Here is a 576,716-nt window from a genome sequence, read left to right on the forward strand (position 1 = left end):
GTGGTGATAGGCTTTATCTTCTCTGATAATCCAACCACTTGCCCCTCCACAACAGTAGGACTGAGTCACACCTCTTGCCGCCATCTTTGATCCCCATCACTGTGCAAATGCCATCTCCAAGGCAACCACAGGTATCATGTGTGAATCCCATGTGCCTGAGTGTGTTGCTTTGAGAAGATACCACATATCACCACTATGTGGCACACGAAAAGCAACAACACGAAAACCAAGGATTGTCTGTGGGGCCTGGTGACTTTTTTTAAACCACTGCAGCTTGGACTTGTGACGTGGAGTAAGCAGCCATTTTATTTATTCATTTTATTTATTTTTATAAGCAGTGGTATCAACAGATGACTTTTTTTTGGGTTGGGGAACTCAAGACAAGGTAACTCAGCCATCCTAATGAGGCAAAGAAACCAGAATTTCCACATAATTGATGGGGAAAAAGCCCGACTGGCCATTAAGCATACCTTCATACCAGTTGTCATCAATCTGGTTAGTAAGGGTAATAATATCACCCTCTTTAAAGCCCAGCTCCCCTTCATTTTCTGGATCAAAATCATAGAGAGCTCGACAGCATGGTTGGTCCATAGCAGCACCTAAGGAAAAAGGAAAAAAGACTGACGGATTTAGGAAAGCCAGTGTTAACAATATTCTTATGTTTTTTCTAGATACGCTTGTCACTGGATATGGACTGTGAGCAGTCACGATTAAGAAGCCCAGATTGTGAAGGAATAAAGAGGCATGGCTGTTATTGCTAGATAAAGTAAGCGACTGTTGGAGATAGCATGCTAGATCAAATGGGCCTTGGGACTGATAGAGCAGGGCAGGTCTTTTCCCCCCCAAAATAAACTTCTGGTTCGAACCCAGGTATCTCAGATAGCATCCATAGCTCAAAGTGATAAAGACCATTATGGCCTCAAGATCAAATAATGCAGGAGTGCAAAATCATTGTAGCAGCTGAAATATTAGCAGCTGAAATCTTGGGCCTGGTGGCTACTGTGCCATGGAAGCTTGCTGGGTGACCTTGGGCCTGTCACACACTGTCAGCCTCCTCTATCTCACCAGTTGTTCTGAGGGTAAAATGGAGGAGGGGAAACGGATGTATAGCACCCTGAGCACCTAGAAGAAATCTACATACTAACTAATTAAATCTCTCTTCCCGGCAGCCATATTTCTCAAGGAAAAAACTGGAAGAACCCTCTATAATTGCTAGGAAAAGCTTATTGGAGCCCACTTTTCTTACGCAATCCTTTAACAAAGTGATGTCTCTGGTGTTACATGATATTTCCCCCTTCCAAGTTCTGCACAACACGTTACACCACTGAGCAAATGGTATTTTATAAAACTAGGGTGTGGAAAATCTATTACTATATGCTATTTTTAATTCAGGTTGATTTTGGAAACCCACATTCCACATCTGTCAATTCTAAATACTTTGTATTTATTAAATGTGGTATATATCTATGTGGCATTCTTTCTCAACTCAGAGTGCTGTTTGGATGCTGAACATCCCCAGAACATTCCATTTGTTCATGGTTAATATTCTATTCAGCTTCTTAGAGCTGCTGCATTCAAGTTTCAAGTAGACTAAATTTCAGATTTCCACATTGAAACAAACATAGCTTTTGCTAGGAGAGCACTTGAAAACTAGAACTAAATATTTATTTTATGGTAGCAATGCTCTGTTAATACAGATGCAAAAGATCAGCCCCACAGTCATTGCAAATTCCATTTTAAAAAAGTAAAACATGCAAGGCAGGTTTAATGCTATGGATTCAATCTGGCATTCTCCAAGTTAGCCTCTAAACTGCATGTCAGACTCTAAGGAAGCTCGCCTCTGCATAATATTTGCCCCACCTAGCCAAACCCAGCCTCCTAGCCTTGAAATCCATTAGAGATTCAGTAAGTATGTTTCTGCAGCCTACCTTGGATTGCAAAAACAGCTAATTTGCCATGTATTATAGTTAGCTGGGGTACAATACATGGCAAATAAGTTTCCTTTGTCTTTGAGGACATAGGTTGCTAAATTTGTAAATATTAATCCAATATCTAATGGCTTTACAGATCCACAGTGCCATTTTGTTTCAGAAGCTGTTGCTCTTGGCCATCCTTTTCTATCTTTGCTGCTGACTGGTTTGTTCCACCTATGGACAGAAATGGACCTAGAACTCTTCACTTGACACTGGGCAATAAATGAAGAGGAATTTATGCATACCCCTCATCAGGTTAATTATGAGTATAAAATAAGAGCAGCACTGCTGAATCAGACTAGCAATAGCCAACCAGTAGCCAACCAGTCACCCTGGTGGGCCAACAAACAGGTTTTAAAGGCTGAGGTGTTCCCCTGATGTTGCCTTCTGGCACAGGTACTCAGAGGTTTACAGCCCCTGAATGTGGAGGTACCCTTTACTCTAAGCTGGGTACCAAAGGTTGGGTGGAAAAGATAAAATAATAATAGAAAAATATATTTTATTTTAAGGCGCTATATAAGGATTCAAAACATTAAAAATGATAAAACATGGCACAATGGCATCTTATAAGGTTGATAGACCTAAACCACACGCCAGATGCGTTTCAGCCAGCAGGCCTTCATCAGTGGTCTAATAAAACCCATATAATGCATACACAAGTATTTACAAATATCTCAACATATGCAGACAACTATATACCAGCCCAGGTTTGCATGTAGGGTGTTAAATAAATTTCAAATTATAAAGCCCTCCGGTTGCAGTGGCTGCAAGTTGTTCTACACTGGGCTGTATTGGTCTCCTATACAGAATGTGTATGCAAGTATCAACCTGGCAAAACAGTTCCCTTTACTCACCATGGCTAGTAGCAATGCATAAATCTATCCTTCAAGAATCTGTCTAACCCCCTCTTAAAGCCATCTATGCTCATGATGATTACTACATCCACTGGCAGCAACTTCCACAATTTAATTTCTCACTGAGTAAAGAAATATTTCCTTTTGTTTGACTTGCACCAATTGCCTATCAACTTCATTGGGTGCCCCTGAGTTTTGGTACTATGGGAGAGGGCGAAAAAGTTACCTCTACCCACTTTCTCCACCACCATTAACTCCAGTTTAAAATAAAGCAATTTTTAAATCAAGATATTTAAATTTATTTCATTATAGGTTTCCAGGGTCAACAGCCTTGCCTCCATACTTACTGACTCCGAGAGGGCCACTTGGATTTGTGGCATGGGCTACTTCAGTGGCTGGGGCTGTCCGGACACCTTTGGGAGCTTATCCCCAACCAAGAGCAATGGAGGGAGGGCGGGACAAGCAGCCACACTAGGAGGCACGGGTTGGCAGTCCCCCAGAGCTGGATGGGTCCACTGCACGATGTGGCAGAGAGGCAAGGCCCTGGTGCCATGTTGCAATTGTTGGCTACCCAGCAGCTGAGGCTGGTGGGGGCCCCAGCCTTCTTAGGCCTGCATGGACTGGGAAACCAGCCCTTTGAAGCACTGGGGGATGGCAGAACACCAGGGGAGGAAGCCTAGGCCAGGAGTCCATTGGCACAGGTTTCTCACACCCCACAAAGCCCCACACCAGGTCAAAGGGTATTGGGTGAGCCTCGGGCTGCTCTGTTCCCAGAGGCTCCTTTAATAGGCCAGCACAGGGAAGGCCAGGGAGGACAAGCCAGATCTCTCCTGTGTTGCCAGGTGAGAGGTGCATGGTAGGAGAGTGCTCTGGTGCAGCTGAACCCACCTGGTCTCCTTCGACTGAGGCATACTTTGGGGCCTGCCTTGAAAGGACACTGGAGGGCACAGCAGCCCTGGACACTAACTTGTGGAAGCTGGAGCCTGAAAAGGGTATTTATATATCCTGCCTTTCTCCTGACATAATCAGGATCCAAAAAAGGTAACAAAACAATCATTTATTAAAGTCATTAGAACACATGATGAAAACAAGTAATTAAAACAAACCAGCCAGCACCCATTCAAGCTGCCCCATAAGCACTTTCAAATGGTTCTGTCCTTACCAGAAGACCCCAAAGGCCCTCCTCAAACCTTCCAAGAGGCTGACTTATAGCAGTGGGGCAGCAACTGGAAAGGCCCCATCCCAGACAGTAATGGTTGTATGCACATGAGCAGGAAGGGTGCTAGGGGTTCCTGTTGGGAGGAGCGCAACAGCTGCACAGGTTCCTATCAGGAGAGACAGTCCACTGGCTCCCAATCACACATGAGATTGTACCCGCACCTCCCAAATGAAGATGCAAGACGGTTTTATTAGATGAATGATCTGCATGATCACAACTTTAACTTTTAAGTGTGGGTTGCAACTAATGCAACCTACTAACTACCAGCTTGGGCAACTTCACCCTGACTCCGAACTTGGGTCAGTATTCTTGATGCCTTTGTTTATCCTAGCCTGCACATTAACTGTGTTCAGAGGTGTCAAACCTTACCATTCCTGCTCCAGAACAGAAAAGTAAGGATTTGGTTGGTGTTGCTCAGGACCAAGGGTGTTCATCCCCACCCACCTTGCTGTCCAGCAAATGACGGGTTGCTTCAGGAACAGCCACTCATTCTTCAAAATCTCAGTGCACTTGCCAATAGCCCTACCTGAGTTAAGCAACCTGCGCTCTTCTTGCCAACCCTCGTTAAAGCCTTATCAGTCACAAGACCAGGCCTATTTATACCACCTCCCCAGAACAACAGGAAGCAGGCAAAACATTATTCCCATCGAGCTAATGTGAGAAACGCAAGCCCCTCAGGGAACTGTTTGTCCCACTTCAACACACTACCCAAAGCTACTCTTGGGTAAAAAAGTAAAGGTCCCCTGTGCAAGCACCAGGTCATTCCTGACCCATGGGGTGATGTCACATCCCGACGTTTACTAGGTAGATTTTTTTTATGGGGTGGTTTGCCAGTGCCTTCCCCAGTCATCGTCCCTTTACCCCCAGCAAGCTGGGTATTCATTTTACCGACCTCAGAAGGATGGAAGGCTGAGTCAATCTTGAGCCGGCTACTTAAAACCAACTTCCGTCAGGATCTAACTCAGGTCGTGAGCAGAGCTTGGACTGCAGTACTGCAGCTTACCACTCTGCGCCATGGGGCTCCTTAACTCTTAGGTAGGCAATTGTATTTTCTTCAGCATCTCCTTTCCTGTTCTGCTTACCTGATGGCTTAGGGGTGGTGGCATGAGATATCCCTCCATTGTGCTGAGAATTTTCATTGCTTCCAAAGTCCAAACTCATGCGGGGTTTTGGCTGGTATTCTCTTCTGGGCTGTATTGATGCCTCTTTTATTCTGCTAGGACATGAGCAAACACCTATTATAGCATATTAAACATGTATCAACCAGCCCTAAGCACCAAGATTTTGGCTTGAATCCATTTGAGTCTTTCCACTGACACAAAGATTTTTGCCCCAACAGCACAACATTTTCATCTCTCCCCTCCCACGGCAGCCTGCAATGCCCCCAAAATCCTGTTGGATGAAAATAGTATTGCATTACAAGAATCACATTTAATTTATAGTAACAAATGGCTTCTTATCAAGTTGGAAGTCGATATCCAGTAAGTATGCAGACCCCCAGGAACAGGATTTCAGGAGGGATTTAGAGCTACCATGGGAGAGGAGAAACAATAAAGACATGCTTTGTTACAGGCTTTGACATATTAGAGCCGTGTTGGCGAACCTATGGCACGTGTGCTGGACTTGGCACGTCGAGCCCTCTCTGTGGGCACGCGCGGGTAAGTTGAGCAGCCGTCGCGTCTGCCTTCCCTGGACTCCCCGCCGCCCAGCTTAGGGGCTTTGAACAAACATTAATTGTTCAAAAGCATGCCAAATGCAAACTTTTACCTTTCAATAAAAAGTTGTTTGTATCATTGCAAGCTCTGTTATTGTGTTTTTTTCTTTTAAGGCAAAAGATGTTAATGTATGTGTTGTTTTTTCTAAACTAAAACCTCAGCATTCAGGTTAAATTGCCGTGTTGGCACTTTGCGATAAATAAGTGGGTTTTGGGTTGCAGTTTGGGCACTCGTCTCTAAAAGGTTCGCCATCACTGTATTAGAGCATATGAACTATGGAATTAGTGTTGTACATATGCAGAAATATTCAATGTAAAACCAAGCTACACATATGAACTACAAACTATACAGCAGAGGCTTTAATTTCCTTTTAAAAGGAAAGAGAGCCTCGATATTCTTTGCCAGAAGCTTGTGTTTCTGAATTACTCTGTCAAAGGTTTCAGTGTCAGTGCAGATTTGCTAGCGGCACTTTCCCCCTTTTTTCTATGACCTTTCCCAGCCTTTTCAATGGCTGGAGAGCAAAGCTTTGCAGCACCTCCCAAATTTTTGAGGCTACAGAGCAGAGCAGAAGTCTTTCCAATGACTTCAAGTGCTGAAATGCTCTCCATTCCAAGGTTATTCTATGCTGACTAAGATGTATTGATGTAATGTAAACAATATAGTGTATTTTATGATTTAAACATGAAAACATGATGCTAGAAATTAATGAATAGTTTCAATCTCAACGTATTTTTCCGGAGATGAGAATGTTGATAAAATTGATTATATAAAGTATAACAAAACTCAAAACTGACTGTTTAAGAAATAGTATGCTTAGCCTGGTGGAAGAGGAAGTCCTTATTTGGTAGTTTAAAGAGAAGCCACTGAGCATGTGCAGTACATCTGTCTCCTGCTTGAGCTCTAGTTTCAAGCTCATTGAAGGTGACTGAAACAGTATAAATACAGGCAGGGAGAGGGCTGAAACTTCAGACCTCTAAGGGAGGCTCAGAAGATGGTATTGGTATGTATGGCTTTACAAATATATTATTCTAGAATGTGAATTAGATACTTTGAACTAAATCAGACTTCTTTAACTGTTATATTTTAAGTGTTGGATTTTATAACTGAATAGCATGTAGAACTTGCTTGCTTTACTGTATACATTGGTACTGAATATTAAGACTTTGTAATACTTGCATATACAAATATATACATTAAATTACATTGGAGCACATCAAGAAAAAGACTTACTTTTTTAAGTGAGTAAAGTAGTTGAGTCCTGCTTAGTAGGTGACTAACTGAATAAGATAACATACCACTTCTCAGGAAGGGGTCGATTCTAAGAGCATAGTCACTTGAAAAGCACTTCATGGGCAGAATTCTGGGGGGGGGGGACCAAACCCTAGAGCACTGTCTGCAATGGACATGCCATGCTAAACAGAGTACACTATCCAGCCTTTCTTCCAGAACATAGACTGTGGTTGGAGAGAAGGGATCCTCACCAAAATTAAAGTCATCGGAGTACCTTTTGAGTCCCTTCTTTCCCTAAACGAGCAGCAAGCCTATAGAACACTTAAACAAAGAATTCTAGACATCGAGGGACAGATGCTACAGTCCATGGCTCAAAGAATATGCTCACCACTGCACTTTGGGATTCTCCCTGAAAGAAACAGACTGTCAAATTACTTTTCCTCACTCACCTTACCGACGCATAGACACCAGTTTATGCTGGCGCGTTTAAATCTCCTACCATCAGCAGTAACGTGTGGTAGATACACAAAGATCCCTTATGAGAAGAGACATTGTTCCTGCTCCCAAAAACAACCAGAATCAGTAGTTCACATCCTCCTGCACTGTGAACGACACACCTCAGCAAGAGAAAAATACTTGGAACGCTCCTAAAAGACAGCTGAGCTCAAACGGACGTGGGGCTTGTTCGTTTCCTATTAAATGACTGTAATTCCCATGTAACCTGGTCGGTAGCTAGATTCCTCATGGCTTCGTTTAGAATGCCGCACTGAATGGATCCCAGATACCAGTGTGTCTTTTAACTGTTTTAACTAAAGATGGAATGCGATAACGATGCAGATACCCCAGACATTGTGACCCTTTGTCTGGCAAATTTTACCAGAACTGTTTTATATATGCCAATAAAGGTGTTGAAATTTGAAATTTGAAAATTTGACTGTGGCTTGAATTATTATTAAGGCAATACCCATCAGCTTTTAGCCTGAAAAAAGGAAAACGTGGCTGGTTTTAGCTTTTTACAATGCCCAGAACAGTTTTACCTCCCCCCCTTCCCGGACCGAGGCTCAGCTGTTGGGTGGGGACCCTCCCGGCTTCTAGGGACTCCCTGGAAGCCGGGGGGAGGGGTCTTGAAAATGCTCTGCGCTGCCTGGGATGGAAACTGAGCCTCGGGACCTGGAAGCACTGGGGGGAGGTTAAACTCCTAGGCGCTGCCATCCCAGGCAGCGCAGAGCAGTTTAAAGACACCCCCCCCACCCGGCTTCCAGGGAGTCCCTGGAAGCCCTGCGGGGGGGGGGTCTTTAAACTCCTCCGCGCTGCCATCCCAGGCTCCGTGCAGCAGGGATCGCCGAGGGGTAAGTGGGAGAGGGAAGAAAGGAAGGCCGGGGGTGGGGGGTGGGGTAGGCCTGAGGGGGAGACTCCCTGTTCAGGCAATTTGGGAAGCCCTGTTCAGGCAAAACTCTTATAAAATTAAGAGCAGCTGGATCAACTTTGCCAAGATTCGTTAAAAAAAATAGTTCAGGGGATTTTCACACGTCTCTTAAGTTTTGTTTTGAAAACCCCAGACCTCATCTAGGACTAGCAATTTCCAAGATCAGGAAAACTAAAAGCAAAGAGACAGCAGGACCACATGGGTTCAGGGCATAATAGCCGCAATAATCAGCACAGTTAAGGAGCAACTCCCCCTGTGCCTGGTCCCAGTACACAAAGCTTTCCATATTGTACGGACTACAAATGGGTAGGTCAGGTCTACTCCCAATTTCCAGTCAGGAAACATGGAAGAGTCTAAGAGGAGCTTTGATTTCCTTCACTGAATTAGAGAATGAACTGAACTGTTTTCTGAAATTAAGCATCTGAAGAGGACAGCTTTCAGGATCAGAGATCAGGATATGGGAATCCCAACAATACTGATGTGAGTTCCTTTGGGAAACTGCAGCATATACATTTAACAACACAGTTCGGTTTAATAGTACTGTATTTTAAATTGTTCTAGACCAGAGATCATTAGCTAACCTGTGTTCATCCCAGCTGCGCTATAATCACCAAAGACTACGGAAGGCTTACAACGTTTCTAGCTTGCATCTCACTAATAGTTGGTACCTCCAGAGTCTAGCAGAAGGAGGACATATATACATCTTGAAGATATTCTTGAAACCCACACACAGTTTAAACTATGACTTGTAGAACTGAAGAACACGTTACATTACATGGAGGCCATTAATACAGTAGCCCACACAAAGATTCACCATCATGCCCACCTGAGCTCTACGAGAAGATTAAAAAACATAAGGGACAGATATTTTGCAGCTGTTCCCCAATGTGGAATTTCCTATCCCAGCAGATTCATCATGTTCCCTCATTCCAAGCATTGTGAAATGGATTCCGTTCAAGGAGATTTTTCAGCTTTTCCCACCCTAATTATTAGAGGGTTTTTTAAAAAAAATCTAGGCCATTAGCCTTTTATTGCAGATCTATTATTTTTGATAGTATAAAAAGCACTGTAAAAGTACTACTGATTATTCTTCTTCTTTGGCTGCTTAAGGAAGCATAAGGAATCACTCCTGCCTAAAGGGAATCTAAATGTAAGGTTGGGTGGTGATAGTGAACTCACTATAAAAATATTTTCGGTGGAATCCTAGTAGCAGTTGGAACTGCTCTTTTCAATGGCTTGAGGTTTATACTGTGATTTTTGATTGTCAGCTGCCTCAAGGAGAACTCTGAAGAGGTGGCATAGAAATATTCTAAATAAACAAGTACATGGGCTTCAGCTCTAAGTTGCAATAGAGTTTATTTACTTGGGTCAGAAACCAATAAGACTAGGAAGAGACAAAATATAATTTAAAACACTGGTTCAACCCTGGTACCTGGTAAGCAAAGGCATGAGTATTACCTCTCTTCCAGCTTGGAATTAACTCGTTGTAAGATCTCGGTGGCTTGCTTGTGGTACTCCAGCTGGGCTTGTACAAGTGCAGTAAGCTGGCTCACTTGTTCAATCTGAGGAGGCACATGAACATCAAGCCTTAGTTCAATATTATCATTCAATTTATGCACAATGATTCCTTCTGGTACCAGCCCTCTGATGCTGAAGAGGAAGTGAACAAAGTCACCAGTGAATATCAACACTGAATATGCACTAATAGCCCTCTACTGTACAGCAAGCGGAAGGCAGACTACAGCCAGCTATTCAATCACTGGTCATGTTCTGGTAGACCAACCAGTGACTTTTGGTATTTGTAATTTTTGTAATGAATGCTGGACTAAATGGTTCTGAATCTGATCCAGCTAGGGATTCCTTATCTCCCTAAGCCAGAGCACATATGCAGAATTGCTTAATATAGAAGCAATGTATAGAAGTGCATTCTTGCTCTGTAAATTTAAAATACAAATCAATGGGCGAATGAAATTTTTCTAGGTGTAACAGACAGGACTGAAGTTGCTGCACAATGCCAATGGGGAGAGAGACAATTAAAACCACTCTCCTATATATCTCATGGATGCCACTACCTTAATTGAAGAAGTTTTCCTTACACTGCACTACAGGCCTCACCAGTTCAACATGGATTTCTGCATTGTTTGCATATAACATGAACTACTTTGATACATCCACACCAGCTGTTCCATATAGAATGCATCCCAGAAACTGCTGATGCCATGCTCATTCTTAGTGATATCCTTGACTGCAGCTCCAGGTCTTGTAACACGCAAACCGGGAGCTTATTCAAGAGATACTATTGACCTCAATACAAACAACAACAGAGCACCATTCTGGAAAAAGGAGAGATAGTTTGTGTCCGGAGATGCAGAGCCTGCCCGATGCCTTGGGACTGTGCAGATCCCAAACCCCAGGGAAGCACCATTGCGGGCCCTCGCTTGATCTCGGGGGAGAACGGCAGCCATGCCCTGACCCCAAAGCCAGAGCTCACCCTGGGGAATGGAACAGAGGGGAGTTGACACCGCAGAGGGAGGCTCAGATGGAGCCCAGAATGCTGCGAGGCCACAGATGGAGGCAGTGCATACCGGCAAGGCTCCACAGGGGCCAGAAGTCAAGGAAACAGCCATGCCCAGCAACAATCCGGTATGCCCTGAGCTGGGGGTGGGGACTGTCCGCCTGGGAAAGGGGCGAGCTCATCTAATGGGGATACTATCCACCATAATGGGAAGGGGCAGAGCTGAACAGTGATGGGCTGGGTGAGGAGTGGAGCAACCCCTATTTAAGCAGAAGTGTTGGAGGGGCAGGGAAGGAAGGACAGCAGAGGGTGTGTGTGTCTTGTGCTATAGCACCCAAAGCCAAGGAGAGTCAGGTTACCCTGCAGGATCCTGCTCTCCACGTCTGAGGCCTCAAAAGTGGCAGACTGCTAGAGGGGACAGACGTGCCGGAACTAGGGGGTGTCATGGCAGAGTGCCACAGTTTGTTCCTCCTCATCTCAGAAAAAAAGTGAAAATCCATCCTTAGTCAACCTATGAGTAGATAAAGTCTTAATCAACCTCTTAAAGAGGTTAGATAGAAACTGAATGCAGTTTCAGTGGACTGCAAGAAGGTTCCATGAACTATGAAATAGGACTATTTCATCACTGATTTGATATGTTTCTTAATACCATATATGGTGTTGGTTTAGTTTAAGCTTGATTTATAAGGCCGGAAGGTGTAAGGTCTGTTACAATAACTCCTTGCTTTGTTGATAGTGATAGTGATAAAGTTTATTGTCTGGGGCCGAAGGCCATCACAATCCACCATACAACTTTAAAATAACGTTAAAATAACATAAAATAACATTAAAAACCCTGCTTTGTTCATTCTGAAGAGCTTTCTGAGGCAGGTCACTATTATTCCCATCATATAGATTTAGAAATGAAGCCAACTGATGGGTGAAATTGCCAAGACTATTCATTGACTCTATAGCTAGATAACAATTATTATTTTAATTCTGATCTCCAAGATGTAAGTCCAACTCTTGGTCCAATGGATTACCAGCAAATCTTCTCTCCATTTGCACAGATCTGAATAGCAAATAAAATCACACGGACTGGGGCCTCTTGGCCAAGATATCTGCAAAGTCTTGGTCTTGAAATTACAGCAATATAACTCACTTTTTCAGCAGGATGTTCAAAAGAACTGACCTTGAAAAGCTAAATCTGCATACTCATGGAGCAGAGTCTAGGAAACACGAACAAAAAACTCAGTTCTTAGGCTTTTAAAAATTCATTACACTGCCAACAAAAAAACGCAATATGAAAAGGAAATCAAATAATTTGCTCACATCCATCTCTAGCAGATTAAACATGCTCGACTCAGCAATTTCCTTTGACTCATCAAACTTATCCAGAGCTTGACGGAGCTCGTCATCAGGGATCTTGCCTTGCCTTTTCTTCTTGTAATCGAAGTCCAGGCGTCTGCCCTCCAGTTTTTTAAGGTGATGCTGAAAGAATGAGGTAGAGAGAATTTCCACAGGTACACTGCAGACCAACTACAGACTGTAATCTCAAATGCCTACGGAATGCTGCAAACCCAAAGATTCACTACAGCAAGATACTTTTATGTTTCAAATAGAGAGCTGAGGGCATGGCAGAAAGCTGCCCAAATGTGAAGCAGGTTCTCAGGTACACTGAAAATTCAGAGCCACAGGGGCGGGGGAAGAGCTGTATAATTTTAATGACCAAGCTTTTGCATACATCCTAAATTTTTGTACCAAAGCAGTAGACAGGATAACTTCACAACTTTCCTGTCAGCAGTGCATCTTAATGGCATCACATTGTTATTTATTTGTTGACAACACATTATTTCTCTAACTACATCTATGTATTGGGTGTCATATGAGAACTATTGAACTGAACATCCAGAAATGGTCCCCAATGCCCTAAGTCCAATTTACATATGGGAATGCTTCTGTATGACCCTGTCTGCTTTTGAATTCTTCAGGGATGGCTCCATTCCAAATCCTATATTTTTTGAAAATAAGATCTTGAAGTACACAATCTGGGACCTTTTTAATAGCCATATCATAATTATGGAACACATCCATGAATGTTATGGAACAACATCCACCATGTTGTTTCTCTGTCCAATTTTAGGTGGTTTATTCAAATTTTCACATTTTGATATAGATGTTGTGGGTGAAATCTGCCACTGCAGTCACCTATGTACAGCCTTTTTTACTCTGTCTTTTTTTAAAAGTTGCCCATCATGATGGGGTGGATCCAACCATCCTCCAAATAGCCCTTTCCAATGGAAGAGCCATTTAATTTCAAGGAAGGCTTCTTAAATTGGAGGAAATCTTCAAACCTGAGCCAAAAGGAACATGAGGTTTAAACATTTTGATAAACAAATAAACATAGTTCAGTGGAATAGGAGGATAGATGTAGGATCTACCCCATTGAATCATTTGCTTAAAAAGCAATTATAACCACTCATATTCCTGTATGCTCAGTGACTAGAAATTCTGAACGTCTATATACTCATTTGAAGGCTTCATCTTGTAAATGCAGTGGCTTTTTCATCATTTTTAGTTTTAATTGGTTATTATTGAACTTTATTGCAGTTCTATTGTACAAGAAGATACTCCAAGAGGACTCCAAGGGCTTACTTTTTCCCTATTTTAGGCTTGTCTTCTCCACCCAAACGCCATTCTCCTTCCTCTTCCTTCCACAGGATGCCACCGTTTTATTGCCCTGGATGTTGCATCTTCACCCTCCATTTTAGGTTGCTACCAACTGCTGCCTCAGCTCTTTTTCTTTTTCTTTTTTTTGCTGTCAAGTCGCAATCGATTTATGGCAATCCCATAGGGTTTTCAAGACAAGAGCCATTCAGTTTGCCATTGCCTGCCTCTGTGTAGTAACCCTGGTATTCCTTGGTGGTTTCCCATCCAAATACTCACCAGGGTTGATCCCACTTAGTATTCACTATCTGATGTGATAGGGCTAGCCTGGGCTATCCAGGTCAGGGAGATAACTCTGGTAGATGTTGGGTGGGGGGGTTGTACTGTCTGTGCATGCACAGACACTGCTGTTAACTCTGGAAGAGGGCCTTAATCTCCAATTAGGTTTTTAAAAAATCTAAGAGTTTTCTATAAATCTGTGGCTCCACCAGAATTGATAGCTATGGCTGACAAATATGCCTATCTGCATGGTGGCCAGCCTTATTTATTTAGTTTTGTATCCTGCCCTCACTCTCCGGCCAAAGCCAGGCTCAGGGCAGCTCACGACTATGGTTGTGCATATCGATAAACCCGAACTGAAAATAAACCTGAAATTAGCCGTTTCAGCAATATTCAGGTTTTGGTTTTACCGAATGACAAAACCTGGAAATAAAGCTGAAGCCGGATAGCCAATCGCTGAATCAGCTGAATAGGTATTCGGCTTTTTTTGGCTTTGGCTTTCCACAGGCTTTTCTCTATGGGAATTTTTTTTAATGAGCTCTGAGGGAGGCATTTTTGAAGGTGGAGTTCCCAACTTTTCAGGGTAGCTTCAAGGGACTCTCCTTGCATGAAACCCAAAGTTTGGTGAAGATTGGGTCAGGGGTCCGATTTTATGGGGTCCGGAAATGGTCAACCCCCCTCCTCCATAGAGAAGCACCCTGACTCAAACTTTACAAAACTTTGGGGCTCATGCAAGGAGATTCCTTGAAGCTACACTGCAAATTTGGCGACTCAACCTCGAAAAATGCCCCCCCCCGGAGAATTTTTTTATGACTTACTTTTCACAGTCTGTAATGACTGCTTCCTCTCCAAAGAGTCGTGGGAAAACTCAGTTTCCCATGAATGCTTGCAATGAGCCTCCTAAAGACTATAATGGATCCGGATTTTTTGGGTAAACCCGGAAATAAAGCCAAAATACAAATTTACTGGTATGGGCATTTGGCTTATTCCGGGTTTACTGAAAAAAAGTCGGGCCCAATAAACCCAAATCCAAAATTTACTAATTTTCTTTGCACAACCCTACTCACAACATGTAATAAATACAATAAAACAGTAGAAAATACAATAAAATCCCAACAAAACTACATCATCATCGATAATTTAACAATTAAAATAACAGATGGTGCTCACAGAAAACACAGGCATCACTGCAGGGCCTACAAGCAACCAGGACTCACATAAATTTCAATAACATAAGGGGGTAGGGGTAGGGAAGCCAACACAGATGACAAAACCATACCTGTCCTCAACCATAGGCCTGGTGGAATAACTCCATCTTGAAGGCCCTGTGCAGGGCCCTAGTTTAGGTGGAAAGGGAGTTCCACCAGGCCGGAGCCAGGACCAAGAAAGCCCTGGTCCTGGTTGAAGACAGTACAAGTGGTGGGCCTCATAGCTAACAGGATCCTATCAACATCAGCTTGAGATAGCCGACTGAAATGGTCCAAAATTGGACCTGAAAATGGACAAGGGGCCTCCAGTTCCATTACTGTATCAAGGCTGCAGGGAGGTTGTGGCAAAGCAACAAAACTTTATCTACAAAAAAGCTCAAAAAAGCCTCACGGCGATGGACTGAACTTACAATTAATTTGGCTGTCCCTCTGATAGGGATGCTAAAGACCTAATTGTCCTAAACCATTGTGCCGTGCGAGAGCTAGTGGACGCAATGGAGGCTGCATAATATTCTCTTTTTGCAGCCTTCACTGCCACCTCATAGGCTTTCATAAGCGTCCTATAAGATGCTCTTGTAGCTTCATCGCGAGTTCACTGCCAAACTCACTATAGCCATCTAAGCTCCTGCTTCAAACTCCAGAGTTCCTTGGTATACCACAAAGCCCTGTTTCAGCGGGGGTGAAGAGGGCGTTGGGTTGTGATCTCATCAATGGCCATGGAGAGTCGGCAGTGCCAATCCTCCATGAACACATATAGAGAATCGCCAGGGGAAACAGGATCCTGCAAAGCTCTCTGGAATCCAATCGGATCCGTAAATCTTTGCAGGCGAGCAAAAATCAGCTTGTCACCCAAACAGGGTGGGAGCGGGGAGTCGATCCTTCAGGTCAAAGTGATTTTACCATGGAACTTCCTCAATTGGCATCAGACCCAAATCTATCCCAGACCCAAAGATCAAATCCAGCATGTGGCCTGCTTGGTGTGTGGGACCTGAAGCAAATTGGGAGAGCCCCAGTGCTGCCATGGAAGACACCAGGTCTGAAGCCTGCGATTAAGGTGAGGCGTCTGCATGGACATTGAAGTCCCCCCAGTACTATCAGCCTGGGAAACTCCAAGGCCCAGCCCGCGGCTGTCTCTAGCAGACTTGACAGGGTATCTGCTGGTGCGTTGGGTGGCTGGTACACCAACCAGATACCCAAGCTCTCCTCAGCTTCCCACACCAGATCCACACATTCAATGCTATTGGATATAGTAATTAAAAAAATAACACATTTTTAATGGCATCACTTTCAAGAAGTAGTAGTGAGTGAGCTACAGATACCTGTATCCTAGTTGTCAGCATCCTAATTAAATTACTACTCTGACAGTTCCTTGTAGGGATACAATTACAAACTAGATGGAAACCAAGTCAAGTTCATGGTGTCAATGAGCCCTGACACACTACAGTTCAGAGAATATCAGAAACCCAAACATAATGTGCACTTAGCAAGTATTACTGTTGCTTTTGGGGCAGCAACATGATCTTTACCTTGGGAGCTATAATTCAAGGGATGTTTAGGCATATATTTCTAATGGAAAAACATTCTCCACCTCTCGAAATGTCCTGTTAACCATTTAACAAAACTCCATTTATAACGATACCTGAATTTCTCGCAGGTCTTTATCATGAAGATTTTGAAGGGGATCAATAAAATTTTGTTTCACATCAATGTCCAGTGAATCTTTCACTTCAGAAAGTTCTCTCATAGCTTCCCCAACATCCCCCAGAGCTGGGCCTGAAACATAAGAACAGGATCTTCTTTACTTTATGTAAATATAGAAAGAACATGCCTCCACATAAAGATGGAGCCATACAAAACTTTAGAACTAATATTCTGTGCTTAATTTCTCTGGAAGCAATAATACTAGTTGTTAGGGGCTCTGGGAAATCTGTACATCTAAAGCCACTGACAAAAACCACCAAACATACATATTCCACATTCTACAGTGCAGGGATGTGGAAATGAATTGTTATGTGAACTAGGTGCTATAACATAAATGCTTACACAAGTCAACAATAACAAATGATCAGGGTGGTATAGTGGTTACATTTTATTTATTTATTTATTATTTATATCCTGCCCTCAATCCCCAGCCTGGGCTGGGCTCAGGGCAGCTGAGCACTTAACAGCATAAGCACTTAATACAATAAAATCCCAATATCCATAAATAAATAAAATATAAAACAATTTAAAACAATTCCCAAACTAGTCAATTTATAGTTAAAAACAAGCGGTGCTCAATATTGGAGCACAGAGCCATTGTGGGCCTGGAAAAACCAGTCAGGCCCCCTAAATTTCAGTTATTAGCAACATGGGGGGGGGGCGTTAAGGAGGCCAGCTCTGATGGAAAACCGTAGCAGCCCTCACTTTAGGCCTGGTGGAATATCTCCGTGTTATAGGTCCTGTGGAATACTTTGAGATCCCGCAGAGCCCTGGTATCACTGGAGAAGGAATTCCATCAGACCGGGACCAGGGCAGAGAAAGCCCTGGCCCTAGTTAAGGACAGCTGGACACTCTTCAGGCTAGGGACCACCAGTAAATTGTTGGTAGCCAAGCGTTATGTTCTCTGGGGGACATACCAGGAGAGATGGTCCTGCAGATATGAAGGTCCCAGACTGTGTAAGCCTTTAAAGGTTAAAACCAGCACCTTGAACCTGATCCGGTGCTCCACCTGGAGCCAGTGCAGCTGACGGAGCACTGGATGAATATGGTCCCTCAATGGTCCCTAGTAAGGACCCTCACTAAAGCATTTTGTGCCAGCTGGAGTTTCCAGATCAGTTTTGAGGGCAGCCCTATGCAGAGCAAGTGTGACAGAGGAGACATAAGAACATAAGAAATGCCCTGCTGGATCAGACCAAGGCCCATCAAGTCCAGCCATCTGTTCACACAGTGGCCAACCAGGTGCCTCTAGGAAGAGAAGAGGAGCATGCCTATTGTCTTAGGTGCTGTGGAACACAGGCAGGATGGTGCTGCTGTAGTCGTCTTGTTTGGGGGCACTAGCAAGATGTAGTTCAATGTAATCATGGAGGTCTATGGCACTTAACAGATTTAAAAGAAAAGAAACCAAGTTACCAAAGTTGCATTCATCTCCAAGTTCTTTGCTAAACTTCAGCATTGCATCTGCTAGCAGAGCCTCAGCTTGAGGATAACCGGGTCCTTTCTCTTGGCCTCTAATTTTAGACATGGTGTTGAGCATGCTGAGTTTAGCTCTGGAAGCTGCGAACAGATAAACAGCCTAATCAGCAAGGCAGAGTAGAATGGGGAGAGGATGACAGAAACGTTATAAGGATGAAGACAGATGGCACAACAGAAGGTTCTTCACCTGTGATACAAGCCTGGCTTGCTCCTAGCTTCACAACTAAAATAGACATGCATACAAACGTATCAAATGCTGTCAGTCTTGTTCCTTCGCCCCATGTTTCAGGAAGGCTGCTCAGCCACTATTGCTAATGCTCAACTGCCATTGGCCCCAGGAACCTCCTCCTATTGCTTAGCATGGGTATGCTCCTTTAGATTGCAAATGGGTAGCTGTGTTAGTCTGTTGTAGCAAAATAAACAAAAGTCCAGTGATACCTTGAAGACTAACAACATTTATTTTAATATGAACTTACATGAGTCACAGCCCACTTTGTCAGATAGATATGTGAAGCTTCATGAAACTACTCATTCAGCCCAATAGCCTTGAGCAGTACCACACTGAAAAAATCAAAACAATCCTAATAGCCCATCTCTAGACTCGGACTCATTTATTTATTTATCTTATTATATCTTAATATAACTCGGCGGGGGGGGGGACTTTGCAATAGCCCAAGTAGCCTTGTGTTTAATGCCTGCTAGGAGCATTCTCAGTTTCTCTCCAGTGTGAAAGCTTATAATGAAATACATATTGTTAGTCTTTAAGGTGCCATGAGACTTTTGTTTTATTTTGCCTTCCTTTAGAGCCCGGCATTAGAGGATCCTCCACTGCCCTTCCCTCTCCACTTTGTGTCAAGTAGGGAAGGGTCTCACGGTAAGTGTAAATCACCTTAAAATACAGTGCAAGGGGAACCGGCATGTATGACATACTCTTATAAATCACTTCTTACATGCAAGCATCCTTCATTACTAATGCAATATGCATGTATTTTGTAACTGGGTACTGACACCTGATTACAAAACATTTCATAAGAAGCAGCTCTTACTATATCCGCCACTCAGCTTTTGAAAACATGACAGCCTCTGTGGGACAAATTACTGCATAGTATCCATTGGATCTACCCTAACACAATGCACAACGATAAGAATTCTGTCCTATTTGGTGAAACATAGGGTTACAATGGCATGCGGCTGCACTAACTCCCTGAGCATCAGGCAGTTAGTTTATGCCACTGACAATTTTCTCCAGGGGCACTGGCTCCCATATACAATCCTTCCTCAATCCTTCTTGTTTCAGAAAACAATAGATCCAAGCAAGAGCTATTATATAATTCCCTTGCAGAACTCAGTTGTGGATAGGCCTGTAAGTATGTCCATTATTATAAAAGAAGTCTGCTAATGCCCAGGTACACCTTGAAGGAAAAGAAATAGGACTGCCACATATGAGAAACATTCTGAGGTTCCATTTCTCTTCATTCAAAAATGGAATCAATACATGCAGAAGTCGGCACCTTAACAAATAAACTATGCTTTAATTCTATTCACAACGGAGATTGAATCAATACTAGGATGTGAGCAGACTACATTATTTACATTTTCAACCTGAGGTTTACCCCCTGAATCCTAAGTAATTTCAACTTACGTCATAGCTCCTAGCTTAATTCTGCAGCAGGCATCTTGAGGACAGCTAAAGTACAAATCGAGAACACTGACTGAAACATAGGCTGGTGTGTTCAGTACCCTATGGACCAGGAAGCTTCTACTATGAGAGTCAGTGTGATGTAGTGGTTAAGAGCAGTGGTTTGGAGCAGTGGACTCTGATCTGGAGAACCGGGTTTGATTCCTCACTCCTCCACATGAGCAACAGATTCTAATCTGGTGAACTGGATTTGTTTCCCCACTCCTGCACATGAAGCCAGCTGGGTGACCTTGGGCTAGTCACACTCTCTCAGCCCCATCTACCTCACAGGGTATCTGTTGTGGGGAGGTGAAGACTAGAACTGAAGAGACCTTGGTCCAAATCTCCGCTCACCTACAAAACTCACTGGATGATCAGTCTCTCTCTCTCTCAGCCCAACCTACCTCACAGAATTTCTGTGAGGAAAAACAGGAAGGGACAACTATTCATAGAATCACAGAATAGAATCATAGAGTTGGAAGTGACCACCAGGGTCATCTAGTCCAACCCCCTGCACAATGTAGGAAATTCACGACTACCTCCTTCCCACACCCCCAGTGACCCATATTCCATGCCCAGAAGATGGCTAAGATTCCCTCCCACTCATGATCTGCCTAAGGTCATAGAATCAGCTTTGCTGACAGATGGCCATCTAGCCTCTGCTTAAAAACCTCCAGGGAAGGAGAGCTTACTACCTCCCGAGGAAGCCTGTTCCACTTAAGAACCGCTCTGTTAGAAAATTCTTCCTAATGTCTAGAAGGAAACTCTTTTGATTTAATTTCAACCCACTGGTTCTGCTCCAACCTTCTGGGGCAACAGAAAACAACTCGGCACCATCCTCTATTTGACAGCTCTTCAAGTACTTGAAGATGGTTATCATATCACCTCTTAGTCTTCTCCTCTTCACACTAATCATACCCAGTTCCTTCAATCTTTCCTCATAGGACTTGGTTTCCAGACCCCTCACTCACTGCAGAGTGGTAAGCTGCAGTGCTGCATTCAAAAGCTCTGTTCACGACCTGAGTTTGATCCCCGACGGGAGTCAATTTCAGGTAGCCTGCTCAAGTTGACTCAGCCTTCCATCCTTCCAAGGTCGGTAAAATGAGTACCCAGCTTCCTGATGGGTAAAGTGTAGATGACTGTGGAAGGCACTTGCAAATCACTCCGTAAACATAGTCTGCCTAGTAAATGTCAGGATGTGACATCACCACATGGGTCAGGAATGACCTGGTACTTGCACAGGAGACTACCTTTACCTTTTACACCATCTTTGTTGCCCTCCTCTGGACACATTCCAGCTTGTCTACATCCTTCTTAAGTTGCGGTGCCCAAAACTGAACACAATACTCTATGTGAGGTCTAACCAGAGCAGAGTAAAGTGATATGCCTTTTTAACTACAGCATCACACTGGTGACACATGTTCAGTGTTCGGTCTACTAAGACCCAAGATCCTTTTTGCACCCACTACTGCTAAGACAAGTCTCCCCCAACCTATAATTATGCATTTGATTTTTCCTACCTAAATGCACCCTACCTATTCTGCCACCCTTGAGGCCTGAGCTCATTGGAGGCAAGAGACAAAAATGTAGTAGATAGCAGAAAATGTAACAGAAAGTGAAGTTTTTATGGGAAGGTAATTAAGAAAAGTTTTTTTTTAAAAAAAACCCCTTAGGATGTCTTTTAGAACAAAGATCATATGAATAGTATGCTACCAAGATTGTGTATGTGTGTCCTTTAACTTCCTTTCCTTCTTTGCTCCTATGACCCATAGGTCCTGAGCAGTTATTTCTTAGAGGAAAATATGATGGAGTGATATTTGGCCATGACCAATGTTATATTTGGATCCATCAGCAAAAAGGGGACTATTTTGTCTCTTGTTATGGGGGCAGGAATTCTCGCCAATATGGGGGTAATCCATTTACTGTGGTGTTTAAAGAGGGGAGTGTGTATGACTGTGTTTTTAGTACTGTCAAGTCACTTCCAACTTACGGCGACCCTATGAATTAATGCCCTCCAAAATGTCCTATCATTAACAGCCCTGCTCAGGTCTTGCAAACTGAGGGCTGTGGCTTCCTTGATTGAGCCAGTATATCTCACGTTGGGTCTTTCTCTTTTCCTGCTGCCTTCAACTTTTCCTAGCATTACTGTCTTTTCCAGTGAGTCTTGCCTTCTCATAAACAAAATTAGGTCGATCCAAACAGATCACCTAGTTCTGCTTTATGGCCCAGCTTCCCATGTCTCATCTTGGATCACGATAATGGTAAAGCTCCTGAAAACATTTACAGAGTATGTCATACTTCAAAGAAGGATATCCTCTTTCTCAGCTTTAGCATTTCTTTATAAAATGGAAACATCACAATCAGGCAAACATTGACAAAGGAAACAATGCAGAGGAGTCTTTTACAATACAAATTTGAGCAATTATGTATGTTTTCTTTCTAAGGCAGAGATACGGTATTCCTATTCTCTAACAAAAACAGCCTTCAGATAGAGTAAGCTTTAGATGTAAATGTACTCTGATTCATAGGGAAGCATCCTTACCTGGATTTGGTTGAAGGTACTCTATTGTCTTGGCCATTATTTCCATCACAGCCCTACTGGTGACATCAACTTTCTGCAATTACATCATGAAATATAAAAGGGAGAAAAACAAAATGAGAAACAAATTCATTACTGTCCCACTATTTTTCTGTTTGTTCTTCCATGATCTTTGTTGGATATGATCAATGACACAAATACATGACAATGTCAATAACTACAAGTGAACGCATCTATAATTAACAGCTGCATTTAACCTACAAGTTATCTGGCATGTGACAGCATCCTGTGCCATAATGAAAGATCAATAATGCCATAGTTTCACATGTTAATTTGTTAATGAGGAACCACCACATATGTAGAAGCCTCCAAGAGCCTATAGGAGTCACTAGATTTCACAGCCATACCAGCTAGTTGTACTGGTGTGCCTTCCTCCAGTCATCACCTTGCCTGGACCATGGGTGTGTGTGTGTGGAAGACAGTTGTCATCAAAAGTCACTCATTCTCTGACAACATCTTGCTTTTTAATGCTGAGAAGATTGAGGTAGTCATTCTCTGATTGTTTCCTCTCCTTTCCCCTCTCTCTTGCTGTTGGGAAATTGAACAATAGGAAAGAGCAGCCAACATCAGATACAGCAAAGGTGGAAGGGGGGAAAGCTAGGCTCAGACAGAGTGTAAGTAGGCATCTGCATCTTTGGTAAGGCACAAAGTAAAGTCTGGAATGCGAAGATCTATTGAGAGTGCCTGATGTGGATTTTGGGACTACAGGTCACTCCAGGAGGCTTCTGTACTTGTGGTGATTCATTTAATAAACCATGTAAACTGTGGTATTGCTGTTCTGGTGGAAACAAATGGAAGCATCTTCATTGATTTCAATGGACCAGGTCATGTATAACTGATATTTTGTAGTCCAAATCTTGAGCTTTTAAAAGAGGAATGGTTCTTGCTCTGATCTAACTCTTCCTTCTCCTGATTCAACCAGAAAAGCTTGTGCACTACTAATGCACAGCAACTCCCTTATTTTCTTTAAGGGAATATTTGCCTGTGTTGAAGAATGAGCAAAAGCTGAATGATGAATCTACTGTTTAGTATTTTATGAACTTGTATGGCTGGTTCTTCTTTCACTGCTTTTATTGTTGGTCTTTTTTATCTTGACATTTTATGTTGATACTTAGTGGCTTCAATTAGGAGACTGCTTTGCTAAGCCCATGCTAAGCATTGTAATTACGCATAATAAACACTAATTATTCTTGAGTCTCCCAAGAGCTTACTACCATCAGACAGCAAAGCAGGTAGGTGAGCAAATAAAAAGAGGCCATGGAAAGATTAGTAAGACACAGTAATAGAAGGAAACGTGTATGTATACATAACACAAAAAAACCAAGTAGAAAATAGTGTGTTATCTAAGCAAGTGTATTAGCATTGCTGTCAGGTTTCTGTAAAAACTATTAGTAAGTTGGCTTTTGTGCCAGTACATTTGGAGGAAGGATCTGAAGTGGCCTCAGTATAAATTTTGTATGTGTTCATGTGCATTGTGGTACACAAAAGGCGGAAGCTGAACAAGAGAGGAAGATAGGGCAATCAAGAGGTCCATACACTTGGGATCCCTGCAGAATTTTATTAATCTAGTGCATTTTATTCCTACCCTTCCTCCAAGGAGCTCAGAGTAGAGTACATGGTTCTCCTTCCTTCCACTTTATCCTCAGAACCACTCTGTGAGGTAGGTTACATTGGCAGTAAATTACTCTCCCAAGGTCATCTAGTAAATTTCATTGCAAACAGGGATTTGAACCCAGATCTTCCCGTTCTACTCCCCAAGCTCTTTACACAATTTAATAGTAATAGAATACACTGCAGCTTGCTGGGCAACAGATTGCCATAGTACAGCAACCCACTCAAAGCAATGGTCCTTTCCTGTCCTTTCTTTTTTCTATATTGCATTCTGTCCACTGGGACCTCTGTACCAGCAGCAATGCAGGAATATCCAAAGATCACTGTAAGAAACAAGCATAACATTCTTGCTGATCTCTGAATAAGTAGAAAGAACTTAATCTTCTTTTTGTGTCTCGACTTCCTTTAAAATATGGATCAGTCTTCCTGTTGCTGTGACATGTCATTTTCTGCACTTGCTGTTCTGGATGGGAACCTTATGAAAATTGCAACTCTTTATTGGTGCTTTGTTTCTCAGAGAAAGAACCACGACAACTGGTCAGTCCATGCTGGATCCCAAAGTTTTATAAACCCATTTTCTAGCTTAGGTGTATATTTGGATTTGCCTTGTTTATCAAGGAGCCAGTTCAGATTTTCCAGGTGACTTTTCAAAAAGTAGCTTTTTTGCCATTTTTTGGCACATAACCAAACATGTCTATTTAACTCAGCCTAATATAGGGCTACCTTGTCAGCTACATGCTCACACCAAGGACCGTTTAAACATGCATTTTTCTGTGTGGCAAATGCCATCATTCCTCAAATACCACCGTGTCTTAATTCCTCATCTAATCCTGTCACGTGCAGTCTCTTTTAAATGAACATGAGCATTCTTGTGGTTTCTCAATCTGAACATTCTCCTGTCTTTGTAGATCACTGCCTGAGGGAGGACCCCTGTCTTTGTATCCTGACAATATTTGGTAGTAGGAAAGGACAAAGTGTTATATAAGAACATAAGAACATAAGAAAGACTCTGCTGGATCAGACCAAGGCCCATCAAGTCCAGCAGTCTGTTCACACAGTGGCCAACCAGGTGCCTCTAGGAAGCCACTAACAAGATGAGTGCAGCAGCACTATCCTGCCTGTGTCCCACCGCACCCAAAATAATAGGCATGCTCCTCTGATACTACTAACAGCCATGAATACCCCTCTCCTCCATGAATATGTCCACTCCCCTCTTAAAGCCCTCCAAGATGGCAGCCATCACCACATCCTGGGGCAGGGAGTTCCACAATTTAACTATGCGTTGTGTGAAAAAATACTTCCTTTTATCTGTTTTGAATATCTCACCCTCCAGCTTTAGCAGATGACCCCATGTTCCAGTATTATGGGAGAGGGAGAAAAACGTCTCCCTGTCTACTAGGGCTGTTGAAAAAAAAATTCGGTAGAATTCGGATTCGGCAAAATTCAGCCCGTTTTTATTCGAGCCGTGCCGAAGTCCGAACTCTCCCGCTTAGGATCCCCGAAATTCGGGGGGATCCGGAGTTCTGGGGAAAATCCGGCCCCCTGCTCGCCTTCAGGGGGATTCCCCAGCTGGGAGGCGCAGATCTATTTAAAGGCCCCCCAACAAGCCCCTCTGCGCTGTCTGCGCAGGCAGCACAGAGGGGTTTAAAGACCCCCACCAAGCCTTGCCGGGACTCCCGGGAAGGCTGGCGGGGGGTTGTCAAGTCCCTCTGCGCCCTCTGCGCAGAGAGCACAGAGGGGTTTAAAGACCCCCCCAGACTTGCCAGGACTCCCGGGAAGGCTGGCGGGGGGTTGTCAAGTCCCTCTGCGCCCTCTGCGCAGAGAGCACAGAGGGGTCTAAAGACCCCCCCCAGCCTTGCCGGGCTGTCAAGCCCCTCTGCGCCCTCTGCACAGAGAGCGCAGAGGGGTTTAAAGACCCCCCCAGCCTTGCCGGGTCTCCCGGGAAGGCTGGCGGGGGGCTTTCAAGCCCCTCTGCGCTCTCTGCGCAGGCAGCGCAGAGGGGTTTAAAGACCACCCCCAGCCTTGCCGGGACTCCCGGGAAGGCTGGCGGGGGGTTGTCAAGCCCCTCTGCGCTCTCTGCGCATAGAGTGCAGAGGGGTCTAAAGACCCCCCCATCCTTGCCAGGACTCCCGGGAAGGCTGGCGAGGGGGCTGTCAAGCCCCTCTGCTCTCTCTGTGCAAGGGGCCCTTTAAACAGATCTGCGCCTCCCAGGTGGGAGACGCAGACCTGTTTAAAGGGCCCCCTCCCTGCGCCTTCATGGAAGCCCCGTGAAGGCGCGGGGGGGCAGCGAATCTGCCGAATATATTCACCGAACCCCCGAAGCCGGCAAATTCGGCTCCCCCGTTTCCCACCTTTTTTGAGTTCGTTTTGTCCGAACCGAAAAACAGCCGAATTGGGGAAAATTCAGCTGTTTTTTGATTCGGCCTGAACCGAATCAACAGCCCTACTGTCTACTCTCTCCAAACCATGCATAATTTTAAAGACCTCTATTATGTCTCCCCTTAGCCGCCTTCTTTCCCAAGCTAAACAGCCCTAAGCGTCTTAACCGCTCCCCATAGGACAGTTGCTCTAGTCCCCTAATCATTTTGGTTGCTGTTTTCTGCACCTTCTCAAGCTCTGTGATATCCTTTTTTAGGTGTGGTGACCAGAACTGTACACAGTATTCCAAGTGTGGTCTCACCATAGATTTATACAAGGGCAGTATGATATCAGCAGTTTTATTCTCTATTCCTCGTCTAATTATGGCCAGCATGGAATTTGCCTTTTTTACAGCAGCCGCTGACATCTTCATTGAGCTATCCACTACCACCCCAAGATCCCTTTCTTGGTCTGTTGCTGCCAGCACAGATCCCATCAGTGTATATGTGAAGTTGGGATTTTTTGTCCCAATATGCATCACTTTACACTTACTCACATTGAATCTCATTTGCCATTTTAATGCCCATTCTTCCAGTATGCAGAGATCCTTCTGGAGCTCTTCACAGTCCGATTTTGTTTGTGTGAGATTTCCCAGTCACTTTCCCACTTGCATATAAATTAAATTTGATGCCATTGTGATCACTATTGCCAACTATTGCCAACTATTATAGCTGGAAGACTTTCAACTCAAAACTAACATGAGGAAATAAGAGATGAGTATAAAGAAAGGTAACACCTTTTAAAATGCTTCTTTTCTCTCAGAGAAAGAGCTTTGTTTTGAACTTTTAATTGGATTAAGGATTTTGCTGCCCACAGAGAATGGCCATAACGAGGGGATTATTTATATGTCTGTCAGTACAACTTGTTTGCTTGGAGGACTTCAAATTTGCAAGGCTCCTATTGCCTCCTGAATTCTCTTTTATAGGAGGCTTTTCCAGACATTACAATTGTACATTATCAGGAGTCTACCAGCTGCACGTAGATCAGCCTGATATGCGTTGTGGCCATGCTTTGTGAAGGCAACACATGTATTTACCATGCATGTACAGCTCTGGTACACACAAACTAACCACCAAATTTATCAGAGATCATGCTGACACATACCAAGGTTGTATATGCATAGTAAATACACATTGACCCTGTTCACACATCAAGCCAGCACACATATTGGGAGGATCGCAAGTAGCACGCAGACCCTATACACATAGTTGGTAGGCTCTTGGTGTTGCAGGACCAACACGTGTGATTGTAAGTACAGCATACCAGAAAGCTTTGATGGAATTCCAAAGATCAGGTATGTGAAAACAGCAATCTGGAAGTGCTTTTATACTCAAAACCACTTTCCAGCTGAAACTGTCTTTACGGGAGTGGAATATAACATTTAATTCAGGTGTAATGCTTTGGCTAACAGTTTGAAAGAAAGTGCAACACGTAACCAGTGTTTCCAGAAGAACACAAACTAGAGTATCCAGAGATCAATAATGTGCCTCAGAGTCTTGTTCAGATCACTGAAATTAGAGTGACCAGCTGCCCATTGCTGAAAACACTGAAAACAAGCAACACTTTCATTAGGATCAGTTCATGTGCTTCTGTTAGAATGGTAGGAGGGCCACATTATTAGGCCTGGTGTACACCTGGCATTTTGTTTCCCTGTAGGAAAGAGGGTGTCTTTAAGCCTCCCTTTCACTGCCCTCCTGGTACATCTGTACATCAGAGCGACCTATACCTAGTAATCATGTTCTTTCTGTGTAGGAATACTTGGCAGCCCACCAGTTAAAACAGCATGTATATAGATATCTAAACAAAGGTACGAGAAAAGGCAGAAGCAGGATCTTGCTCACTTCCAGGTGTTCATTTTATAATGTCTTCAACCTTCAAGTCATGATTCAATTCTGACACTCTATTGTTATAAGTTTCAATAATTCTAGTGGTATCAGAAAAACAGATCAGCAAATATTTCACATGATTTGTACACATAAATTTCTGCTGACCAAGCAATTGGTTACGTATAACAGCTATTGACTCCCAAGGCCTCACCCCCTTTTGGCTAGTGATATGACATTTGGGGAGTGAAGAGCAGAGGGGATACGGGCAGCCCACTCCCAAAGGGGTTGGAGGATCCACAGTGGCTGGGAGCGGCGCAGCTGGGCCTCCTCCTCCGAGGCTTCCCAGCTGCTATAGAGGCTAAAAAGGCCTTTTAGATAATTCTAAAATTAAAATGAGGGGGAAATGCCCCATACAGAAAAGCAAGGCTGCGTCACCGAAAAAGGTGGCGCAGCCCCACTGCTGCTCAAGGAGGCTGTCCCAGGGCTAAAGGGCCGTGGAAGCTGCCTAAAGGCAGCTTCACCTCCAGGAATGCCCCCTCCTATGACGGTGCGGGCAGACACTCTTGGGGCCAAGGTTCTCTAATAGATTAGTATTGGCCGATCATAGGGCTCTCGAGGGGTTATGCTGGTCCTTTAAAGAAGGGGGGTTGCAGTCAGGGCTAATCAGGGCCATCATGTGACCCTTTGTTACATTAAGAACCTTGTACTGGCTTAATTAGGATCTCATGACTACTTGGTATTCAGATTTCTTAATTAAAATAAAGTTATAGAGGATTGTTATTGTAAGGACATAACACAGATTGTTTTCAGACTTACCCTTTCCATTTCTTTGAAGTCCTCATCTAGTTTGGTTCCTTCTGCTCCACCGACCTTCTCATTTATTTTCTGCAGGACAAAAAACAAAGAGAGTTCCAGCTGAACCCGATATGCTAGAAGTAGCTTTACTGCAAGCTGTTTGGTTTTCAGTGCTGAATTGTTTTCTTTGAAGGATGCAATGGATGCAGTCTGATCTCAAACCTCATTGTATCAGCTGGGAACTGCTGCCATCATTGAGACTATCAGTCAACTAAGGTTCACACAGGTATATAGATAGTTCTACCACAGGAAAAGAGTCAGAGTGCCTTCCAGTAATAAAACAGGCTTACATAAAGAAAGAAAAGAGTACAACAGATGACTGTTTGTAAAGAATGTCCAATTGGCCTGACTATCTCTCAGCACAGCAGGCCACATCAACCCACCAGCAATAGAGAGCTGTCTAGTGAAAAAATCTAGAGGCAGATTTTCTAACTGTTCTTTGCTTTATGAAAGTCAGAGCAGACTTTAGGAGCCTTGAGTCTAGATCACAGTTTGATTCAAGCCATTGTTATGACTTCCCAGATGACACTTGAATGAAACAAAAGTGATGCTTGAATGAAACAGAAGGGCTGTGGCTCAGTGGTAGAGCATCTGTTTGGCATGCAGAAGGTCCCAGGTTCAATCCCCGGCATCTCCAGTTAAAGGGACTAGGCAAGTAGGTGATGTGAAAGACCTCTACCTTGAGACCCTGGAGAGCTGCTGCTGGTCTGATGGACCAAGGGTCTGATTCAGTATAAGGCAGCTTCATGTGTTAATGTGAATATTATTTGGCATATATTTACTACCAGTAATTATCGTGTTCCACTAAGAGCTGTACAGATCACCACCACTACACTTCAGAGTATTGTAGGGTCTTGTATACAGAAAACTGATGAACTTTCAGTTAGAAAATATAAGATTCTTTGGTTTTTCTAGTCTTCATTCTGTGTTTAAAAAAAAAAAAACTTCCTTCATAGTTCCATCTTCAACTTTCTTTAGCAGCTTGTAAAGAAAGACCAGGTTCCATTGAGGAATGAAATTTAGCAAAATAATTTTACAAGGTCATGAAAACCTACAAACCAGCACACACAGTGGAATCCTGTTTTCAACATATTCATCATTTGCATTGGCAAACATAGTGGAAGATATTAAAAACATTAAGCATCAAGACTGAAGCATTTAAAAACAGAAAATGAAAATACACACAGAGGATATATAAAATTCATAAACCATGTTAATTTTAGTTGCTGTGTTAGTAAAGGTTCCCAACTCCAGATTACATGCTATTTTTGTGACCTAATAAAATTGTGACCATCAAATCTTTATGCATTGGAGGAATTCCTTTTAAGTACAGGGGCATTCTTTTACCTTATTGAAAATGAATAGGTAAATCTTTTGTAGCCCCTGAGTACCAAGGGCATATTTATCTTCTCATGTGAAGAATGCAAAGCTGCCAGAGCCAAGTCAACTGGTTTAACCATGTGTCTGGTGTAAGCAGCTTTGGCTTCTCTATTAGGGAGAAAGAGAGGGTATAAATGAAGTAAATAAGTTTAACTCATTGAAATCAATGTGACAAAAGTTTACCACGTGGTTTACCATGGAACCGGGTGACTTGAAAAGAGCCAGGAGTCATCTAGAATGATGCAGGCAGAAAACTTGTACTGAATTCTGACAGACCGTGCTACAGAGCCCACTGGAAGCCTGAGGAAGTGGCATCGACAGCAGCAAAGAAATTTTACTTTGCTGTCACTGCATCAGCTAATTCACAACCATCCTAGTAGTTTAAGTTAGCTCTGTTAGAAGCTTTGACATATTAGGGCATATAAACTACTGTATTAATGTTGTACATGTGCAGAATTGTTCAATCTAAAACCCTAACAGCTCATAAAAGCCCATTTAAAAAGATACAAGCCTGAGCATTCTTGGCCAAGGACAAATGTGACAAGCCAGAACAATGCTTGCACCTTATCCTTGAAAGACTTAAATGTCACCGAGTTCCATGCTTGTCCTTTATCCTTGAAGGACCTAGAATACTGTTAGCATTCTATCCTTGAAGTGTCATGCAGGAATTCCACTTGTATTCCTGTACTAAAAGGACATCACCTTCACAAACGTCTGTCCTACAACCTTGTATTTTGCTGACTAATGTACTGTAACATCATATTGGGTTTTAATATGATAAAATGATGGTAGAAACTTATAAATAGGTTCATTTTATTCGTATTATCCAGGAGATGAGAATGATGGTAAAATTAAAAATATAGAGAGATAACATGACTCAAAACTGACTGTTTAAAGTTTAGCAAAATAGCCTGGTGGAAGGGGAAGTCCTTATATGGTAGTCTAAAGGGAAGCCACAGAGCATGTGCAGTACAACCGTATCCTGCTCGAGCTCAAGATTCAAGCCCATTGAAGGTGACTTAAACAGTATAAATAAAGGCACAGAAGGGCTAGAATCTCAGACCTCTCTCAGAACATTGGCTATTGGGTATGTATGGATTTAAATATATTATTCTAGATATTGTGAATCAGAATTTTTGAACTCAATCAGACTTTTAACTGTTATATTATAAGTATTGGATTTTAAAACTGAATAGTATGTAGAACTTGCTTGCTTTATAGTATACATTGTTACTGAATTTTAAAACTTTGAACTGACCTCTATTGGCTGGAGATCAGTTGTAATAGCGGGAGATCTCCAGCTAATACCTGGAGGTTGGCAACCCTAGATTGAGGAGGAATCAACAAGAAAAAATACTGGCATAACAGACCAAATATTTTTACAGAGAAACAAAAACTATAACCATATTTCATAGTAAAAAAAAGTTCAGTTTTTAGAAGAAGAAAAAGAAGAGGAGGAGGAGAGGAGTTAGTTTTTATACACTGACTTTCTCTACAACTTAAGGGAGACTCAAACCGGCTTAGAATCACCTTCCCTTCCCCTCCCCACAACAAACACGCTGTGAGGTAGGTGGGGCTGAGAGAATGTGACTTGCCCAAGGTCACCCGGCTGGCTTCATGTGTAGGAGTGGGGAAACAAATCCAGTTCACCAGATTAGCCTCCGCTGCTTACGTGGAGGAGTGGGGAATCAAACCCGGTTCTCCAGATCAGACTCCACCGCTCCAAACCTCCACTCTTAATCACTACACCACACTGGTTCTCAAAGGAGTTTAAACCCCTTCGGAAACTCAGCAAAACAACAACAACAGCAAAACTATCGAGTTACAGGGTTGTTTTGTACCCCAGGTTCTTTTCTGTTTATGGGTCTATAGAAAGGAAAATTCAATAAGTGGCTGTTTTGGGGGGACATTGTTTACACTTAATGTGCGGGTAACCATATCTTAAAGGAACAAAGCTACAGAGACATTTCTTTATGCATTCTGCCAAAAGACATATAAATCAGGGTGGAATTTTTTTGTAACAGAAAAAAAAATCAATAGAATTCTGATGTTATTTTTGGCACTACAAGGATGGGAACTTGGCAGACTATACACTGACAAGTAAAAGGCATTCAAACACATGCTCAGAGGCATCCATTCTTTCACGAAGGCAACTTGCAACAAGATGCCTCGCACTTAATGATAAAGCGAGACTGTTCTGAGTGAAAATAGGCCCCTCCTCTCCTGCCCCTCAGAGTTTTTTGCCCTTTGTTCCCACTCACCACTACTAACATTAAAGAATAGTGTAAAAAAAAGTGAAAGGAAGGAAGAGACAACAGAGCAGTTATGGAACAGGGCGGACGGAACTTGGTCAGTGAAGGATAAACTGACCAGTGGCAACTCAGTATTTTGCCAACAGAAGTGGTGAAGAAGTACCCACAAATGGTGGTGGCAGTAGCAGCTGCCGCCCCTCCCACAGCACTTCATTGCTGCCTGCATCTTGTGAGGCTAATTAAATGGTGGCCATATTAATTAATCCAATTTGGAGCCCTACAGGGCTGCTGTTTCCATTTAAGAAATTCTGGGAAGAATTTCTTGAGAAGGAACGAATTCAAATACATCTCTATGCTGAAAATGATGGATTCAATTACACCTAGAGTACAAATTCAAGTAGAGACACAATGAGTAGCTCCCTCTGAGAGCAAAGCACTCAGCTGAGTTTCTGCAGTCATTCAGGGGAGTCTGTCTGTACTGCTTCTGTATGAGTTACTGCTATAGGTTTGTCTCCTGTCGGAAGAAGCATAAGTATGGCCTCTGCTGAAGGCATGACTTCCTTATTCTTTCACACTTAGAGCAACTTTTTTGGGTGTAGGGATGAAGTGTACCTGCAATTTTAGTTCAGGGGGAAAAGCCGCTGGGAACGTGGTAAACACCGATCTACGGCTATTGATAAAAGACATGACATTCTGGTGCTATAGTGACACTGCTGATAGCATAAATTCTGGTACTCAAATCAATGTTTGATATACATGCCACGCTCTTCCGCATATTGTTTGGAATTAGTGTCTGATTCATTTTATCTGGGGATAATCATAATTCTCTTTAAATAGATTCCTTGTATGCTTTCTGCACAGCACTTTGAGGCTGCATTTTCTAGAAGGTATGTTCCTATGATTCAGGCATTAAAAACCAGAACAGAAAATCTGAGCATCTGCAGGTGCCTCGTTCGATAGCAACCGCTGAGGATTTTCCCATCTTGCCAGCCTGTCATTGCAGATTCTCTGCTGCAATTCTATTGTGTTACATCTAAAGCCCGTCCACCCATTGGGGAACAAAAGGCAGGGAATGCGAGGGGGTACAGAAGAAACAGCGGTGTGGAAAGGGACCTACAGTACAGCAGATTTGCCCTCGTACAAGGTCAGGACGAATGGTGTCAGCGGTGACACATGGCCCTATGCTGACAGAAAATCAATCTTGCCAGTTTCACTGGGGGAGTTTTGCATAGCATAATGGCAACTCAGCAGCAGTTCAAACGATAACCAAGAAGGGGTTATCACCATTAATCCACCCATGTTGCTTTAATTTCCCCCCATGTTGCTTTAATTTCCATCTGAGCAACTGTCTCGTAGTCTTTGGGAGCAGGAAGCATGGCTTCCTTTGCCATGTGTACGACTACCAAACATTTAGCCTTGGCTTCCTGATCCTCTTGATAGAAGCAGAACAGGCAAAATTTGGTCACCAACTGGTAGCAGTCTTCCTGAGTAGTAATCAGAACATAACATGCTGCAGATACTTTCATTCACCAAGGAGGCCAGCCTGCAGGTCAGTCTCCAGTGAGGACTGTAGTTGCCATGGAGACTGGCCACATCAAAGCTGAAAAGTTCCCAGTTCCCACTGAGGGGCTGTGGCTCGTGGTAGAGCATCTGCTTGGCATGCAAAAGACCCCAGGTTCAATCCCCAGATTCTCCAGTTGAAAGGACCAGGTAGCAGGTAATGTGAAAGTCCTCTGCCTGAGACGGTGTGGACTGCAAAATGCCCACATCTGACTAAGCCATTCAAAAACAATTGTGTGACTTTGCCTTCCCAAACAGCTGGAAAAGAAACAAATGTAAACTGATATTTAAGGGGAATGTTTAATATACGTATAAAACATCCAAGGTCATGTCGCACTCTGCTTTGGACAGATAATAAGTATGAAATATGATAATAAACATGAAAAAGCCTACCTCCTGAGGCATGCCTGTGCCGCAGCAGCTAGCCACAGCATAACTATGGCATTGTTAGTCCAGTCACTGGACAGTATGGTTACACGGCGACCAACAGGGAAAAAAGTGGCTGTGATTGGTTGCAACGGTGTTAGCATCCCCAGCAACCACGAACTGCATTCCTTGGAGGTCTTGTGGCGAGGCAGCGGGGCTGTGATGGGAGGACAGTCAGAACCAATCAGAGGTCTCCAGGCATGGAGGCCGAGTCAAGTGCCTTTCTCAGCCCAGGGGTGGAGGGGGTGGGGCCAGGAAAGCTTGCTGGCTGTTAGCACCAGCACCCCTCACTTAAATGGTCCAAATCCCATCACAGGTCCCTGGGCAGCTGACAGTGGTGGTAGGGGCCCAAGCATTTCCCCCACCAACACCCCTGTCCACATGCTCAAACAGCGCCCAGACTCCTGAAGGAGAAGGGGAAGATGTCGTAGTCAGCATGTAGTTGTGGGTGCCCTCTGCTCATTGACAGTTGTGCCATCCAGCAGGTTACTCACGCTGCCTAGGGTGCCCCTGTGCACACCCCTGCTGGTGGTGGAGCAGGAGGGAGGGACCACAGGTGAGGGCATTGTGCGGGGCGCTGAAGTGCCTCTGACAAGTCTCCTAGCAGCCTCTTGATGCACACCTGTCCCTCTCCTACATCCCTCACAACAGCAAGCAGCCCCTCCAGGTGACCAGCAGCCACCATCACAGATGCTACCATCCCTTCCATCCACTGCTGACCCCTGGAGAAGGCTTCTCGCCACTCTCAGCAGCTCTCCAGCCACTCCCACTCGATCACTGCCCACATGGACGAGAAGTTGGGGGGATGGGCTGAGCAGTCTGCAGGCCCTATCACCGGTGGCTGCCCTGTCCAGACACTGGTGGCCACACCACCCAGCTCCAGAGGATGCAGTTTGCCTCTAGCTCCTGCACTCTCCTCAGTCTCTGCCACCGCAACTCCTCTGCTATCTGAAGACATTGAGTCTGCCTGCTGCATGGGCCCCTGAAGGAGAAGGGGCCCATGCAGCTTCTCAGAAGTGCCTTCTCAGCCTCTGTCCAATGAGGCTTGCTGCTGCCAGACGTTGGTGTGGCCATGCCACCCACAAACTTGGGAATGCACAGGCAATGTAAGGCACTGTGATAAAACACAGAACCCCTGGTCTCATCCAGCTTATTTCCACAATGGGCACCAAGCATGAGAAGGAGGCATCACACACACATCACATGCCGTGGGGCCAGGAGTTCAGGTAAAGGGGGCCCCCCAAGGGTGTCTGGACCACATGGGCCCCAACACCTTCGACCGTATTGAAATCATCCCCCTCTCTCCAAGGGCCCTGGACAGCCTTGCCCTGGTGCCCCTTTCTGCCTCTCCCGCCTCTGCTAGGCGTTCAACACATCCACTTACTGCCTGCACTCTGTGTCTGGCTGGCATGATGGCCAAGAAGGTACTGTGCTCGCTGATACAAGGCACACATCAGCAAGCTCCATGGTACCACCCTGGATCATTTCCGCCTGGACAGGGCAGCCATCCTGGTCCTGTGAGAGGAGCTCAGGCCACTTCTCCAGGGCCAAGCTCCCACCTCCCCATGCCATCCCTGTCCTACAGAAGGTCCTGTTTTATCTCAGGTTCCTGGCCATTGGATCCTTCCAAGGGGGTATGGCAGACGTCCTGGAACTGTCCCAGTCCCCAGCAAGCCACTCTCTGCAGTTTCCTGGATGCCATGCTGGCCAACTTACAGGAGCATGTGCACTTCCTCACAGAAGAGAGAGTGGCACCCATCTGGGCAGGGTTCACAACAGTTGCAGGCTTCCCCAACGTAATAGGAGCTGTGGGTTGCACCCACATTGCCCTCAATGCTCCCCGGGAAGAGCCGCAGGTATAGTGCAACCACTATCCGTCCTACAGTGTGAACGTTCAGGAGCCATGAGACTGCCAGGGCATTTTCTTGGACCTCGTGGCTAAGTTCCCAGGCAGCATCCACAATATACAGATTTTTGTGGCATCTGGCCCTGGTTGCCTGTGGGCCACATAGCCAGAGGGCAAAGGATGGCTGCTGGGTCAGTAGTGTTTGTGGGGGCCAGGCCAGCAGGCAGGAGAGCCCTGATGGATCTCATTCCATCCACACTAAGTGACCGCAGATACCAGATACCCCCTCCTCCCTTATTTGCTGACACCATATCCCAAGGATGACCTGCCAGATCACACAGCCTACAACCAAGCCCTGTGCCAGACATGCATGGTCACTGAATGGGCTTTTGGCCTGAGGAAGATGCAGTTATGTTGCCTCCACCATACAGGAGAGCGCTGGGCACTGCTGCCCCTGGCAGTGGCCATATGCTCTTTGCTGTCTAAGCAATCCACATGATTGCCATGTGCCAATGGCTGCTGCCACCCCTAGCAGGGGGTCTGTCAGAGGGTCCCTGAGTTGGGGGCAGGACAATGGACATTTGGAAGAGGAAGCAGCCAGACAGGATGTCAGGGGGCACATTGAGTGCAAGTGGGTATGGAAGCACATCTGGCGCAGGAGGTATCCTGCCACCCAGACTACCTTTTGGGTGCTCTACTCTCAGGCGCCCTTGGGAAGGGCTGCCCAGCAGACACAGGATGAGCATGGCCCCACTGTGTTACTGCCGTTCGTTGGGCATCCCCATCACCCTGATACACCACTCCCTCACCCTTCCCATGCTGCACCCACAACAATTGGGAAAAGTCGCCATCTGCAGGGTGGGCAGTTTGCAGGGACCAAACCCCGACAATGTCCCCTCAGCTTGGCACCTGAACATCTTGGTTGCAGGGGCACGGGCAAGGGCATTGTACGGGGGGGGGGGGAGAAGCCACAAGCGGTTGCATTGTGTACTGCAGCCAGAAGACCCCTGCACAGCCATAGGTCACCCTGAGCCAGCCAGCACAGAGGAACACAGGAGATGGCCTTTGGAACATGTGCGGGTGGACAGCCCTAGAGGGGTTTTTCAAAGCCCCCTCCAGAGTTTTGTATATTGCCTTTTACATTTGTTTGATTCACTGCCAGGGGATATAGTGATGGACATGAACATGGATGGCATTAAAAGAGGATTAGACAGATTCATGGAAGATAAGCCATAATGACTAAAGAGAACATTCATTTGCAGAGGAAGTAATCTCCTGAACCCCAATATAAGAGGCAACATCAGTGGGATGGCCTTGGCTTCCTTGCCCTGTTTTTGTCCCTCCAGGGCAACTGTTTGGCCACTGCATGAAAAAGGATGCTGGACTAGACAGACCATTGGTATGACCTAGCTGGGTAGCTCTTATGTTCTTCTGATTATAAAAGGATGCTGTATGTGGCATGCTTTGAACTGAAAGCATTATATAATTGCTAAATATGGAAGTTCTGGTGTGCAGTTATTCTAATAGTGACTGATTGTTCTGTTCTGTATTAGCTTCAATGCATGCCATTCATTTTTCAGTGGGTTACTGCTGCAATGTGATTCTATACCTGTTTTTTCAGAATGCATAGGATTGTAGCATTACACCCAAATAATATAGAGGTTTACCTTTTATCATCATTTTATCACAGGGTTACTATGAGAATAAAGAGCCCCATGATGCAGAGTACTGCAGTTCAAGCTCTGCTCGCAACCTGAGTTCGATCCCAACGGAAGTCGGTTTCAGGTCGCCAGCTCAAGGTTGACTCAGCCTTCCATCCTTCCGAGGTCGGTAAAATGAGTACCCAGCTTGCTGGGGGTAAAGGGAAGATGACTGGGGAAGGCACTGGCAAACCACCCCGTAAACAAAGTCTGCCTAGAAAACGTCGGGATGTGATGTCACCCCATGGGTCAGGAATGACCCGGTGCTTGCACAGGAGACCTTTACCTTTTTTACTATGAGAATGCACTGAGGTTTCAGAAGGAGGCTATCCTCTAACACTGCAACTCACATTTGATGTACTACTGCAGAAAGCACCTGTAAGGTGGATTCAGTAGAGAAGGCTAAAAAAACTACTTTCAACAGAATACACTATGGCCTCCAGACATGCTTTGTCTCTGCCTTAGTTCAGCCAAGAAAACATAGTGCTTTTGTAGAGAATGTAAAAGGGTAGACTGTTTGTTTATTTTTTACAATGCATTTATCTCACCATGAAGCATTACTCGTGAAACTCCCAAAGAAAAATTAACCAAAACCCACAAGAAGTCAATAAAACCCTTACATCTAAGAACACTGAGCTCTTGGAATCATGAAAGGCACAAGCAGCATCCTTGTCTTGGCTTCAGCCACTCTTGCAGGCTGAAAATGTTCAGTAGCAACGTTTGCATAACAGCTCACAGCCTCCAGCAGCATTTCTGAGGAGTCATTTCGTTAGCTGTCTTTAGTAAAAAATATCAGTCATGCTGTAGCTTGATTTTTATGTACTAGCAACATGCCTATCATTGTGACAGACAGGTGAATGTGTGGGAAGGATGATTTGTCTACAATACGGGTCCTGATAGAATGTGGTATATTTCCATGTCTTGATTCAGATGTCATAGAAAATTACATGGTTTAATTAAATAATGGTCAGTTGGTCATCCTTACACTGACCACCCCACTAGCAATAGTTGAGGTACCTCTGTCTGGGATCTGAAATTATGGCTTGAAGTTGTTTTATTAACCACAGTTTTGTATGAGGTTACAAACACTGATGTCCTGGCTTAATTCTACCTGCTGGTAGATTCTAATTCTAATTCTACCTGCTGGTTCTTACCTTCCTAACCTGAAAAGAGACTTCAGACAGTTGTACTCAGGCATCAACCAGCATCTAATCTCATAGGCACAAACAAGTTTGGGTGTCAAAGTACTCAGGTGCAAATGGCAGGAGGAACCCACCTTACTGCCCAACCCTTACAAAAACCAGACAGGCAAAAACACACATTGTTTAGCTATCAGATCTAAGGGCCCTTCATGCTTTTATAAACCATTTTTGGCTACCAGTTGTTTTAGCATTTCAGACACAACCATTCATGTCCTTTGGTTCTTGTAGGTTATCCGGGCTGTGTAACAGTGGTCTTGGTATTTTCTTTCCTGACATTTCGCCCACAGCTGTGGCAGGCATCTTCAGAGGAGTAACACTGAAGGACATGTCCTGTTTGTAATTCAGGGTTTATCTAGCCTTTTTATGAAAAGTCTTTTCTCTTATTATGTCCAGTGAGCTTCTCAGTTGTTGCAGAATAATCTCTGAAATCTCTGCTGCGCTTCTGAAAGTGCTACCTTTTGACTTTCCCTCCCATTCCCTTCCTCACAGTAATTGCCTTTAAAAAAAATGACAAAGTTTTAAAAAATGCAAGTGGTACCAGAAAAAGCAACACAGTTTGAAACACAAACAGTGATTCACATATGGTTCATAAAAGGATATAAATGCTGTTTAAAACCTCAATTCTCACCTCGTTTTACACAGAGTTGGGGAGCAGCAAAAGAAAAACAATGAGTTAAAATAAAAATGTGCAAGTGTCACCCACTCAAGAATGCACACTTGGCATGATCAGCACCCCCTCGCCAGTCAGAGATCCAGGCAGTGGATCAGAAACAGAACTTTTTTTATCAACACAGGAAAAAAATCCTATTATTTACCATTAATTCCCCCTAAGGTACCCTATTTCATCGCTTAGTGATTGTATAACCCAATTTTTGAAAGTCTACACTATTATATCCAAGGAACAGTTTTGATTATAGTTTTATAACATTTCTTATGAATAGCAGGGAGTCTGTTCATGAAGAATCATTTCTGAAGTTCTCTGTTTTATGAAAACGCCTCATGTTTAGGAATGTTATCAGCATGGCTTACCTTTTAGCTCTCTCTGTGTAGGATCTGAGGCTACATACCAAGCCATCACAGTAACTTGAATGGAAACCCAAACATTTCTGTAACATTATGGCTTTGCATACTCTTTGCACATTATATGATGAGCTTTTATCATTATTTTATTTCACAGTATAAGAAGACATAAAGGAGAAGTGCTTGCTTAGATTGTTGAAATGTATTCAAAACAAACATATCATGCAAAGTTGAACCTCTGCCAATCTGCGGACAGGGCTGCGTTTCAGGGATCATGTCCTAGGGATAGTAATGTCATATGGTCTAATGATCTTACTGTGATGACTTGAGTTACAGTGTGTCCTGTTCTGGAAGTACTAATTTTATTTTACTGTGTTATTATGTTTATACTTAAATAGAGATTTGTACTACTAATCATTGGCATGACCTATTCAATAATAACTGAGAAAATGTGGCACAAATCTCTGGGTTGTAATGTCTCTAACATTTCCATTCCACCCTTTCTCCAAGGAGCTCAGGGCAGCATATAAGCTTTCTTCCCTGGCACTCCTATGTTCAATTTCAACATTTGGTTTGAGAGAACCATATCTAAAGAAAACACCTCATATCGGTTTAAATTGGAGAATACAAATGGGAACCTGCAAAGACTTGCAGGGGGAACCTCATGTTCCTCTGTATCCCACTATTTTCTCTTTCCCTTCTACTGGCAGCCCCGTGTCTTTTTCCCTTTCCCTTGCTTCCTTCTGTCCTTCCCACCCACCAAATGTCCCTAACCCCCTAGTCTTCAACTTTATCATTTGTCCAATACATTTACTCCCCAGTGGTAACCTAAAGCAGCTTATGTTGTTCTCCCCTCCATTTTATCCTCCTCACAACCCTGTGAGGCTGCTTATGCTGACAATGAATGCTTGGTCCAAGGTCTGTCATCCATGGTAGAGTGAGAATTTGAACCTGGGTCTCCCAGATCCTAGTTTGATATACCACAGTGGCTTTTGTGTGGTGGCTCTTGTCAAATAGTGGTTAGCGACCAGGGTGAGCACTAGGCCTGGGTGAGTTGTTCAGATCATGTGGCAGTGAGTTACTTGGTGAGTTGCTGCCAAACCTGGCTCTGAAGTGTTTTCCATCCATGACAGGGTGGAACAAGGGAAGAAAGGCAAAAACTTCCCTAGAAAACCCTTTGCCTTTTACTGACAGAAACTAAAGCTTAAAGGCTGGTGATATTGTGGTTGCCTAACAACCACTGTAACAGTTGCTCAGACTTCAGAGGACATCTATTTCTGAAAGCTACAAGCACTGCTTCTGTCATTGGATTGTGGGGGGGGGGAGTAAACCCCACACTGTATTTTTCCAACCTTTTCTGCAAACCTGGGGCTTTTCTCAGGTTTGTAGAAAGATCTAGCTTGTCTGTTCATGGTCCCAGTCTCTGGATTTAACTATCCACAGGTAGGCTCATGAGAATAAGACAAAAGGTTGTAGATACCTAAAAAACCCCTGCACCTTTATTTTATTCCCCTAATGGTATTGCATTCACCACTTAAAACTGAGAGAAGGTAAATGTCTTCCCTGAACAGCTTCTTTGATTTTGATAGACTTTTCTATGACTCTGCGTTTGGATGATCTTGTAAATTGCATGATAGATTAAAACTGCTTTGCATCCCGTGGTTCATTTAATTATATTTTATTAATAACTCCATGTGACTTCTCCCTGCTAATGAGCAGCAGCTTTGCAAATTAAATGTTTCATTTCTATCTAGCAAGCTATCTTAAAGGCATCAGATTTGCATGCCAAAGGCTGGATTTTGTTGTTGTTGCCGTCAAGTCACAGCTGATTTATGGAGACCCCTGGTGCAAGGCATGAGACATTCAGAGCTGGTTTGCCATTGTCTGACTCCATGTCCCTGGTATTCCTTGGAGGTCACCCATCCAAATACTTGCCAGGGTCGAGGCAGAGAGGATGTGACTGGCCTTCAGCAAATCTTCCTGTGAATCTTTCTGGCTCCCTTTTGACTCCGGACTGTTTTGACTCTGCTTTGGGGACATTCCTTTGGCTCGTAAACCTTGAAGGCTGGGAGAGACGCTGTACCCTGACACCAACCAGGCAGGTGGGACAATATCAAACGTGAAATGCATAGTTCTCCCACTAGCGTGGGAAATCTGTGCTTTCCTGTACTCCCTGGCAGACCTGTACAGGTGGTGTGTACCAGGGAGCCAGGTCACAGAGCAGCCTGCGGAAGCCAACATTCTCTACCATTCGATGAGATGAATGGTCCTTCTTGATGCTACCTTCTTCCCACCTTTAGGAACCCGAGACTGTGCACTATGTGAAGCAGGGAGAGCACAAGGTGAAGTCAGTGGTCAACTTGCTTCTTGGCTGGCTCATGGCTGCTTGGCCACCGCACTAGCCTTTCTCTCCCCCTGAAGAAGCACCACCTGGTGGTGTTTCATCATATGGTTCTGGAGTCTGGAGCTCGAGAGGTGATTAAGGTCTCTCCCTCAACTGATCCAGGCCCTACACAGCCGGCACTGCATATAACATGGATTCTCCATCACCTGGAAGTGCTTCCAGACCAAGGATGTTAGGGGGCATCCCCGGAGCCCCTTCCTTTGAGGAGCTCAGAGCAGACACCGTATCTAGGCGACGCAGGGGGAGATGGCGGGGGGAAGGGGTTGAGATGGCTGCACCTCTGGGTGCACCTCCATCTCTTCCTTTTGTGGCTCCTTCACCATCTCCTCCTGTTTCTCCTTGGAAGGACTGCTGGGATGTGAAGGAGGCAAAGGCAATGGTTGACCCAGCACCTCCACAAGCTCCTCCACCATCCTTCTGGCCTTGTGTCCATGAAGCTCAGCCCCGAAGACAGGTCAGGCCACTCCTGCTGCTGCTGATGGGGAGGCTCGTGTATAGCAGTTGGAGGAGGGACAGCCTGAGCAGCAGACCCTCGCCCAGTGACAGCATCTGTGGTCACCTGTGCGGGTAGGGCAGCTCCAGAGGCCCCCTCGTTGAAGAGAGTCCTGTGTGGATTCCTCATCATGCCACTCCTGCCAGAGGCAGGGTTTGTGGAAGGTGGCTTTGGAGCTAGTCTCCGCACAGGTTGGGGGAAAGCCACAGCCCTCCCCCTCCCCTCTAGTCTTTTTTTCAGTTTGCCCCCAGGGCCCTGCTGAGTTCTACCCCTGCCACTCATTGTTCACCTGGGCCAAACTCGGGCTAACTGTAATACAGGGAGATTAAGGGTCTAGATACTTTTTCTGTACTACAGTTGGACCCTGAAAACTTTTTATGAACCCTTCCCCAAAAAAACTAAGTGATTTTTTTTAGGTACAAAAAGGCCCTAATTTAACCTTGAGTTAATTTGGTGGCGGTGGTGGTGGTGGTGGTGGTTAAGCATGGTGGTGATTTCCTGTTCTAGACCTGTCTAAGTTTTACCTTACTATCCTGGAGATAGCACAAGGAAACTTTTAAAAAATTGGAAGTACCTGCACTGAGGTTATTAAACTGTCTAACACTTAGTGCTCCACCAATGATATCCCAAGGAACCAGGAGGAGTTTTTTCTAGAAGGAACTAATTCCCTAACCATGGAACTGTAAATTTAAAGCCAGCTAGCTTCAATTGAGGCCAGGAGGCAAACAATAAGTTTTAAAGCTATTCAACTTTTTGGTAATCAAGATCCTATGCTCTTTTTAAGACCTAACACAAGCCTAATTTGGAAGAAACAACAGACCTATAGCACTGTTAAAATTTGAGGAATATGAAACACTACCGGTTCCTAACAGGCCCTAATTAAAACTAATGTCTGCTGAACAATGACCAATAGATAAGGTTGCCAACCTCTACGTACTGCTGAAACAATATACAGCACGCTGGCTCGATATCTGTGAATTTCTTATTTAATATTAATGCCTTCAACTATCAACGGAAACTTATCAACAGAAACATAAATCCTATTTGGCTTAGTACTAACGAACTAACCCCTAGTGATAACTAGCTATGTTATAAAGAAACTTATAGAGAAACTTTGGAAAGTGGCTACACCTGAATGGATCTGCTCCTGCCAAACTCTCTTAAAGCAAAAGTGTCCATATTCCTTAAAGGTATACTGCCTACTAAAGGACTACTAGGGAAAACGGAGTAAAGAACAAAGAAACAAGAAAGACGGAAAAACAGAAACAGAAAAACAGGGGGGAGAGAAATGGAGGAACAGGGCACATCATCAGCCAAAACGTCCGACCTACCACAACTCTAAATGAAACAAGTTAAATCAAAATCTGTATTTTTCTTTGTGTTATGGCAGTACCAACCTCGCCCTTTTCAGGAACAAAATGTAAGAAGAGTTCTGTTACAACAGGAGATGCAATTCATCTTCCTGTTAAAACTTTAACACCAGGGGGCCTCAACACAGACCAACACTTTCCAAAGTTCCTCTATAACATAGCTAGTTATTACTAGGGGTAAGAAACCTCCGAGGTCATCATCAGAAGTCTCTGACTAGTTGGTAAAGTAAGCGTAGGTTTGACTGAATCCTTGATACAATGGCTTAATTACAAGGTCAAAAAGGGCAAGAGTCCAGTAGCACCTTAAAGACTAACAAAAATATTTTCTGGTAGGGTATGAGCTTTCGTGAGCCACAGCTCACTTCTTCAGATACCTTCTTCAGGTATCTTTTTGACTACTGCAAACAGACTAACACAGCTACCCACTGTGAATTAATTACAAGGTGTTATTATTATGTAATTGTGGGATTTATTGTGATTATTATTTGATTCATTTTTGCATCTGTTCTGGCACCATCTGGTCCTTTAAAATTCGCACAATTGGTGCGGCGAACTTTTGAAGAATGGGACATAGACATATCTGCTGACCAGCAAGCTGATGAAGCAACTGAAACGTGTGAGAATCGACCACATGTACTTGTTGGTCTGTTTCCTTTACTTGGTGCTTCGGACTGCTTTACCGGTGTTCTTCAGGCACCGGCTACATTTCCCGCTTCTCATCTGGGATTGAAGAATTTCAGTCTGGTCGCGCCGCACTCCTTCCCTATAAAGATTTTTATCCTATCTGAACAACTTTGAAGTTGCCAGGTCAGGAGAGTCTACAGGAGGAGGAAACACTGCGGGTTTGGATATATGTGTTGACAATGGGATATGGATGTTTGTATGTTCCGGGTCTTGTGTGCTTACTATTGTATCATAAGAGGTGCAGATATTATGTTGGTTGTATAATTTCAGACATGCTGTCAAAGCCTCGTTAGTTTTGCTATAGGTTCGTTAGTACTAAGTCAAATAGGATTTATAAGTTTCTGTTTATAAGTTTCCGTTGATAGTTGAAGGCATTAATATTAAATAAGAAATTCACAGGCTGTATGTTGTTTCAGCTTTTCCTGACTATTTCAGCATAGGTTATTATTTTGGTTTAAACCTCTAGGTACTAGCTGGAGATCTCCTGCTATTACAACTGATCTCCAGCCAATAGAAATCAGTTCACCTGGAGAAAATGGCTGCTTTGGCAATTGGACTCTGTGGCATTGAAGTCCCTCCTCTCCCCAAACCCCGCCCTCCTCAGGCTCCACCCCAAAACCTCTCGCTGGTGGTGAAGAGGGACCTGGCAACCCGACTAACAGAATGGGTGAACAACAACAGAAACCTTCCAAGAGAGTGTCAGAATCAATAAATCTGCCACCAGGCCTCTCCTCAAAATATCTCCCAAAAACAAAAACAACCCTTTCTCCAGTCAACTATGAGAACACAAACAGTGAAGCAGTGAATAACCTCAAACAATAAGCCCCACCAAAATATGAACCCCCCACTCAGAGGTAAAACTGGCAACCTCCACCAAACATCCAGAGTCCCCCAAAGACCCTTTCAGCAACCCTTTTAAAATAGTAATTTAAAAAAAACAACCAACAGCCAAACACAGTCCCTCAAAGACCCTTTCAGCAACCCTTTTTAACAGTAAAAGTTCTAAACCCCCACCAAAACACCACAACAGTGAACAAAGGCAAACAATAAGCCCCCAAAAATTAATTAAATAAACCCCTCAAGCTAGTAATCCCCCCAACCTACCAAGAGGCTAAGGCCTGTTGGCTCCTAGCAAAACAACAAATTTTAAACCACTACAATACACCACCCATTCATGTGTATGCCCAAGCCAGGCAAGTTCTATTTGTGTTGTATACAAGTAGGTCAGGGGTTGGCAAACTCATTAGTCAAAAGAGCCAAATATAAACAGTACAATGATTGAGATTTCTTTTGAGAGCCAAATTTCTTAAACTTAAACTATATAGGTAGGTACACTGTTTATTAACTTAATAAACTTTAAAGTTTTGTCTTAATTAAACTATAGGTACACTGAATAAAACTTGATATCATACTTAATAGTGTTATTATTTATTGATAAAAATTAAATTCCTTCCATTTCCCCCTCCCCGTCCGGAGTCCTCGTCTGGAGGCCTGGTCTACCGCCATAAAAGTCTATTGGTAGACCTGGCCTCCGGCTGAGTCCCATTGGGAGGCCAGGTTTACCCATTGGCTTTCTTGGCAGTAGACCTGGCCTCCGGAGGCCCATAGAAGCCAATTGGTAGACCTGGCCTCTGAAGGGGGACTTTTCCCCCCTCCTCAGAGTCCAGGTCTACTGCCAAGAAAGCCAGTGGGTAGACATGGCCTCTGAGGAGGGAAAAAAGTAAGTAAGGTATCCATAAAATTAAATCATGACAATGACTGACAAACACTTAATGTGAACAATGAGAGCAAACTTTTCTCTAGATTCACAGACGCAGTAAACACATGAGAACATAAGAAAGGCCGTGCTGGATCAGACCAAGGCCCTTCAAGTCCAGCAGTCTGTTCCCACAGTGGCCAACCAGGTGCCTCCAGGAAGCTCACAAATAAGACCACAGCAGCATCATTGTCCTGCCTGCATACCATAGCACCTGATATAATAGGCCTGCTCCTCTGATCCAGGAGAGAATAGGCATGCATCATGACTAGTATCCATTTTGATTAGTAGCCATGGATAGCCCTCTCCTCCATGAACAGGTCCACTCCCCTCTTAAAGTCCTCCAAGTTGGCAGCCATCACCACCTCCTGGGGCAGGGAGTCCCACCATTTAACCACGCGTTGTGTGAAGAAATACTTCCTTTTATCAGTTTTGAATCTCCCACCCTCCAGCTTCAGCAAACGACTCGGAATTGTACCATTATGTGTGTCCCGGGTCGGGGGCCCCACCCCGCGCCCGGGGCTTTCCTGCCACCCTCCACTTATCAGACAAGCCCCTGCTGGCTCCAAAGTGTGCCTCTTCCCTACAGGGACCCGCAGGCCCACAAGACGACGGGGGAATGGAGTCGGCACCACAGAAGACGGGCCGCCGTGGCCCAGAGCTGCTGCCGGGGACGCGCCACCAAAGGAAGCCCGCCCCGGCCAACAGCTGATAGGCGGGCGGGGCGGGCCAGGAACTGCCGAGCTGCCCGCCCAGCAATTGCGCAACTAGAGGGGAGGGGAGGCTTTAGCCTCCCAACCATTGAGGGCAAGGGAAAGGGGGACCCGGGCATTCTCCACGGCGGGGGGGGAGACACAGCTCACCCGCTCACCTGCTCTCTCTCTCACTCGCTCTTTCTCTCTCAGGCGCGCCGGCTCCGCAGACCGGCTGCCGGCGCGAGCGGGCGCGAGAGCAGGGGCTCCGAACCAAGTTCGGAGAGCCGCACTCAACGGTAGGTGAATAGAGGGAAGGGGGAGAAAGGATGAGGGAGACAGGAGAGTTTAAAAAAAAAGCAACAACACAGTTTCCTCCACTTCAAAATGTTTCAACTGCCACGGAATATATGACAGACTGATCCAATAAAAGAGAATTAAATTTGCTTCTGGCTCTAACAGAATGAAATATTTGTGTTCAGAAGCAGCTTCTCTATGAATAGTAGATGGCAAGAACAAACAGGAGGGGGCTGTTGCCTTGCTGTCCAGCATGTGGGCTTCCTAGAGCCATCTGGCAGGCCATTGTTGGAACAGAATGCTTAACTCGATGGGCTCTTCTCAGTCTAGGCCAGCAGGGCTCTTCTTATGTTCCCTGGCTGGGGCACTCTTCGATCTAGAATTGGTCCCACAACAAACAGGAAATGAAAGGTCACTGCAACACACAAAGCCTAGTACTCAGTTCAGAGATGACTGCAGGCTGCAGATGTACTGTGATTCGCAGCAAATATTACATACTACACCGCCAGGCATTTACATTGTATTCCAATCATCCAAGCAGCATTTTCCATAGAAATTTAGAGAACTGCAGATTGACTTTACGAAGAACCTGGGGGTGGGGGGGATCCTCCTGCAAAGAAAACTTTGGGATTTACTGATGTAGTCACCCCTCTGCTACTAGAGGCTGTTTCAAACATTAAAGTTCATATGTGAGTCCCATCAAGGAATGCCTTTAAGTGGGGCTACAAAGAGGAGCAGTAATGCTTCGAAACGACTAGCCACGTGGATGACGATGGTTGCATGAACCATTGCGTTCAATAGTATGCAGTGTTCCGTACACAGCCCCAACTACATGGGGGCAGGATTATTACAGCAGCACATATAATTGTGTATCACAAACAAGTTTCTCCACTCAGAAGTGTTTGATACATCTCCTACTCCATTCTCTAACCTGCCCAATATTACAAACCCTTAAAGGTATACGTATCAAATATTTATTTATTTTTTATTTTATTTATACCCTACCTTTCTCGCCAAAGGAGATCCAAGATGGCTTGCATCATTCTCCTCTCCTCCATTTTATCCTCCAATAACCCTGTAAGGTAGGTTAGGCTGAGTATATGTGACTGTCCCAAGATTACCCATTGAACTTCCATGGCACGAGTGAGGATTCGAACCGGGGTCTCCCAAATACTAGCCTGACACTCTTAACCACTATACCACACTGGCTCTCAAATAAATATTACAAGAACCATCTAGACCACATTTCTGTCCCCAGCAGCAGCAAGGGTACCTATTATGGGTGTCCACAAGCATAGCATGAAAGTGACTTCCTTGACCCATTCTGATCCCCAGCATCTAGTTTTCAGAAGTGCACGCAGCTTCTGCAGCTAGATCTTCCAGTTAGTGAGCATAGCTAATGATAAGGAAGTGGAGGATGACTCTGGAGGGTCTTCAGCCAATCAGAAGCATTCTTAGCCAATGGGCAGTGCCATCGTGGTTGCTGCTGGTTGCTGATTGCTCTCTGCTGTTCTCAGAGGTCAGCTGTGGCAGCTGAAACAAGGAAGGAAAAGATGAGCCAGACAGAGCCAACTGGGGCAGCTTGAGGTTCAGTGAGGGAAGGATCAGTGAAGGGTTGTTGCTGATTGCCTGGGCTTGGTCCCTGGTGATCAAGGTACCAAAGAAGGGAGACTATCCATTGCATGGGAAAGTGGCTTTCTAGATGTCTTCAACCTTTCCAGACCTGGGGCCCACCCTTAACCCCTAGATGGCAACATAAGACTTACAGAGTTACAAGCATATGACCACAGGTTATGTTGCAAATCACATGACAGGAAGAGGAGAAGCCAGAGTTATGCTCCTACCAGTGTGGAGGCCAGGACTACAGGCAGCTGACCAAAATAGCTGGGGGCAAAAAACGAACTGATCACCAAGATGTGCTATTGTGACAAATAAGCCGGTACAAGCTGGTTCAGAGATCTCCTTCCATTCGAAAGCTCCCTTCTGCCTTCTCTTTCTCTCCCCACCCTTCACCCAGCGAGGCTACCTCCACCCCGCCAGCTGTCCAATGATCTTCGCCTATGTTTACAGTGTGTAGCGCCACTATTTGCTGAAGATCCTCTCCCTCAGGGAAAAAGGGCTCTACAGTGCAAGCACATGGGAGAGGCATTAGAGGGCTGACTGGTGGGGGTAGCTTGACTAGACAAGGGACAGAGACAGAAAGCCAAAGATCTTCAACAGTTGTATCTTCAACAGTGAAGACAGATGAGAAAAATTCTTTCAGTTTCTCAGCAACTGCTTTATTCTCCATTAGTGTTCCTTTACTCTCATTGTCATCCAATGGTCCAACCGCTTCCCAAGCTGGTTTCCTACTCCTAATATACTTAAAATAATTTCTTATTGTTTGTTTTGATGTGTTTAGCAATATGCCCCTCAAAATATTTTTTTGCATCTCTAATTATCTGCTTGCATTTCCTTTGTGCAAGTTTGTGTTTGCTTCTGTTCGCCTCGTTTGGGCAAACCTTCCAGTCTCTGAAGGAAGACTTTTTTTCTCTAATTGCGTCCTTCACCTTACCCGTTAGCCATGGTGGTGACCTCTTGGACTTATTACTACCTTTCCTGACCTGCGGTATACAAGCTAGCTGAGCCTCTGCGGTATACAAGCCTTTTCCAGAGATTTAACAATCCTAACTGTTCCTTTCAACTTCTGCAGATTCATAAGAAAATTCTAATTATCTGTGACCTAGTTCTCATGCTAGGGGAGAAAACAGGAAACCACAATGTAATTGCTTTGTTCTCATGAATCTGCAGAATGGGCTTTTTTGTTTGCAAAGCTCCTGGGGGGCATTTTTGCAGATGGAGGTCCCAAACTTTCAGGGTGAAGATTGAATCAGGGGGTCCGAGGTTATGTGGTCTGGAAGGGGTCACCCCCCTTTCTCCATAGGAATGAATAGAAATCTGTTTCAATTCATTCCAATAGAGGAAGGGGGAGACCCCTTCCAGACCCCATAACTTTGGACCCCCTGACCCAATCTTCACCAAACTTGGAAGTTCTTGCAAGGAAAGGGTGGGGGGAAGGCCAATTAAACCTGAACTTTCCTGATTTTTTTTTCCAACAGCCCTATCTCTGGCCATTAACTCATGGCCAAGTTCTCATTTTTTTGTTCTTTTTCATCCCGAGTTTCATCACTCTTTTTCATTCCGAGTTCAAAAAGTTGAATGCCTGGGGGCAGGAACAGGAACAAACAAATGGCCAGCTGGAGGAAGGGGCGCCTTCCCCGCCAGGGGAAGCCACTGCCTGGCCCTGGCAGCAGTGGCACCTTGCCCCCCTGTGCTTCTCTCTCCCTCCCACCCCTTGCCTGAACCCTCCTCCACCTCCCCCCAGCACCAGCCGGGGGCTTCAGCCCAGCTTAGACTGCAGCCTGCAGCCCAGAGCCCCGCCACCACAGGTCATCTGGCAGCTGCTGGCTGGGCTGTTGCCCCTGGGTCTCTGCTGCAGCCCCCTCTCTTGGTGCCTCTGACCCCTTTTTCCGTGGAAGTGGCTTCTGCGGTGGCGGCCAGCCTGCCGCCACTTCTCTTGGCCCCTTCACCCACTTCCTTTGCAGTGGTAGCGGCCAGTCAGCTGGCATGCTGATGCCATTTCTCTCTGTCCTCTGCCTCACTTCCCCCTCCAACCGCTGCTGCTGCAGCGGCGGCAAGTCTGCTGGTACGCTGCCACAGCCTCTCTCTGCCCTCTGTCTCGCCCCTCCCAACCACGGCAGCAGCTATTGCGGTGGTGATCGATAAGCCAGTATGCTGCTGCTGCCTCTCTTGTGTGGCAGCAGCAACGAAGAGAGAGCCGGGAAAGAAGGGACAATGGGGCAGGAAGGGGGAGACGCTTTCCATTAGAAGAACAACTCTTCTTCTACGGCTCCTTGGATACCCCATCAGACGGAAGTTCACCCACGCAAGCACACAAGCAAAAGCACTCCAACTCAAAGTGAAACGTTCGCTTTAAATCAGGAAAACAGAAGGATAGGAGAACACGGTAAAGTAGCCCAAGGGAGAGGGTTGGTCCCGCGGGAGGGAGATGACATTGTGTTCGACCAAGACAGATTCACTACATTCCAGGGAGAAGTGCAAGACAAACCAACCATCTGTTAATGGCCTCTGTATCACTGCCTCCTGCGAGTTCTTTGGGGAAGCCCTTACTTTCCCTAGGCAATCAGTTGCCTCAAGATCAAGCCTGACCCTGATTAGCTGCCATTACGTGCAGCTGCAAAAATGGTGCAGTAAAATCTTCCTCCACCGCTGCCCCATTAGGTGTCTGAGTCAGATGGTAAACAGAATGCCACCGCAAGTATATTGACCTGGTGAATGTGTTTGCCGCAGCATGGCTACGTGGTTCTGAGCCTATACAAGTGGTGTCTGAGGAAAGGTAAGAGGAGATGTGTGAGGTTTTCCTCGGGGGTTTTCTTGCTCCCAACTTGATATCAGCCTAGGCTTGGACCCTCTGCAGCACCTTCTGCACAAGTTACAACTTAACACAGTAGCCTGAAACATCTTTCGCACATTAAAAAAAAAAAAAAAAACTTGCAGCCTAATAGAGAGTTCTGGGGAACTTTCCAAAGGGGAAAAAGGGCAAGAGCTGAACGAGTCATGTGCCTTTTGTATGTGTTGTGTTTGCTCTGTTACTGAGCTGTGCTCCCTCCCTATTTAGTAATTACATCTCCATCACACCCTATGCATGCCTCCTCAGAAGTCAGTCCCACTATGTTGAAAGGGGCTTTCTTCCAGGTGCAGACAAAGACCTGGCCATTTAACTTGCAGGACCAGGTTCTGGTGGGCCTGCTGCCCTGCAGGGCCTCTAGCAGACAGGAGCAAGCAGAGCCAAGCCCCAGCAGCTCTGCCAGGGCTGCAGGGCCCGCTTGGCCTCAGTGGCAGAAGCAATCAATGTTGTCTCAGCCACTGAATCTTTCCGAGTGGCCCTTCAGTCTTGGCTTGTAATGCTGAAGGGGCTGTTTTGCTTGGCTTCTTCTTGGGACATTTTTTTAAAATGAGGTGAGACTATTTTCTTGTGCTATAATTTGGTCTACTGTCCTGTCCCCCCAACAATAAACATCCCCAACTTCAGCATAAGTTTTAGGCAAACCTAGGGTTGCCAGATCCCCACCAGGGGCGAGGGATCCCGTGCTTTGGGGGGCCTTCCCCTGCCACTGTTCAGCTGGCCTGCGAGGGGACTTACCAGCAGTAAACTGAGGCCTAGGCCTCTGCCACTGACAACACGTCAGTGTCACTTCTGGAATGCAGAAGTGACATCATGTTGCCAGTGATGCTCTGGTATTTGGACAAAATCTCTATGGTAAAAATGGCTTCTCTGTAGAGTTTTTGCCCAAATACCAGAGTGCCCCCACATCACTGGCAACGTGATGACATCAATTCTGGTGGATGCCAGAAGTGGCGTTGACACATTGCTAGTGACAGAGGCCAAGGCCTCAGTTTGCTGCTGGTAAGGTTGCTCCATGAACATGGGGCTGCCCCTGAAAAGGCTCTCTCTCTTGAACCCACCAAATGAGCTTCTTTGATTGATGGGACAGTCAGGAGGGCCTCTCTCTGTGATCTTAACGCCCAAGTAAGAACACACAGCAGAAGGCAGTACTTCAGATACCCTGGTCCCAAGCCATGTAGGGCTTTAAAGGACAAAACCAACATCTTGAACTGGGCTTGGAAGTGGATTGGTAGCCAGTGTAATTGCTGTAGTATCAGAGCTATGCTTGCGATAGCTGACCCTGACCAGCAGTCTAGCTGCAGCTTCTACCCTTCAAGGATCTCCCCAAGTAGAGCGCAATGCAGTAGTCCAAGGCATGGATTGTGGTGGCTAGATCTGACTGAACCAGGAATGGATGCAGCTGATGCAGCAGCTCAAGCCAGGCAAAAGCATCCCAAACCACCACAGCCACCTGGGTGTCCAAGGCAACTGCTGTGTTGAGTAGCACTCCCAAACTGTGAACTTGGCTTTTCAAAGAGAATATAATCCCATCCAATAAAGGAGAAATCTCAAGTCCCTGGTCGGCTTTTCTGTTAACCCAGAGAAACTCTGTCTTGTCAGGATTAAGTTTCAGTTTGTTCACATTCATCCAGCCCATTAGGTAGATTACCCAAATTAGTTCTAATGGGATGGGTTTTGGCCAAAGCAGTTAGGCCAGAAAATAAGTTAGTTGGAAATGTGTAATTACCATTACAGATAACCATTGCTTCTTGCTGTATTGCTCTTTCAGGTTTGACTTTTTCATTTTACAGAGAAAAACGGGGAATCAGGCCAAATCTTAATTGAAAGTTTTCTGAAGTACACTCTACTCCCCAAAATCTTAGGCTACAATGTTAGCCTTTACTGTGCCCCAGAATGTCCTGTTTATTTGTAAAACTTTGCTGAAAGATGAGGTTGAGTAAAGGTCTGATTTGTAATAGAACTGTGTTGTCAGCAATCTCTAGATTTCATACCTCATATTGAAGGTCTTTTCTTATCCTGATTGTTGAACTAAAAAGATTTAGATTTATTTGAAAAATGTACAGCTTTATACTCTGCATAGGATTGCAGCCTAAGAAAGAAAGAAAGAAAGAATGAATTTATTTATGGCAGAAGCCAGAATAAAACAACCAGATACAACCTGTGAGAGATTAGGATCTCTTTTTTAAAAAATTCACAATACCTAACAAAGGTATTGCCCTTGTTAATTGGGAAAGACGTGTCAGCAACTTTTCATTTTGCATTAACAATTTAATAAGGTATATATTCATTTCTCAAGGCCTAATCTCCAAACTTGCAGGATACTTCTCCAAACCTATATATGATTTTCTGCACCAAACAGAAAATAATTCTTCTAATTTACCTGCTACCCAAGATTCATAAGAATCTATTGTATCAGGTTGTGGTTCTATTTTTGAACCATTGGCTATATATCTAGGTGAATATTGAAACCATTCACTTTAAAAATTCCAACCCATTTGAAAGACAGAATGGTTTTTTTTAGGTCACATGAATAGGATTCAATTAGATGTGGAAGATATATTTTTTGTCACCTGTGATGTGATTTCATTATATACGAATATACCACAGGTGAAGCCTTAACAGTCTTGCAGGAGACATTGGATCTGAGGGTAGATTCTTCTGATCCTCCCACATACTTTTTATGCCAAATTGCTGAATTATGTTTGAAGAAAAGTTTCAGGAAGAAGTTGTTTTTAAACCTGTAGATAAGGGAGGGGCAGTGGTTATTTGAGACAGAGAGGATTACATTAACGAAGCCCAAAGATAATTAGGTAATATTGCCCATTACAAAGAAATTCACAGTGATCCCACTATGAATATCAAGAGGGAGATCACTAGAACCTAATCTCCAAACTACAGCATTTAAAGCTGTAGCATATGCCTCGAACTGCTTGCAGCTGACAGTCTATGACAAAACTGGCCTCTTGAATTTGCAATGAGAGGGAGACCTAGTAGAATTTCAATCTCCTTTGAAAAGAGCAGGATTTAGTCACCCTCTTCCACTTGGCATTTTTATAGCACTGTCTAGCAAGGTGTTGGTATAATGTCATACTTGCTTAATAGCCTCTATTCTGTGCATGTTTAATCTGGGCTAATTTAGGAACTGCCTGCCAGTGAAATTCCAATTTAGAATTGGTTTAATACAGGAAGTCAGATTAATGAGTCCGAAGGCAGCAAATAGCTCTTCACAGAGGGATGGGAGCTGTGATGCTTACCTGAGGAAAGGGTAATTGCATGGATTCAACCATTCTTTTGCAATTTGGCTGCAACTATACACTGAATGCACATCTGGGCATGACGCCATGCACAAAGCTGTTCATATGAAATTGCTTCTCTTGTAGTTGTGTCAGTTTTCACCACAGCACTGTGACTATCCCCCTGAAAATGCTTTTTCTGGCAAAGGAAAAAGATGTTGCCTCCATTTCATAACAAACAGCATTCCACGGTGAGTTGCACCCAAAGAGTATGACGGGGCTATGGTGGTGGCAAGTAAAACCTAGAATATGTGGGCTGCACATGGCACATCTTTTATGGCAAATGGCAATTAAAAATAATGCTTAAAGTGACCTCCCCTCTGATCAGATAGGATGATAATGAAGTCATAAAGGAGGGCTTGGGATGGAAACAGGTCAGGAAAACTGTAACTGGTGCTTTGGGCTTCTAACCTGACTCTCCACTCAAACTGCAAACAACATCTTTCCCACACTTGCTTCATTTTTGTGTTGATGCTATTTGGCTCAATTTCAAATAATGTAGAATGAAAAGACTTCATGAATCATGAAGCCAGTTAGGGCTTTTGAAAACTGAGATCCACAAAGTGCTGAAAACACCACTGGATAGCTAGTTCTGAAGGTGTGTGGTCATGTGAAATGAACACAGCCTTCTGTGCAACAGCCCCAGACCTATCTGAAAGCCGATGAACATGGGTCATGAGAACCCAGCAGCAGAAGGCCCTGAATGCTTGTTGGGGGGGGGGGGGACAACTTTTCACAGGTACTTTAGAATATTTTTCTTCAGCTGGTAGGTCAGGACGCATATGGGAACTACCCTTGGCCTATAGTGAGTCATAATAGTGGCCCCACCATCATTATTTCCTTTGCTGTGTTTTGTTTGGTTTTTAACAAAGCAATGGCAGTTGGTGATTAAAGATATGTGCTGAATCTAAAAAGCTTAAAGGCTTGCTTTATTTATTTGCTTCATTTGTAGCCCACTGTTCTTGCTAAGAATCAAGGTGGATTACAAAATATTTTTTAAAAAATCTAATTAGGCAGCATAAGACATCCAATTAAAAATGTAACAGGACTAGCATTACAGAATTAGCAAACGATGCAAACAGAATATTGTCTAAGGCATGACATGTCATAATGCAGAAAGTCCAGTTACAGTGAGAACTGGTGTGGTTAGAGTTTTGGACTAGTACTGAGGAGACATTGGTTCAGACCCCCTGCTCCCGCCATGAAGCTCACTCACTGTGCCAGTCACTGTCTCTCATCTTACTTCACAGTGTAATTGTAAGGTTAAAATTGTGTGTGTGTGTGTGTGGGGGGGGAACCAGGTTAAGATGCACTTGAGCTCCTTAGAGAAAAATCCTACTCTTTCTCCAAGAGCTCATGGGCAGCTTAACTTTCTTCAAGTGTAATCATTTGCAGGAGAGGAAGGACCTACTAGAGGTACCTTCCTCCTACCATGAGTTTCTACCCAAACTGCTTCTTTTGGCTGCTTCTCTTGCTATGGTTTACTTCCCTCGAAGGATTCACCCCTATGCCCCCCCAAACAACATGAAACAATTTTAGTCTCCCAATGCAAGACATTCTAAGCTGCCATTTTGTCTGTTATAGAGGCTGTGACCCCCGTGGGTTTTTCCTGCCTATATATAATTGGCTGTCTGTTGAAGAGCCCCCTCCACCTGTGAGTTACCAGCAACTGTAGGCCCACCACTGAATTTTTAGTTGTTATTTTCTAATATTTATACTCTACCTTATCTCCTTAGATAGCAAACAACAAAAAGTTGAATGGACAGAAAAACATATTCATTTGTTTCATTACTTCATTTATAGCTTGCCTTTCTCACTGAGAAGATGGATTACAAAATAAAGAAAACACCATATGAACAATCCTAAGAGTGAGCACCAGAAGGCAGCAGCCTGAAGAATGTAGCTGTCACACTGGAGTATTCTGGGAAGTACAGTTTGATAAATTTGTGCCTTTTTTGTGTCGTGTTGCTATTGCTGCAAGCACATTGCGGAGCGCTTGCAAAATGGAACTATAGATATATATATACCAAAGGCCTGAAGCAGCCAGACGGCACTATACCAGCAGCTTAGCTCTTTACTTACACCCATGCATGATAAGGAAACGTACAAAAATGATGGCATCCCATAGTACCTTCAAGACCTTGTTTCATATGAAACTGCAAGAATATGGGTAACATTAGACATTTTGCGGTTTTATGGTATTGGTTTGTGTCTATATTTGTATGTGTGTGTGTGAGAGAGAGAGACTCTGAGTTCAAACTCTGCACAGGATTACACTGTTATTCACCCAATCAGTGTGCAAAATAGCTGTTGGACTTCTAAATACATGTACCTAGTTTATTTTTCCCTGCTCCTGGTGATCAGCTAGCCCGACTGCACAAACACTCTGTGTCTTCATCACTGATTTGCTGGTATTCATTGTTGACTGACTGGAATCCTGGAGGTTCTGACCTAACCTGGGTGTGACTATCTTGATGCCCACCAGGCCCAACCCAAGATACTGTAAATCAAAAGTTCAATTTCAAGTGATTATTTGGAGGAGCATGGGGGGGGGTGTTGTGGAAAGGGGTAGTTTGAGTGCATTACAGATGGTGTAGATTTGAAGCTCTATAGAGATATCAGTCCCAAAATACCCCCTGGCTTCAACAAATTAAGAGGGGAAAGAAAAACAATGTGTTGGATTCTGCAGAAAAGCATGCAAAAGGTTGGTGGGACCAGCATCACAAAATTAATTCCTGCTGCAATTTCTGCTGGTGGACAATATCTTCTCCTTGCAGCCCCATATGCCCAGGTGCATTTTGTTAAAGAGGGTCCCTTCCCCTTAGCAGAGCATTTTTGTGGCACTCAGGGTGAAATGAAAAGGCATACCTTCTATAAGCTTTTCAGTAGCATCCAATCCACTACAGTGGGCAAATACAAATGTGGTGGGGAAATATGAAATATTATGCATGTCACGAGGTTTTGTTTTTCTCCCCCCCAGATTTCTATGCATATGAAGAATATCAGCTTTTAGAACATATGTTTAGTCTGCATAGTGGTAACCACGATGTACAAAGGTAAGTTGGGGGGAGTGAGAAGAGAGAAGAAGAGTTGGGTTTTTTACATGCCGACTTTCTCTACCACTTAAGGAAGAATCAAATTGGCTTACAATTACCTTACCTTCCCCTCCCCACAACAGACACCCTGTGAGGTAGGTGGGGCTGAGAGAGTGTGACTAGCCCAAGGTCACCCAGCGGCTTCATGTGTAGGAGTGGGGAAACAAATCCAGTTCACCAGATTAGCCTCCGCTGCTCATGTGGAGGAGTGGGGAATCAAACCCGGTTCTCCAGATCAGACTCGACAGCTCCAAACCACTGCTCTTAATTACTGCCTCCCTGCCTGCATGTGAAAGGAGGGCATCTGTGTAAACATGATTTTTATTGTCAGGTCTATATTGCTCTCCACAAAGCTTTTTCGGACTCCCACCTCTTTCTTCTCCTCTGGCACATTATAATTTTAAATCAAATATCAGAAATAAGTGCTGTTTAATATCTTTGAACTCTTTATTTAATTATGACATAATCAGAATCACTTCATGAGAGGGACAGTAAATTTGCTTCAAGTGGAAATGTGTCCGGGGAAATGTGGGGAACTGTGGAAATATGGACATTTCAAGTGGCAATGTGTCTAATTCTCTTAACAGATTTTTCTATAGTCACATTCCTTTCTTTCTTTCTTTCTTTCTTTCTTTCTTTCTTTCTTTCTTTCTTTCTTTCTTTCTTTCTTTCTTTCTTTCTTTCTCATCCAAAGTCTCACTTCCATCTGTTCTGAATTATTCTTTGTAGTATACAGGCTCACTGCATGACATTTAAGCAAGCACAAAATGAGACTGATTGTAACATCGAGCTGTTCCAAGGCTCTAATTGCTGAAACACAATTTTTTAAAAATCTACCTATTTATATGAACACAATTTTTTAAAAATTGTATTTGTATAAATAGATAGATGGTCCAAGCAAACTCTCACAGCAAACCACATCTTCACATACATAGTGTGTGTGTGTTAAGTGCTGTCAAGTCGCTTCTGACTCATGGTGACCCTATAAATCAATGTCCTCCAAAACGTCCTATCTTTAACAGCCTTGCTCAGGTCTTGCTGTGGCTTGCTTTATAGAGTCAATCCATCTCTTGCTGGGTCTTCCTCTTTTCCTGCTGCCCTTGACTTTTCCTAACATGATTGTCTTTTCCAGTGACTCTTGTCTTCTGATAATGTGACCAAACTATGATAGCCTCAGTTTAGTCATTTTAACTTCTAATGTCAGTTCAGGCTTGATTTGATCTATAACCCACTGATTTGTTTTGTTTTTTTCGGCAGACCAAGGTATCCGTAACACTCTTCTCCAACACCAAATTTCAAAGGAATCTACTTTCTTCCTATCAGCTTTCTTCATTGTCCAGCTTTCACACCCATACATAGTAATAGAGAATACGATGGCATGAATTAACTTGATCTTGGTTGCCAGTGGCACATCCTTATACTTAAGAATCTTTTCTAGCTCCTTCATGGCTGCCCTTCCCAGTCTCAATCTCCTTCTAATTTCTTGGCTGCAGTATCCCTTTTGGTTGATGATGGAGCCAAGGAATAGAAAGTCTTGAACAATTTCAATTTCCTCATTGTCAACCTTAAAGCTGAGTAATTCTCTTGTATGACTACATACATAGTAGGTTCTTATAATACTCCCAAGACCTCGGGAAAGGCTACTATCCTCAATTAATGAAGGGCCACAGGCCAGATATAACTGCAAAGGGAAAATATTGTGTTTGTTCTGGATGGAAATATTGTGTTTGTTCTGGATGGAAAAGCAGAATGCCTCCTCAAGAACCATGGCCAGAGTTACATCACAAAGTCTCGCCTTCTGTTCCCTCCTCCACTTCCTGCCACGCCCGCCCTCAGTTCCCTCTGCACCGTGCTGCGGTAGGAGCCCTGCCAGCCTGTCCAACCAGTACTCAGCCGCTCTTGACGATTTCACCATGCTGGCTCTTTATACTTGCATATATTCACCTTAAAAATGTAACTATGGGCAAAGGAGGAGGGAGTACAAGAATGCAGAAGGTATGGTGCTTCCCCATGAACATTTTTACATAACCCCTGAACTGACCATTTCCACAGCAAAATAAAAAATGGAACTTCATGACATTCAGCAAAGTATTGTCATGAACTAAGTACATAAATAATTGCTTTCCTTATTAGTCATTCTACACTGATCTTCAAAGCAAAAAGTAGGATGTAACATATCTTAAGATACTTTTGATGAATTGAGGTTTGATGGAAAATTGCCAAACTATCAGCATATATCTATGTGTGATCTGTGTCATGTGTGCAGGATGTCTGAGACAACTCCCAGGTGTTTTTCCATAGCCCCACAGATGGGAGGGGGCCCAGTTTGGGTGCCCAGAGACCAAAGTAACTTGCCATGCAAATTAAGGGGCGGATCCTGGCGGCTGGCCTTTGTAGGGGTTCACTAGCCGAGCACTAGGGGCTCATTGGTGGGCCACTTCGTCCCCCCAGTCCACCCTCTGTTCCCATCAGAGGTGCACCCACACTGCTCAGACACAGAGCTCCCCCTGGCCCCCCCTAGAGGGGGAGCAGGGCGCCCCCGAGGGGGTTGGCGTTGAGCCCTCCCTCGGGCAGGCTGGCTGTAGCGGCTCCACAGGGCCCTCTTGTCACCTTCCCTAAGCAAGAAGCAGGCCCCACGTGTTACAAAGAACCACTTTATTAGAAACATTCATGGGGGGGGGGAGGTGAGAGGGCATGGGTGGGCCAACAGGGCTGAATGTGGAGGTTGCTGCCCGTGTCTGGGTGTGTGTTTTGGCCGGGGCCAACGAGTCGCCATGGAGGATGGAGGCAGCTGGAGCAGTCCTTCGCTGAAAGGCTCCTGTCAATTTGACTGTGAATCTACAAATTGCATGGAGTGCTAGGTAGCCAAACAAGTCTAACATACAACATACATTATAACATGCTCCATGGTAGAAAATCCTATTTAACACACATTGTGGTAATGGAAAAGGTACACAATAAATAAACAATAATCCATCCACTGTGCTGGGGTGAGTTCCTCTCCCAGCCAATCTCCCACCTCAGGCTGGGTGTCTGATCAGACGGCTTGCTGTAAGGAGGCCCTCCATGGGCAGAGAGGCGGGCGAGGGGAGGTGATGGCTCTCTACTTTGCCTTGCAGGGCTGGGAGTCACCCATCTATGGGTCCCCCAGCAGCAGCCCCCGGCTTCACCCATTGGAGGGTCAGCATTTGTTCCTGTCCGGCTGGCTCATCTTATTCCTGGACTGCCTAGCCTACAGTGGGGCCACTGCTGACTAGGGGCCCTCGACAGGACCCCACACGGACTGCTCGGACGAGGAGAATGAGTCCCCACACCCTTGGCCAGAGCCTGGTGCAGGGCCAGGAAGGTGGGGGCAGGGCCAGGGTGGAGAGTTGGGGTGGCACAAGACTCCCTGGAGATCCCTGCAAGCTCTCTGTCCTCTGGACTTGTAGGAGCAGCAAGTAGTGGCCATGGAGAGAGACCAAGCCCTTGCAGCCAAGTCAGACATTTCCCGCCAGGTCGGGGTGGCCCTCATCCAGGCATGGCAATCTCCAGGGTGGGCGTCCTTGTCGTGCCTCAGACATGGCTGGGGGAGGTGGCTCAGCTCCCCCCCCCCCGGAAGTTGCTTCTGCTGGAGCCTCCATCACCCTTCCAGTGACGGCCAGTGACTGGGACTTCTCCCCTCCACACCCCGCCACCGCTTGGCAAAGCGACCTGCCACTACGAGGGTGGCCAACAGATTCGCCATGGCCCAAGGACTGACAGTGCCTCCTTGGCCGACTCACCAGCCACGGCTGAGAGGCTGGGATGAAGGGCCTGTGGTCATGTCAGCGGCCAGCCCTCCCTGCACCATGGCCAGCCCACCTCATTTCTCCTCCATCTTCCCTACCCACTCCCTGTGCATGCTCCTATTCCCCAATGGCCAGGTGACTCACAATAAAGATGGTTTCCCTGAAGACAGTGTTTCCTGACTTGGTGGCAGGGGAGCGGCCGGAGAGTAGGGGGCCACCATGCCAGACTCGGCACTCACAGACCCCAGGGAGGGATTGGCGCGGCTGTGGAAGGGGTTCTTGTGCCTCTGTGTCCACGGCGGAGAGCACCTGGTGATTGCACTCTTGGGAGGCTGAGGTTCAGCGGCTGGCCAGCTCCCACAGTGGCTGCAGAGCAAGAAGGGAGGTCAAGAGGACATGGCTCGGCGTCGCAGCGCTGGCAGTTCCTCATGGAGATTTGCATGGAACTGCCACCATCCTTTGGTGGCTGGCCGCTGCCAGCCGTGCACTCCCGGTGCCAACTCCGCCAGTGGGGAGGGGCCACCTCGCTTCCCCCCTGCGTGCTAGACCCCCAAGTCCCCCAGGACTCGGGCCACCATGACATGTCGGCCTCCTGTGGCTCCACCGCTGATCATCCAGCCTCCTGGGGTCTGGCTGTCTTCCAAGCTTGGACGTCCCACGCCAAAGCAACTGGGATGCACAGGGCCTGCACGGGAACAGCCATCTGTACAGATGCGTCATTCCTGTGTCTCGCCCTGGTGGCAGGATACTTTTAGCCAGACCAAAATTGGAAAAGGGGCTGATGGAACTATCCGTCGGCCCCTACCCTACCCACCAGAGGTGCGCTAGCTCCTTCCAAGCTCGGACGCCAGCAGACTCAGCCCCCTCTTCAGGGGGTCCACCTTTCCCTTGGTTGAAAGGCAGAGCTAGCATCCACCCTCTCCCTGTGGCTGACCTCGTCCCTGCAGGGCAGTCCGTGGCCCCCAGCGCTGGGAGCGCCCAATGCGCTAGGTGGCTGGGAGGTGGTGGGTGATGGATGCAACCAGGGCTCCCAGCTGCATAGGCACTGGCAGAGTGGGCAGAGGTGTGGGTCCAGGAGGGCACTGTCCAGAGTGGTGGAGGGCACAGCTGACATTGTGGAAAGCGAGGAGGTTTTCGCGGGTCGCCCGAGTGGGAAGCAATCTTGCCAGCACAGAGTAGAAGGGGACCCTGTTGCCACGGTTGGTGCCCATGGAGTCTGGGGAGGTGCAGGGCCATGGCCGTGGCGAGGAGAAAAAATGCTCCAGGACGCCCACAGCACTCTGTGGAAGGTGCTGGCAGACAGAAGCTGCTGGGACCACAGCACATTGTGCAGGACAAGGATGGCCCTGTAAAAGGGCACTGGCAAGCAGTGGCCACCTCCTCACGGCTCGTGTGGATGACGGCCCTGTGCAGGTGGAAGCACTCCAGGCCCTCCCTGTGCACTAGCCAGCGGGTCCTGAAACTCTCCCTGTACCTTGCGGTCCTGGCGACATTGCTGCCAGCCATGAGGCGCCCCCAATGCCACAGTGGCCAACAGCGCCCCATAGTCCCATCGCAGTGGTCCTTCTTGGCGCAGCACCCCGAGGCTCCCCTGGCCATCCTCTCCTGCCCTAGGCCCGCCCCCGCCCTTCCAGCCCCCGCTCCTGGTGTTTTGACAGTCCTCGCTGGGCTTGGGCTTTGAGGAGGTGGCCCTGCTCTGCCGCCGCTCCGCTCCTCGCCCTTTCCCTTCTCTTTTTGCTTTTATATTTTCCTTGGCCGTGCACGCCACCCAAAACCCTTTAGGAGGCCTCCCAGCTGCGCCATTGCTGTGCCTTTCCCTGCCGCAGTGCAGCGCCTGCAGCCTCAGGAATGCGCTGTGAGTTTGCCATTTTTAAAGTCAGCAGGGGAAAGCTCTTGATCAAAGAAAAATATATACACAGGGAAGATCAGGAAACAGGTTTATTGAAACCTTTTCTTTCTCAACAAGAGCATCACATGGTTTTATAATAAAAAAATCTTTGGGGGGGCTCTTTTTTCACCTTTAGCAGCTGTACTCCATCTCTTTTAGCAAAAATCTTACTTGCCTTCCCTCATGCTCTCTCCACTATTTAATCCATAGCCACAGGTAGCTATTTGTAGTAACTGAGGGTCGAACTACATGTTATGTTGTGAATGAGTTGGGATTGCTTTCCTCACAGCCACACAGCAGCTGTGAGGAATTGCTTTTTAAATGACTGCAGGGGCTCCATTTAACTCAGGACTGCAGCATGGGTGTAGGAGGGGCTTCTGCTTTCCCCCTTTGCCATTTTCCCTAAGCCAAATGTTTGCTGGGGAGAGGGTATTTGCGCCAAACCATTAAAAAAAAAAGTGTAGTTTGTAGGGTTGCCAGGTGCCTCTTTGCCACAGGTGGGAGGTTTTTGGGGTGAAGCCTGAGGAGGGCAGTGTTTGGGGAGGGGAGGGACTTCAATGCCATAGAGTCCAATTGCCAAAGCACCCATTTTCTCCAGGTGAGCTGATCTGTACCGGCTGGAGATCAGTTGTAATAGCAGGAGATCTCCAGCTAGTACCTGGAGGTTGGCAACCCTAGTAGTTTGGCTCCTAGAGTGCTTGGTTTAGCTTAGCTTTTAACTAGACATGGTAGAGGTGATTAGGACTGTGGAATATTATACAAGTTATTGCTATGTAACCATTGTTTATTTAGTAATTACTTTTTACTGATCATATGACATATTTGTCTTTATTCACATACAATGATTTGTCCATATGTTCCTTTTATTTGCTTCAGGATTTCATTCATATTGTGCTTTAATAAATCAGTACAAGTTGTTTCAGATAAGCTACTAAGTCCACGTTTTCTTACTGCCTAAGTTTTACCCACTGGAATGATCAGATCTGCAGCTATATAGGCCCACTTTTCAGACATCTTGATACATAACTGGAATCACCTAGTAGTAGAGGTGTATGTAACTTCCATTTCTTACTGTTGTATTGTCAATCCCCCCTCCAGTTCTCTCATTGACACTAACTACCATACCTAAAACCAAAAAGCCAAAAACGCAATCCATGTAATATCTTTTATTAGGATCAACCCAATGGTATGTAACAGCTTGAATACTGTTATGTGTCACTGGGTTGGTCCTAATAAAAGGTATTACATGGAGGTTTTGTTGTTGTTGTTGTTGTTTTTGGCTTTTAGCTTCTGAACCAACACGGCTGTAAGCATATTACCATTAACAATAGGGAAAAATATTTTAAAATAAATGAGTGTAGCAGAACATTTTTTTAAAAGCAAAAGTATTCCTTGGGCTTTTAAGAAAAAAAAACCCTTTTCCTTCATGTCCTGCTTTTTAGTTCTTTTGCTCCCCCCCCCTTCACTTCTTCCTTTTATAAATGTTGCTAGATGTCAAAGAAAAGGCTGGTGAGATGTGATTGTGTCAGGCTCACAGTGGACTTAACAAGCAGGGTCTCATTACAGCCAGTGTCACTTATGATGTGGGATTTTTTGACTTTACTTGTAAAGCTTTACTTGTAAATCAGAATACTGAACAGTATTTATAGATGACCTGGAGAAAAGGTTCTAGGGGTTTCCAGAGTTATCAATGTCCAAATTAAAGAAAAATGTCTTTAAAAAATAGAATAATATTGTAATAATGTAATTAAAGCCTGAACTAATCTTCATTTTGTAAGAATTCCCAAATTGGTAAAAATGGAAAACTGACTGTGTGGATCATTTTTTTCCCTAGCAACTGACAATATAAACAATATTTAATTACAATTATACATCTTTTACTGCTATTAAGACTAATTTTATGCATTTCTCTGGAATACTTTGGCCACTGTCATTCCAGCACCCTGTACTGGCTCAGTCCTGCTTAAAAGAAATGATCCAAAGGAATAAGACACTCGGCAAAACACCTCAGTCTAAGCATAGTTCCACAAGTCAGGTCAATTATCATGGAGTTTATGGCTTGAGAACAGTACTAGCAAAAGGAGGCAGAAATATTCTCACCACAGAATATTCATCAACTGTTGAGCAATTTCTTTGCAAGCAGGTGCCTTCTATGAAATCACCTTCAACTTTAGAAAAGAGACAGAAAGAAAGACAATGGGTGAAAAATCAGAGTGTTTTTCCTATGCATTCTTTGCCCCTCTATAATTCAAAACCTGCTTGTGTGAGTATCTTCATCTGTTAGTCAAGATTGCCTTAAAATGTCCATCCACAGATTTGTTTCTACAACTTGCTTCCTCCCATTCTCAAGGATCCAATCATTTTAACGCAGCACTGATTTCTACTGTTAAAAGCTGAAAAGGCCTTGAGCACAGTTTTCTTTGTAAACCTTGCTTTGTTAAAAAGAACATCTGACGTTATGCCACAGACCATTTCTTTTAGTTAAAGCGAGGAAGAGGGAGCAACAGAGAAAGAATCAAGCAAAACAGTAGTTGATATTCACTGTCATGAACGGCAAAGTCAAGGTTGCCTAGCAACAAAGAGAACCGTGGAATCCCTTTCTGAACGTCCAGTTACTTGCTCAATTTACAATTGTCCAGTGCAGATAAGATCCAACCACTGCAGTAAATTATTTAAGAATTAACTTCCTGGATCAGATCTTAAGATCCATCTAACTCATGATTCCATTCCCACAAGGGGCCATCAGTTTGCCTCCATAGATTTCCAAATAACACATGAACAGTCTGTCCCTATTTGTCCCCAGCAACTGGTATTCATAGCTATACTGCTGGGGTACATGCAAGGTTCATTGACCCAATTATTAAACCAAAACAAATTACTTAGTGGCATCCATAAATCTGGCCACATGCATGGAACATGCTGTGCAAGTTTGTACTTGGATTGCTGTCAGGGATTTAAGTTTGTAAAACTGATTGATCCTCTTGGTTAAACAATTAGATCCATTGACTCTCTGTGCCCATCATACTGAAAACAACACCAGCATTACAGATAGTTTGCAGATTAGCAAATTTTGGCAAAAGTACTTCAAACCTCTTTAGCAGAACTACTATTATGGAATAATTGCCCATCCCTGATTTGACAGCCAAGAAATTTGCTTCAGGATGAAATAAAGAGGAAAGGTCAGAATCAAGGCAGGCCACACATTTCCATTTAGCTGGGAAAGTGCAACAGCTGAGGTAGTTTAAAGTCTGTGAAGAGAATTCCTAATATTTCAGCTATAGTGGTCCAAAATAATTAAGTGTTTAGTAGCTCGTTGTATGTAAAGCAGTTTTATTGAATTTCCTCAGATTTTCTCACAGCAGTTGTAGAAATATAGAAGCACTACTATTCTAAAGAAATAACTATACTTTACAAACCAACAATTAAGATATTAATAACATCAGAAATGCCCTACTCGATCAACCCAAAGGTCCATTCAGTCCTGTATTCTTCTTCCATAGCAGTCAGCCAAAGGCATCAGAGAGCTTAAGAGTGGGAAACTGATCCCCCTGTTTTTCCCTAGCATCTGATATCTTTCCAAGGTCAGCCATGAGAGGGCCAATGACATGGTATAATACAGATGCAGCTTTTTAAAAAATGGAATAGATTGAGCACAAACATTTTACTCTCCAGGGCTGGTTCCCTTACATCCATATACATCACTTGATTACTTAACACTTGGTGACTCATGAAATGCAAACAGCAACAACAAAAAACCTGGCTCCACTGAAAAGGATTTTGCCCAAAGATGCTATTTATGGTGTTTGATCTGTGATGATGACTGCAGCATTAAGCACCGGCTTGTGTATGCATCAAGTGATGACCAGCCCCTTATTACACCATGAGTGATGAAGCCTAACTGGTTTGGCTCCCACCTTTTAACACTTTTAAAAAAGCATGAAGGGGAAATGCAACTTTTTAAAAAAAGGCAGATTCACAAATAGAAACTGGTCCAATTACAAGGACATGGCACTACCAACATGACTAATTCATGTCAAAGCACTTGCTGCTCTTTTAGTGCAATGTCTGCTATGCCTCCCACACTGATCCTGCTTTGGACTAGAATACGGACTAGGACTGTGCATATCGATAAACCTGAACCGAAAATAAGCCCCCAAAAAGCAATTTCGGTAAATTTTGGGTTCGGGTTTACCAATTTCCAAAACCTGGGGGGAAAGCCAAAGCCAAACTGGCCATTCCCCCACAAAATGGGTAATTATCCAGCTTTTTTTGGGTTCCTCCCCCAGGCTTTGCAAAGCTCCTGGGGGGCATTTTTTGAGGTAGAGCCCCCAAACTTGCAGGGTAGCTTGCTGGGACTCTCCCCAAGTTGGTGAAGATTGGATCAGGGGGTCTGAAGTTATGGGGTCTGGAAGAGGTTGCCCCCTCCTGCCTCCATAGGCAAGCATTGGAAGGTAAGAGATTATCTGATCGCTAATTGGCTAATGCTTGTCTATGGAGGAAGGAGGGGCAACCTCTCCAGAGCCCATAACTCTGGACCCCCTGACCCAATCTTCACCAAACTTTGGGGTTCGTGCACGAAGAGTCCCTGAAAGCTACCCTGAAAATTTGGGACCTCTAACCCCAAAAATGCCCCCACAGGAACTTCGCAAAAAATTCCCTTTGTTTCCTATTACGGGAATTTTTCATTAGCCAACTGTCGCTACATAGACACAATCCTGCGGAAGTTGGTTAATGGAAAATTCCCATAATAGGAAACAAAGGGGATGTTTAAACACATTCAAATTACCTAGGGTCAGGTTGTCTATGGTAACTCAAAACTTAATTTTTTATTATCCTATGAAGTAGCAGAAAGGTTTTGTAATAAGTCAGATCAGAAAATTAATACCCTTTTATTAAATCAGTAATTTGCTTAAGAGACCGAATGCCATAAGCCCATTGTTTTTTTCCCGTGGAACATTTTTTTCTGAAGTTACTCTTGATGGAGGTGGCTTAATGCAAGCACACCTCTCTCTCCCTACACATTTCCTTTCCACACATCTCTAAAAATAGATTTTAACTATGACAACAGCAGTCTTTAAATAAAAGAACTGCTAGAATAGACCTACCTAGTGCTAAACAATGCAGTTTCGACATGAAAATTAAAATGAGAGGCTTAGCATTGCTCACTATGAGCAGGAAGGGAGAAAGGCTGCTCTTGTGACAGGCATGCAGCAATTTGCCAGGCCAAAGACAGCAACAAAAACCCTCCATATTCCCAGTGACCATGCAGTATCCCATGCATATACACTGTGCTGATCAAACATGAGTAACATGTAAAAAGGGGACCTCACCATTCATTAGAATGAGAAGCAGAGGCTAAAAACCAGGTTCCCAGTGAGCTAAGGTGCAAGAATGCTGGGCAGGCCCCTTCCCAGTTCCTCTTGCTGACAAGCATTGTCCATGAGTCAGAGATTTGACCAGTCTTATCAACTACTGTAAATAGGTCAGCTAAAAGAAAAGCCCACCAATCTGGATGGGCTTTAATGATTTCAGGGGAAATTGCATCTGAACCTGCTGCTTTCTTAGATTTCAATTGGTCAATAAGAAATTTAACTTCCTCAGGCATTACAGGAAGCCACTTTGGAGTATTATCCAACCTGATTTCAGGGCACTCTACAGAATTTGCCATATCATCATAAAATACCTTTAAAATATTCATACCAGGTATGTGCTGGTATAACCTCATTTAGGGTAGATTTCCCCCTAAAATCTCCTGACACTAATGCTCAGAATTTCATAGAGTCCTTGGAATTCGTAGCCTGAATAAGCAGCTCCCACTGTTTTTCCAGGAAAACTTTTTGCTTATGTTTAATTATATACTGCAATTGTTTTTTTAAATTAAAATATTCCACTAGTAAGCTAATTGCCCTAGATTCTCTATAATTGTGGTAGATAGCCCGCACTTGTGCTTTCATTTTACAACATTCGCTATCAAAGCAGCCACTATTCTCTATTTTCCCCAAATTATTCGGAACTTCTGGTTGTATTCTTAGGGCCTCAAGAAGTTGCACATCAAATTATCATACAATTTTATTGTCTCTGTTGCTTTTTCTGAATTCTTTGACACGGATGTAGGCATTAACAATTATTAAAGCTAACTTCAGGGATTTCAGCAGAAAGGCCTGGGCAATAGATTCACAGATCTGCAAAACTGTCACCTCAAAACCAGCTTGACATGAACACAGAAAAGCTAAGCCTGCTTTACAACACCCCTTAGAATATGATCTGTGTGCCGGAAGAGAAAACGCCTCAAATCCCTTTAAGTTAATTTCATAGGCAGCCCATGTTTCCTGAAGTAAAATACGATCAAAATCTCTAATGTAACAGTTAAATTCAGGATCATTAACCTTGTTCTTCCAACCTGCAATGTTCCAAGACAGTATCTTAATGGCTGGATAGGTTGGACTCTGTAAGCATCAATCAATCACTATTAACTGTTCAAGGGAATTGTTTGTGTCATAGAAGACACTACCATTCCTCCTATTCCCACAGTCAAGCTCAGAAGCTGGTTCTTTTCCTTTATTATGGGATAGTTCTCCAGTCAGTTCGTCTTTTCTGCTAACTGATGAAGTCGTTCCACCTGATAATGGGAAAGGCTGGGGACATAACTCATTTTCTATTTCCATCAATGGGCTTTTATCACAGGGTGTGTTGTTGGTTGTATTATAATCCATACTTGAGCCAATGTCAGACAAGTGAATTAGTAGCCTAGTTCTGGCTGTTACAGTGGATGTACTCATTATTAGGCTGTTCCTCAGAAGCTCCAGTCTATCTGTGATCCATTGCTGTTCCTGATCTGATAAGGCTAGAAATGCTCCTCTAAGATTGTCCTCCAAGCCATCATTATCCATTGATGATTCCAATATAGTTCTTGATTTATTTGGGGAGTCTGTCCAACTGATCAGATCCTTTTGATTATTTTTACTTGGAACTGCTTTAAAATGAACCCACTCTGCTCCTCTCTGCTCCACTTGCTTGGCCAAAGGAGTTGCCCTCCAGGCTCTGCTCCCTGCAGGACCACACCTTACATTTTAAATTTTGTAGCCAGTTATTCCATGGTTCAGGTAAAAACAGAGCATGGGTTGTTTCAGTAAGAAACAAGAAACATTTAGATAGGATTCTTTTACGGGCTGCAATGGAGAGACCTGTTTAATAGATTCAGAACCTTTAGATCCATTTGTCAAGCCAGTGACACCTCACCCAGCTGGTCAGCAGTTTTGGGCTGGAGTGTCACCAATATGAAGATGACACCCTGCTTTATCTGTTGATGTATGACCAGCCAGGGGCTATTTCTGATACCCTGGCTGAGTGCCTGGAGGCTGTAGTGAAGTAGTTGAAGCAGAGCTGAATCAAATTAAATCCATCTAAGATGGTCCTGTGGTTGGGTTGGAAAGGGATGGAGCAGGGGAGCCTCCTCCTGCCCTTTGATGGAACACAATTGGTGCAATCGTCATCCATCAGGAGCCTGGGGCTAATCTTGAATACCTCCCTCACGCTAGAGAGACAAATTACAAATGTGACCGGAACAGCTTTTTTCCACCTTCACATCTGTCCCACTCTGACCTAGCCACAGTGATCCATGCGAAGGTCACTTCCAGGTTATACTACTGTAACTTGCTCTATGCAGGGCTGCCCTTGAGGTTGCTCCAGAAACTGCAACTGGTCCAAAACGCAGCTGCATGGGTCTTTACAGGGACTTAATGGAGGGCACACATAAAACCAGTACTCTGCCAGTAGCATTGGCACCAGGTTGGTTTCCGGATCAGGTTCAAGGTGTTTGTGCTTGCCTTTAAAGCCCTAAATGGTCTGGGGCCTTCGTACCTTCAGGATCGCCTCTCCTGTTTTGCCCCACCTAGAACAATATGTTCTTTAACAAGCAATCTCTTGGTAATCCTGGCCTAAAGTCTATCCAGCTGCCCTTGACCAGGGCCAGGGCCTTTTCAGCTGTGGCCTGTACTTCGTGGAATTCTCTGACTGAAGAGACCTGAGCTCTGGGGGCTCTTGTTCAGTTCCACAGGATCTGTAAGACAGAGATGTTCCACCAGGCTTATGGTTGAGGGCAGCAACAGTTACCAGCTGACCACCAGCCCAGAGCACTGAAGCCCAACCCTCCCATCTCCATTTCCATTTCATTTCCATCTCTATCCTTGGCTCATTCTTGGTAATCTCTAATTATCTGGGGTTCTTTATTCTATTATTATACTTCATTCCACCAAGGGAAAGAGAAGATTGTGTACCAGCTGCACCATCATTATGTACATTTTATGGAATTTGGAATTTAATCAAATTTTAGACTATGACTGTAAATCATTTGTTGTTGGTTTGTTGAAATTGTTATTGCACTATTATTGAATAGTGAGCAGCCCTGATCCCCGCTTTGGTGAGGGGAGGACGGGATAGAAATATAATAAAATAAATAAAATAAATAAATGCTCTTTTTAACAAGAGGGAAGATTTCTTCTAAGATAGTGCCTTCTATAGTATGCACACATCATCAAAAATCCAAAGAAAGATTTTTTCAGAGCTGTTTTTTCAGAGCTGTTTTCTTCATATGCAAATATCAAACCTCATATAAATTAAGCAAACTAAGATCTTATCAATCAGTCAAAACCTCTAATTACCACCCAGGAGACAAGTTCAGGTACTTAACCACCATAGTACTAAATCTTTTTACATGATATTTTTTTCCCCTCTTCCTTGAGGAAAAAATGTTTTCCTGTGAAACATTAACAGGTTGCCAGTCTCATGTTCTTGACAGTTGCAACCATGTAAGGATTTGATATAAATGTGAAGGGTGGTACAAGTCATGTTCTCTTGTTTTCATTGTTAATTTTCTTACTTGTAGGAAGGCAGCAGAGTAACAGACGAGATTTGTTTTTCCCCAGAAGGCACTTCTCAGTCACAAATCAGATTCAAGCAGGAAAACCGAGGTCACTCTTGCCATGCCTGACAGTGATCATTTTGGACTCTGTTTACATGTGATCTTTAGCACCCAAAACAAAGGTTCTTTATTTATTTATTGTACTTACAGCTTACTCTTCTTTTAGAGCTCATAGATAGCCCAGGCTATTTACAGGACAAAACATACATAGCTTCAAGATGGTTGCTTCTTTCAACCATCGTCAGGATCTTACAATTTTGATCATGCAGACAGTCTCTAAAACAGCACCAAATCCCCCCAAAAGTAGTAATGTAGAAGATGCAAGATGGGATCTGCAAAAATAAGGGATTTAACTAAGCAAAACACAAGACAGACGTAGTATGGCAGCAGCATGGTGTACAAAAAAGGGTTTGAACCCATTTCAAGGTGAAATGATGACAATGTGAGAAATTCAAATGGACCAAACCCTAAGGGGTGGGGAACGTCAGGCCCGGGGGCCGTTTAAGGCCCGCGAAATAATTTGGTCTGGCCCTTTGTGGGTCCTGGCAGATCTCTAGCTCAGAAGGATCTAAGACTGGCAATCCTCCCCCTCCCGCAGACAGGAATAGCCTCTATTCAAGGCAGATGTGTTTGTTTTGCTGAGAAAAGGAACCTTTCTCCCCCCTTGCAGAAGAGTCGTTAGCTATGGAGCTCCTAGTACCGCCCAAGAAATTGTGTTAACTCTTTCCCACCTGGGCCATGGAGAACCATATTCCCTCTGTACTACAAGAGGGCTAGGGGCAGAAGTGGCAACAAGGGAGGGGTTAAAGGGGGCAGGGCCAGAATGCACGCGGGGGGGGGCAGTTCTTAGCCAGTGTGTCCTCATTTCATCCCTGCAGGCAGAGGTAGCAGGAGCCAGCTGTAGAATCCAGCCCTGACCATGCGGATCAGGAGCAACTCCGGCATGTGGCTTGACAGCTATGCCCAGCTGGTGCAACAGATCATCCTGTGCCACCAGGTGGGCAAGTGCACCACTGGTTGGATGCCTGCCTGCTTGCCAGTGCGGGGTGTGTGTGTCATCTAGGGCAGCTGCCTGCTTGGGGCTTGGTCGGCTAATTTTTAAGTTGATAATTTTGTATGGCCCGCAAATGATGTTATAAATATCCAAATGGCCCTTGGCGGAAAAGAGGTTCCCCACCCCTGCCCTAACTGAATAAGACCTGGGGGGAGCATCTGTCTCTCCCTTTCAATAAATAATTTAAAGACTGGGCATGGTCAGTGGCATAAGCCTTTGACAAGAGCTCGTGGGTTCTTGAGGCTGTGGCTCTTAGCCTATTGCTCTATGTGTGCTAGTGCCACCCATCACTCGCTTGGGATGTTCATGTTGCTCATTACCAGCTTGATTGGGGGGGGGGCGGACTTCTGGATGTAGACAATTCTGCAAATTTTATTTTTATGTTTTGATCCCACTTTGTAAGCTGTATCCACTCCTCAGTATGGGAGAAAAGCAAGATAAAATATTTTAAATGAAATAAAATTGATGCCTCAGCTCTGTGGATCTTTCTTGTTCACCCTGCCTCTACTAGATAAAATGTTCTGAACAGCCACCCCACAGGCAGCTACTACTCAGCCTTTCAGCAGAATTTGTGGTATTAGGGAAGGAAATCAGGAAGGACATTTTGGTAAGTAACTACAGGCATGTTCTGCACCTGTCATAAAACTAAACCACTCAACACTGAGAGATAACAGTAGTAATGGCCGTTGTCTTAGTCCATTGATTATTTAATCAAGCAACACTAAAGTTCCACAGAGCAGAACAGAAAAGAAAAAAAAAGTTGTTTTAAACTAGCACAAAAGAAACCTTTATGTATTTTGATAAAGCTGGGAAGTTCGCCCTAGTATAGTTTGTAAAACCCAGAGATATTACAGCTTCCTGGCTTTGCAGGTTGTTAGAGATTTACAGCGCATTCCTGAGGCCGCAGTGCTGTGCGGTGGCGGGGAGAGGGCATACCTCTGCTGGACAGGGGTGGGGCCAACAGATGGTTCGGTCAGCCCCTTTTTCAACTTGGGTCTGGCTCAAAGTATCCTGGCACCAAGGAAAGACACGGGAACCTGGTCACGGGCCATCAAAGCAAGGTTGGTGGAGCTCCAGCAGATGCGCCTTCCAGGGGAGGGGAATGGAGCCACAGCGCCAGACTTGTCAGCCAGCTAGTGTACCTGAGGCCCTTGAAGGGCTGGCCACCGCGGAGATGGTCAAGACCAGCCGGCATCCGCCCTGATGCCGGGGCTCTCTCCACGAGGACCAGTTGTCACTCCTGCAAGACCAGAGGGCACAGAAGTTGTGGGGGTCTCCAGGGGGGCCCTGGGGTCACCCACTCCCACCCCCTACCCTGGGCCAGCCCCCACCTTGCTGGCCGATTGCCTGCCTCTGCCCTGGGGGCAGAGGCTCATTCTTCTGGTCCAACCAGGCAGAGCCTGGGTGAGGTCCACTCATAGTCGGTCAAGGCAATGTAATCTGGACAGTCTGGGGATAGGAGGAGCCAACCGGGCAGAAAAATCCACCGCGCCTCCAGTGGGTGTGACCCTGGCTGACTTCTGGGGTACCCATAGACGGCTGCCTCCTGACCCTGCAAGGCAAGAGACAGAGCGATAACCCCCCTCGTCGGTCTCTCCGCCCATGGAGCACCTTCATCAGGGTGAGGTGCCTGATTGGCCAGCCACCATGTGGTGGTGGAGTGAGCGTGAGAGGGACTTACCCCAGTAGCCTCCCTCTCAGCGAGCACTGGCGAGCCGGTGGTGGGCACCCAGAGCATCTGCCCCGAACCCCTCTCCAGGCAGGATTGGAGGAGCGGGTCCCCTTGTTGCCATGGGGGATCACCCCCTCCAGACACCCTCTCCTCCTCCTCTGCCCTCCAACCTCCTGCCTGCCGACTAATCCTCGCCACCCTCAACCTGAGCAGCCCATGTGTCCAGCCTGAGGGAATGCTTAAGAGGGGTGGGGCATCCATACAGCAGCACACACTTTTGGGGCAGGGCAGGGTACTGGCTGCCTCCATTGGCCTCTCTCCCCTGTGAGCTGCCCATCCCTGCAGCCTCCCCTAAGCATCCACAGGTGAGGGTGGTCCACTTTCTTGGCAAGAGGTGCTGGAGAGCTGGCCATCATGGTGACAGCCAACACCTGTGGGGTCCTGGCCTGCGTGGGGGCTCCCTACATGGAGAGATGCCAGGTGATTCTCTGTTCTTGACAATGCAATGGGAGCCCTTCTCCAGGTTGTTGTTGTTGTTGTTGTTGGGAGTCATGGTGGGATTGAAGTCATGGCCATGGAGCTTGGCCAAAGCATGTCAGACGACAACACATATTCAGATTTCATTGACGCGGGCGTGGCGGGCGCTCCACTGAAGGGATGGAAGGTTGGCTCTATCCCAGCACTTGGAAATTAGTGGCTGGGGGCCATGACCCCGTGCCAGGGGCATACCCCACCTGATCAGATGGGTGCTCCCATGGCGGTGCAATGCCCAAGAAGGGTGGCAGAGGGGGAGCAGCCGCGCCCCAAAAGCCACAACCAAATGCCTGCTCATGGCTTCAAGTGGCCAAGTGGTCAGGAGTGGAGAGCCGGTCAACATAGGGTGGCCTCAGGAGAGGCCGCCAGGGGCGGGCATATGTCTGGGACCTAACCCATGAGCCCCAGGTATCATTCCCTTGCCTCTGGATTGTGGGGGGGGGGGGGGTGGGCAGTTTGGCCAGCCAGAGCGCCAGCTAGGCTGCCATGCAAATTAAGGGGCAGCTCCTGGCAGCTGGGCTGTGTTGGGGTGTAGGAGCATGGCACCAGGGGCTCCTTGCTGACCTCCTTCTGCCCCGCTATCCACCCAGTGCTGCCAGGAAAGGCACTGGCACCCAGCCCAGACTTTGGCCTCGCCTGCGGCCCTCAAGAGATGGCGGGTGAGTCCACAGGAGGGGCGAGACTGCCCCAGAGGGGGTTCCCGGTAAGCCCTCCCCTGCTGAGCCTGGGTGAAGGAGCTCCACACAACCCCACTGCCTCCTTCCTAAAGCAATGAGCAGGCAACCTGTGTGAATCACTCCTTTATTAGACTCTGCCAGGCTGAGTGGGAGGTCAGAGGTAATGGGAGGGGTGGGAGGTCAGGGAGAAGAGTCCAGGTGTGTGTGTGGGGGAGTAAATAATTGTACAGCATGACAGCGGAGGGGGCTGCATGTCACAGATTGTCGCATCGCGCCTCCTGGCCCACGGCATGGCAGCAAGGGCCCAGCTTGGCAGAAGGCTGTCTGGCGGGGTGACCCTCACTTGGTCAGGGTGGCTGCTGTCAGCTGGGGCAACACACTGAGGCAAGCGGGAACAGGCTCTGCACACAGGCACCTTCCAGTCAGGGGTGCAGTCTGGGGTTGCGGGTCTATGGCTGCCTCCCTGAGACATCAGGCTCTTTGACAGCAGTGTGTGTGTGTGCGTGGGGGGAGAAGTGCCAACCCAGCCCACGGAGATCTTTGCAATGACAAAAGAGGGTGTGGGGGGGGACAGCCACCAGAACCCTGGCTGGCATCTGGGCTGGCGGCAGTGTTATGGTGGTGGTCCCAGGCCCTTGCTCGTCTCTTGCCCTGCCTGGCTCGGTGTCAGGCTTCCCGTGGAGCCTGAGGAGGCCTGACAGTGGCCACGGCGACAGCTTGGTGAGTGGTAGCAGGGCGCGCCAAGGGGCCGGGGTTTGAAGGGGGTGTGCTCTTCCAAGGAGCAGCACTGACCCAGCGGCAAGCCCCTCTCCTGGGCAGCCCGGGCTCGGCATCTGGAGAAAAGCACAGAGAGCGATCAGAGGCAGCCTCCCAGAGGGGTTCAGTGGAGGCTCTCACTACGGTGAGGGTGGGTCTGCATGCCCACTGTTCCAGTGGAGAGGGTGGAGGGGGGCAAACTCCCACCAGCCTGGAGAGCTCGCCCACCCACAGTCAAAGTCTGCCGGGGAGACTCAAGCCCGAGAGCTGCCTGACCCCCGGTTTGCAGGGGTGGCCCAGGTAGAGTCCCCCGACATTTGGGAGTTGGAGGGGAAAATGCGCAAAGTCCCCTAACAGTTGGGAGTTGGAGGAGGAAATTTGCAAAGTCCTGACCCCCCGGAGCTGACCGGCAGCATGCCGGCCCATGCGAGGCTTACCTGTCAACTGAGAGCCAGCTTTGAAGTGCCGCTTATGAGGGAATTTCCCACCTTCCAGGCCCCAACCCCGTAGGGGTACTGCCACTTCCTGGAGTGGCCCCATTGGTCAGCCTCCTAGTCAGGTTCCAGACCTACCTGGCTGAGATGGGCGGGCCTTTCGGGAGGCGCAGAGACGAGGGGCCGGAGTGAATGCATGGGGCACAGTGGGCTGTGCCAGGTAAATACCTGGCGTAACTTTCTGGTGGCAAAAGTGGGCATTCCTGGGCTGAAAGGGGCTTAGGAGGCCTCCTAGCCCATGGAATGCCCCCGGCAGCTGCTTCTGCGCCTCTTGGGCACTGGAGCGGCCCTTGCATCAGCGCCTCCGCATATTCCCCCTCCGTCATCTGCCGCCACTGGCATAAGTCCACTTAGGCCAGCATCCAGGAATATGCTGTTAGACAACAAAAGGGGGGGAGAACACAAATAGAAAAGTACAGGGAGCCTTAAAGGTTGAACTGGAATCTATAAAATCTTATAAAATAATATAATATATTTATCATATAGGCTTACTGGGTCCCTCCTCTCCTCCGGTGGGGTTTTTTGGGGCAGAGGTGAGCAAGATTGTGATGCAGCCGCACCAACGCGATTGTGTCACTTCCAGTTTACACCCAGAAGTGCCGCATCGCAAGGGGCCTTTATCACTCAAACTGGGAGTTTTAGTGGTAAAAGGCCCATTGCGATGCGGAACTTCCGGGGGTAAATGAATCGCAAGGGGCCGTTTACCACACAAACTCCCAGTCTGAGTGGTAAAAGGCCCCTTGCGATGCATTTACACCTGGAAGTGCCACATTGCAAGGGGCCTTTTACCACTCAAGTTTGAATGGCAAACGGCCCCTTGCGATACGGAGCTTCCGGGTGTAAACCGGTAGTGGTGTGGCGCTGTGGGCAGGTGTGTGTGCATGCATTGCCCGCCCACCCTCAGCTGGTCGACGGGCAGCCAGGTGGATTGGCGGGGGTTTACCCGCCACCACCTGGCACTTGACAACCCTATTATTATATAGTGTACACAATAGAATGCAGGCTAAAACAACCAGTATAAACTGTTACAAAAATATCAAACACAGTTGATGAAACACTTATTAGAAATGACCAATACAAGACCACATGCATTTCGGCCTCTTGGGCCTTCCTCAGCAGTCATATATATAAAACATGATTATTAAAAACACACCCGGAAATACACTTTACAATGTATTATGTCTGAAATTGCCAATCATCTGTTTGAGGAAAGGGAAGGAGAAACTGAATCCATCTCTTAACCCACCCCCAGGATGGAAAGATCATTGCAGAGATTCTGGCTGGAAGCCCTCATTCACAGCCCCAGTTCCTTTAGCTTATTGAAATGTAACAGTAGCAATAATTTGAATGCATTTCCTCAAAGTGCAAATGATCTTCATGGAGAAATTGTTAGTTTAACATTATACGTAACTGAATACAGACTAAGAGGTTCACTACAGATGACCTTGTGGTGCCTCTCCTAACAGGCAGCCTGATGCTAACGAGGTAAAGGAAGAGACTAACCAAAAAAACACCTTGGGAGGGATATACCCATTCAGCTGATTGATCAATTATCTCAGTGTAATATCATAAATCCTGGTGATTCACTGGCCACTGAACAAGTATGACAAGGATTTATGCCAGTACCTGGGACTACTCAATGAATACCTGTGTTTGGGAATGAGCCATACACAAGTGATTGGTAGATGTAATGAAGCAATGTTGGTTGACATATCAGAGTCAATTTGCCAACAGTGATATATGTACTGATCATCCCAAGCGATGTGGTAATATGAGAATATGGATTAACATTTGCAGCAGAACATGTCAGAAATCCTTCCAAGACTTTTGATACTGCAGAATTCTATTAACAATGGTCAATTAGATGACATTATATTTAAACAGGGAACTAGTTTGCTCAAAGAATTGTTAACTGAATATGAAGCAGTTCAGCTCCACATCCCTTGACAAATGGTTTGTAATGAATGACTTGAGGTATGATGAGACAAGACAAACACCAAGCAAAATTGTAGACTCAATGTAGATAGAATTGCAGCTTTAAAGTGCAATCCTAAACAGATTTACACTCTTCTAAGTCCATGTAAATCAACAGACATAGAAGGATATGACACTGATTAGAATTGCAGTTTTACAGCAATCTTTTGAACACTAACCTGGGAGTAAGCAGCACTGAAGAAGTGGGGCTTGCTTCTGAGTAATCACACATAGGATTGCAGTCTGAACTGGGTTCCTTAAAACTACAGAACAGTGAGGAGATCTGATGGATGCCCTTGGGCCAGTAACTCTCTTGACCTGCCCTAACTCACAGGGTTGTTGGAAGGATGAAAATGGAGGAAGGTTCCTTAGAGCAAGGGAAATGGGGAGGAAAGATGACAGATAAGCAAATTCTATTCAGCCTGGAGAGGAGACGACTGAGAGGTGATATGACAGCCATCTTCAAGTACTTGAAGGGCTTTTATAGAGGATGGTGCAGTGTTGTTTTTTGTTGCCCCAGAAAGTTGGACCAGAACCAACGGGCTGAAATTAAATCAAAAGAGTTTTCAGCTAAACATTAAGAAGAACTTTCTGACAGTTAGAGCAGTTCCTCAGTGGAACAGGCTTCCTTGGGAGGTGGTGGGCTCTCTTTCTTTGGAGGTTTTTAAGCAGAGGCTAGATGGCTATCTGACAGCCATGCTGATTCTGTGAACTTAGGCATATCATGAGAGGCGGGCAAGAAGGGTTGTGTCAGTGCTTGGCTCTCATGGCCCTTTCTTACATGCCCAGTGTAATGCTGATCGCCATTTTGCGATCAGGAAGCAATTTTCCTCCAGGCCAGATTGGCCAGGAATCCCAGAGGGTTGGGTGGTTGTTGTTGTTTGTTGCCATCTTCTGGACATGGAACAGGGGTCACTGGGGATGTGGGGGGAAGGTAGTTATGAATTTCCTGTTTTGTGCAGGGGGTTGGACTAGATGACCCTGGAGGTCCCTCCCAGCTCTATGTTTCTGTGATTCTACATTCCCCGTGACACCCTGGGGCAGTTTCACTTTCTTTAGTAACCCAGAAGGCTTACAGACTTTACTATGTTGTACTGTCCAACTCACAGCTCTACCTGTTCCAGTCCAGACATAACCAAGAGCTTTATATGAATGCCTCAACGAACCTGGATTTTCTCAACAAACTTGGAATTTACTCAACACGTCTTCTGTAAAAATCACAGCAATTTTGATTGTTTTAAGCAGTAGATCACTATCACTTGCATAAGACTGGAGTGTTCAAAACACATCTTATAAGTTTATCTCACTCCAGTATAAAAACATGCTTTGTTATTAAGATTACTATATAAACAAAAACAGATAATGTCTTATAGAATGGTATATATGCATAATTACCCACCCCATACCTACGCAAATTGCTTTGCATTATGTTATATCAGAGCATCACAACATCTTCCTGCCAACTAAGGATCTGTAGAGATACCAGATCTTTGAATTAAGTTCCCCTGTCATGGTACTGAGTATGAAAGGCATTACAGTATTCCAGTGGGGTTTGCTTAGGGTTGCCAGCCCCTGGTTGGGAAATACCTGGAGATTTTTGGGGTGGAATCTGGGTGTATTAGGAGGGTTATTATTTCTTATCTCTTTCCCACATTTGTGTGCTGTGCTTGAAGTAAAATTTTTGGGAGGCAGCAGATGGGAGGCAGTAGCCACATTCCAAGCCCTGAGGAAGATCTATGGAGCAATCATCTATGCCCTAAGCACAAGATTGGGAGGCAGGCAGGGGGGGGATTAAGTGCGAAGCCCTGAAGGTCTACTGCGAGCAATACAATATCTCACCTGCAGCCAGGTGAAATGGGGGGGGGGGGAATCCCTCTATCTCCAACCCCCAACTTGCATGCTTTAGCTCTCCAAGGGAACTAGAAGAGGCAGCTGCAATACTCAAGGCCCAAATAAATTCACTTGAAGAGCCTGGATCTAACTGGTAAGGCCTGAGCAACTGGCAGCCAAGCCCATAGAGGACCGGTATAAGAGGGGGGGGAGTCGAGAAGCATGCAGGCCACATGTCTATCCATGCGCAGGGAAGAGTCCAGGGTCTACTTGCATGCAGGAGTAGTCGCCGACCAGATCCCTGCTCACTAAGTTCCCTCAAAGACCAGACCACATGGTCACAGAAACACCGTCCACTTGCCGATCCTCTCCTGTCCGCTGAGCCAAGCACGCAAGGCTGAGTGATGATTGGGAGAGGGCCTAAATAGATAGGGGGCTCTTGCCCCCTCCCCCAAGCAGCACCCCAGCCCTTCTCTGCCGCAGCAATAGGATGCTGGCCGAGGAGTGGCAGATTGACCGGGCAAGCATGAGGCAGGGCGGAAGCAGCCAGGAGAAACCTCCTCCCAACTGCTGAGCTCCAAAGTCTGCCAAGTTGCGCTCATGCAGGTATGCGCATGATGTGAAATCTCTGTGGGTTATGAAGACATAATCAAAGCACTGTACTAAATAAAAAAGCAAAATAGAAAAAGCAACACCCACATGTAAGCCGGTCAGATCAGCTATCCTGAGCACTATTTTGCTTTGAAACAGTCCAATATGGCCAACAAGGCAGAGGAGGACATGGAGCAGCTTTACCCTGCCTTCAATATTACCTCTCAATGTCTGGGCAGTAAGGATGTGGGTCCTGCTTCTCCTTGGTCATCTCTCAGAAGTAGTGCAGGGATTACTGCTCATCCCACCTCACTGGCCCCGTTGTCCAGTTTTATAAGAAAAAGAGTTGCCTAGGTTGCTAGTCTGGCAGCTCAGCCCACTCCATGCATTGTTATTTCACAATAAAGCTGGTGGAAATGGTGGGCCAGGAGAAAGCCAGACTGTTTTACAAAGGCTAATAAACTGTGGCTTCTCTGATCACAGAGAACACAGGCCTGTGATTACTTCCTGGGTGGCTGAAGTAACAGTCTTATTATACCAACCCAATAAAAGTTTCTCAATCAAGTGGAAGTGCCAGACATGGAGGATGCCTGACCTCTCCCCAGTGATGGCAACAGGTTTTTTTTTGCATCTTAGAGTTCCTTCACAGAGCAGAATCTCATCTTCTCATAAGCTTCAATGGGCTCTAAAATGGGCAATGAGCCTTAAGTTCATGAATCAAAAGCCTGTGATTTAAAAAAAAAAAAAAGCACTGCTAAAGCATTGCTGTTTTAGGGGTCTGATCAAAACACACAGAACGGTTAATGGTATTTCACAGTGGACTCAAGGGTCTGTCCACATGTTCAGATGTAACAGAATGACACAGCCTCAGAAAAGCAAATGAGCAGCACTTGGAGTGCATAATCACAGAGGGAACCGATCCATACTGACTGCTGAGTTCTAAAGTGGAATGAGGTATATAACAGTGCAATCTTCTGCAGAGTTACTCCACTCTAAGCCGTCAGACTAGAGCAACTTTGCTGAGGATAGCACTGTAAGTCAGTCACATTGTTTTAATGACTAAACACTGACCAGTGCATCAGTGTCCAAAAATCCTCCAAGAACAAACTATTACTCATACTTCTTCAGTATTAGGCTAATGCCGAGGGTCTCAAGCTATGCTGGGGGGAATGTCTTCCAACATTAAGAAAAACTGATGGAATCTCCCAAGTCCAATGAATTGGCTTTAAGCTGGTGTATGACACATGCATTCTAAATAGGTTATTGGAGGTTCCGAGTTTGGGGGGTTTGCTCCAAAGGGAGCTTAAAGTTTGGAAAAAATTGCCTTGATATGTGTGTGTGTTTAAAGCTTCTAATACTTTTAGTAAAGGATTCTAAGAATTTCCCAAAAGCTCACCATTTATTTCCCATGTTTTATTTTTAGCAAAAGTTAAAGAAGCCCATGCAAGGTGCTGAAAAGGAAATTCTGATATGTTGCTGAAGACTGGGCCAATGATTACACATTGCTAAATTTCAACCGAAACCCCTTTTCAATTCTATGACCTATCTGCCTTCTCACTTTTCTTCCTCAAGAGTACATCATTTCCATTAACTCCTAGGCTCTGCAGGGGGTTCCTTTCTCACAGAGATTCCCTACTCATTGGTTCCACCTTCCCTTAACTCACTGCTTCCCACCTCTATGTTTCTCAGCCCACTGTCCACTTCATTCCCCTTCCTCAAGTATTTTGCCTCCATGGACTCATACCAAACAGCTTCTTATTCTTCAAGTTTCACACCTCCTTATTGTCTTTGTCCTTTCTTTCATGCAACTTCTTACTCCAAGACCATCCATTAAGGCCTTCTTTCCAACCAGAATAACCATTCACTTCTTTCCAAGAGAGCCAGCAGTTGTTCAATTGTCAGACTAGCATCTGGGAGACCCAGGTTCAAATCCCTACTCTGCCATGGAAGTTTGCTGAGTGACCTTGACCCAGGAACATCCTCTCAGCCTAACCTACTCCTAGAGTTGTTGCAAGGATAAAATACAGGAGGAGAACAGGAAGGTGTGTGTGTGTGTGTGTAAAGTGCCTTCAAGTCATAGCCGACCTATGGCGACCCCTTTTGGGGTTTTCATGGCAAGAGACTAACAGAGGTGGTTTGCCAGTGCCTTCCTCTGAAAGGGAAGGTATTACTGAATAAATAAATAAGTCAGGTCATTTGTGAACATGTTATGACATCATAAAAATTCAGCCAATGGCTAAAGGAGAAAACAGAGCTTATGGAAAACAGCAGGTTTTTAGGCCAGGATTTTGTGAATATTATTAGGTAAGTACACACTGATGGTCATGCTTTCTTCAGGTTAAGAAAATGCAAGCACACAGCATTAATGAGATTGCAAGTTTCAGTATTTCAGAGAGTTAGAAATAAACCTAATTTGTTGACAATCTACTGGAATAATTACCCTACACCATCACATTTGAGTGAAGACAGTCTGTCATATTTTAATGATTTGGTGACCCATTTCCTTGTGTGACTAACAGATCACACACAATGTCACTGTTTTATTTATATCCTTTGGAAGGTTGGACTGTCTTAATTATTTATACAAGGACAAGAATGATTCACTTAAGTATTCTATTCTGCCCCTTCCATCTCACCCAGCAACACAGCTCAAGTCTAACTGTATCTCTTACACGGCACTGACCTTTTTTCCCCTTCTATAAACAAGCTGAATCAGCTAAGTCTGTCTCACTAAAGAGAGAGAACATATTTTCAAGTTTACCACAAATTCCTTTTTTAAAGTCATTTAAATACCATGAATTACAAAACTAGAGTAGAGTTTTAAAGAACAAACCTTAAAAATTTAATAGAGAATCTTATCAACATCACAAAATAAACTCATATCCTTTAATGTAAAATTCCATGAGATTTCTGGATATAGTGACCAATTTCTGAATATAGTGACACAAGATGGTGCCAGAGTAGAAGCTGCCATTGTAAGCTTCTGCCTCATTGTTAGTCTTTATCCCAATTTAGGTTTTATTTGGACGTGGAATTTTTTGTCGGCAGTATTCAGAGTTAGTGACCCGGGCGTTGACATGATAGGCGAATGAAGTCCTGTGAAAGCTTATGTGGTCTTTGGAATACTTCAACCTCTTCCTGTGTTTACGTGCTTGCAGCTGCATCCAACTTCCATATTTGGAGGGCATGCTGGGAGCTGAGGCCATCCGGGAGTTGACTGGGAGTTGAAACCCACTAGGAGCCAAGCTGGTAATTGGGCCTTGGAGCCATGCTAAAGGAGTCAGGAGCTGGACCCAAAGTGAGAATGAGGGGCTGGCCTCTTCAGTTCCATCACACCGCAAATTGGTTCCTTGGTTGACTGCCGGCTGGAAGTCGACGGCCTCGAGTGAGCCTGGTGAGCCGAGCGGAGGCCAGGCCCGGAGCTGCTGGTTTGAACTGGCGGCTATTGATCTTGGCTAAGCCACTTGCATGGACTGGCTGGCCAGGTGTGGTCGTCTTTGAAACTCCATTCCCGACTGGATATTCTTTGGTTGCCATTCATTGTCATCATTGTTATGAGGAGACTCAGGAGAATGCCAGTACACTTTCGGCGGACTTTGGAAAGTATTAGAGAGCTTCAGTCATCCCTGGGCCCCTCATGACAGGATCAGCAAACATCGGGCAGTTTCGGAGATCCTTGTTCTTTAAGAATCTCCTGGAGCTGTGGAAAATCCAGCTTTTGAGTCTTCCTCCTGGTAGTGGTACGGTTCTCCGGTCTGGTTTTGTTCCCTCTCCATTCTGATTCCTTGTTCTTCAGCTTACTGAAGAGTAGATCATCAGCCAGGTTCAGGAGAACAGGCCAATGTAAACAGACTACTAGGCTGTAAGTTTGCCATCAGGATTCTCAAGGCTGCTATTATAGCTGTAGCTTGAGACCTAAGATTTGTTCTACCACGATGTCCTTCCATCACCAGAGAGTAGCTTTTTTAACATGGCCTTTATGAACTGAACCTTTACAATCCATGAATTGCAGACACTTGTGCCTTTTGTCTGGGGATCGTGTGTTTACTTGCTGTCAATCCAGTTTTTATTGCTGAGCATAAAACTCAGCTGTTAGGATTATAATTTGTCCACTATAGCTTCCCTAAAGGTATTAGAGTATTTTAGTAGAGGATTATAAGGCAGGGGAGGGATGACTTGATGACTGTAATTTATTGTTTTGCTGCCAATTTGTTAAATTTTTGGGGTTTAGTTTTAGAATTCAAAGTGCTACTGAGTGGCCATGGGTCAGATGCAGTCAGGAGTAGGTCGATCTGGGGAGGCCAGCGATGGGTCAGACGGTAATAGTCTAAATAAGAGATTTCCAGGACATGTGCCACATTGATCCATGTGTTTGATGGAGGAAAAAATAACACCCTGTTACCTAACTATTATGAATACCAATTGCTTCTTTTGAGCTAAGTTAACAGGATTCAGTGGTGCGTCAGGGATCCCAGTTATTGGAAGGCGCGGGTAGTCAACTACGTTGAAGGCTGCCAAAAGATCTGATAGTATCAGCAGCCCCGACCCACCTTGATTCAGCTGTTGATGGAGATAGTCTGTGAGGACGACCAGAGCTCTCTTTGTACCATGAACAGGGTGGAAACCCAACTGGAATGGGTCCAAAGCCAATGTCTCATCCAGGAAAACCAGAAGCTGCTCAGCCTCTGCTCTCTCAATTACCTTACCCAGGTATGATAAATTCAATACTGGGCACTAGTTGGTGAGACCCCTCAGATCTGAAGATGGTTTTTTAAAGAGCGGACACACCACTGTCTCCTTCAGACCATCTTACTGCGTATTAACAGTGACTTGGATGTGACTCAGTTAATAATGGAATGCTTTCAGGGTGTCTTATTAATGCCAGGGACTTCAGGTATTTGTATAACAAAGTGTTTATTGAACTTCTATAACACAAACTCAACAGTTCCTGCCTAGTGCCTGCTTGCTTTTGCTCTTTTCAGAGTCTCCTTCTAACTTCCTGTTTCCTGTTACTTGCTCCTCCCCTGTTCTAATCTCTTAATTAAGATTACATTTCACTACACAGGGGAGGCAAGTAAATCACCTCCTACCACTGAGGGAAGTAAAGACTGTTCATTGAAAACACAGCATTGTGAGCATTTCATTGACTTTATCTCTAGTAACTGGTACTGTTAATTCTAGCTAGCAAAGCTATTGACTTAAAACACAGCTGTTTCCATGCTGCTTCGTTAATACTTACTCCCAACATGTTGTCATTAGATAAAACTTTTTAAAGCAGAACTACACAGATGAAATAATCAAGAGGGAGCTCCATAGAGATACTCTATCAGCTGTATGGGTTGAGTGCCTGTGAAAGTGCCTTCTGCTACTGGAAGTGTGTGTGTGTAAAGTGCCGTCAAGTCGCAGCTGACTTATAGCGACCCCGGTGGGATTTTCAAGGCAAATGATTAAGTAGAGGTGGTTTGCCATTGCCGTCTTCTGCAGAGACTTCCTTTGAGGGCTCCCTTCCAAGTCCTCACCCAGCTTAGCTTTCAAGATGTGACAAGATTGAGCTATAGTATACCATTCCACACCTCGCTGCTGGAAGTAGAAGGGACCAATACTCATTTATATACAGGAGTTGTTCTCCTCCACTTACTCTCTCAACACTGAGGTATTTGGGTTCAAATGCTTATTTACACCCCCTCCCCCCCAAGCCATGTGCACATTTTGGTTTATTTTGCTTCACACACCCAAGGAAAAGATGTTACTGTTCTTAAAGTGCAGTTTTTCAGTGGACAAAAGGTGTAACTCTACTTATTTGTCTCATCATAGGGTTTTCAAGGTAAAGGTTGGTCAGAAGTGGTTTACCAGTGCCTTCTTCTGTGCAGTACTAACCAGGGTTAGCCGCAGTGGCACTGCCGTTGTCTACGAAAGATCCTCTGCCAGTGTCACCTTCCACTACTGCTGCTGCCCAGTAGCTAACCTTCAGGGATTCCTCTGCCTCCATCCCCATTGGAAATGCCTGTTCTCTTCTGCGGATGTGGCCATTGATCCCTTAAGGGAGTGGATGCATCTTCGTCTGGTGTCTCAGCTGTGACCATTCGTCTTGAGTGACTCTGCTAGGAGTTTAGTCTCTTGATAGAGTCTAGACCCCTTACGGTATTGCTCTCAGTTTCCCTGACACACACAAACCCCCTCACCACGTTAAAGTGTGCATCCAGAAGGGGGTCACTGGAAAAGACAGTCATGCTAGGAAAAGTTGAGGGCAGCAGGAAAACAGGAAGACCTAACAAGAGATGGATTGACTCAATAAAGGAAGGCACAGCCTTCAAATTGCAAGATCTGAGCAAGGCTGTCAAAGATAGGACATTGTGGAGGACTTTCATTCATAGGGTCGCCATGAATCGGAAGCGACTTGATGCCACTTTATACACACACAATTCTACTTAAGGTTGCACTGCAAGTCTTGCTAACATGCTCAAGGGACCACATTTGAAGCAATTTGTAGTTGGACAACACTATGCTATAGGAAAGGAATGGCAAAGATGAAACGCGAACCTAATTGCCCTCAATTCCAGGAGGTTAATGTGCATCTTAGATTCATGATGTGACCATTTTCCCTGGCCAGTGTGACCCTCACCGAAGGCCCCCCACCCCAACAAAGAGGAATCTATAGTTAGGTGGACCTCAAGTATTGGACACAGGAACAACACTCCCTCTGATAAGTTGTCATAGGATGCCCACCAATGGAGGGACAGCAGCACCATTCTGGGAATGGACAATTTCATAAACTGGCAGGCCATCAGAGGATTATATTTTTGAAGGAACCAATCTTGCAATGGCCTCATATGTAGCCTAGCCACAGAAACCACTTCTGTAGTGGAAGCCATGAGTCCTAATACTTTTTGAATGGCTATGATCCTGTGGAACCTATTACACTGGAATCTTTGCACCAACAATTGCATTGCCTTAATTCTTCTGACTGGGAGAAAACCTTTGCCCGACATAGCGTTCAGTTGGGCCCCAATAAATTCCAGATCCTGCAAAGGCTGGAGTTTAGATTTTGGGTAATTGATTATAAGCCCCAAACTCTCTAACATGTGAATTGCATAGGAGACCAGAGTTGCCAATGTTTCTGACGATTCCCCTATGAACAGCCAGTCGTCCAAGTACAGGTATGTAATGCAACCTCTAGTGCCAGGTACTTCGTATTTTGTAAACATATTTGTATTTTGTAAACATGACCGCTACTTTGTATTTTGTAAACACTCAGGGTGCAGTGGCTAAACGAAGTAGGAGAATATTAAATTCATAATGCTTTTCCCCCACAGACAAATCTAACGTGTTTTCTACATTCCCTATGGATTGAGATGTGGAAATATATGTCTTTTAAATCAAGAACAGCAACCACATATCCCTTTCCAATAGAGGTAGCACCTATCATTCTAAATTTTCTCACTCGTAGGAACTTATTAAGGCCTCTCATGTCTAGGCTGGGTGTCTTCCCTCCGTCTTTCTTACTGATTAAGAAATAATGTGAGTAGTAACAAATGGCTCATTTAGCCAATAATTCATTCACCTCTTTAAGAAGAAAGGGGTCTACCATGTTAGTAGTCTTACTCGGGGGGAGGCATGACTTGGGGGGGAGGCACAGAGGCAAATATGTAAACTCTAGAAAATAACCAGACTTCATTATTTTCAAAATTCCTGCCAACGGGACAGGAATAAAGACAACCTATCTCCAAATTTAAGTGCAGGTGCTAGTCATGCTGACTTTCCCTTCCCCAATATACTTGGGGAAGAGTGCCCCCCCTCTCCTATTTCTAGGTCTTGACAGAAACTTTATCTCCTGCTGTGAGGAGGTGTAGGGTGTGTGGAATGAAGCTTGCACTTGTGATTGGCCCTGGTATCTGTATGGCTTGTGAAATTGTTGGCCATGGTGAGGGAAATACCTCTGTTTGTATGAAGCAGGCTGATGTGGTGCTACTATCCCCAATGACTTTGAGAACGATTTGGTCTTTCTCAACCTGTCAAGGAACGTATCCATCTGCTCACTAAAGGAGCTTTTCCCTTCAAATAGCAGGTCTGCTATCCTAATCCTGGTATCACAGAGCAAAGCTGAGGCCTGTAGCCAAGAATGTCTGCGGAGGACAATGGACGAAGCCATAGCCTTACTAGATGAATCAGTTACTTGTCTCACCACTGTGAGTTGCTGCCAGCCCAAGCTAATCCCTTCTGCCTGTAAAATCTTAACTAAGGTTTCGTTGTCCCAATACATTGACTTACTTTACAGTGACATTATCTCCCATAAGAAATATTGGTATCGCCCCATTATGGCCAAGAAATTACAGATTTTGAGTGAGAGGGCCATGGACATGTAAAGCTTTTGGCCTAGGATGTCAAGCTTCTTGCCCTCTTTGTCCTGTGGTGAAAAGTGTGTGCTAGATCTAAATCTCCCCAGGAGTGCTTCCACGATCATGGAATTCACAAATTGATGGTGCAGCAGGAACTCACAACCATCTTGCCTAACTTTATACAAGGATTCTGCCATTTGGATCGAGGCAGGACCAGAAGCAGGTTTAGCACAATTGGCACTGATAATGTTCAGAATACACTTGACCATGGGCAAAGCCACTTTATAAAGGATGTCAGTAATAATGTACACTGGTTGAGGGTTTGTTGCCCTGAATTCCAGGTTAAGGGACTTGGCCATCCTGATGATTTGATGTACAAAGGCTCTGACATCTTCAGATGGGGAGGTAGATTTTGATTCCTCCACAAGATTCCCTGGTGATGGGAGAGAGATCATTTCAGATTCATCATCCATGCCCCATTGAGTCCTTCCTCTGACTCCAAAGCAGCAACACTCAGCATTGGAGACCATCTCGATGTGGAAGGCGCAGCTCAATTGACATCCGTCGACCTCGAAGGAGCAAGGCATCGAGTCGACTCCACCTTCAACTTCGAAGATGCCTGATGCTAGTTGGGTTCACGCACAGATTCCGAGCAGTGTCGAAGCGGGTGGATACTTCAACAAAGACAAGGCTCTGTATCTGTAGTGGCAACCACAGTTGTGTGTAATAGCAGTGGTGATCACCCTTATCATGACTGGTGTGACCCCTTGGGAGAATGACTTGCACAGCATTCTCTGGATGAAACAGGGATCTCAATGACATCATCCCCAGAAGATCGAGAGGCTTAGCTCCTTCACGATGGTGATGGAGTCCTTGGTCCTGAAAAGATTTCGATGGATGGAGATTGACATCAAGGGTGGGTTGTGTCCCTGTGCTCAGCCCGACTCTGAATCAGGGAGGCAACGCTGGCGCTGGGACTATCACAATGTCTTGCTGATCGGCTCCGACGTGATGGCTGCTCTTGTTGAGGACGAGTGTACCAACATCAAGGCAATCAACCCCAACAACTGGAACCAACACTACCATAGGACTGTTGTGCACTGGAGTGGAGATACTCAGCTCCTACATGGCAATAAGGAGGGTGATCTGTACTCAGTTGAAGTACGTGAAACAGGCAAAGGGGTAAGCCTTCTCTCTGTGGACCACTGGCTTGAAGGGCTGCATCCCAGCGACGTTTGGGCCTCCAGCCTCAGGGAGCCTCGATGTCAAGGCAACTTCAACATCGATCGGCGTCAAGATTAATCTGCCGACTCTGATGTTGTCGGGTGCAATGGCTTTGCCTTTTTTGGCACCTTTTCACCCGACTTGTCCCAAGATCGCTTGTTTGTCTTCTTGGTGGCGGGCAGAGAAGCCAGCATTCACCTCCGCCACTGATACTTGTGCAGTGGAAGTTGAGGGCACTGGAACAGAGACTATGAATGGTGAGCAGTCCTTGGAAGTTGAGAGGGTAGACTGACGGCCCAGCGACCTTCTTCATTAGGCTGGTTTAAGTTGGGTTGCTCTTTCCTGGCACACTTTGGGGGTAAGCAGGGCACAGGATTTACATGAAGCTGGGATATGGCCCTCCCCAAGCACATTAAACACTCATTGTGTCCATCAGTTTTAGCCATTTTCATGTTACAAGTAACACATTTCTTTAAAAGGGCTCCCTTTTTTAACTACCATGTTTTTCCATGTCTCCACACCAAACAAGAAAACCACTATGCTGAGGAAAATGATGAGCTGAAGCAAAGAACTCCTCTCTCCGTGGCGGCAGGAAGCGCTCCCTTCCCCCTGGTCACGTGACTGGGTGGGAAGATACAGCACTGGGTTGTGGGAGTGGAGCACTACTTTCTGCTCAAGTCTTCCTCCTTTCTTTTTTTAGTATACTGTTCATTTTCCTTGGCAATGTCATTCACACTATGGAATAGGCACCAGTGTGGTGTGGTGGTTAGGAGCGGTGGACTCAAATCTGGTGAACTGGGTTTGTTTCCCCACTCCTTCACATGAAGCCTGCTGGGTGACCTTGGGCTAGTCACAGTTCTCTCTGAACTCTCTCAGCCCTCCTACCTCACAAGGTGTCTGTCTGTTGTGTGGAGGGAAGGTGATTGTAAGTTGCTTTGAGACTCCTTAAAGGTAGAGAAAAACAGGGTATAAAAACTCTTCTTCAAAAATATTGATTTCACCTTTAACTCTTCCTATTTTGTTCCACCATTCAGCATGATGCCAAGCCATGTCACTTTGTTGCCACCCTCAGGTTGCTGGCTTGCTCAAAGGAATCTGCCTTTTCTCCCTTGAGCCACTCGAACTGACTCCCACAATGCTCATATGAAACCACTTCTCTCACATTCTCCAAATCAGTTCTCAATAACTATTTTTCCTGTACACAACAGCTTAGGCCGTTTCCAAACAAATGGTTTGCAACATTTCATTAGAACAACAAAAAGGGAATAAATACATCCTCCATGACCATAACATCTACAGAAAACATATTACCTTTTACAAAAGATGTCTTGATGATCTTTATGATGTGGGAGGGAGCCAAGCAATCTCTTATTAATTTTGGCCAATTCATCAACACCATACACAACACAATCAAACTTGAAATGACCTTTGACAAATCAAGGGTGCATTTTCTGGAAGTGGAAATTAAAAGAGCAGGTGTCACCTTGCAGACAGATGTCTATAGAAAGCCTACAGATGCAAATTCCTATTCATCAGGAGATAATTTCCATCCTTATCATTTAAAAAGAAATTTACCTTACCATCAATTATTAAGATTAAAAAGGAACTGCAGTACAGAAGGTGACTTTCATAGACTGGCTGAGTTACTGATGAACCAACTTGCAGAAAGGGGTTATTCTTCAAGAATATTAAAATGTGCATGGTTCAGGGCCAACTCATCAAGGACAACTTTGCTTACCCACAGGATCAGAGAGCTAAATACTGATAGAATGATAATACCCTTAACATACAACACCATATATAAACCAGCTCAGGCAATTATACCAAAATACTGGCACCTCTTGTTCAACATCCCAAGGTACCCAAATCCCCCCCTTTTCATAGCTAAAAGAGAGAAAAACCTTAGGACAGATTAGTGAGCAAAAAAGTTAGTGACTGCCAAAAGTTACAGATAATAGGAGTGGGAGAATAAGAGCAATACCAAAAGGTTTTTTTCCATGCGAACATTGCACGGTATGTATGAGTGGAGTAGGAAGTGTAGTAAGTGATTCCTGCGGAAACAACCTTAGTTCCTTTTCCCTACTGAAACTATCTAAAGCAGATTACCGTATATACTTGCATATAAGCCGAGTTTTTCAACCCCCAAAAAGGGGTGAAAAATTTGCCCTCGGCTTATACGCGAGTCACCCTGGAGGAGAGGCACCACTAAGGGGGGATTTGAGGTGGAAACTTACCTCCTCCTCCCCTTCTCTCCTCTCCTCACCCGGCATGTCCCGCGGCGGCAGCAGCAGTGACCCACTGCCCGACTTCTTGCTGCTTGAGAGCAGCAACAACCAACAACAATGCAGGCAGGCCTCGCCGCACCCACCCGGCCACACTGCCTGGGCAGGCAGCGCCGCTTGCGGGGCCACCTCCACGCTGCCCGCCAGAACGGCGGCGGCGGCCAGCGCAGAGGAGGAGGTCGAAGGAGCCGCGGTGGCGGCGGCAACCAGCACGGAGGAGGAGGCCAAAGGAGCCGCGGCGGCCAGTGCAAAGGAGGAGGCCGAAGGAGCCGCCGCCGCGGCTCCTTCCCCGGCCGCGGCTCCTTCGGCCTCCTTCTCCGCGCTGGCCGCCGCCGCGGCTCCTTCGGCCTCCTCCTCTGCGCTGGCCGCCGCCGCCCCTTCCCCGGCCACGGCGGGCTGTGTGGAGGCGGCCCCGTGAGTGGTGCGGCCTGCCCAGGCGGAGTGGCCAGGCGGGTGCGGCGAGGCCTGCCTACGTTGTTGTTGGTTGTTGCTGCTCTCGAGCAGCAAGAAGTCGGGTGGCTCTTTCGGCCTCCTCCTCCGCGCTGGCCGCCGCTGCCCCTTCCCCGGCCGTGGCTCCTTCGGCTCCTCCTCCACACTGGCCGCCACCGCCCCTTCCCCGGCCGCGGCTTTTTCGGCTCCTCCTCCATGCTGGCCACCACCGGCTTCTCCTCCGCACCTTTTAAAATCTTTCTCCCCATAACATACACCCTGGGAGGTAGGTGAGACTGAGAGAGTTCGGAGCTAGCCCAAAGTCACCCAGCAGGCTTCATGTGTAGGAGTGGGGAAACCAACCTGGCTCACCAGATCTGCGTCTGCTGCTCATGTGGAGGAGCAGGGAATCAAACCTGGCTCTCCAGATTAGAGTCCACCGCTCTTAACCACCACACCACGCTTGCTCTCAATCTTGTGGTGATTTTTAAAAAGGCAAACCATAAATGTTTTGTTCCATTATTGGGTCCCTGAAAATCTTAAGAGAAGTACCGTAGTTCTAGTATTCTGTTTAGCATCGCCATAATTGTCAGAATAACAGTTGAGGAACTGCCTTAAAGAACAAGACAGCCAAATGCTCAAGTGCAACATGAAAGTCATTCTGTTCTCAAGTCATCTGGAACAAGAATTATTGGCATTTGGATGCTGGTAGCAAACTCTTTTACTGACTCTCCTCTAATTTCCCTGTTTAATTTTAGAACTTTTTCTTATCCTCTTACAAATGGAGCCCAGTACTTCTACCGGTAATCCTGGACCAAAACAAAAACGCAGGTCATATGAAGCTGGTTTCAAACTTAAGGTTGTAGCAAGAGCAGAAGAAAGCAATAACAGTATTGCAAGTAGGGAATTTTGTGTTGATGAAAAACAAGTGAGGGAGTGGCGGAAAATGAAAGCTGACTTGGAAAAGATTCCAAAGGCAAAAAAAGCTCGACGTGGTTCAACGACTTCATATGGGGCTCTAGAGACTGAATTGCATAACTGGGTTATGGAGCGTCGTCAAAATGGTTACTGCGTAAAACGCATGGGAATTCGCTTACACGCCCTTCAAATGGCTAAAGACGACAAATTAAAAGCACCAGGCATTGAAAATTTTGTTGTGTCAGCAGGATGGTGTACCCGCTTCATGAATAGGTTTGACTTATGTTTGCGGCAAAGAACAAAGATTTCACAGAAGTTGCCAAAAGACCTTGAGGAAAAAGTGATGTCATTCCATAAATTCATCATAAAACAAAGAAGGCTCCATAACTATGACCTGGGAGATATTGGGAATATGGATGAAACACCTATGATCTTTGATCTTCCAAACAGAACTGTGGCAAGTTTGGGAGAAAAAACTATTTTACTCAGAACCACAGGAAATGAAAAAAAAAAACCATTTAACAGTCGTTCTGTCATGTTTAGCTAATGGAACTAAGCTGCGCCCTGTCATTATTTTCAAAAGAAAGACCTTTCCTAAAAAGGTCAAAAGGTCGAATTACAGTGCGCGCACATATTAAAGGCTGGATGGATGAAGACGGAACAAAAAAATGGCTGGAAGAAATTTGGAACGGACGACCAGGAGCAGCCTTAAAGAAAAAAACAACACTGCTAGTTTGGGATATGTTCAGAGGCCACACATCTGATGACATAAAAAAATTGGCAAAGTCTTCTCAAGTTACTTTGGCCGTTATTCCAGGTGGGCTTACATCTGTATTGCAGCCCCTAGATGTGTGTTTAAATAAACCTTTCAAGGACCGTGTGCGAAAGATGTGGCATGAATGGATGTCATCTGGTCAAGCCCAACTGACAAAAGTTGGAAATCTGATGAAGCCCGACATAGAATTGATAGCAAAGTGGGTTCGTGATGCATGGGAAGAGATTCCAGAGGACATGGTGCAACGTGCCTTCAAGAAATGTGGCATTAGTAATGCTATGGATGGCAGTGAAGACTGCGCTTTGTATGAGGACAACAGCAGTGATGGTGATGACTGCGAACTCAGAAATGATGACAATGTCTATGCTGATACCCTCACACCAGCTACAGCTGAAGCTCTGTTTGGACATACAGATGATGAGGAGGAATCCAGTTTTGAGGGATTTTAACTCTTGTGTTTTAGCTTGGTTGCTGATTGAGCTAAGGTTTTTGCACTTTTAACGTTATTGTTGATACCATATTGTTTTTGTTGACTCTCTTTTCCACTTACAGAGCTAGTGAGGAAGTGGTAGCCAAGACCATTACAAAGTAAAACTATTCAAGGAAACATAATTGCTATCAACAATTCAAATGAAAAGAGTCCTTGGGGGAGATAGAAAGATCTATACAGCTTGCATATTGTCACCTATGCATCTGAAGAAAAAAGCAATTGCTCAACCTAATTGAAAAGGCTACCTACGGTAAATTGCTAATCAATAGTTCTTGTTTATCTCTAGAGAGCATAAGTTCCTGCATCTATGAAAAATGTTGACATGTCTGTCCAATAGCACAGGTCATGAGAAATGGAGCCATTTCACAACAGAGCATCAGGCTCCTTGCCCATTAAGGATGAAGGAACTCATTATGTTGCAAAGGAGGCAAAGCCCAGGATAGTGTATAACATTCAGAAATGGAAAGATGAAATCAGGGATGGGGAAAGCATAAAAATTTCCACACATGTTCCAGCTCAACTATGCAGTACTGAGAAGAGGAAGTAAAAACAAGCAAACAAACAAAACATCCTGGTCTCGTGCTTTATTATTCAGGCCCAGGGCAAAAGGATCAGCTTTTTATTCACCTAGGCCCAAACTTCAGTAGTCAGGGCAATTCCAGACTGCCAACATTCAGGGCTGGGTGAGCAAGAAGATACTAATCTAGTTCCAGAGCTCAGCAGATTCATATTATTGCACTATGAGGGTAATTTTAAGGTTCTTACCTTCCCACAGTATTCTTTGTAGGCCCCTGTCTTGTGAAGTCTATGGAGCAAATAAAAACCAGCATATGTTAGCAACTATTACACTGCAGATTTGTCTCTGTGTGTGTGGAGTCTCTTACCGACTAATTCAAACAGCTGGTGACAACTGCTACTATCACATTGCTTATCTCCAGATGAAGTAGTTTGGATTAGTATTTTTAAGGAAAACAAATTGAGAAAGGATTTGGGGGGGCAATATGGGAGACGGGACAATAGGCTTTTGTATTCCCTTGATCACATCAGACAAATCAAATTGCTTTGCCCCACTTAGGAGGGCAATCCAAGAGCAATCCAGCAAAACAAAATCAGAAGAAATTTACGCTGGTAAATTAAGGCCCCCTCTATCTCTATCTATATATATGACTCAAAAGGTGAGCTCCTTGCAAAAATGTTTTGCTACTGTGGTTGAACCTGAGCCAAGGTTAATATTGCTTAATTCTGTATGTGAACAAGACCCAGATTCTGGAAAATGTAAAATACAAAACACAGAGATTATAACAATTGATGTGATGCACCACATTAAGCCAATGTTCAAAAGGCACAACTCATTCAGCAGAACATTTTGTTTTGTTAAATGTTTTTAATCTTCAAACATGGTTTCTTATTCATAGAACCATGCACCTCTTCCAAGTTCCTTCAAAATAGTTTCTATTAAATCAAAATTGCTTCTGCTCAAACTGCAGTGTGTTAAAATATCCAATGTGCTTTGGCTAGAAAAAATTCAGTGCAATCATGCAGTTCTCTGATCTGTGAATACACTGAGTTAGCTGGGAAATAGGATACATGTGCAAGTGTCCCTTCACATGCATTCCCTGCTTGAGGGATCTTAATTCTTGTGTATACACACATAGTGGGTGTAACATAGGGCTGTGCCAAAAAAAAAAAAAAAATCTGGTAAATTTTGGATTCAGGTCTATTGGGCCTGATTTTGGGGGGAGAAACCTGAAAAAAGCCGAATTCCCATACCGGTAAATATGGGAATTCAGTTTTTTCCAGGTTGCCTGAAAAAAATCAGGTCCAATAAAACCTATGGGCCTTTCTGCGGCTCCTGGGAGGGGCATTTTGCAGGTAGAGCCCCCAAATTTGCAGCGTATCTGCAAGGGACTCTCCTTGCAAGAACTCCCAAGTTTGGTGAAGATTGGGTCAGGGGGTCGGATTTTATGGGGTCTGGAAGGGGTCACCCCATCCTCTTCCATAGAAAATAGTGAAGTGGCTGACTGTATTCAGATTCTTTAGAGGGAACTTCTCTATGTATCTTAATGGAGGAGCCGGACTTTAAATAGATACATGAAGAAGAGGCATGTTATATCTGCAGACACAAATCCACAGTTTTGAGAACTGCAAAACCAAGCATCTGTGATAATGTCTTCTAGGTAGAAAAATTGCCCAAAATAATCTTACAAAAACCTCTGGAAGAGCATGACATTGTGAATGGATTCGTGGAATTCACTTACCAAAAATGAAATGAATTTACAGTCTTATGCTACATAATTAAAAACTACTCCTTTTTTCATGATGAATAATCTTTGGATTATAATGTATCTTAAATTAAAAACAATATTTAGATAGAGTTTTCCTCAAAAAGCATCTTATTAAAAAATCTGATTTAAATCAAAACAATCAGTTGTTTATTTTTTTAAAAGCATTTATTTTTATCCACCCTGCTTCCTCCATAAGGAATGCTCAGTTTGAGACCTCCCAACATTTTATGATTTTCCCCACTCACCCATATTGTGAAGGTGCCCCCACCACCTATTCTCACAACTCCAAAAATGCCCACAGGCTGTCCACCATGAAAACTTTGCTCATGCCAGCAGGGGCTCCTGCAGGTGCCAACCTGCAAATTGGCAAAATTGCAAAATGTACTGCCAGTACATGTGCCTTCTCTGTTGTGGCTCCTGCCTTGTGGAATGTACTGCCCAAGGAGATCAGTAAAGCTCCTACTCTCATGGCTTTCCAAAACTATGCAAACTGAACTATTCAAGAGGGCCTTTCTGAACAGGTAATAGGGTTGCACTGTACAAAATGGTTTACAAACATGCTTGGGTGGATGATTAGAGACTGTAGTGTATACTGCTGTATTTTTTTCTGGCAGTTCCAGAAAATAAAATAAAGATTGGGAATCCTAAGCAGCCAAAGGGAAAATTTTAGGATAACAATGAACAACATTAGCTGAAGTACTTTCATTGCTGCTATTTAAACATTTAGGGAATTAGCCAAGGTGTGATTCTTTTTGCTTGAGTAACTTTGGAGAGGAAGAAAACAACAGGCTTTACCTTGCAGCTTAGCAGATGAGAAAGCAATGTGGAAAGAAGCTCTGTGTAGGGCACAGCAGGGTTCTAGTTCCTATCAGAACATTTGCCCTCTGCCCTTGCAGAATAATTTTCATCCAATACACTTGTCGGGTAAAATGTTGGGAAAAGCTAGTCAGATGTTCTAATTCATACACTTATTGCAATCAATTTAAGAAGAATGCTTCCCATTATAATTTCGGTGGGAAACACCAGTGTTTCCTAGATGCATGTGCACAGAATTTATTTTTTAAAGCCCAGCATTCAACTGACTCACTTTATCTGTTAGCTGAAAAAAATGGTACTTCCCATAGTGGTCGTAACATGCATTGCTTACCTTTCTTCCCATAGTGTAGTTATTTATCCAGATAACAAGACATTTCTCTGCATTCCAGAGAGGGGTTATCACATTATAAAGTACAAACACAGGGAAAGGTGAGAACTGAAAGTAAAGTGACATTGTAATCAACAGGTATATTGCTCTACAGCCAAGAAGCTATGGACCTCTGTAATGGTTTCAAAACCCAAATTTTATGTTGTGTGTGTGTGTTAAGTGCCGTCAAGTCACTTCCAACTCATGGTGACCCTATGAAACAATGTCCTCCAAAATGTCCTATCTTTGACAGCCCTGCTCAGGTCTTGCAACTCGAGGGCTGTGGCTTCCTTTATTGAGTCAATCCATCTCTTATTGGGTCTTCCTCTTTTCCTGCTGCCCTCAACTTTCCTAGCATGACTGTCTTTTCTAGTGACTCTTGCCTTCTCATAATGTGACCAAAATACAATAGCCTCAGTTTAGTTATTTTAACTTCTAGGGTCAGTTCAGGCTTGATTTGATCTATAACCCACTGATGTGTTTTTTTGGCAGTCCATAGTATCCGTAACACTCTCCTCCAACACCACATTTCAAAGGAGTCTACTTTCTTCCTGTCAGCTTTCTTCATTGTCCAGCTTTCACACCCATACATAGTAATAGGGAATACGATGGCATGAATTAACCTAATCTTGGTGGCCAGACTTTTATGTTAGGCGTCAAAAATAAAAACGACCAAGAATGAACTGTGCAGAGAGCTGTCCATAGTGCTGATCTGCTTAGTCAATGTTGATGTACGGACTCAGAGGCTTTCATTCTTCTCCCTAAACTGGCCACTTCAGAACAGCTGCGTTTGGCTGGGGAATATTATGCAGAGCATTCATATTGAAAAAATGATGGGCTCTTCTAACTGAAGGTCCATAGGATTTGCACAAAACTGTGTTAAATAGATTTTTATTGGTTAATGGAACAAGTCCCCATTCTGCCAAACTGTCTGCCAGTTTCTTTCACTTTCCTTCATATTTTCCTACTTCACATTAGTGGTGCCGAGCTACTCACCAGAATGTCACCTATTCCCTCCCACTAAATGTTTTAAAACATGATAAAGGTACTGAACAAAGACAATTAAATGATACTTTTTAACACTATATTTATTGAATTGTACAACGATCATCATAATGTTAAGCATTTTTTTTCAAAAAGCGAAATTGGATCCTCCAACAAAAAGCAGTTTTGCACAAATAACTTGTCATTATGCTGTGGGGTCTTGTATTCAAGCTCATATAACTAGGAGTTGGCCACTAATGTAGAAATTAACTACAATATGTGCCAAAAGAGAGCAAAGACATATACAAATATAATTATGAGGCAGTTTGGAACAAAATAAAGAAGAATTTAGATACATGGACCAAACTAAAGATTTCATGGCTGGGCAAGATTGCTACTATAAAAACGAATGTTCTCCCACGCCTAATCTTTTTATTCCAAATGATTCCAATAAAAATTGATGACAAAATATTTAGTATCTGGCAGCGGAAACTTAATAAATTTGTATGGGGGGGGGGGAAGACCACGAATTAAATTCAAAATTATGGAGGATGACACAAGAAAAGGAGGACTATCGCTTCCAAACATAAAACTATACCATCAAGCAGCCACCTTGGTCCAACTAAAGGATTGGATATTGCATCCGGATGATAGAAATATCAAACTAGAACTGACAGATCTCCAATGTGGATCACATTATATGCTTTGGGGGGAAAACACTATGAAATATACGGATAAAATCAAAGGGCATTCGACTATTGAAAATATGATTAAAACCTGGCGAAAACTTAAACCAAGGCTAAGCCCCTCCCCTCCATTATTGATGGCTCCTTTTAATGCCCATGGTTCTATGGCGGAAAAACGCATGTTTGGGACAATAAAATATCGAGATTTAATAAAAAGATGCCAAATTCAAATCTCTGCAAGATATCCAGGATACATACCCACAAATGCCCTGGTTAACATGTCATCAATTATGGTCAAGATTTAAGGAAAAAAGCTAAAAGAAGAGACTGACTTTGAACAAATGATAAGTAAATCAAAGGAACATTTATTAGGAAAAATATACAAATTATTGAGGACTCATGACACAGAAGAAGAACAAATCAAGGCTTGCCAAATCAAATGGATGCAGAATTTTGATGAGACGATAACAACCGAAGAGTGGGAACAGCTATTTCGAAAGAACATCAAATTCACCCTTTGCCAAAGTATCCACAAAAATTGGTTCAAAATGCTTCATAGGTGGTATATAACGCCTAATGATATACAGAACATGAACAAACAAGCATCCGTCTTATGTTGGAAGTGCCACAAGATTAGAGGCACCTTCGATCATTGTTGGTGGTCATCTGAGTCAGTCCAAAAATTTTGGGAAAAAATCCATGCGAATATAGAAGGCATTGTAGGAAAGCGTATAGAGTACGATCCCAAAATATTCCTTTTGAACAAAATAAATAAGGATCAGCAAGATGTAATACGGCATCTTACAACAGCTGCAAGAGTTGTGATAGCGACAATGTGGAGAACAAAAAATCTTCCAGACATTCAAACATGGATCGATAAAGCTCTGGAATACATAACGATGGCGCAGCTAATGGAAGCATTAAAAGATAATTCAATAGAACAACATCAGGAAAAATGGAAATCCTTTTATGAATACATCAAAAACAACAGATAGTGCTTAGTTTATTTAAACAATAACTTATTTCAGTAAGAAATTAATTTCAATCTGTAAATAACCTGAAAATACAGTCCTACAACCTAAAGAGGGGTAGAAACAATTTAAGATAAACTGAATCCTAAATATTGTTCCCTTCCCCTTCCAGTTTTTTTCTGTATATCTATATATGATTTAAAATTAATTAAAAAATTAAAAAATATATGCAAAAATAGTATTTTGGAAACTAACAGCTGTGCAATTCTGCATTACAAGCAATGTTGATTTAATAAAAACAAGTTGGAGAGTGAAACATGTAGAGTTACATGGTTCTCTGGAGTTCTACAGTGCTGGGTTTCAAAGACAGCATTTTTGGCAGTTATTTTGAACCCTTATATCAAAGTTGGGGCCAATCTTTGCAAAAACAGTCCAAACTTTGAAGCTGAGAAGCAGTTCCATTTGACAGTTTATTGAATTGTGACCATGCATGGAAATCTGCTGAGAACTGGCTGACTGGCAGCCACATGGTTCTGAGTCTTCTCTTAGGGTGAAAACGCATGGTCGCTTTATCCTCCTTTAATCCCTGTTTCAGCCAGGATTGAATGCATGCATTTCGCCTAATGTGCGTTCGATCCTGGCTAAAACAGGGATTAAAGGAGGATAAAGCGACCGTGCGTTTTCGCCCTTAGTTCTGACTCTTCTCTTAGCTTACAGGATGGAGCAGTTTGATGCCTTTGAGCTTAGTAGGCATTTCCCTATGCAAGTCCAAAGAATAGTATTTTCTTTTGATATGAAATATTTCACCAAGTCTGCCTGGCCCTTCTCCTATTGCTTAGGTAGGCAGTGAGCACTTGGTGAAATAAACATTTGGCAGCTGATAAGCACAGGTAGAGGGGACAGCACAGTATCAGGTAGAGGGGGCAGCACAGTATCAGGTAGAGGGGGCAGCACATTAGCTCTTAGGTATTATTTATTTATAGCACCATGGCACAGAGTGGTAAAATGCAGTACTGCAGTCAAAGCTCTGCTCATGATCTGAGTTCGATCCTGACGGAAGTCGGTTTCAGGTAGCCGCTCAGGATTGACTCAGCCTTTCATCCTTCCAAGGTCAGTAAAATGAGTACCCAGCTTGCTGGGGGTAAAATGTAGACAATTTGGGAAGGCAATGGCAAACCACTCCATAAACATAGTCTGTCTAGTAAACATTGGGATGTGACATCACCCAAGTCAATAATGACCCGGTGCTTACACAGGGGACTACTTTTGCCTACCTATTCTTTATTGTGGATTATTTGCACGTGGATTGTAGCTACTGCTTTATCTTATGTATTTTGGTACATAAGCAATTTTGCTGGGACCCCCCGTTGCCCCTTTCCCCACAGAGCCATGCCAAAATACTACAGTGTGGCCCAGCAAGGAAAATTGGAGAGGAAATCTTCTAAAAGGGCTAAAAAAGGAGGCAGGAGTGACATGTGGCAGTGAACTGTCTGGTGGCATTTTGAAAATGGATCTCCCCTTAGTGGCTACAGAGAATTTAATTCTATGGCATCTAATTGAAGAGGAAATTAAACAAACAAGACCCCCTTTAGGTCTGCCCCCCTTAAACTGGGGAGGGCAAGGCTAACAAAAGTTACAAAGTCTGGTAAATAAGAACTTTCTTTGCACCAGATTTCTTGTAATATCATAAGCACTAATAAAAGCTTGAACCTCACTAGAGAAGACACAGGTGAGCCAACCAGGTATGTTCCATAAAAGAACTTTCAGAGAAGTTCAGCTTGAAGACTGATCCATGGATGGCGAGCACTGACCAGACTTCTTTTCAAATTCAAATCCTTTATTGGCATAGCGAGTCATTCAGGACATTCCATGGTTAATCAGATAATAAAATACAAATATCAATAACTAGAGAAAGAGTAGTGGGAATACCTAGGAATGCAATTATAACTAAAGCAGATATAATGGCTATGATCACAGAACTGTACATTAAGGCAGATTAACTTTTCCTTTTGTTTAATGATATAAAATGCAAATTTTGAAAAGACTACTATTTACCCGAACCCTGAAAAGGGTGAAAAAAGACTGAATGTGTATGTCTACTATTGTTTGTTTTATAAAATATATAATAAAATATGTTTAAAAAAGAAGAAAAGAAAAATAGTATTGTAAGCAATCACACAAGTATTCAGTACCTGACACAGAATATTCACCTGGCTTGTGCACCGGATTTAAGCAAACTTGATAATACAGAAACCAATAACAAACTGGTAAAAATAAATATAAATATGAAGGAGAACAGCTAAAGGATTTCAATTCTGGGGTATATTTTTGTGAAAGGCATATGACTCTAAAATAATCTCAGATTAGCAATGTAATTTGGCAGACAGTTTGCTCATGATTAAAATGAAGCAATTGAGGAGAACGGATCATGGAAAAAGGCACAACCAAAGAATTGTGACATTTATTCCAAGGAAATGCTGCACTCATTTTAAGAACTTAAGGTACAGCATGCAGTTTGTTATTGCAGTTGTTGCTTGTAATTATTATTTTATTCATTTCACACTCTTGTACGTTGTAATTGCAGTTTTAAATACATACTGCTGGTGCTAGGCTCTAGCCAAGAGTACGAGCTGCAGAAGCCACTGCTTCAAACCTCATCTCAACCAAGAGTACACCAAGTGACCATAGGCAAGCCACTGTACTTGTCCCATCTAACAAACACTCGCCTACCTTACTGGGCTGTTGTACCAAGTACTGCTGATGTAGGTAACATGCTTTAGTAAAGTACTATAAAAGTGCCACAATTACTGTATCCATTTTCTGCTACGCATTTACTATTGCATGACAACCAGTCATATCTGAAGCTTCACTAGCATAAAGTGCATTAATAATCATAAACAGCCTCAATTTTTAATTAAGACATCAATATCTTAAATATTAGCTCACCAGCAGTCTGATTCATTCAGTTTGCATGCCAGAGATTAGAACAATTATTCAAATTCATTTAAAAAATTTTACTTTATGAAAAATCTCCATCTGTTCTCATATTTTGTCCTTAACTGTGGCTACTTCAGTGTGGTGGCACAAAGTCCGCATACTAATGCCTTCTCTCATTCTATATAAAACAAGGAAAGGATTCTTTCAAGAGGATGAGTGAAAAAGAACCAAAGGACAGCATAGCTTCTTTTCTATTGATCTTTCCATCAAATAGCATCATTTATCTTTTAAGAAAGGACCTTAAAGCACTCATCCCCTAATTAAATCAATTTTAAGGACTGGTTCACAAAAGCAGTAGAATGAGGCAGCAAAGCCCTGCTGGTGATGATAAGGTTGCCAACCTCCAGGTGGAGCCTGTTGTCCTCCCAGAAGTACAGGTTCAATCCCCACTCTGCCATGCAACCCCACTGGGTGACCCTAGGCCAGTTACAAACTCTCAGCCTAACCCACCTTACAAGGGTTGTTGTGAGGATAAAATGGAGAATACTGTTAGCCACTTTGGATTCTCACAGGGGAGAAATGCAGGATATAAATGAAGTAAATAAATGAAAATGTGGTTCACCCCTAGCGTAACACTTTCATGAATGAGAGGATCTGCTCTCCTTTTTTCCCCTGGGTATTATGCAATTATTTCCTTTTAATTTTGATTTTTTCCCCCAGTGGAACCATGTTGCAGTCAGAAAAAATCTGGGCTTTACTAGCTTTTCCAAACATTCACAGCAATTGTTTGGTAAAGACTCAGCTTTACTAGTCATACCAATAAGAAACTGGCTAGACAGATCCTAACCAATTTCCATACTTGTAGGAAACTCCCCAAATTGCTTTTGAGGGTTTTGAACATATTGGAATCATGTTGTTCTGAAATGAAGGGTAGCTGACAAGCTTCCAATGGGTGTTCAAGGGTTAAGCCTTAAAAGCTGGATTGTAGAATAAAATCACAGTTGAGCCACTAAAGGAAAGCATCTATCCCTAGATAAAATTAATTCTGATGCCAAGATATACCTGAGATCATTAAAATAAAGTTGGTAGTCTACCCCACCTCCAGCCCTCCAACTGGTTGTGCCCCATTGCTTTCCTCTGGGAAATCACAGCATGGGATCACAGCTGTCTGTGAACACTGAGATGGGAGCTCTTTGATGTGAACCAATTATTTTTTTGCCAAGTTAAATATTGCAGTAAATCCCCACACCTGCAGAGGATAAGCAGACAAGATTATGACTATGGTTAGCAGGTTAACTATGGTTACAGTGAACTATACAATTAAGTTATAGATCCAAATGATAAAATAAAAAAATCCTTATCATAAAAACCTGTGAGATTCTGATGTGGGCACACATTTCACTTTGTACAATCATGCAATGCATTTTACAACACTCACACAGTTTTTTAGGGCGAGTTGGCTAGGTTTCTGAGACATCTGCCCTAATGTCAGATTAAGAAAGTGTGGTACTGTTTTGCATTTCAAGATTAAATCCAGGGTTGGGGGAGTAATTAAACATTAGGTAACAGTGTTTCTGCTTCTGATAAATCATAACTGAGCACAAAGTTAAACAGAAAGGAGCCCTTGGGTAATTCTAAATGCTGGTGGATGGCTTTTTATAGCAAAACCAAAAAAAAAAAAGTCATTTGGCAAGCAAAAATCGCTGACCTTCCAAAATTTACAGTGCAGTCCTTAGAAGAATACAACTCTGATTAGGATTGCACTGTTGAAGTCAGTTTTCCATGACAGTTTCTACCCGCACAAATATGAAGTGTGTGTGTGTGTGGTAAAAAGATTTTTAGTAATACTAACAAAGACTGCCATGAGAAGCAAGTGTCACAGGACTACTCACCTGAATAGGATTGGAAGCTTCATCTACTACAGGGACTTGTACTTTACTTACGCTACTCCTCTGAGCGGGGAATCTGAGACAGGTAGCTAAACATCACTTGTGCTTCTAGCAAGTAAACAGAACTCCTCCTGTACCAGACTAGAAGTTTAGTAAGTAGAATGTTTCAGAGGGGCCATCAAAGGAAGTAGAAGTGGTTGTCCATCAGGTGGCTGTTAATTTACATTTGACCAACTATCTCTCAAAATTTCCAAGCTAGTGATTTGCAAGACCAAGGAAAGGTTCCTTATTCAGATCCACATCTCCAGGATCTGCAATGTTACCCAAAAATGATCACTGCTTATTGGATGCCTCAGCCTTCAAGGACAATTGGAGGATCACATTAAGTTTGCAGATGGTTAGGATAACAAAACAGTATCCAACAATGATTTCTCCATTACAACAAACAGACAGAATTGAAGATGGCAGCAAATTTCTACTTTCAGAAATTCCACTGCAGTTATCAGATGCAAAGAAACTGCTTCCCCATAATGTACCCCCCACAACCCATTCAAATAACATATGGATCTAAGAACCAAATCATGGGGGGGTAATTATATGGGTCCCTACTGTCTAATTACCACCATGGCAAAACCAGAAGACAATAGTGAGGAGGGGAGGAGTTCTATATCAGTGGTTCTATATTCTACTTTTTAGATTCTGGCACAGCTACTCAAGTATACACATTCAACCTAATTTCCCTTTTTGTTTCTTCCTTAACATGCCTGGCTTTTAATTATGTTTGATTTGTACATCACCTAGCAGGTTTTGAAGCTTTATAAAATATGGTGGCAGTTGTGAAGGAAGCATGTGTGTTCATAAAATTACACCTTACCCTAAAAAAGCCATCAAAGGAAGTCCCGATCCTTTGCCAGAGTCCACTTCTGTGGTTTTTAAAAGAGGACAACAGCTACTTACAAACATCTTCACAACTACGGACACATATTGTATACTCTGGCATCTGTACCAAGTAAACATATTGTACATTCTGGTTTTGGTACCAGGTATGAAATTCAGGATAATAGACACACACACTAACAAAAGCACTGTGCTGCTGAATTCTTCTGTCTAGAAGTAGTTCGGAAATTGAAGGAACTTTCTTTCACCAATGGTGTATGTGCGAAAAAGCACAAAAATATTGGAAGATGATACACAGAGAAATTCAGGGAATGCTGCACACCAACTTTGACTTAGACACTAAGTACATGTTGCTTGGGATAATTCCAGCTCAGTTACAATGTACATACAAGGAACTTTTTCAGTATGCAACAATGGCGGCGAGAACTTTATTTGCCACTTATTGGAAAGCCAAGAGAATTCCGGAATTATCAGAGTGGATTACAAAAATGCACGAGTTTGCAACTATGTCAAGTCTAACAAATTTGCTTTGAAGAATGCCGATTGACGATCACAAGCAGAGATGGCAACTGTTTTTAGATAGATATGCTTGAAACAGGGGATAATGAAAGACAGCAATAACAGTCGAAAAGCTACATATTTTCTAATAGCTGAGCCAAGATTTAGAAAAGAGATATTAGCTATAGTCAAAAGGTATAATGGTTTACAAGACAGCTTATTAGACTAGATTAATTATATTTTTCAATTTTATAAGAGATTGTAGGTGGGGTTAAGACTGGCTATAACGGGCATGGACAAAGAGTGTAACGAAATGTTATATTTCCCCTATGTACCCTTCAAAATTTAATACAAAAAAAAATTCCTACTGTTGATAAACTAGTTTGAACACCTGCAGTGATCTTGATTTTAAACCTGCGCATGTTAAGTGCCATCAAGTCGATTCCGACCTATGGAGACCCTGCGAATTAATGTCCTCCAAAACATGATTTAAACCTACACAAATACAGTATCAGTCTCTGCAGTTCTGGTGCCAGCTTTGTCTGTCTCCATATCAACAGAGGCAAATCTATTCCTAATAATATTGGGGATACTCTCAACTGCTCATCTACCAACATAATAATATACGCTGAAAGTTAAAAGAGAAAGAGCCAAAGCAGGACTACAGCTGAACATCAAGAAAACAAAAGTAATGACTACAGGAGAATTACACAACTTTAAGGTTGACAATGAGGAAATTGAAATTGTTCAAGACTTTCTATTCCTTGGCTGCACCATCAACCAAAAGGGAGACTTCAGCCAAGAAATCAGAAGGAGATTGAGACTGGGAAGGGCAGCCATGAAGGAGCTAGAAAAGATTTTGAAGTGTAAGGATGTGTCACTGGCCACCAAGACTAGATTAATTCATGCCATCGTATTTCCTATTTCTATGTATGGGTGTGAAAGCTGGACAGTGAAGAAAGCTGATAGGAAGAAAGTAGATTCCTTTGAAATATGGTGTTGGAGGAGAGTGTTACGGATACCGTGGACTGCCAAAAAAACAAATCAGTGGGTTATAGATCAAATCAAGCCTGAACTGACCCTAGAAGCTAAAATGACTAAACTGAGGCTATCGTATTTTGGTCACATCATGAGACGACAAGAGTCACCGGAAAAGACAGTCATGCTAGGAAAAGTTGAGGGCAGCAGGAAAAGAGGAAGACCCAAGAAGAGATGGACTGACTCAATAAAGGAAGCCACAGCCCTCAAGATGCAAGATCTGAGCAAGGCTGTCAAAGATAGGACATTTTGGAGGACTTTCATTCATGGGGTCACCATGAGTCGGAAGCGACTTGACGGCACTTAACACTCACACACATCATATGGGTTGGATCCAGCCAGCTTTTTCACTCAATCCCTCCTAATTCCCGACCTTATTACAACCTTCTCCCAAATTAGGACTTTTATTCATGCAGGTCTGATGATCCCCATGTTCAAAGGGGATCCTCTCCGCCCTTGTTTAGCAGCTGGTTAAATTCAATGTCTGCAATGCTGTTTTACTGCCTACCAGGTCAAACAGGTGAGTCTCTATGCAAAACAAGAACAGGCACGAATCCAACAGCAAACATTGGCAACATCCAGAGATGGACGAGATAACTTTTTAGTCTCCCATGCCACTCTATTGCTAACCTGAAAGGCAGCCTACTTCAACAACAGAACTTCAAAAGGGAGACTTCAGGGTGGAAATTCTGAATTAAATTTATCAGGTTGACTATTTCACAGTTTGTGTCTGGCACTCACTACTGATATTAAACTAGTTCAGCAAAACTAGGAAGACTGAGCATGAATAGCAGCAATAACTGGCAACATCACATTGAGCTGATCTTGTATACATTTGAGCTTTGCATAGAAATGGTCACAGACTGTACTGCTTGCATTTCATGGCCTTTTGGTTCCACTGCTTACAGTTTGCTTCCCTCCATGGATGCTTAGCTGCTAGCCAAGATACCAAAATGCTTCTGATAAAATTGGCTCTGATCTACATAATATTTTGCCATAATAAATCTGGTAGCTATAAGGGAAAAAAATATTCCTTGTTTGTGCTGTAACAGACTAACACACCTGATTCTCTGGACCGTATCATGATAAGAAGGCAAAAAGCCATTCCAGGGTTCTAATCAACACTCTCAGTTGGCAGCCTTCTAAAAGTTAAACACCTTTCTCCAACTATAAACTTCACACTTGCCGATCCGGTTCATGGCACTTAAGAGTTTACTCATTAGGAATGCTATTAATACCATGTCCAGTGGAGACATTTAAAGCCTCTTTCAACTTGTGTTTAATTGACCTGCAGTAGACCGCAGCTTCACTATACTGAACTGTAAAAGGAGCGGAGAAGCAAAGAAAGGAGAATGACTCAGTTCCACTAATGGTTCTTGCAGCCTTTATCAAATAGCTATGCCATTGTACAGATCAATTCATATTTCTGTCTCCCATGCAAATCTGTATAAATAAAAAGAGATATCCAGGTTGGGAAATATCTGGAGAGGGCGGAGTTTGGGGAGGGGAAGGTACCACAGAGTGCACTCTCCAAATCAGCCACCTTCATCAGGGGAACTGAATTCTAAGTTATATAAACTTAACGTGATTTTACAAATAAATTTTATTTACCATATTACATATGTTCACACATAGAAATATGCCTTAAATCCACTACTGAGGAAGCTAGACTATTAATTATTCCCTCCCATTTAATACAGACAACACATAGGTTTTGTGAGTGTAAACCTATACCATGTGCATACGGAGAGAGAGAGAACAGTATGCCTTGGGGAACCTCCCTCCCCCAACGCAGGAGGAGGCATGTGATTTGTACTTGTTAAAAGTCATCCAAGTTCTGCTATTGACCTAATGGAATTTGCACGTGTGCCTGTTAGAAACGATTGATCAAAGCCAGAAACAACGTCAGTAGTGTCACTGGACTATTGATCCAACATTCTCTGCTAAGAAGTCCTTTCCTATTTAAAGAAAGACTTCAGTGACTCCTGTCACTACTAAAATCATTTCATAGAATCATAGAGTTGGAAGGGACCACCAGGGTCATCTAGTCCAACCCCCTGCACAATGCAGGAAATTAACAACTACCTCCCCCCACATCCCCAGTGACCCCAACCCTCCCCCCGCCATGCAGCATCCCACAATCAAAGCACTCCCGACAGATGACAGATGGCCATCTAGCCTCTGCTTAAAGACCTCCAAAGACAGGGACTCCACCACACTCCGAGGCAGCACATTTCCACCGTCGAACAGCCCTCACTGTCAGAAAGTTCTTCCTAATGTTTAGGTGGAATCGCTTTTCTATTAGTTTAAATCCATTACTCCGTGTCCTAGTTTCTGGAGCAACAGAGAACAAGCTAGTTCCCTCATCAACATGACATCCCTTCAAATATTTAAACATTTAAAAGACTTCTGATTAACAACAGGGGACTTCTTTCCACCATGTTTTAATCATGAATGTGCCTAACCTGTGATAAAACTGTCAACATTTCCCTTCCTCCTACACCAGATTTAACCATAAACACTGTTAATGTGGTTAAAGCCAGATAGGACAGAAATTATAAACGATAAAATAAGAAAATGATGACACATTGCCCTGTCATGCCTGTTACTGAACATGCCATATTGATGTTAAGAGCATTAAACAATTGTTGCGATACCATGCGATACCATGCCATGCTTCCCAAGTAAAGCATTTGCCAAAGCTCACTTGGATACCATTAGCTAAAATTCAGCACTAATGAAATTAATTGATGATGGCATAATGGGAATTAGATTGGAGGGCAAGCATCTATTGAGCTATGCTATTAGCTCTGGGAGGAAGGCCTGAGATTCCTACAACATATTATGATGCATCCGTGCAAAGCTAGCCACCAAACCACATTCCTTCCCGCAAGAGGTTCACTAGGATGATTTTTTAAGTGGCGTGAAGGTCCTTCACAAGAAACATGTAATAGGTGGTATGTTTTAGGCTAGGATACCACTGCAGTCCCACCGCAGAGGATCTCCTTTGATCAGGACCCCGCTGTGAGCTGAACTGGAACCTAGTCCTGATACTGCAATACAAAAATACAACTTCTGAAATCATGCGCCGTAACAACACATTTGTGCCTGTTAGGCAGCATTTTTTCACCACCACTAGTCATAAACATGGCAATCTGAAAACTAAACTAACAAACATTGCAGGTTTAGAATCTATGATAACATTTTTAAAACACGTCCCTTCACATCGCAGCACTGAGACATTCTCCCGAAACACTTTCAATAGATTAATGTTTGCCCTGCACAGAAACAGCCTTAAGAAATAGTAGCTGAGCCTTAAAATATCCACCATGCATCCCCAAAACACCACTTTGCTCAGGTTTCTAAGTATTTATATACAATTTTTACACTAAATTCTACACTGGAATTTATAAGCCTGGTCTTTGGTTCAGCGCCGTTCTCTCACAGAGCAACTAATGTTTGGGGCGGCCAGTTAACTGACAGCATTCTGGAGGGAGCGGGAGGGATGGTGGCAGCAATGGTTTCCCGGTGGAGAAACCGAGACGGGGGTGGGGGCAGAACTGTGCACAAAATCAGGGACAGGGTCTCATGATGCGACGGAGCAGCTTGTCAGATCAAAGCTCAGTAGCCACATCACTGCAAGGTCACCGGAGGGGGACTTTTACATAATCAGCGTCCCGTTCCAAGACTCAGTTGGGAGGTATGGGAACAGCGCAATCGACCCACAGCCCTCGACTCTCCCCCCACTCCTGCACGCACGCACGTTGCAATCCCAGCCCGTCCTCTGTACTCGGTACTCCCCCTCCCCTTCCGCCAAGGGCTGCAGCAGTGGGGGATGAACAGCTACAAATCCTCCCGGTGCCTGCTAGGCATCGGCTAAAGTGCTCCAATGCGGGGGAGGGGGAGGGGGAGGGGGAGGGGGAGGGGGAGGGGGAGGGGGAGGGGGAGGGGGAAGAGAAGGATCTGACGTCTCCTACTAACCAGCCGGGACTCTAATCCGAAGCCACGCTAGTGTGATTGCTCCGAATAAATAAATAAATAAATAAATAAATAAAATCAAGGCGGGGTGGTGGTGCTGTCCCCTTCGCCTCCTCCCCAGAGAGCACAATGCAGTATGCGTTAGCTGTTTGATGCTGCAGACCTGTCCAACCAAGCGCTACCCAAAGACTCATGCCAGCTTCGGCTACAGACGGCCGAGCCGGACTCTTTTGCATTGCCAGCCCCGACCGTTGCAAGAGCAGAACGGGACGGGGGCCCTTCCGGCCGCGCGAAGCGGGGAGTCCCCCGCGGATCCCGCCCTTCTTGCGGCCTTCGAGAGAACCCCTGGGCGCCTCTCCCGACACCAACCGCCAGCCAACGGCGTCCGCGCGCGAGCCGCCCGAGCGCAGCGCCCCCTAGAGGCCCGCCGCCCCCCTGCACCGCCAGTCCCGGGGAGAAGCGCATCGGCGCCTTGGAGGGCGGGAAGCGCGTCTCGCGCTCGGCCACCGAGGCGCGTCCGTTGAGGGGCCCCTCACCCCCCCTCCCCAGCCCCACCCCGGGGGGGCCAAGCGCTTCACGCCACCCGGCCCCAGCCCCCCCCCCACCTGAGTGGCCTTGTGGAACTGCTTCTTCAAGCCTGCGACGGACATCGCTGCCGGCTGGTCCCGGGAGCTGTGAGGAGAGCTGCGAAAGGCCCGGGGGGGGGGAGGGGCAGCTCCGAAGGGGAACCGTGCCGCTGGCCTCTCTTGCCCGCCGCTCTCGCCTCCTCTTTCCCCCCTCGTGCCTGGACAGGTTCTCAGATGCCGGCCTGTGGTGCAGAAACACCCCTGACGTCAGAGCTAGGGAACCCGGCCCCTTAAAGGGACAGCGCGCGGCTGTGTGTGCTCTGGGATGTACTAAAACGAATGACAAGTCAGCCCATTGGAAGCAATGGGAGAGGCTGCCCAGCCCATTGAAGATAATGGGAGAAGAGAGTGTCGGTTGACGCAAGTCAACCGACACTCTCTTCTCCCATTATCTTCAATGGGCTGTGCAGCCTCTCCCATTGCTTCCAATGGGCTGACTTGTCATTCGTTTTAGTACATCCCGTGTGCTCTGCGCCGTTTGTGGTTAATCGTTTTCGGTGCTTCTAGTAGTAACGCACCCGACGGAATATTTAACAAGACATCCGAAGCAGAGGTACACCTATCTGAATCCATTGAAGTAAATGGTCTTCGACGGGTGGGAGCTGATGCTGCTTAGGATGCCACCGTTAGTCTTAGAAGTAAGGCTCATTGGTTTCAGTGGAGCTTACTCCCGAGAAGGAGAAGAGTTGGTTTTTACATGCTGACTTTCTCTACCACTTAAGGGAGTCTCAAACCAGCTTACAGTCACCTTCCCTTCCCCTCAACAGACACCTTGTGAGGTAGATGGGGCCAAGAGAGCTGTGACTAGCCCAAGGTCACCCAGCTGGCTTCATGTGGAGGAACAGGGAAACCAACCCGGTTCACCAGATTAGCCTCCGCCGCTCAGGTGGAGGAGTGGGGAATCAAACCCAGTTCTCCAGATCAGACTCCACCGCTCCAAACCACCGCTCTTGACCACTACACCACGCTGGCTAGGTAAGTTTGCCTAGTTTTGCCCGCTGGCTTTGTGAACCACTGGTTCCACTATCGGTTCTGGAAGATCCACTGAACCGCTTACTGCTGCACTTTTGTGCAAGTCCCCTCAGATGCTGACTCTAGGAATGTTAAAAAAAGAGGAATAATGAGCTAGTGCACCAATGATGTGTTTTATATTGAAGCAGCCCTTTGGTCCTTCAAAGTCAGTATAATTTACTCTTAAGACTCAAAAATTTTCAAAGTAAACTCTTCGGACTCACAGGGCACTCAATTAAGAGCATAAAGGGAGCACCAAAAGGCAGAGGAATAAACAGGTGGCAGCTCACCTCACTGCAGATCTCCAGCGATCCCAATACCCACCTACAAGATTTTAAAAACTAGTAGTCTGACTGCAGTGGTTCTAGGTTTCTGGTAGAGGTCTTTCATATAACCAACCACCAGGTCCTTTTTAAACTGGAAATCTGACACCAGGAATTGAACCTGGGATTTTTTGCATGCAAATCACATACTCATCCACCAAGCCACAGTGGTATGATCAAGATTTAGTAGCTCTTGTCTCTTTTTAGCTCAAAGAAATAGGGCACTTGGGATATCCATCATCAATATGTCTGACAGCACAACCCAACTAATCTTTATGGGGAAACAAACTGTGCAATATTCCCAAGGAGGTGTGCATAAGAGTGCAGCCTGACTTGATTGGATAGTTGGTACAAGATACCTAAATGGTATTAGTTATCTTTGTGGGGTTAAATATATGCCATAGCAAGTCTATCTGGTTTAGTATGTGGATGATGAAATTATGGATTTCAGCTTAAGGCAGCTAGGTTTCGTTGGAAATATTTCCAAGATCACCAAAACCTGAAAATCAAAAGTCTCCCCAATTCCCTTAACAGTATGCAGAAATCCCCCCTTTGTTGGGCATCTGTAACCACTGGGTAACAACTAGTCTTTGATACAACTACATTCAATTAATATTAAATAAGCTGAGAATGAACAGGTCAGCATTATGATCTGCAAATTGCAAATAGAGCACTTAGGCTCATAAATGTTTGTTTATTTATTAGATAGTTACCGGTATATCCCACTTTTCCCTCTAATGGGGATCCAAAGAAGTTTACAATGTTGTTTCCTTCACTTAATCATCACAACCACAACCCTGTCAGGTAGGTTAGGTTGAGAAACAGCGACTCTCCGAGGTCACCCACTAAACTTCTGTGGCAGAGCAGGGATTTGAACCAGACTCTCCTCTATCCTAGTTCGGCACTCTTATCACTATAACACACACTGACTCTCAACCTTGCTGTCTTGGCTAAGGTGGAATTATAATGTGTTCCTCCACTTTTCTGGAGAAGTTCCAGGGTAAGCACTTACCTGGTTTCCCTATGGAGGACAGAGTACTACAGTCATAGCATTCTTGTAGTATTTATTCTAATTACAAATATACAAGGGGAGCAAAGATGGAGAGTCAAAGAGGTACTCTGGCGGGGCAGCAGATTCTCTACCTCTCATGAGACCACGATCCTGCACCCCAAGATGTTTCAGCCAACTCACAACAGTGTCAGTCTGCTCCTTTTTCTCTCCCTGCCAGAATCATTCTCTTTCCTTACACAGACAGCCATATATCTGCCCCCTCCCTTCACCTTTCCCAAGCCCTGAGAAAGCTTGGATGGAGCCATTCCCTAAAACATAGGGCACATTGATGAGACATCTACAGTCCCTAAGAAATATTACCATATATTTTGTCATAGGTTCTGGCTTCCTCAAAGCATGCTATTTTAATCCAATCCCACAGGACATAACCATGCACTTTAAATTCACAACAATACCTTACGTGTAGTTGTGTGATCCTTAGAGAAACCATTGGCTACCTGGTTCACAGCTGCCCAGCCTAGGCAGCTTGCCTCCAAGCTAAGTTCTACAGGGTTCAATGGGCCCCACCTGGCAAGTTAGCATGCACAGCATGCTAAGGTTGAGCTAAACTGGTGTCCCTCCAGTGATGACTACACTGTCCTAGCAGAGAACAACAGAGAAAGGTTATTAATGTAAGTAAGTTATTAATGTAATATGATGTAACATATGGAATCCATAGCAACATGGCCAACATCTAATACACCCAGTAATGTCAGTGATCCATGATGTCACCATTCTCCACCACACACACACATAGTAGAACACAGAAGGAAAAATGAAGTCTTGGTTGATATACCCAGTAAGAGCCCTGGTGCAGCCAAAATACAGTTTAAATTCCCCTCTGCAAACATTTTCAGGTGGATAGCCACGTTGGTCTACAGTAGAAGAGCTGAAGTCCAGTAGCACCTTAGCTTTCAGGAGTCAAAAGCAGATATGTGAAGAAGGGAGCTTTGACTCTTAAAAACTTATACCCTAGAAATCTTGTTGGTCTTTGAGGTGCTACTGGACTCAAATCGAGCTCTCTCCCTCCGCAAACAGCTCCCTTTGATAGCTAGACTCACGGGAAAAAAAGGATGGATACGCCAGTCATTTTACCCAGCTATCTCCTTGGTCCATTTGTGAGAGAATCCCCTCACCCAGTGACGGATCTACTATGAAACTAGGAGTTTTTTAAAGTGTTTGTTATTAAGACCTCTATGGGGGTCTTTAAGTAGAGGCTGGATGACCATCTGTCGAGAGTGCTTTGATTGTGGGATCCTGCATGGTGGGGGGAGGGTTGGGGTCACTGGGGATGGGGGGGGAGGTAGTTGTTAATTTCCTGCATTGTGCAGGGGGTTGGACTAGATGACCCTGGTGGTCCCTTCCAACTCTATGATTCTATGAAAATAAGGTTATTTTAGTGATAGAATCATAAGCCAATGGGTTGAAGTACTTAATATTGATCTTAGAATATGCTCTAATATCCACTTCATAGGGCCTCAAAATGTCCCTGTATCTGGTCAAATTTCAAAATTTTCTTGGGGGCTTGCAGCACCCATACCCCCAGCTGTATGGGCTTGCTGAACTCGCCAGAATCTATATAGCCTACATTTTGGCAGCTGGATACTCAAATCCTTTGTTGGTGCACAGCTTAATAGTTCTATAGCTCAGCCCATCGGCTAGAGCCAATCGGTACCATAAAAAGACACCTGACTTCTAAATTCAGGCTGCACTGATCTCACTTGTGCATTTTAACACAAAAAATCAGACTCATCTCTTTATCCTAATGACCTCCCTTTCTACCTCTGTATTAGAGAATTAACCAATACATCTGCCTGTTCTGCCAAATAGCTGGCAGTTGGTTCTTTTCTAGGATCCAGAGGCAAGGCACACCAGTGAATTTCAAACCAAGCTTTATCTTAACAGACTGATTTAATTCTATGCATCAAGCATAGCCCCCAACATTAACAAACCCAACATACTTACTATACCATTCCTTCTGCTGGTAGGGTCCTACTGGAACAGTGAGGGAGAGATCCTAGAGCCATAGCCCACCCCTCTCTCCCCCCACCCCTTTTTCCTGACTTTTTAATCTCTAAATGTTGCCCCTGTTCCAGATCTGTTTATCAAGCACAGATCAGCCACACCTGGGGTGCTTCCAGCCTTCGCAGGAAGCCTTCAGCCTTAAGCTTAAAGGCATATCACCCCAACCTAATTTTGTTATGTGAAGAGGAGTGAAGCGTGCCACTATCTCCTCGAGATAACAATGCTCTTCCGCAATGTTGTGGTGGTACCCTTTCATATATGGACTATTGGCACACCTGAACTGTCTATTGGACCTAACGGATGCAGAGACACACAGCACCGTGTGTCTCTGCCAAATTCTGCCAAATAGCTTCCAACCTTCACAGGAAGCCTGCAGCCTTAAGCTTAAAGACATATCACCCCAACCTAATTTTGTTATGTGAAGAGGAGTGAAGCATGCCACTATCTCCTCAAGATAGCAATGCTCTTCTGCAATGCCACTACATTCCACCCCTTGGCATGTCTCACCTCCTCCCACAACCCAATAGTGGTGTTTCAGGTGACAGTTTGCAACATACAAAAGGTTGATTGCTGGTTGAGCATTCGTCCCTAGTTGCACCACCTGTAAGTATTATCATTCTATTCCCTTTAGCTTAGCAGCATCTAGGCAGATAGGAGCTGTGGTATTGGTCACTAATACCCAATAAGTAGCTCCTTGCCCTTTACTAATGATTTCCCCCATCTCATTTGGCCGGTTGGGATAGACAACCCATACGATCTGCCCTGGTATCAGATCTGTGCCTGTTGATCTGCACTCTCTGTTTTCAGGCGGGCCTAGACCTGACACTTTGTGGACACCTGGCAGGCTTACCTTTTCACAAATGAGCTGAGCAACTCGTCCTGCAGGGATAATAACATTTTGAGCACCCGTACTGTGCATGAGCACTTTCACCTCTCCTTGATAATCCGCATCTACTACCCCTCCTAATACCTGTACCCCTTTGAGGGCCAGGCCAGACCATGGTGCAATTCTCCCATACGTTCCTCAAGGAACTGTAATCCCTATGGCCAGGAGTATTGTTGCTTGCCCTCCGGCTGGCACCATTATCTCCTCAGTTGTCATGAGATCTGCTCCTGCACTATTGGGTTGCTTGGAGGAGTAGTTTTCCATACTGTTGCATCTTCCACACCTTTAAGTGCTCTACTGGTGTTGGAGCTACAAGCCCAATCATACACTGCAAAGGCGTTTGGCCAGCACACAAGGGCAGATTCTTTAATTCAAATTCAGCTTGATCAAGGGCCTTTCCCCACCCTTTTAATGTATGGTTGGGGGGTCAATTGCTTTATCTTTTGCTTTAAAGGGTAATTTAAATGTTCAATAAGACCTGCTTTAAAGCTCAGCTCATCAACTTCTTGTCCTGCGTAATCATACATGATCGCACCCGTATGCCTGGTACCTTTACATCTTCTTCATGCCCATTGACCTCCAGTCTCTTCTTTGGAGTGTCCTCATCTGATCTCTCCAAGATAAACAGAGTTTCACTTACCTGTAACTGTTGTTCATCTGGTGGATCTTCTATGCAGGCACACATTGGGACTGCGCAGGCGCAGGCCAGCCACGGATAAGATTTGTCAGCTTCTAGCAAAATCTAAAAGAGAGTGCTCCCCCTTCCCTTGGGGCATGCAATCTCCCCGCCTGTGGTCACATGACCCAAGGAGGAGGGAGCACTCTTCCCTCCAGTTCTCCAACCTGCCGCCGTGGAACCAACCACTTGTCTAGCGGAGAGGTCCCACAGCGGGGAAGGAGGGAGGGATGTGTGCCTGCATAGAAGATCCACCAGATGAACAACAGTTACAGGTAAGTGAAACTCTGTTTTTCATCTGTGTGGCTTCTATGCAGTCCCACATTGGGAGAGTAGCAAGCTCGCTTACCAGGACAGTGGGTGTGGGACAGTCACCGAAATAAAGACTGCAATACGGCACGTCCCACGGCTGCATCTCTTGCTAAGTCCACATCCATAGCATAGTGTTTCATAAACGTAGAGGGCGTGGACCAGGTAGCAGCCTTACAGATGTCCCGGAGATCTATCTTAGAGGAGAAGGCGATGGAAGCCGCATACGCTCTGGTAGAATGCGCTTTGATCATAGGAGGGCACTCCTGGTGAGCAAACTCATATGCCATCTTGATGGTTGACGTGATCCACCTCGAGGGGGTCTGAGGAGAAGCACGATGACCTTTGCAATGCCCGCCGAAGCAAACAAAAAGATTGTCATCTTTATGGAAGTTTTGAGACCTTTTAATGTAAAAAAGAAGGGCTCTGCGGACATCTAGGGAATGTAATGCCCTATCAGCATCTGAGAATGGGTGAGGGGAAAAAACAGGAAGGACAATGTCCTGTGTAAGGTGGAAGGCTGAAACGACCTTAGGTAAAAAGGAAATCTTAGGCTTCAATACTACTCTAACCGAGTGGAACTTAGTATAAGGAGGGGAATGTGACAGTGCTGAGATGTCGCTCACCCTCCTTGCCGAGGTAATGGCGACTAAAAAGGCCGCCTTGAAGGATAGTAGGGCCAATTCACAAGTAGCTAACGGCTCAAACGGAGGTCTCACGTGCTGTGAAAGGACTAAGGAGAGACTCCACTGGGGAACTGGTGGAGTGACAGGAGGGTACAAGTTATTGAGACCCTTCAAAAACGTTTTGGAAAGGGGGTGAGAAAAAACTGAGAAGGAGTCAATATCTGGGTGAAAAGCCGATATTGCGACTACATAAACTTTAATGAACGATCATTCACAGTGGGTAGCCGTGTTAGTCTGTTTGCAGTAGTCAAAAAGGGCAAGAGTCCAGTAGCACCTTAAAGACTTTAATGAAAGAATTAGATAAACCATCATCTTTGAGAGATAGAAGGTAATCAAACACAACAGACAGTGGGCAATTGATAGGTGAAATATTTATAACCTTAGCCCAAGCAGAAAAATGTCTCCATTTAGCGTCATAGGACCGCCGTGTGGAAGACTTTAACGAATGCAGCAGAACCTTAGCTACCCTGTCAGACCACTGCCCTGGGGTAGTACCCTCCAGGCCACAAGTTGCAGATCCGAGAGGGAGTGGGAGGGATTCTTCAGAAGAAGAATGTAATTCTCTTGTGCAAATGACATGACCCTTCGAACCACGACCTCCTGGGCCAAAACGGAGTGACAATGATGGCATCTGTCTTGTCGTGGATCACCTTGGCTAGGGCCTTGTGAAGTAGAGGGAATGGGGGAAAGAGGTAAAACAGAGCCCCGTTCCAAACTGCCTGAAAGGCATCTCCCATTGAGCCCGGGCTGGCTCCCGCCCTCAAATAGAATTTGGGACACACTGAGTTGAGGTGTGTGGCAAAAAGGTCTACTTGCGGATAACCCCACAGGCGGAATATCTGATGGAGACGATCGCTGCTCAGGGTGAGCTCGTGCGCTTGATTGGGAAGGCGACTCATAGCGTCTGCTAGTGTATTGCTCTTCCCCGCAATGTGAATCGCTAAGAGAGTAGCGCGGTGATCTATGGCCCATTCCCAGATGTCGCTGGCTTCCTTGGATAGCGAAACGGACCCTGTGCCGCCCTGCTTGTTTATATAGAACTGGGTGGTGGAGCTGTCTGTGGCGATCTGAGGGTTCTCTCCTTGCATGAGAAACATAAATGTAAGCTAGAGTAGTGAGCCACCCGCAGTGTTCCAAAGTGCAAGCTCAGGTGTCTGACTTCTCTCCCAAGTAAATTACTCCAGTGAGTTGATAAAGCAGTGAACAGCACTGTCTGAACCAAATGAACAGAAGGAGCTTGCCACTCACCTTGCTCAGTGTACTTTCTCTTGATTTATTATCTGTTTAATTGGCAGAGAGATTAGGCTCAATGTTTTGTATTCATTTGACTATTAGCTACAGATAGCTCAGCTGCTAAAAGGAGTAGATGCTAATCTTTTCAAGCTATCTGTTCCCCCCAGACCAGCCATTATAGAGGTAGCACAGTTTGTACCTGACAAAAGCTGCAATGTTTAGCTTTACTGCAATCTGTCCCTTTTTAGTCTTGGAGCCAACTAGCAAAAACACATTGAAGTGCATTTCTGACAACTACAGCAATTGACTAAACGTTGTGTGAGAGTACAGTGCTGGCATGGGCTCACTGAAGAAGAAGGAATGTTTAGCCACAAGGCAGGGTTTTTCTACCAGTGTTCCTTGGGATTCTGCAAAAGTTTACAACCACCAGCCTCCCAACTTTAATCACTACGCTTTGCCAGTGTTTTGTTTTTTAACTTTGGAAAGGAACAAGGAGACGGGGTTGAGAGAGCTTCTTTAACCAAAAGAGAATTAAAAATTACTGCCATAAAGAATATTAATCATCCCTCATAAATGTTGCACTACTGATTTGTATAGTTCCAATTATTTCATATCTCACCACCCCCTTATGTCATATTCCTAAATGAGAACTACTGGGATGAAAATATAATTAGAATCTATATATTACATTTTTATCCCATCCCTCCTCCAAGCTCACGGGGAGGTACATAGTGCTCCTATCCTCTAATTAATCCTCACAACTTTGCTGCAAGAGAGGCTAGGGAGAGACTGTCTAGGGCAATTTACCAAGCTTAATGGCTGAGCCAGGATTTGAATCTGGGCTTCCCCAGTACCCTAACCATTATGCCATAACCTCAGATATATTCTGATCTGGATGGCCTTGAATTGTAAGGGATATTTGTAGTGGTGGTGACAGTAGGTTACCACAAGACCCTGGGAAGGTGTGCAACACAGAACATTATAGCCTAGTTCTGGGTTTCTAATTACCAATCACTTGGAAATTGATTCTGTGTCTATTTCAAGCACTCACTGTATTCAGTTTCTTCTCAAAGGCTGATATGTCTTATTATGAAACTAATTTGGTTCTTAATTATTTCAGTTTTTCAGAACTTTTCTTCTGTCTGTTATAAACTCAAAGGTCTGTCTTTGTGTACTGCAGTTTCTCTGAAACGGTTAAGAGAATATGGGTATATATGCCGTGCAGGAATTTTCAAATGTGGCATGCTTGTTGATGACATGGGGGTATTAAGGCAGTGGGTCAAAGGGGCTGGTGGGTTGTGGGAAAAGTAGAATTGATTTGGATTGTTACATAATTCTTAGGAATAGCTAGTGACTCTTATCCCAGTCTTTCATTCAAGTATGGGGAAGACAACTCCCAAGCTGTTGTAGAATAAACTTTCCCCTCTGCCAGCTTGGAGGATGCAGGTGATCATTTCTGCTTGATAGCATCTTTCAGTGGTAGATAGTTATCATTGACGTTGAACATCTAGATGGGGGGAGTGTGGGAATTGTGCTGTCCTATGGCATTTGAATGAATGGTTCCATTTTACAAACCTTTGGCGGAGTCGTTTCTGTGAAAATATTGCATCAAGGAGAACGCTAACATTTTCCACTTAGGAGGGGACCAGTCCTCAAGCTTCCTAGGAAGTACTACCATTTGATCTCCAATCGCCTCCTTTATCTCACATGTGGAAAGAAGCCTATGGTCAGGCTGTGGTGAAGGAAAGGCATGCTGCATATGTCAGAAGGCACTGAAAGGCATCCTGCACATCTTAACAGGCCCTTCACACACACCTATTTTTACACAGTCCCAGGAGGAAAAAGAGGATGCAGTCTGAGCACTGACTGATATGAAGCACTTTGTTCATTAGATAAGCCCAAAACCTAAGGTTTGACAAAGGGCTTATCCATGGTTCTCTGTAAGGGTTAGTAGGCAATCCCCAGGAAGTGTAAGTGTGGAGGAAGGAGGGAAGGACTTAAAATAGTAAAAAGGTCAGAGGGAGGAAAAGTAAAAAAGGAAAATACAACAGCAAAAAAGGAGGGGGAAACCTGAAGATGGGGGAGCAAAACAGAAATAGGTAGTGGGTAAGCGAGAAACGAGTACCCAGCTTGCTGGGGGTAACGTGTAGACAACTGGGGAAGGCAAAGACAAACCACCCTGTAAACATAGTCTGCCAAGTAAATGTTGTGATGTGACATCACTAGGCTTGTGCATATTGACAAACCTGAACAGAAAATAAACCCCAAAAAAGCCATTTTAGTAAATTTCAGGTTCTGGTTTACTGAATGCCAAAACCTGAGGAGAGAGCCAAAGCCAAATTGGCTATTCCCAAAAAAAACCCGGGTATTTCTTTGGCTTTTTCTGGTTCGGCTTTCCCCAGGCTTTGTGAAGCTCCTGGGGGGCATTTTTTGAGGTAGAACCCCCAAGTTTGCAGCGTTGAGAAGAAATAGTGAATTGGCCACGGTCAGATTTTCTATTGCAAACTTCACTATGCTTCTCTATGGAGGAGCCCGGCAAACTTTCACACCATTGAAAGCAACCAGAATTACAACTGCTCTCCAGATGACAGAGATCAGTTCCCCTGGATAAAATGGCTACTTTGGAGGGTGGACTCTGTGGCATTATACCCTGCTGAGGTCACTTCCCTCCCCAAACCTCACCCTTCCAATGCTCCACCCCCAAATCTCCAGGTATTTCCCAACCTGGAGCTGATCTCTGTAGTTGGGAGGCCTGTTTTGATTCCAGGAGTTCTTCAGGCTCCACCTGGAGGTTGGCTACCCTAGAAGAAGAGAAGGAAACAGGGAGAGGCCAAGAGTGCTTTCAGGAAAGGGAAAGAAGAAATAGTGGGAGAGGGGAAATGAGATGCTTCCCACAAGTCCTTGCAGCTTCCCATTAATATCAAATTTCCTGCATTAATATTTTCTTGTGTCAGTGAATATAGCCTGCCTTGGCTGAATTCTTTGGCCATGTTGCTTGACTTTGGAATTATTTGCCTACGGGACAATTTGCTGGCCAATGAATTTAGCATCCCACCAATATATAGGAGCTGATGGTCTATCTGCCTCATAAGCAGGGCTAAACTGAGGCTGACAGAACATTTCAGACTACATTACTGCATTTACCTAGATAAGACAGCAAACAGCTAAATCATCCAGGATCCAAAACCAGCTCTCCAATAATGTTCCTGTATCCGGCAAATGAGAGAATGGTATCCCATAAGATGCCTCATAACACAGAAAGCTGATAAAGCATGAAAAGTAAACAAACTTCTCAGGTGCTTCTGCTCAAAAAAGCAAAGTTCAGGGGACATATTAGTCACTGCTTCAAATGAGAGAAAAATAAAATGCTATTTCTCTACCTAGATGAGGCCCTCATACCTTCTGCATTTATATTTACACCAAAAACCTCCGGGCCAAAAATAAAGCCAGGAGCGAATAGAACCATGGATAAATACGTTTTTCAGTGCGACTTGTATTAATTCAAAAATTAATAACGAATAGAAACCATCCAAATTGTTAATCCCTTTTTGTTAGCACTTTAAAACACACAGGCTATGATTATTACCACTAGGAGAGGGGAAATCTCTTACTTCTGTGGGACTGGAAGTTCTGGTCTTGCTAATCATTTGCCGTCTTTATTAACTGTACTTTAGCACCACCGTGTGTTAGACTGGGGGGGATCATTTTGCTGAGAGATGCTTCTTCAATAATTATCATTTTCATTTAATCAAGATAACTTATGTAATAATTCTTTTAAATTTAATTTAGTTTTGCTCTGAAGCACATAGGCCTAAACCAGGTAAAGTAATTAATGAATAAATCTCATTTAAAACCAATGGAGCAAGTTAGCTTCAACTAAATACCCATTGCTTTCCGTGGTATCTATGGCATGATCCTATGTGTGTTTACAGAAAAGTAAGTGCCACTACACACACTGACTTGGGAAAAAGTCTCACTAGTTAGTTGGGAATTATTTCCAAGGAAGCAAGTATAGAACTGGGTTGTTACTAACAACTAGCAGAGAATAGGAAAGGGAGTGGTTTACTACTACTACTGCTACACACATTACACTACATAGTGACATAATACAAAGAAGAGGGGGAAAGAGAAGTAAGATGTTTACAACATTTCAAAGAGAAGTTTCATGTTTAAAACAATTCATAAAAAGCAAAAGGATATATTTTTTCTCTAACTTTTTTGTTCCAGTACATAATAAAAAATGCCCAGCATTCACAAAACCTGTCTGTACATTGTAAATTATTTCTTTGCATCTTTTGATTGTTTATTTAGTTAAAAAGACTACATTTCAGATATGACTAAACCAGTCTTCCATAGAAGAGGGTTCTGTTTTCGCCCCAATATGCTGCAACAATCAGCTGCTAAGATGGTAAGAAGAAATATGAATGTTGTATTTATCACATGAAATTCTTTACAGTCAATAATCTCAGTTAAATTTCCAAAGCCTATGAACAACTGATACAAGAGAACATCTTTACTCCTTGTTCCTCAGGGAGGTTTGGTCTATATGTGCCTCAGAATAAGGTAATAGAATCCCAAAATGGCAGGATAGATCACTTTCAGGGTGTAAGTGAGAGATTCCAGTTTTGTACAAAACTTGGTGCAAGTAAGAAACTAGTGCAATAGGGAGAAACTCTAGAGAAAGCTGCTCCCCATTGTGCTAATTTGCCCTATACAGGATGGTTTTATGCAGGTAACCATTAAAAAAACGTGGACTGCCTTATAGAATTCAGCATTCAGGAGCCTACTACCACATTCTTCTGGAGCCCAGGTCTGTGTGCTCAAACATCCATGTGTCATTTTAAAGAGATCCAGTTCATTAATACACTGTACCCACTGTCATACTGACTCTCTACCACCACCTCCATTTTTATATATAAAAATCCACTTTAAAAGCCCATTCCTTGGGCATCTATCTTTTCCTGACACTCTCTCCTCCAGCACCATGAGCATGACAAGAATGAAAAATACGTTATCCTTCCCATGGCTGATTTCTATCCAGCATTTCTATCATGTAACAATTAAGGTAGCTACATAACCTTGCAAAGACCATCAACTAATGTCCTTTGTCTTCCTTATTATTATTATTATTTCATTTACATTTTGCTTTCTTCTTTGATTGGAGACCCAAGCAGCTTTTCAGATTCATATTTATTATTAATACAAGCATAGGCCAGTAAAACACATGTCATTTGTACAAAAGGTAAAAAAATTATAGCAGTTCAACCAAAAACATTCCTAATTAAAATTTCCAAATAATTTATAATAGTGTCGAAGGCTTTCACAGTCAGAGTTCATTGGTTCTTGTGGGTTATCCGGGCTATGTAACCGTGGTCCACGGTTACACAGCCCGGATAACCCACAAGAACCAATTTATAATAGACTAAAATTGACCTAGTTATGAATTAATCTAAGGAATGAATTAATCTAATTGCAATTGCCCAGCAGCTTTTCATATCTGAAGGCCATAGCTTCTCTAATCTAGAAATGTTTCCAACAGAACCATCATCATCCAGGGATATTAAGAACAACAGACACTTATGGATTTACTCACTTAATAATTCTGGTCTTAATGTGAAGGAAAATAGCTAGTCTTCCTGTTCCCGTCTTGCTTATGACACTCTCCTGAGAAGACCATCAGCAGTGTTCTAAAACCTGCACCTTGCCTGCCCTCCCATGCTTCATTTAAAAACCTGCTCTTACTAGTTGCTGTCAGTTTTGTCCTCCACCTGTCTACCTACATGGATGAGGAGTACCATTAATGTATGCTTTCCACACTCTGGTTTAGGGTGGACAGGACGACAGGGCTCCTTGAGTTGCATTAGAAGAGAGAGGTTAAACACATGCTTGCATATGGTACTTGCATTGCAGAGCAGAGAATCCTGTCCTCCTTTCCATTGGTTTTAGCAACAGGGTTGTGAACTTATATCAACATCCAGTCCATGAATAAAATGAATATAGAGACCAACCATAACTGCTTCCCTCCAACAGGACATAGTAAAATATTTCAAATTAAAGGCTGCCACCTTGTGGGGATAATGAGAAGTAGTTTACATTAATATTTCTTCTACAAAAGAAATACTTCTACAATATTTCTTCTACAAAAGAAATACCACTGTAAATTAACTGAAGAAAATCAACAACAACAAATTAAGGCACCAAATAGTCCAAGTCAATTGTGCTTTAGGATCAGTTTTGCTCCCAGACTGTGTTAACATAGATTTGTTGTGACATCACATGTACACTTGTTACGCCAAGCACAGGGGGTCTCTGTTTATTGGGGGAAATTAGCTGGAGATTAGATAGAGCTATGCAAGAGTGAGGTCCAGACTGACAGTTGCAAGAGGGAAAGGGGAAAAGGAACTGCGCGCCAAGTACAGGGCTCACACACTTATACCAGAAGATAGCATGTGCATGCACGCACACAAGCAAACATATAAAAGTGTTTCTTTTCAACTACATTTTTTAAAGTTTAAAAAAACACATAGGAACCCCCTACACACAAAATATAACATATACTATTAATTCCTAATCAAATCATACCTAGTACAGAGCCAATATTTCCACATGTGCCACAGCTTGATTCCAATTGTCTAGGCCAGTAAAGCTTTTTAACTTTCAGAAGGTAAGTCAATCTGACCATGCAAAAATAACCTTTGGGGGATTTTTCATGGAGCTTTGCAGCGGTTTCACAGCCGGTTTGCGTTGCTGCAAATTTTTGGTTATTCATGGCTGCTCCGATTTTTTTTCGGATTGAGCAATAAAAGCCGCGTTATAACCAGGACAAGTTAAATCACTTTTGCTCCGTTCTTTCCTGTTGCTGCGCAGTTTTTGGCTCGGAGCGCCATGAAAAAAACTGCCTTTGTTCCTTGGATTGGAACAATTGTCCCTGCCCATGCCAGCTAATTTCTCCTCCCCCAAGAACGGCGATTGGCTGGGGGAGTTTCGCGCTCAGACAAGAATACCGCCCCTTTTGCTGCCTGCCTGCCTGCCTAGAGTCCTGGCACTTCTCTCCCTCCGTCCCGGAGGCTGGCGGGCGGGCAGGCGGCACGCCTTCCCTGCCCCTCGCCCGGGATGGGCCTTGGAGCTGGGCCCACCCCTCCAAGCCCAGGGGGACATCAGACAGACGGCTCCAGAGGGAGACTGGTGGGGCCACGCCATGTGCGCCTAGAGCGCTGGGGGTGGTGGTGGTGGCAGCTCGGTCTAGGGCAGCTGGACCCGTGGGGGGGATGTTCAAGGGAAGGGGCTGTTGGCCCCTCTACCCCAGTGGGGAGGGGGGATTTTTGAGAATTCGGATGGGAAAAATGTGCATCCTGAGAGTGGAAAACCCAAGGCAAAACTCCCTCCCATCACTCTTCTGAAGAGGGGCGGCCAGTCTGCTCTGGGTCTCCCTCCTCTCTCTTGATGCACTGGGGCCGGATCAGGGCCGGCGCGCAAGCCAGGGGCTTTCTTTCCTCTCCCCCCCCCGCCATGCACACTGGCCGGATAGGGGCCGGCGCGCAAGCCAGGAGCCCTCATCTCTCTCACGATGCACTGGGGCCAGATCAGGGCCGGCGCGCAAGCCAGGGGCCTTCTTTCCTCTCCCCCCCGCCATGCACACTGGCTGGATCGGGGCCGGCGTGCAAGCCAGGAGCCCTCCTCTCACGATGCACTGGGGCCGAATCAGGGCTGGCGCGCAAGCCAGGGGCCTTCTTTCCTCTCCCCCCGCCATGCACACTGTCTGGATCGGGGCTGGCGCACAAGCCAGGAGCCCTCCTCTCTCTCACGATGCACTGGGGTCAGATCAGGGCCAGCGCGCAAGCCAGGGGCCTTTCTGGGGGGAACATACTCTGGGAAATTGCTTTAATGCAAGAGGTTTACAGTGGCCATTTATGCACGGAAGGTTTTTCCTTGGATTTGCCACTCTCTAGATGCACCCCTTTCCCATCCAAATTCTCAAAACTCAACAATCAGCCCCCAATAAGAGTTTTGAGAATTAGGGTGGGGAAAATGTGCATCTAGAGAGCGGCAAATCCAAGGCGCACCTCTTGAAGCGGCACAGGTTGGAGCTGCTCCATTCCCACTTTCAGCTAAACACTTCTCTGGGCACATGGATGTAATTCCTGCCCCCCCCCAATCCTGTCTGTCATTAAAGGGCAATGGGTTCCACACCTATAGAAAATAGAGGGAAGCTTTGAGGAAAGCGCTGCCTTGCCCCCCCCCCCAATTTGGAATCTGCCTGTTCCAAAAGCAGAACAGAGCAAGGGTGGAAGAAAAATGGAGGAGACCAGAGGGACTGGTGCTTGTTTTTTGCGCTGGGGCTGGTGAACCGCACGAGGTAATATGCTGGGCGGAGTTGGGGCGGAGTTGGGGGCAGGCATAAACAATGAGCTTGTCGGAAGGGGAGGCCTCCTGCAAAAGGGACAGACCAAACCGTTGTCAAATACAGCATGCTTTGTTCCCATGAAAAACCAAAACTACATCGAGATTGACGGGGATAAATCGCGGCCATGAAAAAAACATTTAAATCATTTTTTTTGGGTCCGTGGCAAAAGAGAAGCAAAATCTACCGTGAAAAATGCCCCTTTATATTTGTCCAGCCATTCTTGTGCTTTCACAGAAGATTTCCCCCCAATGACAGGCAAAAACAATACATGCTGCAGATAATGCGTATAGTAGAAATTCTCTGTATTTACTTGGAATTGTTCCTATGCAATTCAGAAGAAACATCTCTGGGGTAGGTAACACATTTAAAGCGACTTGCTACTGGAAAACATCCCATGAAAAGCCTGACTGAACATGTTGCTGTTATAAACTGTTTAAAGGAGCATTTGTATGCCATTTGGATGGGTTGTATAATCATGGCTTGTATCCTATATTCCATTTCTGGTAACAGAAGGGCTCTTCTGTTTAGTGTGTATGGGTGAGGGATGATTTCTGCAGATTCCCCTCTTCCATTACAGATGCCCACATTGCTCCTTAAGTCAGTAGTTCTTCAACTTTTTTGAAGTAGTTACAACTTCTGACCTTATACTTCCTTCCAGGATCCGTTTGCAAAGTAACTCAATAGCAATATGGTGTAATGGTTACAGTGTCAGATTAGGATCTGGGAGACCCACGTTCGGACTCCCACTCCCATGGAAGCTAGCTAGGTGGTTTTGGGCCAGTCACACAATCTCAGCTTAACCCACAGGATTGTAGTGAGAATAAGATGAAGGAGAGGAGAATGATATAAGATGCTTTGGGGAGCAAGGCAGGATATAAATGAAGTAAATAAACACTTGCCCCTTCCCAACATAAGTCACAAGATTTTCACATCAGTTAACACTGAATTGTTTTTTTTTCTTTTCTTCAAATTAACATTTGTGTGTGTGTGTATATATGCAGTCTGTTGCGTCATTATATATACATACACACACACATACATACACACACACAGAGAGAGAGAGAGAGAGAGAGAGAGGAGAGAGAGAATTTCATGGCTCTTTTGCACATTACGCAGAGGCCAAACTAGATTGATCACTGAAGTTCCCAGCGAGTCCTCTCTCAGTTTACTCTTTTCCTCCACCTCTCTTCTAGCACTAGATGTGTGTACAACTTGGCAAGCACGTGGGGTTTCTGGATCATGTCAGCTGAAATCTTTGCATGGAACTGCAGAGCATTTCCGCCACTTTCCTTTATTTCTCCAGCAGTGCTTGTAACAGAGCAACCATTGAACAACAAAGGTAGGGATTAGGTCTGGCTCTCACACAAGCAAGGTGAAGCAGCTATCATGTTGGCAGGAGAGATGTTAGAAAAGAAAACACTCAAAATAAATGTTTCAAATAATACTGTTTCATTGAAAATGGCCCACAACCCGTGATAGAGTATATCTAACACTACTACCTTTCTTGCCACTAGGTGGAGCATAAGGCACATCTAATGGAATAAAGCTTTTCAGTGGAAAATTCCCTTTGTCCATCTAGAAAGATCAGACTCGCTCTCTAATTTCTGTACTCCTGCTAGGGGAGGTAGGTACACAATTTGCATTTAAACCTGTAAAAGTACAAAACAAGTATGCCAACGTTCTAGTAATTAACTTAATTGTTGCAGAAAAGAAACTAGACTGTCTCTTGCATTACAAAGACTTGCACACCAACTCTCCTAGGGCAGAAGGTATGTAGAAGTATGCATCTGCTTGCCTATCATTAGATACATGAGGAATGCTACATGCAGATAAAGGCTGTATTCTCATGTACCCATGTGGAAGGTCCTTAGTCAGAAGATGAGTCTGTGATGGTTGGTGATAGCAGCCATCATTTGTTCAAGGAAGAGGGGAACCAAAGACAATCTTCCACCCCCACCCTGCTCGTCTAAGCAGACAGTGATTCCTAGTAGTCAGTGATTCCTAGTAGTCAGCCTAACTGGCACCACATATGCATTGCCCATGGCCCCTAAATTTTTACACACACTTTATGCAGTGGAGAACATATGTGTGTGGAGTAAAAATGATGCTCAACAAAAACTAAAGGTGCAATCCCATGTGCACTCATTTGATGCTATGTCCCACTGAACTCCGTGGGACTTGCATGTGCTAAGTGCTGTGGAGTGGCTTTCAACTTTTGGTGACCCTATGAATTAATGACCTACAAAACATCCTATCATTAACAGCCTTGTTCAGGTTTTGCAAACTGAGGGCCATGGCTTCCTTGATTGAGCCAATCCATCTCATGTTGGGTCTTCCTCTTTTCCTGCTGCCTTCAACATTTCCTAGCATTATTGTCTTTTCCAGTGAGCCTTGTATTTTCATAATGTGACCAACGTACAATAGCCTCAATTTAGTCAGTGGGACTTACTTCTGAGTAAACAGGTATAGGATTGGTCTAAATGAAACCTTTCTGGATATACAAGTAAGTACACAAATGTCTGACATTTGTTGCTTAAAGCATATAATTTTGAATTTGTCCAGCTTTGTGTATGTCTGTGCTCTTTTCTATGGAGTAAGAAAGGAGTCCAGATAGCCAAGAAATTATTTCAGTGGTTCTAGCCATTAGCAGCTGTGATCTGACCAGTACCAGTGGCGGGTGTCCCTTCTGTTTTTAAGACCAAAGGGCATTTCAGTCTTCAGAATGGGTGTATATGTGTGTGCTTATTCTACTATAGGTCTTCATTGTGCTCTCCGTGCTGTTCCTGAGTATCTACGGATCCACATGAACATTTGTGGGGGCTTAGTAAATTAGAGAGGGATCAAATGGATCTCACTGGACAGAGGCCAGTACCTCAAGTGTGGGTGATCATGTATCTGTTGTTCAAATTAAGGCCAGCATCTACCAAGGCTGACCTGGCTCATTTATTGGTGATGAACAACAACTATTTCCTCCCTTGTGTTATCGGCCGGTAACAGAGGACTTGGGCAAGGGATGTGTGTGTTTCCCCCACATTGCTCTGGCTTTGAAGCAGGAAGAAACATAAATCGGTTACATTATTTCTATCTGGTTGAAAGCTGATTGTAACACGGGAGGGAAATCACAAGAGGTAGTGAGCTTTTAACTGGGGTGATCAATCTGCTTGCTCCAAAGCATAATGTAACCTGAGAGATCTCTGAATTATCTCCAGTACGTGGGGAATTGGACAAAGGGCATTGGTATGCTAAGGGTGACCTGGTCAGAGCAGAAGTCATCATCAGACATCAAGGTATATAAGGTCCAGTGACTGAATTTCTGGAGACCTAGGGGTTTAACGCATGGCCAATTTGTCTCGCCTTTGTGCCTTAAAAGTAGCGAATTCCCGTGGTCTAAATGCATGACTGTCCAAGGGCAGCGCATGGGACCCACCTTAGGTGCGATTTAAGCAAAACAACAACAACAAAAACGGGTTAAGCAATCCCTGGTTTCTAGCGATCTTTTCTGTGCTAAACTGCTACTTTTTTTTATTTCGCTACATTACCGGAACGCCGGCGTGCGTGTAATCACACGACTAGCCAGCTACTAACCTCCTTTTGTTCAAGCTCCCAGCCCCGACAAACAGCTGAGCTGCGGGTGAGCAAGGGCGGGGCAGGTGCGAGCCGCGCTGCTGGCTAGGAAGGGAAGTGACGCGACGAGGAAGGAGAGCTCCTTTTATGGACTTCCAGGGGGAGGGCAGAGGGTGGAAGGGGCGGAGCTTCTCTGGCCTGAAGAGTATAAAAGGCCAGAAAAGAGCTGTAGCCAGGGAGGAAGCAGGCTGTGACCCAGGCTGGCTGAGCATAGAGCCACCCGGGTAGTCTCCGAGGGAGAGGAAAGCTCAGACTCTCCCTCAGACTGGTCTGAGGCTGAAGAGGCACCTCAAGCCCTGACCCTCTCCAGGCCAGACAGACGTCCCCCCGACCAGCCCTGTAGGGGGGGTGCTTCACACCGTCACGATGGTATACTGGAACGCTGGTGTCAAGAAAAAAAATGGGGAGAATCGGCCTTTGATTGGATAACCCCTCAGCCAATCCTTGGGCAATGAGATGGCGGTCATTCCACTACTATCCCACATTATATGGGTGGCTCAAACGCACAGGGAGCCTCCAGCAGCTACTTGCTTCGGACTTATGGTGGGATGGACTAGCGTCATGCGTTTGACTATCCTGTCTCGAAATAAAATATTGTGAGATAAGGGAGGAGCGAACCAAGAACATTCTGCCCATGCGTTAATCCCCCTAGTTGATGGACAGAACCAGAGACAGATCCTATTAAAAATAGCCCATCTATATACATACAATGGAAGTATATTAATAAACTAATCAAGGAAAAAATGCAGCAATTAATATTAAAATATATGAGCTACTTCAGGAAAAATGGCAACCAGCTAACTGGAAATAAAAATGACTATGTAAAAAATTACATTAAAAAAGTAACGAAGGTGATGCTATTTACTAAAAACCTATTTTCATCACTCATCTCATTCTTAAAAGTCTCAGAATTAATAACCAGATACAATTCAGTGGCAACTTGCAATTTAGAACATCCAGTGCTGCTAAATCAATTGGTGAAGTGGGAATGTAAAATGAAAGAAAGGTATTAATTTGCTTTGTTTATAAACGGATGCTTATTACTTCTTTCTTTGGCTGATATCTTTTTTATTATTTCACCAAAATGAAATTGCTATGCTGCTAATTTAGCACACAAGACTCCAGAGGAAAATAAGGATGTGTAAGTACTCTTGGATAATTGGTGCTGTCAATAACCAGGGTTTGGGTAAAGCAGTTTTGACTGTATAGGATAAATTATGCCTTTTTAGTGTATACCCAGTGACAAAACACATTCATTAAGACAAGGCTTCACCCATGAAGATTTCAAGAAATAGTCAGGAACTATTTGTCAGATAGGCATAGACACTGGACCAGACTTTAACTGCACAATTGTAGCATGGGACTTAAGACTATGGCAGGAAGAGCCACAGTTATGATGTTACTGGGGGTTCTCTGTTGCAAGCGTGTGTGAAGCACTGGGGGACCACTGGTAGAGATGCCATCTACTTTGCAGAGAACACTGTGTTCAATAGCTGTGATTGCGCATGAGCCTATCATTTGATCTGTGCACCTGTCTATTTTTAACAGTTGTCCAACAACTAGGCTGTACAGTACCTACCTGTGGTGGCGGTACTTCATTTCCATCTGTCTCACAAGCCCCTTTTGCATCTGCATAGCAGATGAAATAGATTCACCCCAGGGTCATAGATGGTCAAAGTCAGGTGTGTCTGTGCAAAAACGTGCATGTGAAATGAGAGCTCAATAACACATACAAAAAACAAAACAAACAAATTTTAAGACTTAAAACACACACACAGTGTTTATAATCAGCGGCTGACTAAAGTTCTCACTATTTGTTTTTGTGATGTGGCAAACAGTGAGGACAGGTTTCCGGTGTGTATGTTGGGAACTAGGACCCAGGCTGTGTGAGGACATACAGGCATGAAATGCTGCTGACTGCACTGTACTGCAGCATTCAAAAAAGTAAACTGAAAAAGGAAAAAGTGACCAGATAGTTTTGAACTGGTCCCAAACAGTCTCTTGAAAATTCAGCTTCCTATTTGTAACTGATGAACGGAACATCAGCTGAACTTGTGGATGTTTGTGCTTCTCAATTCCAGTGCCATCTCCATGCAAAGAGAAAAAATAGTTAGTCTTCAGGATCTTTCTGAACTTTCAAATCTATTAATGTGTCCTAAGGGCTGATCTAAACATTCAGCAAAATCACACAGACTGCTGGCTTGGCGCATCAAGGAAAGCCTACAACTTTTCTCTTGGTACATAAATTTTCCATGTGGGGAAGAACTAAAATATGTAATCTTCCACCTGAAATATAAGGTGGTGGATGTTTGTACTGTTTGTATAGCTTGGCTCTAAGATCCCTAGTCTTAACAGATTTATTTGAAGAAAGGATTGGGGATGACAGCTCTTCTCCCTGGAATACTGCCTGTTCATCCTGTCATTGAATATAGCAAGAGCTACCTTTTTCACCCTTCTTTGAAATATGACTGGTGGGAAGCAAAACTTTTTTGGCTCAGAATTTATCATAATCCAAAACCAATATGTTCCCATACTTGTAGAGAAATCCAGAATCAATTGGAAAACAGGATCAATCTGGAAAAATTTATAAGTAAAGAGGAGTGGGGAATGCTAGTAAATCAGCCGAATGGATTGGTGTGTTCGGAGTGAAGCCATCATTTAGGTGCAAAAATAATGAGAGATGATGCCCATAGTACCCACAAAGGGAAACGTGGTCTCAAATTATTGCAGCCAGCAGGTAGTTGAACTGGAGCACATTGGAAATCTGTGGAAATGGGGAGGGGCACAAAATCTGAATAATGTGACAAATAATTTGATACTTTCATGGTACAGCCAAAATAACAGGATCCCAGACTAATGAATTTAGTGTGACATACATTTTTTAGATGAGGCAAGCTACAGCTTATAAAAACAAGGTACAAGACTCATTCTAAATAGGAGGGAAAGCAGGGGCAATGCATATCATTAGAAGCACTACAATTACTTGTCATGCTAGTCACATTCATTTGGAGGGTTGATGGAAGATCTCTAACCATCTTAATGTGGTGGTGCTATGGGTCATATCATCAGAGTTGTAGGAATAATCAAGAGATCATTGTCCATCAGTCAGTTCTTTACACTGTAGGCTAAATTAAGGTATCTTCAAGAACTGTCCAGCCTTCTGCTGCGAACATTCAAAGAATGGGATACAACAACTCTCAAAAGTGAGTTATTCCTATAGTCACTTAAATCAACCCATTACTCAAGCACTTTAATCTATACAGAAAATAGTGATTGTGTTAACATTTCCTAAATTCTTATGTATCTCAAATAATGTAACGGGGGCTGTAAAATCTTAAAAACACTGCCATATTATTCTAGTTGTGTGGGAAGTGGATTTTCATGGAATGCTCCTGCATAGCTGAGATAATGCTTAAAAGACCCAACCATGTGGGTTGAGATTGATCATCCAAGCTCAGATTGTGAAACACACATTTCCAGAATGGGCATTTTTGCCAGTTCCACAATAGAGGCATACCCAATCACCCTCCCTGCTCCCCAAAATGGATGGGTCATTTAAACACAACCCGCAGCTGTACAGGAGTAATTTACAGAAAACTGGCTCCAAAAAAGCTAGTGGAATGCTCATATTTACCTCATTATTTTAACCCCCCATAAAAGTGCTAAAGCTGTTACTTGTTGTTTCAATGTGCACCCCTCTGAACAACTCCTAGTTTTCTTTCAAACAAATTAGCTTTCATTCTAGTCTTATAAAAACCACATGTGATTCAAGAAACTACTAAGGGTTGGATTTCTCTTCCCTTTGGAAGACCCTTCCAGTTGATTCCTGGAGTTATGTGACCTGACCCGCATGGAATAACAGCTTCCAACTAAAAACACATCAAAATCATTTAATCTTCTTAAATACTGTTAAATACACTGAACACTTAATATACACTTTCACAGTCAAAAATTAGAATAACATGTCTGCTAAATTTGAATTCACATCATACTTTTTATGATATATTTCAAAATACACAGAGCATTTATAGATGACCTATCATCCACGATGATTGGAGTTGTAAGGCAAAATGGTATCCTAAAATGTCAAAAGAACTACCTGAAATTTGCATCCTTGTATGTGAGACTGCAAGGCTCAATCTCTTTCAAACACATCATTGAATTGAATTGAACACAAATGGTGCAAGTACAGATGTGGAAGAATATTCCAAGGGATTGGGCCCATCAAGTGTTCCTTACTCTTAAGGTTAAACCCACTACAATAGCACCATTGAAAACTTTCTACTGGACAAACAATTGGCTGTTTTCATTGGTTTATTGGAATTCTTGTGCTTAGCAACTAAGTACTTAAGTAATCTGCAGCAGGAATGGGGATGTAAGTAATATCTAATTGTTCCACAGCTAATATGGAATATATTAGATTTGTATAGAAATTGTCTAGCAATATATACCTATCAGAAAGGAAGAGATCTTCATCCCAAACATAAGCTTGACTACTTCGAATTAAATCCTACTGAGTTTTACTTATTTCTTAGTAAGGGATGGATCACACATTATACTAACAGGTGAATTTACCAAGTTTTAACTGGTGTTCCCTGCACGACTCCATAGTTATTTGGTACTTATTTACTGTATGCTTAGATATGGAACTCCAAACCCTTCCTATTTCAGTTCAAATGCACCAAATAATCTGCTACTGTAAATTGTGAATTGGTCCTTAACATAAGATGCACACCAGAAAGAAAGGTCAGCATTCAGTTCTCCAGCACTGTTACACCATTTGTTTCACAAGAGAACTGTATTCTTCTGCCAGCTTCTTCTGCTCATTTAGTTTTTCCAGCATGGCATCCATTAAATACGAAGCAAAAGGAAACTAAAAGAGAAACAGAGTAAGAAAAATGATCAGTGAAGTCTATATTTTTCTTCAGCTAAAAAACATTTACTAAGTATCTTGAAGCCATTAGATTTCACTTAGTTCTGACACTGGCACACTTGCCCATGTCGGTTCTCTCCTAAAACGGATCCTCCTGATTAGTGTGTGTAACTGTTCCTTATCATAAAAATGATAAAAGAGCAGAATAAAATGAAAAAAGATAAACGCCTTATTGAACAATTCATGGTTTACTGACCATGTTAATGATGTAATCTGCAATACCAGCAGCTCTGTCATTTATCTTCAATCAGCTGATCAATATGAGGTTACAGTCATCTCTGGGGCACTTATAAGTAGACGCAGCACGGCATGCTGACTGCTCTCAGGAGAGGGAGAGACGGAGCTATCAATACAGCTCCTAGGGCTGGGGGAAAATTGTTTCAGAGGAGTCCAGTAAAACTTTGGTGACTAAATGTAGAAAAATCTCTCCACAGATCAAGATGGTACAAAAAAGCCTAAGTGCAAGGCAAACTTTGCAGTAGAAAAAAAGCACCTAACAGCTACTCACAGACTATTTGGACTTGACAGTTGAGTTAGGCAACCATGTTTTTCATTTGGATGAGTATAATTATCATGAAAGCATCAGTGTTCGAAGCTTTCACTGCATAATAACTCATCATTCTCATCGTACAAGAGCTGCATTATCTCTATATGAAGGGGCTGTCATCTAACACTAACAACTGTTAGTCGATGCATCCTGATGTTAGAAAATGGTGTTTCCCTGACAATGCCCCACACTCAACAGTGGAACCAAAGGACTGTAGCAAACATGGCTGAACTGAAAGCACAAGAGCTTCTGGTGCAGCAGGGCCCCTGACAAAGAGTAGAAAGGGATAAAAATGCTCCTTTATGCCCAGGGTAGATGCAAGAAGGAGCTGTCAGACTGGCAGATTAAGCCAATATTCAAAGGCTACTACAGGAGAGGGCTGGGGTTTTATAAAATGGCCCAGGAGTAATCCACTGTTGGTGCCACTAACCAGGTCTGAGCTGTGTGGCCCCTACAGTGCTGCTAGAAGTCCTGGGCTTGGCTGTCAGGGTTGGGCCAAAATTTAGCATTGTCTCTGCTTACTCCTAGTGGCCCTTCCGAGCAGTGACCACTGGTAACTTTCCCTCTACATTAAATGGCTAGCCTACCCCTGGACTGCTAATTGTGACAAAGAAGGCCAGACTGGCAGTGAAAAGACACTGCAGTTGTTGCATTCATTACAAAACCCTATACTGGTTGATAAAGTCTCAGTGTGGTATACTGGTTAGAGTGCTGAATGAGAATCTGGGAGATGAAGGTCGGAATCCCTGCTCTGCCACGGAAGCTTGCTGGGTGATCTTCGGCCAGTCATACACTCTCAGCCTAACCTACCTCACAGAGTTATTGTGAGGATAAAATGGAAGAAAGGAAAACACTGGAAGCTGCTTTGGGTCCCCACTGGGGAAAAAGTGGGGTATAAATGAAGTAAGTAAATAAATAAATTCCAAGAAGTTACAGTGTTCGTCCATTGTCATATGACCAATACTGCCTATCAATACTAACAATCAAGACATTTGTTAAGGGGAACAATGTATGCTGCTTTGGGTCCCCACTGGGGAGCAAAGCAGGGCACAAATGAAGGAAACAAACAAATAAATAGAAGGCTCACAAGAGGAATATAAGGCGCCTCTCTTTTTACCCAGACCACATCAGCATCATATGTGAAGCATATACACCACTGCATATGAAATATGATGTGCAAGTTTATTTTGCCACAAGGACACTGATCTGGTAGAAGCTGGGCCCAACTGATTCTCCTACTATCTCATATTGGCAGTAGAAGAGACCTTCGTAGTATGATGTACACATGGTTAAGTACATTCACTTTCCAGCTCATCCCCTGTAGCAGAAATACCATGTATGAAGTTGCTTTGGTTTTTTCCTCTTCAGATTATCTCTAAGTTGTCTTTTGCTACCCAGACTGCATTTACTTTTGATAATCTATATTTTTCCTCATAACATCCTGCTTTAGATCACTGCTATCTTGAGCTCCTATCATTCTACATTTTACCTGCTGTTCACTACACTCTGTGGCTGCTCTGCCACTGTAAAATGATTTTTAAGGAGATGTTTCTATCTTAATCATTCATGGCAATCAAGGGGAAAAGGAGCTTGAAATGTTGCACGTCTTGCACATTTATCAGCTTCTGGGAGGGTGTTCATGTTCTTATCTAGTTCTCTTTATAGACATATATCCTGCACTGCATCTTTGTAGTCTTCATCTTCGATAGAGCCTTGTCAAATTTTTATTGATGGTTTTGTAAATACACTGAGATTTCCTCTATGTGTTTGTAATTCCCGAGTAAAAAGAAGAGTTCATTCTATGCAATCCAGCCAAAGTTTGACTGCTACCGAAATGTTTTACACACCACACAGACAGACATGTGAAATACAACTGACAAGCATTAAAATAATGAGTCTTGGGTACACAGTGGTCAGGATCACACCTTTTACAAAAAATTGGCAACACATCACAATGTGTTGAACTGACTTGAACCACAAAGAAAGGTGGGGTATCAATATTTTAATAAATAAAAAATGTGAAATGATTTTTAACAAAAATATCAAACACATTTCTATACTTAGTGCATCTAAATTTTATAAATATAGACTACAATAAAAATCTATGGTGTTAAATAACAGAGGCCAGCTATTTGGATACACTGTCAGTCAAGTGGAATTTACAGTCACTAGGTGAAATTAAGAAAGAACAAATTAGGCTTTCTTAAGCCCCACTAAAATGAATGGTACCTAAGTGCTGAACAGTGAACTTAAGTGCTCTTCACTTTAGTGGAACTTAGGTGAACCTAATGGATAGTTCACTAGGAATTAAACCACAGGTCAAGAATTTATGAATTACAGGTTTCCTTTTGTGATACTGTATGCTCTTAACCACTAGCTAAGGACGGAACTACAAGCTTTTGTGATTATTTTAGAAGACTCCCCCCACAAAGGCAGCCGCTTGGGGAGAACAGCATGGAGAGTTCTTTAGCTCTTACTCCCTTGCCATCTTCCCACTGAAAAATGCCACTCCAAGACACTTCTATCTCCTCTGGGGGATAAAGGGGGGGGGACACTTATACATTCTATTGAAAGATGTTTGTATAGGACAGAACAGTAAGACACAAGGACCAATCAGGTAAACTATACTTTATAATTACTATAACATCTACAAAGCTGTAAATAAGGGGGGAAGGTTTACAGTCAAGGAAGATGAGATGATAGAAGGGAAAACGAGAAAAAGAATTCATGTAGGTCAAAGCAAAGAGATGTTTGAATTCAGTGGTAGAGGGATCAAACTGCAGGCACAGGTATGTGTGTTTCAGATCCCATAACCTGTCCTTCTACCCATCAAGGTCACTCCGAACGAAGTCCCAGTGGTAAGGAAAGGTAAATTGGATAACACTCAAATAACTGTCTTCACAATAGAAATTAACATGTGTCAACTGTAATCACAACAATTGAATCAGAATCAAGAGTAAAGTTGATGCTAGTTCCAGTGTTAGGGAACAACCAAACTCATTATTTTTCTTAGGCAATGTGAATTTTTCTTAGGTGAGGATTACTACTAACTGTATTCAAAGTGGAACAGACACAAGGATGCCCTCTGCTCCCTCTACCCACTACATGTGCATGAGGATAGCACTGAGATAGCAGAGGAAATGGGACAGAATGAAAATGCTGCTCTCCTTCCCATCCTTTGCCCCTTCGCCTCTCCACTTGCCACACCAGTAGATCCTGCAGTTTGACTACTTTGGTTTGAACAGGTAAAAGTGCTGGCTAGCTTTCGCAAAAACTAGTCCTGAGAGTTTAAACGTATTTTAAAAAGTAAATGTTTCTTTCCTGTGTTGTTGCATGGCCATGTTGTTTAATGACTGGTGATACCGTGTAAAAAAAAAAATCCACCCAAATACTTTTTTATCCAGTACCGAGTATCGTGGGTCCATTTTAAATGTATCTGCTTCTCTGTTTAGTTAGTTGTGTGTGATGTAATGCAGAACCACTCTTCGTATGCCATACAACTGCCGAGTTCGTATCGCATTACGTTATTGAAACACTCCAAGAAATGGAAAACTGTTTTGCCTAAGTCTGTGACAGCTTTGTAGTTAATGGTGCTTTCATTATATAATGGATATAATCCTCCATAACCTACCTATTATATAGGTTTCAGTTTCTTTAAATGTTAGGATACCGGAAGCTTCAATTTCTGAGAGTTTCAAGAGAGTAAGGGCTCCTGGGAGAAGAGGCAGAAGTCAGAAAGTGAACGACTAATCTTCTGTTAGCAAATTCTGCAGGGACAGCAAAGAACACTGCAATGCTATTAAAGCCCTCTTGCTGTGAGTACCAAGAGCTACCAGAGGGCTCTCAGAACAACCTTTACTCAATCATGTTACAAAGCTGATTAGAGTTGGGCCCAAGGAGCATGTTGGGAAAAACAAAAAAACAGATAGTCTTCCCAAAGTGGCTGCAATAGCTGCAATGGCATACTACAATTGGGGGTTCATTTATATGACTACTGCCACGCCTTCTCACCCCTGCTCTTATCTTCTGGTTTGTCTGAATCATGTCTGAAAATAATGAGCAAAGGAACAGAAAAAGAAAGGGGCCTACTACAGCCTGATTCTTTATGCAAATTTGCCTTAAACAATAACAAGGAGTGCCTGATAACCAAGGGCATAGTGCTGTGGGTATTTCCCACCCTCTCTCAGTGGGAGTGTGATCAGAGGAAGACAACCCACCCAATGCGTCCCATCTAGATTAATGCATGTACAAGAAGGATTTTTTTTTTGTTGTTGTTACTTGTTCCTGGCCCTTACTGAAGATATATGTTTCTTCTTTGCTTCTGCTTAGCCTCCTTTTGGTTGTATATTGGCTTTACCCCAGTTGACTCTCTTCCAGACATTTGCCCTTAACTTTGCTGGAGCTTGGTCTGACATTTATTTGTTTGTTTATTCATTTATTTATTCATTGAATTTGTATCCCACTCTCTATCCCAACCAAGGTTGGGCTCAGAGCAGTTCTTATACTTCCTCTTATACATGGCAAGGTGACTCTGGATCAGGATGGCTAAACTATGAGCTGCATAAGATGTGGCCAGCACTTCAAATCACAGGATTTAAGTTTCAGTCTAGTACCAAATCAAAGAGAATGGCCAAGCTTTGTACCAGCTTTTACTTGATTGTTGTGTCCTGATTGCTGACTCTCAGCCAATTCTTGGGTTGCCAGCCCCAGATATTCAAGTCAGGCTTGTAAATATCATGAGTTTATTTTGAACAACAAATAACAAATAAAATGCAGTGTTCATTTATCCCATTTCAGATACTTGCTATACACTATTTTGTCTTTTCCTAAACTTTATTCAGTAATGAGATTTTTAAATTTTAACTTCTAGAAGTACTGAAGTGAAAATCTAATCTTTGTCAAAACTGGCTATAGACTTGTGAAGAACATATTAACAATTACATGTACCAGCTACGTATGTCACAGGATGTTTCAGGTTTTGTGTACTAGCAGCAGATCAAAAGCTGCACATGTGTCCTTGCCAGGGAAGGACATTGAACATACTATATTTCTTCTGTTTCCAGAGGTCTGAGGCATTTTCCTCCCCTGGATCCACTCCAAGATTTTCCCAACTAAAAATACCTACATTTTTAAAATGAAAAAATCTTCCCCACTTGAAATGGCAAAGATTACTTTGGTTACTGAAAAAAAACGATGATCCAATTAAATATTGAACTCTTTGAACTGCCTGTAATCTCTCTCATATGGGAGGCCACTTTATGCAAATGCAGTTGTTCAGCAGCTGTCGAGAGACACGGTATTTATCAATCAACAATAGCATTAATAATTTTCTAAAGGAGGCAAAAATTCTGCCCCTTTCAGGCACTAACATGATAGAAAACGCAGGTGGAGAAAGACCATAAGACAGAGGTGTGCCAGGGCTCATACTTACACTCCAGGGGAATCTTTAAATGACAATAAAGAACAACTAATATTCACCGTGAGCCCCCTTCCCCAAATTCTAATCTGGCAGTAAAATGGTGCATGTCAGCAATAAAAGTAAAACGTTGTATGACATTTTAAATGTTATCATACTGTCACAGTGGAATAAAATTAGCTTGAAAAATGATCTAAAGGGATGTGATGCAGTTCATTTATGTATAACAGCAACAGCAGCAGTTTCCCCATGTTCATAAAGGTTTCTCCATTAAATTTACCTCCAGTCAATAATTAGGAGTCCACAAATAAACCTAGGCAATTAAATCAATACTGTTGGGCAATTATGTTCCAGAGGCCAGGCTCAATGGCACAAGAAGACACTATATCAAACTTCAGTATTAAGTGATCTCATGTACTTTGCTGCAAGACATTTTGTTTGGAAAAGAAAGGTGGATTGTATGTGTGTGTGTGTGGGGGGGGAGGATCAAGCCCAGTATATCACACAACTACTGTAAATGTCTTGTATGGAAACTTAAGTCTTACATGGGTAATCGGCTTACCTTGTGCCCAGTGTCCAGAGCAGAAATAGCAGTTTAATGCTGGTATCTGCCAGGAGCTTGTGCTGCTAGTGCCAAAGCTCTGTACAAAACTTGGTTGGAGCACACAGTAGCATCCCCCACAGAGAAATGACTTTCAGGGGCTTCCATGCTGATACTGCAACATATTTTCATAAACATAGGCCAAATGAAAGACACCTGGCCTCTAAACTGGAAGGAGAACTCTCGTGACTGACTGACAATTTTCTCCTAATTCAAGGCTGCATTATATGGTATTTTTGCTCCCCTTGACTTCAGTGGACTCTCAGAAGGGTGTAGTAGCTCTGCTAAAGACTTTTAATAGCCGGGGAAGAAGAGAAAAAAAGAGATCTCAAAGAAGGATGCAGAGAACAGGGTGATCTTTTAACCAAAGTTAAGAAACTGAGAGGGGACAGTGGGTTTGCGCCTCTCTCCTGTTCCTCCGCCTTTTCTTTCCCAACAGTTAAGTGCTATATCCATCAGTGTAAACTATAGTAATGCTAACCAGGATTCTATCTTAATGAGGAATTTCTAACTAATTTGAAAGCCTGGCTAAGAATCAACCCTGGTTAGCTCTAATCACAGTGAACATCAATAGCCATGTCATACTTAACCAGGGCTAAGGTTGTCAGATGCAGGGTGCCAGAGGAAAGGGGAACAGGAGAGGAGAGACTGATTCCATGGTCAAAGCTCCTGATCCTTTAACCCCAGTTAAGAGATCACCAGAGTAGTGTGTGTACCCACTTTCTAAGAGGATTGCATCATTCACACTTTCTATTAACTGAAGGTTCATTTATCTATGCTCTGTAGGCAACACAAGTATTGTCAACTTTTTTAGCAACGTGTATTTTCTGATTATTTATTTATTATTTACTTCATTTATACCCCATGATACTAACTGAAAGCTATTTACAACTTCTCCTTTCACCTACTCAGAAATGAAACAACATGTGTATTTTACACTACACACATAGCAAACACCAAAATATGTTTGTCATAAAGGTTATTTTTTAAAGGAAAATTTCCTCCAGATTTTTAGAAACACGTAGGTAAAATTAAGAAGATAAATAAAAATTACACTGGAAAGAAGTTTTAAGATACAGTTTATCCTGTCAGCCATCTTGAAACAAAAGCTGGCTATGACTAGAAAAGCAGGGCTCTCACCTGCCAATAAGCTGCCCTTGATCACTTACAAGAGGGGAGCATCCCAGCAGACTGTGTGTGTATTAAAAAAAAAGACTTGAAAGAGAAGAAAAAGTATCACACAGGTCACAGCGGCAGTCTCAATGGACCCCTCAGGGATTTCAACTAGTCTCAGCCTTGTCATCCTCTATGCAGCTTTCCACTCTGCCCAGAAAATGTCGATAGGAAAATGTTTGAGGGGCCTCTAGTGGAAATGTTTTCATTCTTTCTGCATTGACAGGATGCCAAATCAATATTTACTTCCCACTAACAAGCTGCTTGAGGTCTCAGTAGAAAATATTGTAGAGAATGCGGGAAGACACGGTAATAAACAGCTGTCTGGCTGTGAGGAAAACATGAATTGACTGGAAACAGGTCCATAGTAAAAGGTCACCAAAACCCATGAACTCCTCAGGTGTCCATATCAACTACTAACTTTAAAGGCACATAATAAAAAAATCTCTTTTTCCTAAGACATATGAGAGAATGGATCCTTTTCTCTCCACCAAGGATACAGATAGATTAAATAATTTAATTAATATGTTGCCAAGATGTATGCTTTTCTCCCTAGATGTTTTATTTTCCATCCGTAAAGTTAGCTCAAACAAATGTGATTTTCAGACTTTCCCTTATTCTACTGAAAAGCCCCTTTAATAGAAAATAGTTCTCAGGAACAATTGTTGTAATTCTTAAAGTTAACAGTTGTAACTCTTAAAGACATTTATTTAAACATCTGGGTAATTAACAGTGCAGTCCTAAGAAGAGTTACTTCAGTCTAAGCCCATTCATTTCAATGGGCTTAGACTGGAGTAACTCTGCATAGGATTGTACTATAAACCTGTTCCTGAACTTCATATATGTAAGTGAAGAGCTCTAGCGCTATCCAACTGCCCTCCTCTTTCTTAAATATTGTTATAATAACCAGAGATGGCTCAGGACACATCCAACAGTCCCATCTGTTGATCCAGCCATCTTCTGTGTTCTCCTTGCATCGTGTTAGGCTGGCACAGTGTGGCTTCTCACCTGGCAGGTGTCCTTCTAAGTAGGAAACAAGCAGCAACCACGCAAACGAGAGCTTCTAGGTGAGGATTTGTCTGCAGCCTACATTTGATGTAGTGGCAATTTTTCATGGTGAAATTATCATAGAGATCAATTTCATTGTAACCTCTGTTTTCCCATGGGGAGCCCATGTTAGCTGAATGAGATGCAGCACTTTTCACAGTGCTTTTGGACCAGCTAGATCACTCCCTGAGCCCAGGAGAGGTTCCTCACTCACCCGACAGGCACCTCGCTCATCTGGAAATGGGAGAATCCCTTGCAACACCTTTGGGATGATGCAATGGCCTCTTTGGCAATTTCCCATTTTCCAATGAGAAGGGTTGCTGTCTAGGAAAGCAGCAGAGTACTACTCTGGGCCCAGCCTGCACCACATTCTCATTTTATGGCTTGAGATTCTGAGAGTGGATGATAATATTAGGGGAGGGACTATAGCTCAGTGGTGGAACATCTGCTTGACATGCAGAGGGTCCCAGACACAATCCCCAGCATCTCCAGTTAAAAAGGGATCAGGTAATGGGTGCCATGAAAGACCTGGAGAGCCGCTACCAGTCAAAGTAGACAATACTGACTTTGCTGGATGAATGGCCTGACTTACTATAAGGTACTGTAGTAGGAAGAGATTCTCTTTCCCATTAAACAAGCAATATTTGCCACCAAATAAGCTATAAGCCAATTGAATACCTGTCCTTCCAGAAGCTTCTGTAAGTAACTCATCCATTCCTTGTCATTTTCATGTTCTCTTTTGATCTGTTCCGTTACCTAAAAATGAAATATTGGTGCATAATCTGTCAGTGTGGAAGAGTTTCTAGAATCTTCCTGTAGCCAAGAAAGCCATCTTGCTTTGCAGCAGCAACCCATGCAGGGAGATGGGTGGGGAGAGAAGACTTGCCTCTCCCAGGCAACAGCTAAAGTGGAGTGAAGCACCACCCTGCTCAAGTTCCTGTAAACCTGGGAGGCAGTGAGGCAGCAGCTTAGCTCCAGCAGTTCTGAGCTATCAGTGGGTGAAACCGGCAGGCCCTTTACAACCTACAATCCAGATCCAGGAAGTTATAGAGCAGTAGTGAAAAACTTGGTGGGGATGGAACTTTGACCGTTTACTATTGGAAAGGCAACTCCATTTCTTCCTTGTTCCTGGGAAACAAGTTGCAGGGTTTATATAACACCTGTGGGGAACGGCTTCTAAAAAAAAGGAGAGCCCAAACAGGCTCGGAATGTCACCAAGGGTGGAAAGGAAGGGTTCCTGTCTCCCACAAGCCGTTTTCCCCCATGAAAAAACATAGTGGAGGGGGAGTTCTTTCCCCTTGATTTTGCTGCTCCATGTGGAGTATCGATGTGTGTGACCTTTTTAAAAACATTTTGTTTGGCCCTCTGTTTCCTAGCAATCCTGCCTTATTATTTTAAGGTGACTTTATTACATAACAGAAATACTCATAATATTGAATTAAAATGTATTCAGTTAATTGAGTGGAGGTTGAAAACAGTCAGAAGTGGCTATGAAGCAGCCACTGTTCTGATTAGACATAGGAAGAGCTTAGGGTTATCTTGAAGTAGCTTCTTATATTGAAGCAATTATATAGGGTGTTTTAATGTGGTAATCAAAATGGCACAATTTTTAAAAGGCACAAGAGCGCAAGAGACACTGTGAGAAGGATGGAAAAGAGTAAGCTAAAGGGACATGCCTCAAGTATGATGGTGTGTGTTAACACCACTCTCTGTACCATCTTTGCAAGTTGTTCACTGTAGAGCAGTGGTTCCCAACCTTTTTTTGACCAGGGACCACTAGGACTTTTTTGTTCGGTGCAGAAACCCAAGGTTCAAAATAAAAATTCCAAGAATTTGAAAATAAACTTTAATCATAACTGTTAGTTAAACATTAAACTTAGAATAATATTTGAATATATATTTTATAATAGAGAACTTTTAATTGAAAATATTAATTTATTATGGGTTTATAACTTTGTTTTGCGGACCTTAATTTAGTTCTCGCGGACCCCTGGGGGTCCACGGACCCCTGGTTGGGAACCAGTGCTGTAGAGTATACTTGTTTCATTAGCATCCATACATCACATGCTCAGTGTTGTGACATGAATTAGAACAGAAAATTAAGAGGCTGCCAGATAGATAGGGGACCCCAGCCTAAAATGGTAAAGGACACGGAAATGCAAAAGATAGGTATACACACATAATTCAACTAAAATCATGCAGTTAAAGTTCATTGAGAGAGAAGCATTTAACTTGTGATTTTATTTAATCTTTTGGGAAATATGTATATGGTATTCAGCTAATGAATAACTCTCAGGACTTGGGAATAAAGTTTCACGACCATAGCTAAAAACCTTAATCATTATCATAGAAAGTTGTCATCAGACATCTGAACAGTGCAATCCCATGCAGTTCCACTGAAATCAATAGGCTTAGACTGGAGTAACTCTGCACAAGATTGCACTGTAGAATTCCTCCCTTAATAGGAAGCAAATCCTACCAAACATGGAAGGTTTAGAGCAGTGCTTCTCAATCTGGAGCCATATGGCCCCCCGATGGGCCCCAGGATATTCCAAGGGGGCCACAGGTGAAAACTGCATAAATGGGGGGCCACGGTATGAGACTAGGGGGCCACAGAGGGTAGTGAGAAGTGAAGAAAACAGAAACACATGAAAACCTAACACATGACTTTGTTCATTGCACTTCTATGCATTGTTTGCAACTGTGGATTTTTGTATCACTGTAATCTTGTGCAACAGTGGTAGAGGCTTTGTCCTCCCTTGTATGTGAACATTGTTGTTTATTAGCAAGTTGTATTCCCTTTTTGTGGGGTATTTTTTGTAAATTTCAGTTTCCCAATAAGAACTGCATGTGTGCATTTTGTGTGGCTCTTTATGCTTCTTTGTTCCTTGGCTCTTTACAAACAAAACATTTAAATAGCTACCTTTCTACTGGTAGGACAGGGAGGCCACAGGAAGGAAACAATGCCAGAAGGGGGCCATGGTTGGAAAAAGGTTGAGAACCACTGGTTTAGAGAACAGCATGGCACAACTGCTCTAAAGGAAGATGGCAAATTGTGCAACTGAACTGGGTTTTATCTTAGTAAAAACAGATTTAAATTTAGCTGTGCCCATCCAACTGAAGATCTGACCTTGATTCTTAGCAGAATCAAGACTGAACAATAGCTTACCTCATCATCTTCAACATCAAGTATATCATCCAAGTCAGTCTTTGAAATATTAAGGATAGATGCAGCCAAGTACTGGGCCCGGTGAACTGACTCTTTTGAAATGCCACTGCTGTATTTTTTCTCTTGTTGTATTTTTTTAGTATGCCTTATTCGTGCTCTGATCTCCTTCACATTACGCTGCAGCTCTGTGGCCAAAGTCTAACCATTAAGAAAAAAAATGTGTTTATGATCAATACATTTCCCAGATCATTCAAGTGGGGTCCTCAAAATAGCTTATTATGAATACCTCTGAGCTGTGACTGTAGTCTTGGTAGAAATCAGAAGCAAAAAACCCCCAACCTCCCCAAACCTGTAATATAGGAAATATGGGCCAATCTGGATAGGCACATACAAACCTGGCAACAACTTTCACTGAGTGTATAGTATGTAAGAGCAACAAATGGAAAATAATACACTTGTGAACTGACTTTGGACTAACTCTAGTATGTTCATTCAGACAGTTCTAAAAATTATATTATATTATATTACAAATCATATTTGTAGAGCTTCTCAACACCATATAGAAATCCAGTTAAAAAGACCAATCTTACCCACAGTCTGTATATATACTCCTGATCATGTCCATGGTTCCCTTTTTTTTTTTGTCTTCACTTTAATCCTGCATTTTGGTACAGATTTAGACTTTGGTTCCATATTGGCAATGGCACATTCAAGGATGTCTATAAATTTGGTCCAATTTAAACGCAATATGGGCAGACAAAAATAATTTATCCATATGACATCGCAGGCACCAGCTAGACCCTCAGTTGCAGGTAGAGTGCAGTGTATGTCTGGGCTACAGTTTTCTGGCAAGCTAATAGGGGACATGTAGCAGCTGAGAGTCTATTTAAATGGCAACACACAATGGCTCATGGATAATACTTTTTACCAGCTTGCAACATATTTAACCAGGTCATAGGTAACTGCTGTATGCATGCTGGTGCCTCAAATGTCACCCCTATTAGTGAAAGATTTCATACACATGAATTCAAGCATGATTATTCAATGTACAGAAGAGCTCTGTATGCATAACTCTCACATTATTTTCTCTGACATGCAAGTATAGTTGGCATCTCAACCTGTTTCCATGCAGCAAAAGAGGTGATTCAACCTTCAGAAAAGTAATGTCTGTAATGGTCCTCAGAAGTTGTCCCAAAAAATGCTCTATGCTATATTTTGCGTGAGCATTTGTGAAGAAGGCAACAGAAACCAGGAATATAAGAAAGGCCATGCTGGATCAGACCAAGGTCCATCAAGTCCAGCAGTCTGTTCACACAGTGGCCAAACAGGTGCTTCTAGGAAGCCCACCAACAAGACGACTGCAGAAGCATTATCCTGCTTGTGTTCTAAAGCATCTAATCTAATAGGCATGCTCCTCTGATCCTGGAGAGAATAGGTATGCATCATGACTAGTATCCATTTTTATTAGTAGCCATGAATACCCTCTCCTCCATGAACCCTCTCCTCCTCCTCCCCTTTTAAAGCCTTCCAAGTTGGCAGCCATCACCACATCCTGGGGCAGGGAATTCCCCAATTTAACTACCGTATTTTTTGCTCCATAAGAAGCACTTTTTTCCTCCTCAAAAGTGAGGGAAAATGTCTGTGCGTCTTATGGAGTGAATGTGCTTCTTATGGACCCTAGCCCGGTCCATCCGGGACTCCCAGAGCCGGACGGAGGGACCCCTCCCCTCCCGCCAGCCGGCTGGGCGCACTGGAACGACGCGAGCCGGCGTTTTCCGCCCCGACGGCCAGCTGGGAGGCAGGTGGGCCCGCACAGAGCCCGCTGGGCGAGTTGGGACGGCGCGAGCTGTCGTTCCCCGATCTGATGGCCAGCTGGGGGGGTCTTATGGTCAGGTGCGTCTTATGGAGCGAAAAATACAGTATGTGTTGTGTGAAGAAATACATCCTTTTATATGTTGTGAATCTGTCACCCTCCAGCTTCAGCAGATGACCCCGCGTTCTAGTATTATGTTATTGTCTTAGAGGCAGTTGATTGACAGCTAAAGGGAGTCCTGGGAGTGGCTAGTGAAAGTTACATTCAGCTCTCAGTCAGTGAGAGGGGCACATCGGCTCCAAAGTTCAGCATGGGCAGATCTCTGAGAAGCTAGCGGCAGCTGTTTGCTTTGTGAGGATTAGTCCTCAGGAGTGAAACATAAAGGAACACGATTTTAAGTTGTTTGATTAATACAGCATCAGCAACTGGGTCATAAGGACATTAACTCTGAGTGAATAGAATGCATCTGGATTTTGACATTGGGAATTAGCTCTGAGGAAAAAGAGAGTTCTCAAAAACCAGGGAGAGGGAAGTCATCTCAGGTGTATTGAGTGATCCCTAAGTAAGGTTGAGGAGAATTAATCTCTAGAGTCCTGAGTAATCCCAGTCCAATTTAGGTGTTAAACTAGTGAAGTGTGTCATGTAACTGGACCTTAAACTAGTGTTAAACTAGTGAAGAGTGTCATGTAACTGGACCTTACTCCAGTTACTGAAACTGGAGTGTGTTTTAAAGTCAACTCAAGTGAAATCTAAACAAGAAACTGACAACAAAAACAAGTCTCTCAGCGAAGACCAAGATCTAGCATCCTGAAGTGAATTTAGCCATACCATCGACAAGAAAAACAGAGTTTCACTTACCTGTAACTGTTGTTCATCTGGTGCATCTTCTATGCAGGCACACATTGGGACTGCGCAGGCACAGGCCAGCCACGGATAAGATTTGTCAGCTTCTAGCAAAATCTAAAAGAGAGTGCTCCCCCTCCCCTTGGGGCATGCAATCTCCCCGCCCACGGTCACATGACCCAAGGAGGAGGGAGCACTCTTCCCTCCAGTTCTCCAACCTGCCGCCACGGAACCAACCACTGGTTTAGCGGACAGGTCCCACAGCGGGGAAGGAGGGAGGGATGTGTGCCTGCATAGAAGATCCACCAGATGAACAACAGTTACAGGTGTTTTTCAGTTACAGGTGTTTTTCAGTTACTCTGTTTTTCATCTGCGTGGCTTCTATGCAGTCCCACATTGGGAGAGTAGCGAGCTCGCTTACCAGGACGGTGGGTGTGCGACAGTCACCAAAATAAAGACTGCAATACGGCATGTCCCATGGCTGCATCTCTTGCCGAGTCCACATCCATAGTGTAGTGTTTCATAAACGTAGAGGGCGTGGACCAGGTAGCAGCCTTACAGATGTCCCGGAGATCTATCTTAGAGGAGAAGGCGATGGAAGCCGCATACGCTCTGGTAGAATGCGCTTTGATCATAGGAGGGCACTCCTGGTGAGCAAACTCATATGCCACCTTGATGGTTGAAGTGATCCACCTCAAGAGGGTCTGAGCACGACGACCTTTGTGATGCCCGCCGAAGCAAATAAAAAGGTTGACATCTTTACGTAAGTTCTGAGACCTTTTAATGTAAAAAAGAAGGGCTCTGCAGACATCTAGGGAAGGTAATGCCCTATCAGCATCGGAGGATGGGTGAGGGAAAAAACAGGAAGTACAATGTCCTGGGTAAGGTGGAAGGCTGAAACGACCTTAGGTAAAAAGGAAATCTTAGGCTTCAATACTACTCTAACCGAGTGGAACTTAGTATAAGGAGGGGAATGTGACAGTGCTGAGATGTCGCTCACCCTCCTTGCCGAGGTAATGGCAATTAAAAAGGCCGCCTTGAAGGATAGTAGGGCCAATTCACAAGTAGCTAACGGCTCAAACGGAGGTCGCATGAGCTGTGAAAGGACTAAGGAGAGACTCCACTGGGGAACTGGTGGAGTGACAGGAGGGTACAAGTTATTGAGACCCTTCAAAAACGTTTTGGAAAGGGGGTGAGAAAAAACTGAGGAGGAGTCAATATCTGGGTGAAAAGCCGATATTGCGGCTAAATAAACTTTAATGGAAGAATTAGATAAACCATCATCTTTGAGAGATAGAAGGTAATCAAACACAACAGTGGGCAATTGATAGGTGAAATATTTATAACAGCCCAAGCAGAAAAATGTCTCCATTTAGTGTCATAGGACCGCTGTGTGGAAGACTTTAACAAATGCAGCAGAACCTTAGCTACCCTGTCAGACCACTGCCCTGGGGTAGTACCCTCCAGGCCGCAAGTTGCAGATCCGAGAGGGAGTGGGAGGGATTCTTCAGAAGAAGAATGTAATTCCCTTGTGCAAGTGACATGAGCACTGCGAACCACCACCTCCTGGGCCAAAACGGAGTGACAATGATGGCATCTGTCTTGTCGTGGTTCACCTTGGCTAGGGCCTTGTGAAGTAGAGGGAATGGGGGAAAGAGGTAAAACAGAGCCCCGTTCCAAACTGCCTGAAAGGCATCTCCCATTGAGCCCGGGCTGGCTCCAGCCTTCGAATAGAATTTGGGACACACTGAGTTGAGGTGTGTGGCAAAAAGGTCTACTTGCGGATAACTCCACAGGCGGAATATCTGATGGAGACAATCGCTGCTCAGGGTGAGCTCATGCGCTTGATTGGGAAGGTGACTCAGAGCGTCTGCTAGTGTATTGCTCTTCCCCGCAATGTGAATCGCTAAGAGAGTAGCGCGGTGATCTATGGCCCATTCCCAGATGTCGCTGGCTTCCTTGGATAGCGAAACGGACCCTGTGCCGCCCTGCTTGTTTATATAGAACTGGGCGGTGGAGCTGTCTGTGGTAATCTGAATGTGCTGTCCATCCAGGTGCCCTGTGAATGAAGACAGAGCAAGACGGATGGCACGCAGCTCCAACAAATTGATGTGCAACCGGGATTCTAGGGACGACCAAATAACCTGGGCTGTAAGGTCACCACAATGAGCCCCCGATCCTGACAGGGAAGCGTCTGTGAACAAGTACTTCTGAGGAGAAGGGCGCTGAAAGGGGACACCTGAGAGGATGTTGGCATCGTGTGCCCACCATTGTAAGGAGGAAATAACGTGTCTAGGAACGGAAAGGCGTTTGTATTGGGGATCAACATTGAGCCTGAACACCCGGAAGAACCAGTTTTGGAGCGGGCGCATACGGAGCCTCGCAAACTCTACCACGGCCGTGGTAGAGGCCATGAGGCCTAACAATTTCTGAATACAATGGGCCGTTTGAAACCGTTTTTTTGTGAAGCTAGCCACCATTTTTTGAATGGCGCGAGCTCTCTGTACAGGGAGGAAGGCTCTGGCCTGGAAAGCATCTAATTGCGCTCCAATGAAGGTTTGTAGTTGTGCAGGTACAAGCTTAGACTTAGAAAAGTTAACCAAAAGACCCAGGTTGGTTTTTTTAAAATAATTTTTTATTAATTTTAATAGCATAACATAAAAAACAAACAATACAATACAATAAAAAATACAAAATACAAAAGAGTATCTATATATCTTGATTTTTCATTATCAAAATTCTTAATTATTATTCAAAAAGATACCCCTACTCCCTCCACCCACCAAAGAAATAAGTGACCCTCCACCCAACTTCCGAAGAAGTGTCTAGACAGTATTTATTATATTTGTTACACAGAGAGTACAATATTATTAAAACTAATTTCTATATCTCGTTAATTAATAATGTAAAATCAATTTTTGCCAAATTATCCCAGTATGAGGCGGCCTTAAACCATGTTTTTTTAAATTCTTCCATATCTTTTCCGTGTAGGAATTCCGTTAATTTGGCCATCCTCATATACATCCATATTTTATTTCTCCAGTCCGTGATTGATGGTTTATTAGCTTGCTTCCAAACCTTAGCTATTGCAATTCTTGCAGCAGCAAAACTATATTGACAAATAACCCTATCATTATCTTTCATATTTTTAGAATTCCCAGTAAGCAAAACACTGACTTCCTCTTTACTCTATCAATAATCAAATTATTCGTTTCTCTCAATACTTTTTTCGTAAAACTTTTAATTTTCTTACAAGACCACCATACATGCATATATGTACCTCTTTCCTTCTGGCATTTCCAACATAATCCAGTATCTCCTCTATTCATTTTAGATAACATCACTGGAGTTATATGCCATCTATAGAACATTTTATAAAGATTCTCTCTTATTTCATTGGTTGTTGTAAATTTAAATTCTCTCTTCCATAAAATTTCCCATCTTTCCAGTTCAATATTAAATCCTAAATCCTTCATCCATGTAATCATAACTGGTTTAATTCTTTCTTGTTCTAAATTAGTCACAATTAATAGTTTATATATTCTGCCAATCAATCCCTTATTTCCTTTTATCAATATTGTCTCTAGTTCAGATTTTTTATTTAATCCATAATGATTATCTTTATTAAATATATCTCTTAACCTATAATACAAAAACCAATCTTTTATTTCAAGCTCTTCCCTGCTTTTTAAAATCAATTTTCCATCTTTCCAGTCAATAATATTTCTATAAATACCTATTTCTAAATTTAATTGTATTCCCCTTCTCATATGAGCTTCTACTGGATTGACCCATCCTGGCGTTTTATTTTCTAAAACCCTTCTATACTTTTTCCAAATCTGGAAAAGTCCAGTTCTAATTATATGAATATTAAACTCTTTGTTTACCTTTTCCTTCTCGTACCATAGATATGCATGCCACCCAAAACGTAAGTTATAGCTGCTTAAAGTCGGGAGCTTGGAGAGCAATCCCTAAGGATTAGGCATTTGTTTTGTTCTTTTTCACGCGATCCAGGAAAGTATCAGTTTGGTAGCTGAACAAGGACGTCCCTTCAAAAGGAAGGTCCTCAATACGGCTCGAGTGTCATAGGGAAGAGCAGACTGGCGCAGCCAGGCATGCCTATGAATGACAATGGCAGAAGCAATGGCTTTACTAGAGGAATCCGCCACATGGCGTGCCGCTGTAAGCTGTTGCCTTGCGAGGGACATGCCTTCAGACTGAATGGCTACTGCCGAGGGACATTGATCGTTGGGAAGGATGGAGATTTGAGGGGATATACGATCCCAGAGGGAGTATTGATACCTGGCCATGATGGCAAGGAAATTGGAAATGCGAAGGCCCACAGCAGAGGAAGTGTAAATTTTTCTGGCAAGGGTATCTAGTTTACGGCCCTCCTTATCCTGTGGGGAGGAGTGTGCTCCAGACCTATATTTACCAGGTAAAGCCTCCACTATTACGGAATTAGGAGGGGGATGCTGGTAAAGATATTCTCCACCTTCCCTGCGAATCTTGTAAAGATTCTCTACTCGTTTGGTGGAAGAGGGGACCGAAGCAGGCTTAGCCCAGTTGTTACGGATCACTTCCAGAATGCTCTTTATGATAGGAAGGGCCACGGGGCCTACATCAGGGTTATGGAGGATATCCATAATATCATCTATAGGACCGGAGTCTTCCGGTTTAAACTCAATTTTGAGAGCTTTCGCCATGCGAATAAGCTGCTCCGCATATAAACGGACATCTCCCATAGGAGAGAGCGGCTTAGAGTCCCTAACAGTGTCCTCAGGTGAGGGAGCAGAAGTATGGGATTCCTCATCCTCATCAGGAGACAAGGAGGTGTCATATTCTGATGGATCAGTGTCCCTTGACATAGAAGGAGACCTGGAAAGGGGAGGCTTGCGAAGCGACTCTTGCCTTGGACGAATGGAATCCTTGGAATGGTCATCAGGACAGCGAGACGGCGTGTGTCAGCGCCGACGAGAGCCTCCAGAGGGCGAACGTGACCGAGAGCGTCGGTGAGGACAACAACGGTCGACCGAAGAGCCCGAGTAGACGGAAAGAGTAGGATATAGGCGTCAAGAAACCTCTCGATGCCGACGAGAGGGAGACCGGCTCCTAGAGGAGTAGCGGTGCCTCTGAATGATCGGACTGCATGAACGAAGTGAACAGCTATGTCCGGTGTTTGGCTGTTTGGATGAAGAACGGCGAGGTTGAACAACTGGACCATGTGGGTGAAGTGAACAGCAATGTCCGGAGACTGACTGCTTAGATGATGACTGGTGTTGTTGAACGGCCGGAGTACGTGAGCGGGATGAATGGCTGTGACCTGAAGAAGACTGTCTGGATGAAGAGCGATGAGGTCGGGAGCGGCGAGAAATGGATCGGCGCCGATGACTGTATGGGCTCCGACGGCTCCAATGATAGGATCAGCTCCGACGGGATGAACGACTCCGACGGGAGGAATGGCTCCGACGATGGGATCGACTCCGACTACGGCATCTGCTCCGACGAGAAGATGGCCGGCGTTTGCAGGAAGCGGATCGACTCCGACGATCAGCTGCACGTCAAGAAGATCGGTTCCGACGGGTAGATCAATGATGGCGAGAGTTCGACCGACGCCGAGTGGATCCGGACGAAGCCAGGGATCGGGAATGGTGTCGAGAAGTCGATCGACGCCGAGGCCGTTGGCCAGGCTCGAGATGGGATGAACCCTTTGGAGACTCCGCTTGGTTCCTTTCAACTGAACGCTGGGAGTCCTGTTGAACACTCACAGGATGGGGTGGTTGATTGGCACCGACCTGGAGCTCTGTAGGTTCTGCCCGAGGCCCTTTATCATCAGGCTGTGGGGACGTTGCAAGCACCGGAGGCACATCTTTATAGAGGTGAAGGAGGTGCTGTTTACACTCAGCCAAGTCTTCCTGGGCCCTGCTCGGACACGGAACCGAGGGGGTAGCCAGGGAACGAGGAGGCGAATCCTCAATGGTAATGGGCTGCTGTGCAGCTTCGTCGGGAGCTCGTGATTCAGACAGACGAGGCGAGCGAGGCGACTTGGCTTGGGGTCCTCGGGGACCTCGAAGGTGATCGACGCCGGGCCATCTTGAGAAACCAGAGCAATAAACTTTGCTGGCTGAATAACGACGGAGGAAGGTTTCTTAGAAGGGCCAACTTTTTTGGACTTTTTTGTAGTAGGTCCCACTTCGGATTGGGACTTACCGAAGTACTCGGTTCAGCAGAACGATCTCGTGGGCGAAGCGACTCTGTAGAGATGAGAAAGTAACCGAGTCGACTGAACCTTCAAGGCCTTGCTGGTGAGTTTGGAACAACTTTTACAAGCTGCCAGAATGTGGCCTTCCTCCAGACAAAGGAGGCATTCAGTGTGGGTATCATTCTTCGCCATCTTAGTACCACACACAGTGCATTTCTTGAAAAGTGGAGCTTTTTTGGGCTCCATGGCTAGAGAGAAGTGCTGACACGTTCTCTCTCCATGGCAGCAGAAAGAGAACTGGAGGGAAGAGTGCTCCCTCCTCCTTGGGTCATGTGACCATGGGCGGGGAGATTGCATGCCCCAAGGGGAGGGGGGAGCACTCTCTTTTAGATTTTGCTAGAAGCTAACAAATCTTATCCGTGGCTGGCCTAAGCCTGCGCAGTCCCAATGTGGGACTGCATAGAAGCCACATAGATGAACCAAACCTCTCTTGTGTAAATATATATATATATATTATTGTGAAGTGCCTACTCTCTGTTACATTTTGGAATCTCCTAATACCTTTGTGAAATCCAAGTTTACCTGTCTATCCCCTCATCCTGCCTTTCTGTTATAAATAAATTCCTGTTGTTTTGAACTTTTACCCCAAGCCTCTATATGCCATGAAATTTCTGGTAGACCTAATTTCCCTGAAAAATCCAAGTCTCCCTTCGATCCGTCACAGCATCAATGTGGAAGCAATTCAATAAGAGTTTCAGACACCACATCCAACTATCTAAAAAAAAAAATACTGCCATCAAATCAATGATCAAATTTTACAGTGAGTACTTTTGAGAGTACTTTTGTCAATGGAGTGATGGGCATCAACATTTGAAGTCTTGCCACAGTGTGTAAGTTCTTTTTCACCTATCAGTGATGCAGACCCAGCGGTGGCACTGACTAGCACAGAAGAGGTGGAGGTACAGTTCAATGCAGCCACTTTTCAATATGCTCTAGCATCTCTTGGCCCATCAGATTCCATCCAAGTAAAAGCAAACTTGACTGCCTCCGCTGAAAGGGAGGTACTGGAGAGAGGATTTGCTTTACAGGGACACAAAGATATGCTGCTCTGATTTTCTTACTAGGCATCGATTGTGGAGGTGGCAGTGGCAACCCCTACTTGCTGCTCCACAACTAATGCAGCTCTATAGCAGTGGACTGCAATACTGCAATCCGGCACAATGATTTTAATTGTTCATAATCGCCTATAACAGCACATTGGATCATAGCCCAAATGACTAATTGTCAAGCAAGACTTTAATAATGCATACTCCACTGTTTTGTTGTTGTTTGTTCTCCCCTGTGTTGGATTCTCATGATAACTGTAAAATTATCCCTTGTGTTCCCCTACCTTCAGTGCCACGGGGAAAACATTGCCTTGTTGTATATATTTTTAATTTTGGTAGCAAATAATTAAATGGCAAAGAGCTTGAAGTCTTTAGAGCAAAGGCTCACATACATTTTAGAGGCTCATGATCTATTTTCCCACCAGAGTACTACAGAAGATAGAATTCCCCTTGTGAAAACCCACCAACCCAGTCCTTCTTAAGTAATTAATAAGTTCAGTGCTGAGTAATGTAAGGAAATGAGCAGTTTCCCCCCAGCACAGCTAGCTCCTTCTGGTATGATGGGAGAAAGAAAGAACTACATTAACAACAATGAATCTCTGCATAAGTTTATCAAGAAATCGCACCTAATATAATTCAGTCAGTTTTAACTAACTGGCATTCAACCATGATCAAAACAAAGTATTATCTGTCAGCTGAGTGCACTGGCTTAGTACTGATTAAAGAACAAATAAGTGGATAATGATACAAATGTAAGCAGCAAGGAGGAATAAAAATATTTTAGCATGTAAAAAAAGGAAATAAACTAAAGGATTAAGGAACTCTAGAGTTCAAAGAATAGCAGGCAACTTCCAAATTATGCATGATAGCAGAACTCCTGATACTTAGACATCCCTGGTAAATGTAATTTTTTTTTAATGCATCAGAGTCCAACCTCAGGCTGGGATAAAGCTGATTGCCTCACAAATAAATGCAAATACAAAATAATGATCTTGTAACCTGTTGCAGCCAAGGTAAAAGTCCAAGGAAAGGACTGGAAAGAATAGGAGCAATGGTAGCAGCTGGAAATGAGCACAGGCCAAGTTTCTGCTAGTGCCCTGGTGCTGTTTGGCTTGGGAAAATGGCACAGGGAGGTATGCAGGAGCATCTCTTCCACACACCGCCATGGTTCCTATCTGAATAGCCCCTCATGGCCCTTTCAAAGGGAGTTCCACCAGGAACTAGCAGCTGCAATGTGGCTGTAAATCCCCATAGTGAAAGTATGTCATTTGTAAGGTGCAGTTAAGCTCTGCATCCTGGTCTTCCTAGCGGTCATATGAACTTGTTCTGGCAAATTAAAGTGTTTATATCTTTGCTTATGCTGGTGCAACTTCAATACAGTATTTAAACTCAACAAAAAAGGTAGTTTTGTCTTACTTTTTTTCTGGACCTATGCTTATGGAATGTTCCTTAACGCATCTCAGCAATCAAAAAGTTTACATTTCCTCAAAGACCTAAAGATCAAGGTCAAATGTTTACTGGCCTGATTTGAGACCCTATCAGAGAATACATTTTGAGTATTAGCTAAAGTCTGCTAACGTTTTGTTCAACTTTGTCCGTTTGAGCTTTGATCTACAGGCAACCAATAAATTAAGAACAGCTAGTCTTGTTTGGTGCTTAGAAGACAGACCTTTCTTTTTCTTTTCTTTTTTTTATAATTTTTTTTATTTTCATAATAAACACAAAAAAAGAAAAAAAGAAAAAAAGAAGAAAAAAATACAATATACATAAAAAGAAAAACAAAAATTACATGTTCAGCGCACTATTTATCCGCTAATACAATATTCAAATCACTCTATAAGCCATATCGTGCCCTGAATCCAAATCCCATCCCCCCACCACAGTGCCCTCCACCATTGGACTTCCGATGGAGTGTTATGACATATCAGAAAAAAAATCTATTATTATATCATATTTAAAATCATATTATACTACATTTCGTTAGCTATGCTTTTAAAATCCGTTTTTGCCACTTTGTCCCAATATGCGGTGGCCTTTACCCACGTACATTTAAATTCCTCCATATCTTTATCATGTAAAAAAGCTGTAATTTTGGCCATCCGCATATACATCCATAATTTTTCTCGCCACTCTTTGATTGAAGGTTTATTTGTTTGCTTCCATTTTTTAGCAATTATAGTTCTTGCTGCAGCAAAACTATATTGACATATGACTCTATCACCTTTATCCAGATCTCTTTTTGGTATACCCAATAAACAAAAGGCGGGGTCTTTCTTAATTTTTGATTTAATCAGATCATTAGTTTCATTCAAAACTAATCTCCAAAACCTCCTTATTTTTTTACAAAACCACCAGACATGCATAAATGTACCTGTTTCCGTACCACATTTCCAACATGAAGCTTCATCATCTTTCTTCATTTTACTTAATAATACTGGGGTTATATGCCATCTATAAAACATTTTATACAAATTCTCTCTTATTTCATTTGAAATTGTGAACTTAAATTCCTTTTTCCATAACTTTTCCCAAATTTCCAAATCTATATTATAACCTAAATCTCTCATCCATTTCAGCATCACTAACTTAATCCTTTCTTGTTCTAAATTTATTTCTATAAGTAATTTATAAACCCTACCTATCAGTCCTTTATTTCCCTTGGATAGTATAATCTCAAATTTTGATTTGGTTTGATTAAAACCCAACTTATTATCTTTGTTAAAAACATCTCTTAGTTTATAATACATAAACCAATCTTTAATCAGGATTTCTTCTCTTGATTTCAGTACCCATGTACCATCTTTGTATTCTGTTATTTCTCTATAGTTATTACAATCCAAATTTAAATGTACACCTCTTCTCATAAATGCTTCTATAGGGTTAATCCAGCCGGGTGTTTTACTTTCAAAAACTTCTTTATATTTATTCCATATTTGTAGTAAGTTTTTCCTAATAATATGAGAATTAAATTCTTTATTTACTTTCTCCTTTTCATACCACAAGTAAGCATGCCACCCAAATCTCAACTTAAAACCTTCTAATTCTAATAGTTTCGGATTCTCTAAGAGAATCCAATTTTTAATCCAGGTGAAGCATGCTGCTTGATAGTACATTTTCAAATCTGGTAATCCAAATCCTCCCGTATCTTTTTGTTCAATTAAGTTATTATATGCAATCCTGTGTCTTCCGGGTCGGACGGCCACTGCCGCGGGGCGACTAATCGGCCCCTTGAAGATCCGGCAAGCGGCACCCCTCGGTGTAAGAGGGGATGCAGACTTGGGTGCCGGTGGCGGACCCGTCATCCGAGCGATAGCCGCCTCGAAATCAGCGGCGGTCGCTCTGACGGGACTCTGCTGAATGGCCGGCGCCATCTTAAAGGAGCAGCAAGAAGCAAGCGAGGTGGGATCCGATTTTCTTCTAAATTTGGAATAAAGGTTTTTTTTCCCACTTAAAATATCAACTTGGGGTGTGTGGCAGTATTGTTTTTTAAAGACTTCACTTAGAACCATTTATAGTTCTGTTACGCTCTGTTTTGAGACTTTTGGCTTTTTGCCAGCTGTGTGACGCACTCCAAAAAGTTTCTCACTAAAGCAAGAACTTGGAAATAAAAGCAATGAGTTGGAGAACAATTAAGTGACATGGAATAACACCATTTAAGATGTCATAGTGATTGCTTTCTCTGATTGGGATTCTTTCATGTGAAATAATTTTTGTGTAATGAACTAAAAGAAAGTCTTTGCCCCCCCCCCATTCTCCTCTCTGTTTTTGGATTACAATTGCCAGCTGTTTTGTCTTCAGTTTTCACAGCTTACCAATGGGAGAAAAAGAGAAACATACGAAAGACATTCTTAAGGATACAAAGTTGGTGGTACAGCTTCCTCAGAGAAGGCCCTCAATAACTCAAATTCCAACTAAACAGATGTCTCCAGTCACATCAACATCTGTTATTGCCAAGATGCCCCCAAAAGTAAAGCCTGAAGTAACACTGACTTCTGTCTTTGAACTTTTAACTAAGACTCATCAAGATGTTACAGAAATGAAGCAGGAGTTATCCCAGAATACAGCAACTACATCTCAAAATTCTGCTGCAATAGCTACTTTGCAAGACACAATTTCATCCCTGACCATCAGGCAAGATAGAGTTGAAACCAAGCTTAAGAAAAATACACAGGAAATTAAAGAAACTAAGAAGAAGGTGGATACCCTTGAGATGGCAATACCAGCCTCATCTGACAGAGATGAGAGACAACAAGATCAGATGGCGATGATTGAGCTTAAGATAAAAGAATCTTCGTTGCGTATATGTGGTTTGAAAGAAAAAGTGGAAAATCGGGATTTACGTGGATACCTGACAGTTCTTCTGGCAGATTTTCTACAGGAAACTGAAGAAGTAATTGCAGGGATGATTGTGACAGCTTACAGAATGAATTCTGCATATGCAACCAGAAACAAAGTACCTAGGGATTGCCTGCTTCAATTATTTTCGAGGAGTCACCGGGATTTGATACTAAATACACACTACAAGATACCATTAAAAGTTGAAGATGAGCCTTTGAGATTGATGAAAGAAATACCGGCAAGATTGCTGAGGAAAAGGAAAGATTTTATGGAGATTGTTCAATGTTTAAGACTTAGTGGAATCCAATTCAGATGGGAATATCCACAGGGTATCTCCTTCACTTTCAAGGCAAAAAGGTTCAAGTATACAGAAGTGGACAAGGCTGAGCAGTTCTTAAGAAGATATGAGGCAGAATTGGTTAAACCTACTAAATTAATCAAGCAAGTTCCAACTAGAGAATCTACGGAAGAAGAAAAGGCATCTGAAGCAGCTGGAGGTGGAGATTTGCCAATAGACTCTTCAGAGGACTCTCCAATTGACGAAGCTGAAGACTAAATAATGGGGGGAAGGGGGGCAATAAGTAATATGGTTGTTAATGTTGAATGTGGAAAATTATGGGATCTAACTGACTTTTGATATGTTACAGGTTCTATCTTGGAACATCAATGGATTGAACTCTCCTAATAAAAGGAGGAAAATATTTCACCAGCTACACAAAAGTAATGCTAACATTATTTGTTTACAGGAAACTCATATACTCCCAAAGGATATATTTAGATTGGAACATTTAAGGTTGGGTACACTCTTCACGGCGTGTAATAATGCTAGAAAGACTAATGGAATAGCTATGTACATACCTATCTCATTGGAACCAAGAGTTGTTTATCAAGATACGGAGGGAAGAGTTTTGTTAGTTGAAATAACATCTGGATTTCAGAAGATAATGCTTGTGGGAATATATGCTCCTAATATAAATCAAAAAGTATTTTATGATAAATTAGCAATATTACTAGCTGAATATGCTATAGAAAAAATGATATGGATGGGGGATTTTAATGGTGTTAAAGTACCTAAGATAGATAGATCTGGGAAAAAGAAAAAAGCGTTTAATGAAGGAAAATTACCAGGGGTCTTTGATGCTCTTACTGATCAATGGAATATGTTTGATGCTTGGAGATTGGCACATGGAAATAAGAAAGGTTATACTTTCTTTTCACAAAGACACCTTACATATTTCAGAATAGACATGTTGTGGTTATCGAAAGGCCTAATAGAGAAATCAGAGGATTCAGAGATTTTACGTAGAGTTTTGTCAGATCACAATGCGGTTTCAGTTAAAATCCAATTGGGAGATAGAGGATATAAACCCTGGAGAATTAATAATTTTCTTTTAAAAAATACTAAAATAGCTGCTAAATTGAAGACGGAAATACAGAACTATTTTAAAGAAAATACAGATAAGGGTACTCGTGAAGATATAGTTTGGGATGCTGGCAAGGCAGTAATTAGAGGATTATTAATTCAACCAAATACAAGATGGTATAGGGACAGGGAGAACAAGAGAAAACATATATTAGATGAAATAAAACAAGGGGAAAGATATTTAAGTAGGTTGCAAGATAAAGCAGCTAAACAGGAACAGCAGGTTAAGATTAGAAATTGGCAACAGCAATATGAATTTCTAATTGCAGAAGAAATTGAAAGAAAACTTATGTATAATAAACAAAGATTTTTTGAACATGCAAATAAGCCGGGAAAAATGTTAGCATGGCAACTTAAGCAGAAGGAGAAAAAAATACCAATAACTCAAATTAAAAGGAAGGGTAAGATTACAAGAATAAAAGAGGAGATACTTGAAACATTTGTAGAATTTTATACAAACTTATACAGTAAAAAGGTATCTTCAGAGGTAGAAATGGATATGTATCTTACTAAAGGAGATTGGGGGAAAATAACACAAGAAAATAAAGATTTTTTGGATCTTCCAATAACTAAAGAGGAGTTGGAAGAGGCAATAAAGAAAAGTAAATCAAATAAATCTCCCGGTCCAGATGGATTTAACGCATCTTATTATAAAATATTTAAAGACCAGTTAACCCCTTATTTATTGGAAGTAATGAATTTAGGATTGATAGAAGGAATTATCCCTCAAACTTGGAAACAGGCAAATATAGCATTAATACCAAAGGCAAACTCTGATATATTGGAAGTTAAAAACTTTAGACCAATTTCATTGTTAAATACTGATTATAAATTATTTGTAACAGTTTTAGCTACGAGATTAAAAAGAGTATTAAATCAAGTAATACATGAAGATCAAGCTGGTTTTTTACCAGGAAGGTTGATGAGTCAGAATGTGAGGGTGGTAATTGATCTCTTAGAATATGCAGAGCAAGATACAACACCAATAGCTTTGATATTTTTGGACGCTGAAAAAGCTTTTGATAATGTTAATTGGCAGTTTATGTTCAAGGTATTAGATTTTATGGATTTTGGTGAGAATTTTAAAACAGCTATAAAAGGAATATATACACAACAATTTGCTAACTTGATTATAAATGGGTCATTATCACCCAAAATTGAAATTCAAAGGGGAACGAGACAGGGGTGTTCTTTTTCCCCTTTATTGTTTATTTTAGTATTAGAATTATTATTGTATAATTTTAGAAAAAGCGATGTAGTTGGTGTACGAATAGGTAGAAATCATTATAAGCTTAAAGCATATGCGGATGATTTAGTATGTTTTTTGACTGATCCGATTGAACAAATTGACAGATGGAATAAAATTTTGGAGGTTTATGGAAAGCTTTCAGGATTTAAAGTTAATAAAACTAAAACTAAGATCTTAACTAAGAATATGACTCTTTCACAACAACAAATATTAATAAAAAGACGGGGTTTAATATTGAAAATAAAGTTAAATATTTAGGTATATGGCTATCAAATAATAATCTTAACTTATTTCAAGATAATTATGTGAATCAATGGCAACAGATAAAAAAGGATCTGATAAGTTGGGGAAAATTGCCATTATCACTGTGGGGAAGAATCTCAGTAGTTAAAATGATGCTATTACCTAAAATGCTTTTTTTGTTTCAAAACCTCCCAATAGTTAAGGGTGTACAGATATTTGATGTTTGGAAAAAAGACATTATGAGATTTCTCTGGGGTAAAAAAGACAGACCTTTCAACTAAAACTGTCTTGTGTTGTAGACAGTGTAACGTTTGTATAAGTAACACTGGGTTACAGTTGAACAATGAGGGCAATGTGATGTTAACAAGACATAAAACCAAGATTCCAGCACAGATCTATATAATTCAAGTTTTACAAATGGTTCCAAGAGCTTTGTACTGAGACACGCTGAATCTTTCAGGGTTTTTACTAGTGCAATATTTAAGAAAAAACATAAAAATACTATGATAAAACAACATTCCAAACTAGGAGAGAGTTTAATGCTATGCTTAGGAAAGTAGACAAAATATTTTTGATCACTAGCAACAATGCTTACATTAATTTTTCAAAAATTTCTTTTGCCTCAAACATTTTTGTTCATTCCATCTCTTCTGTATCAATGTTATCAGATTTATTCCTAAAAGACATTTTACTTCCATTGTAGTAAGTGATTACCGCCCACCAGGTATGCAACTTTATCACTGAATGCCTCCCAAGCCATAAGCAAAAAATTAGGACGTAAAAACAGCACTGAGGAAAAACAAATGTATTTATTCATATATGCTACACAGTCTTCAGGCATACATATTGTGTCTGATGACTATTAGTCAACTCTTTAATGTTAAGTTTGAGTCTTATTAGCTGTGATCCATTGTGCAGCTCTTGCATGACGCTGCAATCTAGGGTTGGAATGAAGGAATTGTCATTAACATGGAGACCATCCAAAATCTCCTCTTTAAGGAGGATTCTGATTCTGGCACAGGGTACTCTAGTGCAAAGCTTCTTAAACTGTGGGTCGCGACGCCAAATGGGGTTGTGTAACTGAATGTGAGGGTCGCGAAAAATTTGACAACAGTGAAAGGTTTCTTTATACCTATTTTATATACCTATATACCCGGGGTCATGTAAAAATTTCTCAGGCAAAAAGGGGTCACAAGTGGGAAAAGTTTAAGAAGCCCTGCTCTAGTGGCTCTGCTGTGGGCTGAACTTGGTCTCCCCTTAGTAAAGTCCTACATGCATGTTGCCTAAACTATTTGTGTAAGCAGAGGAATATTCCAGCTGGCCAACTCTCAAGGCAATTTTTTACCCTACGACAGAAAGATCCTGCCTGGGTCCCTTGGCAATAACCAAATTATTCATTGCTATTCTTTACCAGCTACCTTCCAGTCTATTACTTTGAATGGTTCCAAACCATTTGACTGGGTTTTCAATTTTGACACGGCGTTCAATAGGTGTACCTCCATCACGACCCCGGTATTCTTTGGAGGTCTCCCATCCAAATACTTGTCAGGGTTGACTCTACTTAACTTCTGAGATCTGAAGAGATCCAGCTAGCCTGGGCCATCCAGGTCAAGGTAGGCGTACCATATCCAGTTCCAAATTTCCCCCATGATTTGGGGATCACAACAAAGCCTCTTACCTTTCTAATATCAATTTTCATAAACTCAGAATAGCTTTCTCAGCCATCTGCTTCCAAATTACGCCAACAGCCATGTTAACAGGCCATAATACCTGAAAACATGTGCCCCAGTGTTTATGTCCCTGTAGAGCCCCAGCAGCGCTGGGTTTTGTCCTGCCCTCTCTATAGGGAGCCCAGATCTAAATTTCTTGCTGCAATCCTAGCCAGCTTTGACCCAGGTCCAACAGTGGAAAAAATTATATTCCTTCTAGCTGATGCTGACGCATGGCTTCATTGTTAGCATTGGCTGCGATTAAAATTTGAGCTAAAGTCATGCTTGGTATTTAATTTCTTGCAGCTTGATTTGTGTTTTTGGACCAGGCTGTCCTTTGCTTTTTATTAATTTTCAATTAACCTGCTTTTATCGTTGTTGTCTCATAATTTTACATATTTTTAATTTAACTTGCGATTGTAACAGCTTTTATCACTACTATTTCCTATGTGCCACTTCAAGGGCCTGTGAAAGAAATATAAAATCTGGATTTTTATCCTTAGAGTAGTATGAGTAGTATGAAGCAGCATCCAGTATCAAATCTAGAGCAGGAGTGTTGAACTCAATTCTTACGGGGGCTGGATATGACATAAATGTCACTTGGTCGGGCCGGGCCATGCCTTGCCAGCCCAGATCAAGAGTGGTGGTGGTGGTGGTGGCTGCCTTGTCTGGCTCATGGGCCGGATAAGAGCTTTCAAGGGCCCGGATCTAGTCCCCAGGCCTTATGTTTGACATCCCTGATCTAAAAACTCTTACAGTTTGACTTTTTAGATACTCTGTTTCTGTTATATTTGATCCTGGAAATCTTGACCAAAATATTTTGTCATTCTGGACAAAATGTTTTACATTTACAAGGTAAAACATTTGTATGCCTTCTTAGTTTCACATTGCTATCCTTTAGAAGTACATTAAAAGATACTGCCTAAGCTTCCTACTTCTGACTTTATCCTCTTTACATATAGTATTAATTAAGATTTAAGAAAGAATACTACAAAAAGGTTGTGACAATGGCTATCAGACCTTTCAGTCAAGAAGCAGCTTTTGGTCCCTTGTGTGGCAGTTTAGCCATACACCTACCTTTGCTTTCTGTAAATCATCTGACCCTGATCCTTATTTTCTGGGTATTCTGCATCTGTGCTTCATCACTATTAAAACAGTGCCTTATAATATTCTGGAGTTTAATATTGCTCAGTTTTTGGATGACTGCAGGATACATTCTTGTTCATGTACATTTGTTTCTGAAGCTGCATACCCACTAGAGCTGGCTGACAGACTTCCCACCATAAGGTAAGGCCCAGCCTCAGTTATAAGAAGTTACAGCCTTGGTTAAAGATAGAATAGAAATGGTGTCTTGGACAATAACATGAACAATCAAGTAGCATACGAGTTGTCAAAGCACAAGTATCCTCTTGGGACCAACATTTCACTTTTAAAGGTTTACAAGGGAAACTCTGTGTAGCAATTATAAACTCCACCAGTTCAATCATAAAACCCAGAAGAACCCCTTCTGTGTGACATATTACAATAACCCACCTTGTAGCCAGTTTCATGATATTTGTTCTGTTATTAAGAATAACAAATATCCATTTGAAAAACAATGGGATGTTAAATCCTATGAAAACATTCAATGAGGAAATTGCAATTGTTGAAGACTTCCTATTCCTTGGCTTCATAATCAACCAAAAGGGAGATTGCAACCAAGAAATCAACCAAGGGAGATTGAGACTGGGAAGGGCAGCCCCACTGAAGAAAACCTATAAACCAATTGTCGCTCATAAAAAGAAAGAAAACATTTGGGTATTATGAAGGAGTGTCATACAGTCAGCCAAAGAGAGGAATTCCTCCCAATTCTGGAAGCTGATATCAAGACACTCATTCAAGGAGCTATCTCCCTTAGATTCGCACATTTCTCCAGCTATATGGGCAACTTACTTTCAGGATATGTATAAGGATTCCTCTTGGCCCCCTCCTTAGAGAGGGTAGAGGACCTGCCCGTATGGCCCCCTGTCTCCTTAAGGGAGGCCGAATCCTTGATTGACCAACTTAGACTAGGGAAAGCCCCAAGTGCAGATTTTATTCCACCCAGACTTCTGAAGAACAACAAAAGACTGGTGGGTTCCTTTCCTGGCCTCATTTTTCATCTATATAGATAGGACTGGAGATATGCCAAAAAACTGGGGCAGGGCAATTGTGGTGCCATTTTTTAAGAAAGGAAAGAGGGACAATCCGGCCAACTATAGGCCTATTAGTCTCCTCAGCATTATTAGTAAATTTTATGCCAAGCACCTTCATGACAAATTTACCAACTGGCTAGATCAAGAGGACATAATTGTCGATGAACAAGCAGGCTTTAGAGAGGGCAGGTCAACTTTAGACCACTGCCTGATTTTACAACATTTAATTGCAAAATATTCTTCTAAAGGTCCAACAGCTTTGTATGCAGCCTTTATAGACCTTAAAGCAGCATTTGACTCTATTTCTAGAAACAGACTCTGGGAAAAGTTAGAATACTCTTCTATAGATCGAAGGCTTCTATACTTGATCCGTACTCTGTATGATAACACCACCCTTCAGGTCAGATGCAGCAAACAAGGGCATCTTTCAAGAGTAGTAAACACCTACAAACGAGTGAAGCAGGGCTGCATTCTGGCTCCTAAGCTGTTTAATTAGTACATGAACAATTTAGTTAGCAACTTAAAAGACCTGCTTTACACCCTCCAAAGCTAGCCCATCGCGATACCTCTGTCTTACTTCATGGTGACGGTGCGGTCTTGTTTTCCAGGGCCCCGGTGGGCCTTAAAAGAGCCATGGAGAGGCTATCGCAATATTGTTCTGTTGAACAACTAGACATTAATTTCTCAAAGACAAAGGTTATGGCCTTTGGCAAGTGCCTTAAAGTACGAACATGAAGCACTGATGGCCACAAAATAGACCAGGTACTCAAGTTTAAATACTTAGGAGTAGTCTTACAAGCCTCTGGTTCTAGAAAAGCTCATAGAGATTACGCAGCAGAGAAAGGGCAAAAATCTGCCTTGAACATCATTAAATTTTTAAGAACTAAGGGAGGGCATTACTTTCCAGCCGCTCTTAAGCTTTACCAAGTGAAAACACTGGCACAACTGATATATGGGACTTTACTTGGGTTACCTTCATCTACTTTTGTCCCACTGGAGTGGGTTCAATCTAAATTCTTGAGAGTAGCCCTCCATTTACCTCGTTGCGTATCAAATGCTACTGCTAGACTGGAGACAGGACTGGTGAGGGTGGAGGCAAGGGTCTGTACTGCTTCCATTATTCTTTGGCTTAAATTAAATCTTATCCCTCAAGGACTGCTACTCCTGCTTCTACAGGATAAGTTCCAGTCAACATGGCTAAAGATGGTCCTTAATAAAATGGCCTGCCTGGGCCTTTCTCCACCTACCCTGTTAGCCATGGGTGTAGACCGAGCATCAAGTTTCTTGAAGCAAAGGGTGAAAGACATGGAACACCAGACAGACCTTGGAAAATTACCATTTTCCCTAGTACCCGATAAATCTAGATTCTTGGTCTCACCTGCAGCTTATTTTTATCATCTTGAGTCTATTAATTATAGGAAGGCCTTTACCTTTGCTAGATGCCAGGCCCTACCATTGGCTGTTTTAGAAGGGAGATATAAGAAGATTCCCAGATCAGAGAGATTATGTCCGTGTGGAACAGGGGACATTGAAACCATCAAACATACAGTGATACGATGCCCATTCTACTATGAAGTCAGATCAAAGCAGGTAAATTCCCTGAAGAGTCAGTTGAGCTTTTGACAAAGAAGCTCCTATTAGGAGAAGACCCTCAGCTTATGCTCCAAACTGCCAAGTTCTGCGCTGTTGCTATTAAAATACGCAGAACTTTATTAGAGAATGATTGTTAGAATATTTTACAATTTTATCAATTTTAAGATGATAATTTTAATCAGGGGTTGCTTTTATTGACCTTACACCTTTATATGTACAGGCAGTCTGTGATTCTGTGGTGCAAAACTATTGTGCCTGGAAATGTTGATGTGTTGGCACGTGATTGGTCAGTCAACCATATTAATAAATGTGAGTGTTTTGAGGGAAGGGCAGCCATGAAGCAGCTAGAAAAGATTCTTAAGTGTAAGGATGTGTCACTGGCAACCAGGATCAAATTAATCCATGCTACAGTATTCCCTATTACTTTATATGAGTGAAAGTTGGGCAATGAAGAAAGCGGACAGGAAGAAAGTAGATTAATTTGAAATGTGGTGTTGGAGAGGAGGTTTTACAGATACAGTGGATCGCCAAAAGGACAAATAAATCAGTGGGTTCTAGATCAAATCAAGCCTGAACTGTCCCTAGAAACTAAAATGACTAAACCGAGGCTATCATACTTTGGTTACATTACGAGTAGAAAAGAGTCACTGGAAAAGACAACACTAGGAAAAGTTGAAATTTCCTAATGCTAGAAAAGTTCAATAATGTAAGAAAAGAAGAAAACCCATCATGAGATGAATTGACTCAATCAAGGAAGCGAAGGTCCTCCATTTGCAAGACCTGAGCAAGACTGGTAATGATAGGATGGTTTGGAAGTAATTAATTCATAGAGTCACCATAAGTCGTAAGTGACGTGATGGCATTTAACACACACAAACACTTGCAGGGCAACACTAGATAGATTTGTACTGAAAATCTTTCAGAAGCTCTGAAACAATAGACAACTGAAAATCTCTCTATGCTTTATCATGTTAGTGAGAGATTTACTCCCTTTCTCTAACTCTTGATAATACAAAATAATATTTTTTGGACCATGAGTCCTGTTTACCTCTTTTGAGCAACAAGCAATTGACCAAGACACCTGCAGAATCTTCTTATCTTTTATTAAACAAAGAAGAGATTGTCGAAGGCTTCACGGTCAGAGTTAATTGGTTCTTGTAGATTATCCGGGCTGTATAACCGTGAAAATTCGAAAACCACGGTTACACAGCCCAGATAACCTAAAAGAACCAAAGAAGAGATTCCTTTTATTAAGCAAGACATTAAAAATAGACATAATTAACCCAATAGAAAAGGTCGACATGCATGCTAATAAGATCAGAGTGCCTAACATTGTCTATTCATATCAAAATGTATTATAATTGTTAAAAAAAATCAGGTTTTAGCCTTTTGTCTCTGCTTTTAGGGATTATCAAATAAGCCCAAAGAACCTGATATCTCACCAAGAGATCTTACTTCTTAAATCTCTGTATTCTGAGAGTCCAGCCAGGAAATCTGATTTGCACAAGAGTGCTTATTTATAGATAAAATTATCAATTTTATCATTCTCTACGGTTAATTCTCACAATCATGTGACTTCTAAATATCTGTTTGGTTATTTTAATGAGAGATGACAACACAAATGCAAATAACCAATCACCAAGTGCCTCTGTGATCATCTGAGATACCAAGATAGGAAGGCCAATCACAACTCTTAAAAAGCAATTACTCAGGCCTTTTTTTATGTAACTTTTCCAACTAACTGTTCCAAGACAAGGGATGACCTAAACAGCAGGTGAATAATCTCTTATTCAACTTGAAAACTCAGCTACAAAAAGAATGAAATCTGTGCTGCTACGACATAAGATAAATAAATAAGTAGTAAAATAACCAGATTTCCCACAAAACCTAACAATGTAATGATTTGGACAGTGGTTACCAAACTTTTTTGGGTCACCATAAACTCATCCCCAGTGTCCCCTACCCTACCTTATAAAAAGCATTATTTAGAATACCAGTTCACACAACCCACTTAGGAAGATAATAACAATAAAATTTAAAACTAACAATTAATTGCACATTTATTCAAAATCCAATTAAAATTGGATTATTCAAAATCCAATTAAAATTTTAATTTATACAACAAAATTGAATGAATTTGATCCAGTGATATCAACTTTCAAAATGTGATAGTAATTTAGAAAGAATCTTACATTTAGTAACTACTTCAGTAAATTCTGAGTGCTATAGACGGGCTTGATGAAGAGATACCATTTCCCTAACGTATGGTTTAAAGTCACTCAGCAGGAATCCTAAATCGCCATGTTTACTAATCTGGAGTAGATTTCTTTGCTTGGACAGAAATTGAATGACCACACTAAAATCATGTCTGCTGTTACACTCTAAACTGTCTAAAATTTCTGAAAAATCTTCAATGGCAGCTATGTCAGATTCCACACTCCAGCTTCCTTTCCATCAGTCCATTACCCTATACAGAGGGCTACCTATCTGCATATTTTAAAGGCTTCAGCTGTGGAAAGATAAGAGAGGATTCAAGAATCGCCTATGTCTTCCTCCCTTCTCCTGGCTGGTTCCTCCACTGCCTGGAGCCAAGACCAGTCTGTCCTCATCAGCCTCTCACTCATTTTTAAAAATCAGCCTGAAGAGGAGACAGCATGGCGTAGTGGTTAAGAGCAGTGGTTTGGAGCAGTGGACTCTGATCTGTGTGTAGCAGTGGACTCTGATCTCCTACACACCAGTCTGTCCTCATCAGCCTCTCATTCATTTTTAAAAACCAGCCTGAAGAGGAGACAGCATGGCGTAGTGGTTAAGAGCAGTGGTTTGGAGCAGTGGACTCTGATCTGGAGAACCAGGTTTGATTCCCCACTCCTCATGAGCAGTGCAGGCTAATCTGGTGAACTGGATTTGCTTCCCCACTCCTACACACGAAGCTAGTTGGGTGACCTTGAGCAAGTTACGCTCTCAGCCTCACCTCACAGGGTGTCTGTTGTGGGGAAGGGAAAGGAAGGTGATTGTAAACTGGTTTGATTCTTCCTTCAGTAGTAGAGAAAGTTGGCATATAAAAACCAACTCCTCCTCTTCTTCTTCCTCTTCTTGTTTCTGCCTCTCCAAGGAGAGTGGGCCTTCTCTCAGTGTTGATTGGTTGGTAGCTCTAGCCTCATACTGCCTTATCTTAACGTCTTCCTTCCCTGTTTTGACCCATAATTGTTCTCCTGAACCCTGTCACTTTGCTGGCCCATATCTGTGTTGTTGTAGCCAACAGAATTCCTGGCATGGTCAGAATACTGCCACCTATTGGGGCAACTGGATGTATCCTCGGGCAAATATTCCAAGTTGGAAGCCCAATTAGATGGTAATAAGCAGCAATAGCTAACAGTAAATTGCCACATAGTAAATTATGCCAATAGTTTGAATAAGGAAAATGTTTCCAAACTACTTTCACATCTTGTAAGAAACTAGTTCATTCACATCTAGTCTCTTCCAACATGGCCACATTACAACAACTGAATTTACACCAAGCAACAATGCCATTTTTATTCAGTATAGAGATATGCTGGTGATTCAACAGACCTGAACTTTATAACAACCCCCTGATAACTTTTTCCACTTCCCCTCCGTGTATGACGCTTATCCTTAAAGTGGAGTCCACATATTTCTTTTGCCAAAATACAGGTGGACAGTTGGTTGTACTCCCAACAAATAAAGTAAGGGTGTGGGAATCTGTGTGCTTGCCTCCTTGCCAATGCAATCTGGAAAGGATTATTTTGAAAAAAAACCTTTGCAAACATCTTACGAAAAGCTGCCAGAGCAAATACACCAGTTCTGGATCAGCATACAGTGTTGTTGTCTTATAGTAAAAGCAAAATATGAATCAGGTCTAAAGACACTTGCCCCATGAGGATTATATGAACAGCTGCTGAAAACATTCTGCCCATTGCAATTTGGCTTCAGTGGTTTAACAATTTTTTAAAAATTCTAAATTTCAAAACAGCTTGAAAGATTTTAATCACGTTGATAAATATTGTAATATACATACACTATGTACTATTTATTTCTTAATTATTAAGTAGAGGGTGATTTATGAACAGCAGAGATTTCTATTCATTGTCTTTAGTGATCCAGACCCTGTCCAACATCTACATTATACACAGCTCTTAGTGTACTCTACGAATCGTTTACCATATGCTAGCCCTAAACAGTGAGAACTCAGCCTTTCATTCCATTCATTCAAATCCAAACAGCCTATTATTCTGTTTACAGTCTAATAGAGATCCACTGTCACCATCCAGACCTCTGATTCAATTTACCTAAAGCCCATCTGAAGAGTGATCCTGATAGAGAACTAATTTAATCACCAGGTCTTCTCAGAACCATCAACTGTGGCTGTTTCTTAATACAAGCCTTGGTACTTGCCCTGCCACCAAAGGAAGTCTGATGAGTAGAAAATAGTTGGCAAATTGTTTTTTGTTTTTGTTTTACAGGAAGATTTTTCAGATATCTAGAAAACATGCTTACCTGGCCACTTCTTGGACTAGCAAATCTCTATTAGACCAAGTGTGCAGAAAGCCTTTGCCATTAATTTAAAAGTGTTTTCATTCAGAAGACAGCCTTCAGTGGTCTTCCCTCATGTTATAAATATCCACAAACTGGAAAACTTACTATCCACAGCAAAATGAGCTTTCCTCCCTCAATTATTTCTTGTTAACAATACCTGTTTCACAGGACTCTGTATTCATATGATAAGCATAGAAGCATGGTGGTTTGTAAAGTCTCCTGTTTCCTGATAGACCTGTGATGTTAGTGATGCACACCAAACAAAACATTTCATTTTAAACACAGTACAATCTGGGCTATCTGGCAACTGGTTCACCGGCATGCTGGAATGTAGCCTGCTCCACTGCTGCCTACCTTCGAGAAAAGCAGAAGGTGGAGAACTGGGCTCTGGTACTTGGACATCAGCTCCACTCGCTTATGATGCCGAGTGAGTTATGCCCATGGTCAGCAGTCAGCTGAGAAGGTGGCAGAGGGGGGGTAGGGAGCATGTCTTGGCCATGAATAACACCTACTCAACAGCAGCATGAGGAGGTGACGCCAACGGTGAAGTAGTTCTCTCTACTCCTCTGCTTGTCCTCACATGACAGAAGGTGAAGTTCTCTAGAGATGACACTGCCCCAATTCAAAGAAAGAGGGAGTATGAGTGGGAGGAGACCAGAGTTCTATCTCATGGTGCTAATGCAATTTCCTTTTTTTTATATATATAAATTTTTTTATTGTTTTTATAATAAAACGTAAACACACAAAAAAAAGAAAAAAAAGAAAAGAAAAATAATAATACATATAAAAAGAAAAAAGAAATACATGTTCAGCGCACTACTTATCCATTAATACAGTTTACAATTCACTAAATTCCATCGTGCCCTGAATCCAAATCCCACCCCCCCACCGTGGTGCCCTTCACCATTGGACTTCCGATGGAGTGTTATGACATTACAAAATAAAATATCTATAATTATATCATATTTAAAATCATATTGAACTATAATTCGTTAACTATACTTTTAAAATCCGTTTTTGCCACCTTATCCCAATATGTGGTAGCCTTTAACCATGTTGATTTAAATCCCTCCATATCTTTACAATGTAAAGAAGCAGTAATTTTGGCCATCCGCATATACATCCATAATTTTTCTCTCCACTCTTTAATTGAAGGTTTATTTGTTTGCTTCCATTTTTTTGCTATTACAAATCTTGCTGCTGCAAAACTATATTGACATATGACTCTATCACCTTTATCTAAATCTTTTTTTGAAATACCCAATAGGCAAAAGGCGGGGTCTCTCTTAATTATTGATTTAATCAGATTATTAGTTTCATTCAAAACTAATCTCCAAAACCTCCTTATTTTTTTACAAGACCACCAAACATGCATAAATGTACCTATTTCCATACCACATTTCCAACATAAAGCTTCGTCTTCTTTCTTCATTTTACTTAACAATACTGGGGTTATGTGCCATCTATAAAACATTTTATATAAATTCTCTCTTATTTCATTTGAAATGGTAAACTTAAATTCCTTTTCCCATAAATTTTCCCATATTTCCAAATCTATGTTATAACCTAAATCTCTCATCCATTTCAACATCACCGGTTTAATCCTTTCTTGTTCTAAATTTATTTCTATAAGTAATTTATATACCCTCCCTATCAATCCTTTATTGCCCTTTGATAGTATAATCTCAAATTTCGATTTGGTTGATTAAAACCCAACTTCTTAACTTTATTAAAAACATCTCTTAATTTATAATACATAAACCAGTCTTTAATCTGAAGTTCTTCTTTTGATTTCAATACCCATGTACCATCTTTGTATTCTATAATTATTACCATCCAAGTTTAAATGTATACCCCTTCTCAAAAATGCTTCTACAGGATTAATCCAGCCGGGAGTTTTACTTTCAAAAACATCCTTATATTTCTCCCATACTTTTAGTAAATTTTTCCTAATAATGTGAGAATTAAATTCTTTATTTACTTTCTCCTTTTCGTACCACAAGTAAGCATGCCACCCAAATCTCAATTTAAATCCTTCTAATTCTAATAGTTTTGGGTTCTCTAAGAGAATCCAATGTTTGATCCAGGTGAAACATGCTGCTTGATAATACATTTTTAAATCTGGTAAATCAAATCCTCCCGTATCCTTCAATTCAATTAAATTATTATATGCAATCCTGTGTCTTTCTTTACCCCAGAGAAATCTCATAATATCTTTTTTCCAAGCATCAAATATCTGTACACCCTTAACTACTGGGAGGTTTTGAAACAAGAAGAGCATTTTAGGTAATATCATCATTTTAATTACCGAAATTCTTCCCCACAATGATAATGGTAGTTTTTCCCAACTTGTCAAATCCTTTTTTATCTGTTGCCATTGATTCACATAGTTATCTTGAAATAAATTAAGATTATTATTTGATATCCATATGCCTAAATATTTAACTTTATTTTCAATAATGAAACCCGTCTTTTTTGTTAATATTTGTTGTTGTGAAAGAGTCATATTCTTAATTAATATCTTGGTTTTAGCTTTATTAATTTTGAAACCTGAAAGCTTTCCATAAACCTCCAAAATTTTGTTCCATCTGTCAATTTGTTCAATCGGATCCATCAAAAAACAAACTAAATCATCCGCATATGCTTTACATTTATAATGATTTTTACCTATTCGTACACCAACTACATCATCATTTGTTCTGAAATTATACAGTAAAAGTTCTAATACTAAAATAAACAATAAAGGGGAAAGAGGACATCCCTGTCTCGTTCCCCTTTGTATTTCAATATTTGGTGATAATGACCCATTTATAATCAGATTGGCAGTTTGTTGTGTATATATTCCTTCTATAGCTGTTTTAAAATTCATACCAAAATCCATGAAATCTAATATCTCAAACATAAACGGCCAATTGACATTGTCAAAAGCTTTTTCAGCATCTAAAAATATCAACGCTATTGGTGTTGTATCTTGTTCTGCATATTCTAAAAGATCAATTACCACCCTCACATTCTGACTCATCAACCTTCCAGGTAAAAAACCAGCTTGGTCTTCATGTATTACTTGTTTTAATACTCTTTTTAATCTATTAGCTAATATTGCTACAAATAATTTATAATCAGCATTTAACAATGAAATTGGCCTAAAATTACTTCCAATAAATAAGAAATTAACTGATCTTTAAATGTTTTATCCCAAACTATATCTTCCCGGGTACCCTTATCTGTATTTTCTTTAAAATAATTCTGTATATCCATCTTCAATTTGGTAACTATTTTAATATTTTTAAAGAGGAAATCATTAATTCTCCAGGGTTTGTATCTTCTATCTCCCATTTGAATTTTAACTGAAACCGCATTATGATCAGATAGAACCCTAGGTAAAATCTCTGAATCTTCTGATTTCTCTATTAAACCCTTCGATAGCCATAACATATCTATCCTGGAATATGTAAGGTGTCTTTGAGAAAAAAAAGTATATCCCTTCTTATTGCCATGTGCCAATCTCCAGACATCAAACATATTCCATTGATCAGTAAGAGCATCAAAAACCCCTGGTAGTTTTCCTTCATTAGTTGCTTTCTTCTTTTTTCCAGATCTGTTTATCTTAGGTACATTCACACCATTAAAATCCCCCATCCATATCATTTTTTCTGTGGCATATTCAGCTAGTAATATTGCTAATTTATCATAAAAAACTTTTTGATTTATATTAGGCGCATATATTCCCACAAGTATTATCTTCTGAAAGCCACATGTTATTTCAACTAACAAAACTCTTCTTTCCATATCTTGGAAAACAACTTTTGGTTCTAATGAAATAGGTATATACATAGATATTCCATTAATTTTTCTACCATTATTACATGCCGTAAAAAGTGTACCCAACCTAGAATGTTCCAATCTAAATATGTCCTTTGGGAGTATATGAGTTTCCTGTAAACAAATAATATTAGCATTACTTTTATGTAGCTGGTGAAATATTTTCTTCCTTTTGTTAGGAGAATTCAAACTGTTGATGTTCCAAGATAATACCTGTAACATATCAAAAATCAGTTAGATCCCATACTTTTCCATACACAACTTAAACAACCATATATCTTGTTGCCCCCCTTCCCTCCATTCTTTAGCTTCATCAATTGGAGAGTCCTCTGGAGAATCTGCTGGCAAGTCTCCCCCTCCAGATGCCTCTGATGCCTTTTCTTCTTCCGTGGGTTCTCTGATTGGAACTTGCTTAGTTGATTTAGTAGGTTTCACCAGATCTGCATCATATCTTCTTAAGAATTGCTCGGCCTTATCCACTTCTGTATACTTAAACCTTTTTGTTTTAAAAGTGAAGGAGATGCCTTGAGGATATTCCCATCTATATTGGATTCCATCGAGCCTTAAACATTGAACAATCTCCATGAAGTCTTTCCTTTTCCTCAGCAATCTTGTTGGTATTTCCTTCATCAATCTCAAAGGTTCATCTTCAACTTTTAGTGGTGTCTTGTAATGAGTGTTGAGTATCAAATCCCGATGACTCCTTGAAAATAATTGAAGCAGGCAATCCCTAGGTACTTTGTTTCTGGTTGCATAGGCAGAATTCATTCTGTAGGCTGTCACAATCATTCCTGTAGTAACTTCTTCAGATTCTTGTAGAAAGTCTGCCAAAAGAGCTGCCAAATATCCACATAGATCCCGATTTTCAACTTTTTCTTTCAGTCCACGTATACGAAGAGAAGATTCCTTTATCTTAAGCTCTATCATCGCCATCTGATCTTGTTGTTTCTCGTCTCTGTCAGATGAGGATGCAATTGCCATCTCGAGGGTGTCCACCTTCTTCTTAGTTTCTTTAATTTCCTGTGTATTTTTCTTTAACTTGGTTTCAACCCTTTCTTGCCTAATAGTCAGAGATGAGATTGTATCTTGCAGAGTAGCTATTGCAGCAGAATTTTGGGATGTAGTAACTGTATTCTGGGATAACTCCTGCTTCATTTCAGTAACATCTTGATGAGTCTTAGTTAAAAGTTCAAATACAGCAGTCAGTGTTACTTCAGGCTTTGCTTTTGGAGTCATCTTGGCTGTAACAGATGTTTGTGCACCTGGAGAAGTTGTCTGTTTAGTTGCAATTTGAGTCACAGAGGGCCTTCTCTGAGGAAGTGGTACCACTAGCTTTGTATCCTTAAGAATATCCTTGGTATGTTTCTCTTTTTCTCCCATTTGTAAGCTGTACAAGCTGAAGACAAAACAGCTGACAATTGTAATCCAAAAAGGGAGAGTGGGGGGGGGGCAAAAGGTTTCTTTTATTTCATTATATGAAAATTATTTCAGATGAGAGAATCAGTTTAGAGAAAACAATCACTATGACATCTCAAATAGTTTCATTCCATGTCACTTGATTATTCTCCAACTTCTTTCTCTTACTTCCAAGTTCCTGCTTTATTAAAAAGGTTTTTAAAATGCGTCACTCAACTGGCAAAAAGCCAAAAGTAAAAAAAACAGAGCGTAACAGAATTATAGCTGGTTCTGAATTAAGTCCTTAGAGAGCAATTTTGCCTCACACCCCAAGTTTAAGTTTTTAAAAGTAAAAAAAAAGCCTTTTTTCCAAAATATAAAAGAAAATCGGATCCCACCTCGCTTTCTTCTGCTGTTCCTTTAAGATGGCGCCGGCAATTCAGCGGAGCCCCATCAGAGCGACCGCCGCCGTTTTCTTGGCGGCTATCGCTCAAATGACAGGGCCGCCACCGGCCCCCGTTTCTGCATCCCCTCTTGCTCCGAGGGGTGCCGCCTGCCGGATTTCACGGGGCTGATTGATCGCCCCGCGGCAGCGAGGCAGCAGGAGCGCGACTCCGTGCTTGTAGCGGGGGGGGGGGGGTCATCCGACCCGGAAGTGCTAATGCAATTTCCTTACATGTGGCTTTAGTCCAAAATGTGCAAATAGCAATTTAACTTTATGTAGTACATAATGCCAATGAAACATGAGGAAGATTTTCAGCTGTTATTTTTCAGTACAACATTGGGGGAGGGGAAGTGTCAGAGGACCTTGCATAAATATTTAGCAACTGAATAAGTCAATAATGGCTGCTCTGTTCATCATCAATATTTGACTTTTGGGCTGTATCTTTATTTTCATGCAGTCTATCTACCATATACAACAGACCAACCATTTTCACCAACATTATTCTATGAAATATGTATTGAAAAATGTAAACTATGATGTTTGTAATCATGTACATTTTAAATAAGATTACGATATATTTGTACCATGGAATGATAATATGAAAATCTTTCTTAAAAAGGATATGGTTACAAACTTTATATGTAAAAAACAAACTTCATATGTTGAAAAAGACATTCTTCATAGTTGCCAGAAATATGTTGGCTTCTTACAATGAATCTGTCATAGTAGTTCTGCTGCCTTTGAAGACACATCATTATCTTCTCTTATTTTTACTATTAGTTTCAAGAAGTGATGCGTGAACAAATTGCAATAAGAAAGTGTGAGCACTACTCCTGAAAAGAAATTTGCTTTTAATTGAGCAATTAGAGTACTAAACTGTATTATAGTGTTTTGTACCTATACATTATCACACTGCTTTTCCATAGATGTCCTCCTCTCTTCCAGTTGCCCAACTCACTGACCAGATTTTTTTTTAACAAGGGGGGAGCTTTCCTCAGTTCTCTTGATCCAATTGTGTGTATGTGTCTATGGCCATTTACACATGGGAGGTTTTGGCTTAGGTTTGCCACTCTCTAGATGCACACTTTCCCCATCCAAATTCCCAAAACTCAACAATAAGCTCCCATGCAGAGTTTTGAGAACTCTGATGGGGAAAATGTGCATCTAGAAAGAGGCAAATCCCAAGGCAAAACCTCCAGTGCGTAAATGGCCAAAGAGAGCCATCCTAAGCAGGTCTTCTCAGAATCCTATTGAAGTTTACTCAATGGGGCTTATTCCAGGAAAGCGTTCTTAAGATTGCACTACACATGTAATAACTACATGGCTTCTTGTTTTGATACTTCAGCTTTGCCCATTTTGTTTGTCTAACTTCCAAAGTCTAGTATGTTTGTAATCATCAAGGGTTCTAAATTGGATCACAAATACTTTGAGTGATTATACAGCCACCTAAAAACTATTTTGATCCAGTAAGTTCAGAGCCTTTGCCAACATGATCATGACCATATACACTTAAAATGTACATGAATTTAAATTATGCATAATCCTTAATTCCCTGGGACATTCTTTGAGCATATGTAAGCCTAGCCACCTAGTATATTCTGAGTATGTGCCAGCTGCCATGCTGAATGCTGCCAAATGTGCAGTGGCAAAAAAGTACAACTAATTTTAGAGTGCAATCAGTACAAATGTATTATACTAAGAGTTTATTTTTTGTATTATATTTAAGAGTATTATACTTCAGAGTTTATTTTTTCAAACATTGCCTTGCAAAACTGAAATCACTAGTTTTACGTAGTACTTCTCTAGTACTTAATTGGTCCTAGCTACTTGTAAAATAAATGCCTTGGCATTTGTTTGGTTCATGCAGTAATTATTTTTCTTTTACTTACAGTTGATCTTACCACACTGATCAAGCTTGACAATATGATCAGCGGGTTCATCATATGATCCTTCTGGAGTGTTTGGAGAACTTCCATACTATATTGCACTTTACTTTGCACTTGGCTTGGAAGCTTTCCATGTGATTGAAAATACTGCAGCAATGTGGAGAATATACTTTAAGCTGGTGGCTCCATGCGTATGACATGCAAACAGGTACTTATAGCCAGTGTGTATGTGTTTATTTTGAAGTGGGGAAACTCCTATTATGAGAACCTTGTCTTTCAAAACCAGTGTTTTGAAAGGCATAATAATTGTGGAGATTTTGACAAATGGCCCACTAAAGGAAAAAGTCCTTTCACATATGCATTGTACTCTTAGTTAGTTTCTTATGTTGTGCAACTGTCCAGCACACAGCAATGTATGTTTAAGTGCCATTGAAATAAATGTTTAAGTGATCTTGACTGCTCAGTAGTTTGCCCTAAGCTCTTCAGAAGATGCAGTGTCACACTATGAATGGTAATATGCTTCCTTTTCTTTCACTATACACAGCTGTTTTTAAGAACTGTGCGCTTGACTGTGTGTTCATTACAGACTGCCCAAAGTAGACATTAGCTTGTTAGGTTGTCAGCAAACATGTTACTTTCATTCAGGCTTTATTAATTTCACTCCTGCTGGCAATTTCTTTTTCAGTCACTTTTGCTCTTGACAACTAGGCAGTGACCTTATATCAGCCGAGGGGGCAAATATAGCTATGATATTCTAGAGATGGCATTTATTTGGAAAGTGCTACCAAAATTAGAGCTGTTGGTGACACAAAAAACAAACTAGTCTTTTCAAAATTTGTAATAGGACAAAGAAAATAAAAGCAAGTCCTATGATATTTATTTTACCATGACCTCTCTCTACCTGCACCTCTCCCAGTCTAGCTATGGCTGCCTCTGTGATTTGATTCCATTCTTCTCCACGTACTTGTAAAGATTTCTGCCTATGGAGTTCGGTGTCCTTTTCCATACCCATGTGTATAGATACACCTCCCAACTTAGGATACAGTTTCATGATTATGTAAAAAGCAGAGAAAGAGGGAGAGGCCTGAAGGCCCAGAAAGGCCACCATTGACCCAAATTGGGTGCCAGGCCATTCCATAGTCTCTCATACACCTTATACCAATTGGCTGAAGTAACCCGCTGTGCCCTCCCGAGGGTTAATGTCGACAGTGGGCGCCTAACATCTACAGGTGAGCCCTTTCCCTTTTCTGGATGATATATATGATGTTCCACTACCCCCGGCACTGGCAACAGTCATATAATAAATTATTTTTTATTATTCTTCAAAACATTTTCATGTTCATTAAACCATATCTATTAAATAAATACCACATGTATATATAGAGAGATATAATTTTGCCAATTAAGAACGCATCCACTGGAGATCCTCACTATACCCTGGCTTATTAACAACATGTAAATTATAGCACGTGAAGTTTATTGTACAATGCTGTGAAGCCAGATTTGGTGTCATGATGATGCCACCGAAAGCAAGGAAAGGGAGAATCTTAAGCATCAAACACAATTGTTTGCATGCTTGAAGTGGATCGTAAGACTGGAATCCATACAACTACTTGGAAATAATGAATAAATAAAAAATAATTAAAAAGCCAACCTTCACAAAAGTGACAAACTCTTCTACTTTTTCATTTGCCATCATCAACTTTTTCTGCACCACTTCAAGTGCCTGCCCACTTTGCCTTGCCAAACCATGGAGCTGCTGGGAGGCAGTTGTTTCAAGTTCAGCCATGGCACATTCAGCCTCAGCCATTTTGCCTTCTAGATTGGTGACTTTAAGCTCCTTAAACAAGACACATGGAACCTTTATTAAACACCACAACAGCTTTGGACAAACAAATAATGCAATCATGACTACCAGTTGGAAGACACTCCCATAATTTTGCCGATTCATAGCAAGTCTACTCTCGCATTGTGTGATACAGAGGCAAGGTTTGGATTACAACCTGGAGTGTGTGGGATTTTCTCTCCACTTTTTATCACCACATGAGAACACACGTAAAGCTGCCTTACACTGAACCAGACCATTGGTCCATCCAGGACAGTATAATTTACTCAGACTGGCTGTGGACCTCCTGGGTCTCAGGCAGAGGTGTCTCACATCACCTCCTGTCTGGTCCTTTTAAACTGGAGATGCCAGGGATTGAACCAGGGACCTTTTGTGTGCAAAGCAGAGGCTCTTCCACTGAGCCACAGCCCTCCCCCACAGGGAAGGACATTTTACTTCTTCTTTCTGAATACAGGAGGTAGGATATCCTATGAAAACTGTATCCTACGGCTTCGGGCCAGGGAGTTAGAATATTGCTTTTACTCATTTTTCATGTACAACAAGTAGCATTGGACACACATTAAGAATTCTTAATCCATTCCATTTCCCTCATGGGGAGAAAAGCTGGGTGATATAGTTGAATGGGTGGGAGTGTCAATTTTGAGAAGAAAAATGTCTGGGGAGTAAAATGTACAACAAGTAGCATTGGACACACATTTAAATTTAAAATGTAGCCTAAAATAAATAAGTTGATATGAGGGAAGCAACAGCTCTGGGGAGTCAAGGATCTCAAAACCTGTTAGTTCACACCCACCCTATACCCCAAAAAGGAAATGGTATAGGCACAAACTAGATATGACATACAAGCACATTTAATTTCCCAGAAGTATTCTTAAAACCCAAACAACAGTTTCAAGAAACTGCATGCCTGAAAAGAGGAATGGCAGGGGAAGAATTCGTAATCCATTCCATTTCCCTCATGGCGAGAAAAGCTGGGTGATATAGTTGAATGGGTGGGAGTGTCAATTTTGCGAAGAAAAATGTCTGGGGACTAAATTGTTAAACATGCAATGCCCACCATTTCTCCTCTTTAATATATAACCTCCTGAAGCTTGTTTAACCAAAACAACAATCCCCCCCCAAAAAAATCTAAGGGATGACCATTATGCTTAGTGTAAGGCTTAAGCAGGATATTAAACAGTTGTGAAGTACCTTCCTTTTAGGGCCTTTGTTTCTTAAAGCCAGAAAGCCAGTATGATGTAGTGGTTAGGAGTGTCAGACTAGTATTTGGGAGATGCAGGTTCGTATCCCCACTTGTGCCATGGAAGCTTGCTGGGTGACCTGGGGCCACTCACATGCTCTTAGCCGATCCTAACTCACAGGGATAAAATGGAGGCGAGGAGAATGATGCAAGCAACTTTGGGTCCTCATTGGGGGGAAAGGCGGGGTAGAAATGAATTAAATAAATAAGTAAACTATTTAGGCAAGCACTAGCCTTATGTGCTTAGACATTCTCCATGATCCCTTTTACCTAAAAGGCTCTGAAGATGTCCAGAAGCGCAGTACCCATGAAGACAAAAAATTAGAAGAAAACCCTCATGGGTTGCGGGCTGCAGTGCAGATGGAGAATCTCCCCCCTCTCCCTGGAACTCCGCTGGCAGACAAAGGAGGAAAGATGAGTTTGCCTGTTTCCCTTGTCACTGAAGGCCTTCCACCTACAGAGCTTTTCATCCGCATTGATCCTGCAACTCCAACCATCACCTTTCTAGATGTCAAAAGGGAAAATCTATGCCCAAGAGCATCTTCTGCAGGCAAATGGTTATGTATAATCCCTTGTTTCTCAAATGTTCTATATTGTATGGGAAACTAAGGCAGTGCCAAGATAGCCCTGAAGAGCTCTTATATAGTTTAATGTTAGTGTTTCTAAAACCTAAAACAAGGAAAAGGTAAGCTCTGAACTTACTCAAACTTTTATGAACCAAGCAGTAGAGGGGAATGCCCACACCCCATCTCATCTTCCTTCCTGCCCTTCCAAACCAGAAAGAGGAGCAATCTATAATGTTTCTGTCCCACATACCACTCCCCTGGCATTGTGCCAACTTCATTCAGTGATGTATCTTGACATGACATTTACAGGATAACCCATTGTGGCACTCTGTGATGTATTCCAACATGTCTTCAAGTTTCAAAGCATAAAAGTCACTTACAGAGATAATGCTATGGGCATTGTGAACATTTTAAGTTGCTGACCACAAAGATATTTATTTGTAATAAACAGCTTACATTAAAAGGGTAGGAGAAGAAGAGAAATGGTTACAAGAGGGAAAAAATATTCTATGAGTAAATCTGTAATCATGTACCTTTTTCTCCACCTCCTCTGTAGCTTTGCGATACAGCTGCTCGTACTGTGTCTTTCCTTTTGTAGTGGTGTTAAGCCTTTGCTTTAATGAATCAATTGATGCTTTTTTGTTTGAACATTCTTCAGTCAATGTCTTTACCTGGAGTAACACCCAGAGAATAGCTGTTATTATTGAAGGTGTTTGCATCGTTTAGATAGAAAACCTAAACCTTAAGTCAAAATAACTACATTTAATTTTACTCATTTCTTGGGGTGAAAATGTAGGCTGCTGTCTTGCACCTTGTTCATGTATGGATTGCATCCTGCTGAAATCAATATAAATGATATTCATATAACTAACCACAGGACTGCATCTTGTAGTTATTTTTAAATTCCTGGCACCTCACATGCAGCCAGACATTGCTATGTAGAACATTCAGTTGCATAGAGAATTAGTCACTTCAGGGTTCAGAAGGGAGCAGTCGTTAACCATACGATCCACAGCTAAATATATACTTGGATTGCAATTTCAATCAAGCAAGAAAATATATATTTAACTTTTATGCAAGGATTAAATTGACAGATTTTGCCTATTCTGCTGTACAACCTGAAAATGAAAGACACTGTTAATGCAAAAGATCACTGGAGAGTACAGATCTCTAATATGTTTTCAGCAAGACGACAAAAACAAAACAAAATGAACCAGATATTTATTTTTATCCACCTTCATTTTGCCTGCGATCCCTACTCCACCCTTTCTCTCACTTGGGCTGATGATTTCTTAATGACATCTTATCTCTGACATGAAGGTCAAGAGAGTAGTTCTCTCCGGAACTGACAACTGCTTAATGACTGCCAGCACAGGCTACCTTTCTGAGCCATGCAGCCAGCACCTGCTTTTAAAGAAAATCAAAGTAGTGCTTGCCTGGAAAACTATTTCTATTTGGGGGTTGTCGAGAGTGCAGCCTCAGGGATTCCTACACATGTGTCCTGTTTGCCGGGGGAAAGGGGGCAAGCAAACACTCCACAGACAGAAGCAGAAAAAGGTGCCATTTCACTTCTAATCCTTTTAAGCAACTGTAAAATGCATTAAACATTGATGGGGAAAATAACTCGCAGAATCATGTAAAGTGAAATTATTAAATATATACCAGTTGAAAGGATGAAACATAGCTTTTATTACAGGTAAACTTTCTTCTTACTATTATCTAGCATTAGACAGACAGCAAGTATATTTTGCATATCATGTAGAATCTTATTTAATCTCTGTTTCTTTTAAGAAGTTACGTGCATGCAATTTTAACTTCATTCTGGACCACATTAAGACAACAAGCATTTAGGTAGCACATTTTAACTAATTTGATAACATAAATAACCACTACAATTAATCAATACAATACAATAGCATTCCTCAATGGATATATAAATGCAACAGATTTTTTTTTTTAATGGGTGAGATGTTCACAACTGTAGAATGGTTTCATTAGGCTGACTTTATGGGTAGACTTGTATAGCAATCTCAGTTCAGGATGTTTAAAATTAATAAAATGAATACCTTTTCTTCAAGAGTTTGCAATGTTTCTTTAAAGGCTTTCTCCTTTTCCTGATTAGCTTTCATCCGCATTCTCCAGTCTTCTATTAAATGCCTTTTCATACTTAAGTCTCTCTCCATTCTAGAAATCCTTCAGAGAAGAAATGCAATATCCCCCAAATTATGAAACATACCTAGCATGTACTTATTCTGAATAATTAAACTGCAGGATTGCAATTATTGCTAAGCTTTGTACATTTGCCAGCCCACAAGCGATGAAAAAAAATTTACTTCACACATTTTACATATATAAAAGCATAGGAGACAGCATTAAAACTCTGGATTTCTAAATCTTAAAATGTGGAATTTTTTAACTAGCCCCAACAGAGCAAATCATAGCAAGATGAAAGGATTATAATGGATAAAGTGGAAGCAGAATACAAAATTATTTTAGAGAATACTGACACCAAAAGTACAGAAGGGAAAAAAGAAAATTAACAAAATTATCAATTTCAAAGTTTGAACTGCTTGTAAGGCTATGTATCTCTCTTTAGTACACAGAAAGTATTATAACAATAAAAATTCAAAACAAAAATTTCTAAAGGAAAAATGTATCTGAGGGTAATATTAGCAGAAAACCGATACTGTGATTTTACAGAAGATAATGCTTCCACTCACAGAGCAAAATCTTTTAAAGAAACATGCCGCTCACTGTGTGACATGTGGAAGGAAAATGTATGCTTATTGCCCTACTACCTGTAACTATTTTCACACAGCTGCTGTACTTCATCCAAATAAAGCAAGTCAGTACCATTATTACATGAAATTCATTGTTGCTGATATGTCAGCAGCTTATAAAATAAGTGAGAAAACCACAGCATGGCAAAATGGACGGAAGGGATTTACATCTGAATGGATACATCAGAGTACTGGAGGCAATTGAGATTACAAGCAAAACGCATTCTATATTTACCACATAAAATAATGGTAGGACAGAGCCCATATTAAATCCACAGAACAGAGTGCTAGACTCTTTAGATATACCTTAAGGCATTAACCAATAAAAAATATGCATCTTATTAAAGCTTTTTTAAAAAGAATACCACTGTATAGAAGATGGAGAACCCACATCAACAAAATAATTTTTATTTCTTAAAATTACACATTAGTAGGTATTGGATTTACTTACTTGTCAGTTTTTTTTTAGTTTTAAACTACAGTAGGCACTTTAGAAATATAGAATTGAAACATAGTATTACTCATGTCAAATAAGACATGAAGTTAAAGTGAACACAGATACAAATAAGCCCAATTGCTCTTCTATACTTTTTTCAATTGTAAAGTGGGCTATTTAATCCACTTTAAGCATCTAAACCTTGACATATTTTTCAGCCCTGAGGCAAAGGATAACTATATTTGAAGGACTGCTTTCAGCTACATTGAAGCATTCATTTAAATCTGCATCAAGGATAACCCAGTTCACTCTGGGATCTGGAATATGAGTTTTAATACTCTTATTGCCATGCAGAAATTGTATATAGTTTACAAAACCATGTCATTAGTTTGTACTGTTCCATTGCTAAATGCCATACAGTTTGAAATGTGTCTTAAAAATAAATAGAGAAATAGAAAAAGTGCATTACCAAAAAATGTCCATACTCGAGCTGCAATGCTGTTGGAATAATTTCATTTTGGCCACTGGGGGGAACCATACACAACAGATAGACAGAGTGAACCTACTTTTCCTGCAGCTCCAGCATCTGTTCTTCTTTACCTTGGACTTCATGTTTCAAAGATTTAATGGCTGATGACTGTTTAGTGATTTCATTATTTGCATTCTAGATTGAATAAAATATTTATTAAAGCTTCAATAGTGTGGGATTTAGAATTGTACAAAGTATAACCAATGATGGTCTTGTTTCAAAGAGAAGGTTTACTGTTTTAATGGTTTAGTCTATTTTGATCACTGCTAAACAATCATTAGAGAACATCATAGTAAAACAAGTATTTCAATTGTTTTAGCATTCAGAAAATTTGCCCTTTAAAACATATTTGCTAATATTTGGAACCACAATTAAATAGGTATTTTTCAGGGCCAGCAATAAATATATTGTGTTTTACTTGGCAGAAAAAATCCACTGTGGTTTAACTCCTCTACAGCGTATCTACAGAAAGTATCTATCCATGGTGCTTCCTCATAGGATGGGGATGGGTAATAAAGGACACATTCCTTCTGATCTTTAACATTTGCAACAGACTCAAGAGAAGCAAGTAGGTAACAGAGCAGGAGTTGCCCATGAAAGTTGCTGAACAGCTGTCCCATCTTGCTCCTCAAAGGGCTACATAGACATTCAACACCATTTGTATCACTTATTCCTTCAATGTTGCATCATGTCCTGAGATATCCTTTTAGTATATCCACCAAAAATGCATCTAAAATTTACATATTCTTGCATGGGGGAAAAGTATCTCATTCTACACAGATGGGATATCTGACCTCAAACTGAGTATTAAGTATTTAAAGCTATTTCTGCGGAAACAGAATCAGTTCCAAAATTTTAATAGTAATCTAAAACATTCATAGTACATCTCAGCATTTAAAATCAGTGATACAAAATGTATTGGCAAGCAGCATTGTACAGCACCAAGGAAATAAATAAATAAACAAATAAATAAATGCATGGCAAAAAATGCACTCACCATAGGCATACATTTCTTTTTGAAGGTTCAGCCATTGTTTTGGCTTTGGGAATATACCCATTACATGTAAATATGAGCGAAGAAACAGGCAGTAAACTGAAAATACTTCTGGAATGTTTCCCTGCTCGTTGCAAGCTTGTAACTCCCATTAACATTAATGGGAGTCTTGTACATAGTATTGTTTCTCTCAAAGGAAGTAAGGATTCTGATGTGAAGAGTTAGGTGTAAACTACTGTTTCTAAAATCCTGTACAAACTCCCCTGCACTGCAGCATCCCCTTCACCTACAGCCTTAAAATAAAATGTTGGCTATTCCTCTAATTAAAATTCAATAATGCTGAATACCCATGGTGCCTTGAAATTTTTACATTCTCTTTAAAATGTTCATGGCAAGAGCGATAATGATCTTGATTTAACATTCATATAATGAAAGAAAAATTAAAAGCAGGTTCATGAAGAATGCAAATGCAATTTGGTAAAATCGCCAGAAAGTTTAACCTCAAACTGTTCTTTGTTGTTCTTGTTTTTAAAATTCAGGCTTATGAAGTTCTAAATACAACTATAATATAAGGGATAAAGAATTATGTATAGTTTATACTCCCGAGATACAAAAAGAATGCAAGTTAATATTTCTGTGTTACAGTGCACTTCAACAGGAGTTTTCGCTGGTAAGAAAGATCTTTTCAGCACATATTATACATACATATGTGTGTGTAAAGGGAAATGTTTTCAAGTGGTCAAAACATGCCACAGATACCAACATGTCTGCACTGGATCTCTCACCCGAGCCTGAAACCACTGGTTAAACTTTCAACTGGTTAAAATGATAATAGCTGTAGAACAACAACCAAAGTTTTTTATGCTTACTAGTGATTCTTGACACTCATTAATAGAGAAGTGTGATAACCCCTTTTAAGAGTTTACATACCGCAAATAAAAGTGGGACGCTTGTATTTAAAGTGAGCCTCTGCAAAAAGAGTTACACAGCAGTGCTTGTTAAAACAACAGTAAAAGTGCTTATGTCCAAGGGAAAAAGTCCCCACTTCCTGTGGAAAACAACATACAGGATGGTGCTGTGAAGCAAATCTCTTCCAGCAGTGACTGTGTAGAAGTGTGAAAAAGCAGGAAGCCTGGTTTCTCAGAAACCACTTCTTGTGTGGCTAGACTTTGGAATTTGAAAAGGGGAAAAATACATGTGCATATGGTACAGTTTTGGTTTATTTATCTAGATCTTGCAGGCAAAATTGAGATATGTACACAATGTAGGTTTCACAACAGGTCTCCATGTAACCTGATGTGTTTGGTTTAGTTGTGTCATCAAGTATTTACCGAGTTTTTAATTTCTGATAGCAAAGTTGTTTGACAAAATAAAGCACACTCAAATGTGTATTAAAACAGGACAACAGGGTTATGTACATTTTGACATTAAAAGTTTTTTTGCTATAGTGTTTTTGCTGCACTGCTTGGAGAAAGCATGGAAAATAAACTCTCAGATGAATCCCTTATGTCAGTTTGCAAAGTAAGATTATAATACAGTTAAGCAATGGCCTATATTAGAAATAAACATTGACTATGGAAGAGGACTGAACTGCTTAATTAGGGTTCTCAAATCTTTAGATTTTGCAAATCTTTAAAAAGCTGTTTAGGGTGGCTCCATTAATGGCTTTTTAAAGAGTTGAGAAATAAAAAAGACTCATTTAGGAAGTGGAAGAAAGCCCTGATAACCAAAGAGGAATATAAACAAATAATTAGTGCGTGTAGGGAGAACGTTAGGAAAGCTAAAGCTCAGTATGAGCTTAGGCTAGCGAGAGATGCTAAACACAACAAAAAAGGGTTCTTTTCCTATGTACAGAGTAAGAATAAGAACAAGGACAAGATAAGCCCACTGTGGAGACCAGAAAGTGAAATTGTAACAGGAGATGAAGAGAGGGCAGAACTGCTCAATTCCTACTTTTCCTCAGTCTTTTCTTGCGAGAGAAATGGTGCTCAACATGGCATAATCAGAACACATAATGAGGGAAGGGAGTTGCAGCCTAGGATTGGCATTGGGGTAGTACACAAACACCTAGTTTCTTTAAATGAAAGGAAGTCCTCAGGGCCAGATGAACTGCATCCAAGGGTACTTAAAGAACTTGCAGATGTAATTTCTGAGCCCCTGTCCATTATTTTTGAGAATTCTTGGAGAACAGGTGAGGTACCAGAAGACTGGAGTCGGGCAAATGTTGTCCCCATCTTCAAGAAGGGGAAAAAGGAGGACCCGGGTAACTACCAACTCATCAGCTTGACATCTATACCGGGAAAAGTTTTTGAACAAATCATCAATCAGTCAGCATTTAGAAAGAATGGATTTGATTACTAAGAGCCAGCACAGGTTTCTCAAGAACAAGTCATGTCAGACTAATCTTATCTCCTTTTTTGCGAAAGTTGCTACCTTGCTGGATCAGGGGAATGCAGTAGACATAGTTTATCTTGATTTCAGTAAGGGTTTTGATAAGGTTCCCCATAATATTCTTGTTGACAAATTGGGAAAATGTGATTTAGATCCTATTATGGTTAGGTGGATCTGTACCTGGTTGACAGATTGCACCCAAAGAGTGCTTGTTAATGGTTCCTCATCCACTTGGAGAGGAGTGACTAGTGGAGCGCCCCCGAGATCTGTCCTGGGCCCTATGATATTCAACATCTTTATAAATGATTTGGATGAAGGAATAGAGGGGATGCTTATTAAATTTGCAGATGATACTAAATTGCGAGGGGTAGCAAATACAGTAGAAGACAGAGCCAGGATACAAACTGATCCTGACAGGCTGGAGAATTGGGCTAAAACAAATAAAATGCAGTTCAACAGAGATAAATGTAAAATTCTGCATTTAGGTAGGAAAAATCAAATGCATAATTATAGGATGGGGGAGACGTGTCTTAGCAGTAGTGTGTGCAAAAAGGATCTTGGAGTCTTAGTAGACCACACACTGAACATGAATCAGCAGTGTGATGTGGTAGCTAAAAAGGCAAATGCGATCTTGGGCTGTATCAAAGTATAATGTCCAGATAATACGAAGTGATGGTATCGCTTTACTCTGCTCAGGTTAGACCTCACCTAGAGTATTGTGTTCAGTTTGGGGTACCCCAATTTAAGAAGAATGTAGACTAGCTGGAACGTGTCCAGAGGAAGGCAACGAAGGTGGTGAGGGCTTTGGAGACCAAGACCTATGAGAAAAGGTTGAAGGAAAAGATTGAGAGGGGATATGTTAACCATCTTCAAGTACTTGAAGGGCTGTCATATGGAGGATCGTGCCGAGTTGTTTTCTGTTGCCCCAGAAGGTTGGACCAGAACCAACGGGTTGAAATTAAATCATCTAGACATTAGGAAGAATTTTCTAACAGTTTGAGCGGTTCCTCAGTGGAACAGGCTTCCCTGGGAGGTGGTAAGTGCTCCTTCCCTGGAGGTTTTGAAGCAGAGGCTAGACGGCCATCCGTCAGCAATGCTGATTCTATGACCTTAGGCAGATCACGAGAGGGAGGGCATCTTGGCCATCTTCTGAGCATAGAGTAGGGGTCACTGAGGGTGTGGGGGGAACGGTAGTTATGAATTTCCTGCATTGTGCAGGGGGTTGGACTAGATGATCCTGGTGGTCACTTCCAACCATGATTCTATGGTTCCACTGAAATCTGCTTAATTAAGACAGATACCCATTGGAATAGTTAGCATTGGACAACAGTCTTGAAATTAAGGATACAATTGTAGAATTCAAGATTCAGGTTAACTTTGACCTACAAAAATGTTTATCATGTGTCATCCCAGATATTGGTCTTCTAATAGTTAGGAACAGGATATGCATGCTGACTCAACATCTAATAAACCTATATTTTTTGTTTGACGAGACAGAAGCAGAAACTTTGTCCTTACTAGTTTTAAACACACAAAAAATGAATTGGAGGAGTAACTCTAATAATGGACAATCTCTGACAACACACACACACACACACACACACACAAAAGCATGTTGAACATTAACAATAAACCTGAAGTACTGCAAGTATAATTTTAAACAACCATGGTTTCCCAGTAAGTAAAAATTACTAAGCCTTTGTTTAAATAGGGACATGCATGTCTTGCTACATTCACCAACTTTTCTAAACTACTGTACCTCGCTCTATGTAGGGCTGCCCTTCTGACTGACCCGGTGGCTCCAGCTGGTACAGAATGCAGTGGTGAGACTCCTTATCGGGGTCTCGCCCTGACAGCATGTACAGCCAGTGTTCCATCAACTGCACTGGCTCCAGCTGGAGTATCAGATCAGGTTCAAGGTGCTGGCTTTGATCTTTACACAGTCTGGGACCTTCATATCTTCAGGACCACCTCTCCTGGTATACCGCCCGAAGAGAGTTATAATAATCTGCTACTAATTTACTGGTGGTCCCTGCCCTTAAGAGTGTGCAGCTGCCCTCTGGCGGAATGCTCTGTCTGATGACACCAGGGCCCTGCAGGATCTTAAAAGAGTTCTGCAAGGCCTATAAGGCAGAGCTTTCCCAACAGGCCTGTAGTTGAAGGCAGCTGTGGATATTACAACTGCTGGCCTCCCAACTCCCCCCCCCCTTCTTCTTATGTGATATGCTGGATTGACCTGAAGGGGTGCCTGCCTGTTTGTCTTGGCCAATATGATTGGAATCTGAGCGCCATCTTGGGGTTTTGTTTGATTTTAATTGGAATTTTAATGTTTTAAGTTTTAGTATTATTGGTGTATGTTTTAAATGATGTGACTCACCCTGAGCCTGGCTTCTGCCGGGGAGGGTGGGCTAGAAATTACAAAACGAATAAAAATAAAATAATAAAATAATCTATGAAATCCTAAAGAAGAATCAAAAGACCTCCCACCCCTGCACTTATTTCTGAGGAGACGGAAGCCTCCAGATCGTGCCAAGGTAACCATCCAGGGAAGACTGCAGAAGTCCAATGTGATGCCTTGGGATCAGCTTCCCAGCTCGCCACAACACCCATAGACTCTGGGCAGGCCAGGGGCCAGTCAACAGCCAACCTCCGAGGGCCAGCAGCAAAGGCACGAGCCAACAAGGGTGGCACAGGAGCAGCAGAACCTGCCATAGGCAATAGCCCATTCCTCATCTGTTGTGGGAGCCAGGAAGACTTTTTGGGAAGGATGGGGCAGGAACAGGCTAGCAGAGGCCAGAGCAGATATAAGGCTTCCCAGGGCAGAGGGGCTGGGGAAATGGGATCCCAGTCAGTCAGCTGCCCTTGGGCCTAGGACCCACTACTCCCATAGGCCCAGAGAGAACTAGGGAGGAAGGGCCATACCCCTCCTAAAGCAACCAGAGAGAGTAAAGGCAGGAGAAGGAGAGAGTGCTCTAGCCCCTCCTCCTCCTCACTCTTTTCTGAGGTGCTTTCACTAAAGCAAGCCCTACTAAAACAATCCTGGAGAAAGAGACAACCCTGGACTCCAGTTACCTAAGACCAAACTGCATTTATAGATCAGTCAAACAATATACCCAATTTCAGCAGTTCTTGATTCTTAAAAATCTACCCAGTTTTCAATCACATGTGCTAGTTGCTAATAAAATGTTTTTTCATTGATCATCAACTCTCAGATATGAACCCTTCATTTCTGTTTCTCCAATGTGTGCACTATTTGTAAACTTCTGATATTATCAACTGTTCCTGTTCCATAGTGACAGATCTGCATGTGCATTCTGTGTGCTCAAGGAAGGCAGGAAGTAGACCAGGTAAAGTAGACAGGCAGCCCATTCCTGGGTGGGGGGGTAGATCCGCAGCGGCCAGAAGCGGCGCAACCATGTCGCCTCCTCAGAGATTTCCTGGCCACTGCAGAGGGGGGAAAAGCATTTTTTAAAATTGAAATAAAGGGGGAAATGCCCCATTGCAAACATTGAGGCTGCACCAGCAAACAAGGTGGCGCAGCCACACAGCAGCTCAAAGGGGTGTTCATGGGGTGAAAGGGATTAGGGAGATGACTAACGTCAGCTCCGCCCCTTGGAATGCTCCCCCAACGCTGTTGCAGCCTGCCATTTCTGGGATTTACGTCTCAGCGTTGCAGCGGTGGAGGCCTGTGCCGCTTATAGCAAATATTAATAGAGGGCCTCTCTTTGCTTGATATTTATGTACAAGAGAGTGCAGTATGTCCACTTAATATTATCATTCTTTATTTTTAACTTATTACCACTTGCTTGTTCTTATTCTGTGAAGTCTGGAATCATATGATTTGTCTTAAATACAATCCTGCTGTGTAACGCTTTCAACAAGTTGGATTTAATCATAGTCTTGAGTCTGATTTATTTTCCCTGGTCTTTGAGCAGGCGAAGCAAGCCAGTTCAACATCATTTGTCTGAACTTTCACTTACTCTTATTTAATTGTTGTTGGGTGACTATCATACAATGGCAAGGTTGTCCAAGCCCTGAGATGCATTTTATTTTCCCATAAATATTACTCTTCCAATGTTTAATATCTTTTTTAGGAAACACAGTGCAAATTTTATAACAACTTTATAATGTGTACTGTCACCTTCAGTTTATACTGCAGCTGCTTCATTTCCAAATCTACATTCTTCAGTGGAGTTGCTGGTGTAGTTCCAGTATGGCCAGATGTCATAGGAGACAGTTTGGTAGATTGGGTCAGGTGGTCCAATTTTCCTTGCAAATCTGATTTTTCTCGCTGCAACTCAGTCAGGTTGGACATCAGTGTCTGTTTTCCAAATAAAGTAATAATAGTAACAATTGCATTTAATATTAATCTGAGACCAACATGCTGCATAATTTTACAGTTTAGCATTACAAAATACAGCATATGCGCTGTCCATTGTCCAAATTGCAAATGCGATGGCTATAGTCACGGGTCACAAAAAATACAGTACTAAAGAGAAAACAAGAAAGAAGATCGACTGTATGTATTCATGTTCGTCTAACAACATGCAAAGTATGCTGAAAAGTACAGTGATGCTTTTTCCCAATTATGAGCACTATTTTCTATGCTAAGCATAGGTTTATACTGATATGTTTTCAGAATCTACTTTGTGCTTAATATTGACTGAATATAATGGCCACCAGTATAAGCTTACATGTATAAACCACTAAAAAAAGCTATAGAATACATTTTTCAACTTGTATTTGTTTGTAGGGCTTGTAGAGGTTAAAGTAAAGTAGACCATATGCATTGCACAGCTTCTGTTTGGCTGGTCTTTACATTGTTACTTCTTCCTTTTCTCATTCATACACCATAGCCAGGGAACCACAGAATCCATAACCTTGACCCTGGAGCCAATGCACTTAACTGGTAAAAGCCAAGCTGGAGCAGGACAAGATAACAGATGTTAGTTGTTTAGTCCACTGGGTAGATCTTACCACCTTACTCTGCAGCCAAAATGCTTCTCATTTAGCAACATAATTGTTAAGGCCAATTAGCAGATGATGCTTGTTAGGGATTTACTTCAAATGAATAGTATGCAAACAAACTATTTCAGTCTTACTGAACTTGATCGACAATGGACTAGACCCATTTATTCTGCCAAACAGCACAGCAATGTATGCCTTAAAACTATAAAATGAAGTATTAAGTATTTGCTTTAATTTTGTATGCCGCAGAATTGCCTTCATTCCTGTAATAGCTGAAATAATCTTTTATCAGTCTGTAGTCAGCAGAAAGCCACCAAGCTTTTAATGACATAACGCCACAAGGCTCCTTAAGCGTCTAACAATAATACTATGTTAATATTCCAAAGAAGCTTACAATATGGGTAGTTTAACATAAGGAACAATTAGACAAAATGGTACTGAGATCTCTCATCAGGGTAAAAAACTTTGCTTCTGAAGACTCCCAATTAGATAATATGAAAGAATCTACAGTTTAGAACAACTCGTGATAGGTTTACTATATTGTGAGGAGAAAAAATGTCAAGAAACAGATACACTATAATGATGATATTTTTAAAGAAAGACACAGGAAGTAGAGTGGAATTCTGAAGCCATGCACAAAAACAGAGTGCGGAGAAAGCAGAAGGGGAAGCAACAGAGAAAGAACCAGAACTCATGAAAAGGAGCAAGATGAAAGTAGAAAATAGACCTTAATTTTTTTTTTGCCCAAATATAATTCTCCCTTTCTGTACATGGCCCTTAGGGTCACACCTCCCCTCCCCCATTTTTTGCTCCGTTTTACAAATGTGTTTATCAACTCTGCCAATTTGAACCCAAGCAAAAAAAGACTACAGTTCACTGTCATAATTACTCATATAAATCCTTACTAATTTGATACTTATCAGTTCATTCCTGAGGGGTAGGCAGCTGCGCTGGGGCCGTGAGCAGTGGAGCAACGGCACAGCGTGGAAAAATGCAAAAAAGCTGAAAAGAAACCGGTGGTGCACAATGGTGTGGGAGCGGCACCGAGCAAGTGGCGTGAGTACAGGGAGGCAGACATCCTGGGGGGGGGGGCAATGCCGAGGAGGGAAGGAATGTCGAATCGGCTGGTGGATGTGGGTGTGGTGTGGTGGCTATTTGCCCCTCCCCCACTCCAATCTTGCAGAAAGGGAGGGGCGGGCCGTTGGAGTCCAGCGGTGGATGTGGCCACCTGGCCCGACAGATGATCTCCCGGGGCCAGGTGGGAGGAAGGATGGGGGGGGGGATTGTCTGCACATGGGGTGGCAGCATCCCCGCCCCACTCACTCCAAGCCAACATTTGCCCCTGACTTGCCAGGTGCCACCCTCAAAGCATGCAATCAACAGTGAGGTTGTGGGGGTCTGGAGGGGGGTTACTATCTTGCTCGTCGGTGAATGGTCCCTAGTTTCAGGATGTCCAGGGACCACAGCACCAGTGCCTGCCCCTCCGCAATGTTCTGGGTCAGTCCAAGCATTGTTGCCAGGTGGCCCCTAGTGGAAGTCACATCAGCGGCCAGGGTCTCCACCTACCAATTGGCCCAACTGGTCGTCTCCTGCCACTCATGGCAGGCCTCCAGCTGCTCCCTCTCGATGGCAGCCCACATGGAGAGGGTGGAAGGGATGGGCAGTGCAGGACTGGGACCCTGCGCCCAGGGGGTGATTCAACATCCCTGGCGTTGACAGGAGGGTTGGGCCCAGGGCGGGAGAGGCTGCCCCACAGCTCTCTTCACGGGTGGGGGGAGATCTGGGTGACAGGGGAAGCCTCCTCAGCAGCCCCCCCCCCAGAAGAGTTCAAGGATGCATGGAGTGACACCTCACTGTCCCTGGCAGGCTTGGGAGATGAGGACATGCCAAGGGAATGCAGAACCGCCTCTGCAGCCTCCACTCTGCCGGGCCTAGGGAGTGCAGGTGCTGGATGGCTGGAGGCTCAAAGGTCACAGTGACAGGAGCCAAATCTGCAAGGAGAAGACCTTCATCAGATCCATTCCCCCTTTCCGAAGGCCCTCCAAAAGGCTGCTCCAGCCATGGTCTTACCTTTCTCGGAGGGCTTGGGGTTGGGGGAGCAGGGTGCTGAATAACGTAAAGAGTCAGTTCCATCAGCTCCTCCACAGACCCCCCCAAAGCCCCTTTCCCTGGCAGGGATTTCCCTCCACAAGATTTGGGGGGGGAGGGGTGCTCGCCAACGCCTCCGCACACTGGCCTAGGTCCTCTTTCACCTGTGCCCATGCCAGTTTAAACTGTCAACTGGCATTTACTTCAGCTCAAGCCGTTCCCCACCTACTAAGCCCATTTGGCCCCCAACCTCAGGAATAAGCTGTATGTTGCCAGCCCCTGTATCTGAAGAGCTAGGAGGACTATAGTAAAATGGGAAAGGTGCCAGTCACAGTCTGGCTGAAAACAATCCTGAATTCAAGAAGAATAAAGTTATTTCCTTAAAAAAAAACTCCATACAATCAGGACTTTTTATTTGGGGTTACAAAATTTGAATTTGGGGGAGTTAAATGAATAACCTGCCTATTCCATAGCTATGCTATGCATTCCCTATGCATAGGGGGCTATTATAAAAATGTAAATTCATGCTTTATACATTAATTTGGTATAAATATTATTAACTTGAAAGCTGCTGTCCAATCATTATGATTAACCACTTACCTTGATCTGGATTAACCAAGCGCCCTGAACAACAGCAAAACCTCAGATGTATTAAAATAAAACTGAAACATATTACAATTACACCTCTTTACTGACTTTACCCCAGCTACCAAAAACCTACCCAAAAAACAGTGCTGCCCTATTATTTATTGTCATTATTAATAAAACATATTCTTGTTAATGTTATTCATGAGTTTGTTATGCCAAATAGAGGGGTTCTCTTTTATTGGGGGAAATTAGCAATGTCAGCAATTTGCTGTGGCAAACGGGGTGATACTTTAACCCCAAAGAGGAGTTGGGGTATGGTTTCACTGCGCCTGGCAATGCCTGTCATTGCCAGTGGACAAAAGGTTTGATTGCTCTTGATGAAATTATGAATCGGAAAGAGAAAAGAACAGGAGATGAGGTGGGCGAAGTACCCCTAAGCATTGGCTATAGAGTTTGAGATGAAGGCAAGGTCTGGGAAACTATCTGCCAGGGTGAGTCAGAGGGCTTGACTAGCGACTTGATGAGTTTATTTGTGTCCATCCTGATTCTCTGAATGGAGTTCTGTCTCTGATGAGATTTCGCGAGATGTGCCTTATTTGCTGCAGGAGAGAGCTAAAGAAATGATGAAGAAGTCTGTCTTTTGTCCTTTTGTTTCCAAGTTACACCAGATGTTCTCCCAAGGGGAAACATGGTAAACAAGGCTGAACTTTCCCAGTTGGCTCTGCAGCTTGGCACACAAGATGGATGCCAGGAGACCCATTTTGTCTCTGGCTATACAGCAGTGTTCCATCCCTGCACACTTGCTCCAGTCCTGAACACTTTGCTTGGTGTACCAGGGTAGCCTAGGGCTGCCAGGATACCACAACAAATTTAACAGCAATCCTAAGCATGTCTACTCCCACTCAGATTTATTCAGTGGTGCTTACTTTCAGGAAAGTGTTCTTAGAAGTGCTTTTATAGTTGTTGTTTTAAAAAGTGCCAGTAGTGATATATAAGGTTGTCCACCAATTTCCCCTCCCTCTGTAGATCCCTAATAGGCTGTTCCTGAGGGCCCATTCTCTCTTTCTGTAGCTGAGTGAGGCAGGACTTAGTAAAACCCCCCAAAATATGCTGGTACTCGGTACCAGAGAATACAGTCATCTTAAAAAAGCTTTGGTTCTTAGGATTGCATTCTGAGTCCCAAGGAAAGCAAAGTCATTTAAGTTAGTTTTGCTTAACTGGCTTCATTGGTCACAATATTTAATTTCAGATGAATGGATTAAGAGTGTGCACCAATTTTTTTCTGTTATTTTTTGGGTTCAGATTTAATAGACCTGGAAATTTTCAAAAAATCCGAAAAAGCTGAATCCCCATACCGGTATTTTGGGGGGGGGGGATTTTCAGCTTTTTTGGATATTTGAATTTTTGGGGGGGTTATTAAACCCAAACCCGAAAAATTCCTACTGCCTCCAAACTCCACATGGGTCTTGAAGGCGTCAGACAGCTCAGAGCTGAAGGCGTCAGGCAGCCGAGTCCGGCATTCAGCTCTGTGCTGCCTGCAGCCTCTGAGACCCAGCCAGTCAGCAGGTAAGTGAGGGGCAGAGGGAGGGAGGGGAAGAGGGGATTCCCTCCTCAGTTTTTTTTTAAATGGCAGCAGGGCGGAAGCGGCATGAATAATGCAAAAAAAGAAGACATTGTCGAAGGCTTTCACGGTCAGAGTTCATTGGTTCTTGTAGGTTATCCGGGCTGTGTAACCGTGGTCTTGGTATTTTCTTTCCTGACGTTTTGCCAGCAGCTGTGGCAGGCATCTTCAGAGGAGTAACACTGAAGGACTTGACACTGAGAGACACTGTCCTTCAGTGTTACTCCTCTGAAGATGCCTGCCACAGCTGCTGGCGAAACGTCAGGAAAGAAAATACCAAGACCACGGTTACACAGCCCGGATAACCTACAAGAACCAAAGAAGAAGACATTATTCAGGATCCATTTTCCAGCTCCCTTAAACCACTGCCATTTGGGGGGGGGGGTAAAAAACCCCTTAAAAATACCTTATTGGTATTTTTCAGGGTTTTTTCAGTTCTGCTTTCCCAAATGCACACCCCTAGAATGGACTCAATTGGGAATAAATTCAGGCAGTAAAAAGAGGTTGTCATGAAGAAGGCATCCGTGGAGCTCACTGACCTAAACAACTACCATGCTTGAGTAGGTGGTGGCTACACAGCTTCAGACCCATTTCAATGTGGATTCAGGCCTGTGTTTAGGACAGAAATGGCCTTGTTCACAATGACTGATTTTCTTTGTCAGAAGAACATCATGGGGGAGAGTGTCTCTGGTGATTCTCCTAAACAGATTCTGGCAGCTTCGGATACCATAAATCATGACATCCTTCTGGAGAGGCTGGATGGAAGTGAGCTATATTCATCCTGAGTCAGGTGGCTCTGTGGAAGTTCTGAATAGGTGCCTGGAGAATGTAATGGGGTGGAAGAGACACAATAAACTAAAGCTTAATCCAGTCAAGACTAAGGTGCTGTTGGTCAATTGAAAATCTGCTTGGGGATTATGGAGTCAGCTTCTCTGGAGGAACAGGTTTATAATTAGGGTGCTGCTGGATCCTAGCCTATGTTTGAAGGCTCATATCTCCTCCATGGCATCAGCACTTTCCAGCAACGTTTGGCTAATATGCCAGCGACGACCCTTCTTTGAAAAGTGTCCTCTGGCCATGGTGATGTATGCTGTAATCACATCCAGATTACTTTAATGCCCTCTATGTGGGCTGCTTTTGAAAGTGGTCTGAATACTTCAGTCGATGCAACATGTTGCAACCAAGCTACTGTTAGGAGTGGGAGACAGGGATTTTATCACCCCAGTGCTGAAAGATTTGCACTGGCTGCTCATCTGTTTCCAAGCATAACTTAAAAGTTCTGGTTCATACATTTAAGGCCATAAATGGCTTCGGGCCATGGTAGTTGAAGGACTGCCTTCTTATACTGTCCAGCCTGCAAGATAAGCACAAGCCCTGCTCTGGTTGCCCATCTTTAGATGTGAGCATAGGTGTAAACTATTAGGGGGGGGTGAGAGCCTCAAGCTCCTCTGAACTTCGCCGGGGGGGCTGAGCCCCCCGAGAACCAGTGCCCACATGAGGGGCTCAGTTACAATGGCAGCTGAAGCACAGTTCTGTCCTACCTTCCTGATGTATCATATTACAATTTCAATGATTCTTTTGGGCTTTGTTTCTGTTTGCTAGTATGTATTTGTGTGTTTATTAAGAATTTATACATTGCTTTAAAAGACCTGTTCCTATGGCCCAAAGGATCTTGCCACTGAACTCTGCAGGTTTGTTCTCACCCACAATACGTCAGGTTTGGTGAGGAATTATATCTTCAAATCAGTGACACAGCCATGGGCATCGGCATGGCTTCACAGTATGCCAATATTTTCATGGTGAATCTAGAACAGCATTTTCTGAACTTCTACCCATTGGCACCTCTCCTTTACTTGAGATTAATTGATGACATTTTCTTTGTCTGGATTCATGGCAAAGAAGCACTCAAAAGATTTCACCAAGCTTTCAACAACTTCCATCCCACAATCAATCTAACGATGACTTTCTCTGAACAAGAAATAAGCTTCCCGGACACCACAGTACGGATGCACAAGGGACACACAAGCACCACATTATACTGGAAACCAACAGATCAGCAAACATATCTACATGCCTCCAGGTACCACCCCAACCATATCAACCATATCAAACAGTCCATTGTCTGTAGCCAAGCCCTACGCTATAGTCGCATCTGCTCCAATCCCTCAGACAGAGATATTCACTTGAAGGAGCTACAGTGAGCATTTTTGCAACTACAATAGCTTGCTGATATGGTAAAAAAGATTATTGGAAAGGCCAAAATGATACCCAGGCACAGCTTGCTACAAGACAAACCCAAAGAAAATGACAATAGAAAACCTCTGGTGGTCATGTACAGCTTACAACTCAATCCAGTCCAACGTATTATTTGTGACCTACAACCAACTCTGGATTGTGACACTTCCCTCTTCAGAGAAGAGAGCTTCTAATGTGAAGCAAAAGCCAGGCCGACAATACCAAGATATCCGGGCTGTGTAACCGTGGTCTTGGAATTTTCTTTCCTGACGTTTCGCCAGCAACTGTGGCAGGCATCTTCAGAGTACTCTTCACTACTCTAAAGATGCCTGCCACAGTTGCTGGCGAAACGTCAGGAAAGAAAATTCCAAGACCACGGTTACACAGCCCGGATAACCTACAAGAACCAATGAACTCTGACCGTGAAAGCCTTCGACAATACCAAGATACTTTGAAAAGAAGCTATGAATGGCTCTCTCATGGTGTGACAATGGAAAAAGCTTATTGTGACATTTGTCACTTAGCAGCAAATGACATGAATGTTCCTCTTCCAAACACATAAAGAGACAAGGATGCCCATGAAACTTTTGTTCAAAATGGCTTCTCAAACTGGAAGAAGTCACTGTTTAGATTTCAGACCCATCAGAATTCTAACTTGCACCATGCAGCTGTCTAAGCTATAGCCTCTGTTAAAGCAGGAGTAAATGTACAGAGCAAATTTTCAGAAGGCCAGCAGAAGCAAATGCTAGATGCTGGAAAGGCACTGCTGATAATTTTAGCATCAGTAAGGTACCTTGCCTGTCAGGGCATTGCAATATGCAGCCATGACGAGGAAGAGTCAAACGTGAAACAGCTCTTGCTGTTACGTGCTACAGCTGAAATCATGGTTGAACTGTACAAACTACAAATGGATTTCACCTACCATTGTGAATTAAATGCTTGAGATCATGGCTCACAATGTTCTACGTAAACTATTGAGATTAAAGCAGCTCTTCAGAGAAGCCAAGTCCGTCGATGGAGCTTGGTTCTGGGATTCAGCCGGGTAGAGCGATTTTTCATAAAGGGAGGCTTTGAGGCAGGAAGCCCATTCCTGCGCCTTGGGCGTAAAGAGGCTACAAGCCGGGCAAGAGGCCATTATGTGTCCCTTGCCCAAACAATATAAACGATCCTTATGCTCATCAATTTGAGCCATTTTTGGCCCGCAGGACCGACATTTCTTGAATAAAGCCATCAGAAGAAAAATCTCACCAACCATGGTAATGAGGAGAAGCTCTCCACACATCATCTCTCCACGGTGGCGAAGAGAGAACTGAGGGATGGCTGCATCCACACCCTCTGTCACGTGGCCAATTCAGCGGGAAGAGTCACTGGTGGAGGGGGAGCGCCCCATATCTTCTAGAAGCTTTCCATATAAGGTTCTTTGTGGCTGGCCTGTGCATGCGCAGTTCCCATGTGGGACGGCACAGAGATCACGATGATAAAGTATCACAACTGAATGGAAGTCTTCAGCTACCAAACCTTTTACTCTTTGTTTGAATATTACCACTCCATTTAACAGTAGCCTTGGAACCAATGATTTCCCCCCCCCCCCTTTGGCAACCAGACCTGCTTGGTGGTACTTTTTTCAAAGGGTTGTATGACATGAATAGGTATGTACTTTCTATGTAGATGTACGCACACATTCATTTTAATGCTATTTTATACTAAGTACTTTATGTAGAAATTGATTTTTATAGGATAGATTTTAATTTATTTTGATTTATATCCTGAACCTCTCAAAGATTCAGGGCAGATAACAAACCCAACAAAGCCGAATAACATTTAATAACTGAAATTCTACCCACACTTTCCTAACTATGAGCCCGAATAGGGAAGTCTTCTAAAGGAATTCAGGCTTGGAGTTTACCAATTATATTGTAGGAAGGTCTTCCATAGTGGGGAGGGTTCATCCAATGATAACTTCGGCTTTCTGTTGTTCAAAATTGATTCACAGACAGTGTCATAAAGAAGGTATCCTCAGTAGATCTCAGAGATCTCTTGAGGCATTGTCACACCCGCTTACTTTGAGCATTATATGACTGAACGAGCTAAGCTATTTAGTTCCCTATAAGACTATGAAATTACTACTAGTTGATCATGTTTGAGCACGTTTTCAAAATTGCGGTTTCTGCATACATTGGAATCCCCCACAACAGAACTGCATGCTTCCTGCTCCAGTTCTACTAACAGTTATTCCCAGTTTATATCATTTCCCAAGACAGTTGGCATGGCACATGAGTTAAATAGTACAGGCAGGTTTTTCCCCCTGCAAGCAGGCAGAATTCAAGGCAGAGACAATGAATTAAAATATTAAAGGGGTAGCAGGGTTGGAGGTGTTGCAGCAAAAGTAAATAGGAGTCTTGTAGCACCTTAAAGGCTTTTTTATTTTTTATTTTTTTATTTTTTATTTAAGTTTTTTATTTAAGCAGGAGCATTTATGGACTACAGCCCATTTCATGAGATGTATGCAATGGACTCCACACTAGACAGGCAGACACAAAATTACAAATAGCAAAATAAACAGGACTCTGATTGCATGTGTGAATGCGCCTGCCTGCCTAATGAAGATCCACTATATGCATCTGACAAAGTGGACTCCAGGTCATCAAAAGTTTGTGCTAGAATAAAATCATGCACATTTATTTTATGATTAAAAGTCTGGCAGATTGAACTCATGATCACACAACTTCAGCGATCATTTGCCAAATTATACCATGAAATGAGACTGCAGTAAATCCTATAAACGCCTGATCTTCGACATCTTGCAGATAAATGGCCTCTTGATAAATCAAATGCCCTCTGGAACAGAATGGGAAACAAATAGCTAGATATACCAAATATAAGACATGCATCAAGTCAGCTTTAGCGGCAAGCAATTCCTAATAATAAGCATATGACAACAAAACATCTGGAAGCCTGAAATCCAGGTATTCCTTGTGCAACTAAGAAAGTGTTCTACTTAGTAATCACAATAAGAAAAATGGAAATTAAAAGAGGCCACCTTGTCAGATAAGATGGACAGAGCACAAGGGAGCAGAAAGAAGTCTAAAATGTAGAATTTCCTTAACAGCTAAAGAGCAAGAGTCCAGTAGCACCTTAAAGACTAACAAAAATATTTCTGGCAGGGTATGAGCTTTCTTCAGCTTATCTGAAGAAGTGAGCTGTGGCTCACGAATGCTCATACCCTGCCAGAAAAAATTTTTGTAGTCTTTAAGGTGCTACTGGACTCTTGCTCTTTTCTACTACTGCAGACAAACACGGCTACCCACTGTGAATTATCTTAATAGCTAAGATTGGCAAGAGCTGCCAAGATCACATATTTATAAACCATTTCTAGGTACTTACAGAAAGACAACAGCTTATATCACAAAATGTCAAGCAAATGAAGGTAATGCAGAGGACTTTTTAACGACTACTTTAGCTAGTTGCTAGACTTCATCAGTCTTTAGAGACCACTAAGTACCCTTTGGTTAATTGGCCAGTGGTAGATTAATCTTTTATTCCAGCAGCAGTGCTTTAACACCCCTTGCTCTCTGACAGAGTAGTAGCTGAATGACAAAATAATATTGTGCATGAATAATAAGCAGAAAAGTTAAATTAGCATTTCATATTTCATATGCCATACCTGTATGTCAGAGGGAGAAAAACTTTCTTTTTAATTCCCTGACATTCAACTCTTAAAAAAAACCCCACAACGATCCGATGTTGACATCTCATTGAGCTGAATCTTCCTAATTACTGCTAATTGCCTATCAAGACTTTGTTCTCCTTGAAGTGCAGTTGTCTAGTATATATGAACACAGTTTTAACTCATGCAACATAGACAGCCATGACACCTGAGGTGTGTTACATTATTATGAGGTCATACTAAATATGGTTTGCAATTAACAAAGCAGCTTTTAAAGATGCTTAAAGGCACTGAAAATGCCAATCTCTAATGAAGTGTTTAAACTACATCCCCATGGAGTAATACAGATGTTTGGATGAGTAACAAATATTGCTTTAAAACCTTTTTTTAAAAAAAAGTATTTTCCTACAAACGTGATTAATATTGTAGGATTAAAGATTTTACAAAACTGAAATTTACAAAGTATTTTATATCTTGTTGGGCATATTTTTACATACCAGAGGCATGACCCAGACAGGCACAATTTAGAGTCGCAAATTATATATACAAAAATACAATCAAGTTTGTAATTGAACATATAGAACAAAAATATATAACTGAACATATAGCACCACAAAATCTAAACACACACGCCTTCATATCACCCTTGGAGACACAAATTAACAGATTTTGAGAGATGTGTACAATTTTTGGCCTTCATTTTTTAGAGAGCAGTGCACCGTCTTATCCATGCTTCCAATAAGCCAGCATGGTGTAGTGCTTAAAGTGTCCGATTAGGATCTGGGAGACCCAGGTTCGAATCCCTACTCTGCTATAGAAGCTTGCTAGGTGACCGTAGATCAGTCACACACTCTCAGCCTAACCTACTTCTCAGGGTGGTTGTGAGGATAAAGCAGAGGAGAGGAGAGGAGAACGGTGTAAGCCACTCTGGGTCCCCATCGGGGAGGAAAGTTGGATATAAATAAAGTAAATAAGTAAAAAGTAAATAAAATAATGATTCTTGTGACTTCTCAAGGAATACCAATTAGCTGTTCTCCAGAATGCAAAGCAGATTACAGGAAGAAAACAACCCATCTAAAAGGCTAGCAGCCATACAAACAAGGAATATTTCAATAACTGTTCAAAGACCCCTTTCTTAAATACTAGGCAATGTTCCAGGTAGTTTTCAGTTCAAGTATTTGTGATTACCTTTAAAGCCCATCATGACCTGGAACTTTCATACTGAAAGACCATCTCAGTAAGCCTATGCTCCGGATGAAATCCTTGGAACAACTGCTCCTTTTAGTGCCTTAATTTAGAATCCATTATGGCCCCAGCATGTGCTTTATCTGTAGCAGTACTTACTCTACGTCAGGGGTGGGGAACCTTTTTTCTGCCAAGGGCCATTTGGATATTTATAACATCATTCACGGGCCATACAAAATTATCAACTTAAAAATTAGCCTGCTATATTCGGTCAAACATTTAGCCAAGAGGCACGACTGGAGATGGCTCCGAGTGTCTGCCATGTTTCTCCATGGCCCGGATGGGAAAGGGTTAACACAGTGTTTTGGGCAGTCCTAGCAGCTCCATAGCTAATGACTCTTCTGTTAGGGGGAAAGAAGGTTTCTTTTCTCAGTGAAACAAACTCACATCCGCCTTGAATAGAGGCTATCCCTGTCTGTGGGAGGGGGCGGATCACCAGTCCTAGATCCTTCTGAACTAGAGATCTGCCAGGACCCACGAAGGGTCAGACCAAATGATTTTGCAAGCCTTATACGGCCCCGGGGCCTGACGTTCCCCACCCCTGCTCTATGTAATAGTGCAGCAAAAGATGTACAAAGGGACAGCTGATACTTTCATGTGCACTTTTCATGTTGTCTTTTTGAGAACTTTTAGTTTGCTACTATGTTTTTAATAGAAACAGCAACAACTTCATTTATAGACTGCCTTTCTCACTGAGACTCAAAGCAGGTTACAAAGCATTAAAAGCAATTCAATCAGACAGCAAAGATTTCCAGTAAACAATGCAATAGGATTAGGATTACAGGACTGCAAAAATAATGAAAATGAAAAATCGTCTAAGGCATGACTTAACATAATGAACAAAGCTAGAGAACACTATAGTAAAAAGGGAGGTGATACGTACAATGAACAGTGCAATAGGCTACTTTACTAGCCCTTATAGAAGTGATCTCCTGTGCATTTCTATTTGCAAAAATGGCCTCCTACTAGAGGAACATTTCTGTTTTGCAGATTTTGTAAAATGGTTGAAGTGTGAGGGTCTGCCAGATCATCTCAGGCAGACTGTTCTACAAAGTGGAAGTCATCAGAGAATACATAGAATCATAGAGTTGGAAGTGACCACCAGGGTCATCTAGTCCAACCCTCTGCACAATGCAGGAAATTCACAACTACCTCCCCCACACACACCCAGTGACCCCTACTCCATGCCCAGAAGATGGCCAAGATGCCCTCCCTCTCATGAACTGCCTAAGGTCATAGAATCAGCATGGCTGATATATGGCCATCTAGCCTCTGCTTAAAAACCTCCAGGGAAGGAGCACTTGCCACCTCTCGAGGAAGTCTGTTCCACTGAGGAACTGCTCTAACTGTTAGAAAATTCTCCCTAATGACTAGACGGAAACACTTTTGATTTAATTTCAACCCATTGGTTCTGGTCCGAACTTCTGGGGCAACAGAAAATAACTCGCACCATCCTCTATATGACAGTTCTTCAAGTACCTGAAGATGGTTATCATATCCCCTCTCAGTCTTCTCCTCTTCTAAACATACCCAGCTCCTTCAACCTTTCTTCATAGGACTTTGTCTCCAGACCCCTCACCATCTTCGTTATCCTCCTCTGGACACGTCCCAGATTGTTCTTTTTTTAAATAAAAACTTTATTACAAACATAAAAAACATCATACATACATAACATTGGGGGAAAGAAAAGTAAACAAAAAATATCAATCAAAATTACATGCCATTACAGAAAAATAATAACAATAACAATAAAAGATAAAGAATTTAGCTACGCATATTAAAGCCAGCAAAAACATTACTCGTCTTCCTCTCCACGTTCTAGATTTTTGAAAGTTTTTTCCATTCTGAAGATTATTGGGATCCAGACAGCATCTAGATCTTCCATATCTTTATCATTTTTATAATAAGTCATCTTAATTAATACATACATTTGTTTAACCTTATCTATCCAATTGTTTATATCTGGGAATTTGTTTCCTTTCCAATATCTTGCAAAGTTAATTCTAGCTGTTGTTAACATTTGAAGGAATATGCATAGTAGATCTTTTTGAATATCTGGTATATAATTTAGTAAAATGGTCTCAGGATTTGCTGGAATATTTATTTCGAGACTGTTAGCTATAATTTGGATCACTTTCTTCCAGTATGCCTTAGCTCTTCTACAACCCCACTATATGTGTAGGAAGTCGGCTTCAGCAAGGTTGCAGTACCAACAATTATTAGCATCTTTGTCAAGGCTCAGCATTTTTTGTATTCTGTCGGGAGAAAGATGCCACATATGTATAATTTTAAATAAGTTTTCCCTAAACATAAGGCTTATAGTGAAATGAAAACCCTTCGTGAGTATAAATGCCCATTTCTTTTCATCTAGTTCATATCCCAATTTATTACTCCATTTCTGTTGTACAGGTGAGTTATTTGGCCTATATTTTTTGTAATAAAATAGTATAAATTGTACGCACAGAAATTTTGCTTGAAATCAATAATTGTTTAAAATCTTTGAGGGCTCTAGGAATTAATTTATTTTTTTTAACCAGAGATACTAAATAATTTCTTTTTTGCAGATATCTGAAAAGGGATAATACTTTTCTGCTTTTCTCAGGGAGTTCTATATAAGAGATGATTTGTTGGCCTTTAAACCAATATCTATATTTATCATAATCATTTAATTTATAGGTAAGCGAAGATTGTTTAGCTATCTTCTCTACCGTCATATCTGCCATAATAGATATTAATAAGGGTTTTCCTGGTATTAATTTATGCCTTATCTGATTCCATACATTTGTTAAGGTATTAATAACACTATTATCATTGTTGTAATACGTTTTTCTATGATTTTTTTCAATCCATAACCATTTCTCTAGTGGAAACTGTATAAAATCTTGTTCAGTGTTAACAAATGATAAATTATCTCCAGGGGTGAGCAAGGCTTTTAAACCTTCTATTTTAGCAGCTAAATAATATCCATTAAAATTTGGATAGCCCGTTCCACCTTTCTCTCTTAAATCATGTAAATTATTCTATTTAACTCTTGGTTTTTTATTCTGCCAAATGAATTTATTGCAGATCTGTTGGCATTCTAAAATTATTATTTTTGAAATCTCAATAAACAATTTTTTGAATAAAATTTTTAATTTAGGAAGGATCTTCATCTTAATTAAATTGATCCTACCAAAAAAAGAAATCTTAAGTTTCTGCCAAGAGTGAATTTGGAGTATCATCCAGCGAGTAACTGGAACACAGTTTATATTTTCCTTTTGATCTTTACTTATCCAGATACCTAAATATTTAACTTGGTCAACGATTTTCATCCCTTCTAAAAAATTTATTCTATTTACTTTATTCTTTGCAAAACCTTAAAAAGTGGTATAATCTCTGTTTTCTCTTTATTTTATTTATATCCTGAAATTATCCCAAAATTGTTAATTTCTTCTAATAAAATTTTACTGGAGTTATCTACCTCTGTTAATGCAATTACTATATCATCTGCGTATAAGCTTATTTTATGTTCAATTCCATTTATATTTATTCCTTTTATAGCTCTGTTACTCTTTATAGTAGTTACTAGTGGTTCAAGTGAGATGGCAAATAATAGAGGAGAAAGAGGGCAAAATAAAAAAGAAATGGCTGGTTTTAAAGGAAATGGGTGTGCCACAACATCTGACCATTTTGATGTGCAACCTGTACTCTGGACAAGGGCAGAATATGGAGAAACAGAATGGTTTCCAATTTGCAAAGGTGTTAGACAAGGATGTATTTTATCTCCCTGTTTCTTTAATCTGTATGCAGAACATAAAATTAGGAAAGCTGGATTAGATTTAGATGAAGGTAGAGTGAAAATTGTGGGGAGGAACATTAATAATTTGAGATATGCCGACGATACTACATTACTGGCAGAAAATAGCAAAGACTTGAAACGACTACAGCTGGAAGTTAAAAGAGAAAGTGACAAAACAGGACCACTGCTGAACATCAATAATTACTCAACTTTAAGGTGGACAATGAGGAAATCGAAGCTGTTCAAGACTTTCTATTCCTTGGCTCCATCATCAACCAAAAGGGAGACTGCAACCAAGAAATCAGAAGGGGATTGAGACTGGGAAGGGCAGCCATGAAGGAGCTAGAAAAGATTCTTAAGTGTAAGGATGTGTCACTGGCAAACAAGATCAAGTTAATACATGCCATTATATTTCCTATTACTATGTATGAGTGTGAAAGCTGGACAATGAAGAATGCTGATAGGAAGAAAGTAGATTCTTTTGAAATGTGGTGTTGGAGGAGAGTGTTACGGATACTGTGGGCTGCCAAAAAACCAATCAGTGTGTTATAGATCAAATCAAGCCTGAACTGACCTTAGAAGCTAAAATGACTAACCTGAGGCTATCGTACTTTGGTCACATTATGAGAATACAAGAGTTGCTGGAAAAGACAATGCTAAGAAAAGTTGAGGGCAGTAGGAAAAGAGGAAGACCCAACAAGAGATGGATTGACTCTATAATGGAAGCCACAGTCCTCAATTTGCAAGATCTGAGCAAGGCTGTTAAAGATAGGACGTTTTGGAGGACCTTGATTCATAGGGTCGCCATGAATCGAAAGTAACTGGACGGCACTTAACACACACACACCCGTTTGATCACAGCACACACACAGCTGTTTGATCACAGCAGTCAGGAAATAGTTCAGAATCTCTTCAGCATCACCATGAATGATTTCCCCTAAGGGTTTTTTATTTATTTTATTTTATTGGATTTCTCTCTCACCCTTTCATGACTAGTCAGGCTCAGGGTGGCTATCAACCAAATAATGCAATCAGTTTAAAATAATATATCAAATAATATATAAAGTATAATTTAAAACTTTATTAATTTTAAAATTCCAGTTGGCGCCCTTAACATTAAATAACAATGACAGGGATAACCAGTCAAGGGGGGTGGGGTGAAGAAAAGGAAGGGAAGGCAGGAACAAAAACAAACAAAAAAACACCGAGAAACAACTGAGGCAATGGGAGTAAGAGTAGGGAGACCAGTTAAGAAGTAACTGTCACTGCCTCAACCATAGGCCTGGAGGAACATATCAGTCTTACAGGCCTTGTGGAACTGAGCCTGGTCCTGCAGGGGCTGGGTCTTACTTGATAGAGAGTTCCACCAGGCCAGGCCCAGAGCTGAGAAAGCTCTGGCTCTGGCTGAAGACAGCTGGATGCTTCTTGGGGAGGTTATTACTAGCTGAGTGTAATGCTCTTTGGGAGGTGTATAGGGAGAGGCTGTCCCGCAGGTATGATGGTCCCAAGACCATTTAGGTCTTTAAAGATCAATACCCAAACCTTGAACCTCATCCAATACTCAACTTGGAGCCAGTGCAACTGGTGGAGCATAAGTTGTATATGTGCTCTTCATGGGGTCTCTGTAAAGACCCTCGCTGCTGCATTCTAGAGCAGCTGAAGTTTCTGGAGCAGCTTCAAGACTAGCCCTGCACAGAGCGAGTTCAGTAGTCCAACCTGGGGGTGACGGCTGCATGGATCACTGTGGCTAGATCGGGAAAAGACAGGTAGGGCAACAGCTGCCTAGCCTGGCGAAGGTGGAAAAAAGCCAGAGAAACCTTGGGAACAGCAGAAATGCACCAATATACTACGGAAATGGCCTTCAAGGATGAGAACTGCTGTTGTCATTATCCTGAGATCTGTGTGTGGGGTTAACAGGTTTTGTGATATTATTTTCAGTACATCAAATTAGATCAGATCTGTGAACATGTGAAAATGAACATGGATATTCCCACTTTAGTGTTAATTCTACATCTGTTGTTCTTATTTTGAAAAGCCTCTTGTTCACAAACGGCTTAAAATAACAGTTTAAAAATGCCACTGATCTAACAGAATGGAATAAGGCCCATGATAGGAAGCAGAATTTCATCAGGGCTACTAGGGAGGAAAGCTAGGCACCTGTCCACCTGCAGATTATTATTGCCAATTCTGGCCACAATATTGTTGTCAAACTCCACCTGTGCTTGTGGTTCCCAAGCTTTTCAATATTGTACTTTGTGGCTTACTGTCGAGAAGCCATTTGGCTCGGAGCTATTAACTCTGAGCAACTTACCCTGCTCCCTCCAGAGTGCTGGCACTGTCAATCTTTATCGCCCATCAAAGAGAGGAGCCTGGCAAAATGGTTCTACGAACACTTTGGCAGTGGATTAGATGAAGGCAAGAAATCACATAGCACTGGGGGAAAAACAGTACACGTACCAAGATGCTGAGTACAATTCTGAAAACAGCAGCACAGGCTGACCTAAATGGATGCAGCGTTGTGGTGACTAACTGTGTCCGTCGTGAGTCAGAAATTCATGGGTTCAGATTTCATCTCAGCCATTAACGTATTAATGGGCTTTCGCAAGACATAGTCTCAGCTTCCTAAATTCAGCATAGGAATAATACTGACCAACTTGACACGATTCTCTGTAGGGATGACTCAGAATGCATGTGACCTCAACCCTACCATGGCATATAAAACCCTACCATGGCAATTTTTTATCAGCAAATAAAATCCATAATTTTAATATTACCAAGAAAAAGAAATATTTCACTTCAATCATTTATCATTGATCAGCTCTGAATTACTTTACAAAAATTAGCTATGGGGCATACATCAGAGTTCGTAGCCCTGGTTATTTGAATAGCTATATTTTGAAGAGTTCATTACAAATTTTAAGTGGTATATAAAATAAAAGCACCAGTTTAAAAAATAGGTAGTTGGTTTTGAATGTGCTTCACATTTGACTTACTAATTTAGTTTTCATAAAAGGTGAAAAATCTGTTTGCACATTCTTAAAATAAATAAACTACCGGTAGTTATTTTTGATATGCATACCAAAACATTTTGAAAACATGTGCAGCATAAGGAATGGGTTGTGTTTTTTTTTACAATATTACCATGAGATGAAATCTATAGATTTTGTGACCAGAGCATGCTGAGATTTTAATGAAACACACTCACACACTCTCACACACACACCTGTAGATGATCTGAGACTAGCAAGAAAATCCTACAGGGGATATAAACAGATTCTTTTACTCTGTGATGTATGAGAACCATCAATTTATTACAAATAGAACAGAAATTATTGACGTGTTGTTCAGATCACATTTACCGACTTAAAATATTCTGATCCCAAGTGCATTTGAAAACATAGTAGAAAAAATAAGTATGACTTTATTGGACAGGGTATCTCAAACGATAATCATACTTCTCTGGAACATAACAACCACAGACATTGGGTTAACAAATAACACTTGGCTGAACTGGAATATAGGATGCAAGGATAAGACAGTCACGTCCAATTCCACATAGATCCTCAGCTGGATCCTGGTTTTTGCACAGTTTACTTTATGAACATGATCCAAGTGACATTTCACAAATTCCTGGATAAATGTTGCTACACTCTGCCAGCAGAGAGACAGGCTGTGTCATGCACAGATCAATACTAGCACTGTGTTTCATCAGCCTCAAAATAAAAAATGCTTTATCTGGCAAAAGCCATAGCCCTTGAGGATCCTGTGTGTGTGTGTGTGTGTGTGTGTGTGTGTGTGTGTATGTGTGTGTGTGTGTGTATATATATATATATGTATGTATGTATACACACACACACACACACACACACACATATATATATATATATATACACACACTAGATTGTCCACTATGCAGGCTGCCAAGTTGAAGCAAAAATAATTCAGGTGTTAGACAATGAAGGATGATATTATTATTATTATTATTATTATTATTATTATTAATAATAATAATATAAAGAGGACTTTTAAGCTGTTAGAGAAGTGTGAAGAAAATTTTAAGGCTTACTTCTTTCATTTGGCAGCATACTTATCTGATTTCCTTGTACAAAGTTCCAGGTTCAAACCTCAGCATATCCAGTTAACAGATCTCAGCAGGGCTCAGAATACCCTAGGCTACTGCAATCGAAAGAAACAACTCTGCTCTAGAAGGACCCATGGTATAACTCAATGTAAGACAGATGTAGAATGGAAAGGGCCCAAACATGAGTACATTTTATCAGAGTCCACAAATCCATGGGCCATGGTTGCAACTCCATTAACATGAGGGGGGAAATGAGACTATATAATGCTTCAGATATTTATAGAAACTTACTGCTCTGAATCTATGGCATGTCTGATATGGTGCATCAAGTTTTTAAAAACACTGAAGCAGTTTTTAAATATAATGATATATTGATATAAGGCAATTTGAGAGACAACAAAAATGGTGGACAGAGTGGGAAAACATGGCACTATCTGAAATTCAAAATCCAATCCGAATGCATTGTGCATACAGTTTAAAGAGCCCATCTGAAAGTGCCCCCTTTGTTTTTACAACATTCAGGTCCAAACCTGATTTAAAATGGGATAATATCTTTGTGTGAAAGTGTCTTAACAATGTTATCCAAAAACATCTCACCTATTTGCATTTAGACAAGATTTCTCTGGTGGAGGGTGCCCCAACACCAAACCGGAACAAGTACGTCTGGCCCTCACAACCGTGCTGGCCCAATCTAACTCCTTCAGCCTCTTCAAAATTGCCACTGATTGAGATGGCACAAGATTATCAGAGGGAGTAGAAATTGGAAGTCCCAATACTTTTAATTCTTGCGCTAGAAGAGTCAGCCAAGGGTTGGGGGCCAGATCCTTGAGAATAAGATGGAGAAACCCCACCTGGGATGGAAGGTTAGCATCAGACAACTTGAACCTAAGCTTAATTGCTCTCCTCCACGCACATGCCTCAAGCGAGGGTTGGGCCAATTCCATGCAGAGGGCTGTCCCAGCAACACACCTGGGGGTTCCAGTAATTCTCCTGAGAAAGTTGTTCAAGTGAGAATTAATTTCTCATCAACACCGGAAATCCAAATGTCTGCTCCGTACAGAATTTGGGAGACCACCTTTGCATTAAACACTTCAATGGCGGACAGAATGTGCTTGGCCCCCTTGGTTCGAAAAAACTTCTCCACCATTGCAGTAGTGGATCTTGATGTCTTCTTCACATGATCCAGATGGGCAGACCAAGATAGATTATAACCGAAGATGATGCCCAAGTAGCGGAAGGTGGAAACCCATTCGAGCTGTCCGTTTTTAACCTTGAAAAACTGAGAACTTCTTCTCCTGGTGGCAGAAAAGCGAAGAACCTTTGACTTGGCATAGTTCACAGTAAGTTCTTCTTGGTCACACTATTCTAAGAACAGATTAACAGTAGACCTTAATCCCACTTCGGATGTCGCCAACAAAACCGCATCATCCGCATATAGTAAAAGTGGTATGGAATGGCCAGCCAGATAGTGGGGGTGTTTAGCTCCCTCCTTGAGGCGAGGCACCAAATTGTTGATAAAGATGTTAAACAGGGAGGGAGCAAGCAGGCATCCCTGTCTTACCCCCTTTTGAACTGGAAGTGGGTCCGTCAGTGTTCCGCTAGGGTCGACCCGCACTGAGGCAGTTGTTCTAGAGTAAAGGGCCATAATCAAAGCCAAGAGTCTGCGGTCTATACTGGTTTCATCAATTTCCTCCAAAGTCTACGTCGAGAGATCGAATCAAATGCAGCCCTTAGGTCCATAAAGGCCGCATATAAACATCCCCTAGGGCGACTAGAATATTTGGAGGCCAGCTGGAGGAGGATCAGACAATGGTCTGTGGTGGAAGAACCTCGTCGAAAGCCACACTGCTCAGGGTAGAGATAAGCCGTCAAGCCAGTCCTGAAGCCTCTCCAAGAGGAGTGCAGTGTAGATCTTGCACAATGTCAATAAGACTAATCGGCCTATAATTCCCAGGGTTGCTGGCATCTCCGCTTTTATGTGTTGGCACGAGTGTAGCTGTCCTCCAGATCTCCGGAATGGCGGCTGCTTGTTGATATCTGAGAAGAAGGGGGCCAGACGAGCAGCCCACCATTCGGGGTTAACTAGGAAAAGCTCCAAGGGAATCAAATCCGGACCCGCTGCTTTTCCTCGGTTCATTCGGTTGAGTTGCTCCAACACAGATTTTGGGGAAACACGTGGCCAATCTGGTGTTGGGGCCAACAACCCCTTGATTTCCTTCTCCTCCACTGGGCACTCAGAGGACCGGCATAAGGCTGAGAAATGTTCCATCCATCTCATTGGGGGGATAGCCATGGATGAATCAAGTTGGCGGACCGGTCTATCAAGCCTCCAAAAGGCATCCACGTCTCTAACCTCCACGATAGCAGCAATCTTTTCCCAGTCCTGGGTGGCCTCAATCTCCTTTTTCCTCTTAATTAGATCTTTATAAGCTGTTTTGAGGCATAAGAATTCCATCAGATCTTCTCGCTTCCCAAGGCGCCTGTAGCACTGTAGTTTGGCTTGAATAGACCTCTTAGCCAAACGACAGTCAGCATCGTACCAATGATTTGACCGCCAGCAGTTCTTTGGTCTTGTCAAGTGCTCCTTTGTAATTCCCCTTACTAATGCACAGCAATCCACAAAGGAATTAAGAAGCTCAAGATAAAGTGTGGATTGAGGCAGTGTGGAAACCATCGAGGGAGATAACTGAGGGGAACTTCCGGAGTCTAGAATGTCTTGGATGTCAACCACCCACGTAGATACAACTGGGTGATTTTTACGTCCACCTCTAATCCATCTTATATCATCTTTCTCTGTCCGTGCCACCGACATTCCAGTTCTACCACTGGCAGATGTTTTGAGAATAAGGTGTAATGGGAGGTGATCGCCCCCCATATAATCCCCCACATAAAGATCCTGTACCAGAGGGAAAAATTCATGAGAGATCAAAAAATGATCTATGGTTCCATTCACACTTGACACAATACTTGTCTGAACTTGCATGCTTTCGCTCACTGCATATAGACCTTTTTACATGAACTGAGAAGTACATACAGAAGCCACATCTAAACCATCCACATATCTTTTATTGTAAAAGATGGGCAAGGGGCCTATTGCATGGGCCTTTAAAGTCATAGGCAGTGGTTCATATAAAAGATTTTATCCACAGGTGTAGAGTGCACAAGCTCTTATGTCCCTCCACACTGACCTCTCAGAAAACATGCTCTCATATCTATACACGCTGTCTCAAGTTGATTGTACAAAGCAGGTAAAGATTCAGTCATACTTCATTTTCATTTAGATTAAGCTTACGTTTATGAGAAACAGATTTTAATTCTATTACGAGTCCTATTAGCAGTTTTAACTCCATTATTTTAATTCCTCTTATCAGCGGACAGAGAGATGAGGAAACAGGAGTTTATACTCTTCTTGAAAAGACTGTACTCCTGAACATTAGCAGAGTAGCACTCTGCTATACTATACTAGTGACAGAGAATAACTATTTAGCCTCCAAAAAACCCGTCTGGAATGTATCTTTATATGTGAAAAATTCCCACAGAAGTTCCAGACCGATCTTAATTCTTATTTAATGCAAATTCAGACAAAATTAAATATGTAAAACAAATGTAAATATTAAAATAGGGAAATTTATAAATATCAGATGGTTTGGGATAGGGCATGTGAATCCTAAAAGTTTCACTAGAAACTGGGGGAAAGGAATCAAATTTTAAAACAGTCATCATCAAATAGTATATCTACCAGTTTTGATCATTGGATTATTTGTAAAATCATACCCTACATATCACTTTGAAATTGATTATAATTTTAGTGTTGATTGTACGGAAACATCCAGCTGAACTCCAGCACTGTTAAGCTCCATGAGTGGCAATCCCAGAGAACCCGCCCATGCTTACCTCTGCCAGAATAATCAATGTCACCCTGAAGTTCTTAATTTTGGATGGGTTAGGCCCCGTTAGACTTGCCCTTTGTGATCTAGACCATTCAGTTGGAATAGCAGTACTCCATCCTACAGGATAAGTTCAGTTCTCTTGCCACATCATACCTTTTTAGCATCTTGCATCTATCAACATTCAGTTTGCATTACAATGAATACAATATTAGCACTCAGACAGGTCTGATTCATGCCAATTAGCTGCCTTAATTTATGAGGAGGCTACATTTCCAACATGTAGCCTATGTAAGTTCATTAATAATGGAAGATTTTTTAATAGCAATTCTGCTTTAGAGATCAGTAAAACAGAAAAGGCATTTTGTTTGATTATGGAAACACAAATCTATGGGATCAAAGTCTCTTACTATATCATGCCCTTTTATTTTAAAATTTAGAATTGGTTAAAAAAACAAAGACAATTATAAATTAGCATTGTAAAATGGGAGTGGCCAAGAAAATATATAAATCATCTACCGCAACCAACCCAGGGTTAGAAAACAAGGGGCATCCATTCAACAAGTGGCCCCTGGAAAAGACTTCAAGGCAAATAAGTTTCAGATGACGTGTACAACATGTTGCGACAGCAATATACCAGTACCACTAGCAGTGATCCAAGAGGGAAAAAAATTCTTCTTCTAAATGTGAACACTAGTCAGATCATGGGCAGAAGCAAAACCTGATCCCTTTCTTGCTGACTCAAGTGTCTGGGGCAAAAGGAAGCTTTAGCTCTCTCTCAGTTATGACCCAGATTATAGTCTTGAAGAATCCTAACTATACAGTCCCACATGCTACAACGTGATACTTGGGTGGGAGGAACCCTTGGGAACAAAGTAGGTATGATTAGGAATAGTGAAACTGGGTTTAGTTTGAAGGTGAAGGAGAAGAGAGAGTAAATGACAAGAATGGAATTTGTTTTCCCTTTTGTGAATTCGTTTTAAGAGAACTGATCATAATATCAATAAAGCAATCTTTTTTATAAATACGCCCAGGTAATCCAAAAGGTAGCTTACTGAAGCCACAAAGCTCTGAGATGTTAAGGAGGTTTTCAATGGAAAGTACGGAAAACACAAGGCAACAAAGATTTCCTTTTACAAATTACTAACATCACTGGAACTGTTCAAGAAATGCCTGCAGTGATTTTTAAAATGCTACTGTAGGAGTTCTTTAGGCTGAAATATGGCAACACCAAGCAGAGGCTTTAAAAAGAAACAACAGTTACACATCTGGAAGAATGCTCCTGAAGAACTGCTTTGCAACCTTCGTGTAGTGCTACCCAAAGGAGTTGCAAACACTTGCCTGGTGGGTTGCAAGTCTGTTCCCTTTTTTCTCTTGGCCTTTGCAGATGAAGAAGGTTTGCACAGCTACTCCGTCCTTTTCAGATGTCAAAGGCAACTCATAAAACAATGCAATTATTCCTGTGGTGCTACTTCTGTAGCACTATGGGAACTAGAGCAAAGGATTCTGGGGTAACTTTGTAGTGGAAGGGGGCTTTGTAATTGGGTCGCTACATTTAAAAGGCAGTAATTACTGACTTAAATTACAGTATGGCAGTTTTGCATTGTATCTTCTATCCCTTGCGTCTCTACGTGTTTTTGCTGTGAAAATGTTATATCTTGCCCATGCATAATTGTCATTACTCTGGTATGTACAGCAGAGAAAGTCTTAATATAAGCAGACATCTGGTGATGGAAATTTCTGCACTGCCATTAGACACAGGGGGTACAGGAAAAAACAAGCTTAAAAAAAAGAGTTTCCCTGAATTTTGCCAATAATTCTTCCATGACATTTTTCTAAGGAACTCCTGAAAGATCAGATTCCATCACTTTTACATTAAGTAACAACTCCAGCTGTGATTTCTATACACTGATTGCAGAGCCTAAGTACTTCACTTACAAACAGAAAGACTTGCATCAGAACTTCTGATGAGCATTGGAAACTGCAGACTGAGTCCCAAATGTGCAGTCACACTACAGTAATGCTGCAAAAAAGTGTGTGTGTGTGCTGTTTTCTCCACAAAGAGAATACAATGGGGACTCTGGAATTGTACAAACAGCTTGTCAATAAGCACAAAAATAAGGTAAATCCCTGTATATTTCTAAAGTTTGCAATTTACATACAGCTTGTCAATGAGAGCAAAAAAAGGTAAATCCCTGTATATTCTAAGGTTTGCAGTTTACATTACATACACAATCATAGTGTATGCATGTAACAATATACATAAGCATTCCTGGTTTTCCATCTAAGAACCAACAGACGCCAGCCAGTCCTCAGGTTGCAGGAACTGTGAAATCTGTCTTAAAAATGAACATCTGGAACATTTAAATCTTAAATCTAGAGCTGATCTTATACCACCAGAGTCCGTGGAGATTATGGTAAGTACTGACTACATGAACATCTGTCTATGTCGGTTAATGGACTTCTTCCTTCAGCTCAGTTAACAGGGTTATCTTGTCTATGCACATAATGTTAACATTTGCAAATGCAGAGCTATTGTAAGCCAGAGTCATGAAATAGAAATAAAAGTAATGTTACACTTGCAAATTATAATTATGCAGCAAAGTGTAAGAAACACTTCTATTACAATATTACTACAGTGAAGTGTAAACATAACACTGCATCATAAAAGGTTGATAGTGCTTGACAGTATCTACTGTGGTCCCTGAACTGACCATCTCAACTCTCAGCGGAGATCACTTTTTATATTCAGCACTTTTTCTTTCTGAAACACAATGCTTCTTCTAAAATAGATCATGCTTCTTCTAAAATAGATAAGTTCCCTGCTGCGACTGTTTTTTCTTACCTCCATAATTTTCATTGGAAAGTAGCCGGAGCTTCCGCTTAAAAGTTTAGATTTCCCCTTTGGCAGCACTAATAGAGTGTTTTAAGCTTAACTCATTGCAGATAGAAAATTCAAATTACATGCCAAGAAGAAACCAGAGTTAAAGTATAACTCATAACCTGCCCACATTCCTGCAACTACTTTATATTAATTTTTTTCATCTGTTTATACAACTCTATGTCTAACATGTCCCCCTTTTACTTGATAGCAAAGTTCCAAAGGGAAAATAATGTGTGTATGTTCTAGAATGCCCCTATTTTCTCAAACCTCTGGCAATCTAGGAACAAAAGACTGAAGGAGAAATTCTAAGAATATCTACTCAGACACAAGTCCCTGTTATTCAGTGGGACTTTCCTCTAGGAAAGTGTCCTCAGGACTGCAGCCTATTCGATGTTATTTTTGCCTCAAGCTGCACTGGTTGCAATTCAACGATACCATGCAAAAGTCATGGCATGCTACAATGGGGCCCAAAATTGAGATATGCTTCACCATCTAAAACCTGTCATTTTAGTAGAGCCCTGTCAGTATTTGATATGTGGATGTACATCCGCATGGGCAGCATATGTTGAAACCAACTTCTGCATTAGGATTTCCCTCACTGAATCAGGGGGATTTTCTTTTGCTATAATATAGGCAACATTTAAATTTCAGTCCTGCATGTGAGGATTAACGTGTGTGCTAAGTTAGGCAAATACTTCCACAATTTATTTATTTACTTCACAAAATTTATATACCATCTTTCTGCTCTCATAAGGGCCTCCAAAGCAGCTACTTAATGAAAATATTAAATGATAAAATCACATTTTATAACCATTTAACCAACCCCCCCAAAACCAAACATCATTAAAACAACTAAAAACAGATCTAAAATACGTACAAAGACATAAAAACTACAACTAAAATGTTGGTCAAGAAGCAGGGATCACAGAGGGAACGTCATTAGCATTTTATTGCCCCTCCCCCTGCTCCCATCCTGACTGAACCTAGTACATTTTGTGGGTTGCAGAACTTTTTCAGAAAGGAGTAGATTTGATTCCTTCAGAAAGTAAATCCTTATTATTTGGAAAAAGAGACCCAAAAGGTACAGTCAAACCAAAAATAATTGTTCTATGAAAGAAGAGGTTGTTAGTGAATCATACATTAAAAGTGCATTCCTGAGCAGAATGGCTGCGCCATTCATAGGAGGTGTCCAGGCCTCCCCGCCGGCATCTGGGCCTCTCTGTGCGGCGTAAATGGAACGGCTGCCGCCGGCCATCCCAGTTACACTGGCGCAGCCCCTTTTTTGCCTCCTGAACTTTCAGGCAAAGAGCTTAGGAATGCGCTGTAAGAAGCATTTCAGTATTGAAATATCCTACCAGTTCACATACAAATACTGAGTTGCATCAATATTTTTTGATGTACAACCCCATGGGCCAACATCTGCTGGCTGATACTTTTATTTTCTTTCTGTCCTTTAATGTGAAAATTATCATTTGGTATTTAGAAATCTCCAAGAACACCCAAATCCAGAAACTGTGTTATTTCACAATGTGAAGCTACTGATGGTAAGACAGTGGAATGAAAGAGTACTAGACTATCTGCTCATACAAAGGATGATCATTCCCACACTGATGTCTAGGGTGTAGGCACATGGACACAAACAGTGCTGCTTACCTGTAACTGTTGTTCATTGAGTGGTCCTCTTTGCAGGCACACATGGGAACTGAGCTTGCACAGGCCTGCCGCAGAACGCTTAGAAAGCTTATTTTTAACCACAGTAACAAGAATTGCTCCCCCTCCCCTCTGGCAACGGTCCTTCCCATCCTTTTAGACACATGACGGAGGGGCGGGGAGCATTCTTCTCTCAATTCTGCTTCTGCCACTGTGGTAGACACTGTGGTAGACCCACTAGGCAGTGAGCCAGCCCACAGCGGGGAAGGAGGGAGGGATGTGTGCCTGCAAAGAAGACCACTTGATGAACAACAGTTACAGGTAAGCAACACTGTTTTCATCGTCGTGGCCTCTTTCTAGTCCCACATGGGAGATTAGCACGCTCACTTACTGTTGTGGTGGGTGTGAAGGCTAATCACTGGAGGATGGAGCTCAACACTTATTTCCCCACAGCAGCATCTGCTCCCGAGTCGATGTCCATCAGGTAGTGTTGGACAAACGTTGAAGGCGTGGACCATGTCGCAGCACGGCAGACATCTTGCAGATCTATGTGGGAGGCAAAGGCAGCTGAAGAGGAATGGGCCCTGGTAGAATGGGCATGGACTGGAAGTGGACAGGATTTACCAGCCTCTGTGTAGGTGCTCTTAATAGAGAGATTACCCACCGGGACAGTGTCTGAGTGGTAACACCCTTGCACTTGTTGGCACCTGCAAAACAAATAAATAAAGATGTATCTTGTCTAAACTGGCGTGTGCAGTCTAAGTAAAACAGTAATGGCCTCGTGACATCCAAAATGTGCAGGGACCTGTCCGATTGTGATTGAGGGTTGGAATAAAATACGGGCAAAACCATGTCCTGGGACAGATGGAAACCAGAGACAATTTTGGGTAAGTGGTCCATAGTAAGCCTAAGGACTACCCTGTCCCTATGAAATTTAGTGAAGGGGGTGTCATGCCGGAGCGCCCTTAAGTCCCCAACCTAGTGGGCTGATGTAATAGCCACTAAGAAGGCCATTTTGTAAGTTAGAAGGTCCAGAGGACAGGTGGCCATAGGCTCAAAGAGCTGTTGAGTAAGTTGAGCCAAAACCAGAGAAAGGCTCCACTGAGTCACAGGAGGCTTCTCTGGAGGGTAAATATTATTTAAACCCTTACGGAATCTTTTACACTGGGGTGAGAAAATAGTGAACCTGAATCAATGCCTGCACGGAAGGCCGAGATGGCCACCAAATGAACCTTTATTCCTTCCTTTCTTTTATTCCTTTAGCCCTTAGAAGCTCCTTGATCCATTGATCTTGAGCAGCGTAATTTTAAATCTAATGTTTGAGGGATATAAGGACTGAAATAAATCTTGCCACTGACAATATAGCCTTGGGATCCCTGTCACTTAATAAAAAAGGCATTATGTCAGACACAGAGGCATTCAATTTATATGTTGAAAGGGGAGAGATATAACTTGATCTAAGTTCCTCATAAAAGCGGCATTTCAAAAGGGAATGAGCTAATGAATCAATAGAGCCAGAAGAGCAAGGACAGGTCTGGGGAAGGAGGGTATGGTATATTCAAAATTCTGCCTTGCCTAACCATAGAGGGGTTAGTTAGCATTCAATCTAGCTAAACAGACGGCTCTAGAAAGACGAGGAGTTGTCAAATAATAAGTATAAGCGGGCAAACCACATAGTGGTGGTATTCCGAAAAACTGAGATGAACAAACACAGCGAGCACGAAAAGTAGTGCTGTTATAATCAACTCTTTAATGCGCTTTTTAATTTTGGCAAAAGCATCAGTTTTCCAAAGATCTAATATCATATCCTGCGAGAAGCCCCAATGACAATTTCTCATCTAAGATTTTTTGCCATGAGGATTTAAAAGAGTTGTCCTTCAGAGAAGCTAGGAGCCCCTCCGTGCTAAAGCACAGCAAACGAACCTTTATGGAAGTATTGGAAAGGCCTGAATCCTTGAGAGACAAAGGTAATCAAAAACCTAGGCCAGAGTACAGCTGTCTGGTCTAAGGCCTCTGGAAGCCGCCCAGTGGGAAAAATGAGTCCACTTAGAGTTATATGACCGTCTGGTAACAGGTTTCCTGGAGGCCAACAGGATATCCACAACCCTATCTGACCATTGCTCCATTGCAGGATGAGCCAGGCAGTCAAGGGGAGGGAGGACATGTCGTGGTGACAAATGCTGCTTATCAACAGGAGATCCTCCCGCGGGAGGAGGTGGAGAAACATCCTGCTGGCCAGTTTCCACAGGAGGGGGAACCAAGGGCACTTGGGCCAGTAAGGGGCAATCAGGATGATGGAGGCCTGATCCTGAAGTTTTGCTATGGTCTCCCCAGTAGAGGCAACGGGGGGAAAGCATACCCTAGACCACTGCCCCACTGGACCTGGAAGGCATCCCCTATGGACCGTGGGTCCGCTGCTGCCCTGGACATGTTTTGAGGGACGTGGCAAATAGATCTATACTTGGGGTACCCCACTCGGCAAAGACAGGGATGAGGCATTGCGGCTGAAAGCATCTGCCCCCATGTTGGATATGCCTGAAATATGCATGGCAGTGAGGGATACATTGTGGGTGATGGCCCATTCCCAAACCTGCATGGACTCTTGGCATAGGGCCATGGAACCCGTGCCTCCCTGCTTGCAGAGGTAGTATTTTGTGGCCGTGTTGTCACTGGCCACCAAGGCACTGGAGCTGGCAAGATGTTATGAAAAGGAAGCAAGAGCATATTTTACTGCTCTGAGTTCCAACACATTGATGTGCAGCCTAGACTCTGCTGCAGACCATCTACCTTTCACAGATAAGTGTTGACAATGAGCCCCCCATCCCCCAAGAAAGTCATCTGTAAATAGCTGAAAATTGTGAGAGACAACTCTGAATTGGACTCCCTTCAGAAGGTTGCCCACATGAAGTAACCATCGCAGGGACCTAGTAAGTCTATGGGGGATGGACACATCCTCCATTGAGGCTCCACATTGATCTTAAAGTTCTGTATGAACCAGTTCTGCAGGGGTCTAGCCAGTGGCACCACTGTGGTGGATGCCATCATTCCCAGCAGTTTCTGTACCCTAACTGCTGGTTGGTACCTACATGTGATAACATGAGAGGCCAAGCGAGTGATGGCTGTGACTCTGGACTGTAGTAGGAAGGCCTTACCCAACTTAAGAGTCTAAAACTAAGCCTATGAACTCAATAGACTGGGTCGGTGTCAACCTGGATTTAGTGAAGTTTACAACAAGCCCCACCTGTTGGAGAGTCTTGAGAACCAATGCCACCTTTTCCAGCCAGTATATTGGAGGAATCCCCTACCAGAAGCCAGTTGTCCATGTAGGGGTAAATTGTGCACCTTTGCAATATCAAATAGGCAACGACCTCAGAAACACATTTGGAAAAGACTCGTGATGCTGTGGAGAGACCAAAGGGCAGCACTGTGTACTGATAGTGTTGGTTATCATTCCTACAATGAGGATGTATAGAAATATGGAAATAAGTATCCTTGAGGTCAAGGACTGCAAACCAAGAATTAGGCTGGAGGAGGGGGAGAATTTCCGGGATGGACAGCATTCGGAAGGAGCGTGTTCTTATGTACTTATTCAAGACCCTCAGATCCATGATGGGCCTCTTCCCTCCATCCTTCTTGTTCACAAGGAAGAAACAGGAGTAAAAACCATGGTGGACTTCTGAAGGGGTCCTCTCACAATGGCACCCTTTTCGAGGAGTGAGCATACCTCCTCACACAATTGTGGAGGGTCAGGTCCCCAAGAGGGGAGAGAACCACACGGAGGAACAGTGTAAAATTCCAAAAAGTAACCGCTTTTAATAATTGACAAAACCCAACTATCCCTGGAAATAGAACACCACTTAACAGCAAAACACTGTAACATTAACAGATACAGACAGGTCGGTCAGTCATGCCATAAGTTTTTTTGTTGTAGGAGGACCGATCAGGAGATCTATCTCCTTTCTTGCCCCCTCCCTCTGTTTGGGCTGGTACCTCTTAGCTTGTTGCTGAGGGTAGAAGGGCTTGGACTGATCCTGTTGGGGATAGTTGTAGAATTGAAAAAGGTAAGGCCTAGACTGGTAGTTCTGTTGCCTGTATGGAAACCTCTACTTAAAGGAGGTGGGTTGGGTGATGCCAATGGCCCTAGCGGTGATCCTATCCTTACGGATGTTATTGAGCCACTCATCTGTATTTTCATTAAAGAGGGCTTTCCCATCGAAGGGCATGTCCTCTACAGATGATTTGGCATAACCCGAGAGGTTGGATGAGCTCAGCCAAGAGTGTCTGAGTAGCATGACATTAGCCCCATTGTCCTACTAGCAGCATCTGCCACATGGCAAGCTGAAGAAATCTGATACTTGCCCAGTCTGGACCCCTCTAAGAGGAAGATTTTTCTTTCTTGAACTTTGTCTTGGGGCAGGGAGGTGAGTAGGTTAGCCACCCTGTCCCATAGGAACATTTGATATTGGCCCATGAGAGCTGAAAAATTGGAGACTCTGAGGCCTAAAGCCCCAGCAGAGTAAATTTTTCTGCCCATGACACCTAATTTCCTCCCCTCCTTATCCAGGGGGGCGGTATGACTGGTCCCCAGGCTCCTAGAGGCAAGGACCCTAGCCCTCTCTTCCAACTCAGACTGTGAGTCAAGTATTGGATCCGAATGCGTCGGTGGCATAGCGACAGTTGCAGAGTGCAGCCAGGTTCACCCTGAGCCCAAGCCTGGAGCTCATATTGACAGTAGCCCCACGGGGTGTGTGGTCCCCAGTGGGGTCAAGCTCAATAGCCGTCGCATCCATGACACTCCATGAAGGACTCGTTTGGAAAAGTCCCGGGTTGGTTTCCATAGAGTTCCTTGGGGTCAAAGTGGACATGGGAGACTTCAATGACGTTGTCATCAGATGAAGAGAACATCTTGGAGCCACTTCTCGAAGGCGACAAGGTTCTGGGTTTGCCAACAACAGGGGCATCACGATGTCAAAACGAAGAAGGGGATTCACGACGATCCCGATCTTGAAGTCGAGGAGACCGCAGCCGAGGTCTGGATTCTTGGTTTCTGGATACTGACTGGTGAGGTGGGCATGTAGCGGTTGGGGTCGATGGCCGAGCCTTCACTACGGGAGCAAGCGCCTCAACTTCAGCAACATCTAGATGGATAGGGCTCAGCTGTACGACAGGAGTCACAGCTGAAGAGAGTTCAGCAGCATGTTTATCCATGGGAGTTGATTCCTCCAAAGGTTGAGACCTCCGACCTTATGAGTTCGGGGTCGATGAACCTCTAGGGGACGATGCCCCTTTCGAGGACAACGGAGCCGATAAACCACCATGTGCAGGTTTAGAGCTTGATTTTTTTGAATGTTTCGACAACTAAGAGGAATGCTTATTTTTCTTAGAAGATTCCGCAGGGGGTTCAGACCCCAGTCTCTTCAAACTCGAGGAAAGACTTTTGGTCGATTGAGTGGAGGCATCGACATAGAAGAGGGAGACTTCGATTTTTTGGCTCCCAAATCCTGAGTTCCAGGAAACTTCACAGCCTGCTCCCACAGGGCAGCCTTTAGCCTCAAATCCCAATCTTTTCAGGCACTGGGTGTAAATAGGGCACAGGCCCGACAAGCATAGGGGATATGGCCCTCACCCAGGCACATGAGGCAGTCCTCATGTTCATCTGATTTAGCCATCTTGGTCCTGCAACTCTTACATTTTTTGAAGAGTGCCATTTTGGATCCAAGGTGAGTCAGAAGATAGAAGAACAGTAGAGAAAGATTACTAAATATGGAGAGAAAACTCTCTGAAGACAAACGAAGCTACGAAGCATCCTCTAACTGTGGCGGCAGAAAGAGAACTGAGGGAAGGATGCTCCCCACTCCTCCGTCACATGACCAAAAGTGCAAGAAGGACCGTTGCCGGAGGGGAGGGAGAGCAATCCTTGTTGCTGGGCAAAAAAGAAGCTTTCTAAGCATTCCGTGGCAGGCCTGTGCAGGTGCAGTTCTCATGTCGGACTGCAAAGAGGCCATGACAATGAACATATGGTTACTTCATTGTACAGGGCAATACTCCTCCAGTTTGCAGAGCCAATCAGCACAGGGTGGTCTGGCTATTTCTGGCAGCAGATCAAAAAATCAACCCCAGGGCAGTCTGGCCACCTTGAGAGCACAGATATAAGCACTGCCGGGTACTGATATTTTTAATTGAAATATTAGATTTTTTAAAAGTCCATTCTCCTGTAGTGACACAAAAACTGCACTGAAACAGAGTTTACAGGAAAAGGATAGGAAGTCTCCCTCTCTAGTTTAATTGTCCTAGGAAGCCAAAGAATCAGAAGGCATAAGCAGTAGGGAGGGGGAATTATAATAATGTCAGGTTTCAACCAAAAAAAAATTGAATTGTCATTCAGCCCTTCAATTGATAAGAGATCTATTAATTATTAGTCTGACCTTGTTTTCCTTCCATATCAAGATAGTACCAGCAGCAGGAAAAAAACCTTTACCTGAACAGTTTGTTTGCTGGCTTGAAGTCTTTGTTCAGTTAAACGCAGCTGAGATGTTAATTTTTTATTTTCTTCCTTCGACTTTTGGAGAGCAGATACTGTTGTTCTTTTTGAATTCTGTAGAACTGCTAACTGCTGCTGTAAAGATGTAATCCGTCCCCATAGAGAAGCAGAGGAGCCAGGTTTCTGGACCACAATATTTCTTCTCTTCTCTCTGTTTACTAAACATTGGTTACATTCATCAACAATTAATTTGACACCTTTCATAGATCTTTCAAGAAATTGGTATCTTTGAACATTTTAGTGCCTGTAAACATACTACGCTATCCAGAAGTCAAATTTATGCATCTTTATCTGTAAACTTTTAATACTATTTATTAGATGATGCATTATTTTTTCATAATCATCCACTAGAATTGAAAACGCTATCCAGTTTTGAAAGCACGTTTTCTATTATGGCAGAAATAGCAGTTTAAACAGACCAGCGTTTTCCTGGGGCAGATGCTTGCGTCAGCATCAAAGGGGGAATGTTTTCTTTTTTTATCATAATCATCCACTAGAATCCACTGCCTTTTATGGAGAGTTTCAAGGGGCTTTTGTCAAAATAGCCTTTTTTGGCTTGCTGTGCCCAGCAGCAAGCCACTGAGGAGGTGGCACTGCTGCGCCATTCCTGAGTGCTTCCTAACTACCCCCCCCCCCAGGATTGCACTCATAGTTGGTCATTCTCCATGTCAGGTTTCCCAGTGTGGCACCTAAAGGCACCGTGACACTTCCCCTGGCGCTTGCTGAGCATTTCAAAGTGAGTAACTATAGCAGCTTTTGATGGCCCTTTCCATCAGCTTTTCAGATTCCCTGGAAGAAGTGAGAACATAAACACTGACCCTGACATTATGATCTCTGCGATGGTATTTAGGATACATCCATCTTAATAGAACAGCCCATTCCAGGGCAAAGGTATTGAGCTGCAGATCTTTCCATTAGATCAAACTAAAGGCTACCTGAGCAACCTCTTGCCAAAACAAGGCAGACCAACGTTCGTTTCAGATGTGGGCTCAGAACTCATGAATATGAGCCAGAGGAGCAGACAGTCTAGCAGTATAAAGGTCAACATCTGCCATTAAGTGGCAACCACAGAGATGTTGTAGATGATTAGCTGATCTGAGAGCTCAGTTTCAGGCCAACAAGGACAAAAGAGTTCTAATTAGCAACTGCAACTGACAAAAACAATCCTGACATCTCTGGAGAAAGGATAAAGCTTGACAGTGGATTTTCTCTCCCTGAGAAATTCCTCCCACTCACTTTGGAGAACATTTCAAATACAACATCAAGCAGAAATACCAGCTCATGGTTGCAGGTATTTATATACATTTGTCAAGTGAAGTGAGAGAGGTTGTGGCTCTGAGAAATGTGGAATATAAGCCTGGCATCTTATGCCAGTCATCACTCCATCCCACACAATTTCAGGAAATAACTGCTGATGGAACTCCCAACTCAATCATAGCCAGACACTTCATACTTTTCCATGGGGGAATCATAACTCACAGAAATTTGATCAGCTGGATAAGGGCTTGACTAGCTTTAAATATAGGTAAATTTACTCATGGTTAGACATCCTGTTCTTTTCTTTTTCCTCTCCCGGAGCTCTATAATCAGGACCTCTGGGGCAAAAGGTAGTATAGAACAGGAGGTGAAAGGCCCAGGGGTCTCTCTACCTGGGGCCTCTTTTTCATTATGCACTACTGAATCAATCTGTTGGTGTGGTACCAAAGAGTGGCAAGAATGCACCTCTGTTAGATAAGACAGGAGCTGCAGGAGACCATGCAGATCATCTGCCTTTCAATCTGAGGGAGAAAACTGACTTAGAAGAGCAATGGCTTATCTCTCAGACCACCAACTGTGAGCTAGTGGTCCAAATAAGATCCTTGTTGAGGGTCTCTATAAAGGTTAGAAAGCAAAACAAACTAACAAAAAAAACCCCACACACTCTCTCCTTCTGCTAAGATACAGCATGTGGAAGATTGCATGAAAGTTTGGAGCATTCCTAGAGGCAATATTTCTTCTTTTCTACATATCTGCCTCCCATCCTGACCTGGAAGTGTAGACTATATATTCCAGAGTGACACAGAAGATAACTTAGAGAATGTTCATGTATTCTCCAGTAGGCAATCCACACACCCCTCTACATGCCAGGTGTCTTAAAGGCAGTATGAAAGATGCCTTAAGAATATAAAAGACCATTCAGCACCAAGCCCTTCCCTGCCCTCCTCCTTAGGGATTTCCTCAGTACCATAATAAGAACATTCACAGTGTATTGAATCAGCACCGATACACCCATCAACATGGCCATCCAAGACTACCATCCTCATGAATATCTTCTTCAGCTGCTTCCCTTGGGATGATGTGGGCTTCAGGTGGATAGAAAAGTGGTAGCCAGAACAGATTGCACTTTAATGGCTTTTGGACCTTAGTCATCTGCCTTAATTGCTCAAAGTCTCCCAATTAACAAATTAATTGGCCTAATATCAACTATAATTTTAATTTTCATAATACAAGTAATGGAATGGGGTGAGGAAAGAGAAACAAGTGTGATATTTAAGTGGCTTTGATCACATACATTGATCTATCCATATGGACATGCACAAACGCAAACACCATTTTGCTTAAGTATCTAGCACAAAAAGTGTATGTGAGTCTTACCTTTACTAATGTGCACAGAATTAAAGGTCTTCTTCCTTTGGAAAGGGGCCAGTTCTACACCTTTGTCCTGTGGCAAACATAAAAAAGGATAAAAAATGCACTACTTGTTTTAAAGTGGAAGACTCTCCCTTCCTGCATCAACACATCACCAGGAATGACACTTGTAGGGAAAAGAAATTTGTTGGATTGCTACTAGTAGGAGGTTGTTCCATATTCTTAAGATCTGAGTATATAAGAGCCTATTGAATGTGATAGTTAATAAGGTGAAAGCAGAAATATATGGGAATAATGCCTAACTGGAAAACTAATTCACAGATAACAAATATTGGCGTTCATCTAGCCAATCACTTAGGTACATACTGCTACCACAGAATACTACAAATCAGATATGTTTTACCCATTAAGTTAGAATACATCCCAAGACATGTAGGATACGTTAGTTCTTCTGTGGAGCTTATAGTTCTTATCCTCTTTCTGTAATATCAAAGCAGGTATCACTAAGTTCAACAAGAGTATGTACTAGAATAGAAGGGTGGAAAAAATACAACGTTGTTGCTAACTAACTTCATACAAAGGTTGTGTAAGAGCTAATTCAGAATTTTTCAGAGCAGCATAGTTCCTTCTTCTCCACTGCTGGATGCCATGCCACTTCGACACCATCTCTTAAGAGAACATGTGGGCTGTGTGAATTACACAGATCCTTTCGTAGTTGGCTAGAAAAGTCCAACATGATCATATTGATTTAAAAAGAGGAAATTTCTAACAGGGGTAAAGGAAGCAGTCAAAAAAAAGGTTAAAAGGGAGGGAAAGAGGGTGAAATCTCTTCAAGACACTTCACAGTTATTTTAAGCCAAAATAATAGAAGCTTGGTTAGAATGTACACCATAGATTAGGAAAGCTACCATTAAGTCCTAGAGGATGCGAGCATGGTTAACAAGCAGAGTCAAAGAAGCCATAAAAGACCAGAATGTTTCCTTTTTAAAAAAGTGGAAGTATTGCAGAAGAGAAAACAAAGAAACACAAGCTCTGGAAAAACTAATCTAAATTTATGATAAATCAAGAAAAATATTTTGAGAAGTACATTGCTAAAGATTATAATACAACTTAAATTAATATATTTAAATATATCAAAAGCAGGACGCCAATGACGGAGGCCATGGGAAATAGTATGCTGGCCTAGACTGACCTTTTGTCTGATCCAGTGGGACTCTTTTTGTATTTTGATTACTATGAGCCCATTCCTGAAGGGGGGGCAAAGCTCCTTAGGAGCCTGTGTGACCCCATGCTGGCGTAGGTGCTACCTTATCATGGAATAAAGTGGCACCTACGCCGGCACAGGGACAAACACACCAGCGTCCGGCCACCATCAGCACAGCCATGCTGCACTGTGCCGGCATGGGGTGAGGGCACGTTCCCAGAGCGTAGCCTTTAGGCAGCTTCCATAGCCGTTGCCCCAGAAACGCCTCTTTGAACAGCGGTGGGGCTGCGTCACCTTTTTTGGTGGCACAGCCTCACTGTTCACTATGGGGAATTCCCCCTTTTTGTTCTTTATTTTATGTTGAAGGATTTAGCTCATTATGTATTTGATTGCCCAATGTATGTACAACCCAGGAACAAGTTTCTTGCTGAAATATTAGCTAGTCTAAGCCTTTATTCTGACAAAGAAAAAGTAATATTTTTGCTATCAGATGTTGATGATTATATATCTTACAGAATGGCACTGTATGCCCTGGCAGCAAAGAAAATAAGGACCATAGATGTCTCTTTGAGAGCAGTTATGTAAAAAAACAGTTTCACTTACCTGTAACTGTTGTTCATCTGGTGGATCTTCTATGCAGGCATACATTGGGACTGCGCAGGCGCAGGCCAGCCACGGATAAGATTTGTCAGCTTCTAGCAAAATCTAAAAGAGAGTGCTCCCCCTCCCCTTGGGGCATACAATCTCCCCGCCCATGGTCACATGACCCAAGGAGGAGGGAGCACTCTTCCCTCTAGTTCTCCAACCTGCCGCCACGGAACCAACCACTGGTCTAGCGGAGAGGTCCCACAGCGGGGAAGGAGGGAGGGATGTGTGCCTGCATAGAAGATCCACCAGATGAACAACCGTTACAGGTAAGTTAAACTCTGTTTTTCATCTGCATGGCTTCTATGCAGTCCCACATTGGGAGAGTAGCGAGCTCGCTTACCAGGACGGTGGGTGTGGGACAGTCACCAAAATAAAGACTGCAATACGGCATGTCCCACGGCTGCATCTCTTGCCGAGTCCACATCCATAGCATAGTGTTTCATAAACGTAGAGGGCGTGGACCAGGTAGCAGCCTTACAGATGTCCCAGAGATCTATCTTAGAGAAGGCGATGGAAGCCGCATACACTCTGGTAGAATGTGCTTTGATCATAGGAGGGCACACCTAGTGAGCAAACTCATATGCCGTCTTGATGGTTGACGTGATCCACCTCAAGACGGTCTGAGGAGAAGCACGACGACCTTTGCGATGCCTGCCGAAGCAAACAAAAAGGTTGCCATCTTTGCGGAAGTTTTGAGACCTTTTAATGTAAAAAAGAAGGGCTCTGCGGACATCTAGGGAATGTAATGCCCTATCAGCATCAGAGGATGGGTGAGGGAAAAAACAGGAAGGACAATGTCCTGTGTAAGGTGGAAGGCTGAAACGACCTTAGACTGACTGCTTAGATGATGACTGGTGTTGTTGAACGGCCGGAGTACGTGAGCGGGATGAACGGCTGTGATCTGAAGAAGACTGTCTGGATGAAGAGCGATGAGATCAGGAGCGGCGAGAAATGGATCGGCACCGACGACTATCGCCTCTGACGGCTCCGACGATAGGATCGGCTCCGATGGGACGAATGGCTCCGACGGGACGAACGGCTCCGATGATGGGATCGACTCCGACTACGGGATCGGCTCCGACGAGAAGATGGCCGGCGTTTGCAGGAAGCGGATCAACTCCGACAATCAGCTCGACGTCGAGAAGATCGGCTCCGACAGGTAGATCGACGACGGTGAGAGTTCGACCGACACCGACTGGATCCGGACGAAGCCGGGGATCAGGAATGGCGTAGAGAAGTCGATCGACGCCGAGGCCATTGGCCGGGCTCGAGATGGGACGAACCCTTCGGAGACTTCGCTTGGTTCCTTTCAACCGAACGCTGGGAGTCCTGTTGAACACTCACAGGATGGGGTGGTTGATCGGCACCGACCTGGAGCTCTGTAGGTTCTGCCCGAGGCCCTTTATCATCAGGCTGTGGGGACTTTGCAAGCACCGGAGGCACATTTTTATAGAGGTGAAGGAGGTGCTGTTTACACTCAGCCGAGTCTTCCTGGGCCCTGCTCGGACACGGAACCGAGGGGGTAGCTAGGGAATGAGGAGGCGAATCCTCAGTGGTAATGGGCTGCTGTGCAGCTTCGTCAGGAGCTCGCGACTCAGACAGACAAGGCGAGCGAGGCGACTTGGCTTGGGATCGGTGTCGAGGGGTCCTCGGCGACCTCGAAGGTGATCGACGCCGGGGCAATTTTGAGCAGGACGCATGGTGCGATGAGCTGCGGCCGCGGCCATCTTGCGAAACCGGAGCAATAAACTTTGCTGGCCGAATAACGACGGAGGAAGGCTTCTTAGAAGGGCCAACTTTTTTGGACTTTTTTGTAGTAGGTCCCACTTCGGATTGGGACTTACCGGTCGAAGTACTCGGTTCAGCAGAACGACCTCGTGGGCGAAGTGACTCTTCATAGAGATGAGAAAGTAACCGAGTCGACCGAACCTTCAAGGCCTTGCTGGTGAGTTTGGAACAACTTTTACAAGCTGCCGGAATGTGGCCTTCCCCCAAAGGAGGCATTCAGTGTGGGTATCATTCTTCGCCATCTTAGTACCACACACAGTGCATTTCTTGAAAAGTGGAGCTTTTTTGGGGCTCCATGGCTAGAGAGAGGTGCTGACACATTCTCTCTCCGTGGCGGCAGAAAGAGAACTGGAGGGAAGAGTGCTCCCTCCTCCTTGGGTCATGTGACCGTGGGCGGGGAGATTGCATGCCCCAAGGGGAGGGGGAGCACTCTCTTTTAGATTTTGCTAGAAGCTAACAAATCTTATCCGTGGCTGGCCTAAGCCTGCGCAGTCCCAATGTGGGACTGCACAGAAGCCACGCAGATGAACTGATTTTGTCTGCGGTTGTTGTCTGTATTGTTCTATCAAAATTAATTATTTTAAGGTCATTTATACTATTGTAATTCCAATTTTATAGCTTGATTTTTATTGTCCATATTTATGTTTTAATGTGTCTTATTTGTTGATAGTGTTTTGTAATAGCCTATGGTCCTATACAAATAAATTTATTCATTTATTCTTTATTTTATTTTTTAAAATGCTGTTTTTTTCCTCTGCGGCAGCCAGAAGCAGCGTAGCCACACTGCCTCTTCAGAGGCTTCCTGGCGTGGGGTCATAGGGAAACCTACGCCTGTGCGGGGTCACACAGGCTCCTAAGAAGCCTCTAAGGAGGAAGCGTGGCTGCGCCGCTCCCAGACACCATGGATCCACCCGCCCCTTCAGTAATGGGCTGCCTGCCTCAGTTGTGTGCCATTTTCCCAATCCAATCTAGTATTCTTGATAGTTATGAAAGCAGACTGAGATATAGACACAGTGGACCATACCACTTTGGTAATGTTACAGTCTCTTAAATGATAGCAAAATAGTTTGCAGACATTATGCAAAGCTGTACTTGGCCTGGGGGATCAGACAATGGCTTGGATCCCCCACAAAATTCTACTGATAGAAAGTATTTCCATCAGTGGCATGTGATTTTCTCCCTGTTTCCTTCCTACAGCCCCCAGAAATGCTGCTCCTTGGATATAGGGTACCCCCAGGAACAGCATGGGTCAGACATTTACGGCAGGAAGGGAGAATTTTATCCATTCCCTTGTGGTAATTCTCCAATGGATCCAGCCCTCTGCATTAATTTATAACAGCCTATAATTCTCAAGGCACTAAACTCGTATGATAGGCTACCCAGACACCTCTATTGTTGGATGCCTGATCAATTTCACTACAAACAAAATTGTCTGGAACAACTTATCTGGAGTTGAATGCCATTGCCAAAAAGCATAGAACAAAAAGCATATTCTTGAAGGGAAGTGAAAACAATCTTCCAGTGGAAGGTTCCCCAGCCACATGTATTCTATGAATTTACTTGTGTGTGTGAAGTGCCATCAAGTATCTTATGACTCATGGCAACCCTATAAATTAATAAACTCCAAGACATCCTATTGTTAACAGCCTTGCTCAGGTCTTGCAAACTGAGGACTGTGGCTTCCTGTATAGAGTTAATCCATCTCATGTTGGGTCTTTCTCTTTTCCTGCCATCTTCAACTTTTCCTAGCATTATTGTTTTTTTCCGTGAGTCTTGTCTTCTCTTAATGTGACCAAAGTATGATAGCCTCAGTTTAGTCATTTTAGTTTCAATTTCTTTATTGTCAACAGCAAAGTTAAAGTTCCTCAGTAGTCATTACTTTTGTCTGTTTGAAGTTCAGCTATAATCCTGCTTTGGCACTTTCTGTTTTAACCTTCATCAGGAGTTGTTTCAAGTCTTCACTATTTTCTGCCAGCAATGTGATGTCATCTGCATATCTTAAATTGTTAATGTTCCTTCCACCAATTTTCACTCCGCTTTCATCTAAATCTAATCCAGCTTTCCTTATATAATCTGCATAGAGATTGAAGAGGGAGATAAAATACATCCTCATCTGACATGTTTGCAGACTGGAAACCATTCTGTTTCTCCATATTCTGTCCTAACAGTAGCCTCTTATCCAGAGTACAGGTTGCGCATCAAAACAATCAGATGTTGTGGCACACCCATTTCTTTAAAAACCAACCAAGGCTTTTTATGATACACACAGTTGAAAGCTTTGATGTAATTTATGAAACACAAGCTTATTTTCTTCTGAAATCTCTCGTATGCTCTGGTAACCACCATAAATTTGCAATATGAGCTGTAGTGCCTCTTCCTTTTCTGACTCCAGCTTGAACATGTGGCATTTCTTGTTCCATATATGATAACAGTCTTTGTTGTAAGATTTTGAGCATCACTTTACTTATGTGAGCAATTAATACGATGGCCTAATAGTTGCTGCAATCTTTGACATCTCCTTTTTGGGGAACTGGATTGTAGATTGTTTCCAGTCTGTGGGCCATTGTTTTGTTTTCCATAGTTGTTGTCATATTCTTGTTAAGGTTTTTGTAGCTTGGAATAGCTCTATTGATATCCCATCTACTCCTGATGATTTGTTTACTTAGAAATAGCCAAAAATGGATATGCAAGAAGATTAAAAAACAGTCAATAATTTTAAGAAAGTGGGAGTAACAACTGTAGAAAACTAATAACACTTACCATGAAATAGTTACACTGGCTACCCCCAGGAACAGGCTAGCAGCCTGTATCCTATACTTAACTGCTGGAAATCTTACAGATTGTATATTAGACACCTTGAGGACAAGGAACTGCAATTCCCCAACATTAATTTAGGTGGGTTATTGTATTTAGTACCCATTACGTATTTGATGGTAACTCTGAATAGACAACACAATTAAATGTGCTTAAATCATACTTCACCTTCATATGATGTGACTTGCTTATGCCTTCTAAATGCACAGTACAGGGGCGCATTTCATTCTCTTGCATCTTATTTTGTTCTTCCTCATCTTTTTTGCCTGTCACTGGAATCTGTTGGGGTGTTTTTGAGATTATAATCCCCAGACTTTCAGAAATTGGTATTTCAGAATCACTAAAAATGGGAAAACAGCGAAAATGTACTATTCTTGGGCTAGAAAGTTTTTAGCTATCCAATAAAGGAACAAATAAAACCACCATAGAATAAACATCAAACAGCAAAAAAAAAGAAAAAAAAAAGGGTGCAAATCTGGCACATTACCATGAATAGTTAAGCAAAAAAATTCCTTTATAATTAACCTAAAGTAAAAAAAAAAATATTTCATCCTTTTTAGATTATTTCTGCATACAGCAAACAAATGGAGAAAAGAAACATTTACTATCTACTGCTCTTCCTCCATGAAAGTTTCCTGCATTATTTGCCTAGGTCTCTAAGGACTACTCAACACCTGACCCTTAGACATTGGAACTATATCTAAAAATAGAGAATAAGGTAATTCCTTTTCCCTTGCAACTGTCTTGGAAGGCATTAATCTTTTCTCTGGAGACTGAGGCATGCACATTTCAGGCACTGCATTTTCAATGACCAAGTATAACAACTTTTGACAGGTTATAGAGGACTTGGCCTAAAAAAAGGATTCAGTCGGAATACAAATGGAACCTATTGACTCTTGCCTTGCTGCTCCACAAATCCATGGCTGAATTTTGGAATCCACCTGTTCCTCTTGCTAAATTTATCAAAAACCCTATTTTTAAGAATATAAAAGGAACTATTGTTGTTTTATTTGACCCCTTACTAATTTGCAGATAATACTAAATTGAGAGGGGCAGCAAATACGGTAGCAGACAGAAAGGGAGGACAGGAAGGGTTGTGTCAGTGTTTCGCTCTCGTGGCCCTTTCTTACATGCCCAAGGAAACACTGATCTCCACTTTGGGGTCAGGAAGCAATGTTCCTCCAGGCCGGATTGGCCAGAGATCCTGGAAGATTTTTTTGGCCATCTTTTGGGCATGAAGTAGGTGTGGGGGGAAGGTAGTTGGGGTGTGTGGTGTGTGGGGGGAAGGTAGTTGGGAATTTCCTGCATTGTGCAGGGGGTTGGACTAGATGACTCTGGTGGTCCCTTCCAACTCTTATGATTCTATTATTTCTCTATTTTTAATTGCTACTTTACATATATGTACTGTTCTTACAGTTTATTTGAATGTCTTTTTAACTGTTCACCAGCTTGACAGCCCTAACTGGGCAGAAAGGGGGAACACAATATTTTAAACAAATACATAAATAATTGATAAACATGAGAACAATAGTAAGTTCATTTTAAGATTACAGCACTTTGGTTCTTCAAATCTGAAAAAGTTCAAGTTGGCCTTAAATACTTCAAATTCAAATATTCATCAAATGGTTGTCCTAAACATGTATTTACAAGGAATTAGTTTTGAATCCTAAGAGCACTGGATTAGCATATCTGATCCCACAGGCCACATGGCATCAGTATCAGTACTCTTGGACCCATTAGTAATCCGCATACACAGTACACTAGGGGAACCGCAGGGTCTTTATGCAGGTAGCAAAATTCATGTAGCAAAAAAGTATTAATAGAGCCACATAAGTTTTATTTTTCTAGAGAAAAAGTTAATAATGGGAGCAAGTCTTGGATCCTTGGGCTCCTTTCCTTTTATTGTGTGTTGAATGCAATATCCTAACAAGACTATACCAAATTTATTTGTATGGAATCTCCCTAAATTTATGATCTGTGACCCTTTCAATCTAAAACAAAGATAAGCCAGGTACAGTCCATCTCAAACATTATCTACAAGGGGCAGAAGAAGTTTGAGAATTATTCACATGATTAAAACCAAGACTATCTGGGGAGTGGGGGGATGACACCTGGCAGAGCCCTTGGGAAAATTTCCCCCAGCCAGGGGACCTCAACTGTGAGCATAAGAAGCTCCAATGTGAATGCACCCAAGTTGAATGGAATTACTTCTAGGGGGTGTGAAAACAGTATAATATTCCTAATAAGAGATACTGTTTAAACACAAGATACTATTAAATCCCCAAGCACCAAAGAAATTCAGATGCAACTGTTGCCTGCCACTGCTAGATGTTATGCTACCTCTGACTTCCTATCATATGTCATCATATGGTTTACTTGCCCTTGCCCCCCTCTCTCTACCTGTTCAGCCAGCTGTGAAGCATAGCTGAGAATGTACTACAGGAGATGAAGACTAGCTATGAAAAAATAGGTAGTCTTTCTGGATTCCTCTGAAGTGTCAAATCTAACCTCCTAGAAGTTAGCAAGTGGTTGGTTCCATATTGAGTAACTGCAGCCATGGTTTGAAAAGGAGTTCCACCTTGGATCATGCTTTACCTTTGTGTTATATGGAGTGGGGGGGAATATAGTGACTTTCTGCATTAGTGACTTTGCTGTTCAGAAGATGGGATTTCAGTAACAGACTGCATAATATGGTGAGATGCTTAATTAAACCGGTATAAGTTCTGAACAAGAGAAAAACATGGAAATTAAAAATGGTGCATAAATTTTGTAGAAACTCTACCTAAGCTACTGTAAAAGAATAAACAAATGGTGAATTGATAAAAAGTAGTAAAATATGAAACCAATTCACTAAGCACTCTGGCTCTTAAAAATTCATAATGGGCAACGTCATTCACAAATGCAGGTTTGAATCCCTAACAATTAATCATGGGAGCTTGATGTACGAGTGGCCAGAGCCAAGATTACTTATGTATCAACAGGTTAGTGTTACAATTATATTACCGCCTGTAAACAGACTTTTTATTTCTTTAAGTGCAATTTGAAAATGGATAACCTGTATTGTAGAAGAAGTCTGGTAGCCAGATGACACACAATTATCTGATAATAAATTATACTCAAGTTGTGAGTAGTATTAATTCTTCAATGTTATAAAACTAATATACACAATGTATCTAAAACTTTAAAATTATTATTTGGCTAGAAAGGCCATCACATCTACCTATGAATATGTGTTTACAGATTTTCAAAATTGCTAATGCTTTCATTCATTTGGCTAAAAGGGATATTGTCCACCCTGACTTTAGGTAATTTTAAAGTTATGAAGAAATACAAGTCAGCTTGAATTAGATGCAAAACAGAAAACTTTCAGAAAAGATGGAAATTATCTATCTAATGTGTACGTTACTTTAAAGTGTGGGAAAGGTCTGAAAGTGGGTAATGTCTGTAGTATTTGGAATTATATGTGTAAAATGAAAAAGAAAGAACAATAAAACAAGCAGGAAGCTAAACAACTTTTCACCATTGTCTTTGACAGGCTATGGAAACTTCCAAAAGTGGTATTGTTTTAATTCTTGCCTGTTCTGTTTGTTGGGGACTTTGTGACTGTGTGCCTATGCAATTCAACTTACCTTTACTGGCCTAATTTTCAACCAGTCCTTCAATTAAAGTTAGTACAATGACTGAACATAAAACATACATGCAACAATTAGTGTGGATGGTCCTTAATTTAAAGGATTTTAAACAGCTTGTAGACATCTGGTAGCAAGCCGAAATGGGTCATTCAAAATTTATCTAACTAAAATTATGGGAGGAAAATGTTTCTCCTCCTGGGTTAGCACGTCACAAGATAACTAAACCAACTCCGTAGGCTTGCCTGGGAATCCTTAGCTGTCAGTGGTGAATATGCAAAGGGCCAGCAAATTAAATCAACCTGCCAAACTGTCAATTTCAAGCCTCATGACTGCATGAAAATAGCATCACTGGAAGAAATCAAGCATTGCCTTCTTTTGGGTTTCCTGGCACCTATTCAAATACTCATGCAGTTGTGGCTAATTTTGCATGCAAATTTCAGTCAATAAACTCAGAACAAGACCTCCCAAGACATTTCAAAGGCTCTGACAGTATTTTTTTCTGAATACCAAATCGACAGTAGTTGAAATTCAATCTCTATTTGCTAGTGTTTTACATATGCACAGTGTCACCCTCTACAGAGTTACGTTAATGAGAGCCGTACCTGCTTTCACTCATATCCTCCCAGCCATCCTTACTGAAGTTCTCAAATACACCGCTCATAACCTTGATGGACTTATTGAGGAAAGACTGGTGATGTTTCACTGAGCTCTTTTTCTTCCCTATTTTCCACTTTACTCTGGAGCTCGCACTCTTACATCTACATGGCCCACAGGTTGCCTCCAATGTGGCCATAGTATCCGCTATCCTTGCTTTGTCCAAGGAAGTCTGCATTTGCTTCACTTGACTCAGCAGATCCTCATTTTCATTTCTCAATGTGTTGGCTTCTGCCACTTGCTTCTTCAGAGAGGTGACCTCTCCCTCAAGCCCATCTATCATTAACTGAAGCTCTGCTTTGTCCTGCTTTATTTCTTTGATCTTTTGCAGTAGTTTCTCCACCTCCTTCTCTCTGGTGTCTGCTTCTTCTCTGTGCTGCTTAAGAGATGCTTTCAAATCACTGTTATCCTTCATTAACCCTTTATTAGCTTCCATCAATTGCCTTGATTCTTTCTCAAACCCTTTCAGCCTTCTTTCTAATTGGAAAACCTAAAACAGGATAGCAAAAATAAAATAAAATAAAATTTAACTTTTCAGATTACAGCCAATCTCCCCCTAATGTTCTAATGTCATATATACTTTATGAAAATAAATGTGCATTGAGTACAAGGACAAAAGCTATTTCAAGTACCTAATTGAAAAATAATTTCAAGGTTCTGTAGATGAACACATTTGAACTGCAATAACACATCTGTTGAGCAAAGGGCAGATGGTAAAAGAAGTTAGAAATTCTTGACAAAGTGACACAGTCAGAAGTGTGCTGATTAAACTAAACAATATTTGCCAAATCTAGGAATGCTGATTCCTAGAGATATTACACATATGATCATGCTAAATTTTACCAAGCTAATCCTGATATATCTTTGGATTTGTACAGATGGGCATCTTTAAACTTGTCTTTATGAGACAATGTAAATACACTCAAAATGAATATTATACCTAGGATTATTTATATTTTATGTGCAATTCCTTTCCATATAACTTGAAGATATATTCATAAAATAAATACTTTGTTTTGGAAATTTATGTGGGGTTCCTTACCACCTCAGATTTCTTTAAAGAGAAACTTTCATTCAGTAAAGGAGGATTTGGTTTCCCTGATCTTAGTTTATATCATCAGGCATACTTGTTAACTTGTATTAATTATTGGGATTGCTCTTTGCAGTTGGACTATCCATCTTGGGCTCTTTTGGAGGCTTCTTGTCTGGTGCCCCTCTCTAAGTGGAATGCATTAAGGTATACTTATGCTAGAGTGGATCCCATTCCTCCTGCAATTTCTGCAATTACAGAACAATGGTGTATAATGTAATGACAATATCAATTTGATCAATTTTCACATGATAAATTATCATTACGGGCCAATACAGATCTAAAACCTGGGAAGAAATCTTTTTTTATATAGAAGGCTTGGACCAATACGGGGATTTTTAAATTGGATCAATTGATAGATTATGATGATGAGTTTTGGTCATTTTCTCAGCTGAGGTCTGAATATGACTTGTTATCTTCTGTAGAATGGCAATATATACAGTTGCAATATTTGTTGGTATCTAAATATCGCTCTGAGGCATTAAGTGTCTCAGAGACCCCTTTGCTGCTGGCAAATGTTAACTAAATCAAGGCAGAAAAAACCCCTTCAATATTTGTTTATAAATATTTGATGCCAATTAATAAATATGATATTCTGTGTCTCAGGAATGAATGGAATATGGAGCGAGATTGCCTTGTTTTGCCAAAGCAATGGGATATGGCCTTAAATTTTATATCTGCTTTCTCCACAGATCTTAAGTTGGGGCATATTCAGCAAAAAATTATGTTTAGAATACACTGAACACCACAGTGTCTGTTTAGCAAAGGATTCAGTAAAGTGTCTAATTGTTGACGTTGTAACTAACAGGATGTGTCCTTTAAACATATGCTTTGGGTGTGTCCAGTCGTTCGGTTTTTCTGGGAAGAAGTTATTACTCAGATCAATTTTGTTTAGACTGTTCATCAATTTTTGAGGATGCTTATGTACTTTTAAACTACCTGCCCGTCTCTTAGAGGCTAACTGATGGTCAACAAAAATGGACCCTCTGTGCCATTACCGCAGCTAAAAGACTCATATTACAATACTGGAAAGATAAAAGCCCACCTCCAGTAAATCAAGGATTGAGGGCCACAGAAATCTATCAGTATTTGAATGCAGGACATATAGATGGCAATTGCCTATGGACTTATTTTTAGATATTTGGAAATTTATTATAGTAACTTATATGTAAATCTGCCACCACTGTTATATTTCTGCCCTTACTTTATGTATTTCTTTTTTTAAAAAAATCTTCTTTAGTTGCTGGATTTTAAGTTTTTTCCTTGCTCTTTTTTCCTGTTTTTTAAAATAAATAAATAAAATATTTTCCAAGCTTTATTAATATAGAACTGAATTTTCTCAGTAGATATTTATAGTTTCAGTCATTTCAATGCAGATACTTAGTTTTTTTCCAATGTGTTTTCCAAAGAATTCCATATAAAAATCAAACTACCAGCTATAATAAAGGAACAGTTTTACATAGTCCATTCATTTGCAGAACTGGCCAATAAATGGTAATTTTAGAGCCTATTCATACCATGGTTTTATAAAACCGGCTTGAATAACACTCAAGTGGTAGATGACTTGTAAAACTCTGGATAAGTCCCACTGATTTTCTCACCATCAAATCAATACTTTGATTTGTTCACAATGAGGGAAGGGCTCACATGATGCATATTTTCAGAACAAGAGACAGATTTTGGTTATGAAAAAAGTCTAGGATTTAGGAAGCAATGCTGTTAATGCAAAAGAAATACAGAATATCAAGGTGGCTCATCTATAAACACATCATATACTCTAGAAATCATCAATCACATTTAAAGGATCAGTATTCCAAACTTTTACATATTATTTATTAATGGCTTTGAAATGATGCTATGAACTTGAATGAATGAATTTATTTTTACAGCAATAGCCAGAACACAACCACCAAGTCACAAACATAACATGCTAAACATAACGAAAAAGGGTTCTTTTCCTATGTACAGAGTAAGAATAAGAACAAGGACAAGATAAGCCCATTGCGGGGACCGGAAAGTGAAATTATAACAGGAGATGAAGAGAGGGCAGAACTGCTCAATTCCTACTTTTCCTCAGTCTTTTCTTGCAAGGGAAGCGGTATGGCATGGACAGAATACATGATGAGGGAAGGGATTTGCAGCCTAGGATTGGCATTGGGGTAGTACACAAACACCTAGTTTCTTTAAATGAAACAAAGTCCTCAGGGCCAGATGAACTGCATCCAAGGGTACTCAAAGAACTTGCAGATGTAATTTCTGAGGCTCTGTCCATTATTTTTGAGAAGTCTTGGAGAACAGGTGAGGTGCCAGAAGATTGGAGGCGGGCAAATGTCCCCATCTTCAAGAAGGGGAAAAAGGAGGACCCGGGTAACTACTGACCCATCAGCTTGACTTCTATACCGGGAAACGTTTTTGAACAAATCATTAAACAGTCAGTCCTTGAGCATTTAGAAAGGATGGATCTGATTACTAAGAGCCAGCATGGGTTTCTCATGAACAAGTCATGTCAAACTAATCTTATCTCCTTTTTTGAGAAAGTTACTACCTTGCGGGATCAGGGGAATGCAGTAGACATAGTTTATCTTGATTTCAGTTAGGCTTTTGATAAGGTTCCACATAGTATTCTCATAGACAAATTGGGAAAATGAGGTTTAAATCCTATTTCTGTTAGGTGGATCTGTAACTGGTTGACAGATCGCAACCAAAGAGTGCTTGTTAATGGTTCCTCATCCACTTGGAGAAAAGTGACTAGTCGAGTGCCTCAGTGATCAGTCCTGGGCCCTGTGTTGTTCAACATCTTTATAAATGATTTGGGTGAAGTTATAGAAGAGATGCTGATTAAATTTGCAGATGATACTAAATTCGGAGAGGTAGCAAATACAGTAGAAGACAGAGCCAGGATACAGGATGATCTTGACAGGCTGGAGAACTGGGCTAAAACTAATAAAATGCACTTCAACAGAGATAAATGTAAAGTTCTGCATTTAGGTAGGAAAAATCAAATACATAATTATAGGATGGGGGAGACTTGTCTCAGCAGTAGTGTGTGCGAAAAGGATCTTGGGGTCTTAGCAGACCAAACGCTGAACAGAAGTATAGTGTCCAGATCACGCAAAGTGATGGTATCACTTTACTCTGCTCTGGTTAGACTTCACCTAGAGTATTGTGTTCAGTTTTGGGCACCACAATTTAAGAAAGATGTGGACAAGCTGGAACATGTCCAGAGGAGGGCAACAAAGATGGTGAGGGGTCTGGAGACCAAGTCCTACAAGGAAAGGTTGAAGGAACTGGGTATGTTTAGCCTGAAGAAGAGAAGACTGAGAGGGGATATGATAACCATCTTCCAGTACTTGAAGGGCTGTCATATAGAGGAGGGTGCTGAGTTGTTTTCTGTTGCTCCAGAAGGTCGGACCAGAACCAATGGGTTGAAATTAAAAGTTTCCGTCTAGACATTAGGAAGAATTTTCTAACAGAGTGGTTCCTCAGTGGAACTGGCTTCCTCTGGAGGTGGTAAGCTATCCTTCCCTGGAGGTTTTTAAGAAGAGGCTAGATGGCCATCGGTCAGCAATGCTGATTCTATGACCTTAGGACGATCATGAGAGGGAGGGCACCTTGGCCATCTTCTGGGCATGAAGTATGGGTCATTTGGGGTGTGTGTGTGGGGTAGTTCGGAATTTCCTGCATTATACAGGGGGATGGACTAGATGACCCTGGTGGTCGCTTCCGACTCTATGATAAATGTAAGTAAGTTAAATAATCTCTTTGTAAAAGGAAATATCAAAAGATTAAAAAAATTAAAATCAAGTTAAAATTAACCAATATCGTTATTAACGTTATTAATCTTTTCCAAATGGATTTTAATTGCCATGGAGCAAAATTTGGCTACCTGAGAAAGACAAAAAGAATCTCGCTCCCATAGAACAAATTTCATTTCCTCTTCCTTCATTACATTAATAAGAGGATAAATCATCTTCTGCTGAATATCCTCATTATGACCACACCTGAGAAGAACATGGCTTGTGTTTTCAATTGCTCCTGCCCCACAAGGGCTATTCCCACTGTGCTCTTGGAAGTGTCCTAAATTTTCCCTCCAATGATGCTGAGGGTTAAGCTGATCTCGAGCGAGAGTTAAAGATCTCCTTTGCTTATTTAGCTCTAGAGCAGATAAATACTCAACTGGGGCCAGTCAGTAGCAAGTTCTAATAGGAGCTAGGTAAGCCGGGGAGTTCCTAAGCTCTGTTTGTCTTTTGATGTCACATATCCTTTGCCTCACTAAGGACTTTGCTTGCTCTAGACTGAGCTCTAAAAGGGATTGGGGAGAGAAGCCAAGGATTTCCATTCTTTTAATAGACTGCGTCCACCATCTAGATTTAAACTGATCCAGCCTAAGCAAAGGTAAAAAACCTTCTGAGGCCTCATATGCCTTCAACCATAATGAAATGGAGGCTAGGGTAATTCTTGCATCAATTTTCAGCATGCCTGTTTCCAAGTGAACCCAGGAATTTGAAATGAAGCGAGGAATTTGTAACACAGCCCTGAGAAATTTTGATTGGACCTTCTCCAGTGGGCTGTAACTTGATTTAGAGGAGCCTAATATTGTACCATAGAACATTTGGCTGATTGACTAAGCCTAGAAAAGAGCCACAGGAATATAAAAGGCTCCTTTCATCCTAATTTTTTTTAGTATATTAGATGAAGATCTCTTTGCAGTCAGTGCCACTTGTCTGTGGTGTTCAGTACAAAGGCTGTTCATCTGGAAAGTCACCCCCAAATATTTAAACAATTTAACTTGCTCAATACTGTTCCCATCAATTAGCCATTTACTCCTTTTCTGATGGTTCCCAAATGCTAGCACTTTGGTTTTGTTATAATTTATAGAGAGCGCTTCAGCTTTACAAAAATTAGCCAATCTTCCCAACGCTCTTTTCTTGCCAACCTGCGTTCTGGATAAGATCATCACATCGTCCGCATAGAGTAACAGCGGCATGCTATGCGGTGCAATTTTCGGGGGGTGCAAATCCTCTGAGCTTAAGTAATCACCAATATTATTGATGAAGAAAGAAACAAGGCAGGGGCAAGAAGGCAACCCTGTCTAACAGCTTTAGCTGAGAAAACGGGCTCAGTAAGACTCCCATTTCTGGTGCATCGTACTCTAATAGACATGTGCCTAAGCAGAGCCTGTATAAGGAAAAGAAGTCTCCTATCTATGGTGGATTTTTCTAGTTTACTCCACAAGTGGGCTCTAGGAATTGAGTCAAAGGCCGCTTTGAAATCAACAAAGGTGGCACAGAGGGAGATAATGCATTTCGAGCTGTATTTCTCTATAAGATGTTGTAGGATTAAGCAATTCTCCCCCATGCCTCTGCCTCCTCTAAACTCTGCTTTGGCTTGCATGATTACCTTTTCCTGATTTAGCCATGCCGTTAGCTTTTCCAGCAAATGTCTGACATAAATTTTCCCAATTACATTAAGTAGACTGATCTGTCTGTAATTACTAGGATCTTTTCTGTTACCTTTCTTAAAGAAAGGAATTATGACTGCCCTGCCTCAGTCATTTGGAATATGTCCTGTGGAGTCTATGTAAGTGAACAAGGCAGCCAAAAAGGGGGCCCACCAGTCTTCATGTTTTTTGAGGAACTCCGGTGGTATACCGTCCTCTCTGTGGGTCTTATGCTATGAACTTAGAAAAAACAAAGGATTAAATAGGACTCGGTTTTGATGAAAATCTGGACTTTTCTATGCTAATAAGCCATTATCTGGGCTGTTTATCAGTGTTTTTAGTACTGAAAGAAGCAATATTGTGCCCAATATCATGTTAATGAAAACAATTAGAAGACACTCTGGAAGAGATAACTAAAACTCTCAGCTATAGCTACTTCCCTATCACTGTCCCACCATCGACATTCACCGAAGACAACAATGCATCACCTTCTAGTAAGCCTGGACAATACTTACAACACAGTTACTATTCCTCTGTGTTCACAGTGATGCCTATCAGTTATTCAGTTAGCCTATATTATAAGCCCCTTCCTATCTAAGACATTTGTTGTCTCAGTTTTGAAAGAGAAATTCTTCTTTATTTAAGTGGAAGACTCAATCATTTATAGTAGTTGAAAGGAAACAATGCAGGTCTTCAGGGTTTATACCCTAAGGTTTCATGATAACACCTTATATCCGTAGAGGTAGAAATTATAGTGTACCTGGCAAACAAAATTACTCTGAAACACAGATGATAGGAGTAACATCCTCTACTGTAGCTCTCAAATTATTTCAATTACTCACTCTACCTTAAGATAAATGAATGTGAGCATTTCCTGTTCTGTGTTATTATTTTAACATGATGTTTGTCATTCAGTAATAACGAGATGACAGCCTTCATTACCTGACCATATGGCAAGTGTTAGAAGTATACACAATCAAATCATCTGCTGTAAATTACCACATTTCCTACAAGCTAATTCACAAATATAAGATAAATGGACATAGCTATAGTGTTATTAAGTAACATGGTCTTGTATATCTAATTTCAGCATAGTTCCAAAATGTCTATTTCAGAAACTTGAGAAATAAGTAAGCGGTGGGAAGGCAGAATTTTTTTGGGGGGGAAAGTAATGCACACTCCCTTAAGTGAACAGCTTATAACAAACCAAACTACTTAAGAAAACTGGAAATATGTTCAAAACATAAACTAATTGGAATAGTTTGTTAAGTGCACAGTGGAAAATGACAATTGCTGTTTCACAACTGCAGAGCTTCCCAGACTTCGGCTAGCTAAAACATATTATACGCATACAGTTGAAATGTTTATACTTACAGTGCAGAGGTAAGAATTTCCTGCTCTCAAAAGAGTTTAGCTACATTGCTCTGTATGAGTCACTGATAAGGGTGTGCCAGAACAGTGACTCTTGCAGTAATGCAATAAGCAGTCGGTCTGAGGGAAAATAATTCTGCTGTGTTTTTATATGAGGGGGTGATTAAATGACCCAATCATACACTCTACTGAAATCACTTAGAACCGTGTTGGCGAACCTATGGCACGGGTGCCACTTCCGGCACGCGTAGCCCTTTCTGCCGGCACGCACGGTTCCTCCAAGCCACTGGTCTTTCCGGCTCTGCCCCACCCCGGATGGGGGAGGCTGTAGCCCAGGGGTGGGGAACCTCCAACATCATTGGCGGTGGCCCCCAGACTCTCCCACAGAAGCTGCCGCCATTGCCGCCGCTGGAGCGTGCGCGGCCGGCCAGGCGGGTGGGAGAGCGGGGGACAGAAGCCGAGCGCCCACACTCGGCATGGCCGGCGGCTTCTCCGGCGCCCTCTGGGCCTGTGCGGGCGGAGGGGCATGGCTGGTCGGTGGGTGTGAAGGAGGCGCCCTCTGCCCCACCCTGCTCGCCTCTCACAAGCCTGCCGCCGCGCCCCACCTAGTGGCAAATCCAAGGCAAAACCTCCCATGTATAAATGGCCTCTTTCTTTTTCTGTCTCCCTCTGTCCTTTTCTTTCTCTCCCTTGCTCCATTTCTTTCTCCCTTTCTCTCTCTTTTTCTTTCTTTCTCTCCCTCCCTTCCTTCCCTTTCCCCCTCCCTTCCCTTCTTTCCTTCCTTCTTTCCCTCCAGCGGCTTCTCCGGCACCCTCTGGGTCTGTGCGGGCGGAGGGGCGTGCAGTCCTATTCCACCTTTGAAGTGCCCACAAGCTATCCTCCAAACACCTTTCCATTTGTCTAGATATGTAGAGAGAAAACACTAAGGAACTAGTTGCCAATCTCCAGGTACTAGCTGGAGATCTGCTATTACAGGTGATCTCCAACCAATAGAGATCAGTTCCCCTGGAAAAAATTGCCACTTTGGCAATTGGACTCTATGGCACTGAAGTCCTTCCCCAAACCCCGCCCTCCTCAGGCGCCACCCCAAAAACCTCCCACTCATGGCGAAGAGGAACTTGGCAACCCTATCCTCTCCCTCTGGGCCCCCTCTGGGGGTGGTATTCAGGTTACATTGCCGCATTGGCACTCGGCGATAAATAAGTGGGGTTTTGGTTGCAGTTTGGGCACTCGGTCTCTAAAAGGTTCGCCATCACTGACTTAGAATTACCTGATCCCAGGGGAAGCTGATTAGGACAAGGCCAAATAAATTAATTACTGAGGGAGCAGTCCTAAGCAGGTCTACTCAAAAGCAAGTCCAATGTTATTCAGTAACATTACTCCCAGGAATTAGAATCCTTAGAATTGCAGCTGTAGAAATGTAGCAGGGAGTTTCTGTGGGGCATGGCTCTTTGGTATCTTACAACACTTTATTGCAGGTAAACCCATAGTGGCTGAGCATCTAACCAACCTTACAGGGTTGTTAGATTTACAAAATATAATGTTTGTGAAGCACAATAGAAATGCTAAACATTATTCTCATTTATTTTTCATACCATATCATCAGTTTTCTCATGATATATATGGTTTGGCATTCTCATAAGCATACCATACAGGTGTTAATCTAATCGGACTGTTAAACATGCTGCGATACTACACATTTATGTATACAATTGCATCAAGAAATAATTATTAGGTTTGCCAGGAGTAAAAATTACCAGGATTGTATTTTTTCTACCAAACCGAAGCTTACAAAAAGAACACACTAAAACTGTACAAAACGCATGCTTCAATTTACATCTAGATCATTTCTATAGGTGTTTTATTCTCTTTAAATGTATTGTTAATTTTCTTTGACCCTGCAAGAAACATAAATTTATATTTTCCATGAACATTGATTTCTGACACAATTTTGGCAGACTTTTTTTTTGAATGATGGGAGGTAATTAAAAAAAGAACACATGGCTTACATTCATCAGATTTGTGCTGGTCTACGACGTAACAACAATAAACTAAACTAAAACTAACATTAATCAGATGTCTTTTAACATGTGATCCCTTATACTGAAATTGAGATTTAACTTGCTGGGCTCTCAATATCTTACAGATTAGGGTACCTTCTGTAATGTCTGAGCTGATATTTCTTTCACATTCTTCTTTGGAGTACTGCTCTTGACCCCATCTTCTTCACCAAGTCTAAAGAGCAGTTCTGGCAGGGGAATAAATAATATATTGTGACACTTAATATCTGAGTAAAACAATACTAAGGCATTTTAAGGAAATTGTTTCATCAGTTTTCCAACTGTGAATAATGTGGTTTATTTTCTTGTCAAGATATTTGGTCAGTCTCAAAAGACTGGCCTCTTTTCAAAGTCTTATGGTACATAATTATTAATCTTTGTAACACCAGGCTGTTTTTTTTCCTCACTAAAATTTTTTCAAAGGTACAATAGATCTGCAGGTTAAAGATGCTATACTTTTATTCCCATCTTCACTTTCCCCCCTGAGCCTTAAAAGGCGAATTTGCTGTCTTTTTATCTACACAGTCACTAGCAGTTTTGTTCTCTGGGTCTTATCCCCTGCCAGGAGGATCAGAGTGATTGGTGAACAAAGCAAATAGTAACAGAATTAGGGTGGACGGAACTTTAAACTCCCCTTTTTAAAAGGTGAAAGATCATGTACTTTACAGAATAAGTCACAGATGTCATTCCAGTGTAATGCTGAAGATTCATAGTAATTATAAATTCAAACAACCAACCAGTGACCCATGGCTTTACCTAGCACTCTGAAAGGCATCTTATACATACACTAGATGGTATTCTTAAGCTGCTCCTCCTCATCACTCTAGTCCAAAACCTGAGCACCTAAAAAACTCATTCTTAACATTTACTGTTCACAATATGTTTCCATGTATGCAATCAGTCATGAGGCAGCCCACATTCACACTATATCATGGACCAAACCATTTGTGTAAGAGTGGCTCCAGCTATTTTTATCAAACAGTCCCAACATCTTTTTTTTGGTGTGTGTATGTGTGCATCATTTACAACCACATGCTGGAAGTCACCCAGCACCACATGGAGAACCACACACATAAGTAGCATGCCTCATGAACCATCACTTGATGATGGCAACATCAAATGATGGCTTACATGTGTGAATGGGCCATCAGAGATACAAATATGTCAGACCTGTCTTTTATATATCCTCCCATTACTTCAAACAAAATGCTTTTTCAATGAAGTCAGTTATACATTTTGCTGCCAGTCATCAAGTATACATTAATCAAGGGTAGAGAAATCAAATGATAAATGTACTTGTGTCACAGCTGTGCGACCACACAGCTGATTACATTTGAACCAGATATTAAACAATTCATATAAAGGAAGGGGATTGTAGCAAAACTGCTCAAATGCAGTCAAAAATTTTTTTTTTAAGTTAAGCAAAGACATGTGTTCTCAGACTATTATCTGCTATACAGGGTAAAGGTTTGCTTCAGAAATATCATTCAAAACTACAAGTGGATATGGAAGGTAAATACAGAGCTCTCGATTCACAAGCAAAGCGAAAGGAGAAGAAAAGCACACCACTCTCTGTAGGTTAACAATCCTCTTGGCATAAACAGTGACTAACAAGTTTGTTAGAGTGAATTAGACCTTTCTTTTGTCTTTGGAATGTGTCATGGCTAATTAAAACTCCTGTATTCATGAAATAAATGGAGCACTACTGTAAGATAATAAAAGCTGAAAAGCATAAAACTGTGCAACGGGGGAATATGTACCTTTACCTTGATATTAATTCGTTAACTCCTATGTTAGTTCCAAAAACAGTCCCTAAGCACAGTGGTACTGCATACATTTCCTACTTTCTTTAAGTAACTTGCAGTGGAAATACATAGCTTTGTTTCAACTTTTTCTAAATATTTACTCATTTTAATGTCAACTGTAGAATGAATGTCAACATTTACTTCTAAAGGTTTTTTAAAAATCTTTTTTAATACTAAACTGATCAAAGCACTCAATGTTAATAATTACATATATAAATTGGAACACTGGTTATCAGGACAACACAGGCAGATTTTCTCCACATTCTCTCCCCCTCGCTTAGTATTGCAGGACTTGTATGGAAAAAACATATGCAGATTAAAGGGGCTGCAATGAGGAGAGAGTGAAAATCCATGATGACAAGTATCACTTGCTAGCACTTGGCTGGATATAATCCACTGGGTTGGATCCAGTGTAGGGACTGCACAAGGATTGTGGATGGTTTCAGTGTGCATAAATACAAAATGGATCTGATCCAGCAATCTTTCAGCAGAAGACCCTGTTGATCATAGATCTTCTCCACTTAGGGATGCCAGGCCTCCACCAGGAGTGGGGATGCCCTGCTTTGCCCCCCCCTCCCCCTGGCACTGTTCAGATGCTGGATGGGGATATACAAGCCCTAAATTGAGGCCTCGGCCTGGCCAGCAGCGGCACATTGATGTCACTTCCAGAAGTGATGTCATCATGTCACGAATGATGTGGGAGATGTTCTGGTATGTGGGCAAAACTCTACAGTAAAAACAACTTCTACCATAGAGTTTTTGCCCGAATAACAAAGCGTCTTCTGGCGATGGCAGTGACGTAATGACATCACTTCCGGAAGTGACGTCAACGTGTTGACAGCAACCAGGCCAAGGCCTCAATTTATGGATGGTAAGACATTCCCTCCCCTGCAGTTTACCAGGAGGTTTCTGACAAGCCCTATCTCCACCTTCTTCTCTCCCCAGTAGCCCATTGTGACCATGATTTAAATATTTCCCATGATCCAAAATATGAACAAATCAAAAGAAGCTATAACCATTTAATATATTTGCTTCAACTATGTAAAGCTACGCAAAATTTATCCTAAATGCTCTAGAATTTAGAACCTGTTAAACACAGTCACTGGAACAACTATAAATGTATGCCCAGAGACTAAAAATACAAGGTTAGACTCAATACAACTACATTAACATGAAGCAATTCAGCTGTGAACAGACAAGTTATACAGGCTGCAAATTTCATTTTAATTAATATTATAATTGTTGTATGATTGTTGTTTATTTAAAGTGTCAGTTTATCTGGTTTGGAATAGCTTACACAATGGTGATACAGTCATGAAGGCAAAAGAGGATGAGAAAGAATACTGTCTGAATAATTTGAAAAAGCTAAAGATATCATGTAAAATGAAGAATGAATAGGTATAAACGTATGGTGAATTGCAAAGCAAGTCTGGGTGTACACATAATTCCCCTAAAAGACATGCAAATTGTTCTTTTGCATCACAGGTTTCTATGACATTGCAGAAAAAGATAAAAACATGTGATTCACATTGCAGCCCTAGTAACCATTATTTGAAAAATTCCATGAACATTAATAGGATTGACTTGAATGTCAATGTACTTGTGATTTAATTGTGCATTTACTGAGACAGAGTATCATTCTGAAAGGAAATCATGACTGAAGAACTTTGCTTCAAAATAAAAATAAAATAAATAACACTTGAAAGAGTTTATTCTTGAAGTAACTGATATAATGAACACACAGAACCTACTGTATGTTAAAGTGAGCTATCATACATGATCTTTTGATTCACTGTTTGATTGCCATGCCAGTTCTTCAGCCTATCATGTCTGTGTAAGTGATCCTGTTATTGCTAGTTTGTAGGTAGGACTGTAAGCAGGAGTTTGCTGTTTCAGCTAACAAAAATGTATGAAGGGGTACCAAACAAAAACAGAAGGAGCTCTAAACCATGCTTTGAGTTCTAAACTAAAATAAATCATGAACTGGCAAAAAGGCCAAATCGAGCCTACCTTCTCTTTCTTGTTGCAGACACAGATTCAGTTCTTGTATCGCAGCTTTATCTCTAGATACACGTACTTTCATCTGATCCAATTCTTCCTCTAAATTGAGACTAGAACAAAATATAAAGAACTGACTACTAAAGTATGGATTTAAAATAATCAGTCAAAAAGACCTATACTACCCAAAATATGCAATTAATAAAAACCAATTTTATATTAATTTCAGGAAACGCATATAAATAGTTCCTTTCCATATGAACGATGCAAGCAATCATGCTTGTGTACTAGCTATCAAGAAAATTCTATAATTTAACAAACATTCATGAAAAGTCTGAGAAAAATTAAAATAAAAAATCAAGCAGGGCCAACAGGGCTACAAAAGAAAAATGTGTCAAATACCAGAAAACAGTATATTGTCATCATAGACTGCAGATTCTCCTGAAGATTTTCTAAATGAATACAGTATATCTCTATTACAATGTCACATGTTTAAGCTTAAGCACTTGCTCACTAATAGACTTGATGGAAAAGGGAAAAATAAATAACAATGTAAAGGCCATGATTTACAGATAGTTGGCTGTGCTAGTTAATAACAAAGCACTCATAAATATCTGTAAGCCTACAGAGATTTCCATTTTCATTAAATCAGGGTTTCAACTATATAAAAAAGTTTTATATTCTTATATAGTTAACCAGTCAGATGCACACAAACCGATTAAATGAAATTATTAGGTAAACTCTCAATTCTTGCTTTATCACTACACTTCCATTCATATACAACATATTTTTTTATTAATTACAACACAGTAAGAGCTAATATTAAATCAAAATAAAACTTGACTAAGAAAATTAAAACACATTAATATGTGTAGATTGTGTGATTCTTAGGAATTAGAATTTTTAATTACATTCTGTTTTAATTTTTAATAAACATAACAGAAGCAAATATTTTACATCAAGTTTCCCAGTATAATAACCCGTCATACACAACTCCAGCCAGCCATTTTCACTAAAAATCCTTAACTTTTCACCATTTAAAAGAAAAGATTTTAGATACACCAAACATGAAACCCAGCTGAAACAGGATCTAGAAATTCGAATTAAAATTTCTCTTGCATTTGTTAAACACCCAATATTACACAAGTACAAATATTTTATCAGTACATTACAACCCAATTTTGATCTGTTACAAAAGTAATACTTAGGAGATGCAAAAGATTCCTTGGGAAGAGCAACTCACAGGTGGGAACAAAAGGTCTAACAGGTAGGATATTAAGTGGTGAGTCAGGGCTTTTCTGCATACTTGACTTACTCCTGAATTTCTTGGCAGTTGATCCACAAGCATTGGAATTGGTTTGGGTATGGTTCTTCGTCACATCAGGTCTCCCTCTGCACTTTTGCTCAGTTGTGGAGTCAGTTTAATTTTTTTCTGCATGTGCTTTAAATAATCAGGATTTTCAAGAAAGGGTGCTATAGTTAGCGTTTGAAGCATTGGCATAATCACAGCACCTCCCCCTTTAGGTTTTGTGTATGCTTATATCAATATAGCAATATCATGGCTGCATTTTCTTAAAAGGCACTCAAATATTGATATATAATTCTACTGATATTAATATATTGTCAGAAAGTTCTCTAAATATCTAACTTTTTAAAAAGTAAGTCTGCAGCCCCTGCAGTGATTTGTCTTTTTCCATATATCTAGAGACTTTTTAAAAATGAAGGCTGGGAATTCAGAGAACCTGCTTAAACTAACATTACAACAGTATTATTGATATATTGATATTTTAATGCTGTTTTTCAAAAAATTAAAAAGCAAAACCACTTCTCTTCAGGGCAAGGGAGAGAGGGAGTGGTTTTACAATGACGACAATGCAATCATCAAAATGTGGGCTGGAGGTGACTGAGAGTGGGTGGGACAAAAAAAATGTTTAAAAAGAAATTATGCACAAGAGAAAAAATGCATCAATAATTGGCTTCCAGAAATCAGAGTAAAAGTGGTCTAAAAAAACCAGAAAGAAAATGAAACAACAAAAACCAAAACCAAAATGAAAACTAAAGGCACAATAATGTGGGAAGAAATCAGAATAAACAGAAACTGTATGGAGTCAGAACCGACGGAAAAACCCTATGTGGAAAAGGCCTCAGTATATATCACATACAAAGTCTTCATGGCCTTGGACCCTCATATTTGAGAGACTGCCTCTCTCCTTATGCTCTGCCATGAAAGCTTCGCTCATGAAAGCAGGGTCTTCTGCAGGTGCCAACCTGCAAATGGGCAAAATCAACAACTTATTGTCGAAGGCTTTCACGGTCAGAGTTCATTGGTTCTTGTAGGTTATCCGGGTTGTGTAACCGTGGTCTTGGTATTTTCTTTCCTGACGTTTCGCCAGCAGCAGTGGCAGGCATCTTCAGACGAGTAACACTGAAGGAGACACTGAGAGACACTGTCCTTCAGCGTTACTCCTCTGAAGAAGCCTGCCACAGCTGCTGGTGAAACGTCAGGAAAGAAAATACCAAGACCACGGTTACACAGCCCAGATAACCTACAAGAACCAATAAAATCAACAACTGCTTGTACACCTTGTGGAATGGCCAACCTGAGCCATTCAGGAAGACCAGGAAGGCTCTCACTCTTATAGCTTTCTGCAAACTATTCAAAACTGAACTATTCAAGTGGGCTTTTCTACACAGGCAATAGACTTGCACTATACTAAATGATTCACAAAGTTACTTAGAAAACTATTAGGGACGGTGGTCCCCCTGAATGGCGTTCCAGCATAATTATTCAAATTTATAAAGCTGGAGATAAGGATAACCCTAAGAATTTTTGACCTATTAGTTTGTTGCCAATAGTTGGTAAGATCTATGCAGCTTTTTTGTTGAATAGACTTCAGTCTTGGATGGCCAACTCCAAGATTATTGGGCCAGGACAGGTGGGATTTTGTAAGGAATATAGGACACTTGATCACCGTCATGTGTTATCCCACTTGATCAGTAAGTATGCCATCTCAAGGAAGGGCTATTTATATGCAGCTTTTATAGATTTTTTCTATGCATTTGACTCCATATCTAGAACTAAAGGGCTAAACTGAAGTCCACCACAATTGATGGGAGATTGTTGTGGTTAATTAAACAGCCCAAGTGCGGTGTAATAGGGAGGGTCATTTAACTCCTCCTTTTCCTGTTGTCCGGGGGGCGGGGTGGACAGGGGTGCCTTTTAGCACCATCCCTTTTTAATTTGTATCTGTCTGATTTGCCAGCCTTTTTTAATTGACCCTTCTTTCCATGTGCCCAAATTACTGGGTACTTCAGTCTCTCTTTTACTTTATGCAGACGACTCAGGAGTGTCTCATCCAAGTCCTCTGCCTGGTTTGGTGGTTGTTAGCAGACCTCCACCATAATATCACTATTATTTCTTATTCCTTTTATTTTTACCCATAGACTCTCGACTGGACTTCCATTCTCAGATTCATGTATTTCTTCACAAGTGTACACATCTTTGACATATAATGCTACTCCTCCCCCCTTCCTTATCTGTCTATCCCTTTTAAACAAGTTGTTCCCCTCAATCTTAATATTTCAATCATGAGTGACATCCCACCAAGTTTCAGTAATGTCTATTAGGTCAAAATCCCCTTCCTGTATTAGGGCTTTGAGTTCTTCCTGCTTGTTTCCCGTACTCTGCGCATTAGTGTACAGACATCGGAATCTGTGGTTTATGTGCCCGAGGTTTTCATTTCTGTACTTACCCGTGAGTTTATGTTTCCTCGCGTACATGCCATTCCCTGCAAATCTTTATTGTTCTCGTCTCGTTATTGTCAGCATACTAGGCTTTAAGTTTTTGTCTCACTCCCCCATAGGATTTAGTTTAAAGCCCTCCTGATCAGGTTTGTAAGGCTCACCAAACACATTTTTCTTACCCTTGTGAGGTGCACACCATCTCCTGACAGAAGAGCTTCTTCTCGAAAGCGTAAGCCATGGACCAGAAATCCAAACCTTTCTTGAGGACACCATCTACACAGCCAGTCATTAATTTGTAGTATTCTTCTTTCTCTTCCTAAGCCACAACCTTCGACAGTCAGAACTGATGAAAACACAACCTGCGCCCCCAGGTCTTTCACCTTCTTACCCAGAGTCGCAGTCTCTTTTAATATGTTCTGGGCTGTGTCAGGCAATATTATTTGTTCCCACATGGAGGAGCAAGAAAGGGTAATAATCTGTGGGCTTGATGAGTATTCCTACCCTTTCTGTCACATCCTGGATGCGTGCCCCTGGTAGACAACAGACCTCACAAGATGACAAGTCCGGTTGGCATACTTTAGACTCTACCCCTCTCAGTAGGGAAACCCCAATTACCAAAACACTCCTCTTCCTAAATTGGGGAGTGGAAGATAGAGTCCTCTCATGCGCAGGACGGAGAAAAATTTTTCATGGTTGGGGTGGGTAGCCCGTGTTCCGGTGGTCCAGAACCGATTGCTGAGAAACAGAGGATCAGAATGACTCCTGAGTTTCCTGCTCCTGTGGATCACATTCTTCCATGTACCCTCCTCCTGTGTTGGTTGCGCCTCAATTCGTTGAGATTCCTTTCTCTCCTCCTCCTGTTGTCCCCTAAAGAGTGTTTCATGCGCTCTGTCCATGAATTCTTCACCTTCCTTTATAAAATGGAGTGTGGACAAACATGCCTCAAGTCTCTGTATTTTTTCCTCCAGCAGGACTACCAACTTACACTTGCTGCAAGTGTAATTATTGTTACCCTCAGATAAGAATACAAACATGCCACAGACCTTGCATGTTACTGCCTCAGCTCTCTCACTAGCCACACTACTGTGATCCATTGCTGAAATTGTTCAGTTTCTTTCCTGCGCTACTCTGATAGTTCCCCTGACAAACTGCTTCTCAAGGCTCCCTGCTTGAAGAAGCAAAAACACTCAACACATTAAAAATATAGAAACATGTCAGCTGCTTACAGGGCCCCCAGGCCAGATGCCTAGGCTCACGCCTCTGGCGAGAGGAGCCTTCCTAATGAAGAGCTCTCAGTCCCACCCCTCAACAGCCCACAGCAGAGGGCGGAGCCAGCAATCAACCCCAGTCACACTAGCCCTCCTCACTCAGGAAACAGCAACTAAACAAAAGAACAAAGGAAACCACTCAGAAACCCCTCTCCAAGCACCCCCACCCACTCACTCTCACACACTACCCTCTCTCACACACCAACCTCAGCTGGAGCTCCTCGACAGCTGAGAAAAGACAAGAACTTGCACTAACCTCTTTAGAAACTCTGCGCCCTGCAAACTCTCAGCCCAGGTGCTTCTGCCTCTGGCGAGAGGAGCCTTCCTAATGAAGAGCTCTCAGTCCCACCCCTCAACAGCCAACAGCAGAGGGCGGAGCCAGCAACCCCAGTCACATAGCCCTCCTCACTCTTTAGAAACTCTGGAGCCTGCAGACTCTCAGATCAGGTGCCTCAGCTTCTGCCTCTGGTGAGAGGAGCCTTCCTAACGAAGAGCTCTCAGTACCACCCCTCAACAGCCAACAGCAGAGGGTGGAGCCAGTAATTAACCCCAGTTCCACTAGCCCTCCTCACTCAGGAAACAGCAACTCTTTAGAAACTATGGGTGCTGCAGACTCTTAGCCCAGGTGCCTCAGCTGGGTCTCATGGCCCCTCTTTGAAGGAAAGAAATAAAAAGTGGGGAGGCAGAAAGAGGAAGAAAGAGTGATGGAGTAGGGGCAGAAAGAGAAAGTGCTTGGGTGAAGAGGTGGAAAGAGAGAGGTGGGGGGAGACAGAAAGTGAGAGTGCTGGGGTGGGGAGGCAGAAAGAGAGTGATGGGTAGGGGCCGAAAGAAAGAGTGAAGGGTGGGGGTAGAAAGAGTGATGGGTTTGGGTGGGCAGAAAGACAGCGTGATGGGGGTGGGGGCAGAGGGATGGGCGGATGGAAAAAGAGTGAGAGGCAGAGAAGTAGGGAGGAGGGAAACAAAGGTGAGGGGAATTACATAGCTGCTCTCACCAGTGTCCTGTGGGTACCCACTTGCATATTCTAATAAAGAAGTCGGCAAAATCTGAGGATGCTTAAATCTGATGCCTGGAGCCATGAATGGAAAAGACAGATCTTTCTACAATCCTGAAACATGTCCCAAATTTGCAGAAAAATCTGAAATCTAAAAATATACATTGGTGGGGGGCTTTAAAAAAAACAGAAGGGTAAAAGGAGAACTGGTAGCTTTAAGAAATGGAAGCCCTCAGTGGCCGTTGCTAGGCATCTACAGAATTCTAAGTTAGTTTATGTCAGTAAAAGGAGAGGGATAGTGCAGGGCCATTTCCAGGGCTTTGAGGGAGAACTCATTGGAACAGGCCTGGCAGCAACCACACTACTTTCTGTTACCTGATTAGCATCATTCACTTTAGTTTTTTTTTGTCATTTATTACCAGCGATTCCCTAGTACAGTAGTCAGCTAAGCTGACTAGAGCTCTTCTCATGCCCACTGTGGTCCTCGAAAGGATTACCACATCACCGCATACAGGAGAAGTGGAATGTTTTGCTGGGGCAGTTTGGGTGGATGGAAGGCATCAGAGGCCTTTGAGAGAAGTCTCACCAGGTCCAGGCCTGGCTAGAGTTGCCAGCTCCAGGTTGGAAAATCACTGGAGATTTTGGGGCAGAGTGTGGGGAGTGTAGGGTTTGGGAAGGGGAGGGGCCTCAGCCAGAGATAATGCGATACAATCCATCATCCAAGGGGGAACCTCTCTGTCATCTGGAGATTGGCAACCCTAGGCCTGGAAGCAACCACTGAGTGATTAGATACCCCCCGACTTGCATGACTGAACTAGGCCTGGCTGCTTGCTGCTGTTCAACTGCAGCCACCCTATGAAAGCCAGTGTGATCTAGTGGTTTGAGCTTCAGAGTAGGGACTGAGAAACCCAGGTTCGAATCCCCATCTTACTGTGGAAGCTCACTGGGTGATTTTAGGCCAGTTGCATACTTTCAGCCTAACTTAATTCATAGGTAGTAGAAAAGAGCAAGAGTCCAGTAGCACCTTAAAGACTAACAAAAATATTTTCTGTCAGGGTATGAGCTTTCGTGAGCCGCAGCTCACTTCTTCAGATCTAACAAAAATATTTTCTGTCAGGGTATGAGCTTTCATGAGCCATCAGAAGAAGTGAGCTGTGGCTCATGAAAGCTCATACCCTGCCAGAAAATATTTCTGTTAGTCTTTAAGGTGCTACTGGACTCTTGCTCTTTTCTACTACTGCAGACAGACTAACACGGCTACCCACTGTGAATTAATTCATAGGGTTGTTGTGAGGATAAAAAGGAGGAGAGAATAATGTAAGCTGCTGTAGTACCCACTGCGGAGAAAGGTGGGGTATAAATGAAGTTAATCATAAATATAGCTAAAGATGGGAGGCAGCTAAAAGGTAAGTTGGTAAATGACTGAGGAGAGTGAGGGAAAGGGGAGAGAATATGAGGGTTGCCAGGAGGAGGGAAAGTTGAAAGAGTGTGGGGAGGGGGATACAGGGTAAAGTGAGGTCCCACCACAAGTCCTTGAGGGTTCCTACCAAGCAAGTTGGCCTGGCCCAGTGACTAGCAGCACACAACTGAGCCATTGCTTTCCTAGGTATAGGCTGCTGGTGGGGGGAGAGAGAAAGCTGAAGATAAAGGAGGAGATAGAAGGGCTGTTGGGTGGGACGGAGGGAAGGAAGTGAGAAAAGGGGAGAGGCTATGGGGACTTTCAGGGAAGGGAAAGAGAAAATAGCGGGGGAGGGGGGATTGAGATGATTCCTTGAGGGTTCCTGCTTTTTACTATCTAAAAGCCAACCTAACTCTAGTTACTCTTCAACGAACCTTTGTAAAACTCATTTTAAAAATTTGCCCTTTAATTCTGTGGACAATACAGATGTCATGAATAAAAACTGAAAAGAATAGCATAGTTCAGCATGCTTATATTCCCCTGTACTCCTAAAGATTACAATATCTGGAATAAGCCTGAACAAGATTTGACTTTTGAAGCAGTCAAATACAAGTATGACAAAAGTTTTCTCTTTGCTACTCCAGTGCTAAGATTCAGGTACATTGCTTCTAATAAGGGCAAAAACTGCTCTTTCCAAAGGTCTGTATATTTCTGTGTCAACTGACAGTTTTGGGAAGCAAGAGCACATCTTGGAGCAGGTGTTTGATCTAGCCTGCGTGAGAAAGCAAAAAACCATTACATACATTGGGGGATAAGGCTGCCAAAAGAGAGTCTAAAGCAAAAAAAAAAAAAAAAGTACAAGAATTACTTACATTTTAGTCATGTTCATGATACTGAGAATGATTGATTGAACTCCTTAGCCAATTTGGGTTATCAGAGAGTGATTGCTGTTTGATAACCATCGAACAGCTCCTCAACAAACACAGAACAGCTGTTTGACATTTTTCTGGATCTTCCAACTAGGGTTAGTTGAATAAACACTGCAAGGATATCCACCTCCACAATAGCTGAAATTAGCCCAAATAAGGACTACCATTGCAGGAATTTTTAATGGCTATAGCAAGATGTCAGGATCTTGGGGTTGGTAAACATAGTTAAGACTTTAGGCTCTTGCTTCCCAAGTAAAAAAAGAACTCTTTTCTTTTTAGATCCAAACAAAACAGTATTCTTTAATATTTAACAGTGACTTGATAAGAACAAAAGAAACCTGAAGAATTGTCCTTGTTAATTCAACCACACAATATTCTGAGGCTTTCCTGCCAGTGTTGTTAGGGGGAGGGGAATCTCTTCTTTCCTGAACTCTACTGTAGCAGCTCCTTTCTTGGACTCCTGGGAGACTGGCTGTAGCCAGGCTCCTGGGCCTAGCTCTCTAGACAGATATTCAGCCCTCCGTGGTCTACAGCGTCCTCAGCTCTTCAGGCACCTTCCACGTCCTAAGGGATTTCTCTGCAGCAGGTATCTGGATTTCTGGTCTGTTCCTGTTTTAAGTCCTTTAGAGTTCGTTCCTGTTTTAAGTCCTTTAGAGTTCTTCCTCTTCTCCTTTTCTGAGTCTCCCTTCCAAGTCCCTCTCTCTCTATGTGTGTGTTTTTGTGCCTGAGTGCAAAGTCTACTTATAGATTGAAGGGGAATTGAAACCTCTACCTTTTGATTGGTTCTTATCCAAGTCAGCTAAAACGGGCAATAAGCTTGTTACATTGTCCCTGCTGCCCGACTGGTTCTTTTCTTACCAAGCTATGGACCAATACCACAGCTCTATTTTTCCCTCCTACTTTGATAGGTTAACTTTACAAGCCCTGATTTGCATGATTGTACAAGCTTCCCACTATACACACAGACCTTAAATTCATTCGAACACACCTACATGGCTATTTACAACTGTGTGTGTTAAGTGCCATCAAGTTACTTCAGACTCATGGCGACCCTATGAATCAATGTCCTCCAAAACGTCCTATTTTTAACAGCCTTGCTCAGATCTTGCAAAATGAGGGCTGTGGATGCCTTTATTGAGTCAATCCATCTCTTGTTGGGTCTTCCTCTTTTCCTACTGCCCTCAACTTTTTTTAGCATGATTTGTCTTTTCCAGTGACTCTTGTCTTTGCATAATGTCACCAAAGTACGATAGCCTCAGTTTAGTCATTTTAGCTTCTAGGGTCAGTTCAGGCTTGATTTGATCTAGAACCCACTAATTTGTTTCTTTGGTAGTCCACAGTATCCGTAACACGCTCCTCCAACACCACATTTCAAAGGAATCTATTTTATTCCTATCAGCTTTCTTCATTGTTCAGCTTTCACACCCATACATAGTAATAGGAAATATGATGGCATGTATTAACTTGATCTTGGTTGCATGGCTGCTCTTCCCAGTCTCAATATCCTTTTGATTTCTTGGCTGCAGTCTCCCTTTTGTTTGATGATGGAGCCAAGGAATAGAAAGTCTTGCACAATTTTAATTTCCTCATTGTCAACCTTAAAGTTGAGTAATTACTGATGTTCAGCTGTAGTCCTGCTTTGGCACTTTCTCTTTTAACTTCCAGCAGTAGTCGTTTCAAGTCTTCGCTTTCTGCCAGTAATGTAGTATTATCGACATATCTCAAATTGTTAATGTTCCTCCCTCCAATTTTCACTCCACCTTCATCTAAATCTAATCCAGCTTTCCTAATTATATGTTCTGCATACAGATTGAAGAGACAGGGAGATAAAATACATCCTTGTCTAACACCTTTGCCAATTGGAAACCATTCTGTTTCTCCATATTCTGCCCTAACCATGGCCTCTTGTCCAGAGTACAGGTTGCACATCAAAATGATCAGATGTTGTGGCACACCCATTTCCCTTAAAACCAGCCATAGCTTTTCGTGATCAACATAGTCAAAAGCTTTGCTGTAATCTATGAAACACAAGCTGATTTTCTTCTGAAATTCTCGTGTATGCTCCATTAACCAACGCAGATTTGCAATATGATCTCTAGTGCCTCTTCCTTTTCTGAATCCAGCTTGAACATCAGGCATTTCTCATTCCATATGTGGTAACAGTTTTTGTTGTAAGATTTTGAGCATCACTTTACTTGCGTGAGAAATTAATGTGATGGTCTGATAGCTGCTGCAATCTTTGATGTCTCCTTTCTTGGGAATTGGAATGTAAATTGATCATTTCCAGTCTGTGAGCCATTGTTTTGTTTTCCATACTTGTTGGCATATTCTTGTCAAGATTTTGATGGACTCCATTTCTGTGGCTTGGAATAGCTCTATTGATATCCCATCTGCCCCTGGTAATTTGTTTCTCCCAATTGCTCTCAGTGCAGCTTTCACTTCACTTTCTAAAACTTCTTCAAAAGATTATTCTTGGAAGGAATCGGTCATCCTTTAATCTCTTCTGTATAGTTCTTCAGTGTATTGTTACCACCTTTTCTTTAATTTGTCCTGTTCAGTTAATGTATTTCCATGTTGATCATTCAGCATGCCTAACTGTGCTTTAAATTTCCCTTTGATTTCTTGGATTTTGTGGAACAGATCTCTTGTTCTTCCTTTTTTGTTGTTTTCTTTTATTTCTTTACACTGGTTATTATAATAGTTCTCTTTGTCTCTCTGTGCCAGTCCCTGGAACTCTGCACTTAGACTTTTGATTCTGTTTCTGTCACCTTTTACTTTTGCTTCTCTTCTATCTTTGGCAATTTTAAGAGTTTCCTCAGTCATCCATCGAGGCTTTTAATTTCTTTTGGTTACAGGAATAGTCTTTGCACATTCTTCCTTGATAATATCTCTAGTTTCCACCCATAGTTCTAGTTTATATTCACTTGAACTTAGTAAAGCAAATCTGTTCTTCATATGGTCTTTAAACTCTTCGGGAATATTGCTTAGATTGTATTTTGGCACTATGAATGTTCTGGTGTTTTTCTTCAGCTTTATCTTGATTTTCAATATTAACAATTCATGATCTGTAACGCAGAGAGAATAGAGCTTCTCCATCTTCTGCTTTCAGTTATGTAATCTATTTGATTTCTATACTGGCCATCTGGTGATGTCCATGTATACAATCATCTATTTGGTTGTGTGAAACGTGTTTCCATTGAACAAATTGTTGTCTTCACAGAATTCTATGAGTCATTCTCCTGCTTCATTCTGTGCTCCTAGCTCAAATCTGCCAACAGCATTTAATTCTGTTTTGTTTCCTACTTTTGCATTCCAGTCACCTATGATTATCACCACAGTGTGTGATAAATTTCTTCCTGAACTACAAATATATAAATATATAGATGGGGTTTTTATTTCTTCACACAAGACTATAATTAGAAGTTACCTAACATGTATTTATGTAGACACTTTATTCTTAAAGTTGTATCACTTTTGTTCACCTTATGACAGAGAAATATTCCTATTTTCACAACAAATGACTCATTCAGGGGATCAGAGGAAAAAGGAGATGAAATAAATGTATCTTTATATTTTAACTTGTTATCAGAAGTTTTGTAAGATACCTTGGGGACCAAATACTGGTGTAAAGTGCTTTCAATAAATCTAATGCTGTTTTATATCATTGGATCATTTAATCCGGTACTATCTACACTAACTGTCAGCAGCTCTCCAAGGTCACAGGTGAAGGTACCAGCCTCGTTACAAACTACTGGAAATACCAGGGATTTAATATAAAATCATCTATGTACAAAGTATGCACTCTGCAATGCCCCCTTGCCAACCCCAAAATTCTAAGTTAAAAAACCCAGTTTTACCATAGCCAGTACAAATAAGGATTTCTATACATACTCCCACAGGCAAGGACCATATTGAAATATAGCTGTCTCTGGAGAAGAGTATACTGGAGAAAACATCACTCTGATTAATGCAAGGTATCAGACTTATTTCCTATTTGATATTGATGGAACTATTCACCAGCCTGTACTACAAGGAATGCAAGCTGCTGAACTCTAATGAGCTGGCCCAGTCCTGAAGCAGGATTCTAACATTCCCTTCAGATGATACAATGCTTATTTTCTGAAGTATCTTCTGTCAGGCCTCAGCAACACGTTGTGTTTCTTGCAAAGGAACTTCACTCCAGACGTTGCAGCAAATTAAAAGTTTATTTCAGAAAGACAGCGAGTTCAGCAGGTCATAGAGACTTAAGGCTAGAATACAGACATGGGGAAATATCGGTACATATATAGGGTAAATACAATGGGGTTGATTAGGTTTTAGAAACAAAGAAACAATACAGAAGTTAACTACTGGTAAAGACTTAAGACAACGCATACAGAAAATAAACGCATGCGTTAACTGGCTGATCTTCCCGGGCTCCCGGCATTGTCTTGCGGGACCCAGTATCAGATCAGCGATTACTCAGGCGGGTCTCCATTGAGGTGCAGATCTTGGGCAGGAGACCGGGTGCAAACGGGGAGGAATGAAGTGCACAAAAAACTCCATTTTGTCCGTGGGGGGAACCATCTTGTTTCTTATCCGGGGCCGGCAGAGAGCCTATCTGACATCTTCTGAGGAGAAGCCACAAAGTCCTCAACAAAAAGCCTACTTTGACAAACCTTGAAATGTCACAGGATTCAGCAAAATCACAGGATTCATGTGTAAGTTCCAGGACTTTTTTTTTTAGGAGTGATCTGAAGGGGAGAGAAAGGCATGGGAGGAGAGGGGCCTTTCCCCACTGTAAATCACTCCCACCAAGCTTCTTTTATTACATGGTAAAAGGACTACATTCACGGGTAACTTTTTTTTCCAGTTTGAGGAAGGTAAAAGCTTCTTGATGGTGTTAATTTTAAGCAAGATAAGGTCCCAAAAGGAAGGAACAAAGCCTGTCTCTGCCTGCATCAGTCTCTCTCTTCAAATCATAGCCCCAGCAGCTCTATCTCATAAACAAACACAAATTCTACAAAACAACCACAGAACATATTATGATTACTTTGAGAGGAGGATATAGTGACCTTCTACAGATAGGGATTTTTTAGGTGATTCTCCATCCATCCAGAATCTCTACCTTCTGTTAAAGGAAACCAAGGGATTAAATTCAAAATGGCACCTACTGCATAAAAGGAACTCTTAGAACATGATGGTTATTTAAATATCATCATACAGCAGCTCCTAGCTCAAGGTAAGCAGTTTGTGGAGAGACACTGGTATATTCAGAATTGGACTATAACATATATTCAGGCAGAAAACATATAGCAAGATATGGGTTTTGATAGCTGCTTCTGATTAACGGGTCTCTGGAAGCTGTAAATTACTACATAGTCATATTCACATCTACCCCACATGCCTGGGGTTAACCTGAGCCTATACTTAAAGGTCTATTAAAACGTAAACTTTAAGGGCATAGAGTGATGGCAGCCTCTGAAGTTACTATTTCAACCATGTCGTTCATGTGGTGCTTGTTTACAGACATTACCAGAACTGTGTAGGGCCAAACCACCTTAACAAAACTCCCAAAGCACAAACTGGTGGTGGCTCTTAAGGAAATCAAAATAGAGGAGAGTGGGGCCAAACCACCTATAATCCTAAATTACAAAGCAATGTTTGGATCAAGCCCAAGGTGGGTCTTGAGGAAATCAAAACATAAAATGGGAGCTTACATTTTATAGCTGCCATAAAGCACAACCTTAACTCCCTTTGACTGAGTTAGTGAGTGATAAATCACATTAATAAGTTTTCCCTGTCACAAATTGCATGCAAGGAGCATTATATTCCACCTCATTATTCCAATCAGGGGAAAGAGGTCACTGTGAAGCATATAGGTATTTGTCCACTTATAAGCCCCTGTATAGTGAGAAAGCAACAAGAACTCAGAATGCCCCCACTGTTTAATAATATTCAGCATTATTAAAAATAATTTAATGTAGCAGGCCTATCTGTATTAACCTCTGAGAAACACTTTATATTTAGATAATCATTGCCTCATTTGTATATAAACTTTTTCATAGGAGAGGCATCCCTTCCAGACCCCCAAGAACCTTTAGCAAATCTAAAAGCACAATAAAATTACAAAATCAATCAGAGCAGCAGCGGTTCTCCTTCTCTGGCTCCCAAACATCTCTCATATTGATCATCAGCCAGAAGATCCAATAAAATTACTCCCTTTCCACACCACATTTTCCCACAAATAAAAATTCCAGTATCATCTGTAGCAGCCTCCATTCAAAACCTTGCTTAAGTAAATGGGCTTCTACATGCCTTGGAGGGCAAGACAAGGAAGCAAGCCCCCAACAGGCTATCGAAGAAAAAAAGCTGACATATTTTTAATTATTTAAACAATGTGTTGATATGGCCACAATGCAAACTTCTTGTATTATTTTACTCTTGAAAGAACACCACAAAAAATGACCCAGTAGCATATCCAAAAGACCAAGGGTGAGGTTTACAATACCCATTTTCACTTGCATGAGCACTCCCAACATATATTTGCCTATGCAGAGAAATGTAATTCAATAAAGCTGGTGGCAATTCCTATGTTCACAGGAGCCTTTTTCCATCTGCCACTATGTGAGAATCACAGTTGCTCATACCCACTTCCCATTTATTTAGAGAATTTATATGCCACCTCTCCAGAGACTTGCTTGAAGCATCTCACAGTAAAAACAAAATAATACAATCATAAGCATAATAACGTAAGAATGAATAATATTAAAACAAACTATTAAAAATGAGGCAAGGGCACAAAACCAGCACAAAACAACATTCAACAACTAAAATGATATCTATAAAACAGTCCTTGTGCTGGAAACAAGCTAAGTATAACTTTAAAAAATGAAACGTTTAGCCCAGATTAAAAAAAATGTTTGTGTCTGGTACCTAAAGGACAGTAAGATAGGCATCATACAATTCTCAAAGGGGAGGGCATTCCAAAGGTTAAGTGCCACCACTAAAAAGGCCCATTTCTGGTCGCCACTTACCTCTCCTCTGGCAGTCTGAATTGGGCCTACAGAGAAGCAGACAGTGCAGAGCAGTTCTGCACTGGGGTAACATGATTCCTGTGTCCAGCTCTAAACTATCCACCACATTTTAGAACTGAAGATTTCAGACACTTTTTAAAGGAGTAAAGTGCATTATAGTAAGCTAATAGAGATGTAATCACAGTATGGATCACTGCGGCTACAATATGCTTTTCAAGAAATGGCCATAGCTGGCTTATCAGCCAAAGCTAATAAAAGGTGGTGTGCGTCACAAAGGATACCACAACCTCCACTATAGGCCAGGATCCAGGATCCCAAGATACAAACCTGTTCCATCAAGGAAAGCATAAGCTACTTCAGAACAGATTGCTACTAAGTCTCCAAGCAGCTTTGTCATTGACCAATAGTTGCTCAGTTTTGTCTAGAACAATCAGCACTTTACTAATCCCATCACTTTCTCCAGGCACCTGTTCAGGACCTCTGTCGACTCAACTCAGCTGAGAGGAAAAATACTGGTAACTCCTCATACCCAAGATATGAGGTATAATATGAAAGATACTGGTATGAAAGATATGATATGAAAAATACTGGTAACTCCTCATACCCAATCTCTTCCAGCAGTTTAATGTAAACAACAAGAGGGACAGGATGGACTCTTGCAGGACCTCACAGCAGAAATGTGACAGGGTCAATAAGCAGTCCTTCAGCCCCATCTCCCAGAAATGCCCAGCTAAATTAGAGTGGAACCACCAAAGCATGGTGTCCCCAACTATCCAGCCAGCCTCTCCAGAAAGATATAATTATTAATGGTATCAAAAGTCCAGGAGAATCCACAGGGATGCATTCCTCAGTAGTTGCTCAGTGAAGATCAGTCAGGGAATCCAAGATTGTTGCTATCCCAAACCCAGACCTTAATCTGCATTGTAACAGGTCTAGGTAATCTGCACTGTCCAAGATTATTAAAGATGCCACTACATGCTCAAATACCTTGCCCAAGAATGCAACACTGACCACCAGGCAGTAGTTGTTTAGGTCATTCAGGTCCAGGGACACCTTCTTTGGGAGGTGGTTCATTATTACTGCTTTCAAAGCAGTCACTCTCATACTGACAGACATTTATTATCTTTCTGAACAACTGTGCTTGACACTATCAACCACGAAGGGCAACAAGTCAGATTTGATGAGCAACACACTTACAGAACTTTCTTCACTTCATCAGGTGTCACCATTGGAAGTCATCTTATATTCTAATAGTGAAGTCAGTCAAATCTTTGGACACTTAAATTCGGTGACTGGAGCTGAGAGCAGGCAAGACCGATCTTTCTACAAACCTGAAAAGGGCCCCAGGCTTGCAGAAAAATGTGAAATATAAAATATATATATTGGGAGCTGGGCCCTTTCCAGGCCTGGCTAGTGTTGCCAGCTCCAGGTTGGAAAATTCCTGGAGATTTGAGGGGTGCAGCCTGGCTAGGGCAGGGTTTGAGGAGGGGAGGGACCTCAGAATGGTATAATACCATAGACTCTACCCTCCAAGTAGCCATTTCCTCTAGGGGAACTTGCACTGCCAACCTCCAGGTGAGTAATGGAGATCATCTGGAATTACAACTGATCTCCAGATCATAGAGATCAGTTCCCCTGGAGAAAATGGCTGCTTTGGAGGGTGGACTCTTTGGCATTATATCCTGCTGAAGTTGCTTCCCTCCCCAAACCTCACCTTCCCAAGATTCCACCTCCAAACTCCAGAAATTTCCCAACCTAGCGCTGGCAACCATAAAGGGAACTGATCTCCATAGTTTGGAGATCTGTTGTGATTTCAGGAGATCTCCAGGCCACCAGGAGGTTGGCAGTCCTAGACAGGAGAGAAGGAAACAAAAAAACGGGCTATGGGGGCTTTCGGGAAAGGGAAAGAGAAAATAATGGGGGAGAGAGAAATGAGATGCCTCCCGCAAGTCCTTGTGGGTTCCCACTTGCCAATATAATGACCATGTATTATATCACTTTTCTGTTGTTCATATAATAGCTTTAACTATAAAAAGTAAAACATGCACTCAGCAGTCAGTCAGAGATGCTTGCATTAAGAAAAAAAGATAATATGGCCCTCACTTGTGGTGTGATCTGACACTAATGGAGAATAAACACATCGTCTGTCAAGAAAAAAGGTGTAATAACTGTAAAATAACTTATTTCAAATAAGGAACAGCATTCACAGCCTTGCGCACTTCAAAAGCCCAGAAAAACGCAATCAACAAACTGGATACTACAGGAAACTTCCTTGAGAGTTCAGACAGGAAGACTGAAACCAAGAACCAAGTGCCACAATGTAAACTCCTTGGAAAACTGAGCTCAGAAGCAGCACTTTGAGCTGCAGCTGCTGAGTAGGTTATTGGAAAAGAAATATGCTTTCTGTGCCTCCATGTTGGGAGGCAACACCTTAAGATAGGTTTTGAGGCTATACAAATGCATTTGTTCTACAGGAAATCTTGCCTGGATTGAGAATTTTTACCACATATCAGTAGCAATACCCTATATTTAGAGGCCTCGGCACCTATAAATGGGATTTAAGAAGAGAGTTATTTTGTTTTGATTTTCAACCATCATCAAGGTTTCTCCTGGCTTCTGTGCTGTCTGAAACGGGTTTTACAATCTCACCTCAGTATAGACTAACACCATGCAAAATATGTATGCCAAAAAGAGATTTATTTGTTTGTTTGTTTGTTTGGGCTTGTATCCCGCCAAGGCCAGGCTAAGGCTGGTAACAACAAATCAGTACAAGAAATACAAGACCATAAAACATCATCCATTAAAACTATATAACAATATTAATAAATAAAATAAGATGGTACTTAATTAGTATAAAACCACTGAGGGCCCAGCAGAGCAGTCAGGGCCCCCACTTAGTTGGTAAAACTAAAGGTTTTATGTTTATATTATAAGGGTTTTTATTCAGAGATATTCAGAGATAAATAACTCTTTTAAAACTTCTATAATAATAAAGAGTGAACCATTCACACAAACCTGTGGAGGGCAAGCATCTAAACATACTTCCAAGAAAGAAAACAAATGAGCCCAAACTATTTTTGGCATGTAATTAATCTTAGTTTGCCAATGTTTAATTCTGAAATGATAGTGAAAAAGATATGCCAAAGAGGGCACTGTCAATTAGCCAAATACGAGTATCTAGCTGTCTGTAGCAGGATAATCCCAAAGAAGAATGGAAGCAATCATAAGTTTAGGATCAGCAGTTTAATGCTTTTCTTTGATGAGTGATCAAGGACAAATCTTTGGAAGTTTATGTAGATCACATTAATATGCTGCTGTCTTTTCGATTTGACTTAGCAGAAGAAACTGAAATACCTCACCCCAAAGCCACTGCCTGTCAAATGATCATTTGCACACCGCTGCACTGTGCATGAAATTAAATTCCTAGTCACTGTTCACACAGTGGCACCCGATCAACCACTGCCTGTATGACCATTGCCCTCCTTGGTTACTTAAATCCTTCCGAGGTGGGGGCTGGCTGGCTGTGTTAGACAGGTAGCTAAGGCTTCCTTAAGAGAGGGGATGGTCACCCCAGCCTTGAAATAGAATATGGTGTGTACACTTCTAATGATGCCTACTCTGGACCCAGGAGACCTCAATAACTAGCGACTAGTCTCAAATGTTCCATTCTTGAGTAAGGTGATCGAGCGGGTTGTGGCTGGGCAACTCAAGTTTTCCTGGATGAGGCTAATTGTTTAGATCCCGTCCAGTATAGGTTTAAGCCTGTTAATGGAGACCAAACGGCCTTGGTTGCCCTGATGGATGACTTGCACCAGGAGACAGATGGAGGGAGTGGGACTCTGTTGATTCTCCTGGACCTCTCAGCAGCTTTCAATACTACTGATCGCAGTGTGCTTCTGCACCGCCTATCTGGGTTGGCATTGGGAGGCACAGTCCTGTGGTGGTTCTGGTCCTACCAGAAGGGTAGGTTTCAGAAGGTGGTATTGGGGAACTGCTACTCAACCCCTTGGCCTTAGGCCTATGGGGGTCCCGCAAGGCTCCATCTTGTCCTCTATGCTTGTTAAAGTCTACATGAAACTGTTGAGTGAGGTTATCCAGGGATCTGGGCTGGGTTGTCACCAATGTATGGATGGCACTGAGCTCTACCTTATGCTTCCAGCTGATTCCAAGGAGACTGTAAAAACCTGGAACCGGTGCCTGGAGGGACATTTGGAGCGGATAAGGGTTAATAAACTGAAGCTTAATCCCAACAAGATGGAAGTGCTACCGGTAGGCAGAAGGTCTGATCCAGGATTTCAGGTCTGATCCAGGATTTCAGGTAACAACCTATCTCAAGGTTCTGGATAGGGCTGCATTCCTCATGAACAGCAGGTCCATAGTCTGGGTGTGCTGTTGGACCCAGGCCTACTGCTGGGTAAACAGGTGGCAGCAGAGGCCAGGAGTGCCTTTTACCAGCTTCAACCGATTAGCCCCCCCAGCATCCCTTTCTCTGACCAAGTCTGAGGAGAGACTCAGTCAAGAACAAGGAGGTGCAGTTCCCTTTTACCTTGTTCCCTCTCTTTCTCTTGCCAAGTGCCTCTCCTAGAATATCTTGAAAGTGGCCTGGCCCTTCCTCCTTGGCCTTCCTTGGGCTAGCCTAATAAAAGATTGCCTGGGGTGGGCTGACCTTGGACTCCCCCCATCCCATCTCTTAAGGAGTGGGCTCATGGGGCAATGGCCTCCCTTGATGGGCTTTCTCTTCTCCTGCCACACTCTCCCCTGAGGTTTTAAGAGACTAGTCTGCCTTTCTTCACAGGCCCCAGCTGCTGCCAGCCTCCTCCTCTGGCCTGTTCCCAGGTGTGGTCTGCTCCCTGAGCCCCATCTCCCTTCTGAGGCATGCGCCAGGCCTGCCAAGCTCTGAGGCTGCTGGTGCATTTCCAGGCATGGCCTCACCCTTACTCCCTTCCACACAGCCTCTAGTTCGACTGTCTCCCTCATCAGTCCCTGGGTGAAGCTGTCCTCCAGCAGCATATCCTTTGGAGCAGGTGAGTTCAGAGGGTGGAGCTGCCACCCCTGGATACACCCATTCTACAGGCAAAATGCAAAAAGTCACCTGTTTTGATTAATCTGTTCCAAGTGTTATGGCCTCCTCAAGCAGAAAGTGTACCTGATCAGGGATATACATTCAACCTGCTGTGAACTGTAGTTTTGACTAGTTGGTAAACTAGGAACAAGAGTTGCTTTGACTAAACCAGAGCCAACAATATCAAAGCTGCTTTGAGTTCTCCTTCTAGCCTTAGTAGATGAAATGGTTCACAAATGCACAGAAAGCACACAACCTCCGTTTCAAGAGGACTTCAGTTAGCATTCCTCTTTTCTCTTCATCCTATTGCAACTGATGTAAAGAGATCTGTGAGTCTGAACAGGTCAGTTACCTAAAATGAGCTCAGTTACTACACACAGTGAAACTTCTGTGCCAAGTGCATCCAACTGAATAGTTTCTTTCTCTAGTATGTGGAGTGACACAGGCTGTGATGAGTGGCCATATATTATAAACTTCCCAACAGTTGCAAAGTACACCTGTCCTCTTCTTCACATCTCATAAAATACTTGTGTTATCTAAAACTAACATAGAAAATAGCCTTGGAGGAAAATTATGTCACATGAATTCCACAGTTAAGTAGTCGGACATCTGTATTAAATGCATTAAACTGAAGCTATGATACTTTGGTCACATTATGAGAAGACAAGAGTCACTGGAAAAGACAATAATGCTAGGAACAGTTGAAGGCAGCAGGAAAAGAGGAAGACCCAACATGAGATGGATTGACTCTATAAAGGAGACCATGGTCCTCAGTTTGCAAGACAACTAAAAAAAAAGGGGGGGGGGAGAAACTCAACCTGGGAGTCAAAGGAAACTGAAGAGGTTGAGCTAGATACTACATAAAATATAAACAAATAAATCTATTTTTTATTATATTGTGCACAAATATATGTAAAAAACACTGGGCCTACAATGCAGGCTACCTAAAAAGCCTGAACAAATATTAACAACACATACTTTTATTTTGTTGCACTCTATTTTTTACGCTTGTTGATGTTATACTCATCCTGAGGAACTTGATATCATATACAAGGTGTGAGCTAGCAACTATGTTTTAACACACATGGACTAAATATTTCTACATAAAGCCACACAAAATAAAAGGCTTTTTAATATCTTTTACCTTGTATAACATGTATTTAGATGTCAGGATGTGTATTATAAAATTGTTTTTTGTATGACTGCTGAGGAAGGCCTATATAAAGCCGAAACGCGTTTGGTCTAAATTTGGTCATTTTATGTATTGACATCAACTGAGTATGTGTTGTTAATATTTATTTGTTCATGCTTTTTAGGTAGCCTACAATGTAGGCCCAGTATTTTTTACATATATTTGTGCACAATAAAAAATAGATTTATTTGTGTATATTTTATGTAGTATCTAGCTCAACCTCTTTTGTTTCCACAGTTTGCAAGACCTGAGCAAGTCTGCTAATGATAGGATGTTTGGGAGGACATTGATTCATAGGGTTGCCATGAGTTGGAAGCGACTTGATGGCACTTACACTTGATCTTAGCCAAAAGGCATTTAATACACACTATGGACTCAGACTTTCAAGGTGTTCCAGACTGAATCAAAGTGTTCCAACAGGAATGACTGAATCAGTATATACATTGGGGTAATGCATGCATTGGGGTTAAACATATACATTATGGCTGAAGGAAAATGTACACATCTCTACAAAGAAGGAATTGTATATGTTTCTTGCTCAATATAGATGCTCTTCATCAGGCCTTGGGGAATGTGCCTCTCTTTACTGAGTTCTCTACCTTCCCCAACTAGACTGTTATGTAGAGGGCACTTGTGCTGCCCCAGCAGAACGCGAAATGTTACATAGAAAATGTTTGTAGTAGTTAGCCCTTTAAGACTTAGAATCGTGGAAAATGTAGTCCAGACCAACACTAGGTCAGATGTGTCTGAACTGCACGCTAATTGGCTATCAGAGCTTCTTCTTCCCACAATTCCTTCTGGCCCGGGTAAATTGAAATCCTTTGTTCTACTAAGACCGAGTCAGAAGAGGAAGGAGGCTCCCAATTCATCTGTTTTTTCACAGACTCTAGATATGTTCTGCATCTACTTCCTGTTCAGCGATGTGTGAGTTGAGAGATTAATCCTTATGCATTTATGTGAAGAAATAATAAAGATGTAATATTTTGGACATTAAGAGTTCTGTTGTCACTACTCAAAAGGGGCCTGGGGGCCGAGCTCCAGGTGCTGGACGAGACAGCACTGATGCACAGAATTCTATTACGTTACAATATATCTATCTTACATACCTACACACACAAACTTTCTTTCTTTCTCTCTCTCTCTCTCTCCCTCTCCCTCTCTCCCTGTCCCTGTCCCTGACTCACTTCAGATCAATCTACACAGCTTATTATTTATGATGTTCTCCAATATTATTTTTATTTTTATCCTGCCCTCAATCCCTGGCCAAGGCCAGTGTCAGGGAGGCTAACAACATAATACTTAATACAGAAAAAGATATAAAATATACTAAAATCATGATATAAAGATAAAACAATTTAACTGCCTCATAAAAGCATCACTGTAGGGACCGAAAGGCAAAGTATATTTAATGCACAATGAATTAAATTTCTTATGTTGTACATTTCTGTGGTTACTTGGAGACCATGGTTATTCCATAGACAGATAATGTTCACATTTTCCATTATCTGTGGTGAATCTGCACAATGGCCAGTTAATATGTACATTAACCTTCAACTCACATTGTCTACTACACACACAGACATACACATATGTACATATGAAATACGTGGTTTTGCTGTTCTCCACCAAACTCAGAGCTGGAGTTGCATTCTTTAGCTGCTATTATTTACTATTCCAACATTTGTCCTATTACTTATGTTAGCTGAACTTCTGAAGCAAGGATCTTTGGGGAGGCAAATCCTTGTCTTAGGGCTGGTATACTTGGCAAAGGTTGGTAACATTACAGGCCGAGTAGATATAGATATAAAGTAGATAAAGTAGAGATAATAGTGTTTTAGTACAAGCAGGAAAGCTGAAGTGAGGTACTTCAACATTCTAATGTTGGCAGAATATTCTGGAAGTTCCTGTCAATGCAAGCACACTACTAACGAATACACTGAATGAAGTCTCAGAAGAACTGAAAACTGCTCAGAGTTTCAAGTACGCCTACTGCTAGACAACAAAATTAACTTGACAAAGATATTTTAAAACATCATTAAATAGGCTAATTATTCAATGCCTACTGCCTTCCTTTTGTCTGGTGCAAAAGGGAACGTTCTTCCTTTACCAGGGTGAGTATAATCGTCTATGAATTATAAAGATCAAAGAGGCAAAGTGTATGTTTTCTAATATAAGAATTCCTTCACCAAGTTTTACACTTACCACAGCTAAAAGAGCTGTGTAAAGGGATCAACACTAAACCCAAAGGACAGGCTGTGCATGGCAAGAAAGAGAGCAACTCCCTCGTGCTTTTTGCAGGTCACTACGAAGGACCATGTTAGCAGATCCACTCCAGACCCTTAACAGGCAGCTCTGCTGCTACCAGTAATTAGCTTGGACAGCTCTGGCTCCAAGAGTAGCAGCAAGGCTACACCATAATGAGCTCAGCTGGGATTAGCAGGACAGGGCAGGGAACCAAGAGAGCGGAGGCATTCTGCATTGCGTATGTATCAAGGAGATCAAACAAGGATGGCTGGCTAGGTTATCCCCTCACCACCTCATTCCAAAAATGAAGCACGGTAGTGTGTAAAATACAGGCTAATGAAGAGTGACACCTCCAACAGATGAGAGCCACATTAATTAACACAATCCCTAGATCATGTAATACAGTTTCAGTTAGTGCTAGCAAACTTGTCACTGATGTCAGGGGCGGGGGAAGGAGGACGACTTATGTTTTTCCTCTTTGTTTTTGGTAGAAAAGATGTTTTAATTTTGGTATTTGAAAGGAATTCCTCAAAGTGTCCTTCAAGCCCCGGCAAGAGAAAGACACAGAAAACCAGCACCACATTTCTCAATGTATATGTATTTAAAAACAAACAAACCAGAAACTCACTTTTCGATCAATAGCTTTTTGTGTTCCTTTTTGAAATAAGCCAGCTCATTCCACACAGCATCACAATCTTCTTGGCATAGCTGCTGGGGATCCGAACGTTTCTTTCCACTATTAATACTTCCAGCCCTGTTTTTAAAAATAATAATAATAATAATAATAATAATATATTTTTAAAGTCCAGGAAAAAATGAACATCCTTTCTACCCAACATCTGATAATCACGAGTAGCAATATTACTGAAATAAAATTTGGGATAAAGAAAACAGAACTCCCATTTACTAGTTCCAGAAAGATAAACTGGCAACAGGACACTCGTAATTCAAAACTGATGTGTGTTAGACTGTAGTTATCTCTTTCATACAGTTAACAGAGAAAAATTAAAGGTAGAAATCTCAAGCACAGTCTCTGAGCATGGTCTGAAGCCACCAATCCTTCCAGCATCCAATCCTTCCAGCTTCCTCAACAGTTCTCTAAGTGACAGAAATACACACAATTTTAAGGAACTCAGGAATCTCTCAAAAAGAGAGCAATATAAAGATAAGAGAAGTAATGTTGACCTTAAGAGGAAGCACAAGAAAAACCACTAGAATCCTCCTTTTGTAATTTGATTGAAATTTCTTGAAGCTACATGATGATGCAACCCTGCTAATGTTCTTTGGAAAGTCATACATGTAAAGCTGTTTGCAACTGTCTGCTTGTTTCTGTGGGCATTGAACTCCCAGAAGTAAGACTCTTGATTTTTGTTCTCCTATATGGGGAACCCATTTATTGTAAAGTTAATGTACTGAAGTAGAGGAACCTATCTGAGCCTGGGGACAATAACTCCAACCATAGTTAAACTAAAATATGGTTTTACATAAAGAACTAATTGGTTGAGAGCAAGAGTAGATAATATTTTCTAGTGTAAGTCACTTTCAAATCAACTTCCGTTTCAACAGTGAAACTAACTAGGCAGGCTTTGATAATTCACTGGCTTGGCTCCTCTGGTGCACCTTCGTCAATGCAACAGCAGCTGTTCCAATGGAACAGCTTTCCGTTTGCTGAAGAGGAGAGGGAGATTTTTGCCAATTTGCCCCCCATGACCACTGCAGATGCACAATTTACCATCACACTGTCATTTGGATCTACTGACCAATAGGAGCATGGAAGGCTGCAATGAGAGGCAGGAAAGTTTCCTTCCACTAGTGCAACTCCATTTACAATGCCTAGGATCTCACCCATCCTTCCCAGATGCAGCAATGCAAGTCGCTCCATGGCAACTGCAGACAGCCAGGACAACCCTCTTGCACCACTGGCCAGGCCATACTCAGTTGGGATGGCATCAGTCTGTCAGCCCTTGGTCAGGAGTGAGTCTGGCCTGGTACCACCCATCTGAGTCAGAACGCAACCAAGGTGGGCTCACAGGGGGTGGAACTGCAGGCAGGCAGCAAGAATGGCTCCTGGGGAAAGAAGCAACCTAGCAAACCTCTAGTGGGGGCAGAGCTGACCTCTGAAGTAACAGGCAGCCCTGCAGGCAGCTGCTGGAGAAAGGCATCTGGCATAATGCCAAATGCATGGAGGCAGGAGGAACATGCTGCTTTCTCAGCTACCCGCCCATCTTGTCAGGTGCTTTCTCAGCTCCCTACCCACCCTGTCACACCTTCCAGTAGCAGTGACTGAACTGATTTTAGTTATGGCATTGGTAAAAAGTGGTCAGTAAAACAATTTTAACAAATAATTGTGCTGGATTACATGCTGTTATTATAGAAGAAACCTGGGGAGGCAGAAAAGGAATCTGAAGTAATTTCTACTACATCCCCCTTCCCCTTCTCCTAAGGTGATTCACACCAACACCTTTCACAACACAAGAAATAAGATTATAGTTTCTTCTTTATAAAGGCTCGGTGCTTAGTGGTTTGGTGGATCTGACAAGGAATGTAACAAGTTACTGGTTAGTACAGCAAGGGACAGCAGAACACCGCTTTAAAACAGTTACAAATTCACACACCCACAGCTTTACCAAACTGACTGGCTATTTCTGTCAGAGAGAGAGAAAGAATGATTTTACTTGGAACTTCTCTTTAAACCAAAGAATCGCAACCTACTGAATTAGAGTTAGCTTGCCTCTTGGAATATTTCCCTCAATCCCCTCACAAGTCCCAACTTATTGTTTCCCTAAAGTAACATAGGATAACAGCTTTTACTCCGGTCTCTTGGTTGGCCATTGAGCCTTATGTACTTATACTATAGATGTCTGAGTTCTTTTCCTTCACAGGGCAAAGCCTAACTAATCTCCCAGCAGTTTTCTCTGTTGTTTCCCCAAGCCCTGTCTGAGGCAATGATTGACTTTCCCTCCACTTAACTCTCCTCCCCACACCCAGAGATGCCAGCCGCCAGGTGGGACCTGGGTATCCCCAGGAATTGCAGCCCATCTCCAGAATACAGAGATCAGTTCCCCTGGAGAAATTGGATGCTTTGGAGGATGGACTGTATGGCATTGTACCCCATTGACGTCCCTGTCCTCCACAAGCTCCACCCCTCAGTCTCCAGGAGTTTCCCAACCTGGATCTGGCAACCCTGCCCCCCATACTTTGCCAGTGATCAATGGGGACCTGGCAACCCTACTCCCCCCCAAGTGTCTCATGACATTAGCACTTGCTCCATTTGCAGTGTGTTGCATGTAAAACAGTAAAGAATTGCGATCTTATGCAATCAAGGGATAAAAAGAGGGTAAATGAAGAACCGTAACAGTTTTAAAAACTCCTCTTGATTGAGTAATCTTATAAAACATGATGAGTTCATGCTTTAAAATTAGATTGGAAGAACCAAGTGATAGAAGACATATTTGCTACAGTTAACAAAATTTAATGTTAATTACAAAAGCTACAATGGATGGGAAAGCAAAAATACAATTCAAACTAGCATTGAAGAGTATAAAGCAGTGGCATTTTCATTGAATTAATAGTATAAGCCAGTTTTTGTATTTCTGTACATAACAGAAGTCCCACATTGCACCAATGAGTTATCTGTATAATCAGGCAATTGCAGTTGCTAAGTCTCTGTTGCTGTTTTTATTTATTTATCATTTTATTAGGTTTAGTAGTGGGGTGCCACAGGGTTCGGCTCTGGGCCTAGTACTTTCCAATATTTTATAAATGATCTGCATGAGGGTGTGGAGGGACTACTCATTAAATCTGCAGTTGACACCAAATTGGGAGGAGCAGCAAACACCCCAGAAAATAGAGATAGAATTCAATGAGATCTGAACACACTGGAAAAGTGGGTGGATGTGAACAAGATGCAATTCAACAAGGATAAGTGCCAAGTTCTACATCTGGGTAATAAAAATGAGGGGCATGCATACTGGATGGAGGATACACTTCTGGGTGAACAAGATCTTGGAGTACGGATGGACCGTAAGTTAAATATGAGCAGCAGTGTGATGCAGCGACAAAAAAGGCTAATGCAAGCTTGGGGTGTATCAACAGAGGTATAACATCCAAATCGCAAGATGTCATAGTTCCACTGTCCACTGCATTGATCAGGCCACACCTGAAGTATTGTGTGCTGTCCTGAAGGCCTCACTTCAAAAAGGATGTGGTCAGAATGGAGCGGGTGCAGTGGAGAGCGACCAGGTTGATCAAGGGCCTGGAGCCCAAGCCCTATGAGGAATGGCTGAAGGAGTTGGAAATGTTTTGTCTGGAGAAGAGGAGGTTGAGGGAGGACATGATTGTTCTCTTTAAGTATTTGAGGGGGTGTCACTTAGAGGAGGGCAGGGAGCTATTCCTGTTGACAGCAGAGGATAGGACTCACACTAATGGGTTTAAATTGTGTGGGGAAAGGTTCTGGCTGGATATTAGAAAAAAACTTTTTATAGTAAGAGTTGTTCGACAGTGGAATCAGCTACCTAGGGAGGTGGTGAGCTCCCCTTCACTGGCGGTCTTTAAGCAGAGGCTGGACAAACACTTGTCGGCTATGCTCTAGGCTGATCCTGCATTAAGCAGGGGGTTGGACTAGGTGGCCTATATGGCCCCTTTCAACTCTATGATTCTTGTAATGTATGTTCCTGAGAGAATAATTTCTGTTAAATGATTCCTTCAATCTACACACATACTTTTTGGTTTAAGATCTGCCAGTGAGACCCAGTTCAGGTATTATATTTTGGTAAACTGGAATTTCCACCTTTGGAATTCAAACAGCCCTGTCCCACGCTCAACATGGGCAGAAGACAGAATGAATGGCTACAGCAGCTCATGCTAATGGTGCAGTTTCTCCTGTCCTCACTTGTCCCATCTTCATGAGGCAACTACCACTATCTAGCTGGGTGGAGGAACAATGCTAGACATGGAAAGGAGGATGGTTTCCCTTAGCTATGCCCTAACTGGCTTTACTTAAAAAGGCTGGCCCCCCTTTTACTCCTTTATGCCAGGGAAGATGGCATCAAAGAGAGCTGGAATTACTTCCAGCTAGCAGCCTGAACACTCTGAAAAGCTTTCCCTCCTGATTTACCATCAGGCCCATCCATCCCTTACAGAGAGCTGGAGCCCCCCACACTGACTAAACTATTGTGGAGTCCACCTGCATAGTAGGGGGCAATGATTGGGAAACTCATGAAAAGAGCGCTCATTGATGGTGGGAAGGGGAGAGATACCTCACAGCCATTTGCTAAAAATTAGCTAGTATCATAGCAAGTTTCATGATTTTTGAGAAAATGGGACTAGATTAAACTGTTTTCAATAAGCTCTTCAAGGTTTTTACATATTTTGTGCTTTTTTCACATTCATCTAGGGCACAGCACTTTTGGTGGCATGAATCTGGACCGTTCAGAGAAAAGGGGCATTGGAGTTTTTAAAACAATTTAGAAAAATTAAGTGGTTTGCATTGAGGGACTAGTCAAAAAGGGCTATCCCAAACCACTAAGCAGTGGACCTGTGGCTAGTTCTGTCCATCTATTTTATTCATTGATGTTATTTATAGTCTGCTTTTCTCACTATAACAGGGTAGTAGGATTGTCAGAGTTCAACAGGTGCATGTTGGATAGGGATGGTCATCATGCTAGACCCACAGACTGTGCACATAACTTGGACAGAAAACATATGATTGTCAACTGTTTTTGCACTTGTACTAGACGAGAACATGGCATTGGGAGGAGGCATGTACATGAAGGGGACAGTCAGTGCTCCTAGTCTGGAGAGAATCACACAGCAAGGGCTGGGGGAACCATTAATGGAAGGCTACATGGAAAAGACCAAACCACTTGCTTCCCATATGTGCCAGGACGACCAGGATGCATACTGCTAGCTCAGGGTGGGAAAAGTCAACATCGCCATGTTTTGAAAAAGGGATATCAAAACCATGCAGACCATGGAATCATAAAGGTAATTGCACTTATCCTGCACACACAGTTCCTTCCTGGAGGTATACAAGGAAGCAGTGAACATATGAAACCATTTTTGGCATCCTTAAGATTAACATTTTAGACCAAAGTCTGTCCTGTTCAGTTTTTTTTAAAAAGCAGTCAGCATTAACAGTTGGATGCTTTGCCAATACACTCTATTACAGCTTTTTCCTGATTTAGCAGCTTATAGCAGTGTAATTGTGAAATCTGCAGTAAACAAATAACAGATACAGATATTATTCTTCATGGAAGCAACTTGGATGCAACGATATCACCTTTTCTCAGCTATCTAACAGCAAAGTTTTATTTGTGGGGAAATGCTACTTTCCCCACAGGTGATGCTGCAGTAGTGCTATGTGGAATGTTGTTGCTCAAGTGTTATGGGAACCTACAGAATTAGGATGAGTGATGCAACTTCTTCCCTTTACTCTCCCATTCATTTTAAGATTAAAAAAAAGTTTTTATACATTTCTTTAGCAGCTGTTCCTGCATACTGTGAATCAGCATGTAGCTCCTTAAATGTTAAAGAAACAGAAAACACCAGGATTGCAACTATTCTTCTCCCACACTAACGCCAGTTTAAAAACAATGTATTTTTAATTTTATTTTTTTTGAAGTTCATGCACTCTGTTTTTTCCTTTGGTACAGCACTAGAAGTACATGGGCTGGCAAAATGATCCTTCCCTGCAGCATGTGGGGTACAAAGTGTCCTGCTACTGACTGTGGTTTGTCACACAGTAAGGTGTCCTTTAAGTCCTCCGGCTAGCATACTCCCTAACCCCTCAAGCATAGCTCAGGAACTGGAGACTTCCACATTACCAACAAACCATAGTTTTATATTTTTATCCAAACTGGATGAAACATTATATTATTTATTCTCTTCCCTACAAACCACAGTTTAATCTTGGTTAGAAGCAAAAGAACAAACTCTCATTTGTCACTTTGCCCAATTTTTGAAAACAATAATCTCTGGTTTATTGCCAATGTTGAAGTCTTTATTTCCCAAACTGTGCTTAAGAGCAGAAAGAAGGCATACAGGGAAGGAGGAATGTGCAAGTTCAGAGACTTTGTTTTCCCCCAAAATCCCATACTGCCTTTGAGAAAGGTGGACTATAACTAAAGTAAATAAATAAATAAAAACCTCAGAATAGACACTTGGCCCAAGCTACCATGAATGTATTAAGAGAAGTATTTATTTATTTAAAACATGTCTACCCTGCCTTCATAGCACCTTTGTTAGTCTCTTACCTTGAAAACCCTATATGGTCACCATAAATTGGCTGCGACTTGACAGCACTTTACACACATACACACATCCTGCCTTATCTCTTTGGATTCAAGCCTGGGTGTGTTTTTAAAATGGTCCCTCAACTACATTTTTGTGTGTGTGTAAAGTCCCATCAAGTTGCAGCTGACTTAACCCCCTGTAGGGTTTTCAAGGCAAGAAAACCCCATAGGGTTTTCAAGGCAAGAGACTAACAGAGGTGGTTGCCATTGCCTTCCTCTGCATAGCGACACTGGTATTTCTTGGTGGTCTCCCATCCAGTTGCTTACCAGAGCTGACAACCACATTTGGGCCCTGACTTTGTGCACAAATGGCAGCTTTATAACAACTTAAAATAGTTTGTTCTAGTGAATTTAACTGCAACTTCCATTGGAGAAGCTCAGTTGTTTCTTCCAGTAGAAAATTCATATTCATCAACATAGCATATCTTCAGATGTTGAAGAATGTTTTTTTTTCTGGGAAAAGGTAACATTCAGCTTCCACCTTCACTAATTTTATATCTTTACTAAACTGCTACTCTGTGACAGCAATTCTAGCCTCCCTGTAAATTAATGAAAGACAACTGCTTTTATTTAATTCAGTAAATGTAGACTTCTCAAAGTAACCCAGAGAATTAAAGGCAGAAAATGAAAGTGCTATGACATCTTACCAGCTCAACACACCTATAATCCCACAGAGCCATCATCAAGAGGCTCCCATTTGGTTGACCAAAAAAAAAAGAAAAGGAAATCGTGGAAGCAGAAAGATGGTCATTTCATCTCTTTTAATAAGTCCAGGCACACAGCTACCATCTATGGGGAATAAAGAGGCAGCAAAGGCCCCTACAGAAATCAATACAAGGCCTTGATTCAGAGTTATTCCTAAAAACCCGGTCAAAGAAGTAGAAGAATCTCAATTAGTTTTGCTGTTTTCTCCCCACTATTTCTAAAGCCAAACCTTTAAGAGTTGTAAAGTGGTCATTTTTATCCCTACATAAGTGCAACCAATACAACCTTCATATTTAATAAGGTATGTAATCTATGAGAATGAATTGGTATGCCCAGACTAATTTACATAGAAATGATGACTCAGCTTGGTCCAAATCGTGATTGCAACCTTTTTTCTTTATTGAGACTCTCAGTAAGATATAGGACTTTGATTAATAAACAATACTTACAGTTAGCATAGATTCTTCATGAGATAGACTGTGTTATGCAGGTTTTGGGTGCTACTGACTTGGACATTTAATAATACTCTCTGCCTCATATTGGCAATTGATATATCTGTTAAAAATTTCTTCTGGGTATCTGGATATCCAAAAGTAATTTGCTCTTTGAACATTTCTAGTCAGCAAGATCTCTAGGTTGGGTCTAGGTTGTGCATACCCCCAAAATTCAGTTTCTAACATTAACAATATCCCATTTTAAGAGTTTGTCCCATGACTAGTTAAAACAATTACATAAAATTCAATTCTATGGACTATAAGTAATTAAGCGGTGGGAAAGGGTGCAAACAAACACTATTTTAGCTTAATGACATATGGCTTTAAGGAGCTACCTTGTTTTGATTCAGAACAATTATATATATATATATGCCGATTATGCAGAGTGAGTCAATACAATCAACAAGATGGGACATTCAATAAACAATGCAATAAAATTAGGGGTTGTAGAACCAGAAATCTAAAAAAAACCAGAACTGAAACAAAACTAAAGTATTAACATGACACATTAAGCAGTGTAAAATTATATAAAAGACCATAGTCCTTAATAATTTATCCAAGTAATTTTTAAAAAATTATTTTTTCATAAGAAGGGGAATACAAAGGAAAGGGGGGGAAAGATAGGTTTCAGCATTACAAATAAAAGAAAAAAAGAGAATCAGATTACATTGCCATACTTATTCAGCATAGTTACACAATCAAAATGGGCTTCCAGCTTGAAGAAAGAGCTTTAACATTACACATAAAACAATTTAAAACTAATCACCTTGTTGTACATGTTTTATGGTTACACAATCAAAATAATCTTCCAAGTATAAAGTTAGACGGTTGGCGTCTAATTTTCTACCCTTTGTTTTTCTTATTAAACCTTAACATATTGATAAAATAATTTCCATTTTTCATAGAACTGCTCATAATTCGTATCACTATTTGCCATATTGGTCATTTTATCCATAATTGCATATTCCAACAGCTTTTCTTTCAATTCTTCTATGTCTGGGAGGAGTGCCTGCTTCCATTTCCTTGCTAGAACTGTTCTCGCAGCAGTAGTAGCATATTTAAATAGATCTTTAAGTTGCAGAGGTAGTTGCCATAGGGCAGTCCCTGGAGAATGGGTCCTCCTCAGAGGAGGAACTCTACCAGGAGAATTCAGCCCCAATGGAGCTGCCTCTGACCTCGCAGCCTGAAATGGGGCCTGATTCAGCACAACCTTGCGAGGAGGCTGACAGCCCTGAAGCTGGTGACTCTCCAGTACTGGACTCTGATTTCTGGCTTTGACATATGGATCCATCTGTTACATTTCCAACACACCACTTGATTTGTACTGTGCATCTTTTGTAATGCTTTTGGAGTGAAATGCCATCTATCCAAGTAATTTTGTGAGTCATTTTGTACAGTGCAATCCTATTGTCTTAATAGAAAAGCTTTCTTGAATCATTCAAGTTTTGCATTGTTTGCAGAAAGCAAGGAGAATGGCAGCTTTCCTGACCTCATCAGGCAGGGCATTCCACAACGTGGCGACCACAATGGAGAAGGTATGCGTACTGGCAGTTGTTGATTTTGCCTTTTTGCAGGTTGGCACCTGCAGAAAACCCTGCTCAGATGAGCGAAGCTGTTGAGGTAGAGAACAGGGAGAGAGGTGGTCTCGAATATATGAGGGTCCAAGGTCATGAAGGGCTTTCTATGTGATAGCCAATACCTTAATTTGAGCCTGGTAACTGACATGCAGCCAGTGGAGTGACTACAGAATGGGAGTAATAAAAATGTTTTGCCTAGCTCCTGATAATAGTCAAGCTGCAGCATTTTGTATCAACCGTAGCTTCCAATTTGATTTTAAGGGAAGAGAAATATACAGTGTCTTACAGTAGTTTAGTCTGGATATCACCGTGACATGGATCAAGGTGCCAAGATCAGCCATACCAAGGTAAGGGGCCATCTTACGGCCTAGGCTGAGTTGGAAGAAAGCCTTTTTTTGCAGCTGCATTAACTTGCTTCTCTAGTAATAAGACCCCAAGGGTCAGTTAAACTCCATCAAAAGTGGGGAGTACAATGTCCTTCAAGATCTCTGCTACCCAACCAATGTTACCTCTGTTTTTTCAGGGTTTAGTTTCAATTTGTTTACTCTTAAGTCAATTTACCACAGCAGTCAGACAGTTATTCAAGACCACTACCGCATCACCAGGAGATTTGGATAAGGATATATAGAGCTGGGTGTTATCTGCATATTGATGATAACCAACATCAAACCTACAAATGATTTGTCATAAGGGCTTTACATAGAGATTGAAAAGCATGTGGGATAGAATTGCGCTGTGTAGAACTCCGCAGGATAGGTCCCACACTGATGATAACTGGTCTCCAATATAGTAGCAGAGTTGTAACATTTCTTTGCCACCATCACCACCACTTCATAGTTCTTCCAATGGACTCTATAACGTAATCTAGGGGTGTCAAACATAAGGCCCATGGGCCAGATCCAGCCCCTTGAGAGCTCTTATCCAGCCTACCAGCCAACCGAGGCAGTCACACACACCCCTAAATCTGGGCTGGCAAGGCATGGCCCAGCCTGACAAAGTGACATTTTTGTTATATCCTGCCCTCGTAACAATTGAGTTTGACACCTCTGGCATAATCTATCAGATTCAGTAGGAGTCACATTCACAATTACCAACTAAAAGCACCACATGGCTACTGCATGGCTCTGTGTGCCACCCCAAACACACATATACAATAAAACAAGATATAACTATTCATATTAAATATATAACTATATAGGCACAAAAGTACCTCTGACCATGTAGGCTTGTCTCTTCCTGCCACTTTCGACCCTTAGCTAGCCCTTGTGTACTTGGAGTGAAGGGAAGAGCTTCCTTCTCTGCCTTCCAGTGTGCTGTAGTGATTAAGAGCAGTGGTTTGGAGCGGTGGACTCTGATCTGGAGAACCGGGTTTGATTCTCCACTCCTCCACATGAGCAGCAGAGGCTAATCTGGTGAACCGGGTTGGTTTCCCCACTCCTGCACATGAAGCCAGCTGGGTGACCTTGGGCTAGTCACAGTTCTCTTAGAGCTCTCTCAGCACCACCTACCTCACAAGGTGTCAGTTGTGGGGAGGGGAAGGGAAGGTGATTGTAAGCTGGTCTGATTCTTCCTTGAGTGGTAGAGAAAGTCGGCATATAAAAAACAGCTGCTCTTCTTCTTCCCATTCTTTCCTCAGCATGAGCACAACAGCTTAGAGAGAGTGAGACTGCCAAGGCACCCAGAGGAGAGCAAGCTCAGTGTGGAATCAGACAAGAGATAACCATGGCTATCTCATTGTGGCCAACTTGCTCTTTTCCCAGGTGGCAGCTGTGGTTGTACTCTGCAGTCAGCTTGTTCTCCTCCCAGCAGCAGCTTGTTCTCCTCCAAGCAGCAGCCTTTCATTCCTGGCATGAGGCCTGCAGTTTAGGGAGGCTTGCAGCTTACCCAATCTTCAGTCTCTGTGGTGGCAGCTGTTTCAAGGTGGGAACCACCTGCCATCCGCAAGCCATACTGGGCAACAGCCTTACTCACCTTCCTGGAACATGAAGTGAGTTTCATATTTGGGGACAGTGCTCAGAAGAGCCACAGATGGCATGTCAAAGAGACACATGTGGCTCCCAAGCTTCTGAGTATTACTGCTTTAACCAGCTTTTCACTGTCTGTCAGAGTAGACTAGGGGTTCCCAACACATGGTTAAAGTTTGTTTCATGTGCTCTCCAATAAAATTAGATCAGGAAACTATTTTTTCACTTTAACTAACTTCTTTGCTAGGACACCTAAGCCAGAAAAGTTGCATTTGGATTTAATAGGTATAATGGTTTTAATTAGATGTGTAACTTACTTGCTATAGCCCTCCTCCCATTGCTTTAATTGCTTTTTTACTGCTCTGTAGTTGGTCTGTAACATCTGCAGCCTTTTTTTGCGCTTTTCATGGGCTTGTCTTAGCTCATCATTTTCTTGGTTCTGCATAACACCAAGATGAGAAGACACTGGTAAGATTCTGAATAAACTGTAAGAGTTTACAATGAAAGAATGGCACAGTTAAATTTCTCATTTGCAAATCAACTGTCAACCATCCATTTGCTAAATTGTAATTTGAAAAGACTTTACAGTCATGGCTGATTAAGACTTAAATAACCAGTTGTTTTATCCCTTGTCAAACATGAGAAACAACACATTCTGAAGAACTACACAACTAGTTTCTCAGTGCCCAGAACTTTGAACTTACATGTTTTAAAACAAAATCCAACAATGTTCTTCCCTAGGAGGAAGTAGGAAAAGTCTACTTTTCGGATGAAAAAAAAAATCCCCGCTGGATGTTCCTGAAATGGCCTTATGGATCCCAGCCATTAAAGTTGGTTTTGCTGTTAAAGATCTGTAAGAATTCACTATCAAAACTGCAGCATATTTCTTATAACATCATGCACTTACCACTACCCATTACAATGTACAGTGGAGAAAAATATTCCATATTAGGCTGAATGTATTTTCCTTTACAAACATATGTGAAAGCCTATGAAACATTATGTTTTCTCTAATAGTTATAGATAATGATCACTTGCCATTTAGGCAATCCTGATTCATGTGGCTGAGCCAAAGACACCATGCTTTGGGAAAGCAGGGGGTTATGGTAGGGACAACATGAACACCTTCAGAACTGTAATATGTATAATGGTCTACCAACCCAATTATGAATTAACAGATCAAATGAATGTATTCATGTAGCAGCAAAAACATTTTACTGTACACTTTTATTGCATGTGAATCTTGGCATCACAAGTGCAAGGAAAATGAATTTCTAGTAACTTAGTGGTATTAGGCAACATTATATACATCCGATATTGTCAAGTGCATATATGATTTTTATCTTTCCCTATGCCAACTGAAAACTAAAAAGTTTTTTTTAATTTTCACCTTTAACTGTAGTGACTTTTCTAAGTTTTCAATCTTTCTTTCAGCTATTTGAAGCTTCCTTATTTCCTCCGACTCTTTCAAAAAGCTCTTTGGGGACAGAGACCTTGAACGTTTCACAGGTGGTTCCTGGAGAATAAAACAAGGACATGGTTGAACTGGTTGGAACACTGGATTATGAAAGACATGCAAAATTAAAGAACAAGTAATTTTGAATACTAATAATGAATTATAAAAAAAAAATCCTGCATGGAATACCAGAGAAATAACAAGCAGAATTACCACAGCGCTACCACTAAAGGTTTCTCTGTGACTCGTTAATGAGAATATTCATTTACATTTACATTGTTTCTTTCAGAATAATGATGTCCCATTAGGGAAGACTAAAGGGTTATAGACTCAGAAATGCAAGAAACCTCATTACAAAGGAGGGGATAGAGGCTGATCTAATTGCTCTATAAGGGTCCAAGGTTACACTTGATAGGACAACCAGAAACAAGAGGGAAAGGCTTTTCCCCCCTTTGAAATAGTTTAACACACTGTGAAGTTGAAGGAACAATATGCTTGAGGAATATAAATACAACAGACAGTAGATCTTATACCATAATGACCATATGGTCATTAACTATAATATGCCTAACTAGAGACAAGAAATGTGTGTTTATATTATGCACAGCTTCATATAGCAATCTGGAGAAAGGATGTGAGAAAGTAGCACTTCTTGTTCTGACTGTGTCATATGACCTAATGTAAAATAAATGGAATATATCCAGATTAGTTTTACTGAATTTCTGAATAATTCTGGATAGAGTACTGAGTCACATTTTAACAACAGTGTACTGTGATTAATACTTTAACCCCTAAGATACACAGTGAGCTTTTTTCTCTCTAGTTGCTCCATTTGTTTTATTTTCTCAAATTAGGAACATTTTAATTCTTCAAAAATGTATCGCAATTAATTTTTTTAAAAGGGAGAAAAAAGTAAGATTTCAAGGTCTGCTCTTGAGTTTTATGAACAACAGGGAAAACACACAGACTACAGTGAGATCTTATTTGAAAAACATGTTTAGGAAAAGAGATCCGTTCGAAAATGTATTTCATGAGAACTATTTGGGGAAGAAATTATTTATTACATTTTATCCATCAAAATAAAACAAAGTACCAACATCTAAAACTGATAAGAGAAAAAAACCCAGAATAATATAGGATATGGAAACAGAATACTATAGAAACACAGTTTAACAGGTATAGGTCCCAATTCGAGTTGGTTGGCCTAGGCAAAAGAACTCAGATGAAGTCATAGGAACCAAAAATGTCTGTTCATAGGAACAGAAGACGATCCACACACATGAAACTGCATACATAATGTGCACGCACACACACAGATCTTTTCCCTTCATTTAATGAGGAGCTGCCCACTTTCCATGTACTAGAGATTCAGGAGTGTCAGATTGCAAATAGCTCCCTAAACAGGGACAACAGATAAAAATACAAAGAACTAAATATTCACGCTAATGGAAGCCCAAAGAGACACGTTTATACAATTGTTAACATTGATGCCATCTTGCATGTGTATGTTCAAAGAAAAAAAGACTTGATTTAGCTCTTAAGCAAGTAGACCAGGAAACATTAGTGTGCACCTATACACCAATCCAAGGTATCAACATATTTGATGGAGAAAATGTACCTTAAGGCATCCCTTAGTGGATATTGCCTGGGAGAGGTCTAGAAGTGGTATTACATGGGAGTATGACTCCAGCTCTATTTTTTGTGCCATATAAAATACTTACCAGGTCCTCAGCCAGCTGTGAAGGCTGCCAGACTGAACACTGTACAGGCGCTTATGTGGGACTTGGTGGGTACACAGAACTCATCATAAATATTACTATTTTGATTTCCAGTTCTATCTAAAATGAAGGTTTGTGGTAGTTGAGCTATTCCCTTAGCAGCTCCTCTTAACCTCTAATTATCTTTTCCCAGTATCCCAGTTCCCTTTAAAGGTAGAAAATTCACAAAGCCAAAAACCTTACCTGTCCTGTTTACAGAAGACATCTTGGCTTCTCCCTGCCTTGGTGTATAGCTGTGGTTGAATGTCCTATGATTAGATGCTGCATAACCATGGTGTTAACGTAATGGACTATCAATGTACCCTTAGCCTGACCCCAGTAAACTAATCTTCATTTAAAAAGAAGTTAGTCAGAACTGTGCTTAAAATCACAGTTTAGGTCAGAGTAACTATTATGGTACAGCGTATTTCTTAAAATTTATCCCATCCTGGAAAAGGGTTTTAAAAAAAAGCGGCTCATACCCAAGCTTTCTTTGTTATGGCCCCCACCTGGTGGAATGGCCTGCCTAAAAAGGTAAGAAAGGTTCCCACATTGCTATCATTTTGCAGAATGTGTAAAACGAAACTGTCAGGAGGACATTTGCCTAGAGGGAATAGTGATATAGTAAAACAGAATATTGCAGGAGGGCAATTTCTATATAAGTAATAACATTTTAATTTTAATTGCCTTTGAAATTGTTAGGCAGTCTTATTTTTCTCCCCCTTTGTACTGCATTAGTTGCCGGATGTGTTATTCTATCTGTAGTTCAGTGTCCTATAATATGGAATGGTACAATATAGCCCGATCTCGTCAGATCTCAGAAGCTAAGCAGGGCCGATACTTGGATGGGAGACCACCAAGGAAGACTCTGCAGAGGAAGGCAATGGCAAACTGCCTCTGCTTAATCACTTGACTTGAAACCCTATGGGGTCTCCATAGGTCGGCTGCAACTTGACTGCACTTTATACACACAGTTCAGTGTCTATAATTATGGAATCACCATTACTTAATTATGAAATGCATTTTCCACGATGTATTACGCTGGTTCTATTTTAGTGTCCTTAAATTTGCATAATCCAGTTCATGATATGCACTACACTGTTTTTATTGCATTGGCTTTTATAACTCTAATCTGCCATGAATCTCTACAAGAAAGGCGGACAACAAATTAAGTAAATAATTATGCATGTTATAAATAGGCTATGTTATATAAATCTTTAAGAACATTTATATATGTACAGCATTGCTGCAAAGACTTATAGTAATACTGTAGAGTAACATCTATGTTGATGGAATTGTACAAATAATTAGATGCATTTTGCTATAGTCCAGCTGTAAGTAATGCTGGTCCTTATGCCAAAGTGCATGGGAGTGGGGATCAAGATCTTTAAAAAAATACATTCAGTAACAAAAAACAAGGCTCACATAAACTGTTAATGCTATATTTTAGCTATCAACAGCTACTGAGGCTTGACTTTAATATTTCAGCTTCAAACAGTAATGATTAATGGCTAATTTTGTGATTTATTACAGCAGAGGCAATCAAAGCCCACTGTGGTAAAACTGAAACACATTACTGGGGCAAGACCAAAGTAGGAGAGAAAGTCATATATAATAGCTTGTATTCTTATACAGAAGGGCTATTGGAATGTCCCTGCCTTCCTAAGAATGGTGATGCTAAATAGTCTCTCTTACATCACAAGTTTTGGACCTCTTCACGCTTTACCAGTTTGGTATAGGATCCACTTTTTCTGCTCCATTTTATCCTCTCAAATGTCAGGTAGGTTAAACTGAAAAAGAATATCTGTCTCAAGGTCACACTCTTAGCTGTGTGGATATTTGTATCCATGTCTCCCCGATCCTAGACTAACATTCTAACAACTACACCACCCTGGCTCACTCTAACTCATCATCTTTCTTACTGCTCACCTAACAGCTGGGTGGTAAGGGGAGACACATGTGATTCCAGACACCCAAATATTCCCACAGTGCCACAGGAAGAAATTTAAGGGAAGGCATGTCCGAGGTCACTGCAGTAGTATGTAAACAGGACCACTTATTTGGACATACTCTGTTGATTTCAAAAAGCCTCCTTCTAAAAGGAAGCAAGGCTGAGTTTTCAAGTTTACAAATGCTAAATTGGGAATTTCCCAGTTCCCAGGTATATATTACCACCTTCTCTGTGATGAACTCTGACAATACATTTCAATTTATTACAAACTATCAGCTTGGAGAACGTATCTTGTGTTCTATTTTATGAAAAACTCCCATATGACCTAATTCTTATAAATGAACATACGAGTATAAGCCTACCCGAATATGAGCCGAGGCACCTAATTTTACCACAAAAAACTGGGAAAACTTATTGACTTGAGTATAAGCCTAGGGTGGGAAATGCAGCAGCTACTGGTAAATTTCAAAATAAAAATAGATACCAATAAAATTACATTAATTGAGGCATCAGTAGGTTAAAAGGTTTTGAATAACTTTAGGTTTTGAATCAACAATAACTTTAAAAGTACAAAAACCTTAGCTCAATCAGCAACCAAGCTAAAACACAAGAGTTAAAATCCTTCAAAACTGGATTCCTCCTCATCATCTGTATGTCCAAACAGAGCTTCAGCTGTAGCTGGTGTGAGGTTATCAGCATAGACATTGTCATCATCACTGAGTTAGCAGTCATCATCATCACGCCCCCTCATCCTACGCCGTGCGCGCGCTCCCCCTCGGCGTCGGGCGCCTCCATTCTCCCCCCCCTCCTCCTCTTCCATCCTCGCCGCTCCGTCTTTTTTCCCCCTCAGCGGCGGCAGTCGCCGGAACTCTCTGAGGAGGAGGAGGGGGTTGGAGGCGCCCCTCCCCCCCACTGCTTTCCCGCCTCATAACCGCCGAAGCCCCCCCTCCCAGCCGCCCTCACTGAGGGGGGGCCTGCCAGTTCGCCCTCCCCCCCGAGGGACCCTCCCGTGCCCCCTCGCTTCCCCCCCCCACTTGTGAGGCGGGCGCGCGGCGCATGAACGGAAGATTATCAGCAGTCATCAGACCACCTACAGAGGCTGCAGGCGCCCGCAGATGAGCGGGAGAGACCAGAGAACACCCACACTACACCGGAGAACAGGTAAGTGGGACCTTCATTCGAGTATAAGCCAAGGGGGGCTTTTTCAGCATAAAAAATGTTCTGAAAAACTCGGCTTATACACGAGTATATATGGTAGTTGATCTTTTGTATGCTGGAAGTGGTTGATACATCTCAATTCATGCACACTTATTAAATTTTCAAACAACAAAATTCCAGATGTTTCTGTACAACTCAAGATTATAATTTTATCTAATTGAAATATTCTTACTCTGCCTACTTGCCATAATTGACACCAAAGGTGGCTTATAAGGCAATATGTCAGTTTAAAAGAATAGAATTACCATTTTAAAAAATGAATCAAAGCAGCTCTTCTAAACCTTTACCACACTACTGGAGGTCCTTGAGGGACAATGAGCCCAGTGTATACAGCCTTGCCCTCAGAAGTAGTTGCCAAGCATCCTCAGGAAATATAATAAGAACATAAGAAAAACCATGCTCGATCAGAACAAGGCCCATCAAGTTCAGAGGTCTGTTCACACAAGAGGCCAACCAGGTGCCTCTAGGAAACCCACAAACAAGAAGACTACAGCAGCATCTTGCCTGTGTTTCACAACGCCTAATATAATGGGTATGCTCCTCTGATACTGTAGACAATAGGCCTGCATCATGACTAGTATTCATTTTGACTAGTAGCCATGGTTAGCCTATCCTCCATGAACATGTCCACTCCCCTCTTAAAGCCTTCCAAGTTGGCAGCCATCACCACATCCTGGGACAGGGAGTTCCACAATTTAACTATGCACTGTGTGAAGAAATACTTCCTTTTATCAGTTTTGAATCTCTCACCCTCCAGCTTCAGCAGATGACCCCGCATTCTGGTATTATGAGAGAGGGAGAAAAGCTTCTCCCTGTCCAATCTCTCTATACCATGAATAATTTTATAGACCTCTATCATTTCTCCCCTTAACCGCCTTCTTTCTAAGCTAAATGGCCCTAAGCATTTCAACCGCTCCTCATAGGGCAGTTGCTCTAGTCCCCTAATCATTTTGGTTGCTCTTTTCTGCATCCTTTTTTAGGTATGGTGACCAGAATTGTACACAGTATTCCAGGTGTGGTCTCACTATAGATTTGTACAACGGAAGTATGACAGCAGCTGTTTTATTCTCTATTCCTTGTCTAATTATGGCCAGCATGGAATTTGCCTTTTTCACAGCAGCCACACACTGGGTTGACATCTTTATCGAGCTTTCCACTACCACCCCAAGATCCCTATCTTGGTCTGTTGCTGCCAGCACAGATCCCATCAGTTTATATGAAGTTGGATTTTTTTGCCTTAATATGCATCACTTTACACTTATTCACAGTCACTGGAGAGCAAAGAGGTGTCTCCTCTTCTGGCCACAGAGCAATGAGAAGCAGTTGGAGCACCTTTAAGCTCTCCAGCATCATTGGAGGACTGGAGATGACAAAGCTCGCAAAAGTCCTCTCGTCAGCTCTCAGATAGTTCTGCTACTGTAGATGTCTGTTTACAGGTTAAAGCAAATCCAGCAGACATAGCCCCATATATAGTTACTGAGCAACCTCAGCAACAGCTGTCAAAAGTCACTAGGGTTCTGACTTACAAACCTTAAAAGGCTTGGAAATACCATAATTTAGAAATTTCCTTCCTTATGAATATTGTTATTAATATACAAAACGAAAGCACTTTGACAATATCATCCATCTACCAAGTGCGCAGAACAAGATACAATATAGTATTGCTATACCTACAAATTTAACATTCCTTGGATTTTGACATAACATGGGCATCTTCTAGAACCACTGCAAGATGGTATTTGAAAGCCAGGATTATGCAGGAAAATGGGATTGTTTTGTTTTGTTTTGTGACACAGCTGCAGCAAACCCTGAATCTCATATTTATTTTATCAAATAGCTAAAATAAATAAATGTAGATTTAATAATTGATTGTTGAGGAAAAAATAGCACCAGTTGAAAGAACTCCTAAATCAGCATTTAATTACAAACTTTTAAATCTCAAACTCAATTTCCTAAATTCATCTGTTTAGAAAGAATGGGCATCTTTGCAAACAGTATCAAGTAATAAATATTCATCTTAAGAATCCTACAATGAATTGAACCTTTAAATAATTTCATTAAATTAACAATCCTTTATTCAGTGTTTAATAAGGTAAAACTTCTTACTCCCAGCAGTTATTTTAACAAGTCTTTTGCAGATAATAAAAACACTCTTCGATCAAGCTTCCAGAATTATAAGTAGCATCGACATTTATTAAAACTGTTATTATCCAAGTCCCAGAGCAAAATGTCAAGCTTTGCCAACCTCATTTTGACACAAATACACAAGGTAATAAAGCTTTCCTACCTTGTATTTCTTCCCAGTTCTAACATTGATGCAATCCAGGAAATCTCTGCTGCAAAGAGTATGATCTGCTAGTGTACGATTTGCTCTTTTCAATTTTTCTTGCAAAAGCTTTATTTCAGATTTTTGTGTTGCTATGAGATATTCTAATTCCCTTAAAGAATATTGGTGTAATCCCTGGAAAACAAATATAGATAGGTTGGGACAGTGGAAGGAAACAAAAAAAGGGAAAACTGGTAGCATATCACAATTTTGTACATTTTAGTAACATAAACTTGGAGACAAGAAGCATGTTGAAAGTATAAAAATATGTTTTATAATATGAGTAGCAACATTGTGTGTGTGTGTGAGAGAGAGAGAGAGAGAGACAGAGAGAGATTCATAAGCACAGGGGCACATCTTTATGCCACTATCTGACACTGAGATGTACATTAACATATTGATTGGGTAATTTGGATGGTGCAGTCCTAAACAGAACTGTTTATAGGTCAATATGATGACTTCAATGAACTTAAAAGGGTATAACTCTACCTAGGAGTGCCTATTAGTTTATCATTCCCAAGGGCACAGAATATTGAACACGTTAATCACAAAGTTCCCAAATACAATGATTAAACTTAGCTTGTCATACCATATTCTACCTCTGGCTACCAAAAACCAATCTCAATTTTAAGAAGCTTAAACAGCCTCTGGAACACAACTATACTTTGGTGGCTCTTTAGGGAAAGGAAGCATGGAATTTGAGGATTAGCCACCAGGAGCATTTCCAAATATCCTTTTCTTTGTGACTTAGCACAAAGATGGTAAAATAAAGAAGGCATTCCTGAGTGGTATTAAAGGTTGTGATGGACCGTAGGCATCTTCTTAGCTTATCACCAGTACTCTCAACTGAGCTTGGAAAGCAAAAGGAAATTAGTAGACACTGGAATACTGGAATTGTGTGTTCACATCATCCCTCTCCCATCAGAATATGGCCCACAATAGTTTGTTCCAGTTGAGGCTTTTGAACCATTACCAAGGACACCAAGGTCCACTCTTACCTTCTGCAAACCACAAATCAATATTTTCAAAACTGCTATTCATATAATATGGACCTTCTGGATCAATAGTACAGCTATTATTAAATATTTTCCAATAGCCCAGCTTGAGAGATGTTCAAGAACAGATTCCATCACCTCTAGTCAACAGTTGGAGAGGAAAGAGTGGAAGAAACTTTGCAGCGGTGCTTAGTCGCTTTTACAGTTGCAGTTTCCAGCTCAAGTCACCCAAAAAAATCTACAAATGGGAAAGACTTCCTGGTATATAGGAGGTAAATCATTTTAATTCATAGGATCAAAACAAACAAACCCTTGGGTGATCTGTGATCAGATCTTCCCAATGCCTTTATAAACTCAGTTACAGTTGTGTTTAGATTTGTTCAGCCCTATCATCTTGCACTGTTTTGAAAATGGGAACCAACCCACACTGTTATAAGCTTTTAAAGAGAAAAAAAGCAGACATGAGGGGCACTCCCCCCCAATATTAACACCAAGCAGGGGTGGAAGGATTACACCCCCTGAACAAGCCCAATCCTAACCACAGATATTTATGGCTGCAATCTCTCTTTCCACAGTTGAAGGAGATTTCTAACACATCTAGTCATGAGGCCCTCCTTGTGCCTACATTACTTCCTTTTATGCACTAGCAAAAACATTTCTGTTTACCAAGGCTTTTAACTGATCGTTTTTAAACATCATTTTATACTGTTTTTAACCTGAGAAATACTTAAGACCCATATTAAACTTATTCCAGTTTTATGATATTTTATGCTCTGCTGTGTTTGAATGGTGGGTTTACTAACTTTTATGTTTTATTATGCTTTATTTTGTAAGCCACATCAGCCAGGTTCCTGGGAAAGGCAGCACAGATTTTTTTTTCAAATAAAAATAATCTCACCCCAGACCAAGATGAGCTCTTGATCTCAGTGATTGTAGTGATGTAACATCTGAATAACATAGGACACATTTTCACTGTGTATATATGTGTTTAATAAAAAGAATGTTTCTCCATATATGTGTTACAGAGAACTCACACACTTTCCTCCCCCCCCCCACAATTCTATATAATGTACTAATTAAAAGTACATGTTTGTGTGTCTCATATAATCATCAGTTTTGGAATACGTAAAGTACCCAAGAGTTCCTGCAGACAACATGCATTGATGCACACTTGAAAGGATACAGACAAGCACTGTATCTGATAAAGACAGATTGGTTATATTTTAAAACAGGCTAGGCTATTTAACATGAAAAAGTGTCACACAAGGAAGCAGAGTACAGAAACCAAAAGATACATCCAAATCTATCATGAATAACCCAGTTCACTGAATCTGTATGGTTAAAGCACAAACCAGATTAAAAAAACTGGGCAGCTGCCTGTTCATCTCCTGGGCCAAGAATTTATGATGCTTTTAAAGGCAACTCTTAACCTCGATAGCCCAGGCTAGCCTGATCTCATCAAATCTAAGAAGTTAACAAGGGTCAACCCTGGCAAGTATTTGGATGGGAGACCTCCAAGGAATACCAGGGTTGTGACGCGGAGGCAGGCAATGGCAAACCACCTCTGAAACCTCTTGCCTTGAAAACCCCACCAGGGGTTGCCATAAGTCAGATGTGACTTAGCGGCAAAAAAAGAAGAAGTACAAAACACACAGCAGGAAATCTTCAGTACAGCACCAACAGGTCTTCCAACAAAAGTCAAAACACTAAATTTAATCTCTGCAGCACACTTTTTTCTCACCCTGAAGAAAACCTATAAACAAATTGTTGCACACAAAAAGAAAGAAAACATTCGGGCATTATGGTGGAGTGCTATACAGGCAGCCAAAGAGAGGAATTCCTCCCAATTCTGGAAGCTGATATCAAGACACTCATCCAAGGAGCTATCTCCCTTAGATTCGCACATTTCTCCAGATATATGGGCAATTTACTTTCAGGATATGTATAAGGATTCCTCTCTGGCCCCCTCCTTAGAGAGGATAGAGGATCTGCCCGTATGGCCTCCTGTCTCCTTAAGGTAGGCTGAATCCTTGATTGACCAACTTAGCAGCCTTTATAGACCTTAAAGCAGCATTTGACTCTATTTCTAGAAACAGACTCTGGGAAAAGTTAGAATGCTCTTCTATAGATCGAAGGCTTCTATACTTGATCCGTACTCTATATGATAACACCACCCTTCAGGTCAGATGCAGCAAACAAGGGCATCTTTCAAGAGTTGTAAACACCTACAAAGGAGTGAAGCAGGGCTGCATTCTGGCTCCTAAGCTGTTTAATTACTACATCAACAGCTTAGTTAGCAACTTAAAAGACCCAGCTTTACACCCTCCAAAGTTAGCCCATCGCGATATTTCTGTCTCATCTATGGTGACGACGCGGTCCTGCTTTCCAGGACCACGGTGGGCCTTTAAAAAGCCTGCAGAGGCTAGCGCAATATTGTTCTGTTGAACAACTAGGTATTAATTACTCAAAGACAAAAGTTATGGCCTTTGGCAAGCACCCTATAGTACGAACATGAAGCACTGATGGCCACAAAATAAACCAGGTACTCAATACTTAGGAGTAGTCTTACAAGCCTTTGGTTCTAGAAAAGCTCACAGCAATTACGCAGAAGAAAGGACAAAAATCTGCCTTGAACATCACTAAATTTTTAAGAACTAAGGGAGGGCATTACTTTCCAGCTGCTCTTAAGATTTACCAAGCGAAAACACTGGCAAAACTGACATATGGGACTTTACTTGGGCCACCTTCATCTACTTTTGTCCCACTCGAGCGGGTTCAATCTAAATTCTTGAGAACAGCCCTCCATTTACCTCATTGCATATCAAATGCTACTGCTAGACTGGAGGCAGGACCGGTGAGGGTGGAGGCAAGGGTCTGTACTGCTTCCATTATTCTTTGGCTTAAATTAAATCTTATCCCTCAAGGACTGCTACCCCTGCTTCTACAGGATAAGTTCCAGTCAACATGGCTAAAGATGGTCCTTAATAAAATGGCCTGCCTGGGCCTTTCTACACTTACCCTGTTAGCCATGGGCGTAGACCGAGCATCAAGTTTCTTGAAGCAAAGGGTGGAAGACATTGAACACCATACAGACCTTGGAAAATCACCATTTTTCCTAGTACCTGTTAAATCTAGACACTAACACCTGTGGCTTATTTTTTATCATCTTGAGCCTATTAATTATAGGAAGGCCTTTACCCTTGCCAGATGCCAGGCCCCACCATCAGCTGTTTTAGAAGGGAAATATAAGAAGATCCCTAGAAAAGAGAGGTTATGTCCGTGTGGAACAGGGGACATTGAAACCATCGAACATGCACTAATATGTTGCTCATTGTACTACGTTACTTGGTAAATTCCCTGAAGAGTCAGATGAGCTTTTGGCAAAGAAGCTCCTATTAGGAGAAGACCCTCAGCTTACGCTCCAAACTGCCAAGTTCTGCGCTGTTGCTATTAAAATACGCAGAACTTTATTAGAGAATGATTGTTAGACTATGTTATAATTTTATCAATTTTAAGATGATAATTTTAACCAGGGGTTGTTTTTATTGATCGTACACCTTTATATGTACGGGGCAGTCTGTGATTCTGCGGTGCAAAAGTATTGAGTCTGGAAATTTTGATATGTTGAACACATGAACACATGAAGCTGCCTTATACTGAATCAGACTTTGGTCCATCAAAGTCAGTATCGTCTACTCAGACTAGCAGCGGCTCTCCAGGGTCTCAGGCAGAGGTCTTTCACATCACCTACTTGCCTAGTCCCTTTAACTGGAGATGCCAGGGATTGAACCTGGGACCTTCTGCTTGCCAAGCAGATGCTCTACCACTTAGCCACAGCCCCTCCCCTCCCATGTGATTGGTCAGTCGACCGTATTAATAAATTTGAATAATCTCTACAGCATCAACATCATTATTTATTGACTCACTTCTAGAGAATGCATTCACTTGAATTGTGATGAAATTTAAAAATGACACTAGTTTCCCAGGTCAGAAGATGAGAGTGGCAAAGTGTTGGTTTGGGCGAGCCGCCTTGAACAGGAACGTCCGGGAGGGCAGTCTGGGGAGGAGAAATGGCAGCTGCTGTTGCAGTCTCCTGGGTCAGGGGTCTCAAAACTGCGGCTCCAGAGCCGCATACGGCTCTTTGGCCCGTTGAGTGCGGCTCTCTGAACTTGGTTCGGAGCCCCTACTCTTGCGCCTGCTCGCTCCGGCAGCTGGACTGCGGAGCCAGCGCGCCTGAGAGAGAGTGAGCGAGCGGGCGCGCTGTCTCTCTCCCCCCCCCCGCCGTGGAGAATGGCCGGGTCCCCCTTTCCCTTGCCCTCAATGGTTGGGAGGCTAAAGCCTCCCCCCTCCCCTCCCCTCTAGCTGCATGATTGCTGGGCGGGCAGCTCGGCGGTTCCTGCCCCCCCCCACCTATCAGCTGTTGGGCAAGGCGGGCTTCCTTTGGTAGACCTGGCCTCCAGCTGAGTCCCATTGGGAGGCCATGTCTACCCACTGGCTTTCTTGGCAGTAGACCTGGACTCCGAGGAGGGGGAAAAGTCCCCCTTCAGAGGCCAGGTCTACCAATTGGCTTTTATGGGCCTCCGGAGGCCAGGTCTACTGCCAAGAAAGCCAATGGGTAGACATGGCCTCCCAATGGGACTCAGCCGGAGGCCAGGTCTACCAATAGGCTTTTATGGCGGTAGACCAGGCCTCCAGACGAGGACTCCGGACGGGGAGGGGGAAATGGCAGGGACTTACAATTAAATTTTTATCAATAAATAAGATCACTATTAAGTATGATATCAAGTTTTATTCAGTGTACCTATCGTTTAATTAAGTCTTAAAACTTTAATTAAAGTTTATTAAGTTAATAAACAGTGTACCTACCTATATAGTTTAAGTTTAAGAAATTTGGCTCTCAAAAGAAATCTCAATCGCTGTACTGTTGATATTTGGCTCTTGTGACTAATGAGTTTGCCGACCCCTGTCCTGGGTGGTTAGGATCCCTGAATGCTCCTGATTAGCCTCCAAACTTTTGAAAGCTGCCGATGAGTGGGCGGCAGAAAGCAGCCGTTCTGCGCTTTTGCCTTGAGTTGAGCTGACTCACTTTCTCTTGCTGCTCCTACTGTCCCCTTTCTTTCTCTTCCCCTTCAGACCACTTCAGTGGCTGCAGGAGGGTTGTTCCTGATTCGGTGGCATAGCTACTAGAAGTCCAGGATGCAAATCTCCGGGAGAAATATACTGATCCACCATGCTGTTTTGGCGAGGAAAATGTGGCTCCTTCCCCAACTAAGTCTCAGACAGAGAAGGAGCAGCTAAAGTAAAGAAAAAAGAACCTTAGTGAAGTTAGAATGAATAAGGAATAATAAGGAGATAAGAAAAAGGTAAGAGAACAGGACAGTAGATGGTTTCCTAAACTAGCTATCTGAGAGCTGCGAAGAAAGCTGCTCTCCCATTGCGAGGCAGGAAACAAAACTAAGAAGGAGGGGGGCGTTTCCCCTTAAGAGACAGGAAGTTGAACTTTGTTCCTGCCTCCCGAAGCAAGGAAAGGAAAACACCCACTCAGAAGATGTCCTCCTCTCTCTCAGAGCGAGAAAATGTATGGCAATTCACACAAACCAAACTGAGTTTCCATTACCATTGGGGGTAGAAGACTCATATCCTGCATAGCTCTATGCATTCTCCTGACATGCAGAATTCTATAAACAGGTGAGGGGTTTTGTGTGTGTCAGTGAAGCTGAGAGCAATAGCATAAGGAGTTTAGACTCTGTCAAGAAGCTAAACTAGCATAGTGACTCAAGGCAGAATGGTCACAGCTGAGACACCAGACACCGAGCTGCGACACCAGACACCATGCCTTTTATGTATGGCTGTTTCCTTGCTGTCACCCCTCTGATGACTTTGGGACTTTGTTTTGATTATGCATTTTGTTCCCGACCATCAGAGGTTGCCTGGCTCTCCCCTTGCATTTCCCCCATGTTTTGCCAGCGTGTTCAAATTCAAGATAAAACAGGTCCCTGAAAACGCAGACAAAACAGAGGGAAAAGCAGGGGGAGAGTGAGGTGACCTCTGATGGGCAGAAACGGCATGCATAATCAAAACAAAGACCTGATGTCATCAGAGGGGTGACAGTAAAGGAAACAGCCATGCATAAAAAACCTAAGATGCATCCACCTACTTTAGGGATCAATGGCCACATTAGCACAAGAGAAAGGACAGTTCCAATGGAGTTGGGGGTGGAGGAATCCTTGAAGGGTAAGTACTGGGCAGCAGCAGTAGTGGAACTTTCATAGACAACGGCGATGCCACTTCAGCTAAACCTGGTTAGTATTGTGCAGAAGAAGGCAATGGTAAACCACTTCTGATAATCTCTTACCTAAAAAAAAACCCTATGATGAGACTATGAAAGCCTTGATAAGACTATTTCTGTAGCCAAAAGAAATAAAAAGCCTTGATGACTCTTAAAATTGCTAAAAGAGAGACAAGAAGCAAAAGTAAAAGGTGACAGAAACAGAATCAGAAGTTTAAATGCAGCATTCCAGCAACTTGCACATAGAGGCAAAGAGAACTATTATAACAACTAGTGTAAATAAATAGAAGAGAACAATAACAACAAAAGAATGAGATACCTGTTCCACAAGATTCAAGAAATCAAAGGGAAATTTAAAGCATGGTTATACAACATGGTAATCAACATGGCAATACATTAACTGAACAGGACAAAATAAAGAAAATATGGGAACAATACAGTGAAGATCTATACAAAAGAGATGAAAAGATTACAGATTCCTTCCAAGAAGAATCTTTTGAAAAAGAACCTACAGTTTTAGAAAGTGAAGTGAAAGACGCACTGAGAATTATTGGGAGAAACTAATCACCAAGAGTAGATGGGATACCAATAAAGCTATTCCAAATCACAGAAATGGAGTCCATCAAAATCTTATCAAAAATATGCCAACCAGTATGGAAAACAAAACAATGGCCCACAGACTGTAAATGTTCATGTTACATATTAACTCCAAAAAAGGAGATGTCAAACTCTACAGCAACTATCAGACCATTGCATTAATTTCTCACATGAGTAAGGTGATGCTCAAAATCTTCCAACAAAGAATGTGAAGTGCCAGACGTTCAAGCTGGATTCAGAAAAGGCAAAGGCACTAGAGATCATATTGCAAATTTACATTGGTTACTGGAGAATTTCAGAAGAAAATCAGCTTGTGTTTCATACAGATTACAGCAAAGCTTTTGACTGTGGATCATGAAAAGCTATGGCTGGGTTTAAAAGCAATAGTGTGCCACTATTTTGGCAGCCTGCCAAAACACCCCAAAAAGTGGGTTCTACACCAAATGAAGCCTGAACTCTCCCTAAAAGCTAAAATGACTACACTGAGGCTATCTTACTTTCGTCACATTATGAGAAGACAATAGTCACTGGAAAAAAAAATAATGGTAGGAAAAGTTGAAGACAGCAGGAAAAGAAGAAGACTCAACAGTAAATGGATTGACTCAATCAAGGAAACCATGGCTCTCAGTTCGCAAGACCCAAGTAAGGCTGTTAATGATAGGACGTTTTGGAGATCATCAATTCATAGGGTTACCATAAGATGGAAGCGACTTGACAGCACTTAATACACATAGAATATGTAGAAGTTATTTCAGATTTAGAACAGACCTTTTTCATGGCTCATGAGATTGTATGTATGGGATAAGGGATTGCGGTGTTGGTATATGTGGTGTGTGTGTATATATGTGTCACACGTTTGTACGCGACCCAGAAAAATGCTGCTTGGGTCCTGATCATGCTTAACAGAAGTTGCAGAATTCTGCTTCTGTTAGTACAGAATTTTGCTTTACTTTTGTTTATTTAGTGCACACTAAATATAGCTTGGCTTTTCAAAACGTTATTAAATTACATTTTGTTCACCATACTGCTGATAGAGACTCCCAGTTTTTAAATTTGTCATAACCAGTATCAGAATTGGATTAATACAGCTATTCTGCTATTCCCTAAACAGAAAAGAATATTCAACAGTTTTGTGAAACATGAGAATTCTAGGAAAGATGTTGGACTTTTGAGATAGGTTAATCTATTTATTGAAAGACCTAACCTTTCGGCTGCAATTGCTGCACCAACAAATGGGAATGTTGAGAAAGGGATGTACTGATTGTTACATCAGTGCAATGTCAGAAACATGATGTTTGACAAGGCACAGTGGTGCATAGATATATATTCACTTTAAAAAAGAATGTGATTTCAATGTCTTCCAGTGGTAATACACATACTTACAGTGTGTGTCTATTAATCCATTGTGTAGCCAATAGTAAAGCATATTTTTATGCAGAAGGTACTTTTTTGCTTGAATTTCAGGTAGCATAGAAATCACGCATTACTAAAAATAAAAAAATAAAAACTTCTTTTTGCTTGTCTTTAGTTGTCAAATGCCTGCCTCTAACAAAAAAATCTTAGTATGCTTTTGACTACTCTCAGCTGACTTGTAAAGGAAGTATCCACAAACTTACCTAATGGGTTGGCTCCAGTACAAATTTCCACACTAGAGCTATTGCACAAGAAGAAACTCAAGAAAAGGACTTATTTATTGTATTATGGTTTTGTTACATTGTAGGTCGTTTTGATTATATTAGCTGCCCTGAGCCCAGCCTTAAGGCCAGGGATAGAGGGTGGGATATAAATAGAAAAATAAATAAAAATAAAAAAAATATCCTCTCCAGTATAATTACACAGTGTGGTGCTTGTTAGCACTTTTTTTTCAAAATATATGTATAGTCCTGGGAAGCTCATATATCTATTTTGCCACAAGCTCCTTAGGAAGCCACAAAAATGTGTCCATGTATTTATGGTAAGAAGCAGTTTCTGTTAAGTTGATTTTAAAACTGCAAAATTGTTTATACTACAGTAAGTTAGAAAAAAAACTGGTTTTTTATCATTTATCACATCACACAATACAACAATGAGCACATTTCTATGTGGCTTCGTCATATACACGTGCACCTAAGGATTAACTAGATCTCATGTAGGTCATGAAATGCCCCACACTGACAATAAGGAATCTCTTGCTTGGGCTAATAGTCAGAAGACGTCCCTGGTTTGTTGGGTATATATAATGTATTTCAGAAAAGTACAATAGAACAACTTCCTGTTTTAAGCCCATGTTTCTTATTTCTGCTCTTTAAATGATAAAATCTGGATCTTGCTCATTTATCCAATTGAGAAATGTTCGTGTAAGGGGCAACCTGTCCCATTTTAGATAGATGGATTTCATGTTTTCTCTAGTGAAACAAAATTGTGTTATGCTGTAAACTTATCAACTTGAAAATAGCTGGTTTAGTTAGGAAGAAAAATGTATCAAGTCTTTCTGCCTTATATTTCCTAACAAGCATAGCATTGCTCGACAGATACACTGATGTCCGTAGACCCGTTACACTTCTGTCACCAGCAGAAATCAAACCTTGCACAATAACTGGGTAAATCAGGAGCAATGCTTGTTATGAATTATCATCTCTATATATTAGAATCTCAATCATACTCAAACAAATTCACCAAAGTGTGGTTTTCAATCTGCTAACTATGCATTCCATAATAGCCTGTAATTATTAAAAACTGACAAGAAAGCTACGCCACCTGTGTTTATGTGAAGCCAGGTAATGAAAAAAACAACAACGCTGTCATCACCTCTCAATTCCTGATTGCATTATCAAAACTGTAGCCGAGTTTGGCATCTGGGTGTGACCTTGTTAACTGCTAGGGTAATTAAATTTATTCTATTGGGAAAAGGGATGATAAATTATTAGCAAGAAGATTTTGTTCACATTTTATTAAATTGGCCTGTCAAAGGGTCGGCCAAATTATCAAGGGCCTCATTTATTGGAGGCCAGCCATATTGCCACATCTGTTACAATTATTTATAATTTCAGCAGTTGAAAACCAACTGAGTTAGGCATCCGCCATGTAAAGTAATTTACAAATTATCTGATGAGGGAGTGTTTTAGCTTCTCCCTCATTTCTAGCCAGCAGAAAGCCGCACTGTAATTACAGAACACGATTAGGTTCTTTGGGGAACTTATCTTGCACTCATAGCCATAGTAAGATGCCGCAAGAACATATGGAGGAGCTTGTGCTTCTACTCCCTGAAGCTCGTGACCCGCCTGCCGCTGAGCCCTTGAGTTGAATTTGAATGAGAGTGCCATGGCTAATGTTCTACACATGCACCATTTATGCCACAAAACAAATCGGATCACTGTTAATTATGAAGCAGCTATAATCAGGCCTTCACATCTGTGTAATGTGAAGCGCAGTAGGCTGTATTCCAATAATGTATGACTACCTTTGGGCCGCAAATTGTGAGCCATATTGCCTGAGTAGTAGTTACTGAATTCAAAGCAACTCCTTTGATAAAAGCCCATCAAAGGGATATTTTTATCCAGATTTGTTTTTTAAAACAACCTTCTCTTTATCAGCTATTGACCAGAACAGTTAAAGCATATGGCACAAGTTCATTAATGAACAGTAGCACACAGCACTCTAATTTAATGAAACCACTTGAGCCATAAAAATCAGATTTACTTAATTCCCTTTCTTCCTTTTTTGTTCCTCTTCGGCATCTAGCCTAAGCCCTGGACTTTAATCCAACCAAGATTGATCCTATTGTAAAAACGTGATTATATTTCCTTATATTTGTAAAAGATAATTTATAAAAGATTACATGATGTCATCAAAGCAACATGTGAAGAAGAAAATTAAGATGACTAAGAAGTTTATTTTTATAACCTCTTTTTAAAATTGTCAAATTGTTAAGGCACTTGTTATTTGTATCACTTTCTAGCAGTTGTATTCTAAGAAAAACAGAAATGCTCTTTATTCAGTGAAAAATCTTTCTGTGAAAAGCAACTAAACAAGCTGTACCCAGATGGCAAACCAGCTATAGTTTAATTAGTCCACTAAAAGCCATTCCGTTTTCAGTAAGGATAATGTAATTTTGAATAATTGTAGTGGGGGGGGGGGATTACTAAAACGTTCTTAAGTTTTATTATAGCAGCATGAATACGGCCACTATAGAGTAGTTAAAGTTGAGTTGCTGTTTCCATAATAAAGCCCTGCACTGTTTAGATTCTTCCTACTTTCCTTTGCTTTGATTGGGAAATGGAGTATTCACATTTACTAGTCTACTAGTTATATACATTTAGGTTGAACAGAGAGAAACTTTAGATACTGCCCTCCACGACTGGTTTAGGACATGATTTGATTAACATTAATCTAAAAAAGGGATACTACTTTTTACACTGAATAACTTTTACACTGAATACTTTTTACACTATATAACACAAGACTGACTTCTGCTTTCCCTCCCCCAGCTCACTAACCATGGGTAGAAAGCAATCATTGTATCAGGGCATCCCATGTGACATCTGCTTTACCCCAACAGTCATCTGTACCACAGATCAAGGAGATCCTACATTCAAATAAAGCAGTGCTAAGTCTAACATGATGATACCAGCATTGAAATTCCTCTAAGATGGGCCATAAATGTTTTAAATGGTCACATTATTACACCAACACTTCGCAGCATGCTATTTCTTTTCTTAAGCAATTGCCATTTATTTCTGACATCTTTCCTACTTGCTCTAAATAAACCATCATTGCCAGTCAGAGTACTGTTATCTAAAAATATGGCTAAATCAACTTTGAAATGAATTACTCACCCTGTTTGATTAACAGCTTCTTCAAGACAAGTAGATTCCAAGGACCAATGCTTCCAAATACATTTCAAAGACTTATGGGCAGTTAAGTTTTCTTAAGGGATGGCAAAGGGTTCCACCAACCCCACTCCCACTGTGCCATTCCTAAAGGTCTGCTGACCTTCAAAGGCACTTAAAGTTTGTTAACTGCATGATTAAGTCAGGCCAATGTTCAAATTATCCTGTTGCAGAAGGTACTTGCTGGTAAATGTGCAGGACGGTCCATTTGTTTACATTTTTCTATAAGGTTTAATAAAGGCCTAATAAATTTTTAAATTGTTTTCTTATTTTTAGTTAATGTGTATAGCATTTCACAGTACAGTTCTTGAAATGGTTCTGAATAAAAATTCAAAAGCATCGAACAATCTTAAAAACAAAAATACATAGAGGAGGGGTTGTGGCTCATTTCCTTAATAGAGCATCTGCTTGGCATGCAGAAGATCCCAGGCTCAATCCCTGGCATCATCATCTTAAAAATAAAAGGATCCGAGAGTAAGAGATGTGACAGACCTCTTTCTGAAACCCTGGAGACCCATTGCCAGTCTGAGCACACAATATGGACCTTGATGGACCAATGGTCAGATTGAGTATAAGGCAGTTCCATGTGTCCAATAGTTACACTACATGTGTTCATGTGTTCAATAGCTGTACTAAAATTAGTAGATCAGTTCTCCAGCTTTTTGAAAGAGAACATTCTAATGGACTTGACCTGCATTCTCAAGGCTGAAAGAAAAGAAACTAGTCACATTGACTTGGGCAGCAACTTCCATAACTGGAGCATCCAGCTGTACCTCAGAGTTGTTAATTAATCCTAACACAGTATTCAAGGTCAGACACAGGGGAACTGCAACATGTTTACTACATATAATTTACTTCTCCATGACACATCTGTGGGTTTGGGCTGCTATATAAAGTATGAAGTAGTTCTTAGGGCAAACCACAGTACGTACAAACATACAGCTTCCATTTAGTGGTTTGCAAAGCTACTTGGAGAGGAAAGAAAGGGGTGCTTAATCTTCTCTCTACATACCATTTAGTCCTCATATTCTGCAACAGCATAGGGTCTGCCAGAATTAGAATAGGATTAGAATTAGAATAGCTCCGAACTGGAGCCTTCCTCAGTGATGCGGGGGGAGAGCCGTTTTTAGGTGTTTTCTTTTGATTCGCCCCCAAATCAGACAGTTTGGGTTTCTTCTTCGGCTTTTTTGCTGGAGGTTCAGAAGTGGCTCTTTGGTCGGCTGAAGCTGGGGCTGACTAAGAAATTGAGGGAGCCACCCGCCCAGATATCATGGAGGGTGTGCGAGCCTTTTTACTTAAGTCCTCATTCCGTTCGGGGCCCAGGGATTTTTCCCACAGCACAGCTTTCAAACATGCAGCCCTCTCTCCTGCCTTGCCTGCGGGGTCAACAGCCCAAACACATGGCAAGTCGAGGGAATATGTCCCTCACCCAAACAAATCAGGCATACCTTATAGGTATCATTTTGTGCTATCTTCATGCCACAGCTTTGGCACTTCTTGAAAAGGGCTTACTTTTACAGCTCTCCATTCCCAAACAAGTTGAAGAATTTACCTCAGATGGTGTTTTACCTCAGAAACTAAAGTATGCCTTCTCTCCATGGTGGCAGAAATAAAACTGAGGGAGAGTGCTCTCTTCTCACCTCTTGTCACATGCCCATTTGGGCAGGAACACTCTTCAACACTCATGAGGGGGGAGGGGGAACACTCCATGGAGCTGATCTTTCCTGAAGCTGACAAATCTTCTCTGCAGATGGCTCTGCGCATGTGCAGTCCCACGTGGGACTGCACAGAAGCTACGAAGATGAATCATGTTACTCCTTACAGATAGCCTCCGTCTGAAATGGGGGAATTAGGTTTTTGGAGACTACACTTAGCGAGAGGGAGGGGTACAGAATCTTTTATCCTTATTTTATGGGGATGAGCCCACCAGCAGAATAACCCTGCAATGAGGAAGCTTTTTATAATTTTAAGGGATTTTATTGAAAGATTTAAACACACACAAACAACCTCAGAATCACACACCCAAAACATACAAGGGCCTAAGAAATAAAAGTGAGGAGAGGGTGGACACAAGAATATGAGGGCGTTGAGGGTGATATTTACCAGTCAGAAGAATGCGACATTCAAATGATAGCAGCATTGAGCAGCAGAGAAACAACCAGCATCTCTCAGAAGGAAACATCCAAGAAAAGCATGCACATGTTTGTATGGCAAAAAGGCCACTACTTATACCCAAAAATGCATCCTGGGGCAGTATGTTAACTGGCAACACAATAGGTTTTACTGGGGACAAAAAGTTAAATTACTCCTTGAGTAGTTGAGGTATTAAAGTATGAAAGAACATGAGGTAATGGCAACAGAGAAGAATACCTTAGTTTGCCCGATTAAATACCGGCAATGACTGTAGTATAGTTTTAGATATGTGAAGATGTTTGGAAGATTTTCCCAGGAAGGGAGGAGTGGACAAGCGATGTCCTGGTTTAATCTACTCTGCAAGTTAGATGGAGCTGGAGAGTGAATCTAGGTATTATAAAAGACTGGTCAGAGTTCTATGAATGGACTCTGATTGCTGATGGGATTAGGGTGTTGTGCTATCCGTCCCAGATGTCTGCTTGAAATGCTTCATTAAGGATGTGAGGGAGGCTCTTTTACTTCCTATTGTCCAGCTTTCCCACCTCGAGGTCAGAGGAATGCAAAATAATCCATCTCTGTCTTACAGTGTCCAAAGCTTTACACAGGTCACCAAGATGGCTCCCAGAGCCTTGGAAAGTTTGGTTCACCTTGGTATAGCTCTGCCCAGCTATTCCCTATTAGCTTTGGTCCCATATGCTATTATGGCATACCGGGTTGTTGGGACAGACAGGGGGCCAACATATAAGCTTGTACTTAGCACACATCCACAACTTTTGCCCATGTGAAAAAGTAGTCACAGATTTTGCCCAATAGGTCACCCCACCCAGTTATCCTTTATTAGCTTTAAGAGATTTTAAGTTTTGTTGGATAAGGCTTAGGTTAATATGAATGTGTGATGCAAGTGTTCAGTTTGATTACATCTGCATTTACTCCCTAAACTTCTCTTACTGAGAGCATGTTAAGCACTTTCCTATTCTGTCTTTGGACTCGCTCTGTCTGCTCAAAGAGTCCATACATATCTTTTCTTTGTAACAGTTCTGTGATAAGCACACTAAATTTTCCTCAGCTTGATAACATTGCATTGAATGCCTGAAAAAATCCTAGTACTTCAACGTATATATTCTAGCGTATATTTAGAAGTTCACCTTGGTACAGCAGTGCCCTAGTGTATATTTAGACAGTCATGCTAGGAAAAGTTGAGGGCAGCAGGAAAAGAGGAAGACCCAACAAGAGATGGATTGACTCAATAAAGGAAGCCACAGCCCTCAATTTGCAAGATCTGAGCAAGGCTGTCAAAGACAGTACATTTCGGAGGACACTGATTCATAGGGTCGCCATGAGTCGGAAGCGACTTGATGGTACTTCACACACACACATATTTAGAGGAACATTTACATAAATTTCATCATGCTCCAATATATTTAGGTGAGTGTACATGTAGCCGGCTCAAGGTTGACTCATCCTTCCATCCTTCCGAGGTCGGTGAGATGAGTACCCAGCTTGCTGGGGGTAAAGGGGTGGTGACTGGGGAAGGCACTGGCAAACCACCCCACAAACAAAAGTCTGCCTTGGAAACGTCGGGATGTGACGTCACCCCATGGGTCAGAAATGACCCAGTGCTTGCACAGGGGACCTTTACCTTTACCTTTTACATGTTGCTTATTGCTTATATCCAAATTCTGTTTTCTGCCAGAGAAATCAGTGGAGAGGAGGTAATTTTCACCGATATCCCAGGCCTGTAACTGTTCCCTCTTTTTGCCCCCATATTGTATAATTTTTAAAAAGCACTGCAAGACCCAAGTGCGTGATGCTTAGTTATAGTATGCCAACACATAGAAGTCTCCTTAAATGCCTCTTTGACAATTTAAACTTTATCTCACCTCTTTTCTCTGCTTTGGAAAAGTTTCTTGAGGTAGTGTAGATGCAGAACAGAGTGCCTGCTGAAGTTGGCTTTCCAGCTGATTAATCCGTTGTTCTTTTTCAAACAGCTTATTCTGGAGAGAAATTTGACTTTGCCGGAGCTGAATCTCACTTGCTTTGAGTGTGTCAAAACTTATAGTCAATTCATTGTGAAGCTATTTTAAACAAAACGTAGGTTTAAGAAAAACTATCATTATGAACAAGTGTGCAAAGTCATGAACAGATATATGCAATTATTACAGGGTGAAGCATGATCATAGAAATCATGGTGCCAATAGGATTAAAGTCAAGTTCGTCCCTGCAAATGCTGCTTCAACTCATGTCAGTTCCTACCCGTGACAAACCTCATATGCTTTTCACTGTTACACAGATGGGAGACTTTTGGCAAGTACAGATTGTTCTGCCACTATAGAACTAACAAAGTAAAACTGCACCGATAACCCTTTCCCTCTAGTTAACACTATTTAAAAGCAAAAGAAATCTTAGATGGAAGATGGCTACCATATCAAATTCCTACCATTCAGAAATACAGAATGCAGGGAAGTAAAATAGGGTAAAGGGCAGGCTTCTGCTTCCTTCGATATATGCACCTTTTACTTTAAAAATGCAAACACTCCATCAATTTTATACATGGCAGACACAAAAACAACAAATAGGGCTGCCCCATCACTTCTAGTTGACTATTGTTTAAATAACTTTTAAGGACAGAGTCTGAAAAACTTAAATTTGCCAAGGATGGCTGAACACTCGAAGATACAATTACTGTCTTCTTCTTCTTCTACTTCTTCTTATTATTATATTTAGAGGGAAATATTCAAGCCTCTTTTAGCTTCTGAATATTATTTCTATTACATGTAGTTACTGAAATGATTCTGATTCAGGTTTGGTTATTAAACAATTTATCAACTATATTTAGATCCCTTTTTATACCACATCCTGGTCTCTTTGTCCATCAGTTAGAATTTCTTCCAACAATAAAAAATAGAAGCTTAATTACTCAAAAGTTGAGATGATCAGGAACCTACCTACAAGATGTCTTCCGGGCCTGGACAAAAAAACTTTCAGCCACACAGCAACATGCATACATATTGAGGACCCAACAAGTTTTCATTCTCTAAATAACCAGAACCAGATAACAGGCTTTATATTCCCCTTACAAATCAAACGTGCAGTATTTCAGCCAAGAGTCTCCCTTGTATTGGAGTGCTGGCTGTAAGAACTAGATAAGTACTGTCAGCTGCTCCTTAGGCAAATTCACAGAGGAGCAGTCTTCTGCTTTTCCAAATGGCATCAAGCCTATCAGCATGTACGTCCTATGATATACTGTCCCTTACAGGAAGATCAATGACCTTTGTTATTGGTCAGATAGTCCATATAACCAGTACCTCAGGTCATTAGACTCAAAGAGATATTCTCAGTTCAGCATACCTTCATGTCATTTAGGAAGTAACACTGTTTGTTAGACATAAGGGCTCTTAGGAAATAGTCAATATAGTATCATACAGAGAGGGGCATATCTCTACATAAACAATTCTGCTCTGACAATATAGGGAGGAATGACTGGCAGATTCATAGACAACACTGATAAATGTGGAGTAGCCTACTTAGATCAGAGCTGCTGTGAAATTGGGGTTTTATTCCTATTTCTCCCAAAAACCTTTCCTAGATCAAAGTCACTTTATTCCCCCCCCCCAAAAAAACAGACACAAAAGGTTTAGCCACAGTGGGGAAATTCAAAACTTCAAGGGATCCATTTTGGCAAACAGTGCAGGAGGAAAGTTAACCTTTCCAAATGCTTCAATCCAAGTCAAGGAGCCCCATGGCTGCACTGAAGCTTAAAAAATGTGAGGAGATTCAATCACAGATTTCTCTGGACATTCAGATGTTACATTTTGTGAGATTTGTAATGTTTATAAAGTTTTACCTATTTAGCACTACAGTGGAAGAAGTGTCAGAACCCACAGATATTTCAGGATCAAAATCCTAAGTGATTTCAGACTGGGGGAGGGAGCCAGGAGCTTCACACGAATATCTGTTTTACTATACAACACCACTTCCCTTTACTACAGACAAATATTTTAGGTTAGCAATCTTATAGAAACTCTTTGACATCTATTTTATATTGTGTTTATAGCTGTTCCTCTCAAGAAAATTATTTCCCAAAAAATGTATACCAGCTATTTTACTGGTCCCAGACACACAAAGTGCTCCAGCAGCATGCTGGTTTTAATGAGACTCAATAGATTTGTCCACACCTAAGACTCAAGGTGGTGAGTCTTAAATCAATACTAAGGATAATAAGACAAGAAGAGTTTCTCAGTCTCTAGACTATCTTATCAGAGCACTCTGAAATTTACAGTTTAGAGCTTTTGTTTCAAAATGCAGTACCTCCCTTCTGTGTGGTCTTGGCTGTCTAGCTATTTATTAATCAGTTTGATTGAAAATCTCATAAAGGAAAGCTATCTCAATGGGATTGAAGTAACATTTGTTGCTCCCAAACAGAAAACTAGGCTAGAATCTTATGTTTAGTTCTCTCAAGCAACAGAAATTGGGACCATTAATATTGATAAACAAGCTTCTGCAGTTAAAGCCAAGCTAGAAAAGCGATTCCACCTAAACATTAGGAAGAACTTCCTGACGGTGAGGGCTGTTCGATGGTGGAATGCACTGCTTCGGAGGGTGGTGGAGTCCCCATCTTTGAAGGTCTTTAAGCAGAGGCTGGATGGCCATCTGTTGGGAGTGCTTTGATTGTGGGATCCTGTATGGTGGGGAGGAGGGTTGGGTCACTGGGAATGTGGGGGGAGGAGGTAGTTGTTAATTTCCTGCATTGGACAGGGGGTTGGACTAGATGACCCTGGTGGTCCCTTCCAACTCTATGATTCTATGATTCTAGACAACAAATGCTGATTATTTAAGGTTTGCTCAAATGAGCTAGATAAGCCTGAAATGAACTTAAATCAGTTTTCCTAATATAAACTCATGTTTATATTATTAGACTGACAGAACATCTCACATGTTTCCACTAAGCCAGGATGGAGAGCCAGGATGGAGAACTAAGACAGGCATTCACCCCATCAATTGGAATGAAGAAATTATTTTTCCAAGCCATGAAAAACAAACAAAACAATCCTATAGTAAGAGCAAGAAAGTTACCCAGCTCATAAATCAAAGTATATTCAAACCATAGTCCTGAATGTGTGACATAAATGTTGTATCATTTCAATGGGACATAGTTGTACAAAAATGATTGTGACCATAGTAGTTAAGAGTGTTGGATTGGTATATGGAAGACCCAGGTTTGAATCCCCTTTTGTACCAAGGACATCGGGTAACCTTGTGCTTGTCACACTCTCTCAGCCTAACCTAAATCACAGGGTTGTTGTGAGAATAAAATGTAAGAGGGGAGAATGATGTAAGATGCTTTGGCTCCCCAGTGGGAAGCATGGTGGATTATAAATGAATTAAATATAAAAGGATGCTATTATTGAATGGGATATTTCTCTTCCAGCAGCTGCCCATGCTGCTATATTTTAGTTGCTTTTTACGCATCCCAAGGTTTCATGGTTTGTAAATCCAAATGGTTTCAGAAGGTATATAAAATATTGGTTCTTGTAGGTTATTCGGGTTGTAACCGTGGTCTTGGTATTTTCTTTCCTGACGTTTTGCCAGCAGCTGTGGCAGGCATCTTCAGAGGAGTCACACTGAAGGACAGTGTCTCTCAGTGTCAAGTGTGTAGAAAGAGTAATATATAGTCAGAAAGGGGTTGGATTTGAGCTGAATCATTGTCCTGCAAAAAGTATCAAAGGTAATGTGCTAATCATTGTCCTGTAAGTATCAAGATAATGTGCTAATGAGGGTGTGGTATGTTAATATGGAACCATTGTATCCTGAAGTGATCTGTTAACATGTGAAATCCAAAGCTAATCCGCATGGCTATTGTGGACTGTAGTCTTTGTTAGTCTGGAGGTTTTCAGGACAGGAAGCCAAGCCTTATTCATTCTTAAACTCTCTTCTTTTCTGTTAAAGTTGTGCTGATGTTTATGAATTTCAATGGCTTCTCTGTGCAATCTGACAAAATAGTTGGTAGAATTGTCCAGTATTTCAGTGTCTTGGAATAAGACCCTGTGTCCTGTTTGGCTCCATATTAACATACCACACCCTCATTAGCACATTATCTTGATACTTACAGGACAATGATTAGCACATTACGTTTGATACTTTTTGCAGGACAATGATTCAGCTCAAATCCAACCCCTTTCTGACTATATATTACTCTTCCTACACACTTGACACTGAGAGACACTGTCCTTCAGTGTTACTCCTCTGAAGATGCCTGCCACAGCTGCTGGCAAAACGTCAGGAAAGAAAATACCAAGACCACGGTCACACAGCCCGGATAACCTACAAGAACCAATGAACCCTGACCGTGAAAGCCTTCGACAATATATGAAATATGTTTATGCAGCCACAATCCCATCTACCTTTCCATTTCAAAAGGTGTTGACCTACCCTTCTTGAAACTGCAACACAAATCCATTCAGCAACTACATCTCAAGCAAAGAAAATCCCAATGATGGAGTGCCACAGTAAGAACAGTCAGGGCAGAACAAATGGAGTCCCATAATAAAGCAAATCAAAAGCAATACAAATCTGTAGTGTCCAAAACACCAAACCTCCTGTTTACTGAAATCACCCAAATGCTTCCTCTAGATCTTCAAGATTAGCAGAAAGACAGGCAGAACCTGAATGTGCACACCTGTAATACTGTTTTATTGCACATCTGGAAGCATCAGTACATGGCTGTCCAAGCTTCTACTAAGCTTTAAAAAGCTACAAAAAGTACCTGGAATACTATTGTGGAGAGGCCACACACAGGTAAGTAATAGACCATTGACTGCTTGGCTGCTGACCCGTATATGCCAGTTCTTGGTGTTCCAGGCCAATGGGCAAGTTGCACCCCTACTTGGTTCTTAGAATTAAGTTCTTACATAGTTTCATACCAACAGAGAAGAAAATATACACGGGGGGGGGGGGGAGTTGCATACTTTTTGATAGGATATTGTTTCAGCTGTGTGAGCATCTTCCTGAGTTTTCAGTACTTTCTGCGTATCCATATTGAGAGCCTGAAGCTGCTGGATCAGCTCTGCCTGCTGTGCTGCATGTTCAGTGTTTTGTTTGTAGAGATTCTGCAGCTCCTGCAACTCCTTCCTGTGCAAAGCAAGCAAGAAACTTGAAACTGGAGTAAAAGAAATCTCATAATCATCTCAGTTAAATGGCGGTGCTAGCTATTTTGAGACAAAAATCTTCCATTCCATGTTTTCCTCTCAATTTTCTTATGAGTGCGGTTATACTATTAGCATTATTAGCAGAATAACCAAGATTTCACTCACAGTATTAATTGTTACCCTAACTACTTAAGTAACTCTTTATTTTAAAGAGGCAAACAAATAACATGTGACAAATGCAGTTGTTTCTAATAACTATTCCAGTAAAAATGTCTAATTAGTCTTTTAAAAATCAGATCTAATGTGAAAACATACTAAGAGAAAAGCCTTGGATACTCACCGTGAAGGCTCCTTCTGCTCAGAATGGACGGAGGGCATCTTAGAGTGGGTGTTTCCATTCCTCTTGCTTCGGGAGGCAGGAACCAAAATCAAATTTTCTGTCTCTTGAGGGAAACACCCCTGCTCAGTTCTAATACTTTCTGAGCAAAGAAGCTTTGTTATTGGACAGGAAGAGAGTAAAAAACGTGAATAATCGTAATAACAAACAAGTAACAGTGGGAGCGGATAAGATACGCTCAAGTGCATCAGGAATAATACAGAGAAAAAACCCTGATTGAGAAAGGTAAGGAGGAGGTGAGACCTATGTACTGGATAACCTTCTGGCTGTGTAATCTTCCCTCCCCACGAAGGTTCCTGATTCTGACTGACCTGACGTTTAGGCAGGCAAGATGCCCTCCGTCCATTCTGAGCAGAAGGAGCCTTCATGGTGAGTATCCAAGGATCGTTATCGCTCAGATGGAGGAGGGCATCTTAGAGTGGGACTTACAAGAGCTGTCCCGGCCCGGGTGGGAGTCAGACGTCTTGAAGAATGCTCTGAAGCACCCTTCTGCCGAAGGCAGCATCTGATGAAGCGTAAATGTTCAATTTGTAGCATCTCACAAAGGTAGAGACGGAAGACCAAGTAGCGGCCTTGCAAATTTCCTCTAGAGACGCCCTGCGATCAAAGGTGGCAGAAGTGGCAGCGCTTCTTACAGAATGGGCTGTAATGCCTAGAGGAACAGGAAGGTTATCTGCTTTGTACGCCTGCACAATGCATTGTGTAATGGTACGGCTGATTGAAGCCCTAGACATAGACTTTCCCATGTTTGGAGGAGACAGACTGATAAACAGGGAGTTGGAGGCCCTAAAGTCCTCAGTGCGTGTAATGTATGTATGAAGAGCCCTACGCAAGTCTAAGGAATGCCAACTCTTTTCCCTGGGATTTTTGGGATTAGGGCAAAAAGATGGCAGTTTTTCTTTTCCCTGTGAAACTGGGAATTACATTTTGGAATGAACAAAGGGTCTGGCCTAAGGGTGACCTTGTCTTTGCGAAAAAGACAACCCCGGTCTGATGGACAGGGCCCCAAGCTCTGAGACCCTTTGGGCCGACATTACCACTGTTAAGAATAATGTCTTCATCCTTAACCATTTTAGACCTACTTGACGCAAGGGCTCGAATGGAGGTTTCGTTAGCGCAGACAAAACAGTGTGTAGGCTCCAAGTGGGAAACCTGTGTTTAACCTGAGGCGATGTTAGGGTAGCACCCCTCAAAAAGGATTTAATGTGGGGGTGTTTGGTCAGAGGGTATCCTGAAACCCTGGGCATGATGGTGGCTATGGCTGTCAGTTGTTTGCAAAGGGTGGAAGGAGCAAGGCCTTGGAGACGGCCGTCCGGCAGGAACGATAGAATGCCAATAATGCAAGGCTTAAGGGGGTTTATCCACTTGCGTTTACACCATCTTGCGAAGGCCTTCCAGGTAACATTATAAATTCTTTGGGTAGAAGGCCTCCGAGAAGTGAGGATGGTCTCTGCAATCTCATCGCTGTAATCTTTTGCTAAAAGTCTGGACCTTTCAATGCCCAGGCAGTCATTTGATACCAGCCTGGGTCTGGATGGCATATCGGACCTTAGAGGAGAAGGTCGGGTCTCTCCGGAAGTCTCCAGGGTTCTTGAGAGGACACTTCTATCAACGAGAGGAACCAAGGGTGACGGGGCCAGTAAGGGGTCACCATGATGACTGAGGCTTGTAACAGGCGTATTCTCCTGAGGACCCTCGGGATTAGGGGAAGTGGAGGAAATACGTAGAGCAGGCTCGCCGGCCAAGGAGTCATGAGGGCATCCGTGCCCTTCGCCCCTGGCAGTTGATACTGGGTGTAGAATCTCAGGAGCTGATGGTTGTTGCTGGAGGCAAAAAGGTCCACCAGGGGTGTCCCGAATTGAAGAGTAATAAGATGAAAAACCTCCTCATTTAGAGACCACTCAGCTTCTTGTATGCTCTTTCTGCTGAGCCAGTCTGCCTGGACGTTCAGGGTCCCCTGGATGTGCTCTGCTAATATGGACGACAGATGGGATTCCACCCAATGTAGTACTGCTATGGCCTCTCTGTGTAGGACTGATGAACGAGAGTTGCCCTGTTTGTTGATGTGAGCCGTGGCGGCTATGTTGTCTGTTCTGATCAGGTCCACCCCCCGGAGTTGCCGTTGGAAGAATAGTAGGGCTTTCAGTATTGCCCTGATTTCCAGGGCATTGATATTCATTTTCCTCTCTTGGTTGTTCCATGTGCCCTGGGCTGGTTGGCCGAGAAGGGTGGCTCACCAGCCCGAGGCAGGCATCCGTAAACATCTGTATCGGGGTCTGACGGATGTAGACTAGACCCTTGGACAGGTTGCCTGGGGCAGACCACCATCTGAGACTGGCTTGAGCTTTTTTGGAAAGAGTAAGTCTTCTGTCCTTTCACGATAGTATGTCAGACTGATAAGTTCTTAAGAACCACTGAAGCGATCTGGCTCGAAGTCACACCTACTGGACCACTAGTATACAAGATATCATGTGTCCCTGTAGCTTGGCTAGGGACATTAGCTGCGAGAATATTGACTTCAGAGTCTCTTTGGCCAGGGAGCAGATGTTGGCAATCTTGTCCTCTGGGAGAAAGAGGGAGTTTGAGGTTGTGTCGATATACACTCCCAGGTGGCGGAGCCTTTGAGAGGGGTCCAGGTGACTCTTTTTGACGTTCACGATAAACCCGTGGTCAACCAGCAACCTCAGCACCCGATCAGTGTGAGCAAGGCTTAGAGATCTTGAAGGGGCACAAATCAGGATATTGTCTAAGTACGGATGAATGCATATGCACTCCTTGCGCAGTAGGGCCACCAGGACGCCCAGCGTTTGTTCCCCTTATCCGGAGAGAATGAGCTGGACCCATCCACTTGGAACGCTAGGGGTTCTTGGGAGGGTGATTGTGGCCCATGTATGGAGGGGTTAGGGGAAGAGAGCTGGACTGCCCTTAAGCCTTCCATGAAGGCGTCTTTTATTAACATGGAGAGCTTGGCTCTGAGGGATGATAAACCTCCCGCATCCAAAAGAGGAGGGGAGGAAGCTACTGTACCATGAGTTGCAGCCGCCCGGCTGGGATTTGAGGAAGGCGAGGCGCCTAAAGTCGGAGCAGCCGCTGTAAAAGGCGAGATGCCTAAAGCCGCAGCGGTGGGAACAAGTGCGAGATGCCTGTGGCCGGAGCTGCAGTTAATGCAGGCGAGACGCCAACCACTACTGAAGTCTCCAGCTTCAAACCGCTCACTGCTGGGGAAACGGCAGTCACCAAAGAGCTCCCCTGACCACGCTTTGCGCCAGGCTTGTTGGCTGCAGCTGATACGCGGGCGGCAGCAAGCAGGCGCTTGGTGCTCCTACTGTGTGACGAGCCGGTTCACTTTATCTTGCTGCTCCCGCTTCCCCCTTTCTTGCTTTTGCCCTTCAAGTCACTGGTGTGACTACATGAGGGCAGTTCTTGGGCGGGTGTCATGGCCATTAGTAGGCCCGGGTCTAAATCCCCTGGCACAATATACGTGTCAGGGCGATCAGCCGCCATTTTGTTTTGGTGGGAATTTAAACCCCCCCCCTGAAAAAAAGACTTTAAAAAGGTCTGAAAGGTGACAGAGGGGGGTTTAGGTAGATAGGAATAGAATAGGATTGAATAGAATTAGCTTTAGAAAGAATAGGTAGTTTAGAAGATAGGATTTTCTAAGATGTAGCAAAGAGCTGCTAAAAGGCTGCTCTCCCGTGCTAGGCAGGAAACAGAACTGAGCAGTGAGGGGCGTTTCCCTCAAGAGACAGGAAGTTTGATTTTGGTTCCTGCCTCCCGAAGTAAGAGGAATGGAAACACCCATTCTAAGATGCACTCCTCCATCTGAGCGAGAATGGTAACATCAATCATCTGAACAAATAATTAACATGATGCGTTGAGAAAAGTCCATTTTCTATGAAGTCATGCAACAACACATTCTAAGGAATAGCTGAGATGCTAACTCTTGTGATAGGAATAAAGATTAAAATGACCTGATTTTTGAATTTCCTATCTTCCATTCTGTTATTTAGCAAAAAATATTTAAAGAGAGCCAAAATCCCTTAAGAGATCAGAAATCTAATTATATGTGTTTTCAGAAGCATAGCTAGAGAGCCAGTGGGGTATACTAGGTAGAGCATTGGACTAAAATCTGGGAGTCCCAGGTTTGACTCCCCACTCTGCTATGGAAGCTTGCTCGGTGGCTTTGGGCCTAACTTACTAGATAGGGTTGTTGTAAGGATAAAATGGAGGAGGAGAGAACAATGCAAGCCACTTTGGGTCCGAATTGGGAAGAAAGGTGAGGTATAAATTAATAATTTTTTTAATTCAAAATTCTCTAGGAGATAAGAAATCTAATTATAGGTGTTTTCAGAAGCATAGCTACTACATAGCTAGAATAGTGGTTTAATATGATATTCTATGCTACTATTACAGCTCATTCCTGAGAGCTGCAGCAGCTGGGGATGGTGTGGCCATGGCGGTGGCGCAGCACCTCCAAAGAGGTTTGGCCGCTGCAGTGGGGTGGGGGGAAGGTTTTTTAAAAGAGAAAAATAAGAAAAGGGGGGGAAGCCCCATTGAAAACAGTGATGCTGTGCCAACAAAAAGCTGGTGCAGCACCACTGTTGCTAAAGTGGGCATTCCCAGGTTGGGAACGCCTCCCGGGACGTCAGCATGAGGACTTGCGCTGGTAAGATGCTGGTGGGAGGCTGAGCCGGCGTCCGAGGGCCACTCTGCCATGGCAGTCCTGGTGGGGCCGGCGCAAGTGGCATTGTGCCCGTGTCAATTTGCATGGAGCAAGTGGCATGGATGCCAGTGTAGGGGTCATGGCGCCTCCTACGCCTATTTGGCCCACAAGCTCAGGAATGGGCTGTCAAATTTTTATTTTCAATACTCTTAATATCTAGTTATTGAGAATCCCAACATTATAAATGCTTCCAATTTTAATTTGATATTACTTTATGGGTACACAATTTTGTATATAGAAGATGTATAAACCTATAGTTCACAATTCTTGGTACAATTAAAATGACTACATCTTACAGAAATTCCAAAGGATTAGAACACTAAGAGACAGCTGATCTTTTAGTGCTGCAAAGAAGGAAGTAATTGCAGACGAATTTACAGCGGGAATGCCAAAGATTGCACTTCCACCATAGGGAAAAAGACTTTGCAAATGCAGAGGGCAATTGGCCACTTTTCCCCACTTTTCTTTTAAGCCTCTGCCTTGATAGACTCCCCCAGTACTGCTTAAAGGGAAAGTGACACAGGTGTGCACTGGATAGTTTCAGTGGATAGCCATGTTAGTCAGCAGCAGAAGAGCTAGATCCAAGTCCAGTAGCACCTTAGAGACCAAGATTTTACTTAATATTTTGGGGTCTTAAATACTTACCGTATTTTTCGCTCCATAAGACGCACTTTTTTCCTCCTCAAAAGTGAGGGGAAATGTCCGTGCATCTTATGGAGCGAATGCCGGCTGGGCGCGTGCCGTTCCCCGCCCCGACGGCCAGCTGGGAGGCGGGCGGGGCCACACAGAGCAAGCCTTGGAGTGCAAGGAACTTTGGAATGCAGAGGCCCCCCTCTCTGAGTTAGCAGGTAGTGGCAGGTTCCGAGGGACTAGCGGCTTGGGTTTTGCAAGCCATGCCGCCTTAAAGAGGCCGGCGGAGGCAATCCCCCCCGCCCCGTCTCGCAGATCGTCTTGTGTGGAAGGACGAGTGAGTGGACACCAGGGGGGAGAGAGAGAAGCCTTTGCAGCGATCCGGTGACTTTGGAGGAAGCGCCGCGTTCCTCCTTCCCCAAAAGATCTCCTCTTTGCGCCGCTTTTCTTTTTTGAGTGAAATAACTGGGGGGGGGAAGGGGGGTCGTTTTTGGACGCCGGCTACTTTCCGGACTTTTTGCCTTTGAGCCTGGAACGAGGCTGAGATTTTTTTTAAAAACAATGTATTTATTTTGGAAAGCGCGTCGAGGCTGCGATGACTCTGCATTTCTGCGCTCGGGCTGCAGGTGACGTTTTTGGCGTTACTCAGCAGAGAGAGGGAGATCGAGGCTGTCGGGGGGAACTTCCTGGCATCAGCGGCCATGCAGGCACCTCTTCCCCCCTCTCTCTGGCCAGTTATGCACGGGAGGTTTTGCCTTAGGTTTGCCGCTCTCTAGATGCACATTTTCCCCATCCAAATTCTCAACATTCAACCATAAGCCTCCATGCAGAGTACTGAGAATTCAGATGGGGGAAATGTACATCTAGAGAGCGGCAAATCCAGGCACAACCTCCCGTGCACAAAGGGCCAGATCTGACCCCGCTTGCAAAAGACTTGCTGGTCAGGTGAACTTCTGGGGCCGAGCGACAGGCTGGTGGCGGGCACTCCCGGGGCAGCTTTGCAGAGCGTGGCGGCGGCGGCACACGCCCTCTTGCACGCCAGGCGGCTTCTCCTGCCCCCCCCCCGGGTTTCGTTTTGGAAAAGATCTGTTCTGCAAAAAGAGGGGGGGCGGCCTCAAACCCACACACACACGCGCGCCTTGCAGTCCCCAGCCAGGCTTCAGGATCGCACAGAGTTCCGAGCCAAAGACTGGCGGAGTCCAGGCAGAGGTGGGTGCCAGAGGCGGCACTGCGGAATTTTCTCTGTCTGCCTCTCCTGGATGGTGTCCATGCTCCTATTGAGCCAGCGGAGCTGAACGCCTCGCCTTGCAAGCACGGCCCGGGGCAGAGGCACCAAGCAAACTTTGGCCGTTTATGCCTGGGAGGTTTTGCCTTTCATTTTTCCACTCTCCAGATGAACGTTTTCCCCATCCAAATTCTCAAAGTTCATAAATAAGCCCCCGTGCAGAGTTTTGAGAATTCAGTTGGGGAAAATGTGCATCTAGAGAGCAGCAAATCCAAGGCAAAACCTCCCAGGCATAAATGGTCTTTCCTTTCCAGGCTAGGAGCTTTCAAAGTTCCGCGGTTTTGACTAACTTTGCATCTGTTATGGTGAGAAGCGGGGATGGCGGTGGAAACGGCCCTCTAGTCGCAGTTAGGGGTTGCCAACCTCCAGGTACTAGCTGGATTTCTCCTGCTGTTACAACTGATCTCTCCCCTCCCCAAACCCCGCCATCCTCAGGCTCAATCTCCAGGTATTTCCCAACCCGGGGCTGGCAACCCTACTCTCTCCCTGTCATTTCCTTCCCAACCATAACATCCAACTACATTTAACTATTAGGATTGCCAGTCTCCAGGTGGTGGCTGGAGATCTCCTGCTGTTACGCTTGATCTCCAGCCAACAGAGATCAGTTCACCTGGAGAAAATGGCCGCTTTGGCAGTTGGACTCTATGGCATTGAAGTCCCTTCCCAAACCCCGCCCTTCTCAGGCTCCACCCCCAAAATCTCCAGGTATTTTTCAGCCCGGAGATGGCAACCCTAGTCGCATTCGACTTAATGGCGACCCTGGAGGGTTTTCAGGGCCAGAGACAACAGAGGTGGTTTCCCACTGACCCCGGACTTCCTTGGTGAGCTCCCATGCAAGTATTAACCAGAGCCCATCCTGCTTAACTTCTGAGATCTGACCAAATCAGGCTGGCCATTGCCTGCCTCTGTTTAGCAGCCCTGGACATCCTTGGCAGTCCCCCATTCAAATACTAACAAGAGCCAACCTTGCTTAGCTTCCGAGATCTGACAAGATCGGGCTAGCCTGGGCCATCCAGGTCAGGGCAAGTAGGAAGTGGGGAGGCAGTTGCAGAGGGGAGAGGGCAGGAGCTCTATAGGGAGATGATAGGGGTCAGTGAGGGGCCATCCACAGCCTGGGTGAGGAGCGAGTCCAGGCACTGGCCTTGGAGAGGTCTGCCAAGCTGTTAGGCTGGGTTTGTGAAGGCAGTTCTTACAATAGCATTTTGGAGTGTGCAGGAAACCTTGCCATAACCCTGCGAGGTAGGCCAATATTACCACTATCTTGCAGACAGCGGAGTGTCTGAGGTTTGCCAGTAACTGGCTTGCTTTAGATCACTGAATGGTGGTGGTATGGCTGCCATCTTGGAAGGCGTTAAGAGGGGAGTGGACATGTTCATGGAGGAGAGGGATACTAGTAAAAATGGATACTGGTCAATGTGCAGACCTGTTTTCTCCAGGATCAGAGGAGCATGCCTATGATATTACCGTATTTACCCAGCCGATATTACCCAGCCGGCTCTGTGCAGCCCCGCTTGCCTCCCAGCTGGCCGTCGGGGCGAGGAACGCCGGCTTGCGCCGGACGCGCTTGCGCCCAGCCGGCTCTGTGCGCCCAGCCAGCTGGGAGGCCCAGCAGGCATTCGCTCCATAAGACAAGTTTTTAGAGGAGGAAAACAAGATTTTTTCTTGTTTTCCTCCTCTAAAAACTAGGTGAGTCTTATGGAAAGGTGCGTCCTATGGAGCAAAAAATATGGTAATATTTTGGGTTCTTAAAATGTGCAAGCCACAGTTTGGAGGAAAACATGCATATTTACTACTGGTTTGACACTGTCCTTAAATTTTCTGTATCACATGTAATGTTGGTACTTCTAGGACCGTGTTGGCGAACCTATGGCACGCGTGCCACTTCCGGCACGCGTAGCCCTCTTTGCTGGCACGCGTGGGTGAGCTCCAAAAGGCCTCCTGGGTCGTCTGTGCCCCTCCCTCTCTCAGCTGAGCTCCCCCCCCCACCGTGCGTGCGTCGGCGGGTCAGCTTCCTGCCTCGCATGCACGCGACTGGCTTCTTCCTCTTCCCCCCCCCCTTGCTCCGCAACAGCTGATAGGCGGCGGGGAGGCCAGCAGCAACGAGGCGGGGCCTCCTCCTCTAGGCTCCAGCAGCAGCTCCTCCTCACCGCCTTCCTCCTCCTCGTCCCCCTCAGGCGGCTCCCAGCAGTCCAGCTCCAGGCTGCCGCCGCCATCGTCCTCCTCCTCAGGCGCCTCTTCCTCTGCCGTTTTAGCCCGCCTCCTCCTCCTCCTCCGGGCGATCGTGGAGGGCCATGCGGCCCCTCAACAGCCGCGCGTCCGCCGGAGAAAGGCCTGCCATTTCCCGCCGTCCTCCCCCTCTCCCCCGTTCGCGCTCGTCCCTGACTCCGCGGTAAGCTTGGGGGGTAGCGGGAGCCACCCTCGAGTCCTCCGGCTTGGGCGTGGCTGCGTGGCCTCTGCCTTCTCCCTCCCCGCCCCCTAAGGTCGCCCGCAGGCTGGCGGGGTCGCAAGTGTTGGCGTGCTCACCCTCGCTCTCGCCGCCTCCTCCTCCCCTGCCCCCGACAGCAGGTGCCCTATGCCGCTGCGCAGGGGCCCAACGTCTCCGCCGTCCCGCGCCGTTGCCTCGCCGCCTCCCCAGAGCTGCTGGTGGGGGGGGAGAACTTCAGGTGTGCATCCTGGAGCAAGTCCTGGGTGGGGCTTGAGGCCCGACCCAGGACACTTCCTTCCTTCCTTACATCCTTTCTTCCCCAGTTCCTTCCTTCTCTTTTCTTTTCCAGTTCCTTCCTACCTACCTTCCTCTTTCTTTCTTTCTTTCTTTCTTTCTTTCTTTCTTTCTTTCTTTCTTTCTTTCTTTCTTTCTTTCTTTTTCTTTCTTTCTCTTTCTTTCTTTCTTTCTTTTTCTCTGTCCCTCCCCCCTTTCTTTCTTCCTTCCTTCCTTCCCCAGTTCCTTCACTCTCTTTCCTCTCCCAGTTCCTTCCTTTCTCCATCCCTCCCCCTTCCCCTACTAGGGCTGCCAACCTCCAGGCGGTGGCTGGAGACCTGGCAACCCTAGCAATAATGTCCAGTATTCAGGTTAAATTGCTGTATTGGCACTTGGCTATAAATAAGTGGGTTTTGGGTTGCAGTTTGGGCACTCGGTCTCTAAAAGGTTCGCCATCACTGTTCTAGGATCTTCCTGTTCAAAGTTGTCAACAGTTTTCATAATTGAAACATCTCTATTTATTCACATAACATTCTTCCTGAGGCCAAAATCTGCTCTCAGATACTACAATAACTACTTTAAATTAACAATTTTCCAATATTAATATAAACGAAATGCTTATAAGTTAACAATGAATACATCTGATGCCATTTCTCCCCTTTTCTGTAAACTACTATGAAGAAGAGCATTGGACTGGGGGAGGAGGGAGGATATTGTGGGGTTTTCTAATATATCTCAGAAGCTTTAGGTCATGCAGCTGCTCCGTTCATTCCCACAGCTGCTGAAGTCAAAGCCTTCTTTTGCCGAGTGAACTTTCACAGAAAGCACAGTCATTACATTGTAAGAAGAGGGAGAGCAGCCAAGCAGCAGGATACTGGAGTTGATCACAGGATGCCTTTCAAAACCTAGCGGCTTTGTAAAAGCTATAAAGGAAGATATCTCAAAGCTTACAATTTCAAACTTCAGATACACATCTGTCTACAGATTTTGAGGTTAATGCCCTACAAGTAAACGTCTAAACGACAAAGGAGAACAAAAGGCCTGAGCAGGGATGACAAGAGTTGCTAGTGTTAGTTGCTTCACCTGTAAATCTGTTCGTTATGAAGCTCATTTTTACAGGTGTTGGAATGTAGACTGACAGAATAAAGAAGCAGTTTTCCATCATAAGTGCAAAATAGAAAGCAATAAACTCATAACAGTTGGTCATTGTGAGGATCCGTCCCCTCGGGCCCCGCCTCTTAGCCCCGCGGCCTGGCCGGCTTGACTTGGAGAGGGCTTCCTTTGGCCTCAGAATGGGCCTCCTGAGAGGATTTCCTTTCCTCCTCTTCAGCCCACGGTCCGTTCCTGCTCCTCTGAGCCACACCGGCTCCAGGGACGCCCGGCACCGCTTCCTCCCTGGCCTTCCATCCCCTCCCCGTCATATAGCCAGCCAGGCCCTCCGGGGTTCCACTCCTTTCCCATCTCCCCTCCTGTCTGACAGGGGCTCCACCAATCAGCCCCTGGCAGCTCCGTCCATCCGCCCTCCCCCTCAGGAGGGCTGCGGCCCCGCCCCAGCTGATCGGCGGCTCGTGCTCTGCCGCTCCCGTCTCTTCGCCCCTCCGGCCCTTCCCCGCCCGGCTCCTCCTCTGCCGGGGGACTTCGCCCCAGCGCCTGGGCCGGCGGAAGCATCGCCCCGCAAACCCTGCCAATGCCGGGCGGCGTTGCCGCATCGCCCTGCCCCAGCCCTCCCGGCCAGGCCGGCAGTTCTCCCGGGGCTTCCGTGGGCTGTGGCACTGTCGGCCCTGCCCCCTTTTCCCCATCCGGCTTCGCCTCCTCCTGCCCGGTAAGTGCGCCGCCGGGCAGTCCCGCGCCCGGGGCTAGCCTGGGCGTGGGACAGTCATATATGCCAATAATTAAACAAAATCCCAAGCAACATGATTTATACCCTTCTTCTTGCTATAGTTCTGCCCAACTAAAAGATAAACATTACTATTGTGTGATGTAACCTACTTTAATTGGATGTACCTATATTACAGTAATTACAAGTGGGGGACCGCAAAAACGTGTGGGAGCCTCTCATTTTTGCCTATTTCCTCTTTTCCTTCCCTGAAAGCCCCCAAAGCTTATCCCACTTTCCTGCTCGCTTCTCTCCTTCTCACCCTGACCCTTCAGCCAACCTACATTTATCTGCCCACCATCATCTGCTTTCCCTCCTTTCCTCCTCTTAGCAACTTCTCCTTAGGAAAACCTTTTTGTAGTACTGGCTGCCCAGACAGGCCCAGTTGTGCAGCAGGGAACCAGCAAGGACTTACTGGGGTGGAGAGGGGACTTCACTTTCCCCATTATTCCCCTCCCCACACTATTTCATCTTTCTTTCCTCCTGACAGACCCCATATGCTTACCTTTCCTTGCTTCCTTCTCTTTGTGTACACAGTGTATGCCACCTATTCTCTCTAGTATCAGAGGAGCATGCCTTTTATATTAGGTGCTGTGGAACACAGGCAGGATGGTGCTGCTGCAGTCATCTTGTTTGTGGCTTCCTGGAGGCACCTGGTTGGCCACTGTGTGAACAAACTGCTGGACTTGATGGGCCTTAGTCTGATCCAGCAGGGCCTTTCTTATGTTCACCTTATGTGTGTGTGTAGAAAGTGCAGTCAAGTTGCAGCTGACTTATGGAGACCCCTTATGGGGTTTTCAAGGCAAGAGACTAACAGAGGTGGTTTGCTAGTGCCTTCCTCTGGTATTCCTTGGTGGTCTCCCATCCAAATACTAACAAGGGCTGACCCTGTTCAGATTCCGAGATCTGATGAGATTGGGCTATACCATGCTGCCTTCCTCCCATGCCACCTTATAGGTATTATTATATAATGTACAAGCAGGGACCCACAAGGACTCAAGGTGGGGGCACCTCATTTCCCCACCCTCTTTCCTCTTTTCCTTTCCTGCAAGCCCCCATAACGTCTCCTCATTTTTTGCTCCCTTCTTTCCTTCCCACCTAGCAACCAAACTATCTTTTATCTGCCCCCATCTTCAGGTATATATGTTATTTATTTACTTTATTTATATTCCACCTTTTTCCACAATGGGGACCAAAAGCAGCTTACATAATTCTCCTCTCCTCCAGTTTATTCTCACAACAACCCTGTGAGGTAGGTTAGACTGACAGGGTGTGGCTCAGTGAGCTTCCATGACAGAGTGGTCAATTTTTGTCTCCCAGATCTGAGTCTAATTCTCTAACCCCTATTCTGCTATACCACACTAGCTTTCATGGGATGGCTGTTGTTGAGCAGAAGCAAGCATCCAGGCCTGGGTAAGTCATGGAAGTGGTGTGGTAGCCAGTAGCCTGGTGGTTGCTGGTGGGCCTGGCTCCAATGAGTCCTCCTTCAAAGGCCAAAACAGCCCTGGAAGGGGCCCTTTCTCTTCCCCGCCTTTTGTTGACAGAAACCAAATCTTAAATACTGTTGTGATTGTCTAGCAGAGGTATCTGTTTCTTAAAACAACAAGCACTTCTGTTATCATTTTCAGATTTTATATTTTTCTACAAATTATCTTGTCTGTCCCCCATGGCCCCGAGCTCCGGATTTAAGTATGCACAGATGGGGCCATGTTGAGAATTAGATATACTGATAAGAACATTTCATTCATCTCCTTCTATGTATCTCTCAGTGAATACTGATGATTAATTAACAAAGGTCAGTTATGCCGTACTACTAGCTATTGCACTATACTCATAACCAGAATTCAAAAGTGGTAGTAAAAGTGCATTTTGGCTCATTTTTAATGTATGCCTAAAAATGCAAAATGGATTCTAATCTATACTAGTGTCTATAACGTCTATGTTCCTGGTACAGCATACATATTATTTCTCTGTGACTAGTTGCCACATCAGTAATATCTGAATTAAAGAATAATGCAGGAAAGACAGTGTTCTGATTAGCACTCGTACCCTCCATAGATGAGAGAAGATAGCATATGATGTCTAATATTGTTCAGCACTCCCAGGTAGTACGAGGTAAGTCCACAGGGAAATTTCAACATAATGTGGCTAGATATTGATTGCACCCAAGTAAATTGAAGTTCAGCTGACCCCCCCACCCCATGGAAAACATACATAAAGCTATTAGTTAGTTAATGTTGCAAAATCCATGAGGAACTGACAACTGTAAGGGAACTGGTAAGAGCAAGGAAACAGAAAAAATACGCTAAAGAGCAATTAAAAAAACAAGATGTTCGTTGATAGCAGGGATGACCACAGCAGAGATGCTACAAATAAAAGTAAAACAAACTGAAAAATCACAACCAGCCTCTGGAACATACTCTTCCTCTTTTCCTTCCTAGATATGAATTCTTTCTTCCCATGTTGGTCCTAATCACGGTTCAGCATTACACTAACTCTAATTCAAGCTAACCCGAGTTCCATTCTTGATTTGAATTTCAAACCAGGATTTTCAGGGACTTTGCAATCTTGGCTAAGGAAACCCTGATTACTTTAGCCATACTTAATCCTTTTGCCAACATAACATTTGCAACCCAAGATAGACTACAAAATGCACTGCAAAGGCTGGCTCACGATTTACAAACCATGTATTATAGTGAGCTAAACTTAAGTGTGCATCAGGTCACAATAGGAAGATGTAAGACATCTTGTCCAATATTTGTTCACAAATGAACATCTAGTTACAAGGTTTATCTGTTGTCAGTCATTCCTTACCACCCCCATCTTGCCTCTCCACAGACAACCAGATAATCAAGAGGTACAAAAGTGTTTCCACTACCTGTGATCTGCACTCAAGTGAGACCCTCAGGACCAGCAGTGAACAACACTGGACAGCAAGGTATTATTTCATAGGGATCTCAAAGCTCTCTAGAACAGAGGTGTCAAAGATACGGGCCCCGAGCCGGAGCTGGCCCTTTGGGTCCAGTTATCCTGCCCGCGGAACTGAGCCACCCACCCCCCTACTCCCCCTGCACCAGGCTGCAGTGTGTTTGCCTCTGCAGCCAAAGAAGCCTCTTACCTATTCACTTAAAGTCCTTTTCTGGGGTTGAGGGTGTGTTTGGGTGGAAGGGGTGGAGCGATGACAAACTGTGCCTCCTATGGGGGTGGAGTTACTGCAGGAGAACAAGGAGTCAGAGAAGCGGGAGTGAAGTTCTGTAGAATGAGAAATCAGTAGGATATAAAAAGGGTGTGTTGGCTGCCGGGCAGAGTATCAGGCCCCAGGACTTGGGAGCATGTAAGCTCCCCCATTTGCGTTCAGATGGATGGGGCTTGCATTCTCCCAAGTCCAGATCGGAAGTAGGCTTGCATTCTCCCAAGTCCAGGTGAATTTGGGAAAATGCAACCCCCCCATCTGCGTTATCGGTGGGGCTTGCATTCTCCCAAGTCCACCTGAACTTGAGAGCATGAATGATCTGAATGCAAATAGGGAAGGCTTGCATGCTCCCAAATTCACCTGGACTTGGGAGAATGCAAGCCCTGTTGCTCTGAATGCTCCCAACCTGAACGTAGATTGGGGGCTTGCATTCTCCCAACTCTACCTGAATTTGGGAGCATGCAAGACCGTCTATCTAAATGCAGATGGGGGAGAGCCCCCCCCCAATCTGCATTCAGTCTGGCAGGGTTTGTATGCTCCCAAGTTCAGGTGGACTTGGGAGAATACAAGCCCTGTCAAGTATGCAAGCCCTCCCCCCATCTGCATTCAGATCTGGGGCTTGCACGCTCCCGTGTTCAGGAAGACTTGGGAGAATGCAAGACCTGTCGATCTGAATGCTCCCAATCTGACGGCAGATTGGGGGGAATGGTTTGCATGCTCCCAAGTCCTGATGCGGGGAGGGAGATTTACATTCTTCCAACTCCACCTGGATTTGGGAGACTGCAACCCCCCCCCCAAATCTGTGCTCAGATCGACAGGGCTTGCATTCTCCCAAGTCCACCTGAATTTGGGAGCATGCAAGCCCCTTGATCTGAACACAGATTGGGGGGAGGGGAGAGGACTTGCATGCTCCCATGTTCCCTTGGACCTGGGAGAATGCAAGCCCCCCCCCCATCTGAATGCAGATGGGGGTGCTTGCATATTCCAAGTCCACCATTTCAGAACTGAAATGTATTAATTTTTATAAAATTTTATTTTTATATATATAAGCAACAAAAGAAATTAAATAGAAACCATATCACAACCATATCAAAAGAAAAAGTATAAATATATTATAATAAATAATGATATAATAAGCAGTAATATATAACAGCAACAATTATATAGTATTTATTTATTGATTTGATCGGGTACACGTGTCCCAGCCCAACCTAGTGACCTTTATGTCATATCCCGCCCTCCTAACTATCGAGTTCGACACCCCTGCTCTAGAGTTCAGGACAGATAGTAATGAAGCAGTATCCAGCATAGATATACATGGATGGGGACAGCTAGAAGAATTCCTCAGTCTATCACTGCAGAATTCTTGCTGTTGTTCCTCTGTGGTGAGACAGGCCTCACCAGTACCTGTTTATGCACCACAGAGAATGAAGAAGTTACTCATCCAGCTCGTCCCCAGCTGCTACACCCCAACAAGGGTCCTCTTCCGGCACTCCTCACTTTTCTCAGGGTACATCACCACTGCCACAATTCTTGGAGGTTTGTCCAGCCTGAGGATCTGTAGCCAGGCTCCTCTTGCATTTAGTCGCTTAAACGAATTATGAATTTTCAAATTGCTACTGAGGGAACTAATCTCTGTTATATAAGCTGTGTGTGAATAGGACTTAAGAGCTGTCCCACTTCTGTTCCTGTAAATGTGGATTAGGGTTGTGCAAAAAATGTGGATTAGGGTTGTGTACATTTCGGGTTCAGGTTTGTTGGGCCTGATTTTTTTTGTAAACCCAGAATAAGTCGAATACCCATACCAGTAAAGGGGTATTTCAGCTTTATTTCTAGGTTTACCGGAAAAAAAATCAGGTCCATTACAGTCCATGGGGATTTTTTTTGAAGCTCTTGTGGGGGCATTTTTGGAGGTAGAGTCAGCAAATTTGCAGCATGGCTGCAAGGGCCTCTTCTTAGACAGTCAGCAAAGTTTGGTGAACTTTGGGATAGGGGGTCCAATTTTATGGGCCAAAGGGCTCACCCCCATCCTCCAAGCATTTGCGAGTCAAGCTGTCCATCGGTTGTCAGGTTCAGAAGTTCAGCATTGCCGAAGATTGTGGAAAGAGCCAATTGGCAGGCTGGTGCCTCAAAGTCTGGGGGCTTCCTTTGTACCTGGGGCGCAAAGCATGATGTCCATGCAAATTAGCTTCCAAACTGAGGAAAACAGCTTAAACGCAAGAAAAATAAGGCACGGAAAACATTTCTTTTGGTGGCAAATTTTGGTGGCAAATTTGGTGGCAAAAATTTCTTTTGGTGGTCCTGTGAACAGTCCTTTATTATAGTCACCAAAAATCTGATTTCAAGAGATGGTCATGGTGCGGGGAAACGAAGCCACTACTCGGGCGACCTTCTTTTTGAAAGCAGGTTTTTATGGGGGGGGGGATGATATCGGAGCCAGCCAAAGTCTCAACCACAAGGGCTGTTCTGAAGGAGACTGCTCATCTGGGCGGGTAAGGAAGTATTCTTTGGAAGCCTGGTGGTGTGAGCAGCTGTTGAAGCTGGTTCTTTTTAGTTGGAAGGTATATCCCTCTGGACGGGACTGGGTGAGCCCTGTCTTTTAAATAACCCTTATGCTTGATGCAGAATTGCAGATCAACCCACTGAATGGTTGTCAGACCAAGTTGGCTCCAATTACACAAACACTACCTCAAAAGGGCCCCAACTATGGGGCCCTAACAAAACTAGTCAAACACAGAAAAAAGGGAGAAAGCATCTGAGCAAGGGTGAATAGCTGAACCTGAAAAAGCTGAACAATTCGCCATTTCAGCAATATTTGGGTTTTGGGTAGACCGAATATCAAAACCTGGAATCTGCCCAAAGCCGAATAGGCAATTCCCTTAAAAGCTGAATAATTATTCGGCAAATTCCCAGGTTTTGATATTCAGTCTACCTGAAACCCGAATATTGCCGAAATGGCTAATTTTGGGTTTATTTTCAGTTCGGGTATATTGATATGCACAACCCTAGTGTGGACTGAACTGGACTTCATGCAATTTACAGATTGACCATATTTAAAATGAAAAGAAGTTTAATAAGTAAATGAAAAGCACATGCTGCATAGGCAAACACAACAAACTGAGCAACGCTCAAAGAAATGGAAATAAATCTACTTTCTCTTTCCCTGGTATTATACTTGCCTCTTAAGATGTAATGAGAGACAGGCTTCCCAAATCTTTAAGTTGCATTCATCTTCATTTCAGTATTCAAATAGCATCCCTTGCTTTCTCAAGACCATGAGCTCATGGCTTGTCTCCTAGGCTCCAGTGGCCCCTTCCTCCTTCTGAAGGTGCCTATAAAAATGGCTTCCTTCCTTCCTTATCCAACTCCGAAGTTTTATTTTATATCTCCTGCTTCTTTCTCTTCCTGTCTGCAGTAAGGTCTCCTCTTACCATTGCTACCTAACACTCTATGGCTTAGGACTCAGGGCACCCATTGTACTCCTCTGGCTAGGCTAGGGTCATATGCCTTTCTATGGTAATGAATGGCTCTGCCACAGGAAGTTGACTCATACTTATTTACTTCTTTTATACCCTTTCCTTTCCCCCCAATGGGGACCCAAAATGTCTTACATCATACTACTCCATTTTATCTTCACAACTAACATGTGAGGTATGTTAGGCTGAGAGTATGTGATTGGCCCAAGGTCACCTAACAAGCTTACATGGTGGAGTGGGGATTCAAACTTGGGTCTCCCAGATCCTAGTCTGACACTCTAACCACTACATCACACAAGTTCTTGTTTCACAACTTTCTTACTAACCAGCAAGGAGATCTTATTACCGTTTAGGGCTATAACCTTTAGTACTAAACTCCTAGCATGGAAAAAAATTCCACCAGATCCTCCATCTATCATAATGGTCCCTAACATGGTGCATGGCTACATGGTTCTTGGTACCCACTAGTTTCTTGATCATTCATTAGCCCTTTTCAAATTTCCTTCTTTGTGCTCTTGTTCCCATTCACACTCCTCTTTTCTACTCTCTGTCACATTTCACCCTTTCATACGCCTTCCTTCACTTTCTTCACCTTCTTTCTCTGTTGGTCTGTTTATCATTTCACCCTTACCCACCCTTACCCTTATTCTCCAGTCAGCTTTGGGATGTGCTAAAGGCAATGGGAAGACAGAGAGGTTGTGGTGGTAGTGATGGACTGGCAGAGCACAGACACACTCCATCCACCTCTTGAAAACTCCAGGTAGCAACTGTAGCTTAAAGGGAACAGCCACATAAGGTCACAGCTTGGCTCCATTTGACTTCATCAGAGGCATGTGTTTGCTTGAAACTACTTCACCACATCAATAGCGATAACACCAGCACAAAGGGGAGGGGGTGGACCCTAACTACAAGAAGTGAAAATATGAGAGGAGCCAGAAAAGATAAGAAAACAAGAGGAAGATATATGCATGTATGCACACACCCTTAACCTGGGAAATCCATCCCATCCACCTTGAACCTGTTATACCTAAAATACCTTCACACATACACTAGATAAAATCCACTAAATCTCATGGTTATGGACTCAATTAGATTCTGCGATAAGAATCCCCAACTGCACAAATATTTTCAAATTGTAACTAGGGCCACCCACAACAATTTATGTTAACCAGATAGCAGGCATCGGCAATTACATTATTACATGAACATTTTCTTAGCGCCCTTTAAAAAGTGAAATCTTCCATTTTTGTTACTGAACATTTCATTTATTTGAGAATGGATTTTTGTATTTCCCCCAGCTGTATGGGAAGAATACTACGCTGATCTTTTTGATGGTCCGCAAATGAATGAAGAGCCTCTGTGGGAGCAAGGGGTGCTTCCAGCTTGCCCTAGGGTCTCACCAGATCTTAATCAAGAAATTTAAGCCAGGGAAGGCCCCTGGGCCTGACCTGGTTAAATCTGAAGTTCTTCATTCTGATACCGGGTGGTGGGCCCAATTCCTGGCACTTATTTTTACATCGATCAACAACTCAGGCAAAATGCTTAGATGTTGGCATCAAGCCATTATTGTTCCAATTCATTAAAAAGAGGACAAATCTAATCCAGCTAACTACCGACCAATTAGTCTTTGGTCCTTGCTGGGAAAATGGTATGCTTTACATGTACATCAGAAACTTGAACAGTGGATTCAGTCAGAACACACTATTGGCCCTGAGCAGGCCGGGGAGGGGCTGTGGCTCAGTGGTAGAGCCTCTGCTTGGCATGTAGAAGGTCCCAGGTTCAATCCCTGGCGTCTCCAGTTAAAGGGACTAGGCGAGTAGGTGATGTGAAAGACCCTTGCCTGAGACCCTGGAGAGCTGCTGCTGGTCTGAGTAGACAATACTGACTTTGATGGACCAAGGGTCTGATTCAGTATAAGGCAGCTTCATGTGTGTTTATGCACAGCCCCTCTACGCTGGATCAGTGTGCACTTCTCTACCACTTGGCAGAAAAACTGACAATCTCAAGTGGCTCCTTGTATGTTGCCTTTATTCATCTACAGGCAGCTTTTGACTCTGTACCAAGAAATCAGCTATGGACCAAGTTCAGAACCACTTCCATCGATTGTAGACAGTTTTGGCTAATTGAAAGGCTATATGAGCCCTCCTATGCATGTGTCCATTGTAGCAACACAGGTCATTTGTCTAGATCCTTCCCTTTGCAGAGAGGTGTCCGTCAGGGATGTGTTGTGGCTCCCTTATTGTTCAATTTATATTTGAATGACCTGTTTGCAAAGTTGAAATCACCCGATCATCACTCCCCTTCTTTAGCTAATATTGAAATTCCTGTACTACTATATGCAGATGATACCCTCTTTTTCTCTTGTGCTCCTGTTGGCCATTGGCATTTTCTGAACTCTTTTTCTCAGTATGGTTTTTGGGGAAAATTGGAAATTAATTACAAGTCCAAGATTATGATTTTTAGTAAGCGACATATACCTCCAATTTATAACTGGGAAATCAATGGGCAAAAGTTAGAGCAAGTTAAACAATTTCGATATCTGGGAGTACTTGTCATGGAAACAACATATAGAGGAGGCCCAACAGTTAGTTGCTCAAACAACCAATGCACTAACTCGTTATTTTTCTCTCTAAAGGAGGTCAGTATATACCTGTGGCACTCTCAGTGTTTAATTCTAAAGTGGGAGCTCAGCTGTTATACGGTGTCCCAATTTGGATATCTGGTTGCCACGACCAGCTCAATATATTTTCTGTTAGATTCTTTCGAAGAATCAGGGGAGCTCCACATTGTGAGGCAGGAATTGTATTGAGATCGGAACTAGGCAAGCACTCCCTGGAAGCAAGGGCCTGGGCATCTGCTTTTAGATTTTGGCTGAAGCTAACTTTCTCCTCCCCAGAAACAGGGGGGCTCTTTTTACTGAGGATGGATGCTTTTAGAACAACCTGGCAGAAACTAGTAACCTCTCACCTGGACTGTATGGGGATCTCCCCTAATGATATTGAATACCTCAGTCTGACCTCTATTAGAAATCTGATTCTGAAATGCCTCTATGCCTTAGATGAGCTCAGTACCAGAATCTGGGCACATAGAGTTTGTTCTCCTCTTTATTTGCGTATCAAAACTCCAGCCCAGTCTATCTTGACTACTTGATAGTTCCCAAATACCAGCAAGCCTATGTTGGCTATCTTTCATTCAATCCCAACAGCAGAACTTTATAGCCACTTTGGGAGGTTTCTTTACTTTAATGATATTGTTCACATGACCAATTCGGCCCTGAACAATGTCACACTGAGATCAAAATTAGAAGACGAAAAAAGTAACTATCTAACTAGCCCATAAAGAAATTAATATTTTTAAATCTTAATTGGGAAAGAAATTTGGCAATTGCCAGTGTACTATTAAAATACACCCCTGCTAAAATAACCCTCAAATTATCCAATTTGGAGACAGATTCCTGGACAAAAGGCTTTATCCATCTGTCTCTAGCCTCACTAAGCAAGTCACAGCTAAACAAAGCATGCTGAAGAGTGTCTATTTGGCCAGAACCACATTGACATACTCTCTCGCAATACGGTACCCTATTTAAACGACCTATTAACTCCCCTGATGGAATGGCATTCAGTCCAGCCAACATAAATAGTCGTCTGTATCGCGGGATTATCAGAAAATCAAATACATTGGGAGGGATTGCGGCAAGTTTAGACCTAGGTATAGAGGTGAGCACACTCTACGTACTCTAATTTTAGTACTTCCAGAATCCAATTTTTGCAAGCAGCTCAAGATGGAGGAAAGAGCTGCTGATGACCCATGCTCTTTTAGATCAGAAAGAGAGATTCCTGAAGATTGGATATGACATTCGACCAGTTTACTCTATGGGGTTTGATAACAGTCAGCTAGGAGATGTAAATATCCATTCAGCTCCATGGAGAAATAAATCTTAACCCAGAATCTAAAGGTTGAAGCCCAAATCCGAGCTTCAAGGGAGCTAAGGCCCAGTTCAGCACACAATGATACACCAGCAACATAGGAGCACCAGTAATTTTACGAAGACAATAATTCAGAAGGAAATTGATAGATTCTCCATTCTTCGACCCAGATAGGCGCACCATATAGAAACTGTGATCCTACTTTACTGTTAAAACAGTAATGGCAGCAGGAATGTATTGACCACCTTTAGAATAGAAAAATCGGATTATTGCCTTTATGGCAGTGAGCGCTTTGGTCTGTGCATTTCTGAAATGAGTTGTCCAGAGCATATTGGATTAAAGTAATTTGGGAGGTTTCTATTTGGTGGAAGCGATGATAATATCACCCTGGCAGTTGCCAAGTTTTTTCCCCATGTAATTAAATCTAACAGATCTGAGCAACCTGATGCCCTAGTTGTCATATACATATTTATTGTTATTGTTACTCTCTTTTTTGTTGTTCTGTTATTAGAACTGATTGCGCTCAAGACTGTTCTCATAAGAGCAAAGAATAAAAGAAATAGATGAAAAGAGAGGACTGGGAAAAAACTGAACATACACCCACCTTCAAATGGATTCTTAAATATAATGGTAGGTTGCACTCATGACAACCATTTTGTAGTGGTACATACTACACTTTCTCAAAATTCCAGAAGTGCCCAGAGGTTAAACAAGGTTAGGAACCCCTGCAAACTTTTATGTGTTTTCAAAAATGGTTACACCACCAATGCTGTTCGATAAACTTTTGGCTACTTCAGCTGCATATCTGTCATACTACCAGTTACTCAGTTCACTGGTCTTCAGGCTGTGACGCCTAACAGCCCATTCCTGAAAAATGGGCTTAAAGCCCTTAGGAGGCCGACTACGGCCTCCGCCGCCGCAAGGGGCCACACCGCCGGCGTCTGGAAAGCGCACGCCGGCGTGAGTGGCCCCAGGGCCGGTGTGCAGGGCCAGGCACCGCTCCCCGACCGCCACCACCTCCTGCCAGCACAGGCCCCAGCGGCAAGCCGGGAGGCATTCTCGGGGCGTAACAGCGCCAGCGTTAGTAAGCCTCCCAAACACTTTTGGCTCGGGAATGCCCCTTTTTATTTTTGTTAAGAACCCTATGAGGGTTGCATGGGTTTTTGGCGCCGGGCAGAGTTGACTCTTTAGGAGGCAACGCCGCTGGATTGCCTCCTAAGCCCAGCGCAGGCATTCCTTTCAGGAATGCGCTATATGAAAACTATTCCTGGGGTTCACTAAGACTACATGCCACTAGGCCCACAGTCTTCATCTCATCTCATCTCATCCCCAGTGTTTTCACTGGAAGCACCACAAGAAAGGGGGAGGGGGCTCCAATAGTTCACTATCCTCTTGATTCAACTCCCCCCGCTAGCAGTAGGGCTCCATACATTGGAGGGAAACCACAAAGTCTGATGAGAATATAGCCACATGAATTTGTGGGTGTATCTGTACTTTTCTACTGAGCCATTACTTCACATAGGGACTTTACAATTGGCTATATGGCTGGGAATATCCATTGCACGTGGCTGAGGGGGAAAGGGTAACAGTCACTGATGAGGCTTCTGAGAGACAACAGTGACCCCACTGTGAGCTTCTCTTCCTATGCAGTCAGGATGTTGCTCTGTGGAGCTGTAGGCACTTATGGGGGCTTTCCAGAAAAGTCTGAACTAAAAATCTTTCCAGAAAAGTTTCTGATGTTCTAAATAGAGTGTGATCTCAATTAGCATGATTATTTTGACATAGACAGTAAACAAAATTTTAAAATTTCGTGTTAATTTCATGTCCTAATAGCAACAAAAACTAGAATTAACGTATGTGGATGGGAGGGGGAAAATCAAGCATGGTTGTAATGTAATATTAAAACAAATCCAAAGCTTTATGTGGAAATTAATACGTAAAAAGTAAATATAATATAGTAGAAAAAGAGCTGAAAACGGTGGACAGATCAATTTTAGTAAGCCCAAAGAACTGTGCATCAATCCTTGGAAGTGGCTGTCTACTCGTCTCTTCAAACAAAATTTAACTCTCATCCACATAGGTCAGTGGAACACCTCAATTTCACTGTCACTCTTTGGAGCATCACGTGCATTACTTGTTAGTTCCCTATCAGACTTCTGGTTACAGTACCACTTCTACCATGTGAGAGAAGACATTGGTTTTATTCCTTCCCACCTTCCATTTACAAATCAATGTTCTCTTCCACACATTTCCTAGGGATAATCACCCCAAAAACATTAATTCCAATGCTAGACAAAGTTTGCCTATCATTGTTCTGGCAATGCCATTCTTTTATTGTTATTGATTTTATGTACTTTTTAGAAATTTTCTACAGAAAAATAAAGTGCTGGAAAATTTTCCATTTCAGAAAATTTGGCACTTCACAATTACTGTAGACCTGAGTCATCTGAAATTATCTGCAGTGAGCATTTCAAAAAACAAGGTTTACCTTGAGGCTACATATCTGTATCGTGTTTGTGGGACTCAGTCCCCTCACCAGATTTGCACTGAAATATTCTTTCACTGTGAACTAAGTACAGCTTCATCGCATTGCTGCTTTTGAGCTTAATGTTGTAAGTTTTATTCTTTCTTGTCTAAATGGTTCGTTTTCCTTTCCCTTTGCAAAAAAAAAAAATTGATTCTCCTCACAACATACAGACACAATTTGAGCTACTGGCACTATCTGTGAAGATTCCTCAGTCCCACAGCGGGACCTGGACTCTTCTCCTCAGGGGCCTATATCCTCTGGATTCCATTTGCTGGCTTTCACCTGGTTAATGGGCTACATATCTCACTAGTGTAAAACTGGAAGTGGTAGTCTATCTGTTGTGTGACACTGGCACATTCCCTAGCCAAAGGATCATTCTATTGTTAGGAAATTTTAATGTATACCTCTGGACATTATTGGTTTTATGAGCTATGACATTAACTGCTTAAGTATAAGAACTGTGTGCATTTTCTTCAATATACTTGTGTCATGTGTGTCAGAAAACAAGTGGCTAAAGTTAAAAAATATTATCATAAGACTGGTATTGTTGAATGTATATCAGTGCCTCCCACACTAATGTGGGAGTGTCCTCAATAGCAATATTGTGATTGAAGGGTGTACAGGAATTGCTAGGGTAAGCATGGCTATGTTGCCTTCTTCCTACTGCTCTTAACTGCTTTTGATGTTACCATTAGAACAGCATAGGGTAATAACAAGTTACCCCAGTGTAAGTTCCGTTATAATAGCAGTCAGTTGGACCATAGGATTGCCCTATATCAAAAGCTTACATGGTTCAAGTGGTTCAGGCTAGCTTTTTCCTTCACATTTCATACATGCAGTATTAATCCTCATGATCCAACTTAAAATGTGAAAAACCTCAGATAAAAGCTGAAATCACAACATTATAAACCTTCAGCAGTAGGCTCCTGCTGACCTGTCAGACTTGACTCTAATTAAAAAGTGAAAGTTAGGCTTCAAACTTTTGTCAGTTTCAGGCATTTAGCCTCTCAAATTAATTGCTTATGTTACTAATCATATTGATGTTTTGTGACTTTCAGTGGAGAATAAGAACTCTCTGACCCAATGCTAATTAAAGATATGCATTTTTAAAATAATGTCTGTAATAGAAGCCAAAAGGCACCAAGATAGACTGCATAAACAGGAGACAGTCTAAACTTTCTCCATAGTGTGCAAAGCAGACTGGCATTACAATGAATTTTTCCACAAATCCCAAACAATGGACATTTACCATATTCATTTGAATGAGCATGCTCACAAATGCTTTATAAAAATGTGGCGCACATACCTGGTTCTGGCTACGTCTAAATGCTTTTGTGTTAATTCAGTCTGTTTAATTCCCAGTTGTGTTGCCAAATCATTGCATCTACTGTGAAAGATTTCCATTTGCACCCTTGCGTCTGTTAAATCAGCTTCCAGATTCTAGAAAACATGTAATTATTTTTTATAGGAGAGAGTAACCAATACATAAAAATAATGCTGTAAACCGCATTATATAAAATGACTAAGAGTGGCAGTATATAATAAACCAGACAAAAAAGGTCTAATGATCATAAGTCAAACAAATTAACAGGTTAAATGAACTCCAAACACTATATAATGGCACAACTCATAATGTAGTGTAACTGCACTTATACACCTAATAACACAATTAGATAACATAATAAGTCTAGTGACGAGCCAATGGTGTTCAGTTCTGCTTGGTGTATCTGTCTCTGCAAAGCAGACTTGGAAAACTAGTTTTTTCCCATATATGTTCATACACTAGTATCATATGCCAAACTAATGCAAAAAAATACATAAAGGATGCCTAGCGTTCCTGAAGAAGAAGAGTTGGTTTTTATATGCCAACTTTATCTACCACTTCAGGGAGACTCAAACTGGCTTACAATCACCTTCCCTTCCCCTCCCCACAACAGACACCCTGTGGGGTAGGTGAGGCTGAGAGAGTTCAGAGAGAGCTGTAACTAGCCCAAGGTCACCAAGCCGGCCTTATGTGTAGGAGTGGGAAAACCAACCTGGCTCTCCAGATTAGCATCCGCCGCTCATGCGGAGGGGGAATCGAACCTGGTTCTCCAGATTGGAGTCCACCGCTCCAAACCACCGCTCTTAACCACTACACCATGCTGAAGGAAATTGTTGATACCCTCTTGCACAGGCCTGGATCCAAATTTACTTTGGGTCAAATGGGTGAAAGGAGGAAGGACAGAGATCATTGTTGCAAAGGAAACAGGATAATTGAAGGGAGGGGCAAAGCAAGGGCAAGAACAACTAGAAAGATTAAGCTTCTGTAGAGGCTAAATATGCTAAAGGAGGGGACAATCATAATGATCTTGAAGCAATGGGCCTAATCATAATGGGCCTAATGAAATGTTCATTAACAAATTAACATGAATGAGATTAACCTCTCCATCATAAATCAGGATGCTGCTGCAGCAGAAGTGCTGACAATGGTGAGGCAACAGCACAACTAGTCGCTATTGTACGCTCACTCAGTCAGCAGAGAATAGAAAATTCCAAATTATCATGGATACATGGCTAAATTGAGGAAGGGATTCTGGGTCCTACTAACCTGGCCATGCTACTCCATGATTCTGTAGACTAGAGATTACTATAACAGGCTCTGTGCTGGGCTTCCCCTGAAGACCAAGAGCTTTAACTAGTGCAAAATATGGCAGTTCACCTTCTTACAGTAAGAAGTAAGTTTGATTGTATTATACCAGTCTTTAAGCCACTGCACTGGTACTTATTTAACTACAAGATTCAACTTGAGGAGCTGGTCTGGACTGTTAATCCCTTCATAACCTGCAACCTACATATTTGAATGACCATCTCTTTCTGTGACAACCCATGTATGAATTGTGACTCTCACCATCTTCTGCCCTGATGGTCTAGAATGGTCTTCCAGAAACTGTTCATAAGGGACCACTTCCGATGGCCTTTTATACAACTTGTCATACTGCCCCCTTTCAAAAGATATTCTTGAGACAGAACGTTCTCCTAGACAGAACTTAAATTATTTGAAAACCAACAGAACTTGCCATTATTTTTTGTACTTTCTCTTGTTTTTAACTATGTGTCGTGGCCATGACTGCAAACTGACAAAGGCTAACAGACAGATGGGGGCATAAATATTTTAAACAAAGCATATTACCATATTAAACCAATGAAACCATATTAAGCCAGTGTTATACCATCTGCACTGGCTTCCAATTTGTTTCCAGGCACAATGCAAAGTGCTAATTTTGAACTTCAAAGCCCTAAATGACTCAGGGTCCAAAGTACCTAAGGAGCCAATGCAACGGTATCAACCAGTGCAAGACTTGAGAATGACCCAGGTGGTATATAAACAACTTATTTAATCCCCTTACATATGTAGCACTCCACATTCCTCCCATGGGATATGTCCCCAGGGCTGACTGGGTACAGGTAATATGCAAATTATACCAAAATGAAAAACCTATGCTGAAACTTTCAACAGTACACAAAAAAAAAGGACAAGGGCATCAACCGATTATATTGACAATTAATATCTCAAAATCAATAAACAGATTATAAATCAACACTCAAAATAAATCTAAAATCTGTATTTTGAGTGTTGATTTATAACCTGTTTATTGATTTTGAGCTATTAATGCCATCGTGCTGTTTTTTTGGGTACTGGGTATAGGTAATGGCAGTTAGCTAAGTTTAAATCTGGCGGAACTGTCATTCCCTCTACAGAGGGGACCCTGAGAACTGTAGTCCTGAGAATGAAACTAGGGGTTTCTAATAAAGAACTGTCACAGTATCCTCAGCAAACTACAATCCCCAGGATTTTGGGGGGGAAGTCATGATAGTTAAACTGCAATACACCTGCCCTGAAACTGCAGTATAAATACAACTGGAGAGATGTCAAAAGATTATTTGCTTCTGCATAATGTTTTAGGAACAAAGCATTATGGAAATAAAGATTATCTTTATTATGGAACTAAAGATATGCCTTTATAAGACAGAATTCAAATTTCTATATTCCTGAATATTCCACCAATTCAAAAACAAATAAGTATAACTATAAGAGGAATTTAACCTAAAAATACAGAACCTAAATTGATCATGCAAATAAAACAATTAAAAGATGTATTCCCTATAAATGTATATTGTGCACTGAACTCTGTGTGTACAAGAAGCCCTATTATAACAGAAAAGAGCCATCCTATTTATCATGACCACTGCAGATATTTTTTTTAAAAAATATGATACCTTAATCTAAAAATCTACATTGACAGACCTTTGAAGGTTAATATTAAAACAAAAAAAAGTTTAAGGATGACAACACAGTTCTTGTCAATAAAACTATATCAGATCCACTGTATAGGTAGTGGTTAAAATGTTAGACCAGGGTTTGGCAAACCCAGGTTTAAATCCCCACTCTACCATTGAACCTTGATGGGTGACCTTTTGCCAGACACACTCTCAGCCTAACCTACCTCATAAAATGGAGGAAAGGAGTACAACGTAAGCCACTTTGGGTCCCCACTGAGAAGAATAGCCGGGTATAAATGAAGTAAATAAATATGTGAAATCAACACTACAACCCTCTGCACACTGACCTGGGAGTAAGTTCCATTGACTGCAGTGGGACATTCTTCCAAGTAAATGTGTTCTAGTTGACAACAAAACACTAAACTAGATGGATCACTGGGTCTGATCAAGACAGGTTCTTCTCTTTGGGACACACGATCTGGATACCAATCTGACTTGGGGGCAGGGAGGGTGAATTCTGGAGTGACAGGATTATTTCCAACATTTTTAAAATTACATGTTTATATTTGAATGAAATATCTTTTATTATTTAATGATTACATTTTAGGGTGGCTATTTGAAGTCAGTTTCCTGCTTTGCAACATCAATTTTTAAAAAGCTTTGGGTCTTAAGTGAAGGAATGTAAATGAATGCCAGTCCCCACTGGTAGTTATGAATATATAACTTGTTATTTAAAGAAAATAACATGTAGCATAATGCCTGAGAGAAGCCAGTTCTGAAATCACATCCAGGAGCCTGTTCCTTCTCATACCTTTATTTTTGCATCAATGCCAGATTTTTCTATTCTCCATTGTGCCTCCTGCTTCCTCAGTTTCTCCAGGTCATTTAGCAGGTCAGCATAGCGTGTACTTAATCCCTCATTTTCCTCCTCCAGATTTTTTATAACCAGCCTGCTTTGCTCTTCCTTTCTCACTGCACACTCCTTAGTGTCCTGTAGAACAGTACCACAAGGGCCGATAAAAAAAAGGGGGGGGAGAAGGAGAGGAAAAAAGGGAGCGCTAATCAGCAAATATAAACTGTGCAGTTTTACCCTCACAGCAGCTTCTTCTATATTTGATGGCCAAGGTCACCTGTGTACTTTTATTGGCCTCTTTCATGCAGGTGGAGGGGTCATATTTTTTAGCTGGATGACAGCTTTGATGAGTACACATTTGCAAAGAGCCCATTAATTGATCAAGCTGCCTTTGATGCTGTCCCCAGCTATTTTTGAGACCCACACAGACATATCCTCCCAGACCTCTGCTTTATCAATTAATAATGCCAGTCCCATCAGAATCTAATTACACGAAGCCACATCTTCACACTCCTACTTTCTTTGCTCCATTTCCATCATTAACTATTTATCTGAAAGTTATAAAGCATGGATTCCTTACTTTAAAGCATCTTTCTTCGAGTTTTGTGCATGAGAGAAGACTGGATGGTACAGGCTAAGGCCTAAGGCTATATTTCCTCTCAGCTTGTCACTTTCTGTGCCACAAAGACTGATGCAGCTCAAAGAGCTACTTCAAAGCTGGGGCCATCTTCATACTATGTACAAGTCAACATACCTTAAGTTCCTCAATTTTATCTGTAAATTTCTGCTGCAAGAGACAGAGTTCACTCTTCAAGACAACATTTTCTTCATCTACAGCAATTTTTCTCAGTACCAGATTGTTTATCTCTTCTTGCTGCCCAGATGTTTTCTAAGAAAGAGCAAGCATAATTAATACAATATTGAGGGGGAGGGAAAAACCAACCAACACAGTCATGGAATGTTGAGGTTTTATTTGCATCCTGCAAATCAATTTGCAATTGACATAATTATCCGTTATCCGTTTATTTCTTTGTACCTTCCAGTCAAGTATCGTACCACAGGGTAAATGCATGGTGTCATGTCTGATATCTAAAAAAGCTTGCAACGCTGACAAAGGGGGAAATACTAATATATTTGTCACTTATTTAAAGTTTTAAAGTTTGCACCATCTTATCTGAATTTCTAGAAACCAGTGTTGGGAATATCTGTAAAATAACACACACACAGTATTCTGGAGTATACTCATACCTCAAGCCAAATTCCAATGTTCCCACAAAACCAAAAAATGCTCGTGGTGACTAACGTCATCGTGTTTCACATTACCCAAAAATCCAGAGCCTGAAAACACACTTTTACATGAGGCAGAATGTTTCTTCTGAGTACATTTACCCCTCCCCTTTTACATATAGCTCACTATTTTTCCTTTATAAAGTTGTATAATTTTGTCCATTTGAAACAACAGAAACTGTTTTGATCCCAAGATATTAGAATACAAAAAGTTTCATAATTTTTAAAGGAAAAAATCTAAAATTAATAAATTTCTAACATTATATGTTGGGATACTTTTCTACCCTATCTCTCTGTGGGGAGGGAAATATCCTCCAGGTTATAGGTAAGGGTCATCAGATTTTCAGGAGGGTCTGTATCTCTCCAGAATTGTGATTTTTAAGCTGCCTGAGCCATAGGGAAGGTGGAATATAAATATTTAAACTATCAACACATTTACACAATCACTTAAAAATGCTTCCATGGAACAGTGTTCTCTGTGAAAAAAATCAAGGGGTATTTTAATCAGTATATTTCTGGGGTTGTTTTGTACCCCAGGTGCTCTTTTTCTAATAGAAAGAAAAGTTTTAAGTGGTAAGTGGCTATACTTTGGAAGCACACTAATGGGTAGGTGACAACATCCTAAGAGGGAAAAGTTGTAGCCACTTCTCTATGCATTCTATGTAAAATGGGGCAACCAGGGCAGGAAATTTACCTTGGAGTTGTTTTCAGCTTTCATTTCATTTACTATACTTTTATTCACCCTATCACATGGGAGCCAGCATGGTGTAGTGGTTAACAGCAGCAGACTTTAATCTGGAGAACCAGGTTTGATTCTCTACTTTTCCACATGAAGCCTGTTGGGTGATCTTGGACCAGCTGGCTCTTAGAAGCCAGCTTGGCCTCCCACTGGTGTTTCCCCAGCGTATCTCCCCACGCCAGCGTCCTGGGGGGCGTTCCAAGGGCGCGCCCTTAGGCAGCTTCCTAACCCCTTTCGAGACTAAAATGTGCCATTTTGCAACCGTCAAGATATGCCTGCAAAGTTTATGGTGTAGTCTCGTGGAACTCTATGGGAAGGTCCACAGGGCTTTAAAAAATCTTTTTACCTTTTTTTGGCTTGCTGAGTCGGCAGCAAGCTGCTTTGGATGCAGTGCAGCTCCGCTGCCTCCAGCCACCATAGAACCACCACCACCCACTCAGGATTGCACGGTTAGCCATTTTTCATTATTGTACCCTTGTTTTTGCTTATACTCTCTAAACTCCCCCTCCTTTTAACTCTTTTCTTTGCTCTCTAGTGTATTAACACAAGTCTACAGCCCCATCACTCAGTACCCTCCAGGGTTTTTCTCCTCCAGGGTTTTTCTGAAGCACTCCTTCTCAAATGAAGTAGAAGAGAGACAGCACTGGTTATTTGCTTTGGGGAAGAAACAAATGGACATCCAGAAACCTTGGAGTTCACTGAGCTAGGATATACTGTTTCTTCTCTGTACTCCTCCCATCAGAGTCCCCCTTTTTCTTCCAGGCTTTTTATATTACTTCTAGCCACCAAATTTGCTAACAGTAGTACGTAACTTTCACAATCCTAGCAATTCCCACCACTAAGAAAGTCTCAGTCACAGCTGTACCAGCCAGCCTGAGTGGCTGGCTAGCTGTAGTAGACTGGGATACTGGCACCAAATCCATTATGCATCTCAGAATCCAGGAAGAGGAGAAGCCATGCCGATGTAGAGACACAGGAACTGATAGACTTTGGCTTTTGCCATACGTTTCTAAAAAATGTGTAAAAGGGCTACAAATAAGGGGTATTTGGATCTCTCTAAGAAGACCACAAAGACTTTGGGAGGAGGTCACTATAGCCTGGAGCCAGTATGTTGCTGCGGCCTGTTTAAGCCTTCTGAGAGCCAGGTTTCATTCTCATAATTGTTCAAAACTTAAATGGCAGCCCTTTAACAAGCTGCTTTTCCCTCCAATGAAAAAATCCCATTTACCTTGAACATTTTACTGAGGTTTCACCTTATAGAGATTTTTAAAAACTTAATTCTACAGTCATTTCTTCTGTAATTTAATTTAATCAAGGTATAAAAAAATTAATAAACAGGACAGGTAAAAGTTAAGAGTGAACTGTATTAATGTTAATTAATGCTTGAAGCAAGAACTATGTTTCTTTCAATTGGACCTATTAAAAGAAGCTTTAATATAGATTTGCACAGCAAGCCAAAGATTTTCACGTAGAGATAATGAGGCAGCTAGTACTGTTTTAACCCTTCTAGAGTATAACTGGTTGATAAGGTTTTAAAAGATTAAAAGGTCTAGGACAAAAAGATTAGCTTTAGCCTCTTCGGATCAGCACTACAGAAGAGAAAGTAAAGGTTTACTGTTACTTATATTCATCCTTAACTTTTATCTTCTAAGAAAAAACAAGGGAGCATATTTTCTTTACATTGATTTTGAGACTTGGGTACAGATTGCAGAAGGAGAGAAGCCTGTTCCTGTCACGAGCAACACATAAGAACAAATGTTTATGAGCTGGACAATCACAGTTTTTGTCTGAAGAAATCTCTCAGATCACAGACTTTTTTCTCCAGCTTTCAGAAGGACAGACATTGTGACTGCCTGTATCTACATTTGCTGGATCATACATCAACATTTGTTTGAGCATGAAGAGTACTATGACATGGTCATGACTTGTTGAGTGAACAGAAAATGTACATTGGTTCTTGTGGGTTATCCGGGTTGTGTAACCGTGGTCTTGGTATTTTCTTTCCTGACGTTTCGCCAGCAGCTGTGGCAGGCATCTTCAGAGGAGTAACAGTGTTACTCCTCTGAAGATGCCTGCCACATCTGCTGGAGAAACGTCAGGAAAGAAAATACCAAGACCACGGTTACACAACCTGGATAACCCACAAGAACCAATGAACTCTGACCGTGAAAGCCTTCAACAATATTTAGAAAATGTACAGCTCTGTACAAACTGGCCCTAAGAGTGAAAAAAATTCAAAAGGATGAAGACAGACATAGGGAAAGCTGTATATATGGTGAAGTACTAGGAATGATGGGATTCAACCAAGATGTCCAAATTTAAATTCTAACTCAACTACTTGGTGTCCTTTGACAAATTACTACCTCCCTTGAACAGATCTCTCAGGATCGCAGTTAAGATAAAGGGTGATAAGCCTATGTATTAGGCTTGCCAGGCTCTGCAGCTCCACTGGTGGAAGTGTCGCAGGGCCATGGCCTTAGCGCACAATGTGCACGCCTGGCTCAGCAGGCCCGCGCGCACAATGCACTTACGTCACTTCCGGTTTAAACCCGGAAGTGACGGGGACGCTCTAGCGATCCTGGCCAAAACTCTATGGTTTCCATAGAGTTTTAGCCGAGGGTGTTAGAGCGTCCGCGTCACTTTCAGGTTTACCCAAAAGTGGCGCATGCGCACTCGTGCCCGCCGGCCCTCAGCTGGCCGGCGGGCAGCCAGGTGGATGGGCAGTGGTTTACCCGCCACCACCGAGCAATTGGCAACCCTACTATGTATATCTAAGCCTAAACTCCTTCAACCAAGAACAGAATATAAGTATGATGATTATATTCTATACAAGCATGAACACTGGGAATTGGTACCGCCAAAACATGCAAATTGAGTTCCGGATAACCATTACAAAAATTATTCTAAATTTTAGGCAGCCTTAATTAAAATATGCAATGTTTGTAACTCACTATATAGACAGTGTTGGAAATCCACTCCCCCCCAAACAAATTACACTACTGCAGTGTTCATTCTGTGTTGTCAGCTTATCTGCATTCTCCACTGCCAGAACCATTTGTCACAGCAACAAGGATCGATTCAATTCTGTTGCATTTGAAATATTTCTGAACTATAGCACATGCCAAACTGCTTCTAAATGCCCTTTACATTTACATACATATATGTGTGTGTGCAAATGCATGCACACAATCAATGTTTTCCAGGATTTTGCAATCTGGTATATTCTAGTAATATGGTTAGGTCAGGAGTCACAAGAAGAAAAAATTATTTATTTAAATATTTATATTGTTTTTTCCCCAATGGGAATTCCTCAGTAACTGAGAAAGCACCACTTGCAGATCCTATGATGGATCACAGCCATGCATGGCAACCAAGATTGACGTGACCATCATCTTGGGACCATAGACAGCCATGTGATAGATGTTGATTTCCTGCTTTATAAGATGGAGCACTTCACCTTTTTATATAGCTTTTCTTGTCTGATAACAAACTATTAAGGATGCAAGTGTTTTTTCTCCATAAAAATTACTATGTGCCATGCAGTCTAAGTAATTCAGCAACACAGAGATGACACAGCAGAATATACTGTTATTCCCATTCTATTCCACTTCCTTATAAGTAGGTGCTGAGCATGAAGCCTTGTCTTGAGTACTACTACTGAATTGGGTGGAGAGTGAGAGAAAAGGAAAGCATATCCTGCATCTTGTAAAGATTCTCAAGCTTCCCCAAAATTGGTGGCATACTGCTTGGCTTCTTCCATGCATTCTTAGCCACATGAAGCAATGCAGGCAGCATGGGGAGAGCTATTGGAAGGTGTGCCTCTGATAAGCTGAAACTTGAGGTCCTGGACCTTCAGTGATTGCTGCTTAATGTGCAAGCCCAGGGAAGTAGCCATTTGGATGAGCTGCTCCACAAACATTTGGAAGCTCTCAGAGGGAGAGAGGGCCTTGAGGTAGTCGACAAATGACACTGGTGAGGAGTCTGAAGCTTTGTCTGATTTGCTGGAATCCATAGAATCTTCATTGGATCAGATGGTCAAAAGATGTGTATCTACAGTTGGAGAAGCCAGAGGTTGACATATTGTGGTGTCAAGCAGAGTAAGTAGCCAAGACAACATCTCTGAAGGTTAAATCAATTTGGTCCTAATAAGGGGAAGAGATGATGGATGCAGGGATCTCAACCACTGACAAAAGCCAGCACCAAGAAGAGGAAAAGAATAATGATACCAGCATGCAGAAGGTGGTAGAAAGGCTTGCAATCAAGAAGTTGCTTAGTAAACCAATTGTTCCATTGATTAGGCTAGTGTTTGTCTATCCTCTCCTGACATTTGGGAGCTTCATTGACTTTGAGGTTGATGATACCAATTGGTCTGGAACCAGGGCCTGGATAGGAGCTGCCAAACCAGAGGCCTGGGATTCTAATGCTGGTTTAGAATGGACTTACTTTCTTGCAGCTAGTGTAGTAGACATCTGTCAGCAATGCTGATTCTATTACCTTAGGCAGATCATGAGAGGGAGGGCATCTTGGCCATCTTCTGGGCATGTAGTGGGGTCACTGGGGTGTGGGGGAAGGTAGTTGTGAATTTCCTGCATTGTGCAGGGGGTTGGACTAGATGACCTTGGTGGTCCCTTCCACCTCTATGATTCTATGAGGTGGTTGAAGTTGACTTAGACCTCATGTTGGAAACTATGGTTTAAATGCCAGGAACCAAATGCAGAAAATGCCAACAGTCCGAGATCTTCCCTATCCCACAATCCTTGTGCACACAGATCACAAGATCTATCCCTTAAGTGTTCCCTTCTAAAGATTAGCATTGTGGCAGTAGGAGCAGTTGTGACGAACCTTTTTTGGTAAATTTTTAACAGTGGCTAGTCTTCAACATTGTGGTCCTCACCAAGTCAGAAAAAGCACTGTTTTTGGCAGGAAACTTGTCCCCAGCATTATGTGTGTAAAGTGCTGTCAAGTCGCAGCTGACTTATGGCTACCCCTTTTGGGGTTTTCATGGCAAGAGACTAACAGAGGTGGTTTGCCAGTGTCTTCCTCTGCACAGCAACCCTGGCATTCCTTGGTGGTCTCCCATCCAAATAGTAACCAGGGCTGACCCTGCTTAGCTTCTGAGATCTGATGAGATCAGGCTAGCCTGGGCCATCCAGGTCAGGGCCCCCAGCATTATAGACCCCTCTTAAAAGTAGTCCTCTCCACCTTATACTATAGCTAATGAAGGCAGAAATACCAGGATGGTTGCACAATAGCTTGTGAAAGCAGAAATACAAGTGTGGATACAACAGTTTGACTTAGCACAATCAGAGGCTGCAGTCTTTTTCTGTGGCTCAGTGGTAGAGCATCTGCTTAATATGCAGAAGGTCCCGGGTTAAACCCCCATCGCCTCCATTTAAAGGAACCAGGCAAGTAGGTGATGTGAAAGACCTCAGCCTGAGATCCTGGAGAGCCACTGCCAGTCTGAGTAGACAATACTGACTTTGATGGACCAAGGGTCTGATTCAGTATAAGGCAGCTTCATGTGTTCACTTCTGCTTGTGTAAGAGGTCTAGTGGCAAGTGAAAATTATGCACTGGATCCAACCCTACGTTGGCCACCATCTCCAAATGTATTCTATAAATGATAATCAGGACTTCTTTTTTTGGCTCACCAGAACTGAGTACCAGCACCTTTGAGGGGGGCTCCTAAGTCCTGAGGGGGGAAGGGTGGAAATCAGTGAAACCTTATATGTACCTTACATATGAAGGGTTTGGGGGGAGCACTGATAATTATGTCAAAATTCAACAGTGGCTACAAAAGACATGGACAGCAATGAAACATTAAACATGGAAAAATTCAGCCTGAACTATAAATCAAATATTACTCAACCTACCCAAAACAATCAAGTTACTTTAATACAATCCAACATGACTAACAAAAGTGGAAAAGTGCTTTGGAGGGGGGGAAAGGGGGGGCACAATCACTATTTTTAAAGACCAAGAAAGGCTATTCCTCAACAACCACACTAAAAGATGACTTTACTGACAACCTGTGTCAGGTTATATTACTTAACACTGGGGACAGTTCTGGCTCTCAGGGCTTTCACTGGACACATAGTAATTGTTTGCATGTTGCAATTGCACAGAAGCTCAGAAAAGGTGCACAATACATAGGAGATACATAATTCAGCCTCCTGAGTATCTCCTTTTACTTTCCTTTACTGATAAGGTTACCAAGGTATGCCTGAACGTACATGGGCAATTTCTGCTGCCACTGCAGAAGAGGATGAATTGCCAACAGAGATGGTCATAGCCACAAGACAACAAAGGCAGCTGCCTACACTAGCGAACTCCCAACCGTCAAACTGCCACAGTGCCATGACTGCCATCCTCACTTGAGTCGAGATGGGCAGCATCAGGTTAAGCATAGCAGATAAGGCAATTAGATATATGAGGGCGCCACACCACCACCTTACATCTGATTGCCACCCTACCCCTGCACCTGCTGACCTGGGCAGACTGGGAGGCAAAAAACAGTTCTTCAAAGAGACCTACCCACAGCTCCACTCCCCACCCCACCACGAAGGGGGGAAAGCATAAGAGTAGGCTCCTGCAGGCTGGGGCTACCAACTCACAGCAGTGGCTGCTCGCACCTTCACCGTCCAGGAATGGGCAGCTGGCTTTAAGCGGCAGCAGCTCCTTCCCACCTCACAGAAGCTATCTGTTCCTTAAGGCTGAGGTGGCCCTCGCTGAGAGGGCAGTAGCTATTCTGGAGGTCCAGAATGACTAAGACCACCCTGGCAGCTGAATAACCATTCTAGTGGCTAAGGGTGGGAGCTTCAGTGCCTTGCACAGCTGTTTGCTTGTCTTTGCTTGTTCTTAGTAGAACAAGAATTATGCAAACCAGTAAACATTGTAGAATAAGTTATGCAAAATAGGATAAGATGTGTCCATGTCAATATTGTAGCTCCTCAATTTGGAGTCATTTTTCCTTCTATAGTATACCACCTCTGAGTTTCACAATCCCACATAGTACTGAAGAACTGTGGATCTTATAGTGCCACTCTAAGCAGAGTTATATCCATTGAATTCAATGGGTTTAGAATGATGTAACTCTGCTCAAGATGGCACTGTTGATCCGTATGGATAGATCACTACAGACAGTAATAGTTAGGTGTTCATTGACACTATTAATCTTGCTAGGCATACCCATCATCAGCTTTCTCTGCTCAGAAACAGACTGCTTCTTGTGTTCCCAAGGGCCACTCTTGCTTAAATTTTGGTTTCAGCTTGCAGACCTCTCTCCCTCTCTCCCTCCCCCCCCCTCTCTCTCTCTCTCTCTCTATATATATATATATATATATACACACACACACACACAAATGCTTATGCTACAATAAGTTTCTTAGCCTTCAAAGCACCAGATAAGTCTTTAATGCTTTCACTGAAATAAAGAAATTGGCTACTTCTTCAGAATCCAACAGAGTTCAGTACAGTCTATTAATTTCAATGGGTCTAGGCAAGCTTAATTCTAATTTGGATTGTGGCCTCAGAGTAAGTGAACCAGGTGTACTCGACTGGAAACCTTATGTTGTTATCTGCTTTGAGGTAGACAGATGCAGTAAGAATAAAGACAGTAGGTGGATCTGGGAAATTTGACCATTTCAGAGAAATACAAAGTTGAACCATGCCATCCTAAATTCTTACTGTATTTTCACCTATTTCCACATGCTGCCAGTAGAAACAAGGCAGATCAACAGCAGCATCAATTATGTAGTGACCTACAGTCAAGTAGTAAGTATATATAAACTCTGAAACCAATTCCTGGGCCTTTAGGCTTCTTCAAATATTGCATTTTTTCCCTGTTTGCCTTCTAATCTATATGCCTATAACAAAGACACATCATTTCAGCAACCACTGAAATATTACAAAGGGTATCTGATAAAGGGAGCTTTGACTCTCGAAAGCTTGTCGATCTCTAAGGTGCCACTGGATTTGAATCTAGCTGCATTAGAAAGTGCATGCTTTTTCAAACACCATGTCTGAAAAAGTAATGTATGAAATTACTAGAAGTTTATTTCAGAATTTAAATTTGTTGCAATTTTAATTTTTTAAAGAAAGTTTTCTTTTATATATTTGAGATTTACTGAAGGGCTGAAGCGACAGTTTCCCGCTAAAACAAGGAAGTCTGGTTTTAGTTTAATGATTTGGGCTGACTCAAGTGTCAAAATAATGAAAAGGCAGTGAACAAACAAGAAATGTGAATTAGGTTTCCAAAAGAAGCAACAGAACACTCTGGATTGGTATTGAAACATCATACTTTTGTGGTCCCATTCCTATTTGGCTACACAGTTCCAGAAGGATTGTTGTCTGATCCCATGGCATTTATGTCACAAGACTCTGTAAGGTTGGATCTTTTATCCCCCACACTACTTAACATTGTCATTGAAGTGACTGGGAGAGGTAGTCCAGAGTTGTAGAGTTAACTGTCTTCAATATGCAGATGATATGCAACTTTATATTTCAACAGTTAAATCAAGTGAGACACTGAACATCCTAAAGAGCTGGATGAACCGAAGCTAATTACAAATAAGACTGATGTGCTTTTGGTCAATGGTGATACTTATAGAGGAACTAAGATGCAGCCTGTTCTGGGCAGGACTGCAGTTCCTCGAATGAGACCCGGGCCCTGTGGGATTTAGCACCATTCCTCAGGGCCTGTAAAACAGAGATGTTCCACCAGGCCTATGGTTGACAGCAGCAACAATTCCATCATAACTGGCCTCCCTGCACTCACCATACCATCTGCTATTTTGATTCCATCCTGGATTATTGTACCCACCCCTCCTTTGCTTACCTGACTTGATGCATATCTCTACACCCAAATGGCACCTGTGGATTTGTGCAATCATGCAATTTTTAGATTTTATTACAGTATTAACAGAGTGTTATTTATTATTATATCATTGTCGTAAATTGCATTTATAATAAATTGTTATTTATTGTTATTATGAATGATGTGAGATGCCCTGACCACAGCAATGGTTGGGGAGGGGTGGGATACAAACAAACAAACAGGTTCACAGCTTGAGCGTGTTGTTACATCCAGGTTACAGATGGAGTCAATGTCCACTGTGGTACAAAGCACCTTTTACCAGCTTCAGCTAGTTTGTCTTCCTTGAAAAACTAGATCTAACCATGCTGATGCGTGCCTTGGTCATGTTCAGGTTGTGTGTGTAACGTGCCGTCAAGTTGCAGCCAATTTATGGCAATCCAGTAGGGATTTCAAGGTAAGAGACTAACAGAGGTGGTTTGCCATTGCCTGCCTCTGCATCAAAACCCAGTATTCCTTGGTGGTCTCCCATTCAAATAATAACCAGGGCCAACCCTGCTTAGCTTCGGAGATCTGACAAAATCAGACTAGTCTGGGCCATCCAGGTCAGGACCCATGTCCAGGTTAGATTAACTGCTTTACATGTGGCTGCTTTTGAACAAAGTTGCACATACTATCCACTACCATCTCAATGTGAGTCTTGCATCATCATAGGCAGCCACTCAACTGTAAAGAGGCAATGGATGCTTCTCAGCTGTCATAGTGGTAGTCAGTGATCTACGTGCCACTCAGATCACAAATAGAAGTAATAAAGAGTGGGAAGCCAGATATTCTTTTAGGGTTGCCACCTTATAGAGCTCCTTGACAGACAAAATCTAAGAGGTGCAGCCACATCCAACATGGGGATGCAGTTATGGGAGAAAGGCTGCACTTGTTATTCTGCTCTGTCAGGCAACATTCAAAACACAGGAGATCTGCAGAAACAAACTGACATCCCAATTCCTTTGTCATTTTCAGAGCAAGAATGTGTCCTGCACAAGCAGCCTATCAGCATCTGGGTACCTGCACAATGCTGCCAGAGTACCCTCTACCTCGTACCTCCTTTCACTTAGAATATGCCATCCTCCAGTCACCTCTTATTACCGATCACCTATGCCTTTCTACCAGTTTTAAAAGCAAAATCAGACTACTGGTTGCTGATCTGAAAACCCTATAAAAAGGTTAGCAAGTAACTCCCCCCATCACTACAATTACCTTTCTTCACCTGTGAGTTTGCTACTTCAAGAGCACAAGACAGAACTACCAAATCACTACAAGCCCTGGTATAGAAGCAGCCATCTTGGCTCCTTGGAGGAAGGGTTCGCTTAAAATGTGATAAATAAATAGGTAAAGTAACAGTAATAAATAACCTTTTTCAATATGAACATGCATTATGAAACTCCATCTCAACTAAAAAACATACAACCCAATAGATGGCATGGCTAGGCTACTTATACACACAGCAACTAATCTTCTGAGGATTCAAGAGGAGCCATCCATGTTGCACCCTATTTAAAAGGCATGTAGTTTAACTAGTGAAAAGGCATGTAGTTTAACCCTATTTAAAAGGCATGTAGTTTAATTAGTCTATTTTCACTGAAGATGCTACTTGGAAGACTTGATGTGTGAAAACAACCCTCAGTATTTGGTTTTGTTTTCCCATGCATACTTTAAATTTAGAATAGACATATGAAAAAATTAAATTACAAGCAGTTTTAGTGATTTTTGAGTAGATACTCTGCTGCATCCAAGTGGCTGTATTCAGCACTGACAGGATAGTTGAAAACTGAATGGTAAAAAAGAATGAGAAAAATGGGCTTAGAGAAATACATATTTTACATTTCACTTTATCCTCCACTACATTTACTATTGTAATTTTAAATTTGTGTATGTCTAGATTCAGAAAGCAATATCATTTCAGAATAATTCTAACGCTAAAATCCTATGCAAACTTACTTAGCAGTAAGTCCCACTGAATAAAGTGAGATGTAAACCTAAGTATATGTTCATAGAATAGGATGCTCCTGAAGGACTATCTAGAACTAGTATTCTTCCAGAAAAACCATTTCCAACAAGAAGCTAAAAAACCCTCTGAAATAACATTCAAAAGTCAGTTCAGAAGGATGGATCAATATGTGTACTGTTTGAGTACCACATCATATATTATGTTGCTACATATACACCTAAGTTTATTTAAAAACACACCTGAAAATGTAATGTGTGAATGAGTCCAATACATGTTTTCAAACAGATGCATAGTTGTCAGGGACACAGATTAGCTGCAGTTCCCTACAGAATGAGTACTTCTACAAAACAGCCCTCAGAATGGAAGATGTCTATCTGAAAAGGTCATGAGTCCAAGGCCACTCAGGTGTAAGTGGCTCCTGGAGGTAGACCTAGAAGACCTGATATTCAATTCCCATACAGCTTCAGTGAACTTTGGGCTAGGCTCTCTCTTAGCCCAGCCTACCCCCTCAGGATTGCTGTAAAGATAGTGTTTATACTGCCCTGAGTTTCTCAAAGAGTGGTTGGGATAACAATGAAATAAACAGTTTCGTTATTGATTCATAGAATTTCAGCAGCATTCCTTTCTGTCCCTGTTGTAATCTTCATTCGTATTCCATGTATATTTGTCCTTCCCAGACTTGCAAGCTCCATTTTTTCCACCTAAAAAGAGTATAGATTTGGGCAAGTGCCCTTATAAGTGCATGTATTTCCCCACCATTCTGCAATGCCATAGAACAGCAAGAAGAAAGAAGTGGATAGTCCTGTAACCCAAGTCATGGCTTATGAAGTCAGGCTAAGATTGTGCTAAAAGAAAAAGCAGATGAAATTAGCAAGACACTCGAGGTTAATGAACAGTTAAGCATGATAGGAGCCCCGTGGCGCAGAGTGTTAAGCTGCAGTACTGCAGTCCAAAGCTCTGCTCACGACCTGAGTTTGATCCTGACGGAAGTCGGTTTCAGGTAGCCGGCTCAAGGTTGACTCAACCTTCCATCCTTCCGAGGTCGGTCAAATGAGTACCCAGCTTGCTGGGGGTAAAGGGAAGATGACTGGGGAAGGCACTGGCAAACCACCCCGCAAATAAAGTCTGCCTTGGAAATGTCGGGAAGTGACATCACCCCATGGGTCAGGATTGACCCGGTGCTTGCACAGGGGACCTTTACCTTTAAGCACGATAGGAAAAATCTTTTTTTAAAAAATTAAAGGACAAGAAATGTTCCAGAAATACAAAGCAGGACAATGACCAGGACATTGGGAACCTGTTATATTTTCAGGAAGGTTTGAGGTGGAAAAAAGGTTTTCCACAGGGAGAAAAAAAACAAACAGGACACCTGCGGGATCACAGGATGAAATACAAGCTCCTTGTACAGTATCACCGATGTAGGAAAAATGGTTCAAATGTACTTCTAGTTAAAACACCACGCTGTAGACTTACATGTTGCACCCGAGCAAATCTCCTGCCTTTGGTTCTTGTAGGTTATCCGGGCTGTGTAACCGTGGTCTTGGAATTTTCTTTCCTGACGTTTCGCCAGCAACTGTGGCAGGCATCTTCAGAGTAGTAACACTGAAGGACAGTGTCTCTCAGTGTCAAGGGTGTAGGAAGAGTAATATATAGTCAGAAAGGGGTTGGGTTTGAGCTGAGTATTGTCCTGCAAAAGTATTGTCCTGTAAGTATCAAGATAATGTACTAATGAGGGTATGGTGTGTTAATATGGAACCATTGTATCCTGAAGTGATCTGTTAATGTGTGTAATCCAAAACTAATCTGTATGGCTATTGTTGAATGTTGTCTTTGTCTGGAGGTTTTTCAGGGCAGGAAGCCAAGCCTTATTCATTCTTAAACTCTCCTCTTTTCTGTTAAAGTTGTGCTGATGTTTATGAATTTCAATGGCTTCTCTGTGCAATCTGACAAAATAGTTGGTAGAATTGTCCAGTCTTTCAGTGTCTTGGAATAAGACCCTGTGTCCTGTTTGTGTCAGTCCATGTTCAGCCACTGCTGATTTCTCAGGTTGGCCAAGTCTGCAGTATCTTTCATGTTCTTTTATCCTTGTTTGTATGCTGCGTTTTGTGGTCCCGATGTAAACTTCTCCACAGCTGCAAGGTATACGATATACTCCTGCAGAGGTGAGGGGGTCTCTTTTGTCTTTTGCTGATCGTAGCATTTGTTGTATTTTCTTGGTGGGTTTAAACACTGTTTGTAGGTTATGTTTTTTCAAAAGTTTCTCCATCCTATCAGTGACTCCTTTAATAAATGGCAAGAATACCTTTCCTATGGGAGACTGTTTTTCTTGAGTTTTCTTATTTTTGTTTGGTTCAATGGCCCTTCTGATTTCATTCTTGGAGTAGCCGTTTGCTAGCAGTGCGTGATTTAGATGGTTAGTTTCTTCCTTTATTTGCTGGGCCAGCAACTAGTTTTATAGGAGGATGAAATGGAGACAATGGAGGCTGAAGGCTTAATGAACATTTATGAACATTCATGTTCCATAAATGTACTGCTACCAAACTCCACTGCCATAACCACTGGTCCCTCCACATCCCTCACTAGACTCTAGACTGGAAACTGTGAGGTCTAATTGGTGGCACATCATCACAATTAGGCTCTCAGGCAACCCTTATTTTCCAGTTCCTGTTCCTTATTTTAGATGGTGTAGAAAAGAGAACTCAGTGCAGATTCAGCTAATGACCACAGCAATATTCTTCTCACCTGTAGTTTAAATACAATACTCACCTGTTCCAGTGTCTGTATTTTGCTGTCTTTGACTTGCAAAATCTCCAAAACCTTCCTGTCCTTGAGTTCAGCTTTCTGCTTTTCTCTAGAAACAAAAAATATATTGACACTTATTAGTCATAATTTGCCGCTAATCATTTGAATTTTTCATGTCCTGATAATAATGAATGTCATTTTAAAGCGGGGGAAATTAAATTATCTAAGGCTGACAGCCCTTGCAGAATTAATCATGGAACATATGGCAAGTGACAGCAAATTTTATCACCAAACAACTAAGACAACTTTATTCTAAATGAAACAGGGTACCAAGCTCAGATATGTTACTTTTCAAAAGATCTGTGGAGTATCTTTTCTGATGAGCCTCAACCCCCACCCCATTACTGATATCAGAGAAACCTTAGTTTCATGTTGCGGATATAATAAGAGCAACATATTGAAGAACACAGCTATTTTCCCATCTGTATACTCAAAAAGCGTACTGTATTAAAACTGTCAACAACTGGCAGATTTGAGGGAAAGATGTTTTGTTCCCTAATGATTTTTTTTACACTATCTTCTCAAGCAAGTTCCAGATGTGGCATGGTATTATCCCTTTAAATGCTCCTTGGCCTCAGCACCAGTCTTTCCACACAGTGCCAAAATACATTCACGGGGTAGCATGTTGTTCTGGGCTAAAGTGTATCCGTTTGCTGATACCTGACTGTTCTGCAGGCACAGGTTCTTTTGCCTAGTGTAGTATGAGACCAAAAGAAAACCACATTGAGGAGTGGAAAAGGCAAGAATTGGTTTATTTGCGAGCCACAAATAAGGCACAGGGGAATCGTTTCCAGAGCCTGTGCAAAGATATCACAGAGGTACAAGACAGTTTATACTTCGCCAGTTAACACCTTTGATTGGTTTGACATTGCATCTTGTAACACATTGGGTCTCATTTCAGCACCCCTCCTAATCCATAATTGGCCATCAGTTCCACCCAATACCTGATCCTAGACACCTGTAACATCTCAATTCCGTTATCTCCTTTGTTGACACATTCCACTTGAGTTGCATTACACTGTGATTAGTACAAGTACTTTCCTTCCCCAGGCGGGCCTCTCTGTTTCTCTTCCTTGTCTTATCTTGCTCATACCTTTCTACTATACATAGGCCTCTTTGCATTTATCAGCGACTACCAACTTTTCTTACATTACATAGCATGTATGAATAAGGCATAGTAAATAAGGCATAGAAAATATAAATGTAGCATTGATGTTTGCAATTCTTCCTACCATCTAATAAAGTGTTATTTCTTATACTATCATTACTGAGTTTTCAGAAATGTTTTCATTTTCCAGTCTGGATTTTAAGAAAGCAGGATGACCAAATAGCCCAAAGCATTTTTTTCTTCCTCCTCCAGCAGGGCCTCCAGCCCAAAAAAGACAGAATCCAGTCATTCTCTCTGCAGCTCCTGATGGGCATTTGGACTCCTGCGCCACCTTCTCCTAGCACTGCTGAGAACCACAACAGAATCCTGGTAAAAGATTCCCATACACCCCCAATTTAAAAAAGAGAATGAGAGATGGAAATACCATATATGCTCGAGTATAAGCCGAGTTTTTTAGCCATGATTTTTGGCTTAAAAAACTCACCTCGGCTTATACTCAGGCCAATACGGTAATTCGCCTGCCGGGCCCTCTCCCAGCGCGTTCCCGCCGGCCAGCTGATTGGCGGGCTGTCCCGCCTTCTCCGCCCCACCCCACCGCGCCTTCTGCGCGGCGGCGGTGGCAGCTTCTTCCCCACCCCACCCCACCCGATCGCGCCTTCTGCGTGGCGGTGGCTTCCCCCCCCAATCGTGCCTTTTGCGCGATCACGCCTTCTGCGCAGCGGCGGCAGTTTCTTCACCCCCTTCTGCTGGGCGGCAGCGGTTTCCTCCTCCCCCACCCCCCTCACCCGGGCCGGTCCTCCCAGTTGCCGACCCTGCGGGCCTCCTGCGCGCAGGGAGGGGGCCGCCGCCGCTGCCTGCCTGCGCGCCTGGAGCCCGGTCAGGTAAGCCTGCGGTGGGGGAGGGGGTGCATTTCCCCCTCGGCTTATACGTGGGTGCCTAATTTTTCCCCATTTTAGGGGTGAAATTAGGCACCTCGTCTTATACTCGGGTCGGCTTATACACGGGTATATACGGTAATTTATCAATCCTTAAGGAAACAAAAAGCATCTCTGGGAAACCATAATCACACAAACTCTTCACTTAACTGGAAATCAAGCAAGTGCTCTCTTGCTGCAAGAAAACATATTACGATTTAAAGTCAGGCAAACAGTTAATATGAATCTGAGATTCCTAGAGAAGCTTCTAGCAGATTATAGGCATCTATCTATCTAGCAGACTATAGGCATCGCAATGATACTACGTGAGATCAAAATGAGGCAAGTAGACTTCTTATGCCTCTCAAAGCAATCTGGGCCTGGGGGATTCAGCATTCTTGCCCTCTCCCACTCATTCCTGTGCTGGAGTTGAAGAATGTGTACTGCTCTCTTTGGGATCAGGGTTCTTTTGGATTATGATGTGGTTCCAGTGAGAAGGGAATTTTAAAAGAAATTAGTGAGGCACTTTCCACTTGGTTAAAGAGCACCCTCAGCCAGTGTCATGTCACAGACTTGGAATCATCTAGGAATCCTGGTATGTGTAAAAAAAACCTGTTAAACAAGAGGGAGTATGTAACCAAACCAAGTGTGTAGCAGGAGATGGTCAGTCTGGCTAACAGCTGAGGCAAGCCAGTCTGGCTAACAGCTGAGGCAAGATATCCTTGAACAAAGGTAGGGTGCCAAATCATGGCCTACCTCAGATCCTTCTAAAATAGTGGGGCTGACTCCCTGACCTCCTTTACTTAAAGCATTGTCATCAGGAAAATATTTATCTTGTTCAACCAAAAATGGAGATTATCCACCAGAGTAACAAATGATGTCTCAGTTCCAAAACAAGGCCTGAAACCAGACTGATTTGGCCAAAGGAAGAAGGTCCCAGTCACATAAGCCCAGAGTGGCTTTACTACCCACTCCATCATTTTGCCCAGAATTTTTTTTAAACAAGCCTTCAGTTGGCCAGATACTCCTTCAACAGGGGAGGTCTTCTTTCAAAGTGGTCTCCCAGAGAAGCAACCCTGCCTAACGCCTCAAAAATTCATAATTCCATGTTGATGCAAAAGTTTTATAAGAGTCACTGTAGAGATTCCAAACATGCCTAGAACATTTTGGAAATCAATTGAATCCTGTTCACTCAGATGGCTGACTGTCCTTAACTGGATCACCACCCTTGCAGAGACAGAAGATTAATAAACCCACTTGACTGCTCTTCATCCAGGAAGCAAACAGCAACTGCAATACAGTGCATTACAAACATCCCCACTCTGAACTGCAGCCTCAGTGTGTAACTCAAGAACAATGAAAACAGCAAGCATAAGCAGCACTGCACTTAACAATGAAGAAACTTTTTTTGGGTTTTTTGCATGAACCCACCATCTGACTTTTTGAAAATAAATTCTTTTTGCAGGCTACAAAGGAAAGACAATACCACCCACTGGCCAGGAATGTGTCTCCATTAGTTATCACAATAATTGCATAAACACATAGTTACTGTCTAAATGCTTCCATTTTTGCATACAATGGGTGCAAGCAGAAGCCTTTAGCATAAATTAAAAACTGGTATGGAATTTTATCACCAGCTCCTCCTGGTGGCATAGGATATCTTCCAATATTCATTACAGGGAAGCTCCCAGAAGAGAAGCTAAGTAATATTACTGTATGCTTCAAGCTACTAGCATATCACTGAACCCACTGCTACATTTTAAGTATGATGGAAAGGGGGAAAGCAGAAGGAAGGTTTGCTTGCAAAGGTAAACGGCATCGTGAAAAAATATACACTGTACATGCCTACATTAAAAAGTGTTCACCCAAACAAGAAAAAAATATATTCAGGCACTGTCAAAGAGTTGATGATGATCAATGACTGAGACAAACTCCAGTTTAGCTAATTAGAACCACTGATGAGCAATAATGATGTGCGCTAAGAATATTTGCAGACTTCTTTAGGATGAAAAATGGAGTGAAGAGAGGCTGTCAATTTGTACAAGTTTTAAGCTCCAATCACTTTTCCCATGAGTACCGCCTATTTTAAATGTTTAACAGAGCTGTATTTAACCACATGGATTTTTCACAGTCAGTTTTCACCAGCCACTGAAAGCCAAAAAATCTGAGAAATTATTCTAAATCATTAACTAACAATTTTCTATTGCATATGGCCCATGCTATATATTATGCAACATGACAGGATCATATTTTCTGGGATTTGGCCCATTTTTAATGAGTTGTCAAAAATGAAATATTGGAGACGATGAGGAAGCATTTAACTCCGAATGAGGTGTGAAAACAGAACCTACAGTTTCTAAAAACCGCAAATATTTTCAAAAGTGCACTGCTGAAGTTTATAAAATATTATCTTTCCTATTATAAATATGCAAAGCAGTAGTACTAAAGAGAAATTATGAAAATAAATACAAATAAAAATCTGTGGTACCATCAATTAACCTTTGCTTAACATAAACAATTAAAACAAGGTAAAAATATAGCGGCTTCAATCTGACAAGTTGCTAACATGTGGATTTTTTTTCCCCTCAGACATCCCCCTCAGCTAAGAAACTGATTTTCAAAATTCTGTTCACTCTTCAGGTTTAGAAACCACTGAAAAGAAGTGTCTACGGACCTCAAGTTCAACGGTTAAAGCTAAGAGGCTCTGAACCTCACTCAAAGTTATGTAGGAACTGTTCCAGGTTCACACTGCAACAGCAAGAACCCCAACAAACAAGAACACTGTAAGCACATAAGTGCTGCTCTTATTCTCCCTTGAGTGAGCACACTGACTTGCTGCCACAGACTAAGCAGACACAACCGTACAATGTTCTGAACATGGTGCTTTCCTGGCGTTCAGATCTCAATTTATTTTACTATGGATATCCTATAGAGGAAGGTGGTTTTGGCTTGTTCTTCCATGTGCAAACCTGTTTCTGCTTCTAGCATTTTCCGACTGTTTCAATGAGTAACATTCTCATCAAGCAGTTACTACAAACCCCGCATGTGCCCTGTATGAGCGGAAGCTGCAAGATGCTCTAATAGTAAATTGACTGGGCTCTCTGTGGTTGATGAAACAGTGTAGTGGGGCCACCAAAAGACAAGGTAAGGGTCTCTGTACACCCAAGGGACTCCCCAAGTATGGAAAAAATATAATCTTGTACATTTACAAGAAAGAAAACACGTTTTCAAAAAAAAAAATGGCGTGATGAGGGTGGCAAATACTTTTGAAGGGAGGGAACGCTGAAGGTCAGTTAAAGGGAAAATCAGCCTGCTCAACCACTGAGAGCACAGGGAATCCTGGAAGGGCAGATATGGAGTGCTGGAGGATTTCCAAATTGATCTTCCCGTATCCTGGTAATTCCTTGTGGGCCCCCAATTGCTACTAAGTTTCTATCTTTTCTTACACAAACTCTCCAAAGTATAAAGCTGTGTACCAACTGAGTAAACAAGAGCTTCAGTTAACATTACATAATTCTTTCCAAAGGCATGCACAGTTATTAATTGTCAACTATTTTTCCATTTCCTATACCACATAAAACTCCATGCTCGCATCACTAGATTACTGCAGTGTGCGGTACATGGGCGCCTTCTGACGTTTCCAATTAGCACAAAATGTGACATAAGGGCGGTTAACTCTCACAAGCTATTGAAAAACCAAGTTTCCATTATCGGAGGATCTAAACCAGTGATTCCCAACCTTTTTTTGACCAGGGACCACTAGGACTTTTTTGTTCGGTGCAGGGACCCCAAGGTTCAAAATAAAAATTCAGAGAATTTGAAAATAAACTTTAATCATAACTGTTAGTTAAACATTAAACTTAGAATAATATTTGAATATATATTTTTATAATAGAGAACTTTTAATTGAAAATATTAATTTATTATGGGTTTATAACTTTGTTTCGTGGACCTTAATTTAGTTCTTGCGGACCCCTGGGGGTCCACGGACCCCCGGTTGGGAACCAGTGATCTAAACTGACCGCCTATGCGTTTCCAAGCACAAATCAAAGTGCAGGTTTACCATTAAACAGTTTGAGGCCAGGGTATTTAAAGAAATACATGCTGCATTATCCATATAATCACCAGTTCAAATCGTCAACAGAGCCCTTCCTATTTGTGCCCCTCCCCCAGCCACAGAGATGTGGTGGATTATCACCACTGATCATCTATGAGGTAACAACTCAACTTTACCACTCTCCTTTCCTCAGCTGTTCATCGGGTGCCCAGTCTTTCTAGTTTCACCCACTAAGTGAAAACCTTCCTGTTCATTCAGGCTTTTTGCTGATTTTCTCGATTGCACTTAGTTTGGCTAAAGTTTATTTGGTCCCCCATTTCTTTTCCTACTCATGAATACTGTTTTTGCTGGTGGCTACATCATACCGCACACCTCTGTTCTGTTTGTTTTGTGAGTTTTAACAGGATTTTTACGCCACTTAAGCCCCTTCAGAAACTGTGGCTCAGAGAAATAGATAAATAAATGAAAATAAATTAGCTAAATAAATTTTTAAAAACTACAGTATAAACCAAACTGTGGCCCCCGGGGGCTGCATGCGGCCCAGGACAGCTATGAATGAGGCCCAACACAAAATTGTAAACTTACTTAAAACATTATGAATCAGCTATCAATAGTGTTAATGTATTGTATGTGTGGCCCAAGTTAGTGTATTTTATGTGCAGCCCAAGATAATTCTTCTTCCTCCAATGAGGCCCAGGGAAGCCAAAAGATTGGACACCCCTGGCATAAACTAACATGTACATTATAGAATGTTCTATTACTAATCCTACCTTCATCTACACTGTAAGTAGATGCTAACTGCAGTTTACAATGATAAAATGCAGACAAAGGCCAGAGTGTCAAAAAGCTCCATTAAGGGTTTATGCACATATAGCATGACTTTAAACCCACCTCCCTCAAACACAAGATCCCTTCTTTGCATTACAAGAAATTTCTGAAAATCACTTAAGATTTCAAAAGCAGGCTGTGAATCAATATAGGAGATTGTTCTTGTGGTGGGAAAGACTAAGGTACTGGTGGGAACACCCAGGCCTGCTGAGTATGAGGAGATAACCACATGGCTCTCTGAATGCTAGCCAAACAGTTTTGTAGAATCAGGCTTAACATTATTATAAGGTAAAGACTTTGGTGGATAAATGTCAATGAACTTACAGTTTTCTGAAAACAAATGCTCTTACATTACAGATCCCTATCAATCGAGCAATCCTATGAAGTCTTGTTCCAGCCTAGGTCCATTGAAGTCAATAGGCTTAGCCTGCAATGACTCTGCATAGGATTGTAGTAGCTGCTGAAATTAGTTGGCCACAGAAATACAGACATGCAGAAAAAAAAATCTGAAGAATTAGAAATACTGAAAAGGTTTTCTTTATAAATTATGGTTATTTAAGTGTATTATTCGCTGTTCCCCTTTCATACATACTAAGTCAGTAGTACATACAATATTTATATAACTTCATGGAAAATAAAACAGTCACAATCCAGCCAGATTTCAATAGAATAATTAAGTGAATGGTTAGCTTTCCTCTACTGAAAGCAGTGTAAGCTCTGAAGTGTTTAGCTATGATTACATTTGTGACCAAATGATCCTATATGTATTAAACAATTTCCTGAGGGCTGCAAACTCAGTTTTGAAGTTACTACTAATTGCCATAAAAACAGAAAAGAACAGCGTCTTATTTTATACTCACTTTAACATATAGTCAGCATAAAATAAAAGCCATGACACTGCCAATCCAGATTTACATGTACAGAGAATTTTCAAAAACTGTAGAATTTACAAAGTATGGGAACATCTAAGACTGAATGTAAACTGTTTTTATAATGTAATATTTTAAGAATGAGAGAATGATGTGTTTTGTTTTGCTATCATGGCTTCGAATAAAAATTAAAACATTTACAGCGCAATCCTAAGGCGAGTCACTCAGTCTAAACCCATTCATTTCAATGGGCTTAGATTGGAGTAACTGTATATGACAGCGCTGTTAACCATTTATCTTCTTGCTCTGCACTACATATTTCGTTCTATACTCTTTTGTCTATGAAAGAAGCTTAATTTAGAAAAATTGGCTTTTTTGTACTCATAAACTGAATGATGAAACTCAATTACAATTTGTACAGCTATACATACAGAGACGATTCTTTATGCATTACTCTGTGTTGTGGAGGTTATGGTTAAAGCACTAACCTGAATATTTTAAGCATCCATATTTTCTTCTTAATTTTGCAAGCGTTTTCTCATGTAAAATGCACAAGTTTCTTATAGTGCTCAAAAATATCAGCACTTCAGAACAGACTGGTTTAACATCTGCACATCACCAGGGTTTCCCCCAAGGATTTTTAAATGATGCCTGCCTGTGCTGAATAAAGTGCTAACTTGCACCTTGCATTTCAAACTGTGTCCTGAGCAGTCATCCAGTTGGTACAACACCAGCTGAATTCCCACAGGCCACTGTTCACTCAGGCTTGACTGCAATTATCATGTCAATATTTTGTGCTCCGATATGCAGATATGCACACATGCAAGCTGCGTAATACTTTCTTCTCCATGGAATGTTGACTTATGTTCAATGTTCTGAGAATTTTTAATGAAACAGGATATTAAACTTTCATCAATTTTGAACAAACACAATTAGTTGACCTTAGAGGTAAAGGTTATACACCTCAACACTATGTGATTCTAACCAGCATACTAAGTAATTACTGGGGATCTGACGAAAAACAAAACATTTAAAAACTTATATTAATATACACTCACAAAGAAAATATTTATCAGTGTACATAAAAGATCTTAATAGATTAGTAAAGCTAAAAGTAAATGGTGAGTTTAATACTTTTTGGTGACAATATGGGTAATCAGTCTATAAATGACACTGGAGTGCATACTGTGATTAATAGATGAGGGAAGCTGAAAAATGACAGGGTTCTATTGATTGAATTAATCTGTCCATAGGCAGCATAATCAATGAGCATTGCTAAATGATTTAATATAAACATGTTTACTTGATAATGCCACCAGAAAATAAAAAAAATAAATCACATAATATTTAAATTCTGCCACTTCATTATATTTTTTCAGAGGAACAGTACTGTACAGTAGGGCAGTACAAATATACACCCAACCTTGCATAAACAGGAAAACAACAGAATAGCATTGTTCATCTATTAACAAAGCCATGTCCCTCTGTTGAGGGCCATGCTGTATGTAATCCACCATCCCTAGAGGAAGCTGACGCTTAAAACCACTACAGTTGCTCGGCTAATGAATTTAAACATTTGGCTGCAAAACTGGTGTTAGTCTATTGCAGACTAGAAACCCAACCGACCAAATCATTTAAACAGATTCCAGTTAGATAGATCTTTACCCCCATTGAATGAAAGTACCCAGCATTTCTCCTACAAGCAATATTTGAAGTAAGACAGAGTGAAAGAAGCCTGCATCTCTTTGATAAGTGGAAACACATAAAGATACAGGAAATATCTAGACATCATTTGAATAAGGACTTTTTTTTTAAAAAAAAGCAGGAAAGAACAGTTGTAACATAAAGAGCTAACACAGTGTTTATAATCTTCAACTTTCTTTTATATACATTTTTCTAGTATTTCATGTCAGCTACTAATGAAGCAATCAGCCACAGTTCAAATACTGATTTGATTGCAAATTATGAGAAGTACCCTCTCACTCAAAAAATGTCTTGCCTTTTTAAGCTTTTGAAAGTTTTGTAAATTGTTTTGTAAATGTTTTGCACATGTACATTCTCGTACACCTTTCCCATGGCTGTTCCTTTTCATTTGCCCCATCTTCCCAGCCTACCTGACGAGAGAGAGAGAGACAGACAGACAGACAGACAGAGATAATTTCTTTGCTCAAGCCTACTGAGTATTTTGGGGGTGGGGGAAGAGGTTGCATGTAATGTCTGTTTAGTATAGCAGCCTTTCTCAGGTTGCATGTCTGATTACCAAAGCCAAAAATCTTTGTGTTAATTCAGTGCTCTTAAGTGGATCAAAGCTGAGCATTTTTTACACTGCCACCTGGGAACTGAAGCTTGATTCACCAAGTTCCAACTATGCGATAATACACTAAATGCCACTAACTATGCAGACACAAAGTCAGCATATAAACTCACTAGCTAGCTTGTTAAATATGATACATGACCTACCCATGATGATCCAGGAGGAGAGGAAAAGCAGAAAAATATGAGTGGATGGGAGAGATAAAGAGCAATGGTCCCCTCAAACTATTCTTGGCAAAATCAGTCAGCCAAATGGCCTATGGTACAATCCTAGGCTCCTCAAAATCAAGTTATAGCCCACTGGAGAAGGTCCAATCAAAATTCCTTAGGGCGGTGTTACAGGTTCCTCATCTAGTCTCAAATTCCTGGGTTAGCCTGGAAACAGGCATGCTGAAAATCGAGGCAAGAATTACCTTAGCCTCTATTTTACTATGGTTGAGAGCACAGGAGACCTCAGAAGGTTTTTTTACCCCTGCCTGGGCTAGATCACTTCAAATCTAAATGGTGGAAGCACTCCATTTAAAATTTTCCCCATCCAGCAACATTCCTCCCCCCCCCCATAATGGTGGCTGGATAGGGGCCACAATCTGTTATTAGTAAAGTATTCCAAGATTAATACCCCTCTGAAACATTGGAGAGAAGGCCTTCAAAAGATGTTTTCTTTAAACATTTGCTATACAACTGAAGTGCTTCCTGATTTTGCCTGATAAATACAGGTACACAAATACTGATTAAGTATTTATCTGTGCTTATTTTTATAAAAGAAAGTTTCAAAAGGCAAATGAACTAGAAATAACACATACCTTTTTTACATAATTCAGAGATCAATAGTATTTAAAGTAGTTGGAAAGTACACTAACATGGATATACTGTTACAATGGCTTGTTTGAAAATACCTGGAGGCTTTAACATATCCCAAAGGGTTTTCTCATTTGCACAGTAAAGATACCTTTTTGTTTGTACCTGAATATTAAAACAGACTATAGTTATAGTCACCAAATAACAAGTGCAACAAATGCTGAAGAATGAAATATCTCTGTCTATTGCTGGAATCCTCACTACTGGCAATGAGGTTTAAATTTAATTTTGAAATTTTTAGGGCACCAATCCCAGTTTGGGAACATGAAAGACTTCTGAAAAAGAAAAGTAACTTTCCTTTGTTCAATGTTAAAATATTCCCACATCACATCAGTACAAAGGTGTGTTTTCCCAAATGATTTTTCAACTAGTGTAGCTTAATTAAACTTAATTAAGATGCTTCATAGAAAAGGAACTTCTTAAAAGGATTGCAAATACAAAGCCTACTGCAACATGAAGTGGTTAAATAAAAATTATTAGACCAAACACCTGTATAAACCTATTCTTTTTTGATTCAAAGCTAGGCACCCTCCCTTTTGTCATGCTACAATTTTTCTTGGTAAACACTGAAAGAAATATGTTGATAGAGAATCACAGATTTCAATTCACCCTCTTCTTGTGTCCACAAAAGAGTAATACAAGGTCCTCCACCGTTCCTTCAAGTTCCACTTGAGGCACCATCGTTGGAAACTAGTTTGCAAGGTCATAAAATAATCATCCTTATCCAAACCTTTATTGGCATAGAAATCATCTATTTTACTTATCCATAAGCTTACTGAATAATTAGGAAAAGGGTAAGGACTGAAAACAGTTCTTTTTATGGTAAGAGAAATAAATTGCTTCATTTATTTGCTGGTCATTCTTTGTGAACACAAACATACATGCAGAGTCAAGTAATACCGAACAGACTGCTTAGGCATTCCACCATGGAAATTCAATTTTACATTGCAACTGGCTTGACCTCTTTTGCTGTTACAGAAGTTCCAAGGAAAAACATATATGTTAACCAACAACAGCAAGTTTAGATGCATTGGTTAAACCACTGGTTCCCAACCGGGGGTCCGTGGACCCCCAGGGGTCCGCGAGAACTAAATTAAGGTCCGTGAAACAAAGTTATAAACCCATCATAAATTAATATTTTCAATTAAAAGTTCTCTATTATAAAAATATATATTCAAATATTATTCTAAGTTTAACGTTTAACTAACAGTTATGGTTCAAGTTTATTTTCAGATTCTCGGAATTTTTATTTTGAACCTTGGGGTCCCTGCACCGAACAAAAAAGTCCTAGTGGTCCCTGGTCAAAAAAAGGTTGGGAGCCACTGGGTTAAACATATGTTGTCAGGATTACTAAGTATTTGCTTCATGTAAACAAAAAAAATTGTTTTAATGTCAAGATCAAGTCACAGTAAAATAATCAACAGAAGTCTTGCAATCTGATCCTAAACATAGACCCAGTTAAGTTGCCTGAACATTGCTGTTTGCAACTCAACTACGGTTAAGGATTTTGGTAAAGGAACTGGGGAATTATGTTCAAGATCTGCAGTTCCATTGGGTCACCAAAATACAACGAGCAACAGCATGGGACAGAGAAAAGAGATGTAAGCCAGCTGGAAATTTCCCGCAGCCCTCACCTCTGTTTTATTTAAAGTTTCTTTCCTTCTCCACTTCAGAGGGAATTCAGAGTCTCCCCATAGTTTTTTTTAGACGTTTTCTTCTGGATCACTCACCTGAGTAGGATCAGCACTTACACACCATAATTCTTATAACCATCATGTTCAGCTAAGAATAAAGACTCCCACCTCCAAGTGACAAGGCTGCCACACCAGCACCATAATAGTTAGCTTAGTTAGTCTACTAAGTTTTACTAGCACTAGAGTTGGGATTCCATTAGACTTGCCCTCATTTGTTCGCTACCTTATCTAGCTAAAACTATTTTTTACCAAGTTTAGAGCTGCTCCTTTCAGTTCTCCTCCAAACAGAGTGCCTGCAAATAAGATTCAGGCAACTAACTCCACTCACTTTCCAAGAGCTCCTCTGAGTTCATAACTGATATCCCCTTCTCCTTCCCAACACAAGAGGTCCATTCACTGTAAGTAGCTCCAGCCACCTGCAGTAACTCGCCAACCATCTTGAACTGAGGAAGAACAGTCAGCCCAGGAAGGCTCCCCTAAAGCAGAAGCAGAAAGAAGGCGGACTGTGGTTCACCTTTGGACTACTACCCAGTTTCCAGTGGAACACAGAGCACCTCCTAGTTCCGTGTTGGCGAACCTATGGCACGGGTGCCACTTCCGGCACGCGTAGCCCTTTCTGCCGGCACGCACGGTTCCTCCAAGCCGCTGGTCTTTCCGGCTCTGCCCCACCCCGGATGGGGGAGGCTGTAGCCCAGGGGTGGGGAACCTCCGACATGATTGGCGGTGGCCCCCGGACTCTCCCACAGAAGCTGCCGCCATTGCCGCCGCTGGAGCGTGCGCGGCCAGCCAGGCGGGTGGGAGAGCGGGGAACAGAAGCCGAGTGCTCACACTCGGCATGGCCGGCAGCTTCTCCGGCGCCCTCTGGGCCTGTGCGGGGGGAGGGGCAGGGCTGGTCGGTGGGTGCGAAGGAGGCGCCCTCTGCCCCACCCTGCTCGCCTCTCACAAGCCTGCTGCCGCGCCCCACCGAGTGGCAAATCCAAGGCAAAACCTCCCATGCATAAATGGCCTCTTTCTTTTTCTGTCTCCCTCTGTCCTTTTCTTTCTCTCCCTTGCTCCATTTCTTTCTCCCTTTCTCTCTCTTTTTCTTTCTTTCTCTCCCTCCCTTCCTTCCCTTTCCCCCTCCCTTCCCTTCTTTCCTTCCTTCCTTCTTTCCCTCCAGCGGCTTCTCCGGCACCCTCTGGGTCTGTGCGGGCGGAGGGGCGTGCAGTCCTATTCCACCTTTGAAGTGCCCACAAGCTATCCTCCAAACACCTTTCCATTTGTCTTGATATGTAGAGAGAAAACACTAAGGAACTAGTTGCCAATCTCCAGGTACTAGCTGGAGATCTGCTATTACAGGTGATCTCCAACCAATAGAGATCAGTTCCCCTGGAAAAAATTGCCACTTTGGCAATTGGACTCTATGGCACTGAAGTCCTTCCCTAAACCCCGCCCTCCTCAGGCGCCACCCCAAAAACCTCCCACTCATGGCGAAGAGGAACTTGGCAACCCTAGCCTCTCCCTCTGGGCCCCCTCTGGGGGTGGTATTCAGGTTAAATTGCCGCATTGGCACTCGGCGATAAATAAGTGGGTTTTTGGTTGCAGTTTGGGCACTCGGTCTCTAAAAGGTTCGCCATCACTGTCCTAGTTGCTAATTATCCTACAAAGAATCAGGCAAAGCACTTCTTACGTTCTTAGGCAAAAGGGTGTTCAAGGTATCAGTGAACACAGCCTGGCTGCACCTTAACTGTGAAGAAATCCTGAGTATGTACCCTTCACTGATCAATTAAAACCTATCTGAAGGCTATGCTGGACAAATAAAAAGAAAAGAAATCCACAAGTGACCAAAATTACTCAATCCTTTCTAGCAGAACACATACACTCCAGAAAACCTCTCCTGAGTAAGTGATGCATTACCCTTAACACTCCACTGTGATGAATGTAGCTATAACCATAGACAGCTTTGTGCTACAAGTCTTCTCTATGAATCTATAAAATATCTCAATAAAATCAACAGTAATTTAATAGTTTGCCACTGTTAAAATGTTATTCCAAATGAATGGTTATTAGTTGTAATTGAAATGTTACTCTAAATGAATAGTTAATAACCAATTATTTTACAGCTAGATAAAGTCTGACCCTGTTAAATAAAATGTTATTTAACAGGGTCAAACTTTACCAAGCTATAAAATATGCGGTTATTAACCATTCATTTGCAACAAGTGAAGATACAGGGACTTGAGGCATGCTTGTCCACACTCCATTTTAGAAAGGAAGGTCAAGTGCATGAAGAACTCTTTAGGGAGCAACAGGAGGAGGAGAGTAAGGAATCTGAACAAATGGAGGTGCAAGCAACACAGGAGGAGGATGCATGGAAGAATGTGACCCACAAGAGCAGGAAAAATCAGGACTAATGCTGATCCTCTGTTGCTCAGCAATCGGTTCCAGGATCTCCCCATAGATACTGATTCTGGACCACTGGAACAAGGTTCCCTCCCAAAGCGTGAAAGTGATTTCTCAGGCTCCTGTGTATGAGAGTACTCGATCTACTGCTCCCCAAATTAGGAAGAGGCGTGTTCTGGTAACTGGGGATTCCCTACTGAGAGGGGTAGAGTCTAAAGTATGCCAACCGGACTTGTCGTCTCGAGAGGTCTGCTGTCTACCAGGTGCACACATCCAGGATGTGACAGAAAGGGTAGGAAGACTCATCAGGCCCACAGATTATTACCCTTTCTTGCTCATTCATGTGGGAACAAAAGATATTGCCTGACACAGCCCAAAATGTAATAAAAGAGACTATGCGGCTCGGGGTAAGAATGTGAAGGACCTGGGGGCGCAGATTGTGTTTTCATCAGTTCTGCCTGTTGAAGGTCGTGGCTTACGAAGGGAACGAAGAATATTACAAATTAATGACTGGATGCATAAAGAAAGGTTTGGATTTCTGGACCATGGCTTACACTTTCAAGAAGAAGCTCTTCTATCGGGAGATGGTTTGCACCTCACAAGGGTAGGAAAAAATATGTTTGGTGAGAGCCTCGCAAACCTGATCAGGAGGACTTTAAACTAAATCCTATGGGGGAGCGAGACAACACCTTAAAGCCTAGTATGCTGACAATAACTACAGACAAGAACAGTAAAGATTTGCAGGGAGTGGCATGTATACCAGGAAACATAAACTCACGGATAAGTACAGAAACGAAAACCTCGGGGCACATAAACGACAGATTCCGGTGTTTGTACACTAATGTGCAGAGCATGGGAAACAAACAGGAAGAACTTGAAGCCTTAATACAGGAAGGGGATTTTGACCTAATAGGCATTACTAAAACTTGGTGGGATGTCACTCATGAGTGGAATATTAAGATTGAGGGATACAACTTGTTTAAAAGGGATAGACAGATAAGGAAGGGGGGAGGAGTAGCATTATATGTTAAAGATGTGTATACTTGTGAAGAAATACATGAATCTGAAAATGGAAGTCCAATCGAGAGTCTATGGGTAAAAATAAAAGGAGTAAGAAATAATCGTGATATTATGGTGGGAGTCTGCTATCGACCACCAAATCAGGCAGAGGACTTGGATGAGACACTCCTAGGCCAGATTACAAAGTTCTCAAAGAAACAGGACACGGAGGTCATGGGAGATTTTAATTAGCTGGATATCTGTTGGAAGTCCAACTCTGCTAAAAATGCAAGGTCCAATAAATTCCTGACTTGTCTTGCTGACAACTTCCTATTCCAGAAAGTGGACAGGGAAACAAGGGCATCTGCTATCTTAGACTTGATTCTCACCCACAGGGAAGAACTGTGTGCTGGCCCACCAGGGCGGGGTGCTGCAGCAGCAGCGCGGTGCTATGAAGAGGCCTGCAGCGGGCGGGACAACAGGCTGAGGTTTCTGAAGCCGAGGCTTCTACAGCTGGCAGCTGTACTAATTGGGAATGGGTGTAGTAGACACAGTCCAGCAACAGTCCAAAGTTCAGTCAGGGTGAAAGGCAATCCGTCAGAGCAAGAGGCAGAGGCAAGGTTGAGCCGGTCCAAGGTCAGGTAGGGAGTCCAGAAGCATTCAAGGTTGAGAAACAGTCCGAGTGGATACACAGTCAGCCAGAGTGGAGTGTCGCAGGTTCGCAATGCTTTGCTTCCACGGCTTCTGCTGACTCAGCTCTCCTAAATACTTGCAGCTGTCTGAGGGAGGCAGCTTCTGTAAAGACTCTGTAAAAACAGTCAGTCCTTGAGCATTTAGAAAGGATGGATCTGATTACTAAGAGTCAGCACAGGTTTCTCAAGAACAAGTCATGTCAGACTAATCTTATCTCATTTTTTTTTTTTTTACAAAGTTACTACTTTGCTGGATCAGGGGAATGCTGTAGACATAGTTTATCTAAATTTCAGTAAGGCTTTTGATAAGTTCCCCATAATATTCTTGTTGACAAATTGGGAAAATGTGGTTTAGATCCTGTTACTGTTAGGTGTATCTGTAACTGGTTGACAGATTGCACCCAAAGAGTGCTTGTTAATGGTTCCTCATCCACTTGGAGAGGAGTGACTAGTGGAGTGCCTCAGGGATCTGTCCTGGGCCCTGTGTTGTTCAATATCCTTATAAATGATTTGAATGAAGGAACAGAGGGGATGCTTATTAAATTTGCAGATGATACTAAATTGTGAGGGGTAGCAAATACAGTAGAAGACAGAGCCAGGATACAAACTGATCCTGACAGGCTGGAGAATTGGCCTAAAACTAATAAATGCATTTCAACAGAGATAAATGTAAAGTTCTGAATTTTGGTAGGAAAAATCAAATGCATAATTATAGGATGGGGGAGACTTGTCTTAGCAGAAGTGTGTGCGAAAAGGATCTTGGGGTCTTAGTAGACTAAACACTGAACATGAGTCAGCAGTGTAATGCGGTAGCTAAAAAGGCAAATGCGATCTTGGGCTGCATTAACAGAAGTATAGTGTCCAGATCACGTGAAGGGATGGTATCGCTTTACTATGCTCTGGTTAGACATCACCTAGAGTACTGTGTTCAGTTTTGGGCACCACAATTTAAGAAAGATGTAGATAAGCTGGAATGTGTCCAGAGGAGGGCAACAAAGATGGTGAGGGATCTGGAGACCAAATTCTATGAGGAAAGGTTGAAGGAGCTGGGTATGTTTAGCTTGAAAAGGAGAAGACTGAGAGGGGATATGATAACCATCTTCAAGTACTTGAAGGGCTGTGATATAGAGGTTGGTGCCGAGTTGTTTTCTGTTGCTCCAGAAGTCGGACCAGAACCAACGGGTAGAAACTAAATCAGAAGAGTTTCCATCTAGACATTAGGAAGAATTTTCTAACAGAGCAGTTCCTCAGTGGAACAGGCTTTCTTGGGAGGTGGTAAGCTCTCCTTCCCTGGAGGTTTTTAAGCAGAGGCTAGATCTGTCAGCAATGCTGATTCTATGAACTTAGGCAGTTCCTGAGAGGGAGGGCATCTTGGCCATCTTCTGGGCACTGGGTGTGTGTGGGGAAGGTAGTTGTGAATTTCCTGCATTGTGCAGGGGGTTGGACTAGATGATCCTGGTGGTCCCTTAGAACTCTATGATTCTATGATTCTAAGTGTATCTAGAATAGAAAATAATACACTGCATAAACTTTTTCAAGCATTTATGTCCTACTGTCTATCAGAAAAAAATTAAGCTGAGATAGCTGAATACTTTTCAGTCAGTAAAGGGGAAAACGAGCAAAAAATTCCTTCACAAAGCATTATCAAAAGATTATTAAATGGCGGCAACATTTTGTCAATTAATCAGTTAACAGAGCCATCCTGCCATCTGTGGCAGGGCCATCTGTGCTGTGGTGGCTGGCTGCGGCATCACTGTGGCACTGCTAGACCACTCCCTGTAGGGCTTGTTCAGGCAGCAGCTAGCAGAAAATAAGTGCCAGCAGCTGGGTTTAAATGGCATCAACCATGTTAGCGTCCCCAGGAACAGCGCCGCGGCATTTCTTGTAGATGTTGTAGCAAGGCAGCGGGACCATGACAGACAGAACCAATCAGGGGCCACCCAGCAAGGGGGCCAAGCCAAGCACTCATCAGAGCCCAGTGGGGGGAAGGGGTGTGGCCAGGGATGCTGGCTTGCTGCCAGTGGCACGCACACCTTCATGGGTACAAGTCCCATCAGAAGCCCCTAACCACCTGCCAGTGTTGCCATGGGCCCCAGCATCCCCCTCACAAACACTCCAACCCAGCCACCTGCCCACACCTTGGAAGGGGAAGGCGGAGAGGTTATGGCAAGTCTGTGGAACCGTGGGTGTCCTCCACTCACTGGTGGCTGTGCCTTCAAGCAGGACACCCATGCTGCCAAGGATGCCCCTGCGCCAGCCCTTCTGGCAGTGGACCAGGAGGGGGGGCCACTGGAGCAAGGCGTTGTGCAGGGGCCCAAAGCACCTCTGACAGGTCCCCCAGTAGCATCTCAATGTGCACCTGTCCCTCCCCTATGTCCCTCACTATAGTAAGTGACCCCTCCAGCTGTCACAGACACTGCCAGCCCTTCTATCTTCTGCTGACCCCTGGAGAAGGCTTCCTGCCACTCTTGGCAGCTCTCCATCTGCTCGATCGCTGCCCACATGGATGGGGGGGGGATGAGCAGCGCCTTCCACAGTCGCCATGCCTGGAACCCAGACAAGGGGCTGGAATCCCAAGCGTTGTCTGGGGCTTCTGGCTCCCTTACCCTCCCCGGTCTCCACTGCTGCCACTCTGCTGCCATCCGAAGACACTGAGTCCTCCTGCTGCCTGGACTCTGTGATGCTCAGTGTCCACAGAATGACTGACCCAGCCACCACAGCTCGCCTTGTGGGGCTCAGGGCATGGAAGTGATCCACAACATAACCTGTGAACGTCAGGGGAAAGGGGTGGGGGGACAGAGAGCATAGCCTCAGCCTATGCGGGCACTCGTTACCATCTTTTTTGGCACCACCACCCAGCTTCACTGTCACCTCAATAGCCCCCACCTCTGCAGCTTGGTTGCTGTGGTCTTCCTCCCCCTAGCTCAATTCCATCTCCTCCAGGCTCAGCACAAGGGGACAGTAACCTGGGTCACTGGGGGTGAGGGGGTGGCCTCACTGGTGGTGGCCCCTTCCTCCCTTGGACCCTGCTCTGGATGCTAGTTGCCTTTGGTATTAGCCATCCTGGTACCCCCATGAGCCACCACCGTGGATGGCTCCATGACAACGTCCCCACTTTGAGAGGCACCTGCAGGGAGAAGACAGGAGTCATCAAGGTTTGAGCATGTGGGAAGGGTGGGGGAGAGTCCACAACGGTTGGGGAGGTACCGGGACCCCTCACATTCATCACACACCTCAATGAAGTGGCCACCCACCACCATGGGTGGCCTCAGCACCAGGAAGACACTCCATCACTGCCTGCTCATAAAGGACACCATGGGCCATGAGGGCACATACATGTTTCCAATCAGGGCCAAAAGAATCGTTCCAACTCTTCAGGGTGAACAACTCCATCTGGGTGGCATGTCCCACAATAGACACCTGCTCCACCGCCATGCACCAGAAGGCACAGTGGTATGCAGTGGCAGAGCTGGTCCTGATGCACACTAGGGCTAGGCTTGTACGTTCCACCACCAACCCATACAGCAGCACCTTCTCAGCCTCTGTCCAGTTAGGCTGGCAGTGGCCATTAACACTGTTCAATGCTGCAGGGCCATGCCACCCAAACATGGGAATGCGGAGGTGGGCTAAGGCACTGTGGGAAGCCAAAGAATCCCTGGTCCCACCCCAGCTTCCCATTTCCACAATGGACACCAGGTATCAGGAGGAGGCAGGTAAAGGAGTAGGGCTCAAGGTTGTGGCTGGAGCACCGGCCCCAAACCCATTTGACTGTTTTGAACTAAGCACCCTCTCAATTCAGGCCTTAGCCTGCCTGCCCTGCCTCAGCTGGCCTTGCAACTTATCCACGTAATGCCAATACTCTATGTTTGGGTGGCACTGCGACAGCGGAGAAGGCGCAGTCGCAGTGCCACCCAAACATAGACAGCGGAGAAGGCGCAGTGCTCGCTGATACCAGGCACTCATCAGCACCCTCCATATGTCAGACAGCACCTGCTTGGATTGTTTCCATCTGGACAGGACAGCCATCCAAGACCTGTGCAAGGAGCTCGGGCCAACTTTCCATGAACAGCAAATATTCTGCTTCATTGGTTTGTTCGATTGGTCTATCTAGGAATCTTCCAAATAAGGGGTAAGGCATTGTGTCTGGCCAAGAAGAAAAGTCTTCAAAAGGTTGGAATGGTTAAGAATTCTACATAGTCTGGTAGCACTGGAAAAGATGGGGTAATCTGTCCCCAGAAAGACAGTGCGCATTTCCTTTTGGCATCACCACATAGTTCAAGATGGTCCCTACGTTCCAAACCTGTTAAGTATCTGTTTCATTACTAAAGGGAGATCTGAGGGAAAACTTGGATGGGAAATCTGTAAACTTGAAAGTCTTTTGTCTACCGTCTTTGTCCAAGAGGACACAAAAGGGTCAAGCTCAGTCCATTTTAAAAGATCAGGAAGAAAGTCCTGATCTAATAGAAAAAAAATCTGAATTTCACCATAGCTTTCCATGCTAACAGGAAGATGGAGCCAAGACCAGCCTCTAATTATATTAGAGTTTGTGATACAATTAGGCGCTTGAAAGATGGCATGTTAAAAAATTGATGGCAAAGATTCAATTTTATAGGAAAATGTGGGAAACCAAATTGAAGCTCCGTAAAGCAGGTAAGATCTAACTTTCACCTTATAGACTTCCAGAGCTAATGGAATAGATTGCCCTCCTGAATTTTAAAATAAATTTATAATTGCAGCTAGATGCACTTTAGTAGACACAAGAAAACAAAAATAATGAGTTTTTCACTTATTGGAAGATGCGAAATAAAAGCCTAAGTAGTTGAAATTTGACACTTGCTCAATCCTATGCCTATCCAGAACCCAATGGTTTACTTTCTGTCATCATGGAGATTTCTGAAAACACATGATTTTCGATTTAGCATAATTAATAGTAAGCAGATTGTTGTGACAGTATGAGGCTTGGATTTTTGTAAGACTGGGAGGGCCATGATTGAATGCTGTGGAGAGGGCTTGACCGTCTCACACGTGAGGGAGGTGATTGGGCGTGCCCTTAGTTGGCATTCAGAGTTGCTTGGGGCCTCATGGGCATGGCTGTGGCATTGGGGGACACTTTGTTTTCCATTCTATGGCTGGCTATGGGCTGCACTGCCTTTTTTCTTGGCTCAATTTTGCGCTTCTGTCAGGGGTGTTCTTGGGCTGAAAGACAGTAGGGAGCAGACTAACTCCAGGCATACCCCGCGATCTGCCTACAGTGATGCCGGTGCAGAGCCCTGTGCCTGAGTTGCGCCAGAGAGATACCCCAGCACAATGATCAGTTGGCTCTGTAAGCCCATTCACCCCCACTTAGGATTTCACAGTAAATCATCTAATTCAAAACTTTTAGTTAAAAGGGTGCCCTAATTAATAAGGAGCCTATTATTTTTTAATAAAAATACTTGAAGACTGCAGGTGGCAAGCACCATCAGCAAAGATATTTTCTCTATTCCCTCACAAAGGAATACTGTTTTTATAGTTTTAGGCTGATGTTAAGATTTGTGGTTTTTCTGTCCATTTTAATTTGATATTTTGCTATGTCCTGCTTTATGTAAACCTTGCTGGGTACTTGAACAGAATGATGGGATATAAATGTAGGGTCCTATGCCTTACATTTGTTAGCCCAACTCTCTGTCCATCATGGAGGCAGCCCTCCAATGCAGAGTGCATTCCTCTGCAGCTAAGTGCTTTTTGGCCCACAGAAAGACACTGATCGTGTGCTAATGGAAATTTCTAGTGCTGGAGGAACACACTGCCAAGTGGACCAGTACTCCTGAAAACAGGACAGGATGTGTGGAAACAGGTCAGGCTTCGAATTTAAGCCATAATGAATACATACATACATTTATGTGCATATCATCCAACACAAAAAACAAACATACTTTTCTCATTTCAGAGGTATTGTTTTATCATACGTGAATTTACTCAGATTTTATTGTTCATCACATGATCAAACTCATGTAATTAATCAAAAAGAGATCTTTAATACAGTGACAGCCTTAACTATATCTATACCTGCCATCTTTAATCATTTTTTTTTCCATATGACTAAATTCTTTGAATCCCAGGTTATCCATTAAGGCTGACTCCCAGGAAAGTGCCATAGGATTGCAACCACGGCGAGTTATCCCACTCTTCTGGAATGGCAGTTAAGCAGTTCTGTCTCAACTAGGACAGTGAAACTTGTTCAAATAACATCCCTCCCCCCCAAAAAACCCTCATACTTACCTTTCCACAACTAAGCTTACTGCTTGTGTAATATCTGGGTTTGTGACCTGGAGACGTTTCCATAAAGACCATACAAATTCTTTATCAGCCTTAAAACACAAACAGAAAATAGAACACATTGAATAAGTTCACACTACAGTAAAAGCCTAGTCTGGGATCCTCTCTTTCATGAAGAGGACAAGTAAGAGCTTTAAAAATAAACACATTTACCTTTACCCAGGCTTAAGCAAGAATATTTTTGCGAGATCAAGATCACATTCCTATGTCAATCAAAGACATCAATAGCATAATTACCTATCTATACTGATGTTCTCTCAACACTGGAGCCTAGCATATATGTTGCTCACACAGGTAGGCTGATTCACAGCCCTAAGCTCCATTGCCTGTGCATTCATCTCCTACCAACAGCACATACTCTGCTGACCTTAGGCACTGTGCCAAATTTTCACCAGTTCTACTCCTTGTTTGAACTCTTTTATTTATCTTTAGAAAATGTATACACAACCTTATGAGGAAAACAATAACATCATAAAAACAGTGTAAGAACTATCAATATTAAAACAAGCCATACAACAACATTCAGCTTCTTAAAATGATATCCATAAAACAGTCCTTGTCTAGAACAAGGGAAATTTGGTGGTCCAAACGCTTAAGAGGCAAGACTGGAGCTGCCAGCCCCATGACTTAAACAACTGCAACTCTGCCTCATCAGCACGGTTTGGGGAGTACAACAATAAAAACGTATGTTGCATATTCTACAGTATATATAAGAATTACCATTATCTAATCTTGTAGACTGAAATCTGTATATAAAGCATACTACACATTCTGAGTAAAGCAGTGCCTTAAAAAAATTACGGATTCTTAAAATTTTGTTTGTTTGTTTTTTATGTTCATAGGAGTATTTTTCAGTGCTCGCCCAAATTTTCCCATTTGTCCATTAGAAAAATTGAACAGAGACTTCAGACCGTTTCCTCATTTGGAGTGAGTTAACCTTTTTCATAAAAAGCATTAAAATCATTTCAAAAGACAAAATAGTTCACAGGAATGTTTTCCCACCCTCCACTCCTGCAAAATTCCCCAATTTTTCTGTTGGATAGTTGGGGGGGTGGGGGGAGTCATCAGGAAAAAATATCATAAAAAACTGGCGTTTTCCTCCTAATTGTTTCTGGGCCTTCACATCTCTGTACATCCTGAGTTGTATGGCTCAGTCATGCTCAGATCTGCTTTGCCTTTATTTCTGCAAGGAAAGCTTTTGCCTGCCCAAGACTTGAGAAGGGGAAAGTCCCATTCATGGAACACATTACATGTCACCTTGTTGTTCTTCTCCTTATTATCACTTGGGTTGTTGCTTTGGGCCATGGCAGTAAGTACACAGTTCTGATCTGACTGAGACAAACCTTTTATGTTGTGCAGTGGCTTAAGCCACCAACAGCCACAACATCATGTGGATCTTGCTTTCCCTTGAATTTACCTTTTGGATTGCTGGTTGCACAGACATTTGGAACCCCCACTTGAGGCTTTTGGATTTCCAGTTGGGTAGGTAAAAGCCTCCCCTTTATCCCCTTTCTCTGCTTCTGGGACCACATACGTGGCACACAGTATGCAGTCATTTGAAATATTTGAATATTAACATGAGCATTCCAGTGTTAATAATATTCATGTCTGTTTGATATAATGGTAACTGCTTCAGTGTATTATTCCCCTCAATAAAGCCATCCGTTTTAACCATATGCAAGGTCTCAGAACTTCTTCCAAACTGGCACTAAGAGCTTTGCCACTTCATCAAATGACTCCTTGGCCGCTACTTGTGCTGGTCTTTGCACAGATTAGGTTTGTTCCTTTAAGATGGATGTAGAACCCAAATTAGCAGCTCTTCAGAGTGAGAGGAAGTAAAAGGAAGGTTTTCTTCCTTATGTTCAGACTACTCTGAAATGAACTGTGGAACAAACTGGAAAGTTGGCCCATTCACACAGATATAAAGCATGTTCTGATCGTACACAAAAACACTTGGCTTCCCAACTACTTCATTTTCTTATCTTTCTTAAATAAGCTTTCCATTTTCAGTTTGCCTGCCAGCTTATGACACTATTTTTGCCATCCTGCCCTGTATAAACTTTCTTCAAGCCAAACTGACCTTTTCTTTCACTTACAGAAGCTGTACTATCTACCGATACTCTATGGTTGAACATTTCATTACTTCAGAATGTTTGTGATAATTCTACATTTCAGCAACGCAGCCAATGCTTGGGAATTTACAGACAGACAAGCCCTAGATAGTATCACCACATCTGATACTAAAGTGACTGGACCTCATGCTAGTCACAAAAGCAGCAATATCAGGCCGTTTGCAGATAAGGAATTGGTTTCCATGAACTCAAGAAATCACCCAGGTACGCAGAACAATATGACTTAGTAAATTAAAGAGAGGAAAAAGAGCTCCCTGTGCCCCAAAGAGAACTGACTGAGCATGCTCCCAGATACATAGTCTGCTAAGAAAAGTTGAGTCAGTTAAAAGAGATGGGGATAGAAAAGAAGTTAGCCTGCTCAAGCCACTCTTCTAAAGACCTGGAGGAAGAGATTTTCAGGAAAGTGGGTTGTGTCCTCCCCCCTTCCACCCCAGTTATTCTTGAAGAATAACTAGGATCTAGCCTACTGTACAACACAGGTTCTTATGCTTGCAGTAAATATAGTAATAATGCTCAGCGCTAAACATACCTGAATATCTAACTAAACACTCAACATCTATCCTACTTAATAGACTTCATTTCATCTTACAGATTTTGTCTGAGCAGTAGTAACATTGGCTGAAAATTACCCCAATCATCACAGTAAAAAGTTTTAAAGCCTTTTATTTATTTATTAAAAAAATGCTTACACAATTAACAAACTTCAATAAGATAGCTCTGTGAATAGTTTTGGAAGCCAAATAATTTCCTCTCAAATAAGACTGCACTTCCAGTCTGAAATTGGCACAGCACCCCAACGCTACAGCTGTCAAAGCCTGGAATATATCAATCTTCAATGTACCCAAGGACTGTTCTGTCTGCGCCACATAGGTTAGCGGCAAGCCAAGGTCAGCTGAAGTGTACCTTGAGCAGCTGAGAACTTATCATGCACAGGACAGAATACAGATGTCATTTGGAAGATCCCCCAAATTTCCTCATTAAAAATAAAATTACTCACACTACCACTGTATGTCAGAAAAAGAAGAGGCTCACTTTGGGACTGTGTGTGGAGGCTGGAAAGAGAGATGTATTAAACATAAATATTTAGAGTGCTTTGGGAGCTATATTGAAAGTGAGATGCCCTTCCCCAAGTAGCAAAGCATCTGCAATGATTGCAGGTCAGGCCTCACACTGAAAAAGTGACAGTTATGAAAGAGAGAGACAATGGAATTGTGCTTCAGTCAAGAGTGAAAATAATTATACCTCATCATCGTCATGTTAGGAGACATATGGAAATGCAGAACAATTCAGCCTCTGATCCCTGTTACTACTGAATATACTTGCTCTGTAATAGGAACAGAACAGATCCCTACATGCAATATTCAAAAGCACACACAACATATACTAATAAAAGACAACTGTAAACATGCGTTTGAGAGTTCAATTCACTATTTCAGGACTGTTCAGCCTTCTTGAAAACTTTTCAGCACATCCTTAAGCGAAGAAAAGCATTTGCAACAATCGCAGTAATGGATGCTCACTGGTTTCTGAATCAAAATATAAGGTACATGTCACTCTTACAGAAGAAAGGTTTACCTTTACAGTGTGTAAGCACAGGAACAAACAATCTCTGAGGAATCCAACCTTTCCTTGTTATGTTTTTTTCTGCACAAGTCACTTGTAAGGTAGGCTGCCAATGAGACAGCAATTCTGCTAAATTACATCACAAATGATACACAGGGATGGCAGAACTATCCAATGGTTGAAAATACAGTTGATAGTATTTTGATAGCAGATTAGTAAAGATAGCATTTTCTAAATGACATTTCATGAGCACAAGTGAACAGGTGAGTTCACACCTCAGGGTATGGATGGACAGTACAAGATCCAGCAACCCTGAAGAAGTTAAGAAGGTTTGGCTTAGGTCAGTAGCTGCACGAAAATTCTCCAGGAATTTTATATAAACTGGCTTGAAATCCATGAAAGAAGAAAGGAAATGAATTAAATAATGCCCAAACAACCCACAGACACACTTCCAGCATTTCAGGGGGACACGGCAGTACAGAAAAACACGCTGAGCTCTAGAATTTCAGCTGACCAATCAAATCAACTTCCATCATAAGTTTCTCCTTCCTAGAGAAGCTGGCCACCTAATTAAACCAGAAAGACAGTTCAGGCTAACTTCCACTGGGTAAAGAGAATCCCTCTTCAGGATATTGTGCACATCCATCAGACCTTTTAGCCTCTCTACATACATTTTCTTCCCTCTCCCCAGCTTCTAAAATCATAACAATAAATATCCCTAGGACAAAGCGTGTTTATTCACAAACTATTAAAATTAGCATGTAGGTAGGCAAATACCCAGATGGGGGGGAAACACTTTTTCCTTCAATTTTCACCATTATCCTCAGTCTAAAATGGAAAACTTGGGATTTTGGAGAAAAACTTTTTTTAAAAAAAGAAACCTCTTTATGAAGTATTTTTCCTACAGAATGATAAGCCAAAAATATTTTAAACTTGTGCTTTAAAACAATTATGTGACTGCCAACTGACTGCTGCAGATCTCTCTAAAAAGTGGGTAATGATAGGATTGTTACTGCATTTGTTTTAGGACCTTGCTGAAAACCCACTTTCAACTGGAACAGAATACATAACTCCTTCAGCTCTTTGGTTCAGCGGGAGTGCAATCTGGGAGTTTTCCATGCTAGGTGTCCTCTCTAAAGATACAATATATTGTACATGTGATCTTGCTTCTTGGCTAGCTGTGAAGAGTTAAGTGTTTCTCATTTCATGCAAACCTGTTTATTCAGGTTCATTGAGCCCGAGGAGAGTTCACAAACAGAAGCTATGAATCTTTAAATATATATATCTATTAGAGAAAGAAATTTGAGTAATGACACTACCGTATTTTTTGCTCCATAGGACGCACCTGACCATAAGACGCACCTAGTTTTTAGAGGAGGAAAACAAAAAAAAATCTTGTTTTCTTCCTCTAAAAACTTGTCTTATGGAGGAAATGCCGGCCGGGTGCGTGCGCGTCGGGACGGCACGAGCCGGCGTTCCCCGCCCCGACGGCCAGCTGGGAGGCGGGTGGGGCCGCACAGAGCCAGCTGGGCGCGTGCGTGTCAGGACGGCCCAGCCAGCTCTGTGCAGCCCCGCCCGCCTCCCAGCTGGCCGTTGGGGCGGGGAACGCCGGCTCGCACCGTCCAGACGCGCACACGCCCAGCCGGCATTCACTTCATAAGACGCACAGACATTTCCCCTCACTTTTGAGGAGGAAAAAAGTGCGTCTTATGGAGCGAAAAATACGGTATTTTCATGGACAGAGAATTTTTTAAAAAATAGGATTTTGATAGGTAATCATTTCATAAATACAGCAAATAGTAGACCTTTATGCTAAGTTATGCACAGTGCATTTCATAGTCATAAAGCAACAAAGTTCAGTATTAATAAGACAGTATGTATTGTTTTATATTTTTTCTAAAATTATCAAAAAAACACAAGTATTTAAAAATGTGTAATATTTTAGACCTTTCCCAGCATACCAGGACATAAACCAATTTATTCCTAATGAATTATATTAACATAAGCAATTTGAAATACCTTAAGAGCTCTTTTTGGGCATCAAAGCTGCATGTTATTTTTCATATGTTCTGATTTGGATACTGGTTGCAATATTTTATTTACTTACATTATTTATAGTCCAATACAGTGGCAGCAGTTGGGAAAAAAAAACAATATACCATCTGGTCCATTTACTAGTGGGTACCAGGCAGAACATGCATGTCCCATCCATTCTGCAGTGGCTCCGTTGGCTACCAATCAGCTACCAGGTTCTATTTAAGGTACTGGTTATTACCTACAAGACCCTTCATTGCCTAGGACCCACAGACCTGCAGGATTGCCTTTCCAACTATGCAACACCGCAGTCGCTTTGGTCATCTCAATATAATCTTTTAAAGGGTCCTCCATGAAAATCGGTAAGATCAGCAACCACCCACTCATGTACATTTTCTATGGTGGCTCCCACTTTGTAGAAAGGCCTGCTTGAGGTCAGGAAGGCTGCTACTGTATTATCATTCTGTAAAATGCATAGAACATAAATGTTCAGGAGGGCATCCTTGTAATGGAAATGATCTTTAGGGGGACAGAGGCCAGCCTAGGCCTCTCTTTGCTCCCAGTAAGTCCCTCCACTGCCAATTGCCAGGGGATATCTGGCAACCCTAGCGGTGCTTTCTTTCAGAGGACTTCCAGACTTTTTCCAGTGTACTTCCAGGTAATCTTTCTCTTCTAATGTATCCCATGGAAAACTCTTACAGTATGAAATGACAGTGTGTAGCCACCAATCTTACATTAATATGGGAAATCCATAATAAACTACGCCCACTAACTTCGGCCGCTTTCAAAGGAGAATAGGATGATACAACGATATGTCCATCAATATAATACAATTCTCAACATGGTCAAAATGTGGATACTTAAATCCACAGACTGAATACACAAGACATATTCTACACACCTGTGAAAACTCCTATGTTCGCTGGAAAATCTGAAATCTAAAAAACATACCCATAGGGGTTTAACCAGCCCAAAATAATAAAAGCAGTGTCTGTAGCTTTAAGAAATGACTTCCCTCCATGCCCGTTGCTAGGCAGCCACAACAGTATTGCCAGTTGTCCAATTTGGGTCGGATTCCAAAACCCCCCCCCCCCCCCGCCGTTTGGGAATGCCGAATTCGGCAGGAAATGCAGCATTCCCGAACAAATTCGGCCATTTAAAGCCCTTTAAAACGCATTCAGGGCTTTACGCGGCTCTGGGGGGGCATTTTTGAGGTGGGCCCCCCAAACATTCAAGGTAGCTTGGGGGACCCTCCTTGCAAGAACCCTTGAGTTTGGTTAGGATTGGGTCAGGGGGTCCGGAGTTATGGGGTCTGGAAGGGATCCCCCCTCCGCCCATTGGAATGAATAGCAGCTGGGGGGACCCCTTCAGACCCCATAACTCTGGACCCCCTGACCCAATCCTCACCAAACACGGAGGTTCGTCTAAGGAGGGTCCCCCCAAGCTTTCTATGCTGGGATACTTCTCATTAAGCTACTTCCTTATTCGCGGTTAACAGATGCCTACAGTGTTAACCGTGAATAGGAAATAGCTTAATGAGAATTCTCCCAGCATAGAAAGCCATAGGGAGGTTTTTTTCCCACGGCTCTGGGGGGGGGGCATTTTTTGAGGTAGAAGTCCCAAACTTTCAGGGTGGCTTGAGGGGACCCTCCTTGCAAGAACCCCCGAGTTTGGTGAGGATTGGGTCGGGGGGGCCTGGAAGGGGGCAAGCCTTCTTCTCCATAAAAACCAATGTAAACCCTTTTGCATTGGTTTTAATGGAGAAGGGGGCTTTCCCCCTTCCAGACCCCATAACTCCGGACCCCCTGACCCAATCCTTGCCAAACTCAGGGGTTCTTGCAAGGAGGGTCCCCCCAAGCTACCCTGAAAGTTTGGGACCCCCACCTCCAAAAATGCCCCCCAGAGGCGTGGGGGGGACACCATAGCCTAAGTTAGGCCATTTTCTTCTACCCTACCTAATAACGAGTGCACCCTTACACAAAGTTAACCACCAACATCACAAACAAGGCAGCCACCTAGAAGCAGATCGACAACATGCATAACCACACTGTCACTGACAACTGTAGACCGTTTACAAAAACCCTTAACACAACCAACTACAAAAAACTACCAAAAAAACCCTTACCCTAACCCAAATCCCACACAGAGGCAATCCAATTGCAAGGCCACCCCCTGCAGAACAGGAAAATCCCCCCCCCAAAAAAAAACAGAACAGGGAGAAACAAAGTGAACACAAACACAGGCCTGGCAGAGAGACAAATCTCACTCCAGGTACAGTTGGCAACCGACTAAAGCAGCAGAAATCTCAGTCCGAGACTCCCAACTCCCACACAGAGGCAATCCAATTGCAAGGCCACCCCCTGCAGAACAGGAAAATTCCCCTTGGCCTCCCCCCTCACACACACAGAATTTGCTCCCCCCACACACATACACACACAGGAAAAAAGTTTTAGAAAAAGCCCCAAAATGGGTCATACTGTGTGGATGTCTTCTCTTCCAGCAGGCAGGAGCAGGCAGTCAGGTCAGGGTGGGAGATAGTGATCCAGCAGTCCAATTCCAGCCAGGAGCAGCAGGCAGCAGGTCACCTTAGGTCTCAGGAGCCCAAGGTTCAGCACAGCAGCAGCAGCAAACACCAGCAATGGAAGGAGCAGAGTCAGACTCGTAGCCAGGGGTATTTAATCTCTTCTCTCTTCTCCTCACCAATTCTCAAATGTGAGAATCCCTTCTCTGATTGGCAGAAGAAGACCCAGTTTGGCCACCTATTGGCCACTGCTTGCTTGGTTTGGTTGTCTTTCCTGGAAGGCAAGTTTGCTTGCCTTCGGAGAGCTCTTTGAAAGGCGGGAAAAGGCAGGTTCGGGGGACGCCGAATTTGTTCAGCGGTCCCCCGAACTTGCCGATTTAGGCACAGCGGTTTCCCGCCTTTTTTCAGTTCGGCTCCATCCAAGCTGGAAACCGCCGAACCAGGGGAAATTCGGCTGGTTTCCAGTTTGGATGGAACAGAACCGACAGCCCTAATTCCTAGTCCTATTGGATTATCCATCCAGTGTCCTATACTGTAATGATTACTTTCCCCCCCTCTTTCTGTTCGTACTCTGTAATCTGCCTTGAGTCTCAGTGAGAAAGGTGGGATAGTAGTAGTAGTAGTAGCAGCAGTAATAATAATACAAGTGGCCTATAGCCTTACTGAACCACTATTTCAGAAGGATTCAGTATGTACAAAGTTCAATCAAAAGCAAAGCTAAACAGATTTAAAAAACTGTCATTCATTGTATGAATGCAGTTTCCCAGGAGATCACATGGCTATTTTCTACATGAACACAATTCAGGAAATCAGGGTTTCTGTTTTCGATCACTGGTTAAGATTACAGAGTGCAAAATAATGGCCACAACATCAGTCTGACCGATGGGAATCAACCACTGTAACTTGCTTGTTAATGATGCTGAGCATTTGCATAGTGTTCATCTGTCTGTAAATTTCAAAGCTGTTTTGAAGATAGGAATGCATGTGAAATCCCATGATACATACAGCATAGCCAAACACATTCTTGGCACATTCTCCATGAGAGTTAATATGGCTATATAGAGAAGATTCATCTGTTAGGACTCTGTAACTGACTCCAATGTAGGTAACTCATTTCTCAGAAAACTGTCATCTCCCTCCTATTTGAGGTGGAAGAGTTATATTAGCAAATGTTTTAACTGCAGCTTTGGCAAATAACTACAAATTAGCCCCATAAAGTTATCGACCACTACTGATGGAACACTGGGGGCAAAAAGCAATGATTACTAAGGGCACATGATACAAGACCCAGGATCACTAGCATAAGACCAACATGCAACTTAAGCATTAGAAGAGTCAAGTATAGATTTGGGACTGAAATGACCTTGGGACAAATGGCATTTTGTAGGGCTGAAATCCCTTTTTTCAGAGTCTCTGAATGCACAAACAATAAAGGATGTTAAATAAACTTCAGAACATCCACAACACACATGAAATATACAGAATTTTTAAACAAAGATTACTAAGCATATAGAATAGGGAGATTTTTGTCATAGGCTTCCTTCTAACTAAAAAGTGAGAAAATCCATGAGTATAGTTATAAAGACAAATTCATAATAAAACGTATCTGGCTGTAGCACATTTCAAGCTATTCAAAACTCACAGGGGTATTATAATTAAAATGATACAAATAAATCATAATTTTGGCAAAACCAAAAGAAAAATATTGTGGATATTTTGCCATATTTTGGACAATAACGTCAAGAATGGTATACAAAATGAACAAGCTGCTTCAGACTTCCAATGGCTTCTGATAAAAACCTCAGTTGTGTTGAGATCTTCAAAAATCTGAAAGAAATATGAGCACTGAAGAGTTTATGCTCTTACTGCTGAGGTGGTCCTTGTTGATATCAATTTTGCATCAAAGTTGCCATTTTTAAAGCCTGGTTTTGCAAACATATACCATCAAAGACAAATAAGACTCCCAGTAGGTTTAGGCTGGATATTCTTCTGTTTCAGAAAGAGAACATACACATTTCTGGGGATGGCTGAATATTCATCATTTTACAGAGCCTGAACACAAAGGTCAGTTTGTTCATTTTTACTCCATAAACCATATACTTAAAACCCTGCTGCTGGAGGAATGCTATCCTTGATATCATTTATTATAATTTCGGGAGTTAAGGCATATGAACCCCAATCCAACTAGGGAGTACAGGCAACAAAAGTAGACTCCTGCACATATAAAAATCCTTGGCTGGAGAAGGGACCATGTGCACAAACAGCTGCTTCCTGCTGAATGCACACACTTCACCCTGATCAGAAAAACCACCAACAGCACAGATTGAGAAGGGAAGCTGAATTTACATCTGCCTATTGCTCTTCAAACGAATGATTGGCACTGCATGTATGTGCAGCTAGACTTTTAATAGTCATCATAACATAGGCTGTACACTTTCAGGGGGAAAAAACCGCTACATACTTTTATTTAAACTGGCTGAACTTGCAAGGGTGAGGCAAGGCTTCAGCTGATACTGATGAATGTGCATTAGGGCAGTAGATCTGATTAGATGCCCCTCAGAGTCCATACAACTCATGACATTCTGTGATCCACATAATAAAATAGGACAGAAAGGATTAACAAGTAAGAGGAAGCAGTATGAATCCTATGGAATTTCTGTCTATAAGCTTTGATCATGACAGACATCTGCTAGAAATAATGGTGTCACTTCTTCGTTACACATGGATAGGGTTGCCAACTGGATAGGGGAAAAAATGTCCTGTTCCTTTAATAGAAGTCCAATGAATGGAAATGGGCAACAGAAGCTTTTTCACAAATGGTTAAACAACATCAGCCAATAGATGCTTGCAGATTAAATATATATTAAAGGAACAGCATAAGACCATTTTAAAAGTCGGCAACTCTACACAACCTGGTTTGTTTATGCCTTCTATACCTAAAGCTTGCAAAGCCTAGACGTTAACAACACAATTAGATTACAATTTATTTGTTTTGAAACTTACTTCGGGTTATCATAAAAACATATTTCATGATTTCTTGTACAGAAATAAAATCCAACACAAAGCTACTATGGTCAACAGTACCCCATACCCTAAATTTTGCAAGGTGACCCCTGCTCAGTTGCCAGAAAGTTTGCAAATAGTAGAGAGCTTAGAAGTCACCATTAAGCTATACATTATCTCTAATCATGTGTGTCATTGTGAGGGGTTGGGAATGTCAGGGGAGTGTACGAAGACATTTAACAGCTGCTAACAACTTACAAGGGAAATTCAGTTTGCAACAACTGAAATTAAACTCAGTGTACAGTTTTACACATTCAGCATCTAGCTGAAATATGACTAACTGAAGGGGTTGAAATGAGCCCTTCGGCCAAAAGGATTTTTTCACAATGCAACACTGTAAGAAAGCAGCACTGAAGCTTCACACCATGAGAAGTTAACTGTTCTATAAAGAACATAAAGCCAAAATCAAACCTGGGATATGACTAAGCCCAGTGCACTTCTGGTAAAACATTTTCTGTTCACACAAAAATGTCATATTATGACGACAAAATTCTACAGTGTGTTTGGGAGCCAGCATTGCTTTCATTTTTCCAATATTTGACCAATAGTGTCCTAGTTTTCATCTTACTTTTTAAAGGTAAAACTAGGCTGAGAGGAATTAGGAACTGGTGTACAACTGGCCACTCTATCTTTGAGGGGTCCATTAAATATGAATGACACAGGTCTGCTAACAAGAGTTTACAATTTTTTCTTACACATCAAGGGTACCAAGCAACCTGACTGGCATAACAAAGTTAAAAGATTTTGACTTTTATACTCCCCTGTGATGACTCTATAAACACCCCTGCTCCTTGATAAGTTGAGAACAAAGCTACCAACTTTTTCCTTTTGGGCTCCTGTTCCTTTAATAACTGTGTGACTTGCAGAAATTCAGCAGATGAACCTTTTCCTACCACTATAAGCTAGGGAAAGCTTCACTTGCTAAATTTCTGCTGGTCACATAGCTATTGCCAGCATAGAAGCCCTGCAAGAATACAAGCTGGAAATTGTAATTGGGACTGACTTTTCACATGGTACAACAGCAGTGCAGGACCAACTCCTTCGTGAAATGGGCAAGCATATACCTCACAATTACACCTGGTAGTGAAATGTCTGGGTTTGGTTCAACCATCTTCCACCTTCACTGTGCCTCAACACTGTGTGTTCTATCTTTTCTTTGCTATTCTTGTTTGTTTCCTGGGTACGTTTATTTGTTCTTCTTTAAGGGCCATAACCCCTTTCTAATTTCATAATTTGCTTGGGCATCTGGTACATTTGGAAAATAAATGGCTGGATCATTATTGAAGCTTTCTGGCACAATATGGTGACTTCATGAGCTTTACCATTTCATTTTTTTTCTCTTCCACTCACTCACAGAAATAATGATTAGAATCTGAACCAAGCAAAATACATTTCTCCAGAAAGTAGGGGAAAATGCACGCCAAAAAATTAACAGGCCCTCCATACATAGGCCCTCCATACATCATTTTGTTAATGATATGATGCATTCAGAATGTAAGAGCCTAAGAAGAGCCCTGCTGGATCAGACCAGTGGTCCATCCAGTCCAGCATCTTGTTTCACCCAGCAGCCAACCAGTTGCCAATTCAATTTCAATTTATTACGGTCATTGACCAGCAAAGCAAACCTTTAAGAAATTAACATTGACCAACCAGTTCCCTTGGAGGGCCAACAAACAGGGCATAGAGATCAAAGCCTTCCCATGATGCTGCTGGTATTCAGAGGTTTGCTGCATCTGTATACAAAGGTTCCCTTTCCCTCACCATTGCTAGTAGACATTGACAGACCTTATGGTAAATGACCCCTCAGCCCCTCAATTTATTCAGCTGACCCAGATCTCAAGTTGCTAGACTACCATGAGAAGTTTACCTCTTCAACTTTATCCCCCCATTCCCTTTCACAAATAAGGTTTACTCTCTTCTGCAACCAGGAGGCCACTAACAGAATTACAGCCTGATGGCCGGCAGTCAGACCTTCAGTAATAAAATCAGAATCCCATCCTTAATGTAGTCAATGTGGAATAAGAGGGGAAATTTTGGATATCTCTCTTGTTAGAGATATTCAGTCCTCCCTACTTTTCTTTTATGCTGTGAAAAGCATGAACCAAATCTTTTTCTGTAGTTGCAATGTAGTTGCAAAGACCAAATACTCCTCTTAAAGAAAAAAAATGCTATATTTATGTATATAAGCAATAAATGGATACAACAACTAAAAGCCTACAGCTGAACAGCAAAAGACTACCGCATCTGAGTATAGAGAAAATGAAATAGGTATGAATGAAATCCTCTTTCCTTAGGTCTAAGTTTATCTCTGTGATGTTGAAGAGATAGGCAATAATATCTTAATATCTCCAGGTTTGTTGTTTAGGCTCTGCTAATCTCGGTTTTACTTTCTTCCTCTGGCTGGCTATCTCGCTACATAAAATTTTATTTATTTACATCATTTATACTCCACCTTTCTCCCCAAAGCAGTTTACATCATTCTCCTCTTTTCCATTTTATTCTCACAATAACCCTGTGAGGTAGGTTAGGTTGAGAAAGTGTGACTGGCCCACAGTCACCCAGCAAGCTTCCATGGCATACTGGGGATTTGAACTTGGATCTTCCAGATCCTAGTTCAATACTTTTTAACCATTGTGTGTGTCTCCTTCCAAGACCTCATGAAGTCCCTAGCATGTCTCTTTCCCCCCAAGAACAGCTACCTTCCTTGCCCCACTCCGGGTAAAATTCTTCTACTCACCAGCCCTCAAACCATTTCCACAGTAAATTCACCAGGACAGGAACAAAATAAATCAGAATGTGGTCATTTTGAGGTCAGAAGGTCCCCACTGTATGCACACACAATAGGCTTGCCAATTTCCTGATGGGGCCTGGAGATCTCCCAGAATTATAGCTGCTCTCCAGGCGACAGAGATCAGTTCCCCTGGAGAAACTGGCTGCTTTGGAGGATGGTCTCCATGGCATTATATTCTCCTGAGGTCCCTCCCCTGCCCAAATTCTGCCCTCCCCGTGCTCCACCCCAAAATCTCCAGGAATTTCCCAACACAGCGCTGGAAACACTAGTGCAGAAAGCCTGCCCATCCTGTCTCTTGGGTCAGTACTTGGATGGGAGACCACCAAGGAAGACAAGAAGACTCTGCAGAGGAAGGCAATGACAAATCCCCTCTGCTTCTCACTTGCCTTGGAAACTCCTTGCTGGGGTTGCCATAAGTTGGTAGCGACTTGCAGCACTTGCGTACATAACTACTGGTTTGGTAAAGAAGTGTTTCCTTTTGTCTATCCTGAACCTATTGCTTGTCAACAGCACTGGGTGCTTCTGAGTTCTGGTATTATGGGAGAAAAAGCTCTCTGTTCACTTTCTTCACCCCATGCATAATCTTATAAACCTCTACCATATTCCCCCTTAGTTACCTTTTTTCTAAACTGAATAGTCGCAGACTATGTCATCTTCCCCACAGGCAAGGCGTCCAACCCTTTTTGGTTACCCTTTTCTCAATTTCTTCCAGTTCTTCAACATGCTTTTTGATATATGGCAACCAGAACTGTACACAGTATTCCAAATGGGGGCGCATCATAGCTCTTTACAAAGGCATTATAATATTGGCCATTTCACTTTCAATTCCTAACACAGAGATTGCCTTTTTCACTGTTGCCGCACACTGAGTTGACATTTTCACCAAGCTACCCATTTCAACCCCAAGATCTCTTTCCCCCTCTGTCTCTACCAGTTCAGACCCCACCAGCATACACTTAAAGTTAGAATTTTTGTTCCAATATCATCATCTTACACTTATTTACATTAAATTTCTTTCCACCCTTTCTCCCACTGGCCCAATTTAGAGACATCTTCCTGTAGCTCTTCAGTCTGCCTTGGTTTTCACCATCCGGAATAATTTGGTATTATCCACAAATTTGGCCACTATACTGCTCACTTCTAATTCTTCATTTATGAATCAAGAAGTGGATTTGCATCAAACATAAGGGATTAAGAAAAAATTAAAATTAACAAAAGACCATCTTGTGACTCATCACCCAGGTTTTGTACGTTGATTCAATTGCATGTTCGTACACTCACTAGAGTGCCTAACTAGCCTGGAAAAGAATGTCCTTTTCCTTTAATGGAGTTTTAAAAAGGGGGGACCTGCAAGAAACTTGTGAAGATTGTTAATAGCTATGCAAACGAAGGAACAAAGGAGCAGGCGATTGGGGGGTGGGATTTGTTTGACTTTCTCCTCTTGCATTGGGAACGTGAATAGTCATTTTAAGGTCAGATTTTAAAAAATCAGCATTGAGTGAGGAGCAGAATCGACCCTGCATAGATGGCCAAGGACTTCCTTCCTGGCTCAGTGGGGGGGGGGGGACTGCGAGACTCACAGGAGGGAGAATCCCATCCCCCCCACTTTGCCCCCAGGCCCAGTGTGGCTCCTAGGCTGCGCCGCCACCAGGCTGTCTGAGGTAGGTGTGTTCTCTGCACTTGTCTAAATCCGCGGATCAGGACCGCCCTTGAACTAAACAGATGTTTCTGCAAACCTGGGGGACCTCCTAGATTTGCAGGAAAATCTGGCATTAAAAAAAAAACATCGGGGGGGAATTAAATCCCCCCCCAAAAAAAGAGCATTCTCTAAGAATGCTCTGTTATTTTGGGGGGAATTTAACCCCCCAAATGGTTTTTTTAATGCCAGATTTTTCTGCAAAACTAGGAGGTCCCCCAAGTTGGCAGAAACATCTGTTTAGTGCAAGGGTGGCCCTGATCCATGGATTCAGATATCCGCAGTTAGGGGGCACACTTGGGACTCTACCATCAGAACCAATCCACCAACACAACCATATAACTCTATAATGCATATAAAATAAACAGCAAATCTCAAATAAACAGCAAATCTCAACATTTGATATTGTTTCCAAGCCAAGAATAAAACCCTGGATAAAATAGATTATATAAATGATCACCACAGATATACTAGCAAAGGCTAGAAAGAATTTTGTAGGCTAATAACTCTTGTGATCTGGCTTGCAAACCTTAGCTAGATGAACTCTTTACATCCACTTTATACAGAACCATAGATACCTGAAAAGATCCTCATACCTGAGCCACTGTTTTGGGATGAGTACAAAGAATGCCGTTTTATAACTAATTGACAAATTAAAAATAAGTCACCAAGGCTGGATGGCATTCACCCAAGAGTTCTTAAAAAGCTCAAATGCAAAAATGCTGATCTTTTAACAAAAATATGCAACTTATCACTAAAATAAATCTCCTTAGCAAAGGACTGGAAGTTAGCCAAAGTAGCATATTTTTTTTAAAAAAGATCCAGGGGGGATCCAGATAATTACAGACCAGTCAGCTTAACATCTGTCCCAGATAAATTCGTGGAAAACAGGGTGGTTCCCTAAGGATCTGTATTGGGACCGGTGCTATTTAACTTATTCATAAATGATCGGGAGTCAGGGGAGAACAGTGAGACAGCCAGCTTTGCATATGACACGAAATTATTCAGGATGGTACAATAGCAGGGAGATACTTGGGAGCTCCAAAAGGATCTCTCTGAACAGTTTGAGCAGCCAACAGAATGGAAGATGAGACTGAAAATCAGTAAGTAAAAAGTGATACACGTTGGGACAAGAAATCCTAACTTCACATATACACTGATTGGATCTAAATTGGCTGCAGATACCCCAGAGAGAGAACTTAAGGTCAAAGTAGAAAGCTCACTGAAAAGGGCAAGTTCACAGTTACAAATTATTAGAAAAGTGACTGAAAATTAAACAAGTACCATAATTCTGTTATATATAGCACAAGACAGCCATATTAGAATACTGTATGTAGTCCTGTTGGGCCAACCTTGGAAAGAATATTATAAACTTAAAAAACATACAGCAAAGAATAACCAAATTTATAATTCCTGAGTGGTAAACTGTGTTAAATTATATTCAATCCATTTTTAACAAATAAAATCAGTTTTTAAATATAAATTGGATTTCTTTTTAAATTTTCACCTTGACATTTCTCTTTTTAAAATAGCCTGGCCACTATCACCCGCAGCCTCAGATTGGTACCTGACCACTTGACTGTCCTCCTTGGCCTCTTGGGTATGTGATCCCAGGGGGTGCTGTCCTTTCCCCCAGAATTGCCTCCCCCTGTCAGGCAGCAGGCTGACTGTGAGCCTGATGCCCTCTCTTGGTCCTGCCTTCACAGCTGCTGCTGGGCTCTAAGGCTTATCCTTGGCCTTCTTCATGCCTACCAAGGCCCACTTCTGGCCTGCTTCTGTGGCCTCCTCACCACTTCATCTGCTGGCCAGCCCCCTCCCTCTGGCCCTCTTTTGAAAGCATGGCCAACCAGAGCAAGCCCCCCACCCCCAGAATCCCAGCTTCACTTCTGGCCTAGATGTTTTCTTCCAGTGAGCCCTGAGGAGCACCCAGACACCATCTGGGCCCCTTGGGACTGCTCAGGCAGCCACAAATGGCTTAAAAACAATATCTAAACTTAATGTCATAGTAAAGAGTGGGACCATAGCTCAGTGGCAGAATATCTCACTTTGCATTCAGTACCTGGCATCTCCAGTTAAAAGGATCAGATAGTAAGTGATGTTAAAGACCTCTACCAAAGTCCCTGGACAGCTGCTTTGAGCTACAGTCAGCCATATTATGAACATACAAAAACCTTCTTTGCTTTGTTAAAAAACAAAAAGAACTGTAGAGAACTAACATCATCAATGGCTTCATGCAATAGCTCATGTAGTTGCACTACAGCTTGATAGCAGAGGCTAGGGATTGGTGAATCACTACTAGTGTTGCTGGTGGGTGACCTTTTGTTCCTGATCTGGCTAGTAACTATTATCAGTTACTTACTTCTTATTGAGACTCTTTACTTTTGTGGAGTAGGCACAAGGAAAGATAGGACATTTATTCAATAAAGACATAGACTAAAGCAGACAGTTATATAAAAACCAGAAATGATTTGATATATCATCTTCTAAATTAATAAAATAAGTTACATCTTAACTTACAGTGTAAACTCTACTTTTGTAAAAAGAATCTTCCCAGTTTTAAATCAATACATTAACATGGCTACATTAACAAATTAGGATGTACATTTATTTAGGATCTAAATGATAATGGAACCCTGAACTTCCATATTTAAAAAGTTTGGATTTTTAATTTGGAAGGGGCAACTAAGGGCTATGATTAGTGTCCGAGAGCTGAAGAGACCAGGATATACCATGCTGCCTTCCACCCCATAAACAGGGCCTTTTCAAAGTTTCATTTTGTTCAGTGGGGCTTAGTCCCTGGAAAGCATTCTTAGGATTACACCCATGGAATCCTAGACTCCGTGGATCTCAGACTTGACCCCAAAAAAGCAATTCCTATGCATTAACTGACATAGCCAATACATTATGTTTTGGGAGAACTCAAATGTTTAGGAGAACTCAACATGTAAAATGCAAACTATATGAAAAATATATGCTTTTCTACATTCTATATCTAATTTTCTTGGCCAAATCCGTGGATACTTAAATCAAGAGACTGGAGCCATAAACATCCAATACAGACCTTTCTACAAACCTGAAAAAGCCCCAAACATCCAGAAAAATCTGAAATCTAAAAATGCCCTATCAGTGAATGTCATGTCAGTGGCAATTGTGGGGGTTGCTAAGCAATAACAACAGTATTGCCAGCCTTGATAAAAAGCTGGGGGGGGTGTGCTCTTCCAGTGCTGTTTTGGCCTTTTGAGGGAGGAATCAGCAAGTCCAGGCCTGGCACCAACCACTGGGCAGCTTGCTATCACACATTTACATGACTCACCTGGGCTCAGTTGCTTGGTACAGGTCAATAGCAGCCACCCCACACAAAGTCAATGTGGCATAGCCGATTTAATTTCAGACTAGGATCTGAAAGACCCAGGTTCAAATCCCTATTCTACTGTGGAAGCTCACTGGGTAACGTAGGACCAGTCACACATTCTCAGCCTAACCTACCTTACAGGGTTCTTGTGAGGATAAAATGGATGAGAGAAGAAAATGATGTAAGCTGCATTGGGGCCCCATTGGGGAGAAAGGGCTAAATGAAGTAAATGAAGTAAATAAATAACATAGCTGAAGATAGGGGCATATAAAAGGTGGGTGGGTGGGAAGGACAGAAAGAAGCAATTAAAAGTGAGGGTATGTGGGTTACCAGGAGGAAGGAAAGAGGCATAGCGTGGGGGGATCCAGGGAAAGGTGAGGTTCCCCCTGCAAGTCCTTGCGGGTTCCCCACCACACAACTGGACCCAGCATGGCAGCCAGTACCATGCAATTGGACCATAGCTTTCCCAAGTAGAGGCTGCCAGTGGGAAGAAAGGAGGGTAAGCTGAAGATAGAGGAGGCAATGCGTAGGTTGGCTCTTGGGTGCGAATGACAGAAGGAAGCAGCAAAAGGGGAGAGTCTGTGGGGACTTTCAGGAAACAGGGGGGAATGAGATGCCCCCTGCAAGGCCTTGCAGTATTCCCACTTGTCAATATATTTAATTATCAACACGGCCAAATATCTAGATCAGGAGTGTCGAACTCATTTGTTACGAGGGCCGGACATGACATGTCACTTGGTTGGGCTGGGCCATGCCTTGCCAGCCCAGACTGAGAGTGGAAGGGATGGCTGCCTCAGGGGCTGAATAAGAGCTCTCAAGGGGCCAGATCCAGCCCGTGGACCTTATGTTTGGCACGCTTGATCTAGATAGTTAAATCCAGAGACTGGAGTCATTAATGTTTATTTATTTAAAGTAATTATTAGTTGCCTTTCTTTCATACGGAGCTCAAGGGAGCTTACAACATAAATAAAACACATAAATTAAAATACATTAAAAACATAAAAACCGAAATTTAAAATCACAGCAGGACTGCTAGTAAACTTAACCAAATGAAGTCCCAAATGAAACCATCTTCAACTACCTCCTAAAGATCAAAAGTGAGGGGGCTAGTCATACCTCCCTTGGGAGGTTGTTCCATAATCATGCAGCTGCTACTGAAAAAGCTCTCCCTTGTGTACCCACCGAATGAGCTTCTTTGGTTGATGGGACAGTTAGGAGGGCCTCTCCTTGTGATCTTAGTTCCCGGACAGGAACATATGGGAGAAGATACCCCAGTCCCAAACCATGCAGGGCTTTAAAAGTCAAAACCAACCCCTTGAATTGGGCTCAGGAGTGCATTGGTAGCCAGTGTAATTTCTGTAACATTGGAATCACATGCTCCCGATAACTGACCCTAACCAGCTGTCTAGCCGCAGAATACTGCACTAGTAACAGCTTCAGAACACTCTTCAAGGTGGCTCAGAGGTAGAGCAGAAGGTCCCAGGTTCAATCCCCAGCAACTCAAGTCAAAGGGATTAGGCAAGTAGGTGATCTGCCTGAGACCCTGCAGAGCCGCTGCCAGTCTGAGTAGACAATACTGACTTTGATGGACCAAGGGTCTGGTTCAGTATAAGGCAGCTTCATATGTTCAAGGTTAGCCCCGAGTAGAGTGCATCACAATAGTTGGGTCTAGATGTAACTAAGGTATAGATAATTGTGGCTAGATCTGACTGACCCAGGAACAGTTGACGCACCAGCCGAAGGTGGGCAAAAGTACTCCGAACCTCTGCAGCCACCTGGTTTTCCAAGGTGCCTGCTATGTCAAGTAGCACTCATCACAGGGGTGTTGTGAGGATAATATAGAAGACTGCAAGATTGGAGACTGGCCAGAAGTTCTCCTACATAGTAGGGCTCAGAGAGGGATTTTTCAAAACAGATATTTGAGCATGGGTAGTACACCCCTGCCCTTACAAGACAGCTATTTCTACAAACCTGAGAAAAGCCCCTAGTTGACAGAAAAATCTGAAATCTAAAAACAAAAATCCGGGGTTGTTAAATACCCCAAATTAATAGAAACAGTGCCTATGTCTTTAAGAAACAATATCCCAGTGGCCACAACAGCACTGGCATTGAAGCCTTGATTTCTGTCAGTGAAACACAGGGCTCTTTCAGCCTTTGAGGGAACACTCATCAGGGCCAGGCCTGCCAACAACCACCAGGAGAATGGCTACCATGTGACTTGCATGACTCACCAAGCCCAGCTGCTTGCCACTGTTCAACAGCAGTCACCCACAAAGCCAGCATGGTGTAGTGGTCAGGGTTTCAGACTAAGATCTGGAAGACCCAGACTCAAATCCTTGTTCTGCCATGGAAGCTCACTGGGTGACATTGGACCAGTCATTCTCTCTCTGCCTTACCCACCACACTGGACTGTTTTAGGGATAAAATGGAGAAGAGGACAATGCTGTAAATTGTTTCAGGTCCCCATTAAAGAGAAAGGTGGGGTGTGAATGAAGTAAATAAATACAGCTGAAGATGAGGTAGGTTGGCAGATGGGAAGAACAGAAGGAAGCAGGGAAAGGGGAGAGGCTATGGGGGCTTTCAGGGAAGGGAAAGTGATAAATAAGATGCCCCCATAGGTCCTTGCGGGAGCCCCTGCTAGTACAAATATACTAGCTAGGGAGCCAGTATTAGGACTCAACTAGACAAAATGCGAGTCCCTGAGTTCCCACTAGGGAACTCTTTTAAACCCTGCGTAGCATTGGTCCTGACCAGAACTGGGCCCCTACAGGGCAGTTTAAAGGAGTTCCTGGGTAAGAATGCTCTGTAAAATGGTGGTGTCTCCAGGTTAAAATCAGGGACTTGTCTAGTCTGGCCCTTAGTCACAGTTCAGTGCTCACTTCATGGCAACGAAGTGTTCACGCAAGCAGTCCTCAGCCAACTCTTAATTTACTTTCTTCCTCACAGAGACTTAAGGCAGATTACAAAAATTAGTTACCAACAATAAATATTTGTGTGTTATGTGCCATCAAGTCATGTCCATCTCATGACAACCAATTAATGACCTCCAAAAGTTTACAAACATTTAACAAACATTACAAACTACAACAATATTCCCTTCATTGAAATGCTCTCATGCAAACTACTGCAGAGATGATCAGCAGCTGCCTATACTTAAGCATTATCAGTTTGCTGAGCACCACCTTCAAAAGGCCATGCTCAAAAAGAACAAAGCTGTTGTAGTGGAGCACGCTGGGGGAGGCAGTCCTGCAGATACAGTAGCCACAGAAGCTTACTAGGAGACTTTGGCAAGCCACCATCTCCTAGTCTGAACTTCCTTATAAGAAAAAATTAGATAACTCTATAGAGGGTTGCTTAGAATCTCAAAACACAGACTGTTTGCATACTTTCAAAGCCCCTGATGCAGCATGATACAAAGCACCCTCAACTTCTCTCTCCTGTTCCTTTTGTGATTATCTTTTCGGCTACTAACCACTCTACCTGCCACACAGTACATCAGGACTTCTCCTTTCTGTAGCAGGGGTGGAAGACAGGTCCAAGAAGAGAACTGACAGAAGAAGCATTAGTTCCCACCATTATCAAGTGATTTAAAATGACAGGAAATAGTGTCCAGGATTCACCTTAAATTCCAACTGGTGTTTCCTGGAAGACGAATGGCATAAAAATTTACCATGGTATCCATCTGTTCTATTGGGTCGGATGAAGACTAAATTGGCAATTTCTATCAGTTCCCCCTTCCTGATGCAGCTCCCCCTCTTGTTGTTCCTCAGGGTCTCCGAACCCCCAGGAACAATATTTAATGGAGACTAGTGGGCTGCAGTGGGAGGGGAGACAGGAAAGTTCCATTCTGCTGTTGGAAAATTTAGTTTTCGATCCAGCCAGGTGAGAGAGACAGTGTGGTGTAGTGGTTAGTGTCAGACTAGGGCCTGGGAAACTCAGGTTTAATGCCCATTCTGCCAAGGAAGCTCACCGAGTGGCCTTGGGCCAGTCACACTCTCAGCCTAACCTACCTCACAGGGTTGCTGTGAGGATAACACAAGAGAGGAGAACGATGTAAGCTACTTTGGGTACCCACTGGAAAGAAAGGGGACCCAAAGTGCTGAAAAAGAGAATGTGGGTTCCTTTGTGTAGTCCTATGTAGCTAACCAGTAGCAGATGGTGACATTGGCTGACATCCGCTCACATGTCTGGCATTTGTTCTCTGCAAATTTCCATCTTATCTCCCATCCTATTTCACATGTACATAAAACCATTATCTGGGTTTTGGTGCAAGATGTCATCAACACACTTTATTTTCAGCAGAATCATGTGAGATTATGGATGTTCTGAATTGGTGACTAAAAGTGGTATTGGGTTAGATAAGAGCCAATTAACTAAAGCTCAGTATAGAAAATACTGAGGCTTTGCTGGGTATTACTAATGCCAATCAGGGATTAAGGCATCATTCTGTTTTAAAGAGGATACACTCCTTCTGAAAACACCACTGATGGCCTGGTGGTGGTGGAAAGTGCCAAGTCGCAGCTAACTTATGGCAACCCCCCCCCCATACAGTTTTCAAAGCAAGAGATGTTCAGAGGTGTTTGCCATTGCCTGTCTGCATAACACTCCTGGACTTCCTTGGCGGTCTCCCATCCAAGTACTAACCATGGTAACCCTGCTTAGCTTCCAAGATCCAACTAGCCTGGGACATTCAGGTCAGGTACTGATGGCCTTCCTGATATTATTATGTGCTTATAGAAGAAGTTTCAAGTATCTTCTGTAGCACCTTTATTCAAGTTTGGCTGGTGTACCAGATGCAGCCTTTCCTTGAGAAACTGGATCTGGCAACAGTGACTTATCCTCTGATCCCTTCTAGACTGAACTACAGCATAGAGCTTTATTGGGTACCATGTTTGATGGCCGTGCACAGGCTGCATAGTGATGGCATGTACTAATTATTGGGATCATCTTTCACCAGTTCCGAAAGTTCTACTGTTTCCCTGTTGTATCTGGGCACAATTCAAAATGCAGATAATGACAGTTAAAGCCCTAAATGGTTCAGCAAAGCTTGTCTAAAGCAAAGCTTCTTAAACTGTGGGTCGCGACCCCTTATGGGGTTGCATAACTAAATGCGGGGGTCATGAAAATTTTGGCCACAGTAAAAGAATTGTTTTAAAATAAATTTCTTTATGATTTATTATTAGTAAATGTTTGATTTGTATACCTATTTTATATACCTATACACCCAATGTTGTGTAAAAATTTCTCGGGCGAAAAGGGGTTGCAAGTGGGAAAAGTTTAAGAAGCCCTGGTTAAAGGAACACTTGCTTCCTTATGAGCCTGCCCAGGAATTAAGATCTTCTTAAGTCCTTCAGATGCTCCAACTTTATAGATAAAATGGATGGTTACCCATGATAGCTGATTCCTTACTGTGGTATCTAGACCCACAGCTGTTTGCCTGTCTCCTGATCTTAGTTTTAGGTGCCTGTCAAGCATTTTTTTTAATTCAATCAGGCATTTGGTGATTATTTTTTAAATGTATTTGTGTCACTACTCTTCATTGTGTATGTGTGTGTGTAAAGTGCCGTCAAGTCGCAGCCGACTTATGGCGACCCCTTTTGGGGTTTTCATGGCAAGAGACTAACAGAGGTGGTTTGCCAGTGCCTTCCTCTGCAGAGCAACTCTGGTATTCCTTGGTGGTCTCCCATCCAAATACTAACCAGGACTGACCCTGCTTAGCTTCTGATATCTGACGAGATCAGGCTAGCCTGGGTCATCCAGGTCAGGGATGTTTTTATTTCCATTGACGCTTTCTAAATCTAAGGGTTTAATGTTCATTTTATGTTGTTTAAAGTCTGGATTTACTAATAAGACACTTCAAAAACTGAGGCTGAGCAGCCAGATATAAACCTTTTAAACACATAAGCTTGCAAATATAATGGCATAGCCGATACATATTTTACAATATTTAACTATCTTTAGTTACACTACTACCAATGATAGTTAAAGAGATGGCATTAGAATTTTACTCTGTATTGGCATTTACCAAGTGTCAAGGGAAGGCTGAAATTCTAACCATATTTGGGGGGACTTACTTCCAAGAAACTAAAGTGTAGCTGTCAGTGTACTATAGTGCAGTGGCTAGAAGAACAAGTTGTGTGTGATCCAGCAGATCTCCAGTCCAAATCTTGTCTCTGCCACATACAAGGTGGGCTTCAGTAAGCCACTCTTTCTCAGCGGTCAGCCTTCCCCTCATATGGGAATGACAGTATTAGCCTACCTTATAAGCTTGTAGTAGAAAAGGGCAAGAGTCCAGTAGCACCTTAAAGACTAACAAAAATATTTTCTGGTAGGGTATGAGCTTTCGTGAGCCAAAAGCTCATACCCTACCAGAAAATATTTTTGTTAGTCTTTAAGGTGCTACTGGACTCTTGCCCTTTTCTGCATATACATACGGTATGTATTTTTTCTACATATACATGAGATAGGAGCTGTGGCTCACGAAAGCTCATACCCTACCAGAAAATATTTTTGTTAGTCGTTAAGGTGCTACTGCCCTTTTCTACTACTGCAGACAGACTAACACAGCTACCCACTGTGAATTATCTTATAGGCTTGGTGAGCATTCTGATCACCACTAAATATTATTACTAAGCAAAGATCATTTGACCTGAACAACAAAGGGAGTAGTTACAGCAACTCCCTTTTCTTTTTAGGGCAGTATGTAGTTTTTGGTGAAATCACATCAATCATTCTAGGACTCTTTGTTCCCTTTTTGCGATCCTCCTTCTATCCATCCATCCGGATGTGAACTGTGGAGGCTGCCTAAATAGTCCGATGGTCCAAGAGCTGTTTATTTGTTTATTTTGGTATTTCCTTTCCCACCTCTAGTCTTATTTCCTCAGAGTTAAATTTTCCTGAGTGAAAGCAGTATAGTATGTGTTGATAACATGGTATGCTGCACAAGAGGGCGCCCATTTTACAGTTTGCAGCAGTACGCTCCTCTGCCTGAAAGATTCAGTGACTTGGGGGGAAAGTATCTGGGGGGGGGGAGGAGTGAGATTTATGTGTGTGTGTTAAGTGCCGTCAAGTCACTTCCAACTCATGGCGATCCTATGAAACAAAGTCCTCCAAAGTGTCCTGTCTTTGACAGCCTTGCTCAGATCTTGCAAACTGAAGGCTGTGGCTTCCTTTCTTGAGTCCATCCATCTCTTGTTGGGTCTCGTTGAGATTTACTTCTGAGCAAACCAGCATAGGATGAGGTTGGAAACTCAAAGGACATTTATTCACGGAAGGTTTTGCATGGGATTTGCCTCTCTATAGATGCACATTTCCCCCTCTGAATTCTCAAAACTCTGCATGGCAACTTATTGTTGAGTTTTGAGAATATGAATGGGGGAAAAGTGCATCTAAAGAGTGGCAAACCCCATGCAAAACCTCCCATGAATAAATGGCCAAAGAGACTGGCACCCGTTCGCGTTTGCTCAGCAATCAGGCTCGCTACGGTGAGCGGGGCTTACTCCTGAGTAAATGTGCTACAGAGCTGCAAAGCTGGGGCTTGTTTTGGGGTTTATCAACTGTCCCCCTGGAGGAGGCGAGAGGGTGGGTTTTCTCTCCCCCTCCGCCCTGAGCTCTGGCTGGTTCCCCAGACAGTTCAGGGCTCTGAGGGGCCAAAGGCCCGGTCCCTGGAAGGTTTTGCACGGGGTTTGCCACTCTTTAGATGCCCTTTCCCCCCATCCCTATTCTCCAAACTCAACAACAAGCCGCCATGCAGAGTTTTGAGAATTCAGAGGGGGGAAACGTGCATCTACAGAGTGGCAAACCCCATGCAAAACCTCCCATGAATAACTGGCCAGTACTGGGACTCTCCGGCGCTCCCTGCCCCCTTCCCTCTCGGGTACCCACCTGGCACTGCCGCCGCTCCTCGGTCAGGCTCCTGACTTCTTCCTCCAGCACTAAGACTCGAGATTCAGCGGCAGAGGCGGGATCCTTGCGATTGGAAGAAGCCATGTTATGGGCAAAGGACGCGAACAACTGGGGGTTTCCTATTAAAAACGCACTTTTTACTTACTGGTTTACAGGATTGGGGGGGGGTGGTATTCTCTATGTAGAGAAAACGTTACAAACCGCCCGCCGCCGCCGCGCCATTGCAAAATTAAAAATCTGCCTGTGAACCAATAAGACGTCGCCTCCAAGATCCCGCCCGCCTCCTTCTCCTCCCAGTACCTTGCGACGTACGCATTCTTTTTTTTTTTTTTAAGCGTTAAAAAAGCATGCGGGCGGCGCTAGGCACCACCAGAAAAAGCACGTAATGCGAGTTGCTCGTTTAACGGACAAGCGGCAGGAAGCGGGAGGGTTTTTTCCCCCTTATTCGCCGTGTCGCAAAGCGCATGCGCAAGATGTTTCGCGCCAGAAGCTTTCTCACGCCCGCTTTTTTTCTCCTGTGGCGGGGCGCGGCTGTGGCGGCCTAGAAGAGGACAGCAGTTGAGTCCTACCGATTTTTTTTTTTTAAATCTATTCCTGCAGCTAGCTGTGTTTTTGTCTGACATCGCACCTTTGTCTTCAAAGAAATTGTTTATCCCTGTTTTATAATAACGCTGAAGTGGAGAGTGAGAATTGTGTAGTGGTTAGAGCACTGGTTCCCAACCGGGGGTCCCCGAGAACTAAATTAAAGTCCACGAAACAAAGTTATAAACCCATAATAAATTAATATTTTCAATTAAAAGTTCTCTATTAGAATAATATTTGAATATATATTTTTATAAGTTTAATGTTTAACTAACAATTATGATTAAAGTTTATTTTCAAATTCTCAGAATTTTAATTTTGAACCTCGGGGTCCCTGCACCGAACAAAAAAGTCCTAGTGGTCCCTGGTCAAAAAAAGGTTGGGAACCACTGGGTTAGAGTGTCAAACTAAGATCTGGGCATGAATCCCTGCGCCTGAATCCCCACTCTGCTGTGGAAACTTGCTGGGTGACCTTGGGCCAGTCACACATTCAGCCCAACCTACCTAACAAGCAGGGCCGGTGCTACCATTAGGCGAACTAGGCGGTTGCCTAGGCCGCAGACCTCGGGGCGCAGAACTGGCCTGAGGGGCACAGTTTTAAACAGGTTTCGTTTCTTGAAAAATGCAACTGACAATTTATATGTTTTTTTTTATTTTAAGATAAGTACCACAACAGGAGCCCCGTGGCACAGAGTGGTAAGCTGCAGTACTGCAGTCCAAGCTCTGCTCACGACCTAAGTTCAGTCCCGACGGAAGTTGGTTTCAGGTAGCCGGCTCATGGTTGACTCAGCCTTCCACCCTTCCGAGGTCAGTAAAATGAGTACCCCGCTTACTGGGGGTAAAGGGAAGATGACTGGGGAAGGCACTGGCAAACCACCCCATAAACAAAGTCTGCCTAGTAAACGTCAGGATGTGATGTCACCCGGTGCTTGCACAGGGGGCTTTTATTTTTACCACAAAATAACTGCAGAGAAAAAGTATCTCCTTATCAAGTACAACATAATTCCCCCTATTGTCTCACAGCAAGCATGAGAAGGGGGGGAGAAGTAGAAGCTACTGTGTTGTGCCAGCCAGGAAAAAGGGTAAGGAAATAACTTCCAATGCTGCAAAAAGAAACTTTTCAGCAACTTGAGGAAGCAACGGAAAAAAGGTGGGAAACAGTCTCCAGAGCTAAGAAAAGAAACTGTTTCATACAGCAAACTACACCAGCAACACCAAGAGGAGAACCACAGTGGAAAACACTAAAATCTCCACAGCTATTCTGCTGTGTCTACAAAGAAATAGGCAGAAAGACAGCTTCATGGCTGCTAGAAAGGGGAGGAAAGCAGGAAAACTTTGCTGTTGCAATGTGCAGAGCAAGTATAGGGGGAAATGTGCAGAAGAACAAGTACAGAGGAAAATGTCTCTGCACTAAGAACTCTGCAACTGCTGCCACACCTTTCCCTAAAGCTATATGAATGCCCTACTAACAAATCATCAGTAACAACCACTAGGATTGAGCAACTATGGCTCCAGTTGATGATCTCAGCCACAGTAGTGGCTGAGATGGCTAGCTAAATTAATATATGGGGAGGGGCAGTGGAAGGAGGACTAATACTCAGGATGCAATTGTGAAAGACTGCAAGGATCCTCCAGTCTACTAGTTGATCTGTTCCACCAGCAGCAAAGCCTCGAGTGAAGGGTCACCATGACCTGTGTTGACATACTATTGCTCACTCCATGATTGGCCAGCTTCATTCCCATGCAACATACTGCACCCTAAACACAACCATCTCCTGGTCTTGCTTGGCTTGGACTAAGAGGGTTTGTGCTAACTTCAGTCATGGCTTATCCCTGGACTGATCTTAAACTTATTTAGAAAATATAGTCACTTTTCTAGGGAGGCGGAGCTATGGCTGATAAAGAACGACCATCTGGAGCTCAGTTCCGCGAACAAAAGGCAGAAAGAGCTAAGGAGCAAGCAAAGCAAGAAGGGTACTTCCGGAAATATCTTTTCACTCAGAAAGCAATTAAACAACAAGAAAATGACTATACCCTTGTTGAAACTACCACTGAGGAAGCTGGTGCTGCTACTACAAACGATATAAACTCGAAGACAGAAGTTTCACAATTTGGAGACATTTCAGTAAAACACAAGAAGAGACACCGTAAGATCCAAAGCAGAAATTCAAAGTAGGTTTCTATTATGCTATCTTAGACACGGCCATACAGTCTGTTGAAGAGAGATCCCAACAGCTACAACAATATAATTCCCTATTTGGCTTCCTGTATGATATATACGGTATCACCAAAAAATCTTCTGAAGATGTACTTAAGGCCTGCAAGAATTTGGAAAAATCATTGTTACACAATGGAAATGAAGATGTTGACGCTGAAGATCTGTGCTGTGAACTTATAGCAATAGCTCAATGACATCCAAAGTCTTTGCCACCACAAGGAGTACTTCTCTTCATAAAGGTAAAGGTCCCCTGTGCAAGCACCGGGTCATTCTTGACCCATGGGGTGATGTCCCATCCTGACATTTTCTAGGCAGACTTTGTTTACGGGGTGGTTTGCCAGTGCCTTCCCCAGTCATCTTCCCTTTACCCCCAGCAAGCTGGGTCCTCATTTGACCGACCTAGGAAGGATGGAAGGCTGAGTCAACCTTGAGACGGCTACCTGAAACCAACTTCCGTTGGGATCGAACTCCTGGATAGTGTGCCTAATGATTCTGATACCCTAAGGAGCCTTCTCACACTTCCAGTGTCAGTAGCAAGTGGTGAACACAGTTTCTCCAAGCTCAAACATACGCTCAACGATACTGCAAAAGAGAGTAGTTGGTTTGGCAACTATATCAATTGAACATGCCCAAGCATCAGCACTTGACCTGAAGGAATTGGTGACAAAATTTGCAAAGGAAAGACATGCAAAATGAGATTTTGATGTGCCTGAAATTGAAACATTCAAGTGACTTAAATTTTAACATCACAATTCATAGCCTTGTTCAAATGATTTGTGATTTGTGTGGTAAAACTGTTTTATATTTGAGAAAGAAAATCAAATGTTGTATTACTTATTCTCGCATTTTTTATAAAAAATTAGCAATTTAAAGTTTTGTCTTATTTTTTCTACAAGACATTTGTTTTTGAAAATTGGTTTGCAATGGGGGGAGCGCAAGTAGTTAGGCTTGCCTAGGGCGCAAAAACGCCTGGCACCGGCCCTGCTAACAAGGTTGTTGTAAGGATAAAACAGGAGAGTAGAACGATGTAAGCCACTTTGGTCCCTATTGGGGAGAAAGTATTGGGGGATCGGGGCCCCAGTTCCTGTAAAGGGAACCCCGATCTTTAATTTATCTGCTACCAAATCAGAGGGAATGGATCGTTCCTCTTGAACTATGAGAATTGAGATCACACACACGCACAAAAGAGGCAAGACGCATTTGTCTTGAAGTAAAACAATCTTTACTCTAACTCAGGGTAAGGAAAAAGTCACTGGGATACAAAACAAATAATATCTGTCTACATTCTATGTTTCCTATACTTGCCAAAAGCCTTTGGCAAGGCACTAAGCTTACTTACGAGTAGGCACCCTTAGCAAAAGGAGAGCCTCTCTCCATCCTGCCTGTTCAGCAGTCAAGCAAGGAGAAAGTGATCAACTACTTTCTCTTCTAACAAAGAAATCGAAAGCAGTTGAACATGCAAAGTAGTTGTATACGTGACCCTCGGGGCACGACTGCAATGGCCACTACACTGACCAAATGGTCAGTTACAATATTAACCCTTTAACTGTCTGACATGTAACAAAGCTCGCTCTCTAATACCCAACAATCCCCTTTTCGAGGTTTAGTTACATTCAGACATATAAACACAATGCATCACGTAAGTATTCAAACTGTTGTCTAGGCAGTGGCTTCGTCAGGATGTCGGCCACCATCTCTTTACTTTCACAGTACTTCACTACTACGAGACCTCTTTCTTGTTTGTCCTTTACTGAGTCCATTTTGAGTCGAAGAAGTCTCTTCCCTTTCTTAGAGTTCTCGCCATTCAGTAGTGCTATACACGATTGATTGTCCTCAAACATTGTAGCAGGTGTCAGTTCATCTAATCCAAAGTCGCGTAGCAGTTCAATTATCTCTTCCAGCTCTGTACATGCGCACTTGGCTGCTATGCATTCTGCTTCAGTTGAAGATGTTGACACAACTTGCTGTTTCTGGCTGGTCCAGGAGATCAGGTTTTCTCCAAAGTAGAACAGATATCCACTTGTAGATTTGCTGTCTGTTCTAGTACCACCCAGACTAGCGTCCATGTATCCTATCAGTTTCAGCTCAGTATTTGGAGTTATCTTCAACTTCAAATCGATAGTTTTCTTTAAGTATTGTGTGAGGTATTTAATTGCATTCCAATCATGTTCTGCAGGTGTGCTGGTCCTTCTACTTAGGATTCCAACTGCTGCACTTATATCCGGTCTACTAACGTTGCTCAAGTATAGAAGTTTTCCAATAGCTTCTCTGTACTTGTGATTGTTAGGCAATAGTTCACCTCCGTCTAGATCCATATATGAAGGGTCAAGTGGAGTGTTCTTGGTCTTGCACTCCTTCATATTCATGAATTGTAGAAATTCCAGTATCTTGTTCCTTTGATTGATTGAAAATCCATTGTCTTGGTTTCTTTCAATCTCCATTCCAAGATAGTTCTTTACTTCTCCAAGTAGTTTCACTTCTACTGATTCATTCAGTTTGTTTGCAATTTCTTTTGCAGCTTCTTCAGTGTCAGAACAAATCAGAAGATCGTCTGCAAAGGCCAAAACAAAGTCCCATCCATCATCCTTCTTCCTTCTGAATAAGCATTTCTCTATATTTCCTTGTTCAAAGCCTTGAGCTTTCAATAATGAGGTTAGTTTGTGGTTCCATGCTCTTGCTGACTGTTTGAGCCCATATAAAGTCTTTTCAAGTTTACAAACTTGATTTTTAGTATCACAGTCCTTTAATCCTGGTGGAAGTTCCATGTATATTTCTTCTGATAAGTCTCCATTCAGGAAAGCTGTTTTGACGTCGAGTTGCAGTACCACTTTATTCCTGGAGGCGGCTATACTCAGCAAAGTCCTTATAGCCGTGTGACTAATCACAGGTGCGTAGGTTTCTGTGTAGTCAGTTCCATACTTCTGGGTAAATCCTTTTGCAACTAGTCTTGCTTTGTATTTGTCAACAGTTCCATCCGAATTTTTCTTGACCTTGAACACCCATCTACATCCCACAGTCCTTTTGTTTGGTGGGAGTTTGGTTAGTTTCCAGGTATTATTCTTCTGCAGTGAGTCTAATTCTTCTTGAATTGCCTTCAGCCATCTCGACCGCTCCCCATCGGGCAACTTTTGCAGTTCGTCCCAACTTGAGGGTTCCACGTGGCTGTCAATTCTAGTGAAAAGACTCAGTTTCTCTGCTGGTATTCCTTTTGTAGTCCTTGTAGATCTCCTTAAGGTCTGAGAGGGTTCCGCTGTTCCATCAGCACCGGGATCAACCCCTTTTGAATCTGCAGTCTCTTGCTGTTCCGCAGGAGCAGGTGGATTGCAATCCCATGCTGTAAATGGAATCTCTATGGTTTCCTCTTCACAAACCTCTGGATCATCAAAGTTATTAATTTGTTGATTATTAATAACATTTCTTTCATCTATATATACTGCATTCAATATTTGTAAATTGTAAGTCTTAATGTCCATTATCCTGTATCCTTTTGAGAAAGGATGGTATCCCACAAGAATTCCAAGTTCTGTAGTAGGATCCATTTTTCCCCTTTTCTCCTTTGGAATGTATGCAAACACACGAGATCCAAATGCTTTCAAGTGTTTCAGACTAGGCTTCCTGCCATTCCATCTTTCATATGGAGTCATGTTGATAGCACTTGAAATTGTCCTGTTGTAAAGGTAAGCTGCTGTATTTACACATTCTCCCCAGCAGGGGTAAGGCAAGCCTGCCTGTAGCATTAAACATCTTGCACTTTCCATCAGAGTTCTGTTAAACCTTTCTGACAACCCATTGTTCCTAGGGGTATATGCAACTGAGGTTGCATGCTCTATTCCTTCAGATTCAAGAATTTCTTTCATTTCTTTATTAATGTACTCACTTCCATTGTCAGTGAACAATAACTGTATACCTCTGTCATGTTTATTCTTCATCAGGGCAACATAAGCTTTAAACTTTTCAGCTACTTCAGTCTTTGATTTCAACAAATACACATATGCAAATCTTGAAGCGCTGTCTATGAAATGCAGAACATATTTTGCCCCTCCTGCTGAAGCCTTGAGTGGGCCAATCAAGTCTGAGTGCACTTCTTCCAAAATCTCTGCCTTAACACTGCTTGGCCTCTGCACGTGCTTAGGCGCTGTTCCCTTTCCTCTGAGACACACTTCACAACGTTCTTTGTCCTTAAAGCATTCCTTAACTGGCATTCCACAATCAATCAGCAGTTGCTTCACTGACTTAAAGTTTTTATGAGCTAGTTTCACGTGCCATTGGTACAAACAGTCCTTGTGGTTACAATCTGCAGCCTTCTGCTCTGTCAATCCTTTATTAAAAGCAACTAGGCACTTTGACTCTTCCTCAACATTATCTTCATTTCCATCAAAATCACTTTCATCAGAATCAACATTGCTCTCAAAATCACTACAAGCATATTCCTCCAATTGACTTGCAACATTCTCCAGGCAATAGTGCGAGCCTACTGATAGCACTGGGTATTCTCTTCCTTTAGAATCAAATAAGCGACATTTGTCTCTTTTTATAGACACTTCAAAGTCTGCATCCACTAATTTATTCACGGACAGTAAATTTTCATCTGAATTAGGCATTAGGAATACGTCTTGTAAGGTTAAATGCATTACATTTCCACAATAGCTTTGAATTGCAATAGAAACTTCTCCTTTCTGAGTGCATAGAAATCTTTCTCCACAAGCCATAACTAATGTTTCATCACAAGGCTCTAGAAAGTCAAAAGCTGATCTCAAGCCAGACACATGTACATCTGCACCACTGTCCAGAACAAATGTATTTACACGCTTTAAATAATCTTTGGTTGAAGCTGTATTCGAGACTAGATAAGCCTTTGGGTGACTGTGCCATCTGGGCTTCCCTTGGCTTGTACTTGGGCTCCCTCTTGTGGACGATTGGGGCTGTTGCCTCCCATTTCCATCCCTCTCCCTTTGTGAGGATTTGGCGGGCTTTTCTTCCCGGCGAGAGGGGGGGGGGAATTTCTCCCTTTGTTTCACGTCTCTCACATTGAAACGACCGGTGACCATGCCTCCCACACGAGAAGCATTTGATTGTGGATTTGTCATTTACACGCAGTACAGACACTCCACGAGATAATTCCCTCTCTTGGCTCCTGTCTGCTTCAAACTGTTTAAGTGCAGTCACCAGCTTAGTAAGGGTTAAGTCCTCTCTACCCAAAAGATTCCTTTTTTCAGCGTTATATTTAAAATGCAAACTTCCCAGAAATAGTACAAGAAACTCTTCTTCACCGATTTCCCCTCCTACAGCCTTTAACTCTGATTCCATATCTTGCATTTTCTTAAGGTGTTGCAAGAGGGTCATATCTCCAGACATTTTGTTTGCATACAGTCTAGTTTTTAAAATCATTTTCTGGGTTTTTGACACAGTTCCAAATTTCTCATTGAGTGCATTCAGCATTTTTCTGCTGGTATCATTATTCAAAATTATTGCAGTTTCTTCGGGATTAATCGCATTGGAAATCAAATTCATTGCCTGGGCATCTGAAATCTTAAATTTCTTTAGGGCTTCTCTATCTGTGTCAGCTGGCGGGTCTTCATTCAAAACGTGATTCACCCCAATTGCTGTTAAAGCATTTTCCACCATTCTCTTCCATACTGGAAAGGAGGCTTGGGTGATATGGGGGACAGAAACGGATTGGGGTTGTTTTGAATTCATACTTTCCTTATCGTTGCTCATTCCAGTGGCTCAGGGCTGCTTTCTTCCTCACAGGATTCAAGCGCGGCGCGCGGGGTTAAGTTTCCTGCCGTCCTTTGCAGACCAGGCTGCTGGCTCCGTCACAGGAAAAATTCCCTCTGGGCGTTTGTAAATCCTTTCGTCTCCAGTGAAGATCCCAAAAGCAAAAAAAAGGAGTGCGGTGTGATCCTATTTCAATAGCCAAAATAAAAACCAAGCGTACTCAGCTACCATTTATTGGGGGATCGGGGCCCCAGTTCCTGTAAAGGGAACCCCGATCTTTAATTTATCTGCTACCAAATCAGAGGGAATGGATCGTTCCTCTTGAACTATGAGAATTGAGATCACACACACGCACAAAAGAGGCAAGACGCATTTGTCTTGAAGTAAAACAATCTTTACTCTAACTCAGGGTAAGGAAAAAGTCACTGGGATACAAAACAAATAATATCTGTCTACATTCTATGTTTCCTATACTTGCCAAAAGCCTTTGGCAAGGCACTAAGCTTACTTACGAGTAGGCACCCTTAGCAAAAGGAGAGCCTCTCTCCATCCTGCCTGTTCAGCAGTCAAGCAAGGAGAAAGTGATCAACTACTTTCTCTTCTAACAAAGAAATCGAAAGCAGTTGAACATGCAAAGTAGTTGTATACGTGACCCTCGGGGCACGACTGCAATGGCCACTACACTGACCAAATGGTCAGTTACAATATTAACCCTTTAACTGTCTGACATGTAACAAAGCTCGCTCTCTAATACCCAACAGAAAGGCAGGGTATAAATAATAAAAACCTATGCACCATTGAACTGAATGGGGTTTGCCTCTGACTAAGACTGGGCTGCATGCTTGCAATCGTAGACTAGCGAGTGAGTCCCACCTGGAATCATGGACTCACTTTCAAGTTAACATGCATGAATTCATGCTGCATATGACCCTGGTGCAATACAGTACAGTGGTACTGAAAGGCCTATTTTTATGGAGTCTACCCACATCATTACTACACTTGCAACAAAGGTATAAATAGTTGCTTCTCAGTGCCATTTTCGGTCCGGAAAAGGGTGCAAGGGGAGAGGCTTATGCACACAAACCTTTCTTCACATCTCACTCCCAATCAGAATCACAGCCTTACAATCTTGATTTTTAAAGAAAAAAATGAAAGTTCCATTTATAAATTTCCAGTGTCTTGAGTAGTTCTGTCCTATTAGTTGAATGTCCTGTATTTAAAAAAAAAATGTTTTAGATGTTATTTGCACTTTTAAATTTTTTCATTCAACTGGTCCCAATGCTTTGTGTATCATGAGAAACTGTACAGTTAACTCCAGTGTGGGTTAAGAAAAAACCTAGCCTTGCAGAGCTAACCCTTGTAAGATAACTCATTAATGTAGTTTTACAAATGAAGGAGGTGTACTCAAATTCATCCATCTAGTGCAGGGGTCTCAAAACTGCGGCTCCAGAGCCGAATGCGGCTCTTTGGCCCGTTGAGTGCAGCTCTCCGAACTTGGTTCGGAGCCCCTGCTCTTGTGCCCGCTCGCACCGGCAGCCGGGCTGCGGAGCCAGCGCGCCTGAGAGAGAGAGCGGGCGAGCAGGCGTGCTGTCTCTCCCCCCCCGCCCGCCATGGAGAATGCCCAGGTCCCCCTTTCCCTTGCCCTCAATGGTTGGGAGGCTAAAGCCTCCTCTGTAGCTGTGCGATTGCTGGGCAGGCGGCTCGGCGGTTCCTGGGCCCCCCCCGCCTATCAGCTGTTGGGTGGGGCGGGCTTCCTTTGGTAGACCTGGCCTCCGGCTGAGTCCCATTGGGAGGCCATGTCTACCCACTGGCTTTCTTGGCGGTAGACCTGGACTCCGAGGAGGGGAAAAAAGTCCCCCTTCAGAGGCCAGGACTACCAATTGGCTTCTATGGGCCTCCAGAGGCCAGGTCTACTGCCAAGAAAGCCAATGGGTAGACCTGGCCTCCCAATGGGACTCAGCCGGAGGCCAGGTCTACCAATAGGCTTTTATGGCGGTAGACCAGGCCTCCAGACGAGGACTCCGGATGGGGAGGGGGAAATGGCAGGGACTTACAATTTAATTTTTATCAATAAATAAGATCACTATTAAGTATGATATCAAGTTTTATTCAGTGTACCTATAGTTTAATTAAGACTTAAAACTTTAATTAAAGTTTATTAAGTTAATAAACAGTACCTACCTATATAGTTTAAGTTTAAGAAATTTGGCTCTCAAAAGAAATCTCAGTCGTTGTACTGTTGATATTTGGCTCTTTTGACTAATGAGTTTGCCAACCCCTGATCTAGTGTAAGGCTGGTCAGAGATCTCACAGGTTCATCAGTGTGGCCTGATGAGGGCAGAAAAGTGGTGGTATAAATTTTGTAAATAATAAAAATAACACTTTTGCAACAAATGAATTGCCAAACTGGTTTGAAAAAAAATACAACCTTTTCGAGACTTTTTTTTTTTTTTTTTTGGTGACAAAGAAGAATGGTTCTCACAGTTTGGGAAATCTGAATGTTTAGAGCATGCATCAAACAGGAATTTGTGGTTTGAGATCCATATTTGAATCTCCGGTGCATGTTTTATGGACCACCCATTCAGCAGTCATATGAAAGAGTGTGTTGCAGAAGAAGGCAACCAGATTCCAGACACAAAGCCACCACCATGGCTGTGATTTTTATGGACTTTCATGAAATTTAATTGCACGCCTTTGGCATATGCCAGAATTTAGAAAATGAAGTTAAATTTAGACAAAACTACTATTATGTTTGATAATAGGAGGCTGTTTTCATAATAGCCTTTAATACACCATAGTAAAAAAGCTCCACAGGCAAGGATTTTTTGGAATTACAGCCTTGGCAAGGCTGTGCAGTCTCTCAACTACAGCAACCCAGTATGCAGTTCAACTATTATTGTCGTACATTTAAGGCTTTAGAACAGGAAGAAATCATTACAAATGAAATTGTCATGGAATGGTCAATAAATCCCACAAGGCTGGGGTGTGGGAGAGATGTTAATAGTCCCTTCTGGATCAAAGTCTGATGATACCTCCCCACCCCACATACTTGTCATTAATGCCAAGCCTGGAGAGAGACAGTCAGCTGGAGGTAATTAAATGGAGGAAGCAAATATGAGAACTGGTCTGTCCTGACAAAAATATTTGTTTTAAATGAACTGAGGGAGAGAACAGGACAGAGTCTGGGATGGCTTGTTTGTTTGCTTAAAAAAAACTTGGAAAAGAGGGTGAGGTTTTGACCCTGCACAGGATGTGTAGGCTGTCACAAAAAAATAATAATGAGAAGGCTACCTGCTAGGAAAGGGATTGGTTGGGAAATGGAACAAATTAGATTAAAGCTCTCTGAGGGAATGAAAAGTACATGGCCACCCAAAAGAACAATGTGCTTCTTAACATTAGGCGTGTACTTGGAAGGGACAACTCAGTCCATGACCACCCAAGCTTCATGCATTGTTCAGAGGACATCAGTGAGATCCTCCCTACCTTTGGGGATGGCAGCTGAGAATGCACACCCCCACACATCACACCCTTGCTGTCCTCTTGTAGGGTTCTAATACATCAGTTCACAACACAATCTGCAGTTACTCAGTTTCCCAAGACAGTTTTCCTAAAGTATTAAGTCAATAGGATAACTCTAAACAGAGTTGGAGGAAGGGCTCTATTCTCTAGATAGCACAGGGCCCAGAAATTTATTTTGCAACACAAAGCAACATCAGCAGTGGCCATAATCCATAATATAGTTGGTGACATCCAGCAGTATGGACTTTCTAGTTACAAATCACATGTACTCTGGCATCTTATCAACATGAATCAAAGAGAAATGTAACATTCTGTGAAATACTTATTACGGTTGGAAACATTTTTCTGTTTTTATAAGTAAAACTGTTGATTAAAATTTGAGTATGGTTGCCAGCTAAAATTACTTTGGGTACCAGATATAGCTCCATGGTCTGCCATTTGTCAATACTGCCTTAGAATATGCTAGAACTTACAGATACACTGTGTCATGACCTCCTCTGACCAGACCTGTGACTCAAAAGTCTTCAAGGGAAGAGTTGGAGGAGCTGAGGCCAGTGGCCAAGAAGGACCAGTGAGTCCAGGGGAGGGACCAGCACTGCAAAGGTGCCTGCTGACAGTGTGCCAGCAACGCAAGAGGCCACCCTGTCAGAACCAGCAAGGGGGACCTCACCAATGGTCCCTGAGACAACTATCAAGCCTTCTCCAAGCAGTATGCATACCCAGGCCCAAAGTCCCCCAGGACCCACTCCCACTCTGCAGGAATGATGGTGGCAGAAGGCCCAGGACAAACGAAGCAAAGCGCCAGACTGGCTGCATGCAATCTCACCATGGATCCGGAACAGTGCTCTGAGAATAAAACTTCCTCACTGGATACTGGCCAGAGCATAGTGCAACCTCGGGAGCTCCAGCACCTGCTAGTAGTGGTGCTGGGCCCAAATACCTGCCAGCCCACTTAAGGTGAGACCTGGAAATACTACCTTGCTGAATCAGCCAGTCTACTGGGAATAAGCCTTGTGCTCTAGCACTGAGGGCCTGGTATCACTTTGAGGAAAGCTGACTGGCCTTGACTGCAGAGTACAGGGCACACTGAAGAGGGGAAAAAATCAGTGAAGGAAAGCTGTAGTAGCAAATCTTTTCTAAAATTAGATACCAGAGAAAGGATAGTCAGGATCACTCTTCAAAACTGGATCATGGTTTACAGAGGAACAGGGAAAAGAAAACCACAACACCTGAAGTAGGACTTGTATATTTTATTCACCAAGGGATCAACGAGTTATGAAAGCCATTTCAGGACCACAACACAGATGGGAGGCCCAATTTACACATTATAAGGATGCATCCACATCGAGAAGTAGTAAGTGTCCACAGTAGGGGTTCCCAACCTTTTTGAGCTGCAGGCACCTTTGAAATTCTGATACAATGTGGTGATACAAAATGGCTGCCATGGAGGCAGAGCTAGCCACAAAATGCAGCTTACATTCAGTCACATAGTAAAGATTCTTGTGCTGTGGTGGCAACTGCTGCTGAAGCAATATTTTTAAAAAATTGCACAGCCAGTCCACTCTCCAGTGGCCTCTCAGAAACAAAATCCCCACCTGGCCCAACATACTTTCTAAAAACACTTGGTGGCGGGGTTGCCAGCTCCGGGTTGGGAAACGCCTGGTGAATTTGGGGGAGGAGCCTGAGGAGGGCAGGGGTTGTAGAGGGGAGGGACTTCAATGCCATAGAGTCCAATTGCCAAAACAACCATTTTTTCCAGGTGAACTGATCTCTATCGGCTGGAGATCAGTTGTAATAGCAGGAGATCTCCAGCCACCACCTGGAGATTGGCAACCCTACTTGGTGAATACTAGGAAAGGTGACAGAGGGCACCATGGTACCCACAGGCACCATATTGGGGACCTCTGCTCCACACATGGGAGCATTCATATGGCTCTATGCCCAATCTGAGCACAATTTGTCTGGCTTCCCCCCCCCTTGAGCCAAAGCAAGTAAAAATCTCATTTTCTCCAGCTTAAAGAAGAAATTGTGGGGTGGTTGCAGGTGGAGCATACGCATGGATACTTCACCCACAGCCACTATGGGGAGGCAGGTACAGATAAACTCTTCTTTCAAAATGGCCCGGAGGAGCTTGGTGCCATGTGCTATCCTTCCCCCTAGCCATTTAAAAAGTTGTTTTCCTCGCCCCTGCTGAGCCACATTGTAACCTTAAAGTAAAGAAACCTACTTGAATTTCTGGACCATTGGAAATGCCCTTGTGTCTGCTTTTGTGAAGGTGTGACAGAGAAGAGGGGGAGGAGTGGGGGATGGGAATGGGAGAAGCAAGCAGAACAAGAACAAGGCTTATGGACACTGTTCTTGCTTTTTCCCACCTGACTTGCTGTTGCTGCCATAGTGAGGAAGGCAATGGATATTACAATCAGAGATGGGAATACATCTTACTAAGGGTCCAATAGTTGACCATGCTTGATTTCAACCCTTTGTCACACAACCATTTATGCAAGAAAGTCTCACTTATAGAAACTCAGCTTTCTAAAATGTATCTGAAATATAGTTAAAAGTTCTGTGAGACAATTATTGTATGTTTTATAAGTAGCAAGAGTTTTTCACCAAGGATCTTTCTTTACTGAGCTGAGTTGGAATTGTTTTCTCTGTCTTCTGCACATTTACATCCTTCTTTTATTGATGCTTCTATACTTTAAGATCCTTCCAGTATATTTAATTAAATCTGACCATTTTAAAGCTGTCTTAGATGAGCCAGCAATGCTCTATTTTTGTTTTGCTGCCATTGTGCTACTGGTAGCTAAGAGGGATTACTTTATATTGCTGTTTCTCAGCTGCTAACACAGTTCCCCAAAGCAGGGTCTGCTATAAATCCCTGCCTCTGGGGAATATACAAAGAGATACTGTACATTGCATTCCAGGGTGGTACTGCTCAGTCAGCCCTACTTGAACTCTATGCACAGCCCGAACTCCATCATCACAGTGGGACTTATATGAGTCAGTCCAGCGAGGTAGGGCTAGTTTTCATTGGCAGCAGTGTAAAGCCGATTAAAAAAAAACTTTCCTGTCTTACTAGGGCTGAGCTGAGATAGAGTTAAGAAAGTGTGAGCCACATAACTGTTGATACAAGTGTTCAAGCTACACACTGTACCACATAAGGCTGCTTCTAAATACAATATCTGTAATATATGTACTTATTAGGGTACTAAGGTTTCAAAAGGATTACTTAAACTATGATTGCACACACACACACACAAATCCCCTTGTGCATATAACATTTGCTCACAACAGTTATGCTAAATGCATAACATTTTTTAAAATTTATTTTGGTCTTATAGTCTCCTGATCCCTAAAATATGGGCTCTAGTCAAAAGCTGTGCGGGTAATATTGGCTCTAGTCAAAAGCTGTGCAGGTATACCAATGCACCCACAGCACTCCCATGTTATTATTACAAAGAAACTACAGTCTCAGAATTACTTTGCAACTAATAAACTCATTCTTTCGGGATAATCTTATTGACATCAAAAGACTGAAGAATAGGTTTTGTGCTGTTGGCATGCATTTGGTTAAAAAAAAATGGTAGTATTCATAAATGACATAAGAACATAAGAAAAGCCCTGCTGGATCATAACTGATTAAGACAGTATGAAGGCTGTCACTGTTTCTGCAGACCACTCCTGTTTCTGCAAAATCTAAAATAACATTTTAGGTTCTACTTTGTCGCAACTTTATAAGCATCACAGTTTTTGACTGCACAGTGCTAACATCTGTCTGCTGACAATAACTAGGAAATAAGTACTGAACAACTTCAGCAATGGATCACAATAGTGTGGCTATTGAGGGAGCTGAGGCAGTAACATGCAAGGTCTCCGAGGGTAACAATAATTACACTTGCAGCAAGTGTAAGTTGGTAGCCCTGCTGGAGGAGAAGATGCAGGGACTTGAGGCACGCTTGTCCACATTCCATTTTATAAAGGAAGGTGAAGAGTTCATGGACAGAACGCATGAAACACTCTTTAGGGGGCAACAGGAGGAGGAGAGAAAGGAATCTCAATGAATTGAGACGCAACCAACACAGGTGGAGGGTACATGGAAGAATGTGACCCACAGGAGCAGGAAAATCAGGACCAATTCTGATCCTCTGTTGCTCAGCAATCGGTTCCAGGATCTCCCTATAGATACTGATTCTGGACCACTGGAACAAGGGCTACCCCCCCCCAAAGTGTGAAAGTGATTTCTCAGGGTCCTGCACATGAGAGGATTCGATCTTCTGCTCCCCAATTTAGGAAGAGGCATGTTCTGGTAATTGGGGATTCCCTACTGAGAGGGGTAGCGTCAAAAGTGTGCTGACCGGACTTGTCGTCTCGAGAGGTCTGCTGTCTACCAGGTGCACACATCCAGGATGTGACAGAAAGGGTAGGAAGACTCATCAGCCCCACAGATTATTACCCTTTCTTGCTCATACTTGTGGGAACAAATGATATTGCCCGACACAGCCCAGAACGTATTAAAAGAGACTATGCAGCTCTGGGTAAGAAGGTGAAGGGTCTGGGGGTGCAGGTTGTGTTTTCATCAGTACTTCCTGTTGAAGGTTGTGGCTTAGTAAGGGAAAGAAGACTACTACAAATTAATGACTGACTGTGTAGGTGGTGTCGTCAAGAAAGGTTTGGATTTCTGGACTATGGCTTACGCTTTCGAGAAGAAGCTCTTCTATCGGGAGATGGTTTCCACCTCACAAGGGTAGGAAAAATGTGTTTGGTGAGAGCCTTGCAAACCTGATCAGGAGGGCTTTAAACTAAATCCTATGGGGGTGCGAGACAAAAACTTAAAGCCTAGTATGCTAATAAGCATTACTGAAACTTGGTGGGATGTCACTCATGATTGGAATATTAAGACTGAGGACTTGTTTAAAAGGGATAGACAGTTAAGGAAGGGGGAAGAGTAGCATTATATATCAAAGATGTGTATACTTGTGAAGAAATGCATGAATCTAAGAATGGAAGTCCAGTCGAGTGTCTATGGGTCAAAATAAAAGGAATAAGAAATAATAGTGATATTATGGTGGAGGTCTGCTATCGACCACCAAAGCAGGTAGAGGACTTGGATGACACACTCCTAGACCAGATTACAAAGTTCTAAAAAAACCGGGACATGGTGGTCATGGGAGATTTTAATTACCCGGATTTCTGTTGGAAGTCCAACTCTGCTAAAAATGCAAGATCCAATAAATTCCTGACTTGTCTTGCTAACATCTTCATATTCCAGAAAGTGTATAGTAAAACAAGGGGATATGCTATCTTAGACTTGATTCTTACCAACAGGGAAGAACTGGTTGATGAGGTTAAAGTAGCAGGCACCCTGGGTAGTAGTGACCATGTAATCTTAGAATTTACAATCTTGGGGAAAGGAAAAACTGCACGTAGTCAGACATATAGGTTGGACTTTAGGAAAGCAACTTTTAACAAGCTTAAACTTATGCTGGGTAGAATCCCATCGTCAGAAATACTTAAGGAGAAGAGAGTTCAAGAAGGGTGGGAGTTTCTTAAAAATGAAATACTGAAGACACAATCACAAACCATTCCTATGAGAAGGAAAAATGGGAGGAGCCTAAAGAGGCCAGGGTGGCTCCATAAACAGCTTTTGAAAGAGTTGAGAAATAAAAAAGACTCATTTAGGAAGTGGAAGGAAGCCCTGATAATCAAAGAGGAATATAAACAAATAACTAGTGCTTGTAGGGAGAGTGTTAGGAAAGCTAAAGCTCAGTATGAGCTTAGGCTAGCCAGAGATGCTAAACACAACAAAAAAGGGTTCTTTTCCTATGTACAGAGTAAGAATAAGAACTAGGACATGGTAAGCCCACTGCGGGGACCAGAAAGTGAAATTGTAACATGAGATGAAGAGAGGGCAGAACTGCTCAATTCCTACTTTTTTCAGTCTTTTCTTGTGAGGGAGATGGTGCTCAATGTGGCATAAACAGAAGGCATGATGAGGGAAGGGAGTTGCAGCCTAGGATTGGCATTGGGGGTAGTGCACAAACACCTAGTTTCTTTAAATGAAACAAAGTCATCAGGGCCAGATGAATTGCATCCAAGGGTACTTAAAGAACTTGCAGATGTAATTTCTGAGCCTCTTCCCATTATTTTTTATAAGTCTTGGAGAACAGGTGAGGTGCCAGAAGACTGGAGGTGGGCAAATTTTGTCCCCATCTTCAAGAAGGGGGGAACGGAGGATCCAGGTAACTACCGACCCATGAGCTTGACTTCTATACCGGGAAAAGTTTTTGAACAAATCATCAAACAGTCAGTCCTTGAACATGTTGAAAGGATAGATCTTATTACTAAGAGCCAGCACGGGTTTCTCAAGAACAAGTCATGTCAGACTAATCTTATCTCCTTTTTTGAGAAAATTACTACCTTGCTGGATCAGGGGAATGCTGTAGACATAGTTTATCTAGATTTCAGTAAAGCTTTTGATAAGGTTCCCCATAATATTCTTGTTGACAAATTGGGAAAATGCGATTTAGATCCTGTTCCTGTTAGGTGGATCTGTAACTGGTTGACAGATTGCACCCAAAAAGTGCTTGTTAATGGTTCCTCATCCACTTGGAGAGGAGTGACTAGTGGAGTATCTCAGGGATCTGTCCTGGGCCCTGTGTAGTTCAATATCTTTATAAATGATTTGGATGACAGAATAGAGGGGATGCTTTTTAAATCTGCAGATGATACTAAATTGGGAGGGATAGCAAATACAGTAGCAGACAGTTAGTTAGTTAGTTAGTTCAGTTAGTTTACTGATACTGTCTCTTTGAACAGCCAAATGTTATGCATAAAATTTACTGACTTAAAACTGCAAAATTAATATAAATTACAAAATTAGATAAAGGTCTAATGCTATTAAAATGTAAGATTTTAACACAAATCACAAGAATTAACTTAGCATCTTAATATTTCTAAAATATAGCAAAAGTTAAGTAATTTTTTCCATTCTATTTTTGATTGCGATGGCACAGAATTTGGCAGTTGGGAGCAAAAAGTGTGGAGTATCACCCATCAGGAGCCTCTTAGTCAGGAATTCTACTGGCTTATCAGGGAATTCACTGATCAGGGGAGCAATGAATTCGATACAGGCCTCATGATAGAATGAACAGCTGAACAATACATGTTCGGTGGTTTCAATGTCTCCTGACCTGCAAGGGCATAGCCTTTCTGATCTTGGTGTCTTCTTGTATTTTCCTTCTAGGACAGCCGAAGGCAGGGCATGACATCTGGCTAGAGTGTAGGCCTTCCTATAGTTAATAATTTCCAAATGGGAGAAATATGCTGCAGGGATAACTAGATATCTAGATTTTTCTGGAGCCAAGAAGAAGGGTGATTTCCCCAGGTCTGCCTGACATTCGGTATCTTTAACCATTTGCTTCAAAAAGCTTGCACCTTGTTCTAACCCCATGGCTAATAGGGCAGATGGAGAAAGGCCCAGCCAGGCCAATTTGTTGAGGACCTCCTTTAGCCAAGATGATTGAAATTTATCCCTCACTAACAGTGGTAGCAAGCCTTGGGGGTTAAGGTTTAGCTTAAGCCATGCAATGATAGAAGCCATGCAAACACTTGCCTCCACCCACACCAATCCTGCCTCCAATCTGGCTGTGGCATTTGATACACAGCAAGGTAGATGTAAGGCTGCACTCAAGAATTTCGATTGAACATGTTCCAGTGGAACAAAGATGGATGAGGGTGGCCTGAGTATGGTCCCGTACATCAGTTGAGCCAATGGTTTCACCTTGTATAGTTTAAGTGCGGCTGGCAGGAAGTGTCCTCCCCTGGTTCTTAGAAATTTTACTATATTTAGGGCAGATTTTTGCCCTATCTCCACAGCATGCTTGCTGTGAGCTTTTCTAGAGCCAGAAGCATGTATCACCACACCTAGGTATTTGAATTTGGTAACCTGTTCTATTCTATGATTACTGATGCACCATGAATGCATCTTTGAATAGTTAATGTCTAATTTTTCTGCACAGCAATACTGCACTAATCTTTGCATGGCTCTTTTCAATCCCACTGGGGTTCTGGAAAGTATAACTGCATCATCTGCATAGAGTCAAACAGAAATTGCATGATACGCTTTTCATTTGGAGGATGAAAAGAAGGGTCTTTTAGCTTATCAACTATATTGTTGATGTAGTAGTTGAACAGCTTGGGTGCCAGAATGCAGCCCTGCCTCACTCCTTTGTATGTATTAACTACTCTGGAAAGGTGCCCTTGTCTACTGTATCTCACCTGCAGGGATGTGTTTTCATATAAGGTATGAATCAAAAACAGAAGTCTACGATCTACAGAGGAGCACTCCAGCTTCTTCCGAAGTCTAGTTCTTGAAATAGAATCGAATGCAGCTTTAAGATCTATAAAGGCTGCGTATAACACTGAACATGAGTCAGCAGTGTGATGCGGTAGCTAAAAAGGCAAATGCGATCTTGGGCTGCATCAACAGATGGTATCGCTTTAGTCTGCTCTGGTTAGACCTCACCTAGAGTATTGTGTTCAGTTTTGGGCACCACAATTTAAGAAAGATGTAGACAACCTGGAATGTGTCCAGAGTAGGGCAACAAAGATGGTGAGGGGTCTGGAGACCAAATTATATGAGGAAAGGTTGAAGGAGCTGGGTATGTTTAGCCTGAAGAGGAGAAGACTGAGAGGGGATATGATAACCATCTTCAAGTTCTTGAAGGGCTGTGATATGGAGGATGGTGCCGGGTTGTTTTCTGTTGCCCCAGAAGGTCGGACCATAACTAACGGGTTGAAATTAAATCAAAAGAGTTTCCGTCTAGACATTAGGAAGAATCTTCTAACAATCAGAGCGGTTCTTCAGTGGAACAGACTTCCTCGAGAGGTGGTAAATGCTCCTTCCCTGGAGGTTTTTAAGCAGAGGCTAATGGCCATCTGTCAGCAATGCTGATTCTATGAGCAGTTCATGAGAGGGAGGGCATCTTGGCCATCTTCTGGGCATGGAGTAGGAGTCACTGGGGATGTGCGGCGGAGGTTGTTGTGAATTTCCTGCATTGTGCAGGGGGATGGACTAGATGACCCTGGTGGTACCTTCCAACTCTATGATTCTATGATTCTATTCTATGATTCTATGTATGTTTGGAGTTGTGGGCTGGGAACTCAGTTCCCAGGAGCAGAGTAGCCTGATTCAGATTGGGACTGTGGTATGCAGGGAGAATGGGCCTTTCCCTCATACCATTTCCCCAACCTGACATGGCACAGGGGAGCCACTATTTGGCCCTGTGGGAAAGCTTACTTGTACATGAGTTTTCCCAGTGGGGCATATAATGGTTCCTTGGTGCTGTTTCAGTTCAAGAAAATGGCACCAAGGAAAAGACTTTATCACCTTTCACCATGCACCAAAGTCCCAGTCTAAGTTGGATTTCCATTTGCCTGGGAACTGAGTTCCCATGATAGAATTCCAGGCGCACATATTTTGGCAGTTCACATATACACAACATGGACTTTGAAACATGTAAAACAGTCCTTACGTCTAAGTAAATGTGCATAGAACTGGCCTGCATGGCTAAAATATTATATGCTCTTACCTAGGATTAAACCTTACCCAACTCAATGTGCTTACTTTAAGTAAATATACATTCACATTTCACTCTTATTTTTGGCAGCCTTCATTTAGCTAGATACTGAAAAGCAAGATGACTTATTTCTCAATCAGAGACCTTGTTACATGATCCAGATACATAGGTTCGAATCCTATGAATCCATTCACTATGAATCTAGTGCAGAGCCTTTCTCTTGTAGAAGGTGTGTTGATCTGGCAGTATAGGTATATACTGCTGGAGACAGACTCCACTGCTAGGGACAGAGATTCATCCAATATTAACACCAATAAATATTTTTTCTAGAAAAATTATATGCTAAAATTCAAATCTCTCTAGAACAACACTCTGCACGTGCAGTGCAGGGAATGGTTTTAGCAAGTTTTATTGGCATTTATAAGTGATTTTTAAATGTTTATTGTGGTGTTTGCTATTGGATGCTGTTCATTGCTTTGAGTGCATCTACGGTAGCACAGAAGCATAGAAATATAGAATGTTTCTGTTTGAGAAATATGGAGTCTAACAGTGCCATCTCTAAGGAGAGTTAAACCCTTCTAAGACCACTGACTTCAATGGGCTGAAACGCACAGAGGTCTTTCTGTAGAATGGCAACGGAGATGTATTTTACACCTGTTAAAAGGCACCTTCATCTTACTTCACAGATTCCAGGGTTTAGCGCTCCTATTCAAAAGAGGTGACAGGTCTGAGCTCTGGCACAAATGAAGTCCCAGCTGATCCATATGATGCTTTACTTCTCTTCAACAGTTGCACCATTTATATAACAGCTGTAAAATGATGCTGTAACTAAAATGCCATCATTCTACTTCTCAGTGGAATGCATTATGTTTGGACAGCACAGCCAAAGGGGCAGAGGGAATGGAAGGAACAAATCATTACATATCTCTTTTGTAAAGGACATTTAATTTTGTATATTCCATGATTACGGTAGTATAGGGTTTTAAATATCTTCCAAGCAAGACTAGCACTGGTCTTCTCTTTTTCCTATTAATTTAGCAAACATTCCAGTTTGGTGCTGTGAAGTACTCAAATAACAAAAATAGGTGTATTAATGGATTACTCATGAGTTTAGTGTTTATTATCCAAAGCTGCTCAAGACTAGAGCAGGCTAATGAGTATAATGTTACATTAACAGTGCAATCCTAAATAGAGTCTAAGCCCATCCATTTCACTGGGCTTAGACTAGAGTAACTCCTGTTGGGATTGCATTGTAAGACTTTACTGTTCTTACAAAAATTTCAGGAAGATATAAATCTCTGCCCCCTGGCATGCCCCGGGAAAACCCCCAGGGATGCCAGCATGGGGCTTTGCACCAGTGGGACACTGGTGGAAGGCCCAGCTGACATCCCTGGGCAGCAAAAGTATCAACAGTATCAAAAAGATATAAATCTGATAAATTAAGAAATTACAGAGAGTCAATTCCCTGTGAAGCTTCTGGAAGTTATCAATAGTCTGTACTTTTGAAAGTCAAGCTGCTCAAGCAGAGACCCCAAGACTGAATACATAGTGCACAAAATGAACTTTGATAAAGGCCTTTTATGCACGGGTTGTTTCCATCGAGATCACCCCCCCCCCAATTACTTCAGGGCTTTGTTTTCATTATGCACATCTTTTCCAACCTTAAGAAGTAACGTTGCTCTCTCCTCGCGTTTTCCCCATGTTTTCTGGATGCTGTTTCTGGAGGCATCCAGAAAACGCAGGGAGAGAATGAAGTGATTTCTAAAGGTAGGAAAAAACGTGCATAATGAAAATGAAGCCCCGAAGTAGTCGGGAGGTGATTGCCAAGGAAACAACCTGTGCATAAAAGGCCAGTCTGGCTGTATGCTACTAGCATAAGAACCCCTCTGCTAGCAGAGAGGTGGGGACGGAGGTCTTTCCTATCTATTCATGAAGGTACTGTCTTGCTTTGTGCTCAGTGTGTACCCAAGGATTTATGTTTATTTTGAATTGGAATAAAATTGTTTTAGCAGAACATTCCCCAAAACAATTAGCAAGTCAGCCAAAAACCATGCAGATGCCTTGTAACTGCATAATATATCCATCCAGATGGAAAACCTCAGACATTTCATACCTGATATAGTGATCTTGGCAAACATTCATATAATGTACTTTTCAGTAAACTAATTGCTACTAAGTTAACAAACAGTAAATTTCCAGTGTACCAGAACAACTGAAAGAGCCACTACTGGTGTTATTTTCTGGAACTACCAATATGCATTAAAATATAGTTTATATTAAGTAGCAAAATAAAAGTAATATATTTAATAAGATTTTCATCCCCATCCCCCAATCTGAGAATATTTTGGAGGCTGTGCGAGAATGTAATAGCAGGAGCTATTCTATAGACCCCATACAATGGTTCATCTTCCATTTAAAAAAGCTAATATTTATTTTAAACATTTCCAATCATTTCTGATTTACAGATGATAGAAGTTTAAAACTGTTACTAATGCATATGCTTCATATCAAATTGACATGAGTAAAATCAAATAATACAACCGCCAAGTTAATTTACCCAATCTCTGGTTTTCTTATATATGAAATCCTCTCTCCCTCTCTCTCTCTCTCTCTCTCTCTCTCTCTCTCTCTCTCTCTCTCTCTCTCTCTCTCTCTCTCTGTGTGTGTGTGTGTGTGTGTGTGTGTGTGTGTGTGTGAAGTGCTGTCAAGTCGCTTCCGATTCATGGCAACCCTATGAATCAAAGTCCTCCAAAATGTCCTATCTTTGACAGCCTTGCTCAGATCTTGCAAATTGAGGGCTGTGGCTTCCTTTATTGAGTCAATCCATCTCTTGTTGGGTCTTCCTCTTTTCCTGCTGACCTCAACTTTTCCTAGCATGACTGTCTTTTCCAGTGACTCTTGTCTTCTCATAATTTGACCAAAATACGATAGCCTCAGTTTAGTCATTTTAGCTACTAGGGTCAGTTCAGGCTTGATTTGTTCTATAACCCACCTATTTGTTTTTGTTTTTTTTGGCAGTCCACGGTATCCGTAACACTCTCCCCCAACACCACATTTCAAAGGAATCTACTTTCTTCCTGTCGACTTTCTTCAATGTCCAGCTTTCACACCCCTACATAGTAATAGGGAATACGATGGCATGAATTAACTTGATCTTGGTTGCCAGTGACATCCTTACACTTCAGAATCTTTTCTAGCTTCTTCATGGCTGCCCTTCCCAGTCTCAATCTCCTTCTGATTTCTTGGCTGCAATCTCCCTTTTAATTGATAATGGAGCCAAGGAACAGAAAGTCTTCAACAATTTCAATTTCCACATTGTCAACCTTAAAGTTGTGTAATTCTCCTGTAGACATTACTTTTGTCTTCTTGATGTTAAGCTGTAGTCCTGCTTTGGCACTTTCTCTTTTAAATTTCAGCAGTAGTCGTTTCAAGTCTTCGCTATTTTCTGCCAGTAATGTAGTATCGTCAGCATATCTCAAATTATTAAAGTTCCTCTGTTACGGGAAATGCTGGGGGTCGCCAATATTTAATGGGGGAATTAGCTTATTGGAGACAAATTTGAGCATTAACGAGAGGCTTATTTTAAAGCAGTTTCTTTGACCAATATATTCTGAGGGATGAGCAAATCAAAGGAATAAACGATGCAGGAAGCAAATTAAACTAAAAACAGGTTGGTTTTTATTAAGGGGAATAAAGGGGGTACACACAGAGAGAAAGCAAGAAAACAAATCAAATACACACACAGATTCCTAATAGGGATAGGGCAATTGGAAATCATAGCTACCATCCGATGTGCAGGAAGATGTTCCAAGGAGAATGACTGCAGCCAGGAGTCAGCAAAGGAAAAGATAGACCGCACCAACAGCACGGGGCAAAATGCTTGGATCCAGTAAAACACTTGGCAAATGGCCACTATGAGGGTGGCAATACTTATAGTGAAAATCTGCCTTGAAGCAGGGTGACTCACCAGACAGGTGGTCTTGGGGCTACTTGCTCCTCAAGTAGAGGGGTGGTATAGGGAGAAAGGAAGGGTGCTGAGTTAATTGGAGTGCGATGGAATTATTGATAGCTGACAAGTATCAGGTGATTGTGATATTGAGCAGCTATCAGGAAATGGAGGGTATGAGGGGGGGAAAGGAGGATTTGGGTGAGGGGATTAGCCTGGTCCCAGGCTAACCCAGGGAAGGAATTCAAGGAGTGACAGGGGAGCGCCATTGTCCTCTTGCTCGGGTCATCAGGCAGATCTTGACAGGACAGCCACATTGATAGTTATGCAAACGTCCCAATGTCCTGTCCATTATCTGAATGACAGCAGCTCTTCCGAGGGTGTGCTCAGAGTGGGGGAGCAGGCGAGTCCAGAGGTCAGTGCTGTTATCTCACTGTGCAACCACATCCAAGATGGATTCCAGTTCACTTCCTTGTCAGGATCCATATTGCTGCTTGCCAGCTGCAGAGTCCTGCTGACTCCAGCTTGGTCCAGGATAGTGTCTGGGTCACTTCCGTGCTTGGTCAGGTTGGGATGTAGGCTTCCTACATAGTCCCTTAACTCTGCACACTAGTCCATGGGGTGTCAGGGAAGCCAGATATGGGAAGATAGGGTCACATCTCCCTCCAATTTTCACTCTACCTTCATCTAAATCTAATCCAGTTTTCCTAATTATATATTCTGCATATAGATTGAAGAGATAGGGAGATAAAATACATCCTTGTCTAATACCTTTGCCAATTGGAAACCATTCTGTTTCTCCATATTCTGTTCTAACTGTGGCCTCTTGTCCAAAGTACAGGTTGTGCATCAAAACGATCAGATGTAGTGGCACACCCATTTCCTTTAAAACCAGCCATAGCTTTTCGTGATCCACACAGTCAAAAGCTTTGCTGTAATCTGTGAAACACAAGCTGATTTTCTTCTGAAATTCTCTCATATGCACATCTTTTGGATGCACACCTTAATGTGGTGAGGGAATTTGTGTGTGTCAGGGAAGCTGAGAGCAATACCGTAAGGGGTCTAGACTCTGTCAAGAGACTAAACTCATAGCAGAGTCACTCAAGATGGAATGGTCACAGCTGAGACACCAGACGAAGATGCATCCACCCCATTAAGGGATCAATGGCCACATCCGCAGAAGAGAACAGGCAGTTCCAAAGCTGATGGGGGCAGAGGAATCCTTGGAGGTTAGCTATTGGGCAGCAGCAGTACTGGAAGGTGACACTGGTGGAGGATCTTTGGTAGACAACAGCAGTGCCACTACGGCTAACCCTGGTTAGCACTGCGCAGAAGAAGGCACTGGTAAACCACTTCTGACCAACCTTTATCTTGAAACCCCTATGATGAAATCCTAGTTTCCTAATAATATATGAAAATTATAAGAAATCACTGAAGGGGAGAAGATTTTGAAAATCTCACCTTCTGTCCCAAACCTTCCTTGTCCAGAACCCTCTCAGATCTCTCAGGCTAGACAGGCTGATTTCTCCCTTTTCTCCCTTTAACTGACACTCAACTGCTTTCAACATTCTGCCTCTTGTGGATCATGTCTGATATTTATCAAATGTTGTTTGATGTTTGGGTTAATTTACAAAATTATATTTTTCTATGCACATAGAAAGTCCTTGAGTAGGTGAAAACTCTTCCTTGTCTGTGGATGGCTTGGTTTTGCCACTTTCATGATTGTCACAGGGATTATCTCATTTAGATACAGTGATAGTAGTCAAGGGCTGAAACTGGACTATGATGAAAAAGAAGCAACCATTCATCTGCAAAGTTAAAAAATGTATCTGTACTTGGGTTCTATATTCAGAATTTATATCTGTTGCTTCTGAATCAAACAGGGATACTTTTCTTTTTTCGACATGAGGGTATATATTGTGTATTTGGGGCAGAGTACGTGTATAATATTTCCCAGGGATGAAAGAGACAGTATAGCATTCCAAGTTTAACAGCACATTCCTGAGGTTTGGAGCTGAAAGTGGTTAGGAGGCCCACAGGGCCTATCGCCAGCGCACAAGGCACTTACGCCAGAGCAAGACGCCTGAATGGTGACGTAAGTGGAGTTAGGCCGGCAGCAGAGGGGGAAGGCGCGGGGGTGCCAGCACAAGGGCCGCACAAGTGCCCAAAAGGCGCAGAAGCAGCCGGCAGCCAGGGGGGGGGTGTTCCCGGGGGCATTCCATGGGCTAGGAGGCCTCCTAAGCCCCTTTCGGCCTGGGAACACTCACTTTTGCCACCGGAAAGTTATGCCAGGTATTTACTTGGCACAGCCCATTGAGCCCCATGCACTCGCTCCGGCCCTCGTCTCTGCGCCACCCAAAAGGCCCACCCATCTCAGCCAGGTGGCTCTGGAACCCAAGTAGGAGGCCAAGTCCCAGCAGTCCTGGGGTGGGGGCCCACCAAGGCAGACCGTGCTTCCACTCAGGGTGATAGTTCGTCAATGGCCATGGGGTCGAGGTCTGGGGCGGCCTCCCACATCTCCTGCCAAAGAGCCTCGCACACCCGCTCCCTGGCCAGGTGGGCAGCAAGGGTCTTGGTTGGGACAGGGAAGAGGAGACACGGCGGATCTGGAAGGGGGCTCCTGATGGCTCCCGCCTGGCCACCATGGATGCTGCCTCCGGGCAGACTCTCCTGTCGAGACGTAGCGCCCTGGAATGCAGTCCCAGCAATGGAGTCTGGCCCTGGCCATCTTCCCTGCTGAGCGGCCCTCATCTCCCAAGCTCCCTGATCCCAAGGCATCCATGGAACATGGAACATGGTGGAGGCCGGCGAGGCTGGAGAATGTCTTGCTTGCCATCCCCCTGGACAGATGCGTGGTGACACAGGTGCGACAGTGCGAGTTCTGGAATGAGGCAGCCAAGAGGGTCTCCACCCTGGGCCAGGTGACCAGGACAGGCCCCTCGTGTCTGAAGCAGTGGAATGACTCATTTGGCATAGCCAAGAAACAGGTGCGGTGTCTGGTGGTGCAGGGGCACTCCTTCAAGCACTCCCTGGACACAGGGCTAGAGGGGCCCGAAAGCATCTTGGGCCCTCTGATCCTGGCTGCGGCGGTGGAGGGGAGAGGTTCGAGGTTCTGCATTGTGAGTGTGTAAGGGGTGGGGACGAGCAGTGCTGGAGTCACTGGCCATCCTGGGGTTTCCTGGAGTGGATGGCAGCTGCCAGGTGTCACCTGTGACCTCTGGGAGCTCATCAGAAGAGGAGGAGGGTGGCGGGGGCAGCCACCCACTTGGCCTGAGCTGCCTCTGGAGCCCCTGCTGCCTCTGATGTCGGGCTCGCGACCCCCGGCCTGTGCAGCCCATCCCCCTTCTTCTGCATGTGGGCTGCCATCGACAGGGAGCAGCTTGAGGCCTGACATGAGTGGTGGGAGACCACCGACCAGGCTGATCGGTGAATAGAGACGCTGACCAGTGTTGACTATGCTGAAGCTGACCCGCACCATTGTGGAGTGGCAGGCAGGATTACTGGGGACCTTGGAAAACCTGCCCGGTGCCATGGCCGCGGCCCCCCTGCATGACCCCCTGGGCCCCTGGCCCCCCTGGAACCCACCTGCCCGCAGACTTGGACGGGGAGGGCTCCTGGATGCTGCGGGTGACCATAGTCCTTCAGCTTTAGCAGATGACCCCGTGTTCTAGTATTATGGGAGAGGGAGAAAAACTTCTCCCTGTCCACTCTCTCCAAAACATGCATAATTTTATAGACCTCTATCATGTCTCCCCTTAGCCGCCTTCTTTCCAAGCTAAACAGCCCTAAGCATCCTAACCGCTCCCCATAGGACAGTTGCTCTAGTCCCTTAATCATTTTGGTTGCTCTTTTCTGCACCTTCTCAAGCTCTGTAATATCCTTTTTTAGGTGTGGTGACCAGAACTGTACACAGTATTCCAAGTGTGGTCTCACCATAGATTTGTACAAGGGCAGTATGATATCAGCAGTTTTATTCTCTATTAGTCGTCTAATTATGGCCAGCATGGAATTTGCCTTTTTTACAGCAGCCGCACACTGGGTTGACATCTTCATTGAGCTATCCACTACCACCCCAAGATCCCTTTCTTGGTCTGTTGCTGCCAGCAGATCCCATCAGTGTATATGTGAAGTTGGGATTTTTTGCCCCAATATGCATCACTTTACACTTGCTCACATTGAATCTCATTTGCCATTTTAATGCCCATTCTTCCAGTACGCAGAGATCCTTCTGGAGCTCTTCACAGTCTGATTTTGTTTTAACCACCCTAAATAATTTGGTGTCATCTGCAAACTTGGCTACTTTACTGTTGAACCCCAACTCCAGGTCATTGATGAACAGGTTGAAAAGCACCGGTCCCAACACAGATCCCTGAGGCACCCCACTGCTCACATCCCACCATTGGGAGAACTGACCATTGATTCCTACTCTCTGCTTCCTATTTTTCAGCCAGCTCTCAATCCATAAGAGGACTTGTCCTCTTATCCCATGACTATGAAGTTTCCTTAGCAGTCTTTGGTGGGGGACTTTGTCAAAAGCTTTTTGGAAATCCAAATACACAATATCCACAGGCTCATTCCTGTCCACATGCTTATTGACGCTATCAAAAAAACTCTAATAGGCCTACCGGCCCCCAACCTTACCACTGCACTCTCCACTGAGGGGCCGATTCCGCCCCTTGGCCTGGCCCTCCCAGCCCCAGTCAATGCCCCGCCATGACGCCCCTCCCCCAGAAGTGGGCCTCGAGCATGTGGCGGCCTGGCTGGACTTGGCCTGTGCCATGGCGGTGTCGTCGGCCACCAGCCCATTCCTTGCACTTTGCTTGCTATTTTCCCTGGCCGCACATGCTACGGCCAAGCCCCTTAGGAGGTCTCCCAGCTGCACCATTGCTGTGCCTCTCCCTGCTGCGGCGCAGTGCCTGTGGCCTCAGGAATGCACTGTAAAGGTAATAGCCTTTCTACTGTTTTCACCTACCTGCCCAATAATGAGGAAAAGGCTTGCTGAAAAGCCACTAATTTTGTTATTTTCTGCCTTTGAAGGCTAAACAACACTGATCCTCAGCTCATGTAATCAAAACAGAAGGCTTAAGATATCCCTATGCCAAAAACCTCTGTCCCTTCAACCTAATGTTACTTCAGCCTTGATTGATCTTATAATTGTCTTGGCTCAGATGGACACTTCAGCTTTGTAAGAGGATGCCTAAAACATCAAGGACTTTGAGAATGGGTGAGGCTTTTAGTTTGCCTAGTTCTCTGTCTCAACAACAACTAGCAAATTTCCATTGGCTAATTTAACATAGATTTTTCTGGTACGTTCTAGGAAGAGCCAGAACATTCCACATTGCCCTAGATGGCTTTATAATTTGATTTCTGATCCCCCCCCTTCCCTTCTGTTTTCTTGTTCATTAGTTAGTGTCTTGTAAAGAGATGTTAACTTTCCTGTCATGTGTGGACAATGGGAAAATGTGTCTGCAATGCATTTTTGTGCAGCCCTCTACAAATATGTGTTGGTTTTGTATTTTAATAAAGCTCTGTATCTGTTTAGAATTGACCATCGTGCTGCAATCTTGTTAACAGCTTTCTCACAGAAGACCCAAGTATCCTAAGTAAAAATGTCAGCTTGTAAAACATCTACTAGTATACAAGAAACAAAGCAAATCTATTGGCTTTTGCAACTTTTTAGAAATACTCATTCCAAGCATTACTTTGTCTTCAGAGCTCTGAAAGCACACATTTCTCTGTCCATGGCATTGGGAACTGGAATGCAGACTGAACCCAGCTTGGCAAAAGTACCATTTGCAGAGCATGTTGCATAACAAGTGTGGAGAATGCAGGATTAAATGCTTTCCCTTCCCCAATGGGTAAACAGCAGCACCCGGGCCTGGCATGCTGAGACACCGAGGCCAATCATATGCCACAGCTGCAGTTCCATAATTTGTGCCAACAGTTGATGGGAAAAGCCTTCGACAACAGCAGGAAGCTCTATACATTCTGATTTCATTTTATTCCATAAGTCTCAATCAGACTTTAGTATTACTTTTCATGCTATTTTCTACTGAATCTATAGGCATATGGAGATGCATTGTGTTTACAGGCTGCTTAAGGCTTTCAAAAAGCCTACATTTGTATCCATCCATTCCTATGTCTGGGATCACCTATAGAAATGTTTGCATGATTCAGGGTAAACATGGTTCCAGCTCACAGCACCCATGTCCATAGATACAGCTCACCATGATTCAGACCTCTATACATAGGCATCTCATGTAGTAATCCCATTCTTAGGGAAGCAGATATTTTCTCACTGTTGCTGAGAAAATGTTGAAAATGAGAATAATAAAATATCATATGGCTTATCAGTTTACCTAATATCTTAGCGCAGTGTATAGACTCTGCTTTCCACCTTGACTTTTTTATATGGGCATATATAAGTGTAGTAGTGACAACAGTGGCCAGAATGTGGAAAGCACAGGTTCAAATGTCCAGTCTTCTATCAAGCATTTTTGGTGACCTTAAACAATTCACTGGCTGCAATCCAGAAGGGGGGATGGAGCTCTTTAGAAGCTGGCGTGACCCTGCGCCGGTATAAGTGCCACCTTATCATGGAATACAGTGGCACCTATGTCAGCAAACATGCAGATGCCAGGAAGCCACGCTGCTGCATGGGGCTCCATAGCAAAATCCGGTGGCAAAATCCCAAAAGTGGGAGCCCATGCTGGCATGGGGGCGGGGGACATTCCCAAGGCATTTCTGGGGGTGGAGCTGCCTTTAAGCAGCTTCCTAAACCCTTTGGACCTGGGAACATTCCCTCGAGCTGTGGCATTTCTTTGCCAGATATTTTGGTGGCGTAGCCTTGCTTTACTCAATGGGGTCATTTTCCCTTTTTTATTTTTTAAATACCTTTTATTTTCTTTGTGATGACTGGAAACCTCTATGAAGGTGGCACAGTGGTGCTGCTCCCAGCCGCTGCCTAACTGCCAGGAATGGGCTGACTGTCAGCAAGAGTAATCTCCACACAAGATGTTAGATCAAGACAAAATTTCCTGGAGGATGTTTTTTGCCATCTTTTGGGCATGGAGTAGGGCTCCATGAAGGTGTGGTGGGGTTATTGTTGTGAATTTCCTGCATTGTGCAAGAGATGAGCCTGGTGGTCTCTTCCAGTTCTATTATTCTTTCCTGCCTCCCCCTTCCCATTGCATCCCACTATTCTCCACAAAATGCTGCTCCTTTGGGATAGGGGACCAAAGGAATGATATGAGGTGGGAGGTTTGTAGCAGGAAAGAGGAATCAATTAAAATTGCCAATTTAGTCTTGATCCATCCCCAGATAGTTGTGAGTTACCCCCCAAATGCCATTTGCTCAGGGTGAGCACAAAAGCCAACCTGTAAATGCAGGCATTGTAACATATTTCCATTCTTAAAACCACCAAATAATCATTGCTGCATTTGAGGCTGCAGCTTGTACACAAAACAAAACAATCCTGTGAGCTCAGTAAACCACATACTAAGAAATATAATGGTTTCAGAAGTGAAACAATTGTCAAATATTTTATTATCTAAACTTGGAACACGAAGTGCTTTGCATAGAGAGACTAAGGTGTTTTCATAAGACTTGGGATGGCTTGTGTAGTTTTCCAGTTGCTGATGCAGCTGCCAATAAAGCTCAGAGACAACTAGGTTTATTTGTATTTTCCTTGCCCCAGTCACCATGGCAGCCATTTCCCATCCTACCCACTGTGCCACCAAGGGGCTATTGGGGATTTTTAAATCAGCAATTGATATATAGTTCTCATAATTCTCAGCTTTCATTGTGGAGATATAAGGGGAAAGGCATATTTTCACAATTAAAGGAACTGGAGACTGGGAATTTAGAAAGCCTAATTGACAGATAGTTATAACATTATAATGCTAGAGTGGTATGTCAATTTGTTACTTTAAAAAGCATCCTCATAAATCTCCCCAGAGGTAGAGAGGGGAATGACTGCTGCAGGTGAGTAGGGTGGGAAAAATAGCATTAATATGGTTGGGACTGGGACTGTAGGTGGGACTTTCCCAAGCCTGCTTTTGTTCCAGTCTTTCCCAAAACACTGCAACCAAGCAGGTTTGGGAAAGATTGCAGGAAAATAAGGAAAATCCAGGAAGTACATGAAAGCGTTATGATTTTTTTTAAAAGCCTGCTTCCCATTAGCATTCAAGCCAGGGCCATGTGTAAGTGACCTTAGACAGAGCAGTGCCTGCATTTAGGGAAAAAATAGAATAGGTAGGTCATTTAATTGTTCGGTCTGGGAACTCCTGGGGAAAATGGCCATCTAGCAGTGGTGGCTTTGCTAAGCTGCTCGCAGCCCCGTCGACAAGGAAGGTCTCTAAGAGCATTAGAGACCCTGGAGAGAGGAAACTTGCTTCTCAATCTCCCCTCATTAGATTGAAGTCTGTTCAGGTTGGGCCCCCACTGTAGGAGCAGGTCCGATTGAAGTTGATGGTGAGTTGGGTTCTTCCCGAGCCAGCTGCCTATTGCCATTATCTCCCCTTCCTTTCCTTGCTTATTGTTCTCTATCCAATGCCCGTGCAACTCAGCTAAAACCCCACGGAAATCAGGCCCCTACTCTGGAGCAGGGGTGAGCTTTGATTTTATATACTCTCTATTGTTGAAAGAACTTCCTGAGGGACGAATATACAAGTGGCACTCCCGGGCATATTTATAAGCAGAGGGGGGGAAAGACGCCAAGATGGACAGCTTTAAAATTGAAACTGAATGGGCAGATTACTTACAATAGTCAAGAGCGATTTCCAGCAACATAATTCTTGTAATAACTTTAGTAATTAGACTTTAAGACCCAGCAGGGCAGTGAAGCTGGTTAAACTCTGTAAAAGTGAGAGCCAGGAATTGTTCCCGCGGCGCTGGTGCGGAACTGGAGGTGCAAAGCAAGGAGGGAGTGGTGCTTCAGGTGCTGACTTCGAGCGCCGGGGAGGGAGCATTTGTGGAGCTGTGAACCTCCTGGGCACCAGGTTTGCATGCCGGAGAAGCCGCGGAAGAGCAGTGGCAGGAGGGGGAGCTTGTATCTCCAGACTGTGGCTGGAGACATTCGTTCGACGCTGGGTTTGGGCGCCTAAGTAGTTGTGGCCGCCAGCCTGGGAGACCTAGGAGGGACTGTGCTTGTTGGACAGGCAAGAGGGTGGATGGGTTTTTTTCTTCGGGCACCAGGACCGGGTGCTGGGGCTAAGATTTTGACGTTTGGAGTTGGCGGAAATATAACTGGCGTGTTGCCCCCCCCTTAACATCCAGCTTCTTTAAGGAAGAAGGGACAATGAGTTAAAGGACAGAGGAGGCTGCCTAAAAGAAGAGATCACATCGCCATCTGGTGAACGGTCAAATAATTAGTCCCCCGCAACTAATCCATTTCCCCAGGCACTAATATAATTGAGCCCTGCTGAGAGTTACATACTTCTTCCTTACTAAGTAAGAGCAGAGAGACTAACCACAACTTAATGAATCTAACAGGTTAACAACGCAAATATTAATACTAATTGTTTTTAACCGTTATCTCTAACTCATTAATTAAATTAACAATTAAGGCAACTTTTTAAAATTGGAAGAGTAAGAAATTGATTGATCTGAAATAATTAAAGTCATAAAGAATCATTTTTCAGTGTTAAAGTAATTCTATAATTTATTATTGATTAAACTGCAAAAGTTATTTGAATCTGGTTAAGACGGACTGTTACATAGATGCATGCATGAATTAATATGAGAAAATATTTAACCCTGACCAAGAAACAGCAGCCATTAAGTATACAGTTGACTTGAGGGGTTCAAGAAGAAGAAACCACAGCGGCCTCAAAGAAGTTTGCTCAGTCTTCAGGAACAGTTTCACGACACTCATTGCTTTCAGCAGGAATGCTCAGGTCCAAAAAAGGAAAGGCAAAAAATTCAAATGAGGAGGATACGCAAATGGACGATCTTAAAAACTTTATGCTACAACTCAGTGAAGAAAATACGAGGAAACAAGAGGAAAATAACAAAAGCTTACATGAGAGTCTGCAACAGAGTTTACAAGAGAGTAATAAGAAGTTACAAGAAACTTTATGTAGGATAGAGAAGATTGACGACAATTCCAAAGATATAAAAGCTCTTCAACTCAGACAATAAAAAATTGAAGAAAAACTTGAACAGGCCACAACCTTGACTCTTCATGAGGATAAACCCAGTCAGAAGGATGCTTTGATCTTCAAGAGATTAACAATTGAGAAAATAATCTGAAATTTAGAGGCTTTGGGGGAAATTCTGGATTATTTGGAAACTGAGCTTCAACAGTTACTACAAGAAATGTATGATCTTCAAGAAGAATTCCTTCAGATTGAAAAAAAAATCAGGATTAATTCAGTTTACTCAAGAAGGCATGAGACACCCAGAGACATTTTAGAGAAATTCTCTCATCAGAAAGCAAGGAACGAGATTCTGCGTGTCCAAAGAGAAAAACATCTAACTGATGACAGGAAAGACATCTTGGTTTTTTCAGATCTGCCTCCAGCTGTGATCCAAAAGAGGAAACAATTTGATGAACTGAGAGCTATCTTATATTAAAAAATATATACGATTCCTTTGGATTGCACTGCATGCTTTGGACATTTCCTTACAGGACGGCAGAAGAATTGTTAGAAATAAAGAAGAGACTGATCAACTCATTGATGAACTGTTCTTTTCTCAACAATATCATGAAGAAAAACCAAGAGAAGACCAAAATATGTCGGAGGAGGAGACCAGACTGGAAGAGCTGTTAAGAAGAAGAGCTTAAGAAGAAGTCTAATCTTTCTGCCTTTTGGACATGATATCCAGTCTGTTAATGCTACCAAAGATGAGGCTTGATGATATAATTTCAAGTTTGGTAATGCCAATCCTCCTCTACTTTTCTCCTCTATTTTAGTCCTTTGATTCTCGGATTTGATCTGCTCTTATTGGCAAGAACTTCCATCGCTAGGTTAAACAACAGTGGTGATAATGGGCAACCTTGCCTGGTGCCTTTTTTCAATTTTAAACTGATTGGTTAACATCCTATTAATCAACAGTATCACGCTCTGTGATGTATATATGTCCCTCAAAGCTGTTAAAAATTGTTTACCACAGTCTATATGTTGTAGTATTTTAAGTAAAAAATTCCAGGAAACATTATCAAAGGCCTTCTCTGCATCTAAAAACAACATTGCCTCTTTCTCTTTTGTTGTTTTAATGTGATTAATTGCAGCCAAAACCACTCTAACATTGTCCTTCAATTGTGTTTTTGGTATAAACCTTGTTTGGTCCGGATGTATGATCTTTGAAATGCACCTCTTTAATCTTTCAGTTAAAATTAATGCTAAAATTTTGTAATCCCCGTTTAACAATGAGATTGGTCTATATCCCCGTGGAGAACATTTATCTTGATCATCTTTCGGTATTAAAGAAATGTGAGCTTCTTTCCACGATTCTGGGACCTCTCCTTCTTGGACTAAATCATTAAGAACTTTTTGCAATTGGGGAGTCAAAATGTGTTCCAAAGCTTTGTAATAGCTAGCTGTTAAACCATCTGGTCCAGGTGCTTTATCTAATTTTAGTTTCTGAAAAGCATCAGTAATCTCCTGCGTTGATATCTTCTGATTCATAATTTGATGATCTTCCTCTGAAAACCCATTTAAGCTGGCTGAGTGAATATAAGACTAGGTCTATCTGGGCGGTGTCATTATTTGATAGGGTTCTGAATAACAGGATCTAAAAATTTCTTGAATGTCTTCTTTATTCGTCAATTGATTATTTTTAAAACAGCCAATATCCTTCTTCTTTCTGACTCCTTTTTTAGTGTATTTCCCAAAACGTTTCCAGGTTTATTAGTTTGTTTAAAATATTTGACTCTTGCAAACCGCAATTTCTTTTGCATTTCTTCTGTTTCAACCCCCTTTATCTGATGCTTCAAATTTTGGATTTTAAACAAGTTTTGTTTGTCTTCCAATTTTTTATAAGCTTCTTCTAACTGGTGTAGTTGTGCATATAAATTCACCAATAATTGATCTCTGTCCTTCTTCAATTTAGACGCAATGGCTATTAATCATCCTCTCATATACGCCTTACTAGCACCCCAAACTGTTCTTGCTGGTATGTCCGAAGTAGAATTTATTTCAAAAAATTTATTGAATTCTTCTTGACGTTGCTTTAAGTTATCTTGTCTGAGAAGCAAATTGTCATTCATCCGCCACCTTCTTAATCCTCTTCTGTCCCCAAAAAACTTTATTTGCAGCAGGTTGTGATTGGCATATGTCGCAGGTAAAATAGAAACTTCTTCTAAATTGTTAAGTAATGAATTGGAAATCCAACCTAAGTCAATTCTAGAATAAGAGTTATGTCTATTTGGAAAAAAAGGTATAGTCTCTTTCTTTTGGATGTTTAAATCTTCACACATCAGTTAGGTTCCAGTCTTTCAAAAACTGAAACACGATCTTTGGTAACTTACTCCCTTTGAATTTAACCGATTTGTCTAGTTTTGGATCCATGACACCATTCATGTCATGCACAATTATTATTTCTCCTTGATGAAAATTAAGTCTTCGAAAAAGGTCTTTAAAAACTTTTATTTTGCTTGATTTGGTGCATATATGTTGGCAATTGTGTATTTATTGCCATTAGCTCCTTCAGCTATAGTACAATGTCTAATAAGTGTATCAGTCTGGGTTGCCAGACCCAGTCTGGCAACCAGTGGGAGGCCAGGGGAGCAGGGTATCAGTAAAAGGGTATCAGTAACAGTGTGATGTCACTACTGGGAAAGCCCAGAAGTGATATCATGCCTTTCTAGGAATTGTCAGTCTACGCTATGGTTGCTGTTGCCAACAGCAATTAAAAAAAAACTTTCTCCCAGTAGCTGCTGGACTGCCAGTGTTCAAGGCCTGCTGGGTACAGGAGATCTCCTGCTCCCAGCAGGCACATGGCAACCTACTTTAAGAGGCAGTGGCTCTCCAGGGACTCCAGCAGAGAAAAGCCATTTCCAGCATCCACCTCCTGAGATCCTTTCTCTGGAGTTGCCAGGAATTGAACCTGACACTTTCTGCATGCAAAATATGTGCTCTACTGCTGACCCATAGCCCCTGTTAATAAAGGTCATTTATTAGTAGTCCAATCTATTACACTATGAAATCCTAAGAATTTCAGTGGGATTCATTTCCATGTAATGTTCATAATCCAATAGCTCTGATTTTGTGTCAGTTTCTGTACATGTCGTGTAGCTTCCTGTTCTCTTCAATGAGGGAAATGCTCTGAATATTAATAGGGACATCTACAAAGTACCTTCTATAAGTAAATGGGACACAATACACATGTTTCTTGTATTTCTTGTATTTGTTTAAAGAATACACTTATGGGCTGCTTTTCACCATTTGTTGCAAAAAGGGTCACGGTGCACATAGTTTATATAATTCTTCAACCTCTCTCACATTCCAGGAGACAAATGAAAATATTGAAACATGCCTGAAAGAAAGAGTAACTGCAATATTTGAAGGTCTTGTTTATCAAAGCTAATCCTCTGCATTTGGCTGGAAATGAAATGAAATTCTACACTGGTGTTCTCGTAATCATTTTGCAAAACCATTCCAGGCATTGTGTACCATGTCCTTGAATAACGGTGATAGCGATACTGACGGAATCAGACAGCAAGACTTCTTTAATTGGTTTGGACACATTTAAAAAGTTTATAGCCGTGATTTCTAAAATAATATACTTAGAAGGAAAATTCCATTAGAGTTATATCATTTTTTATAAAGTTTAATATTTAAAGCCAGTGTTGGTGTAGTGCTTAGCATATAGCACTTGGACCAAAGAAACCCAAATTCAAATCCCCACTCAGCCACAAAGCTGAGCCACTATCTTTCAGGGCCTAACTACACTTAATGTTTTCCTCAGGTCTCACCCAAGTCTGTATGATCAAAGTGTATTGCGAATCAGGACCACAGCATGGTTTAGGGCCAATTATGCACGCTCACTTTACCCTTCTTTATTCCCCGTTTCAGCCAGGATCAAAGCAACCTGGGTTGGGAGAAACTGTATGCATTGGCTTGAATGATCAGGGAATGAACTGTGTGCAGATCGGCGGCATGAATACAGGAAAGCAGTCTCCCAAGTTCAAATCAAGTCCCACCCCTTTAATTGCTGGTCTGTGATTGGCTCACCTCGTGAGAGAACATTTCCTTCCCCCCAGACCCAACTGCCACATAAAAAAGCATTTTAAGAACAAAAAACAAAAAATGGAGCCATTTGAAAGGGGTGTGTGTGAAATCTAAATCTTATTTTAAAAAAGCCTTTCTTTCTCCCAGAAAGAGCTCCAGGAAGCAGGAAGCAATTGAATCCCTGCCTCTTTACACACTTCTTCTTGATTGGCTGTGAGAGAAGCCAATCTTTGCTGCTTCCCCTGTATGGCGATCAGCAAACAGAACAGAAGAGGTGTTTGGAAAGGGGTGGGGAGGAAGCTCAACGCGAGGCAAGTGTTATGCACGCTCTCTGGATCTGGTATGAGCTAGGAAAGACCGTTTGACTCCGGCAAGAAGAGGAATGGGAAAAGCCGAGTTCGTTTAAGGTTGAAACGGGGCTGAGCCGAAAAGGAATGAGGTGACGTGCATTTTCAAAAACTTGATCCTGGCTGAAACAGGGAATGAAGGAGGCTAAACCGACCATGCATAAGTGACCTAGGACTCCATGCTGTTTTCCTGACCTGAAACAACAAGCATCATTTGCCACATTGAAAAGCTAGGTAACCCATCAGTGCACATGGGGCCCCTAAAGGGGCAAATAGTAGCTCTTTGGGGCTGTTTCAGGTAAGGAAAATGGTCACCGAGATAACCAAAGCCCCCTCTCTGTGAGTGCCATGGTCCCAATCCAAATTGCTCCCTGGGTTCCTGGGATGAAGTTCCCAACACAGAAATCACAATACATGTTTGATCATGAGGACTCATGGAAATATCATAATATGTAGGCACTCAGTCTAATCTACCGCACAGATTTTCTGTGAAGAGAAAAAATTGGGGTAATCTCATGCATGCCACCCTGAGTTCTTTGCAGTAACAAATCATAAATATTGGAATGTCAGTTTCTCAAATAGGTTTTCTAGCACAGTATGTCTTATGTGTCTTGGTGGGAATGGAAACTGATCAGCTAACCACTTTCATTAACCGCAAATTTAATAGGCAAGTTTTAAAATCAGTACTGACCCCCGCAGAAGGATTTCACAGCTGATGTCATTATCGTAAGCAGATGATGTGCATCTCTGGATAACATTTCAGCTGACTTTTCAAAGAATTATTTCTTTTTATGCTTCATTAGCCTAGGTCCATTGATATCATCTTTAAAAATAAAAAGTACACTGGTGTTGAAAAGTTCTGATGTTTACAGAAATTATTCAGTGAGATTAGACAGTGTTGTCCAATCTGGTCTTGCTCCTGTCATCTCCGCTAATTTCCCATTGCTGTGACAGAGCTGGAGATGGGAGGTTAGTCACTACTTCTTAAAGATACTCCATTTTGAAGAACAGAAAGTATATTTATTTATTCAACAGAAACCAAGCCAAACCAAAGCAAAAGCACCCACTCCCAGTCCAATCACCAAAACAAAGGCTGCACAACAATCATAGTTCACTGTCAGGCCACACACAGTGTATAAGCCTGTTTTTCTCATTTGAGAAGTTTATACATTGGAATAAAGAACAAAATTCGGAGGGAGGGGGACTTGGAAAATGAACATTTATGAGGTTTTCAAAAGTAATTTAAAATTGCTTCAGTTATCACCCACAGATCTTTAATGATGGTGCTGTTGCTTCAGTTTGCAAACTATTTTCTTCCCAAAAGTAGTGCTGGATCCACGTACTTCAATTTTTTAAAAAGTGTTGTATGTTCAGCTCTTGCTTATTGCTTCTTCTCTTTTATTAATTCCTTAAAGGAAAGAATTATGACTATGAAGGAACTTGCTTAGAATACCTTGGACTACAGATATTTTGCTGAAAGTACAAATATTTGGACAGAACAGTGGGCCTTTTTCAGCAAGTTCTTAACCACATCTAAAATTGTAAGGCCTACTACTAGATCTTCTTCCACTTAGGAATGGGTGGGATTGACTTTTTTTTGAAGTGTGCAGGAAGGACATGTACCATAGATCTAAGTTATGCTGTAGGGTTACTTTTGAGGCATTTCAAGGTTCCCTGAAATATCCAAAAACTCATAAGGGCTTGAGGGCTGTTCCAGCAGGAAGGAGAATGCGTACTTGGGGGGAAAGGCTGTTCTTGTGACTACCATAGATTCAAATGAAAAGATAAATCACATATTGGTGGAGGGAAAGAAAGGAGAAATATTTGCATTGGTTAGAATCCAGTGGCCTCCCAAAAGAACATCTCTTTTGAAAATCTTCATAATTTACTGGGGAAATGATGGGATTTAGAAAATAGGATTTAGAAAATCTCACCCACAGTGCCATCCAATCTGTATTCAGTAAGAGCTGTCAGGAATAGCTATCTGCCATAGATAATTCACTAGATCAAGCTAACTGTAGCTTTCCAATAATCACTCCTCTTATAAACCAGTCCACGAGCAGTGGCACCTGAAAAGGACCGGACCTTTCAAGCAAAGAGTACCATTTCCAAAAGGATATCATATTCATTCCATACAGGGAGTTTTTCATATGCGGTTTCCATCCAAAGTGCTCTTTACCTTGTCATCCTATCAAATAGAAGAAGGTTCACGTGATGGTGTGGGTTTGCACTAAATGTCAGTTTTTGACATGCAGAAGTATACCTACATTTATTTGTTCAAATAAAGCTTTGTTGGAGGACATGAAGTAGAGTAGTCAGAAAGAAAGAAATGAGACATCAAAAACAGTAAAAAAGTTTTAGAGTACCAAATGAAAAGTTCTCTCGCAATGTACGAGGGAAGGTTAAGGGGAAATATTTAAATCTGTTGGTACTGAACTCCACATGCAAAATTGTGTACTCAATAATTAATGAGAGTTCATAACAAACACCAAGTGAAACCAAACTAACAGCCCATTCCAGACCTGGGAGGGAGAAAGTTGTTAGGAGGCATGGAAGGGCCTGTGCTGGCCTCCGTGCTGCTTGCACTGGCACCCGGGCCACTTGTGTTGCCACGACCAGCAGGGACACCAGCATTGAGATGCGGACGCTGGTCTCCCAGCAGCCCCGGGATGCTGACGGCCTCCCGACAGTGTCCTGACAGCGCACATCCGTGCAGTGTCACCTCAGGGGGTGTTCTGGGGGTGGAGTAGCCTTTAGGCAGCTTCCTAACACACCTTCAGGCCGGGAACGCCCCCTTTGCCCTTATTTGCATTTATGCCACCTTTTTAGGTGGCGTAGCCTCATGGAACACTATGGAGCGGTTCCACGGGGCTTGCAAGTAAGGGCAGCTTCCCGGCTTCAGTGGGGGAGGGCTGAATCCTCCTTTGTAGGCAGCACCACTGTGCTGCCTCCAGCCACCAGCGCAGCCCCTCACCTCAGGAATAGGCTGCCCGTTATGCTGAACTGAGTATTTTGATCCAATCTTGTGCAAGTCTTCTCTAAAATAAAGTCCTCCTGGGGTCCATAGCATGGACTGCAAGCACCAACTGTGGCAGGATTGCTAAGACGAGATAGGTGGCCAGAAATTTCAATCAATCTGTTGGGAACCCCATTGAAGATTGGGATTTATGTATAATGAATAAACTGGATTATTGCCCAGTAGGGATGCATAAAACTGCATCATTCATAAATCTGCTGGGTAAAAAAGATTTGACCCCACATGACAGGGAAGTGGTCCATCTTTTAGGTGATCCAGAATCAATTAGCTCACTCTGCTTACATGTTCTCAGAATGAAATTAAATACTTTATATGCATAGCACATTTCAATGGCAGGAAGTTATTTTCATCAAAACAGGAGTTGCAAAGAGAAGGCAGTTTACCAAGAGTGCATCTTTTCTAAGTGCTAGGTAGGCCCTTATCAGTCATTCTTTTGTTTCACTGAGGTATGGCCCTTTTTCATAACAATACTGAACAGAGCCAGCAGGGGTCAGAACGTGATGAAGAAATTCCAGAAAGGTCATCACCCTGTGGTAAACCAGAGGCAGGCCCAAACCTCCAGTCGGGGATGTCCGTTTTTTCGGTAGTTAGCAGCTGTTTGCTTTAACGACTGCCTCCTGCTTAAGACAATTGTGCATTCCTAGATCATGTTTCTCTCATTGCCTGCAGAAACTCTGCAATGATTGTTAGTGGAGGTTACTCTAATGAGATAGCGTTAATAATGTAAAATTAGATCATTTAAATGAGTGTGTTGATTTTCTTCCAGTGCTGTGCAACATGCTTATGTAGCTCCCTGCTGAGGAGGGTATTTGAGTCATTTGATTATTTCATGAAACTTGTGGCTTAGGCCCTTCCACCTCCCCATCCTTCAGCAGATTTTTAAGGCACAGATAAATAACTGTGCGCACCTTCCTGCTGGGGGAAATGGAAGGAGGAGTGGGAATAATCACTGAATTAAGCCTCAACAGAGTGATAAAACTGCCACCACCACTGGTAATACAAGGGGTCCTAGTAGAGATAATTAAAAGTCTGAAGAGAAAACTGTCATGTTGATGAGGAGAAAGAAAAAGAAGGAGCATCAGGGGACAGAGATCAAATAAAAGAAAACAATATTTTACTCTAATCCATTAAAATCAACAATTAAAAACCAATACATTCTTCCCCACAGAGAAATAACTCAGACATAGTTTACTTATGCATGCAATACACATTGTGCTTATATAGCACCTTTCCAAAGGGACTGCTAAGATATTTCACAGATACTAATGGTAGTGCTCAATCAATCAGCTTTTAAACCAAGGGGAGAAGGAGCCTTAGAGACTGTGAAATAAATATATATAATGTTTGTGTATATAAAATCACAAATGAGAGATGTGAGAAAATTGCCTCTCCATGACCATAGACCGGTTCCATCTTTATGTACAGAAGCTGAAAGGTTAAATCGTTAAGGGCCTCAAATAAACATAAAGTTTTTTTCAGCATTGCAAGGTACCGAGGATATAAGAAGCTGCTGTAAGCATGACTTCCTATGCACGATACCAAACTAGCCCTCTGTTTATAGCTACCAGTGTTGAATCCCATGATTGGCTGTATTTAAAAAGCTGCTTATATATCAAATTGGCAGCAAGAGTTTTCACAGCATTTCACGAGCTATCCCTGTTTCTAATGCCACATATAAATGGGATATATTTGCAATATATTTGCGATCTCTCTTTACTGAGAAAGTCCAAAGAAAGCAAGTACTAGGTAATATTATTCTCTATAGAAAGCTAATGGCATATCTGCTGAGCTTTCCCCAGTGCTTCTGATACCACAACCTAGAAAGCTAGAAATTAGATTCATTAGATATTAGAAGAGGCATTCATAGTAACAAGGAGAAAAATTAGTTTTGTACCGTGTTTCTCAAAAGGAGGACACACTGGGTGGAAGTGAAACAAGGCTACATCCCTTTCTAGTGCCCCAACTCTTCTCCATCCCTTTCTCTCTAATTTTATATAAATATGTTTACTTTAAAATATTAGTAAGACTGCTTTTCTGCCAAGCAGAACTGGGTCTTCTTTGTGAAAAATCTAGCACTGAGAATCATACTACAGAAAACTGAAATGTAAAAAACCTTCTGTAAATACAAGTAACAAACTGCAATTAATTTGTTAATTCATAACATATTAGTTAATTATTGGAAAATAAGGTTTACAATATTGTCGAATGCTTTCACGGTCAGAGTTCATTGGTTCTTGTAGGTTATCCGGGCTGTGTGACCGTGGTCTTGGTATTTTCTTTCCTGACGTTTCGCCAGCAGCTGTGGCAGGCATCTTCAGAGGAGTAACACTGTCAGTTACTCTGGCGAAACGTCAGGAAAGAAAATACCAAGACCACGGTCATACAGCCCGGATAACCTACAAGAACCAAGATTTACAATGTTAAAGCCTAATGTGTATGGCTGTGATTCAAAGAATAACATAATGTACATATGGAGACAGTTTTCTGCCATGGCTGCAGAGCTTTGCTACTCATGGAATGGCAGGTAACATGGTCTCCTGACTTTAATAGGAGCAGAATACTATTTATTTAGAAAATGGCAGTAAACAAAGTAAAACCCATTCAACAGTAAAATCATAAAAACAACAAAATTATAATCCACCAACAATAATACCAGCATTTAAAATAGCAATAAAGCCATGAGGAACATAAAAATGGCATAAAGCTGCATAAAAACACCATGAAAACATTTCAACAGAGAACATAAAATAGCAGTTATAATTTATAAAACAGTACACAAGCAAGGTGCAGGTTGTAAAAACAACCAAAAAGGATAGGATAGGATAGGATAGGATAGGATAATTAAAAGCCTGGTTAAAAAGAAAGGTTTGAACTTGGACTGAATGACAATAAGTTCAACAAGTTGCAAGGGGAGAGTATTCCAGAGGCAAGGTACCACCACTGGAAAAGCCCTGTCTTTATTCATCGCTTGCCTCATCTCTTTTGGTGGAGGCACAGAGAACAGGGCTTGAGAGGAGGCATTAATTGGTTTGCTGGACAGAAAGGTGATTTTTCAGGTACCCCAGTTCCAAGTTACAATGAAAATATGTAGCTGGAAAGTTCCAGGACATAGACAAACAGCCCTTTGGTCCTCCACCTAAAACGTTTTATTTGTTTGAGAGTTAGAGAACATGTGATGTGTGAAATCCAAATTAATTACAGCATTACATAAATAGTTGCAATATTAGTCTATGGAGAAAGTCCTAACAAATCCCCAGAGTTCTAAGGAAGATTCCCCCCCCCCCCCAATGATCCTTCAAGAACTGGCAGTATTAATCAGTGTCCCAAAACCAGTTAAGCCACCTACACCTTGATAATACCTTCAACCAGTTTGTTTCCCTGAATTATCTAGCACTATATGAGTTATTGCAAACACCATAGTCTGCTTGTCTGATACTTTTCAAATTGCTCATACTTTCATCCCTCTGTGCAATCAATTAGGAATAAGGTTCTTAATTAGTCTGGCCCACCTGGCTATTTTGCTCCTAATAAATCAATTAATTTCAATTCACATGGAGGACTTTGTATTTAGTATGACAGCTCAGTCATTACTGGTCATCATTGGGTGTGACTGTTGTGCATGCTATAAAAACTTGATAGCCAAACTGAATTTATATTCTGTGTTGATGCGGAATCTCTCAGGTAAGTCAGGAGTGTGCTAATAAATTTAATGCAGGTAGAGGCTCAGCAAAAAGGCCCAGTAGAGCATATGGGGGAGCTGAGATATCATCAGGCTACTATGCCTACTTACATAAACTTACATATTTGAATAGCAGAAAAAAACTTTAATTTTTAACCTAGAATCCCTTGCTGTTCCACAGAATCTTGACAATGCTGTTCAAATAGCTATTAATGCTGAACCCAAGAAATACAATTACATACAAGAAAAATGGTATCGCCTTACTAAAAGTTTGGATATTATGTTTCCAACTATCAAGTCAGCTAAAAGATTCTTATCGGTATCTAACAGAAACATACTGCTTTTCTCTTGATCACTGACCACAGCCCACTTGATACAAAGCAGGGACAGCCAATTTTCATGCTCTTGGATATGCTAGTTTCCATATTCTCTATGCCTCCAAAATCTGGAATCATCCAATCTCATCATAGATTGTCTCTAATAAAGATGGTATCACATTCCATAAGCACTTCTGAGATGATGATTCATTTTAGGTCACTTTTTCCTTTATAGGTCAAACTGTCTGAGCCAGCTCAAAACAACTTTAAAACCAAAACGATTAGGGGACTAGAGCAACTGTCCTATGGGGAGCGGTTAGGACACTTAAGGCTGTTTAGCTTAGAAAGAAGGCAGCTAAGGGGAGACATGATAGAGGTCTATAAAATTATGCATGGTGAAAGAGTGGACAGGGAGAAGTTTTTCTCCCTCTCACATAATACTAGAACACGGGGACATCTACTAAAGCTGGAGGATGAGAGATTCAAAACAGATAAAAGGAAGTATTTTTTCACACAACGCATTGTTAAATTGTGGAATTCCCTGCCCCAGGATGTGGTGATGGCTGCCAGTTTGGAGGGCTTTAAGAGGGGAGTGGACATGTTCATGGAGGAAAGGGGTATTCATGGCTATTAGTTGGAATGGATGCTGGTCATGCTGCATACCTGTTCTCTCTAGTATCAGAGGAGCATGCCTATTATTTTGGGTGTGGTGGAACACAGGCAGGATGGTGCTGTTGCAGTCGCCTTGTTTGTGGCTTCCTGGGGGCACCTGGTTGGCCGCTGTATGAACAGACTGCTGGACTTGATGGGCCTTGGTCTGATCCAGCAGGGCCTTTCTTATGTTCTTACCATATAAAACCATAAAAATAATAATTCTCAATTCATAACTAATAAAACAGTAAATCATAAAAACAATGCAAAAAGGCATAAAAGCGAAGAAAATTACAATTCATCAGCCAACAAAACCAGAAAATAACCAAAATAATGAAACCTGTAAAACCAGATCCAGCCAAACAAAAATTTACAGAACATTATCTCAAATAATATACAGACTATATATCAATATTATTATCTTTTATTATTATTATTATTATAGATACTACTATTATTATCTATGCAGGGCAGGGGGGGAAAGCTGGACAGGGAAGAAAATAAAAGCCTGGGCAAATAAGATCATCTTAAGTTGGCATCTAAAGATAAAAGAGATGAAAATTTATTCGTTCAGGGGGAGTGCGGTTTTTTGTAGAACATGGTGACTCCTTATTCCCGGACTGGCTTTACTACTGGCCAATAGCAGCCAGTCTTGTATGGACTCATTCTTAGACTATTTTCTCTTATTACTTTCTCCATTTACTTCTTCAGATGTTCCACAGACCCATGTGGTTAATCTGTTATGTAGAATAGAGTTGGATATAATCAGCATAAAGATATGGGACCTCACTACAAACCACCAGACTATCTCCCCCATTGATTTTATACACGTGGAACACTTGCATTCAGATATGTCATTAACTGAAGCTGGATTCAAAGAAGTAAGTCTGTTTTTTGCCTTTCCAGATAGCAATACAAGAACATTTAGAATAAATAAACATGGATACTAGCTGCTTGTAAAACATGTCTATCAATATTATGGGCAGGATTCAAACGTTCCCCTCTGTTCATGGAAGAAAGTTTCCATTTTTGGAGGGAATCCTTCCATTAATGAAAAAATCATTGTATGAACAGAAGATTGCTTCATGACTGCAAAGGCACTGATTTAGATACAGCCCATTCAGGTCTTTTGGCTGCAAAGGATATTTCCATGGCAATCTTGATATGTAAAGTCTAAGTGGTTACTAATTCAGTCCTAGATTTAGAACCAGTTCCCTTGGATAAGACATGCTGTTTCGTGGATTTACACTACAGCTGGCCATGATATGTGAAAAGGTTATATGACTGCCCATAATCAAAGTCAACATTCCTACACCACATCCCCATATAATTGAAAAAGCGAGTTGCCCATGATGTAGAAAATGTGACTTTACAGATCAGTCCTTTCCTTTTATCCCTTAGAAGCTCCTTGATCAATTGATCTTGAGCAGCATATATCTAGTGTTGGAGGGGTTTACAGATCAGTAAAGTATCCACTTGATGATATGAATTTGACATAGGTAAGAAGTCTGTATTGTAATGTAGTCTTAACGTTTCTTTTTGCTTAATACAGCTACTTAATGAAGTGTTTGAATTTACTGAGTCCGCAGCAGTGAATCAGGAAACAAAGTTAATCTGTGTGAGAGGAGCTTGGAAGAAGAAATCAAGGATTTAGCAGTGGAAGTCACTAGAGATTAGGATGAGCTGTTGTTTAGAGTAGCACTCTAGGGAATGATTCCCCAGAGGACATGCAGAAACAGGAGAAAGTGCTTTCTGACAGCTCATTGGACTTTGAGTTAGAACTAAAGCCAAATTGGTACAATATCATTTAACTGTGTAAAGCCTTCTAAACTTCCATTACAGTTTGAGAGGCTCTAGGGAATCTTGAAGGCAGATTGGTTAAATGATTTCCTATATGCAAAATCATATCAAACAACAGGAAGTAATTCAAACAATCGTACATATATTATTACAGGTCTTTCAAAACTGAAATCTCATCTAAATGTATAAACCACCAAGTACTGCCTGAATTATGTATCCAGGTAGAACATATCTCATTAATTGATGGAAGAATTTCTCATTCTTCAGTTCCATTCAATTCTAATTTTGCTGATACTATATCCAGATGTGTTAGAATAGGGCATAATGCATACCATTCTAAATATTTAATGAAAATGGAAAGGGGCGCAGTTCACAGTTCTTCCTCTGAATTCAACGTACCTTGACAGTGTCCTCTATACACATGTGCTGCATAAGTATCTCACACACCTTTGCCTCTCTCCAACCTTTCCCTCCATACACGTAAATAAGGTACCCTATAGCTGCATTCAGACATCACTTCTAACTTTGATGAAACTGGAATGTACATAACCCTGGCTGCTGCATGCTTTTGTGTACCGCTTGCTCTCTTCCCTGCTTTCTTCTTGCAGGGAGAGTCCCAGTTAGAAAGTAACAGTGCAATCCTAAGAATAGTTTCCAGGGATTGAATAGATCTGAGTAGGATTCTAAGTGCCCGGACCTGATAGCCCAGGCTAGCCAAATGTCATCAGATCTTGGAAGCTAAGGAGGGTCAGCCCTGGTTAGTATTTGGATGGGAGACTGCCATGGAATATCAGTGTTGTTATGCAGAGGCAGGCAATGGCAAACCACCTCTGAACAACTCTTGCCTTAAAAACCATACAAGGTCACCATAAGTCAACTGTGACTTGATGGCAAAAAGGGGAAAAAAGGATTCTGAGCAAAACCTGCTTAGGATTGCTCTGTTAGCCATGACATACAAATGTGGGAACACAGATTAACAGGAGTTAGTCTGTACCCACACAAACTGTGGTTTAGAATTTAATGCTTAGTGGCATCTGAATGCAGCCCATGTCAGTGATTTGGGCCTCTGGTGCTATAAACAGCCCACCTAGATGCCCGAAGTTGTCCGAAAACCCCTGTTGTTATAGTATTGTTTAAGATACGTAGGAACACATTTATGTCTGTATGGGAGATCACTGGGATTCCAATTTAAGATGCTCTGAAGTTTCTTTTTAATATAACTATGGTTATTGAACTTTTTATATGTATTATGAATCATAAAAAAGCAGAATTAAAATAGAAAGTAAAAAATGGAAAAATCAATAGAATTATAGAATCATAGACTTGAAAGGGACTACCAGGGTCATCTAGTCCAACCCCCTGCACAATGCAGGAAATTCACAACTAGCTCCCCCACACACACCCCAGTAACTCCTACTCCATGCCCAGAAGATGGCCAAGATGCCCTCCCTCTCATGAACTGCCCAAGGTCATAGAATCAGCATTGCTGACAGATGGCCATCTAGCCTCTGCTTAAAAACCTCCAGGGAAGGAGCACTTACCACCTCTCGAGGAAGTCTGTTCCACTGAGGAACCACTCTAACTGTTAGAAAATTCTAATGTCTAGACGAAATCCTAATGTCTAGACAAAAACTCTTTTGATTAATTTCAACCCGTTGGTTATGGTCCGAACTTCTGGGGCAACAGAAAATACCCGGCACCATCCTCCATATCACAGCCCTTCAAGAACTTGAAGATGGTTATCATATCCCCTCTCAGTCTTCTCCTCTTCAGGCTAAACATACCCAGCTCGTTCAACCTTTCCTCATAGGACTTGGTCTCCAGACCCCTCACCATCTTTGTTGCCCTCCTCTGGACACGTTCTAGCTTGTCCACATCCTTTTTAAATTGTGGTGCCCCAAACTGAACACAATACTGTAGGTGAGGTCTAACCAGAGCAGAGTAAAATGATGCCATCACTTCGCGTGATCTGGAGACTATACTTATGTTGATGCAGCCCAAGATTGCATTTGCCTTTTTACCTACCACATCACACTGCTGACTCATGTTCAGTGTTTGGTCTACTTACAGTGCATTCCTGAGAGGAATGTGTGCACCGGGCTTAGGAGGCAACGGCACTGCCAAAACCTCCGCCCGGCACCAAAAATCCGTGCAAAAATATTATTATTTTTTATGCTGATCTGTCTTTATACCTATAATAATTATGGGTAGGCCACATATGATAATTATCTGTAGGCAAAATATTAAGAGGAGACAGAATGAGAACAGTCAGGCTCACAGTAAGTGTTTCATTGTCAATGATAGGTTAGATATCATTAGAGAGTTTGCCATGTTTTTTAAAATGATCAAAGGTAAACTAATAACTTAATAGTGTTTTATTCAGCTGAGAGGGTTCTTTGTCTCTGAAAGTTAAGATATTCCTGTGATTTATCTTTTATGATTAAATTTGCCTGAGATTATACTTTTAAGGAAGGAAGGAAAACCATCAGAAAGCATTGCATATGTATGGGTTTCATTTATTAGTTTGACATTCATTAGTATAACAAAAGCTCATTCACCTGCAAATCTTCAGACCAGATACATACCATTACCAGCTAATAATGGCTTTTCTGCTGTTTACAAAGGCTGAACAAAAGAGAGTAAATTGACAGAAATAAGACATTAGAAATAGCAAAATATAGAAACAAGTGAGTATATGTTTCAATCTTTGAGCACACTACAGTGGTCTTAAATAACATCAGCTCAAAGCACAGATGAGATGTGGAGTTGCTAAACGGAATGCAGTCATGCAGATGGTTGACATGTAGGGCCAGCTAATAGCATAAGTAGCCACATGGAGTGTCATGATGAAGGGAGTGGCACCTGCATCCCTGTGTCTCCTGGTCTGCTCAGTTGTTATCCCCTTTCCCTTCCCTGCCACCCATCCAGACATCCTCCCTCTCTCCCTTCCTCTAGCTCTAATGAGAGAGGAACTCAGATATCTTTGGAAAGAGTCCCAATAATAACCAGCATGGGGTGGCATTTCCCAAGAATATCTGAGTCCTTCCTTTACAGCCAGGGAGAGGGAAGGAGACAAAAATGCAGGTTTTAAACGCTTTTTAAAATGCTAATCCTTAGTCTCTAGCCTGCTACCAGATGTTCTTGTCCTTTCCTTCCCCTTTCCTCAGCTATAATTGGACGGACTTGGACATCCTCAGGAAGCATTCCCACCTTAATTGCTAGGGGTAGCACTTCCCAAAGATATCTGACACCACCACCACCACCCCATAGCTGGCGAAAGGAGCTGTGATGAAGAGGGTTGAGTAAGAGATGAAGGCTTTTTAATATACAAAGTATATAATTTTTGGCCCTGGCCTGATGGAATAGTCACTCTAGTGACACCAGGGCCCTGCAGGACCTTAAGGGGTTCCACAGGGCCTGCCAGGTCTACAACTGAGGGCAGCCACAAGTTTATCCATCATTGCTGGCCTCCCCATCCTCCCCCCCCCACTATTGACATCTGTGTGGGGGTGATCTTCCAAAACCCGGTTGCATGGTGGCGTCTGAGTTGTTTTAAGGCCACTTGGTTTATGGTTTTCATATGATGTTTTAATTTATTCTTTTTATGGTTTTATGTATCTTGAAAGTTGTTACCCGCCCTGAGCCCGGCCTTGGTCGGGAATGAGGGCGGGCTATAAAATAAATAAATACATAAATAAATAAAGTTCTCCTCTCAAGACTACTCTGGACCTGATGGCAGCATCACAGATGGAAGAAGGTTCCCCCACCATCTGTGTGACTGCACTTGCCAGTCACTGTGTCACTTGCCAGGGCGGCATGGGAGGCATCCTGCTTGGGATTTCCAAACGTCCTGAGCCATCCCTGGTACTTCAGTGATCAGTTGATCTGCAAAACCTTCAGGACCTGGTCAGCTGACCTAGAGAAATACGAATATCATATAGGCCATCTTTATTGGTGTCATGTTCCTAAGGGGTTTGGTGTACTTGTCGACCTTACAGGGACCTGGGTCCTCACACCTTCCTTTCCCCCTTCTCTTCTCCCAATGTCTGTTTCTAGGGTTTCTTTACCGTCCTCTGCCTGCTTTGTTGTGCTTAAAGAGGATCTTCATAGCTTTCCATCTCCTCTTTTGCCTGTCACTTTGCTGACCTCTTTATCAGCAGCACTGATTCCTCTCCAGTTTGTTCTTTCTTCTGATGTTGTTTCCTGTTGTGTCTATATCCTCTGCAGCTCAATTTCAGGGACATTTGATCCTCCTTTTTGTGAGTGCACCCATGACAATTCTTTCTTTCGGACTCTTCTTCTTGTTGGTTCTTGTAGGTTATCTGGGCTGTGTAACCGTGGTCTTGGAATTTTCTTTCCTGACGTTTCGCCAGCAACTGTGGCAGGCATCTTCAGAGTAGTAACACTGAAGGACAGTGTCTCTCAGTGTCAAGTGTGTAGGAAGATATAGTCAGAAAGGGGTTGGGTTTGAGCTGAGTCATTGTCCTGCAAAAGTAATGTGCTAATCATTGTCCTGTAAGTATTAAGATAATGTGCTAATGACAGTGTGGTATGTTAATATGGAACCATTGTATCCTGAAGTGATCTGTTAATGTGTGAAGTCCAAAGCTAATCTCCATGGCTATTGTTGACTATAGTCAACAATAGCCAACAATAGTCAACAATAGTCAACAATAGCCATGGAGATTAGCTATGGCAAAAAGGGAAAAAAAGGATTCTGAGCAAAACCTGCTTAGGATTGCTCTGTTAGCCATGACATACAAATGTGGGAACACAGATCAACAGGCGTTAACATACCACACCGTCATTAGCACATTATCTTGATACTTACAGGTCAGGGCAGTTTAGTGATTAAAGGGTCCTAATCACTTGGAAGTCCTATGTTCTAGTTTACCACTCAGCCAAGAAGCTCACTTGGTGATCCTGTGTAATGGCACTTAGTGGGAGATTCTTGTAACTTGAGCGGTTAGTGGTGAGCCACAGATTTCTCCATCTATGCCCAAGATGCCCTGTGAGTGAGACAGACTCTAACGGGTTACTGGTGCTAAATATTCTCTCTCTGGAAAATATCTTTTTTTCTTTTTAAAGTTCATTTATCTTTTGCTAATGCACTTTGAGAGTGGGTTGTTTATAAGTTAGACTAATGCACCTGGTGCTGGAATGTAGGAAGTTTCTGGTACCAGACACTTGTTGCCTTGCACAGTTTATCAGTTGGCCTTGGAACATATAACTACCCTCCAAGGCTAGCTACAGGAATAACACACACACAGGGGAACACTTAGAATAGTATATAAGTACCCGAGAGCCAGTTTTTTCCTGAATCTCCACTCAGGCTGGACCATGGAGTAGTGCTAAGCACACTGGCAACATCCGGAGTCCGCCAGCTGTCGTTCTTCAGGGTTCCTGTAGTAGAAGGGGCATGGGTATATTCTCTGTTTTATTATCTGTTTATTCTTGTGACTTGTTGATATCTCATTACTACAGAGATTTCAATAAAACTGTTTTCCTTCATCACTAGTGTACTTATTGCCTTTGAATCCCTTGGAGGAAAAGAACCTCTTTGCCTCTTGACAATACACCCTGTGCCAGTCAGTTTGTCTCAGCCTAGCCTACCTCACATGGTTTTTGTGAGGGTGGAACCTGGCCTCCCGGTTTAACACATAGCTGGGAGACCCGAACAGGGCCAGGCGATTTCTAGAACAACACTGGTGGAGAACTTGAACTGAATCTGATAGATTAAACTATAGAGCCCATTGGAAGACCTAGGAAGCCATGGTGACAGCTGCAAATAAATGTTACTCCTCTGCTACTATTGCAATCAGCAGATTCATGACCATCCTAATAGCTTGCCATCTGCTGACTCCTAAATCTGAACCATGATGAAAATGGTATGTGTGAAGGTCACTATTTGTGCTCTGGATCCTTGCCATCCTAGCTGCTAAAATCATGTAAGGACCAATCAACAAGTCTTTAGTAGTTATTATAAATCAATCCCTAACTCAGGGTACTTTATCTCGGCCACACAAAGAGGCAGATTTCTACAATCCAAATCCTATTGCATTGTTATTATCATTAAATTGTAGTAGTTTTTGCATAGACAGAGTACAAAAACACTGTAATACATAGTAAACATACATGTACAAAACCTAAATCTTAGTGAGTCAGGCAGATTATAAACAATATATACCACATCTCATCTAAATTTAGTAAGATAAGCCACCTATAAACGACCCATTCATAGAATGGAGAGGATCTAACCCAAATTCAGTATTTCCATTTTTACTGATTCTTTTGGTTTAACTTTGTTCCAGTATTCAATGAAGGAGGGCCAAACTTTAGAAAATTTATATTGTGATTATTTTCTTCTGTCTCAAGACATCTTATACACAGAATTTTCCCCATTAACATTGAATACCATATTTTCCTTAACCATTTATTTATCTTGGGTGCTTTTTCTTGCCTCCATACTTGCACAATTAACATTCTGGCAGAAGTGAGTAAATTACCTATCAAATAAACCTTATTACTTGAAACACCTTTTGGCATAATATTCAAAAGTGCTACACCAGGATCGATTTGTAATTTTATACGAGTAATTTCTTTTGTTCCAAAAGATCTTTATAATTGGGCAATGCCACCAAATATAAATAAAAGACCCAATGCCTTTTACATCTCAAACATACATTTGTTATAGAAGGTGATATTTTCCTAGTCTGTCTGCTGTCAAATACCAGCAATATATAGGTTTAAGACTATTCTCTCTTATTGCAATATTCATAGAGTTTTTTACCCTATTTGCTTTCAGTCATACGGATTAACAGATCCTTTACCCATCATTCTTTTTCCCCTTTTTTTCTTTTTATATAAAGAGGTACAAAAAGAAAAAAAGGAGAAAAAACTAAGGGGGAAATTCGGAAGAAAAAATATATCTGTGTCTGAGCTTCAATATAACAATTCATGTATGAACCCTTCATCCGCATTAAACTTATTGATTTAACAACCTTCTTAATATCACACTAAAAAACAGAAAGGTTGAAGACACGTAATTGATGTTCAAATAATGACTATTTCAATATAATACAATACTATTCTATATCAATTATACTACAACTACGAGCTTCAAGTGCTGGATGCTAATTTGACATTCTTTCTCTTTGCAAACTAAATAACAAAGGTGCTTGTGGCACATGAATACTGGCCATATAATGGCTGCTATTTTAACTTAAAATCATCTATTGAATTCTTTTTTATCAGATGTGTTAATTTTGACATCAAAGCAAAATCAAATAATTTATTTATCCATTCAGCTTTGTCTGGAATCGTGCTAGTTTTCCAATAAATTGCAAATAAAATTCTGGTGGCATTGAAAAAGTTCTCTGTAAGTTGGATGCACTGGGGGGGGGGGTATTATGCCCAAAAACATGTATTTGGGATTTAGCTCAAAATTCACCTGTAGCATATTTTGAATTTCTTTATGTATTAAAAATATTGGCGAAGGCTTTCACGGTCAGAGTTCATTGGTTCTTGTAGGTTATCCGGGCTGTGTGACCGTGGTCTTGGTATTTTCTTTCCTGACGTTTCGCCAGCAGCTGTGGCAGGCATCTTCAGAGGAGTAACACTGAAGGACAGTGTCTCTCAGTGTCAAGTGTGTAGGAAGAGTAATATATAGTCAGAAAGGGGGGGGGGTTGAGCTGAATCATTGTCCTGCAAAAAGTATCAAAGGTAATGTGCTAATCATTGTCCTGTAAGTATCAAGATAATGTGCTAATGAGGGTGTGGTATGTTAATATGGAACCATTGTATCCTGAAGTGATCTGTTAATGTGTGAAATCCAAAGCTAATCTGCATGTCTATTGTGGACTGTAGTCTTTGCTAGTCTGGAGGTTTTCAGGACAGGAAGCCAAGCCTTATTTATTCTTAAACTCTCTTCTTTTCTGTTAAAGTTGTGCTAATGTTTATGAATTTCAATGGCTTCTCTGTGCAATCTGACAAAATAGTTGGTAGAATTGTTCAGTCTTTCAGTGTCTTGGAATAAGACCCTGTGTCCTGTTTGTGTCAGTCCATGTTCAGCCACTGCTGATTTCTCAGGTTGGCCAAGTGTGCAGTATCTTTCATGTTCTTTTATCCTTGTTTGTATGCTGCGTTTTGTGGTCCCGATGTAAACTTGTCCACAACTGCAAGGTATACGATATACTCCTGCAGAGGTGAGGGGGTCTCTTTTGTCTTTTGCTGATCGTAGCATCTGTTGTATTTTCTTGGTGGGTTTAAACACCGTTTGTAGGTTATGTTTTTTCAAACATTTCTCCATTCTATCAGTGACTCCTTTAATAAATGGCAAGAATATCTTTCCTATGGGAGACTGTTTTTCCTGAGTTTTTTTATTTTTGTTTGGTTTAATGGCCCTTCTGATTTCATTTCTGGAATAGCCGTTTGCTAGCAGTGCGTGATTTAGATGATTAATTTCTTCCTTGAGAAACTGTGGTTCACAGATCCGTCTTGCACAGTCCATTAATGTTTTGATTATTCCTCTTTTCTTTCGGGGGTGGTGGTTGGAGTTTTTGTGTAAGTAGCGATCTGTGTGAGTTGGTTACCAGTAGACCTTGTGACCTAACTGAAAGTTTGTTTTACGGATGATAAGGGTATCAAGAAATGGGAGTTTACCCTCAATTTCCTTTTCCATGGTAAACTTTATGTATCATTCTCCAAAATTATTGGCTTTTTTAACATGTCCACCATTAATGGTAAAAAGCTCATTCTATTTCAGAACATTTCCAGCAATTAGCTTGATCCTTCTTTGTTGGACAACTGGTTATTTTTTTGTACAGCTAAAATCCTTCTCTTCTCGGATTCCTTTTTTAGTGTGTTAGCAAGGAGTCTCCCAGGCTTATTATCATGTTCAAAATATTTCTGCTTGACAAATCTCAGTCTTTTCAGCATCTCTTCCATTTCAGTTGCATCAATTTGGTGTTTCAAGTCTCTTATCTTCAAAAGATGTGCCTTATCTCTAGTTTTCTGATGTTATTCCTCTAATTGGGGTAGCTCATCATGTACATTGTTAATCAATATGGTTTTATCCTTTCTAACTTTTGACGATATAGCAATAAGTCTTCCTCTCATATAGGCCTTACTCGTATCTCAAATTGTTCTTGTCGTCATTCCTGGTGTGCTATTTGATTCAAAAAAGTTTTTTATTTCTCCTTGGCATTGTGTTAGAAAGTTTTTGCGCAGTAGTAAATTATCATTTAAACGCCATCTTCTGGGCCCCCTCTTATCTGTGAACAGTATTATCTGGAGCGGATTATGGTCAGCAAAAGTTCCCGGTAAAATGCTTACATCTTCCAAATTGTTAGCCAGTGACTTAGAAATCCAACTTAGGTCTATTCTTGAGTATGAGTTATGTTAAATATTTGGGTGTTTAAATCTCCAAGCGTCAATAAGACTCCAGTCATTCAGAAATTGGAAAACAATCATCGGCAATTTACCCCCTTTAGATCTAGTTGATTTATCTAATTTAATGTTCATCACTCCATTCATGTCTCCAAAATAAGAATTTGACCTTGATGAAAATCTTGAAGTGTTTCAAAAAAACCTTTAAAAAACTTTTCTTTAGCATTATTTGGAGCATATACGTTTGCAATAGTAAATTTCTTTCCATTGGCTCCTTGAGTTAGAAGGATCAAAAATCTTCCTTTTTTATCTTTGGCAATGTCTAAGACCGTCAATTTATTTCCTTTTATGTATGTAGCTACTCTCCTTTTTTGGTAGAAGACTGAAGAAAATAAGGAGCCTAGTTTAGCACATTTCAAGAGCTTTTCATGTTTATCTTTAATATGAGTTTCTTGGAGACAAATTATATCAGAGGATAATTTCAGGAGTTTATGAAAAGTCTTCTTCCTTTTGACTGGAGAATTCAAACCATTTATGTTGATTGATGTTATCTTCAAACTTCCCATCTTAACTAGTTGCAGCTGCTTCATCTAACTTTTGTTCCTTGTCTTCTTGGGCTTGAAAACTGTTTATAGCTAAAGGGTGCACTTGTTGTATTTCCTTATCTTGCTCAATCTCCGGAAGCGATTTGGGAGACAATAGTTTTAATCGCACTGAGCAGCTCTGTTATCTGGGGTCCCAATTGTGACAACTGTTGAATAGCCTCTTTTAACCCTTGCCTCCGCTGGAGTCTTCTCAGTTTGAATTCTTCTCAATCTGTTGTTCATCTTCTGTTGGAGTCCAATCCTCTCTGCTACTACTGGTAAATGATGAAGATTGATAGAGAAGTTCTTCAATTAACTAGTCAGCCTCTTTCTTGTTTTCGACTATTCTTCCTCATGGTAATGAAATGTTTAAGGCGAAGGGTGCAATCCAGTGAAACCGAATTTGCCTCTTATGTAATATAGTTCTTAGGTCATCAAATTGTTTTCTCTTTTGTATAATACTGGCTGGTAAATCAGAAAAAAATATGTACCTCCTTCCCGTTGTAAATGAGTGGATTATCTCACTGCACCTGTAAGATTTCATCTCTTGTTCTTTGATGAATAAACTTTACTAGAATGTCTCTGGGAGTTTTGTTCCTCCTAGCGTATGCTCAGTTAACTCTATAAATCTTTTCTATTTGTAAAAAGTTATCTCAGAACTCGTAGTTTTTTTGCAGAAGTGTCTGTAGATCTCTTTCAAGGTCTGTAACACCAAAATCTTCCTCCAGGCCTCTAAATTTCAAATTGTTTTCCCAATAATAATCCCTTGAAGTTCAAAACGTTCATCTGCCTCTTTGTGTTTACAATCGTGATATCTCAGAGTATCCTTTTGTTCATTCAGTTTGTCCCCAAGAGTCTTCTGTTTTTGTTGGAGTGCTTTAATGTCCTTTGTGTTCTAATCAACCTTCTTCTCTGTTCTTGTTAGGCTCTCTTGTAATCTCTTATTGTTGTCTTCTTGTTTTTTGTGCTATCCTCAATCAATTGTTTCATATATTCCTTCAACTCTTCCATTTGTGGCCCAAGGTCTAAGGAGTGTTTTTCAATGGTTGACTTTTGCTTGGCTTTCTTAGTAGTTTTGGATTTTGTACCCTGAGGTGGATGTGACTCTAATTCAAAATCGGATAGTTCTGAAATGTTTTCCAATGTTGTTGATGGCTCTCCAGTTACCACAAGAATTCTGGGAGAATGATGTATTTTAGATAAATTTAAATACCTTTTCATGTTAACAACAGCATCAAATTTGAGATCTGCGCATGACCTGTCTGACGTGGTTGCAGCCAAGGTGGCCAAGGAATGCACTGCAAGAAGGGTGGCTGGCCCCTTTACTACCCTACCCTTACCCAACCTAAGGGTGTCATCCATAGGTGTCATCCCAAAAAAGACCCCTGGGGAGTACAGGCTGGCTCTTCAACCAACAATGCTATACCCTCTGAATTCTGTTCGGTGTATGATATACTTAAAGGATATATGATATAGTTTTTAAGGAAAGATAAATATAGATCATTAGCTATTGAAGATTAAGCGAATAGGTAAGAATGATTAATACTATTGGCATAGTTTAAGATTAACAGTGTTTTGTAAGACAGTTGAAAAGCCATTGTTTTTCTCCATTACCCTTTTTTGTAAATCATTATTACTATTTTTGTAAGCTTGTAAAGATAAATTTAAAAGGATACCCCCGGAAGGTGGATTATACTGTATGTATGGGAACGATTGAGTTTGTCATGTGTGGTTTTGTTTTTGAAAGTCCAATTAAAAATTATTTTTTAAAATGAATTCTGTTTGGTGCGATATGCATAATTTGACCGGCAGTTGGTATAGTGAGGTCATGTGGGAAGGGTGTGTTGATGGCCAAGTGTGATATCAAGTCAGCCTCCCAGCTACTGCCCGTCAACCTGGCTAATCATTGCCTGCTTGATTTCAAGCTCAATGGTCTTTGGTATGTGGACAAGAACATGCCTATGGACTGCTCTGTTTCTTGCACCACTTTTGAGATATTTAGCACCTTTCTCAAGTGGGCCTTTAAAGCTCACACTTGCTCACATCAGGTGACCCACTATCTGGATTACTTCCTATTCACCAACCCCTCTGATAGTTCGCGATGCGCATCCAGTCTCTCTGCCTTTCAGGCCTTAGCAGAGGAACTGGGGATAACTCTGCCCCCCCAAAAAAACTGAGGGCTCCAGAACACGTTTCGTGTACCTGGGGATATTATTGGATTTGGTCTCAGGTACCTCAAGCCCTCCTGAGTACAAGCTGGCTGCTCTCTGGGCTTTGATAATGCTGGTCTTAAAAGTAAGGTAAAAGTCCCCTGTGCAAGCACCGGGTCATTCCTGACCCATGGGCTGATGTCACATCCGGACGTTTACTAGGCAGACTTTTACGGGGGGGGGGGGTTTGCCAGTGTCTTCCCCAGTCATCTTCCCTTTACCCCCAGCAAGCTGGGTACTCATTTTACCGACCTCAGAAGGATGGAAGGCTGAGTCAACCTTGAGCCAGCTACCTAAAACCGACTTCCGTCGGGATGAAACTCAGGTCGTGAGCAGAGCTTGGACTGCAGTACTACAGCTTACCATTCTGCGCCACGGGGCTTCTTAGCTAAAAGAAAATGAGCCCTTAAGGAGGTACAAGTCCTCCTGGGCCACCTTAACTTTGCATGTAGAGTGGTTCAGTCAGGCCAGGCTTTTTGTGCAAGGCTCACCAGGTCCATGGCCAGTGCCAAGCAGCCCCATCACTGTATCAGGATGACAAAAGGCATAAAGGCCGATTTGCTTATTTGGCAGACTTTCCTTGCTAAGTACACTGGTATCTCATTATGGCCGTCTCTATAGGATCTCAGTTCCTCTCTACAGACCCACTCAGGTGCAGCTCGGGTCGGTGGTGTTCTCAGTACTGGCCTTCCTCTTGGATGCAATCAGCATCCTGTGTGACCTTATGTTCCTCAAACTGTTCCCAATTTTGGCTGCAGTTATAATATGGGAGAACATCTTTGCTAACTCGAAGGTCCTCTTTTGATGTGACAACCAGGCTGTGGTGCAGGTCATTAACTTGCAGTCCTCACACTCTAAGCGGGTCATGCACTTGGTGTGCAGGTTCGTTCTGTCTTGCCTAATTTAAAACATCTAATTTGCAGTGAGATATATTCAAGGCATCAATAAAGACATCGCGGACGCACTGTCTCACTCCATACTCCATATGATGGTTAGGAAGTCCAAAACAGACCAGCTGGGCCAGGACACATCCAAAATTCTTCGATCAGCCTCCCTCCGCCAGCTTAGCCCAGTTGTAGCTGCAAAAGCTTACTTACGCATGCGCCCCCCCCCCCAGTCCAGGGCCATTCCTGATTCACAGTAATGTGTCCTTTCTCACGAGGTTCCAATTTGTAGCTGTTTTAAGGGCGGTCAGTTTACGAGCCGAGGAATTTGGATCCCACTTTTTCAGGATCAGGGCGGCCACCTTGACATTGGCAAGCAGCTTTTTGCCCAGGGACATCCAGTCTATAGGTTGCTGGAAGTCGTCTGCATACAAGGTGTATATCCGGTGGTAGGAATATCCGGACACACATCCTGTCAAACCTTTTCTTTTATTTTTCCTTTAGGCTTGGTGCAGTCTGTTTGGATCCTCGGTCTTGGCATAGTCCATTGGGCTTGCCACTATGCTTCTTCTTTTGTCTGGGGAGCATCGTTGTATCTGGGTCAGCAGTTGCACGTCAGGTGGCTCAGTTGCCAGGGCATGCAGTGGAACTCTTTTACCCCCACAGTGATGGACAGTGTCACACAATTCAGGACCCACAATGCCCTCATGATTCAACTCGGGGAGAATGACTTTCCAGACCAGAAACGGATTGATCTCTCCCTGTCCATAGTGTGTAATCTTCAGGAACTGTGTTGTAAGCTGTCGGGCATCCAGCTGTTCTGGTCCCAGCTGTTGGAGTGACAGGTTTGGCGTAACACTGATGCCCCAACAAGGGTCAACTTTGCCAGGAAGAAAGTATGCAAGATGGTCGAGCGCTTTGTGGAATCAGTAGAGGGTACAGTTATCCATCATCCAGACATTTCTTTCCATCAGCCAGCTTTGTACCACCCAGATGGTGTTCATTTGTCTTGCTGGGGTCAGGACCTGTGGCTTCACAGCATTTGGGACTCTCTACTTTGTTGGTTGCAGCAGTAGGAGCATTGGTGGGAGCTGGGTGGGAGCTCCAGCTTTTTGGTGGTTTTGGCATTGGGCCAGATCCAATTTGAGGAAGATGCACCTGCATGCCTGCCTTCCCCCTTTTGGGAACCCCCATATGGGGTCTTGGGGGGGAGTCCTACCATGGATGCCTAGCTCAGGGGCTGTTGAGATTTATGTCCTAGTGGAACCACTTAGAGATTTATGTCCTAGTGGAACCACTGATTCACCACTCCGGTTGCTTCCCCAACAATCGGGTTGGGGAGCGCTACATCTGCCAACAGGCCCGATGCCTGGATTTGTGCCCTATGCTTCACCAATGATCCATTCTACTGTAATCAGTAAAGCTGTGGCCTTTTTGTACCCAATTACTTGTATAGTTGTGTTTGTTGTTTCCCTTCCCGTTTCCGTCTCGGGGCTGACTCTGCCCTTAGGACCTCAACACAGCAAGTGCTGACTCTGTCCCATAACCTTGCTGTAACTGATTGAAAAGAATCAAGTGAAGAAGATGGCTTGACTTTTGGAAAAAGAGACATAACACATATGAGACACACAGTCTCAGGATACATTTTAGCCTTGATGGCTAAATGGAATTTTCACATTCTGAATCACTGTGCCACTGAATCACTGTGCCATTGAATCACTGTGCCACTTGCTAGGGGAGCAATAGTGCAACAGGTCTAATGTCTTCAGTTCCTGCTTGTGTGTTTCCTAGGGATAGTTGTTTTATTGCTGGAAACCTAGATGCTGAACTGTGTGGATCTTTCATCTCACCTGCACGTCTTTTGTTCTTATTTTGAATAGGTCATATTGGAGAACTGATGAAACTGATCAAACACACCAAAGTCCACTGAAAAGTCACACCTGCTTCATCTTTCATGTAAGTAAAATTATCCTGTAAATGTTACATCACTTACTACCTAAACCTTTTAACTGGAGATGTTGGGGATTGAATCAGAGACCTTCTGCACATAAAGCAGATGCTCTGGCACTGAGTGACAGCATTTGCCCTAATTATATTAACGTAGACAGTACTGCACTGCAATACTTTGGACTTTACTTAACTTTTTGTAGTCACTGGTTGTTTATATGTTGATGATTAATAGGTTGAAGAAGGAAAACTGTCATAAGATTTTAGCTTTGAAGCACAGACAATTAACATATATTTCAAAATACCCTCTGTATATATTGCCTTCTTGAAACTAAGGCTTTTCTGCACTCTTGAGTTACTCCTGATTTTTGTGAGAGTCGATCCACAAGGATTGGAATCTGTTTGGGCATGGTTGTTCTGTATGTCAGCCCACCCTGTACATTTTCACAGCTGTGGAGACAGTTTATTTTCTTTTGCTTGTGCCTTCAATAATGCTACCTACTTCTCCAGAAAGTAGCTTTAGGACAGCTTTTTACAGAGTTGCTCCCTACTGGAAAAGAATACTGACGACTTCCTACTTTCTCCTCCCACCCCAGATCTTTGCTCCTATCTATTTTGTCTGGGAAGCCATCATTTTAGTAACCATTTGATTTACTATTTGTTCCCATGGTTATTATGGAGAGTCCAACAGTTCCAGTGCCAGACTATTGCAATGTGGTGTTTTTCATGTTTTTCTCCTGTTGTTTTTCAGACCTGATTCGTGGGGCTTTTTAAAGATACTATTTATTCAGAAAATGTTTATGCTGCTTGTCCAGGAACCTGCCCAAGGTAGCTTACAAAATGTTAATAAACATAAAACATTAGAAGATATTAGTTAAAATTTAGCATTCAAATCCAGCTGTGAGGTTAACTGTGAAAAGAATTACAGCACCAGTTTATCTAGTGAGAAATGGCAAAGCTCTATTAACATACCTGACTGGAAAAGGGATTGTTATAATTCTACTTCCAAGTATAATTCTACTTGCAAAAGGACAGTTCTATGTTAGCCCATAATCAAGATAGAAAAATGAAGCTTTGGTCATCTTTTTCACCCTTGATGAGGTGTGACACTAATTCCAGAGGCTTGCAATAACCTTCAAAGACCATTGAACAGGACCCTTATTTTCACAGTCAAGAGACAGGCTATATAAAAACCAAGAAAGAGAGGAGTCCTGTTTACATAATTATGTTTTCAATCACAAAATTGTGATCAATTCTTAGTGAAAAGGATGTTTCCACTGTTGCAGTTGGTGTTGAGTAAAGTTTATAAAATTGCTCATGCATTGTTGCCAATTTGAATCATGCTTGGTTCGGAGTTTTTTATTATATAATCTCAAACCATTGATGGCAGCAAGTAAAGAGGAAGACCCAACAAAGGATGGATTGAGCAAGGCTGTCAAAGATAGGACATTTTGATTCATAAGGTCGCGACTTGATGGCACTTAACACACACACACACACACCATTGAGATGTTTTCCCCAATACTGATGATAAAGTCTCCATGAGCTTCATGTACAAAGCAGAATTGTCCAATTATTTAAATACATTTGGAGGCTAGACTCAGTTTGGCTGAAGATGAAGATTGGCTCAGTGACTTTGATTCAAAAAACCTTGCATTATGATGAAGGGATTTGAATTGGTTTTTTCAAGGCTGTTCCAATTGGATAGAAAAATCCTTTGGAGTTTGGAATGCTCTGTCTTGTGTGTTGCTTTTTAAACTGTATTTCTGAACAAATGTTTCATGGAACTAGATATAGTGGGTCAGATTTCTGTCTGTTTACTCTGCATAAATGTGGCATCTTTTGGTTTTGGGGGAGGAGGCAATAAAAATACTGTATGAACCAGCCAGGCTTATCTACATTTATTCAACTGTTTGCAGGATATACATAAATATAAAAATATATGAATGCACTATGATATTAGAGTATAATAAGCCTTCAAAGAAGACTGTAAAATGAGCATCTGGAAGAATCTAAGTACCTTTTCAACATCCTTACAAAAATTTGACTTTGCCTGTATTTGAGCCATTCTTTAAACCTTCCAAATGAAAACCCCAAACCTAGATGATCAAATGCCGAATTAAACAGGAAATACCAATAATGTTATGGGAGATGCCATGAATAGTCTGGATTGGTGTGTTTTCCCCCTCCCACACTATAAAAGCTGTAGAACTAGATTGTGAATCACATCACTCTCTGGAATATTTTTGGTGGGTACATATTCAAATTCTTGTTGTCTGTATATTGATTTCTTAACCATCCCACTTTACAGAAGAGCTTTCTTTTTGGCAAGATTCAATGTATTACCCACATCCCTACTCCAAGAATGAGACCAAGTTCTATGCGGAAAGGATGAAGGAGCTGGGTATGTTTAGCCTGAAGAGAAGACTGAGAAGTGATATGATAACCATCTTAAAGTACTTGAAGGGCTGTCATATAGAGGATTGTGCCGAGTTGTTTTCTGTTGCCCCAGAAGGTCAGACCAGAACCAACGGGTTGAAATTAAATCAAAAGAGTTTCCATCTAGACATTAGGAAGAATTTTCTAACAGAGTGGTTCCTCGGTGGAACAGGCTTCCTCGGGAGGTGGTAAGTGCTCCTTCCCTGGAGGTTTATAAGCAGAGGCCAGATGGCCATCTGTCAGCAATGCTGATTCTATTAGATCATGAGAGGGAGGACATCTTATGGGCATGGAGTGTGGGTCACTGGGTGTGTGTGGGGGGTGGTAGTTGTGAATTTCCTGCATTGTGCAGGGGGTTGGAGCAGATGACCCTGGTGGTCCCTCCCAACTCTATGATTCTATGAATGCCCAATTACGTCAGCATAAAAGTTTATGTTCCCATTAGGAATAACAGCAAGGACATGACAATGATAATGGAAGTGGCAGTTACATCAGCCTAGGTACTTGTGGAGAAGCCTCATGTGGTAAATGCCTTGAAGTGGCATCAGTTCTATATAGCAAGCTAATTGTGGGGAAATACATCATAAACCAGTTAAAAACAGAGCTAAAATACATATATAAAACTCAAAGTTCAAGTCCGGTAGCAACTTAAAGACTAATAAGAATTCCAGAGTATACCAGCAAAGGGCTGACTAACATATGCAGCAAGCTTGTTTTCTCCATGTCATCCATGCATGGGATTGCTTGGAGAAATCTCCATGTGAACCAGGCTGAACAAGCATAGGCCATCAGGAAGCAAGCAACTGTTTCTGTGATCTTTTCAGCCCTGTTCTTATCCACTGTAATCATGGAAATAGCTACTAGCCATTTCTGATCATTTGCCCTTGTAAAACTTTACTGTGAGATTTCAGGGGATCCAAAATTAAAATTGGACAAAAAAAATTAAAATGGTCATTATTTCCAAAGTAATGTGCTTAGGATCAGGGTGTTGGATCAATGTTCTAATATACCAAAGGTTAACTATCCAGTCCATGCACTGAACTGTCAGAACACTTCAGGAAAAATTGTATGCACAACATTTGAAAATTGAGAACAAATTAATTACATTATCATCCTTACCATCAAGACTTTATTGCATTAGCAAAAAATAAAATAAAAAAAATAGCAACAACACAGAATAAAGTGGAAATTCCCCCCAAATTAAAAATAATAAACATTTAAAATTTAGACATTTTCCAGGGAGTATTAAAATACAAATAAAAGTGTGGCAGCCCATTCCTGATCTTTTGGCGGCCGAGGACGGTGTGACCAAGGCACCGTCATGCACCTCCAAAGCCATTTCCCGGCCACCAAAAGGCTTTAAAAAGCCTTTCGTTGGGTTTTAAAATCTAAAAGAACAGCCAAGGCTGTGCCTGCAAAAAAGCATGAGCAGCAATGGCGTTCTCCCTACCGGCATACTGGACTGAAAGGGGACAGGAAGCTGCCTACTGACAGCTCTGCCCCCTGGCATGCCCCGGGAATGTCCCCAGGGATGCCAGCATGGGGCTTTGCACCAGTGGGACACCGGTGGAAGGCCCAGCTGGCATCCCTGGGCAGCAAAAGTATCAAAAGTATCAGAAAGATATAAATCTGATAAATTAAGAAATTACATAGAGTATCAATTCCCTGTGAAGCTTCTGGAAGTTATCAATAGTCTGTACTTTTGAAAGTCAGGCTGCTCAAGCAGAGACCCCAAGACTGAATACATAGTGCACAAAATGAACTTTGATAAAGGCCTTTTATGCACGTGTTGTTTCCATCAAGATCACCCCCCCCAACTACTTCAGGGCTTTGTTTTTATTATGCACATCTTTTCCAACCTTAAGAAGTAACTTTGCTCTCTCCTCGCGTTTTCCCCATGTTTTCCGGATGCTGTTTCTGGCGGCATCCAGAAAACGCAGGGAGAGAATGAAGTGATTTCTAAAGATCGGGAAAAACGTGCATAATGAAAATGAAGCCCCGAAGTAGTCGGGAGGTGATTTCCAAGGAAACAACCTGTGCATAAAAGGCCAGAGTCTGGCTGTAAAGTATGCTACTAGCATAAGAACCCCTCTGCTAGCAGAGAGGTGGGGACGGAGGTCTTTCCTATCTATTCATGAAGGTACTGTCTTGCTTTGTGCTCAGTGTGTACCCAAGGATTTATGTTTATTTTGAACTGGAATAAAATTGTTTTAGTAGAACATTCCCCAAAACAATTAGCAAGTCAGCCAAAAACCATGCAGATGCCTTGTAACTGCATAATATATCCATCCAGATGGAAACCCTCAGACATTTCATACCTGATATATAGTGATTTTGGCAAACATTCATATAATGTACTTTTCAGTAAACTAATTGCTACTAAGTTAACAAACAGTAAATTTCCAGTGTACCAGAACAACTGAAAGAGCCACTACTGGTGTTATTTTCTGGAACTACCAATATGCATTAAAATATAGTTTATATTAAGCAGCAAAATAAAAGTAATATATTTAATAAGATTTTCATCCCCATCCCCCAATCTGAGAATATTTTGGAGGCTGTGCGAGAATGTAATAACAAGAGCTATTCTATAGACCCCATACAATGGTTCATCTTCCATTTAAAAAAGCTAATATTTATTTTAAACATTTCCAATCATTTCTGATTTACAGATTATAGAAGTTTAAAACTGTTACTGATGCATATGCTTCATATCAAATTGACATGAGTAAAATCAAAGAATACAACCGCCAAGTTAATTTACCCAATCTCTGGGTCAAACATACTATGATCAGCATTCCCCATCACCTTTTTATCCTTCATGACAGCGGCAGCAAATCTTGCCATTTGGAAAGTGATGTATTTGTCTACATCTTTCAGTAATAAATAACTAATTTATCCTGATCTGATTTTCCTGGGATGCCGGATATTATGGTCTGCAAAAATCTATTATGTTCAACCTCATATCTTGGACATTGCAATGTGACATGGGATAAATCCTTCATAGACTTTTGATCACAGAAACAGACTCTTTTCCTATATGGGATCCCATTAAAATGGCTTTCCAAGACTGCGAGCAGTAAAATATCAAAGCATGCTCTGGTGAAGGCCTTTCTGAACTTGCAGTTCCTCAAACTGGTGAAGTATGCTGAAAGGGGAGAGGATGGTAGCTGTCTATAAAGTATAGATGTTCTCAAGTTGCCTACAAGACCTACATCGGTTTGAGTATTCTGATCTAACCATCTTTGTTTTTTGAGTAATTTGGCTGCATAGAATCCAAGGGTCCTCAAGTATTCTACTGAGAAGCCAAAACTGGCCACCAATCTCAACACAGAACTGTGCCATGAGTTATTTTTCATCTCTCCATATGCTAAGGTCAAAAGACCTAGAGATGTACAGAAGATGATCTTCAGCCAGTAATTAATGGTTATTTTATAAACTAGGGTTGTTATTGAGGGTAGAAATAATTCTACTCTAACCATTGCTGAAGGCGTTGATGGCAGAATAACTAGCAACTGGTGTATAAATTTGTTTTGATACATTTCTAACGATTTGAGATTTCCAAAGCCCCAAGTCGGTGCTCCATACAGAAGTTGGGGCAGTAATTTCATTTTATAAATTTCTACAGTTGGAGGAATCAGACAGCCTCTTTCCTCCTATAAAATCTAAGAATACCAAGGACAGCTTTTTCGAGGTTATACTTAGCATACTCAATATGGGTTGTCTAAGAGCCTGACTGTTGAAACATCACCCCTAAATATTTAAAACTAGATACCTGTTCTAATAGTTTTTCATCCATTGTCCATTTGTAATAATGCACTCTTCTACCAAAAACCATAATCTTGGTTTTGTCATAATTGACATGAAGTAGATTAGCTGAACTGTCTCAACAGCTTTCTAAGACCAATTTGAGTATGAGAAATTAGCAGTATGTCATCTGCATAGAGCAAAATTGAAATTGTTTTCCTGCCTACTTTGACTGGGGAAAAATGAGGACCTGACAGGAATTTTACCATAAAATTTATGTATAGATTAAAAAACAGTGGGGCCAAAATACAGCCTTGGCAGACCCCTTTTGTGGATTCAACTGAGCCAGACAATTGGCCATAGATACCTAGTCTGATCTTTAAACTGGTGTCCGTATAAAGGCCTTTTATACACTCTAGGAATCTATGCTCTATATTCATATCACTTCGTTTTCTCCATAAATTATATTTTGAGATGGAATCATTCATTCATTCATTATAATTTATTGCGGTCCTTGACCAGTATTACAAAGTTAAAACATCATTAAAACAACAATAGTTCAATACAACAACAAAAATAGCTGCATGAACATTTGAGCTGGTCAAATGGGTTTAAAACTCTGTGTCAGCTTTAATATCGTTTCCCCGTGTCTTGCATATCCCTAGACAGAATTTGGCTAATTGTCTGGATACCTAGTGGTCTCTATCAGACACCAGATATTCCAGTTTAGCCGCATCAGATTAATCAAGAAACCCAATTAACACTGGCTGGAGATATTTTAATCTGGCCTTCTTGTAATATGGACATCTCAGAAGCATGTGCTCTGTAGTTTCCACCTCCCCCATCGAGCATAAACATAATCTTTCTGAGTAACGGATCTTTTTGAATCTCCCTACCAGCATGGCCGAAGGAAGTGCCGCGCACCTTGCCAAGGTAAATGCTCTTCTGCTGTTGTTAAATTCTAGTTTAGTTAAATAGGCTGCTGGGGCAACCACATATTTAATGCTCGGCTGACATTTAAAATTTGGGGCCCTAGAGAGGTTTGCTTGCTGCTCGATGTCTTCCACCCTCTGTTGAATAATATCTTTCCCATGTTCATACCCACTTTTCAACAGTGCCTGCGGGGATAATCCCAAGGAATTGATTATTTTACCGACAGTCCTCAACCAACTTGCTTGAAAATTATCCTGGAATATCAAAGGAAAGAGCCCTTGGGGGTTCAGTATTCCTTTCAACCATAGCTGGATGGATGAGATGCAAACTCTAGTTTGCACCTTCAGCATTCCGGTTTCTAATCTGATCCAGGCATTTGGGATGCATTTGGGAACCTGGAGAGCTGCTGTTAGAAATTTGGATTGCACTCTCTCCAGTGGTGAGAAGCAAGAGGTTGATGGGCCCAAGAAGGAACCATATTGAAGTTGAGCTAAAGATTTAGCTTTAAATAACCTCAGAGATGCAGATACTGACTGGCCACCTTGTGTTCGCATACATTTAATAATACTATTTGCAGATCTATCCCCCTGGTTGGCAGCATATTTGCAGTGAATTATCCTGGAACAAGACGCCTGGACCATCACTCCCAGGTATTTAAAGTTGTCTGTCTGATCAATTCTGTGGCCCTTAATCACCCATGATCTTTTTCTTTTGTGGGGGGGGGGGGTTCCTCCCAAATGCCATAATTTTAGTTTTTGGGAAATTTATGGCAAGCCGTTCATTATTGCAGTACTTGATTAACGTTCCCAGGGCTCTCTTCATAACTATGGGGGTCTTGGAGAGTATGACTGCATCATCTGCATAAAGCAGCATGGGTGTGTGCCTTTGTGCAAGTTTGGGGGGATGACAATCGGGTGTTTGAAGGTGACTTGCCATATCATTAATGTAGAGAGATGGAATCAAATGTGGCTTTGAAATCAATGAATGCCACATATAACTGCTTAGATGATCCATTTGGGTATTTATTGATAAGGCGTTGCAGTAGAAGGAAATTATCCAGGGAGGAGTGACCCTGCTTAAATCCAATTTGCTCTTGCGCTAACAAGTTATTTTCAATTACCCATGTCTCCAGCTTAAATAGGAGATGTCTTGCGTAAAGCTTTCCTATTACATCCAGCAGGCTTATTGGGACCACAATAAAAAAGATCCACTCTTGAGGGAACCTACCAGACCTGTCTATATGAGTAAACAGGGTGGCTAAAACAGGTGCCCACCAGTCCTGGCAAGACTTAAGTAAATCAGGTGGGATAAAATTTTCACATGGGGCTTTATTACTTTTCATTATAGAAATTAGGAATGTTATTTCACTAACAGATACAGGGATCCACTCAGGTGAGTTAGCTAATGGGATCATCACAGGGCATTTAACTACACTATCTTCATGGGTTTGATCACTAAATAATTTTTAAAAATGTTCGTCCCATCGGTCCTTGGATATGTGGAATGAAATTGCAAATTTCTGAAATTGCAAATATGTGTAAGAACCTTGTCATGTTTTTCTGAGTTAAGGCCAGGGCAAGCTCTTGCCAAAATTCTCTTACTGAGGCAAGTTTTTTTCCTCTTAGTAGGCATTTATATTTATTACAGATCTCAAAGAAAGATTTGGGTAAGCAGTTTGTTTCTTCTTGGGACTGGCAGAAGTATTATAGGGTTGGAATGACAGCCCCCAGAGTGCAATGACAGATCTTAGGAGCTGTCATTCCACCCTTGGGGCTGTCAATCCAATCCCAGAACACTTCTGCACATCCCAGGGGCCATCATTCCACTCCCAGAACACTTCGCTAGTCCTAGGGGCTGTCATTCTACCTTGGGGGCTGTCATTCCAATCCATCCCACATTTTATTTGCAGCTTTTTTTTGTGCTGTAATGTATTTCAATGGAGCCCATGCAAGTCTATGGGCAATCCAGGCTCCTATTATCTTCAATGGGCTGTGCAGCCTCTCCCATTGTTTCTAATGGGCTAGACTGTCATTCGTTTTAGTACATCTCGCCCGCTCATTATGGTTATTATAGGGCACAGCAATATTAATGTTTTTGCACATAACATAAATTTTTTTTTTAAAGCTTTGCGTGACAGAGGTATACATATCGGGTGAGAATGTTATTATTGGGTAGATATCATGCCATGCTTCCGCACACAGTGGTGATCTTTGTCCACCAAGAGGGAACGTCCCGAAGGGAACTTGGGAGAGCGTGACCTGGTCCAGCTCTGCTTGGGGAAAGGGGGGGCATTTTTTTGTCCACCGTCATGGCAGGGGGAGGGCTATAATGACGGAAGCCCAACCCAAGCCGAGGGGAATACTGCAAACATTTGTTGTTGATGTGTAATCTCGGCTGCGGGCTTTCCCTGCTAACTCTGCGCCCATGTATAAGGGGTTTCTGTGGCAAACTCTTCGCTGCATAAATAGCCAGGGATAAAGTGATTGTGAACCATTTTCAGTACCAAATGGAGGGAAAGTGGAGTGGACAAGAAATGATAACACTTGTCATTAAGCGTTGAAAAAACTTAGTGCTGAAACAGCCATAGTAGGGATCAGAGAGGGTTTTTTGAGAACAGGTCTAATCACTGCCTTCTTGAGCACAGGCGGTACAAATCTCACTTCAAGGAAGCATTGACCATTCTCCTTACTTGCCCAGTCCCCCTGCAGCAGCTTTTATCAACCAGGAAGGGAAGGATTGAGAACAAAGGTAATAGGTCTCACCTGTCCAAGGATCTTGTCCACATCCTCTTGTTCACTACTATCCACACTTATTTGGAAGTCAGTCCACTTTAAATGGATATGACTTACTTTTAAGTATGAATGGATAGATGGATGAATGAATGAATGAATAGCTAGAGGCTGCCAGGGGAAGGAAGGAGAGAAAAGGTAGGTTGGCTGGTGGATGGAAAGGAGCAAAGGAAACAGGGAAAGGTGAGAGGCTATGGGGGCTTTCACGAAAAGAAAAGAGGAAATAGTGGAGGATGGGGGAATGCAGGTCCCCTACTTGTTTGTACTAATTAAAGCTGAACATTACATGCTTTGGTGTGTTATTTTAATATTTAACTGTTAAGGGTTCAAGACTTGAGAGAAAAATAAGATTTTTGTTGCACATTAACAGATGTAGAGCTATGTACTGCCAGAGGTAAAGATCAGAGACCACAGGGCACAGTGCCTTCCTTTATCTGTCTCTGTCCCAAACAAGATTTGTTCTCTCTCATGGCCAAACTAGATAATACAGCATCCCGACAGATGCCCACAATTTTGTACCGATTACTTCCCAGCTGGAAACTCCTTTAAACTGAGCCATGGGTGCCTAATTCTGGTAATACCGGGGGGGGGGGGGTCCTGCCTTTCCCCCAATTGTTTTTCCAACCTGAAGTGTGTTGGGGTGGGGTTATTTGCCTGTATGCCTATGGTGCTTTTTTGGGTTGGAAAAATGGTAGAAAGGGCCTCCTCTTCTCCCTGTGCTGTGGTGGTTACAACCAGAATCAGGCCCTCGCAGTGCAGCTAAAGGAATTCCCACCTGGGAACTGTCTCAAAATGGCAGGCATCCCTGAGGACACCTGTATCATCTAGTTTGGCCCTCAGGTGAAAGCCTAAGCTAACCCTGGCATGAAGAAAGAGTCAGGTAAAGAGGTTTTCTATAGTCCTTCCTCAATTTTTCTGAGGTAGTTAATGAAGTATAAAACAGTGAAAAATAAATAATAGATAACACAACAATTAATTGATTGGTTTGCATAGCTAGCAAACAATTTGCATAAGATGCAAATTAGGTTACCAGATCTGCAGAACTTGAATACAGCAATCCTATGAAAAAGAAATACAACTGTGGGACACAAATGTATGTATTTCCCCCCCACTAGCATTGACAATTATTGGAAGCTACTTGCATGAAATGTTCTTGTTTGGAAGCTATTTAAATGAGACCAGAAATCTTCTGTAAGCAGTGGCTGATTTTCATGTTACTTATATTTAATGAAATTTGCAACTCTGATAATTCTAGTTGTTGATGTTGCAGCTGAGGTGAGACCTTCTACCTTCAGCCTGCAATGATAAACCTCATTTTTTTCTACTGGCAAAAACTTAAGAACACCTCATGACTGACTGGATGCTTCCAAAATGATGATGATTCGTAAGCTTAGAGAATTAATAAATTCATTATTTCTCCAACACTTTATTATAGTTTAAAAACAGCAGATCATAACACAGGTACAAATATGATTGATTGAATGAATAAATAGTGACAGGGTAGCATTGATAACAATTGCTTTTTCTTGGAACTGCCACACACTGGGGAACAAAAATTATTCAATATAGTGTGTATTTCCTTTGCTTGAATAACAATAATGTTCTGACTTGTCAGATTTAATTTTCTGTTTATACTGAGCTAAATATATTAATGGCTCAGGTTATGTCTTACTGAAAACTAATGCTCATGTGTAAACAACAATACTGGTCAAACTGTGTTGGGCCAGTATATATAATGAAACTTCATAGTGGTGGATTCCTGTCACTCTATATGTCTCTGCCAGACCTCTACCGAGATATATATATATATATATATATATATATATATATATATATATATATATATATATATATATATATATTTGCAATCAGACCCAAACTAGAGGTCTGGCAGAGACATATAGAGTGACAGGAATCCACCACTATGAAGTTTCATTATATGAGTTTGGGGGTGGGGGGATCCCAGCACCTTAGTATTGCAAACTATATTTATCAAGCAAGGCTGGAAGGAATAATGTAATAGAACAGGGCATGGCATGGGTTAAAATGCACTGAACCTTGGCCCAGCAAGCCCAACCCTGAATTTAGGTACAGTTGTGCATGGTCATTTTCAATACTACCACACAGGAGATTGACAGAATACACATTTCTCTTTACAATGAGTTAGTTTCCTGAAGATGGCATAAAATGGAAAATCGGTAGAGTAATGACAAACAAATGTTTTAAAGTGGTGTTAGAATCTGCATATTGGTAGGACAGCGACATATTCGTATCTAGGAGAGCTACAATCTCCCCCTCCCCCCAAAAAAACCCCCAAATGAAATTCTGTTCCTTTACTGGATGGAGTACATCAGATGATAACTCACACATGTTCAAAACATCAATCCTCCATTTAAAAAAATGATTTGAATGTAATATATTTGACTGGACTGCCAGTGTTCAGATGGATCCTGTATGTTGCTAATTCAATGTTTCTTGCTGCTAAAGGAGATGGTACTGCTCTCATAACATCCAGCTTGATGAAGAATTATATAGAACTATTTCATATTATTTTGATTGATTGTAGTATTACAGGGCTCTGTTTTTGGATTTTGCTTTGGACCAATATGGCTACTGGCAAGCTTTTTTCTCTTAGGGTATCGCGCTTTGACGGCACTAAAAACACACATATCAGAGCACTGTTGCCACAGGACAGGGTATCATGTTTTATAGATCCAGGCTATGACAGCTGGTGTCACCCTCTTTAAAAAGCAATCCTGAATGTTGTGCAGTGAATACAATTAAATGGACACTTGCTGAGGGACTAATCCAATGTTGAATTAGGAAGGTCAAATATATTTTCCCTGTAGAAAGATGAAATATGGGATAATGAGGGAAATGAACCACTAGGGGGCTTCATGGACACAATATTTTGGCAAGACCTTTTCATGGTTTGTGATTTTTCAAAGGGGAAAATGAAGCAAAAGGGTCTGCATGTATGAACAACAAGAAGGTGCAACAGCTAAGAAAGACAGTAGTTTTTCTCATTCTGATCATTTTCTGGAAAGCACATCAGATACTAATTCACATCTGTTCCAAATACTGATCCTGTATTAAAACACACACACCCCTTCTATTATAGTAAATATAATTTTGTAAAATGGTGTATTGAATTGAGATACGTATGTCTGAACAAAAACTAATTTCATATTATTGTCAAGCTATTGAACTTCTTCCATCTGAATTTTGCAAGAAAGACATTCTGTTCAATTTAAAGCCTAGCAGGCCCATGCATATTATGAAGCCTTGTATGGTAGTGATTTAATAGTTTGCCTCAAAGAGACTGGCACAGTCCAACAACAGTCCAAAGACTTTAATGGGCAGTTTTCACTGGCATCAGATTCATGGAATAATCTTTTTCCTGGCTGGACCACTTCAAACTTTAGGTTAGGAAGGTGGATTGCACAATTCAGTTACTCATGAAAACTAACAAACAAAAATATTCTGCATATAGAATACTAACGTTTCAATTAAAAGGATTCAGTTTAATTTTTCCCCCTTTTGTCCCATGCTATTTTGATAATGTTGTGTGTGTGCATGTGTTTGGTGGGGAGAGGGAGCCTAAAGCACTTCAGTCCACAAAAAGCTTTATCCCTTGAATCTGTGGATGTATAAACTGACCCTTAGGCAGTGTGAATGTTGATGTGCAAGCTGGAGAAACATCTCTGTGTGAGACACAAAAGAAATCTGCATGGGGTCTGGCCAGTGTGCACTTGCATTGCAAACAAGTCAAATGTTGGTCAGAGGTGCCATCCACACAGGAGAGGTGTCAGCACATGGGTGCCTTGCGCAATACCGTTCTTGATACAGGAACTGTGGTGCTCTCATTAAAAACAACTACTACAACTGTGGCCTAAAGGTGAATTCATATGGTCAGACTACTGACACCAAAGCAGTGCCATAACTAGTCATTTGAGCCAGAGTGCTATAATGGAGCTCTGGATTTGGACCAGGTACTGATCTCCATACAGCTATGAAGCTAGTTTGGGCCAATCTGTTTAAGTGGTAAGGTTAAAATGTGGTTTCAATATATATAAAGAACAGTATAGACTGTAATAAATAAGTCATAACAAATAAGACTTGGTGTGCCCAGGGTATGTTCACCGTTTTGTGTAACATTAACCCTTTTGCTTTGTGGTCCTGTAAACGACTATCCTGATCTGCTTCTTATATACCATCACACTTTGGAGATATGTGCCGGTCAAGAAAAACGCTACTATGGAATGACATGTAAATGAAGCACAGTGTACACAGCTCTGTTTCCACCCAGCATGTTCTGTACAGCTGCATCAGAGTGCAGAAGGAGTTGCATTAGTGGCATCACAGGCCAGCTGAAAAGGACATCATTTTAAGAATAACAGCTGTAGGGGAATATTTCCAAAGGCCCAAGTGGCTCCCTTTAGCTTGATCCTGCAAAGTGCTTTGCTGGTTTCATGCTTCATCAGGTTCAGGCTATCTGAGGCGTCTAAATTCCATTAGAAGTCAGCACTAAACAGGCAATGAAGTGTCATGTTTGCTTTTGAAAATCTGTCCCTTAATCTTCTTCTAGAGTGGAAAGCAAAAAAAAAAAAAAAAAAAGCAATCCTTTTATTGAGCAGAAAAACGGTATGTGTTCAGCTCTGTATATTTTAGATTTAAGTCAGTGCTGAACTAACCTCTTAGTTGGCTGTAAAAGCCACATGGAAGAAAGCAGACTTGATAAAATTTTTGATAAAAGTCTCAATCCCCCCAGTTACTTTCTTGTAATGCAACTTACCACAATTCATTAAAAAGCCAGTGGTCAGGAAAAAGCAAGAGGGGCATCATTTTAACACTTTGATCCTTAAATGCAGTTGGGTTGGAGGTAAATCCTCCACCGATCTTGATTCAGATAGTTATTTGCAAGCTTTTTTCCACTTCAGCAAACTTGGTAGCAGAGAATCACATAGATCTTTTTGATGATCTGTGATTGAAATTGTGTTGAAAAGCTCACAATACAAAATGTGACCATATATGATTTTGAATTCTTTTATCTCACTTTTTAACAGATGTTTGTAAAGTGCATTTTCATGCAGAAAGTGAGACGTTTATGAACTTTGCTTTCAACATAACCCTATCCCTTCCGAATAACCCATGCGACATTCTTATTTATAGTAGCAACAAGGTAAGAGTGATGGATTTCAGAGCAAACAAGGTCCACTTAGCCCATGTTGAAATCTTCAGTGCGTTTGTATCTTTTGCCCTTCCTTCAAGGAGTTTACGGTGGCATTTCTTCTGTGCAGTCACCCTATGGAGCTGACTAACCATGTAATCCTGAGTGGGGGGCAGGGGTTTGCATGGTGCAAGTGGCACGGACACCTTTAGGAATGGGCTGCCCAAGAGAGGCATGGAAATGGTATCTTGTAGCCAGTTTATTTTTTTCCTTTTTCCCTTGTAGCCAGTTTCAGCCAAGCTGCGAAAACCCAAGTTCAGTCTCAACAGTCTATTCACGATACCATACTGACTGTGTGTGTGTCGGATGGTCGTGTGCTCAATACCCAGTTCACAACCCTATCTCTGGCAAGCTGACACCATGCCAATTATCACTAATCCCCACCCCCATCACAGCCTTCCATCAGCAGGTGAACACTTTTGTTTTGTGTGATCCCTCTTTCCAGCTTCATGTTTTAATTTGCTGTCTTGTGTTTTATATACATATTTTTTACTCTGGTTTTTAATTGGTTTTATGACGTATTGTTTGTTATGCTTGTTTTAATTGTTAGCCTTCTTGGTGGCCCTGACTGCTCAAAAAGGTAGGATATAAATGCGGTATATAAACAAATCAACAGAAGGTAGGAAACTGTTTTGAAGAAGAGGGCAATAGGAAGCAACAGGAAGAATTGGACCTGCTTGACCAGATCTACTCCTGCTGCCTGCTCACCAGGCAGACAGGTGGCTGGGACAGGAGCTGGGCAGAAGGAAATGGAGGTGTTTAACAACAGTGTGGCACTGGGGCTGTGGGGAGGAGAGCGAGCGAGCAGGGGAAGGCAGAAGGGGTTCCGATGAACTGGAAACAGCAGTGGTGAAGGGCAGGGCTAGAATCATGAACGTAGAATCCATTCCTCTATCCCATGTACCTTATCCATGAATTTCATAGCATAGCTGCAATAGTTAATTGGCAGATAAATATTTTTTAAAGTTGTGAGGCCTGGTGCTGAGATTGAAGGAAGCATAGAAATGTTCAGAATGGCCTTTTCTCTGAATGAGGAACAATAAGATTTCACATTTATGTAGCATTTTCATATTTCAAAGCACATCACACGTTATCTTGTAATCTTTACCACTGTCTCATAAATGAAACTTTCACTAGTGTCAGATTCTGGGGGGGAGGGGCTGAGAGAAAGTGGCTTGGAAAGCCTGCCTAATGAATTTGTGGCAGAGGAAACATTTGAACCAGAGATCTTTTCAACGGTAGCCTGTTTGTTTAGCTACTATGCTTGGTCTGACCCAGCATGGCTTTTCTTATGTTCTTATCAGCATTGTCTTTCTTTAGCAAATAATAGAGCCTATCACACATCAGTAAGCCACAAACAGGCCCCCGCGAATCTCGGTGGTTTTGACGATGTGCAGATTTTTAATGTATAAACCAATAGGTAAAAGGCAGCCGAGCAACTACATATTCTTTAGTTGGTGAAGAACTGCGCTCTTTTAAGATTCCATTGTTTTAAATGGGAACTTACAAACACCCTTTCACATCAGAAAAAGCGATGTACTGCCTGTTGCCTGTGTTTACTCGAAAGTGAGTCCAATGGGACGTTCTTTAAAATTATTGCGGAGGAAAGGGCACGCTGTCGGGCTCGTACTCTCCCTCCCCTATAAATAAACATCTATATATGCATATATAAAAGAGCAAGAGTCCAGGAGCACCTTAAAGACTAACAAAAATATTTTCTGGCAGGGTATGAGCTTTCGCTTTCGCTCATACCCTGCCAGAAAATATTTTTGTTAGTCTTTAAGGTGCTCCTGGACTCTTGCCCTTTTCTACTACTGCAGACAGACGAACACGGCTACCCACTTATGGTTCCCAACCTTTTTTTGACCAGGGACCACTGTTCGGTGCAGGGCCCCCAAGGTTCAAAATAAAAATTCAGAGAACTTCAAAATAAACTTTAATCATAACTGTTAGTAAAACATTAAACTTAGAATAATATTTGAATATATATATTCAAACTTTTAATTGAAAATATTAATTTATTATGGGTTTATAACTTTGTTTCGTGGACCTTAATTTAGTTCTCGCGGACCCCTGGGGGGTTGGGAACCAGTGCATGTATAACATCGCGATTAGAATTGAGAACCGGGGGAGCGCCCTCCGCTGCGCGCCTTCGCGGAGCAGAAAGTTTGCTGCGCCGCGCGCGACGGGATGGCACTTTCCGTCCAATTAGGTCTGGATGGGCTGCTGATTGCGGGGAGGGGCGCGAGCTCCTGCGCGCGCACTTCGCCAAGAGCGGCGGGGGTTTGTCAAAAAGAAACCAACCCCCCCCCCACAGGACTAGCGAAGGCCGGCCGAGCCGGAAGGGCGCGTGCCGCGAAGCCTCGCGCTGGCGGGGTTCGTGGAACCCCGTGCCTCCAAGCGCCGCAGCCGCCCCCCTCCCTCGCGCCCGGACAGCTGTGGCACACACACACACACACACACACACACCCCCCAGCGCCGCCCTGCCCAGTCCCCAAGCGACCCTCCAAAGTTAGGGGGGGGGAACCCGTCCAGGCCCTTCATGAAAAAAGGTACAAAGAAAACACCCCCCCCACCACCACCCCAAATAGAAGCCGTGGAGCTGGAAACCCGGGACCACAAGACGCCCGGGAGAGGGAGACCGAAGCGCCGCGTCGCCCAACTTTTCCCTGGGCTGTTGGAGCGCGGCGCTGCCCAGACTTTCTTCCATTCCCCTTCCCCGCCTTCCGCACCCACCCCTCTTTCTGTCCAGCGTGGACGCCTTGAGCGGCTAAGGCGAGGGAGAAGCAGCGGGAGGGCGCGTGCGGCCGCTGGGCGCAGAAGGAGCCGGCTGGGGAGGCGGGCGGGCTGGCTGGGGTCGCGCGCGCACGCCCGGGAGCGCCTTCGCAGTCGCTCGCTCCCGAATAAAGTCCCCCCCGTCTGCGTTTGGGCGGGTGGTTTTTCTTTTCTTTTTCTTTTCTTTTCTTTTTTTGACAGCTGGGCGCAGACGGCCTCCGTCGGATCTCCCGGGTTTTTGCCCAAGCAAAAGTTTCCCGTTTCTTCTCCCCACCTCCTCTCACCCTTCCCCGGGACCAATAACAAGCAGCTCTGAGGTACCGGGGGGGGGGGAGGAGGAGGAGGAAAAGGAAGCAGCGGCGTGTTGTTTCAGTTTTGGGACGACTCATCTCCCCCCCCACCCACCCACCCACCCACCCACCCCCCAACCTGTGGAAGGATCAGACTCCAATTTCTTTGCCTCCTGACCCCTGCAAAGCCTTTCTGCGCTTTCCTCCCCTCCCCAACGCGAACGTTTGGGTGTGAAAACCCGAGAGGCTTTAAAAAAACAATAATTGATCACCTGGAGGGTTGCTGAGATCTTGGAAAGAACAAGGTGGGGGGGAGACTTGTAGGGGGAGAGAAAAGCAGGCGAAAGGACGGGCCGGTGCAGGCGCCGCCGTCGCGAGGAGCTGCAGAGCCAGGGGGTGCTCTTGACAAGGAGCATGCCGAGATGGTAAGAAGTTCCAACATCCTTTCTTTATTTCCTTTAAAAAAAAAAAATAGGCGAGAGGGTGTTTTTGTTTTTTTGGGTAAAGCGTGCCGTCAAGGAAACAGCCCTGCCTGGAAGCGTCTTTCTCAAACCTTTGGAGCAAACAAGCAGCGGGGCAAAAAAATTCCTGCGCTGCACGGACCCGGGAAGGGGAGGCGGGGGGGGGAGGATAGGGAGGCTACGAGGGCAGGGGAGTGTCGCGATTGCAAAGTTTGCCCGAAGTTTCCTCTCGCCCTCCCCTTGGCGAGTGGAGGGGAGAATTGGGACGCCCGTTCCCTTTTATTTCATTTCGCGCCAGGGAAGATGTGTTCCTACAAGCCGGAGGGGGGGAAATGAAATGAACGAGGGGTTTTCTTCCCCCCTTGGGGAAAGATCTCCTCTCGCCGTGGACGTGAAAGGTGTTGCCCGAGTGGAGGGGGCTGGTCATCGTTGATAGGGTCTCGACAGGCTCCGGGGTCGAGGGGGAGGGGGGAGGGGAGCGGGGGGGGGGAGCTGCTCGCGCGCGCCAATGAATCCCGTCCACAGCGCCGCGAGCTCTGCGAGGCCAGAAGTGCAAAGCCGCCGGCCGCGAGCAAGTTTTTGGGCCATGTGCTTTTTGCAGTTTGCACTTCTTCCGGCGGCGGCTGCTCGCAAAACTTGCGCGGGGGAGTGCTCGAGCGGGCTGCGAGAGGCTGAAGTGCACAGGCAGGCGGCGTTGAAAAGAGGGAGGCGATGTTGCCAGGCTCAACACGGGACAGCAAGAGCCGTCGAAATCAGGGAGCGTGCGTGTGTGAGTGAGAGACGGAGAGGCATCATGCACGTGATTCAGGCTGAGTGTGTGTGTGTGTGTGTGTACATGAAACGGGAAGGCGGGAGGAAGCCAGGCGCTCTCCAGGAATTTGCAAAACGGTGCTATCTTTGGAAAGCCGGCCCCACTTTTTAATGCGGGGAGACGATATCCAAATTGAAAGAAACCAGACAGACTCGGATTGCATAATAATAAAGTCTTTTCGCTGAGGTTGTGTGATGGTGGACTAAATAATAGCCGCATTTGAAGACCTAGGGCTACATCTATTGACATTGAATTGCACTTTGCAGTTTATATGACCCAACTGGTTCAGCTAACTGGTTCATCCTTAGTACAGAGATATGTGTGAATTCTTTTTGGACCACTGCCTTGCTTTTTAACTGCACTTTTAACTCCTGCATGTTGCTGTTGTAAGCCCACTGGAGGACCGGATGCTCTAGATAGTGTTTCTGTAATTAGAAAGTATTTCGTGAAAATAGAGGGCGGAGGGGGGGGAGGACTGTGTGCTTTCCCCCCCCCTCCAAGTGACATGTCTTGTTCCAGTGATCAAAGCCACTGTTGGAGTGTAGGAGATGTGACAGTCAAAGGCAGGCAACAATAAAGAGGGGAGGTGGGTGGGTGAAGGAGGGGAGCATCTTATGCTCAGGACTGTGGTTACAGTAACACTGACAGAAATTAAAGTGGCTTTGAAAGCAGCCTACAATTTATGATGCTTCTCATTTACCCTAGAGTCAAGCTGTTGTAAAATTGATGCACAAAGCACATCATGGAATAATCTAAGTAGACCCAGGATTAAAGTGTCTTTAAAAAAAATTGTGCCTCCTTAACAGTTAAAATTGCTTGAAGCTTTAAAGTCAAAGCAATATGCTGTAGATCTTTTCCCTATGAAATGTTAAGAGACAGGAGAAAGGATTATTTTTCTTTATAAAAATCGTTATAAAATCTTTTCACATACCATCCGTATCCTTGCTTATCTTCCATGGTCAGTAATTACTCTTGAAAATGATTTTTTTTTCAATTTAAAAACGGGGGAGAAAGGCACTTGCATTTTAATAATTAAGCTCATTCAAACAGTGATGTTTAATAAGCCTGCCTGATCTGCGAATCTTCTGAAGAATACAAAGTCCCTACAAGAGAGCAGGGAACTTGGGCTTGTCCTTAAACATTTTAGGGGTGCGTGCTCCTTAGCTTCTGACACTTCGTAGTGTGCTTGTGAAAGTTCTTAAACGTTACAAAGTTTAAAATTCAAATTGTATGCTTGGCAAGGTGTATATTTGGAACTTGACCGTGTGAATGGAAACTTAATATTCATGGATGATTGAGTGCGCTTGATCCAGTTCTCAAACTGATCCAAATACAAAAGCCAGGCTCTGTGTTGTTGCTTGCTTGGGTTTAAAATAAAAAATAAAAAATGCATGCTTTAGAAAATAGCTACTTTAAAGTACTTACGGTATGTCATGGGAAGTATAGCAGGCACATATGTTTATTTCCACTGGGCTGAATGTTTTCCATTTTGACAAATGGTGATCAAGGTTCTACATGAGTATATGATAGACCAGGTTACTTGAGGGAAAGGAGTCAAAGGGCATAAAACTCTATATTACAATGTTTAAATGTTAATAGTTTGAATTATGAAGTGAGATTTTTTTTAAAGTTCTCTACTTTCTACATCACATTTTGTCCTAATCTTGGTTGCTGTCAGGGATGTTTCATGGTTGTGCAATTGCTGCAGTCCAAGAATGCCAATTTGCATTCCAGGAGTGTCATTTGATTACTTTTATCTGCACAGTTCCAAGTCTGGCCCAGACCTCTCATTTCATCTTGCCACGCCACGAGTCAGGGCTGTGTCATCTTTTTCAGGAATCTGCTTGAATTAGACAAGGTGGGGGTGGGGAAGAAAAGGAAAAGAAAAGCACTTCATGTTTCAGCTACAGTCCCCCTGTTAAACTTGTCAGCGGCTGGAGATGATTCACTTGGGGCCCTGAGCCCCACTATTCAGCTGAGGGGTGAGTCTGTTCAGTAAGCTCATGGACAGGTAATGTGTGGCAGCCCAAGAGAACAGAAGTTAATGTAATACTGGTCTGCTTAGTCCTCCACATGCTGACCCAGTGCCATCCCCACAGTTTTCTCATTTGATCTTGCCTCACAAATTGATTTTTTCTTATATTCCACCCTCTTCTATTTTGGAAGAGGTGTGTTTGTGCTGTGTTAGTTATTAAGAGACTGAAATTAGCTGAGCAACTTAAGTTGGATAATACTGCTGCTCTGAAAAGATGAAACTGGACACTAGCCACACACACACACACACACACACACACACACACACACACACACAGTAACCAAGGAGCAATATTCTTTTGTTCTTACTGATTTAAAAAAAATCTCCTCAAAGTATTGGTGGTTTTGACAGTGTGTACTTTTCTTTAAAACATCTTGCAGGATGGTCTATTTGTCACTGTATCAAACATAAATTCTCTTTAAAAAAAGTGAACAGCTCAGTGGTATATAGTAGAGGCTTCCTTTGGTATTTCACAGCTGAAGTTCCTTGTTAGAAATGATTTGCTGATCTATAACAAGCCTTTTACAGTTCTAGCAAGACATGCTAAATATCAATTGCGCATGCCAGATACATTATTTATAGCCTGCTAAATAATTGTAATTCCATTGTATACAGTACCAGAGTACTGAGAAGTTAAATAAGAAAAAGTCTTTGCAAATACTCTTTGTAAATACTATTTTGCTGGAAACTTCACTAACAACCAACTGCTCTGATCTTCTCTAGCCCCGCCCAAGTGTTTTAAATTTCAAAGTATTCCTAAAATGTACATTATCTATATGTTCTGTTTTTATTATACACACACTCTGGTCCTGAATGTATCTAGTTGCAAGCGTGTGTCCTGTTTGATTTCAGTTGAACTTTTTTTCAAGTTAATCTTGCTTTAGGATTACCCTTCAATAATTGACTTAAAAAAATATGTACGTGACTTCCTCATTGACAGCCTAAGGTTTCAAGACAGGTTTCTGTGCAAATTGAAAGTGCATAACCAAGATTTTTTAAAAATATAATAAATAATTTTTGCCTATAACAGATGTTCTCATTTATCACCCACATCTCTCTTAGTTTTATAACAGAAAACATTGCTGACTTAAAGGAAGAACACATTGCTTGAAAGAGACATTGTGCCTTCGCTCTTTCTTTATGTGTTTATAAAACAAAATCTCTATATAAGAAGAAGATGATTGGTTAAACTCTTTTCTTTTTTGTTACCTGTGCCAAACATTTTTTCATAGTTCTGCGCATGAATTATATATTCTGATAACTGTGTTTTTTGTGGGATGATGGTATGATTATTATATATGATACTTATGGGTATGCAAAATGTTAAACTCCAGTGACAGCATTTGGTTTTGATTTTGAGAGCACTGTGCTTGGTATTAAAAAGCTAATTAAAACTTTAGAACTTTACTAGCAAAACCCTTTTGATTCATTCAGATGCCTCTGAAGCATATTTTTTCCTATATAGCATGACTTAATAAATAAAACCTCTCTACATTCTTAATTGGCATTCTTGAAATCAAAATAACCAGTTAACATAATTTAAGAATTTTTCTTGTCCATTGGTTGCATATAATATTTGGAGCATAGACAAACTAAGAAACTACATGCAACGATTATACTCCTTTTACTGATTCTGGCGATATAGCCATGTTGTTCAGCTGTGGTCAGAATGACATGTGTAACCTTAAATTCTAATGTATGCATTGTAGCATATGTGTTTGTGAGCCAGAACCCATTTCATCAAATGCATGAAGTGTTCCATTTAGTTCAGCTATTTTTAATTAATCCAGTGGTTCTCAAACTTTTGAATGGGTCCTACTTGTAAACTTGTAGTTTTTCAGGACTGGCTTATAAAGTAATTCCCCAACATAAAATGCTGAAATTTCACAACATTTAATGCTGAACAAGTTTATAACTTATTTTCCAAATTTAGTATTTATAAATGTATAGCATTACTGAGCAATTGACTGCATTTCTTGGGCATTTTGCACATTATGTGCAGGCAAAACCAAATTTGTCATCACACCTCCTAGAGTGTCTTTAGATTATCCTGTTTCTCCTGTTCTCTCTTGGAATCACAGCCCACCTGCAAGAGAATTATTGCTCACCTTTGAGTTCTGACCTGCAGTTTGAGACCTGATTCACTGATTCACTCCAATATAAAAAAGTAGGGCACAATCTATAGGGCAAGTTATGACTAACAATGTAGTCCTATGCAGAGTTACAGAACTCTAGTCTAACTACATTGAAATAAATGGATTAATACTGGAATATCACTGCCCTGAATTGCACTGTAAATCCCATTGAAAACATGACCGTAAGGGTTGGTGTGCATGGGACTGCAGCGTTAATTGAATCAAACGTTTCTTGGATTGTGCCTATAGTACTTTCCATTTCACAAAATACTGATTGTCTTTGCATTTTATGTTAATCCAGCTCCACTTACACATTGATGACATATACATTCAGACATCTTATATCATAAGTACTACTTAATATTTCTGCACTTGTTTTAAATAACATCTTAGGCAGATTGATGTTCTGGTGAAGAAAGTGAAATGATCCAGCAAATGAAGATGCCAGAATTGTTCCTTTCTCTCTTGCAGAGTAGGCCTCATGGACTAGTAAACTTGAGTCTGGGCTGTGCCTCTTTAGGCTGCAAGTGGAGCTCACATAATTGAATTCTCCATTTAAAAAAATCCCTGCACATAGAAATCTAGATTTACTTATTTACTTCATAAATACCCTGCCTTTCTCTCCATTGGGGACCCAAAGTGATTTACATTGTTCTCCTGTCTTCTGTTTATCCTCACAACAATCCTGCAAGGTGGTGAGGCTAAGAGTGTATAATTGGGCCAAAGTCACTTAGCAAGTTTCCATGGCAGAGAGGGGATAGGAACCTAGGTCTCACATAAGAACATATGAAAGGCCATGCTGGATCAGACCAAGGTCCATCAAGTCCAACAGCCTGTTCACACAGTGGCCAACCAGGTGCCTCTAGGAAGCCCACAAACAAGACGACTGCAGCAGCATTATCCTGCCTGTGTTCCAAAGCACCTAATATAATAGACATGCTCCTCTGATCCTGGAGAAAATAGGTATGCATCATGACTAGTATCCATTTTTACTAGCAGCCATGAATAGCCCTCTCTTCCATGAAAATGAATACTAGTCATGATGCATACCTATTTTCTCCAGGCTGCCAACTTGGACTTCCAAGTTGGCAGCCATCACTACATCCTGGGGCAGGGAATTCTACATCCTGGGGCACGGAGTTCCCACATCCTTGTCAAAGGCTCTGTGTTAGGGAGCAGGATTCTAGAATTGTCTTCTCTCTGGTTTTCTACATACAAAGGTTTTTTAGAAAATATGGAGCATTTAGTATGAGCCCAACCTGCAAGATGAAACAATGCAGCTTAGATACAAATTTAATATCTTAGAGAGAACTAGGTTCAATTGTCCTGGTTATTCCTTCATTTGCTGTTTATTAGAACTCTTAAAAAGCTGCAGATCTGAAAATCCTTTCATAAGCAAGGACCTAACATATAATATATTTTTCCTGGAAAGCCCTCTCCAAAACAACCCCTTTTGTTTTCCAGGAGATTTCCCATTCTGTTGCTCTTGTTTTAACTGGGTTATACAAGCATATGAATAGGCTTCCTGCTGAGTAAGACCACTGATCCATTTAACCTAGTATCATCTGTTCAGATTGGCACCAGCTCTCCTATGATCCCAGGCAGAGATGTTTCTCAGGCTGCTACCCCAATTCCCTTGTTTTAAGTGCTGGGGATTGAACCTGGTGGCGTCTTCAGTCAAAACATGTGCTTGTCACTGAGCTATGGGCCTTTTAGTGGATTCTAAAGACTACTTTAACATGCATGAGTGTTTCCACATCTTGTGGGATATTTAACTGTTTTCTTGCTTGAAAAGTAAAGTTACTTCTGAAACCTTTTTTCATTCAAAGGATCACATCCTTTTTATTATGTTGGACCTAACTGGGTGCTTCTGGGAACCTGATGTGTGCCTGTTAATATCAATAAATATATTTGAGTACATAAGAGTAGCACTGCTTGATCAGACCAGTGGTCTGTCTAGTCCAGCATCCCATCTCACACACAGGCGGAGGCCTTCCTCTAATTGTATTGCCTCTGAATATGTTCCCTTTCGTCACCATGACTAATGGCCATTGATGTACCTCTCCTCCACAAATCTGTCTCATTCCCTTTATAAATCGGTCTATGCCTGTGACCATCACTACATCCTCCGGCAATGAACTCCATGTTTTAATCACTGATTGTGTAAGAAAAACTTTTCTTTTGTCCATCCTGAATCTACTGCCCATGATCTTCACTGGATAACTTTGAGTTCTAGTATTTTGGGGGAGGGAGAAAAAGTTGTCTCCATCCACTGTCTCTACCCCATGCATAATTTTATTAATATGTCCCTCCTTAGTTGCCTCTTTTCTAAACTGAAAAGTCCCAAACTCTTTAGCCTTTCCTCAGAGGAAAGGTGATCCAGCCCCTTGGTTGTCCAAGAGTACATTCAGCTCAGTCCGGGGGCTCCTTGTGCACGCTCTGCCCAGCCAGAGCTTGTGTGCATAGAAGCATTTAGCCCCTTGCTTCTGTGCACAGGATAGCTCCACTTCAGTGTTAATGTAAATGGCAAGTCTATCAAGAAGGAGTGCTATGGATGTGTTGAAGTGGGCCAAGAGCTCTGACATTTGCTTAGAAGAATAATCCACTGATGTGAAATAAATTGTGCCGGCGTAAGGCCAAGGGCTGGGCGGTGCCCGCAGTCCTCAGACGTGCGGGAGGTATCTAGCCCCTTTCGGACAGGTGGCGAAGATTATGCTGTTTACCGAGGTCAGAAGTCGGAGGCGTCGTCAAAGCAGGCAGGAGTCAACGGCCGGAGAGATCAATCATGAGCTGTAGCGGGAACACAGAGAAACTGCACGGTTGCTTCCGCAAAGTGAAAGCACGCCTGCACTGCCTTTATCAGTCAGTGCACTTCCAGGCCAGGCTTCATCCTGAAATGACTCAGCACCAGTTCTCTGTCTGCTTAGCCTCTCCAAGCGAGCACTTCTCCTTCTACCTTGCAGAACCACACGCTGCCGAGTCCTGATACGCCTGTCAGGTTCAGGTGAGCTTGGAGGGCTGCCATTCTCAGCTTCCACTGCAGGGGTTGGGGGAAGAGTAGCTTCTGTCTGCCCTTGTTCCATCTTTCTGCCTAGCTGTGGTTCCTGCTGAGTTGTTTCAGGCTCCTGCGCTACTGGCTGCAATGGAGATACTGAGGGCCCAGAGGCAACCTGTTCCTCCACTTCAGCTTCAGAGTCCTCAGAGTCCTCAGTTCCCAAGTCAGGGCCCATGCCAGAAATGTACAATATAGATGCAATTGTTGCAAGATGTAAATTTTGCTGTACTAGTCTTGTAGCTGTTAATAAGCTCAATAAGAGCCAGCATGGTGTAGTGGTTAAAAACGGCGGACTCTAATCTGGAGAACTGGGTTTGATTCCCCACTCCACATGAAGCCTGCTGGATGACCTTGGGTTAGCCACAGTTCTTTCAGAACTCTCTGAGCCCCACCTACCTCACAAGGTGCCTGCTGTGGGGGGGGGGGCGGGGAAGGGAAGGCGATTGTAAGCCACTTTAAGACTCCTTACGGTAGAGAAAAGTGGGGTATAAAAACCAGCTCTTCTTAATCATGTTGATTACTTTTCTTCTATGGCAGTCAAGGCAGTTGCGGTCTCTCACCTAGCTGTTTCTCGACATTGCCAACTTTGCTTCAGTAAAGGAGCAAGGTTGCAGCACCACTAGCCCTTGGACCATGCTCAGGGACCTATTAAATTAACATTATCTCTGGGAAGAGCACAGCGCATGAGAACAATGCATGGGTCAATGGCAGGCAATGTGCTTAGCATGCTGAAAGTACCAAATACAGTCCTTAGCATCTCTAGTGGAAGGATATATCAGGCCGCTGGAAAGGAAATAAAGATGGAAATATGTTTTCTTCTTGTGAGCTGGAGACTTGCCACTAGTTGAACTAGACAATTCTGAGCTAGGTGAACTGATGCTCTTGGCTCTGTATAAGTCGTATGGTCTAGTAACCATGTTTACAATTAGATTGTTAAAACTGAAATAAAAGATTAGGGTTTTGATCCTCCTATACATAGTTACCTGTAAGTACCAGTGTCTTCCAATACAGTGACTTCTGTCTAAGCCCATTCAATGCGTTTAGAGTGGACTAACTTTGCATAGGATTGCACTGTAAGTCCCATTGTCTGCTGAAGAAGCATACATAGGACTCAACAGGATTTACTTCTAGGTAAACATGCATAGAATCCAGCAGCATTTTGCAATATTGTTGTGACTGATTCTTTCCCTTTTTGCTTGTTCTTAAGTCCTCTTATTGCATTAATTTAAAAATACTTCATTTTTGATTTAAACAAGTGGGGAGTACACATGGAATCAGGGGAGAGAAGAACAATTTGGAAATCTCTTCACACACACATCTCCCCCTCCAAGATTCTGTCAGCTCCCAGGGGCTTATGCAGAATGGTTTCTCATTGCCTCTTTCTCCCCTTACCCTCATCTGCTGTCAACATTCTTTCTCTTCTGGAAGATATTTAGTCCTGCTTGACTTTTTTTGAGGCTTCCCCCCTTCGTAATATTTTTCTACATACCTGAGGAATCCCTGAGGAGTTAGAGACCCCAGCCTTGTAGGTAGGTGGCCTAATTCGGCTACTTTCATCATTTACACAGGGGGCAGTAAGTTTACTGTAAGATATAGTGATACCTTTATTTGTTCTTTTAGCCTTGTTCTTGTATGAGAAAACTGGCACTGTAATTCGTTTGCAAAAATAAAGTGTTATTAATGCCATCAAAATAAATTACAAGGTTAAAGTATGAAAAAAGTACTGGAAAAGTATTTATTTAAATTCACAGTGGTGTGATGGAGTTCTAAAATTTAGTTGTCCCACAACATATTAACCTTACTTTTGGAGGACTTTGCTATATATTCATGCCAGTAAAGTTGATGGGGTGCAAGAAGAAAGAACAACACATAAAGTGCTTCGTCAATTAATAGTTTTGTTTGTTCTAAAACAAATGCACGTGCATTAGTGTTATTGGTTGGAATACTACTGAATGACACTGTTGCAACTGTGGGGTAATTGTCAAGCAGGCCTTATTGTCCTAAACTTGTGATTCATGTGTCTTTTTAATAGCTGCTTTTTAACATTTTGTACAAAGATGTAACTGCGCACAGAAAACATTTTCCCCTTTTTGTGACCTTACATTTGCCAAAGTGCCCCATGCTGGAATTCCTTTTCAGTATCTTTTTTTCTTCCAGAGCCAGACATGTACCCAGACACAAAAGCCTCTGTGTATAGCAAGCTGTTTTAAATATTGTGACTTGCTGATGTGCTGTCCTTTCTCTGCTTGAGCCAAAGATCTCTGCTCAGGGTCTGTAGATTACCAAGCCCCTTCTTCATTGTACCTCTTGTCAGCTATTCCTATTCATTTAACCTTTCATTAGTGTCTGTGCAACTTCACTGTCTGGAAAGGCAAGGCAAAACCTAAAGGCCTACTGTCACAGTTATTAGATTTCTCGGTTACATCCCAGCAACCATAATGGAGTAAGAGTCAATACTATTGTCATGCGTGCTGCTGTCCTGGGGTGCAACTCTTCTGTGCATGTCAAGGACATGTGCCACATGTTGATAATGCATCCCATGGATAAATGCACAAAATGAGGGATAGACCAAGGCTGGCAGTAATGAGCTTTGTGGGAGTTACTGCAGAGACAAACAGTTGGGAAGGAATTCTGCTTAAGGAGCCAAATGAGATAGACTTGAATTAAGTCTTGCCAGGGTTTTCCTGTGAGGTACTTGTCAATCATGGTACTTTCATTTAAGTTTCTGTTACAGGATCAAAACAAAAACTAAATGCTATCTGCAACTGTCAAAGGTATTGGCTTAAAAAAACTGGCAAAATTGAATATACTTCTTGTAATCCTATAAAACCTATTTTGTCAAGGATAAAAAACTGACAGTACTGCTGATATGTCTAGCCCTAAACACTATTTATTTGCTGCTCTTTCCCCCCCACTAAAGGTTCATTTGACCCTTAGCCATCGGAGGCATCCAAGGTTACTTGGAACCAAAAATCATGTTTGTATGTCCTTATTCTCTGTAGTAGAGAATGAGTGTGGTAACATAACTATCTAGTTGTGCTAGTAGGTGGAGAAGTAGGGTTGCCAGCTCCAGGTTGGTAAATACCTGGAGATTTTGGGGTGAAGCCTGGGGAGGGAAGAGTTTGGGGAAGGGAGGGACTCCAGCAGGTATAATACCATGCAGTCCATCCTCCAAAGCAGCCATTTTCTCCAGGGGAACCAATCTTGGTCATATGGAGATAAATTGTAATAGTGGGAGATCTCCAGGTGCCACCTGGAGGCTGGCAACCCTAAGACCAAGTCTACATATAGTCTACTAAAGAGGTCCCCAACACTGTGGCTATAGGAGCCATAGACAACTTTTATGGTGCCTGCCAAGTGTTTTTAGGAAGTGGGCTGGGCTAAATAGAGTTTTTGCCCAGCAATCATTCCTATTGACTATTGGAGATGTGATTGGATGTGCAGATTTTGTAAAAATATTGCTTTGGCATTAGCTGCCACCACAGTACAAGGATCTGCACTGTCCTTCAGTGTTACTCCTCTGAAGATGCCTGCCACAGCTGCTGGCGAAACGTCAGGAAAGAAAATACCAAGACCACGGTTACACAGCCCGGATAACCTACAAGAACCGATCTGCACTGTGTTGCTGAATTAAGCTGTGGCAATCATTTTGTGACTGGCTTTGCCTCCTGCAGCAGCCATTTGGTTCCGGCACCCACCATGCCATGACAGAATTCCAACTGTGCCCACAGGCTCAAAAAGGTTGGGGTCGCCCAGTCCACTATCTCGTTTTGAACAGAGACAAACCATATTCTTATAGAAAGCACATAAACGGACAAGAATTGCAGCTATCCTTCTCCCAGCTGCAGATAATCAGAAGCATACTGTCTTTGAAAATTAATTTACATTTTATATATTTATTTCAAGCTTTTATATCCTGAAACAGAGACCCAAGGCTCCAATGTAGCATAGCGAATAGCTGTTGGGAGAGGATTCTCCATGGGTTGAATCTATGAAATGATGCTCCAGATGCACTTTATCTGGTGAACTGTGTTTCTTCCACTAGATCAAGGCTCCTTGCACTGGAGGAAAGCTTCTTATGTTAGAGAAAGAGTCCACTGTTAGCAGAACATGATGTTGTCTGATCTCCTTTTAAAGCCATGTAAACCTTTGGCTAGCCCCGACCTGGATGGCCCAGACTAGCCTGATGTCATCAGATCTCAGAAGCTAAGCAGGGTTAACCCTGGCAAGTATTTGGTTGGGAGACCTCCAAGGAATACCAGGGTTGTGACACGGAGGCAGGCAATGGCAAACCACCTCTGAATGTCTCTTGCCTTGAAAACTCCACCAGGGGTCAATGTAAGTCAGATTTGACTTGATAGCAAAAACAACAACAACAACAAAGCACCATTGGCTATCAGCAGCTCCCCCCCCACGAGTATGACCCTGGAAAGGAATAGGTATACTTGGACTGGCTGCAGAGAAGGTGCTTACTCTAATTCCACACTATAAAATGTGAGTTTATTTCATTCATGCAGGTTTTTCTGTCCTGCTTTTCTCCCTTCTGGAGACTCAGCAGTTTACAAAGAAACAGAAAAACATCATTTAGAACTCCCCTCCCAAATACAACACAACTCCATCTCCTAAGCTGGTGCTGGATCCATTGGGCCAGGTCACTCAGGGCCACAGGCTGTCAGTCAATGGCTCAGAGTCTTTTGGCCCAGGCTGAATACCTAGATTGGAGGAGCAACAGATGCTCAGTCCAGATTCCCACTGAGCAGGCACAAAGATGTTCTCAAACTTCCTCCCCCTGTCTCTGTGTTACCTGTGTTTACACTTTCAGTATCAGGGCATTATGTACTTTTATAAATTGCCTGCTGTACCAGCACGGCTGGCTGGATCCTTGGGTGTTACCCAGGAGTGGAGGTTAATGGTTATATTCTGGGTTTATGTTTCTGATACTGATTTATATTCAAAACTGGCATGGAGGAAATACAATTTTATGGTTTAAATAGGATTTGCTAGCGAGCTGCATCGATACAGAAGATTAGAATAAAGTCTAAAGTGTTAAAGAATGCTGTTTTGCTCTCATGCTTTTTTACTATTTCAGTTGTCATAAATAGCTATGAGTTTTTGAACAGAGACATTGTTGTGGTATTTTCGTTTACTCACTATTAATGAAAAAAGGGAAAGTTAAGCAAACGATTTTCTGTGCTTTAGAATGTAAATAAGGCAAATTCACAAGCAAAACACAATTGATATAGCCAAGAGCTGCTGGGGTAATGATGCACAAAGCAAAGTCATCTTTTTGTTGCATCGTCTTAAGCCTGTCTTTCTGTTATTTATGTGTAAAATGAAAAGCTAGTTTTGCAGCAGAAGTTATTAAATGGTAATTGCTCCAAAATTGCATTAGCTAATCACATTATATAAACATAAAATAGTAAAAATGAAAAGAAAAAGAAAAACTCAAACACATGAGTGAGAACAAGCATAACAATATAAACTTGGTATTAAACGTTTTAGTATCATTAGGTTAATGCAAGTGTCTATGAATTCCAAATCAAAAATGGAAGCACCACTTGAGTTTCAAACCATTTTGTTTAATGTGAAAATTCTTATCAATAGATTATTTAGCCCGGAGAACTGCTGATTTTTATTTATCTTTTTAAAAATATTCATCTTCATTTGTTGTTTTTTTTTTAATTGATACTAAATTATAAGAATTAAAGAAATAAAAAATAAAAACTGATTTGGAGGGTTTCAATTAACTGTGTTAAGGGAAATGTTTGGTTCTCTGAATGTTACAATTTCTTATGTTAAAAAGTGTACACTCACTGCTGTCTTAACTAATTGCTTTTAAAGTTCTTTTGATAGACTGTTATTGGCTTAACCACGCTGAATTTGAAAGGCATTGTGCCAATTCTATTAAACAAAGTATTTGTTATTTCTCTTTATACAAAAGCACTACATTGTATAGGCTTTTACATTCTATCAGTATTTGCCAATATTTACATGGAGATGATTAAAAAGTAATAAAATAATGTCTAATTAGTGCCCTGATCTTTGAACATTAAAAAGTTAATGAAATGCTTGTAGTTTCAAAGGAGTATGAAAGTGTTCACTGCGGTAGTGTCTTGGAGGGAGTACGAAATACAGGTTCTCTCAGCCTGTGAAGCAAAACATGGGTTTGGTGAGAGTCATCTCTGAAGAGCTGTAATCATTATTGTCCTCTCCCATGGTTACTGATGTGAAAACTCAAACACTAATCTCCTACATTGTAATGATGCCTCCAGAGAAAGTGTTAATGCACTTCTGCAGACATCATCTAGAGGGAGAATTACAATGGTTGAGTGGACATGTTGGTTCGCTGCTTATACCTACAAAAGGGAAATGTGTTTAGTCTCTGCTACTCTTCTCAATGTGCAGTCAAATGCTACAGGTGACATCAGATGGTATGGAAGTTCTGTATGTGGCATAATACTTGCAATGACAGATTCACAGTTGATTTTACAGTAAGAAACATGGCAGAAATTAAGCAGTAATGAGAAGTGCAAGTATTACAGATAATGCCAGTCTATAAACAGACTTTGAACCAAGTCAGGATTAATTTTTTGAACTAAATAAATCTGACCAAACCTCTATTTGGTTCTTATGATGCCTTTTGAACTTTGGTTTCAAAATGTAAATACATACAGTGTCAGTCATGAAAAGTGCATAATATTGGTTTTGTCCTGATCCAGTGATAGACTATGTATTCAAACAGTTTTAGTCAGGTAAGAATCTGCATGTGCAAATGGTAGTTGTGTATATGGTTTCTCCCTGATCCAGCAACTGGGCCTAGGTATGTGTATAGACATGTCAGAGGACTGCTGCCATGCTGTTCGGGAAAGCAAAAATGGGAAGGACAGAGTGGTTAAAGAGGTTAGATCAGTGAACCCACAACGTAGCACCTGTAAGTACCATGGTTTCTGCTGTTGTGTTTCCTAGTACCCACATCCTCCTTTCGCAAAACAAAGACCCAATCTTAGCTTTCCTCCACTTCATTAGAACAGGGGGTGCTTCAAAAGAGCCCAAGAAGGATCACTTTTGTGCCTACAGGAAGAACCCATTTGGAAACAGAAACCTTATGATCCTCCATCACAGTAGGATGCTTGGCTTGGAACATCGCAACATTTTGTGATAGCACCCGCAACTTGTTCTTAAAATTTCCAAGAGTTCTCACAGGATTGGAAACCTCTAAGTTAGAGTTGGCTTAGGATCTGGGAGACCCAAATCAAAATCACCATAATGCCATGAAGGCTGATTAATTGCCTTGGGTCAGTTGCATACTGTTAGCCTAACATACCTAATGGAGGATAAAATGAGGAAGGGAGAGTCATGTACTCTTACTCCTGAGCTCCTTGAAGGAAGGGCAGGATAAAAATCCGATAGTTGCCCCTCCCAAATAGTTGACTGGTTCTTAAACTTACTATTTCAAAGCTGCATATGTGCAGCCCTGGCTATTTGCATGCACAGTTAGATTGGAACCTATTGATTTCTTTTCCTTTAAAACATTTGCAACTGCAGACCGGGTCACCACTGCTCTATACAGTTTGAAGGGAAAAAGCTTTGCCATTTGCAAGTGTTGCAACCATACATATTTTTGTAGGTGGTTATTAGAACTGTTTTATACTTGGGATGTAAAATATTACAATATTCATGATTTAGCTAGTTGAATAACAGTGCAATCCTAAACAGAATTAAACCCTTCGAAGTCAATTGAAATCAATGCTTATGGTTGTAGTTCAAGAAACAGGCTAGTTTTTGTTTTGTTCTGTTTTTATTGTTTTTATTTGATAAGCTGCCTGGGATAAATTTCTGGAGAGACACCTTAATTTTTTTCTAAATGAATAATTTTGGGGACTAAGCCTTAGTGGCACTCTGACAATGATAAGACTGCAGTCAAATTAAAGTAGAATAAATTTATTTAATGAGCATTTGTATAATCTGTCTTTTACAAAATACCTAGCCAGTTCGCTTATTTTTTAAAGGAAAAAAGGTGACCATAACTACCAGTGTTGCAGTTGAACTCAGAAAAAATTGAAAACTGTCCAGAGCATATCCAAGAATTCTTCTGGGTCCTAGCTATAATATATTTTTTCTCTATGCCAGAAATGTTTTGGCCAAAAGTCTGGTATTAAACTGAAGATCACAGTTACTGAAATACTGTAGGTGAACGTAGGTATGTAACTATCAGGGAAACCAAATATTATGCTCGTCTATTTCCTACCCTCAGGATAATTTCTTGGTAAGTTGATCTCAAGTGTAGTAAATAGACTAGTACAATACTGAGCATTTTTTTCTTCTAGAGAACCACGATGGACATCTTGCTTCCATATTCCTCTTGTACTTATGGTGCTGTGAAGCCTCTTTTTTCATCCTTCTCACACTGCATAGTGTTCTTGGCACTGTTGAATATTTAATATGTCATTTCACTCCGATACAAGCAAAACCCTTTAGACATCTGTGCAATCAAGGTTATTATTGTAAGCGCAAACTCTGTAAAGAGGCATAATGTCTGAGAAAGCAGTATCGAACAAATAAATTTTTGCTATTTGTATCTGGGAAATTAAGTTGTATATAAGTTTTCCTGTATTTGAGATGTTGGCAAGTTATAGTGGGCTGCCCTTGAAAAAGACAGCACAGAATTTCTGGTGTCTGAAAAGAAGCAGAGATCTTTGAATAGTTTGAATGCAGTCCTGAGCAGTGTTACAACCTTCTAAACACATTGACTTCAATTGAGTAAGAAGGATATAACTATAGGAGTGCCCTGCTAGTCCATTGAAGTCAGTGGGCTTTGAAGGATGTAACTACTTTGGGTTGCACAGCTGGAGTCACAGCTGATGTCTTCTAAGAGACCTGGGACTCTTAATAACATAGGTATGGATCCTGGGGTGGAGCCACATTTAAAATATTTGGATGGTTTCTTCAACATTGTGTGATATTACAGTATTATGAATTTGAATGGTGACATGCATTTTTTTGCCAATTGCACCAAATATTTTAGGGTTTTATTTTCAAGGCATGTGAAAATCTGAAAACATCTGTCTCACAACTACAGTGACAGGTATATCTTTTGTTTAGTACTGTAATAATATCAAGATGAGTCATAGTGTTGGGATGGTTTCTTACACCACACATTGTACATGTATACGGGTACCTATCTGCATACCTTGTTGGTTGTAAATGATGCATAGGTGAATAAGTTGCTGCTTTCTTTATTATGTGATGGGGGAAAAGACTGGTCACATTATCAGTGCAAAGGGGTAGCCATGTTAGTCTGTCATACCAAAATAAAACGAAAGTCAATCTTAAAGGCTCACATTTATTTCAGTATGAGCTTTCATGAGTCACAGCTCGCTTCTTCAGATACATTAAGGAAAAATCATACTGGGAGTTTTTATAGGGAATGTAATGATTAGTGGCCGTGTGAACTGGCTCCATAGTTTCCCTGTTCATCTCAGAATCCTTGTATCAGTATTGCTTCTCCCATGTGCAAATCTGACCCATAAATCCTTATTTTCATTTTTGTTCCTCAACAAAAAATTCCTGTTAAAATTAATCTATTTTTCAATATACATTTGTAAGAATGCCATAAAATAAATAAAGAAAACAGAATAACAGCAAAGAATATGGGCAAAACGCAAAATCTCATGATGATAACAGAACCAACTGAAAATGGACACATTATTGCATCCATGTTAATGCAAAGGTTGGTAATGTAAATATTTGTCCAATTTCCTTCATTTTTCTACCCAGCCAAATATGTTAAAAAGCTTTATAGTCATTCAGCTATTTAATCTGAGAACTGATATAATTTGATGCTAAGAAGGTATTCCCAAATTCATAAAAATATTCTCTTTGATTGAAAGTTCTTGGCCATAAATAATGCAATTTTAAAAGAGAAAATTACATCCTTTCACCTGAGGAAAAGAAACTGCTCAAAGTTATTTTTCTCTCCTCTGTAATCTGTCATGTAGCTTGTATTTACTGCTGTAGGGAAATATTTTTCTTTCTTGAATCTTTAAAGAGATACTTAAACATAATATGTTCATACCTTTACAAAGATTTGGTGGGATTAAAAAAAACTTTTAAACTTAGTGCATTTTTATAATACAGTATACCTTGTCTTTGAAAGTTCTATTTAAAGTCTTCTGTCATATACTGCCAAAAAACGTTGTTCAGATCTCTGTGTGTGTTGAAACATGCATGCCTGTCCCAGTGTCATAAGTAATTATATCTCCTGTGCGCTTGCTTCTAGTAATTGGAAAGTTCGACCTACCGCAGGATACGTTTTAGCATTTGATTGTATCTTCAGGACATGTTGCAGAAATCAAGTTTTCCACCATGCAGCAACTTGAAATTGTAAACAGATATTATTTTAAGTGTATCATCCTGTGAGTGTTTCTCAACAACTCTGAATGTGTGTGTGTTTTCTATGAAACTCCAGGAAAGCTTTTTAAAACATGTGCATGTTTGCATTTAGCAGCAATTAGGCCTCAATTTTGCCCCCAACTACTGTCTTCAAAATGAGGTGTTTGATCCTGTATGTATGAAACCTATCCTACTTGTTATCATATAATCTCTTGCCAGCCTTTGTCCTGTTGGGCAACAGATAGACTTGTGGTGTCTAGCTTTGATTGATAAGGTTGATGAGAGTGATTCCTAAAGCTGTCCTTATTGGTCTTCCTAAGGCTTTCAATATTGCACAAGGTGGAGTAGAAGTAGAACCACATCTACTGGCTTTTACCCTATAACATGCAAAGGGGACTCTATATGTGATAACATGTATCTGAGTCCACTTTCACTGCCCCAAATCACATTTGCCCAAACAGCTCTTCCCTGGGAAGTTAGCAAATCTTAATTGATAGGGCAAGTGGCCTCTCATTTAAAAAAAAGGTACTGAGACTTTATGGTATGTGCTTTGTGTAACTTTTTATGGCCATGTATGACATAGGCTTAGAGTCATGATTGACTGTGTACTCTAAATCATTTCCAGAATCCACATGGAAATTATTCAGAGGGAATACACAGGACAGCACTGGCATTCTGTATTGGCATTTATCTGGCTGGAACCATATAAATGCATTCTAAGTTATAAGACAGAGATAGATAGATTAATATATAGATCTATCTGTCCATGGCATCCATCTTTCCAGCTGTAATTAATTTAGTTATACTTCTTTGAGTTCAAAAAAAAAGTTACTGTACAATCCTAAGAACACTTTCCTGGTAGTAAGCCCTATTGAATAGATCGGAGTAGAATTCCGAGCAGACCTTAATGTTGATCTATTCAGAAACCTGTTCAGGTGTATTCAATGGGGATTACTCCCAGGAATAGAATGGCACTGTTAAAGTGACACCCTGAATAGAATTACACCCTTCTGAGGCCATTGAAGTCAATAGATCTTGGCAGCCCATTCCTGAACCTTCAGTGGCCTTTCCCCAGCCACCGAAAGGCTTTAAAAAGCCTTTCGAAGGCTTTTAATTTTTTTTAAATGGGGCATTTTGCCCCATTAAGAATAGCAAGGCTGCCTTAGCAAAAAGCTGGCACAGCAACACTGTTCTCCCCGTTGGCGTACCCAAGGCGAAAGGGGACAGGAAACTGCCTACTGGCAGCTCCACCCCCCCGGCACGCCCCGGGAACGCCCTCTGGGACAGTGGCACAGGGCTTTGTGCTGGTGGGATGCCGGCGGAAGGCCCAGCTGGCATCCCTGGATGGCGCTGTTGCCACACTACTGGGAGACCCCCGACAGAGTCCATTCCAACCTGGACGGCATAAGTGGCACGGCTGCCAGCAGCCGAGCCACTTAACCTTTTCCTGCCCTCCAAAGGACTTTTGTCCTTTCAGGTCAGGAATGGGCTGCCAGTGCATCATCCTTCTAAATACTGAGGTCAGTTCAGAACCCTCCTTAGGTCTACTCAATGGGGCTTACTCAAAACAGAACAGACTTTATTTGCAGTCATAGATCATCAAATATCCTAAAAAAATTGAAATACATACATAAATAGTTATGGACTGATAATACAAAAGATAAAAATATAGTGGAGATTAAAAACTGGACTAAAGGGATGAAATCCTCCAAGATACACATAAAACAGTAGAGATTCTTATCACAGATTGGTTATTCCAGAGCCTTAAATGCATTTTGTCTTACTTTAGTTGCCAGCCAGGCAAATCTAGCCATACTAACAGATAAATCTGGTGTTATATCTGACAAAAGGAGCTCTAGACGATGTTTTCTGAGAGGTCTGGGACAATTCACTAACAAGGGAATCAGAGGGCCTGAGCATATATGATCATATAGCGGGCACTCAAAAAGGATATGTTCAGTGGTTTCTAATGCGTCCTGGTTGCATATACATTTTTGTGCATCCATTGGTCTTTTGTTATATATCTCTTCAAGAAAGAGGGAAGAGCATTATATCAAAGGAGCATAAAAGCCCTACAATATTCATGATTTGTGATATCTGACAGATAAGGCATAGTGGTGTTCTTAATAAACTAATTGCCAGGGAGCTACAAAAGAGTCTGTTAATACCAGGGTTATCAGCCCTTTTTTTGGTTTACCAACTTTAGCCAGAACATGAAAGTGATTTTCCAGAGACTGGCCTGGACTGTGATGGGGCTTACTCCCAGGAACATGTTTTTAGGATTGCAGCCTTTGTATGTGTTTGTGGGTACCTGTAAGATGTGGAGTTCTGTCCATTTGTAAAACAAAGTGTTTTGAGTACAGTAAAATTAACATTAAAAAAAAGAAGTAAGACAAGGAGTTTGTGGTTGATAATCATTCTACTAAGTGGTAAGGAAAAACTTCACATGTTAGGTATAGAGCTGTAGTATAATGAGAATTTTGGAGTACTTAGTAAAGTTGTTTTTAAGTCCCAATTAGAATGTGAAATGTTAAGAAAATCCTTCTTTCTAATTACAAAACCAAAAGCTGTTCCACTTCTTCGTAAATAATTTTCTGGACTTTTTTTTATCTTTGTGATGATCATTCTTAGATAACTATCTGACGCTGAGTTCTGAAAAGAAAGCAACTTTTGTAAAAGTAGCACACTATCACATGTGACATCTTCAAAATTAATGTGGCTTAAATCTTTTTTTAAATGCTAGAATGCTTAACAACAGAATGTATTTGGCAAGTTGTTCTGATGTTTTATCAAGTTCTTTTTTTAAATCCACAGCCTGTTTTTGTCCACAATAGGTATATTTTCAGAGGGTTTGGCAAAGAGGGAGAACGGGTCAGTATGACCAAGGAAAGCATAGTTCTCTCCCACATTGTGCTTCTTGTGTAATTCATTTTAAAATCCATTATACATAGTCGTATGGGGCTCCTGCTTGTTAGGTATTTAGAAAGCTTGTGAGCATTAGCTCTTGCTTTTCTCAGACTTGTATGTAGCATTAAAAAGCAGTGTGCTTAGAAAAAAAGAAGGGGAAGGAGATGGAAGAAGTAAGAATAAAGCAGTTTCCAGTCTTGCTGGCCAGATATTATCATAGACAATATGTTATTTTGCTGAATTACCAAAATATGGACATATTCCATGTGCTTGAAACCATAGGGTTTTTTTTTTATAAATAATAAAAATGACAAAACGAATTAACGGTTTTAAAACAGTGTGTACAATTCAGTCTGTACAGATGATCAAAGTATCCTAAGGATGCTGTGCTATACAGCTGAGTAGAAATATTTTTTTTTTACCTCAGATATATTTATACTGGATGTTTTAGCATAATATTTTGAGGGCTTTTGTTATGATATGTTCTGCATATAGATTGAAGACATAGGGAGATAAAATACATCCTTGTCTGATACCTTTAGCAGTTGGAAACCATTCTGTTTCTCCATATTTTGGCCAAACAATACCCTCTTGCACAGTGGTAAAATTATTTAATCTCTGCAGTAGTTTAGTGAGTAGGGGGCCAACCCCCAGGTGGGGCCTGTAGCTCTCCTGGAATTACAACTGATCCACAGACTACAGAAGTCAGTCCCCCCAGAGAAAATCGCAGATTTGGAGGGTGGAGTCTGGCATTATACCCTGAAGAGGTTCTTCTCCTCTCCAAACCACATCCTCCCCCAGGCACCACCCCTTAATTTCCAGGAATTCTACAACCTGGAGCTGGCAACCCCTTCAGTGAGTATTCTCTACTGAAGGAAGGGTTATTGAGGACAGCTGAGATGTTGATAAAAGACTGTAAGGTTTGGCTTTAAAATGTAGAGATATAAAACTTCCAGAAAATTTGAAGATTTTTTTTTTGAGAGAAAAAAGAGATACTGGATAAAGTAGAAATACATGCAATACATGTTCTAATTAATCATAAGCTTATTTTATTACTGTAACATGTAAAGTATTGTTTTATTTGGCAATTTTAAAAGTACAAATGCCTTAGATTTCTGCAAACAAAAATTGAGGCTATAGCCAATACTAGAGAGAATGAGAACTGCTCACCCCATGCTGTCTTAGCACATGTATATTTGTTTTTGCCATTTGATAGATAGAAAAAATATATACAACTTGAAAATATGAAATACAGATTTTGCAGGGGGAAAGTGTATTATTTGGACAGATAGTCATAGTAGTAGAGTTGCCACTCTCCAGTCAGGGCCTGTAATTCTCCCAGAATTACAACATCTCCAGATTATTGCAATCAGTTCAACACCTGCAGACTACAGAAATCAGTTCCCATGGAGAAAATGGCAGCTTTGGAGGGCGGGCTCTATGGCATCACATCTTTGCCAAACTATTCCCTTCCTCAAACTCCACCCTTCTCTGGCTCCTTCCTCCCAAATCTCCAGGAGTTTCCTGACCTGGATTTAGGAAATGTACAAAGAAGGATTAATAGCATAATTAAATATAGAACTGTTTTTTAAAATGCTGAAAATTTCAGTACTGTTTATCATCATACAACATTGCAGAATTACTTGTGGACAAGATTAACGACATTTAAACAGAAACAGATTTTGTTTTGTTTTTTGCCATCAAGTCACATCTGTTGGGGTTTTCAAGGCAAGAAACGTTCAGAGGTGGTTTGCCATTGCCTGCCTCCGCGTCACGACCCTGGTATTCCTTGGAGGTCTCCCACCCAAATACTTGCCAGGGTCGACCCTGATTAGCTTCTGAGATCTGACGAGATCAAGTTGTATATATCTAAAGTATACACAGGAATTATTATTATTTATATTTTATTTAATTCATTTCTGCTTTGCCTTTTCCCCTTATGGGGACCCAAAGCAGCGTACATTATTTTTCTTTCCTCCATTTTATCCTCCCAACAATCCTGTGAGGTAAGATAGGCTGAGAGGATGTGAGTGGCCCAAGGTCACCCAGCAAGCTTCTATGACACAAGTGGGGATTCCAACCTGGGTCTTCCAGATACTAGTCCGACACTCGTAACTACTATATCACACATGCTCTCAGAATTATCTTCTAATTCTGTAGCTAGTCTTACAATAAAAGCTTTACACTGGACCGCTTGAGTAAAACTTGTCTTAAAATGTTTCACTGAATCCAAATCAGAAAATATATCATTGGAGTGTTCATACAAATTTCAATTTTCCCCAGAAGAATGAAAAAACAGGCCTTGGCTAGGAAGGGAATGGGAAATGGATAGTTTCATATTAAAGGAGTATATTTAATCCTATGCTAATACAACCATTGGTTATCTAAGGTGTTTTCCACGTATGGCTAAAGATGAATTCATCTGTCTTTAAGTTGTATTAAAGTACAATCTTAAGCAGAGTTACACTCTTGTAAGTCCATTGAACTCAGTTTGCATAGAAGGGTATAACTCTGTTAGGGATTGCATTGTTAGTTAAGCAAAGCAACTAGTTTCTTGGTTATTTAAGTAAGAAGCTGTGTATCATGTGATACTGTTATCTAAATAATGTAAAATACATCTTTGGCCTTCCCAATAGTTTCTTTCATCTGCATACCTTGACTCCTCCCTGGTGTTGTCTCATCTGCCAATATAGTTGTGTCTAGTGATTTTGCAACATCCCTTAAACATTTCCATTGTTTTGAGGAATGTTTTGAGTGACTTTTCTTTTAAAAAAATCTATGCCTCTCCTATCTTTCCATATCCTTCCTTGAACCAGTAGGGGGGATGGAAAGTGTACACATACACTGAAGAACTAGACGGGTCATCAGCAACATCAAATTGCTCTGGGTTTTCAGAGCAAAGATTTCAAGGTGTATAGTGAGCATAAGTAGCACTTGTATTTGTTTCCAAAAAGTTTACATTTTCCCTATTTATGTTTTCTACGTGCTTTTCTATGGCAGAGCCAGCGTGGTGTAGTGGTTAAGAGCTGTGGTTTGGAGTGGAGGACTCTGATCTGGAGAACCGGGTTTGATTCCCCACTCCTCCACATGAGTGGCAAACTCTGGTGAACTGGGTTGGTTTCCCCACTCCTCCACATGAAGCCAGCTGGGTGACCTTAGGCTAGTCACTGCACTCTTAGCCACACCTACCTCTCTCAGCCCCACCTACCTCACAGGGTGTCTGTTGTAGGGAGGGGAAGGGAAGGTAATTGTAAGCCGGTTTGATTCTCCCTTAAGTGGTTGAGAAAGTCGGCATATAGAAACCAACTCTTCTTCTTAAAGTTTTAAAGTTCAAGTGGATTCTCTGGGCTTTTCAGTATGAGTTTGTTTGTTTTGTCAGTTTTGGCCCCATACTGCTTCAGTTTATTCCCTGATTTCTGTATGCATTGTTGAGCCTTTAATTTTCACTTCATATTTTGTGCCCCTCCGCATTCATTTTCCCAGCTCTTTTGAGACCATTTTTACCCCAATGTTTTTCTAGAAGCCAATTCTGAGTCAGCTTTTCCTAGTGCATAATGTTTCTAGTGCATAATGTTTGGTTTTCTTTGTCCTGTCCACCTCCAGCCTACTTTTCAATTATTGGACTGTTGTCATTGTTAAACCACTCTCTCTCCTTCCCAAGACAGTGATTTCCTTTTTCCTTATATTTACATGTGGGAAGAGGGCTAAAGACTTACTTTAAAAAAAGAAAAGGAAAGAAAACTGGGAATTCAGAGAACCTGCTTAAATTATCATTACAACCTACAGCATTACATCAGTATTTTAGGGGCTTTTTTAAAAAGAGGGGCGCTGTGATGCTACTGATGACACTCCTGATGATGACAGCACCCTCCCTTGAAAATCCTTGTTATTTAAGCCATGTGCAGAAGAAAACAAACTGACTCCACAACTGTAAAAAAGTACAGGGAGGACAGGCGTGTGGAAGAACCCTGCCCAATTTGATTCCAATGCTTGTAGATCAATTCCCAAGAAAATCAGGAGTAACTCCTGTGTGGGGTAAAGGTCTATCTTTGGCAGGACTTTATAGTGAATTTCCTAATTGCCTTGAGGAAACTGGGCCATTTGGCATGAGCAAGGATGAAGTGGGCATAATGTTCCCTCTCCAATTATTTGGTACAGCTCTGCAGGCTTTATAAGAGCTAGCTGGGGAATGATACCTTGATAAACATTTGATTTCACCCATTTGGTTGGTTCCTAAGCCTGTTTCTACCATTGCAAGGGACACTTGAACTTGATTTCGGCCAACTTTGCACTGCAGCCCCACTGTGCTGTTCTTGAGTGTATATTGAGTCTTAGGAACTGCATTTTGGGGAACATAGCAGTCTGCAGCTGGAAGGGGAAGGTGGAAAAGTTTTGTTTCACAAGAGTATTTCCATTTGTTATGCTTAGCATTCAACTATTGCCTCTTCTAATTTCATATGACCTGATTTCTGACCAAGTGATCAAAATATGTGAAATACAAGGGTGGGGGGAAAGAGAATTACCATTTCACTGTTGAAAAAGTATTTCCTCCTAAAACATCCCTCAAATGATATTTAAATATTCTGAAATCACATATCATTTTCAATTTTATGATTGTCAACATTGGTCAAGATAGTTCTGCCTTTAATTATCATAGGTCTACTTCATACACTCATTCAGTCACCAAGATTCTTTACTTGGTAGAATAGGGGGCTTTCCCCCTTACAAGTGACAGATAAGGTCACTTGTAATGTGGGTCCTGTTTTCGAATTGTGCAAATCAGTCACACGCATGTAGGTTCCAGATCATATATTATGTTGTTTGTGTGGTGGAGTGGAGAGGCGCATCCCCTCCCATAATATCAAAATTCATCCACGTAGTGAATACCTGACCAAAATTCATACCACATAGTGAATACCTGACCATGTTGTTATCTACTGTGTTCCCCCACACAATAAACTAACACTCTTCCTCCCCATGAGATTACTGGTGTCAAAGTTATATGAATTATAAAAACCGTAAAAGTGAAGGGCTCATTGGAGACTATGAACATTTACCATAAACAAACCTCTTGCTTTTACTGTTTTGTAATCCATGCATCTCATTTTGTTACAATTTTCCTTATAACATGTAGTTTAACAGGTAGTGTATTGCAAATATATTTTCTCTATTCCTGTGCATCCTGTGGGTTACTTTGTTGCTGCCCCGGTCTACTGAAGCTGTTCTACAAGTGGGTTTATGTAGTCCAGAGTCAAATGTAGTATACATTGCTTGTTGTTTATTCATGGCTCCTTTTGCATGACCAGAGATGCAGTAAAATATGCTAAGATAGCAGTTGTTAAAGTAACACCAGTAGCTCAAGGAAAACATGTCCCCTTTAGCAATACACAATTAACATGTCCATGTGAACTGAATCTAATAGAAGATCCAACATGTTAGGAATGGAAAGGAGCAAGAGCTTTTTCTCTTTAGAATAGTGCTTTCAGCACAGATGAAGGGCTTTCCCTAGAAACCTTTTGCCATTTAAATTTAAAAAACGGAGAGAACTAGGTGTTGGAATTTTCTAGCAAGACATCCTGAATTGCTGAAAACAGCCTAAGAGTCTTTAGGGTGCCCATGCCTGACTTAAGCTCCCTAACACTTTGGCTAAATAGGAGTCTCCCATATTATTTTATTTCAGTGGCCCCTTACAGATTAGGGTTTGTATATGGGAAGAATCCTTGTGAGTGGGAGGGGGATACAATGTGCGTGCATGCTGCTCCATTAGGGGTCCTTGTCACTGAGGGCCAGCCCATCTTATTCCTGGGTGGGGCAATAGTGCCCCAGATGAAGCATAGTGGGGTTTTTTAAGGAATTGATAGCATCTACGTATTCATATGGAGGAAAAGAGGTGCATTGGATCCAATTATGTCAGTCCATCCTGGACTCTTTTTCTTATCATACTACAGTGGAGATGAATCTTTGTGTCTTTTATATAGACCACAGAATGGTTAACAGGCCTTGTAAACCACCTGGATGGAAAGGCCACCTAAGAAGGATTCTCTGAGCAAGAACTCTGGTGTTACTGTAATATTTAATCATTGTTTACAGAAAGAGAAATGAGGAGAAGGCATACCTGCTTCTCCTTAGTTATGGAAGCAGCAGCATATTTTGATGTTTTTATAAAAAGTTACATCACTACTATAAGTTGATCATACTAGTAAGGGGGGGATGAACAAACTAGCAGTTGAATTTCCCTAGAGTGTTCTCAAGCACTTTGTGGTTGGTCTTGGTATCTAAAAGGTATTGAAAGAGCTTCAGTAGCAGCAGCATTATTATATTAATCCTTGAGCACTTTTATGTTGCTCATCCTTTCTGATTCAAGCTCTCAAATCCCTGAAGTTGACTTTTCTTACCAGTTGATACCCTGTTGACAATCCCTTGGGTCCTTGTTGCTTGGAAAAGTATAACCATAAGAGAGTGGTTGCTTTAAATTCCTTCCTCTCTTCAAGCTGATATTATAAGCCATTTTTCATGGATTTCTTTTCAGTAGCTTTCTTAAGTTATACAGTGGAGATGAAGAAGCAGTATTCTTTTATTTGTTTGTTTATTTCACATGCAAGCAGTCCTGGCTATCCTTAGGCACACACACATTTATTTATTTATTTATTTATTGCCCAGTATATGGCTCTAAAAGAGCCAGCAGTATTTTAACCAACCAATATAAATCCAATAACATGCAACTAATTAAACCAAACAAAATAATACACGTACAACAAAAATAATCTCTAATAATAAAAATCCATGACATTGGATAATACTCTCAGTAAACAATCTCAATACTGTGTGAGAAAGGCAGTTAACGAGGCAGTTAAAAGGAAGAACCTCAATCTCCAAAAGTAAACTATACAAATGACATCTTTACTCATCTCCAACACTTTCCTGGAAGTAAGTCCTACTTAATAGACCTGAGTAGGATTCTGAGTAGACCTGTTTAGGAGTCCTCTCTGACACCTCTTGTCATTCTCTATTGTAGCTTCTGTTACTAAGAAGACCCTTCGTCTTGCGTTAGTCTGATGTCAGAGACAATGCCAGCTTTCAAAATGCTGCCTATCTGATGACAGTAGTATATATTTTTGGGTCTGCAGGTAAAGATAATGAATAATAATGAATGATAAATGTCTTTAAAAAGCTTCAGTATAAAAGCAACTAAAACATTTTGTACAGTAGTCTTTAAAGCCTTGTTGTAGAACTATGATCGTGTAATTTAGGGCAAGCCCACAAATTACTGATTACTGAACACTGCAAAATATAAGAGAACAAGTGAGGGCCCATGAAACTTGTGGGAGGAGTCCCATCCCCCCCATCACGACTCTGGGTGGGCATGGCCTCTTCGCCCCCAGCCCCACTTTCTCCCCAGCTTGTCCAGGACACAACAAGGCCTCCTAACCCCTCCAACCTGCTCTCTTGCTGGCTTGCCTAGAGCCATTCGCCCGAAGCCAGAGGGGGAGGCCCTTGAAATTCACAGGAGGGGGGAATCTCATCTCCTTCCCCTCCCCCCCCACTTTCAGCCTGGCTGCAGCTGGATGGGCCTTCCAGCAGCACCCGTGCTCTGCTACCACAGAGGCAACAATAGGTAGGTTTTTAAAATTTGGAGGGATTTAAACCCCCCTTTTAAAAATTTGCGGATCCAGGGGGTTTCCTGAGTGCAGAAAAACATGTTGGGGGGAAGTGTGCCCTCTTTCTGTGGATTTAAATATCCACAGGCACGGGGGGGGGGGCAGTTGGGAATTAGATATGTAGATATTTAACCCTACACCTTCCCCCTTAACCTTTATATAGGGGGTGGGCTGTGGCTCAGTGGAAGAGCTTATGCTTTGCATGCAGAAGGTCCCAGGTACAATCCCCAGCATCTCCAGTTAAAAGGACCAGTTAATAGATGATGTGAAAGACCTATGCCTGAGACCCTAGAGAGCCGCTGACAGTCTGAGTGAACAATGCTGACCTTGATGGACCAAGGGTCTGATTCAGTCTAAGGCAGCTTCATACAACATTAAAGTAAAATTATATATAAAATAAATCCTAAATATTTAAATTATGTTATCTGTAGAAATTATCTTCACCAGTCAATATAATAAAATTACACTGTGGCCATCTTGCATCAATACATTTTTATTAGTTCTGATCTTTCTGGTTGAGTGCCTCAATGTGTCGTAGAATTATAGAGCTGGAAGGGGCCATACAGGCCATCTAGTCCAACCCCCTAATTAATGCAGGATCAGCCTAGAGCATCCCTGACGAGTGTTGTCCAGCCTCTGTTTAAAGACTGCCAGTGAGGGGGGAGCTCACCACCTCCCTAGGTAGCTGATTCCACTGTTGAACAACTCTTACTGTAAATTTTCCCCCCTAATATCCAGCTGGTACCTTTCCACTTGTAATTTAAACCCATTATTACGATTCCTATCTTCTGTTGCCAACAGGAATCGCTCCCTGCCTTCCTCTAAGCCACAGCCCTTCATATACTGTCTCACTCACCTACACTGGCAAAATCTTAACTGGCCTTTTATCAGTTTGTCTTGCTTCCCACAATTAAAACAAAGTTTTCAAAATACCTTGCACTGGGTTGGATCCTCTTGCATTCTGCAATTTGTGCATGCTTGTCTCTTTTTCATTTTTCCCCCTAGCAATTGCTAGTGAGGAATTTATTTCTGCTTTTGAAGAGGGCTGTCTCTCACTTTGATCCTTTAAGTTAAGGGAATGGATAAAACTTTCAGTGGAATTCATATTTCTGGCCCTTGTGAAGCAGCCATTCTCTGAGGACATTTTATCACTGATTCTACAGATAACTGACCCTTCTCAGAGATTCTTTTCAAGTCACCAAAGCCACACATTTTACTGAGCCTTCTTAGTCCTGTAATATAATGATCCATAGTTTGATCCCCTATTTGTATGTGTGTGTGTGTGTTTTATAAAAAAAAAACTAATTTAGTTCAAGTGTTTCATTCTTGGGCCAGGGTTGCCAACCTCCAGGTACTAACTGGAGATCTGCTATTACAACTGATCTCCAGCTGATAGAAATCAGTTCACCTGGAGAAAATGGCCACTTTGGCAATTGGACTCCATGGCAATGAAGTCATTCCCCTCCCCAAACCCCACCCTCCTCAGGCTCTGCTCCAAAAGCCTTCCGCCGGTGGTGAAGAGGGACCTGGCAACCCTATCTTGGCCAGCAGCATTCTTAAAACTTGTCCATTATTACTTTTAGTTTCATATTAACACCTTCTGCAAACTGAAACTTATTATAAATATCCAAAGCCATCAACATGTAAATAATAAATTTTATTTGCGGCTAGTATGCCAGATAAAACAGGTAAAACAGAAACTGACCATACAGAGTAGATGTATACAACCAAGGCCAACAAAATTAGGAATCACCCAATTTTACATTTCCACAGATTAAGCCGACATAGCTTCATTGCTACTGCACAATATTTTGCAACCTGGGTGGTGATTGGTGAGCTGTCTCCCAGCAGAAACCTTTTGGTCCATTCACCCTCATCAACAGCCCATTTCCCTAATCCAGGGGTCGGCAAACTCATTAGTCAAAAGAGCCAAATATCAACAGTACAACGATTGAGATTTCTTTTGAGAGCCAAATTTCTTAAACTTAAACTATATAGATAGGTACACTGTTTATTAACTTAATAAACTTTAATTAAAGTTTTAAGTCTTAATTAAACTATAGGTACACTGAATAAAACTTGATATCATACTTAACAGTGATCTTATTTATTGATAAAAATTAAATTGTAAGTCTCTGCCATTTCCCCCTCCCCATCTGGTCCTCGTCTGGAGGCCTGGTCTACCGCCATAAAAGCCTATTGGTAGACCTGGCCTCCAGCTGAGTCCCATTGGGAGGTCAGGTCTACCCAGTGGCTTTCTTGGCAGTAGACCTGGCCTCCGGAGGCCCATAGAAGCCAATTGGTAGACCTGGCCTCTGAAGGGGGACTCCCCCCCCCTTTTTTCCCCTCCTTGGAGTCCAGGTCTACCGCCAAGAAAGCCAGTTGGTAGACATGGCCTCCCAATGGGACTCAGCCGGAGGCCAGGTCTACCAAAGGAAGCCGGCCCCACCCAACAGCTGATAGGCAGGCAGGGGGGCAGGAACCGCCGAGCCGCCCACCCAGCTAGAGGGGAGGGGAGGCTTTAGCCTCCCAACCATTGAGGGCAAGGGAAAGGGGACCTGGCCATTCTTCACGGCGGGGGGGGGGAGAGACAGTGCACCCGCTCGCCTGCTCTCTCGCGCTCTCTCTCTCTCTCTCAGGTGCGCCGGCTCCGCAGCCCGGCTGCTGGCGCGAGCAGGCGCGAGAGCAGGGGCTCCGAACCAAGTTCGGAGAGCCGCACTCAATGGGCCAAAGAGCTGCATGCGGCTCGGGAGCCGCAGTTTGCAGACCCCTGCCCTAATTAAAGGGTCAATAATACTGAAGTGGGCTGACTTGTAGAGGGGACATCTAAAAATACATGCTCAATGGTTTCCAGCTCCCCTGTGTTACACGGGCAAAGTCTCTCCACCCTGGGGATCTTCTTAAATCTCCCTTCTAATATGGCAGATGGTAGGGCTGCACATCTGGCCAGTGTATAGGCCCTCCTGTGTGTGTTCCTTTCTAGGGAGTATAAATATGCAGCTGGTGCTAGAATATACCTGGAATGTTGAGGTGCTATAAATGCAGGGGATCTCAAGAGATCCGTTTGACGCTCAGTATCTTTGACTCTTTCATTTATAGTTAGTCTAGCTTGGTCCATACCCAATTGCAAAAGTGCTGACGGAGCAAGTCCCAAACTATTTAGTTTATCCCCTATAGCAATGATCCATCTTAACCTAAAGGAGTCACTCAGTACCAGTGGCAAAAGACCCCTAGGATTAAGGTTCATCCTAAGCCATATGTAGAGAGAGGATAAACAGACCTTTGCCTCTATCCTCATCATACCAGTTTCCAATCGGATCAGGGAATTTGACACGCATCTCGGGAGTTGAAGGGCAGCTATAAAAAATTTGGATCGCACCAGTTCAAGAGGTGTAAAGCAAGAAGGTGCGTTCCGTAGAGCATCTGAGCTAGTGTTTTTGCCTGGAAGAGTTTAAGGGCGGCCGGTACATAGTGAGCCCCTTTTGTCCTCAAGAACTTAATTATATTGCCAGCTGTTCTCGTGCCTAGAGACTCTTTTCAAGTCACCAAAGCCACACATTTTACTGAGCTTTCTTAGTCCTGTAATATAATGATCCATAGTTTGATCTGCTATTTGTAATTATTTTTTAAAACTCTTAATTTATTTCAAGTGTTTCATTCTTCTTGGCCTAGGGTTATCAACCTCCAGGTACTAGCTGGAGATCTCTTGCAATTACAATTGATCTCCAGCCGATAGAGATCAGTTTGGCTGGAGAAAATGGCAGCTTTGGCAATTGGGCTCCATGGCAATGAAGTCCCTCCCCTCCCCAAACCCCACCCTCCTCAGGCTCTGCTCCAAAAACCTCCCGCCTGTGGTGAAGAGGGACCTGGCAACCCTATCCTGGCCAGCAGCATTCTTAAAACTTGTCCATTTACTTTTAGTTTCATATTAACATCTTCTGAAACTGAATTCTGAAACATATTAACATCAAACTGAAACTTATTCTAAATTTCCAAAGCCATCAACATGTAGAAAAATGGCGGATTGGATTTTTATGACTTTTCTTTGTTGCTCCTATAGGTGTAAAGTAGAGGTCAAACCTTTGCCTTTTTCAGTTGTTTGCAGTATCCTGTGATGATTGCAGGCTTGGTGGTGTTTGTAACATATATAAGAATAATGGCCACAATGACAATCATGCTGAGAGCATTAGAAATCTTCCAGAATGGCCAGCGGTGGAGACCTCAGAGATAAGGAAGCTCATTTAATCCCTGAAACTAGGGAAAGCCCCAGGTATTGATCAGATCCCCGCAGATTTACTGAAAAGGAATCTGGAATGGTGGGCCCCGGTGTTGGCATCCCTCTTCACTGCAATTGACAAAACTGGCAGAATTCTAAATGATTGGGGGGTGGCAATTATCGTCCCTATTTATAAAAAGGGTAACAGGGAAGACCCTTCCAACTACAGACCAATCAGCTTACTTAGTACCATAAGCAAGCTCTATGCCAAGCATCTTCAGTGGACACCTAGAGATTGGCTGGAACAAGGGAATTACCTAGCACAAGAGCAGGCGGGTTTCAGAGAAGGCCGCTCTACGATAGATCATTGTGTGTTGCTAGACCATCTTATTGCAAAGTATGCGGCCAAATCTGCTGTCTCACTGTATGCAGCTTTTATTGATTTGAAATCGGCGTTTGACTCAATCCCAAGATCCACTCTCTGGGAAAAGCTAAGCGCTTCTACGATAGACAGACGGCTTCTGCTTCTGATTCAAGCCCTATATGAAAGAACCACAATACGGGTAAGATGTAACCATCAAGGGCAGCTAACTGATCCCATTGTAACAAGGAAGGGGGTCAAACAGGGCTGCATACTAGCGCCATTATTGTTCAATTTTTACATCAACGATATGGCAGCATATTTAAACAAGCAAGAGCTGCACCCCCAAAAACTGGTGGATAGGCACATTCCCCTGTTACTATATGCAGACAATGCCGTTCTTCTTTCTAGAACATCTATTGGCATCAGGAGGGCATTGCGCCTGCTTGCGATCTATTGCACTGACAATCAACTAGAGGTTAATTACTCAAAAACTAAAGTAATGGTCTTTGCCAATAAACCAAAACTGCACTCCTGGAGTCTGAATGGGATAAAGATAGAGCAGGTACACTGCTATAAATACCTGGGTGTGGTCTTTCAGGCAACAGGATTAAGGAATTCTCACATAGCCCATGTCTCCGCCAATGCCCAAAAAAGTGCCGCAGCTATATTAAAATTTTTCTGGACAAAGGGAGGACGCTCGGTAACAGCTGCTGTTAAGTTATATAAAGCCAAAACCCTTTCCCAAATGTTATATGGGGGGCCGCTTATTAACACAGCAAATTACTCCAGGTTGGAGAAAATCCAATCCAAATTCCTGAGGGCTGTACTACAAGTCCCTCCCAGTGTATCTAATGCTGCAGTTCGAATGGAGACAGGGGAAGTAACGATTGAAGCAAGGATGTGGATTGTCTCGATCTATTGGCTCAAAATAGTTTCACGTCCCAAAGGACTTGGTAACTTAATTTTATATGACACTTTTGTTTCCCCCTGGTTGAAAAATCTGATGAAAAAACTAGGCTACTATGGTCTCTCACAATATCTGCTCCTATCAATGGACTATCCACAGGCCAGAGCCCTGATCAGGCAAAGAGTTCTGGACGTGGAAAGGCAGCATGACCTAAGTAGAATCAAAAACATGTGCTACAATTGCAGCACTCTTACCAACGTGGTCCCGATGTCTTACCTTTCCCACTTAGATAGGCCAGAATACAGGAGGACTTTCACCCTGATGCGTTGTAACGCACTCCCTTCAGCCGTCTTGGAAGGGAGATACAAAAAGATACCATATGCAGGACGATTAGGCCCCTGCTCTGATGGGAGTACTGAGACCCTCGAGCACGTTGTGTTTAAATGCAAAATCTACAACAAGATACGAGAAGCCATTCTTTCTGTATTATCGGACCTCCCAGGGCGATCCAGAGCCTTTAGTCTTTCTAACATGCTCTCAGACAAAGATATGGAGATAACTTTTAAAGTGGCCAAATTTGGGTGGCAAGCAATGAGGACCAGGCGTGCATGGGTCGAACTTAATGGTTGAGCGATTTTATATTTATATTTATACTAATTCCAAACATGTAATATTTTTAATTAAGCGCTTAACGGCTTTTATGAGTGAGAGATTGTAAGATGTTATAGGGGCTCACACTTGATGCACTTTTATATGTGTTATGTTATGTATGTATATCTGGTATGTTTTTATGCTGGTCTTGGACCGTATTAAACTCTCTTTGTACTTTGTACTTTAACATATCCATATTAAGGTTCCTGCTATTCAGCAGTACTTACACAGGCTTTCTTGGTTTGTTTGTGTGTGTCTCTCACAGCTCCCTTGTATTCTGATTCTAGTTTTACAGCAAGAATGTGATCTGCAGTTTAATCTAGTGCAGTGCCCATTCTCCTCTTCTGAAACCTTATAATATTTTGGGGGCACAGATAAGACAAACTTAATATGAAGAGCAACTCAAACATCTTGTACACCAGTTTCTAAGCCTTGCTCCAGAACAAATTAATGTTATGTGATCTTAGGACAAATTCTGTCACAACAGAGAGGGAGGAATAATTCAAATGAATTATTTGCCCTGCTTGGACAAAAATAATGCATTGTGAATTATCTGATCAGTAGTATGGTCAAAAACAATTCACATGACTGCAGCAGTACTTTGTTTCAATCTATAGGAATTTCTGCCATCCATATTCATTGTTGGTCTGGATTACATGTTAATGCTTGCCATGGTTTGCTGGCAGGATCAAAATTGCCATCAGAGTGTTGTATTAATATGATGATTCTTAAAGTACACTTCAATTTGTTAACTACAAAATTCTGTTTTTGACAACATAGTAATATCAGTATTGCCAATGACTGTCTTGTAATATTTTACTTTATTAAATAACTTTGAAAGTGGATAATTCTCATCTATTATTGAAATCATAATAAATTATTGCAAATATTTTTAAGAATCCAGGCTTTGTAGCATCTGGCACTCATTTGTTAGGACTGTGTCAAAAAGGAAGCAGGTCCCCTTGGAAGATTTGGGTTCATTATGATCATGGATTAAGATCCCCAGCCTTTCTCATGGAAAGAATGAAAGATAAGCTCTCCAAAACTGAAAACAAAAAGAAACACAAAAAAAACAAAAAATGAACATGACAGCATTACTGAATGTGCTCTAGCTTGCTAGTGTCGCATTTGTGGTTTTCTCTCTTAATTTTTCAAGCTTCATTATTAACAGAATGTCCAAGCTATTCAAAGTCATATAAGCACAGTGGAAAGAAATGTGACATAGTTCCACATTTGTTCATTGTCCCACTAAGGATGAGCTGGATTATATCCTCACTCCAGTGCAAAGCTGTTCATTTAATGTGTCTTCCCTCTTCCACAAATGCCAAGCTCATAACACCACAGTGAAAATTTATTTAGGAATAAATAGGTTTGGAGGGTATGTCTGGTATTGCCTGCTCTGGAGTGAAGTGAAGAAAAGATTCCAGAAGCATGATAAATGGTAAAATGAAGCCCTTCCCCAGTGTGAAATGAAGCCCGTGCCTAATTTGGAGATAACAAACATCTGGTTTTTCAACTGATCAAACTTGCTCTGCAGTTCTGTGTAAGACCACAATATGTCTTGTTCATAGTTTGTATTTGGAGAGTTTAAATCCCAGCTGTGTTCATATTGTTAAATGATGAGGTAAAAAAGATATGGAAATAGGTATCTAGAAAGCAAAGAACAGAATATGGAAACTCATTCATCTAAAATTTAATAGTGAATTATATGAAAAGTAAAATGATTCCTATGATGCAGCAAAGCTTATGATTTTATAGCCATTTGGAGAAAGGTCAGGGATGTTGATTTTTAAATATCACCAGTTGCCTCATAGATGGTCTAGGAAAGGAGGAAGCATTTAATTTGTTTAGACTGCTTAAACACCGAAACAGGGAACCGTACTTTCAGGAGGTCATTCTAAAAAAAAAAAAAAAAAAAAAAAAACTCTCTCTTTTTTAATGTTTGTTAGGGATGTCGTCTATTCAAACATGTATGTTAACTGTTCTTATTGTAGAAAGTGCTAGATTATGTCATTTCATCAGTGATTTCATCAGCCTGCCACACTGATCAGCTACTGGTTTGTTCACAGTTTAAGCAGCACTGAATTTTGCTAGGAAAGCAGAATATATCTGAGCCACCCCAGAAGTTAACTGTTTTTGGCTCGAAGCTTCTGTTAAATATTACCCAACCCTCCTAAACTCCTGCAGCCTATGACGCAGAAGGTATGCACTCTATCTTTGGTTAATCTTGTTTCGGGGGACAGGGAGATTGCTTGTGTGGTTTAGTGGGGTATTTCTGGGGAGGTTGTAAGCCCGTCTCCATCCAACTAAAGTATTTGGGAAACTTCATTTTTTGAGATATTTCCTGAAGCCCTGCCAATGCTGCTTGGTCATGGACGTGTCCCTTGATCAGTTCTGAATCCCTGTCCATTTGTGTTGCCCCTTCTAAGGTGAGGTCCCTTTACAGCTGTAGTTGCTGGGATAGGCCTTTGTCTAAAACGCCCACTACTAGTTGATCTCGAATGGTTTCACTTTTGCAGCCACCAAGATCACAGGCCTCTGCTTTCTCATGCAGCCATCTTATATAGGCCTCAGCAGACTCCCCTGGCTTTTGCATTCTCTGATGAAAGCAGGCCGTCTGGTGAACGAGGTTCAGTTTGGGCACAAAATAGCCATCAAATTTCCCCAGGACAAGACTATAGTCATCCTTGTCTCCATCAGCAGCGAAAACAAAGGAGGTAAAGCTCTGCTCTGCCTGAGGGCCCATTGCATAGATTCGGGTGCATACCTGGATTTCTCCTGCTTCTGCGTTCAGTTTTGTCGCAATCCTGCAGCGAGAGAAGCGTTGTTTCCGGTCAGGCCATCCAGCAGCAGGCCTCCTAAAGTCAAAGGCTTCTGGTGGGGAAAACTTTGCCATTGCATGCCCTGACTGCCTGCAGCTCCGTAGCAGAGAATGAAGGTTCAGACTTCTGACACCATGTCTTATTAATGCCAGGGACCTCAGGTATTTGTATAACAAGGTGTTTATTGAACTTCTATAACACAAAGAAAAGTCTACAGTTCCTCCCTAGTGCCTGCTTGCTCTGTCTCTCTCAGTCTCCTTGTCACTTCCTGTTTTCTGTTAGTTGCTCCTCCCCTGTTCCAATCTCTTAATTAAGATTACATTTCACTGCACTGGGGACTCATTTTACTGACCTCGGAAGGATGGAAGGCTGAGTCAACCTTGAGCCGGGTACCTGAAACCGACTTCTGTGTCAGGATCGAACTCAGGTCATGAGCTGAGCTTACTACTACACTTTTGTATTACTCAAATATGAGACAGCACTCCCAGAGTCAAAGTATTTTCAACTAACAGTTTTTGGGAAATTGCATTCTGGTATGTTCAAACTCTGTAATTTTTTTTTTATGGACCACACCTTTGTGTCAGACCTGCTCAGTTAGTGACCCCCCACCAAGGAAAACACAGCCTATGAGAGGCTCAATAAACTTATGTTTTTTGTTTTTTAGTTTGCAAGGATGAAGGTTATAATGTACCTGGCAGACCACAATGCACGGCTGGTGTGCTACATTTGGCTTGGTGTGTCATGCACTGTGACATCCTGGTATATGTAAAACCCTTGGCTCAGGCTTAATTAGACTTCAGCACCCAAGTATTTTAAATTTCTGGAACATCCCACCCCCCACCCCCTGATGTCATATAATTATATTTAAGGAAGATCCATGTTTTTCCTTTAGTACTTTTTTTCCCTCCCCAGCCTGGTCTAGTTTATTTTAATATATTTTTTTTGCTTTTTCATACATTCGTTACAATCAATTAACATTACCTTTCAATCTTTTCTAATTCTCAATTAAGACTAACATATATATAACAATTATCTTCCCCTGCTTTGACTTCCCCTCTTCCTTCTTCTATCTCTAACTTAAGTACTTTTGATGAACAAGAGTGACTTTTACAAAGATTTTAAGAAAACACCCTCTCTGATTCTAACATGTTGAACTGGCACAACTTTTAAAATCACTTTTTTCACCTCCCCTCTCACCAGCCAAATAAAATAATGTTTCTTTCAAGTATACAGAGAGAGACGGTAGGCAAAGTTGTTCAGAGTGTTTGCACATGCATAGGCGCCTGTAGGGATTGGGTTTGTGGACGCAGAATGCTTTAGAAACATACTGACCCAAAAATCCCCTTAGGAAGCAAATATCGTGAACCTTTCTTTCCCCCCCCTCCCTTTCCCCTGAAGTTCATATTTCAGTTTGCTCCAAAAAGCTCACAAGTCTTTGCCAGATGGAAATTCACAGAGGTTGTAGCGGTCCCATGGAGGCCTCTCAGAGGAGGGACAGGCATGAAACAATCAAGCCCAGTCCTCTCTGCTCTCAGCCTGCCAGGCTGCACAGGTCCACAGGGTGACTCTTGCCTGGCCCTTGACTCCGTTTCACCGCCTCCTTTTCCTTTCCCCTCCCTCGATCCCAACTCTCTGGAGTCAACCATGAGGCCATCCAGTCATACGTTGTCCATCAGATGTGTTTACTTTTTCTGTGACAGCCAACACATCTGGAGCACATATTCAGGTTATTCCAGTGCCACTAGACGCATTCCACAAGATCATTTTAGCGGTTGTTATGGCGATCATCTTCCCTCCAGTGATTTGCAAGTTGCATGACAGAAATAGCTGGAGCTAGCCAGGGGGACAAAAGTCAACAGGATCGGGAGGGGCTTCTTTCACAGAATGAACTAATTAGTGACCCTGCTTTCTTCACAGGGCAATGAGCATATGGTTTAATAAAGTGAGTCTATGACACTTTGGGTTTTTCTCTCTCCCCCTTTTTTTTTTGGTCTGTCTATAGTGCGAGCTGTCAGTGGCTGAAAACTTTCCTGTTTTTACTGGTGGGACCTTAGTCTGCTGTCTTTCAACAGAGTTTACTTCACATGTAGAAAATATTTGCTCCTGAGAGTTTCACTTCAGAACTTTTCCTTGGCTAAAGACTGCTTAAATGCAGCAGGTCATTCAGTTTAAAGAAACAGTGCTCATTTTACACAAGTCCTGTCACTGGCAACTTGAGCCTTTTTCAAAAGACAGAGACAAATATTTTTATCTGAGAAATATTTTGCATCCAAACACTTTTTGAATTCATCACACGGTGTTAGGATGGACCAAGAATGGTAAATGAAAAATTGTTATCATGGTAGAATACACCCCTGGTTCCCCCCTTTCCTTGTTGAACGTAGTTTGTGGAGTATATAAACACAAAAATTTGTTGTATGCTTTTGCATAGGGTGATGAGAGATTTATACAAATATTTGCGTTTTTAGTGTCTTGGAATCATACATCCTTTATGCTTGTTAGAGTTACTCATATTGTTTACATGAGCTGTTTTATTGTGGGTTAAGAGAGAGTGCTGGCTGTTAGTTGAAAATATACTTGATTAATAAAGAAATCCCAGTTTTCTTCAATCTAGTTTTACTAAAATGATGCAGAGGCACAGCTTGCTTCACAGCAACAGTCTTTGCATTTAAAGAATTAGTTTATTTGGGGGACATCAGTTCTCTGTGATTGGTGCAGCTTGTGACAACATTTATACTTGATTTAGCAAATAGAAAATCACAGAGAACATTTATGTGAAAAAATACCTGAATTTATGACTTACACATTACTATCTGAAAAGTAGGTCTTATACTTAGTATTTTGAAGCTTATATTATCTGTGGTTGACAATGGATAGTTATTATGCTGTGAGTTAGTTTAGTGGGAGGCCTTGCAAACTATGAAAAAAAACACATTCATTTCTAACATCTTGATCTTTAACGTGGTAACTGCTACTGTAAGATATGTGAGTAGCACATAGAAGATCTGAGGTTGCTTTTTACAACAATTTCATCTCTATAGACAGCATCAAATGTATTTGTGGAAGCAGCCCACTATATTGCAGCCACCATGTTTGGACAAGAACAGTCAGCTTGCCTCCGCATCCAGTAGCATACTTAATCATGACCACTGTTGTGGCTGGATAAGTTTTGGTGTGAAGAAAGATGTATATCTGCTTCCACTAGTTGTAGGTGATTAAAACTGGCTTGATTCCAATGGGTTTATATTATTTAATGTCTATCCTTCTGTTCAGCTAAGTTCTCAAAACAGGCTAGTGGTAAAGATGAAGGAGTACACATGAACACACATGAAGCTGCCTATACTGAATCAGACCCTTGAAGAGTAAATGTGTAGAATTCACTAACTGATTTATATTTTGAAATACAACAAATAAATATGGAAAATCCGAACCTCGAGCATTTCTGAATTCAGTAGACACCATAAGAGCTGCAATAAGTTGGCAAATAAATATCTTATTTGGGGGCAGCAGCCAAGAAGGTTGCACACCCAGTAAAGATACTGGAGAGCCAGCGTGGTGTAGTAGTTAAGAGCAGTGGACTCTAATCTGGAGAACTGGGTTTGATTCCCCACTCCTACACATGAAGCCTGCTGGGTGACCTTGGGCTAGTCACAGTTCTCTTAGAGCTCCCTCAGCCTCACCTACCTCATAAAGTGTCTGTTGTGGGGAGGAGAAGAGAAGGAGATGGTAAGCTGGTTTGATTCTCCTTAAAGGAGGGAAAATTGGGGTATAAAAGCCAATTCTTCTTTTTCTTCTTCTAGTGGAAGTATGTGTCCCTGTAACAAAGCTGTCTTGGATTATATTAGAGTATGAGCAGGAACACAGGGTGGAGGGTGGCCCTCTGAGTACTTTGGACGCAAGTCGTTAAGAGCTTTAAACTTTTTAATCAGTTATTTAAATTGAATTCAGAAGCAAACAGGAACTTAATTTAATTGGCAGAGTATAAATTTTATGTATTCATGGTGGTGAAACCCCATTTAGCATTTTGGCTTCTGAATTCTGAACCAACTGCAATTTCTGAAATCTTCAAAGTCAGAGCATACTATAGTAGTACAATATAGATGTTTGTTAAGGCATGTTGTCAGTGCCCAGGTCTGCTTTCTCCAGGAATGACTACACTTTGCTCATCAGTCTAAACTGATAAATAGCACCCCTAGCCACCTCTGCTGCCATCAAGGAGCTGAAATGAGTGTGGGAGTCCTCCCAAACTGGAAGGAATGCAACCTTGTACAGAGCACATTCTTCATCTATGCCTGTGTCAGTTTTATCAATCCACAGCCCCTCTGTTTTGTCTGAAGTTTCAGTTTCTTCACCATCATCCAGTTTTTCACTGGCTAATTACCTCCACTGCCTCCCTGGAATTAGATGGAAAAGAGACAGGACATAGGAAGCTACCTTATACTGAGTCAGCTCATTAGTCCTTCAAGGTCATTATTGTTTTTCACATCACCAATTACCTTTTACTGGAGATGCCAGGGATTGTACCTAGGACCTTCTGTATGCGAAGCAGATGCTCTACAACAGATCTGTGACCCTTCCCAAATAGAGGGTGTTGAGTGTAGAGTTAGCTTTGGGCTCACTGATGGCTTGGATGTCACAGTTTCTCAGCGCCATCTCTCCATTTATGAAACTAAAACAACAATAATTTAAACTATAGTAATGAGAACCCTATGTCAAAGATGATAGTAAATAAGGAGAGGCTTTTAAAATCATTTTACAACTTAAAACAATGTTGCTGAGTTTTTAAATATTGTAAAATATTATAATCTCACCACAAATGCATGAGCCTATTGCCCTGACCTAGATAGCCCAGGCTAGCCTGATTTTATCAGATCTTGGAGGCTAAGCAGAGTTGGTCCTGGTCAGTATTTGGAAACCCAGGGTTGCTACACAGCAGCAGGCAATGGCAAACCAGCTCTAAACATCTCTTGCCTTGAAAACCGTACAGGGTCACCATAAGTTGGCTGCAACATGATGGGAAAAAAGAGAATTAATATTATGGGATGCTACCCAACCTGAAACTGAATCCAGACAAAGTAGGAGGTGATGCTGCTGGGTCTCCCTAAGTTCAGGAAGGGGCTGATCTGGTATGTGATCAGTAGATTTATAATTTCTCTATATGAAAATGTGCAAAGTCCTAGAGTGTTATTGGGGCCAGCACTGCTTTTTTTTTTTTTTTTTAATAAGCAAATGACTGGTGGCCAGATTTGCATTTTACCAGTCAAATGTATTGCATAAGTTCTGCTCCTTCTTTAACAGAATGACTCTTGTTGATCCATGTATTTGTTATTTCCAGGCTTGAACTCTGTAATGCACTGTATATGGGCCTATCCTTGAAGGTGACCTATTCACACATGCTGAATAATGCACTTTCATTCCACTCTCACTGCACTTTAACGATTGTTTCCAAGTGGATTTTGCTGTTTCACACAATAAAATCCAGTTGCAAAGCGCATTGAAAGTGGATTGAAAGTGCATTATTCGGCATGTGTGAAAGCTCAAACGTCAGCTAATATGAGTTGCTTCTTATCTCATTAGAATAGTGGGAGCCAGGAGGTATGCATGTATTCAACCAGTCTTCAGCCATATTAATCTGTAATGGCTCTGTGTGCTTGTGGACCCAGTACAGGGAACTGCTTTTAACCTTTGATCCATTCTTGACTTGAGGGGTGCAAATACCAAAGAGAATACTTCCTCCTATATGAGCTCCCACCTAAATTGCTTACACTGCATCCCATTCTAAAGCAGGTAAGAGCTTCGAGGAACAAGGCTTTTACATTGGTAGCGCTGAGGCTGTGGAATGATTCCCACTCCCTCAAGTATGAGATGGTAGTTTTTAGTTACTTTGGAGGGTCAGTACAAGCTGTCCACTTCTGGCTAGGTGGATGAATTGAACGTCTGATTGCTGCCATCTTGTTTAGATTTTCTTATGGCGCTTTTAGGCTTATTTTGCTGTATTAAGTAGGGGTACTGAGAACTTGGCAGTGAACATTTTCAGCAAGTGAACATATCTTCTCTGATAGCAGCACCTAAATCAAGCCCCAGGTCAGTCTCCATGGGACTCAAGCTCTGAGTCTAGCAGATTTTTGACTGCACAGTAACTGTGGCTTATACATTTTGTTTCTTTCTGCTTTTTTGCTGCTTTTGTGCTTGTGCAGTGAAGGAAGTCAATTTCCCCCCAGCATCATGGCTGAGTCAGATGGTTAAATTTCAGCAATAACCCAGCCCTCCCTTTGCACCTGTGCAGTTGGAAATATCATTTAATGCTCTGCTTACTTACTGCTATTGGCAGTTGCACAATTACTGGGATCTATTGCAAGATAATTATATAAGGTTGTGACTGGAGCCCTGTTCACAAGTTATAGTGAACACATGCATATCTTGCCAGTATGTGCATATATCTGTGTGTAAGAAAGAGCCAACACATGTTCTCTTTACAAATGAAATTGGGGACCAGTACCTGGATAAATGTGTAGTTTCAATTACATGCTCACCTGTGTGTTTAATGTAACATAAGAAATTCTCAATGCATGTATGAAGAAAAATCAAAACGTACACTGTACACAGATTATACATGTGACCACTAGAATTTGTGAACAGATCTTGGGTGACAAGCCCTTATATAAGGCTGAATAAGAGCTAATCAGTTCAAAAGAAAATTAACAGGTTTGAGTTTTTGCAAGCAGCCTGAGTTGCCCATTGAATGATCATGATGTGTACTGAACTGGGAATTGCTCAAGTGTGCCTACTTTGAAATATCCATTGTAAGAAGCTTATAAATTATTTAAATACATTAACATCTGTATTATTTCATAAGGTATATGGAGAATGGTTCATTCTGCAATAAAATCTGAACTCTTTGGAGTCTGAAATTTGCAGTATTAGTTGAGGGACAGAGCCATCCTATGATACAGCTGTGTGTTAGCTTAATTGATATCCTATTGCTCTTCAGCAATAAAAAAGCTCTGCGGTTCAACCAGGTCGTTTTTACAGAGCCATTTTTTGCTTTAACCACCTCAGTTCTTCCTTGAATTTTATCCTAAATAGGGCTTCCAGGTCCCCCCTGGCCACCAGAGGGGGATGGGGAGGAAGGTAGCCAGATCTAGGTTGGAAAATGCCTGAGATTTGGGGATGGAGCCTAGGGAGGACAGGGACCTCAGTGAGGTACAATGCCACAGAGCCCACCCCCCAAAAAAGGCATTTTCTCTAGGGGAACTAAGCTCTGTAGTCTGGACATGAGCTGTAATTCCGAGGGATCCCCAGGTCCCACCTAGAGGCTGGCAACCCTAGGCCTAAGTGAGATGCTTAAATGAGCAGCACAGTAACAGAATTCAAGTAACGGATGCAGTAGAATTATATTCCCTTCATCAGATGTAACTCTACCACAACTGCCACATTTTTAGCATGTAACTGCCACATTTTATAACAAAAACGTCTATACCTACTTCAAATCATAGAATCATAGAGTTGGAAGGGACCACCAGGGTCATCTAGTCCAACCCCCTGCCCAATGCAGAAATTAACAACTACCTTCCCCCCCACATCCCCAGTGACCCCAACCCTCCCTCCACCATGCAGGATCCCACAATCAAAGCACTCCCGACAGATGGCCATCCAGCCTCTGCTTAAAGACCTCCAAAGACGGGGACTCCACCACCCTCCGAGGCAGTGCATTCCACCATCGAACAGCCCTCACCATCAGGAAGTTCTTCCTAATGTTTTAGTGGAATCGCTTTTCTCTTAGTTTAAATCCATTACTCCGTGTCCTAGTCTCTGAAGCAACAGAGAACAAGCTAGTTCCCTCATCAACATGACATCTGTTCAAATATTTAAACATGACTATCATGTCTCCCCTCAACCTTCTCTTCTCCAAACTAAACAAACCCAACTCCCTAAGTCTCTCCTCATAGGGCATGGATTCCAGACCTTTGACGATTCTGGTCGCCCTCCTCTGGACACACTCCAACTTTTCAACATCCTTCTTAAATTGTGGAGCCCAAAACTGGACACAGTATTCCAAGTGAGGTCTAACCAATGCAGAATACAGTGGTAGTATTACTTCCTTGGATATAGACTCAATACTCCTATTGATGCAGCCCAGAATTGCATTGGCCTTCTTAGCCGCCATATCACACTGTTGACTCATGTTCAGTTTGTGGTCCACTAAGACTCCCAGATCTCTTTCACATGTACTCTTTCACATGTCAAGCCAACTATCTCCCATCCTGTACCTGTGCTTTATGTTGTTTCTGCCTAGGTGAAGTACGTTACACTTCTCCCTATTGAAATCCATTTTATTACTTATGGCCCAGCTCTCCAGTCTATCAAGGTCATTCTGAACTCTGACCCTATCCTCCGGGGTATTAACTACCCCTCCTAACTTGGTGATACTTGGTCATATCACTAGAATTTATGTTATTTATATTTATTTGTTTAGATATATATGTATATCCTATTTTTCTCCCCAATAGAGTGCCTCAAAACATCATTCTCCTTTCTGCCATTTTGTCCTCACAGCAACAAGCCTTGGGAAGTAGGTTAGGCTGAGAGATGGTGACAAGCCGAATGTCACTCAGTGAGTGAGCATATTGGCTGGGATGGAGATTCAGACCTAGGTCTTCTATGCTGATTGTGTTGTTGTAACTCAGAATACTGCAGAAATATTTTTGCCATACTGTGTGTTGTTTAGCCTTTTTATATAAAGAATAAAATGGGCCCGGTCATATTATGGTTCAGATAGTATTTTATGATTGTGTATATTATGTTCTACATTATCTCATGGATTTGGAGTATGTTACAGTATTTACTATCTGATAATATTTCATAAAAGATATGTCCGTAACAAAGGTGTATGTTCAGAAACCATATTCCCTTAATTTCAGCCAAATAGTTTGGAGCAGGTGTCACCAACGTGGCACCCATGGGCACCATGGTGCCTGCTAACACCTTTCCCGAGGCCCACTGGTGCTTTTAAAAAGTGGCCAGGGCCAAGTGAAGCTTTTGCCCAGCAAAGCTTCTGATTGGCCATTGGAGATTAGATTACAGATTTTTTTAAATGTTGCTTTGGCATCAGCTGCCACAATAACACAAGGATCTTCACTGTATGACTGACGGTAAACCACAACAGCCATTTTGGGGCTGGCTCTGCCTCCTGCAGGAGCCATTTTGGGGCTGTGCCCACCACACTGTGTCAGAATTCTAAAGGTGCATGTAGGCTTAAAAAGGTTGGGGATTTCTGGTTTGGAGTAACACTCCAAAGAAGAAAAGTTGATTTTTATACCTGATTTTCTCTACCTTTTGAGGAGTCTCAAACCGGTTTACACCCACCTTCCCTTCCTCTCCCCACAACAGACACCTTGTGAGGTAGGTGGGGTTGAGAGAGTTCTCAGAGAACTGTGACTAGCCCAAGGTCACCCAGCAAGCTTCATGTGTACGCGGGGGGAAACAAACCCACCGGATTAGAGTCTGCTGCTCTTAACTACTATGTAGAGGAGTGGGGAATCAAACCTGGTTCTCCAGATTAGAGTCCTCCGTTCTTAACTACTGTACCACACTGGTTCTCTGGTAGGCTCAAGTTATTTCATCAATTCAGGTCCATCTTCCTCTTTAGACTAGTGTTTTTATTATTCATTAAGTACTGGCAAACCACCTCTGTTAGTCTCTTGCCAGGAAAACCCCAAAAAGGGGCCGCTATAAGTCGGCTGCGACTTGACGGCGCTTTACACACACACACAGTAGTGCACCAATAGTTTACAATGGCATCAAGCTGGTCAGACTTTAGTCTATAGTATTTGCTTCCATTAATTTCAGTGGGATGTGCAGCACAATCATATGCTTGTTTACTCAACAGTAACTCCACTGTATACAATGGGTCTTCTTCTGAGGTACATGTGCTTAGGATTACAGCTTCTAATGTTCATCCATTGTCACGAGTGTGCATTAATTTTAAAGATCATTTTTTCTGAGGTGGAGCAAAATTCTTGACTGCAAAGAATATGTACCATAATTGTGTTATACTGGTAGCTTGTACATTATATCTAAATAAACTGGGTCTTGGATAGATAATGATAAAGTCGGTGAAATATCAGTTTCTTGGTTGTGAAGTGTTTTGTGTAAAGGATGACCTTTTTTTGTTACAGTCTGACAGCAGAGGAAGCTTTTAAAACCTTCTAGTCACTTAGAGTGAAGCTATACAATGCTAAGTTTGGTATTGCTGGCAGATCATATCAGTCACTGAAATGGCAAGTCTTGGCATTGTGAAAGAAAAGTTGGGTGCTGAAGAAGAGAGCTTGTCAGTCCAGTTTACATTTGTCACTAGTGATTAGCTTTTAAAAAATGTATTAGTGGTCTATGATGGTAAGAAAGTTCCAGCTGCAGGGGATTACTGCTTTGAGTGGGTCCGAGAAGCTTGGAATGTATTCAGTTCCATCAAGGGATTTGTGTCCTCTGTCATTAGCCTTAACATGACTAAAGCACAGAAGATTAACAACAGACCAATGTCACCTGCTCTGAACTTTACCAAATTAAAATGAAAACGAAAGACAAGAAAACTCTGTGTCGGAGAGAGCTACAAAGAAAGTGATGAGTTCTGAGAAGAGGATGCCTCATCTGATTCCAGCAGTATATGGCAAAGGAAATATTGAAATTCTGAGTCATCCACACACCAGTTAAGCAATAGCAACTTTGCTTAAAGGAATTTAAGCCAGATTGTGTTCAGTGGAATCAAGCCAATCTAAACTGGAATACTGTACATCAACTGATCTAAGAGATTGGTTTGAAAAAAGTGACTGTGGGCAAATAATTTCCCTTGCTGAGTAAATATTTCTGTGGGATAGTAATTGATATCACAGACAGCTCCACAGAATTACCCCTTTCCCTTCACAACCATTTTTGTGGAGAGTTGTAGAAGTGAGATTTGCTATGTGTGTGTGTAAAGTGCCATCAAGTCGCAGCCAACTTATGGCGACCCCTTTTTGGGGTTTTCATGGCAAGAGACTAACAGAGGTGGTTTGCCAGTGCCTTCCTCCGCACAGCAACCCTGGTATTCCTTGGTGGTCTCCCATCCAAATACTAACCAGGGCTGACCCTGCTTAGCATCTGAGATCTGATGAGATCAGGCTAGCCTGGGCCATCCAGGTCAGGGAGAGATTTGCTATAATGTAGAACAAATATGCAGTATGTGCACACATGTACCATCTGTACCAAATCCCGAACAAATGTTGACTCACAGTGCATGGAACATGCATGAAATAATGAATGCTCCAGGTTAAATTTCTTTCACCGGGCAAATAGTCATTGGCCACACACACAAATTAAGATGAACAGGCAGGTCAATATCACCTTTGCCAGGAATTTACTTGGTAATACAGGCCTCCTCTTTATCATTCCCCCTCCATTCTGCAACATGAGGATAATACCATTGTACAGGGCTGTTGTACAGATCATCGAGATAATGTTTGTGAATTACTTTGAACCCTAAAATGCTATATAAAATATCAAGCATCATCATCACTATTATTATTAATATGAGTCAAGTATATTCGGTTCAGGTATGTCAGCACCACAAAGGTTTGCTTTTTACTGGGCTTTTGAATTTGGCTTGCATGCCAGCAAGCAGTTTAGTGACAGGAAGGCTTTCTGAGTAGTGCAGTTATGAACTACTAAACTAGAAGCATCTGTAAAAATTTAGAGGGAATATCAGCTTTCTTAAAGCTCCAGCTGAAGACTAATGAGGTGCAAATGATAGCGCCGCATAACCCTTCTCCACCCCAACTGTGAAATGAGATACTGCAGCTCAAATACAGAACTGAGACATGGGTTTTGATACTGTAACATTCCAAGTCAAGATTTTTGTCCTTTTTGATTGCTGTCAAATTGCTGAGGTGGACCAATTTGCACAGTGTGGTGTACAAAAAAGGGGGAGGGGATTTTTCTTTATGTATGCTTAATTATTTGTTGATTTGCATAATTCTTCTGATAAAAGGCAGGAAAGCCAGCTTAGTTGCCACTTTGGACAGGCTTCTGTTCTTTTTTCCCCAAAGAAAAGAAGTGTTGGAGAAGAAAAACGGAGACAAAAAGCAGAGATTGGTGCAAGGGGGATAAAACCTTATTTAATGGTTAACGTGTCCCTACGTGTTTCTCACGAGCTTCTTTAGGGGGATGATCAATATAAATTAAGATAAAGTATTAACCTGTATATCTATATAAGTTTATAACACATTTTTAAAAGCAACTAGGACAATAAATCAAGCATGAAAAATGCGTTATCAGAATACATCATTCATGTCAATTAAAAACTTTTCTAAATTACCTAAAACTGCTCTCAGAGCATAATTTTTGTTCATCAGATCCCCCTGAAGATGCTTGTGTAGGGGCACAGTAACCATTAAATAAGTTTTTTTTCCTTTGCACCAATCTCTTTTTTTTGTCTTTGCTTTGGTGGGACCCTCTTTCTTGTTGCTTTATTACTGGTAATCCAGTTGGGCCCACCCGATGGATTGGGAGAACACTCATAGTTTTCTCAAGAACATATTGATAAACTTATTGAAAAACCATCTATTTTTTAGTTTAGTTACTTGCAAATTGAGATGACTTTGTACATCTTCAGAAAAGGATAATAAGAACTGAGTTACACTCCTCCACATTACTAGAATACTTCTGGGTTAAACATATCCCTAGAGGAGTTAGAATTCATAAGGAACCTAGGTTATTTCAAAATGATAAGGAATTCCAGAAGAAATGGTGTTCAATTCTTAATACATGTTCATTAGAACTCATGATACTGATTATAGAGACTTCAAATCAAGCTGTTACCAAAGTGGAGTCACTTTTGGATACAAAAGCATCTATCTTAGGTAAATCTGCATCTGGCAACACTTTTCAATAGAAATTAGAACTGGATATACAATGTGAACTTTAAGGAACAACTTAAGGAATTTAAATGCAAGAAGTTAGTATGTGACAAGATGGATTATGACAACAACCGAGTGTACAATTGGCTGGATGGTAAATTTACATGCAAGACTACACGTAAAGTTTTCTTTGCGGACTCCTTGGATTCCATTATAAAGGTTTCTACTTCTCTCTTCTAATAACAACGGCAGTGAGGAAGAAGACACCAGTGTACACAATTACAATTCATCTTCTAGTACGTCTTTTTTTAAGGAACCAAGGCCTCACAACCCATCCATAGAGAAGAAAAACATTTGATTTGTTTGAAAGAACACAGCACATCAGGAGTATGGGATCTGCAGATGGCAAGTTTTTCCTGTCAATATTTATTTTGTCTTTGTCTGTTGTCCACAAATGAACTAAACTATTGTAGAAGAATCTAAAGAATATTCTTGTTTGCAAAAGTAGCAACAAAATGAAACCCTCCCACTGAGGGCTTGATCTGAATTTTATCCTGCCTCTTTGTTGTTTATAGAAAATATTGTTTCTACCTGGCAACACCAGAAGACTTTATAGCCAGGCTCATCCTACTTAAAAAATGTGTGTTTAGGGGCAGAGGTGTGGTGCCTGAAAGTGGCTGATTCTTGTCATAACAGGTACGGCATTAGCTCTACTGAGCAGTGACTAGAGGTGACAGCATATTGTTTAAGGTGCCTCAAGGGCACTCAGTCATCACTCCTACACAGCACAATGTGCATTTGAAGGCATTGTCTGTGGCAGTGTGCCAGTGTACGATACAATCAGAAGAGCCAGAGACGATAAGGAAAGGTTTTTAAAAACGTTGCTACTTTTCTTTGCCATATTTCTAATTTTAATAAATCAATGCAACAGAAGACCAGAGTAGCATTTATATACAGTGAACACTCTTCATGTGTTTTTGCCACAATCAATAATGGAAACCAGCAATGAATTTTGTGGTGGTATCTGGTGGTAGTGATGCTTTTCACGGTGATTGATTAAGCAGTCCTACTGTTACAGTGCAATGCATTGAAATGAATGGGCTCAGAAGGGTGTAACTCTGCTTAGGGTTGCACTGTTAGAAAAGGAGATGGGACAGGTAGACATGGCTGCAATGGCCAGAGCTGTTGTGATATGCTCTGTGACTGTCATTGTCTAAGCTGCGTTGACCAGCAGAGATAAGCATAGTAAGCAGAAGGACTTAGTCTAAGAGGAGTCTGCAAAGTACAGGTCTGAAAACAAGAGTATGAAGAAGATGAGTGTATATGCGTTGTGAGGGTTTGTCTTCCCTAGAACCCCACAAATTTGCTCCTACCAATAAATGTGAGGGTTTTTAATATTTCTTAAACCCACACCTTGTCACCTTTGTTTGTGTGAGAATAAAACCTCCCTTTCCTCCCCCCAGATGAAATTGAGAGGCTTAGAGGCTGTAGCTGATTTTATAATAATGAAGATAAATTGAAGTTTATTATTTACAGAAGGGTAGATAGATTGATTGCTTTACTTCAAGAGTGGCACAAAGCTCAGTTGGTTAGGAACAGTTCAAATCTTGAATGGTTACAGGCACAGTACTTAGTTTTCAGTATGAGCAGTCCCAGGGTCTGTCATTCCACTCAGGGGCTGTCATTCCAGTCCCAGAACACTTCTACTAGTCCCAGGGGCTGTCATTCCACTCTGGGGGCTGTCATTCCAGCTCCAAAACACTACTGCTAGTCCTAAGGTCTGTCATTCCACTCTGGGGGCTGTCATTCCAGCCCCATACACTTCTGCTAGTCCTAGCGGCTGTCATTCCACTTGGGGGAGTCATTCCAACCACAGAACACTTCTTCTAGTCCCAGGGACTGTCATTCCACTCGGGGGACTGTCATTCCAGTCCCAGAACATTTCTGGTAGTCCCAGGGGCTTTCATTCCACCCTGGGGAGCTGTCATTCCTGTCCCAAATCACCTCTGCTAGTCCAGGGGGCTGTCATTCCACCCTGGGTGCTTTCATTCCAGTCCCAGAGTAGTAGAAGAAGAAGAGTTGGTTTTTATATGCCAACTTTCTCTGCCACTTAAGGGAGAATCAAACCGGCTTACAATCGCCTTCCCTTCCCCTCCCCACAACAGACACCCTGTGAGGTAGGTGAGGCTGAGAAAGTGTGACTAGCCCAAGGTCACCCAGCTGCCTTCATGTGTAGGAGAGGGGAAACAAATCCAGTTCACCAGATTAGCCTCCGCCACTCATGTGGAGGAGTGGGGAATCAAACCCGGTTCTCCAGACAAGACTCCACCGCTCCAAACCACTGCTCTTATCCACTACACCACGCTGACCTTACTGGAAAATCCATTCCATTTTACTTCAGTCCATTTTACGCATTGAGAGCAGGGGTCATACCCACCCAAGCACACGACAATGGGAGGGGTGCTAAACTATCACTTTGCATTTCAAACGGGACCTTAACAATTGAAAACTGGGGCTTGCAAACTTCCCCTGTGGCCAAGGAACAACTGTCTTCCTCAGCCCCCGTCCACATTCTGTTTTGCAAGGCATTGCATGAGCTTATGCAACCGGCACTGACACTGGCTTGCGCTGATGCAAGGCATGATGACATCCCGGAAAGAGTTGCAGGAGGGCCAATTTGCACAGCACGCATTATGCCAAAGTCTGCCTCACAGCGGGGGGAGGGGAGGAGGGAGCAATTGGAAAGGCTCATGGTGTAAGTGGATCAGGGCTCTCTGTCCGGCTTTGGGGGAAGGCAAAGCACATCCAAACTTCTCCCTTGCAGCCAAGGTGGGTGGGTGACATCACACTCCTTACCAGGCATGGGGGGAGACCTTGGATGGGCCCAGGTAAGATGGGACCAAGTCCAGGAGCTATACTGGCAGTGCAACGCTATGCCACTTGGCTGGCTCGTGGACCGGATAGTAGCTCTCAAGGGGCTGGATCTGGACTTACATGGTACATCCTTCACTCCCGCCTAAACTGCACGATCAGAGCTCTTGCAAAGCTCCAATTGAGATGGAAATCTGTGCGCCGCTCCTCTCAGCCATAGAGCCAATAGGAAGGCGCCCTTGTGTTTTCCCCAACCAATCTGGGCGCTTTTTATCCGTGAGTGGGCAAAGCGGCTCATTGTGCATGCTGTGAAGGAGTTGGGCGCTGGGCAGGTTGTTCCTCCCCTCTCCCACCCATTTTCTTCTTTTCCCCACCCCCCTTCTCCTCCTCTTTGTTGGCACTTCCCTCTTCGCTGTCTCCTGGGAGGGCTTTTTCACAACCCCAAAATTCAATCACGCAACCCCAAATGGGGTCGCAACCCCACAGTTTGAGAAGCTCTGGTCTAGAGGGTTGGGGAGCCACGATGCAGAATCTCATTGTCCAGGGATCCTGGTCTCTTACAGAACAGGAGAGACACATCAGCTTCCTAGAGCTAAGAGCGGTATGTCTGGCCCTAACGAGTTTCCAACACACCTTGACAAGCAGACATGTGCTCATCAGGACAGACTGTGGCAGCAAAGAGCCACCTGAACAAATAAGGTGGGTCCAGGTCTTCAGCCCTTCACCAGGAAGCCCAAAAGATCTTCACCTGGGCGGAAAAGAATCTTATAGCACTTCGGGCCAAACACAGTGAGGGAAAAAAGTATTTGATCCCCTGCAAAATTTGCCCGTTTGCCCGCTGACGAAGAAATGACCAGTCCATAGTTTTAATGGTAGGTTTATTGTAGCTGTGAGAGACAGAATAACAACAGGAAAACCCCCAGAAACCCAGAAGACAAAAGTCCGAGATTGATGTGCATTATAATGAGTGAAATAAGTATTTGATCCCCTATCAACCAGCCAGACTAGGGTTAGGGTTCTGCTGTCGACAGAAGCAGTCCATCAGATTCCAAACTAGCCACCATGACCAAGACCAAAGAGCTGTCCAAGGATGTCAAGGACAAGATTGTAGACCTGCACAAGGCTGAACTGGGCTACAAGACTATTGCCAAGCAGCTTGGTGAGAAGGTGACAACCCTAACCCTAACCGTCAACCTCCCTCGGTCTGGGGCTCCATGCAAGATCTCATCTCGTGGAGTTGCAATGATCATGAGAACGGTGATGAAGCAGCCCAGAACTACACGGGGGGAACTTGTCAATGATCTCAGGTCAGCTGGGACCATAGTCACCATGAAAACAGTTGGTAACACACTACGCCGTGAAGGACTGAGATCTTGCAGAGCCTGCAAGGTCCCCTTGCTCAAGACAGCACATGTACATGCCCGTCTGCAGTTTGCCAATGCACATCTGAATGACCCAGAGGAGAACTGGGTGAAAGTGTTGTGGTCAGATGAGACCAAAATCGAGCTCTTTGGCATCAACTCAACTCGCTGTGTTTGGAGGAGGAGGAATGCTGCCTACGACCCCAAGAACACCATCCCCACTGTCAAACATGGAGGGGGACATATTATGCTTTGGGGGTGTTTTTCTGCTAAGGGGACAGGACACCTTCACCGCATCGAAGGGACGATGGACAGGACCATGTATCATCAAATCTTGGGTGAGCACCTCCTTCCCTCAGCCAGGGCATTGAAAAGGGGTCGAGGATGGGTATTCCAGCATGACAATGACCCAAAACACACGGCCAAGGCAACAAACAAGGAGTGGCTCAAGAAGAAGCACATTAAGGTCCTGGCCTAACCAGTCCCCAGACCTTAATCCCATCGAAAATCTGTGGAGGGAGCTGAAGGTTTGAGTAGCTACACATCAGCCTCGAAATCTTACTGACTTGGAGAGGATCTGCAAAGAGGAGTGGGACAAAATACCTCCTGAGATGTGTGCAAACCTGTTGGCCACCTACAAGAAACGTCTGACCTCTGTAATTGCCAACAAGGGTTTTGCCACCAAGTACTAAGTCATCTTTTGCAAAGGGATCAAATACTTATTTCACTCATTATAATGCACATCAATCTCTGACTTTTGTCTTCTGGGTTTCTGGGGTTTTTCCTGTTGTTATTCTGTCTCTCACAGCTACAATAAACCTACCATTAAAATTATGGACTGGTCATTTCTTCGTCAGCGGGCAAACGGGCAAATTCAGCAGGGGATCAAATATTTTCCCCCCTCACTGTACAAGGCTGTCACAACATCCAGGCAGACTGGTTGAGTCGACGCACCATAGACAAGGAGGAATGGAGTCTGTGTCCACAGGTCTTCCAGATGATAGAGGACAGATTTTGACCTCTCCAAGTGGACCTCTTTGCCTCACACTAGAACCACAGTCTTCCACGATTTTACTCCCGGTTTGTCCATCCACTAGTGGAAGAGGCAGATGCCCTACTATCCCCTTGGCCCAAGGGGATGCTTTACGCCTTCCCTTCACTCCTCATCTTACAGAGAGTGATCAGGAAGATCAGATTGGAAAGGATGTTGCTGGTCCTAGTAGCTCCAGATTGGCCTTGCAGACCTTGGTCTGCAGCCCTGACAGCAATGTCCATGGCACCCGTGGGGCCTTCCAACTCATCCCAATCTTCTACAACAGCGACCGACTCTTCACCCCAATCCTGGTTAGTTCAGGCTGACTGTATGGGCATTGAAAGGCTAAGACTTTCATCCCTAGGCCTAAATGATGACATTATTTCCACCATCCTAGAGGCACGCAAACCTTCCACCAGAAGAATATATGATTATACATGGAAGGCCTTAATCAGGTGTTGTCTTTGGAAAGTGCAAAACCCCTTATCCATTGATCTCCCAAAATTGCTAGCATTCCTGCAAGACGGGGCAGAGCAACAACTGAGACCAGCCACCTTACGCAAACAGGTGGCAGCTATATCCTCAGTCATCCCATCTATGGACGGCTTCCCTCTATCTGGGCATCCACAGATCAAAGCCTTCCTAAAAGAAATCACCCAGACGAACCCTCCGCCCGTTCATAGGTTTCCTACTTGGCTTCTCAATGTGGTGCTCTCAGCTCTGTCAAAGCCACTATTCGAGCCACTGAAGAAGGTGCCTTCTTTGTTTCTTGTTTCTAACTACCATCACATCTGCGAGAAGAATTTCTGAACTAGGGGCACTTTCCACTCGAAAGGACCTATGCATATTCCACCGGGACAAGGTGGTCCTTCGACCCGATCCCACCTTTGTCCCAAAAGTTAACACAACCTTCCACAGAGAGCAAGAAATCCACCTACATTCCTTCTCTGCTAATCCCATCACCACCAAACAAAGAGAGTGGCACTTGCTGGACGTCCGTAGGGCCATCGGAACTTATATCAGTCGGACGAGTTCCTTTTGGAAATCTGACACTCTGTTTGTCTCCATGTCGGCTCCAAATAGAGGCCACAATATGTCCAGACCAGCGCTAAGCCATACGGTAAAGCAGTGTATTGCAGAGGCCTATTCCACATCAAAGCTTCTGATCCCAGAGGGCGTTACTGCCCACTCCGTTCAAAGCGTCACTACTACTGCCACATACTACAATAGCTGTGCAAATGAAAAGATCAGCACGCAAGCTCACAAACACTAACTATACTGCTAGTCAGTACATTACAAAGGTAATGCTACACAAACACTTTTAAGAAACTACATAAATAATACAAGTAATACCAACACGCAGCAGAACTAGTATAGCAAGCTCTATTTTCCACTAAGCAACATATAAGGTACAGAAATCCCCGGTACAGAAAAGTGAAGAAAACAATACTCATACAAAACAGTCTTCATACAAAACAGTCAAACCGCGGACAAGAAGTCAACATGATCCAATGTCGGGGCAGACTCCAGGAACGGCTGCAGACATGTGCAGTAGGTCCCAAAAAGGTAGAGGAGATGCCAAGCAAAGCTGCCCGGTCAAGTTGTAAAGCTCCCAGTCAGGGAAGAGTGTGTAATGGAGCTGCCCGGTAAGGTTGCCAAGCTCCCGCCGGTGGAGGGAGCATAAAGTAGTCCTGCAGAGTGGTCTCAAACAGTACAGAGGAAAATGGAAGACAAAACAACAAGGAGACGACAAGGAACATGCAGTCTAGATTCCCAAGCACGTTTCGCTGTGGCTTCGACAGCCTAAGATATAAAGATACAAAAATATACCAAGTAGTGCAATATATACAGTATCTGCTGCGTGAAAAACACTAACAATGTTTGCCATTGGTTTATACATACAACATTCAAATAAAATTTAGGTCACAGTAAATACAAACTATCTTCATCCAATACACAATATATCTTGATGTTTCCTTAATGAATTGTATAATAAATAAATTGTATAATAAATAAATCCCTAATTTTTTTATAAATTCTTATAAATTTCTGTTACAATTAAATCATAGTAAATGGATTAAATTAAAGCTATCTACCTTCAAAAGTCCTTTACAAATGCCAATATAGGTCCATGCTTTAAACTTCAGACACCAATATAAGGCTTATTTACTGCATACTACAATAGAGCATCCATAGAGGAAATCTGCAGAGCAACCACGTGGTCATCCATTTCTACCTTCATGTGGCATTATAAAATCAACACCTTCGCTTTGGCAAAAGAATGCTCCAAAGCGTCATTGAAGCAGATGATTAATCCCACCCAGGACCTAGCTCTTGGACATCCCAAGCTGCAAGATGCCCTTCCCTCAGAGTGGGAACGGAGCCTTGTCTACTCACCGAGAGGGTTCCTTCCACTCTGAGAAAGAAGGACATCTTGCCCACCCGATTCTGTCTCCAGGGTGGCCTCCTGCTGGGATTCCGGGTCCAAGGAGCATCTACTTAGTTGGAACACTACCTAATTATTACACTACCAAGAGTGAATTAAAAAAGGGTCATAATTCTTATTCCTTTCCTTTCTATTCCCTACAACTAAGTTTACTTGTTCTGTGTGCATTGTTCTTTCTGGAGTTCTCAATTACACGTTCTGATTGTTAAATTCAGTGATTTTTTTCAAGTTTACTCTCCTGTTTCTAGTAGCTGGTTAGTAGAAACTGGAAGCCCGGGCTATTCACACCCAGGAGACAGGAAGTAGAAAAATGATCCTGCTCCCCTAGCAGTGGGTGTGAATAACCCAAGCTGCAAGATGCCCTTCTTCCTCAGAGTGGAAGGAACCCTCTCGGTGAGTAGACAAGGCTCCATTCTAGTCTGACCTTCTAGGGCAACAGAAAAACAGCACCATCCTCTATATGAGAGCCCTTCAAATACGGTTATCATATCACCTCTCAGTCGTCTTCTCTCCAGGCTAAATATACCCAGCTCCTTCAACCTTTCCTCGTAGGACTTGGTCCTCACCATTTTTGTTGCTCTCCTCTGGACACATTCCAGCTTGTCTGCATCCTTAAATTGTGGTGCCCAAAACTGAACACAACTCTGGTCTAACCAGAGCAAAGCAATACCGTCACTTTGCGTAATCTGGACACTATACTTCTGTTGATGCAGCCCAAGATCGCATTTGCCTTTTTACCTAACCGTATCACACTACTAAGACCCCAAGATCCTTTTCACACACACACCACTGCTAAGACTGTCTCCTCCCATATGTTCCTGTACACCAAGTATGATGTTCAGGTTGCCACCTGCTGGTTGGTCCCCCACTTAGGGTAGCCTGCTTGGCATCTACCAGAGCCTGTGTCTTTTCCAATGCAGCTCCTAGTCTGTGGAACAGACTTCCTGAAAAGGTGAAGAGAGCTCCCTCATTGGACTTCATCAGGAAGCACCTTAAAACTTGGGCCTTTGTTGGGATGTAAACAGCAGGCATCTTTCGGGGGGGAGGGGGAAGGAAAGTATTTGGGATTTTTATGTTATTTTTAATCTATAATTCTTACCTGTAATCTACCTTAAAGCAAAAGGAAATGTGGGGTACAAATATTTTAATAAATAAAATATAAATAAATACATTATTACTGTCTTTAGGTGGTAGTTTAGTAGCAGGTGTATAATAGGGGGACTGGAGCTGATCTTATGTAATTATTTATACCATAAAATAATAAATTCATAAATTATCAATATAAAAAGACATTAAAACAAGGCAGGGACATAAAAACAAGACAAAACCACCATTGATCAGCTAAAGAATATCCATAAGGCACAATAATTTTGTGTGAAATTATTTATGGTTTTTCTCAGTTAGCTGCCTTAAGGATATTGTAGGTAAAAGGCGATTTAGAAATCTCTTGAACAAACATATAAATAAATTGTTCTGCTGCACCTAACAGTGCTGGCGAAGAGAGGAAGAGCCAATCATCCAAGGCCAGTAGATAGCTGCACTGTGCAAGAAGGGCAACAGTGTTGAGCTGTGGGGACATGTGGTGCTGTGGGGACATGTGGTGCAACTCTTTGATTTGTGACTCCCAGGATGAGTCTAAACTGGTCTCCATGTTTCCTCTCTGTAAACTGTTGAATGAAGGTAATTATGTTAGTCATCCTCTGTCCCACCTAACTCATTTACGTGCTTATAAACATCAGTGGAAATGGAATTTCTGGAAAACAATAATTGTTCCCTGCTTCTTCAGTAACACTATTTTCAAAATGGCCACAGGTGAACATGTAAAATCTGAAGGTAAAACCATTATGGTTAAGGAGTTATACAGTCAAAACAGTTCTTGCGTATTAAAAGTTACTACAGGGTTTTAACATGTTTTACCCGATATTGAATGGACTGTTAGTATTCATATATTTTCAGTCAAGCAATGTACAAGTATAAAATATGCTTAATAGAATTATTTTTTGGTTCTGATACTTGTGTGTTACATTAATGTATGCTTGAATGTTGAGAGACTTTATTATACACACACATAAACGTGTGTTTTCGTAGCATGCTCTGTAATATCAATCAACTTTTATATCAGTCATAGCACTTTCCTGTAAAGTCCTTAATGGACTGCCTTTTCAAAGTTTAGATGTAAGAGATATTTGGAAGATGTCAGCTATATATGTGGGTGGTTATGACTGCCAGGATTTTAATATTGGATTACAGATAATATTTTAAGTGTTTAACTTGCTGAGAAAAAAGCAATACAAAATATAAGTAAATAAGATGAGTATCGTTTTTTCTCTTTAAATCAAGAGTGAGAAAAACTTTTGACTTGTACATTTCTGGTTCAGACAAATCCTGTTGTGAGAAATTTGAAATTGTTAATATTTATATATATATATAACCAAAGTGCTTGGTTATAGATTTCCAAACTGACTTTGGCTCTATTCAGTTCAGTGTTTTCTTATTCCAGTTTGAAGGCAAATGTTTAATGTTGACTCAAGTGTTGAAAACAGTCAATGTGTTCCTCACTAGTAAATATCACTTTTCATATATTTCTATTTCCCCTCACATTCAGATGTATTTTCAAGGCACAAACTGATTGTGCAATTCACAAATTAGCTATTGGTACCTTAAAAACAAAACAAAAAGACAGGGTTAATTGACTTTTTAAAATGAGCTAGTGGTTTTGTTCCCACAGTTGGTCATACAGATTTTGAATCAGTTCTCCACATTTAGGGATATCTTCCCCATATCTCTTACCATATATCTGATTTTAACTTTTTAGGAGGAAGTAAATCAATCTTTAAAAGGAATTTTGTTCCGGAATCATTGAAATTATTTTCAAAATTAGTAAGGTTTTGCAACACGTCTCTTAACCCACAAAATGATGTACCAAATGATTTGTCAAAAAGAAAACCCATTAAAAAAATAGCCTTATGGCCAAATCAGGTATTCAGGAGTGTTTGTTCCCATTTCTCCCATTTTCTCCTGTTACTTGAGCCATATTATGTATTTTAATATGAATGTATGGAAATAGGCTACAAATCTAACTACCATGTGCTTGCCTGAATCTTAAGTGAATGTCATAGCCTACAGGCATGCCATTGGTTGAAGTTGCTTAAGCCATTTGGCCGGAGTGGGCCTGGAGCTGGCAATATTACAATTATAGTGCTTCATCATTCCTCTTCATCAGCTGAGCCACAACCTGTTTTTTTTCCCTTCTTTTTGCACATATTAGAGTTAAAATGCTTCCAAAATCATAAAACATACTTTCAGTAGTGTGTGTTTTTCAGAGCAGCTATCTAACCGTTAGAGCGGTTCCTCAGTGGAACAAGCTTCCCCAGGAGGTGGTAAGCTCTCCTTCCCTGGAGGTTTTTCAGAAGAGGTTAGATGGCCATCTGTCAACAATGCTGATTCTATTACCTTAAGCAGATCATGAGAGGAAGGGCATCTTGGCCATCTTCTGGGCATGGAGTAGGGGGTCACTGGGGGTGTGGGGGGGAGGTAATTTGGAATTTCCTGCATTGTATAGGGGGTTGGAGTAGATGACCCTAGTGGTCTCTTCCAACTCTGATTCCACACTAGATAGAATTTTGCCCGAGGAAATTTAAAATATATATAACATTTCAGATCTTCTAAAACTCACTTTTTAAAAAACTTGAAATTTTAAAATCCAGGAAGATACCAGGGCTATTTTATAACTGTTCAACAAGAGCAGCATTGTTTTATGTATTTTATCCTTAGCAATGTATGTATTTTATCCTTAGCAGTGAGAACTAGAAGCCTGCCTTTTGTCTTTGGGTCCTATGACATAATTCTCATCATGCTTCCCTCTGAGCATACCTCTGCCACTGGTACTTCTGCTTGTATAAGTGCACTCTGAAAAGCATTGATCTTGCACACTTAGAAGTGCTATTGGCAGAGAATGTGAGTGCCACAACGGAGAAAAACCTTGGCAGTGGCCCAAGAAATATGCGAGGAGAACAATTTCAATGGACCCAAGCCTGGGATTTTTTATCAAATATGTTGTATCTTTCAATATTTATATATTGCATCCATGTGTGTATTTGTGATTTTGTCTTCTTGTAATCCAGGTGTTTGCTTATAACAAATACAAAAATGAGTTCTCAGGGAGAACATATACCAATTATCCATGTTCTTCAGCATTTATAATGTCAGGTAGGAAATTTTTTTTTTTAAGAAACACTTGGATTAATTTATTAGGCTCTAACTACACCTATAACAAAATTCCAGAGGGTTAATCTGTTACAGCAAAAACAAAAAGGAGCCTTGTACATTAAGCACCAACCCATGTCTCTTACACACATTTTTGTGAGCCAGAGCCCACTTCATTAAATCCATGAAGCGGTAGGTGCTTCTATCCGAAGCATGAGTATTTTTTTTAACAAAATGAGGCCAAATGATGAAGCCATGCTTGAGATAGTGGTAGGTGTGTCACATTCCTGTACAGAGTACCAACAAATGCAGAATCTAATCCAGTGAACAAGTGATCCAATCATTATGGGTGTGTCAGATTCACACTGGTGATGAATACATCTTGCAAGATTGATAATGTAAATAAACAACTGAAAGAGAGAGAGAGAGTTACTTACTTTAGAGAGATAGCCATTCTTGGGATTTGCTGAAATCAAGTTACATAGTGACAATTCCAGTTTGGCAGCTTCATTTTGAAGTCTCATTTATTTTGTTCTTGTTTTCCCTAGAACACAAATAGCCTATCACTACATTTTACATTGTTTTGAACTTTAATTTCATTTTGTAGTTTGTAAAAAAAAAAAATGCTGTTTTGTGTTCAGGCTATCTACGTTCAAGACCATTTCATGTGTGTTTTAAAGTGTCCCACAAAAACGCCACACATAGCAGAATGATATAATAAAGCCTTGTAGTAGTCGAATGGACTATTCTTCTGCAGAAGGGGGTGGAGATATTTTGGAATTCTTCCTCATATAAAACTTTCTCACAAGGAGAAAGCTTGCACAGAATTAAGAAGACTGGCCCAGAACCTTTGTCATTGATGTACTCCTTTTTATTTTGTTTTGTTTTGTTTTATTGCTTGTATCAATACTTTAGGGAGGGGAAGGATGTATGAGGGGAGTTATTTTCATTTCATAAGTAATGTTTTAATTATTTGTAAGTCACCTTGAGCCAAGAGGTAAGGCAGGATATAAATAAATTATATATATATAAATTCCTTATCTAGAACTTGAAATGGTAAATTCCATTTTACCACTTCATCCTGGCTTATGTGTAGATAGGGTTGCCAGGTCCCTCTTCACCATTGGCAGGTTTTGGAGGCAGAGAGGGTGGTGTTTGGGGAGAGGAGGGACTTCAGTGCCATACAGTCCAATTGCCAAAGTGGCCATTTTCTCCAGGGGAACTGACCTATGTCGGTTAGAGGTCAGTTGTAATAGGAGCTCTCCAGCTAGGACCTGGAAGTTGGCAACCCTATGTGTAGACCAAAACTTTCCTTCATTCACATCATCAAATGCTTCCATTGGATACAATACCATATTACTTTCAGGCTATTTGGAATTGCATGTTACAGCAGTAGTGTTTGAACACTAGTTTTGTCTTGTTGACTTTGAGTTGATATTTTTTGTGGGGGAGAGGTGCATTTTTATTCTAGAAAAAGGATAAACCAGAATCAGTGAGTATTCAATGTAATACTTGACCTTTGTGTAACTATTGTTCAGCTGCATGGGTCAATATGTTATGCTTAATTTAGCTAATAATATGGCTAACGCTCAACTCCAGGTTTAATTTTGGGTAAAATACATGCAGCTTGACTATGGTTTGTCAGGTGAACATAAGAGGTGCCCTGCTAGCTCAACATCCTGTTTCAGATATGGTCCAGCTAGCCCTTGAGAACCAGCAAACACAGCGTAGTGGGCAAGACCTTCCCATGATATCACTTCGTATCATTGGTATATGGGGCAATATTGTATATTCTATTGACTGCAAAGTAAAAGTAACTTATATTTTACCTTAAACTGGTTTCTCCTAGGTGGACAAAAGCACAGTAAATTTCTGTGTAAATACACACACGCTATATGTTCACAAATAAATATTTCAATTAACAAATGGAAATTACTATTTGTGTTTAATTTTCGACATTTGTGTTACAGTTTTGCATAGGTGTACCAGATGCTTGGCTAAATTAACACACATACAGCCCATTCCTGAAATAACGGTGTGCAGAGTCGGCGGGGAAGAGGCGCAGTGGTGCCTCTTCCTAAGCCGACTGGCGCACGCCGTAAAACAAAACAAAAAGCCTTTTTGCGCCTTTTTTTGGTTTTACCGGGGCTAAAAGCCCTATTGAAAACAGCGAGGCTGCGCCTGCTCAAAAACAGGCACAGCACCACCGTTCCCAGCGCCGGCGTAACTGGCTGAACTGGGATAGGGAGCCCCCTAACCAGCAGCTCCTCCCCCTGGCCTGCCCCCAGCCTGCCCCCCTGCGCCGGCGCAGCTCTCTACACCGTGGCCTGTGCCACGGAGAGGCTGCGCCGGCAGAGGAGTGAGGCGCAGTTCTGCGGCGCTTGGCCGCCGGCGGGACTGGCTTCGCTGGCAGCATAAGTATGTGTAATTGCGCGATTACACACACTTATGCTGGTGGCAGGATCACGCGGCTCCAGAAGAATTCGCCCCCCCTTTCAGGAATGGGCTGACAATCTCTTATAGGTCAGGGAATCTTTTTAAAAAGATGAAGGGAATAGTCAGCCAATATGAGTCATCCAATATAAGCAGGAAGTATAAGATCAGACATCAGTGTTTTTACCTGTAGAAATGGCTCTTTCCAGCCAAGAGTATCTAAAATATTGCACCATATTGTGTGTTCTAAGTAAATTCATGAACAGTGACTGTGATAGCTTAACATCCTGATTTGTGCTGGCATATCTACCAGAAGTGCCATTGTAATGTCATGTTACGTGAAGTAGCATTGATTTGGCAGTCAGTATATTATATCCTAAATGCTTATTTGCTAATGCAGCAAGAATTGGAGTCAGGCCGCCATAAGGGAATGCTTATTTTGCTCTATAAATGAACTGATGGTTGGTATGCTGTTCAGCTGGGGGGGCGGGGGGATACTAAAAACTACTACAAATTGTATAGTTCATTAATTGATTGATTATGTAGCATTGTCAAAGTTCATGACTTTACTCAGTAAAGAAGGCAAGTCCACAGCCCAAAGGACTACATTTAACTAGTGGAGGGGAGGCAAGAGGAAAGCAAGTTAACAGGGATAAATATACACAGTGCAGCTACTTAGTTTGTTTCAGAAGGCACTTATCTGTTTCAGGTGGAACTTTTATAGGCAACTCATTCCTCAATGGAACAAGCAGAGAAGTGAAATGAACTATTGTGTGCGTGTAAAGTGCCGTCAAGTCGCAGCCGACTTATGGCGACCCCTTTTTTGAGGTTTTCATGGCAAGAGACTAACAGGTGGTTTGCCAGTGCCTTCCTCAGCACAGCAACCCTGGTATTCCTTGGTGGTCTCCCATCCAAATACTAACCAGGGCTGACCCTGCTTAGCTTCTGAGATCTGACGAGATCAGGCTAGCCTGGGCCATCCAGGTCAGGGTGAAATGAGCAATTAGCTAGCTTTAAAAACACACACAAAATAATTAATTGTTTACATGTTCAGGAAAAGAAGTTGAACATAACCCACCCTAAAATAGCAGCCAACACCGTGGACTGTGCATTCTGAACCAAGAATCAGGAGCCTTATATTAAATTTCTGCATGTGAAAAAGCAAATGGATGACCGGTGCCTTGTGGACTTGTGCAGTTGACCACCTTCCATATGTTATTGCAGTAGCATGGGAAGAAGCTCTGCCATCATTGATCTAATAAATTTACAGTGCAATCCTAAG

At 42.2% G+C, this 576,716-nt stretch overlaps 3 protein-coding genes across 7 annotated transcripts in view; 1 reads left to right on the forward strand and 2 right to left on the reverse strand.

Moving 5' to 3' along the window:
• Nucleotides 1-218: 218 nt before the first annotated feature.
• Nucleotides 219-115,798, reverse strand: SH3GL2 (SH3 domain containing GRB2 like 2, endophilin A1). Of its 2 annotated transcripts, none has more exons than XM_056848148.1 (9): nt 115,730-115,798; nt 29,188-29,256; nt 22,460-22,532; nt 18,177-18,320; nt 16,705-16,838; nt 12,244-12,402; nt 9,876-9,979; nt 5,129-5,259; nt 219-599 (listed from the first exon to the last, which is right to left on the reverse strand). In XM_056848148.1, exons 1-9 carry the CDS (start codon nt 115,772-115,774, stop codon nt 400-402), a joined length of 1,059 nt encoding a protein of 352 aa, XP_056704126.1. In that variant the 5' UTR covers nt 115,775-115,798; the 3' UTR covers nt 219-399. The 2 variants fall into 2 exon arrangements, with proteins under 2 accessions (XP_056704126.1, XP_056704125.1); XM_056848147.1 differs by having other exon boundaries at nt 5,129-5,262.
• Nucleotides 115,799-140,730: 24,932 nt separating this feature from the next.
• On the reverse strand, nt 140,731-427,083 carry CNTLN (centlein). The gene is made up of 26 exons (XM_056848744.1): nt 426,979-427,083; nt 399,886-399,974; nt 376,875-376,959; nt 362,021-362,155; nt 361,225-361,404; nt 357,457-357,590; nt 331,240-331,402; nt 326,155-326,349; nt 309,354-309,527; nt 302,075-302,200; nt 301,002-301,123; nt 289,281-289,406; nt 264,819-264,919; nt 261,100-261,191; nt 250,991-251,532; nt 246,925-247,096; nt 240,309-240,375; nt 237,612-237,832; nt 202,583-202,762; nt 195,094-195,191; nt 193,378-193,504; nt 191,845-191,982; nt 189,314-189,499; nt 152,865-153,062; nt 150,374-150,451; nt 140,731-140,851 (listed from the first exon to the last, which is right to left on the reverse strand). Exons 1-26 carry the CDS (start codon nt 427,081-427,083, stop codon nt 140,750-140,752), a joined length of 3,936 nt encoding a protein of 1,311 aa, XP_056704722.1. The 3' UTR covers nt 140,731-140,749.
• An 83,018-nt stretch (nt 427,084-510,101) lies between these two features.
• BNC2 (basonuclin 2) overlaps nt 510,102-576,716 on the forward strand; it is a 473,229-nt gene continuing 406,614 nt past the window's right edge. For 3 of the 4 annotated variants that reach the window (XR_008933277.1, XM_056848069.1, XM_056848071.1), the window contains exon 1: nt 510,167-510,205. Coding sequence is in view for 3 of the 4 variants with exons in the window: in XM_056848069.1 (XP_056704047.1) it covers nt 510,195-510,205 (11 nt within the window). In the remaining variant the exon portion in view is untranslated. Of the gene's footprint in view, nt 510,206-576,716 lie in introns of all 4 variants that reach the window. The other variant, XM_056848070.1, reaches the window with a different exon arrangement.

This window comes from Euleptes europaea, chromosome 4 (genome assembly GCF_029931775.1).
Source record: "Euleptes europaea isolate rEulEur1 chromosome 4, rEulEur1.hap1, whole genome shotgun sequence".
NCBI classification, from domain to species: Eukaryota; Metazoa; Chordata; class Lepidosauria; order Squamata; family Sphaerodactylidae; genus Euleptes; species Euleptes europaea.

Coding starts and splice junctions, on each gene's coding strand:
- CNTLN (XM_056848744.1), bottom strand. CDS start 427,083: ATGGCTTCTTCCAATCGCAAGGATCCCGCCTCTGCCGCTGAATCTCGA. Junction 251,533..261,099: donor CAGCTCAGACATTACAGAAG/GTACCCTAATCT, acceptor ATCCTGTTTTAG/GTTTTCCAATTAGAAAGAAG. Junction 202,763..237,611: donor CCAGCAAACAAACTGTTCAG/GTAAAGGTTTTT, acceptor TTTGGAAAACAG/ACACTGATGTCCAACCTGAC.
- SH3GL2 (XM_056848147.1), bottom strand. CDS start 115,774: ATGTCCGTCGCAGGCTTGAAGAAGCAGTTCCACAAGGCCACTCAG. Junction 16,839..18,176: donor TGGAGATGAATGCAACTTTG/GTAACTTGGTTT, acceptor CTTATGTTTCAG/GCCCAGCTCTGGGGGATGTT. Junction 12,403..16,704: donor AAGACCTGCGAGAAATTCAG/GTATCGTTATAA, acceptor TCATTCTTTCAG/CATCACCTTAAAAAACTGGA.